At 39.7% G+C, this 532,500-nt stretch overlaps 1 protein-coding gene across 1 annotated transcript; it reads right to left on the bottom strand.

Annotated features, from left to right (window-relative positions):
* Positions 1 to 241,576: 241,576 nt before the first annotated feature.
* Positions 241,577 to 504,969, bottom strand: LOC122801283 (extracellular calcium-sensing receptor-like). The gene is made up of 5 exons (XM_044070831.1): positions 504,244 to 504,969; positions 490,818 to 491,045; positions 489,957 to 490,091; positions 404,144 to 404,267; positions 241,577 to 242,475 (listed from the first exon to the last, which is right to left on the bottom strand). Exons 1-5 carry the CDS (start codon positions 504,967 to 504,969, stop codon positions 241,577 to 241,579), a joined length of 2,112 nt encoding a protein of 703 aa, XP_043926766.1.
* Positions 504,970 to 532,500: the final 27,531 nt, after the last annotated feature.

Genomic DNA, 532,500 nt, shown 5'->3' with positions numbered 1-532,500 from the left:
GATAGCAGGTATATTTGGGGAGGTAGGTTGTGTTGGAAGATAGAGTAGAATGCCTACAGGGGCGGTATATGACACGTGGGGGGTAAACACCCTGAATGGGAAGTGTTGTCTGTGATGTGGAAGCCCCATGAGCCCCCATATGGAAACAATGGAAACAAGGCCCCCACCTTTGGCCAGTCACAACATTAGCTTCACAGCCCTGAAAGTGCCTGGGCTGGAGGCTGAGCAGAAGGAGCATATGGACCTTGTAAGTGTGTACTGAGGGTCTCAAGATGCTGTAGCACATCTCCCAAGTCTCTATGGAGCTCCCTATGCACCAGACCTTGGACCTGACCTTGGGTGACAGGATCATGTCTGTGTGTGCTCCCTTGGTGGGGGACTCAATCCTCTGAGGTGGCTCCACCTGAAGGTAGCGCAGACCAGTAGATGAGGAGGCCCTAGGGTTGGTCCCACATGTGATGTGGCCTGGTAACATGGCCAGATGAGGTAAGACATGTGATTCTGCTGGCAACTGTTCCCTAAACATGGTATTGTGTCACTGTTATAGAACATATGTAGGTAGTAATAGTCCACACTTTCCTAGATCTTGTCCAACAGCATGCCTAGATATTCCCAATAATACAAGACAGATGTGCAACAATCACATAGCAAACAGACCACATGCATATATGGAACCATAGTCCACCTTACAATGGCATGCAGGTGACATGTTCCATAACAGGCCAGCAATGATAGTGTTCCCACAGGGAACATGGCTACAAACACATAGCACAAAGTGTGGTACAATACAATATATGTCCCAATGGTAGGTATTCTGTAGACATACCTATTGAGTTGTGTGATCAGATTGTTGTTGCAGATATGGTGGGGGGGGGGCAGAGATGTGTATTAAGAACTATGATAACCTTGCTGTATGAGGTGCTCAAACCTGTTTCCATCTTTATGTCTTTCAGGCAAGATGTCCCATGAGAGGCTTTGTATTTATACAGTGGACAGGAATGATGTATCATCACACACCTGGTGCAGCACTACCAGGTGTTGTTTGGATGAACAGCCCATGAGCAGCAGGAGTGGACTGCCCTGTAGAACAATCCTGTCCACAGGGTAAATGATGTTGGCCTGCATAACCGCAGTTATGAGCAGATCCAGCATCATTGCACAGACCTACTTTGCAATGCCCGTCCGTGTGCTGCTGCAGTCAGGGGGGATCAGCTTACAACAGGGGGGGTTCATGCCATCCATCCAATTCCCCTGACACATGTTGAGGAGCTCTTTGCCAGCCTTGATGCACCTGCCCACCCGCACACACAAACACCTGGTGGAGAGCATAGTGGAGGTGGGTGCTACCCACACAATGACAGAGGAGTATGCAGGTAAGGCCACAGGGCACATCAGTAGACCACTGTTGCATATACATCCACATCTGTACAGTTAGATCATGCATATGTGAGATGACATATATATATATATATATATATATATATATATATATATATATATATATATAGTCTGTTGCTGCATAGTAGCAATAAACAGATGTGCATAAGCTTTAGTATTGTGGGCTTGTACTGCTGATGTACCATGATGCTGCACCCACCCTGTACCAGTGCCAGAGCTGTGACTACTAACATCACATCTCTCACACACTTATGTAGGTCCCTGTGGTATACATCCAAGGCAGCAGCCTGTAGCTGGTGAGTATGGTGTTTTTTCAGGTTTGCCAATACACCGGTCATGTTATGGCTATGGTATATTCTATGCACACATTTAACACACCTACCAATAATGCATGCAGTACATGTTCACATATTGTTGCTGTTAACTGCACTGCATCACAGTGGTCACCATGATGGTGTATCTGAAGGGTATGTCAGACACCTGCAATATAACTAACATCCTGTCAATTCAAAATATGTGCACAGAGATGAACATAATGGTGGGACAAATTACCTACAATAGGGACATGTGTGAAACATCACCCTTATACAGTGCTACAACAGCATATATACCAGTATTACAATGGCAATTGTTACAGATCTACACTACGGCATATCATAATACTGTGGTCCACAACCCTTACAACCTGCAATGTGGTCCTAACATGAGCAATAAGAGTGTAATATGGAATTGTATGTTAGGACAGCAAATATGGGGAATACATACCTTCACAAACATTGGAAGCATATGTGTGCACACACTCCAGATAAAATATAGTGGAAGCAGCTGTTGAGGTACTGACTGCATGCATCTGTCATGGAAATGCACCTTTCAGCAAGTACCCTTCCCCAATGTCACACCAAGAATTGATCTGCTGTCCAAGACATTTGGTTATCAAATGCACCCACTTACCTACAACAGAGGCAGACGTGGCTAGCACACATCTTATATCCCTTGGCATGGGCCCCATACCCAAAAGGTAGCACCCAGGAGTTGGACATGTAGCCATACCTCATCATTGCATATACCTTGGCAAACAGTGCAGACAGTTATGTATGTGGCGAGGATGTATGGGACAGGAATAATGTAGGAAATAAATAGATGGCCATCCAAGACAGATGATGATTTCACATGTAGCAAACCAGTCATTTAGGCTGCCTAGTAACATGCCACAACGCTGAGGGGGCTGCAGAAATGTCTAGCAAGTACTGGCTGTGCAGTACCCATGTCAGCAATTGCCTGGACTCTACAAATGTTTGGCCCATGGGTTAGGGTAATCAGATGCGACAGTTGTATCACAGGAAACATCAGCCAGGCCTCTCTACAGGTAGCACATGCATAACAGAAGAGGTCCTCAAAAGGCATGCATTACAATGTGTACTGGTGTACCAAGACCACGTTGGAAACCTACAGACAGTAGCATGTATGATACATGTGCTGCACAACCATCACCTCACCCCACCTCAGACCTACCATCCCCATCTGTACCATGCCAGTGACAGTGCACACCTGTATGTTTGCCATTCATTAGCTGGGACTAGGCTGTTACATGTGGTGTTCAGTGTTTGGGACACTGCAAACTGACACACATGTGTAGGCCATAGTTGTCAAGTATCTGCAAAAAGGCTGAAAGTGGGGAGGGGGTGTCATCCAAGGGATGTGCACATGAGTTGACTTTGCAATCATGCAGAGTTGGGGGACATGTGTAGGGCAGGCTGACTTTATACTGGCAAATGCAGATGGCCCATGCTAGTATACTCCTATCAGGAATAGTGACTGCTGTAGTACACATAATAGTAGGTTCAACAAACCATCATGATAAGGACATGCACACATATACACCCACGAAGTGTATGCATCTCATTCAGCATCAGCACAACTAATACATTTGTTTAACATTGCATTTGATTGTACAGGACATATGTCACATATCAGGCTGCTGTAATGATAACATATGCAGTAATGTGGTCCCATTGCATATCAAGGAAGAGGGCGTCATATCAGTAAGGGTGTGTACACTCCCGATAGCCATGGTAAGGTTTGACGGTTGTCAGTATAATTCTAACATATTGGTCATACAGGGACCACTGATGATGACATTTGAAAATCAGACATCTTGCATTCACAAATGACATCTGTCCACATATCATCCCAGGTATGTGTTGGACAAACAATAGGGGTTGTGAGCAGCAGATAAGACATAACTGACACAGTAATACACATTAAGCAATGGTGTGTACACCTGCAAGGTAAGGTGCACAGTACATGGCAGGGTGCTGAATAGGTGCACAGCAATACTGTGTGCATGGGTGCAGTGTTTTCCAGGGGAAGGGGCATCACGTACTAACACAGCCCATGCACCACACACACATGTATACTGTTGCTAGCATGGATTGACTATAGCTGCACTGCATGCAGTTGAGTACCATATGCTATGCATGTTGACAGATGGGTAATGGGAGGTCTGTGTCTAATATCTTTGTGCAACCTCACCTGAAAGTGTGTGTGTGGGGAGGAGGTGGGTATTTTGTCTGTAAGTGCAATTTGGTGGAGTGGATGGGGGTTGATGCATGCAGGATTTGTGTGTGTGTGTGTGTGTGTGTGTGTGTGTGTGTGTGTGTGTGTGTGTGTGTGTGTGTGTGTGTGTGTCCATGTATGCACATGTGTGAATATGATTTTTTTCATACGTCTCAACTTTCCTTTGGAATTGTGCCATACATGGACATGGACTGACACATGAGAACCAGGAATACTTGTCTGATATATAATGTTAGGACAGCTGATAGTATAATAAGGTCTGTAGCATGGAACATGCATTGTGAGGGAAACTAGACACCAAGTATACTGTTAAAACTGTAAATCAGCAGATAGGTGAAATAATACCCACATATGCAGCACTACAGATACATTGGGGAATTACTAGACAACACCAGTGAATGTATCCAAATATTACTGTTGTCCACATAAAAAGTTAATAGAGCAACAGTTCTTGCATCTTCTGAGCAATAGTTATGTATGACACTCCAGTGTGTGACATTATTGAGTGACTGTAGTAGCCCCTAACATATGGGGGCCATGCTCACAATGTCTGATCAAACCCAGGATGAACACTGGATTACAGCTGTGACTCCTTGTAAAACCAACTCCAATTAAGTCAAAGAGGGAATGGAGTAACAAGTCAGGTTTTGTGGTCACTTGTCCAGGCAATTAAAAGCATGATACATTAATGATTGTATTAATGAATGCAAGTTTCCAAGTGTGCTGCGGGATGGGGAACTTAAGAGAATAAACTTAGGACAGTTTGTAAACTCAGGGACAGGTAGATATTATGGTGGAATGTCAGAGTGTGTGTGTGTGTGTGTGTGTGTGTGTGTGTGTGTGTGTGTGTGTGTGTGTGTGTGTGTGTGTGTGTGTGTGTGTGTGTGTGTGTGTGTGTGTGTGTGTGTGTGCATGTGTGTGTGTGTATGTGTGTATTGTTAAGCAATGAAGTAGAGGTCTTAAAGTGTGTTTCCTGTTTTCCCATCACAGGTGACGAGGTGGGTGCCAGGGTCCCTCCTGCATTCAATCTGATGTTGGTGTCCATACAAACACTGAAAATAATGATAGGTATGTTGAGGCACAGGCAGAGTTGTCAGAGGCTGAAACTGCACCATCGTTTGACATCCCCCTGTTATTCACCCCATCCCCGCACACAGTCACAGTGCCTATAGCAGTGATTCCCAAACCTTTTCGATTTTCGGCTCCCTTGCTGAATCCAGGTTTTCCCAAGCCCCCCCCCCACACCGCGGCACACATAAAGTGCATATTTCATTTATTTATTTATTTGATATTTGTTTAATGAGGCTGCCCGACTGGACTAGGAGACCTGGGAAGAAAAGCTCAAAAGTACAATGAAAAGACAATTGCCAAAAAAAGTGTACATTCTGCTTAACAGCATAGCACTGATCTACTATGGTTGAGAGGTAAGCAAATTTAATAGCAACCTTATTAACTTTAAGTTTAGAAGAGCAATATTTAAAATCTGTCCCTATTATTTGGATCTGTCCAGCATACTGCTCAACTGCATAGATTTTTGCAGAACGTCCAGATTTTTGACATATTTTTGGTCTTTTTCTCATAAAATTGTTGTTTTCTGGCAAACCATTGACAGATCAAGTTCACCAAAACACAGACAAACCAGTGAAAACAAAAAAAAACTGAATGTACAAGGTGTAGATTCCAACAGCCTTTAATGTTGTAAGCGCTTTCATCCAAAATAATGCTTAGACTTCTTCAGACATAAAATTACCTATAATTCATTAGTATTTATAGAGTTATCAATTAGTAATTTAAATTAATTTAAAAGTACATATTAAATAAGACTATTCACACATATTAAAAGTGTTAGCACACAATCTTATGGTTATATGATCCAATAAATTATATATGCATAGAAAACTGAAGTATAAACTAATACATTTAAAATTTTAAAAATTCATAAAAAGAGTTGACCTTAAAAACATCTTAATATAATTGATGCATATATTAATGCTTATATACAAAAGGTGCATTCACCTATCTAATGCTTTGAGTTTTAAGATACATTTATTTGAAGTGTACTCATTTAGCCCAGGTGGTATATGGGAATAGGTCCGAATCTGCCACATTAGTTCACTATCTTCTAATTCAAATTCCCATGGGCCACCCCTAGGATTCCTTGTTACCTGTTGGATGACTGCAAACAAAAAGTTGTGGGATGGATTTTCCATACTATGTTTAGCTAGGGCATTTGTAGTTACTTTTTTGTTACTATTATGTAAGTGTTCATAAATTCTTTGTTTCAAATGCCTTTCTGTTTTACCTATGTAGTATGCCTGACAATGCTGACATATTGCTACATAGATCACTCCTCTAGATTCACAGTTGAATTTACCTTTTACAAAGTAATCCTTGCCCCTGATGGTGAGCTTGTTGCCTATCTTAATAGATGGGCACTGTTGGCATTGGCCGCATTTATACATGCCATAATTTCCATTATAGGCCATTTTTTGTGTTTCCAAAAAGCATTTAAGATTGGGACCCCTTCTGTATGTTATACGTGGAGGACCTTCAAACTTTTTACATATACTAATGCTGTCAGTGATAAGTGCCCAATTTTGTAACCAAAATATTCCTTATTTCTTTGGTGTTGATAGAGAAGGTTGTTATGAATGTGGGTGCCATACTAGATGATATGTTCTGGCTATTATCTCTCATCTGTACTATATTGGAATCATGCACTTCATTATAACTGTTTTGTAAAATAGGTTTGAAGTGTCCATGAGTCCTTTTAGTGCATACTTCCAATTGAATCTGTTCAAAGAGATATTCAGGATACCCTCTCCTTAAAACACATTTTCAGTAACTCACATTCACTATAAAGCCCTATCTGAAGAGACCATCCTAGCAGCTCTCAGTAATTGCCCTTTCATCACTGCTTTTTTCTGATGAAAGGGGTGGCTGCTAGTAAAGTGCAGGAAAGCATTTAAATAGGTAGGTTTCCTGTATATATAATAGTTCTATACCTGTTGTTCAGCCTATCCTTTGACGACTGCACATCTAGATAATTAATGGATTCTATCCCAACCTGAAATGTGAATCCAAGGAAGCTATTAAGATCAGTAATGGCTTGAATGAAGGGCTCTATGGTATTTGGGTCCCCTTTCCAAATATAAAACATATCATCTTGATATATTGTATATCATACCACATTCTGCTGAAAAGACTGTTATTAAATAGAAGCTCCCTTTCCCAGTATGCCATCACGCAGTTTGCAAAGCTGCCTCCGCACGGAGATCCCATGGCACTTCCTGTCTGCTGTTTATACAGCTCACCTTAGAAAAGCATGAAATTATTGGATAGAATAATCTCCAAATGTGTTTCAAGTACATAAATCTCATTCTCTTTCATGGTTAGAAAATCACAAACCCATTCTATTCCCAACTGTTGTGGTATTACAGTGTATAGATCTTTTATATTTACTGTAAGAAAGATGTGATTTTCATTATATTCCAACCTATTAATACCTTCCAAAAAGTTCCATGAGTCATGGCAAATTTGTTTCTCATTTCTAATAACAGGTTTTAATTTGCTATCGACATATTTAGCACATGGGCTTGTTATTGATCTTCTACCATCCACAGTTGGTCTAAAAGGTAGATTGTGAAGGTTCCTGTGTATTTTAGGGGACCCCAAAAAGAATTGGTGTAATGGGTGATGCCATTGTTAAATAATGAAAGGTATCAATATTAATACTCCAAGGCACAACAATAACGAACTAGTAAACCACGTAACAAGGATGTCCAGGTCACCAGGAGTTAACGCCAACAGTCAATCAGCTTACATGAAACTTGCACCAAAAATTCCAAGGCAAAAGAATAATCCAAATACGATTTATTGATAAGAACAAACAAAGATGACCTAGGTTTCGTTCAGTAACGAACTTCATCAGATAACAATCATCAAATGCCTCCCTCCTTAAATATACATTACCCTACGCTTAATTGGATCAATTAAGCGTAATTATACCAATAAATTCAATAAATCTATTTAAACAGACGGTATCAAATAAAATACCAAAAATCCATTCAAGCCAAAAACTTGTTACTTATCATATATTATAAACTGTACAGATGACGTTAAGATGAAAATTGAATTATGTATATGGAAAAGATATATATATATAAAAAAATATAAATGATAAAATTAATAGTAAAAATTATTAATAAAATATATATATGTATATATATGTGTTTAAATAAATAAACTTATAGTATAAATACTTAACAAACCAACAAGTACATGAATGATTAATATGAGCAATACTTATGCATTGTGTTGACACAAACTATCTACCTTTTGCCATAATACTTTTCAACACAGGCTTAATGGTACAACTCTCATTAAGCCCTGGTGTGTTACATGCGTCTAAAAGTATCTGCCATTTTAATTCATAAATATCCAAATCAAATATAGTAACCCTACCTTGTCCATCATATACTACATTCTGTATAATGCAAAACTTAAATTTATGTCCAGCATTACCTAGTGTATGCCTGGCAAGTGCATTGGTTGTTTTGAGATTTTTAATATCAGAAAGATGTTCCCTCACTCTATCCCTAAAATGTCGGGAAGTCTTACCGACATAGAATGAGTCACAATCCTGGCATAGAGCAAGGTATACAACGTTGGATGTATAACAATTATAATGCCCCCTTAATTTAATATTATAACTGTTAACAACAATATTTTCACTAGTACAATAAATGTAGGGACATATGGTGCATCGACCACATTTAAAATTTCCTATCTGCCTGCATGTGGTTTCTTTCTTGAAAATGTCGTGCCTCTCAAAATTATTTTTAAAAGATGCGTCTTTCTTATACACAAATTTCACATCCCTCCTGAACAAATATCCCAATTTTTTGTCTTTACATACAATATCCCAATTCCTCTGAATAATATCCCTAATAATCGGATAACAATCATTGTATACCGATATATATAAGGGAATACTACTCAATTTTGCTTCTTCAATAATAACATAGTTAGTATTACTCAAATTAAGACATTTAGATGTTAATATAGCCTGATATGACCCAATTTTTCTCTTATAAGAAACCTCGTTGTATATTTTTACACATAACTGTTCAGGGTATCCTCTATTTTGAAACATGTTTGATATATACTTGAGTTCTTTCACAAAATCATCATCATTGCTTACCATTCTGGCAGCCCTGACCATCTGCCCTTTAACAATTGCTTTTTTCTGATGGTCAGGGTGCCAGCTGGTATAATGCAGATAAGCATTGGAAAATGTTGGTTTTCTATAAATGTTAGATGTGATTTTGCCACACTTTTTATCATACGATAATCTCACATCCAAGTATGATATTTCCTCCTCACTGATTTCATGGGTAAAATTTAAGAACCTAACCGTATTATTAATATACCATAAAAATGATTCCAACATTTCCTTATTCTCATCCCATACGATAAATATATCGTCGAGGTATCTTGTGTACAGTTTAATGTGTTCAAAATACTTAGTTTTAAAGATGTAATTACATTCCCAGTAACTCATTATCAAATTGGCATAAATGGGGGCGCAAGCCGCCCCCATTGCCACTCCATTAACCTGCTGGTAATAGTTACCTTCATAATGTATATAATTGTTCATTAACACTATTTCCATAAGGTTCACCAACATATTTATATTTTCTTGATCAAATAACTTTGTTTCATATAATTGCTCCTCAAGCCATATCAGGCCTATATCCTGAGGTATTGTAGTAAACAAATTACATACATCTACCGTGATAAATGAATACCCTTCCTTCATTTTTAATTCCTTAATTTTCGTCAAAAAATCCCAAGAGTCTTTGCTAATATAAGGAAACTTGGTCAAACATTTCTTAAGGTGATAATCTAAGAACTGACTAACAAAACACGTCTTACTCCTCTTACCATCGACTATAGGTCGAAATTGCAAGTTATCCAAACTTTTATGAATTTTAGGTATTCCGAATATTCCACTAATAACTGGATATTCATTAATCATATACTTGTATTCATCTTCTAATATCTCTCCTTTGTAAAGCATATTTTTAATTGTTAAATCTATCTTTGCATACGCTATATATATTTCATTAAGACTTACTTCCTCATATGAATCTCCTTGCAACATACCAGTCATATAAGATATGTAATCCTGTGTATTTGTTACCACCACACCATTACCCTTATCGGGTTTCATGATCCTTATATCTGATTCCTTACATATATTGTTAAACATCTCATATTCCTCTTTTGACATATTATAATGCATTAGATTTTTATAAGTCTTATAAAATTTTCTCATGTCATTCTCGCTTAATTTCTCAAAAATAGCTATTTTATCGTTCATCGGCGGATTGAATGCACTCGGTCTTTTTAGTACCTTGTCTTTCTGTCTATACACATTTTCATCCTCCGAACACGTATTGAACCAAGTTTTTAAATTTAATTTGCGAGTAAACATTTTTAACTCCATGACTGATTTAACCAAGTTCCCCTTCCTACATGGGACGAAATTAAAACCTTTTGCAAAAAGGTTAACCTGCTTTTCATTCATAATGATCTTCGAGTAATTATATAACTTAAAGTCACCCATTTCATTCTCAATAATCCTAGGGTGACTTAATACTGCATACATAGTGCTGTCTGTATCTAGGGGTATACTATGATTTGAATTTTGTAAATATTCACAAACATTGGTCACTTCACAATAAACATCCGGATCGAAATTAATATAAAAATTCACATTCATATCCGTTCTCACACCCTCTAAATCCACTATCTGTCCTGCAGCATCTTCCTCAATGCGTGTATCGTTTGAAGGGGTTTCCTGCACACCATATCCTAAATCTCCCAATAGTAAATTATTATGGGTATATTCGTGTGTACTCATATTCATCAAATCTATGGTGTCAACATCTTCCTTCGTGTTATTGAACATCAAACATACATGTCTTTCATCATTTTCTACATATTCCATACCCTCACTAGCTTGCAAATAACCACCATTACTTTCATTATTGTGAACTAAACATAAATTATTATTGTCCAGGGTCTCAGTAGATTCAGAAGCTAACTTCGAGTAACACAATACATTTCCAAAAGCTGTATCATTTAAGGCAACATATTCATACATACTGTTGTCACCTGCCGACTGAGTGCCTGTAACAACTGTACACTTACCAGTATGCATTTGTTGATCATGCAGTGATAAAATATTCAAACAACTATGTCCAAAAAAATCTCCATGCACATGTCCCAAGTTTGAATCTGTACAGTTCGTAGAAGCATCTTCATATTCACTCGTTATTATTTTCGTACTTTCCACCCGTTTTTTTGGTTCTCTAAAAAATCTTTTTTAGAACGAGCTCCAGTTCGTTGGTAATCAGTACTAGCGCCACATTGTCCCGTATTTTTAAGTCTCTCGGACCTCCGTACGCCTTCCTCTGTTTCCCCTTCATTGTGCGTACTGGTGTCGCGGACTTCCCCTTGCTCCTTACCGGAGATGACGTCTATCTCATCACTGCTATTGCGCAAACGCCCTCTTTGTTTATGGTTACCATAACGACTCACCGTTGTCTTAGAAAGTAGATAAATGACACCCAGCTCATAACTCTTAATGTCTCTGTCGATTTTATTGTTTTTCCGGCGAAAGATGTTATCGCAACTAATTTCAACATCTTTAATAATGTGCGTATAATTATTGTAATGTTGATCAAATAATAAATCTTTGCTGATATTATTATTAAGTTGGTCCAGTTCCTCAGTTAACTTTGCAATTTTGATATTATTAAATTTGACCATGATTTCAATTAATTGCAAGCCACAGTGGTTAAAAAACTCATGTAATTCAATTAACATATCACTGTTACCTTCACTTCCATTCGGATATTTCCACATACGCAAGCCCTTCGGCACTATTCCAAGTTCACAATTCCTGATGAGGTAACTATTTTCTAATTGAGTTCTTTTTAATTTAAAGAGCTTCAGCTCAAAGTTTTTAAGCATTTCTCTCATGGGTTTAGCGTCTTTATTAACCACTGTACTTTCAATGTTCTTTCTATCTTTAAAAGAATACACATTCTTCTTCCACGTATCATTACCACACCGCTCTTTACCATTCAAAAGGCTGTTGCTAGTAATTGATTCACTCGAGCCCTCACCTGGAGAAACCAGGCTGGGTGTAGCCTGTGTGAGCGGTAACCCCAGGCTATCGTTCGTATTATTGATAACAGATGCTTGTTCGTTGTTAAGCAATTTATGTATGAGTTCTGAATGCTCCTTCAATTGTACCTGAATTTGCTGTAGCACACTCGCTAGGTCTACCGTTTCACCCTCGTTATCCATAAAACCAAACCAAGGCACAACAAAAACGAACTAGTAAACCACGTAACAAGGATGTCCAGGTCACCAGGAGTTAACGCCAACAGTCAATCAGCTTACATCAAACTTGCACCAAAAATTCCAAGGCAAAAGAATAATCCACATACGATTTATTGATAAGAACAAACAAAGATGACCTAGGTTTCGTTCAGTAACGAACTTCATCAGATAACAATCATCAAATGCCTCCCTCCTTAAATATACATTACCCTATGCTTAATTGGATCAATTAAGCGTAATTATACCAATAAATTCAATGAATCTATTTAAACAGACGGTATCAAATAATAAAATACCAAAAATCCATAAAATCCAAAACTTGTTGCTTATCATATATTATAAACTGTACAGATAACATTAAGATGAAAATTTACCTTTTACAAAGTAATCCTTGCCCCTGATGGTGAGCTTGTTGCCTATCTTAATAGATGGGCACTGTTGGCATTGGCCGCATTTATACATGCCATAATTTCCATTATAGGCCATTTTTTGTGTTTCCAAAAGGCATTTAAGATTGGGACCCCTTCTGTATGTTATACGTGGAGGACCTTCAAACTTTTTACATATACTAATGCTGTCAGTGATAAGTGCCCAATTTTGTAACCAAAATATTCCTTATTTCTTTGGTGTTGATAGAGAAGGTTGTTATGAATGTGGGTGCCATACTAGATGATATGTTCTGGCTATTATCTCTCATCTGTACTATATTGGAATCATGCACTTCATTATAACTGTTTTGTAAAATAGGTTTGAAGTGTCCATGAGTCCTTTTAGTGCATACTTCCAATTGAATCTGTTCAAAGAGATATTCAGGATACCCTCTCCTTAAAAACACATTTTTCAGTAACTCACATTCACTATAAAAGCCCTATCTGAAGAGACCATCCTAGCAGCTCTCAGTAATTGCCCTTTCATCACTGCTTTTTTCTGATGAAAGGGGTGGCTGCTAGTAAAGTGCAGGAAAGCATTTAAATAGGTAGGTTTCCTGTATATATAATAGTTCTATACCTGTTGTTCAGCCTATCCTTTGACGACTGCACATCTAGATAATTAATGGATTCTATCCCAACCTGAAATGTGAATCCAAGGAAGCTATTAAGATCAGTAATGGCTTGAATGAAGGGCTCTATGGTATTTGGGTCCCCTTTCCAAATATAAAACATATCATCTTGATATATTGTATATCATACCACATTCTGCTGAAAAAGACTGTTATTAAATAGAAGCTCCCTTTCCCAGTATGCCATCACGCAGTTTGCAAAGCTGCCTCCGCACGGAGATCCCATGGCACTTCCTGTCTGCTGTTTATACAGCTCACCTTAGAAAAGCATGAAATTATTGGATAGAATAATCTCCAAATGTGTTTCAAGTACATAAATCTCATTCTCTTTCATGGTTAGAAAATCACAAACCCATTCTATTCCCAACTGTTGTGGTATTACAGTGTATAGATCTTTTATATTTACTGTAAGAAAGATGTGATTTTCATTATATTCCAACCTATTAATACCTTCCAAAAAGTTCCATGAGTCATGGCAAATTTGTTTCTCATTTCTAATAACAGGTTTTAATTTGCTATCGACATATTTAGCACATGGGCTTGTTATTGATCTTCTACCATCCACAGTTGGTCTAAAAGGTAGATTGTGAAGGTTCCTGTGTATTTTAGGGGACCCCAAAAAGAATTGGTGTAATGGGTGATGCCATTGTTAAATAATGAAAGGTATCAATATTAATACTCCCTTCGAGAAACAAGTCACACATTCACTCAAACATGCAGACAGACACACACACTCACACTCATACAGGCATTCACTTACCTGACGGCCCCGTTCCATGTGCTCCATGGCCCGGTACTGGCTCACGGCCCGGTAGTTGAGGACCACTGCTATACTTGATGCCATTTCTGCTAAAAAGCTACAGTGTAGGTCTAGACTTAGCTTACCGTGAACCAATAAGCTTAGCTACAAAATAAACCATGAACTGTTCACAGTTTATTTTGCAGCTAAGCTTATTAGTTTGTGGTGCCCCTGTGAGGAAGCAATGGCTCCGCAGGGTATCATGGTGCACACTTTGGCAACCCCTGGCCTATAGATACCTCATCACCAGTGGCCATAGTAGAGGGACAGTTGGCAGTTGGTGGCAGTGCACAGGACAGTGTAGTATCTATGGCTGCTGTGTCTGCACAGCAGCCATAGCTGGATGTCTAGCAGGGTACCGCATAGGCAGATGTGCAGGGGTGCTCATGGGAGGGCCACTGGTCATCATGCCCCTGGCAGTAGTGCTACATCTGGTACCACCAGACGCATATTTCAGGCTGTCATGGAGGTGCAGGCATGTATGGAACAGTACACCAGACAGGGTCTGAGGCTGCAGAGGGCTGCTTTTTCAGCTGTAAGTGACATCTGTGATCCTGCAGGTGCCCTCTGTTATTATACAGAGGTCATGGATAGACAGTGGGATGAGATGGGCCTCCTCGACCATGGATTGTCCGTGATAGAGCATGTGGTGGGAGTGGTGTGACAACCATGTGGATATAGGCCAGCAACACCAACATAAGGAGGTCAACATGGATGGGCAAGAACACAAAGCTGCTCCCGTAGTGGCAGTACCAGCCCCAGAAATGTGGGGGGAGGCACTATCCACACCACACCACAGCAGGCCATGTGCACATGGCCCCAGCCAGTCCCAGGAGGGACCTAGTTCCAACGGACATACGTCATCATCAGGGAAGAGTAGCATATTGAGGCTTGTACCTGGACGTGCTCATGGAATGTCTTGCAGGAACAGTTCTCGTGTCCGTGGCCAGAGGTGGTGAACTGCACACCTTGTCAGGTATGGTCTGCAGCTGTCCAACAAACACCTGTATAGGGCAGCCACATGCAAGAACTGTGTGTATGCATACCCACGCATATACAAACACACCTAGAGCAACCCCATACCTACACACACCACATCGCCATGACCATATTAGTAATTAAAACCCCTCATTCGCACACATGGTGTCAAATGTATGGCCCAGCCTAGGTCTCTGTCAAACCAACAACACACCCTGTGAATATGATGATACCTGTGCCACATCCCTGTCATCCAAAACATCGATGCAAGGAAAGGCTAATATGGTTTTGATGCACATGGTGAATGTACTACAGTGTACCAATGTACTGCTGTGTAACATGTTGTCAGCAGTAATGTTTAATGCTTACATGTCAGGTAGTGTAGCTGTACAGCCATGATGCATTATAGCTGTAACACTGAATGATTGTGGTCTCCATAATGTTATCCATTTGTATTGTAGGTGTCCATGTGTCAGCAGGAGGATGGTCTGCTGTCATATCTCATAAGGGGTATGGCACTGTGGTGACACCATAGCTGTGCCATATCCTGGGTACAGTTGAACACATGCCACAGGTCGGTATAACAGTTACTGCCTGTGCCACATGGCCAATAAGTCTGAGGGTGATGTATACAGGTGAATGCATGGTGGCTGCTGTTAGCAGCCCTTTTACAGTGGACAATGGTAGTTGTACTTGGTGGTACAAACCACATGTTTGTGTATAACACACACAGACGCATAGGTGTTGATGCACTACACAGAGAATACTGTACACATGGATGCATGTACCTGTGTAAGGCACCCATTGTAGCCTATGTAATTCCACCGAGCCAGCCTATGCAAAACAACACATTGTGGAATAAGCAGTCCTCTAGTTCGAGGTCATTGATGATGGCACCGGCAGGGTATATGTCCCCTTCAGCAATGTAGTGCAATACTCAACATAGTAAACATATGTGTGCTGGTGTGGGTGGCACACTTCTACTCTTTGGAGTGTGAGAGGTACTGCAGAACGACAGATAGTGTGATAGACAAATACATAACCTGTTAACCTGAACTGTACAGCATTATGGCCAGCTACATGGGGGGATACACTAAAAAGTAACCACAATGATGTTGGCTGTGTCCACAACAGCCACACCTGGCTATATATACCAACCCCAGTATTTCTGCACACCTATACAGTGGGGATCACAGCTGACAGTAGTTGTGATGGAATGTATGTCCACAGGATGATACCTGTGACATGTTTGCATATGCCATGCAGTTCTTGAACAGATGACCCCTGGGACATGTATATTCTGCAACCTGAAGTAGATCCTTCCACATACACACACACTCTTACTTGGAAACACTGGGACTAGACCCCTATCTAGGTATGTAGTGCGACTGATGTGTGTGGCTTTAATTGCACACGCCACACAGCTTTTAGGATGAGGTGTGTTCCAAGTTACATGTTACATGCAGAACATCCCCAGGCATGTACAGTATGGTAATGGGGGATGTAATGGTTGTATATGGACAATACATAGTGTGACATACTGTCATATACACATTGACAAACACATAACAGTCAGACACACATCCAAGAGACCTGAGCCTATCAGTGCTAACTACCTTGTCAGTGTGTCCAATGTGTTACAGGTAGGTTGCACACAGCACATGCATAACTGGGCTGGATAGTGTTATCAGTTACCCATATGGTTGATGGTGACAGTAATCACCATACAGTGGTACATGGGACATGTACTGGGGGTACCATGGTGTAATGACATTATACCCAGTACCCACACCCCACTGTGGATATTGTATGCACTGGAACCCATGATGATACTCTGACATACCCACCATCACACATTGACCAGGACTGCAATACAACCACTTGTCCAACCCAAGAGTGCTACTACAGGGATATGCATGTAATGCACATGCCACAGGCATACTAGGGTGATGCATTGTCATGCCTCTCCTATAGGCAGCAGCATTACTATCCCTAATACTCTGTGGCAATGCATATTGTAAAAGAAGTATGTGGCCTCGGACTGCTGTACCATACATATATACACATATGCACACATACACACACTTGCCAGAACTCAGTGGGTATCAACCCATTTGTATAACAGTGTTGTGTTGTGTTGGTACTGCAAGGCCCAGGTAGCTCTTAAGGAGAGGAGCATAACAAGGTACATGTAATGTCCAGTACAGCAGCAGCCACATCTAACTATGGCAATGAGTGGTGCGGTGGGTGTGAAGGGACTAAGGGTATTCTCAACTACAGGTCTACTAACACACAGACACTGATATTCTCAGTAATACACACGTACACATTTATCAGTACTGGGGTGCATCAGTGCAGGTGTTCATAGGTGTGTACCTGGCTATTGTCCATGGAGAGATGGGAAGTGTAGGGGATGCGTGCACAGTAGTATCATGCCACCTGCCATGTGCCAGTAGGCCATCTATCTACAGACACCATTGTGGTGACCCTCAGGGTGAGATTGACGTGCATCAGCCAATCCTCTGGGTGCCTCCTGCAGAGGGCTGGTGAGGTCCACCAGTTGACATGTATGTAACATGTATTACATAACATGGTTAGTGTCTGCCTTGGAGACCTGTACTCAAGCATGTTCTGTTGACTGTGGTAGTGTAGTGGAGTTATCCATGGCATGTGGTGCGTACAGGGTGTTGAGTCCTATCTGTGCCATTTATAACACAGCTGGGCAGACATGTCAGTGTCAGTCAAGCATAGACTGCCTGTATGTATCCAAGATGGATACCTGACATCTGCACATCTGTACAAGGACTGAAAGACATCAGCTCACCAACTAGCTATGCAGTAGGATGAATGTGTTGACAGATATATATCTGACACAGATAAATTTGCCATTACTACATTATGGCAGCCCTCACTGACATGTGCTATACAGACAGTAGTCTACAGTTATTTTCCACATGTCAGATCATTATCCAGTAGGAAATATATAATGTGACACAGCTCACACACTAGGAACATGACAGTGAGGACTCAGATTTAATCTATGCATGCAGGGGTGTTTGTTTCCATTACTATAATTAGCAATCTACTTTTGCTTAGGAAAGCACAGTCAACATATGTAACATATTGATACACTACATGCCAGTGTGACTGCATATAACCTGGGATACTACCCTTGTATGGAACACATTCACATGGATAAGGGTGTTGTACAAGCCATATATACTCAAGTGTCCCAGAAAGGAGACTCACAACCCTTGCTACTGTAATGACAGCACATAGACGCATTTTTATGTACATGGCATTACATACACTTATTACAGATGTCATTACCCTGTTATGTTATCCGACTGGGATGTGAGCACTGGTTATCAGGACTTAGCCATGCTTAGCAGGTGTCAGCATTGCTGCAATATAACAGCTAAGCACTTCTGCGCACTGCTAAGTGAAGCCTACATGGTGTAAGCACCTGTACGTTTAACTGTACCTTAGCACTGCTTAGCTTTGCGCAAACCTGCACAAACATGCTTAAAGCTGCTCAAAACTGCCTTAACCACTCTGTATCCAACAGCCCTTGTTCTGCCCAGCAACAAAATAAACAGCCCTTGCAGGTCTTGTAACCAGGACACTGTACACTATAGTCATACCAGTTAACCACTACACCATGACACGTGTAAAGACACTTGTTATTTTACAATAAATCTGTCAGTACACAAATGGAATAGTATTGAACAATTGCTGTGACTTCTACAATTGCATAGTACTTGGTAATGATATTACTGTTGCATCACATATGTTGTTATATCTAAATATACACATATCAGATGCTTACAGTGTGATACATCTGGGAAGGTTTACACAACAGTAATGTTTACATGACAAGGATATGGATATATACATATGCATATGTAGATATATGCCTACATGTACATGTATATATATATATATATATATATATATATATATATATATATAAATATATATTCATATATATGTATTTATACACATCTGTATAGTATATCATATATATGGCCATATATAGATCTCTGTATATATATGTGTACATTATATATATATATATATATATATATATATATATATATATATATATATATATATATATATATATATATATATATATGTAGATATCTATAATTATATGTGCATATATATAGCTATATATATATGTATATGTGTAGACATATATAGATGTGCATAAGTATATATATATATATATATATATATATATATATATATATATATATATATATATATATATATATATATATATATATATATATATACACACACACACACACACACATATGTGTATGTATATGTATATATATCCATATATATATATATATATATATATATATATATATATATATATATATATATATATATATATATATATATATATATATATATATATATATATGTGTGTGTGTGTGTGTGTGTGTGTGTGTGTGTGTGTGTGTATGCATTTATGTTTACCATATGTCCAGAACATGGAGTGGAGTCATACCTCAGCATTAGTGCAAGGGGATGTCATGTATGTATTGCAGGCATATATGTAGACTGTTGCTACTGTAACAGGGGCTGCATTGGCAGACATGTTGTGTGTGGGAGCTCACATCTGCGATTGACATGTATGCCATCAGTTACTGGCCGACATCCTAAGGTCATCATAGTACAGTATCACTGATATCACAGTAATGATCCTGTGGACTACAGCAGAGATATTACCAATATATGTGGGCAGTCTGGCACACTCTGGTCAGTCCAGAGGTATATACAGATCCCCTTAGTGCGAGACATGTGGACCAAGCCTGACAATGTGGATGTTAGCAGACATGTACATGGGTATATCATGTAAATACTGGACTACATATGCCCACATAGTTTATGCATTCACACACTCCTGTCTGTCCTGACACATAATAACTGGTGGTACAGAGGTCACATGGCCACATACTACCCAGTAGTTAGTGACATACATCTGTACAGCATCCCACTACTTTTTCAGAAATACACAACAGTTATGGTGGCCCAGTTGCAGTAAATCTGGCAAATGTCTGGACATAACATCATACTGGGTAATTACACTAAACTGCTAGGCATGTAACAAAGCCCTGTGCAAACTACAGGCAGACTGCCACAACACTGGCCTACATTTCATACAGGGGAAAATACATGTACCTGCAAATATAGCATGCTCTACAGGCATGTCACAGCACAGAGTAACAGACATATGTGTGAAAGTGCGTACCCACAACCAGTGTAAACACAGAAACAGCCACATATAGTAAGTAAGCTTAATATTATACTATATGGACTGTCTGATCAACACCATCCTCATATGTGTCACTCACACACTAACCCTACATATACTAGGCCACGACACAGTTTGGTCCAATGCCTGTCTGTGGTATGGGACACGTGTGTGTTTGGCCCTACAAACATGTGAGCCGATAGGGTACCATACATTGGAGCAGCATGTAACATCGCTTAGAACAGGACTAAGAACAATGACATCTACCACAGTCTGTACACAGGCCAAGGTATATATTCACAATACACATACCGTCGACAATCAGTACAAAGACCCCACTACTATACACACAACCACAGAATGCCCAGGTTATGTCCTCAAATATAACACCTACTATACATAACAGGTCTAGCAGTCTGATATCTGACTGGCTTGTTATCAGGTATTATGTCAATAAATAATGGTGTACAGAACATATGCACCTCTTACTGCATGACATATTTACAAAGCTTCACAGATTTGTGGCTGGAGGCACAAACACTGGGCCAGTATTGGAATGTTGCTATGATACACTTATACATTTACTGTTGTAACAGGGTTTGTTGTGACATATGTCCTAGGAGGGATATGAAGTCAGTAACTCTCATGGCTGTCACCATGTACTGACTGCAGTCCTCGGACTATGCTTCTGCAGTTCGAAGATAGGTGATCTGAGTAACACAAGAAACATAAGACTGCAAACACTGGCCAGTCTGCAGATAACCTTCAGGTGGGAGTTTCCTCAGACACATAACACTGTCATGACATGTATTAAATCATGTAGACCAGCCATATCCACACAAAACCTGTTAAATAAATATTACTCCAAATGCAGAAGAGCAACACTTACATTCTGTAGTCATGTCTGGAACATCCCACTCCTATTTGTTGGCCTGTGCCCACAGTGTATGTTGCTAAAGATATATCCCACTACCATCTGTGATGCTGTTTGTCAAATACTGACATGAACTCCTGCTCACAGTGAATGAAAAGGGCCAACACCCACATGATGTTCCTAGCTAAAGGAGTGTGTTTCCATACAACTGGCTATGGGAATATTACCACAGCTGTTCCACATGCAATTAGCTAGTGGGGGACTGCAATTCATGCAGAGGCCATCAGCTGATCATGAGTATCACTTACAAAACACAAGCTGCTGCCTAAGCAAAGCAGTTGTATTTCTCCACATCCTCCAGAGAGGGAGTGCGAGAGACAGACAGCGACAAAGTAAGACAGGGAGGAGGTGGAAGAGTAAAACCTGAGTATGTTTGTGTTACACACTTAGCAGTACGGGGTTTCAAACCCCTGCCTGTCTATGCATTGCCATCTCCTGTCTATGCAGTTATTGCATGTGCCACAGAGGTTACATGTTGGGGAGTTCACCAATGGTATATTTCATGGTGAGTGACATCTGCAACAGTGATAAAGGAGGGATAAGGTAGGTGTAGTACACATGCCTGTCCACATGAACAGGTTTCAAGGTTGACACAGCCACACTCTCTCAGGGACTCACACACATTATCACATTTGGCAAGGTCAGGATTAGACTTCCTAACTAGCTAGTTTGCCACAATACAGTAATATGCAGGTATCACATACACCACAGGTGTTATCAGGATGATATATGGGCAAAGAGTATGTAAAGGTGTCTGACATCAGAAGGCATGCTTCAGTAGGTCAACGGGAGGTGTAGTGAGTGTGAAAGGTGTCCAAATCATTATATTCCACACACATACAGACACAGGTTTGCCAGTGCTAACATGCATGTGTGCATTGCTTCACAGGTGTGTAGTGGTTGACTGTGCCAGAATGCTGTATAAGGCTATGTAAAGGGTGCACCTTGGCATCAGGCCACATGACAATGGTCTTCAGTGTGGCTCAGGGTTGTAGTGTCTGGATTGGCCCACACAGGTAGGTATTGTATCAACTATCTAGTCATCTTGATTACTATTGTGGGTGGCCAGTGCTGTGCAATGCTTGCCATGTATGTGTTCTATATTCCATGACATGGACAGTGTCTGGGATGTACACACATCCCACATGCATGTTCTGTGACATGTGGAAGTCTACCTGGGGTGTCTGGGGTATGTTGGGTAGATAGAATGTCATCATCAGATGTGCCATTCCTGATCTCATGTGGTGAGAAATGGCAATGTACACCAGGTTGATTCTGCACCTTCATTGACAGCATGATACAGGTATTCCCTGTTGTCAGTGGCATCTATCCATACATGACATGTGTATAAGGCATGGCATGTCCTTTGTGGGTTACATTTGCTGGCTCTACAGATGTTGCAGGCATCCAGTGGGGAACGTAGTCAAGGAGCACTGTATGCAATGATTTGTCTATTGTAGGGATGGGACAGGGTGCCATATCCTCTGTAGTTCACTGCAATCACACCATGGTTACTATCTGTGGGCAATATGCAGGGAACTACTAATATAGTGGTTGTTGCTTAGCCGAGTGTGTTTGTGTATGAGACATGGGTGGAGAGTGTTCTCTGGGTAATACAAGGGTTGCCTATATTGTTCGCCAAGCCATGATGTCACATGTAGGAGTATGGATGGTTTACTCCAGCCTCTCTTCTGTTTGACATCTGTTATCCTTGTAAGGTGGACATTGTGAAATATAATAGGCCCACCATACACACTCACAGCTACCTCCACACAGGGTATGTATGACAACACACACACACACACACACACACACACACACACACACACACACACACACCAAATCTTACAGTTGCCATGTCTGGGATTAGAATTCCTACCTAACTAGTATATCACACTACATCATTATGCAGTTATAGCTTATGCCATGGAGATTACTGGTCTAGTCCTTCCCCAAAGGTGTATTGCAAAGTGAATGACATCAGCAGGCTTACCAAATAATGCAATGGAAGTTGTAGTGACTGTGAATGGCCTCAAAAGCATTGACCCCTACACAGTCAAACAAACACACACACAAACCTTAACACTTGCCATGTCTGGGATTAGAGCTCCTACCTAACCAATACTTCACACTACAGCATTATGCAGTTATAGCATGTGCCACAGAGATTACTGGGCTTTTCTTTCCTCAAAGGTGTATTTCAAAGTGAATGACATCTGCAACCTTGGCAAGGTTGGGCAATGGAAAGTGTAGTTCACAGGTTCATAGGTTCATAGGATGGTACTACACTATCGGCCCTAGAGCCCATACATGCCTAGACATGATAATTCTCTGGCTATGTCTTCCCACAATATTTACTTCTCTGGACCCTTGTCTAGCAGGGCAGCTGACATGATCCCCGGGGTCAATTTCCTATCACCCATCCAATTGTCCAGGTTCCTTTTGAAGAGTGCCAAAGAGGCACTCTGCTTGACATGTATGGGCAGTCTATTCCAGAGTCTGGGGAGTCTCTGGGTGAGGAACACATCCCTCCAGCATGTATTGTTCATTGTGATGACAAGATTTGGATCCCTGGAGCATGTGGCTGTGAGCGTTTGGAATTCTTTAAGTGTAGCATGTCCAACAGCTGTGGGTTTGACATGGCATGGTATGTTAAGCAGAGATCACTTCTGAGAACACAATATGTGGCAGAGTATAGCTGGATGATTTTCAGAGGGTCAGCATGGGGCATCTGGTTTAGGCCTGTGATTCATTTTTTGAGGTATGTCTGCAGCCTTTCTAGTTGTTGCAGATGTCTTGTGAGCTACATACACAATGGGCCATTGCAGTCTGTACTGAGTCTACTGAGAGATGACTACAGTGGGACAATGGCCTCCTTTTCCTGGATGTAAAACCCTTAGTGGTGAAGTGTGCCACATAGGTGGATTTCCTAACTGTTGTGGCGATGTGGTTATCAAAGGTGAGACCATTGTCCACCTGTATCCCTAAATCTATTATCACACTTTAGGTGTTTAGTCAACTGCCACCTATGTGGTACTTCACAGGTACATGTCCCTTCCCAAAGGGGATAACTATAAATATTCTTGGCATTGATCTTGAGGCCATAGCTCATGCACCAAAGCCTGTATTTCTGCAAGGCCTTTCTGTAGAATATCCACATCATGTGGGGATTCAATATTGGCTCCCAGTATGCAGCCATCTACAACCTTTGTTTGTCAGAGTCCCTTACTGTTGGACTGTACGTCAGAGCAGTAGATGCCAAACAAGGGTGGTGCCAGGACTGAACCCTAAGGTACTCCAACTATCACTTTTGTGGGGCTTGGGTTGGTGTCACCTACATTTACAGTGTGGGCTCTGTCAGTACAGCAGTTGGCAGCTCATCGGGTGACATAGGGATTAATGGCCAGCTTGATACATTTATATATGATTCCAGAGTGGAGGATTGTGTAGAAGGCCTTGGCAAGGTCCAGATATGCTGTGTGAATCACCTTACCCTCGTCCACAGCTCTGGAGACAGATTCACAGTTGTCAATCAGGTTGAGGTGACATGATCATCCCTTAACAAACCCAACCTGGTTGGGGTCCAGTTTTGGCAGGTTGCCAATGTCTTTGTTTTAATTTCCATTATAATACTTCCATGGCCTTGCAGATCAGGCACATCATACTGCTGGGGCTGTACTTCCCAGGATCCAAGGTGGATCACTACTTGTGGACTGGGATAACTGTAGCTGTGCGCCACACAGTGCGCATAAGGCCTGAGGTGTGGTTATGATTAGATGTGGCAAATAGGTGAGGTGCCAGTTCATTTTGTAGCTCATGTAGTACACAGCCAGGGATGTTGACTGGTCCTATGGCTGCTGTTGTCTTAGCTCTGGAGAATGTGTTTTTTACCTATGTGGCCATTATTACCGGAATCTGGCAATCTTTCCATGTTGAGATGGGCTCTTTGGAGGGTGAGAGGGGGTGCAGTTGGCATTGAATCAATCTGTCAGGATATTGGCAATATGCTTGGGAGCAGTATATTTAATACCATCCTATTGTAGCTCAGAGCAGATCTGAGCATTGCCATTTAGATTCCTAACATAGCTATGGAATGGCTTGCAGTTGTCTTTGAGATCTTTGGCTATATTATGTCCATAACTAGCTTTGTTGAATGTTATGAGGGATCTCTGCTTCTTACTGTGGTTGGTAAGAGAATATTTTGCATCCTAGAAATTCCACCGTTTCTGCAACAGTTTCCTTATTTTGTTGTACAATATGTTTATGGCAGGGGGCCTGCACATTGGCTTCCCTTTCTTGGTGGGAAATGTCTTGGTTCTATATTGGATGGCATGATTCATGCACAACTGGATGTGCTGATACAGTCCCTTCATGTAGGATTCAGCAGTCATCCCTTCAGTTCCCATCTGCATAAGTGTCATGACGTTAGTCACGTCTGACGTGTGTAGCATGACACTGGCTTTGGAGATGTGTGTTACGGAGGTCTCCTTACTGGGGTGTGGGGGAGGGATGTTGATGTTAAGGGTGATTAGCTCATGAGCAGACCTGACCACTGATGGGGTGACTATAGGTATGGAGCATTGATTTTCCATGTTGGCAATGACCAGGTCCAGGATATTTGAGCTCCTGGTGGGACTATGGGTTACTTGATCCAGGGCATTGGGAATTATGACTTCCAAAAACCGTTTGGCACACGTGTTGGTACACAAGTATTTTTCCCAGTTAATGGCAGGGTAGTGTACGTCACCCAGTATTAGGGTGTTTGCTTGTATCATAATATTTCACAGTATGTTTCAAAAGCTGTAGTGGGAATCATGGGGCATGGTGGGGGATCTGTAGCAAGCTATACAATTTGGATTGCAGTCTGACCTACTGTTTGTTGCATCAGGGGTATTTCAGACATATTATGTTGGGCAAGTAGCCTGGTGGTGTGAATATCCTTGGTGAATATGGGCATTCTTCCACCTTTATTGTTTTGGTGACCATCAGGTGTAGTGAGAGCTGTACCTGGTATTGCAGGGGTGCTCTCTGGAGCCTTGGATCAGGTCTCTGTTAATGCACAGTTTTCAATGTGGCCACAAGAACATTGATCCCCATCCCACCACACACACACACACACACACACACACACACACACACACACACACACACACACACACACACACACACTTGCCATGTCTGGGAATAGAACTCTTACATAACTAATACATTTTACTACAACAGTACACAGTTATAGCACATGCCATGGAGCTTACAGGGCTACTCTTTCCCCAAAGGTGTATTTCAAAGTGAATGACATCAGCAAGCTTGCCAAAGTAGGGCAATGGAGGTTGTAGTGACTGTGAATGGCCTCAAAAGCATTGATCCCTACACAGATAAATACACACAAAGTTCTACAGTTGCCATGTCTGGGAATAGAAACTCCTACTAAACTAGTATATCACACTACATCATCATGCAGTTATAGGATGTGCCACAGAGAATACTGGGCTACCCCTTTCCCAAAGGTGTATTTCAAAGTGAATGACATCAGCAGCCCTGCCAAATTAAGGCATTTGAATTTGTAGTGAGTGTGAATGGCCTCAAAAGCATTTGATCCCTACACACACACACACACACACACACACACACACACACACACACACACACGCACACACACACACACACATTCACACAGAGTTGACATGTCTGGGATTATAAATTCTACCTAACTAGTACATCACACTACAGCATTACACCATTATGGCATGCACCACGGAGATTACTGGGCTACTCCTTCCCCAAAGTTGTATTTTAAAGTAAATGACATCAGCAGCCCTGCCAAAGTGTGGCATTTGAAATTGTAGTGAGTGTGAATGGCCTCAAAAGCATTGACCCCTACACAGACAAACACACACACAGTTGCCATGTCTGGGATTAGAAATTTTATCTAACAAGGTACATCACCCTACAGCATTATACCATTATAGGACATGCTACAGAGATTACCTGGCTACTTCTTCCCCAAAGGTGTATTTCAAAGTGAATGACATAAGCAGCCTTGCCAAAGTAGGGCATTTGAAATTATAGTGAGTGTGAATGGCCTCAAAAGCATTGATCCCTACACAGACACATACAGTTGTCCTGTCTGGGAGTAGAACTCTTACCTAACTAGTACATGACACTACAGAATTAAGCAGTTGTAGGACATGCCACAAAGATTACTAAGTTACTGTTTCCCCAAAGGTGTATTTCAAGGTGAAGATATCAGCAGGCTTGCCATAGTAGGGTGATGGGGAGTGCAGTGTGTGTGCATGGACCATAACCCATTCATCTAGAGGCAGACACACAACACTCAGGCACACACAGGTTTATATTCCACAGGTACATGTATACAACTGCTAGATGATTACTGACTTGTACAGTCATGTTACACTGTTAGCACAAGCACCACAGACACTATAGTGCTGACGGATACCAGAGGCAAATGTCTATGGTGATTGACATTTGCATATCATGTGGTTTTAGCCAAATGGATGTGTGCTGGGTGAGACAGGCCTCATGATGGGAGGCTCTTTGTCACTGTCTGTCACTCTCTTCCACACGTCTGTGTATGTGTAATTTTGGCTTATTATAGTGTGTTGTCCTCAGATATATGTGTGTATTCCTGTTCAGTGTGTGTGTGCAAAGCATGACTGGTGTGTACTGAGGAGTGTGTGTGCACTAACATCTGTGACTGTCAGATATGTATAGTCCACTATTGTTGCCAGACATGTGCTTTATTTCTGTAAGTGTGGGGGAATGCCCAGTATGACCTTCTGTACTGAATGTGTGAATCCATTCCAGGTAAATTGTACTCCAGTAAAGGCTTTTTTGTTCTACATCTACAGCTAGCAACCTGTTTTTGTGGGATATCTGTAGATCAGTTGACAATATGGGGTTAAAATGGGCAAAGGATAGTGGGTTACTGTAGGTAATTATGTCTGTGCTGCTTCTGCTACATGTTCTTGGTGTTAGCAGAGATATTCAGACATATGTACTGTTTTCCACTGTGATGTTTTATGTCATCAAGTACTGTCAGGTATACATATTTCTTGCAGTGATGCCCTGGGGAACACAGGGTGAATGCAGTTGTGTCTAGTATTGTGGCCTGCAGCCTACATATTCTTGCACAATCATTTCATCTGGAGGGGAAGCTGCAGACACTTGCTGCTGGGTCTGTGTAAATGGGTAAGCATCTTGGTACAGTGGTGGCTGAGGATCCCATGCTTGTACATTCATCAATGTGACAGTATGGCTATATCCTGCTGTGGCCATATCTCACAACTATACAGATTCACACGTTACCCCGAGGCAGGGGTCATAATTCTGGACAATACCCCTTCACATTGTGGTTTACAAGCAGGTATGTAGCCACCCATTCCTGTGTTTGCAGGCAGGGATAGTATGTGCACACGGCTGAGCTTTGGACTTCACACACTCCATGCCATCCATGCTCCTACCCCCCTCTATTATTTTATCCTCTTCCAAACATTATGCAAACATTATCTGATAAGTTCCCTATAGGTATCACCTCATCCCAGCAGTAATTCTGTGTTGGTCCACAGTTCATGCAGTAGGACATGGTGGACATGTTACTGGGATTACTCCACATGGCCTTGCATTTAGGTTCTGTGGACTGTGTTATGGTGTTATTAGGGAGTCCATGACATAACATACATTGGCAGTATGGGTGAGACACAGGCCTTTGGCAGAGGACTGAACACCATTTGGTAGTGATGCAGGCCAGCTGTAGCAGGCCATTGCATTGTGTCTCTCCTACAGTCCCAGACTGCAATACACTATATTCTCTTGGGGTGACAGGGTAGGTGTGCAAGGTGTTAATGCCAATACTTTCTGTCATTACTGATCCAGGGGTGTGGATGCTGAAAGGTTGCTGCTTACAGCTAGGGACACACCTACATGGGATACCTGTTTTGCATGCTGCATTCTTTGGCTATTGCCATACAGAGGTGGGGATCATATTGTACTCATTCCCAACAGCAGGGATAAGACCAGAGAGGTACCTGTGGGTGATGGTGGGATGAGCTGGGTGCATGTGTGCTATGGAAACTACTTACATCTGACTCACAGATATGCATGGGACATTCCACTTATGCTGGCTTGTGCAGGAACATCATCTGCTTCTCAATACTTCATTTCTGTGACCTTTGTGGTCTGCCAGTGTTTGGCCAGATGACATTGGTATTCCCTATTACAAGCCCAACTAATGTGCTGCTAACCTGTATGTACAATTCCAAAGGTGTGTCCATTTGACAGTTACATATTATACACTGTCTGTCTGGGGTACTTCCCCCTGTGTACTGTTTGTATGTCTGGGCCCACATTCATGCCATGTCCATCTTTTAGATGGTGACACATATTACTTCCAAACATTTACTATGGTTTACTGCTGGAATGTGTTTTGTTTTTGGCACTGCAGTTGTGAGAACTTGGCCCCGTCATCGGCAGTATTGCCCAATGGCCACCAAGACAAACCTCACCATGCATACATACTGAGCACTCTCACACAATATGCAACACACACCAACCTATCACACGCAGCCCTGCATATTGTACACATGCTACAATCTATCCTGCTACCTTGGCCAGCTCAGGTATTCTGTGCTCCACTGTTATTATACCTACACATACATGTTACTACATTTTTACATAGGATTTGGGGGGGCACAACTGACACTTGTACACATTTACTATGACTGCACTGGTATTTCAGGTACTCCATTTTGTTCTGTATTTTGACCTGTCATGCTGACTAGAGGCATATCAGTGTACTACAGGTCTTAGGTTTGATTGACCTGCATTTCGGTTTCTGACTTCTTACCACTCAGAACTAACATTGCACTGCCTGACCTGTTGTAGTCTGTCTGTGTAGGTCTGGAGGGGGGCTGTTCTCCATAGCCATCAATCAGGGGCCTTAGCACAGCCTTTGTTTGTGTTTGTCTATGCTTGCCCTGCTGGCTGAGACTGTTGCTGGGTATGTGAGCCTCCCTGACTGGCATGTGTGTGTCCTATGCACACACATGCAGCCCACCACATTTCCTGCAGTGAGGTTTGTCACCTTGTCTAGTACTGGGTACTATGGTGACACCAGTATTTGTTACAGATCTCATGCTGCCACTATAGGTGTTTACTATCTGCTGGCATCCCATTCAGTCACCCGATTCCCTTACATGCTCACATCCATACCATAGATACAAGTAACAAAACATCCTACTCCATTCAGCAATTGATAAAGAGAGTGACATACCTTGTGGCTGTGCCAGTATTAAGGATGGTGCTGGAGGGCTGACTATGTCAGATGCACATGGCGTACTCCCTGTACATGGTTAAGCAAAGGTTGTGTCATGTTTGGCATCCCTTTTACTGTATGCGTGTGTCAGAGAGAGGTGTCATCCCATGGGTTCCTACAATGTCAGTGTATGTGCTATGCATTGCCTCTTTGCCACAGCCTGGGCATACTGGGCACACCTCCTTCTGCTACTGGGGCAGGCTCAGGTTGTTCCTACTCTGAGTCACTCTGAGCCTGTGCAGGCCTTGGCAATGGTGGGGGGCTGTGTGGCCCTGCCCTGTGCTGTTCCTGCTGCAACTGTTCCTACAGGATCATATTGTGTAGCATGGCACATACGATGACAATTTGGGTACATGTAGCTGGTGAGTCCTACAAGGCTTCACCGGATGTGTCCAGGCACTGGAACCGTGACTTGATCATTCCAAGCACATGCACTATTATGATTCTGGTCTCTGCGTGTGCCTCATTATGGAGTTCTTGTTAAGGTGTGTGTGCATTTCTGATGGGTGTCATTAGCCACGGCTCCAGTGCATAACCAGCATCCCCCACTAGGTGGCCGTAAGGGATGTCCCCATTGGCAAATCTCTGGTACAGCTGCATCATATGCCAGATGTAGGAGTTGTGATAGTGTCCAGGGCAGCCAGCACACATATTCATTATAATGCCCTGGGCATCACACACAACCTGGCAGTTGATGGAGGGGAAGCCCTTGCGGTTGATGTAGATCCTACCCCACTCACTGGGTGGTGCTTTGATGCATATGTGCTTGCAGTCTATAGCACCCACTTCCTCAAGGTATTCTGCTATTTGGTGAACGAGACGCATATTGCTGGTCAATGCCTCATGGCTGTTGTGGAAATATACGTGCTCACAGGCATGTGCTGACATGGCATCCAGGAACTGGTGGAGTACCCTGGATGCTGATGCCTGTGAGATCCCCATGATACCCCCGTTGCCATTTGGAAGGTACCTGTGGCTAGTATTCTTAGGCCTACACATACCTTGGTATTCACTGAGATGGTTTCCTCTCTGTTGGTTCTGTGTATGAGGTGTGGCCGGCATAGCTCAACAATTTGCTGTAGGAGGTCCCTGTCCACCCTATAGCACTCCACTATCTCCAGCTCATGTAGCCCCTGGTAGGTTACCCTGGGTATGTACACTCTTTTCCTTCTCCTCACTATGGGTTGGTCATCAGCATTCTCATCCTCACCACCCTCAGCCTCTTCCACATGTTGATTTATGATGGCTGCTGCAGCCCCTATCATTTTGTTGCTTTTGTTTGGTAAAATTTCCCCGCTTGTGTACACCAGTGGTGTAGAGTTTGTGGGAAAAACCAGAGGGAAAGATGTTTGCATAGTTTATAGTGGTCTGCTGGGCTGGGCTGCTTTTTGTATAATTATCTGATTCAGATACATTTCACCTGCCAGCTATGCTAGCTCTCCATGATTACCTTCCTACTACAGTTTTCCCCTCCCATTGCCTTCCTGTTTAAACCCGAGGCGCGCTGCGCAAACACAGTACTCAAATGTGCACAAAGCTGCTATTTCCTGGTTTACTTTTCTTTTTCTTTTAAAACACAGAGCGCGGCACGCACACCCGCTTAGGCAATGTAAAGAGTGCTAGGCAGCCTCAGACACACCACCTTGCTTAGCTCTGCTAAGCTAAGAGCAAACCCAAGCCACAGGGCTCCAATAAGCTTAAAGTATGCCTGACACATCTCTCTACGATGTCAGCTAGCTCTTAGGCTTGCACCATGGTCTTCCTGCACTGACACGGTAGGGTGCAGGCTTGCCATGATGGGGGATCTAGGATTCAGTATCATTCCCCTCATTTGCATAGGATTGTCTGCTAATACCTAGTTACAAGTTTGACACTGAGCCTTCCCCCTTAGCAACCACTATTCACTTGCCATGTTGTCTACTGCCTGCCATTGTGTATAATGGAAAAATTGTGATTTTAGATAGAATGCTTATTTCAAGTTTTTTTTATTTTCAACCCAATCCCATTTGCGTGCCGCTGCCCTACGCTTAAACAGCTGAAATCGGCTAAAAAAAAAAATAAACGTTTTTTTTTATTTTTTTATTTTTGCAACTGTTTTCCATGCCAGTGGCCATATATTTGGCAACTGGCATGCTTTCTACATTATATACACCCTTTATATGGCTCCATTTTATAGTTTGCAGAAATGTACTTGGTTACTAACCGTGTACATTTCTGCAGACTACACTAGTCCTACACGGCCAGCTGCCAGCTTCCTGGATCACAAATTCACCTCATTTGCATGGTTTTCACCTGCAAATGAGGTAATTTGCATACAGGAGCTGTGTCTGTGCAGGAATAGTGCAGGAGCGCTCGTGCACATCCTGGGAGCTTATTCCTGGATCACACGGCAGTCATATTGCCTCCAGCAGCTCCTGCATTATTCCTGCATGCTGTGCAGAGCTTGCTGAATCCTGGGGTATATGTAAGTCATTCACATCATGGACGTACCTGGTCAAACATATTTTATGGATTTTGTAAATAATGTTCCCTTGAATAGCTGCACAGACAGTTCTTTACTTAGGTCTACTGTGGTCTTGTGTTTTTTATAAGCTAATCAATAGAGAAAAATCTTAATAATCTGCAGTTGCTTAACAAGCAGTGGTCTAGACCAACAAATTTCACACTTCTGTCTGAGTTTTGTCAATCTGTTTAAGCTGCTTTAAAGCAAAGATACATTTCTCTATATACAAGACTCAGAGGATACTGGTTGTAGTTCCATTGTGATCCAATGATTGTGCTTCATATTTATTTATTTCTGGCACCACACTAGTTCAAAAGGCTCAGTTTTATGCCACTAAGGTGAACTGCTTTTTGGACTTAGTGTTAGGACTTACATCTGTTATTGACAGAATACACTAGAGTATTTCCATTAAAGATTTACAAAATGGCATGGCTTTGAAGAAAACTGATGAATATGCAAATTCTTTCAGTATGAGTAAGTAATTCCTTAAAGTCACATGTTGTTATTCTTTCAGCTTTTCCTGGGTTAGGGGTCATCACAGCGGAACTCTGGTGTACTAATGATTCGCAGTAGATTTTTTTACGGGTGCTGAGGTGCCAGCTCGATGCCCAACCTTCAGCGAAGGCATGCCCATTCTACGCATGTCTTTTGAATGCCACTCGACCATGGGGAGGACATGCAGACTCCACACAGAAGGCACTCCAGCCTGAGAATCGAATGGGAGAACCTCTTGCTGTGAGGCAACAATGCTACCGCTGCACCACCGTGGCTTAATTCCTTAAAGTCACATAATTTACAAATAATAAGTGATGGTTGGGACCAATACTCATGTGTCCAACTTTCAGTCAGTTTCCTTTACCATTGTAACAGACAGTTTCCAATATGTTTCACAAAATCAAGCAAAAACATTTGGTCAGTCAGAGGATAGACAAATTATTTATTAAATACATTTCTGGCCTGTTTTCCACTGGTGAATAAATTGATAAATAATACTTTACTAAGATGAACTCTCAATATATTACTAATCCATCCTGTACAAAGCTTTAGATAGACATTTTAAGTACTACAAACTAAATAAAAATATAAAATTCCTAACTGCAATTTTTACATGTGCAACAATACTAAATTAAGGAACTATGTACATTTTGTTTAAGAAAAGCAATACTGTAGAACAGATGCATGTGAAAGGTAAATAAATTTAAACTAGAAATGCCTACTTTATCACACTTTCCAGACTAGCAGCATACCTTTTTCATTTATGTTTTACTTGCTTGTGTACCCTACTCATTTTAAACTGCTATTGACAATTGACTGATAATAATGTTATTTAAATCGGTACTGTCTCTAAAAGTCTAAAGCTGATTCTTTGAGACCTGATAGTTTGAAGAAAAAAAACAGGATTTTGAAATTAAAAAGACAGTGAATTCTGAAAGCTGATGTCAAAACTGTTAAGCCTTTTTTTATTTGGGGACTTATTACACCTACATCAGCCTCAGCCATGGCACTTAATATATACTAAATCCAATGTCATTGTTCTTTGGAGTGTGGGAAATAATCAGATGTACTGTAAACATGGACATGATAAATGTAAATTCACATTCAAACTTTCTTTGTGGGGTCCAGAAAGCTATATTTGAAAGTTGTTCTTTAGTACCGTGGAAGGGGGAACATGGCTATGTATAGAAGACCAAAATGTGAAATCATTTTTTTTACAATATAATGCAATGCTGAAATCAACACCTCACTGAATTTGGTGATGGCAGGTAAGTGTGCAATATTTTTGCAGTAGGAGTGGTCACAAAGACTTGCTTCTTCCGTGAGGCTGTTAGATTTCAGAAATTAAATAATTAGGTAGTGGGGAAATTAGGGTTTGATGGTACTTATCTTAAAGAATCAAATTTTGCATTTATTTGCAGATGTCAACTCTAATCTTCTTCTGGTTTTCCCAGTTAGGGGTCACCACAGCGGATCATCTATCCGCTCATGATTGGCAATGGAGTTTTACGGTGTCGAGTTGCCAGCCCGGCACCCAACCTTCCACAGAAAGCACACACATGCACACACTCACACCTAGGACCAATTTAGAGTGCCCAATCCACCTACACCATGTATTTGGGATGTGGGAGGAAATCAGAGCACCTGGAGAAAACCCACGCAACCGCAGGGAGGACATGCAGACTCTGCACAGAAGGCTCCCCAGCTGAGGATTGAACCAGAGAACCTCTTGCTGTGAGGTGGCAACGCTAACCACTGCACCACTGTGGATGTCAACTCTAATGAATTTCAAATTTAAAACATCAGGATTCAGTGATTGGCATAAACTCCAGGGAGCACAAAGGATGACCATCAATCTTGTTTTACTATGCATTTTTGGAGTTTAATTTTTTTTTATACTATGTATGGAGTTAAGAAGGAAATGTGGAGGTTACAGGTGCTGCTGATGATCCCAGTGATTATAGGCACAACAGTGGAGGTGCCAAGATGAAATCATCCAGTGTTTTACTTGGCATTCATTTAACAAAGTAAAATGTTGAGCATATCAAAACTGAATGCAAGGAATATAGTCTGCGTAAGACATGCATAAATCTGAGAAGACAACACTGTGAAGATGATTAGCAGTAGTTACTTAAAATAGGTATGTGACATCAAGAAGCATTCAGAGGAGGGACATAGCTTTTAGACGGCATTAATAGAGGGCTGACCAGACTAAAATATAAAATGTCTGTATGGCTAGAAATGAACAATCAGCTAGGTGTACAGTATAATGCCTAGTGCAAGTGTTCAAACCTTTAAATGAAGGTAACAATACTTGGAATGATGCACAGATAGGAGCTGGGAAGGATAACAGGTCTGCTGTATATAGCACAGAGACAGCATGTAGGACCATGAGTTAGTGTTACATACTTGAGGGGGACAAAGTGGATGGAATGTGGCTATGTCATTAATGCATTTATTATGAACAAACAATGCAGACAAAGTACATTTCTTAAAGTTCAAAAGCATAAAATCAGGAGAGTGAGCATACATTCAGTTTGAAACTGAAGAGTTTTAGGATATGTTAGGAAGCACTTTACTACTGGGTCATAGGTACATGCTTTTTGTTTACTCGTCAAAGAGGAGATTAGGCTGATAGAAATATCAAATTCAGATCAGTGAAAAGTAAGGCAGTCATAAATGTTGAAATCCATGTATTAGGAATAGTCTGCTGAGAACTAATGGCTTTACTGCTACTTTTCATACTTTATTGTGCAGCAGTTTGAAAGAAATAGTTCTGTGATTCAGATTGTTTTTATTTATTTTAATGCTTTTGAAATGTTCTGACACTAAAAAAAATAAACATATTTATTTTATTTTACTGGACAGGGTTAGATCCACTGGAACACTGGTCTATTTTAAAGAGAAACCCTTGATGGTGCATATACTGACTAATGGTAATTTGCACAAAACGGGTCTATATTAGAACACTGAACATTTAAAATGTCGAGTGTTCTAATATCAACCCGTTTTCAGTGAACACTGAAAATATCGAAGAAACAGAAAAACAAATTTTTTCCTAGGGAAAGAATTTGGTTGTCCATTTCTGTTGCTTCAGTATTTTCAGCACTCTGGTGGAAAGTTATGGGTCGGGTTCAGGTAAGTGTGCGATTGTGTGGACATGATGGTTAGGGCGGGTTAGGTGAGTTAGGGTTAGGGCACGGGTCAGGTAAGTGTGCGATTGTGTAGATGTGAGGGTTAGGGCGGGGTTGGCGAGTTAGGGTTAGGGTGCGGGTGAGGTCACTGTGCGATAGTGACGGACCTTAGGGTTAGGGTTTGGGTTAAGGTAAGTGGATAGTTACTGGTGTATGTATAGTTTAGTGTAGGGTTAGGTGTAAGAGTTTAGGTGTATGTGTGTGGATTGCTGTTAGTTTGGTGGGCTTGTGTTGTGTGTATGTGTTTTTGGAACAGCAATTTTTTTTTCCCTAGGAAAAAATTTGCTGTTCTGTATGTTCAATGTTTTGAATTTTCGATTGATAGGGTTCAATATTACAACACATGACATTTTGAATGTTTGGTGTTCTAATATAGACCCGTACAAAACTCCAGGGAAATTACTTTACTCATTTTTATCAAATTGTAGTATTGCAGTTCTTAATTCTGTACAAATTTCAATACATTTTTCTCTATGGTTCTATAGAACTACTATCCAGATCAGCTGCTTTTGGCATACAGCTGAAGAGACTGTCTGAATACCTAGCAGGTTTGTTAAAAATACTTAAAAATGGTGAATATTAATACCACATCACTTAATGTAGCAGTTAAATATTTGGCTTGTATTTCTACATGATTCCTGTTACTTGCAAGTTGATCCTAGGGTGTCCTACTTAATTGGAGATCAGGATAACTACACAATATCATTTAATAATCCAGCAAAGTATCAGAAAGAAAATGTACTACTCACATCTTTTAAACTTATGAATATCTAAAAATGTCAGGTCAGCATACCTGGCTGAAATGGTTCTTTGATGCTTTGTTTTATTGCTATGCATCACGATTCATAAATCAAGCAAAGTTTAAGATGATATATAAAATATTTTAAGTTAAACTTTGCCTGATTTATGAATCATTTTTTAAGACTACATATAAGGCAACACAGTGGCACAGCGAATAGCATTGTCACGTCACAGCAAGAGGTTCTCTAGTTCAATTTTCAGCCGAGGTACCTTCAGTACAGAGTCTGCCTGTGTTTTTATGGGTTTCCTCTGGGTGCTCCAGTTTACTGCCCCATTCCAAAGACATGACTAGGTAGACTGGACTCTTTAAACTGGTGAAAGGTGACCATGCAAGTGAGTGGTGGAAAAGAACAGCTGTGGTGTGGTTAGCCTCATCTTAATGTGAACATTGGCTCTAGGTGATTGTCACTGTTGAGGTGTCACCCTAATCCATGTGCAAAAATGGGAAAAAGGACTGAGGATGGATGGATTTTTAAGACTACATATCTCTTACTCTTTCTTTCACTTTTATCAATTTCAAGTCTACCACAACTACAGCAAGTTCTAGTATTTTAAGTTATTGTTTTTCAACTTAAAGGTGATATTTTCAAAATACTAAGGCAGAACAAGGAAGTCATATACTGTGTTAGTCACAGTAAAAGCAGAAGTTGTATAGAACAGGGGTCTTAATATTCATTGTCAATAGCTGGAAGACATTTTTAAGGAGTAACACATTACTTTTTTTTTTATCAGTGGGTTATACTGAGCAACTAAATGCAAGTTTGAAAAAAACTATGGCTGTGTCATGTTGATCATATTTAGCTGGAAGCTTAAAAATATGACTTTGTACCTTTGACAATATTCAGTGTACACAATTTTATTTTGTGAATTGAACTTAATTATGACAGAAGCATAACTTTATATCCAACTGATTCAAAGCAAACTCATAGACAATGGAAGACAAAGTACAAAAATACCATTTACTAAATTATTGTTTTTGTCCAGTTTCTGCTTGCATTCATTTAAATAGGTACAAATCCGATAAGGCATTACAAAGTTACAATGAAATGTATATTTGTTGAATTATTATGCTACTTTGTCTGCATTCTGAATGGAATAAATTGCTATATTCTGCTATCTGAATGAGATATACTCCTTTTTCATCTCAAAAGATTAATTGCACTTCTGGGAAATGTATGTACAGTATGTAGTTTCATTTTCATTTTACAATAAGAAAGTCTCTTTTTTATCTTAAGGATCATTCCTAGGGTGACAGTTTCATTCCAGTACTGGTTTTGATGAAATTGCAACTATTTTATAATGATAAAAAACATACATTAAAATGATTTCAAACTATATAGACTTTACTAAATGAGAAAATTGATTCACAAAATGAAAGGTCGTACGAAATGTGGAAGCTACATATTTTAAAAAATATTTTTGTTTTCATGCATTATTTGGGGTTCATTTTAAGTATTATATTATTTTAGAGAATAATTTTTGTTTATATCTAGATTAAGTGAAGCACATAATATAGCAGGAATAAAGATTGACAATTATTTGTTTAGTAACAAAGATAGCTTAGCTTACCTTTCACATCTGTCCAGGTCAGGTTGCCTCAGGAAGTTTCTCTCAGAATACACAATTTTATTATGAATTGGGAATATACCACCTATAGTAATATATCCACTCTTAGTATAAGCCTGAGTGTTTTGCCTCCTTAGCTGGCAGCCGTTTGCCTTCTTCATTACAAATAATGCCTGGACCTCTATCAGAGAAGCTGTTACTAAGAACAGTATCATGCTATTATAACAGCTATTTACAAAAATAATGTCAAAGTGTTTATTCCCTCCTTTAAACATAAATTTCAAAGAGGAATAATACAAAATTGTCACTTGCTAACTAGTTATAGTTTTTGTCAAGTAATGCAATAAAATCAGCATATTAAAACACTTGTTATTTTAAGATGGTACATTATGATAACATAAACCACACCATAAAGCACTTGAATTTAGATTTATACAATACAAAGGTAAGGGAAATGGCTATCAGAGAATGACTATCTCCCTGCTCAGACCTTATCTTCTTCTGAATAAATCACTTCAAGTTCAGCCTTTATCACTTCATCACATCAGATCAATATCTCTTGAGAAACATTAAACTACGCAATTCTGACAGTTAGCAATTAAGCTAAATAATTTATTTGGAAATATATTTAAATATATACATGATACATCCCATTGAGACTGCTTCTTAATAATGGTGTTCAACTCATCATTTAGAAGTTTGTTTTTCAAATTGGTAGATAAGAGATATATTATTTAGTTATTTTTATCTCGTCATCTGAATAATGATGTTTTTAAAATATCCAAAAGATTGACATCTGCAAAATGCATATGATGGGTACAGCATACTATGATTGATCTGTTTGCTGTCTTTTACCCAGAGACAATTATTTGTGAGATAGTCAAGAAGGACTAGTTTATAACTAGTAGGCCAGGTTCTTTTGACAATTTCTTACTGTATTCTTGTAGCATACCTTGATCTTTCTGAGGGACAAAACATAGACCATTTTTATAGCTCACAGTATAATGAAAGACATCCAAACTTGAGTTACAATGTTTCACATTTTTGCTGCTTGCCGTAAAATGAGCAGCATAAACCTTGAATCAAATACTTAGTTTTATACAGCATCAGCTGATGACTCCCGACCAGTACTTAGATTTGTAATTAATAATGATTGCTATCAGATAGCTACGGTAGTAAATGTCAGTTGCTGCTGCTGAAACACACTTGCATGACTTTTGGGTCTTAAAATATTTAATGTTTATATTATTATGTTATTTATTATTTTATTATATTATTTTATGTTATTTATTATTATGTTATTATGTTAATATTTAATATTTAACACTGGCTTTAACAAATAAACAGCATACAATTAGACTGTTATCCACACTAGAGCTATGATTAATACAGCAGTGTTTATCATGAGCCACTGCTATAGTGCACAAGCAGTGAACAGGTATGTCACTTCAGCTTAGTGACACTTCTTAATGATGTTTTAATAAAACACACTCCACATAGTAAGAAAGTGGGATAAAGATTGTGCCTGGGTGTAAAAGTGAAGGGTTTATATCAGATGATTGAAAGCTGAAAATATCAAAGAGCAAAACTCCAAACTTTCAACCTCGAAAACGGAAAACATCGAACTTGAAAAAAAAAAACACTAAACACCCAAAACAACACAAAAAATGCTCTATGTAGAGGGGCAAGCCCACCTGCACTTCCACACTCCCCACTACTTAATTATACCAACTCCAAGATTGCACTACAGTGTGGTAAAGGGAAATCTTCCCTTCCTGTACTCTATGGCTATCTTCGCTTTACGCTTTGATGTTTTCCGTTTTTGAGGTTACAAGTTCGAAGTTTTGAGCTTCGAACTTGTCAGCTTTTGATTTTGTGATATACACCCAAAGTGAAGAGGGAATCGTGGAGAAAAAAAAAACTTTGCTTCTGTCATGAGTCACAGAAAAGGCAATAGTTTATAAACCATAAGTTTAACCGGTATTTACAAATGTAGGTTGTAATACTGAATCAGCTCTCTGAATTTAAATCCAACACTATTAGAAAGCTTGAATCTATAAAAATACAGTAATGCCATAAGCAGTCCCTCAGTACTCAGATAACTTCTACCGCAGTCGTCTGACAGGTCCTAAGGTAACACATTAATACTACTTTAATTTTCTAGAAAATTCCATTAAACTGCCTTTAGCTTTTGTTGGGCCTAAAATTAAAGACACCTCACAGTTTCTTCAGTTAATATCTGATTTACAGGTTGAATCACAGTGGTATTTATGTTCACTAGATGTAAAAGCGCTTTATATGTCACTATATAAACTGCAATAATCCACATGATATGGGCTTGTTGGCATTACAGTTTTGGTTTGACCAATGTGATTCATATCCAGCTAAATTCTTAGATTTTTTACTTCACCTTACAGAGCCAGTTCTGACAAAAAACATGTTTTTTTTAATTTTGTGAAGGACTGTTTTTATATGTGTGAAGTAGAGCCCTGGATGCAACCTTTGCACCACTATATGCTGAAGTCTTTACAAGGTATTTCAAAGTTCTTTACATTTTATAATACTAATAAACGCATGTTTTACAGCATGTAGATATGTCACAATGTTACCTTGATATATATATATATATATATATATATATATATATATATATATATATATATATATATATATATATATATATATATATATAGGAGCGTTTTATAATCTCGAAATACTGAAATGTCAAATTTCAGTATTTCGAGACTATAAAACCGAATGTTTACAACAGCAAAAGTTCATAATCGAATTCGTGGTTATGACCTTGCTGTCTGGGATTGTGTGTTGATGGTGCACGGTGCCGTGTGTGATGATCTAGGTGTTATGTCAGGTAAGTGAGTGTTTTGTAAGGGTTTTGAGTGGGAGTTAGAGTGTATGTGAGTGTGCTGATATGTTTGATGTGTGTGAGGGACTGGAGAATGTGCGTGTGTGATTTTGCTTTTGTTTACTATTTGTGCAATCTCGGAGTTAGTATATATAAGTAGGGGGGTGTGGGGGGTGCAGGGGGGCTTGCCCCCCTGCTTATGTGTGTATGAGTTGTGTATGTGTGTAGTTTTGTTTGTTTATGTTGTGATGTGGGAGTTGTGGTTTATGTAGTGTGTAGTGTGTGCGGTTTGTTCGGTGTTTTGAATTTCCCGTTTTTTTGTTTCAGTGTTTTGTGGATTTGGTTTCATGGTCTCGAGATACTGAAATTCGATATTTCGAGATTATAAAGTGAATCCATATATATATATATATATATATATATATATATATATATATATATATATGTTCACTTTAGAAGCTCGAATTCCCAAAAACCCAAACTTCATATGGTCGAGACCATAAGTTCGATTTTCAGAAACTCGAACTCCTAAAATAAAATGTAAAAAAAAACAAAAAAAGTTAATTATCACTTTTGCAGGGGGGCTGCACCCCCACCCCCTTCTTAAATATACCAACTCCGAGATTGTGCTATGGTGCGGAAAAGGGAAATCTCCCATTCTGTGCTGTATGCTGAAGTGCAAAATGGAAGATTTTCTGTTTCCTGTCAACATCGTAAAAAAAAATGAAAACATTACATACACAAAGAGCATACCGGGGTCCTTGTCTCTGTGTGTAAGTAATGTTTTAAGGTAAGTAAAGTGTTATTTTTTAACACTTTACACATTCGAGTTGCTGAAAGCTCAAGCATATGGTCTCAACCATATGCAATTTGAGCTTCCAGTAATTCAAGCATGTAAAGTGCTCCTATACATATATATATATATATATATATATATATATATATATATATATATATATATATATATATATATACACATATCTAATGATATGTATATATTGGATTTCCTTAGAAAAGCACCAATAGCTGAACCAGTAATTAAAGTAAATTATCTTTTGTTTGTATTCTGGCATCATTCTTCTTGAAGACAGAATTCTCCTCATCAGTATTTTCACAACCATTTCAGATGCATATTCTGAGAACTTCATCATTTCCATCTTTTTATGATCCAGGTAGGTGTGCATCAAGTAATTCACTCCCATGTGCACAAAGACCAGATCATAAGTATACCTAGAGTGAAGAAATGTGAGGGTCTTAGTGACGTAGCTGATCCTGGCACATAGGAAGACAGGTAACTGTTAGTGTGTCTCCACTCATCCTGGTGAGTGGTGCACCATAGTACAATACACCAATAACTCTGCTCTAATATGTGCTATAAGAACACTACCTATACTCCAAAAACTCACACAAAAGTCCTCTTCCTCCATAGAAGCTTGGATCAACAACTGACAACTCCTCCTGAATCTTAAAAAATATTAAACTAATACTTTCTCCCCAAATACACTCTCCTCCCAAAACACTATCTTTAATATACAGGTAGACATTCACCAATCCAGCATCTTTGGGATCTGAGGAGTACCAGATTAGTGAAAATGCTTGATCACAGATGAATCACCTCTAAACCATAGATAAATACCATATCATACCTTTGAAATATCATGTAAAACATGTACATCAGTACAAGTTGAATAATACAGGAAACAGAAACATTTGATGAAAAAGCAAGTGAAATTTTAGCTCTTGAGCAAAAGAAAGCAGTTCATGTATCATGAGTCTATCCTCAAAAACCCTAAAGCTTGAAAAGTTGTTTTCAGTCTCCTTACCAAGTGCAGACTCAAACATTAAACCCGGTCATAATTTATTTATTTAGTTATTTACCAGGAAAGTCTGACTGGGCCAGTAACCCATTTTCAGTGGAGGCCCGAGGGGAAAATCTCTACAGAAATACAAGCAAAATACAATGACTAGATAGTACAATAGTATACATATAGTAAGATGTAGAATACACATCATCTAGTTAGTCTATTCAAAGAAGTATTTAGTACAGTTTCCTACCAGATACAGGTTCAAAAAGAAAAACACAAGCATTTCAGTAAAGATCACTGCGAGAAAAAATAAAATTAGTACTGTGTACATATCAAATAATAGTTATGAATAAATAAGATTTCCTTAATAACACTGAGGAGAGAAAGAAAATTAGGTAAGGAGTGAACAGTGTAACGAGAGAGATATAGATATCTTGTCAGTCAGGTTTGGTGCAGGAGCAATGTCAGTTTTGGGATAGATGTTCAAACAGTAGTTGTTTGAAATTAGTAGATTGTGTGTTTTGGAGGCTGTGGAGTACAGAGTTCCATAATTTGGGTATTTGATTTGAGAATGGGGCTTCACCATGAGTGTTGTTAGCTTTGTTTATTTTGAGAAAGTTTCTGTCTGCACATCTTAGACTTCCTGGCGTGAGGAGGGAACAAGTTCCTTGAGGGATGGGCAATATCAAGATGGACAATGATATTATGTGTGAATTTAAGTTTGTAGAGATGGAGAAGGTTAGGTAGCGCAAGCCAATTTAATTTATGTAGAGCAATACAATAGTGGGTTTGGTGGGAGAGTTGGCTGCAAAGTGGGTTAATTTGTTGTAGCAAGTTTCCAGCTTGGTTAAGATTATTTTTTTTTTAAGTTGGTAAAGAGGGGGAAAGCATAAAGGAGCAGAGAGATGAGGAAGGTTCTGGTTATGGCTAGTCTGGCACTGTCATTGAGGAATGGCTTGCTTCTGTACTGTGAGACAAGTCTGATGTGAACTTTTTTAATTTTGATGGCTATGTGTTGGTCAAATCTGAGTTTGTTGGTGATGGTCATACTGAGGAGTTTTGTATGTTCAACTAGTTGGCTGAGTGTGTTGTTTTCTGATAGAATGGTGAAAGGAGGGGTGGTAGGTGATTGTTTGCTACTGATACATAGCATTAACTGTGTCTTTCTGGGGTTAAAGATTAGTTGTCATTTACTTAGATATGTTTTGACATCATTAAATCTTGTTGGGCTACTATTTGGAGGTTTGACATGGTATCTGCAGAGCAGATTAAAGTTGAATCATCTGCATACTGAACTACTTTAGCATGTGTTGTGGGGAGTGCTACAGAATCCTGAAAGCCCAAAATACTGAAGACCAAAATCCTGAGACCAAAATCTTGAAAGTTCAAAATACTAAAAATGCAAAAGAAGAGCCAGTGTTGTAACACTCACACAGGCTCTTCACTGATACACCACTCAACCTTATTGTTAATGAGTAATGTATGGTGTTTTCACTTCAAAGCATGAGATGCACTTCCTTTTATTTACAGGGGCCGTCATGCTAACATGTAGGCAGATGTAGTGCAACCAAAAGCAAAGGAACCAGATTATAGGGAGGTGGATTAGTGAAGGTCTACTGTACTAACATCAGACAAGACCAGTACAGAATTGGCATCCCACACTAAACTACTAAGTGTGGCTTTAAGTGACAATCTGAAATTTAATCTCCACCTTCAGCAAGCCATAAGGAAGACTTACTCTAAGGAGTAAAGTACTGGTCTGGATTCACAAACGGCCAAATTCCATACAGGAACAGTGTAACAGCACCTACACGCAATATGGCCACCTTGCAATCCAGGATAGGGCCTTTTTCGCAAGCACAAGCTTATACTGTTCCTGCATAGAATTCTATTCAGTATGCAAATCACCTCATTTGCTGGTGAAAGCCATGCAAATGAGGTGATTTTGTGATCCAGCAAGCTGAACGGTTTCCATATAGGAACAGTGTCAGTGCAAAAATGTATTCGGCTAGTAGCCAAAAACATTTTTGAATCTGACAAAACGGAGGCATGACAATTGGTGAAAAGCATGTATTATGTAGAACAGAGAAGCGAATGGCCAAATATAAGGCCATTGGCATGAAGAAGCACATAAATTTTATAAAAATAAAACTTTTATTCTTTTTGGCCGATCTCGGCCATTTAAGCAAAGGGTAGTGGTGCGCAAACACAGGTGTGCTGAAAATTAAAAAAGAGAAAATCTGCCTTTTAACAGAAAACTGCATTTCGCCATCATAGCCAATGGCAGGCAGAATGTAAACAAGACAAGGGAGCACTGGTTGCCAAGGGGAAAGGGTGTGCTTGGAAATTGTAACTATGGACCTGCACATTGGGGTATGCAAATGAAGGGACCTATACTGACTCACATATTACTACTTACTGGAAGCCTGCACCTAGCCATGCAGGTGCAGGAATGGGGAACCATGTAGGCAGGACAAGAGGATGACTTCAGTACGGGGTGTGTCATGCTTGGTGTAAACTTATTGGAGCCCTGCAGCCTGTGTTTGTTCTTAAATAATCAGAGCTAAGGAAGGGGGTGTGTCTCACATTGCTGAGCAATGTTTTCCCTACTTAAATGGGTGTGCACGCCGAGCATCAGGTTTTAAACAAAAAAAAAAAAAAAAAAAACAGGAAATAGTAGCTCAGTTCACAACTGAGCACTAGGTATGTTCGGCTCGCCTCAGGGCTTAAATGGGAAGGCAATGGGAAGTGAAAACAGCAGTAGGAAGGCAATTAAGGAGAACTAGGATAGCTGGCAGGTGAAATGTATCAGAGTCAGCCAATTATACAGGCAGCAGACCAGCCCAGCACAGTACTGTAAACTATGCAAACCCCTTTCACTCTGTTTTTTCCCACAAACTCTACACCACCAGTGTACACAGATGGGGAAATTTTACCTGACAAAGCTAACAAAATGATAGGGGCTGCTTTTGCTCTCATACATCAATATGTGCAAGAGGCTGAGGGTGGTGAGGATGTGAATGCTGATGACCAACCCACAGTGAGGAGGAGAAAGAAAAGAGTGTACAGTACCAAGGTAACCTACCAGGGCCTACATGAGCTGGAGATAGTGGAACACTATAAGGTGGACAGGGACATTCTACAGCAAATTGTTGACCTGTGCCGGCCTCACCTCACACACAGAACCAACACAGGGAAAACCATCCCAGTGGATACCAAGGTATCTGAAGGCTTACAAATACTAGCCACAGGTACCTTCCAAAGGGCAACTGGGGATATCATGGGAAACTCACAAGCATCAGCATCCAGGGTGCTCCACCAGTTCCTGGATGCCATGTCAGCACATGCCAATGAGCATGTATATTTCCCCATAACCTATGAGGCATTGACCAGCGGTATGCATCTCTTCCACCAAATAGCAGAATACCCCGAGGTACCGGATGCTATAGACTGCATGCACGTACACTTCAAAGCACCACCTGGTAAGCAGGGTAGAGTCTACATAAACTGCAAGGGCTTCCCCTCCATCAACTGCCAGGTCATGTGCATGCCCAGGGCATTATCTTGAATGTGTGTGCTGGCAGCCCTGGGAGCTATCACAACTCCCACATCTGGCATATGACACATCTGTACCAGTCATTTGTCAGTGGGGACATCCCTTAGTGGGGATGCTGGCTATGCACTGGAGCTGTAGCTGATGACACCCTTCAGAAATGCACACACACCTGAACAAGAACTCCATAATGAGGCACACGCACAAACTAGAATCACAATAGAGCATGTGTTTGGGATGCTCAAGTCACAGTTCCACTGCCTGGACATATCCTGTGGAGCCTTGCAGTACTCTCCAGCTACATGTACACAAATGTTCATAGTATGTGCATGCTACACAATATGATCCTGTGGAAACAGCTGCAGCATGAACAGCACAGGGCAAGGCCACAAAGCCCTCCACCATTGCCTAGGCCAGCACAGGCATAGAGGGACTCGGAGGAGGAACCACCTGAGCCTGAACATGTCGGTAGAAGGAGGCATGCCCAGTATGCCCAGGCCTTGGCAAAGAGGCAATGCATAGTACATACACTGACTTGGTAGGGACACAGGGAATGACATCTCTCTCTGACTTTCACATACAGTAAAAGGGATGCCAAATATGACATTACCTACCATGTATAGGGAGGGTACTATGTGCATCCAACATAGTCAGCCCTCCAGCACTGTCCTCAATACTGGCACAGCCACAAGGTAAGTCACTCTTCCTATCAACTGCTGAATGGAGTAGTATGTTCTGCTAGTTGTATCTATGGTATGGATGTGAGCATACAAGAGAATCGGGTGGCTGAATGGGATGGCAGCAGATAGTGGACACCTATATGGGCAGCATGAAATCCATAACAAATACTGGTGTCAACACACTAGGTAGTACTAGACAAGGTAACAAATCCCACTGCAGTACATGTGGTGGCCCAAATGTGTGTCCATAGGACACACACATGCATGTCAGTGAGGCTCATATACCCACCACCAGCCTCAGCCAGCAGGGCATGTGTAGATGACCATAAACTAAGGCTGGGCTAAGGCCTCCAATTGATGGCAATGGTGACTAACCCCCCCCTTAAGACCTACATAGACAGACTGCAACAGGTCTAGCGGTTGTATGTTAGTTCTGAAGAGTAAGAATTCTGAAACTGAAATGTAGGTCAATAAAACCTAAGATCTGTACTCCACTGATATGCCTCCAGTCTGCATGATAGGTCAGAATACAAAATGATGCGGAATCCAACAGAGTACCTGACATACCAGTACAGTCATACCACAATTTACAGTTGTCAGGTGTGCCTCCCACCACAATCCTATGTAGAAATGCAGTAACATGTAAGTGTGAGGAGTAGTATCAGTGGAGCACAGGTTACCCGAGCTGGTCCAATCTACAGGATAGGTTGTTGGATGTGCACAATATGCAGGGGTCTGTGTGTTAGGTTGTTGTGTGTTCAATATTTTCTGGAAGTGGTCAGCATGTAGGCATGGAGGGTTGTGACTCGGTGGCCTATGGGCAGCACTGTGGTTGACAAGGTCATGTTCTGAATACTGAAGTGCCAAACGCAATGCTTCTCAGGAATACCCATGTCAGCAGTTGTCCATACTCACTGTCCAGATGTCAATATCTGTCATCATCTGAAAGATGGACATGCCACGAATGTGGGCCCATACATACACATAGTACACAGGTGGAAGTACCCTAGACAGAGTGCATAAAATTTAACTGTCAGCTGCGCACAACATTGAAATTGTACAGACAGGTTAGCAGCACATTAGTTGTCCGTGTAGTATGGAATAGTCATGTAGTCTGGTCAATTATTGGCAGACCACAAAAGGCACAGTTATGAAGTAATGTGAGACTGTCTATGTCCCTGCACAAGGCAGCATAAGGGGTATGTCCCAGGTATAGCTGTGAATCAGCTGCAAGTAGCTTCCATATCATACATGCACTCAGCTCACCACACCACCAGCCACAGGTTTATCACAGGTCATATCCTTGCTGCTGGGAATGAGTACAGTATGACCCCACATCTGTATGGGAATACCCACAGAATGCAGCATGCTGAAGAGCTGTCCTATGCAGGTGTGTCCTTAGCTGTAAGCAGCACCCTGTCTGCATCCAGACCAATGGATCAATATGGGCAGGAACTATTGCCATTAACACCTTGCACACTTAACCTGTCACCCCAGGGGAATCCTCCAGCTCGCAGCCTGGGAATGTAGGAGTGACAGAATGCAGTGGCCTGCTACAGATGGCCTGCATCATTACCAAATGGCCTACAATCCAAGTAGTGCCAATATATAGTATCTCATGAGATCACAACTAACCTAACACAGTCACCAGAACACAAATGCAAAGCCATGTTGAGAAATCCCAGAAGCATGCCCCCCATGTCCCACTGCATGAACTGTGGACCAATCCATAAATACTGCTGGGATGAAGGGTCAACTATATGGATACTTCTCATATATTGCTTGCATAATGTTAGGAAGAGGATAGAATAACAGAGTGGGGGGTGTAGACTCATGGACGTCATGGAGTGTGTGAAGTATGAAACTCTGATGTGTGCCCATACTATCCCTGGCTGCAAACCCAGTAATAGGTGGCTACAAACCTGCTCATAAACCACAGTGTAAAGGGGGAACTGACCAGATATATAAGCCCTGCCTCTGGGTAACCTGGGTGAATCTGTACAGCTGAGAGGTATGGCCACAGCAGGAAATGGCCATTCTGTTAAGTTGATATATGTACAAGAAGAGGATCCTTAGACACCATAGTACCAAGGTGCTGGACCATTTACACAGACCCATCAGGAAATGTCTGTAGCTACCCCTCCACAATGGCAGGAGTGTGCAAGAATGTGTAGGTTGTGGATCACAATACTGGACTAAGCTTCATTCATCTTGTATTTCCCAGTAAATAACTGTGAGCAAGTAATTATATCTGTCAGTAGTTGACATAATACATCACAGTGTAACACAGTACATATGTCTGAATATCTCTGCTAACACCAATCATGTAACATAAGCAGCACAGACAGCAATAGTTACAGTATACCCCTATCTGTCACCCATTGTGAATCCATATTGTCGACTTATCTACAGATATCCTGCAGAAACAGCTTGCTAGCTGTATGTGTAGAACACCAAACCCTGGACTGGAGTACAACCCTAGTTGGAATGGGTTCACACACTCAATGCAGAAGGTCATACTGGGCATGCTCCTGCACTTAGAGAAATGAAATACATGTCTGACATCTCAGTAGACTATACATATCTGTCAGTTGCAGATGTCTGTGCACACACACCAAATTGTACTCCATCCATGCTTCACACACACATTGGATAGGAATACTCACACATATCCAAGGCCAACACACTGTAATATGTCAAACATACGCACACAGATGTGGGGAAGAGAGAGACAGACAGTGACAGAGAAAATTCCATTATGAGGCCTGTCCCACCCACTACGCATCCAATCGACCGATATCACATGATGTGCTGATGCCAATCACTGTACACATTCCTTTTGGTAGCCCTCAGCCCTATAGTTTCTGTGGTGCTTGTGATAACTGTGTAACACGATAGTACAAATCAGTATTCATGTAGCATATGTATACTCAGTCCTGTCAAATGTAGAATTGTGTGTGACTGAGTGTGTGTGTGTGTGTGTGTGTGTGTGTGTGTTTCCAGAAGAAAGATTTATAGCCCATTCACACACACACTGCACTTTCCATTGCCCATGTTAGCACACCTGCTGATGTCAGTCACCTTGAAATAAACCATTGGCCAAATCACAGCCCTATAAGCCCTGTGGCACCCGTGATAACTGCGTAATACTGTAATATATCAAACTAGTTAGGTAGGAGTTCTAACCCTGGTCCTGCCACCTGTGGTAGTGTGTGTGTGTGTGTGTGTGTGTGTGTGTGTGTGTGTGTGTGTGTGTGTGTGTGTGTAGGTGAATGATTTTGAAGCCATTCACACTCACTACACCTGCCATTGGCCTACTTTAGCACATCTGCTGATGTCAGTCACATTGAAATAACCCGTTGGCCAAATCTTAGCCCTGTAATCTCTATGGCACTAGCGATAACTGTGTAATACTGTAATATAGCAAACTAGTTAGGTAAGAGTTCTAACCCTGGTCCTGCTACCTGTGGTAGTGTGTGTGTGTGTGCGTGTGCATGTGCGTGTGTGTGTGTGTGTGCGTGTGTGTGCGTGTGTGTGTGTGTGTGTGTGTGTGTGTGTGTGTGTGTGTGTGTGTGTGTGTGTGTGAGTGGAGGTGAATGATTTTGAGGCCATTCACACTCACTAAACCTGCCATTGGCCTACTTTAGCACACCTGTTGAATGTCAGTCACCTTGAAATAACCATTTGGCCAAATCTTAGCCCTGTAAGCTCCATGGTGCTCGTAATAACTGTGTAATGCTGTAATGTACCAAAGTAGTTAGGTAGGAGTTCTAATCCTGGTTCTGGCAACTACGAGTGTGCGTGTCTTTGTTGACACCTGCTTTTGTGGTCATTCACACTTCCTACACTTCCCTGTCCCCTCATTTAGCACTGCAGCTGATGTCACTCACCTTCAATGATACCTTTGGGCAGTTCTCCAATGTATAAGCTCTGTGGCGCCTGCAATAACTGTGTAATACTGTAGTAACAAGATATAGCTAGGTAGGGGTTTAAAACACAGTACTGGTAAGTGAGTGTGTGTGTGTCAGCAGTATCCTGTGTGGTTGTTGGTGTGCTTGTGTAATAACAGAATCCACTACATGATGGGTTTTGCTACATTTTCATATTGAGGACCCATATGTCCCAATGTCACATTATAAGGCCAACAGTTATCAAACACCATAGAGGTTGTTGTAGACAATCCACAGCTATACATGTATATATAGGCAAATATTATAATACCCAGAGATCTCTCTCCACCCACAGATCATACAAAAACACGCTTGGCTTTTTCTTTCATCCTTTCTTTCTTTCCTTCTCTCTCTCTCTCTACCTCTCTCTGGTAGATGTGGAAAAATGCATCTGTTTTGCATAGGCAGGAGCTTGACATTGGTAGGTTATGCTCATGATCAGCATATGGCCTGTGCATGAATTGGAGTCCTCCACCTGCTAATTGCATGTGGAACAGCTGTGGTATCAGTCATATAGCCAATTGCATGGAAACATACTCCTATAAGTAAGCATTGCAAGTGAGTGTTGGCCCTTGTCCTTAACTGTGAGCAGGACGTCATGTGGGTGTGTGACAAACAGCATCACAGAGGGTAACTGGAAATACCTTTTGCAACAAACATTGTGGAGACAGGCCAACAAACTGGATGGGGATGTTCCAGACATGGGGACAGAATGTAAGTATTGCTGTTCTACGTTTGAAGTAATTTTGGTTTAAAAGAGTTTGTGTTGATATGGCTGTTCTGCATGATTTAAAGTCTGGCATGACAGTGTTATGTGGTTGAGAAAACTCTCACCTGTAGAGCTATCTGCAGACTGGCCAGTGTTTGGAGTCTTAGATTTGATGTGTCACTCACACATGTTCTGTCTTTATAAATGCAATAGCCTACTCTGATGATTGTAGTCAATAAATGGTAACATCCAGGTGTGTTACTGACTTCATATCCCTCAGAAGAGATATGTCACAACAAACCCTGTTACACCAGCAATGTTCTCAGTTTATAACTGCAATATGTCAATATTTGCCCTGTGTTTCTGCCTCTGACCCCCAAGTCTGTCACCCTTTGTTCATATATCATGCTGTAAGAGGTGGATATGTACAGTATACCATTATTTACTGACATAATTCCTGATATCAAGCCAATGATATATCAGACTTCCAGACATGTAACGTATAGGAGGCCTAATATCTGAGGACAAAACCTGGGCATTCTGTTGTAGTCTGTACAGTAGTAAGGTCTGTATACTTATGGTAATTGCTGACAGAGTGTCTGTATTATGTAGCCATGTATTGTGATTATGTTACTTAGCCTGTGTACAGACTGGGGTAGATGTCAATGTTTTTGGTCCTGTTCTATCCGACGTTGCATGTTGCTCCAGCGTCTGATACCCTATCAGCCTATATGTATGTAGGGCCAGATTGAGACATGTCCCATACCACAGTCAGGCATCAGACTACACTGCGAATTGGGCCAGTATGTGAAGGGTTAGTGTGTGAATGGCAAACATGATGATGACTGTTGTTCATACAGTCCATATACTGTACTATTACTTAAGCTTACCATTATGTGATTATGACTGTGTTGAGATTAGTTCTGGGTCTGCACTTTCACACTGGTGTCTGTTACTCTGTGCTGTTACATGCCTGTAGTGCCTGATATATTTGCAATTACATATGTTTTCCCCCATAGATAAATTGGGTTATTGTTGTGGCAGTCTGCCTGTAGTGTAGACAGTGCTTGGTGACATGCCTAGCAGCTCAGTGTATTTACCCTTGTGTGATGTTATGTCCAGATATTTGGCAGATGTACTGTTGCCTGGCCACCATACATGTTGTGGATTTCTGACAACGCAGTGGGCTGCTGTGAAGATGTATGTCACTAACTTGTGGAAAGTATGTGGCTTGGGACCTCTGCTCCACCAGTTAATATATGTTAGGACAGACAGGAGGGTGTGAATGCATCAACTATGTGAGCTTATCTAGTATAATATGTGTGATATATCCCCATTTTCATGGCTTTAAACATCCCCTTTGACAGGCTTGTTCCACATTTCTTGAACTAACGAGTTCTGTATATACCTCCTGACTGACCAGATTGTTCCAGACTGTCCATGTTTATTGTTCATATGTCTTTGGTATTCCACAGGATCATTACTGTGATCTGTGTGGTACTTCACTATGATGATTTTATGATGTCTGTCAGTAACTGATGGTTTACATGTCCGTTTCAGAAGAGCCTTCCTTCACAACATGTATGTTGACACAACCCCTGTCACTGTAGCAAAATTCTATATTTATAACTGCAATACATACATTGCATTCCCTTGCACTAAGAGGCTGAGAGGTATGGTGCTGAAGCATGACTCCACTACATGTCATGGGCATATGTTGCATATATATATATATATATATATATATATATATATATATATATATATATATATATATATATATATATATATATAGATAGATAGATATATACATATACATACACACACACACACACACACACACACACACACACACACACACACACACACACATATATATATATATATATATATATATATATATATATATATATATATGTATAGAGAGAGAGAGAGATGGAAATATATAGCAATATATATATATATATATATATATATATATAGATATATATATATATATATGTGTGTGTGTGTGTGTGTGTGTGTGTGTGTGTGTGTGTGTGTGTGTGTGTGTATGAATATGTATATATATATATATATATATATATCCTTTTATGTGTAAACATGAGTTCTGTATGTACCTTTTCAGATCTATCCCACCATATTAATCTGAAATGTGTATATGTACGTATAAGAACATGACTGATTCAACACTATTTTCACTTACAAGTATTAAACAATTGTAGTAGTCAAAGCAGTTGTTCACTACTATTCAGTATGTGTACTGACTGATATACTTGAAAAACCAACCCATACCCTTGCAGTACAGATGGCTTAGTAGTTACGTGCTGTAGCTGTAGTGTATTGTTTCCTGGGTTCAAGACCTGCATGGGGTATTTATTTTGTTGCTGGGCAGAGCAAGGGCTGATGGAGATAGGGTGATTAATGCCCTTTAAAGTGGCTTTAAGTGGTTTTGCCCATTTCCGTGAAGCTAAGCAGTGCTAATGTATGGTTAACCGAATAGGTGTTTACATCATGTAAACTTCACTTACCAGTGTGCATATCTGATTAGCATTCACATTTAAGCAATGCTTAAACCTGCTAAGCATATCTCAGCCCTGGTAATCAGGGATCGCATTCCAATCTGATCAAATACCAGGGTAATGGCATCTTTAATAAGTGTATTTCATCTCCTGTACATAACATGCTTATATGTGCTGTCATTACAGTTGCAAGGGGTGTGAATATACTGTATGGGTCACCTGGGTATACATGGGTAGTACTACAATCTTTTCTGTTTGGATTTGTTTTGTACATCTCTGATCAGTATTAGCAAAAAAATACGGGCACTCATAAAATCATCTAAGGCCAGCTTTGAGAGAAAAATTGCACAGGACACTAAGGATAATCACAAGGCTTTCTTTAGTTATGTTAGGAACCTGGGTGGGAATTCACAGATATGCTCAGAATTAGTCCAAAATGACAAAAAATACATCAAACCCACAGACATTGCCAACATCCTAGTTGACAGGTTCAGCACAAACTTCTCCCCCCCTCCCCACCAAAAGGGCAAATATCTATCCCAGCAGAGTGCTGCCCCCCTGACATCTCAGATGCTCAGGTAAGAGCTGCCCTCCCCAAAGCAAAAAACACAGTATCAATGGGACCAGACGGTGTCCCGGGCTGCGTCCTACATGAACTCCAAGAAGAGCTAAACCCAAACATAAAACTACTGTTCAATCTCAGCCTTACTACAGGATATGTACCTTAAGAGTGGCGTACAGCAACAGTGGTCCCTCTCCACAAAGGTGGTGCCTCAACGGATCCTGGAAACTATCGCCCCATAAGCCTGACTAGCTTGGTCTGCAAAGCTATGGAAAGGATCATCATGGACCTCATAAATAAAGATATTGGGGACCTACAGACACTGAATTCTACCCAGTTTGGCTTTGTTAAGGGCAGATCCTGCCTCTTAAACCTGGTTGATTTCTTTGAAACAATCACTAAGGCCATTGGCGAGGGGAAGGTGGTCCACACAGCCTACCTGGACCTCACAAAAGCCTTCGATACAATACCCCACTCGGGCATTATAGATAAGCTCACCAGCTTAAATATAAACCCCTATGTCACTAGATGGGTTGCAAACTGGCTCAAGGACAGAACCCACATGGTTAGAATCGCTGGAGCCATGTCAGACTCCAAACCAGTTACAAGTGGCATCCCACAAGGCTCAGTCCTGGGACCTTTCTTGTTCGGTATATATTTCCTGGAGGTACAGGCCAATATGGAAGGACTGTGGCTGACCAAGTTTTCAGATGACTGCAAACTGGGCGCCATAATCTACACTCCAGCCGAAGCAAGCATCCTCCAAAAGGGCCTCATAGAAACAGACAACTGGTGCCAGAGCCATGGCCTCAAGCTAAACGCCAAAAAGTGTATAGTCATTCCCTTTGGCAAAAACAAAGTGCCCACAAATTACCACATAGGTGGTAATCCATTAAGTGCAGAAAAAGTAATTAGGGACCCGGGGACCCAAGTTGATAGCAATCTCTCATTTGACAACCACATGGCCAAAGTGGTTAGAAAAACATTTTATATAGCCCACCTAATCATGAAGGGATTCACATCTAGATCAGGGGAGGTCATCGTGCCTCTTTACTCATCCCTCATCAGGCCCATAACTGAGTACAATGCCCCTTTTGGGATGTATCTTACCAGACACCTGCAGCAACTGGAAAGACACAAAAAGTACCTTACCAAGAGGATCAAAGGGCTCAAACAGATGCCATATGCTGCCCGGTTAAAGAAACTCCAGCTCTATTCAGTGGCATACCGCCTGCTCAAAGGCGATCTGTGCCTGACATATAAAGCCATGTCCAACCCAGAATTAATGGACATGCTGCACCTCAGAAAATCCAAATCCCATCGAGCTACGCGCTCGAGAGAGTTGAACCTCAGCACTGAAATAAATAGGACATGCTGGAGGGACAGATTCATAACCCAGAGGCTCTCTTCACTCTGGAATAAAATCACAGTCCAGGTTAGGCAGAGTCCCTCATTGACTCTCTTCAAGAGGAATCTTGATGAGTGGATGGTAGATCATAGGTTTATCCCGGGTATCACTTCTGTGTCACTGTTAGACAGAGGCACAGTATACTAACCTCGAAAAAGGGCATAGCAAAATTATTTTAAAATGGGTGGCGAAAGCCAAACACACTCTGGCTAGGCTTATAAATGCCCTAGGGCAGATAGCCTAGTATGAACCTATGAACCTATGAACATGGATAATATCCCAGGTTATATGCAGTTACACTTGCACGTTTCACCAGCTACAGTGCACTGGTTGACAGAAATAGTTTAACACATATTGTATTATTATGTTAGTACTTTTAACAATGCTTTTTTAAGTAAGAGTAGATTGCAGATTGTAGTACCAGAACCATACACCCCTGCATGCAAAGCTGGACTCTGAGTACTGAGTATCTTATTCTTGGTGTTTGAGCTGTATGTTTATATGTATTTCCTATTGGACATTGATCTGATATGTTGATATTAACTGTAGACTATTATGTTCTTTGGATATGTCATTGAGGACTGCTGTCATTTAGTAATGGCATACCTTTCAGTGTCAGACATGTATCTTGCAAAGCATTCATCCTAATGCATATCCTGTTGGCTATCTATTTACTGTCTGTCCTCTGTACAGATGTGCAGAAGCCAGGTATTGCTACGGCCATACCATTATGTAGGTGTCCACATTGTACTGTGCTGTGGGCCTGGACATTGCTGCTAGTTCCGACATATGGGGCATTCCTTAATGTGGGTCTTGCTCTATTTCCTTGCCTCTGTGAGGGACATTACAGAGGCCATGACCTACAGATTCACATACAGAGGGTGACAATATGTCACAGGACAGGACATGTGGAGACAGCCAACCAACATGGGGGACATATCCCCAGTTTTGTGAACAGTTTCTATGTCATTAATGCTGTTATACACATGGTGGACTGATAGATTGACAGGGTTTGTGTGGACATGCATTTAGTGCATGATGTCATGACTCCCAGTAATATGTCTCCGACATACCTCTCCACTGGCACGCTGTCCACAGACTGGCCACATGTCTGCCAGTTATGTTTTGTGTGTTCACCAGACGGTTGGTGTCCTTAGTAAATCAGTTTTGGACTCTGGGGAATTCAGTCAGTAAATACTCACATCTATGGTTATTACTGACATCATATTCCTCATAAAGGATGTTACAATAAACCTAGTGAGATCTGCAACTGTCTCAATGTATGAGAGCAGTATGTCCAATCTACCCCTGTGTTTGTACCTTTGTTTCCACTTAGTTAGTAAGTGGGGAATGTTTTCAAAGGCTTTGGCCAGATCAATGTAGGCTGTATGTGTCACCTTGCCTTCATCCACAGCTCAGGTGACAGACGCCAAGATGCTGACCACATGGAATGACCGGGTATGACCTACCCTTCACAATGGTAAACTGTGTGGGATCCTGAGTCCGCAGATTCCCATATCCCTGTTTATTAGGTGCATGATGATGCATTCCATAGCTTTGCATAACAGACTTGTCAGGCTGTTGGGGCGGTATTTATCAGGGTCTGTAGTTACACCTCATTTGTGGGGAGGGGTGACTGTAGCAGTGTACAATTCAGTAGGGTCAAAGACTGCGGTGAGGCTGTGCTTGAACAGGGCACACAGTTAAGGTGCCAGGTCACTCTGTAGTTCATGTAGAACACAGCCAGGGATATTCCCAGGTCCCATAGAAGCTGTATTCTTGGCCTTGGACAGTGATGTTTTAACCTGCGCTGCAGTACTACTGGGTGCCTGGCAGTGTACTGGTATTGTAATTGGGCCTTTGGGGGGAGTGAGGCGTAATGTTTGCACTCAGAATGCCAGCCATTATATTGACAGTATATGTTGGATCAGTCTGGGAGGTTCCATTGTCTAGTAGCTCAGAACAAATCTTGCTATTGCCATGGAGATTCTTAACATAACTGTATGAGACCTTGTGGTTGTCTTCACTATGTGCTCCAATTCTCTTCTCACAGTTAACTTTGCTGAGAGATCTCAACCTTCGATTGAGGCTGATAAGGGTTGATTTCCAGACTTGGGACTTCATGTTATTCCATATCGGTTCCCTCCTTCTGTTGTACAGTGTCTGTATGGCAGGGGGCCACCAGATCAGTTTCCTTTTTATTGTAGGTGAGTGTCCTGGTTGTAGTGGGTATGGCAGTACCCATGCATTTGTGTACATGTTTATAGTGCATTGTTCTTTGATTCAGCTGTCATGCACCTAATCTTCATTTGCATGGCTGCCAAGAGGTTAGCCACCTCTGTTGTTATGAGGCCATATTCAGCAATGGAAAGGCTATTCATGGTGGTTACCTGTGCAGGGGGGCATGGGAGGGCCATGGATTTCCAAAGGTGATTAATCTGTGTTCAGATATAACAAGGGGGGTTGTCTATTGGTGTTGAGCAACACTCGCCTATGTTAGAAAGGACCAGGTCGATGTGATGGGCATGTGCATTGGTACATGAGTAGCTTTCTCAGTTAATGGTGGGGTAGTTGAAGTTAACCAGTATGTGAGTGTTAGGTTGGACAATATTATCCTCCAGGGTGATTAGGGACATGGAGTGTGAGTGCTGGGACATGTTTGGGGACCTATAGCAGGCTATGACCTGAATCTACCCAATGTTAGCTATGTGTGCAGGATCTGTAATGCATAAGATGGTCAACACTCTGGAGGTGTGTGCCTCCTTGATGAATATGGAAACGCCACCACCTTTGGAGCTTCACTCACAGTTCTGCAGCCAAAAGATGTAGAATGGGTAATAGGCTGGTAGTGCAAGTGTACTTCCTGTTGCCTTTAACCAGGTCTCTGTTACAGCACAGATGTCATTTTCAGATGTAGATGTCTAGTGTGCAGCAGCATGACCCTCAGACTGTGTTTGTAGCTGTCATATATTTCTGTATATTTATGTACACATATACATATATTTATATTTATATATATATATATATATATATATATATATATATATGTATATATATATACATATATATATATATATATATATATATATATGCATGCATTCACCTTTTTATATATATATGTATCTATGCATAATATTCATGTGGATGTATCTCTCTCTCTCTCTCTATATATATATATATATATATATATGTATGTATATATATATATATATATATATATATATATATATATATATATATATGTATGTATGTATATATATATATATATATATATATATATATATATATATATATATATATATATATATATATATATATATATATTTATTATGTATAGATTTGTCCACATATATGCATCTCCATACATATATGCATGTTGGCAACAAGCTCCTCCATTGCTGAAGTGGTGCTTCTCTGGCTGGCCCTCCACCAGTAGCAGAACGGTCCCTCACCACCACAGCAGCCCGTTGCCGTGCACGTCAAATCAGGTAAGTTGCTCTGTGCCTGACCTGTTTGTACATTCGGCCATGGTTCCCCAATGTGTTCACTCTCTGTGTGAGGTCTTTCCAGAGGGCTGTCCTCTCCCGCTGATGTTTGCGACCCTAACTGAAGAGGATGTGGTAGTGTTCCAGGATGGCTTTAGTTATGGCTGCTGTCTCCTGGACATCATAGGCTGGAAGCCTCTGCATCACACCTGAAAGACATAAACAGAGAAAAACCCATCACAGGACATCGGATATTGTCCATAGTTCTTTAAAAAGACAGCTCACTAGTAATGAGTATCAGTAGCCACAATGTTACATCATATAATACTCCAGTACCTAGCAGAATTGTATGGACATGCATAGCATTATGTGTAAGTAGGCAGCTTGCACCTGATTAATGGTAAGGGTAGAGGTGCATGTGGTGTGCATATCCTTCTATATTGCTGTTGAGCCAGTGGAGTGATGTTTGTCCTAAACATGTCCAAAGCTGGTCGTCTGTAGCTATGGTGTGTGTGTGCATGTGCTATGGCTGACCTCCATTACAGGGTGGGTTGCATAGTTGCCTGTGAGACCACAGACATATGTGGGGATGGCCTTCCAATTGCCCTCAGTGTATGTGTCCTATTTGTACTTATACTCAGCATTACATTAATGCAATTGTGACCTACTATGCCCAATCAGACACAGGTTGAAATGCTGCTCAGATGGTGGCTGCTCGTACACACATGATGGTGGAATGAAAAAGTACAGGGGAGTATGCAGAGTAAGGAGTTGGCAAAGGAGAAGTGGGATTGACAGACAGATGTAGAGTGTAGACATGAGTATAAAGAGATGGGGTGCATGGCAAAGAGAGTGTTGCACATGGCTATGGATGTGGAGTCTGACCTACAGATATGAAGTCTTGGGTTGTATGTAATGTTGGACAGCACAGATGGTGTATAGGGCCTGTAGTTATTGGCCAGACAAAGGCACATAGCTAGGAAAGATGTGCAGCACAAAAGGGTGATAAAGGAATATGGGTGAAACATACAAGCTAGGTGTGTGTTTAGAACATATGGAAACATCACTTTGATGGCCTGTTCCCTGAGGAAAATGAGGGATGGAGGGAAGGTTGGCTGAGTTGGGTATGGTTAATCAGGAGGTGCAACAGATTATCATGGAGAATGTAAGGAAAGCTATGAGGGGGTTTAACAGTGGAAAGGCTGTTCTTCCAGTTTACATACTTGTGGATGCCTGGAGGTGTTTCTGAGACCCTGCAGCGGTATTTTTAACTGGATTGTTTACTGTAATCTCAGAAAGTGAGAGGATGTGTGAGATGTTGGTGAATATGTATGGGTACGGCTTATCTGAACAAGGGTGGTCTGCAGAGCTGTAGTAACAAGTGAGGGATAACATTGATCGGTCACAGGATGAGGTAATGGTAAAGGGTGGTGGCAGCTAGGTTGAGAACATGGTGATGATTGATGATTTGCAATATGGGTTCATGGCAGGTAAGAGCTTTACAGATGCAAATGTTGATCCACAAATGTTGATGGAGCTCTGCACAGTCTGAAATGCAGCTGCATTGTGCCTATCTGCACCTACAGAGAACATATGACATGCTGCCTGGAGAGTAGTTGTGGTATTGTATGTGGACATCAGGAGTGCCAGAGGAGTCTGTCAGACACCACAGGATATGTAGAAGGCTCGTGTGACAGCAGTGATTTCTGGTTTTGACATGACAGGTGGATTTAAGGTGGAGGTGGGAGTACATCAGGGTCAGCTGTGTGTCCTTTCACATTTGCAGTGGTGAGGGACAGGTTGACATACATGATCAGACAGATGCTCCTGTTGACCGTGCAGTTTGCAGATGACATTGTGGTCTGTAGTGAGATTAGGGGACAAGTTGAGGAGACTCTGGGGAGGTGGGGTTATGTTGTAGAGTGGGGAGGAATGATGGTCAGCAGGACTTAGTAAGAATACATGTGTGTGAATGGGGTGGGGGATAGAGGAATGGTGGCAATGCAGGGCATATAGTTTGGAACGTGGTCTAACTACTTGGGAAGACCATTTCAGAGTCATGGGCAGTGTGGGGGAGAGGTGTATGAGAGAGTACAGGCAGGTTGTGTGTGGTGGGGGAGGGGAGTCAGGAGTTATTTGTGGTGAACAAGTACCATTAAGAGTGATTTGTAAAGAATACAGGAGGGTAGTGTGACTAGCTACATTATATTGGTTGCAGAAAGTGGGATTGTACAGACAGGCAGGATTCATGGCTGGACACAGCAGAGTGTGGGATGTTCAGATTTGCACTGTATGCGATGGGGGGATAGCATTAGACCTACACCAGCTACTTTCTCATACTACAACAGCAATATCCCCATCCTGGACCTGTGTTTAGCCCTTTGTCCATGAGTATGTCACACTTTGTCCATGTATCATGCAGTCAGCGGCATTGAGATATGGTATATCATTACTTAGTGACGTAAGCCGTGATATCATCCCAGTTAGGTATCAGACTGCCAGACGTTTTATGTGTAAGAGGATTTATATATGATGGCAAGGCCTGGACATTCTTTGGGAGTGTGTACAGTTGGGAGGTCTTTGTATTTCTGGCTGTTGTCGACAGACTGTCAGGATTGTGTAGCAGTGTATTTTGAATATGTAATTTTTTTTGGGGGGGTAGATGTAAGTGTTATGTTTCCTTTTCTATCTGCTTTTCATGCGGATCCAGTTTCTGGTGCTCTATCAAGTGTTACACTTTCGTAGGGTAAGACTGTGACATGCCCCATAACACAGTCAGGCATCATACTATACTGTGTATTGGGCCATTGTATGTAGGGGTAGTGTGTGAGTATTAAACATGCTGATAGTTTGGTTCCCACACTACTTAATCTGTATGCACTTTCACATTGGTTTCTGTTTCTCAGTATTGTTACATCCCTGGAGTGCCTGGTATATTTGCAATTATGTATTCCCCCATAGAAAGATTGCTTTTTTGTTGTGTCATTCTGCCTGTAGTTTGATATTGCTTGGTGACATGGCTAGCAGATCAGTGTATTTCCCATAATGTGATGTTATGTCCATATATCTGGAAGATGTGTAGTGTTGCCTTGCCCACAGAAGTGTTGTATATGTCTGACACATCAGTGAGGGGATGTAAAGATTTACATGACTAACTCCTGGGAAGTTACTGGGTGTTGGACTTGTGCTATTCCACTCAATAGATGTCATTATTTAGTGACTACAATTCTGAGGTCATCCCAGTGATTTTCCAGGTAGAAAGAGGAAAAGGGCAAAAATATGTGCCAATTATCTGGGCATTCTGTGAAAATATGTACAGTTGAGAGGTATGATTATGCATACAGCTTACAACCACTCCCAGGATTCAAACCATGGCTGTGTGTGCTAAACATACAACAATTTCTATTTCATCAGAGTGTGCTATTTAGAAACTACTGTTTGTTCTTTCAGTGTTTTCTAAGTTTCCCTTGATTGTACAATCTGACTTTGCACTTACAACAGTATTATACAGACATTCCTACACATATTTTTATGTAGCACAGTGTGGATAACAGTGGTTAACATAATATTACTATTCAAAGAAAATACAACACTAAATGCTATACAATACCAGAGTAAACATAACCAGTCCAGGATTTAGAACTTTATTGCCAGGCAGTTGCAGTTGTATTTAAATATCACCTATATGGGATTATTACTGTCATATTGCCTGGTTTATTCAGTACAACCCATACACAGTTTGTTTACTACCAGGTGACGTTCTACTACTTTATATTTACTTAGTATGACTACTACAAGCAGGATTGGTACTCACCAGCCTCACAACACAGCCTTTGCAACCTAATGGCATAGGCTTCCTGATTCACAGCATGCTCAGCTGCAGCTGTAAAGGGAATAGAGAAATACTTAGCCATACCTATCCATCACATACACAGGCTGGACTTTGGTAAACAGTTATTGATATGAATACTTACACATTGCTGGGACATCGCCCCTATGCTTTGCTTCTTGGACCCACTCATCCAAGAGCTCCATCTTCCTCCACTTCAAGTCAGCATAGTGGTGCCAGACCTGCTTACCAGTCTGAGGGGTACCAGTAGCACTGGTGAGATCATGGGCGAGATGGTCCCAGGCTTCCGCTTTATACTGAGAGCCATGGTACTGGCCCTGCAGCAGTCTCTTGTTATTTTTTTTTACCAGGGGTTCTACCATGACCTTGGACTCCTGTATGACCCAGTGCTGTGTTTGGAAGCACATGCCCTCACCAACACCTGCCATACTGCCTACAGTGGGAAGCAGCAACCAGTTATGAACTGTATTCCCATCTGTGGGGTTTAAATACGGACAAATTCCCACCTTTTGCCATGATTGGACAGTTTTGAATATGCTGAACTAAGCTACTCTATGGGCAAACCTGCTTAGCTAAGGTTGGCAGTGCTTAAGGAGCAGGTTCAGCACTGCTTACCAATGAGCAAATCCACTTAGCTGGGCTACTCATTGCTTAACAGTCATATTTACACAATGCTTACACCTGGTAAGCAGAGCTGTGCAACGCTTAGCATTGCTTATTTTTTATTTTATAGACTATCTGCTCTATGGGATTATGTCATCATTCATTACATTTCATAAATTTGTTTACTGTCCCTACCATCCCCCAATGTGCTTTTATTACATGTATTCATGTGTGACTATACTGTATGGCACACTTGTATTTATATGGAGGTTTCACATTATTAAACTGACACATCTGGACCTAGTACAGTACTCTGGTTAACAAATATATGTTATTTAGTAGCTAATTATATAAAAAACATGTTTATGTACTGCTTTCACATGTAAAATGCAAATTGGTTACAATGGGGATTGAACCCAGAATTGCTGCTTGCAAAGCGTATGCTCTAACCACCACAAAATTGCAGTACTGCATATGTCCCATGTCTCTTGCTATTTAACTTCTTGTGCTGTTTAAGCTGGACCAAGCATAGCTGAGTAACGGGCACACCCACGCAGCTATGCTTAATCCTTATCGCATTTATAAAAAGATAATTATTTGTTGTGTTCTATTATTTGTACCCTTCAGAATATCCCTGCTAATGATGAACCTGTTATTCTATCAACTTTCTGCTTTGTGGGATGATTGTCTCTTTTGGCTTTGTCCACATTCCTTACTATGATGGGTTGGGAGGTGTGCGCTATGTGCTTATGCTATATCTCTTATTCTTTCAACTTTTGCCTTGTAGGGACGATTGTCCCTTATGGTTGGTTTTGACAAGATTTTTTACCCTGACAGGTTTGGGGTATTATGAGCGTTCTCACTCATTTTATATTGCCGAATAGCAATTCTGGTATGCAGGAGGTGTGTGTATTGTGAGAGCTCTGCTCTCAGACACATCCCCTGCACTCGTACACAGATCCGTGTCCATTTAACAGCATTGCAGAGCGCCTTTATGAATATGCATAGTGCGCTGCCGTGAATTATGGGAACAGTCCCTTCCATGCAGGAATAAGCACGGATGTTTGCTGAATCCTGGGGACTGCCTTACTGCCTCTGCTAGGCAAAACAACACTTCTTTTCTATTCCCCACCCTCTTCTATAACTCTCATATTAAAGTAGCCAGATTCTCAACCAACCAACAATATGGATCACATCACTGCCCCTCTCTAAAAGAACTAAACTTTCTTGAACTAAATAATTGTCTATTGTACTAATAATTTACAACTCTTTAACTACTGTATAACTGTGAAAATACCTATCCCGTCACCCAATCATTAAATTTTACACTACTAGGAGAAATCTCCACTGCAAATCATAACTCTCTATAACTAAACCTAACAACAATGCAGCATACTCCCTGTATTCATACTGCACTGCTAATAGCTAGAATATCATCTCACTCCAATTAAAAACACTTTGCAGCTTGAAAGACTGTAAATGCCAACTAAAAAAACTGACAGATAATTGGCTCTGTAACTGCACCACTCCTGGTTAAACTGATACAGTAATAGCTACATGAATTTGTGCCATAACTCTGCTGCACAAAACTTAATGGACTGTTATCACAACTATACCCATCTCTGTCATGTCATCTTCTTTATCTTCATTGTGCCTTCCCCCTCCTATTCTTTCTTTGGGTTACTGTAACCTAGACTTTGGACAAATAATTATAGTAACACATATTCTGCTTTAAAACCTGACAATCTATACATACGATCCCTGTACCAGTCTTGATGACATTTTCCCTCTTGTGTTTCCCCCATCCCCCAATCGCCATAATAGTTTAAGTGCCATCATAGCACAGTTGTAGTTGACCTAATGGCTTGTGCCTCCCCCCACCTCCCCAGTCCCGTACCAATGCCAGTGCCATTAAGACACAAGTAAAATGCAGTCCAGGTGGCTAGGGTTCCCATTCTTATCCGAGTCAAATAATTCTGATTCAGAAATAGTGCTGTTCCAACTATGAGACATATTACCAACTTCATTAGATTTGTGGGAAAAAGCATAATTGTGACTGCAAGACTTTGATTGCTTCTAAAATCATCTGGACCTACAACGCTGATATAATTATATAGTTTTACACCTGCTCTAACTGTTTCAGTGATATTTAACTCTTCTGTGCTGCATTTATTTATTTTGTTGAATTTATTACTGTTTTTCAGCCAGTAGTTGTTAAAGAAACTCTATCTGTTTGTTACTGTACTGCTCTTAGGCTGTTTTAACAATATTCTGATATTTCCTAACCTCGTCTGATGCTGCAAAAGCAGTTCTGAGTGAGTCTGCCAAAATAGTTCTAAGTTTTATAAAGTTTTTGTGCTGTGAACATTTCTCGGGGTATTAAAACTTATTTCCAAGCATTTCTGATATTGCAGAAATTTTTATTTATTTTGTAAAGCATTTGTTATTGCACTTGAGTTCAAAGCTAGTTTGTTTTACATTGTGAGGATTCTTTTGCACTCAGGTGAGAGAAGAGAGCTAAATTCAACCCATCCAAGGTGGGAACTACTAGTCAATAGCTTATTGTGTTTTTATCTGATTGGCCTGAGAGTTTAACTTTATAAAAGTCTTTCATCCACTCACATAAATGTGCAAACTGGTTCCCTGTGCCTGCATATAAGCAAACCTCTCCAGTTAAAATCCTCAATAGGAATCGATCTCCATAGTCTCCCACTGTTCCCAGCTGCTCAAAGAGCTGCCAGTTTGTGCAGAGGGTTGTAACACTGCAGGTCATCTAATAGTGTACTAATAAATACTCTCACTTTGACCTTTAAGTGACTCTCCCTTACTCCTTCCAATCTAGAAATTGTGTTTCCTTGCCTTACATGGCAGAGCCTAGATTCAAACCCGCTGAATCTACACTGTTTGGTATCACTGTGCTCTTAGAACAGCTATCTTACATTGAGAGAGCATCCCTGCACCCTTGTGGCAGAAATGTGTAGCTCAGGACCCATCTGAGTTGAGGATTGCTGGAGAAAGGCTTAGTTTGGGGCTTTTCCACTGGTAGTTGTGTTAGAACTGTTTACATATGCCTGTACATAAGCTTTGTATCTGTATGGGTTTGCTCGCAGTTTACTGGAGCTGCTCAAGGTTTGACAACTTTAGCCAGAGGTCTGGAGTGCATCTGCACTGAAATCCAAGGCATCCACTGTAAAAAAAACTGAAAAATGAGTATATTTTAAGCCAGCACTGCACTTTATTAACTGTATTTAATTGAAGTACTGCTTCATTTCAACTGTTTGTGGCTATGTCCGGCTAGCCCACTTCCTTCCCAAATACTCCATTCATAAAAATCTTGCTACAATGGACGTGCAGTTTTCCATCATTTCTCCTGCTAGCTTACTTGATATGGTCATCTTGAGGTAGTGTAGCAATTGCTTCATGTAAACTGACAACCATTTACTCCTAAAGTAAACTAACACTCTGTGTGAGAGATGCAAATGTACTGTGGAATTGTAGTCAATTCTCTCACATAAAAACAAACTAGACATCAAACAGGTTGTCAGTACAGATACTTCATCTCTTACACAAACCTCATCTCCCACACAAAATAAGGTCTTGACAAATAAACCCACATATGTGTAGGTACTTACTAAAATACTACCAAAAGAACAGAAACCTCCCAAAAGCACACACACACACACACACACACACACACACACACACACACACACACACACACACACACACACACACACACACACACACACACATACACACACACACCTGTGTCTCAACAAATAAGCCCTTAGTCATAAGCAACTCCATAGTGAGACACACAGATGTTGCCCTCACCTGACTGGACAAGGAGAAGATCATGGTCAACTGCCTATCAGGTGCCAGGATCTGGCAAAGCATGCATGCACTTAAGTCATATAACAACAAGTACTGTTATGACTCTGTCATAGTCCATGTTGAAGTGAATGACTTGAGACATACCTCTCTGGAGTATATGAAGAGAGACATAACAGAATTTGATGGAACTCCCTGATTGTGTGTCCCAGACAGGTATGTCCCTAACCTTAAGCAGTATCTTACCCTCACTCAGGATGATGCCACAATATAAAGAAAAAATGATTGACTTTAACACTTGGCTTAGCTTCTGGTGTCAGTCCAGGAGGATCTAGTATTTGTCAGCCTAGGAGGATATGGTAGACAGACCTCACTGCTTTGCTAGAGATGGTCTGCACCTATCCCTCCTATGCTGTTGGATACTTGCAAAGGCCCTTGCCTCCCTCCTATAGTGCCTTTTTTATGTAATGGCAAAGCAACAAATTTTCCAGTGTAACAAAATCTAATTCAGATAAACTCAGGGTCGTGCTCCTTAATGCTAGGAGTTTAAGCATGAAACGGCACTTCCTGGAAGGAGTCCTCACCTTGGAGGATGCTGACATCTGTGCAGTTACTGAGACATGGTTCAAGGATGCAGAGAGCACCCTAGCTGTTCAAGGCTATAATGCCTTCCACAGATTCAGACCTCAAAATGAGCATGAAGAAACCAATGGTGGAGTGTATCTAGCTTCATTAATACCAAAGGCACTTTGAGACTGGTCAAACAGCATGACTCTCTCAAAATACTCTATGTCCAATTAGCTATTTGGAAAGTACCATACCACATCATTGCTAGCTATAGATCCCCCACCATGAACCAGGATAAGCACACTGCCTACCTCGATTTACTGGAATCCCTCACCATACAGCCAAACACCTTAGTCATGGGAGATTTCAACTATCCTTCCATAGACTGGAGGACCTACCTAAGCAGAAACATGCTCTCCCAGAGGTTCCTGGACTTTAACACAAATGCTCTGGAACAGATAGTCTGCACCCCCACTAAGGGTTCTAATGTTCTAGACATAGTACTCACCAATATGGGGGGGTCACTGTACTTTACCATGTTTGATGCCCTCACTGGTTAGGTCAGACCACAAGTCAGTCAACTTTGAAGTAACTAGTGGAACTGATACCCTCACAGGAAAAAAGTATAAAAAACTTCACCAAAGCTAATTACAGCCTACTAAGTAAAGTTATACAAAACTTAACACCACCCACAATCACAGATATCAATGATCACTATACAGAAGTGTATGCAAATGCCCTGTTCAAACACTTAAGTGACTGCATAAACTCTGCTGTACCTGGCCAGGACAAAACCAGATCTTCCTGTAAAAACAAGTCACTGTGGTGGGCTTCAAGTATAAACAGATTATATAACAAGAGTGAAAATTATATGGTGCTGCTTACTGTGATGGATTTGAAGTCTTCTTAAGACACTCAGTCTTGCTGGCTAGATTTTGCTGAAATCAAAGTCTAGTTATAGTTGCATTTACAGTCTTGTTTGCACACAAAAGCTTGCAGAATGAAGACTGATAAAATGGGTCTATATTATATCCTCGAACGCTTAAAAAAGCGAATGCTGATTGATCGAACTTATTTTCATGAAACTGCAAAATATGAAGCAGCAGAAACTCAATTTTTTTCCTATGGAAAGAATTTGGCTGTCCGTTTCTGTTGCTTTAGTATTTTCAGTGTTATGTTGGAAAGTTACCGGTCGGATTCAGGTAAGTGTGCGATTGTGTGGATGTGAGTGTTAGGGTGATTTAGGTGAGTTAGGGTTAGGGCTCGGGTTAGGTGTGTGTGCGATTGAGTGGACATGAGGGTTAGGGTGGATTTAAGTGAGTTAGGGTTAGGGAGCAAGTGAGGTGAGTGTGCGATAGTGATGGAACTTAGGGTTAGGGTTTGGGTTAAGGTAGGTGGGTAGTTAGTGGTGTGTGCATAGTTTAGTGTAGGGTTAGGTATCAGATTTTAGGTGTATGTGTGTGGATTTCTGTTTGTTTGGTGTGCTTGTGTTGTGTGTATGTGTTTTGGATCAGCGATTTTTTTCCCTGGGAAAAAAAAATCACTGATCTGACAGTTCGAGATTGTAAGCTTTCGCTTAAATTAGGTCGATCAATCAGCGTTCACTTTTTTAAGCATTCGATAATATAATATAGACCCGATAAAATAATATACCTTGCAGCACCCAACTCAGAGCAGTAACAAATAGCTTTTTATAACAAACCACACGTACTAATGTTACAGCTTTTACTTATTGTTCTACTTTACTTCTCAATCAGCATGGATGTTATAACATTTACCTCGGGACAAATGTGTCCCTACCAATACCCCTAACATAACTGGATTAATACAGATCTTTATATACAATTATAGTCATGCACACACATATACATTTCCTTTTGGTATTCTATTTTAGAGAATTGTTCATCCTGTATAAACAATACTGATTGTTGCAGATGTTGACACAAATGCTGACTTAATGATATTATTTTTAAGCTTCCTTGTTTAACAATGTCCTGTCACATATTTGCTGAATTTATAAAAGGCCAGCTTTTCTGACAGTGTGAACATCCTGTTTTTGTCTTCACTATTCTATTTGGATCTGTGTATAAGAACATCTGTTCTTGTGCAAATGTGAAGTGCAAAAAAGCATGTTTTTTAAGGAAACACATTGTAACAGTGTCTTTAACAAAGCTGATTTTACACCTTTGCTCTCACTGATAATGAAAGGCATACATCCTGTTTTTAAGTCTGTAAGGAAAGATGTCCATTCAGCAGATTTATTATTTTCCAAGTCACAGTCATTTAGTATGGATGCTAATCACATATTGCTAAACTGTATTTCTTCATTTAAGCAAGCTTTCTCTTATACCTTATTTACGTTGCATATTTGTATGTAGCTGCTTCTTTGCTGTGCTGGATCCAAAGTCTTCTTAAGACACAAAGTATTGCTTGCTGTTTACTGCTGAATCAAAGTCACAGAGCTTTGCATGACTCCATCTGTAGTCTGTTTAAAGCACCAAGTCTTTCAAATTGCACACTGATAAATATATTTTGCAGCTATTTCGCTATAAGCATAGTTACAGATAACTTATTTTTATAAGAAATGACACATACTCTTTCTGTCAGTTTGTAGCATATATTTACAATGTTTTTCTTCACAAACAATATAGAATGATGACTTTCCTTTCCCCATACAATACCTTGAAACAAGTGTGTTTCTAGCAAAATACCTCTGACATATTTGAATTAATACAGTTATATACAGTTCTAGTCACGCACATAGATTTTGTTTTTTCCTCTTGGTAGACTTTTCTATTGTCCTTTTGTGATTTACTTGTAAGCACTTTTGCTGATGTGAGGATGCCCTTAACAGAAATCTGAAAGGAAACATCTGTACAAGCTGTTCTGCTGCTGTTCCTGTCTGTTAATAGATATTTGTAAACTGTTCTGCAAACATGAGAAAAGCATATAATACTTGCTTTCTAAAATTGCTTTTCTAGGCTTTTTTCTGATGAGTCTATAAAAAGCCATGTCCATTTATCTATGAGGAATTACATCAAGCTGTTTTTTTAATAGTGTGATAAACATGTATCTTGAGGAAAACACATACTATAAAAACATGTCCATTGTCAGAAGTCTGAAAGGAAACAAACTGCTCAGGAAATATATTGTGTTCATTAATAGATTTTCTTTGTTTTTCACTTATTTCAGCCAGAGATATGTCATACAATATGAATGCCATTTTTAAATTGCTAAGCTATATTCCTACATTAAAGCAAACTTTTTTATTTTATTCTTTACCTTTCATATATTTGTAGCAGAATTAATTTCACTCTTATATTCACAATTCACAAACTCTAACAATTCCCTCTTTTTTTATAGGAAACACATTAGGAAACAAAACCTTTGGTCTTTTTTTGATACAACAAGTCAAAATGCAATTTTACATAGTGAATACAATGATATAAAAGTATTACTACCAAAACTGAATGTATCTAACAACTTTTTATTTTGCAGACCATTCTGTGAAAATATTTTATCAGTTATGAGCTGTGTCTGCTTTAGTTTTATTTTTTAACTTGATTTATTCTTTTGCAATCACATAATTTAATTTATGACTTAGAACTGTTTCATTAACTCTTTGCAACTGTTGAATTAACTCTTTACTTTTATTAATAATTTTATATAAAAAGATTAGAAATAGACTAATATCTATAAAAGATAAGAACTATGTTTTACTGCAAGCATTTATACACTGATGAAAATATACAGTTTCAATGTCATTTTAACCATCACATTTCTAAACTGTCCATACACTTTAGTTGACAGTGAAGTATACATTGAAGAATGATATTTACATATTAGTCCATTAGTTGTTTGAATACAATATTTAAATACATTTTTTTCTCTAGCTGGGATAACCAATACTAGTACAGATAAAATGATAGTCCAAAAACCAATGATAAAACTGCAACTGGAAACCAGTGATAATATTACAAATTGACAAATTACTTTTGAACTTATTACAATGTATCTTGTACAGTATGTATTTACACAGACTGTTTGCTATTCATGCATTTCAATCTAGTAGGTACCCTGGACCCATTTTTTTTAAACATGTTTTTTCGCACATATTCATTGCTAGACATTAATTTCATTTGTATTGAATTCTTCTGTATTTGTACATACAAAGACTGTAAAGTACATTTTGTCTAATCTTACAGATTTACTAACATTAACATCAAGCAAAATCTTGGAAAATTGTTATGTCTCTTTAGAAGTATCTAGTGGAATTGCCACCAGAGGCAACTACATACCCAGAAATTAGAAACATTCATGCTTTTACATGCCAACATTGTCTTGCCAAAAACATATTAAAAATAGTGACCATTCTTGCTCAATTTTTACATATCTTTACTTTCTCTTGCATAGCTTTAATAAGGCAATTTTAAGCCATCTCTTGTTTTTTAAACCATCTGCTTTATAGCTTTACAATTTAACAGGTTGTAAATACAATTTAATACTAAACTATACGATAATAACCAGCATGAAATATCCTGGACTTTCAGATTTAATCTGTTTACCAGTGTTTCTTATGCACTAATAACTGTTTTTTTCCTTCCCCCAAAAGAGTATTGTCAAGAAGGAATGAAATATTATTTCTTCCTGTAGCTCTGTTTCAGACCCTTGTGCAGTACTGCTTATACAGTCAGTGTAAAACTGAGAAAGTACCCCTCCCCCTGCAGCATTGCAGTATTGTTTATCTACTTTATGCTGTGAGAATAGAATGTATGTCAGCCCAACACTTTGGTTATACATTTGCTTTATTAGGTTACTAATAAACTATGGACTATTGTCTGATTTGATCATTTTTATAAAGCTTTTGCTGTTTACTATTACTAGTAGGTATTTATACCCTTTTGCATAATTAATTTGAACTGTATGTATACTATAGCGCATCTGCTGGCTGTACTTGATGCAACTCAAGTTTTCTACTTTTAACATTTACTTGCAAACAGATTATCCAGTGACACCTATGCACAATTGTGACATTTTATTACAATTACCAAATAGTATTGCCTGTAAACATTTTAACAATCATGTTTTAATAAGAATAATGCTTTAGAAAAACTCAAGCTACTTGACGGCAATCAATCTTGTTGTTTATCTTATCTTTCCAGCATTTCCTGTAACTATTTATCCAGTCTGGGAAGGTCTGAGTTCACATTTCAGTTAACCCTTTTAGCATTTTTCCTTTTAATACACTTGCAATTTGATATTAGTAGAAATGCAATAAGTATTTGTGATATGCATAACTATGCATTTATACTACATAAGTAGACATTATTTTACAATTAGCTTACATGGATTTCTGTATTTGTTTATTTATTTATTTAACTGCCCTGCCATTAATTTTACAAAAACTCTTTGACTAATACCATCTGTGATTTTATTTCTTTATAAAATTCAGAACTTTAACTGTTTGGTGTGGTGTTACTATACAATAATAAAAAATTGTAAAACAACAAATAGATATTAGCTTAACTAACACATGTTTATATTTACATTATTTATATTTGCTGTAGTCCGCATGTTATTCTTGTGCATTGTGTAAAAAGAAAATACATACATGTCAGTCTTGTGACTTTAAATCTTTATTTAAGCATGTCCATCTTGTGACTTTAAATTTTTACTCTTATTAACTATTTTTATTTAATTTTATGTATTAGAGCTGTTTCGTGTAACTATTTTTATTTAATTTTTATACACTAGAACAGTTATGTTTACCTTTTGACTATGCTAAGAATGGCAGTCATATGCTCTACTTTACTGTAGTGCTGATAAATGGCTTGCTTAAACTGAATGGAAGTTTTAAGCATTTGAGAATGATTTGTCCAGATTTTACCATCCTACCATATATGCTTAACCATTTTCAAAACACAAACATATTATAAAATATATCTCTTTTGTACAGATCAGCTGTTCCTGCTCTTTTCCAATGTGTGGAGGAAGCTAGTCTCTGTCAGTTCAGCTAATTTATTTTCTTTATTTTGTAACTGCTGTTAAAGAGTTTCCTGTAATGTTGCATGGTCTTTCTGATATTCTTTAGTAACCTGTTCTGCTGAATCTAAAACTCCTATGCACTTTTGAAAAGCTGTGTGTATAACTTGTCTAAGCTTCCTGAACTCATTGTGTCTGTCTTTTATAAGTTTACTACATTCTTTTGTAACAAAATGTACTAGAGGTTCTGTCAGTAACTGATTTGACTGCTGTTGCAATTCTGAAATAAACCTTTTACATCTGGTGACAGAATATAACTGTCTAACATTTGAATATAATGTCAGCATATTAACGTTTTCTGGTTCTTTACCATTACATTTTTTGTCTGTACAGTCTAACCTTTGAATAATGGCATGCACTGTATTTTATGACATTCTACACACAATAAACATTTTTTTATACCACACATGATTTTGTTTCAGATATCAGTCAAATATTGTAATCCATTTGCATAATGCATTACCATTAACTTGCCCTAATAAGGTTTTACATTTGCTAATGTGCTGTATATATATTTCATTCTGTTATTATTATTATTACCTCTATGGCATTCATACTGTATGTAACACAGAAACATGTTCTTACCAGTCAACAAAGAGGCAGATGGCCAAGCTGCTTTACTGTAGATGGTTGAAAAGTCTCTGTAATTATGTGTGAAGTTGGTACAGCAAAACTGGCAGTTTCAGTCTTACAACTTTGTATTGTACATTTTTTGGAGAATTTATGGCACTGCTCACCTTCCTGCACTGCAGGCTCTCCGAATTCAGATGACTGATTAACTGTATTGCTACAAACTATAGAAAACTGTAGAAAACTGAAGTACTTCACATAAACGTTAGTTACTGTGCTTTTACAGGAATGACCTTATACAATGCATTACCCACTCTCCCTGTTTTTGGATACAGGCTAACAACATTTCGTTAGGGTCTCCATTGAAAAATTATATGGTGCTGCTTACTGTGATGGATTTGAAGTCTTCTTAAGACACTGGCTGGATTCTGCTGAAATCAAAGCCTGGTTATAGTTGCATTTACAGTCCTGTTTGACACAGAAGCTTTCAGAATGTACACTGATAAAGAAATATATTTTGCAGCTATTTCACTATAAGCATAGTTACAAATAACTTATTTTTATATCAAATGGCACATACTCTTTCTGTCAGTTTGTAGCATATATTTACAAAGTTTTTCCTTCACAAACAGTATAGAATGATGACTTTCCTTTCTCCATGCAATACCTCTAACATATCTGATTTAATAGAGATATATACAGTTCTAGTCACGCACATAGATTTTGTTTTTTCCTCTTGGTAGACTTTTCTATTGTTCTTTTGGGATTTACTTGTAAGCACTTTTGCTGATGTGAGGATGCCATTAACAGAAATCTGAAAGGAAACATCTGTACAAGCTGTACTTCTGCTGTTCCTGTCTGTTAATGGATATTTGTAAACTGTTCTGCAAACATGAGAAAAGCATATAATATTTGCTTTCCAAAATTGCTTTTGTAGGCTTTTTTTCTGATGATTCTATAAAAAGCCATGCCCATTTATCTATGAGGAATTACGTCAAGCTTTTCTTAATACTGTGACAAACATGTATCTTGAGGAAAACACATACTATAAAAACATGTCCATTGTCAGAAGTCTGAAAGAAAACAAACTGCTCAGGAAATATATTGTGTTCATTAATAGATCTTCTTTGTTTTTCACTTATTTTAGCCAGGGCTATGTCATACAATATGAATGTCATTTTTTAAATCGCTAAGCTATATTCCTACATTAAAGCAAACTTTTTATTGTATTCTTTATCTTTCATATATTTGTAGCAGAATTAATTTCAACCTTATATTCACAATTCACAAACTCTAGGAGGAAGAAACTGATGTCCGAAAACAAGAGGAATATCACTCTGCAGAGAAAGAGTTAAGCAAATTATGAAACTAAAATCACATCCCTAGCCAAGAATAATCATAAAACATTCTTTAACTACATTTGAAGTCTAAAAGGGAATGCCAAGCTATGTAGCTATGTGCTGAACTGGTTGGTTGTAGGTGGGATCACACATACAACACTGGAAGATATCAAAAACCTGATAAATAACAGATTCAGAGCAAATTTCACCCCCTATCCCACCTATCATATCCCAAAGCATACCCAACACCAGCCCTCTGCCTATTATCTCTAGAGAAGAGGTCACCTTGCCCTCACCAAGGCCAGAAATATGGCCTCAGTAGGACCAGATAACATCCCAGGTTGTTTACCAAACAATCTAAAACAAGACTTAGTGGACCCTCTTGGCGTTCTCTTTAATCATAGCTTCAGAACTGCATATATTCCTGCAGAATAGAGAACAGCAACAGTGATCTTCCTGCACAAAGGGTGGGCCATCAACTGACCCTAGGAACTACAGACCCATAAGTCTAACCAGCCTCATCTGCAAGGTCATGGAAAGAATTATCATGGGCCTTATCAACAAGGACATAGGTGAGCTCTAAATGCTGGACCCATCCCATTTTGGCTCCGTAAAAGTTAAATCATGCTTATTAAACTTGGTCAACTTCTTTGAGAATGTCACAAAAGCCACAGATGAAGGTAAGACAATGCACACAGCCTACTTCACCCTTGCCAAGGCTTTTGATACAATTCCCCACTCTGGCATCTTTGAGAAATTCTCCCAGATAGGAATTAACCCTTATGTTGCTAGATGAGTAACCACTATGTCAAAACTGAGGATGCACTGCTCAAATTGTCTGTCCTTTAATATACCAGTTCTGTAACTCTTGTAGCAAGTTATATAAAGCGTGACGCTGTAAAAGCCTTTCAAGGAATAGACTGTTCAGTCCAAACAAATAGTGCAACACTCGCATTAAAGTCCATAAATATATATAATTCTATAAAGACTTTCAATAAATCGACTATTCAGTCCAAAAAAAAGATACATAATTACGTGAACCAGAACACAGTTTATTCGGTGGCTACAGCTTTTTCAAACCACAAAAACAACCTATCAAAAGCACACTTTTATACACATATTCAATTGATTAAATAGTACTAATTAATCAATTAAAATTAAAAGGTGTATGCATATCAAGTGTCACTATAAATGTATAATATAATAGGGGTATTTAATACAAATATACAGTTCTATTTAAAAACATGTTAAAATATTTAAATAATAATACCAAAGACTGAGTGTAAAAATGTATATAATGTATGATCGCATGCCATAACATACAAAAATACAAAGATATAATATAAATATATATATGTAAAGATTTATGTACAAATGTATGTATATTTATGTTTATGTGTATGTATTTATATTTATATATACATATACATACATATATGTATATATATATATATATATATATATATATATATATATATATATATATACATACACATATATGTCAAAATCTATCATACACCTAGATATGAATTAGGATAGAAGCATTGAATAAATGGTAAAGACTAGAAAAATGTGTTTAAGTATAATATTGCAAGCTTTTTATACATATGTTTGATAAAAAATGAGCATAAATGATGACATGTTAATAGAATATAGTTAAAATGATTAAAAACAAGACAGTGGTATGTAATAGTTAAACTAGAATGTATAAGCATGTGATGTATATCTGAGTGAATATGTATGGTGGATATAAAATTGAAATCTAAAGTCTATGTCTCTTCTTTTTAAGGGCGGGCTTCAATGGTACCGTATCATTGAATCCTGGATCTATATGGGCTCTAGTTCTAATAATGCATTCAGCTTCTATGGATTCTGTTAAGTTTCTGATGTCACCTCCTCTTAAACTAACTTCTGTCACTTGTAAAGCAGAAAAAATAAAGTTATGGTTATTTCCCTTTTCCATTATGTGTTTGGATAATGCATTAACTTCTGATCGAATACGAATTTGGTATAGATGTTCCCTAATTCTTTCTTTGAACATCCTATTTGTCGTTCCTATATAGAAAGATGGACATATTGTGCACCTAGCTAGATATATTACATGTTTGGTATCACAACTGGCATTTACTTTAACATTAATGAAGTCACCTGTAAAGTAAATACATACCACTGTCTTGTTTTTAATCATTTTAACTATATTCTATTAACATGTCATCATTTATGCTCATTTTTTATCAAACATATGTATAAAAAGCTTGCAATATTATACTTAAACACATTTTTCTAGTCTTTACCATTTATTCAATGCTTCTATCCTAATTCATATCTAGGTGTATGATAGATTTTGACATATATGTGTATGTATGTATGTATGTGTATATATATATATATATATATATATATATATATATATATATACATACATATATGTATGTATATGTATACATAAATATAAATATACATACATTTGTACATAAATCTTTACATATATATATTTATATTATATTTTTGTATTTTTGTATGTTATGGCATGCGATCATACATTATATACATTTTTACACTCAGTCTTTGGTATTATTATTTAAATATTTTAACATGTTTTTAAATAGAACTGTATATTTGTATTAAATACCCCTATTATATTATAAATTTATAGTGACACTTGATATGCATACACCTTTTAATTTTAATTGATTAATTAGTACTATTTAATCAATTGAATATGTGTATAAAAGTGTGCTTTTGATAGGTTGTTTTTGTGGTTTGAAAAAGCTGTAAGCGAAAGCGCTCACCCGAATAAACTGTGTTCTGGTTCACGTAATTATGTATCTTTTTTTGGACTGAATAGCCGATTTATTGAAAGTCTATATAGAATTATATATATTTATGGACTTTAATGCGAGTGTTGCACTATTTGTTTGGACTGAACAGTCTATTCCTTGAAAGGCTTTTACAGCGTCACGCTTTATATAACTTGCTACGAGAGTTGCAGAACTGGTATATTAAAGGACAGACAATTTGAGCAGTGCATCTTCCGTGAGTGTTAACCAGCAGGCAATCGTTTATTTTACTCATATACTGGCATACTATATCCTGCTAGTTTTCCCGTGTTCACCAGGGGCTATATTATTAATCATTTTACTATGTCAAAACTGATGACTCCACCTCCATCAGTAGATGTGTCACCAGTGAAGTACAACAGGGGTCTGTGCTGGGACCAACATTTTCAGGAATTTTTTTTATATATTGACTGTTATTTTCAGTATAAAAATTATTCATTCTGACTTAGAATGTCATTAAGGAAGAGATAAATAAAAAGTAAGTAAATTGCCATGCATGCATTTATTCCACCTGCTGTGCATGTTTGACCTGTTATATTATTCTTTATAATAACACTTAAACAACACAGAGTACTTTAAAATGTCTGTGGAAAACAACTTTTGGCATTCAAGTATTTTTCAAAGAGGAGACAGATTATTGTAAAAACTATGAAGAAATAAACATTTGAAATTGTAAGTGAATTTGAAAACCAAATGATATGTAGTGAGTACACAGATACTCCAGCGCACTACAATATGGTTCACACATAAGAAAGAGTAGATTATTCAGAATACTGTATAACATGTTCTGTACTTGTTTTTAATGTTAACATAATCTTTTGTAAACTTAATCTGGGTTAGTAAAGCTTCCATGTCCTTTAAAAGCATTTTAAGTGTTATCGCTTTTTATGTAGCTCATTAAACACAATATCATCACACTTTTGTGTGTCAGTGTCAGTTGTGCTGCACAAGGCTGTGGGTTCTAATGCCATCCCCAGTAGTTCAATTCCTAACTCTCTGGTGTATCATGGGGGGGGGGGTGCTGCACTCCTGAGTGTGACATCCTATGGATGAGATGTTAAACCATAAACCTAGGCACCATCTGCTTGAGTTGGTGGCAGCTCAGTTGGATATAAAAGATCCCACGGCACTTTTTGAAAAGCGTAGGAAAAATGCTCTGACTGAAGTTTTCCTAGCAGTGTAAACACCACTTCAGGTCTCCCTTGAAAAGATGTACTAGCTTAGTAGAACTAACCCCATCAACAGAGGATAAATAAATGCATTTTAAAGTACATTGTACATATTTTATTTGCAGTTCTGTTTCCAGAAGATATATTACTCTTTTGCATGATTAATATTCTTGAAGAAGTGTTTCTTAATTAAATTCTGAGTCACTGAAATTCAGCTGTTTTTAAATAATGTAACTGCAAAAATGTGCAAATGCCATAAAGGAAGAGGTAAATAAAAGTTAAGTAAATTGCCATACATGGATTTGTTTCACCTGCTGTGCATGTATGATATGTTATATTACCCTTTATAATAACAGTGAAACAACACAGAATATTTTAAAATGTCTGTGGAAATCAACTTTTGGCATTCAAGTAGTTTTCAAAGAGGAGACAGATTATTGTAAAAAATGAAGAAATGTGAAATTGTAAGCAAATGTGAAAACCAAATGATATGCAGTGGGTACACAGATACTCCAGCACACTACAATATGGCTCACACATAAGAAAGAGTAGAATATTCAGAATACTGTTTAAAATATTCTGTAGTTTTAAGGCACTCTGCCTGACCTCGTAATCCTACATGGAGCGTGGACGAGTGCAGGGGGCATGACTGAGAGCAGAATAAACATGCCCCTGCAAAGGAGAACAGCAGAAACAGTAAATAAATGAGTGAGACCGCTCATAGGTGTCCGTATATCCCCACCAACAGTCCCCCATGTGTACAACAGGAACAGTGCATATAAATAAAACAAAGAAACCCTTTTATTTTTTTTTTAAACACTGAATATAGCTAACTGTAGGTGCATGGGTTTGCCCATTGTTTAGCTATGGTTAAAGCAGTTTAAAAGGCTGAAGAGGATAACAAGGAAAATATGCACACATGAAGCAGCACAGCAATAGTGTACTGGTCAGCGCATCCACCTAGCAAATAGGCATTTCCGGTTTGAGTCCCACTGCAGTCCATTCCATTTTCTATGTGAAATCTGTATATGAGCATTTTTTGACATTTTTTGGTGTATAACCTACTAAATAACATTTAAATGTGAACCGGAGTACTGCATTAAATGCACATGTAAAGTGTCAGTGTCATAATAAATAAGGCACTAGTAAGCAGGTTTAAGCACAAGCAAGTAATAGTAAGCATAGTAAACATATATATGTAAGCACTAGTAAGCGTGCACACGTGCGTTTGCATGTGGGTAAGCATTGCCTACACAGATTAAGCAAAGTAGAAGCTAACTCAGTGTAAAAAACTGTAACTGGAGTTAAGCAGTGCTTACCATCATGCAAACCCGCGCAAGCCTGCTTACAACTGCTTTAAAGTGCCTTAATCACTCTGTATCCAACAGGCCGTGTTCTGCCCAGCAACAAAATAAACAGCTCTTGCAAGGCTCAGACCAAGGACCCTGCACACCCTAGACAAAGTGATGTACCACTAAACTATGACAGATACACATAAATTAAATGTTTTCAGAAACATATCATCCAGTCCTGTCATGTAACAGTACAGAGAATGTATACCAACACCTAGATGTCTGTGTGTGTAACTATATTAAAGTCTAAACAGATAGAACATATCTATATATGTATATATATATATATATATATATATATATATATATATATATATATATATTGTTTTACTAACTCTATATACAAATATATCACTATATATGCACATGTGTACATGCATATGCCTACATCGACACATATCTGTGTTTACACCTATATGTCTATATATACACAACATGTTACATATGTGTATGCAGAGATATATCTATGTAGGTATATACGGACATAGTTGTATATATGTTAGCAGATATATATATATATATATATATATATATATATATATATATATATATATATATATATATATATAGGTATATATGGCCATACATCTGAAGATAGCAATGGCAGATTAACAAATACACATATGTCCTCCACATGCACCGTTACTGGGGTTGAGAGGCCCCACACACTATACGTCTTGTACGAATAGGCATCCCCCCACAGCCAAACCCATGCATCCTGCAATACACTACCAAGTACAATCTGCCTCCCATAGGACATGTAATATGTGGAACCCATCAACTTCCCCAGGATACAGATACACAGACACAGATATGCAGATACAGATATATGTATGTATACATATATATATATATATATATATATATATATATATATATATATATATATACATATGACTACACATACACACACAGATATATGTACAGTAAGATACATATGTAGATGGTGCACAAAATATGGACAGCCACTTTGCCTACAGTCAACACCTGAACAACTGGACACTGTATGGGCACCCATACAAATGTCAAGCGGTGCCTGCAACATATACCCATAGAAAGGTCATAGGAAAGACACCACACACAGGTTTGCAGAAATGGAAATCCTTTAATTGTGTACTATAACAGTTCTATATGCCATGTCATATAGCTGTTCAGATACTGACAACCATAGAACAGAGTACTGCAACTGTGAAACAGTTACACTAATATTGTAGTCTGGAAAGCTTCACAACTGTTGCTGTCCAGGCCAAGCCCTTCAGATTGTACAATAGTGAAGACAGTCTGGGCCACAGGATACCAAACAATCAACAGTATGTACTGCAGGTGTGTAGTTCAGCAGCCTCTATCTACACTCTGTAGAAACTCAGTAGGAGATAAAGATTTTTGTGATCAAATGGATTGTAACTGTTACATAACAAGGTATAATTGACACCATCATGAGCACACTGACAAACAGAACAGTCTTTATGGCAGGAGGCAGTAGGCTTTCAGTACCCAAATTCATGTAAGTAATGTCAATATAGGTGAAGTATACGGTACTGTACAGCCAGATACCTTGTGGCAGCTCACCCATGATACCCCCACATTTTGTAACAGCCTAGGTAATTTATGGTGCTCCCCATCTAGACTCAACAATACAGTCCTATATACCACTGTTACATACACTGCCCTCTGCAGTGCATAAGGGCACACATGTATTGTGTAGGTGACGCCCACACATATATGGCTCCAGCTCCACTGTATGTGTGGGAGATACAACAGCAGTGGACTAATGGCAGCAATGGCAGTGTGATATACTCACAGACCACTACAGAACAACCCCCGACAGCATGACACATGTGCAAAGCTTGGTATGTAGATGGAGGACAGAGGCTGGCACACAGGCACATATGTGGAACACTGTTGTCATACACTAACCAAGGTGCTGGTGTTACAGGATAGTCTGCAACATACCCTTAGTCAGGGAATTGAGGTTAGAAACAGAAATGGATGTAGCCATGTACTGATAGCATGCAACACACACACTGCCAGTGTAATATCTAACACAGGACCTGTGTGATGGATGGACATCACATGATAGGCATACCTCTGTCCAGCAAGAGGATAGGCTCACAGTAGTGAGCTATGCAGACAGACTGCATTCCAAGGTAGACTACTATGCACACACACACACACACACACACACACACACACACACACACACACACACACACACACACACACACACACACACACACATACACACACACACACACACATACACACACACCCTGTAACACTAGTACTATACAAAGCATAACACAACTCTACTCACAATCTGTCTGTAGTTCCTGATCCTCCTACAAATATGTGGCTGCTCTGAGTGTGCAGGTTCTCCTGTAAGAGGTATTGCTACCTGCTATCTGTAACACTGATGCCCACACACAGGAAGGATGCCCATCACACAGGAAATGTAAAGGGACCACGCCCACATGCTGTAGGGATTTATAGTGGGTGATTGCCATGACGGTGGTAATTGGAAGTAGTACACATGTGCAATTTTATATATATATATATATATATATATATATATATATATATAGATATATATACATGGCTATCTGGATAAGTATATGTACATATATTAAAACCATATGTCCTGGACATGGAGTGTAGCCCTAACCCAGCCCCTATAGTCCCAGCAAAGCAAGGGGATGTCAGGTATGTATAGCAGGTATATTACTAGACTATTGCTACTGTCATTGGGTTTGTCTTCACAGACATGGTGTGTGTGGAAGGTGACATCTGCTTATAACATGTGTGCCATTGGTTACTGTCAGACATCCTAAGGACATCATTGTAAAGTACCGCTGCTAGCATGTAATGCCCCTGTAGAGTGCAGTAGAGATATTGGCCAATATATGTAGAACTTTGGACACACCCTGTACAGTCCAGAGGTATACACATAATCCCGTAGTGCACAACATGTGTACCAGGCCTGAAAATATGGCTGTAGACAGCCATGTAGATGGATATAATACATAACGACTGGTATATATTTGCCACCATAGGTTTTGGATTTACACACTCCTGTCTGGCCTGACACATAATGACTGCTGGTACAGGGGTGCCATGGACACATACTATCCACTAGATAGATAGAAGTGCAGTGTCATCCCCTTTGGTAAAAACTCTCTACCCATGAACTACTACATAGGCAGCAATCTACTTAACACCGAATGCATGATAAGAGACCTTGGGACCCAGGTGGACAGTAGTCTCTCCTTTGATAGTCACATTGCCACAGTAGTCAGGAAGTCCTTCTACATGGCACACCTCATCATAAAACGGTTCTCATCCAGGAAAAAAGAGGTAATTGTTCCCCTCTACTCAACACTCATTAGACCCATTATAGAGTACAATGCCCCTTTTGGAATGTAGACATCTGCAGCAGCTGAAAAGGCCACAGAAGTACCTCACAAAGAGGATTACTGGCCTCAAACAAATGCCCTACACTGACCGCCTCAAAAAACTCCAGCTTTACTCCATAGCATATCGTCTACTCCGAGGTGATCTCTGCCTAACATATAAAGCTATGTCAAACCCAGAGCTGCTGGACATGCCACACCTAAAGAAATCCCAATCCCTCCGAGCTACATACTCTAGGGACCTAACTCTTGTCATCACAATAAACAGGACATGCTAGAGGGATAGATTCCTGTCCAAGAGACTTCCTTTACTCTGGAACAAGCTACCCATCTATGTCAAACAAAGTTCTTCATTAGCACTCTTCAAGAAAAATCTTGATGAGTGGATGGGAAATAGGAAATACACCCTGGGGATCACTTCTGTGTCTCTGCTCGACAGTGGCACAGGAAAATAACTTTCTTGGGTGGCATAAGCCATGGAACCTTGCTGGTTAGGCTTATGTAGGCCCTTGGGCTAATAGCCTAGTACCTACCTATGATCCTATGAACCTATACATCTGTACAGCATCCCACTGCTCCGTCTGACATACATGACTTTTAAGGGAGGCCTGGCAGCAGTACATCTGGCAAGTATCTGCACATGACATCTCACTGGGTAAGTACACTAGGCTGCTAGGCATATAACAATGCACTGTGCAGGCTACAGGCAGACTGGTTCAACACTGGCCTACATCTCATATGGGGGAATGCACATGTACCTGCATATATAGCAGGCTCAACAGCCATGTCACAGCACAGGGTAAGATACACCTGTGTGAAAGTGCATAACCACAACCAATGTGAACACAGCCAAGCCACATATGGTAAGCTAGCATATTATTACAGTATATGGACTATCTGTTCTACACCATCCTCATATGTGCCACTCACATAATGACCCTACATATACTGGGCTACTACACAGTTTGGTCTGATGGCTGTCTGTAGTATGAGACATGTGTGTGTATGGCCCTACAAACATGTACAGCAAAATGGTACCATACAGTGGGGCAGCATGTAACATCAGATAGAAGAGGAGCTAGAACAATGACATCTACCACAGTCTGTACACAGGGTAACGTACATATTAACATAACACACACTGCTGATATTCACCATCACTACACAGACCTCAGTACTGTACAAACATCCACAGAATGTCCAGGTTATGTCATGAAATATAACCCCTACTGTACATGACATGTGTAGCAATCGGATATATCATTGGCTTGTTATCAGATATGATGACACTATTTATGGTGTACAGCATATATGCATCACTTCATGCACGACATATGTACAAAGGTTGACAGAGGTGTGGCTGACAGCACATACACAGGGGCAGTATAAACATGTTGCTGTGATAACCTCATAAATGTACCATTGTAATGGGGGTGTTGCAACATATGTCCTATGAGGGATATGAAGTCAGTAACTGCCACGGCCTTCACCATCTACAGACTGCAATCCTCACACTACACTCTGCATTCCACAGATGCACCATGGCAAACACATGAAACCAAATGCACAACACTGCCCAGTCTGCAGATGACCCCGCAGATGGGGATTCCTCATATACATGGAACTGACATGGCAGGTATTGCGACATGTATGACAGGCATATCCAGACAAACACTGTTAAACCAACATTACTCCAAATGCAGTATAGCAGCACTTACAGTCTGTAGTTAGGTCAGGCACATCCCCCTCCTGTTCGTTGCCCTCTTTCCACAGTGGATGTTGTTAGTGGTAAATCCCCAATCCATCTGAGATGCTGTTTGCCAAACAACAGATCTAGTCCCTGCTCACAGTGACTGAAAATGGCCAACACCACCATGATGTTCCTAGGTATTGGAGTGTATTTCCATGAATTTGGCTATGGGAATGTTACCACAGTTGTTCCACATTCAATCAGCTAGGGGAGGGCTGCAATTCATGGAGAGGCCATCAGATGATCATGAGCATAACTTAAAATACACATGCAGCTACCTAAGCAAAGCAGATGTGGGCCTCTGTATCCACCAGAGAGGGGGTGGAGGAGGCAGACAGAGGCAAATCCATGTCAGTAATGGGTGGGAGAGTAAAACTGAAGCATGCCACACACCTACCAGCACAGGGTATCAATCTCCGAAACTGTGTAGTGCTATCACAGTTTGATGCAGTTATTGGATGTGCCGCATGGATTACCTGCTGTGGAGTACACAGAACATATATGTGATGGTGAGTGACATCTGCAACGGGGATACGGTAGATATACTGTAGGTAACATACATGTGCCTGTCTGCATGAACAGGTGCCAGTGTCAACACAGGCACATTCACACAGGGACGCACACACATTGACACACTTGGCAGGGCCAGGAGTGCAACTCATCACTAGTGGGATTGCCACACATCAATTTGCAGGTATCACATGCACCACATGGGTCATACATAGGTGATATGGAAAGGAGTATTAGGAGGTGTCAGACATCAGACAGCATGCTTCATTATGCCCTGGGGGGTAGTAGTGGAATGGATGTAGAAATATGCACCATGCAACACACACACAAAAACACAGGGTGCCAGTTCTGACATGCATGGGTGTGTGGTGGTCAACTGTGCCAGCAGGCTGTACAAGGGTAGGTGATGAGTATACATTGGCATCAGACCACAGGATAATGGTCTGCATTGTGGATCAGGCCTGCAGTTTCTGCACTTGCCCACACAGGTGGGTATTGCACCCCCCCATCCAGTCACCTGGGTGACTATTGTGTGTGGCCAGTGCTGTGCATCACTTGCCATGTATATTTTCCTTAGTCCATGACATGGATGGTGTTTGGTATGTGCACACCTCCCACATGCATGTACAGTGACATGCGGTACTGTACCTGGGGTGTCTGGCCCATGTTGTGAACACAGATTATCATTAGATGTGCCAGTCTTGCCCACCTGTGGCAGGAACTGGCAATGAGCAGCAGGTTTACCCTGCACCTACATTGATAGCATGCTAACAGCATCCCCTGATGTCAGTGTCATCTGTCCATACAGGGCATGTTGTCAGGCATAGTATGTCTGTTGTGAGTCACATGTGAAGGCACCATAGGTGGTGCAGGTGTCCATTGCGGAACATGGTGGAAATGCACTGTCTGCATGTACATGCATATTGGACAGGGGCAGGGTGACATGCTCTCTGTAGCTCACTGCTATCACTTCATAGTTACTATCAGTGGCCAATATGCAGTGCACTACCCAAATACTGGCTGTTGCCTAGGCATGTGTGTGCATATGACACATGGGTTGAGTGTGTGCTCTGGGTAATAGTGGGGTTGCTAACTGTGATTGGCTGGCCTTGATGTCAAATGTATGAGTATGGCTTTGCACCCCAGCCTCTCAGCTAATTTACATCTGTTATCCCTGTATGGTTGACATTTTGATATATAGTAGGGCCACCATAAAAGAAATAAGCAAAATCCCCTCCACATTGCCCACACTCACAACCACCTCTACACAGGATATGAGTTACAAACACATGCACACCTATCATGTCTGGGAGTAGAACCACTACTCACCTAGTTTATTACACTATAGCACTACGCACTTATAGTACATGCCATGGATGTTACTGAAGTGCTTTTTTTCCCTAAAGGTGTATTTCACAATGGATGACATCAGCAGGATTACCAAAGAAGGGCATTTCGACTGTACTGTGAGTGACTAGACTAAAATGCATTGTTCCCTACACAGACAGTGAGACACACACACAAAACATCCACAACTGACATGTGTGGGCATAGAACCTCTGACCAAGGTCTATATCACATTACAGCATAGCACTGTTATAGGACACAGCACAGGGATTACTAGAGAAACTCTTTCCCAAATGTGTATTTCACAGTGAATGACATCATCAGGATTACCAAACTAGGGCATGTCAACTGTACTGCAAGTGAGTAGCCTAAAATGCATTGCTCCCTACACAGCCAGTGAGACACACACAAAACATCCACAGCTGACATGTGTGGGTATAGAAGCCTTGACTGAGGTCTATATCACACTACAGCGTAGCACTGTTATAGGACACACCACAGGGATTACTAGAGAAGGTCTTCCCCAAAGGTGTATTTCACAATGAATGACATCAGGAGGATTACCAAACTAGGGCATGTCAACTGTACTGCGAGTGACTAGCCTAAAATGCATTGCTCCCTACACAGACAGTGAGACACACACAAAACATCCACAACTGAAATGTGTGGGTATTGAACCCCTGACCAAGGCCTGTATCACACTACAGCATAGAGCAATTACAAGTCTCACCACAAGGATTACTGTATACCTTTGTCCACAAAGTTGTATTTCACAATGTATGACATCAGCAGGCTTTCCAAAATAGAACATTTGAAATGTACTGCGAGTGAGTAGACTATAATGCATTGCTCCATACACAGACATTGAAACACACACAAAACATCCAGAACTGCCATGGGTGGAGATGGAATTCTGCCACAGTTCTAAATCATACTACAGCAGTATGCAGTGACAGAACGCTCTACAGAGATTATTGAGCTACAGCCTTCCCAGAGGTGTATTTCTAGGTGGGTGATATCAGCAGCCTTGGCAAAGTTGAGTATATGAATTCTAAGGAGTGTGAGTACCCTAAAAAGCATTGCTCTCTACTCAGTCAAAGACAGATAGATACACAGATTCACACACACACAGTTGCCAGGTCTTGGGTTGGAACATCTACTTAACTACATTATCATACTACAACAGTACACAGTTACAGGACATGCTATGGAAATTACTGGGCTATAGTCTTCCCAGAGATGTATTTCTAGGTGAATGACATCAGCAGCCTTGCCAAAGTTGAGTATATAAATTGTACAACATGTGAGTAGCCTAAAAAAACATTGCTTTCTACTCAGTCAGACACACACTCAAAAACACTCAGTTGCCAAGTCTGGGGTTAAAACACCTACCTAACTACTTTATCACACTATAACAGTACAAAGTTACAGGACACGCTATGGAGATTACTAGACGATAACTTTCCCAGAGGCGTATTTCTAGGTGAGTGACATCAGCAGCCTTGCCAAAGTTGAGTATATGAATTGTACAGAGTGTGAGTAGCCTAAAAAGCATTTCTCTCTACACAGTCAGACAGACATGCACACAAACACACACTCACACAATTGCCAAGTCTGGGGTTAGAACTACTACCTAACTAGTCTTCCCAGAGATGTATTTCTAGGTGAATGACATCAGCAGCCTTGCCAAAGATGAGTATATAAATTGTGCAATGTGTGAGTAGCCTAAAAAACATTGCTTTCTACTCAGTCAGACACACACTCAAACACACACAGTTGCCAAGTCTGGGGTTAAAACACCTACCTAACTACTTTATCACACTATAGCAGTACAAAGCTACAGGACACGCTATGGAGATTACTAGACGATAACTTTCCCAGAGGCGTATTTCTAGGTGAGTGACATCAGCAGCCTTGCCAAAGTTGAGTATATGAATTGTACAGAGTATTTCTCTTTACACAGTCAGACAGACATGCACACAAACACACACTCACACAATTGCCAAGTCTGGGGTTAGAACTACTACCTAACTAGTTTATTACTACAGCAGTATGCAGTTATGGGACATGCCATGAAGATTACTGAGCTACAGCTCTCCCAAAGGTGTATTGCACATTGGATGACCTCAGCAAGCTTGTCATACTACTGCTATGGGGGAGGGCGGTGTGTGCATGGGCCATAACCTATTCATGTAGGGGTTGACATGCCACATGCAGGCACACACGAGGTCATATGTCACAGGTACGTGTATACAGCTACTAGATGACTACTTCCTTGTACAGTCATGTTGCACAGCTGGCAACTGCACCACATAGTCTGTCATGCTGACAGATACTGGTGGCTAGTATCTGCAGTGAGTGACATCTGCACCTCATGTGTTTGGGGCCCTTTGGCTGTGTGCTGGGTGGGACAGGCCCAGATGGCTCCTTGCTATGGTCACCCTCTTCCACACATCTATGTCCATCTACCTTTTGCTTATTATAGTGTGTTGTCCTTACATATATGTCTGTATTCCTATCCACTGTTTGTGTAAGGCAGGAGTGGTGCATACTGACATGTGTCCTCACTAAGAACTGCGACTGTCTGATATGCCTGGTCCACTGGTGTTTGCAGACATGGCCTTCATGTGTTTAAGTGTGTGAGCAAGCCCAGTATGACCTTTCAGTATGTTGTTGACTGACATTGCTTCATTCCTCTAAATGTGTGAGCATGCCCAGTATGGCCATCCGTATTGCATGTGTGGATCAAATCCAGGTAGTTTGTACTGTGGTGCTGACCTTTGTGTTGTACACCGACAGTTAGCATGCTGTGTCTGCAGAGTATCCATCAGTCATTTGGCATTAACTGTTGCTACATTTCTGCATAGTGGAGGGGGCACCTGACTGTTTCTACATTTCTACACAGGAGTGGGGGGGCACACCTGACTGTTACTATAAGTGTACGTAGGATCGGAGCGCACACCTGACACTTGTACACATTTGCTAGGACTGTACTGGTATGTCAGGTACTCCATTTCAGTCTGTAGTTTTGCCTATCATGCTAGCTAGAGGCATACCAGTGTACTACAGATCTTAGCTTTAATTATCTACATATTAGTTTGTGACTTCCTAGCCTTCACAACTTATCCAACTGACTGGCCTGCTGTAGTCTGTCTGTGTAGGCCTGGGGGAGGGTTACCCATATGGCTTTTTCAAAGGCCATAGTGCAGCATTTGTTTGTGATTGTCTACACCTGTCCTGCTGGCTGAGACTGTTGCTGGGTATGTGAACCTTCCTGACTGGCATGTGTGGGTCTTATGGACACACATGTCACTCAGCCCATTTCCTGCAGTGGGTTTTGTCACCCTGTGCAGTACTGGCTATTATGGTGACTCCAGTATGTGTTACAGATGTCATGGTGCCACTATGGGTGTCTACTGTCTGCTGCCTTAACATTCGGCCACTCAATTTCCTTGCATGCTCACATCCATACCATTGCTACAGGTAACAACACATTCTACTCCATTTGGCAATTGGTAGGTTGATTGACTTACCTTGAGAGTGTGCCAGACTTGAGGATGGTGCTGGAGGGCTGCCTATGTCGGATGCACATAGTTCACTTCCTATACATGGTTGAGCCATGAGGTAGAGTCATGTTTGGCATCCCCTTTACCGTCTTTGCTAGTCAGAGAGAGGTGTCATTCCCTAGGTCCCTACTGTGTCAATGCATATGCTATGCATTGCCTCTTTGCCAAGGCCAGGGCATACTGGGCATGCCTCCTTCTGCCTACTGGGGCAGGTTCAGGTTGTTCCTCCTCCGAGTCACTCTGTGCCTGAACAAGCCTTGGCATTGGTGGGGGGCTGTGTCACCCTGCCCCATGCTGTTCCTGCTGCAGCTGTTTCCGCAGGATCATATTGTGTAGCATAGCACATACCATAACAATTTCGGTACATGTAGCTGGATGTGTCCAGACACCGGAACCGTGACCTGAGCATCGCAAATACATGCTCTATTATATATCTTGCCTGTGCATGTGCCTCATTATGGCATTGTTCAGGTGTGTGTGCATTTTTGATGGGTATCATCAGCCACAGCTCCAGTGGGTACCCATCACCCTCCACTAGGTGACCGTAGGGGATGTCCACATTGGCAAATCTATGGTACAGCTGCATCAGATGCCATATGTGTGAATCATCATGGCTTCCAAGGCAGCCAGCACACACATTCATTATAATGCCCTGGGCATCACATACGACCTGGAAGTTGATGGAGGGGATGCTCCTGCAGTTGATGTAGGCCCTACCCTGCTCACCGAGTGGTGCTTTGGTGCATATGTGCGTGCAGTCTATAGCACCCACTACCCCAGGGTATTCTGCTATTTGGTGGAAGAGACACATATTGCTGGTTAACACCTTACATGTGTTGAAGAAATATAAGTGCTCACTGGCATGTGCTGGCATGGCATCCAGGAACTTATAGGTTCATAGGTTCATAGGGTCATACTAGGCTATCTGCCCAAGGGCATTTATAAGCCTAGCCCATAGTTATTTGGCTTTCGCCACCCCTTTAGTTTGAAGAAAACTATGCCTATTATTTTGCTGTGCCTCTGTCAAGCAGTGACACTGAAGTAATCCCTGGGGTATATCTGCGATCTCCCATCCATTGGTCAAGATTCCTCTTGAACAAGGCCAGCGAGGTGCTTTGCCTCACATGTACCGGGATTTTGTTCCACAGCATAGGGAGTCTCTGGGTGATGAATCTGTCCCTCCAGCACATTCTATTATTAACCGTGTCAAGGTTTAAGTCTCCCGCCCTTGTGGTTCTGAGGGATCTAGATTTTTTGAGGTGAAGCATATTCATCAAATCTGGGTTTGACATGGCCTTATATGTCAGGCACAGGTCACCTCTGAGCAAACGGTATGAGACTGAATAGAGCTGGAGTTCTTTCAGTCGGGCAGCATAAGACATATTTTTGAGACCCTTTATCCTTTTGGTGAGGAACTTTTGGGGCCTTTCCAGCTGCTGCAGGTGTCGGATCAGATATATTCCGAATGGGGCATTGTACTCAATCATAGGTCTAATGAGTGATGAGTACAGGGGGACGATGACCTCCCTTGATCTAGATGTGAATCCCTTCATGATCAGGTGGGCAATGTAGAAGGTTTTCCTAACTACTTTAGCAACATGAGTGTCAAACGACAGGCTACTGTCAACCTGGGTCCCTAGATCCCTGATGACTTCCTCTGTGCTCAGTGGATTGCCACCTATATGGTAGCTATGGGTAACCTTGTTTTTCCCGAAGGGTATGAGTATGCATTTCTTGGCATTTAACTTTAGGCCATGGCTCTGGCACCAGTTATCCGTTTCTGTGAGGCCCTTCTGAAGGATATCTGTGTCAGATGTGTTTTCGACTATGGCGCCCCGTTTGCAGTCATCTGCAAACTTTGTCAGCCATAACCCTCCTGCGTTTGCTTGTACTTCAGAAAAGTAGATGCCGAACAAGAGTGGACCCAGGACTGAACCCTGTGGGACACCACTTGTGACAGGCTTTGAGTATGACATGGCTCCAGCAACTCTGACCCTTTGTGTTCTGTCACTTAGCCAGTTTGCAACCCATCTTGTGATGTATGGGTTTACATTCAAGCTGATGAGTTTTTCGATGATACCTGACTGGGGTATTGTGTCGAAGAGCTTTGCCAGGTCAAGGTAGGCTGTATGGACTGCCTTTCCCTCATCAATGGCCTTGGTGACTGTCTCGAAAAAGTCAACCAAGTTTAAAAGGCATGATCTGCCTTTGACAAAGCCAAACTGGGTTGGATCCAAAGTCTGCAAGTTCCCTATGACTTTATTTATGAGTTCCATTATGATCCTCTCCATGGCTTTGCAGATAAGGCTTGTCAAGCTAATGGGATGGTAATTTCCAGGGTCGGTGGAGGCACCACCCTTGTGAAGTGGGACCACAGTCGCCGTGCACCACTCCTTGGGTACGTATCCTAAGGTGAGGCTAAGATTAAACAGCTGTCCTAACTGCGGGTTTAATTCCTCATTGAGTTCGTGGAGCACACAGCCGGGGACACCATCCAGTCCCATGGATTCTGTGTTTTTTGCCTTGGAGAGAGCAGTTCTCACCTGGGCGTTGGAGATGTTTGGGGGGCTACAATCCTCTGGTATAGATATCTCTTTTTTGGGAGTTTGCACTGAACCTGTCGGCCAGTATGTTGGCAATGTGTGTAGGTTCAGTAATCTTCACATCATTTTGAACTAATTCTGAGCATATCTGGGAGTTTCCTCCTAGGTTTCTAACATAGCTAAAAAAGGCCTTATGATTGTCTTTTGAGTCCTTGGCGATTTTTCTCTCAAAATTTGCCTTGGATGATTTTATGAGAGCTCTTAGTTTTTTACTTATAATGATCAAAGGTGTCTTACCTTTCAAGGATTTTGCTCTATCTTGTAGTAGCTTCCTCCTTTTGTTGTAGAGCTTGTTTATGGCTGGGGTCCACCAGACTGGACCCTTGCCTTTGGTAGAAAGAGTCTTAGTTTTGTTTGGGATTGCCTGATCCATGCAGTCCTGTAGGTGCTGGTAGAAGGCATTTGTAAGTGATTCAGTGGTTTGAGTAATGTTTACCACTGGCTCAGGGGCGTTAAAGGAGACCACACTAGTTTTCAGAAGTGTGAAGTCGGCTTTTGAGAAGTTTTTCACTGTGGTCTTTTTTATTTCAGGTGGGGGCGGGATGAGGACCTCCAGCGAGATTAGTTTATGATCTGATCTCACCAGTGAGGGTTATACTTCCGGTGTTGAACATTGTGATCCCATGTTCGTGATGATGAGATCAAGTATGTTTTCTCCTCTTGTGGGGATGGTGACTAGTTGTTCCATGGCATTTGAGTTTATGAACTCCAGGAACCTTTGGGCTAGAGTGTTTGGGCTTGAGTAGTGTTCCCAGTCTATATTAGGGTAGTTGAAGTCACCTAGTATGATGGTGTTTGGAGATACATTTATCCCCTCCAATGTTTTCAGGAAAGCCATGTGAGGTTCCTGAGTTTGAGAGGGTGGCCTGTAACATGCTACAAATTGCAGAGCAGTCTTGCCTATGGTTAATTGCACCTGGATGGTCTCCGATGCATCGTGCATTGCCACCAACCTTGAGGTGTGGGTGTCCTTTATGAATATGGACACCCCCCCTCCTTTCTTGGTGTTGTCCGGATTTTGGGGCCGGAACGCATGATATGAGGTGAAACCTGATAGTGCTGGGGTGCTCTCTGGAGCCTTGAACCAGGTTTCTGTCACTGCACAGACATCAATGTTCTCCATACTGAGAAGGGCCTCGAGTGCGTGCATCTTGAAATTGAGACTTCTGGCATTGAGCAGCATTACCCTTAGTTTTTTTCCTTTTTTGTGTTCTAGGGTGGTAGGTTTAGAATTTGAGCCTTGCCTAAAAAAGGCACTATGGGGGTGGCAAGAGCCTTTGCCAATATCCAGAAGCCTAGGGGTGACAGGTGCAAGCCGTCCCTTGCGAAGCAGTGTGGCTTGTCCAGCATGTCATCCCAGGCAGAAAGACATTGGATCCCCTTTGAATGACACCAGAATTTAAGCCAATTATTAAAGCTGATCATCTTATCACTGTATTGTGGCATCATTCTAGGTGAAGGTAGGATACTGCTCAAGGTCAGGGTCATACCTGCCTGGGCTACATAATCAGAGAGCTCCTCAATGTCTCTTTTCATGTAGTCCAAGGAGGTACGTCTCAGGTCGTTGACACCAGCGTGGACAATGACTGAGTCGTACTTGTACCTGCTGTTGAGAGACCTGAGTGCTTGCATTATGTGGCGGATTCTAGCGCCCGACAGGCAGCTTACTGTGACCTTCTCCTTACTCAGTCTGGTGAGCAGGACGTCAGTGTGTCTGACTATGGAGTCACCTATGACAAGTATGTTTGGTGTTGTATTTGGCTTTAAGGGCAGTGACTGCTTTGCACACTGATTTTGTTGTTTATGTGTTGTTTGTGTGGTGTATTGAGTTTGCAGTTGCTTGGGTGTCTGCTTTGGAGGCCTCTGCTGTTTAGGTAAATTTTTACTCAGAGCCTCCGAGTATGTTTTAGTGTGTTTATGTGTTTGATTCAGTGGTGTGGTTGAGTTATGTGAGACTGGTATTGTGATGTGTGTAGTTGCCTTCTCCTCCTGCCTGGTCTTGCCAGTCCTGAGTTGAGAGAGCTCTGCCTCTCTGGATGCTGATGCCTGTGAGATCCCCATGATATCCCCAGTTGCACTTTAGGAGGTACCTGTGGCTAGTATACCTAGGCCTACACATACCTTTGTATCCACTGGGATGGGTTCCCCTCGGCCACTTTGGTGTGTCAGGTGTGGCTGGCACAGCTCAACAATTTGTTGTAGGAGGTCTCTGTCCACCCTATAGCGCTCCACTATCTCCAGTTCATCTAGCCCTTGGTAGTTTACCCTGGGTCTGTACACTCTTCTCTGTCTCCTCACTGTGGGTTGTTTGGCAGCATTCACATCCTCACCACCCTCAGCTTCTTGCACATGTTGCTCTATGTTGCCTGCTGCAGCCATTCTCATTTTGTAGGTTTGTTTGTTAAAATTTCCTCGCTTGTATACACCAGTGGTGTAGAGTGTGGAAAAAACAGAGGGGAAGGTGTTTTCTTAGTTTATAGTAGTGTTCTTGGCTGGGCTGGTCTGCTGCCTGTGTAATTGGCTGATTCTGATACATTTCGCCTGTCAGCTAAGCTAGTTCTCCTTGATTACCTTCCTACTGCTGTTTTCCCTTTCCATTGCCTCCCTGTTTAAGCCCGCATGTGCGCCGCTCAAATGGAGTGCTCAAATGTGCACAGAGCTGCTATTTCCTGGTTTAACTTATTTTTTCTTCCTCTAATACCCGGTGCGCGGTGCGCACACCCGCTTACACTTTGTAAAGAGTGCTAGGCAGATTTAGACACACCCCTAGCTTAGCTCTGCTGAGCTAGGAGCAGTCCCGAGCCACAGGGCTCCAATCCACTTACAGTATGCCTGACACCCCCCCATGATGTCACCTCTATCCTAGTCTTGCACCCAGCTATTTATACTTTTACACTCTTGGGACCTGCCTCACACCCTGGGGAAAACTGGGATTCAATATCCTTCACCTCATTTGCATAGGATTGCCTGCTAATGCATAGTTACATGTCCCACACTGAGCCACCCCCCTTAACAACCATTACTCACTGGCCAGGCTGTCTTCTGCCTGCCATTGAGTTGCATGGCAGAATACTGCTTTTAGTTAGAATGCTTATTTTAGGTTTATTTTATTATTTTCCCCCAATCTCGTGTGCATGCCGCTGCCCTATGCTTAAACAGACGAGATCGGCGAAAAAAAAATAAAAGTTATTGTTTTCATTTTTTAAACATTTTGCAATGCCAATCTACTTGGCCATTGGCATGCTTCCTCAATATTGTGCAGCCTTTATTTGGAGCTGTCATAGCTCCATTTTGTAGTTTGCAGAAATGTACTCGGTTACTAACCATTTCTGCAGACTGCACTCATTCTGCACTAGCTGCCGGCTTCCTGCAATGCAAATTACCCTCATTTGCATGGTTTTCAACTGCAAATGAGGGTAATTTGCATACAGGAGCTCGGTCCATGCAGGATTAGTCTAGGAGCTCACGTGCACATCCCGGGAGCTCGTTCCTGGATTGCACATTGGCCATATTGCCGAAAATAGCTCTTAGACTAATCCTGCATGCTCTAAATGGCTTCGTAAATCCGGGGGATAATCTTTTTTCAGCTTAATAATGTCTGCAAAGTGAGTATAGTTTTTCACAGGATGTTTAAAAAGTTGTAGAGCTTTTTTTTATTTTCTTCTCAGAATAAGTAAGAAACCCTGAATTTCAAAATTAATTTACTGCTGGACCAAAGTGCTCAAATTATGACCTGATCAATATAATTTACTTAGTGGACTAAGCAATTCAATGAGTTAAGCAATTGAAATTCATATTCATGAAATGTGTCTTTACTGTTAATATGAAATATTGCATATTATGTGATTGTAGACATTTGAAACATATTTAAATTGTCAGTTCTAACTAGTTATTTTGTTTTATATCTGACAGAACAGTGCTGTGTGCATATGAAAAGAGCGAAACGTCAAAAGCATTGTTGCCATTTTAAAAGTGCTTTTTCATTGGGAAACACAATAATAAAGTTTAGCTCTTCTTTGAAAGATTTAGTAGTTTTTGTCCACGGACAGTATCACTGTGGCCTTCTTCAGAACTTCTAGAAAAACAAAACATCCTTTGGTTAAATAAATTATCCATTCAAGCAGTTTATCTTCCTTAAAGTCAAAGTACAGCTAATATGCATGCAAAATTAATATATAGCACAAGATATACTAATATACAAAAAACTAATTACATTGGTAAACATTAAAATTAGTATGATGTATAAAATTAAGTTAAACTGAATTAACCACTCTTCAACCTCATTATTTTATATATATAGATAAATATATAGATATATATATATATAGATATATATATATATATATATTTATATCTATATCTATCTGTATCTACTGTCTCTCTCTCTCTGTCTCTCTATGTATAATGGTCTTTCAATCAAATGAAGTAGACCCATAGATATATATATATATATATATATATATATATGTGTGTGTGTGTGTGTGTGTGTGTGTGTGTGTGTGTGTGTGTGTGTGTGTGTGTGTGTGTGTATGTGGTGTGTGTGTGTGTGCACGCACGTGTGTACAAAAAATAAATCATTAACATTTTAAAAACTAAACTGTTGGAAGCAATTTGTAAAGATATAATAGATTTTAAAACTTGTTCACTTTAACTTAATTCCCTCGAATTGCATAAATACCTTAGGTTGTAACTGATCATGTTAGTTTAATCTATTAAATTTATATTGTAATTGCTATCCCATAGCCTCATCAAATACAGTGTATATGAAACTTTGGGTACTTCAGTGTTTTAACATGGATTTTGGTGCTTTGCTCTTTTGACAATGCTATATTGTACTTGTTATCCCATAGCCTCACCGAATACAATATATGCAATGCTTTTGGTGTTACACTCTTTTAATAAAGCTTTTGGTATTTCCCTCATTTCATACGCACATAATACTGTTCTTTTAGATTACAGTGTTTAACTTGTGTACATATGCCTTTCTTTCCAGTTACTTTTTTCATATCATATCCCAAGCAAAAACCACGTGAAAGGAAAAAAGTCTTTCCTTTGTTAATTTTCCTTTTGGCTAAACCATGTATTTGTAAATGCCTTTTTTATATACTATACTAAAGCAGTCATTGTCAATGGTTCATATTTTGGAGGAGTTATCCAGCAGTGGTTAATTAATGGATCTATTCTCCACGTTGAATTCTTGGCTTTACTTAATTGTACAGGTACAGAGATGATGAAACTTTTGGCTAATAATAATGAGAGGGAAAGAGAGAGAGAGAGAGAAAGAGAAGAAGAAAATTGAGGACCACATATGGGTGTTGGGGGAGGGAATAGATAATTTGCTGTTTTGGGAATACGAGGTCACATTTCAGTGTGTATTCACTAATGTCGAGAAATACTGCGAAACAATCTTGTTAAGAAAAGAAAATAGTTGATAAAGGGCAAAGGGAATAGAAAAATAAAATGTCATATCCTACTGTAGGTACAAAGAAGGAAGAACAGTATGGTGGTGATATTAACAATACAGTCCATGGTGAAGAAGTGGAGCCATTAGAGAACAATGGTGGAATTTTTTTAGAGATGCAGGCCTCACTCAGGTGATCCTGCAGGTTACAGGCAAAGAAAGTGACGTTTTCCCTGAACAATACTTATTCAGCAATTCAATGTTTTGGCAACTGTGAAGAGAAAAATCCTAAAGGGATTGGGGACAGGCAGAGGGAAGCACTACAAATACTGTTCATGTATTTTTCAACACCACTACATTTACACCAACTGCTGTATATGAGTTTTTGGCTTTAAAATTTTCATCTAGAGACACTTACATATTACACCATCATTTGGACAATTATTATTAAAGGGCATTAATTTTGCCTTTAGTAGAGGAATTAATTTAATTGATACTTTAAAGGAATTGAAGTTATACACTATAAAACTTCATTTGTCTCTATTGTTTAAAGGGGATATATTTATTTTAGATTGATGTCTAATAGTTTTATTCAACACATTTGGTTATATTAACAATTGTTTTTTTACATGCACGTCTGTGTGTTATACTTGTAATCTATTTATTAAACACATTAATTAGTGATTTCTAGGGGACTGATTTAATTGGATTATTTTGACCATATGACTTTTTGATAACACTATTTAAAGATTTTTTTTTAACAACTGGTTTTAGTTTTGAAGAAGTTCAGATCAGTAGTTAGGAACAAAGTACTTACCTAATAGTAAAGTATTTAATGCTGAGCTAATTCCTTTTGGTTTTATTTGTTTTTCATTGCAAGTATTTGCATTGCCTTTGATTGCTTGTATGGGCACTATAGGTATTGGTATTGCATTTTTACATCTTGATAGAATAATTAGTCATGGAGTAGGAGATTCTTGTAAAAGTTACTTACACTTCATTAATATGTTTATGAAGAGTGATCTGCAGTTTTATTAGCAGCCTTCTAACATGTAGAACAAAATCCTCTGGGAGTACATGTGGGTTATGTGAATAAGGGCTGATTGTGAGACATATAGCAGTAGGGTGCATACTGAGGGGTTATGGGTTGTGCTTGTGTGGAAGTGGAAATAAATGGAGATAATATTACAAAATAATGAGTCAGGAGCTGGATAGATGCAATTCCTTCCATTTTTTTTTCTTTAGTCTGTGCTACCACATAGCTATGAACCTGCTGAATTTCTTTGTGCAGATTTTGGGAACTCACTCTCTCAATATATAAAGAGGAAGTGTTACACATGGGCTCTTTTCCCCCCTTGGAATAGGTCAATATCAGTGGACACCAACTAAAACTGACTTTCTAGTTTAATTTTCATTGTAATGAGGATTTTATTTTATTTTGCACTTCTCACTATGTTCCAGATTGTAAGTGAACCTACTATCTACTCTGCAGTATCAGAAAGTATATTTTCAATTCTTTGCAATCACTAAGGTCTTACATTTTTTAATATTTCCTTTACTTTGTTTATGATCCTCTATTAGTTGTGCAAGTTCAGTTTTTGTGACTGTTCTTATTTATTTTCTTTAGTGTTGCCAGCATGTTTTTGCCCATTAATTTCCTCTTCATTTGCAGGTTCACTTCCTCCTGAACATGCAGAAGATCTTTTTTTCTTTCTTTCTTACAGCCCTGTAAGGAAGAAAATAATCATCCAGGAAAATGTTTATACATGGATGTATTAATACTTATTTCATTAAACTTAGCTGTAATAGAACAGTACTGGTATATTATTAGAAATGTTTCTTTTAGGTATCTTTAATTTTTGGCAACCTGGTATAACTCAGTGAAATTATATTAAAATAGTAGAGTCATATTCTTTACACAACCTTAGTGTAACTCACTAATACACACTTTTATGTCTTAATTTAATTTCTTCTTATTTTTTTAATAAATTGCACAGCAAGATAAAAACATTACTTTTCAGTGCAGTAACAATATTATACAATCTTATTAACAATGTCTGCCATAACACTACAGTGATTTGAAAAAAAACAGAGAGTAAGAATAAACTAAGTATTACACTCAACAAATTTTAGCATTCATATTCCTACACGTTCATTTCCAATGCAAGAATAATGAAAAAAATCTATACAAAATTATTTTTAAACTCTCTCCCTGTTTTGCTTGTCATTTATGGACATTGTTTTACTGTCATAATCATCCTTAGTTCCTATTCTTCATGTTTCAAGCATTTCTACATATTTTATCCCAAATGTTTTCCCATTTCTTATGTATATTTCTTTTTTTCATCCTACGTTTCTGAGCTGTTATTACTTATTGATAAGCTCTCAAATTATTCTTTCCCAGTAAATTATCTTGCCATACAGTGCCACCATTCCATCTTTGCCAATAACTCATCCTTTTGACTGCAAAAATTAAACATTCTCCTCCTTTTGTTATCTCTATTACTTCTCTACAACTGCCATGGGAATGAATTTCTATTCTTAGTAAATTTGCTTCCTAAAAGAAATCTTGCATTCTACTATACATCTGTGACACATATGTTTAATGAGTTACCAACTTCAGAATATATAATTAATGCTGGCTTCTCCTTCCCCACATCACTAGCAGTGGCCATCCCCCATTTTTCATTGGTGATCTAGTTGCAGGTGAATTCTGTACCACTGATTTATCCACCTCCTGCACTGGCCACACGGCAATGATATTGAACACAAGTTTGCAAACCTTTTGAAATTCTTCCATTCCCTTATTGAGAATTCTGCTGTCTTTCTTGTACACTATCTCTTTTTAAGTCACTATTTTGCTCATTGGAAACGCTCTCCTTCTTCACTGTTTCCACTACACTATTTTCCTGGATATATTTAAGTATCCATTCTCTCATAAATCATCTCTTGATAACTACTTTCATTTGTTCATGCTTCAGCCATGTATCTCTGACTATAGCATGTTTCATTTTGAACTCACTCTATTCCAAGAGAAGTTTACCTTGTATATCTGTGGAAGTCCTGCTTACAGAAGGGATGAAAGTATTTTATCTTGGATATCTTCCCTGTCCCATAAACAATGTTTGGTCTTCAGAACTCATTGAATTGTAGTTTTCAAAAATATTATTTGCAGTTAATTAAAATAATTGCAATATTTTTCATATTCTGTAATGGCCAAGTGAAATACATGTTTCTTCAGTACATGAAAAAGAATTGTACTACTGTATTTATAAATGCTGTACTAAGACTATGGAAAAAAATCACTATATTTTCAAATATGCTTTGCTGAATATTTTTACTGTTTTTTTCTTCCTAGTTCTTGGTGGTTGCATTAAATAATATACGATGCACTGTATTTTATTTTATTTGTTTTGTGTTGTTTACTGAGGTAGAACACTAACCAATTTAGATTGATTTCAGACTCAATTGGGGGCAAATGCAAAACATATAAACAGTGAAATAATGAAAACAGATGTGAATAAAGGTTGTAGCAATAACAATACCAAATACAACAATTTAAAATAATTCTGGCAAAAGGAATATAAACGTATGTTCAGAGAGGAGAATACAAACTCATACTTAGAGAAAGAATGAAGGATATACCCCTAAATGTATTATAATAAATGCATTGCATTCTTGGTATAACAAAAGTGTAATGCAGAAGTGACAATAACTTCCAATAGTAGTGCCATATGTAAGCTAAATTCTTCATTGCAATATTATTAAGGTCTGCTATAAGTGCACTATATTTAAATAGATCTGTACCCTGTTGAAAGAATGGAAATAGTGGTACCTTATTGTTACTACAACTATGTTAGTAATCTAAAAGATATATTATTCATGCATGAATGAAAATAATCTTTTCATTGTCTCTCTTTAAATTATATTTATCCTTCATGAGTTATGCAAAATATAACTGGCCAATCAAAATTTGCAATTATAAACAATTTGAAAAAATGGCAGTGGGATAACAGTTTTGCAATTTGTAGGAAAAGTAAAGGCAAAGTCATTATTTGTTTTTGACACATAATTACTAAAATGGTAGAGTCTGTAGTTTCGGAATCATCAGTCCTCCAAGGGGAATGCAAAGCAAAATTATATGTATCATTTCAAACGTCCAAAATGAGACAAATTTACATTAGGGAAAAATGTTCGGAAGCATTGGCAAACACAGTAAGAAAAACTTGTATTTTCAAAGCAAAATTACCAGCAACTTTGATTTAAAATTGTATCAAAACAATGAAACACCTCTTGTGAACAATCAGTTGATTCAAGGATAATCAATTCCATGGATCACTAGTTCCTGAGGTGACATAATAATTCAGTCCTAGCCATATAAATTAAGTAATAAACGATTCATATGTCTCTTTGTGATTGGTTGCCTTATCTTGTGTTCTCTGCACTTTTTCAGTTTTGAACAAATCATTTCTTTCTTTCATGGAATGTAATGTTCACATTTGTTTCCTTGAAAAACACCTTAAATAAAGGTTTGTAACATATTCACTGGCATTATTGAATTTCTCCCAATGATTGTACTGGGAGTATAGAATCTGTATTGGAATCTGTCTGTCTCTCAGCTTTCTCCATCGGGTGTGAATTATTATGGTCATTTAAACAGCCTGAGCAAGATGAAAGAGCACACTGTTTACTTTCAGAGTGCACTTGAATGTCAGAGCTTGCACTTTTGTAGGTATAACCACTGTGGCCTGGAGGTCACTGTGTATGCAGAAATAACATAGCATACCATAGCTATGTGCTCACTATATTTGTAATGACTGAAGCAGTGTCTTCTTCATTCCATTTGTTGCAAAGGTTTTAGGTCAAGAGCTATGCTGGTGAGATAGACAGATAGATGGATAGTTAGATAGATAGATAGATAGATAGATAGATAGATAGATAGATAGATAGATAGATAGATAGATAGATAGATAGCCTGGGCATCCCATTTGCAGCAGTTGGCAGTTAGATATTTGCCATGAAAACTGAAATAAGCTCACATCACAATTTTTTTCTGAAACCAGGATGCAAATAATGGAGTTTTAATGAAAAAAAGAGTTTACATTATGACAGAAGAGCCTTAGGAATGGAAGACAATATTGGACTTAATGCTCAGATGTGGCTGTCCTTTGAAGTTCTAATCAAATATAAACAGTTTTCAGGTCTTGTAATTAATAGATACTGTCAGTTCTGAAGTGTATACCATGACTGACTGATTAATAGTGGTTGTATTTTATTGGGATGTAGTGGGCAGATGGAATGATGCAATGGTATGGGGCAGAGTAAAAGGTGGCTTGAGAAGCAAGACATCATGCTCAAAGTGCTACAGACTCCATTCATTAGAGTAATGAACAGTTTTAGAAAAAAGCAGATTTATTTTAAGTGAATCTCACAATTACATCCACTTGCAGAGAAACACAATGGACTTCACCATTAGTTATTGGCCAATACTTAATGCTGAGAATAATAGACAGTTACACAGGGGTTGATTCCAAAAGAAAGTTGTGGATAGCGCAGCACTCTGAAGCAAGACATCAGCTCATCAGCATGGATGAGATTTCAAAAAATATGCTAAAACAAGACTAAGTAATTAAATATTCAGTGCAGGACAATTACAGACTCAGCACATAACCATCAGATTCCAAAACACAGCATGCATGCCCATGAACGTTAAATGCAGCAAAGTGCTTTGACGACTTTATAAAAGTACTCAGCACAGGTCATATGTGCTGTATTTATACACCATGAGAACAATCAGCTCATTACTGAATCCTGCAGAATCTGTACACTATTGAGAGTGACAGAGTAGTAACTGAATGTGAAACTGTTTTTCATCTGGAAGCTAAATGAAATGTGATGCTCACTATTTTTTTTACACACATCACATCATTGCACAATTCTTCCATGGCAGTAACCCTTGTCTATTTTTGCAGGTGATGAACACTGGACCCACAATTGAGTTCTATGAATCAAGTGTATGCATAGGCTGGTGGACCAGTGCATGGAGAGAAGTATGTGTTATAACTTTCAACATTAATTTCCCCAGAAACACTCATAACAGTTAAAAAAAGTAGTTTTGCTTGCAGATTCATGCAATAGACATTGATTTTTTTGTGATTCATATTATATATTTAATTTATATGTTATCCTTGGAGCTTTTTTAAGTCTCAGCCTAAATGACAGACATGTATGTGTAACTTTCAAAGTGCTTTTATGTAGAATGCCACATAGGTAAGTGGGTTATACAATTTTGGCTATTTGAACTGCAAGTGTTGGTATGCCTGTATATTTAGCAGTGGTGCTCACTAATTATTTCTTTGTACATAGCATGCCTTTTCTATTACTGAATGAGTGTCTGCTGTCTCACCGTTCTGAATGCTATCGGCAGACAGTTTTTTACATGTACTTCAATTCAACATGCCTTGCACTTCTGCATCACAGTCTTGTGGTGGTTTGATTAACACAAAATGGCATGCTGTTTTCAGTCATGTTCCTCTTCCTATTGTTACATAATTAATGATTGTCACCGCAGTGTTTGAATTGTGCAGGTACATAGATAAGGATAATAGTGACAGGAATAGATTAGTTGAATAACAGTTTAGTGACATACCTTAAATTTGTAGATGTCATATGATGTCACTGTGGTTCTGATTGTACAGTTATTTTAATGTGTTGTATTGCACACTAGTTCTATGATGTTGTTATGTAGGCCATTAGCAATGTTATATTGTTCATCTCATTTGCAAATTTATTTTAAATTTACCACTGCTTGCTTTCTCAATATATATTGATAATAAAACTATGTTATGCACAGGATTCGACATGACAAATTACTTGCACATAGGCCAAAGTTAAAGGTAAGAATAATTGTGATACTGACAATCCGACATAAACGTGTGAGGTACACATATGAATAATGGGCCATGGAAATAAGGACTTTCTGTCAGATTATCTGCTTCGCGTTGTTGTCAGTCATGTGTCAAGTGGTTTACACTGGAAGCCCCATTCCAAATATTATGCTATTAATATTGCTATGAGATCACAGCGTAGTAAGGCTTTTAGAATGTAGAAACTTGTCAATGTTGCATGCCACAGTGTCATGACATCCTTGCCTTGATATATATGTTTGCTTGATGTGCACATATAAACAACTAATAACAGCATTTTCTCAGACAGACTATGTATTGCTTGCCATGTAATGTACTGCAGTATCCTAATGACACTGAATGATAGACATAGTGGACCATGCATAGTCTTCTATTCATATTATCAGTACATGCGGATAATAGGATAATGTAAATGCTGCATTATTAAGACTGCACACCTGATACCCACATTTGTTTTTGTTACATAAAGTATAAATACACCTTATGGGCCATATGTCTGACAATTGCATTTTAATGATAACTGTAATGTATTGTGATATACCTTGAGCAAACATATCACATTTGCTGTCTCATAGGTTTTGATGATGATTATTTATGTGTGCATCTGAATGTGTTTTATGACAGACTTGTTTTGTTCATGACTGTGACATATGTTAAACAACTATGTTGTACATTGTTATGGATTGAAAGCACCCCTTTCATTGCATATGGTGTTACACTTGCATAAGGTCATGCAATACTGTAATATGCTATGCAGAAAGTTTTCCACCTGTAGATTGTATCAGTATGTATATGTTATGTTCATAGATTTTTGGGAAATTATTATGTATGCTTTTTTTACTTGTTTAACCCTGACAGAGTGTGGGACCCATGGACCTCTGGTGGCTCTCTTATTGGATGCCAGTCAAGTCATATTCTGAGGACCAGGACGATGATCATGAAGGGGGTCAAAGATAATGGTGTTGAGAGATCAGGACCTGGCTTGCCATTGTTCCTGCTGCTCACCATAGAAAACATCCACCACCACAACCAGGAGATTATTTATGGGATCAGATCCAGATGTCTTCCAGAAGCAGATGAAAGACCTGATGTGGATTTTTTTTCCAGGACATGGCATGTGCCATGCACAATTCCTTCCAGGAGATCTCAAGATGGATGATTCATGATGTTTGACCCCATCAGAGTGGCCTCTCAGGACAGTAAGATTTGCCTGTGAGACCCATTTATAGAATGCTGCCCACATAGTGTTTGCCATATCCAAAATGTACTTTACAGGCACAATTGTGCAGGCATAGCATGTTACCATCATACTTTTTTCCGACCATACACTGCACATATAATGCCATATGTGGAATTATGTTGCTACTGCAGTATGACACACATTACCACATTAAATATGTGCTAATCAATTAGATGTACATAATATGCTGTACTTAAGGCATACAGTGTTCCATATGGGAAGTGGTGCTACTCAGTTTTCTCTGTGTGTGTGTGTGCGTGCGTGTGTGTGTGTGTGTGTGTGTGTGTGTGTGTGTGTGTGTGTGTGTGTGTGTGTGTACTCCTATGCATGCAGTGCAGTATTACATTATATCCAATACATACTGTCCTGTATGTGACAGATGTGACTGTTGCTTTTGTCATTAGGGAAATGAGTCACAATTGTTCTGTTTGTATTGTTCCACTGTATAATTGGGTGGGATGACAGCAACTCATAAACTGCATTATTTCTATACATTGTTATGATGGGTACATTTAATTTATGTACATGTTATCCACATGTATGCATTGCAACCCCTTTCTATATTGGCTGTCGATGTCTTATTGTCTGTTAACCAACATGACAGCTCCTTGCCCATGTGATTTCTGTAACATTGCTATCATTCTGTCACACTGGTACAATGGCTTTGTGTGTGACATATAGTGGCAAATGTTGTGCCATGTGACTGCTTTATATGAGCAGGTATCCTTAACATACTTTATAGACAGTCACTTGTCCATGCAGTGGAGTTGATGCTTTATTTAGCATCATTCCTGAATCCCGTTTTGTCTTCATCTGTTATATTACAGCATGCATAAACAGGTTGGCATGCAGACAACCCCATATTTATGCACTTGGTGTATATATGCAATATGTGCATGTGCATGAATGTATTATGATCAATACACAAACATCCTTGTAATTTTGAACTGTGTCCATACAGTTATACCATTTTCTTATGCTGTACTGTTGTTCATAGGATTGTCCTTTGAACAGTTCTACACATGGATCATGCTATTTATATCTGTAAAAGTATTTGTTGTGTTTGCTGTATTATGTTGGAATGATGGTATATATGTGTATGTGATGCTAACAATTACTTTGTGTACATATGCATCTTGCTTTTTAAGAGATGCACATTACTGTGCTTGTATCATTTATACACAGACACAAGTAGACCCATCAACAATACATTTTGCTCATGTGACATGCATTTGCCATTTGCTTCAATGTAGCTTTGGTGGACTTCCACACCACTCTATGGTGAACATATACACATGCAATGTATCCCCTTAGATAAAGTTGTCCTGCTTTATTGTGTGCCTACTTTCTGTTCTTGGAATTTCCTCACTGATGTGGGCATGTGTTGTCCATCTCCCTTACTCCTTTTAGCTTTAGCATATATGTTGCACCTATGCATGTCATACGTTAAACTTCCTCCAATATCATCATTGTCATGCCCCTGTTGGGCCACAGTCTTGTAGTTTAATTCCCAGTTATGTCAAAACTGTGTACTACTACTACCAGAATTGTCCCATAGTCATGTATTACTGCATGTTTTCCATAAACAGTGTTACTGGTAAACCTCTAAGTTGTTTTGTGCCCTAAACTGTAGTAGAAGTTAAACAGTGAGAGAATGTTCTCTGCTCCAGCTTGTACCTAAGTGCTTTTATATTCTGCTTATCATTTACCTTCCCACATCTTGTTTCTGACCCATCACCCGCTAACGCATTAAGCTAATGTTGCCGAAAGCCCTTCAGTATTGCCTTCATTTGATTGGAAGCATTTGAAACTACCATGATATTTCCTGCACAGCGATACCTACCAACCAGTGTCTTTTATATAAGACTAGGAAAGGTTCAGACTTGTCAGCAACTATCTTTTCATCAAAAAGGAAAGAAGATTAAACTTAATTTAATTAATGTAATTCTGAATAAATATTTACTCTACACTTATAATGAGCTGTGTGGTGATACTAGCTGGTACTTTTCTGCTTTGTTCCATCTGATTGCATTTTTAGTTTATTTTGGAACCTTAGTCTTATATGGAGGATTGCGTTTCTGCATTATTCTGCACTTCTATTTCCACAAACAGAATTACTTGTAAAAGATATCTCTTTGTAGTTTAAACCCTGCTGAGCTAAAGTCTTATATTTTTATTCACAGTTGTGGCAGAACTGTGTACTACAGCTGTCAGATGTGTGTCTTAGTCAGTTATTACTGCAACATCTTCCTTAAACAGTTACCTATAAATTTCCACAGAGTCTGGTGCCTTACACTGTAGTAGAACTTTTATAATGAAAGAATTGTCTTTGCTCCAGTTTGTGCTTTAGTTCTTTTGTATTCTGATTATCACATACCTGCTGGCATTCTGTGCCAGCCTAATGCACCATTTATGCATTAAGCTAAAGTTTCTAAAAGAGTTGCAGTATTGCCAATATTTGATTGGATGCCTCTTTAGTAATCCTGTTATTTCCAGCATAGAGTTGCCTCCACCCAATGTCTTTTATACAGGTCTATATTAAATCAGCGAATGCTTAAAAAAGCGAATGCTGATTTATCAACCCCATGTAAGCGAAAGCTTACAATCCCGAACACTGAGAACAGTGATTTTATTCCCAGGGGAAAAAATTGCTGTTCCAAAAAAGAAAAAAAAAACTTTAAAGCATTTTGTAAAGTGGGGGGCTTTGCCCCCCGCACCCCCACCTACTTAAATATACCAACTCCGAGATTGCACTACAGTGACGAAAATGGCAAAATAACAAAGGCGGCCAAGCGATTTCATTCCCAGGGAAATAATTTGCTTATATGCCATTTGGTATTTTGCCGTTGCATGCTTTCAAGTTCGATCAAGATGCATTCGAAAGAATGTGTCTTTGATCATATAATAGGGAGCTGTTTATACAACACCTGGAAAGGTGCAAAACTGTAAGAAACTATCTTGTCATCAAAAAGGAAAGAAAATTTATTTTAATTATTTCAATTCTGCTGAAATATTTATGTCTATCTTATAGGGACCAGTGTGGTGATGCTACTTTGTACTTTTCTGCTCTCTTCCATCTGATTGCATTTTTTAGTTTGTTCTGGGACCTCAGTCTTGTATTTTGATTAGTAGTTTTGGGAAGATTTTGTTTCTGCATTATTCTGCACTTCTACTTTTATAAGTAGAATTACTTATAAAAGCAATCCATTTGTATTTTGATCCCCACTGGGCCATTGTCTTGTAGATTAATTCACAATTGTGGCAGAACTGTGTACTACTACTACTACTACTGCCAGATTTGTGCCTTAGTCATTTATTACAATATTTTACCATAAACAATTTTATTGGGAAATGTCTGCATAGTCTAGTGCCTTAAACTGCAGTAGAAGTTCAGTAGTTAGAGAATCATCTTGGCTCCAGTTTGTGCTGTAGTGCTTTATATTCTGATTATCATTTACTTGCTTGTAATCTGTGTCTGCCTCATCAACCACTAATGTACTAAGCTAAAGTTTCTGAAAAAGTGCCAATGTTGCGTTTATTTGATTAAATACCTCTTTTGCTAGCCTGCTTGTTCTGTGAATTTTTTTCATTGCTCCTACCCATTTGCTGTTGTTGTTTTATACGACTGTGTTTCTGCCCTCTACTCCATATGACAATCTGATTTACAAAGATTCTCCTTCCTCTCTTTCATTGCTATCAACTTTTCTGTAATCTGTATATGTACTCTTCCCACCAATTGTTTTACATAGATCCATGATACTGAGTGCCCACCAAGAAAACCAGTTTTTCTCTTGAGTAAGCCTCCTTTATTGTCTTCTGCTCATTTTCCTGGAGTTCATCAAAGATTGGAGTCCTACACTGCATTCCAAAAATGTTTTACTTGTATGAAATGCCATTCATGCAAAGTTTAGTGCCTTTATTTGTTAAATCATACATAAGTTATTTTGAATGATTGCTTGTTTCCTGCTTTTATGTGTGCATTTCTCTGAATGTTTGGAAGAAAAAGTGTTCTTCCTCTCACTGTTGCTGCTTCAAAACGGTCTTGAAATTCCATTCAGCAATAGATTTCCAGCTAGTTGTTTAAGTGGTTTGTGTTAGCATTGCACTTACAGGTCTTTTCTAATGTGTTTTTGCATTAGGAGGACTGGGTGTATTCATTTTGTAGCAAGAGGCATTTGCCTGGTCTATCTGAGTTGGGAAATATACAAAAGGGGTTGTGCACTCATTTTATTGGCCAGAAAGCTCATTATTTGATTTTTTTCTGTTCTGCAATAAATTTTGCATGGTTGCATGAGTTAGCACTGCTCTGTACAGTAGCAAACCTGTATAGCAGCAGTGTAACCTAAATAACTTGTGCATTGACAAGCTTAGAGCAGCAAGTTGAGTGTCGAGAGCTGATACCTACAGATTTAGTATAATTCAGTATTGTGTAAACATTAAAGTTAGTAGAATTTAGTGCTGTTTAGCATGATCTACACCAGTAAAGCACCCTTATTATTCTGCACCAACAAAGTACCCTTATAAACTAAACATACCTCCCCTCTTATAGCTAACTGGATATTATGGATATGCAATTTCTTAGCTTCTCTGTAGGCAGCTTGGTGGATATGATTATCTTGAGACAATGTAGCAATTGTCTCATGTTTACTCACAACCACTTAATCCTTAAAGAAGCAGACACAGTATGTAAGAGGTATACTTACACAATGACACTGGAGGCTAAACACTCACATGTAAGTGCACATCAGATTATCAAAACCACATGCACAACAGCCTCCTCATATAGCACACACCACACATGTAGACTAATGTATACTGAGGTGATTAAAAGAAATATTCCTGAACAACAAAGATTGCCCAGCCCACCTGTTTTATACCTCAACAAGCCCAAAGTCACTCAGAAAAAAACAACACCTAACAAATGTCTACTGTTAGTCTCAATGGAGCTCTAAACACTAAGCCCCATAAAGTAAGCAAACATACTTCCCAGGACTTTCATCACTGGGGACTTCATTGTAAGATATACTGATGCCCCATCTAATCAGGCTAAACAAGGAGCAGATAACTGTTAGTTGCTTATCTGTAACATGGATCCATCCAATCAAGTGCACACTCAAGTCATTATGTCACAGGTACCAGTATAATTTCATCATAGTCCATGTAGGTGAAAATGACCTGAGATGTACCTCTCTGGATTATATAAAAAGAGACATTATAGAGCTTTCATACTATTTGTCTCAGGCTGGTATGAGCCTAACATTTAGCAGCATATTAACATCACCATGGATGATGCTACAATGTTGTTGTGTCTTTCGGTTAGGGGTCGCCACAGTGGAACTCCGGTCTGCTAATGATTGGTAGTTGATTTTTACATGCCGAGTTACCAGCCCTGATGCACAGCCTTCAATGGAGGTACGCCCATTCACGTATGTCTCCATGCAGAAGATGCTCTAGGTGAGAATCGAACCAGACAGCGTCTTACTGTGAGGCAACAACGCTACCTCAGCACCACCACCGTGGATGATGCTACAATATGAACAAAAAATTATTGATTTCAACAAATGTCTGTCTTTCCAGTGTCATTCTAAGGGGATCCAATATTTGTCAACTTGGGTGGACATAGTCAGCAGACCACATGCTTTGCACCTTTCTTCTCTAGGCTTTCAAATATTAGCTAAACCTTTATCCAACCCCATAGTGCCTTTCTTAGGCAACAACAAATTGATAAACCTACCGACATAGCAAGATCAACTCAACTGAACCTCAAGATGTCACTGCTCAACTGCCAGGAGCCTAAATAAAAAAAAAACTACTCTTCCTCCAATTCCACCTCATACTCGAAGTTATAGACATCTGTGCAGTTACCAAGACATTTAGCTGCAGAGAGTGTCCAGCAGTGCAAGGTTTCAGTGCCTTCCATACTTTTTGACCCATACCTGCACAGACAAGGGCTAAAGGAGGAGGTGTCTCAATATACATCAATAAACTAAAGGAGGAGGTGCCTCAATATACATCAATAACAAACATACCTCTAGGGTGGTAAAACAGCATGACATGCTGGGGTTCCTTCATGTGCAGATCACTATAGACAAAATCCAGTACCATATCCTAGCCAACTATAGGTCATCCTCCATGTCAAAAACTCACAGTGCATACTTGGACTTACTTGGTGACACTTACCATCCAACCTAACACCCTGAACATGGGAGACTTTAATTACTTGTTTATAGATTTGGAATCCTACATGGCCTCAAATATAAACACCCTTGACCAAATAGTGAATATGACCACTAGAGGCTCCAATATACTGGACCGTATGCTCACAAATATGGGAGAACACTGCACCACCCCCCATGGTCCTCGCTAGTAGGGTCTGATCATGAAGGTGTCTCCTTGATAATTAAAATCAACTCAGTAATTCTATTAAAACCAGTAACAGGAACTATATCAAGGCAAATTACCTGTTATTAAGTGATGGTTTGTCAGAATTCAATGTGCCTCCAAACCCAGAGAACACAGCAGGCTATGCTGAACTGCTTTCAGAAAATTGGTACAACCATGTCAGTGGCAGCATAGAGGCTGCTGCACCTACAAGATGTAAGCCCAGGACTAGCCCCAAAAATAAAATGTCCTGGTGGCATTCCAAACTGAAAATGATATACAGCAAATGTAATGGTTGCAAATTACTCCAGCTGGTTGCATGTCTCACTCCAGGCAGTGAAACCTTTGACTGAAACAGTATGACTTCAGTCAGTGACTGAATGCCAAGTATTGTGTAATGTGTATGTTTCTGTTTTTTTTTTTTTCTAGTGTTAGACTTTAGATAATCCCACAGTTTCATGCTGCACAGCTGAGAGGAAACACTTTCTGAGTTGTTGGCTTCAATGTGACAGTTTGATTTATTACAAATTCATAGGTTCATAGATGAGTACTAAGCTAACTGCTCTTGTGAGCCATTTTAAGCCTAGCCAGTTACCCCTTGTGAGACTCAAACCCTGCAACTTGTGTTTGCAAGGCAAACAACTTAACCATTAGGCCACCCTCCCAACTGTGGATATAAACATTGGTTTCTATACTCTGATACAGACATCTCAGAAACTCATAGAAATATAGTTTATGATTATGTAATTTTAATAAGGGTTTACTGAAGCAAAGACAAGACTTTTCATTGATATTAAACCATATGTGAATGCTTTATAAAAACTTCCCCATCAAACTTCCACAGTCATTTACAGGGGATCCAGTATCTGTCTGCCTGGGGAGACATGAACAACAAACCACGATGCTTTGCCAGAGATGGTCTGCACCTGTCACCCCTGGGATTCAGGTTACTGGCTAAAGCTCTTGCCACCCCTATAGTGCCTTTTTTAGGCAAGGTTCAAAGGGCAAAACTACCACCATAACAGATACAAGCATGCAAAATCTGAAGGTAATGCTACTCAATGCTAGAAGTCTAAACCTCAAAATGCACTCTTTTGAGGCACTCCTAAAAATGGAGAACATCGATATCTGTGCAGTAAACTGAGTCTTGGTTCAAGGCTCCAGAGAGCACCCCTGCAATACCAGGCTACAACTCTTACCACACTTTTCAGCCACAAAACCAAGACCGAAACACTAAAGGTGGCGGAGTGTCCATATTCAGCCACAAAACCAAGACCGAAACACTAAAGGTGGCGGAGTGTCCATATTCACCAAAGATATTCACACCTCCAGGCTAGTTGCCCAACACAATGCATCTGAAATTCTCCAGATGCAACTTATGCTAGGTAAGACTGCAATCCAAATTGTAGCTTGCTACAGATCCCCCACCATGCCCCAAGATTCCCACTACACCTTTCTAAACATACTGGAAAATATTAAGATACAACCAAACACTCTAATACTGGGTGATTTCAACTACCTTGCCATTAACTGGGAAAACTACTCAGGTACCAACTCCTTTTCCCACCGGTTCTTGGAATTCATAAATTCCAATGCCCTGGATCAACTAATCCATTGTCCCACTAGGGGCTCCAGTATCCTAGACCTGGTTATTGTCAACATGGGGGATAGATGCTCCACACCAGTGGTCACCCCCTCATTGGTCAGGTCTGACCATAAGCAAATTACCCTTGACATCCACATCCCACCCCCACCCCCCAGTAAGGAAACCTCCTTAAAAAACTTCTCCAAAGCCAACTTCATGCCACTGAAGTCAGAAATGACAAACTTCATGACATCCATGCAGACAGGATCTGAAAGTTAAACTGCAGAATCTTACACTAAGGCACTGTACGAGCACATCCACTTGTGCATGAATCGTGCCATCCCAAATAGAACCAAGATGCTCTCCTCCAAGAAATGGAAGCCAATCTGGTGGTCCCCTGCTATAAACAAACTATACAACGGAAGGAAGAAACTGTTGCAGAAAAGAGAAAAATCCCAGGATGCAAAAAACTCCCTCACCAGTCTCAGTAAGAAGCTGAGATCCCTCATAAAATCTTGAAAAGCTAGTTACGAAAATAAAATTGCCAAAGATTCCAAAGACAACCACAAGGCATTCTATAGTTATGTCTAAATGGCAATGCTCAGATCTGCTCTGAGCTTCAACAGAATGGCATTAAATATACTGATCCCAAGGATATTACCAATATCCTGGCAGATTGATTTAGTGCCAACTTCATCCCCCTCTCACCCCCTAAAGGACCCATCTCAATACCAAAAGCTTGCCTAATTCCGGTAATCACGGCCACACAGGTAGAAACCACACTCTACAAAGCTAAGAATACAGCATCCATGGGACCAGATGGCATCCCAGGCTGTGTACTTCATGAACTACAAAATGAACTAGCACCTCACCTAAGTGTCATGTTTAATCAGAGCCTCACCTCAGGCTTCGTACCCACTCCACAAGGGGAGATCCACCTTGGATCCCAGGAACTACCGTCCCATCAGTCTGATGAGCCTGATCTGCAAGGGCATGGAACGCATTATTATGGAACTTATAAACAAAGACATTGGCAACCTTCAAACACTGGACCCCACCCAGTTTGGGTTTGTGAAGAGCCGAGCTTGTCTCCTGAAACTGATTGACTTCTTTGAATCAGTCTCCAGAGCTGTGGATGAGGGTAAGGCGGTCCACACAGCCTATCTGGACCTTGTCAAGGCCTTCGACACTATCCCTCACTCTGGAATCATAGATAAACTTACTAAGCTGGGCATAAATCCCTATGTCACTGGATGGATTGCTAACTGGCTTACTGACAGAACCCAGACTCCAAATGTAGCCGACTCTAAATCCAGCTCCAGACAAGTGTCAAGTGGAGTACCTCAGGGTTCAGTCCTGGGACCACTCTTGTTTGGCATCTACTTCTCTGAAGAACAGGCCAACACTAAGGGACTCTGGCTAACAAAGTTTGCAGATGACTGCAAACTGGGAGCCATTATTGAATCCCCAGATGATGTGGATATTCTACAAAAGGGCCTTACAGAAACAGATGCCTGGTGCCAGAGCCATGGGCTCAAGCTTAATGACAAGAAATGTATAGTTATCCCCTTTGGAAAAAAAACATGTACCCATGAATTACCACATAGGTGGCAGTACACTAAACATCGAAAGTGTGATGAGAGACTTAGGGACAGAGGTGGACAGTGGTCTCACTTTCCATAACCACATCGCCACAACAGTCAGGAAATCCTTTTTTGTGGCACACCTCATCACTAAGGGCTTTTCATCCAGAAAAAAGGAGGTCATTGTCCCACTGTACTCATCCCTCATTAGACCCATTATAGAGTATAATTCCCCATTTGGTATGTACCTCACAAGACATCTGCAACAGCTGGAAAGGCCACAGAAATACCTCACTAAAAGAATTACAGGCCTAAAGCAGATGCCATATGCTGACCGTCTAAAAGAACTCCAGCTATACTCTGTGGCATATCATCTACTCAGATGCGATCTCTGCTTAACATAGAAGGTCATGTCAAACCCTGAGCTATTGGACATGGTCCACTTCAAGAAATCCCAATCCCTCAGAGCCACACGCTCCAGGTATCTAAACCTTGTCATCAAAAAGAACAAAACATGCTGGAGGGATAGGTTCCAGACCCAGAGACACCCCATACTCTGGAATAAACTGCCTATACATGTCAAGCAGAGCGCCTCCTTGGCCCTCTTCAAAAGGAACCTTGATTATTGGATGGGAGATAGGACATTCACCCCGGGGATCATTTCAGTCACTCTGCTAGACAGGGGTCCAGAGAAGTAAATATTGTGGGAAGAAATATCCAGTGAATTGTTATGGCTAGGCTTGTATAGGCCCTAGGTCCGATTGCCTAGTACCAACCTATGAACCTATGAACCATCCTCATATGTGCCACTCACACAACAGCCCTACATATACTGGGCCACTACACAGTGTGTTCCGATGCCTGTCTGTGGTTATGGGATGTGTGTTTGCCCCTACAAGCATGTAAGCTGATAGGGTCACATACAGTGGAGCAGCATGCAACATCAGATAGAACAGGACCAAGAACAATGACATCTACCACAGTCTCTACACAGGCCAAGGTACATATTCACTATACACACACTGTCAACAATTACCAGACTTACCCATACCCACCTACTATACATAACATGTGTAGCAGTGTGATATCTCACTGGTTTGTTATCAGATATGCGATCAATGAATATGGTGTACAGAACATATGCACCCCCTACTGTATGACATATGTAAAAAGGTTGACAGAGTTGTGGTTGGAGTCACAAACACAGAGCCAATATTGACATGTTGCTGTGATAACCTCATACATTTGCTGTCTTAACAGGGTTTGTTGCAACATATGTTCTATGAGGGATATGAAGTCAGTAACTCTCCTGGCTATCACCATCTACAGACTGCAATCCTCACACTACCTTCTGCAGTTGACAGATAGGTGCTCTGTGAGTAACACAAGGAACACAAGGCACCTCACACTGCCCAGTCTGCAGATGACACTACAGATGGGGTTTCCTCATAAAGATAGCACTGACATGACAAGTATTAAAACATGTAGGACAGCCATATCCACACACACCCTGTTAAACCAAAATTAACCCAAATGCAGTATAGCAGCACTTACAGTCTGTAGTCAAGACAGGCACATCCCCATCATGTGTGTTGGCCTGTTTCCACAGTGTATGTTGTCAGAGTTACTCCCCAATCCATCTGTGATGCTGTTTGCCAAACAACAGATCTAGTTCCTGCTCACAGTGAATGAAAAGGCCCAACACCATCATGATGTTCCTAGATAATAGAGTGTGTTTCCATGCAATTGTCTATGGGAATGTTACCACAGCTGTTCCACATGCAATCAGCTAAAGGATGGCTGCAATTCATGCAGAGGCCATCAGCTGATCATGAGCATCACTGACAATACACATGCTGCTGCCTAAGCAAAGCAGGTGTATGTCTCCACATCTACCAGAGAGGGAGTGAGAGAGGCAGACAGAGGCAAAGATAAGTCAGGGAGGGTAAAACATAAGCATGTTTGTGTTACACACCTACCAGTCCAGGGTACCAAACCCCTGACTGACTATGTACTGCTATCACATGTCTAAGCCGTCACTGGATACACCACATACATTACATGTGGAGGAGTCCTCCAGACATATATGTGATGGTGAGTGACATCTGCAACAGTGACATGGTAGCTACACAGCAGGTCTAGTACAAGTGCCTGTCCGCATGAACAGGTGTCAGTGTCAACACAGCCACACTCTCACAGGGACACACACACATTGCTACAACTCATCACTAGTTAGATTGCCACAACACAGTACTGTGCAGGTATCACATGCACCACAGGGGTTATACAGAGGTTATATTGGCAAAGGGTATGTGGAGGTGTCTGACATCAGGCAGCCTGCTTCAGTATGCCAATGCGCATTGCAGTGAGTGTAAATGTGGTCATAGGCAACATACAACACACACAGACACAGGATGCCATTACTGACATGCATGGATGCATTGCTTCATGGGTGTGTAGTGGTCGACTGTGCCAGATGCATATACAAGGCTAGGTGATGGGTATACCTTGGCATCAGGTTACATGACAGTGGTCTGCAGTGTGGCTCAGGGGTGTAGTGTCTGGTTTCCCCACATGGCTGAGTATTGTATTCACCATCCAGTCACCTGGGTAACAACTGCAAGTGGACAATGCTGTGCATTGCTTGCCATGTATGTGTTCCTTAGTCCATGGCATGGACAGTGTCTGGGATGTGCACACCTTCCACATGCATGTACAGTGACATGTGGAACTGTACCTGGGGGGGGTCTGGCCCATGTTATGTACACAGATTATCATCACATGTGCCACTCCTGACCTCTGTGGCAGGGTGTGCTCATGGACAGTCCTTAGTGGATCACATTTGATGGCGCCACAGATGTTGTAGGCATCCATTGAGGATCATAGTGAAGGTGCACTGTCTTCATTTATGTGCCTATTGTACTGATGGACTGGGTTCCATGCCCTCTGTACCCCACTGCAGTCACACCATGCTTGCTATCTATGAACACTATTCAGGGTGCTACCAACATTGCGGCAGTTGTCTAGGCAAGTGTGTGTGTGTGTGTGTGTGTATGAGACACAGGTTCATAGTGTACTCTGTGTAATACTAGTTGATTACATTGTTCACCAGGCTATGTATCACATGTAGGGGTGTGGATTGGCACCCTAGCATCTCAGCTGATTGACACCTGTCATCCTTGTAAGGTGGACATTCTGGCATATAATATGGACACCATATAGGAAAATTACAAAACCATGTTTTCAATGGGTCTAAGTGATACACAGTCACAGCCACCTCCACACAGGTTACAAATTACAAGCACACACACACACACACACACACACACACACACACACACACACACACACACACACACAGTTGGCATGACTGGGATTAGAACTCCTACTTAACTAGTTCATCACACTATAGCATTATGCAGTTATAGCATGCACCAGAGAGATTTCTAGGATATTTGTTATTGTCAAAGTAGGGCAATGGAGTTTGTAGTGCCTGTGAATGGCCTCAAAAACATTGTTTGCCACTCTGACAAAGGAACACACACAAACATTCACACTTACAACGTCGAGGAATAAAACCCCTACCTAACTAGTTTGTAACACTACAGCATTACGCAGTTATAGCACACGTCACAGAGATTGCTGGGATATTTTTACCCAAAGGTGTATTTCACAGTTGATGATGTCAGCAGACTTGCCAAAGTAGGGCAATGGATGTTGTAGTGCCTGTGAATGGCCTCAAAAGAATTGCTCCATACACTTACAAAGGATCACAAATTCCAAACCCAGGACCTGACACAACATGGGCGCAGGATGTTAACAGTACTCCATCCCACCTGTATGCTGTCAGGCTGGTATCGGTAACATATCATGCAGTACAGTGTAGCTACCATAGAGGACTAAGATTCATATACACAGACACATATATGCAGATATATGTATATATATATATATATATATATATATATATATATATATATATATATACCTATATATAGATATATATGTAACTACACATACACACACACAGATATGTATAGGGAGATACATATGTAGAGGGTGTACACAATACGGTACAGCCACTATGGCTACAGTCACCAGCATACCACATGGACACTGTATGAGCCAAACATACAAGTGACACCTGTTGCCTGCAACATATACCAACAGACAGGTCACGGGATATAACACCACACACAGGTTTGTATACATGGGGAAGCTTTATTTCTGTACTACTACAGTACTGTATGCCATGTCATATAGCTCTGCAGACTTGAAATATATTTAGACAGAGTAATGCAACTGTCTAACAGATAATGGTATACAGTATTCTGGAAAGGAGTACATATGTTGCTGTCCAGGCCAAGGCCTTCAAGAGTACAACAGTAGACACAGACTGGGCCACAGGATAATAAGCAATCAACTGTCAGTAAAGCAGATGTACAGTCTGGCAGCCTCCATCTACAGTCCGTACACAGTCTCTAGGGGGTACATACCAAAGTAGACACAATGGGATGTATCTGTGATATAAAAAGGCATGACTGAAACCATCGTAATTGCATTGACAGAACAGAACAGTCTGAATGGCAAGAAGCACTAGGTCTGCATTTACCCAAGGTGAATTGAATAGAAATGTACACCCAGATACCTTCAGGCAGATTACCCCTGTTACCCCCTCAGTATTCACTGGTATCTGTCCATACAGGGCATGTGTATACTTCATGGCATGGCCTTTGTGGGTAACATTTGCTGGCTTGCCAGTTGTAGAAAGTGTCCATTGGGGCACATAGCGATGGAGCACTGCATGTTATGCATTGCCTATTGTAGGGATGGGACAGGGTGTGATGTCCTCTGTAGTCCACTGCAATCACACCATGGTTACCATCTTTGGAAAATATGCAGGGGACTACCAACTTATTGGTTGTTGCCTGGCCAAGTGTGTTTGTGTCCAGGACATGGGTCAAGAGTGTTCTCTGGGTAATACAGATGCTGCCTATATTGTTCCTCATGCCATGATGTCACATGTGAGGGTATAGTTTGTTTACCCCAGCCACTGTGGTGTTTGACATCTGTTATACTTGTAAGGTGGACATTATGACATTTAATTGGCCCAACATATAGGAAAAGTGCAAAACCCGCTACACATTGCTTCATGCTTCACACAGGATACGTATGACAAATGCACACACAGACACACACACACACACACACACACACACACACACACACACACACACACACACACACACACACACACACACACACACAAACACACGCACACACACACACACACACACTCACACACACACACACGCATGCACGCACGCACACACACACGCACACACGCACACACACACACACACCAAAAGTCTCACAGTTGCCATGCCTGGGATTAGAACACCTACCTAGTTACTACAACATTATGCGGTTACAGCACGCACCACAGAGATTACAGGGACTCTCCTTCACCAAAGGTGCATTTCACAGGGAATGACATCAGCAGGCTTGTCAAAGAAAGTCAATGACAGGTGTACTGACTGTCTTTAAAAAGCATTGGGCCCTACACATACGCACACACAGTTGCCAAGAATGGGATTAGAACACTTACCTAACAACTACAGCACATTAGAGCATTATGCAGTTACAGAACGTGCCACAGAGATTACTGGGATACTCCTTCACCATAGGTGTATTTCACAGGGAATAACATCAGCAGCTGAGCTCCGTTGTCTGGAACTGCTACTTTTTGTTGTACCTAAATGACATCAGCAGGCTTGTCAAAGAAGGGCAATGACAGGTGTACCGACTGTCCTCAAAAGCATTGGGCCCTACACATACACACAGACACGCACACCACACACACACACACACACACACACACACACACACACACACACACACACACACACACACACACACACACACACACACACACACACACACACACACACACACACACACACACACACACACACACAGTTGCCATGAATAGGATTAAAACAACTAACTACTACAGTACATTAAAGCTCAGTTGTGGAACTCACAATCATAATGGAAGGTTGAACAAGAGACACTCCCCAGTGTGTTTACCCCTTCTTCACTGCCAGACAGAATATCCCTCCTTTCAAAGAGAAGACGTCCGTGGACAATCTGCTTGCTCTATATTAATTTTACTGGGACCCTATCTCCCCTTGCTAAGGAGACTCAGTGTCTGTAGTCTGTCTTACATATGTTTTTCTAGCATCTAACTAACTTGAGCAGCATTCTACCTCGGTGTGCGTGAAAATAGCCTACCACTGAACATTGCACAGGCCCCCCAACCTTGGTTTACAGTCTACTCCCCACAATACCTTTATCTAATCTCTGTAAACTTAACCTCTGTGGAACCTCTTTTCCTCTGAGTGCACCTCCCTCCTTCTTCCACTAGGTGGCAGCATATACCTGATAAAAAGACCAGCAATAATACCTTCTCCCTGCTCCACTAACTTACCCTGCCTAAAAAGTGTCTCTGCCCTACACTAAGGAATCAGTAATTTACCTCCCCACACTTATGTACATTCTTTTAGAGAGTTTTTCACTAACCAAACATAAAGTCCTAATTTATTAACTGTAAAACAAAGTTTGTAACCATATACCTGCACCCCTGCAGTAGTTCTCTTTCTCCAGCCTCAGGTCACTGATTGTTTTTCGAGTCTTCCTGCCCTCTTGGCTCTACCTTCCTTCCCCCTTTCTCCTCTCCCATCCTAAATCTCCCCCTACTTATCTCCTCCCCCTAGGCTTATTCCCGCCCTGAATGTTATTTCACCAGGACGATATCTGAGGCGCCATTTTTAAATCTGGGCCACATGTGTCCTCCTTCCTCTGTGCAATCGGCCCTGTATCTAGGCTGCTGCTCTCGCTTCCCAGTAAGTGTAGCACAAGAGAAAATGAAAAATAAGTACAACAGAGTCTAATGTATCTATGCTTGATGCATGTTACTAAAAGCTTCTCAAACTCTTTAATCATATTGCTGCTTTTAACTTTGCTGTATTAATACTTAATGTGTACTTGCTGTTACGAACTACTGAAACTATATAATTATACTGATGCCTTTAACATTGCTGTTTAAAGTTTTATAACTACCCTATCTCACCTTGGAGTTAGGTTTGTGTTACTCTCTACTCTGGTTGAGCAGCGTGCATTCTTGTGTTGTTTGCCCCCTTTGCTTAGCGTCTGCATTTGTGCCCATATTGTTAGGCTTTTGGGTATGGTTTACCAATGCTCTGGTAGAAGCAGCATGTAATTTTAAGGTCCTCTGCTCTTTTTGCTTAGTGTATGCTTTATTGTGTCTGTTAATCTACCTTTGAAGCTGCTCACAACGCTAGTATCTTAGCGAGCTTTATTGAGGTGTCTGTTAAGCAGCATTAGACGCTGCACACAACGCTAGTGTCTTAGCGTGTTTTATTGATTGTCGTCAACAGTATTTTATGATCCAAGTGCTTGCCCATTGCCTAAGAACAGAAATTGTTCACTCTATACTTAGAGATGACTTTTTCTATTTGCTAACGCGGCTCCCAGAGCTAGAATCTTAGCGACCATTGTTTTTCAATCAGTTAACTGCTTAACAGTGTCTTTTCCTGTAAGACTCGGCTCCTAATATTAAAACCTTAGTGACCATTGATTTTTAACCTGCAACTGCTTTATTTAACTGCCAACACGCCATTCTTAGCACTAGAATCTAAGTGACCATTGATTTAGCAGTAAACTGCATAACAGTGTCTTTTTACCTGTAGACACGGCTTTTTACCTCTAAAACCTTAGTGACCATTTATTTTTGTAACCTGCAATTGCATAACAGTGTCTTTTACCTGCAAGCCTGACATTTTGTCTTAGAACCGTAGCAACCATTGCCTTTTAAACTTGCTACTGCATTATCATTGTCTTTTTTCCACCAAACTGAAGTCAGAATATTATTGTCTGCTCTTTTAGCAACATAGTATCAGTATTATTATAGGCATTGCTTTTTGCTGACATGTATTTATATATTGCTATCCCTAAGGCCTGCCTCAACTGACTGTCTTTATGTGTTTAACTGAATGTAATAACTGTATTTAGCTGTAGTTACTGCTTTGGATAATTCTCCTACCTAGGAATATTGCTTTATTTATTGCTATTTGAACAACAAAAACGGTCTCTGATTACTTTGAGTATTTTTTGCTTAGCACCTGTAATCCTGTTACCTATCTATTGTTTGCATGTTGAATTGTTGTATGAAGTTTATCATAACTTGTGGACCTTCTACTGCACAACTGTTTCCACCTTTCATTTTTCCTACCTCTGCTACATTATTCTCTCTCCCTCAGTCTACACTTCTGCCCCTTCTCCCTTTCTCTCCTCTTCCCACTCCACACTGTACAATACCCTCTTCTACTCTGCATTCACTTCTTCCTGCACTCTCCTTCTTCCTATTTTCCCCCTACCCCCATTTTTAACTTTTTGTTTTTTCTCACTCTCCTTTTCAGCCACTCCCCACGGTGTTTCCCCCTTCTTCACTGCCAGACAAAATATCCCTCCTTTCAAAGAGAAGACGTCCGTGGACAATCTGCTTGATCTATATTAATTTTACTGGGACCCTATCTCCCCTTGCTAAGGAGACTCAGTGTCTGTAATATGTCTTACATATGTTTTTCTAGCATCTACCTAACTTGAGCAGTTCTACCTCGGTGCATGTGAAAGTAGCCTACCACTGGTCATTGCACAGGCCCCGCCAACCTTGGTTTACAGTCTACTCCCCACAATACTTCTATCTAATCTCTGTAAACCTAACTTCTCTGTGGAACCTTTTCCTCTGAGTGCACCTCCCTCCTTTTTCCATTTGATGGCAGCATACTCCTGATAAAAAGACCAGCAATAATCCCTTCTCCCTGCTCCACTAACCTACCCTGCCTAACAAGTGTCTCTGCCCTACACTAAGGAATCAGTAATTTTCCTCTCCACACTTATGTACATTTTTTTAGAGAGTTTATCACTAACCAAACATAAAGTCCTAAGTTATTAACTGTAAATCAAAGTTTGTAACCATATACCTGCACCCCTGCAGTAGTTCTCCTCCAGACTCAGGTTACTGATTGTTTTTCGGGCCTTCCTGTCTTCTTGGCTCTTCTCGCTCCGTTCGCCTCCAGGCTCACTCTGCTCCCCTACCCTACCCCCAATTCCCATCTGCCCCCAGCGGTTCTACTTTTATCCCCCTCCTACCAGTCCCTTCCTCTCCACCAACCAATCCTGATACACCTTTCCCCCTCCCCTTCCTCCACCCTACCTACTTCTCACTACCACTCCCCCCACACACATAATATCACATCACCCTCTTTTCTATCACTTTTAACTGACTCCAACTACCATGCTCACCCTTCCTCCCAAAGTCCTTCTCTTCTCATCCTTCCCCTTCCTTCTATTATCTCTATACCAAATCACCTCCTATACTGATTTCCATCTACTCTCTCCACCTTTTACTCCCCAGCACCACCTTACATCCCACTACCACAGCATCTCAGCTTCTTTAGTTCCCTCCCACCCTATCCTTCTCTTAAAAGTAAAACTGTTTGCAATCTCAAATAATAACTACAAACATAAACCAAATCACTACCAGCCTCTTCTATCAAAACACAAAACTAATAAACATATCCCCCATCCCACTTACCTTAACTTAGCCGGCGATATTCACCCCAATCCAGGTCCAAACATCTCTCCTACAAATCACCCATGCACCAGCAACAAATCCTCTAATAAAAACCTCATGTTCCTCACTATCAACGCCCAAAGCTTAAAAAATAAATTAACCCTCTTCCATGCCTGGCTCAATCACAACTCTCCAGACATAGCAGCCATCTCTTAAACCTGGCTAAAACCTCACATTAATGACTCTGAATTCCTATCTCCAGGATTTCATTCTCTCCGATCTGACCACCCTAATAGAAGAGGTGGTAGTGTTGCTTTAATCTACTCCAACCCCTTGTCCATTACTCCTTATTCTAACCCCATTCCCTTCTTTCAATAATGCTGAACTTGTAATTGGCATAATAAAAATAACCAACCATAAAAGCATCTGCATTATTTGCCTCTATATTCCTCCTGGTAACAATACCAATATACTAGAAGACATCCTCTCCTGAACCTCCTCCAATATTAAGCTAGAAACCTTCATTTTGGGAGATGCAAATATTGACTGGGGAAAAATCATTAACCCTAATCCCACCATAACAATCAACCTATTCAACTTCACTCAACTTACTAACTCTATTACTTGACCTACCAAAACTAATCCTCCTGGCACCATACTTCACTGGATCCTAGTATCTCATCCTAACAAAGTTATAAAATCTGGTGTCACTCCTGATCCATTAGGAGACCACCTCCCTGCCTTCTCCATTTGAGCTACTCCCACCTCCCCACACTCTCACCACTACATTCATACTCATAACCTATCTAACTTTAACCCCACTTCTTTATCTGACTCCCTTAAGCTAACTAACTGGGACCCCCTAAAAACACTACCATTAGATGAAGCCGTTGACTATTTCAATTCAACATTCATAACTGTCCTTAACTCCCTAGCTCCTATAAGAACAAAAAGAGTTAAAACAAAAAACACCCCTTGGCTCACCAGTGATACAAAAAAGATTATGCTACAAAGGGATAAAACCTGGAAAACCTACGTTAAACACAAACAACCTGAAATCTTCCTTAAGTATAAGCAGTTGAGAAACCTTGCCAAAAAACAAGTCATTAGAGATAAAAAAGTCTTACTACATCAAACTACAAGAAAACCATGCAAGAAATCCCAAACAATTCTGGAATTCTATTAATTCCTTCCTTAGGTCAGGTACAAAAAACAACCCCTGTCCTGATACCAGCAAATCTGACCTTGAAATTACTTCACTATTCAATTTCTTCTTCATCTCTTCCATCGTTGAGCTAACCAAGACTTTCACCAACAATAACCCTCCTCCCCTCCCTGCTCAAGCTTCCCTTCCCTTCTCTCCCCCCCTTTTTCGAACTCAAACCTGTATCCACCGACCTAAAAAAGAAATGTCTCTATAAACTAAAGCCTTGCTCCAATGCCCCTGACAGCATTATATCCTCCTTCCTAAAAATAGCTTCTGATGCTATTGCTCTACCTATCAGCATCCTAATTAATAGGTGTCTACTTGAATCCTATGTACCTAAACTATGGCACACTGCTTTCATTCTTCCTTTCTATAAGGGTGACAAAAATTGTAATGTCTCCAATTTTCACCCCATAGCCATCCTCTCCCCTATCTGCAAAATCCTTGAAAAATGCATCTACCTGCAGCTCTTGCCATTCCTTACCAAACACCAACTACTCTCTCCTACCCAACATGGCTTCCGCCCCAGACACAGTACTAACACTGCCCTTCTCTCCTTCTTACACTCTGTCAATTCTGAATGTGACTCCAGTAACATAGTATCCTCCGTTCTACTAGACTTATCCAAAGCTTTTGGCACCATCTCCCACACCCACCTTCTAAACCATCTCTCTAATCTCAACCTTTGCCAAAAAACTCTGCTCCAGCTATCTTTCAAACAGGTCCCAAGCTGTGAAATGGGGCCAAGCCACCTCTACTTTCCTTCCTACCCCTATTGGAGTACCCCAAGGTTCCATACTTGGCCCGTTACTATTCAATATCTTTATTAACGACTTCCACAAAGCCATTCCTAAAACCAAAATTGTGCAATACACTGATGATTCCACTTTGATCTGCTGCGCCTCTAACCTAACTGAGCTCCAAGCTCTAATACAAAGTGCCTTCTTAACCATTGAAAACTGTATGCTCCAAAATCATCTATCTCTAAATGCTAACAAAACTAAGATCCCCCTTTTCTCCGCCTCTAAATCCTCCTCTCTTGATAAAAACTCATTTCAAATTACCAGCATTAACAACTCCACTATTGAGATCGTACCCTCCACCAAACTTCTTGGTGTTATGATTGATGACCAACTAAAATTTAATACTCATATCCAGCTAAACATCAAAAAAACACACATAAAACTTGGTTTACTGTATAGAAACAACCACTTCCTCTCTCCTCCCACCAGACTAACTCTTGCCTCTACCTACCTCCTTCCCTCTCTACTGTATGGCGCTCCTCTGCTCACTAATTTATCATCCACACTTACCTCCAAATTGGAACAATGTTACAATAAAATCTCCAGATTTGCCACAAATGCCAAATCCTCCTCTCATCACTGCACCTCCCTTCACTCCCTAAACTGGCTTGAACTCCTCAATCAACTTGACTTTCTCCAACTCACCACAGCCCACAAATTATTGTTCCATTCTACTAACTGCCCTGCTCTTTCCAATATTCTACAACCTTATACCTACCTTAGATCCCTTAGATCTTCTCACCAAAACCTGATCACTGTACAAAAACCCAAGCGCCCAGCAGGTCAGCTTTTCTTATCCTTTACCCTAGCTAAAATATGGAATGCCCTGCCCTCCACAGTAAGGACCTGTAACAACCTTAATAACTTCAAAACCCAACTTCATTCCTACCTTTATCTAAACAGGAAATGCAACTGCACTCTTCAGCCCATACCTTGCAAGCTATCTTCCCCCTTCTCTCCAGGCTAACCTCTTTACCTTCCTAACCTCTTTTAAATATAGATAGTAAAGGTAACTAAATAGTAAAATCTTGTTTTTATGCAATGTGCCTGTTTTTCTTCCTGAACAAAATAGAAATTGTTAGTATTTATTCTTTTTTGTAGCAACCTGTTATTTGTAATGCAAACTGTCTTTGAATTTTCATGTAATTAAACTGTTGTTTCCTGTAGAGCTTTTCTCCCCGGGCCTCCACTGAAAACAGGCCTGCAAGCCCAGTGGACCTCCCCAGTATTCAAACTAGAATAAATAAATAAAATAAATAAATAAATACACAGTTAAAGAATGCACCACAGAGATTACTGGGATACTCTTTCACCAAAGGTGTATTTCACAGGGAATGACATCAGCAGGCTTGTCAAAGAAAGGCAATGAAAGATCTACTGACTAGAAGGCTACCAGGGGCAATTGTGTAGAGTGATGGACATTTATACATCATATGTTTTTGCAAGATGGGAGTGTGCTGTGTGGGACAGGCCTCATGAGAGGGGAGCTGTCTGTCACTGTCTGTCACTCTCTTCCCACATCTATTATGTGTATGTCTGAGCTGTTATAGCGTGCTCTCCTTGGATATATGTGCATAGTCTCATCTGCTGTATGTGCAGACCATGACTGGTGTGAAATGTGGAGTGTTTGCCCAGACATCTGTGCCTGACTGCTGTGTATAGTCCACAGTTGTTTCCAGACATGAGCTTCATTAAGTGTGCGAGCATGCCCAGTATGACCCTTCTGTAATTTATTTTCTGACATGGCCTTCACTTCTCTAAGTGTGTGAACATTCCCAGTATGAGTGTCTGTATTGCATGCAGTGTTTGAGCATGCCCAGTATGACCCTTCTGTAATTTGTTTTCTGACCTAGTCTTCACTTCTCTAAGTATGTGAACATGTCCAGTATGAGTGTCTGTACTGCATGCGTGACTCCATTCCAGGTAGGTTGTACTCCAGTGCAGGTTTTTGTGCTCTGCACCTATAGCTAGTAACCTGCTTCTGCAGGATATCTGTAGATTGCTTGCTTGACAATGTGGGACGACATTAGGCAAAGGCTAGTGAGATCATTGCTAATTGTGTCTGTGGTGCTTCTGCTACATGGTTTTGGTGTTGGCAGGGATACTCAGTGATGTGTGGTAGATCTTTGCTAGAAGTAGGTTCCTGCAGATTACAAGTTGAATGCAGCTTTGTCCAGTAATGTGGTGTGCAACCTACATATTCTTGCACACTCATGTCATTCTGGCGTGGAATCTGCAGACACTTGCTGATGGGTCTGTATATATGGTCCAGCATCTTGGTGCTGTTGTGGCTGTGGGTCCCATGCCTGTACAATTATCACCATGACAGGATGGCCATATCATGCTGTGGCCATTCCTCCCAGGTATTCAGACTCATTGAGGTTATCCAGAGGCAGGGCTCATTATTCTATTCATTAACCCTTCACAATTTGGTTTGCAAGCAGGTTTGTGACCACCCATTCCAGTGTTTGCAGCCATGATAAGCATGTGCACACATCAGGGTTTCACCCTTCACACACTCCATGGTGGTGATGCTACCCCCCTCTGTTAATCTGTCCTCTTCCTACCATTATCCAAACAATATCTGATTGGTATGCCTATAGTTGCCACACCATCCCAACAATATGTAGAGGTTGGTCCACAGTTCATGCATTGGAACATGATGGACAAACTATTGGGATTTGTTAACATGTCCTTGCATTTGTGTTCTGTGGACTGTATTTTGTCACATAGTAATGTGGGGATCACATTGTACTCATTCTCAACAGCAGGGAGGTGGCCTGTGTGTTACCTGAATCTGATGTTGGGCCGGACTGGCTGCATGTGTGCTAGGGTAGCTACTTGCAACTGCCTCGCAAGTATACTTGGCCCTTTTCCCTGCTGGTGGCTAGTGGGTGGACACCAGCAGCTTCTACATACATCATGCCTCTGGCTTTTGTGGTCTGCCAGTGTTTGCCCACAGTACATCTTAGTTTCTCATACTATGCAACCAACTGATATGCTGTGAACTTGTACGTACAAATGGAGGATATCTCCATTTTACTGTGAGATTTTAAACAGTCTTTCTCTACGGTACTTTCACCTGTGTACTGTGTGTATGTTTGGCCCAGCACTCATGCCATGTCCATCTTCTAGATGGTGACAGTTATGACATCTGTTCAAATCATATGGTCTACTGCTGCAACATGTCTTGCTGGGATACAAGTCTATTTGGCACTGCAGTTGTGTGGACTTGGCCTGGTCATCAGCAGTACTGACCATTGGACACCAGGACACACCATACATGGCTATTTGCTGAACACATTCACACAGCATACCACTCAGAACTACCTAACACACAGACCTCTGCCTATTGTAGACATGCGACTATCCATCTTGCTGATGTGACCAGTGCAGGTACTCGGTGCTCACTGTTATTACTCCCACACATGGCTGGTAATACATTTCTACATAGGGTTGGTGGGGGCACACATCACAACTGTGGACATTTCCTACAACCACCTGGTATGTCAGGTACTCTGTTGGCTTCCACACAACAACCTGACACTCAGATCTCTGCATATTGTACACATGCAACATTCCATTGTTATAATTGGGGCAGCTCAGGTACTCTGTGCTCTGCTGCTGTGATACTCACACATAGATGCTAGTGCTATACTACATAGGACTCGGGGGGGGACACCTGACAATTGTAGACATTTCTGCTATACCCACCTGATATTTTAGGTACCATATTGGCCTCCACACATCAACCTGAACTCAGAGCTCTGCATATTGTACACATGACACAATCCATCCTTCTACTTTGGCAAGCACAGGTACTCTGTGCTCACTGTTATTACTCCTACACATGGATGCTAATACATTTCTACATAGGGTTTGGGGGGGCACACCTGCCAACTGTGCAGATTTGCTTTGACCGCACTGGTATTTCTGTTAGTCTGTTGGCTTCCTTTTAAATCTGTATTCTGACCTATCCTGTGGACTACAGGCATATCAGTGTAGTACAGTTTATAAGTTTTATTGACATACATTGCCATTTCAGACTTCCTACCCTTCATGAATGAAATCCCACTTCCCGACCTGTTATACTCTGTATAGGTCTGGAGGGGGGGGGGGGTTGTTCTCCATTGCCATACATTGAGGACCTTAGCACAGCCTTTCTTTGTGTTCATCTACACCTATCCTGCTGGCTGGGTGGGACTGTTGTTGGGTATGTGAACCTCCATGACATGCATGTGGGTGCCCTATGGACATGCATTTGGGCCAGCACATGTCCTGCAGTGGGTTTTTTCACCTTGTCTGTTACTGCCTACTTTGTTGACACCAGTATTTGTTATGGTTTCATGCTGCCCATATACCTGTCCACTATCTACTGCCTTCCCAGTCAGCCAGACAATTCCCTTCCTTGCATGTTTACATCCATACCATTGATACTACTAGCAGACCATACTACTGCATTCAGTGATTGATAGGAAGGATGACTTACCTTGCGGCTGTGCCAGTATGAGGATGGTGCTGGAGGGCTGACTATGTCAGATGCACATAGTACACTCCCTGTACATGGTAAAGCACAGGTAGTGTCATTTTTGGCATCCCTTTTACTGTATGTGCGAGTCAAAGAGAGTTTCCATTCCCTGGGTTCCTACTGTGTCAGTGTGCATGCTATGCATTGCCTCTTTGCCAAAGCCAAGGCATACTGTGCATGCATCCTTCTGCCTACAGGTGCAGGCTCAGGTTGTTCCTCCTCTGAGACACTCTGTGCCTATGCTGGCCTTGGCACTGGTGGGGGGCTGTGTGGCCCTGCCCCTGCTGTTCCTGTTGTAGCTGCTTCCACAGGATCATGTTGTGTAGCATGGCACATACCATGAAAATTTGGGTACATTTAGCTGGAGAGTACTGCAAGGCTACACCAGATGTGTCCAGGCACTGGAACCATGACTTGAGCATCCCAAACATGCGCTCTATTATGATTCTTGTTTTTGTGTGTGCCTTATTATGGAGCACTTATTCTGGTATTTGTGCATTTCTGATGGGTGTCATCAGCCATGGCTCCAGTGCATAACCAACATCCCCCACTCGGTGTCCGTATGGGATGTCCCCACTGGCAAATCTCTGGCACTGCTGCGTCAGATGCCAGATGTGGGAATCGTGATAGCTCCCAGGGCTTCCAGCACACACATTCATTATAATGCCCTGGGCATTGCACATGACCTGGCAGTTGATGGAGGGGAAGCCCTTGCAGTTTATGTAGACCCTACCTTGCTCATGGAGTGGTGCTTTATGTGTATGTGTGTGCAGTCTGTAGCACCCACTCCTTCAGGGTATTCTGCTATTTGTTGGAAGAGACGCATATTGCTGGCCAATGCCTCACGGGTGTTGAGGAAATATATGTGCTCACCAGCATGTGCTGACATAGTATCCAGGAAATGTTGGAGTACCCTGGATGCTGATGACTGTGAGATCCCCATGATATCCCTAGTTGGCCTTTGGAAGGTACCTGTAGCTAGTATTCTTAAGCCTACACATACCTTGATTTCCAATGGGATGGGTTCCCCTATGTTGGTTCTGTGTCTGAGGTGTGGCCGGCACAGCTCAACGATATGCTGTAGGAGGTCCCTGTCCACCCTATAGAGCTCCACTATCTCCAGCTCATGTAGCCCCTGGTAGGTTTTCCTGGGCCTGTACACTTTTCTCCGTCTCCTCACTGTGGGTTGCTCAGCAGCATTCACATCCTCACCACCCTCAGCTTCTTGCACATGCTGGTTTATGATAGCAAAAGCAGCCCCTATCATTTTTTATCTTGCTTTCGTTTTGTAAAATTTCCCCATTTGTATACACTGTTGGTGCAGAGTATTTGGGAAAAAAACAAGGGGAAAAGGTGTTTGCATTGTTGGTCTTCTGCCTGTATAATTGGCTGATTCTGATACATTTCACCTGCCAGCTAAGCTAGCGCTCCTTGATTACCTTCCTAATGCTCTTTTACCTTCCCATTGCCTCCCTGTTTAAGCCTGTGTGCACGCCGTGCAAACAGAGTGCTCAAGTGTGTGCACTGCTGCTATTTCCTGGTTTAACTTTTTTTTTCTTCCTGTAAATTCCAGTGCGCAGTGCGCACACCTGCTTACACTTTGTAACAAGTGCTAGGCAGGTTTAGACACCCCCCTTAGCTTAGCTGTGCTAAGCTAGGAGCAAACCCAAGCCACAGGGCAACAACCTGCTTACAGTATGCCTGACACACCCACCCCTGATGTTACCTACCTCCTAGTCTTGCACCCAGCTATTAATACTCTTACACTTTTGGGACCTGCCTCACATGCTGGGGAAAACTGGGATTCACTATCCTTCACCTCATTTGCATAGGATTGCCTGCTAATGCATAGTTACATTTGTCACACTGAGCTTCCCCCCTTAGCAACCACTACTCACTGGCCAGGTTGTCTTCTGCCTGCCATTCACTTGCATTGCAGAATACTGATTTTGGTTAGAATGCTTATTTTAGGTTTATTTTCTTACTTTCCCCCCCGATCCCATTTGCGCGCCACTGCCCTATGCTTAAACAGCCAAGATCAGCAAAAAAAAATAAAAGTTGATTTTTAAATTTTTTTGTATTGTTTGCAATGCTAATGGCCTTATACTTGGCCATTGGAATGCTTCCTCAATGATATGCAGCCTTTATTTGGAGCTGTCATAGCTCCGTTTTTAATTTTGCAGAAATTTACTCGGTTACTAACCGAGTACATTTCTGCAGATAGCACTAGTCTTGCACGGACTGTTGCAAGCTTCCTGGATTGCAAAATCACCTAATTTGCATGGATTTCACCTGCAAATGTGGTGATTTGTATACCAGGGCTTAGCCCATGCAAGATTAGTGCAGGAGTGCTTGTGCACGCCCCTGCAGGCTGTTCCTGGATCGCACAGCAGACATATTGCCTGCGTGGGCTCCTGCACCAATCTTGCACTCTGTGCAAGCTTTTGTGAATCCAGGGCAATGTTAATGTTAAGGGTTCACCATCTGAAAGAAATCCAACAAATTCAGTGATACATCTGGTGTGGATTTTGTTGCACAACTGATTTTGTGGGCACTTTATAAAAGCAGCAAAATCTGTTAAAAAATGACAAATCAGCTGTAAGTAATTGAAGATAAAATAAATTGCACTGTATATTGGATTACATTCTGTAACTCTGGTGGTGGTGCTGCGGTAGCATTGCCGCCTCACAGTAAGACGTTGTTCTGTTCGATTCTCAGTTAAAGCATCTTCTGTGTGGAGACATGCGTGAATGGGCGTACCTTCGTTGAAGGTTGTGCATCAGAGCTGGCAACTCAGTACGTAAAAATCTACTGCCACTCATTAGCAGACCGGAATTCTGCTGTGACGACCCCTAACTGGGAAAAGCCAAAAGATACAACATATTGGATTACATTCTGTATACAAAAAGGTCAGACAGTTTGAAGATGATTTTTCACATCAGAATGACACTGCTGCACATATTTAGTTCTTTGGCTTATTTTATGTTTTCATGGTGAGTACTTAAAAGAAATACAACTGTGTAAAACACATAGTGTGTGCAGTAGTAATGACTTCAGCACTAATGTCAATGAATGTAGTATCATGAGGTCTATATTATATCCTTGAAGAGGTGTTCCATCCAACGCCTATCCATCGACACTTAAACAATGAAAGCAGAAAATGCCGAACGTTCACATCAGTGATTTATTTCCCTGGGAAAGAAATCACTTGCCCTCAAAACAAAAACAAATCACTACAAACATAAATTGGGGGACTTCACCCACCACACCCCCAACATTGGGGGGCTGTGCCCCCCACACCCCCCCCAACTAAATATACTAAGTCCAAGACTGCACTATAGTGGGGGAAATGGCAAACTAACAGGGATGGCCAAGTTTTTTCTTTCCCTGGGCAAGAAATCTGTGATGTGAAAATTCAGTGTTTTCTGCTGTCGCTGTTTAATTGTTGATGAAGAGGCACTCAATGGAACACCTCTTTGAGGATATAATAAATACCTGTATCACGAGAGTTTGCAAAAGTGACTTCAATTATGATGATGAAATAAATGGTCAGATCTTAAAAGTGATACCATCTTTAAAGATCTAGTAAAACTGGTAGACTACAGTCTTGTGTCTTACCATTGTGTGTCAGCCAGTCAAAAAAGCATATTCTAAAACCCATTTAATTTTAGGCACTGCATCTAATCATCAGGGAAGTTACTGTGCCATATATACCTCACTGATCCAATCCCATTATGTAATAAGGGTCTGTGTTGTATAACCTTTGAACCAAATTGAAAATGTACAACCATCACTTATTAGGAAATGTCAAAGGATTGGGAAACCTGAAGTATTTGGAAAAGCTTCAGGACTTGTCGTTATATTCTGTTTCATAAAGGTTACTTAGTGATGACCTCCACCTCATCAGCAAGGCAATTTCCAATCAGTTTCCACTTGAAAAGATGTGTCTGTAAGCTGATGCTGGGGAAGAATGTAACTCTAAAAATAAGCATCACCTGCAGAACAAAATGGCAGATACATTATGCAATACTTTCCAAGATTATTGGTACCTGAATAAGTCATTGACAAACTTCCTTCAAAAATAACCCTGAGCAAGGGTGGAGGGGGGCAAAGATAGTTGCATAATTGTGCTTCTCTCATCATCTGAGCAGATGAAGTTCTTAATTCCCTTGGCATGGAAAAGATGTCTGGTGTAGCAGAAGTATTTGACCATGATCAGCTTAAGGAACATTTCAAAAAGGCTTCCCCAGATGAGATAATGCTATTATTTGAGTTGATGGTGATACTGGTTTCAGAAATGGAGGACTACCATTCCTCAAAATTGCAGTGCCAGAAAGACAGAGGACTCATGGTGGTAGATTTGCACTCCACAAAGCAAGAAACAGAGGTTAGAAAGCTGCAGAATTAATTAGTCTACATGTGGGCAGTTTGTGCTAAGCAGACCAGCAAGATTGATGACCTGGAAAATTGCTTGTAGAAAGTTAATGTATGGTTAAAGGGTTTACATGAGGAAAATAAGGACACTGACCTCTGTCCTTTTTTGAGCATTTATTTTTGAAGGTGATCCATGTCCTGTGCCACTTGAAGCCTGTTGTAGAAAGATTGTATTGTGTAGGGAAGAAGACTGTTTGTAGCTCTAGCTTATGGCATTGCTTGGTGGCAATAAACCCTGCAAAAACCACGAACTGGCTGATTCAGTTCAGCTGCAAAAATAATGGAGTGTCATGGACCAAAATCATGTCTGTTTTTTTTAGTTGACAATTCTCAGATTTTATATAATTGTAGGAGACAAATGGTACTTATATCCAAGGATGTCTCTAGCTAAGGATATATAGCAGCTATCATATATCTGACATGTCTGATGGCTTAAAGGGGTGGGAAAAATGTATTTTTAAAGCTAGGCCTTGAGGCACAATATTTTCTAAGTGCTATTTGATCACAATGTGTTGAAATGGATTTACTGGGAAACCAAAAAGGTTAGTAGTCTGAGAAGGAAATGGAATGGGAGATGGCCTGCAATATGAGGCAGTACCTTTCCTCACCCAATAAAACACTATTCTGTGTCAAGTAAGAAATACCAGCTGACTAGTTCATAGAACTGTGTGGAAATACAAACTGTAGCAGTCGTGCATGCTGATGAAATTACCCATATTCAACCTGCCCCTGATACTACATACCCCAAAAGTGGAAATGAAATCTCATCTGCAAAGCGTTCCACTAGAACCAAGGAGGAAAAAAAAATTTCTATCAGACACCTCCTATTACAGATAATCTCTTGTCAGAAACTCAGAGGTAATGGAATGAAACAGGCCCACATCCTTGACAATTGTCAGAGAAGTGCCATACATCACTTGAGAAATCCAGTCCATCTAGTAAGAAAACATGGTCAAAATTTTTCTCCAGATCATCAGACTTAGCTGGTGAGCACTGTTGGTTAGCCACCAGATTAAAGAAACAACATAGAAGCATAGCAGACAGCCAAATGGTGAATAATCTTCTTTCTGGACTGCATTTCATTCATAGGCAATCTCCCTTAATATACAGTATTGGTAATTTGATAGGGAGTACTCCATTCTGTTGTATTATTGGGTCACAGCTTTATCTGATCAGGAGGATTCTGTAGATAGAAGATACCTTCATGTTTTTTTTCTCACCATCCTAACCATTTTTCTGTTTGTTTCCTGTTCTTCAAGCTAGGGAGCTGCACTGCTATCAAAACCAGTGAGACTTATGACACATTTTATGCTCCCTAAATATCTATTTTTCATACTTTAATCTTTCTGTTTCCCATCATACTGAAAGCCTACATGTCATCTTATTTCCCTGTACAATCTCTCTCTCTCTCTCTCTCTATATATATATATATATATATATATATATATATATATATATATATTCTGCTTCAAGTATTAATTGGAGGCATGTAAGATAAGTACCTGATGTAGCTGTTACTGCCACAGTGCCACTTTCTTTTACCCTATAGGATGCAGCCATAGAATAACATCACATCTTTCTCCCCGGGCCTCCGCTGAAAACAGGCTCTGTGGAACCTAGTAGGACTTTCCCGGTCAACAAATGATAAATAAAAATAAAAAAATAAAAACATCTAGTACCTACACAAAGGATCACAAGAAATGTGGGTACCTTTAATATGTTTTATGTTTATCACTTGTTTTATTATCTGTATGGTGCTGTTCTAGAAAATTACAAGTTCAGGGTGAATAATCAACACTAACTGAAAAATAATGCTGCTGAAGGAGGTATGCAATTGCATTGTTATCCTTTTGGTTGGCATCAGCTATTCAGGGTCATCTGTCTAGGTATAGATGTAATTAATCACCTGAAGGATAACTTAATTTCATAGCCTGGACGATGTCCCTGCAGGAGATTAAGGGGAGTGGGGGGGTGGGGTTCAACTAGCAACAAAGGTAATTACAGCTTTTGGCTCACTAATGAATACCTTTTTAGCACTGAGAGAGATAGTATGAAAATCTTATCATGGAGTATGGGTGGCTGTTCCCACCACATAAGGAGAGCTAGAATTTTCCAGAGGTTTAGAAGGACATGGCACATGTAGTTTGTCAGAAAGAAAAATCATTAAAGATTGAAGGGTCTTCTAAACTATGCTCCAAGGATATTGGGCAAGTCTTCATAGACCATAAGCCAGGAAGGGGGGGAGAAGGGAGTAGCAATTTTATTCTGGTGTACATTAGCAATCAGTGACATTGGAATATTAAAGAGTGGCACAGGTAATTTGAGAGGATACCTTTGATGGTGAATATTGGTTCATAGGTACAGTTTATGCCCCAAACATAGATGGCCTAACATTTCATATGGAATTCCTTAAAATTTGGTTAGGAATCGCAATACAAATATATTTTAATATCCCCATCGGAGATTTCAACTTAGAACTTAGTGCAGTCTTATACTATTTATATAACAAAGGTGAACCACACAGAAAATACCTGAACTTCATTAGAAATTGGTTAGTACAATCAGGAAGGGTCTATTTTTGCTGTGATTTAACCCAGATACAGTTACACCATGTTTTTCTAGAAATGTATTACTTTAGGGTAACAGGTTTGACTACTGTTTTATCCCAGTTGGCCTTAAAGGTAGACCCCCACACACCCGCAATACACACCATTTCCCTGTCGGACCACGCACCAATCTCCCTTGTCATAAGCAGCAAGGAAGAATATAGTAAAATAAAAGGATGGCATTGGGCACACTATCATTCACATACCCAGGACGACCAGATTAAAGGTATGCGCTATAATCTCTGATCTTTTTGATAGGAATGGGGATATTAATGCAAGAGACTGGTGGGAAGGATGTAAGTCGGCACTGAGAGGGGATTGAAGTGAAAGAGTAATATCACTGAGGATAAATTGCTTAGCCAGTGCAAGAGGCTCTTTAGAAATGGAAAGTAAAGAAACAATATTACCAACAGAAATCTGGGTGCTTGAAACTTCCAAAATGAAAGCTGAACTTATGAGGAAAGGCCAATTTTGGAAGACAACCCAGTCAGTGGACCCCCCCCCCCCCCAGGTGATGGGTCTCCAAAGAAAAAGATCATTTGGGACAGGAATTGTCAGATGATAGCAGAGTGAGAGAAGCCTTCCTACATAATTACAATACTTTTTATGCTCAAGGTTGAATCAAAGACTCCCTTGCATGACAGTATTTGCCAGCTAAACAATACTGTCTAGAAATTGAAGAACACAATAAATTAGATCAAACCAATCTCAAACTCATACGTTGTTTCAACAGTTAAAGCATCAAAACCAAATAAAGCACTAGGCCTGGATGGCTACCCTCCTGACTTTTACAATTGTCCCAAATCTATAAACATCAGAATTTAATCAGCTGACCAAAAGCTTCACAAAACCAATCATCACTCTGATTACAAAAAGCAAGGATCCTGCCCCTTCCACCTCAGACTTCAGACCCATTTCTCTTATTAATCTAGGTCTAAAAATGTTTGCCAAAATATTGGCTTCCAGGCTTGATAAGCTGCTACCATAGTTCATACTACCACGGCAAAACATTTTTTTTTTATCAGAGGGTGGTCTGTTACAGACAATCAGTGGGAAATGGGGGCCTTTCTGCAGGGATGAAGTGGTATATGAGGCTCTGGCATTGTTTTACTTGATATATCTAAAGTAATTACACAATGAGTTCATGCTTCTAATTTGAAACCTTAGAGACTATGGACATTGGTGAGACCTGTCTTGGGTGGGTAAAGCAACTATAAATGCTACCATCATTTATAGTGTTGATCAATAGGGGAAACTATGGCATGGAATATATAACGAAAGGGCCTAGACAGGATTGCCCTGTTTCTCCAGGTCTCTTTTTGCTAGTAATGGAGGAAGTGGAATTTAGGGTAAGGCACTGTCTAGAAGACACAAGTTCAAGGCACTTATCTTTTCACAGATAATTGTTTACTATGAAGCACAAATATTCCCTGTGTCCTCCCAGGGGAGCTGAATGTATTCCACAAATTTGGAAGTAAGTCTCCCATCCAATTATCAAGATTTTTCTTTAAGAGTGCTAATGAGGAGCTATGTTTGATATCGATAGGTAGTTTGTTCCAGAGTATGGGAAGTCTCTAGGACAGGAATCTATCCCTCCAGCATGCTCTGTTTATTGTGGTGACAAGGTTTAGGTCCCTAGAGCGTGTAGCTCAGAGGGATTGGGATTTCTTTAAGTGGAGCATGTCCAACAGCTCTGGGTTTGACATAGCTTTGTATGCTAGGCAGAGATCGCCTATGAGTAGGCGATATGTGAGGAAGTAAAGCTGGACTTTTCTGAGACGGTCTGCATAGGGAATCTGTTTGAGGCTGGTAATCCTCTTTGTGAGATATTTCTGTAGCCTTTCTAGTTGTTGTAGATGTCTTGTGAGGGACATACCAAAAGGGGCCCTGTATTTTATAATGGGTCTAATGAGTGACGAGTAGAGGTGAACAATTACCTCTTTTTTCCTGGATGAGAAAACTTTTGTGATGAGGTGTGCCATGTACCTTGATTATGTCCCACAGTCTTCATATTCTTCACAACCTCCAAATTCCATCATATTATCCCAGGTTTGCCCAGATTCAGTATATGGTCACCTCTCATGTACTGGGTTTAACCCAAAGAAGATTCAGCTGATTTACATTCCCAAATGGTTTGGGTGCTGAGGCCTACCCCATTTACCTGGTTACAGATTAACTTTTAAAATATCTGAGATGTTAAGACTCTATGATAAGGAATGGTTGCTCCAGTTACAATTCTTCTTTAGGACAGATAAAATAACCTACATCAGTCCTTTGCAAAGATGGATCTTTGAAACTCATGTAACATTGTTGAAACTTGTGATATTTGCTAGAGATTGAGCACCAAAACATAATATGGCATCACCCACAAATAATACTGGAGGTTGAGCTACATATCTAGCATTCTTGGGCTTGTAAAGAGGTAGTAGAATGAGAACAACTAGACTACGATGATTGTTCTTCAAAATGTAAATGTTTACAAGAATTAACTGTAGACCATCGTGTCTCACCCCAGGATTGGTTTGCATATAGGTAGATTATATATGTTTGGAAAGAAAATGTGCAGATTTGTCTTACTACATGACCATTAGCATTGTGGGGAAAATGGTCTGAAACTAAGAAAGAAAGAGCCCACAAAATACATACAGATATATGGGAGCCTAAATCAACAGCATTGATGAAGAGGATAGTGAGTGGGTGGTACAATCAGGAGAGTGTGTTATTCATGGACGGGGAATGGAAAAATGTATGGAAGGCTCTACAAAGACTTAACAGGTGGTCCAAATATAAGGACCAATACATGTGGTTGTTTTACAGGTGGTACCTGACTCCAATAAGGCAAGAAAGCAGAACTTCAAGAGGGATGGTAAATGCTGGAGGTGAACACTTCTCACAGGCAACAATGTAATAGTAGTAGATGTCTGATGCAGAAAAACAAGCAGCAGGGTCTCAACTCGGACTGATAATTTTATTTGAATGTCACAAATAAATAAGAAAAAAACACACATTAAGCGCTTTCATCTGTGAAGCAGACTTCTTCAGAATAATATTAACTGTTACTGCACTCTTTAAATAACAAGATTTGGCGCCAAACACACAAGCATAATTTAGGATTTAAAAGCATATTACACCATTATATGAATATATGAATATTATAATGGCTGCTTTGCAAATATTAAAAATAACAAAAATTACATTAAAATTGAATGCTTATTGCAATCACTATAATGCAACGTTACTACCTAGTGTATTCTGTATACGACATACCAACATGACTATGTAACTTCATATTTTATATGTTTACCTCCATATTGATTGAATACTATAACCATATAATTATTTATACAAGATCATGTTTAGAATTTTAACCAAGACAGTTCTACCTATCATGATTATGCCAAGATATATTGTTGCAGGCATATTGCAAGGGTTATAGTATTCAATCAATATGGAGGTAAACATATAAAATATGAAGTTACATAGTCATGTTGGTAAATGTAATTTTTGTTATTTTTTAATATTTGCAAAGCAGCCATTATAATATTCCAAATCTTGTTATTTAAAGAGTGCAGTAACAGTTAATATTATTCTGAAGAAGTCTGCTTGACAGATGAAAGCGCTTAATGTGTGTTTTTTTCTTATTTATTTGTGACATTCAAATAAAATTATCAGTCCGAGTTGAGACCCTGCTGCTTGTTTTTCTGCATCAGACATCTACTACTATTACGTAAATGCTGGAGGTGTACACTTCTAGAGGCAGATAACCTTTGCATGTTTTTGCATGGTTCTGTAACTAGATCTTATTGGTATCACTTCCAGCCTCTTTTTGGAACTAATTTGTTCTATTACCATGCAAAGGAACTGGCAATTCTGGACTTTTGGATTAATGGATAAGCATTCTCACCCTCATTTGCTTTGGAAGTTGAATGGGTATTGCCTAGCATCATAAAGCTAATCTATGTGAAAGAGTGGAAATCTAGGAAGACATGTTTTCATTGATGCAGTTTGACTCTCTTTTCCATAAGCTTGTCAATAACATTCTATATTTTTTCATGTAAGCCAAACTATAAAATTAATACCTACCTGGAACATATATATTTTTTGCTGCATATGAAGATTTTTAATTCTCCTGACTAATGGTTTACAGTATTCACATAGCTTTCTTAGTAAACATGATTGCTAACTGAACTTGTAAATAGTGTACATAGTTACATATTTATAAGTTGCATAGTAGCTGTTGTTCCTGTTTGGATATTTATTGCTCTGTTCATATATATATATATATATATATATATATATATATATATATATACACACACACACACACATATATATATATATATATATATATATATATATATATATATATATATATATATTCACTTTAGAACATTGAAAGCCCATAACATTGAAATTCAAAACACTGAGAACAAAATCTTGAAAATTCAAAACACTGGAAATTCAAAACATCGAATCCCATAACACTAAAAACACATAGGAAATCAGCATGTACTATATTCCAGCACAACTACATAAATAAAAAACAAAGCATATTACACTTCTTGAACTATAAACAGGTGCTACTTAAATATATCAACTCTGAGAGCCCACTACACTAAGATGTATTATGTTGTAGTATAGCAAGTAAGAAGGGAACATGACTGAGGTTACCTATGAAACTCTGGTAAGTATCGCAGAGATATATAGTAATGTGTAATGTTTTAACAGTGAAATAGTGTTTCTAAGAAAAGGCTGAGGATAGTTTTTTACAATTTAAACAGTCAGGCATGAAGTGGAGAATGATATGTTTGCTGTTTTTTTCTGTGTAGTGCGATCTTGGAGCTGATATATTTAAGTAGCGGGGGCGCAGCCCCCCACATGGGTGTGTAGGGGGGGTTGCCCCCCAACTTATAGTTGTTGAAGTATAATATGGTTTGTCTTTTATTTGTTTCTGTATTTAGTCATGCTGGCATACATTAAATGTTGGTTTTCTATGTATTTTCAATGCTATGGGATTCAATGTTTTGAGTTTTCAGTGTTTTGAATTTTCAAGATTTTGGTCTCAATGCTTTGAATTTCAGTGTTATGGGCTTTCAATGCTCTAAAGTGAATATATATATATATATATATATATATATATATATATATATATATATATGTATATGTATATGGTTTACTATCAAAATGTGGAACAGCACTTATGCGAAACTGGGATGGTCGAATGCATGTTTTCCAGTTTCTGTAATGCCATTCTGAGAATGTTTGAATCTACATTAGAGAATGGATGTCTGCATTCATTAATACGGCATCAACATTCTGCTAAAAGATTGCACTACAGTTGGGATCAGGAAATTTACCTTTTTCCTCACTATAGTGTGATCTCAGAGTTGGAATATATAATAAGCAGGGGATGTGGGGGTGCTTGCCCCTTTGCAAAAACATTACCACTAACACGGACTTTCCACATTGGAACTTCCAATGTTTGAATTTTGATTATGTGTTTACCATTTCTGGCATCTTTGTGGGGGGCTGCTCCCCAACATCCTTCAAATTAAATATACCAACTCCGAGATCACACTACAGCTTGGGAATGGTCAAAGTTTACCTTCATGGATAACAGGTTACTTACTCTGAGAAGGATTTCATTCATTTGGTCTGTCGATGAAGTGGGTTCTCATGGATGTTGTCTTGATGAATCCATCTTCAACGATGTCGTCTTTCAATATTATCAGGTAGACCCATGTACAGACCCATGTATGTATATATGTTACCCAGTACTAATAAGTTGCAGTCAACAACAAGAAAAAAAAGAATAATTCAGTTAATTTTATATGGAATGCAGTTTTGTGAGCTGATTAAGGGGGAAACATCATACAGCAACATTAATATCATAACTAACTATAAGCAAGATAGATGTTTCATTCTGATACATTTCCAAATATAATTTAATGTGATGTTTAATGATGAAGCAGCATAAGATAATGTAATTTTGACTGAAAGGCATTACTTTGCAATATCCATTACTGACGTGCTACAGCCCAATATAAGCAAGAGGAATATTTTATGCAAACAGTAATGCCTGAGAGGGTGTGTGTTAATGTGTCATTAATGCCAGCTCAGGGGTGTCGGAGTGCCTCTACGCCCCTGGAAGGGTGTTTATTATACAATGACACACACCCTGGAGAGCATTATTGCACTTAGAGAATGTGCTTTCATTAAAATTGTTGTGTTTTATTCCTTATTTATATATTTTTACTACTATATTACTTTATTTATTTTTGATTTAGCATAGTTCCTCCACCTAATGTTATAAATTGGCTCTCGTATATAGTATGTAAATGGTGGTAGAGGAAGCATTTTACATCCAAAATATATCGCTTTTAAAAATATCTAGATAGTAAGACATTTAAAATCTGTTCCTGTTTTTGAGCCTTTGTTCCCCCTTATTTCAGACTTTATCTAGATTTCATGAACTAAAAGGTTGAGCGGCACGCAAACCTCTTATCTGCTACTGCCAGTAGCCCATGATCTCACTGTCTCTCCTACTCCCTCACACACACAGTTGCACTTCAGAAAGATGCATGCTAATACAAGTCCTATTATTGAAAGAAATTTGTGATTTTGTAAGAGGAATATGTTCCTGTGTTGAGCCTTTGTTCACCCTTTATTTTAAGTTTTATCCAGTTAACTTGATCTAAGAGGTGAGAGGTACGTAAACCTCCTCAATGCCGTTGTTGGTCAACTGCTCTCATTCTTCACTCTTGCTTTTATGCATGCAGACATGCATTCACACACACAGAAACACACAAACATAAACATACACACACAGAAACATAAAGATACACACACAACATGCACACACATGCACACACACACACACGCACACACACACACACACACACATACACACACACACAAACATAAACATACACACACAACACGCACACACACACACACACACACACACACACACACACACACACACTTTACATTTTTCTGTTATACTTAGTTTTTACACTAGCAAAACAGCTGCTTAGCAAGTGTAAAATAATGGCTCAATCGATCTCACTTTCACTCACATGCATGTATACACTCACACACACATAAACACACACAGACTTTTGTTTTTTAGTTTTCTTTTTTTAAAAAATATATTTTTCCCTCATTAAACAGCAGAAGCAAGCATAAAATAATGGCAACTTTTAAGTTTTTTCAGTCCAAGCTCCACGGCACCTTGATATGCTGCCATGAAGAGGCAGACTCATTTTTCAGTGGGCATTAACTTGTACATTAATACCCTGCTGGAGATGTGGATTAAATGTTTACATTTGATGCTCTGTTAAATAGAGACGCTGCATGGTGTCATTTAACATCTTCAGTTCTGGACATGATAGATTTAAGTCAGAGACAGAATTGCCCTCTGTTAGATAGATCTACTCCACATCTGAAGGCTGTAGTAACTCTATTTGCACTAACAAAGTGTTATTATGTGATCCCCATTAATAAGAAGTTATAACCAAGTATAAGGAAGAGGAATGGTTTGCTTTATTTTATATCCCTACATCTATCATTTGGTATGCTCTATAATATGAATGAAAAAGGCAGCAATGTGGTTTTATTTGATAAGAGGTACTCTATGGTACCTGCTATTGAGAATTAATTGCCAAAAATTATTTTGTGTGTTTGCAACTCATTTGATACTGTGGGTAATACATAAGCAACATACAGCCAAATCATTTTAAGTGAAAAAAATGCTGTTTTGGGAGGCATGAAACTGAAACACTGTAGCCAAATATAAGGAAAAGAAATATGACCCTGTATTGGCTAAAATCCTCTTCACGTCTCCTTGTGTTGTTGTGTATGAATTTCCTTTTAAAAGGTATTTTACGTGCAAATAGAGAGGATTTTCTTATATATTTAAAAACTTTACAGTTTGTTGCATTTTGTTAATCTTTTTCACAACTTTTTAATAGATGCCTTTTGCTTTATTATACTATTGTCATATAATGTTATTACTGTAATCATTATTATCATTTGGGATTAATATATATGATTGTTTCATTGATCATAACCTGCTTATTACGTGTATAAAACATAGATGCAAAGAAAGTCACATTGACAGCAAAGCTTAGTATCTCTGCTTATTTCTTTAAACATTTATTCATGTTTGAAATATATTTTAATTTATTAAGCATGGAAATAGTAAAGCACAGATTATCATAATGTGCTAATATTTCCTTTAATAGCAATTGAATGCAAGCTGAAATTGAAGGAATGCATTTTCATTCAAATTGTTACACATTTATATATGTGCACAGCTTGTCTGTTTGGGGAAGAGGTGTTGTCTGGAATCTTAACCATAAACTTCTACACTTCTAGTGTAGGTTCTACTTTCAATTATCCTTTGCATGCAGTTTTAAGTAATACATTGTGAATTTCCTTTAGGCAAAGGTAGAAACTGTACACACATAAATAATGTAAGAATTGAAAGAAAATTTTAACTTTCTTCCAGATCAGTCTTCATTAAACAAAATATATTTACGGTTACAAATAGATGCAGCACACATACTTCATGACAGTAATGTGCACTTTGACAATTTACTCCTGAAAAGAGAAAGTTTATATGGGGATTGTATAGAAGTGTATGCAGAAGTAATACTGCTGGTCATTTCTCACTGTGTGATAGTCAGTCCTTTGATACTCTAACCTCCACCCCACTGCCTGCACTCTGGCTATGGTGTGGTGCCTGACTGAGTACAGCCATCTTGTCCATTCAGTTAATATTGTGGAAGAAATGACCATCTTATACAATTACCATGTTTATAAATATAACTAACAAAAAAGAGCAAAGGTTTGGCTCCAAATTTCCAAAATATGTAAATATTCAAGCAAAGTCCAGTAATCTTGAGCAGCTCTATTCTATTGAACAAAAGCGCTTTCACAATAGCTTCGTCAGGTGCATGAAACTAAAAACAAAAGATACACCTTTATATACTAACCAATGTCACATGATATCAATTAAATTTAAAAATACAATAATAATATAAAATGCTCTATACAAATCTAATATATATATTTCTACTACTATACATATAAAAACATGTTGAGTAGACTCATAAAAATATATACAAATACATATAAAATGCACCATTAATTCATCAACGTAAAATTCTCTTTTGCAAAATCGGTCTTAAAGCTACATACTCATTGATGCCATGGCCAAAATCGGCTCTAAGCCTCACAATCCATTGTGCCTCTATTTCTTCTGTCTTGGCTCTAATATCACCTCCTCTGATGCTTGGAAAATTCCTGGCTAACACAGTAAACTTAAAAATTTGTGATGAGTTTATACTATTCACATGTCTAGCTAAAGCATTTATATTGCTAGCTTTCTTTATGTGGTACAGATGTTCTCTAATCCTTTCCTTCAGACTACGATCCGTTTTACCCACATAAAATTTATTGCATACACAGCAGGTAGCCAAATATACCACATGTAAAGTATCACAGGTGGCTTGCACCCTAATGGTAAAAACTTGTCCTGTGTCTGGATGTTTAAAAGTATCATTTCTCAAAATATAGGCACAGTATTTACAATAGCCACATGGTTTTGTGCCTCCAACTGACTATAAATAAGGGCTTGGCTTGTTAATACATAATCTATTTTTCAATGACTTTTTATTCCTATAAGAGAACTGTGGTCTAGTGCCTACAATGTCCCTTATATGTTGATCTGTCATTAAAATGTTCCAGTGCTCATTAATGACACTGGTATATGAAAAAAAAATCTCTAGTGTAAATAAAAGACATTCTAAGTTTGTTCTTAGTTCCTATTTTATTCTTATGTGATGATCCTGAAAAGTACGGTTTAGCCACAGTGTCCCTTAACTGTTTGACCGCTGTTTAACTCTCATTAATCAACCTACCTCATAGCCCCTTTCTTCTAATTCAACCTCAGTTATCCACATCTGTTTCTCATAATCATCATTTCTGACATTCAGCCTGGTTGCCCTAAAAAACTGATTTTTGGCTACCTTTCTAAACACATGATTTGGATACATACTTTGCCTATTCAATAATTGATTAGTATGGCACTCTTTTCTAAATAACTTGGTGGAAATTCTGCCATGTTCATCTTTATCAACATAAACATCCAAAAAGTTAATGCCTCTTTCTGATACATTAACCGTAAATTTCAAAAAATCACTTGAGCTATTAATATAAATTTTGAAATCATTCAACTGTGCTATTGGCCCTTTCCAAAGGATAAAGAGATCATCGACAAATCTCCTATAAAATAAAATAAGATAACTATAAGGGCCTGCTAATAAATGCTCGGCTTCCCACACCAACATAACTGCATTTGCGTAACTATTAGAACAGGAACTACCCATTGCTACTCCATGTTTCTGTCTAAAAATCCTATTGCTAAAGGTGAACATATTATTTTTAAGAACCAAGTTTAATAAAGTTGTTATTAAACTAACATCTGCCTCTGTGAACTCATCACTATCACTTAATAATTTTGTTACATATTTCAAACCTGTATCATTAGGTATTACTATGAACAAAGAAACTATGTCTAAAGTCACAAATAAAAATCGACCACCATAATTATTGTCATTCACAAAACAGAATAAGTCATGTAAGAAATGCTCAGTGTCTCTCAAAATTATTGGAGACTTACTAATCAATTTCCTAAGATTTGTCTCCAAGAAAATGGAGAGGGATTCTGTGCACTAATTATGTCCTGCAATTATGGGTCTTAACAGAGGTTTTGTAGGATGCTTATGAATTTTGGAAGCCCTTGAATAATAGGTATGGAAGGACATGGTGTACAAAAATACTTAGCCAAATCACTGTTAATGAGACAGGACAGTTATAAATATTTCAGTGTTCGAGATGGATACAATCATGTCTTCAACTTGAGAATAAGTAATAGGCTCATATAACTTGACGTCATTAAGCATATCAAACATTGCATTGTTATAATCGGATTTATCCATAACTACTATTTGGCCCCCTTTATCTGCTGGTTTAATGACCAGCTCATCATTATTTTCAAAAGCTTGTAAAGCATTAAACTCCATTTTGCTTAAATTATGCCACATATTGTGCCTTCTATAAATCTTCTTCCGCTCATATACTCTGTAAATGTCTGATACACAAATCTGCTCAAAAGCATTAACTAACGCATTTTGTTTCAGTACAAATGTACTAGGTCTCTTAAAACATGTGTTCGTTGAGGTTTGAGCATCTGCAAACATCATTTTAAAGTTAAATTTCGAGTGAACATTTTCACATCAAATATAGCATCAGTTATAGACATATCAGTAGCCGGTATAAATGTTAGTCCCTTTTCCAAAACTCTGCATTCAGATTCTGACAAATGGTGGCTAGATAAATTAAAAACTAATGTCTTACTTGTCGTGCCTGCTAAAACGCTCATTTCATGGTATAAGAGCTGTCTATCTCCTCGTTCATCTTCCGTTTGTACCATGTGGTACTCCTGCCCCTCTGTTGATTCTTCTGCTGTCCTCCCCTCCTGTTGCTTATAGATCTTTCCCTCATGGGCAGGTGTAATTGTAAGCCCAATTTGTTTAAATCATTCAAAAAATGATTATTTTGATTTTCTGGAAAATGAGACAAGACATCACTAGGTTTTTTGTGTACGTCTGCAGTAGTGACAAAAGTTTTTTTCTTCGCCCCCAACGCATTATGAGTTGATCTCATAGATCCATTTAACACCTCGGAAGTTTTAGCCGGTAGGATTGACGAACCCAAGACATTAATATCTGCAGAAACTGTTTCAGCTTCTGCAACTGATCCTGTACGCTCTTGCGAGCCGTTGATAACAGGATCTACATGTGCAGGCTGGTCAAATGATGATGTACGTATGCTATTTTCAAATTCATGTGGCAAAGTAAAGATATTACCGGCTGCAAAATCTCTACGATCCCTTTGTAATTTGTTGAATTTAGTTTGTAACAATTTCCTAGTATACACATTGACATTATCAACAGTATCTGCCAACAGTTTGGACAGGGAGGCAGAATTATATTTTTTACAGATGTCAACATATTTGGTTTTAATAACTTTCAATACTGTGGCCTCCTGCTTAGCCGCAGCATCTATAAGTAATTTCAAGTAACCAAAACTAGTTGAAATATTTAATTGCTGCCATGCACTTAAAAGTTGAACATCGCAGTCAATTTGTGCTGGCATTTTCAAAACTCTTAAGCCTCACGGAACAATCTTCTCAGACAGACTGGCTTCTAAATGAAACTTTTCGTATTGTACCCTTTTCAACATACTTAAATCTTTCTCCAAAGCCAAAAGATCCCCTCTTAGGGCTAAATAGTCCACTTTTAGATCATCGTCAGTTCCTACTGATAAGTTTCTTTTAAAGAGGGGATTCTCATAGTCTATTACTTTGGAAATAAAAAGATTCACGTTCATTTCAGACCACAACGGATCAAGAATTGGTTAATAGTCAAGTTCAATAATATCGGTCTCAGTAGCCATACTCCAAGTGGAAATATGTAACGAAGATATAAACAAGTTAAAAGAACAAAATGAGACCTATAAAACACTGGTGACCTTTGCTAAACCACAAAATATATAAAACAAACAAAAAATAGCAAAGGTTTGGCTCCAAATTTCCAAAAGATGTAAATATTCAAGCAAAGTCCAGTAATCTTGAGCAGCTCTATTTTATTGAACACAAGCGCTTTCACAATAGCTTCATCAGGTGCATGAAACTAAAAATAAAAGATACACCTTTTTATACTAACCGATATCACATGATATCAATTAAATGTAAAAATACAATAATAATATAACATGCTCTATACAAATCTAATATATATATTTCTACAACTATACATATAAAAACATATTGAGTAGACTCATAAAAATATATACAAATACATATAAAATGCACCATTAATTCATCTACGTGAAATTCTCTTTTGCAAAATCGGTTTTAAAAGTACATACTCATTGAGGCCAGGGCCAAAATCGTCTCTAAGCCTCACAATCCATTGTGCCTCTATTTCATCTGTCTTGTCTCTAATATCACCTCCTCTGATGCTTGTAAAATTCCTGGCTAACACAGTAAACTTAAAAATATGTGATGAGTTTGTACTATTCACATGTCTAGCTAAAGCATTTATATTGCTAGCTTTCTTTATGTGGTACAGATGTTCTCTAATCCTTTCCTTCAGACTACAATCCGTTTTACCCACATAAAATGTATTGCATACACAGCAGGTAGCCAAATATACCACATGTAAAGTATCACAGGTGGCTTGCACCCTAATGGTAAAAACTTGTCCTGTGTCTGGATGTTTAAAAGTATCATTTCTCGAAATATAGGCACAGTATTTACAATGGCCACATGGTTTTGTGCCTCCAACTGACTGTAAATAAGGGCTTGGCTTTTTAATACATAATCTATTTTTCAATGACTATTTATTCCTATAAGAGAACTGTGGTCTAGTGCCTACAATGTCCCTTATATGTTGGTCTGTCATTAAAATGTTCCAATGCTCATTAATGACACTGGTATATGAAAAATCATCTCTAGTGTAACTAAAAGACATTCTAAGTTTGTTCTCAGTTCCTATTTTATTCTTAAGCGATGATCCTGAAAAGTATGGTTTAGCTACAGTGTCCCTTAACCGTTTGACCACTGATGAACTCTCATTAATCAAACCTACCTCATAGTCCCTTTCTTCTAATTCAACCTCAGTTATCTGCATTTGTTTCTCATAATCATCATTTCTGACATTCAGCCTGGACGCCCTAAAAAATTGATTTTTGGCTACATTTCTAAACACATGATTTGGATGCATACTTTGCCTATTCAATAATTGATTAGCATGGTACTCTTTTCTAAATAACTTGGTGGAAATTCTGCCATGTTCATCTATATCAACATAAACATCCAAAAAGTTAATGCCTGTCTCTGATACATTAACCGTAAATTTCAAAAAATCACTTGAGCTATTAATATAAATTTTGAAATCATTCAACTGTGCTATTGGCCCTTTCCAAAGGATAAAGAGATCATCGACAAATCTCCTATAAAATAAAATAAGATAACTATAAGGGCCTGCTAATAAATGCTCGGCTTCCCATACCAACATAACTGCATTTGCGTAACTATTAGAACAGGAACTACCCATTGCTACTCCATGTTTCTGTCTAAAAATCCTATTGCTAAAGGTGAACATATTATTTTTAAGAACCAAATTGAATAAAGTTGTTATTAAACTAACATCTGCCTCTGTGACCTCTGTAAGAGACCTAGTACATTTGTACTGAAACAAAATGCGTTAGTTAATGCTTTTGAGCAGATTTGTGTATCAGACATTTACAGAGTATATGAGCGGAAGAAGATTTATAGAAGGCACAATAAGTGGCATAATTTAAGCAAAATGGAGTTTAATGCTTTACAAGCTTTTGAAAATAATGATGAGCTGGTCATTAAACCAGCAGATAAAGGGGGCCAAATAGTAGTTATGGATAAATCTGATTATAACAATGCAATGTTTGATATGCTTAATGACGTCAAGTTATATGAGCCTATTACTTATTCTCAAGTTGAAGACATGATTGTATCCATCTCGAACACTGAAATATTTATAACTGTCCTGTCTCATTAACAGTGATTTGGCTAAGTATTTTTGTACACCATGTCCTTCCATACCTATTATTCAAGGGCTTCCAAAATTCATAAGCATCCTACAAAACCTCCGTTAAGACCCATAGTTGCAGTCATAATTGGTGCATGGAATCCCTCTCCATTTTCTTGTAGAAACATCTTAGAAAATTGATTAGTAAGTCTCCAATAATTTTGAGAGACACTGAGCATTTCTTACATGACTTATTCTGTTTTGTGAATGACAATAATTATGGTGGTTAATTTTTATTTGTGACTTTAGATGTAGTTTCTTTGTTCACAGTAATACCTAATGATACAGGTTTGAAATATGTAACAAAATTATTAAGTGATAGTGATGAGTTCACAGAGGCAGATGTTAGTTTAATAACAACTTTATTAAACTTGGTTCTTAAAAATAATATGTTCACCTTTAGCAATAGGATTTTTAGACAGAAACATGGAGTAGCAATGGGTAGTTCCTGTTCTAATAGTTACGCAAATGCAGTTATGCTGGTATGGGAAGCCGAGCATTTATTAGCAGGCCCTTATAGTCATCTTATTTTATTTTATAGGAGATTTGTCGATGATCTCTTTATCCTTTGGAAAGGGTCAATAGCACAGTTGAATGATTTCAAAATTTATATTAATAGCTCAAGTGATTTTTTGAAATTTACGGTTAATGTATCAGAAAGAGGCATTAACTTTTCGCATGTTTATGTTGATAAAGATGAACATGGCAGAATTTCCACCAAGTTATTTAGAAAAGAGTGCCATGCTAATCAATTATTGAATAGGCAAAGGATGCATCCAAATCATGTGTTTAGAAATGTAGCCAAAAATCATTTTTTAGTGCATCCAGGCTGAATGTCAGAAATGATGATTATGAGAAACAAATGCAGATAACTGAGGTTGAATTAGAAGAAAGGGACTATGAGGTAGGTTTGATTAATGAGAGTTCAACAGCGGTCAAACGGTTAAGGGACACTGTGGCTAAACCGTACTTTTCAGGATCATCACATAAGAATAAAATAGGAACTGAGAACAAACTTAGAATGCCTTTTATTTACACTAGAGATGTTTTTTCATATACCAGTGTCATTAATGAGCATTGGAACATTTTAATGACAGACCAACATATAAGGGACATTGTAGGCACTAGACCACAGTTCTCTTATAGGAATAAAAAGTCATTGAAAAATAGATTATGTATTAACAACCCAAGCCCTTATTTATAGTCAGTTGGAGGCACAAAACCATGTGGCCTTTGTAAATACTGTGCCTATATTTTGAGAAATGATACTTTTAAACATCCAGACACAGGACAAGTTTTTACCATTAGGGTGCAAGCCACCTGTGATACTTTACATGTGGTATATTTGGCTACCTGCTGTGTATGCAATAAATTTTATGTGGGTAAAATGGATCGTAGTCTGAAGGAAAGGATTAGAGAACATCTGTACCACATAAAGAAAGCTAGCAATATAAATGCTTTAGCTAGACATGTGAATAGTACAAACTCATCACATATTTTTAAGTTTACTGTATTAGCCAGGAATTTTTCAAGCATCAGAGGAGATGATATTAGAGCCAAGCCAGAAGAAATAGAGGCACAATGGATTGTGAGGCTTAGAGACGATTTTGGCCATGGCCTCAATGAGTATGTACCTTTAAAACTGATTTTGCAAAAGAGAATTTTATGTAGATGAATTAATGGTGCATTTTATATGTATTTGTATATATTTTTATGAGTCTACTCAACATGTTTTTATATGTATAGTAGTAGAAATATATATATATATATATATATATATATATTAGATTTGTATAGAGCACTTTATATTATTATTGTATTTTTAAATTTAATTGATATCATGTGACATTGGTTAGTATATAAAGGTGTATCTTTTGTTTTTAGTTTCATGCACCTGACGAAGGTATTGTGAAAGAGCTTGTGTTCAATAAAATAGAGCTGCTCAAGATTACTGGACTTTGCTTTAATATTTACATCTTTTGGAAATTTGGAGCCAAACCTTTGCTATTTTTTGCTAGTTTTATATATTTTGTGATTTAGCAAAGCTTTCCAGTGTTTTATAGGTCTCATTTTGTTCTTTTAACTTGTTTATAAATATGTTCAGGCATGCATGCGCAAAACAATCCTTTTGTTAAAAAAATTGTTTTGATGCAGTTTAAGTAGTAACTAAGTTAATACATACTATACATGGTATTAAATAACTTCATAGGTAAGTACTAGGCTAGATGTTCTTCCAGGAAATTTTTTAGCCTAGCCATTTGTCTTTTTTGTGCTTGTAATAACCTATCACATTTGGATATAGACTGGACTTACCCATCACATGGTTGATAATTATACATTACACCTAATGAGAATAACTGGAATTATACCATAGATAATTTGAGGGGATCCATGCATGGGATAAAACCTTTAGGAGATGCATATGTCCATTGAAAACACAGGGGAAGTCAAGGGGTAAATTTTCAGTTTCCCATCTATAGATCTAAGTTGAACTTGAAATTGGATGGAGATGAACTTTGTTTTTTGTGCATTGGAAGTCTGTTCAATAGCACCAGTATTCTCTGTGAAGTATACCTCTCTCCAACCTATTCTGTTGATGTTGCAGAAAAGGTTCAGATCACTAGACTGAATATTTCAGATGCTATTTCACTTGCTGATGTACAGTAATTCTGTCAGTTATAGTTTGGGAGGTGCCTTGTATTCCAGACACACATTACCACTTAGCAGTCTGTAGGATACTGTGAATAGTGATAGGGCTTTGAGTTGGTCCATGTAGGACATGCTGTTTAGGCCTTGTATCATTTAGTAAGGTACCTCTGAGGGTATTCCAGTTGTTGCATGTGTCTTGACAGATACATGCCAAAAGAGGGGATTATATTCTATAAATGGCCTAATGAGGGCTGAGTACAGTCATTATATGCAATGCAAATTTAATTTTTGTTTGTGTATAAATATGTATATTTATATACATGAAAAACATAACTGAAAGTGTAGTTATGCAGATGTGCATCTGTATTTTATAGACACAAATGTGGTTACTTCTATTTATTTACTCATAAATACATACACACACACACACACACACACACACATATATATATATATATATATATATATATATATATATACATACACATACACACAGATATAGATATACACTTACACACACACACACACACACACACACACACACACACACACACACACACACACATGCGCGCACACTCACACACACACACACACACACACACACACACACACACACACACACACACACACACACACACACACACACACACACACACACACACACACACATATGTCATCACATAAACATTCCATATACAGATATAGTTCTGTGAACAGACATGTTTATGCTTTATGTATTACAACTACTTATAGTTACACATTTGCAGTTATACATACTATCCTTCTAGTACATGCCTTCTTTTATGTAACATTTTTATAGTTCGTTTTTTAAACCTATGGCTGATATTATTTAATCAAAATACTTAATAGAGAACTCTGGCCTTCTTACCGTTACCTGATCTACCCACTCAGCTAACTGGTCAAGCCTATGCTTCTGTAGACCATTGTCCCTGTGTCAGCAGTGGGGACCATAGTAGTTGATCCCTGTCAGGGTTTACAGGTACTCACCCATTTTTTTTTCTGCTCTGAACTTGTTACACAGGATTTGATTTCATTTAGGTATTAATTACTAAGAAGGTAGAGTATAATCTTTTTATGACAATTGCTTATGTATGAAAGTAGATAAATATGGAACAAACTCAGAAGAAATGAATCACTAGTCATTTTATACATGGACTTTGGACACTACATCTCTAGTAATAATCATTCACCATAACAGTGACCTTTTGGTTTTCTGGCAACAGTGTAGATTAACTACCTCTCTGAGAAAAAAAAAATGCAAAAAAAGGTCCACTTTTCCTTTTGCTTTCTCAGAGTATAAGAAGCATAACATTAAGGAACTTCAAGGAAAACAAGCTGCTATTAAGACCTAGAAACAAAAGGACAGAAAATGTAATGAAAAATGCTTGCAACTTGAAGTCTACAGAGAAATGATGAGACCAAAAAGAAGTTGGTTTATCTTTTGTACCATGATGAGAATGCTTAAAAGTTTAAAAGACAAATTATCTGAAAAACAGCCAACAGCAAGGATAAGGAACGTTCAGGTGTAACACTCCAAGTGGCTAGTTACTAGGAGCAAATTGTTTTTAGATAGGACTTAATGTGGAAAAAGTCTGTTGTCAGAAAAAAAAACTGATGGGGGCATGACAAGATGGTTAACTGAGAGCAGCAACAGATGAAAGTGCTGTGACTAAAAACTTTTCTCTGACAGAAAATGTAATCAAAATATTGAAATTTGGAGGTACTTGATTTTATTCACTAATAGTCAAAGAGAAGATTTATAGCTTCAAGTTCTTCAAACGCTTTATTTTTCCTGTCAGAGTTTCAACTGCTTGGTTAAAAGACAAAAGACTTCAACATGAGCCAATCAAAAAGACATCTAGTCAGTTATATCTAGTATATAGGATGTATTACTTAAAATGGACAAGCTGCATACCAAAATAGAAACTTTCAAATAAAGTCCAAAAAGAAGATAGAACATTTAAAAATTCTTATGAAACAACAAAGTGCACAAATCTGCAGTATGGAAGAAGCTATAATTGATCATGAAGGGAGAATAACTGAATTTGAGTCTCTGACTGAATTTCTTTTAAAATAAAATAACTGGCTCTTAGATAAAGTTGATGATTTAGAAAACATACTGAGATGAAACAACATCAGAATACATGGGATACCTTAAAAGTATGAGGGAGACAGTGTAATAAACTTCTTAACAACCTGGCTACATAAACATTAAATCTAGCTGAAACTTTATCTTGTGGAATTGAAAGGGTACATAGAGCCTTGAGAGCACGTTCAAAGAAGGAAAACTCTCCACCATATTCAATTATAGTTAAGTTTATGTCCAGCCTGCCAAAAATCAAATATTAAAAACAGCATGGTCCAGCTCACCTATTAATATAGGTGAATATGTAGTCAGACTTGACAATGATTATTCAGGTAAAGCAATGAGTAAAAGAAAATCCTGCTTACCATTGATTAAAGAGCTTAAAAACAACAACAATATTATAACCACTTTGGTGTTTCCTGCAAAGAACAAATTTTCATTCTGAAGGAACTAAAATATTCCATACAATGGGGAAGGCATCCACTTTTGGTAACAAAATAAAATCCTTAATGATACTGAAGAAAGGGACTGGAATACTAAATCCTTCAAGATAAAGAGTGAGCTGAATTCCTGGAAAACTGCTTCTAAAATTAAAAAGTTTAAAAACAAGTGACCCTATTCTCTGATTTTAGGACTTTTATTTTCTAAAACAATACCCTTTAAGTAAAAAGGTTTGTATTGGACATTAAGCTTCAAAACATATGTAAGTATGTATTTATATTTTAAGCTAAAGCAGTTTTCATGATACAGAATTTAAATGATTAGTTTTAAAATACTTACAAAGAAAGGATTAATATATTTCATTTAACTAAACTTACAAATATATTTCTAAATGTTAAACAAATACTTCTTGTAAGTGAATGCCATTAAATTATAAGCAATAAAACTGGTAACCTTAAGAGTATAGAAGTTAAGAATTTCATCTTATTTGTACTTTGCTTAGTATGTACATTGCTGGGTTAACTGAATTTCAGATCTTAGAAATATGATAATTAGAAGTGTTAAAGTGCTGGCAATTTTGTTTTCTTCATCACATATGCCTATGAAAATATGAAGTGCCCTAATTATAGTCACAACAATGAGGAGAAAAGATGTTTTACTTCTTTTCAAGTATATATGCGAGAAGAAAACTACTCAAAATAACATTTTTAAATAAAATATTTATTTAAAAAGTGAAGAATTGGTAAAACATAAGCTGTAGTAATAACTATATAACAAACAACCACCAACCTCTGCAGAACCCAAGTCCACAAATTAAAACCAGACAAATCATTCCAAACAAACAAGTGGACCCTGGAAAAGTTGAGCAATTCAGTATTTCAAGTAAATATTTCATTTATTGAGAATACATAATAACTTTCTCAGTTGAACTGCTTCTTCAGATGTACTACAACAATCAGCTTGAGCTTGTTAAATACTAACCCCAGGATTCATGAAGCTGGCACCAGGCGCTGGAGTAGCGTCAGCGATCTAGAGCCAAATATGGCCGCCAAGTGATTCAGGTACGAGCTGTTTCCATGTGCACTACCAGCGTACGCCAGAGCTGCGCAGCTCCTGGTGCATGTATGCTAATTACCCCATGCACAGCAGTGTAGCATGCAAATGAAGGTATATAGCGATTCATGAAGTGGTGCAGGCATAGCGTAAGCATGAAGAAATGTAAACCAAAAAGAAATGGTTTATATTTTTCAAACATAAAATTGGAGCCATGAAAGTGGACCAAACTTACGTATCATAATGTTAATATATGCCAATGGCTAAATATATAGCCAATGGCATAAAAAAACATGCACAACACATAAAAAATAACATTTAATATCATGGCCACACTAACGCAAAGTAAAACCGCAGTGCGTCAGTGAGCAAATGAGATCACAAGGAAAATATATTTAGATGTCATAAAACTGCAATGTAACAATTCATGAATTCCCCATAATAGTCAATGGCACGCATGCTACACCACAACCATGGCGCAAGGGTTGCTAAGGGTCTGTGACAGTGTTCTGCATGGTAACTAGGAATTAGTAGTCAATGTCATGCAAATGAATCAAGTAATACTGAATCATAAACTCCCCGCTGGCATAAGGATGTACCACACAGCGTAGTGGTACAACACCAAGGAGTGGCCTGGAGGTAAACATGACATCAAGAGAGGGGTGCACCACTGTAGCTGTAAGCACATTGGAGCATTGCTAATCCAGGTTGCCTGTTGCTAAGCAAAGCCACTGGATAGGGGTGTGGAAGTAGCCATAGCTTTGCTTAGCTGAGAGCACACAAGGTAACTGAAAGTGCATGTGAACGTGGATAAAAACGTGCTCAAAACCCAGTAAATAGCTGTGCACGGTGCGCACCACAGCTGAAACAGGAAGGATATGGGAAGACAATAAGGAAATGCTGCAGCATGGTAATTGGAGTATAAATGAGTAACTAACACCTAGGAACCCACAGTGGGCCATTGACAACAGCTAACAAGGCTGCTAGCAGCTACCTGCAGAACAGGAAAGGGGAGGTGCCGTACAGCAAAGAAAAGATGACTGTCACAGCAGAACAAAGCAAACTTGCAGTAGATCAGCTACATAACACATTTCTCAACACAATCCTGGGTTGTGGAAGCAGAAAACAAGAAAGGCGGCAGCTAGATGCATGTCTGACAATGGGAGGGGAATTGGGTTGAAAAGTGAAGTAATGGGCAATAGATAAATCATGGCAGCCAAGCATAAGTCAACACCAAAGGCCCCACAATAGCAGTACCTGCTGTAAAACCAATAATTAAGATACCCCGTAGCTGGAATTGCAAATAAACACTCAATTACACCAGCATCATGCATTGCACAATAGTATAAGGTGTGAAAGCCCCACACACACACTTGTGCATTCCCAGACACTCTACACCATTGGTGTAAACAGACGGGGAACTTTTAATATGTACATGTCAGGAGCTGTCATAGCTTTGATTCACCAGCATGTGTTGGAGACTGACAGTGGTGTGGAGGATGATGCTGGCAACCATCTCAGGCACTGGAGTAGGAGAAGAGTGTTCAGACCCAGGGTAACCTACCAGGGGCTACATGATCTGGAGATAGTAGAGCATTACAGGGTGGACAGGGACACCATACAGCAACTTGTTGAGCTGTGCCAGCCATGCTTCAGAGCCAGAAGTAACAGAGGGGAACCCATCCCAGTGGGCACAAAGGTATGTGTAAGCTTGAGAATACTAGCCACAGGTACCTTCCAAAGGCCAACTGGGTATATCATGGGGATCTCACAGGCATCAGCATCCAGGGTACTCCACCAGTTCCTGGATGCCATGTTACCACATGCCAATGAGCACATATACTTTCCCCGAACGCAGGAGGAGTTGGCCAGCAATATGCGTCTCTTCCACCATGTGGCAGACTACCCTGTGGTACTGGGTGCAATAGACTGCACGTACATACACATTAAGACACCACCCCCTGAGCAGGGTAGGTGCTACATAAACCATAAGGGATACCCCTCCATCAACTGCCAGGTTGTGTGCAATGCCCAGGGCATTATCATGGATGTGTGTGCTGGCAGCCATGGAAGCTATCACAACTCTCACATCTGGCATGCCTCACAGCTCTATCGGGTATTTGCCAGGGGGGACATCCTATATGGCCACCTGGTGGGGGATGCTGGCTATGAACTGGAACTGTGGATGATGACTCCCATCAGAAATGCACACACAGCCACGCAAGAATGACATAATGAGGCACACGTAGAAACCAGAATCATCATAGAGCGTGTGTTTGGGATGCTGAAATCATGGTTCCATTGCTTGGACATATCTGGTGGAGCCCTGCAGTACTCTCCAGGCACATGTGCCCACATCTTCATAGTGTGTGCCATGCTACACAATATGATCCTGTCGAAACAGCTGCAGCAGAGACAGAATGATGAAGGCCCTCACAGCCCACCACCATTGCCAAGGGCCCCACAGGCACAGAGGGACTCAGACCATGACCACCCTGTGCCAGCCCCAGTAGGCAGACAGAGGTGTGCCCAGTATGCACATGCCTTGGAAAAGAGGGAACATATAGCACACACACTGACAGTGTAGGCACTTATGGACTGACACCCTTTTCCACCTGCACACACAGCAAGCATGGATGGCACACACACACACGACTACCTGTAAATTGTCATGTATAGGTGATCTACTGTGTGCATCCTACATAGGTAGCCTTCAACTATTGTATACACAATTGCCATTGGCACAAGGTAAGTCAATACCTGAACAGTAAATTAAGCTATCAGCATGTGTCCATACTATATATATATAGGTTCATAGATACATAGGTAGGTACATGCCTAACTCCCCAAGGCCACTCATAAGCATAGCCAAAAAGTGTCTGCTGTCACCACCCTATTAATTAACTAACTGCACTCTGTGGAGCAGATCCAATTGTGGGATCCATGGGGTGTATCCACTGTCCCCCACCCACTCTGCAAGGATTCCCTGGAGTGTTAGTGAGGGGTTTTGTATAATGTAATCAGGGATGTAGTTCCAAATAATGGGGAGTATCCATGACAGGAATCTTCTCAGATGATTTACATGTTACATAGTATACCTTAACCACAGCTTTCATATATAGGTAGTATTCCACAGAATAATAAAAATGTTTAACACACAACCGCTGAAATGTGTGTTAATCACCCTTGCACTACCAGTGCCTGCTCTGAGAGGTAAAATTACCACTGCCAGGATTAGAACACTTAACCATGTACACACTCTTCACAATAACATACCACTAAGCTAACTGAGATGTACCAATGGCAGTTGTGTATAATGACAGGATAAAACACAAAGGTAGGAATGTGTGGAAATAGGACAAATAGGCATGTATATATATATATATATATATATATATATATATATATATATATATATATATATATATATATAGGGAGAGAGAGAGAGAGGGAGAGAGAGAGAGATATATGTCGATAACCATGGAGGTACATCTAAATGGGATACCTACCACATACCGACTGCTTGACATACCGACGCGTGTAATCATGAGACTTAAAGTCTGAAAGAACACAGTACCGAAACACCAGAAGTGCAAGGTTTAAAATCACTATATTAAGGGACAGTTAGTCAGTGCTTCTGGTGTTGCGGTTCAGGTAGGTTACTGTGTGCAAGTGTGTTTCTGAGGGCTATAGTGTGTATAAGTGTGTGTTCTGAGTGTGGTGTGTGTTCCTGGGGGACTGTAATGTGTGGGTTTGCTTTGTGCGTCTGTTTGTGCAATCTAGGAGGTAGAATATTAAAGTAGAGGGGGTTGGGGGAGTGCAGGCACCCACATGGGGGGTGTAGGTGGGCTTGCCCTCCTGCTCATGTGTAGGATGGTTTGTTTGGATGTGATGGGTAGCAGTGTGTCTGTGTGTGCATGTGTGTGTTCCATGTTCATGTTACTTTTTCGAGTTACTATCGCTGTCGGTAATGTGGGGTATGGGAGTCTGGTCCCGGTACTGTGGGCATCGGAATTGTGTGGTTTCAGGATTCCATAGGTATCCCATATACAGCGGTTGAAGTGTACATATATGAATATAACATGGACCATAGCAATCACACATTCCGCCATGACCAACCTTTATGAACAAATGATATGGAGAGTATATGCCTATATACTATTACAAATATGTGCTATGGACATGAGCCAATGATAGAGCTACCACCTGTCCCACTTTGTGAGGGACAGTCCCTCTTTGGGTGGTTGTGTCCTGACCAAATATATTAAACATGGCAAATGTCCTGAGATTGTAGGACATAATTATGTCCCATATGTAATGTAATAGTTGCATACAATAGTTATTTCTGTATCTAAAATACCTACATGTTACAAGAAACAGGATAAGCAACTAAACTGCTACAAGAATAAGCTTATATTTAGGCAAGAAAGGAAAGTTCTATCCCTTGTACTGACCGTAGGTTTGTGTCAGCCTGTAAAATCTGATGTCTGTCCCAAAAATGTCCCACTATGGCCATAAGAAAAGGTGACAACCGTAGCCAAAGAGCGTCAGTCACCAACACAGCTCCAATGACTGCAAATACCTATGACAGAAATACACAGCTTTCATGTAGCAACACTTTATTACATTCCAATGTACTGCCGAAAGGATTCAAGGACTAACATCACCTGCATGCTATACAGGAACCACTTAACAGTGCCATAATGAATCAGCCTCCAATTACCATAGTATTAGTCCACTAAAGGATAGGTGTTAAAATAGGAAAGGAACCCTCATGCGCATATCTATTATGTATATAAGCAATTCCTACACACCTGCATCTGCTATGTACACCCACCATCACCCCACACCCAAACAAATTACAATACAAACTGTAATAACATCACAAATCATTCACTCACTGTACGACATCTGCAGAAGCCTTAACATACCTTGTCAGAGACACACTAACATGGCCTATGTGAAATAGTTACTGTTATTCAATGGAACAACTGCTGATGTTACAGGGTTTGTTTGCACTAATCCCATTTCAGAGGGTTGTGTGTACACCGGGAAGTGTTACCAATTACTGATTAACAGCACAGTATGATACACATACACCAAATCAAGGATGTCTGGTGAGCACACTGTAAACCACATAATAGTTCATGCATAGCCATACAGCCTTGAGCTGCCCAAACATCCTTGCCAGACTGAAACATCTGTAGAAGTATCATGTACAAACAAACCCTGCATAAGTAGCAATGTTCTGAAATATAACAGCTGTACTCACATGTAGAACAACATTGTCTAGCCATTACACACAATCCACGGGAGTCATGAAGCTAATATATCTCTGTCTGTCTCCATATAGCTGTTGAAATACATCACAAACAACACATCCAGGCTGTCTTCTTTGAAAGTAAGGCAAATGGACAATGCCCAAGTGGAGTACTAAATTATAAACCACTGTTGCCATGGTATTGGCTAATGGAGTAGCTGCACAGCTGATGTGCATCTAATTAACTACTTTGGAACACCAGTTGGTGGTCAGGATAGCACGTTACCGGTATTTAACTAGAAAAGGATGGCTTATCACACATTCAAACCATCCATATATACCAGCAGAACATTACAAAGACAATTGAAACACAAACTGAAAAGGATTGAATTAACAGTCGACGACACCTCAGGTTACTAGTAAGGTATGTAGAACACTCAGTATGTCTGTGTATGTAGCACCTGTTCTGTAATATTTAAAGTGCATGCAATCCATTTAGTGGAAACCGTTATCTTGTAGTGATGTATTGTTGAGCATAGCAACACTTGTAGTATTTATATGTGTACTGCTGTAGGTCACAAGGCAAACATTGCATACACCACAAGGGATGCTATATAAGGGCTTTGAACACAAATATTCCTCACCAGCCGCTGTCAGTGGCAGGGCTGGTCCAACAAGTATGTGCTATAACAGGGGATAGCATATGTTGATATATTGTAACAGTAGGCATATGTATGGGTGTATTACTGAGAATAACATGTCGAAGGTTGACCCACTGTGCAATTATGATTTGCATTGTGGAATATTGTGCCAATAACTGTGTAATATACAGTATTGTAGCAGATATGTATTACAAGTTACATAGCATTACTGTTATGTTAGGCAAACATTAGTTATGTCTATTGGTACTTACAATACACAATAACAGGATACATATGACTTGTAGTCACCCGACAGTTTATCAGCATGATAGCAAAGTAAAATGGAAGAGATAGTTAACTATCCATGCACATAAGACATGTAATAAGTGCAAAGGTAGGTACTAGGCTGTCTTACCAAGGGTATTTATAAGCCTAGCTAGAGTGTGTTGACTTTTGCCACCCCCATAGGTTAGTTTCCTGTGCCTATGAACGGCAGAGCCATTAGTTCCCTGTGCCTCTGTCCAGCAGAGCCACTGCAGTGATCCCCGGGGTACATGTCTGTCTCCCATCCACCTGTCAAGGTTTCCCTTGAAGAGTGCTAGTGAGGGGCCCTACCTGATGTAAACTGGAATCATGTTCCAAAGCATGGGGAGTCTCCGGGTCAGGAATCTATCCATCCAGCACGTCCTAGTCATTGTTGTGGTTAGGTGTATATCCCTACAGCATGTGGCTCACAGGGGCCTCTGTTTAGGTGGAGCATATCCAACAATACTGGGTTGGACATGGGCCTTGTATGTCAAGCAGAGATCACCTGTAAGCATGCGGTATGCAACTGAGTACAGCTGGAGTTTCTTAATTTGGGCTGCATAGGTCATCTGTTTGAGGTCAGTAATCCTCTTGGTATGGTACTGTTGTGGTCTTCCAAGCTGTTGCAGTTGTCTTATAAGGTACATCCCAAATGGGGTGCTGTATCCTTTAATGGGTCTAATAAGTCATGAGTAGAGAGGCACAATGGCCTCCTTTGTTCTGGATGTGAACCCATTAGAGATTAGGGGGGCCACGTAGAAGGATGTTCTAACCACCTTGTCATTATGGGCATCAAAGGAGAGATTGCTATCTTCTGGGGTTCCCAGATCCCTTATTACCTTTTCTGTATGTAGAGGACTAGCTCCTATGTGGCAGTCCATGGGTAATTAGTTATATCCAAAGGGATGACTATGCACTTTTTGTCATTAAGCTTGAAGCCATGATATTGACACCAGGTATCCATCTCAGTGTGACCCTTCCGGAGGGTGTCTGTAACAGCTGGGGAAACAATTATGTCCCCTAGTTTGCAGTTGTCTGCAAACTTTTTCAGCCAAAGTCCTCTTGTGCTTGCCTGTACGTCAGATAATTACATACCGAACATGAGGGGTCCTAGGACTGAGCCCTGGGGGATACCACTTGTAACTGGTATACAGTCTGACCTAGGGTATGCAACTCCCATTGTGTGGGTTCTGTCCGTGAGCCACTTTACAAACCATCACATGACATAGGGGTTAATGTTCAGGTGGATGGGTACGTCGATAATACCAGAATGAGGAATGGTGTTGAAAGCCTTTGAGAGATCGAGGTAGGCTGTGTGGACCTCCTTACCCTCATCTAATGCCTTGGTAACTGTCTCTAAGAAGTCCACCAGGTTTAGGAGGTATGGTCTGCCCTTAACAAAGCCAAACTGGGAGGGGTCAAAGGTTTGGAGGTACCCAATATCTCTGTGACTGAGATCCATGATGATGTGCTCCATAGCCTTGCAAACCAGGCTAGTCAGGCCTGTAGGTAAATAGGTCCCATGGTCCGTTGTGGAGCTACCTTTGTAGAGTGGGATAAGTGTTGCTGTGTGCCATTCAGGGGGCACAAAGCCTGATGTGAGGCTATTATTGAATATGGTGCATAGGTGGGGAGCCAGTACGTTCTGAAGTTCATCTAAAATGCAGCCTGGGATGTTGTCCGGTCCCATGGATGCTGTGATATTGGCTTTAGAGTGTGCAGCATTTACCTGTGTAGTTGTGAGTACAGGGACTCTGCACTCTTCCTGTATATATATGGGCCCTTTAGGGGGTGAGAGGGGGAAAAGTTAGCACTGAAACTATCTGCCAGGATGTTGGCAATATCAGTTGGTTCTGTAATGTTCATGCCTTTGTGCTATAACTCAGAGCAGATCTGGGTGTTGACATTGAGATATTTGACATAATTATAGAATGCTTTGTGGTTGTTGTTGGAATTAGTGGAGGTTTTGTTTTTGTAGCTAGCTTTGGAGGATCTTATAAGGGATCTCACCTTCTTACTGAGGCTGACCATGGAGCTCCTCCACACATGGGATTGTACTCTCTTTTGCAACAGTGTCTTCCTCCTGTTGTACAGTTTGTTTATGGCAGGGGACCACCAGATTGGCTTCCTTAATTAGGAGTATAGCATCTTGGTTCTGTTTGGGATAGCACGATCCATGCACTCGTGAAAGTGCTTGTAGAGTGCATTTGTGTAGGAGTCAGCAGTTGGAACAGTATCGTCCATCTGCATGGGTGTCATGACGTTCATCACGTCTGTCATAAGAAGCATGAAGTTGGCTTTGTAAACATATTATACTATGGTTCCCTTAATGGGGGGTGGGGGCGGAATGTGGATATCAATGGTGTTCAGCTTATGGTTGGATTGGACCAACGAGGAGTTGACTTCAGGTGTGGAACATTGGTCACTCATGTTGGTAATGCCTATGTCTAGGATATTGTTGCCCCTGCTGGGCGTGTGAATATGTTGATCCAGGGCATTGGTGTTTATGAATTCCAGAAAGCATTGAGCTAATGAGTTGGTACATGAGTAGTTTTCCCAGTTAATGGTGGGGTAGATTCAGTGAGACTATGTGATGAGTGTGGTATGGTGTGAATTTTTACCTTCTCCACATGACTGTCAGGGTCAGGCTTGGTTGTAGAGAGCTTTTCCTCCAGTTTTTCTAGATAAGTGCATCTCTCACAGTTTGCAGTGTTGGGTAGTAGGCGGAGAGAGTTGTCTGTGTACATGAGGTAATGTCTACATTGCCTCAAGATGTCCAGATTCATCAGATAGACAGGAGAGAACACTGGCAGCTGACCCTTGGACATGCCTGAATATAAAACTAATTTCCCCTAGATAAGTGAGGAAAGTGAGTACAAGAGCTATTTTACTCTAAGCAAGTGAGAAATGTATGTACAAAACCTGTTTACCTCTAGGTAATGAGGAAGATTGAGTGCTATAGTAACTAGTAGCTTACGTAGTGCTTACAAGTTCTGAACAAGTGGTGAGCATGAATAATCAATCCAGATAGGGTCTTGCATAACATAAACACACTGCCCCCCTAACAGGTACACAATCATATATTCATGTACACCATAGAGCCCCTGTACCCACAACTATGCAGGTACAAGCTGCATTCAGGCTGCATGGGACCTGTCCACATCACAGGTTGTATCATACACATATGGCAAAGCAAGTTGCTCTCCAAGTACACATCATGTAAAACATAGCTTCATGTCAGGCTGTGTACACACTGAATGGTGCACACCAACAGGTATCGCAACCCACAAAGGGGGAGACACGACTGATAATGGGAAGTACTGCACTACAACACTGCTGAGTCTGGTCTGAAAGGCCATAAACCTTGATCAAATTATTTGATGTTAGCAGTACAGATGTAGATGACAGTAAGGTTGATTTCACACTGCATATCATAACCTTACCAGGTCATAGGACCTCATCACCCATACTGTGTTCCACCTACACTTGGTATACTAGATGTACATTCCTATTTCACAGGAGTGTTTTGCAAAAGGACTGCTGGCAGAACCAACACTACAGAAGGTGCCTGAATAATACATGCTCATCATACCAGTGCCAGCTACAGTAAGACAGGGTTAATTAATTGTATTCTCCCTCATTGTAGTCCATATTACACAGAGAAACAGAAGGTATCTGCCTATTAAAGTATGTGAATGACTATGACCTAGGAGCAATAGCCGACTCAGAGTGTTGTGGACAACATACAGAAGGGGCTTTGTGGGTGAGGTGTGTGTGACATATGGCCACAATCTGACAGCTACATATTGCATTGTCACCCCTATGTTAATAACCCTGTACCCATGAACTACCACCTAGGCAGTGGTCAACATAATGCACACTGTGTGTAATGAATGCAGCTGGACAGTTGTCTTTCCTGTGATAACTACATCACCACAGCTGTCAGGTAGTCATATGTGGCAACTCTAATCATGACAGGGTGCCATCCATGAATATAGAGACCATTGTCCAGCCATACACAACACTCAAGTGACCCATATCAGGTCACATATTTCCTTTAAGGGGTATTGGCCATGTGCAGATGGCCTACACCATCCTTCCCATTCCCCATCTCCACTATGTAGCATGATGCATACCCTGAATAAATCCATGTCCAACCCAGTGATGTTGGACATGCTACATGTACACATCCTGATCTCAAACACGCACTTTATGGACAATCACCTTCCTCGTACTAGGATCACCACATGCTGGACAGATCCTTGTCCCATACACTTTACATAGTCCTGCCATACTATGCATTCCTGTCCAGAAAAGCTGCACATTGCTCCTCTCTCAGACATAGTGTGATGACCGCATGGTAAATGTATCATTAACCCTGTGGATCAGTAATGTGGCACTGCTCCACCTGGCCCAGGAGACCCGCCAGTCAGCTACAGCCAGGTAACCTTTCATCCTAGATTCATACATGGCCCATGACATATAGCCTACTAGTTGACTTTGACTGTACATGCTATAGTTGATATCCATCCCTGCAAATACCATCTGGCTAGCCAGTGTCCCATGTGTATCACATGTGCAACACAGGTGATACATGGCAGGATGTTGAATTGCTGTACAGTGCCATGTAGATGTATATGGCAGAACACATGCATGTAAAACCTTATGTGAGCAAGTCTGCAGGGTCACAGGTCATGTCTGTTAAGGCAGTGTAAGTCTTTATATGTGACATATACACAGCATCAAGGTTGACCATATTAATGTGGACACATCCAGCCATGTGCTGATAGGTAGAAACACGAGTACAGGCAAACAGACAAGCCCACATCAAGACAGCATCTACATGGAGTATGAGCAATGTAATCAGGTGACACACACACACATGTATGGTGATAATATCCACTCACCACTGAGTGTCAAATGTGTGTGACACAAATATGTCAGTGGTGTCAATGTCATATAGATTTGCAAATACAACTATTTAATCGTAATAAATGTGATACACACATATGTTCAGCTGTAGCTATGTATGTCTCTGTGAATTACTGTGACCTGTCTCCATCATTATGTCTTCCAGGTATGCCGCGTGCAAGGCTACCCCCTTATACCCGCTTGGAGGATGAGGCCCTCGTCCCATACCTATATGACAATCATGATATCCTGTTCAGCCATGTGCCACAGGATGCACAGCAGTGGGATGCCCTGTGGATGGAACTTTGCAGGATGGTTAATGATGTGGGTGACCACAACCGCACATACCAGCAGGTGCGTCGACACTGTACAGACCTCATTATATGGGCAAAACAGAGTGCAAATTCAATCGCCAGGGAACAAGGTGCAACAGGTGGTGGACCACCAACCCAGTCCCTACTCACATACCAAGGAGCTACTGGCTAACCTGTGGACACCTGCAGAACAACATCCACAAGCCTTAGCTGATATTGTGGAGGTGGGTGTCTCTCAACCACTGAGCCTGGAGTTGCCTGGTAAGTCAGTACTGCACCTATAACAACTATATTCCATATAGTTGCATGTGTCACTGCACAATATGTAATGTAACATCATATGCAAGGCATGGATACACACATGCCACATACTGTAGTATGCTACTCTGTGTATGCACACATGTGCATACACCATAGTATAGTCTAATGTACTGGTGTATGTGTTAACATGCACATTGCACCCTGTAGCCATCATATAGGCATGGATAATGCTCATATTGCTGTGTTAGTCCTATTTAGGTACCTCTGGCATTCCACTATGACAGCAGCCCGTTGCAGGTGAGACTGTTATTATTTATCAGGCATCGTAATGCACAGATCTATCTGCCATGTGGCCATTTACCACAGGTACACATAATGTATGGTTCTGTCACAATATACAGGTCAGACCTGCAATGCATCACAATGCCTACCGATGTGCAACACTTGCAAATTATGTGAATCACAGACATGAATCCTCACAAACTGTCATTGCCAGATGTGTGGACAGCTGTGCATGCAATGGTGGAGGTGCTGTTCATTGTAGGGACAGATACTACAGATCAGAACTACACATGCAGGGAATACAAACAGTATTACACAGTGGGTGTGAGTATGGCCAGCCCACAGGATTCACTGATGTGGATCATAGCCCTACTATGAATGTCACACAATGTGATGTGCTATCTTGACATGTCAATGACATCTAGTGGCCTGACTGCAACACTGCCTAACTAACCTGAAAACATATCCCACATACCACCCTTTGTCTGCATAACCCTGTCGTCAGTGGAGCATATGACATCTATGGGTGTATGCCATATGGAACAGCACAGACATGTGAAACAGACACCCATCACAATAATTTGGCCAACACATGTACACACATGGCCATGGAGGATGGCCAGAGACATGAAGCAACACACACAGTAGACGTGATGTGCTTGTGTGTACACCCTGTAATACAAGGGCTACACATGGTCCAACTATGGCATTTGTGTAATGGTTATATTGCAGATGTGGAACACTAGACATCCTACAGGCATGTGCACATCTTGTGTAGGCGTGACATCAATCCACCACGTAAGATGTGTTGAACATCTTGAGTGTGCCACGACATGACAGCTGTTACCTACACAGTAACCACATCAGCCCACAGATACAGTACATTTCCCTTGCTGGTGTAGGACATCAATGTCATACTTGCTCCTCGTGTGTGTGTGTGTGTGTGTGTGTGTGTGTGTGTGTGTGTGTGTGTGTGTGTGTGTGTGTGTGTGTGTGTGGTACACAGATGTCATGTGGGACATGGTGTACCGATGTGTTCGCCATGTCTGGCCATAGTTACCAGGCAGCAGCAATATGGTTGAAGATATGCAGGGGTGTCATCCGTATACCCTTCAGTGACCTGTGTCACACATTCCACATCATGGTTTTGTGTGTATACACCTCAGTGACGTGGGTCACATTCCACAGTATATATGTATTGTATCTGAACACAGTCATGGCTATGAACTGTGTCTGTAACTCACACTGTATAGCAATAGAGATACCTCATGATTCCCTGCAATGGCCATACACATCAGCTAAATGTGCAATATATCTGTAGGGCGGACAGACAACACTGCATTGGACACCATTACCCACCTGTATATTTGACAGGACACCATTGTGTTAAACATGTATGCATGTCATTGCACACGTCAGCATATCACATGTTATATTACATGTGATTGTCAAAGTCATATGCCACACATCAGGCAGGTGCACTGTTAACCTGTGCTGGTCTACATGGTGTAACACAGGGATGTATGCTAACTACTACTATGATTGTGTAATTTGCATGCCGTCTGCTATGACACATGCATGCTGTTGTGTGCAATCCAGGGATGTATGATAACTACCACTATTATTGTCTGTGCTGCATGCCGTTTGCTGTATCACATGCATGTTGCATGCCTTTTGTCATATCACATGCATGTGTGTCTGTGTGTGTGTGTGTGTGTGTGTCTATTGTATAGATTGTAATGTACAGTTCTTGTCTGCCCTCAAAGTTGATGTAGGTGCATTGCCCTCCTGTGTTCCATCTGATGTTAGTGTCCCCACAGACTCCAGCAGTGATGATGAACTTATGATTGAGGCACAGGCAGGGTTGTCAGGGGCTGAAACTGTGCCATTGGTTGCCATTCCACCTATATCCCCCTCAACCCCACACACAGATCCCATGCTTGCACATACCCCATCACCAGTGGCCATAGAGGAAGGAAAGCTGGCATGTGGTAGCTTGGAACAGGAAAGTGTGGGGGCTATGGAAGGTGTGCCTGCACAACATGGTGTCAGCCAACTGACTGGTGGTGTCCCACACAGGCACATGGCCAGTGCTGTTCGTAGGAGGACCTCTGGCCAACATGCTCCTGCAAGACAGAGCGCAGCAGCTGGTGTCACCAGACACATGTTTCAGGCTGTATAGGAGGCACAGGCACATGCTGAATGGCACGACAGAGAAGATCAGAGGCTTCAGAGGGCTGCTGTCCATTCTTTAAACAACAACATCCAGGTAATGGTAAATGCTCAACAGCAGATTGCTGAAGCTTTGGATAGATGGTTGGGTAACATGGTTGGAGTCCTTGACCGTGGCATGACAATCCATGAGCGTGAGCTGTCTGTGTTGGAACATCTGGTAGGTGTGAGGCATCGGGCACATGGACGTAGTCCTGCTACCTCACCTGTTTCAGGTCTACGTGTGCAAGCTACCTCACATGTCTGCTTCCATAGTGGCGGTAGCAGCAGCAGTGCATCTGGTGCTGTGCTGTCCACACCATGACACAGCAGGCCACATGCACGTGGCCCTGGACAGTCCCAACAGGGACACAGTTCCAATGGACACGTTTCATCCTCGATTAAATGATCATATATCTATGTCTATATTTTTAGTCTTAAAGGAAATGGCTAATCAGATCAGACAATGAACATTAATTTTATTTTATATAGGTTGAGTTCATTAACTGAGTAACATATAAATTATTTTATGTTATTTTCAAGTTGAATGTATTTTTTTGTAAATTTTTTTTGTAAAACTTTTTTAGGAAAATTTGTGTGTTCAAACATGAAGTATGTGACAATATATGTGTATTCAATATGAAAATTGTATGAACACTAAGAGAATTAGTTACAAACAAATTTTTGGTATGTGGTGCTTTAAATGTTCAAACATTGATTAATTAGTGCATTAATTGATGTGCAGAGATTTTTGGGAGGCTATTTAAATGTGGATGGTAACTGTGAGCAGTTGTTCTGATGAAGTCATTTTAATATGATGAAAGCTCTTAACATGTTTTATTTTGGATGATTTTATATTTTTTTATATTAAAATACAGTATCTACAGTTCCTTGGTGACTTTCTTTTTGGTGGACAAGTGTCATCAGACAGTACCCAATCTGCACCTCTGCCTGGTAGTGCCCTGGCAAACCCTGGCAGGCACAGGTCGCATGTCTGTGGCTGGACACCGTGAACTGTAAAACCTGGCCTGTACAGTCTGCAGCTGTCAATAATACCCCTGTGTAGGGCAGGCACATGCCAGAACTGTGTGCATACATACACGCACACACTGGAAACATATGTAGGGCACCGCAGCACACACATGCATAACATCCACACACACCTAATTAGATCAAAGGCCCTAACCCACACACATTATGTCATCCAATGGTGCAGCCTAGGCCTCTGGCAAACATTATCACCCTGTGCATATGATGATGCCTGTGCCGCATCCCAGACATCCAAACCACCAATGTAGGGACATGCTCATATGGTCTGATGCACAGGGTGAACAGACTAGGAAGATAAGTGTAGTTTACAATTGTTGAGTACTGTTGACAGGCAGCAGACATATCATGTACTAAAGGTATGCAATACGTTTCGTACTGTTAACAGTATGTATCTCGTGTAACAACAGCAACTGCATGTTGGTCATGATGTTCTGCTTTCCTCCTTTAGGTCTAATTGCACGTGCCGGTGGATGTCAGTGTTTGCAGTTAGTGTCCTATATGTCAATGTGGACTACTCACAGGTATGTATGAATATATCAGCATGCACCGTGTAGCTGCCACATAACAGTGAGAATGTCCCACATTCCAAACATGTCTACTGATCTAAGAGAATGATAGCTGTGTATTAAGCTACTGTGGCTACAGACATGACATCCATACTGGGTGACATCACAGGTACAATTACATGGAGTGGTGAGGTAAGAGAGCGGTCTAGCTGATAACAAGGGTAGAAGCCAGTGGGAAGGGTGATGCCTCATTGGGAAGCAGTAATACACATTCCCATGAAAGGATGCCAACACACAACTGCACCCACACACTCAGGTATTGACACACATGCATTCAGTGACACAGTAACACACCCACACACTCACAGATTCACCAACACAGTAACACACACTCACACACAGTAGCTACTGTTGAGGTGAGGACCCCTGCCTATGTGCAAATCATCATTACAGTACTGTGCACCTACATGATGAGTCAGAGTCTGTGTAGAGGTGGCTGTGATTGTCTTACCATCGGACATGTTTGGGAGCGCATTTTGTAGTTTTCCTATATGGTGTCCATCTTATGACACATTGGCCACCTCACGAGGAGTACAGCTGTCAGTCAGCCACGGGACTGTGTTGGCAAGCCATACCCATACATCTGGCAAAAGGCCTGGTGAACAAAGTATGCAGCCCTACTTTTACCCGGTATATGTCCTGCACCCATGTGCCATGCACAAACAAACTTGCCTAGGATATCCCGCTATGTTGCTGGCACCATGCAGATTGATGACAGATAGTAGGAATGGTGTGAATGCAGTGGCTTGCAGAGGACATGGCACCCTGTACAGTGGTACAATAGGCACATATATGTGGACATTGTGCCTTCACTATGTTCCACACTGGATGCCTGCAACATATGTGGTGCCATCAAATGTGATCCACAGAGGCCAGACAATGCTGTGCACATGTGCCCTGTATGGACCCATGCCACTGACACCACGGAATACCTGTATCATACTATCAATGCAGGTGCAGGGTCGACCTGCTCACTATAAGCAGGTTTCGCCACACCAGGCCAGTACTGGCATATCGGGGGATAACAGACTGTGTACACAACATGTGCCTGCCAAACCAGGTACATCTGTACATGTCACTGTATAGTATTGTGGGACATGCACATCCCAGGCAATGTCCATGTGAAGGACTATCAAACACAGACATGGCATGCATTGCAAAGCTATGGCCTTACACATTGGTAACCAGGATGTCAGGCCAGATCATGCAGTACCCATCTGTGTGAGACATTGCAGACACTACACCCCTGCACTGCACACCATTGTCAGGTGACGCAATGCCAAGGATTACCCCTCACCCAGCCTTGTACAGCCATCTTGCACAGCCAACCACTACACACCCATGAAGCAATGCATACCTGTATGCCAGTACTGGCACCTTGTGTCTGAGTGTGGGTTGTGATGCTCCCAACCACAGTCATTCCCAGTATAACCCTCATTGGCATACCAAGAGATGTCAAACACTTTCACATGCCCTAGCCTATAGAACCTCCAGATATCCCCTGTGGTGCATGTAGTCCTGTGCATTACTGCAGTGTGGCAAACTAAGTAGTTAGGTTGTGTATTTGTATCCCTGGCAAAGAGTGTCAATGCATGTCCATTAGAGAGTGTGGTTGTGGTGACAATGGCATCTGTTCACGTGGACAGCCATGTGTGCTACACCTAATGTATGTCTACTATATCTCTGCTGCAGATGTCACTCACCTAAACACATATATGTTCTAACAGCACAGCAACATGTTGCCTTTGTGGCACATGTAGTAACGACATGCACATGTAATAGTAATGAGTAGTCAGTCAGGGGTTTGACCCCTGTAATGTTCGGCATGTGGCAGATGATGCTTAGGGTTAAGTCTCCAAGCCCTTCACTGGTGTACTTTGCTGTCCCACCCACACACTCTCTGGTGGATGTGAAGGAGTACACCTGCACAGCAGCAGCATGTGTATTGTAAGTGATGGACATGGTCAGGTGATGGCCTCTGCACTTATTGCAGTCCTCCTCTAGCTGATTGCATGTGGTACAGCTGTGATAGTGTTCTCATAGCCATCCGCATGATAAACACAGTACACTATCTAGGGAAAACATGTTGTTATTTGGCCATGACAGTCACTGTGAGTGGTACTTGGATGTGGTGTTCTGACATGGCAACACAGATGATATCTGGATGTACCTTGAACATTTTCCACAGTGGGAAATAGCCTAAAGACAAGAGGGTGATGTGACAGACATGACTACAGCATGTAAGTGTAGCTATGCTGCACTGAGACTACTGCCTGCTTAACATGTGTGCGGTAATGGCTATTCTGCATGTTATACTACAGACATGACAGTACTCTGTTCATGAGAGACCCCCATCTGTAGGGCCATCTGTGAACTGGTCAGTGTGTGCAGCCATTTGTTTCCTGTGTTACACACTGAACACACATCTGTGCACAGCAGAAGCATGGTGTGAGGATTGCAGACAGTACATGATGATAGGGATGTGTTACTGCCATCACATCCCTGACTGGACATGTGTCACATGAGATAGTGGTATGACAGACACTGTCTGGGGTTCCCAGTGACAAGCCAATAATGGGCAACTGTTCATAGCTGTGGTCAGACATCTACTACACATTGTACAGATGGCATGCAGTATATATGCATGTGTTGTGCTCCCTCTGCAAATGTATACCATCTGTTGTGTTTGGTTGATGGTGATATCTATGCATACTGTTGTAGGTAATCCTGTATGCTGTTGTGTTGGGTTGATGGTATTATCTATGCAAACTGTCGTAGGTAATCCTGTATGCTGTTGTCTATCACTAAGCCATATGTGGGTTTAAACTGCAACACCATAGGCTGAATGGGTTGGGAGGTCCTGGCAGAACCTCCTATCCCACTTCAGCTAACCATGGAACTGGGCACTGGCACATCTGGGGCCCAGCCTTGGACATCAGCCTCTGTTGGCTCTGCACCACCTTCTGGTGGTACCACCACTGAGGATGGAGCATGTCCCCCCTGGGAGCGGGACCAGACAGGTACATGCCTGCTGTCGTGCGGTCCCAGACATGTTGCGTTGGTGGCTCACTAAGGGGTTCCGAAGCCAGATACGCCAGCTCAAGGGTGGAGTTTCACATTTACAGAGTGATGCTGCCCCTCCTGGACAGCCACCAGCACTGCCTCCTTTGCAGTTGTTTAGGTGCAGTGGCAATTGCCCATGGCTGGGGACCTCCATCCCACTGTTCCCATGGGCTTGTGAATGGTGAACACCCTTCCCAGTCCGGGGTGTATCCCCCCCACATGTGGCATATACCAACCCTGTATGCTGTCTTTTCTGTTATCCTACCTATCCTCCATGGCCATACCTACACTCCTTCCCCTACATCCAACCCTTACCTACGGAAACATAAGGCCAATAGGCTCCTAGGACAACATCTGCCCTATACATAGCTGTCCATTACACACACATGCCCACTGGACACATGAAACCCTTGTAATATGCATCACAACATACCCCTGTTATCGTCACCCCTGTCCCTCAGGTGCACAATCCTGGTATGCACATCACTCCTACATGGTCCAGGTACACATGATGAGGACAACCCCACTGTACACACAACACTACCGATCCCTCTATGGTTACCCCATTTATCTTTATCATGATGATGATGTTGCATACAGCACCTTGCAAGAGTACTGTTCACACATAATGATTGGGCAGATGCTGCTGTGTTAATGTACATTACATGCACAGAGTGATGTATACGGCCAATGTACAACTATTTGCGTGTATTAATGACACATGTCTGTCTGAGGGAGTCTTGAGATCACATAGAGCAACATCACTACATAATACAGGCATCGCTGGTGTTTTCCTTTTCATTGTTTGTAAGTCTTTGTTGCCACATGGTATGTTCCTGATATATCTCTATATATGTATGTACCTATATGCTGGACATAAACACTCACATATACATCTACATGATCGGATACATTCCTATACTGTTGAATGACTGCACTGTATGATATGTTTGTGGTACTGTCCATTGTCTGTATATCTGCCATGGCATATTGGTAATTCACATTAGCTGTGTGCGCAGGATCCTGGTTCCGACCCTTGCAGAGGACGTTTATTTGGTTGCAGAGCAGAACAAGCCCATTGGATACGGAGGGAGTAAGGCACATTAAAGCAGTTGGGAGCGGGTGTGCATGGGTTTGCGTGGTATTAAGCACTGCTGACCTCTGTTTACAGCTTCTTACACTCGGTTAGCCTCTACATTGCTTTACCAGTGCAATACTCACATACTGTTAGCCAAACACACTTACACCTGCTAGCTCTCGCACTTGCAAATGCACCGACATTGGTAATTGCATCTGACACTCACACCCTTGGCTGGGAGCAAGGACCACAATATTATCTTGTGATGCCTATTACATCAGACTGCATGACTACAGTATCGGGAATGGCTGCCCATTAGGTGACGGCATGGCATTCAACTGTACGGAATCAGCAGCCTGTCCAGTGAATTCATCATATTATTTGTGTGTTCCTCATACAATTTGCTCCCATCTGGCTGATACATGGGAACCGAGACTCTTCAATACAGACAAGTAATTGGGTTTTGGGAGCCCCATCCATCGGCCGAGTCATGCTATTGCATACCTATTATAGGTTTGCCACCTTTTCAGTTGGCCAAGGCGGGACTTTAGGGTTAACACCTGTCCCACTTTGCGAGGGACAGTCCCACTTTAGGCAGTTGTGTCCTGTGAAAATAATCAAGACATAGCAAATGTCCTGATTACAGGCCAATATTATATTCTATGTTTCTTTAATAGTTGCATAAAACAGTTATTTTATATATGAAACTTCTATATGTTATGTGAAGTAGCATAAGCAATTCAAATGTTACTAGAATAAGCTTTTATTTGTGCAAATAAGTATAATTCTGTACTATGCATGGCTGTAGGTATGTTTGTCCTGGAAAGACTGCCATTTCTACAGAACATGTCCCACTTTGGCCATTTGGAAAGGTGACAACCCTATAGGACCTGTATGTAGAAACATCAGATTTTGCAGGGCAACTCATACCCACAGCCAGTAGGAAGGAGAGTACTTCACTGTTTTGCCTAAATAAAAGGTTATTCTTGTAGTATTACAGTTGCTTACACTGTTTCTTATAACATTTAGGTGTTTCAGATACAAAATAATTGTTTTATGCAACTACTACAGACAATATAGGGAATCTTTGCTCTAAATCACAGGACATTTGCCATAATTAAATTTATTTTGCAGGACACAACTGCCCAGAGGGGAGTGTTCCTCACAAAAGTGGACAGGTGGTAACCCCAACCGTATTATTCTATCATCTTTCTAAGGTAGTTGGCAGAATGTGCGCTTTCTCTCACTAGCAGACCTCTCATTCGAATGGGGAAGAATGAACACTGAATCAGGGACACTGCATAACAACCTCAGGGACACATTTAGAAGTTTGGTGCTATTAACCTGACACATTGACGGACCCAGAGCACATATGTATTCATACAGATTGCCTGAGGTACATGCTGTTTATGACTCTTATATGTTGTCATTATTCATTACATGTATTCCACCACCTTTCCTCCTAATATCCCTAGTTCTAGAAGGGTTTAGTCGGGACTGTGTTAGATTCTGATTTGTAATCATGGATGTCCCTGGTAATCGGGAACAGTTCAATGATATGGTCCCTATGTGTTCCCCCAATGGTTTACGGACTATCCAGTAGATGTGCTCTTAAGGTATGGGAAGTATGGGCGTCTGCTATACCCACATCAGAATATTGCTTACATCCATGGGGCAGTCCTAATACATCTCTGTCAGCCAACACCTGCATGCCTAGGCCCATAATCGCATACCCATAGTTCCCCTACCTGCCACTCCTCCTCAGCACTCATCCTTACTGTGGGTGCAGGTGGGGTATGAACACACCCCTACACACTGCCCACTCTCCCCATGTCGGGACACATGTCGTACATTGTGTCAACCCATGTGTTATCAGGCTTGCACAACCTACTGGTCCTTGTACAGCTACATCCTGTTCGTAGCAATCTTTACAGGGCTTGGCTACAGGAAGAAAATTTTTGCTGTCCCACAAGGGACGTCACTGTCCTTGTTTAAAGTGTAGACCTTGTAGATCTCTCCCACTGTTAGTTTTCTGCTGGTGGTCTGGGAAGCAGTGGTGTATTTAACTTTATTGCGTGTGTGTATGTCTCGCAGGCTTAGCTGGGGGGTGTGATGTAGATGTTTGTTTATTGGACCCACACCAACATATGCCAGGTCTGAACATATGTTACCCATAACTGCTGTAACATAACCTAGGTATATACATGTGTATATTTACTGTAACATATATATATATATATATATATATATATATATATATATATATATATATATATATAGGTTCATAGGTAGGTACGGGGCTATCTGCACGAAGGCATATATTAGCCCAGCCATGTCGTGCGGTATTCACCACCCCTTTGGTTAGTTCCCTAGGCCCTATATCTAGCAGCTAGTACCCTTGGCCCCTATCTAGTAGAGCTGTTGGTATGATCCCTGGTGTGAACTTTCTGTTACCCATCCACTTGTCAAGGTTTCTCTTGAAGAGTGATAGTGAGGGGCTCTGCCTTATGTAGATTGGGACCTTGTTCCAAAGCAAGGGAAGTCTTTGCGAAGGGAATCTATCCCTCCAGCATGCTCTATTCACTGTTGTGCTGAGGTTTATATCCCTAGAGCCTGTAGCTCGAGTAGATATTGTTTTGCTAAGATGGAGCATGTTCAACAGCTCTGGGTTGGACATGGCCCTGTATGTTAGACAGAGATCGCCTCTGAGAAGGCGGTATGCAACAGAGAAAAGCCTTAGTTTTTTCAATCGTGCTGCATAGGGCAACTGTTTGAGGCTAGTATCTTCTTAGTGAGGTACCTCTGTGGTCTCTCCAGCTGCTGGAGATGCCTAGCCAGGTACATTCCAATTGGTGCATTGTACTCAATAATGGGTCTGACGAGGGAAGAGTACAGGGGCACCACTACATACTTAGATCTTGATGCGAACCCTTTCTTGATCAGATAGGTCACATAGAAGAATTTTCTAACCACCTTGGCAACATGGTTATCAAAGGAAAGCTGACTATCTACTTGGGTCCCTAGATCCCTTATTACTTCTTCAGATTTCAGGGGGTTACCCCCTATGTGGTAGTTCATGGGTACTCTGTTTTTTCCAAAGGGGATTACTATGCATTTTTTACCATTTAGCTTGAGACCATGGCTTTGACACCATGCATCAGTCTTATTAAGGCCCTTCTGGGGGATATTCATGTTGGCTGGAGACTCTATTATAGCACTCAGTTTGCAGGCGTCTGCAAACTTGGTCAGCCACAGTCCTTCAGTGCTTGCCTGTACTTCGGAGAAGTATATGCCAAACAGGAGGGGCCCCAGGACAGAGCCCTGAGGCACACCACTTGTTACTGGTCTGGATTCGGACATAGATCCCATTACTATTACTTTGTGGGATCTGCCTGAGAGCCAGTTTGCGATCCATCTTGTGATGTAAGGATTTATGCCCAGGTTGGTGAGTTTATCAATAATACCCGAATGGGGAATGGTGTCAAATGCTTTAGCAAGGTCAAGGTAAGCCGTGTGTACCTCCTTTCCCTTATCTATAGCCTGAGTAACTGTCTCAAAGAAGTCCACCAGGTTTAGGAGGCATGATCTGCCCTTGATGAAGCCGAACTGTGTGGGGTCAAGTGTTTGGAGGTTCCCTATCTCTCCATTTATGAGTTCCATAATGATTCGCTCCATTGCCTTACAGATCAGACTGGTCAGGCTTATTGGTCAGTAGTTCCCAGGGTCGGTTGTGGGCCCACCCTTGTGCAGCGGAACCACTGTTGCTGTGCGCCATTCTATGGGCACATATCCTGTTTAGAGGCTGAGACTGAACAGGGTATTCAGATGCGGGGTTAATTCATTTTGGAGCTCACGTATGACACAGCCCGGGACACCATCTGGTCCCATGGAGGCAGTGTTTTTAGCTTTAGATAGAGCCTTATTAACCAACATATCAGTAATAACTGGAGTTACACAATCCCCTGGAATAGTAATAGGCCCTATAGGTGGTGAGGGGGGGGGGGGATTTGCACTGAACCTATCAGCCAAGATGTTGGCAATGTCAATGGGGTCAGTGTATTTTGTTCCATTTTGTACTAGCTCAGAACAGACCTGAGCATTGCCATTTAGGTTTTTGACATAACCATAGAAGGCCTTATGGTTATCCTTGGCATCCTTGGCAACCTTATTTTCGAATTTGGCTTTAGTTGACTTGATGAGGGCCCTCAATTTCTTACTAATGCTGATCAGGGATGATTTTTCTACTTGAGATTTGGCCTTTTTTTGTATAAGTCTCCTCCTTTTATTGTATAGTTTGCTTATAGCCGGTGTCCACCAGACTGGTTTCTTCTTGCTTGAGGAAGGAGTCTTGGTTTTATTTGGGAGAGCATGGTCCATGCAATCCTGAAGATGTATATAAAGTGCCTGCATCCTGGATATTATTATCCTTCTGCAAGGGAATAGTGAAGCTTTCCACTTCTGATGCAAGTAGTTTGAAGATTGCTTTGGAAAGGTTTTTTACGATGGTTTCTTTGACTGGGGGAGGTGGAGGGGTGAGAACATCCAGGGTTATCAGTTTGTGGTCTGATCTGACCAGAGAGGGAGTGATAACAGGTGTGGTACAATGGGTGCCCATATTTGTGATGACTAAATCCAATATGTTGACCCATCTAGTGGGAGAACATACCAGTTGTTCAGTGGCATTTGAATTTATAAATTCTATGAACCGCTGGGCATAGGAGTTAGAACTTTAGTAGTTCACCCAGTCTATACCAGGGTAGTTGAAATCACTCAAAATGATGGCGCTGGGTAGGACCTTTATATTTTCCAGTGCCTCAAGGAATGCTGAGTGAGCATCTTGGGACATGGTGGGTGATATATAACAGGCTACGACTTGAAATGTGGTTTTGCCTGCTGATAGTTGTGCATGGATGATGTCTGGGGCATCATGCTGTGCCACTAACCTGGAGATGTGGGTATCCTTGATGAATATGGATACACCTCCACCCTTTGTACTGTGATCCAGTAACTGAGGTCAGAAGGTATGATATGAATTGTAACCTGGTAGTGCTGGGGTGCTCTCCGGAGCCTTGAACCAGGTTTCTGTCACTGCAGAAACATCGATTTTCTCCATACTGAGGAGTGCCTCAAGTGCGTGCATTTTGAGGTTGAGACTTCTGGCATTGAGTAGCATTACCCTTAGTTTTTGGTTACCTGTGCTGGTTATGGTGGTTTGTTTGTCCTTTGAGCCTTGCCTAAAAAAGCGACTATGGGGACGGCAAGAGCCTTGGCCAGTATTCAAAAGCCTAGGGTTGACAGGTGCAAACCATCTCTGGCGAAACAGCGAGGCTTGTCTATTATGTCATCCCAGGCAGACAGACACTGGATCCCCTTAGAATGACACCAGAAGCTTAGCCAATTGTTGAAATTGATCATTTTGTCTTTGTATTGTGGTATCATTCTAGGTGAAGGTAGTATGCTACTCAAGGTCAGGGTCATACCAGCTTGGGCTACATGATCAGAGAGCTCCTCAATGTCTCTTTTCATGTAGTCCAGGGAGGTACGTCTTAGATCATTCACACCAACATGTACAATGACAGCATCATACTTGTACTTGTTCTGGAGTGACCTAAGTGCCTGTGTTATCTGGCAGATCCTATTACCCGACAGGCAGCTGACAGTAACCTTCTCCTTGTTCAGCCTGGTGAATGGAACATCTGTGTGCCTTACCATAGAGTCTCCTATTACTAGTGTGTTGGGTATGGTGTTTTGCCTTAGGGTCTGTCGTGTGGCACACTGCTGAGGTGAATTATGTGTTTTCTGACTTGTGTTTGGAGGTGCAGGTTGCTTACTTGTCTGCTTTGGAGGGCATTGTTTCTTTTTCAGATTGGTATCTAGTGCCTCTGAATATGTTTTTGTGTATTTATATGTATGTTTTGCCAATGCTTGTTTTGTAGATCCATGTGTGACTGGTGGAGTGATGCTAGTGTGTCTCTTCTCCTCTTGAATGTCTGTTACAGTCATGGGTTGAGAGCACTTAGCCTCCAGTCTGGCTGTGTATTTGCATCTCTCACAAGTGCTTGTGTCTAGAGGTAAGAGGAGATGGTTGTCTGTATACATGAGGCAGTTGTGACATTGCCTCAGGATGCCCAATTCCACCAGATGAACTGGAGAGTACACCTGAAGCTGACCTCTGGACATGCTTGGAAAAGTGAGTTTCACTTGTCTTGCGGAACAGTCGAGGGTCTTATGCTGTATTATAGTAGTGCTGTCTAGGAAATTTGGAAAATAATAGTGCTGCCTAGGAGATTTGGACTAGTGCTGATTTGGGTTATGCAAGTGCTGCAAAAGAGCAGTTGATCTGAAGCACTTGAGTTGAGGCTTGCCTAGTTCTAAAGGAAAATTTATATATCTTCTATTTGTGTGTATATATATATAATCTATCAACATATGTGTCTATGGTTGTCTGCATATGTATAGAGCCATATGTGGGTATGTATCTGTATTCTTTCTTTGTATGTACACATTCGTACTATGGCAGGGGAGAAGCATATCTCTATCTCGCTATGGGTGCATATACACACATAGCTCTACTTATATATGTCTACATCTGGTTATTTCGTTCCATGCCATATAGATTACACTTTGCTTTAGTGGGTCTCGCAGTTGGTGTGGCTGCTCATTGGGTGATGCCTCTGCCCAATGAACACATTCGCTTGCATCCCTATGGCTGTCCATATTGCCCAACATCAGCCAACACCTGCATACCTAGACCCATAAGTAGCTACCCATAATTCCCCCACCCTCGCCTTCTCAACAGCACCCATCCTTACTCTGGGACCTGGTGGGTTCTGGACACACCACTACATGCTGCCCACTCTCCACTTCACGGGACCCATTTCATACAATTGTCTCGGCCCATGTGTAATCTAGGTTACCCACCCTTTTATTCCGAGTCTGTATACACCGCTCACAAAATGGACGATCTATCGCATTCCATGGTTTGGCCAATTTTTGGGGTGTCCTGCAAGGGACACTTCAGTATGTGTTCCATGATTAGAATACACAGGTTTACTGTGTCCCCCCAACCCGGGTGTATCCTGCTTGTGGTCTGAGGAGCAGTGGACACTTTACATTGCTTGCATGAATAGTTCCCATGTCCGGGTGTAGGGGGGGTGGAAGGACATGCTGCCTTTGTCATGTGTCTTGCCTGGGCTCTTCACTTCCATTGCCATAGCCTGTGAACAAATGTCATTCCTGTGTGCTTTTTCCTATCATAGCTGTATATCTCTATATATCTACGCACAACACACACACACACACACACACACACACACACATATATATATATATATATATATATATATATATATATATATATATATATATATATGTATTTATATATGTACATATATGTGTGTATATATATATATATATATATATATATATATATATATATATATATATATATATATATATATATGTAAGTCTGCAACCATATATATATATAAATATATATATGTCTACATATATATATATATATATATATATATATATATATATATATATATATATATAAATATATATATATATATATATATATAAATATATATATATATATATATATATATATATATATATATATATATCTATATGAATATATATACATCTGTGTATCTGTAAAGCAATACATTCCCCGCTCATATGCACTTACACATGCGTAATGGTGTTTATATATGCTTCACCAGCATACTAGTGCCTTATTCATTATAACACTGACACTTCACTCCAGTTATCTTGTATTTAGCACGTTATACAACGGACAGATGTCGCAATATGTTCATGTATGGATTACCGATGGTAATTGGAATTTGATACAGTATGATTTGACCCCTCTCTCTTCTGCATAGCCTATTATTTCATCTACTGTCGATGTTTGTATGTACACATTCCTATTATTTATGTCAACAAATGGAATGCATGTGTTACAGAGAATGTACTTCAACATATTGTTGTCTGCATGTGTGTATGCATATATACCTATTACAAACTAGCTGACTTCCACAAGGTGGTCCATCAGAACTGGGCCATCCAACCCAGGCATGCCTGGATCCATAATTGCATACCCATAGTTCCTCCACCCCACCCGTGTTGAATTTACACGTGTAACACCCATTATCCACTTGTTATCGCAGCCATGACACACCTTTACACATTGCCCTCTCCAGAGCATTTGGGGCTCTACACACATTTTGTCCCACCTCGTGTATTCACAGCTTCTCCTGCCATGTATATTTGCACATACGTGCCTTTCCTGGTGTTATGGATTACAGCCATTTGTGATTTACAATTTTTGGTAGTCCCAGCATGGACTACATTCAGTCTGTGTGTAAAGTAGACTTAACAATTCAACGATGTTACACCCACTGGTAAAACCCTGCCTGTGGTGTGAGTAGCAGTGCTCTGCTCACTCCTGGGCAGCTTTTTATTACATACGCTGGCAGCACTATATAATACAATATTTGCTCTTGATTCCCTTCACATCCCCTGTGTATGCTTTATTGTTACGATGTTCATTCTTCATAAATATATATATATATATATATATATATATATATATATATATTTCATGTATGTAGATATATATCTATACACATATGTATGTGTGTGTGTGTGTGTGTGTGTGTGTGTGTGTGTGTGTGTGTGTGTGTGTGTGTGTGTGTGTATATATATATATATATATATATATATATATATATATATATATATGTATATATTACATATATTACATCTGTACATACAAACATACATTTCCTATGCTGGGAGCTGCTTACACCCATGCAGGCACACTCGCCTATGCTTACTGTGCATTACATATGTTTACTGCCGCTTATTTGTGCTTACTTGTGCCTTATTCATTATGACAGTACCATTTTGATTGAAGGGATCTGGTTAATAGTCCCATGCAATACACACATTCACTTTTACATGTTTAAATGTCGGCTTTACAGCAGAGTGACATTCATTCCATTCTATAGTCAAACTTGAACCATGAATGCCTGTTCATTAGGCGGATGCTCTATCCACTACACTATTGGTGTTCTGCTTCATTTATATGTATACCCATGGTTCATAGTTACCAGAACACACACCTCAACACTTCACTAACACAGCAGCCCATTTTCCTGTTGGGAAAACCACACTACTACACATGCGCCATTCCCTACTGCTCTGGACCTGTGCCACATGTTGACTCACTCCAAGTATGTTCAGACCTCCAAAGCCTATAGTCCTAGCACATATGTGTGTTTGATTGTCAGGGTGTTCATGTGGTCATCTGGGTTTAGGCTTGTCTGAATGGGGTCCAGGACTGCCCTGTACCTAGCTGAAAGTCAGACGTAGCACGGGGACATCGTTAGTTCCACTTTTAGCATCCTACCTTTGGTTGGGGATGCAGAGGTGTGCTCACCTCTGGCCAACCTGATATAACAGCACTAAATATTATGGGAAGTTCCGCTGCTGTTTCCCTTCACATTCGTTATGACTGCTATATTGCGACCATGTTCATTCTTCATATCTACAGATATATATATATATATATATATATATATATATATATATATATATATATATATATGTATGTATGTATCGGTCTGTACATACACATGTATATAAACCTACATGCTTATTTACATTTCCCGTACCGTTGAATCACCGCCACTTACCGTCGCGCATACACGCTTGCATACCCGCTTATGTCTAGGGTTGCCACCTTTTCAAATGGCCAAAGTGGGGCATTTTTGGGACACACATCAGATTTTACATGCCGACACATACCCATGGTCAGTACAAAGGTTAGAACTTTACTTATTTGCTTAAATGAAAGCTTATTCTTGTAACAGTTTAGTTGCTTATTCTGTTTCTTGTAACATTTAAGTATTTTACATATAGAAATAACTGTTTTATGCAACTACTACATGAAATATGGGACATAATTATTTCCTACAATCACAGGACATTTGCCATTGCATTATTTTTGGTCAGGACACAACTGCCCAAAAAGGGACTGTGGTAACCCTACATACGTCTGCTTTAAAGTGTCTTAATCACTCTATATCCAACTGCCACTATGCGAATGTGTAAGGTATATATTCCCGATAATGCACATGGGGAGACGTGCATCATGGTCAGGTGTTTAATCCAGGGTCATAGGTTCTGCTGGACCAGCTGGAGGCTGAGCAGTCTTGTGCAAAACTACTGCTCATACAACTTGTGTCCAGATATCTACAGGACTAGACATCATGTTGTGACACCAAGTCTATTGTTTAGAACAGATACTTATCCCATGAGGAATATCCAAAAATTGTGGGGACCAATGACCTTGATTCTTTTGGCTTTACAAAAATGAGGTAGGGTTATGCATGCAAGGGACACATAGTTTGCAATCCCGAGACTGCCTAGGGTGAGACTGCCTATTTGATATGAGTAGGTGTCACTATGTGCAGATATGGCTGCACCAAGCTAGCAGACCGAGTATGGATGGTTTTGGTGGATGTTCAGGAAGGTGGGGGGGGGTGTGCTCTGGAGGGGATGATGGGTATTCAATTATGTATCCAGATGTGATGGGGTTGGATGGCTCAGTTCAGCCCAGACCATTATGTGGGCATGTGCCGGTAACGTTTTTGTACATGTGTATCGCACATTTTAATGTTCATATGTTTGTGGGATTGTGTTCTACAGTATAGCCTGTCAGGTTGTATTGCGGATGTAAATGTTTGTTCTTTGGTTTTCTTTCTGATTCACCTACTGCTCCCTTGTACACCTCCAGCTCACCTATTGTGCATCCAACCCAGTCTCCCCTTGGCAAATTATTACATTAACCGTCACCACCCACCCCCATATTCCACAAACACCATCCATCCCTTCTCTGGTTGATGGCCCATGGCACAGTCAACAGAACACATTGCATACACTACATATCTCTGTTACCAATATAGTTGTGAGGACTACACTAGCATTTTTGATCTTCCACATGCTGTACTTCACGCACATAGGTACACGCAAATACTTATCTTTCATGACATGGTAGGTAGACCCGGGTAATACCCGTTCATCTTTGGGCCATCCTGACAAGGATGACTTGGACCACAAATGGGCAGATATTGGGCGAATGCTCTGACCATTGGTAGGGTTGCCACCTTTTCATATGACCAAAATAGGACATTTTCGGACACACATCAGATTTTACAGGCCAGCACATACCCACAGACAGTACAAAGGATAGCACTTTAGTTTTATGCCTAAATGTAAGCTTATCATTGTAGCAGTTTAGTTTCTTATTCTGTTTCTTGTAACATTTAGGTATTTTACATACAGAAATAAGTATTGTATGGGACTATTACATAAAATATGGGACATAATTATGTCCTACAATCGCAGGATATTTAACATTTATAATGACTTTGGTATGGACACAACTGCCCAGAGGGGGACTGTCACTCACAATGTGGGACAGGTGGTAACACTAACCATTGGGCTAGGCTTAGAAGTTGGCGGCTCGCTAACACACTGCATTTTGCTTCCACTTGGTATAACTATCGACACTACAATGGAATACGGGCATGGGGTTTTAAATGTCATTTGTTCAAGGGACGGGGCTCAATATTCAGCTACGTGCCTTTGTGTTTACTTTTTATTTTGGTGTTTGCAAAACTGTCTTGTATGCTTTGCATACATTTCAGTATCCACGGACACTGACAGAAGTGATTACTATTAGAGGCAGGCTGTACTAGTCAGCATTTTAGGTTGGGCGTATGCAGCCATGTTCATGCCTCCATGCAGAGCTTAGACACACCCACTGCACTCGCACATGTTTCCTTTGCACGTGGCCATTGCGGCAGCGCGCCTTCATTAATATGCATGTGGTGCTGCTGCGCCATCTCTACGCCGCACGGTCGGCGCAAGGCTAACACCGTCCTTGCGCCAAGCTTCATGAATCCCGGGGTAAGTCTCCTGCATAATTAATCACATGACCAATCCAAATTAAAGCGCTCCATATTATATAACCCTTACATAAATATAAAATACATACATACTTATAATACCAAAAATAAAACCAACACAATGTGTATTTATGCTATAAATCTAAAAAAAAACAATAAAAAGAAAATACTTATTTTTCTTTATACGTATGTATATATTTTATATTTATGTAAGGGTTATATAATGTGGAGTGCTTTAATTTAGATTGGTCATGTGATTATGCAGGAGACTTAGTATTTAACAAGCTCTAGCTGATTGTTGTAGTACATCTGAAGAAGCAGTTCAACTGTAAAAGTACTTATGTATTCTCAATAAAGAGAAGATTTACTTGAAATACTGGATTGTTTGGCTTTTCCTGGATCCACTTATTTGTTTGGAATTATAAGCTATAGTAATGTTTTATTTTGAGCTGTTGCTAACATTTAATTGCTTACATTTTGCTGAATGTCAGTAGGTTAAGTTGTAGTGATATTAACTGTAACTGTACATATTAATGAGAAGAAGGAAAGCTAGATGTTTGTTACCAATTAGAACAGTTTATAAGTATTAAGAAACAAATAGAAACTTACATAAATTAGCAGCTGATGTGTGTTGTGAGTTGTCATTTTCACATGCTGTAATCAAATTCTAATGTCAGGATGTGAAGCTTGGATCAGAGCAGCAGTCCTCAATGGCTAAAAACACACATTCAAATGAAACAAGCAGAATTTTTTATATAGTCAAGATTGCTTATAATACTAGAATTAATAAGAAAAGTAAACATCTCTGAATAATATGCAAATGTACAAGGAATGAAATGTCTAATAAGTAAGATTAATAAAAGAGAAGTATCAGTAAGTTAAGAAATATATACACATACTGTAATCTCAAATAGGGAGATGATGATTAAATAACTCTTTGATGGGAAATTTTAGAAATACAAATTATATAAAATAAGGTGGAATATCAGTGGACAAATAAGATAGAAAAATATATTTAAATAAACTGGTTATAAGAAAGATATATATTGCATACACCTGCATATGGTAAAAATGTGAATGTACAAGATCTCATATAATTTGCATAGAAAATTATATAAAAACATTAAAAATGCTGAAAGCTGAAATTTAAAGCTTGGTTACGTGAATTGTGAAGCTTTCTGCATATTGTATGTTATTAGATTCACTAAGACTAACTGAAATAACACATTTCGTAACTCAGACTTAACATTTGAGTGTTATATTAATGAATCGGTACTTCCAATTTTATAGAAAGTAAATTGATTTGTACAAGATGTTTGAGCCTGGGAAGAGAGAATGACATTTAAATTAAGCACATTGTAACTTTTGAATACAATATGCTGCCATTTGTTTGACTCCATCGAAATAGCAAGGCATTCTGTTGGACCTCAGCAATGTACATATTTTTGTGAATTCATTTAATAAGCTAAATATTTTTAAATATTTTGATATGTATCATACTAAGAGTGTAACAACTTTAAGATATAGACACTTATACTTTTAAAATTAATTCAGAGCTTTTGTTAGATCTATAAAATAAGTATATATCTTTTAGCATGATAAATGCATATATGCATTGATTTTCCTACTATATATAGTTAAGTATAAGATTACCTGTCACCTGTAAGTTTACAGATATCTTTATATCTTCAGGTCCCACTCTGCTCTAGTTATGTATTTAGAGATTATTTATAATAATATTGAATGAGCAAATAATTTAGGAATATTTAATAGATAATTATACTGCTAGTACCTAAATACATACATAGTACACTAATTGTCAGATTATTTAATATGTGTGATTAATAGAAGAGGATTATTTGACTTTTATGTAGGAATGGGCCAGTTTTAAATAGCAAAGCATATTACTAAATTAACAGTCTCTTATTATTGCTAATTTCTATATATTGCATTAATGTTTGTAAGTCATTGTAGCTTTTGGCTAGTTTTTGATGAATGCTAGGTGTCAGTAGGTAGAGAGATAATATAGTAGTGTGTCTATTCAATAGGCAAACTAGGAACATTGATATCCATGACAAGTTGTATTTGATTAGTAATGTATACAGTTACAGTTGTAGACTTGTTTCTGTTTTTGTTATTAACAAGTTTTAGTAAGTTAGATTGTAGAAAGGAAAAGTCATAAAAAGAAAAAAGTGCAATGTTAAGATAGTGTTGGAAGAATACTTTAGAGTCTTATATGCAACTACATTAATATGGTGGATAAACATGTCATATTATCTCTTAAAAGAAATTTTTTAAATGCACAATGTGGATTGTTTAATCTATTATCCATTAATGTGAATATATTAACTAATGGCAACAAAAGGAAAGTATTAATGAGATACCTAAAATTAAATATAGGCGACATTTTATTCTTGCAAGAGACTCACTTAATAGATAAACATATAGAATATTTAAATTTAAACATATACAATATTTAAACAACTTAGGTCATGAAATTATATCATCTGCTTCTTTTAACAAAAATAGTAGAGGAACTGCTACACTTTGAAGAAACTCTACTGTAATGCCTAGGGTCATGGAATACATTTATGATTCCAAAGTAATGTATACATTTATAGCAATTAAATATAATGACAAACAATATACACTAGCTAATTTTACTGGCATCTTGGAATAAGTGCAAGAGTGGCCAATAGCACATTAACTTATTGCAAAGTCAATGGGAGGGTAGTTTAATTTTAGCAGTGGATTTGAACTGCATTTCTAGTATAGAAGACACACATGAACAGAGGAAAGCTAAAATTCTAGCATGATCTAAAAACACTAAACAGATGGATTAGTAATAATGTAGTTGATTTAATAGTAAAAGCAGAAGATAGGTCATTGTTCTTCACTCATTATTCTTATGTGCATGTTACACAAACCAGAATTGATAGGGTTTATGCCTCTACAGCTTTACTTAATTAATTGATTATTTTAAAGCTGTTCTTTGTCCTTTACCTGATCATAATACATTAAGTATTAAAATATTAATGTATACAAGGAAATTTCAGATTTTTTACAGAATCCTAGTATATATGATGAAATTAAAAGAACTTAAGAGTTACCTTAAGGAACAGATTAAGATTTTGTTTTATCTTTGAATGATAATGGCTAGGTTAGTAAATTCATATTATGGTACTCATTAAAATGCATATTAAAGATCTAATGGGAACATAGGTTAGTAACAAAATGACAAAATAGGATAACAAGTTGTTAGAAATACAAGATGAACTACATAAAACAAGGTTTGAACAACAAAGAAAATAGATAATGATGAAGTTATTAAAAATAATGAAAATATGTCAAACAATTTTAATACATAAAGTGGAGACAGTTTTAGAACAAATAAAATTGCAGTTATGTGATGGCTTCAAAAAATCTGCATAGATTAACTGATAGAAGTAAGATAGTAAGCAAAAAAAGCAAAAATGAGTAACACCCAAAATCCTCACATGAATAAGCTTAATTCATATCTTTTATAGTTATATTATCTATTTATTTTATTTATTCTATTTATTTATACTATCTTTTTTAAATCATAAGGGTTTTATATTGATGAGCATTTAAAGAAAAATGTTACTAATAAAATTAATCACCAACAAATATCTCTGTTGAATAAGCCTATACCCTAATAGAAGTTAAAGAAGCTTTAAAAAAGGGGACAATGGTAAACTCTGTGGTTACATGATTTAAATATAGATTTATATGGTCTGTTTCCATTAAATATTTTAGAAATATTATTTAGTGACTTTTTAGGATAATTAAGAGTGACAAAATAATGCTTCCCTCATGGAAATTTTCTGTAATCTCTCCTATACTTAAGCACGGAAAGGATAATGTTAATTTCCTCATATAGCCCTATTTCATTATTAAATGTATATTATAAAATATTTGCTTCCATCTTCACTAAAAGATTAAGATATATAGTAGATAAATTAATTAGTAAAGATCAAACAGGATTTATAGCAAATAGATTAAAGTATGATAACATAAAAAGGGTAGTAACTATCTAAGACTTAGCAAAAAGAATGAACAGAAATTTGCATAATTAAAGTAGCTATTAAGATAGCTTGTGATTCTGTAGATTATAACTACTTGTTTAAAACTTTAGAAGGATTTGCATTTCTATACCAATTTATTGGAATATTTAAAAAATAACTTGTATAAAGATTCAAGAGCAGATGTTAAAATTGGATCCTATATTTCTCAAGGATTCAGATTAAACAAAGGTACAAAGAAAGGGTGTCCCTTGTCCCCTCTATTGCATTATTTATTGAACCTTTAGCTATTATAATGAGAAACAATAAAAAAGATGGTTTCTGAATTAGTAAGAATTGTAAATCTAAAACAGCTTTTTACAGATGATATTTGTTACATGCCTGACTCTCCCAAAACAAAACTAATATCCTAGCTGTTACAGAAACCTGGCTAAATCCACTATACAGGACTCTGAGTTTCTCCCACCTAACTTTAGTCTAATAAGGGCAGATAGACATAATAAAAAAGAGGCAGTGTTGCCATCATCTACCCCAATGCCCTCGACATCTTGCCATTTACAGAATCTATCCCATGATTCCAAAATGCTGAGATTTTGATCTCCTTTCTGGAAATTAACTTCTCTAAAAAACTTTGTATTATTGCCTTATACACCCCCCCCAGAAACAACATTCCAGTTTTAGAATATATCCTTTTTTGTATCTTCTATACTGTAAAAAAAGAAACAATAATCCTTGATATCATGAATATTGATTGGGCTACTACTTCCTCTAAAAATACACCCTCCAGCATAAATCTGTTTCACTTCACCCAATTAATCTCCATCACTACTAGGTACAGCAATAAAACCAATGAAGGTTCCATCTCAGACTGGATTCTTGTCTCAGACCCCTCCAAGAATGTAACTTCCAGCACCATGTCCAACTCCATTAGCAACCACCTCCTTGCCTATGCTTTCTGAGCCTATTCATCCTTCCCTAAAGATCATAATATCAAATGTGTCCAAAATTGCTCACAATTTAATCCCCACACATTTAATAGCTTACTAAATTGCATTAAATGGAATTGCCTTAAAATGCTTCCATTATATGATGCTCTGCTCTTCTTTAATAACTCCTTTCTAAAAATCTTGGATAGTCTAGCTCCTCCTAGAACCAAAATAGTCAAAACATGTCATGCCTTATGACTAACAAAAGCTACAAAAAATCATGACTAATAGGGACAAAGCTTGGAAACTGTGGCTTAAATTAAATAACCCTTCTGACCTCATTCATTATAAACAGCTCCAAAACCAAGCTAAAATACTCATTTCTAAAGACAAACATCAGTACTTCTGGAACCAGTAAACAAATAAAATAAATAACCCCAAAATATTCTGGTCTTCCATAAATAATCTCCTAAACCCTGGCACCAAAACCAGTCCCTGCCCACACCCTGACATGCCTCCCAAACAAATAGCTAGCATCTTTAACTCCTACTTTATTGACACCATTGCTAATATTCCTGCTACTGTTTTCTCTACCTCTCCCAAATAATACAATTCCTACATCCTCCTCTCCTCCACCTCCCCTACAACACACTTTACCTCAGAACTTCCACAGTACCTCATATACTTTTTATTATCCCACTCCAAGCTTCAACACCCCCTTCAAACTGCACGCAACAATCTTCCCAGCCAGAATTTAATCTCTCACCCATACCTTCCTCCTACATAAAAAAGGCTCTTTCTGAAATTAAAGCCCTGCTCAAACTCAACTGAAAAAATTCCTGCCAATTTCTTAAAATCCCTCCTGACACTGTGAAATATCCAATTCACATTCTTTGTCCATTGCCTCTGGAAAAAAGCACTCATTCTACCACTTTATAAAGGTGGTCCATCAACTAATATCTCTAATTTCTGACCCATTGCTATACTTTCCCATCTCTAAAATTCTTGAAAAAATGTGTGAAAAATAACTCTTAGCCTACCTTCTAAAGAGCAAAATCCTCTTTCCACCACAACATGGGTTCCACCCAGGTCACAGCACATCCACTGCTCTAATATCCTTCTTAGACATGGTCAACAAAGCTCAAGACTCAGGATACATTATATCAGCCCTTTTCTTGGACCTATCAAAAGCATTCAGTATCATCTCTCACTCTATCCTCCTCTCCCAGCACTTAAATGGTTTAAAACTATCTATCTAACAGACAGCATACTGTTAAATGGCATAATTCCAATTCCTCTTACCTTCACAATCCTACTAGTGTACCCCAAGGCACTATTTTAGGCCCTCTTCTGTTCAACAGTTTTATTAACAACCTCCACCAAGCCATCTTGCAGGGCTCCCTAGTCCAGTATGCAGATGACTCCACTATAGTCTGCTCTGCTCCCACCAAAAGTTTACTACAACAATCCACCTGAGTAACAATTTCCACTGTGGAAACTTGGCTTCACAAAAAACACCTTTCTTTAAATCTCCCCCAAAAAACTAAACTTATGGTCTTTACTCTCAAGAGAAATATGCCATTCAATAAAGCTGACCTTGATATAGTCTCCCTTAACTCTACCAAAATTGAGCTAGTAACCCACATTGAATTAATTGTTAGGAGTAATAATCGATGAAAACCTTAAATTTGATTTGCATATCCAAACTAATATAAACAAGACCCACAAACAACTTGGGATGGTCTATAGACATAAAATGTTCCTCTCCCTTCCAGCCAAACAAGTATTAGCACTATCTTACCTGTTACCTTCACTAACCTATGGAGCACCTTAAACAACCAACCTGCAGCCCTCATTGAAAACAGAATTAGAAATATGCTATAACAAGATTGATAAATTTTCTACAGTCACCATTCTACTCATCACTGAATTGCCCTTAAAAATTACAATGGGTGGAAATCCTCCACTACCTACCACTCCTTCAGCTCGCAGCTACACAAACTCATCCATAAACCACAAGACTGCCTTGTCCTTAGCAACCTACTCACCCTTTAAAACACTGTTATGTCTCTGTGATCTGAATACCAATATCTTCTTCAAGTTCATAAACCTAAGACACCTGCAGGCCAATTATTATACTCTTGGAACATTGCCAGAATATGGCATAATCTACCTACATCTATCTGAATAAACAAAGTCTTTCTAACTTCAAAACTGCATGGCACAATCATCTCCTCTCCAACTGGACATGTAACTGTTCAGTTCCTTCCTCTGTCATTACTTAAATCACCATCTGAATCTAAAAAGTACAGTTTTGTACCTACCATAAATGTAGATGTTTGAGGATCTCCATTGCTGCAGTCCTGACATATGGGTATTCCGCTGTCCACTATCGGCCCGAATACCAAAGGGCTAGAACCGGCATCGGTCATCGGTGCCCGAGACTGACGTCAGTACGTGTCAGTACAAATGCGCATGACCGACGCCATAACCTCAGTCTTTCTTGCCTCAGATGTCAGAATGCAAAAAACACCACCCAAACCCCAACCTAAAAAGAAAAAGGGGGACGGAGGGAGGGAAAATTGGACTGCAGCAATGGAGATCCTCGAACATCTACATTTATGGTAGGTACAAAACTGTACTATGTTCTTCGTCTCCCATTGCTGCAGTCCTGACATATGGGTAGAATCCCAGAGCAACGGAAAAAAGGGAGGCTGGTCAACTAAATAGCATTAGGAGCTGCTGACATGCCCTGTAAGATTGCAGTGGCAAACCCAGCCCTAGACCGAGAATAAAGAGGTAAATGATAATGCTTTGTAAAGGTTTGTACAGAACTCCAAGTAGCTGCTTCTAGAATGTCCTTAGTAGCTACCCCTCTCAAAAAAGCAGTAGAAGTGGCCGTAGCCCTAGTAGAATGTGGCCTGATCCCAGCCAGAACATCCTCTCCATGATGAGAGTAACAGAAAGCAATACAATGGCCTATCCACGTGGAAATAGTTTGTTTCGAGACAGCTTTCCCTCGTGAAGTCAAAGCAAAAAAAACAAATAATTGTTGAGATCTTCTGAACTCTTTGGTTCTGCTCAAATAATACCTCAACTGCCTATGTACATCCAAAGAATGCAAAACTTTTTCCCCTTCATTTTGGGGGTTAGCATAAAAAGTAGGCAAACGTATAGATTGGTTCAATGCCACATTAGAAATCACTTTAGGCAGAAAAGTAGGATTAGTACGTAAGGAAACTCAGTCATTGTGAAAAATCAGAAAAGGTTCCACTGCCATGAGGGCCTGTAATTCAGATACCCTTCTAGCAGAAGTAACAGCCAATAAAAAAGCAGTCTTCCAGGACAACAACTGCAATTCAGCTGTAGCTGCAGGTTCAAAAGGAGGCAGAGTCAGCTTTTCCAAAATGAAATTAAGATCCCAGGTAGGAGTAGGAGCCCTCCGTGGGGGTCTGATATTCTTTGCCCCTCTAAGAAACTGTTTAACCAATGGATGTGAAAATAAAGGAGGGTCACAATCATAGTGAGCAGAAATAGCTGCAGCATGCACTTTTACAGAAGAGAAGGACAAACCCTTGTCCAATAAAATAGTCAAATATTGCAATGTACAACTCAAATTAGGCAATTCGACATCAAAGCCTTTAGCTGAACTCCAAAGAAAAAATCTCTTCCATTTACCCGCATAAACTTTTCGAGTACTAGGACGCCTGGCTTCCAAAATAACATCCAAAACTTGTTGAGGGAGCTGAAGGTCCTCCTTCTCTAAAACAGAATGCGCCAGGCTGTCAGGTGTAGGGATTGCACCCTGACATTGAGAAAATGATTGTTTTCCTGAGACAATAAGTGAGGAATCTGTGGTAATGGCCAAGGTGGCACATGAATTAAGCTCCTCAACAGAGGGTACCAATGCTGACGAGGCCAATCCGGTGCTATAAGGATCATGCAAGGTTTGTCCCTCCTGACTTTCAACAGCACCTTCGGAAGAAGAGGCAAAGGAGGAAAAGCATACACGTGAAGGTTGCTCCAACTGAAGGATAGTGCATCTATTTTCCAGGCTTTCGGATGAAATAGCCTTGTGCAAAACAGTGGCAGTTGGAAATTCAGAGGAGAAGCGAACAGATCTATGTCCGGTGTTCCCCAAGCCATTGTCAACTGAAGAAATACCTGAGGGTCCAATTTCCATTCGTGAGGATCCACAATCTGTCTGCTCAGAACATCTGCTAAAGAATTTTGTGCTCCTGGCAGAAACTGTGCTTGAAGAGTGATGTGCAGATTCAAAGCAGTTTCCCATAACAGCATTGCTTGTCTGCAAAGAGGGTAAGAATGAGTTCCCCCTTGCTTGTTGATGTACCACATGACAGTCATGTTGTCTGTTCGAATCAACACCAGTCCTGGTTGAAGTAGGCTTTTGAATCCTTCCAAAGCAAATTGAACTGCCAGCATCTCTTTCATGTTGATATGCAAGTGAAGTAGCTCTGGGGCCCAAAGGTCTTGAATCCATTTTCCTCTGAAATGAGCTCCCCAGGCTGACTCCGAGGCGTCTGTCGTTAACATCTGACTTGCCTCTGGTTGGGTCACAGAGAGCCCCTTGTTTAGGTGACATTCCTGAGCCCACCACAGAAATTCTCTCTGAATGCAAGGTAGAATCCGAATGACAGTGTCCAAATCGTGGCAGTGTTGAGTCCAAACGCTTTTGAGATACCATTGTAGCTTCCTCATATGCAGTTTGGCATTGGGAAGTACTAGAATGCAAGATGCCATGAACCCCAAGGCTTGAAGGACTGTCCTTGCAGTCAGCCTGGACATTACTGATAGCTGTTGGAAGTATAGGTGAAGATTCCTTTGTTTGTCCGGGGTAAGAAATGCCATCTGAGCAGCTGTATTCAGTTTCACACCCAGAAAACACATCTCTTGTGAGGGTACTAGACTGGACTTTATTTCGTTCACAGAATACCCTAGGCATCTTAAAACTGTCATTACATACTGCAGATGTTGAAGAAGTTCGTGCTTGCCTTGAGCCAGAATCAAACAGTCGTCCAGATAAGGATAAATTTGAATTCCTTGTAGCCTGAGAAAAGCTATTACTGGAGCCAGGACTTTTGTGAATACCCTGGGCGCAGTAGACAAGCCAAAGGGCAATGCAGAGAACTGATAATGCAAATTCCCATTCCGAAATCTCAGGAATTTCCTGCAACTGGGCCTGATAGGAATGTGAAGATAGGCCTCTTTGAGATCCAGAGTCACCATCCAGTGATCTTTGCCCAGCATAGGTAACAGCTGTTGCAGTGTTAACATCTTGAATTTTGGAATTTCCAGAAAGGTATTTAGAATGGACAAGTCCAGAATTGGTCTCCAAGCATTTCCTTTCTTTGGCACTAAGAAAAGACGGGAATAAAACCCTGTGCCTCTTTCTGCAGAAGGTACTGCCTGTATTGCTTCCAACTGAAGCAGAGAAGAAATTTGAGTCTGTGCTTCCAGTCTTTGCTGACAAGGCACATCCGGCATACCTTTGAAAGGAGGGAATGTGTGAAAATAAAATTTGTAGCCTCGATTTATTATGTCCAATACCCATTTGTCTTGGGTAACCAAATGCCAATTTCTTTTGAAAAGTCTCAGTTTTCCTCCTAGAGGGGCTGCCAGCAAGGCAGAGTCCGGCAACTGAAGAAACGGGTCATTGGGACTGTTTCCGAAAGGACTGACCCCTGCCCTCCCCAGCAGAAGGGGTAGAAGAACTCAAAGACCTAGAAGTAACAGGGCCCTGAGAGGAAGCCCTACCTCTACCTCGCCTCGACCTGCCCCTAGATTGATAATCCGAAGAGGGGAAAGACCATCCCTTAGCAGGCCAATTCCTACTGAACTTAGGGGGCTGAACCTGTAAAAAATCCTTAACTGTCTGCATAGACTTAGCTTTTTCCTCCATTTTTTTCAAAACTGATCCTACTGGAGGGCCAAAAAGAACATCAGATTGTAGAGGAGCATCCATAATTCGAGCCTTAACATGCTCTGACAAGGTCTGATCTTTAAGCCAAGCATGCCTACAAATAACTGAACTAGTAGCAGCTACCCTGGAAGAAGCCTGTAAAGCATCAAAACCACACTGCAAAGAATGCTTACCAACTTGGTCTGAAGCATGCACTAAATCCTGAAGCTCCTTACATTCAATACCTTCAGCTAAAGCATCTACTTTACATTTCAATTGGCCCAGCAAATAATTTTGATACCGGAGCATATGAAACTGACAATTTAAAGCTCTCATAGCCAAAGTCGAAGAGGTATACAGTTTTTTACCCCACCTATCCAGGGCCCTAGCATCCTTGTCCAGAGGAACTGGATTCCTAACCACAGAAGCCCTAACCCCTTTGGGGCCTTGAGTAATAGTTTCTGGATCAGCCCTAGTACTCTTATATAAGTACTTGTGAGCTTCCGGAACCCTGTAGTATCTATCTGGTTTAACCGGGGCAGGAGGCAGAGAATCTGGGTTAAGGGCAGCCTCAGAAAACACATCCTGAACAACATCCAGTACAGGGGGAATAGCCAAGGGCCTATGCTGAGGCAAAAACAAGAATTCTCTCAGTCTTTTACGAGAATCAGAAAAATCCTGGCCCTCCCATTTGAAATGTTCCCTCATGGAATGTAAAGTCTCAGAGAAAGAAAAATCTTCTGGAGGGGACGCAGAGGGAGTAGAGTCCTCAGCCTCCGAATCAGAATAAGGAGGGAAATCCTGAAGTTCTTCTACAGAGGAATCTGACTCATTGGAAGACTGAACCAAACCCTCCAACTCTGTCTCTACCCTGGGCCTCTTCACAGGGGGGGGCATAGAACCCCTAATTAAAGTAATCAAATCTTCAGCCATCTTTAACATGTGCTTCCTAGGAGCTGGACCCTGGGGATTAGCACCAACAGGGGCAGACTTAGACATAGAATGGGCTCTGCTATGAGAAGGAGGAGGCCTAACTACCCTATGAGGGGAGGGAACCACTGACATCAGAGAAGCACCCTCAGCCTGGCCTAACACAGGAGAAGCCACTTCCTGCAGTAACAAAGGCTCCCCTTGAGACTCAGGTAAACTTTCAGAAGGAGCCACAGAAGTAGCCAGTGGTACTACAGAACCGGCGTCCGGAGTGGACGCCTCATCCTGTTTGGACCGCAAAGACTTTTCTTTGCGTTTCTTAGAAGAACCAGTCATCGGAGAATCCGACGGCATGTTATAATTACAACGTTTACCAAACACCAGCCTAGCACAGTCCAACCGACGTTTAATAGTACGCTTGTTAAAAGTAGCACAAAAGCGACACCCAACAACGTCGTGCTCAGGCCCCAGACAAGGAATGCAGAGTGAATGGTAATCCCTATGAGGAATCTGTTTCCCACAAGAAATACAGTTATTAACTTTTTCTGACATCCGTCAATACTGAGGCAAGAAAAAGACAAAAATGTCCCCAACGGGGTACTTAGCCCAACTTGGTCTCCGGTCTGAAACTCGAAAACCGACAATTCCAGAACACCGAACGGCACTTGCAAATGCTGCTTCTGCTTAGGACCATGCGGCAAGAAAGACTGAGGTTATGGCATCGGTCATGCGCATTTGTACTGACACGTACTGACTTCAGTCTCGGGCGCCGATGACCGACGCCGGTTCTAGCCCTTTGGTATTCGGGCCGATGGTGGACAGCGGAATACCCATATGTCAGGACTGCAGCAATGGGAGACGAAGAACATCTGTTGTTATCTACTTCCAGTTCAAACTTTTTGTTTTATTGATAATTATTAACAAACTTTTAACTACATAAATCCTCCTCCTGCATTTCTCTTACTCCCCAAACCACTTCTTCCCTCTTCCCTCCCTGCATCCACTTTCTTTCTTTCTTCTCTCGTATCTTCTTCTTTTTACATTACGTCCTATCTCCTTTTCCCTCCCCATCTCTCATCTTCCTCATTTACCCTTTTGTTTCCTCCATTTTCTCCCCTATATACTACAAAGTATGCCTTTTATCCCTTTCTCTTTCTTTCTCTCTTTATATATATATATATATATATATATATATATGCTTTTTTATTCTATATAATGCCTTGATTTACATGCATTCCATATTTCTCATAACTAATTTTTTAACCATCATGCTTTGCCTAGTTTTGTGTCATGTTATTATTGTTTGCATTGCGAACATGTTTAACTTTACTGTTAGTATAATCTTATATCAACTTTAACTATTTCCTACAATTTTTATGTAAATTTTCTAACAATTTCATTTTTGTAATTCTCTTGATCTCTTTTGGAAATTTTTATGGAACCTTCTTGAAATTGTATGTAAGTGTTATTGTTACCTTGGCTTTTTTTTGCCCCAGTGGACTTTTCAAGTAAGCAAATGTCAATAAATAATAAAATAAATAAAGAAATACATGCATAAATAAATAAATATTTAATGAACTACAGGATATTTAAATTAAACAATCACAGAAACAGATGAGAAATTGAAAAGGTTTCAAGAAGTATTACTGCTAACATTTAATAATAAAAAAATCTTTAATTTTAAATCAATTAATGAATGATGATGATGGAATAAACAATTATTAAAATTAAGTGTGTGTGTGTGTGTGTGTGTGTGTGTGTGTGTGTGTGTGTGTGTGTGTATGTGTGTTTATATATTTTATATGGGTCTATTCAGAAGACTGACAAACTAGAAGACTAAATCACAAAAGACTGAAAATTCAAAATACTAAATGATGGAATTTGCCCCTTTTCCACTGTTATGCAATCTTGGGGTTGGTATATATATATATATATATATATACATATATATATATATATATATATATATATATATATATATATATATATATATATATATATATATATATATATATATCTATGTATGTATATATATATATATATATATATATATATATATATATATATATATATATATATATATATAAAAATAGTTAGCAGGTGGTATGGGGGAAGCAGCCCCCCCACATGAGGGATGCAGGGGGGCTTGCCCCTTGCATTAAAATGTGCACAGTATTTTCAATTTTCAGTCTTTTGGGATTCAGTCTTTTGGTCTGCCAGTCTTCTGAAGTAGACCCATTTATATATATATATATATATATATATATATATATATATATATATATATATATTCACTTCATAATCTCAAAATACTGTATCTTGAATTTCAGTTTTTCGAGACCATGAAATCGAATCCACACAACACCGAAACACCAAACCTGGGAAGTCCAAAACCACAAAATTCAAAACACCTAAAACACAGCACACACCAGACCACACATATACCACAACATAAACAAACAAAACAAAATGCATCCACAAACCCACAACATAAATAAGCAGGGGGCAAGCCCTCCTGCACCTCCCCATGTGGGGGGCTGCACCCCCCGACCCCCACACCCCTTTACTTATATATACTAACTCTGAGATCACACAAACAGTAAACAAAAGCAAACACACACACACACACACATTCTACAGTCCATCACGCACACATCACACATATCAGCACACTCACATGCACTCAAACTTCCACCCAAAACCCTTACAAAGCACTCACTTACCTGACATAACACCTAAATCCACACATGGCACCACACACCATCCATATACAATCCCGGACATTATGTAGCATAAAGCCATAACCGCGAATTCGAGATATTGAAAATTGCGATTATGCACTTTCGCTATTTTCAAACTTCGACTTTATAGTATCGAGATACTGAAATTTGACATTTCAGTATTTCAAGATTATAAAATGTTTCCATAAATAAATATATATATATATATATATATATATATATATATATATATATATATATATACACATATATATCTATATGGGTCTACTTTGATCACTGAAAACTCATTTCACTGAATTTCAATTCACTCTCAAAAAATTGCTGAAAGCTGAAATCACTGAAAACTCATTTCACTGAATCACATCTCATTGAAAGTAAGTACCTTTCGGCAAATAAAACATATATGCCCTTTTTCCTCACTGTAGTGTGATCCTGCAGTTAGTATATATAGTTACGGGGGTGTGGGGCCACCCACTTATCTTTTTTATTTATGAATCTCATTTCACTGAAAGCTAACAATATAAAACCAAATGCAGTTGGGGGGCTACTCCATCCAAACCCCCCCAAACTATATATACTAACTCCAAGGTCGCACTGTAGTGGGGAAAAGGGCATATACATTTTATTTGCCCAACAGTACTTACATTCAGTGAAATGTGATTCAGTGAAATGACTTTTCAAGCCCCCCACATTGGGGGTGCAGGGGGCTTTCCCTCCTGCTTATCTATAGTGTATTATTTGATTGTGGGGGGAAGTTTTGTGTTTGCTTATGTGTGTACTGTATGTTTAGCGTAGTTTTGTCATTTTGAATTTTGCGGTTGTTTGTTTTCGGATTTGTGAGTTTTGCTTGGGTTTTCGGCTATGTAATTTTAAAATATGGTATTTCGGGATTTCAGTATTTTGAGATTACATAGTGGACCCATATATATATATATATATATATATATATATATATATATATATATATATATATATATATATATATATATATATATATATATATATATATATATATATATATTTAGCACCTGTACAGATCCCCAAAAGCACTTTCTCCCGAAGCATTAATCAGCGAACATACATAACCGAAAGTGCTGTTCACCGAAGCAGCAGTTTTGATTATGTATGCTGGTTCTGCCAGTCGCACTACGGTGCAGTTAAGGGAGAATTCCCTTTTCCCCACTATAGTGCGACCTCAGAGTGAGAAAATAAAAGTGGGGGGTTGTGAGGGGCACAGCTCCCCACATGGGGGAATCAGGGGGGCTTGCCCCCCTGCATAAAAGAGGATTTATTGTTTTTTGCTTTTTTTTTTAACGGACTTTAACAAAAGGTCTTTTTCAGTGAAAGCGCTTTCGTTAAAGTGTGTTCGGTTATTGTGGATTCGGACTATTGAACTTTCGTTCAATAGTCCTAGATCCATATGAATATATATATATATATATATATATATATATATATATATATATATATATATATAAAAAGGAGCGCTACAGAATCCTGAAAGTCCAAAATCCTGAAGACCAAAATCCTGAGACCAAAATCCTGAAAACTCAAAATCCTGAAAACTCAAAATTCTGAAAACACACCAGAAACCAACACTTACTATATTCCAGCACAATTACATACAGAAAGATATTACCCTTGAACTATGCGTAGGGGGGCAAGCCTCCCTGCACCCCCCATGTGGAGATCCACCACCCCACACTCCCCGCCTCTTAAATATAACAACTCCAAGATTGCACTTCAGTACACTATGTGCAATGTCAGAGTTGATATATTTAAGTAGCAGTGGGTTTGGGGGGGATGCAGCCCCCCACATGGGGGAACAAGGGGGCTTGCCCCTCTGCTTATACTTGGAGAAGAGTAATATGGTTTGTTTTATGTGTTTCTGTATGTACTTGTGCTGGAATATAGTAAGTGTTGGTATCCCGTGTGTTTTCAGGATTTTGTTTTCAGGATTTTGGGCTTTCAGGATTCTGTAGCATATATATATATATATATATATATATATATATATATATATATATATAAACTTTTTAAATAAAATGAAAAAAAATATTACTTCATTCTATTGGTATCCTAAAAAGCTCAGAATGTCTTATAAAATTCATATAAGATTATGGAAGTATGGTGGTATTAGCTTTTTAGATGTAGAATCTTATTCCATTGCTGAAAATTTTAACTCCATTATACTCTTTATTGACTCAAGTTATACTAGCCAATGGAAACTCATTGAGGGGAAAATTGTACTAAATTCTTGTAAGTTTATCAAATATGATGAATTAGAAATATATAACAATCCTTTCATCTGGTTAAAAAAATGTATTCCTAGAAGGAAATTCATTTCAGTCTTTAGACTCTGCATATATGAAATCAATTCTTTAAACGGTTAGAAAGATGTTTTTTTAAAACCCCATTAATATCAAAATGAAAATTGTTGTGCCTTCTTACTGCATAGACCTCTAGATTTAAGGAAACTCATAGCAAAGCTAAAATGAAATTAGCAAAAAGGAATGCATTGGTATTATGGTCTGATTGCTATGAAAAAGGAAAAGATAAGTCACCAGAATCTGTAGGCCAGGTAATATTATCCATCAGTATGAAATTAAGTGTTTGTTAAAAGCTGCTTTATCTGTTTCTTTCACTTTCTTTTCTTTCCAACCCCTCCCCCAGACTCTTTAACTTTGCTATCCTTCCTGTGGCACCATCTTTAAAATCCTTCTAGCTTTCTCTGCATTCCAAATGGAAACTTCTACTCTCCCCTGCCTGTGTGCTCTCTGGCTTTAGAAGATACTGTGTATGACATATTGTTTTATTTATTGCTATTTACAGTACTACTAAGCGCTGTGTTTGCTAAAATTGCTTTAACTGTACAAGCTACTGCATTTTACTTCTAGCACTACATTACAGTTTAAGCAGAATTGTCTTCTGCTCTGCTTATAGGGCTCAGTTAACTGTGTTTGTTAAAAGTTGCTTTATCTGTACAAGCTATTGTATTTACTCTCAGTGCTCCATTACAGTTTCTTTTTAGGATTGTTTTCTGTTCTGATTACAGGGCTTAACTGTGTTTGCTAATATTTGCTACTTCTGTACAACCTACTGCATTTACTTTTAGTGCTCTGCTTTCATGACTTAGTCAACTGGGAATACTGTTACTGCTGCACTGGTTATTTCTTGTCTGTATTATACCTCACTTAAATCTCTGTTTTTCTAGGGTTTTGCTAGGTCTGGTCTCTCATGTGTCTTTTCTTACTTTCCTGGTGTAACCTTTTGTATGTGTTCCCCCTTATGTCTTGCAGCTTCTCCCGATGGGTTAAACACTCTGTGGTCATCCCCTGGCCAACAGACTCGCCCAGCAAAATACTTTGTGAAAGAGTGTACATCTGCTTCAGTTACCTGCCTGAAGCAGCTCCAAAACCAAACTAAAGAGCACAGCTTTTTAAACTGTAGGTGTTCATTCTATTGTAATTTATCCACATTCCAAATCTGTTTTTAAAACTATCTGCTTTTAAAAAGTAAACTGCTCCTTATCTAAAGTATTACTACAGGGCAGATGAGCATACACACAGGTTAGTTTTTTTCTGGGTGTAGTAACTTACTTTGGCCACCAGACGGGAGCACACTGCCATCAGTCTACCACTCCACTACGGGAAAGCAGATATACTGAACTTACCCCAATTTGGCTGTTTTTTCCTACTATCCCTGATTAGAGCTCACTGATTGTCTCTGTAATCTCGTGGTGGCTGAGCCTCGCTCCGTTCACCTTGCTACGCTCAGCCTACTCTGCTCCCCTACCCTTCCCCCAATTCCCACACACCCCACTACTTCTACATTTATTCTAACCCCCAATCACGTGATCACTCCCTACAGCCACTCACCTGCAACCACCCTAACCACACCCCTAATTTACCATTTGCATCCAAATACCACAAACCCAAACTATGCAGGCCTTACTTTCATCTCTTCTACTAACCCTCACAACTCTAACCTACATTACATCCTTACTCACAAAAACACCACTACCACACACCACTTACCATAAAACATACACCTTCACACCTATTACATACATAAGCTTTCCTATAGCCCCCTCTTTATTTATTGACAACACAATACTATTTTTACGTAACAAGTATGTTTCACTATTCTACACTAGAAAAACATCAAGTAAACTCCACATAGATATTCTACAAGCTACCAAGCTTCAACTTTCATTAAAGAAATGCCTCCTTACCTCGGGGGATGTTCACCCAAATCCAGTGCCAAGCAACATTATACCCCCAAACAAACACACTGCAGATCTACTCATCATCAATCTTAACTCTCGCAGTATATCAAACAAACTTCCTCACTTACACATTCATAACTCATTACTATCCCGACATCCTTACCATAACAGACACCTGGATAAAACCCAGCACACAGAATTAAGAAATTCTCTCTCCAGGATATAATATCCTATGGCTAGCTAGAACAGAAAAGAAGGATGGAGGCATTGCAATTGTCTATAAAAATACAATTTCTCTCCAACCTCAACTAACTCCTCTACCTAAATTTAATACTGCTGAGATTGTAGGCTCTGTCCTACTATTAAATAAGAAAAAGAGCATCAATATTCTCTGTGCAAATATCCCTCCAGGTATCTTAATATTCACTTGTATATATTGCTGATATGATCTTTCTTTGCATACTGTTCTATCATGCACAAAATACTGCTCAATAGCAAAGTATTTACTTTACATTATGTATTATTATCATTGTCTGTTATATTAATTAAGTGGAGCTTTTCTCCCTGGGCTTCCACTGTAAATGGACCTTGTCCAATTGGACCATCCTGGTAAACAAATGTAAAATAAAAATAAAAAAAATAAAATATATGAAATTATACATACCATGAGTGAAGGGGAACAGAACAGTATTTCTCCATTATATGAATATATGAATGTTGTCATCAAAGGTGAATTGATTTACAAAGAAGCTTGTCCAAGTTATATAAGATAATAATAATAATAATAATAATAATAATAATAATAATATTAATTTTGATTAAAAATGCTGGAACTTTTTAGATAGTGGATTGAGTGACTCAAAAAATGCTAAGAATAAAACTGTGCTACTTAAAAAAGTTAGTCATCTTCAAGTTTATTGAAAGTTTTTATTTGGAAATAGGCCATGGTGGTGCAGCGGTTAGGGTTGTCACCTCACAGCAAGAGGTTCTCCAGTTCAAGTCCCAGCTGGAGTGCGTTCTGTGTGGAGTCTGCATGTCCTCCTCATGGTTGAGTGACGTTAAAGACATGCAGGTAGGTATGTGCGTGAATGGGCATGCCTTCTTTGAAGGCTGGGTGTCGGGCTGGCAACTCGGTACCGTAAAAATCCACTGCCAATCATTAACAGATGGGAGTTCTGCTGTGGTGACCCCTAACCAGGAAAAGCAGAAATACTTTTTATATACATAGAATGTTTGCTACTCCCTATAAAATCTCTTAAGTTTAGTAAAATGACTTCTTCAGTCTGTTGGAGATGTAGTAAAGATGTAAAAGCTGATTAGACACATATTTATAAATTGTGAAAAATTAAATGTATATTGAGAAGAGAAAAGTATGTTTTAATGGGTTGTGGTCTGATTATTATTCTTTAACTAGATCAGTAATACTAATAAATGTTCCACTTCTTCCATCTGCAAATGCGAAACAAACAAAAAATGTTTTTAATTCTTTTAGCAGTAGCTAGAAAAGTTATTACAAAAAAACTAGAAATCAAACTCAGTTCCTACCTTCAAATAATTTTTAAATTTAACAGCAATATTGTACAAACTGAAAAAGAAATCATTAGAATAAGATCTATAAATCATAGTAAGATGTTTAGTTGTTGGGATAGTCTTGAAATGCTTCTATTGAAATACCAAGACTCTTAATGTGTCAATTCTATAATATTGCCTTGATGATTCAATGTATTCCTAACATTGTATAACAGTATGTGATATTGAATTTCATCATTTCTGTTTATATATTTTAAATACATTAAATCAATAAAACATTTTCTTAAAAAATGAAAAAAACTGACAATTTGTGAGATTTTTTTTTGTTAAGCTTTATTTTTCAAAAGGTTGAATACTAACTTCTGAAGACGGCTTTTTCTGCCAAAGCTCAAAGTCCAAGAGAAAACTCTGGAGTATTTATTAAACCAAAAGCCACTGTACACCAAGAGGCAGATTTAAAATCATTATGAAGAAATAGGCTTAAAATCATTAATCTGAGATGCTGGATCACCATTAGAAATTATAACTTAGAAAATTGGTGGGATTCAATAAATTCCATGTACAGCATACATGGAGTGTATCCATGTACACAGACATGATGTGTTATCAGCAATGGGCAATGTATATTAATGATGCACAGCACACCTAAGTGATGTCTTTTGGTAATTTCCAGTAATACCTTGTAGAGCAACACAGATAATGAATCTGTGTACAGGGGAGCACCAATGTTCTGACCCCATACCTCTCAACCTCAGAGCAAGAAATCTGCACAAAGCTATTAAATAACGTGGGGAAAAAGGCTGGGAAATAATGTCTGTCATTATTTACTAACTTCCTACCTGAATGATTATTAGAAAACCACAAATTTAAGAGGAACACCACAAAAAATATAAGCCAAAACCCTGATAAAACTGCCAGAACTCGTTATATCTGAACAGATTGGCTTTTCTCTTATTTTCTTTTTTTTTTTTGCCATGTTTGCATGATGCACCATGATATTTGGCTATGATTACCTCATTTGTGCAAAGGGACCACTCATGTATCAGACATGGCCCAGACATCCAAAAACTGGATAGTTTCAATTGCTATTGCTGAGCCCTGCTGGGCATTGCACAAACCCAGTAATCAGGTCTGCACTACACTCATGCCATCAACTTAACAATGAATACTAAAATACGTGACTACATGTAGCAAATCCTGTGGTGACATCTGTTGAGTGTTGGACTGGAGTGCAGATGATTCTGGGTTCTATACAGGGTATGCAAGCTTTGTTTATACTGTTGTGACATTGCAGCTGATACAAATAATATGGTACTCTAATTAAATAACCATGTAATTTCATTGGTTGAAAGTTATTTGCTGATACATTCAAAAAGTTGCTCACTGCTTAGCATCATGCAAAACAATGCATTTGTTTTACTGTGTTTGCATGATGGTAAGCAGTGCACAGCTTTTTCAAATGTATCAAAATGCAGACAGTGTGCACAATCAGTAAGCACAGTTGCTGGGAAAACATAACTTCAGACATTTTGCTTGAACTTGGGCAAGCATTGGAGAGGGTGTGTGATTCAGAGCACAGTTCTGTGGTACCAGGAGTCCAAGGTCTTTACTGGGCTCCTGGTTAAGGATCATGGGCCCTGCCCGGTGCAGAAAAACTATACCAGCTCACAATATAAATCCAAAGCATGGGATAGTTTGCCATTGCTCTTACTAATATGACTGTTATACCATGCACTAGGCATAATGGCCTCACCATTATGACAACCTCCACCAGAGGAAAAGGGATACCCTTGATCAGTGGATCAGGGAGTTTCAGGCAGGGAACACCTCAGAGATGTGTATGTATGATTTTAATTTAGTACTCATAAATATCCAAGCTGAATATGACAAAAACTGGTATTCATAATGCCTTTTTCACTTTTTCCACAGCTGAAGAGAAGACCTCAAATGTGAAGCCCCATGTGAGGTGATTGGCCAGGATTTGAGAAGCATATGGTAAGTAAGCATAATCATATTAACTACTATTATTGCAGCCTTAATAGCTATAGATGGATTTGTTTCTATATCGTACAATTGTATGAACTTGGGAATACATATCTGAACTGTAAAAGCAAGTATGCAGGCATTACTTTCAACTGTACTTATTTCTGCTGAATAGCCAGATTTAAGAATCACTGTTTTGATCTGTTAATTGCAAGATTCATGTATATCTGGCAAGTAATTTATATTGAAGTCAATAAATAATGAGTGTCAAAATGTATGTTAACACAAATTCTATGCAGCTATCCATGTCTGTAAGACCAATATTTGAAATATGTTTGTAGTTATGGGTCATTGTACAGTCATTATTTTATGATGTGTCAAGATATCCTGCTCTAGAAGGTGGAGTGGTATGACCTGTAACACAAAGCAACAGTTGCGCATTCTCAAATAACAGTGAACATGAAACTATAAAGTGTAAAAGGAAAGAGTGCTTGCATTATGTTGTATTCCAAAAGAAAAGTACAATATTACAATAGTTACTGCTTGTTGGTTCTAATACCACACTCCCCAAATTTAAAACTCAGCTGATCACAATACTGTTTTAGCTTGTCATCAATAAAAATTACAGTACTGTTACGTAATCATTATTACAGCACAACCTCAAGACCTGTGGCTTGAATGGCCTGCTGTCAAGTGTAATCACTGTACATGTATTCCAGGTAATAAAGAACATTCTTAGCAGTTGGTATTGTAAAAAGTAGAATGTAACAGAACAGAATAAATTAGTTGTAGAAAGCTTTACATATTATCTGTGAAGTTACTAATGTTGTCTTTTTTTCCTCTTACTCCACCCCTTGTCTTCTTTTTTCATAGATTTTTTTATTTTTTATTATTAGTGTTATTATTATAATTACATTATTTATATAATCATATTTCGTATTATATGATTAGATATTACTTCTTATGTTTTGTTTATGTATAATGTTATATTGCTTTGTTGTTAAATACTTTTTAATTTTCATTATTTATCATTGTGTTCAGAATTATATTGTTTAAAACATTTTATAATGATTTATTATTGTTTCTTTATTTTTTATTATTTTCATTTAATTTGCTTTATGTTTTATTTCATTTTTGGTTTGAATTTTATTTATGCTATTACTGCAGCACAACAGGGTAGGCTAGTTCACCATGATTTGCCTACACTAGATCCAATGGGTATAGCATTGAGACCCAGCACTTTTGGGCTGCACCATTGTGGTACTCCCCTTTGATGCCCCTCGCCTATCTGGACCTTCAGGTAGTTCTGCCCCAGAGACCAGGCCTGTGTTCTCCTCTGGGAACAGAGACAGAGAAGGAGCATACATCACCCGAGTGGAGTTGCCAGGTGTTGTGCATAGGATTGAGCACCAGACCATGGCACACAACTATGCCAGATGGACAACCTGATTTCAATCCTGGTACAACAGACTGGCTGTAGGCACTAATGTTGGCCACTGCAGCCAGTGGCACAGTGATGGGACAGTGCTGACAGTCAAATGGATGAGGACTTGAGTCACACTGTTACCATCCTGACGTCCATGGGACCTCGAACCCTCCCACTCCCACCTCAACCATGGTGTTCACCCCCCTCATGTGTCCTTCACTAATGCTATCTCTTGTTTTGTATGTCTTGTCTGTCTGAAAATGCTTCCTAACCTTGCCAACGTGTCTACCCCACACTTGCCTATGCCAATCCCCAACATTCCACTCTCTCCTTAAAAAAAAAATAAAATGAAATAAAAAGGACACCTGTCCCAAAAAAAAATGTCCCAATACATAGCTCTCTATTTTATACATGTGTCTACTTGACAAATTTAATTTGATCCAACTGGCTTCACAATGCAATTATGTTGTTGTCGTCCATCTCTCTGGAGGTGACTGTCCAAATTCAGCTAAGAATCTGTACATGTGCCCATTTGTTACTGCTGAAGAAATGGATAGTGATGGTTCTTACCTTCACCCTTCCTGCACATTCCTACCTTCCTTTCACTTTGTTTTTTCCCCCTGCTTACTCCCCATTTCACCACTTTCCTAGCTTCCCAATTTCTTTTTTTAAGGAATTATTGCTTGATAGTGCATGACAATGATAAGCAGCAGCAGTATTAGTGAATGTATGCAAAAATTATGCCAACACCCTGTTTTGAACCCAGTACCAGCTTATTTGATCTGCAATGCATTAACCTGTCCAGCCACAGAGTCAGTTAATTAGCAGATGCATTGTAAACAATCAATACTAATTGTCACATATTCTCAATAAAGCATAGCATCACTCAGCAAGGCTGATAAAATATTAATTAAATAATAGGAACATACCTGTCAACTTGTTAGAGCAATAAATCTGGACAAAGCCATATACAATGGGGGGACAAAGGGCTATAACTAAAGGAACATGTTGTAAATATTGCCCTTACAAACTTAGAAACATGATAGAATAACAGGTATTGAATTATTATTATTATTATTATTATTATTATTATTATTATTATTTTTATTATTATTATTAATTGATTTACTTAAGTCGCAGGTGTATGCAACAGCAGTTTAGTGTGCAATTATTTATACAATGTGTAAACTACACCTGCTACTCAAATGAGTCTGTAACACTAACTGTTAAATGCATTGAAGGTATTTTGTTTTGTTTCAGATGGTACTGGGTTTAAATACTGATGTATCTATCATTTCAAATACTTTTATGTGTATATCAAGATTATAAACTGTGATATTTATTAACCCTGAAGTACTGGGTAACATAGATTGCACTCATGTATACATCAAGGCACCACCTGGTGAGCAGGATAGAATCTACATTAACTGCAAGGGATGCCACTCCATCAACTACCAAGTCATGAGCAATGCCCAGGGGATTATCTTGAATGTGTGTGTTGGCAAAGCTGGCAGTTATCACGACTCTCATACCTGACACACATCACAGCTGTACCAGATGTTTGCTAGGGTGGACATCCCACAGGGCCATTTACTAGGGGATGCTAGGATACTAGGCTTGCCCCCCTGCTTACACTCTTTAGTTTTTCTTTTTTTATTTTATTTTTTTTAACTTTTATGTATATTCGAACATTTAAGCATTCGATCACTAAAGTTCCTTCTTTAGTAATTCAAACTTTTAAGGGTTTGAATATCTAATATAGGCCATATATATATATATATATATATATATATATATATATATATATGTGTGTGTGTGTGTGTGTGTGTGTGTGTGTGTGTGTGTGTGTGTGTGTGTCCATAGTGCCCTACATACCTATCAAACTCTTAGAGTAAGAAATCAGGACAAAGCAACAACTAATAGGTGACAAAGGCCCAAAAATAGGAAAAATAGGGACATTTTTCAAATATTGCACTTACAAACTTAGAAAGGTGACAGATTAACAGGCATTGAATTTCCATGAATTATGGGAAGGATAAGAAGTGTGAAAGTCAGATGCCTGCCATTATTTACTGACCGCATTTCTCAACGATTTGACATAGATGTTCTAGAAAACCACAATATTGTGTGAAACAGACTACAAATATGAGTCAAACATCTGGACATTATGTGAAAATCTGAACAGTTGAGAGGTATGGTGACATATCCTTCTCAGATACCATGTCTCCTCTAAGACTACATGTGGAAACATTGCCAGTTGAGGGCACAATTTAAGTATATGTACATATATTGACAAGCAATCCATTAGTTTCCCCACCAGGAGTATCACCAGCAAGCACAACAACCCTATGTCACCTTGAGTTTTCCACACATATATCACCCTGTACAAATTGTAATATATGATTTTGTGTTCTCCCTCATGGAGAGGGCCAGTTGATAGTGCTCCCATGCTTGCTTATCCAAATACAGACAAACAGATTCAACAAGAGCACATTTGTTACATAACTAGGTTATTAAACAGTATTCATCTGCTAGGCTGCTAGCCTCAGATAACATTACTAGCCAATGTGACTATGAAGCCTCCCAAGCTGTTGTCGATCACATGGCTTGGTTATGTCATGTAGTATAAGTTCACCTGCAGTTCTACATAAATCAGACTTGTGCAGTGGCACATGTATTAAGTACTCTGAGCTGTAGACCATAAACCTAGGTAGGTAGGGGTTCTATCCTCATTGCAGTCATTTTTGTGTGTAAAAAATGAAATGGAAGTGTGTATCCCACAATGGCATGGTTTTGCACTGTTTTGGCTCTTGCAAACAGTCAGGGCAGGTCTCCAACCTCTTATCCCCCATGTGGCTTGCTAATGTTATCTACCATAAGATTACCTACAGTCCTGTTAAACTCAGATTTGTGTTGTGGCATGTGTGTTTAGTACTTAAACTTTCATGGGTAGGGGTTCTGTTCTCAATGCAGTCAACTGTGCTTGTATGTGTGTTAGTTGCTAGTGGATGTTACACAGAGCATTTTACAGCAGCCTAAGGGACACTGTCCTTTTGTGTTCGACAGACGCTGCTGATGCCATCAGCTATATCAGATTATTGGGTAATACACTGGCCTGACAGACGTGTAGATGTCAACTCATCCTATATGACAGATAACAGAGGCATTACTGTTATTGTATGCACAATCATCATGAAATCTGTTTGAATGGTGATGTACAGCTTGACATATTAGATCACATAGGAGTCCACATGGACTATGGTTATTGCGGATGATATTGTGATCTGTATTGAGATTAGGGTACAGGTGTATGAGACCCTAGGGTGGTGGAGATATGCAGTACAGAGGAGAGGAACGAAGGTCAGCAGGACTAAGACACAATCAGACAATACACAACAGACATTTTTATCACCACTGCCTCACCATAGTAGTAGTGTCCAAGGCAATGGGCATGTATCCCAAAGTTTGTATGATGAGCTGTACAGATGCCCCACTCAACAGACATAGTCATTACAACACACATGCAATTAAGTCTCTTAGCAACAAGTCCCACTACCAAAAACAAAAGTTCAAGGAAGCCAAAGTGTCCAAGATAAGGAATATCCAAACTGCCAAAAAAATCTGGAAACACACTGATTCACAACAGCACAATTTAATTGTAGGTAAAATCACATGCAAAGCTTTTGACATATACTCTTTTTCAGTGCTTAAGAAACATAAAATGCCATAAAAACATTAAATACTATCCCTTGCATCAGATAGCCAATGACACAAAGGTAGTTAACAATCAATTAAACAAATAAGCAGAACATTTAAAGGTATATTCAGTTAAGTAAATATATATACTAAAATATTAAATATGATTATGTTTAACTTTCAAAACAGGTTTTGTATTATGTTGTGCATTTAATCCTGGTGGGACATCAGTCCTAAAATAATGTATCCATTTATATTCTATTAATTCTGTTTGCTCAACTAAATTACCCCCTCTACCATCAGGGAAGATCTTTTGCTGTACCCTAAACTTACATTTATAATTAACATCTTACAGAGCAATGTGTTTATATGGGGCATTTTCACTGATACATCTACGTATATCAGAAAGATGGGAACAGATACGCTCTTTAAGTTTTTGATTAGTTTTCCCTATATAACAATTATCACAGGTTTCACAGTTAGCAAGATATATAACATTATCTGTAAAGCATGTGACATAGGTCCTAAAAACAAACTCAGCCTTTGTAATAGGATGTATAAAAATTAGATAAGTATTAATTTCCTTGCAAAAGACACAATTATGGCAGGGTACAGTACCATTTTTCTTGATATTAAGATTCTTATTCTTAACTATATTCTTATAGCAAAGCATTTGTTTCAAAAGTTTCTCTCTCTTATAAATAAAACTTGTTTGGGTCCCCACAATATCTATGATGTTACTACTAGACTGCAAAATTGTCCAGTTTTTCTTAATAGTTTTCCTAACCATACTAGTATGTCTATTATATTTAGTTATATATCATAAACTATGTTTCTTATTACTACTAACACCACTATCTTTATTCAATGGACCATATAAATAAGGTTTACCTCTTGTTCCATGTTCATTCTGAACAAATTAAATCTGTGCCTATGGCTGCTCTGCCATACTGGGATGGAAATCAGGCTCTCCATTTGGCATAGGCATGTGCCCATGGTCTTGTGCACAATCCTACACACCACAACTTGCAACTCCATATGGGTGATGTATGCACTCCCTCTGCCTCTGCTCCCAGAGGGGACAACAGACCGGCCCTGAGTCAGATCTACCTGAAGGTCCAGGTAGAGCAGGGGCAGCACAGAGGTGCTGCCAGGCTGCAGCCCAGAAGAACTGGACCTCAGTGCAAGTGTAGGTGGATCATAGGGAACTGGACTACATTGCTGTGCTGTAGTAATAACATAAATAGAATTCAAACCAAACAGTAAATAAAACATAAAACAAATTACATGTAAATTATAAAACATAAAAAAAATTTATAAAGCAGTATAAAATGTTTCAAATAATATTTATTTATGTTTTTAAAATTTGTTTACCAGGAGTTGTCGACTGGGCCAGAGGCCCATTTTCAGCAGAGGCCTGGGGGGGAAGCTCCACATACAATGTATCAGAAAAAAGACATAAATATTACAAGGTAATTAGAGTTCCAATCTATTACAAAAATTGCAAGTCCATCACAGTATGAAATTATACATTATTGTTAAAAAGATGATAATTATACACATATGTATAAGGCTTATAAATATGAATAAAATGCTAAATCATAAAAATGAAAAAATGTATTTCAAAACCAAGAATTAAGAAATTATACAGAATAAACAAAAGTATAATATAAAATAAATTAATATAATAAGTAATTTGATGTTATATATAAAAGAATAATAAAATAAAAAATATAAGAAATCCATTCATAAATAAAAGAAGAGAAGGGGTGGGGTGAGAGAATAAAGAGGAACATTGGTAACCTCAACAGATAATATACAATGCCTTCTACAATTAGGGTATTCTATTCTTTTGCATTATGCTGTTAACAATACCAACTGCTAAGACTTTTTCTTTAGCTGGAATATACATACAGGGGATTAACACTGACAGCAAGACATTCAAAACAGAGGTCTAGGAGTATGCCCTTCAAATGCTATAATGATTACTTAACAGTACTGTAGTTCTTATTGATGACAGGTTAAACACTGTAATCAGCTTAGCTTTACATTTGTGGAGTATGGTATTAGAACCCATAAGCAGAGACTACTGTAAGACTGTACTCTTCCTTTGGAATTCAACATAATGCAAGCACTCTTTCCTTTTACACTTTATAGACTCGTGCTCACTGTTATCTGAGAATATGCAACTGCTGCTTTGTGTTACAGACTGTACCACATAACCTTTTAGAGCAGGATATCTTGACATATCATATATTAATGAGTGTACAATGATCCATAACTTGGAACATATTTCAAATATTGCTGGTACACACATGGATAGTTGCACAGAATTTGTGTTAACATACATTTTGACACTCATTATTTATTGACTTCAATATAAATTACTTTCCAGGCAACCATGAATCTTACAATGAACAGACCAAAACAGTTATTCTTAAATCTGGGTATTCAGCAGAAATAAGTACAGTTCAAAGGTATCCTACAGAGTAATGCATGTATACTTGCTTTTACAGATCAGATATGCATTCCCAAGTTCATACAACTCTATGATATATCAACTAATCCATCTATAACTGTTAAAGCTGCAATCACACTACTTTGTATAATTATACATACTTACCATGTGCTTGTCACATCCTGGCCAATTGGCTGGCATGGCACCTCACATATGAGGCCCTGTCTTCTGCAGCTGTGGAAAAAGGGAAAAAGAAAAAGTATTATGAATGTCAGTTTCTACCATATTCAGCTTAAATATTTACAAGTAATACATGGAAAGCATACATAGACATCTGGGGTGTGCCCTGCCTGACACTCCCTGATTCAACAATCAAGAGTATCCCTTTTTCTGCAGTGCAGGTCATCATAGTGTTGATGACATTGTTCCCCAGTGTGGGCAATACCAGTTGCACTGGTAAGGGCCCTGGCCAAACTATCCCAGCCTTCTGACTTATATTGAGAGCCGGTGTAATTTTCCTGCAGCAGCCAAGGCCCATGGTCCTTAATCAGGAGCCCAATAAAACCTTGGACACCCCAGCGCTGTGCTCTAAAATGCACTACCTCACCAACGCCTGCCATTGTTGTACAAGGTTGAGCTCAAAATGTCTATAGCACAATTCCCACCTATTCACCTTTAAATAGTATGTTTTCCTGCCAGTTGCCCTTACTGAGAGGGTGCACTGTCTACTTTTCAATACATTTGAAAAAGGTGCACACTGCTTACCATTGTGCAAACATGGTAAAACGATTGCATTGGTTTTTCCGATGCTAAGCAGCACACACTGTTTTTCAAATGTATCTGAGAATAACTTACAACCAATGGTATTCCATGGTTATTTCATTACACTAATACTTTATCTGTATAAGCTGCAATGTCATGATAATATAAATAAAATTGGCATGCAGTGGATAAGGACCCAGAACCATCTGCACTGCAGTCTAACACTGTACACATGTTGCCACATGGTTTGTTAGATATAGTCAGGTATCTTAATATTCATTCCAAATGAACTGACTTCACTGTCCTCTTTATCACTATTTAAACAAAAATTGAAACTTTACCTGAAAATACACTGGTTATGCCCCTTTACAAACCCAGACTAATCAAAAATGGCATTGCTATCATCATCACTGCTGTCCCAGTATTTCTCATCCATTACTTTTACTTTCATGGACTAGTCCATATTTGTTCCTTATTCTATCCTAAAAAAAAAAAAAAACATTTCCTTGAGAATAGAGTTTCTAGCAAATTTATCTAATGTTCTGTAATAATTTTTGTATTCAATGACTGAAATGTTATGTAATAATCTGCAAATAACTTCTGTATATGCATTTATATATTAATCATTTTATGTTAATCTCTTTTTATGTTAATCTTTTTTATGTGGAGCTTATCTCCCCGGGCCTCTACTGAAAATGGACATACATCCAGTTAGACTAGCCCGGTCAACAAATGTAAAATAAATAAATAAAATAAATAAATTGTTAAGTTGATACTATGCACTTGGAGCAGCCCCACTTACTGGGTTTGTGCAATGCCCAGCAGTGCTGATTAGTAGCAATTGAAAGCATCCAGTTTCTATTTTTGCATGTCTGGGTCATGTCTGCTACATGGGTGGTCCCGTTGCACAAACAAGGTAACCATTGCCAAATGCTGCAATGAGCTGCACAACCATGATATAAATAAAAACAAACAAAGAATTGGAGGAAAATCACATGATATAGATATAATTAATTTTTACATATTTCCATGGTTTTGGCTAGTACTTTTCCAGTGTTCCTCAAAAAATTTGTGGTTTTGAAACAATCATTCTGGATGGATGGCAATGAATACAGACATATGGTTTTGTGTTGGACTAGGAGGTTAGGAAGTATGGGGGCAGGAAGCCGGTGCTCTCCTGTACACAGATTCATTATTCGTGTTGTTCTATGAGGTCATGCAGCCAACACTACTAGTGCATACCAGGAAACCTCACTTAGGCATGCCACGCAACATTAATATGCATTGTGCATTGCTGAGAGCACATTGTGGCCATGTACATGGATACACTTAATGTAGGTTCTACACAGAGCCTACACAGAGTTTATTGAATCCTACTGTTATTCTTTTTTCATCATAGGTGGTTTTATATAACTATAAATTTGATGTCACATCAAAGAGTTTTGAATAATGGTTTTAGGACAATGTACACTGAGACATGATCTTCTTATTCTTCTTCTTTCGGCTGCTCCCATTAGGGGTCGCCACAGCAGATCAACTGTTTCCATTTTTTCCTGTCCTCTGCATCTTGCTCTGTCACACCAACCGCCTGCATGTCCTCTCTCACCACATCCATAAACCTTATCTTAGGCCTTCCTCTTTTCCTGTTACCTTGCAGATTCATCCTTAGCATCTTGTTTCCAATATACTCTGCATCCCTCCTCAGCACATGTCCAAACCAATGTAATCTTGCCTCTCTGGCTTTGTCTCCAAACCTTCCAACCTGGGCAGACCCTCTAATATACTTATTCCTAATCCTGTCCATTTTTGTCACACCCAGTGCAAATCTTAACATCTTAAACTCTGCCACGTCAAGCTCTGACTCCTGACTTTTTGTCAATGCCACTGTTTCCAACCCATATAACATAGCTGGTCTCACTACCCTCTTGTAGACCTTCCCTTTCACTCTTACTGGTACTCGTCTGTCACAAATCATTCCTGACACTCTTCTCCACCCACTCCATCCTACCTGTACTCTCTTCTTCACCTCTTTTCCACACTCACCATTACTCTGAACTGTTGATCCCAAGTACTTAAACCATCCACCTTCACCACCTCTACTCCCTGCATCCTCACCATTCCTCTATCCTCCCTCTCATTCACACACGTATATTCCATCTTAGTCCTGCTGAGCTTCATTCCTCTTCTCTCTAGAGCATATCTCCACCTCTCCAGGGTCTCCTCCACCTGTTCCCTACTCTCACTACAGATCACAATGTCATCTGCAAACATCATAGTCCATGGGGACTCCTGTCTGATCTTGTCTGTCAACCTGTCCATCACCATTGCAAATAAGAAGACATGATAGACTGCAAAAAGGGTCTGAAAGCATCACCATAATTTACTCTGATTCATCAGCTATCTCTCTTTCCCAAACCCAGTTAACAAGCTCTGCTGAAGAGATGTGCCTGCTTTAATCTGTCAAAAGTAACAAAGTAAAATCTCTGACAAAGGCATGCTTCTCTTTATCTCTGCATTCTCCAAAAGAAAGCGTGAATACTCCTACTCCTGGCAGGTAAACTGACATCCCAGGAGATTTTAGTATAACTATAGCTGCCCACATGATCAGATGTCAGACTAGGCTTAGTGCATCAAACTGATCACCAGTGTTGACAAATTCCAAGAGAGAGCATCCTGAACTAGGGACTTGCTTCATCACCTAATAATTTCTTAGACAGTGAAGTAATGCTGATATTTTCAGAAATCATCTCACTGTTTTTCCTGCTGTTCAGACTATATTTGCTAAAATTCATCATTATTCATTTTAAAGTGCCAGTAAAGCTTTTGATGCAAGTTATTTTTTTGATTGTGTTCATAATGATGGATTGGATTCAGGTTGTTCTTCTTTCAGCTTTTCCCGGTTAGGGGTCACCACAGTAGAACTCCGGTGCACTAATGATTGGCAGTAGATTTTTAAGGAACCAAGGTGCCAGCCCGACACCCAACCTTCAATGAAGGCACGCCCATTCATGCATGTATTTTGAATGCCACTTGACTGCAGGGAGGGCATGCAGACTCCACACAGAAGGTGCTCCAGCCAAGAATCGAACGGGAGAACCCCTTGCTGTGAGACAACAATGCTACCGCTGCACCACCGATGGATTGAAGTCAGGTATACTTCATTTATCTTGTCTTATCTATGCAGCATTTTAATGACAGCTTCCCTGCAATACTTAATTCGTGGCATTCATTGTGTATAAAAGGACAAATACTGAATGCCTGCTTAGGATAATAAAATAATTCAGTCATTTGATGCCTCAGGAAAAAAAATATAGGCACTGAACTATCAAAGTAAATCCTAAAAATTATTTTAGTGTTCAAAGCCAGTGTAAGAATGTTTTTTTACATTTTTCAAGCAGCCATTCTTACCATCAGAAGAAGGTGGTTGTCAAGGGACAGGTAGTTAGGGCTGCTAGGATGGTTTCAAGTGACGATGATTACATGATAGAATGTGATTTGTTAAAATCTATGTTCCTCAAGAGAGGGTACCCACTAAGTTTTCTTGAATACATCTGCCATGAGGTAAATACTAAAAGGCTGTCAGGGTATTTTAGACCTATTGTACACAAAGGCTATGAAGCAATACATAATACATCTTTTGAACAGCCAATTCAAAAGAGGGCGAACCCAACACTTGATACAGGCACAAGATTTCTTGTTACCTATTCTACAAATTCCAAAAACATTAGGGATATTCTTCTTAAGAACTGGACCATAATTTTGGAAGACAATGATCTTAATAAAATAATGGAAGCAGCCCCACGATTCATGTATAGGAGGGGACCCAATATGAAATGCCTGTTAGAGAAACAGAGAAAAATATGTAAGGGTAGTTTTGGTATGGCAAAATGTGGTAGTTGCCCTCAGTGTAAATTTATTAAGACGGGTAATAAACTTTGTATTAGGGGCAGAACATACAATATAGAGGGCAAATTTAACTGTGACACCAAATGGTAGTCTATGTAGCCTTATGCAAGGGGTGCACATCGTACTACATTGGCAAAACCGAAAGGAAAATAAAACAAAGGATATACGAACACCCGTACAGCATACACAAACAGATTACTACAAAAGCAATGGCAAAAGACATTTTATATTACCCCACTCACAGATTTGTGTTTGCAGTAATACAACAGTTAGAACATAATATATGAGGAGGTCCATGGGAACTCAAACTTGAATGTGAACTTATGTGGCAAGTTCGCACATTGGCCCACATACCTCCTGGCCTTAACAAATATGTATCAATCAGATGCCTTTTAAAGCTTAAAGCACTTGCTAGGTAGTGCCTATAGCTTGTGCACCAGCACTTCAGTTTTTCTAACTAAGTGTTTAAGTATATTTTGTATGCCTTTCTACAGTAAGTGTCACACTGGCCTTTGTTTGCCTACCTATAGTCAGTGTCATATTTACCATAAGGTTGCACTTATATATACTTGTCTACTGGACCATGTTTTTGTTTTTTTATTCACACACACAAACACACACACACACACACATACACACACATATATATATATATATATATATATATATATATATATATATATATATATTCATATACATAAGTTGCATTTTTAAATGTAGGAATAATTAAGTAAAAATCATTCAAGTTTTAATTTTTACTTTATAATTACCCACACTTGTATCAACTATGTGTTTAGCTCCCCTAGTATTTTAGCTGAAAGGGTATTACACCTTGTTAATTTTTAATCTTTAACGTATATATTTTTATTATATGCATGCATTTATGTATAGGTTTCTGATATGTTTTGTATATGGTTTTAAGTATGCATATTGTAAATGGAGAAGATATGTTGTATTAGTTGAATTGTTTACTGTTGCCACAATGGAGTTAGATGTTTTTATAACCCCACATGAATTAGTGAATGTAATTTACTGATGGTTAATTTGTGACTGGTTTAATTGCATCCACTTGTAAGTATATAACGTGGTTCATTGTTGTCTTTTCTTTTGTCTGATGAAGTTGGAGCATTGTCTCTGACGAAAGTGCTCATAATAAATAGTGTGGTTTAGAGTACTTACAGCCTGCTTGCTTTTTTGTTATAAATCCTAAAAATTATTTTAATGTTCAAAGCCAGTGTAAGAAGGTTAAGATTTTTTAAACAAGAGCAAGGCATTTTATTGTCACACAAAATACATCATTCATCAGAACAATCCAAAGCAATTTGTTAGTGCACTGTCTTCAAATTACTCAGTCTTGGTAAAACAAGACTACCCATCCCATTCTCATAATCATCCCGCTAGAGGTGGCTGACTGGGTCTGTCATTTCTTTGTTACTAATTCATCCTCATCATCTCCTTGCCATCAGCATGATCTTCCCTCTCAGTGTAGTACTTCCCTCTCAGTGTAGTACACATGCAGCACAACAGTTCAATCTAGCTTGACTAAAACATGTCAGAAAAAAGTAAAGGCTTTGTTCCTTTCTGTTGGCATGCTTCCACCTGTATGTCTGCAGATGTAGTAGTGCTCCTGGTGTCCATGCTTAATAACCATTCTACAGAGAAAGCTTATTCTCTGCCCTTGGCAAAATAGCCATTTTCTCTGCTACACAAAGGAAGTCTTTCCCAATAGTGCAGTACTTTCTGTCCAAAAACAATTGTATCCCATCCATTTGTGGTCTCAGAAAGTGCTCACAATGCTTAGCTGTTTGTTTTCTGTTTGAATATTTAAGCTTTTCCAAATCTAATCATCAGAAGTTCCCTGGACATGGCACAGAGGCAGCTCTTCTGGTCTTTATGCATTCAATACAAGAAAACCCAAGTCAAGTTTATTTAGCTGGTGCTTGATTTTTTTTTTTTAATTTTCATGACATTCACTGTTACCAGTTAACTAAGGAAAATGTAAGTTGGTTGCTACCTATCTGTAAGACAAGATTCAGATAGGAAGATGGTTAAATTCTACCTCATAACCTCTCACAGTTCCTGTGGGGTGCCCGCAAGGTTATCAATTTTGCCCTTGCATTTTACACATTTTGTTAATAAAAAGCAGTTGCACTGTAGTCTTGACAATATCATTCAATATGCACAACAATATTCTAATGTGCCCATGTGTATCTGAAGTGGCTGCAAATCTTCAAATGAGCTTTAATCAGTTCCAAACCATGGCTAAATAAGTCATGCTCCATGGTAAATACAGTAAGAACTTAAGCCAAGTCTTCTCTAGTATGAAAATTTAGTGAGTCCAAAGGTTCTCTAAACCAAGTTACTAACAAAGGAAAACTAACTTGAAGTGGTCCAACAAACTCAAAAACTGCACCAATGCTGAAGGAATGAATGAATGCAGTGAACCACTAGAGCACACTAATAAAAAAAAACCTTTATTGACTAGTACACAGACCTTATTTCTTCGTGTTTAAGCTGAAAAGCTTTTCAACCCTCCTGAATACAACAATGGAACTTCAACAGAACAACAAAATGACATCCTACCCACATCTACAGGTTTATATAGTTACAATTAATCACACGACCAATAATTAAATTGAAGACTTGTTGCAACCTAAGCGTTATTTAAAAGCGTAACACTTAAAAAGGACTGAGTTAAAAACACTGACAATTCATAAAAGAACATTAAAAACATTGGAAACTTTGACATCTAAACAAGTAAATAAGCTTGATAAACTGGTAATATTTTCTACTAAAACCTGTAATAAATAAAGTGGAAACAATTATACTCTTGCAGCCCTTTGCTTCAATAATGGGATAAGGGAAATATTGTCATTTAAACCAGAAAAATATATGGCATCCAGTTTGAACTGTCAGCTTAACTCCCTAAATCCTATTTTCTCCTCCCATGCACTTCCTGCAGGGTCAGGGGATACTAAAATAATAAACACAAATTGATTAAAGGAAACACAGTTTAATGAACGTCTAAAGAGGACATTGTCAATATTATCCTTGGATATGTCAGAATTAAGTTCATAAATGTGATTATAACTGCATGCTCTGTTTTACCAATGTAAAATGATGGACAATATTTTCATTTTGTGGAATGTGACAACCAGATGATGGATGAGTTTGTCACATTTATTTTTTTCAATTTATTATGAGTTTTACTAGAAAATATTATTTATTAGTTTATCAAGTTTATTTACTTGTTTAGATGTTACATAACGTTTACAATGTTTTTAATATTTTATATGAGTTGTCAATGTTTTTTTTTCTCAGACTTTTCCAAGTGTTATACCTTTAAATATTGTTTAGGTTGCAACTGGTTTTCAATTTAATTAATTATTGACGATGTGATTAATTGTAATTATATAAACCTTTAGATGTGGGTAGGACTTCCTTTTGTTATTCTGATGAAGTCCTCTTGGTGTATTCAGGAGGGATGAAAAGCTTTTCTGCTTTAACACAAAGAAATAAAAAAGTTTGTAGTATTCAATAAAGGATTTTTTACCTGTGTGCTCCAGTGGTTCACTGCATTCATTCCTTCAGCACTGGTGCAAATTTTGAGCTTGTTTAATTTAGTTTTCCAATCATCAGTGCTTCTTGTGTGAAGTTATTTGAAGTGGTCACTTCTGTAACATTTCCGGGAAATTACTCTGGACCTGTATATTCAACTAATCACTCTTAGAGCCAACCAGAATCTTGAGTTTATCTTATACACTTACATATTTAATGGCAGGCCATATTAGATTCCGGTAGCAAGAAATTCTCTACTTTTCAGAAATTTATGTACCTCATGTATTCTCACAAATTTCCAATCTTCTTTATTTTCTCTCCATAAGCAATACTACAACTGGATCACTAAGTTTGTTGAGAGCATATCATTGCTGCCTCTCATTAAAAGTTGTATACTACCTGGAACTTAATCAGTACATATCTGTTCACTGTTTCCTATTCTTCACAATTAAGTATCCAGTGATTAAGGCTTCAATTGAATGACTTACTTATTTCTTCAACTGCCATAGGTTCATAGGTTCATAGGTTGGTACTAGACTATCGGCCCTAGGGCCTATGCAAGCCTAGCCATAACAATTCCCTGGATATTTCTTCCCACAGTATTTATTTCCCTGGACCCCTGTCTAGCAGGGTAACTGACGTGATCCCTGAGGTGAATTTGCTATCTCCCATCCAATCGTCAAGGTTCCTTTTGAAGAGGGCCAAGGAGGCTTTCTGCTTGACATGTATGGGTAGTCTAATCCAGAGTATGGGGAGTCTCTGTGTCAGGAACCTATCCCTCCAGCATGTTTTGTTTATTGTGATGACAAGGTTTAGATCCCTGGAGCGTGTGGCTCTGAGGGATGGGGATTTCTTTAAGTGGAGCATGTCCAACAGCTCAGGGTTTGACATGGCCTTGTATGTTAAGCAGAGATCGTCTCTGAGTAGACGATATGCCACAGAGTATAGCTGGAGTTTTTCTAGATGGTCAGCATAGGACATCTGCTTTAGGCCTGTGATTCTTTTAGTGAACTATTTCTGCAACCTTTCCAGCTGTTGCAGATGTCTTGTGAGGTACATACCAAATGGGGCATTGTACTTTATAATGGGTCTAATGAGGGATGAGTACAGTGAGACAATGACCTCCTTTTTCTCGATGAAAAGCCCTTAGTGATGAGGTGTGCCACATAGAAGGATTTCCTGACTGTTGTGGCGATGTGGTTATTGAAGATGGGACCACTGTCCACCTGTGTCCCTAAGTCTCTCATCACACTTTCAGTGTTTAGTGTACTGCCACCTATGTGGTAATCCATGGGTACATGTTTTTTCTCAAAGGGGATAATTATACTTTTCTTGGCATTAAGTTTGAGCCCATGGCTTTGGCACCCAGGATCTGTTTCTGTAAGTCCCTTTTGTAGAATATCTGCATATTTTAGGAATTCAATAATGGCTCTCAATTTGCAGTCATCTGTGAACTTTGTTAGCCAGAGTCCCTTAGTGTTGGCCTGTATTTCAGAGAAGTAGATGCCAAATAAGAGCGGTCCCAGGATTGAACCCTGACGTACTTCACTTGTCCCTTGTCTGGAGCTGGATTTGGAGTCAGCTACTTTTGCAGTCTGGGTTCTGTCAGTAAGCCAGTAGGCAACCCATCGAGTGACGTAGGGATTTATGCCCAGCTTAGTAAGTTTATCCATGATTCCAGAGTGGGGAATGGTGTCAAAGGCCTTGGCGAGGTCCAGATATGCTGTGTGGACCGCCATACCCTAGTCCACAGCTCTGGAGACTGATTCAAAGAAGTCAGTCAGGTTCAGGAGACAAGATTAGCCTTCACAAACCCAAACTGGGTGGGGTCCTGTGTTTGAAGGTTGCCAATGTCTTTGTTTATAACTTCCGTGATAATGCATTTTATGCCCTTGCAGATCAGGCTCATCAGACTGATTGGACGGTAGTTCCCGGGATCCAAGGTGGATCCCCCCTCATAGAGTGGGATAACTGTAGCTGTGCACCACTCAGTGGGCACAAAGCCTGATTTGAGGCTATGATTAAACATGACACTTAGGTGAGGTGCCAGTTCATTCTGTAGTTCATGTAATACACAGCCTGGGAAGTCGTCTGGTCCAATGGATGCTGTATTCTTAGCTTTGGAGAGTGCAGTTTCTACCTGTGTGGCCGTGATTACTGAAATTTGGCAATCTTTTGGTATTGAGATGGGCCCTTTACGGGGTGAGAGGAGGCTGAAGTTGACACTGAATTGATCTGCCAGGATATTGGCAATATCCTTGGGATCAGTATAGTTAATGCCATTCTGTTGTAGCTCACAGCAGATCTCTGATTCAGCTGGCTTGTTTCTTGAAAGATCTGCTTTGTACATCAGAGAACTTAAATTACTAGTAAAGGTGTCTGAGCTGTGGAGTATCCTACCTTTCTCATTTCATCCATTTAACCGTATATATCTGCTTAAATATCATCTCTTTTTTAGCAGACCATGAATCCCACAGCATGAGTGTCTCCATGTCTTTCTTTGTGCAGCAATATACTCCTTTTTGCCATCATATTCTCATGTATGCAGTCTGCCTCATATGTTCCTCTAGGACCATTGTGCTCTTGTATAGATAGCCTTGTATGCTTCAATGTGTTCCATCGAGTTCCATTATTCTTTATTTAACCCAGTCCTTATTGCAGGACATTTTCTGTTACTGAATATTATTTTTTTCTTATTACCTGATATATTTTCTGCTCAAAATGTATATGTGATGCTATATATCTAATCAATTTTTGATCTATTCAAACAGTTCTTTTATCTATTGCTGTTGTTTCTTATGTCTGCATAATCTCTAAATTTCACTGCAACTGTATAACTAGTATTTACACAAGCAATAATGCCTGACAGGTTGTATGTTAATGTGTAATAAACGGCTGCCCAGGGGTGTTATGAGGCCCGACACTGCAAGCGGAGTGCCTCTGCACCCCTGGAAGGGCATTAATTACACATTAACACATACCCTGGAGGGCATTATTGCACTTAGACAATGGGATTGTTGTAAAATTGTTGTTTTATTTGCTTATTTATTTTTTTAAATACAATATTTTTTTTATATATTTTTAATGCAAAATAGTTCCTCCGCCTACTGTTTCAAACTTGCTGTAGAATATGTTTATGGTGTTGGAGGAAGCATTTTACATCAGATCTATATAAAAATAATATAGTGTTTAAAAAAAAATAAGCAAGTGAAACAACAATTTTATATACAGCCCATTCTCTCTCCCATCACCATACGCACATACACAGTCTCTTCTGCTTTCACAAGCATACATATATACACACAGTCTCCTCTGTTTTCATACACATATTCACACAAGATCTGTCTCACCATCTTTCTCAATCTGTCACAGTCTCCAGCTGCTTTCATACACACATTCAGTCTCACTCTCTCTCCTTCTCTCTCACAGGCAGTCTCCTCTGCTTACATACATGCATTCACACACACATCACTCTCGCTTTCTCTCTCCCTCTCTCCAGCTCTCTCTCTCTCACACATACACTCTCACACACATGCTGCATTTTATTTTCTTTTTTTCTTTTTTTATTTTACACTCGCCAAACAGCTTAGTGAGTGTAAAATAATGGCTTGCTCACTCTCACTTTCACTGTAATACACACATACACTCACACACAGATATAAACACACACAAACACACACACACACACACACATACACAGGCACACATGTACCTTATTTTGTTGGTTTATTCTTTTTAATATTTTATACTAGCTAAACAGCAAAAACGCTGCTTAGTGAGTGCAAAATAATGGTGGTTGTTCCGTTTCCTCAGTCCAAGCTCCACTGTGGCTTGATATGCTTCCGTGAAGCGGCAGACTCATTTTTCACCAGGTATTACTTGTACCTTAATACCCTGCTGGAGAACGCTTGTTCTCCAATCAAGGTATTGATGTACAGTTTGCCCATTGTTTAACAATTTGCATCTGGACTGCATTATTTACTCTGTTGACAACTGTTACATAAACATGGAGTTTATTCTCCAGGATACTATTAGAAATGAGCCTTTTCCACTACAAACCTCCTGCATAATACATTTGAATTAGTAAAAATAACAATTACAAAATCCCTTACTTGTATTATCAATTTATCCCTGGGATCTAGATCTCCAGTGTCCAAGTACAGAGAATCTCCTAAAATCTGCATATAGAGATTACTAGATCATTCAAACATATGAAAAGTATGTAAAAGTCTGTGGCTCTCATATAGTATAGGGCAGATGGATAAGCTATGACATGAGTGGTGAAGTAAGTAAAAACCTGTTCTTAATGCAGTGTGGTAAATTTCTGCATGAGGACAGAGAAGTAAAGAAACCATAATGAATATTTATTTACTTATGTATTGACATTTGTTAGCCGGGTAAGTCCAGCTGAGTCAGGGGTCCATTTCTGTGGAGACCCAAGGAGAACATCTCCAGAAAATTAACAATTATTACTGAAGTTACAAAGCTATAAACAGATAACATAAGTCTACTAACAAGTAATTACATGACATAAGTCTATTAACAGGTAACAAATCTATAAATATTAAATATTAAAAAGAGTCAATCATAATACAATAAATATGTAAATAAAAATAAATAAATAAATAATAATAAAATTATAATATAAATATAATATAAATTCATTAATAAATAATAATAATAATAGTAAAATAAATAAATACAAAAATAAATACTAATAAATAGTAATATATTTAATAGGCAACCATTAACCTACATTTCTTATATGTTTCAGACCCTGATACTAGTATAAACATGGAATTATTTCTTAAGCTACAATATATGTTCATAGGCTCATAAATGTTTATTAGGCTAATGACCACAGGGGCCTTTTTAAGCCTAGCCATGTATCCCAAATCTCTTTCAAGATCTAGTACCCTTGATAAGTGCAAGGAGGGCCTTGAGAGATGAAATATTTACAAGCAGGGGCCTAGGAGATGAACCCTTTACAGGTTAGAGACACAGGTACCAAGCCAGGGATGAATTTCCCGTTCCCCATGCAATTATCCAAGTTACACTTCAATTTGTTTAGGGAGGAGCTCTACATCTTATGGGTATGGAGCCTGTTCCAGACAGGGGTGGTCTCTGGGATACATACCTGTTCTCTTCAGCAGGTCCTATTTATATGAGAAAACACCACAAAGTCAACTCCAAACAAACTTGGCAACCACAAATCCAACCACAGAATACTGCAGCAGCCCAAACACTGGAACTCACACAATTCACCAAAATCACTTACACGTTTATTATACTTAGACAAGTTAATCATGGACTTCATCAGAACAATGTATTCAAACCCACACTCCCTTTAAATATACCTCTAAATTAAACAATTTTCCAATTACACCTATTTAATATCCATAACAATGTTAAAGGAACATACCCTCAAGTGTTTCTTACTACTAAAACTAAGGTTATTGAATAAAATTCATATACATACATATTGCCACATTTCAATTACATTTCCTTAAAAACAACATTCTGTAAAGCCTTTTACAAACTGTAATACAATTGTAATAAAATTAATTAGCAGAAAAAGACTTCACCAATGCATTCAAAATACATTAAATAACATTTAAAATAATTGTTTTATTATAAAAATAAAAAATAGATAATAAAAACTTTGCAAAGTTTCAAATTATTCTAAATTACTACCCTATATCCCAAAGAACCAAATCTGCAGCTAAACTTAATGTGGCAATATGTATGTATATGAATTTTATTCAATAACCTTAGTTTTAGTATGGAAAATTGTTTAATTTAGAGGTATATTTAAAGGGAGTTTGGGTTTGAATGCATTGTTCTGATGAAGTCCATGAATGTAGGACGAAACCTAGGTTAACTTGTCTAAGTATAAAAAACGTGTAAGTGATTTTGATGAATTGTGTGAGTTCCAGTGTTTGGGCTGCTCCAGTATTCCGTGGTTGGATTTGAGGTCCTATTTATATCACAGGCAAGGTTTAGGTCTTTAGAATTAGTAATTCTGGTGCTGTTTGTTTTACTGATATGCAGGAGGTCCATCAGAGTGGGGTCTGACAATGCCCTGTATGCCAGGCATAGATCTCCCCTCAACCTGCTGTAGGAAACAGAATATAGGGATAGTGCCTTGCAGTGGTCTGCATAGAACATATTACTTACACCTTGTATTCTTTCAGTGTGTGACCTCTGTAGATGTTCCATTTGTTGGATATGCCTGGTTAGGTACATAAATGGGACATTGCACTCAATTAGTATGTACTTTCCTATGGTCTGCCTATTAATGTTATCAACTTTACAATCCTTTCTAATCTGATACAGTTCAATTAAAATGAGATGTCAGTGAAAAATATGTTATTTAATGAATTCACTCATGCATTCATTCACTCATTCATCCAACCAGTTTGGTGCAGTAACTATAGATTCATTTGTATATTTATTTCTTGCTAGGAGCAATGAAGAAGTAAATAATTAGACTCATTTTATTAGATGTACAGCTCAAAAGTGGCACGTAATATAGCAAGTTGAGGAAATGTGCAAAGGTTATAGCATGAAGTAAAAACAATTGCGATCCGACTCATTAATTATAGGCAAAATCGCTAGAGGAACTGATTCTGATACAACACAAAAATCATTGGTTTAAAATTAAGATATATGGCAGTATTTTGCAGTTAACAGAAACATTAGCTTAACAACTTTATATATTGGTTTCATTCTAACAAAAAACATTTGCACATACACATTGAGGACTCAAGGTGCTATATTGTTTTATTGACATTTTCATTATGGCACAGACACATCGTACATCGGTGCTCTTTTTGTCTATAAAAGTAGAATTCAAATTGTATAAACAAACAGTAATGCACTTGGTCACAGAATGGATTAGAAAGTAAACTACATTAATATTGCAAACTTATGTGATTAATACATCCACCATCTGAATATTTTGAAGACTGTATGCTGTAATGCTGCTACAAAGTCTGCATGGTAGACTATTGAATGTGCATGATGCATTGGGAAATAAATTAAATAGACTGCCATTTTACATCATTCCTTTCTCATTAGACAACATGTCAACTCCTATATCTTATTACACAGCTCTGGAAGCTACTAACCTGTCTTGTTAAATGGCAGACTGTATATGATATCAGTGTACACTTCCTTAAGATATGCACCAGAGTGTTCGATTGTGCTTGGAAGTAGATAAGGATGGCTTCCCAAATACTAAGAAATTAACATTTTTTATCAGAATTTTTGTTGGTATAGCATGTTATTTTAAACCCTGTTACAGCTGTTTATTTTGCTTGCTACATACCATGAAACTGGCATTCTTACACTACATACAGAGTTTTGCAGTGACAGAAAGAGAATCAGTCATTGAATGTGTGTGTGTGTGTGTGTGTGTGTGTGTGTGTGTGTGTGTGTGTGTGTGTGTGTGTGTGTGTCTGTGTGTCTGTGTGTGTGTGTTTACATGCATGAGGGATGCCTATGTATGAATATCTATTTATCTCTTTATATATGGATTTTATATTGCCAGTTTTAAGGTATTTGCATGTTTGTCTGGCAGTTGATGGTAATGGAGAATTAATTTCATCTAATTTGTTTATTATATTTGTAAGATACAATTTCTGCATTACCACAATGATTTAATACTTTAATCCCTTGTCATTATTAATTTTGATGCATTTTGTAAACAGAACCAAGACTGAAAACCACAAGGCAACAACTGACAAGTACTGTATTTTCATTCTCAGGCATGCATTATAACAGACTTTCAGACACAACTGATGTCAAAGTTTGCTTCCAAATCTGTGAATTCACATGCATTGTCATATGTATAATATGACATATTTTTAGTTACTTGAGCAATTCATTAGGATTTACTTGTAGCACTTTAACAGTAGATATATAAATTTCTATGCAGTGACAAAATTTTGAAGAAACTGTCATTGTGCATTTGAGTATTTACTGAAACTGAGACGAGTGGTTAGTGATATTACATTCTATTTTAATGATTAATTATAACTTCCCCTTTAAGTATTCCCTGGTATTCATCTCAGGTCTCAACATAATGATATAACACTTTGGAGCAAATATACAGCCTAGCAGCCCTGCACTGGAAGACAAAATGGCAAATATCTCTACAGCAACCAAGTAAGTTCCCATTGCACTGAGGTATGCTGGTACAAATGATATCCAAACACAAGTAAAAGCCAGCATGCTAAATGTGATATATTTTGCTTCATTGAAACTATCGGGTAGTTTTCTTGCCAGAAATGCTACAATGAAGCTAATACTTGCCAAAATGCCTAAATATCCCAGCATTAAATAAAACATAATTATAGAGCCCTCATTGCATTCAATTATTATCTTATCTTTTCTAGACTTCGTGTTATGCTCTACAAATGGTGGTGATGTACTTAGCCATGCTATACCTATCAGAATTTGAATTAATGAACTGAAAACCACGAGGCAAATGGGTGTTCGTGGCCCAAACCAGATTTTTAGCTTACTGTTTGGTTTAGTAGCACTGAAGGCAATCACAACAGTAATGGTCTTTGCAAAAACACAAGCAATGCAGAAAGAGAAAACAATGCTGAAGATAACTTGTCGAAGCATGCAGGTTGCTGTCACTGGGCTGCCAATGAATATTAAAGCACATAGGAAGCACAACATTATGGAAAATAGCAGGAAGTAGCTGAGTGCCCGGTTGTTAGCCCTGACTATTGGAGTCTCCCTGTATTTAATGAATAAATAAAGTATTGAAACAGTAACTGAAGAGCAGAAAATAGATACAACAGTAATAGCTATTCCCAACGGGTCACTGTAGGAGAGAAATTCAATAATTCGAGGTACACATTTGTTGTGGACGCTGTTAGACCACTGATCTTCTGGGCACTTCATGCAAACACTGGAATCTATTAATAAGCAGAAGATGATATGGATTAGAAACATCTATTTCAAAACAAATTAAGCTATTGTGTAAGATTTATTTTTATTTATCAAAACAAAACAGTCAAAATTTTAACCTGATTTGGCTTGTAAAATTAATAAAACTACCACTACTGCTAATGTTGTTACTCCAATACTTAACTGAGTTCTGAGTCTTGCTTTTATATTATCTCATTTGTCCAATAGGAATGTTATTCAACATGAAAGAAAGTTATAACAGGGTTAAAAACTTAGTTGAATATCATAATAAATCTCAGCAAGTCCTGCTACTGTCTTACATCTATAGGCATTTTATGTTTTATTAATGCATGATAGTTGAGTAATGGGTAGTCCTTGCAGAACATGTCAGGAATACTCATGACAAGTGATAACAGTCCATCTTTTCATGTGTGTCTGACTTTATTACTCTGAAGTTGCATACTGGTACAGTAAGTTACCCTACTGTAGGCACCATGTTCATAGGCCATTGGATCCTGAATAACCAGGTTTTATGGGTAAAATCTTCCTCCTATGGTAGTTTTCTTGAAAACATTCTATCTAGTTTTGCAGTCACAATGAGTAAGGGTTATTATTTATTTTCTCAGGGATCCTGAGTTATCTCAGAGCTGATTATTTAAATTAATATAGTTATGAAGATTGCATTCCTATAGGGAAAATATGATTACATCCTGTATAGTATTCCTATAAGGAAACATGTGTATCAAGTAATCAGGCAAGTCAAGCCAAGATAATAAATCAACACACTGCACTACCTTTATAAAAACATCATTAATGGCACAGATTGTGTAGATCTTTAACTCATGTAGAGTTATTCTTTGTCCCTGATCCCCATACCAAACAGAAGTAAAGGCAACAATATTGACAGTTTGACTAGAATTTTACTCCAGCCAAAGACAACAATGAACTTTTCTTAAATCAGTATGGAAACAAGTAAAAACCATACATCCAAAACAAGCACAAGCAACATGGCCCAACACTCATCTCAACATTCTAGCATACAGAAGCAAACTGTTAATATTTGTACTGTTTAAGATCACCAAGTATAGGCATTGTGGGTGAATGTTCATCTCAGTTCCATAGCTAACCATCTGCGTTACAACACAGCCCATGAAATGAGCGACAAAACCCTCTCCAAGAGCAGTGTAACCACTGCCTACTCAAAACAAGCCAACAGGAAGAAAGGGAGGGAATTGAATGTCTTCCCTTATTCTTCAGAAGGGAAGAGCCTTTTGCCCACCCACCCACAAGATGACAAGGGCAGGAGGAATGAAGACCTCCTAGCCACAGTGACAAAGAGGCTAGAGAAACCTAGCCCTAACCATGGATACTTAGAGAAAAAGGAGTGGACGTACCACCATGGACTCAAATAAAAACCAACCTTTAATAAAACAATGTTAAAATCCTTCCAAATGATAGAAACACAGATGAATAGGTATCCTTCTAAACAAACAGATGGATGAATGGATAAGCACTTTCAGACTTAGCCTTCTTCAGAGCCTATCATAGCAACCAATAGTCAGTCTTTTAAAATGATCAAAAGCCCATCAAAAGCCAATCACATTCATTCAGGAAACATAATTCCCTTGCAAAACCTAGAGCCAATGGTAAGGCTCAAAGATACCTCCATGTTTTTATTTGAGTCCATGGTGGTACGTCCACTAGTTTTTCTCTGAGTTTTATTGTGCGGACTACCTTCAGTAGCGTGATATTCCCCTTATCCACAACCATAGATACTTAGCTCACTCTCCAGCTTTCACTCTCTGCCTCACTTCCTGCTTACTGACCTATCATCCCATTCCATCACATCATCCCTAGTGCTTAATTCCTCACTTTACCCCTCCCCCTCTTTTCACCCAGTTGACCTGAAATCAACAAAAACATGGCTGCCAGCTCAGCCCTCCCCCTGGCAGGAGTTCATGAGTAAACTAGTCTGTAAGGCAACCCACATTTGTCCCCAAACTCTATGAAGAAAAAAAATGAAGGCAAAAGTATTGACAATGCAGTCAGAATTGTATTGCAACCAACTATAACAATGATCTTCACTTAAATCAATATGGAAACTAATAATAAGCATATATCCAAACCAAGTACGGGCAGAAGTCCTACCTTAACATACTAGTAGAGAAGCAAATTCCAGGTATTTGTACCATTTAGGATCATTAGTACAGGCAGCATGCCAGAATGATTACCTCAGTTCCACAGCCTACTAGCAGTGTTACAACACCACTCACTAGCCAAACTACAGACCTCCCTTTAAAAGCAGTATAACCATTCTCACTTAAAACAAGCCAGCTATAAAGAAGGCAGGGACAAGAATGACTTATCTTCTTCTTTAGAAGGGAAGATTCCTTCTTCCACCCACTAAGCTGGCAAAGGTGCCCCCTTTTTTTCTAGCCCAGAAAATCACCACAAAACATAAAATGTTAGGGTCTTTAACTACCACATTCTTCAAGACCAAGGACAGATGGATGATAAACAAGTCCAGCTCAATATCACTTAGTTATATGCCATCACTTCTAAACCAAACAGGGCCCTGATTTGCAAAATCACAATCCTCAAGCAACAAAAATCCTAATACAGAATATACACTGTCTTCCCTATGGATAATTAACCCCCATACTATCTCAATTGTCTTAAGACATACCTTAGACCCCATAATAATTTCAGAATAATAGCAAACCAAATCAATAATAAACCTGAAAACTTCTGCTTAATTAGCAACAGGTCCCTGATAGCTGCCTACACTTACGTACTCTATTTAAGTCCATTACCCATAAATGAATTGACAAAAACTGAGGAAGACTTGTGTTGTCTGTATCTCATCAAATGTACCCACCAAATTAGTCCAACGTAGACCTCTGCAGTCATGCCAACAGACCACCCAGATCAGTGAAACTTGGACCAGAGAGCAACACCAAGATCTCACTGGTGCTACACTTAACATAAAAGAAATGGAATGGTACTACATAACAACCTTATTCTGACCTGTAAAAGAAAAACAATAGCAAATAAAATAAAATAAGCATGCAGCAACTCCTCCTTCCAAAATTTCTCATCTAATATAAGACAGAAAGACATTAGACACTTATCTCTCTACCCACTTCATAACCTAAGTTGACATCACTTCTGCAGCTAAATAACAAGCCCTACCTATCCTAAAAGAATGAGTAGACTATATCTATCCATTAATGCCCTAACTCCTCAAGGATAGCCTAATCATATAAACAAACTGAACCCATACCTCGCAGCTCTCCAGAATTTCTCAAAATTCCCAGATTTTTGCCTCATATTTGTGGACTATTCTTCATAAAATCTGTGGTTTTATGACAAATGATTGAGAATGGAAGTCAACAAATAGCCACCCGGTGGTGTAAACCTTGGCACTATGTTGAAGTGACACAATGACCTCATGTAGACAATCAGAAAAAAGCAGTTATGGATAGATGGATGGATGGATGGATCTGGGTTTTAAGCTTATCCTTCAGAAAATGCATGCTAATGCAACACCTGTAATTCTAGTAATTGTCTAAGTTTATAAGATCAATATTTAAAATATGGTCCTCATTTTTGAGCCCCACCACATTATGTTTGACTTTGTTCAGATTTGTTGTGCTATAAAGTTGAGAGATATGATTGCCCTGCTGACACCGACCTATCATCCTGTTGTTGAAACATCAAATGCACTGAATTACCTGACACAAGCTTTTTTCCATGTTACCTCCAATGTTCCCAGACACAGCAGTGTGGCCACATCTTGATACAAAACTACTTGCTGACTCTATTCACTTGGTCCATCATAGATCTACTTATCCATATCAATACTTTTACCTCAGGTGATACAAACATTCCTCCATCTAAAATTAACCTGAAATTCACTCAGTGAAAAGCCTGAACATAGATAAACACCGAAAATTAGGACCATAACGCATAATTATAGCACTTGTTCACCAAAACATACATTTCCTTCAACAAAGAACTCAACAAATATTTACACAAAATAACATAGCATCCACTGACAGGCCTCAAGCCTTCTCCCATCCTTTCAACATCCATAGAATATATCAATGTTTGATGAAATATCTCACACCTGACCATTCAGATGCTGCACTTAAAGCTGACAAATGTACCATAATGTGTCTCATTGCCTCATCCATACAACAACTGTACATCAAATACCTGGCCAACAGTTGCATGGCTCCTTCTTCAGAATCACTGCCATCAAGTACATGAAACCCAAGACCCAGTTGTCCAAGGTCCTCACCCTAATCATAACTGCACTCATTTTACCCAGTGCTGTCAATGTAGCTGTCAGGTCTTTGACTCTTGGTGCCTCCACCTCCACAACCCTCTGAACCCTTTCAGCATCTTTCAGATCAAAAACTTCCACAAATTTTCCCATACACATTATTTTCTTTCATCACTAATGGGATATGTGCTTTTCCAAACCAGATTCCCTTGGACCTTAAGGTTCTAAGATGCAGACCATGCCGGAGGTGAAGTTTTCATTTCCCCAAATCCTTTTGTTTAACCTATCATTTCTAGCCCCTCATCTACTGTCCTCAAGGGGTAACTGGATTCACAACTCAGTTTGCAGTTTGTCTTGCAACCAACGCCTGTCATGTACAATAATCTTCTGCAGAAAAATTGACCACAAATTATCTTGCACTTGATGCTGACCTTCTGTCTCCCTTAATTCATCAATAAAATTATTACCGGTGACCTGCTGAGGTACCACACCTGTCATTATACTGTGTTTGCTCTTGTTCTTCATGTTCCTCCTTCCTCTCTTCTTGAAGGTCTCTGTGGGTGGGTAATGTTCCACACACTTCCTGTTCTGCCTTCCCCATAGGATAGTTTCTGGATGACCTCAGAAGGCAGTGGCCAACCTTCTGTCAGTTGGAAAAACACCTCTGTTTGAGATAAAATCAGCTGTCACCATTTTTGACTCCCCCACATCTAACATCTTAGAAAAGAAGCAAAAGAGACCTTTAGTACCAAAGCAAGTTACCACTTTCTCCTTTTAACCTATTCTAGCCCCCCCCCCATTAATAGGGGGCACAGGGCTGAGAGAGATGTGCTCCCAGCCACACCCATTAACCACCTCCAATTTTTGTTTTATATATTGCCAGGGTCATTGCTTTATGCGTTGCTTGGTAACATAAGCCCCAGCAACTCGATCCCCTGCATGAACCTACCTGTGGCTGTGCCCAAGCTCCTCCATCTGCCAGTACCTGACAGTAGAGGATATATCCCTAACCTTATTTCAACTCACTGATTCTACCTACTACACATTTCTTTTGATGCACTAATAAGAAGCTATTTGCCATCAGTGCAGCACCTCCTCCAACTGGGCCCATGCCACACAGCTCAGAGAGATACCCGCTTATTTGGTAATCAAAATGTCTTGCTGTTTTGTGTGTATGTATACACACACCCACGCACACACACACACACACACACATATATATATATATATATATATATATATATATATATATATATATATATATATATATATATATATATATATATATATAGATATATATGGTTTACTAACAAAATGCCGCCATGCAATTGCAGGGCTATGAAGTATTCGAACAACATATGTTCGAATACTTCATAGTTCGGCAGGTTATGTGAGCGAACGTTATTCTTGCGAATGGACTGTGCATTCGGAATTATAATGTTTGCTCATGTAAGGGGATCATGGTACAGTGTGGTTAGGGAAATACATCCCTTTCCTCACTGTAGTGTGATCTCAGAGTTGGAATATTAAGTTGGGGAGGGTGTGGGGGGCACAGCCCCCCCACAGGGGGGTGCAGGGGGGCTTGCCCCCCTGCATAAATGTGAGTTTAGGCTAGTTAGGTAGGGATTTAAGGGAAGGATGGGAGTGCTGTTGATTGTTGAAAATATCGCGAGCAACATTTTCGACAATTAACAGCAGTTTTCGACATTAGGGACATACGGAAATGTGTATGTTCGGCGAAACACTTCGCTAATACGCACACATTTTATTTTATCTTTTGACTTATTGATAGTAAACCTATACATATATATATATATATATATATATATATATATATATATATATATATAGAGAGAGAGAGAGAGAGAGAGATTTCTTTACTTATTTTGCATAATTGTAATTTTTTATTGTGCCAGCCATCCCCCTGTGCCCCCATAACCAAAGCATGCAAACTCTTAAATCAAGAGCTCTGAACAGAACCCAAATGATTGTAGTAAGAATAACTGTCTTTGCACCAGTATGCACTAAAAAGGGCATGAAGTATGAAACATATATGACTGTTAACATGCCTCTTAACTCTCCTTCATTATGAAGACTGTTATTCATCTTAAGTCTCACAAATTCCCTACTCCCCACTGTTCCTCAGTAAAAGGGACTGTCCCTCATTCATTACTATGGATTTTTTTGTTTTATTTAACTGATATCTATATTAAGTTAGACTATGAAAGTAATTTTATATTTGAAAATGTGCACATGGTTGGACAAACCAGTTAGTGTGCTCATTGTAAATCTACCATACCCCAAAGGAAAAATATCCATCACTTCAAGTTCTCCATATGGTTAAAGGGAGGTTTAAAAAAATAATAAAAAAAATATTGCCAATAAACTGCTCCATGCAGCAGAACAGTTCAATGCCTAGAATAAAAAGTCACAAATTTCTATTCCAGGAGCATCCTACAAACAGCGACATGGCATACAACTCAAATTCTACCTGCCAAAATGGAGATATCATTTCCTGACATTATTCTTCACACATTTCCCACAAAAAGACAGGGTCCATAATAAAAATAGATCATAAATATTAAGCAAATATCTGTACCTGCTATAAAGAGTTAATAAAACATATTGACTCTAAAGAAAAAATAAAGAAAAACAAATGTCAGACAGCAATACACTGTGCAGGCACAGAACATATGCAGTACATACTTTCAATGCTCCAAACCACTAGATGCTGGTGGAAGAGCATTAAAGTCATATAAACAATTATATAATTTAAGAAATGTAAGCAAATTCTATTTTAAATAATGTCATTGTAAAATAGTAATCACCCACTCCTAGATGTGGGTATTATATGATTTACTCATGGTTGGCTTTGTTTAATCACTCATGATCAAATCGGGTCTACTTCACATCGTCAAACTTACTATTTGTTGAATGTCTCTTTGTTGAACCCTATTTGTCAAAGTCTTTATCCATCGCACAATAATTTCAGCAAACTTTTCCCATGGTAAGTAACCATTATCGTGAGTTTGCCCATTTCCCCACTGTAGTGTGATCTTAGAGTTGGTATAATTAGTTAGTAGGATGTTGGGGGTGCAGCCTCCCACAAATGTGGGTTTTAAAAATGCTATTTTTGTTGTGGTTGGTAGGTTGGCCCACTGGTTATTTACTGTGGGAAAATGTTTCACTGAAACGATCATTCGACGGATGAAGATTCGACTAATAAGGTTCGACAAAGAGGTGTTCGATGAACAGTGAGTTCAATGATGTGATATAGACCCGATCAAACTATGCCAGCCATGGGCAAATCCTGTGATACCAACACCCAGTCATGGGTTATTGGCATACTTCTCAACTGTACAGATTTTTGCAGAATGTCCAGATTTTTTCCTCATATTTTTGGACCATTTTTCATAAAATTACAGTTTTGGGGCAAATTAGTGCAAATCATTAAATACTGAAGTTAGAAAATAATGAAATACATTTGAGTTTCAGATTTCATACTCTCCAGAAAATTCATGCTAATGTAAAATGTGTTATTCTATCAACTTTATAAGTTTGTAAGATCAGTATTTAAAATCTGTCCCTATTTTTGGGCCTTTGTCCTACTTTTATTTATGGCTTTGTCCAGATTTCTTGCTCTAAGAGGTTGAGAGGTATGGTTATTTGTAAATAATAGTGAGTTATATTAACCAAGCAAAAGAACCGTGTATGAGTATTATGGTGTACTATTTAACGTGCTGTGACCTACCTACTGAAGTTCTTACTAGACCCACCAGAGTTGTTACTACATGCTCCACATTAGCTCATTCGTTCCACATCATGGGAGATATCGCACCACATTATATTACATATATTCTTCATATGCTTCTGTAACAAGAAAACTTTATATCAACTCCTTTTTAAGGAGCACAGCCATGATTACCATATGATTACCAGACCTGCTGCCTGGTACCTGGTACACAGCTTGTGCCCTAGTTGCAATGGGTGCTAAGAATACTGTAGTTGCAAATGAGAGCTCCTATCCCTGGTGCTAAGGAGCCTGAAGAATCCTAGCCCCTAACCATATATACCTAGAACCCCTCCCCTTTCTTGCTCTCTACCTCACTTTCTACCTACTAGCTGTAACATCCACTCCATCCTTACATTGCTAGTTCTTAGATCCTCAGTCCCCCCAAAGCTCATTTTCACCCAGTTGACCTAAAATTATCAATAGCAATTCAACCATTCCCACTGGCAAGACTTCAGGGACAAACTAGTCTGGATGACAAAATGCACTTATAATTCGCATGAAATGATAACTTATATTAAATGCTAGAATAATTTCCATAAATGTTAATTTATTAAGAAAATATGAAGGTCATATTGCAATCATGTTGCAGTGCATAAAACAGGAGTGTCATATTATTTTCTGCTTATGTGGTTTTGTTAAAATTTTGCTTTGTCTCCTCTGCTATCAGTATACAGGCTACAATTATGAATTCTATGCATCCCAAGTTTCTCTTTTAACTGGTACTACAAGTATCCGTTTGGATTAAATTGCTGTAACATTATTTCTTTTGCTCTACCACAGACAAACTAAAGACCTTTGAGTGATTGTGGTACAATGTCACTAATACTATCAATCTAAATGATATCACTGTTGACTCTGAGGACAAGAAAATAAAACATATGCTAAGGTCAGGCTAAGGCTCTTATGGAGTGCTCTAGGGAGCATGTGATTATTTTGAACTCCTGATTGCTGAATAGGTGGTTAAATGCAATGCTAAGGCCTCAAAATAACATTTGCTCAAAAGGCTTCAATAACAGGTTGATGAATTGTTTATTGTATTGAAATAATCTTTGCAATCTAAGAAGAGTACAGAATACTACTTATATAATCCATACAGTTAATCGGGATGAATTGCCCCTGCAAAATAAAATGCTTTCTTATGCAATACAGGGGAATTTAAAGTTTAGGGGTGCTGTGTCTTGTGTCAGTACTTTACTTAAAAACACTTTCATAGGTTCATATGGATATACTTGGCTAATGACAACCAGGGTCTTCATAAGCCTAGCCACACAATCCATCCCAATTGCATTTCCTGGTAACATTTGTATCTTAATTGGGAGGCATGTTTGTTAGCAGGATTATGTTAGGAGGGGTATGTAACCCTAGTTAGTAGGTTGCTAAAAAGTTATGTGGGGGGTATGTTTGTTAGGCAATGTATACTGATGGCCTTAGTCAATAAGAGACATGGGGGCCAGCCCATAGATACATTTTTAATTACCCATTCAGTGGTCAAGGTTATATTTGAATAGCGTTAGTGATAGACTCTGAGTCACATGAATAGGGAGCCTGTTCCAGAGCATGAGGATCCTCTGAGACACATATCTGTCTCACCAGCATGTTCTATTTATGTTCCAAGCAAAGTTCAAATCCCTGAATCTAGTGTTTCTGGTGCTGCTCATTTTGCAGATGTGCAAAAGCTCTATTGGGGCTGGATCTGAGAATGCTTTATATGCCAAGCACAGTTTGCATCTCAACAACCTGTAGGAGACTTAGTATAGGGACAAGACTCTAAGACAATCTTTATGGGATACTGTGTTAACACCTTGGATTCCCTTAATGAGGGACCACTGTGGGTGTTCCATGTGTTGTATTGTGTATGCTCAGTCAGGTTCATGCAGAAAGGGGCATTGTACTCAATGATGGGCCTGATAAGGGATGAGTAGAGTGGTACTGTAACTTCTTTGGACCTGGATGTCATATCCTTACTTATAAGTTCGGTGACATAGAATTATTTTTTTGTTTTGGGTACCTTGGCTACATATTGGTCAAAGGCTAGATTACTCTCTGCATATGTTCGCAGATCTCTATCTATTGGGTCATCTCTTAGGGATATCTTACAAATGGATTAATTTGCCTGAGTATATCAAAAGGCACTATAATGTACTTCTTTGTATTGAGTTTTAATCCATGGCTTTGGCACCAGTCATTTATCTGTGCTAGATTCTCTTGCAGGATGTTAGTGTCATGGGGGAAATTTATGAGAGCTCCAAATTTGTCAGTTGTCTGCAAAATTTGTTGAGCCAAAGGCCCTTGAAATGATCCTTGATCTCTGAGAAGTAGATGCCAAACAGGAGTCAGTGTAGCATGGACCACTGTGGTATCCAACTGGTGATCTACCTCTTGGTGGGGATGTTCTCACCAATCCTGACTTCTTGGGTCCTATCTATGAGCCAGCTGGTGATACAATGAGTTGTGTAAGGACTTTTGTCTAGTACAGTGAGTTTGTCCACAATGCTTGAGCAAAGTATTGTGTCACATGCCTTAGCTAGGTTTGTGCAGGCAGTATGCACCATTTTTCCTTCATCCATTGCATTGGTTACAGTCTCAAAGAAGTCTTTCAGGTTAAGTAGACATGAGATTCCTTTGCTAAAACTGGATTGGGATGAGTTCAATGTCTGTATGTTATCAATGTCTTTTGATCATTTCCATGATAATTCATTCCATGGTTTTGCATATTAGACTAATCAGACTAATGGGTCTGTAGTTTCTGGGATCAGTTGATGGTCTTCTCTTGTGAAGGGAGATAAGAATTGCCATCTTCCATCTGCTTGGTACATAGCCTGTTTAGAGGAAGTAGGGAAAAGTAACTGAAGTGGTTCTGATACATCATGTTTCAGGCTTAGGAGGCATCCTAGGATACTGTCAGGCTCCATTGAGGCTGAGTTTTTAGCCTTAGTGAGCACTGCTATGGTCTGCTCCCAGCTGATAGTTGGGGGTGGTTATGCTGGTAGGTATTTCACAAGGGACTGCAGGAGGAATGAGGGGTAAAGTTTGATCTGAATTTGTAAACCATCAGATTCACTATGTCGCCCTCCTCAGTGAAGGTGGTAACACTTACTACCAGTTCAGCACAGTGTTACGTTTGAGGTTTCAGACGTAGCTGCAGAAGGCCCTGTGGTTGTCTTTATCCTGAGAAGATATCATGACCTTGTAATTGACCTTTCCGGATTTAATTAGTCCTACTAATTTCCTAGTTACCTTTTGTCATTATGAGAAATACTTTTCATTACTTTGGCAGTGACTTTTTTCCTTTTGTTATACATCCTGTTAAGATTAGGATTCCATCAATGTGGTTTGTTTTTGATGCTTGTTTTGAGCTTACTTCTGGTAGGTACAACAGCCATTTACATGTTTTTACAGTCCTTCTGTGAATAATCCTGCATAGACTGTTGTGAACTCTGGGTTGTGCTGGGCACTAAATTTTGACAAACTGCTGCTTAATAGGATATAGCTTGCTTTAGAATACTTTCTAACTGCAACAGATATTGCTGGGATTTCCAAGTTGATTTTTATTTCAAATGAGACAGCATCATGATCCGATCTCACTAGTGAGGACGTGACACAGAGTAGGGATGTGGGGTTGCAACTCTCTCCCATTCTGGTGAGAACAAGGTCCAGTATGTTTGAACATCTGGTTAAAGTGTGCAGTAACCGATCAAGGGCTTCTTCTTCTTTCAGCTTTTCCCAGTAAGTGGTCGCCACAGTGGATCACCTGTCCGCTCATGATTGGCAGTGGAGTTTTATGGTGTGGACTTTATTAACACAAATGCCCTTGATCAGATCAGATCAGTAACTGATCAAGGGCATTTGTGTTAATAAAGTCCAGGAAACATTGTGCCTACAAGTTGGTGGCATGTATGTTTCCCAGTTTATAGAGCGATAGCTAAAGTCTCCCATGAATGTAGTGTTTGTTTGGATATAGAGTGCCTCCATTAGGTCTTGATAAGAGTTGTAGAATTCTTGAAATGTAGATGGTGACCCACAGCTTGCTCAGACAGGGTAAGTGACTTTATCCAAGGTGATGTTTTTATGTTGATGAACTCTGGGGTATCATCCTGTTTAACCAATCTTGAGGCATACGTGTTGCTAATGTAGATTGAGATCCCTACAACTTTATTCCCTCTCTTTGTGGCTGATGTTCTTCTAAATGTGTGGAAGATACTGTAGTCTTGCACTGCTGGAGTACTTTCTGCAGCTGTAAACCATGTTTCCATAATGGCACATAAGTCTACATATGAGGACAACTTGTAGAGTGTGAAGTTTCTTGTTAAGGCTCCTAGAATTGAACAATAATACCATTGGATCATTTGGGACTTCTTTCCTATGTTGGTAGGTTTATCACTTTGGCATTTAGCCAATTTCTAGAAGCCCAGGGGGACAGTTGCAGGACATTTTTGGCAAAGCAATGTGGTCTCTTGACTATGTGCTTCCATGCTGACAGATATTGAATCTCTCTTGACTGACGATAGAAACAAAACCAACAGTTGAAGTCAATCATTTTTGATCATACTGTAGCATCACTCTTGGTAAAGGTACAATGCTGCTCAATGCAAGGCACATACTGGTCTGAGATACATATTCAGAGACCTCCATAATGTCTCTCTTCATATAATCCAGAGAGGTATGTCTCAGGTCATTTATACCCACATGGAGTATGACAGAATCATAATGGCACTTGTGGTGCAATGACTTGAGCGCATATGTAACTTGCCAGATCCTAGCTCTAGATATGCAATTGACCATAATCTTCTCCTTGTTCAAGTTGGTAAGTGGAGTATCTGTGTGTCGTACAATGGAGTCCCCTATGCCAACAGTCCTGGGTAAATGTTTGCTTGCCTTATGGGCTTTGTTTTTGGTGGTCCATTGGTTGTAGGCATATGTGCAGGGTTTGGTGCTGTTTTTGGTGTATGCTTTAAAGATTGTTGAGTATAGGCATTGTTGATTATAGGCTTGGCAGGTCTTTCAGGTTTTGGGAAATTGCTTTTTAGTGCCTCCGCATAAGCTGGTCTATGCATGTGGACACGATGCATGGCAGATGTAGTGTGTGTGTTTTCGACAACTTTGTATGCAAGGTTTTTGTCTACAAAGAAATTGTGTATGTACATTTCTTGCATACTGTGATGGCTCCTTTAAGGGATAAAAGGTTGTCAGTGAACATGAAACAATTGCTACATTGTCTCAGGATGCCCATATCTACCAAGCTAGCTACCTGGACATTTGGAAATTGCATTTCAGTAGTCTCCATGACTTTATGAGGGTGGACTATTACAGTTTGAGGACTGGATTTTACAGAGGTATTCTAGAGTGGTCTCTAGGGTTAAGGACTAGAGCTGAATAGTACTAGTGTATGGTGTTAGATAGTGCTAGGGTATGGTATTAGTACTGACCCACAGGCTAGCTACTTTGAGCTTGACTTTATGTAATACATTCCTAAACTGCAGGTTACAATCCCAGTGTTACTTTTATAGCTTAACTTTCTGTGCTTTATAGCTCAGATAGATCAGACCACCACCTACTGCTCTTTTTAACTGACAAGTATTTTTGAAATCATGAATTTTTTCCCCACAAATTACAGCCAATTATTTTGACTGTGTACACTTCATGTTTGAGTAGGACCACATGAATGAATAACTCAACTATTATAAAATTTAAAATAATACCTGCTCCAAACTCATTGTACCTGCATACTCAGACACACACACACACACACACACACACACACACACACACACACACACACACACACACACACACAAAACATTCAATTGCAGTCAATTGCATGACTATAGCTAAAAACCTCAGAAGTTAGACTACAATCAAATGAAAGAAACAAATACATAAATATCTAACAAACAGGAATATAATTTTGCAGAACACAGCTGTGAGAATACACTGCAACACCTCTGACACAAACCTCTTAGCTTAAGAATCAAGTAAAAAGTAAAAAAAAAAACAATGGACAAAGGATCAAAAGCAGGGATACATGTTGCCCTTATTAGTAAAAGTTTTTTTTTCCTGGATGCTATTAAGTCTGAACCCCAAATGTCTATCATTATTTAGTGACTAGGAAAAAAAGCATATTATGATAATCAGTCCAAATATAACTCAAAACAAGAAACTCTTGAGATACCCTTGCATACAAACATAGATATTTTAGGGAGCTTCTCTGTTTGTCCTTGTCAGTTTCTTTAAATGCCATTTGAGTAAAAATGCTTCATCAAAAGAATCTTGAGCAATAGTGGAGAATGTATTTTTCTCCACTGTTATATGACCTCAAAGTCGGTAAGTTTAAATTTAGAAGTTGTGGGGGGTGCAAGGAGGCTTGATCCTATATTTGTAGAAAGTGACTTCAGCTAAACATTTTTGGGTTTCTTTGAGTTCAGCGGAATTATTGTAAAGGTTTTGACATGATTCTGTATATTACACTATCACACACATGCACACATGCACACACACACACACACACACACACACACACACACACACACACACACACACACACACACACACACACACACATGACCACAATAAATTATAGCCACTTTCATGACTATAACTTACACCTCAGAAGTTTGCCTATGATCAAATAAATGAAGAAATAAAGATTGCCACACAAGCATGTGTCTTCTCATCTTCTTGCTATCAGAATGCAAATTGAAACCCACTGTCTGTAACCATCTTCCCATTCCACATAACTCTCAACCTCTAAGCTCAAGAATCCAATAGAAAGCTAAAAAATGGTGATTATACAGCAAAATCAGGTACACATTTTGACCATATAAACTTAGAAAGTTGTTAGAATAACAGGCTTTGCATTAGCATGCTTTTTCTGTCATTGTCTATCATTGGCTAGTACTTTATCATAACCAGAAATAAATCTGAGGCTAATTTACAAAAATTATATAAAATCAGGGAAAGTTCAGAGCATTTATAACCACAAACACTCACGCTCACACACACATACACACACACACACACACACACACACACACACACACACACACACACACACACACACACACACACACACACACACACACACACACACACACACACACACACACACACACACACATTTTCACGAAAGGAGATACTGCCAGCCCAGCAAGCTGAAATTTTATAAAATAATTATATATTATTTGTGGATATTAATAGGATTTGTATAGAAGTATAACAAAAGGAGATAATGCCAGCCCAGGTATCTGGAATTTTGTAAATAGTTATGTGTCATTTGTGAATGTCAACATACTTCATGTAAGATGCTAATGTTACAACTGTATTAGAACTATATGCTATGTGTATATAAAACTGTTGGTATAGAAGAGATATTTTGTAAAGTACTGACCTAAAATGTAACCACAAGATGCCCTATTGGACTAGAAAAGGAATATATTTGCACTATTGTGACTGTTTAGATGTATATATATTTTAACAATGGAAACTGAAAGATGAGAAGTTAACTTCAGAAGAATAGCTGAAACTGAAATTACTTTATGGCCACGCATTAAAGGGATGTTATCATTCAGTTTCAGTGCAGAAACACACACAATGTCTAGAAGTAGACATTTTTTTGTATTGTCTTGGAAGTGTTTATTGTTTTATGACTTCCAGGATCTGCCTTAGATCTAAGAGAAGTCCTTGTTTATGTACTTTCACAGGTAGATTCTAAATGCTACCAGCTACAGCAGTGGGGTTTTTATCTAAAATAGAGTCAGATAACAAGAGGTGATGTCATTCTGCAGGTTATCCAAGCAGTAATATTTGGGATATTAATTTCAGAACTCTCTGAGAGAGAGACTGGGATTTTGTATTTTGTCTTTGATCTGACAAGAACATCCACTCACCACATCTGCCTTGTAGCTCTGTAAGTAAGTTAACTAAGGTATAGTAATTCTCTTAGATTCATTCAGGAATATAGTGAAGTATTATTTGAGACCGTCCAATGTTGTTTTAAGCCCTGAGCTGTTGGACATGCTCCGCTTAAAGAAATCCCAATCCCTCAGAGCCACATGCTCCAGGGATCTAAACCTTGCTATCACAATGAACAAAACATGCTGGAGGGATAGGTTCCTGACCCAGAGACTCCCCATACTCTGGAATAGACTGCCCCTACATATCAAGCAGAGTGCCTCATTGGCCCTCTTCAAAAGGAACCTTGATGATTGGATGGGAGATAGGAAATTCACCCCGGGGATCATATCAGTCGCCCTGCTAGACAGGGGCCCAGAGAAGTAAATATTGTGGGAAGAAATATCAACGGAATTGTTATGGCTAGGTTTGCATAGGCCCTAGGGCCAATAGCCTAGTACCAGCCTATGAACCTAAGTATTTCCTGTGATTTTGAACATTGACATAACTGTGATTATTTACTGAGTATTTTCTTGTTCTTTTATTATTATTAGATATATTTAAACCTGTCACTGTGGCTAATATTTGTGACACATATTTAAGTTCTGAGAGTACTTGTGCATTTATATGGTGACATTGTGAGCCACTCCAAATAGCCTTGCTCTTGGTCAAACTACCATTTGTATTGACAGTAACATTACACGGTAAGACTGGACACCTTTTGTTAAGGGCCATGAAGTAGCTAATAAGGACGTGGCTGATGGCAGAGATAACTACCTTATAGTCTGAGCAGAAGAGGGCATAGCTAGTAAACCTGTGCCAGCCTTTCCCAGGTGTGTGCGTGTTTGTATAAATTGATTCTCAAAGTGTGAGTGTGCGTGTGTGTGTGTGTGTGTGTGTGTGTGTGTGTGTGTGTGTGTGTGTGTGTGTGTGTGTGTGTGTGTCAGCTACTTTGACTGGGACATGAAGCACTGGTTGGACAGAGAGGGTGCTAGAAGTCTTGGCTTGACCACTCAGCTGGGATTTCAACTCTATAGCTATGCCAGTGGGGAGTCTTATTGAGGATCTGGAGAAAGAGGGAGAAACCAGCCCCTGACTGACTGTGGTCTCTGTGTACTCTTAAGGAAAACTTCACTGGATGAAGAGAGCTGCATCTGGAAATACTGTGTGTGTACCTGTCATCCTCCCAATGTACATTCACCACTGGTGCTAGTGGTGAGGATTGACGCTCCTTGATTACTGTTGCCAGTGGTGGGGCATCATATATACTGGTTGGTAGTTGTGGGATATCCACATATTAGGATTCAGTGGTGTGGATATTTGATTCCTGTAGCCCGTAAAGAGTGGTCACTAAGAAAGGTGTTTGTACTCTCAATCAGCTAGACAATTAACATTCAGAGTTTCATATCACAATAGTATTTTTTTTTTTGTTACCTTAGTTAGTCAGGGAGAGCTGACAAGGATATCAGCAGAGGAGTATGGCAAGCTGACAAGGAGTCAGTTGGCTGAGATGTGCCAAGGAAAAGGACTGTGGCATGCCAACCTGACTAAAGCAGAAATGGTTACAGCCTTAATTTCAGCTGCATCACAGATTAGCAACCAGGAGGACAATCAGATTGGCCTTGGAGATGGACAACTCTTAGAAAGTGGACAGTTCAAACTTTCCACAGAAAACTTAAAAATCCATCTGGAGTTGCTGGCAGACCTTTTAGTGAGGGAACAAGCCCTTAACACTGTGCCTGAGGACATGAGAATCTGGTTGACAGAAAGGGAATGCAGGATCCAAATGAGTTGGGGAAAAAGGGAGACCTATACCTAGCAAGCAGGGTATCACTGCACAGAAAAGCGATACTTAGTGCTGCTCATGGGTATAAGGGAACCCATGATGGGCAGCCTAAACCACCCCAACAGAGTCTGTCAGTAGCAGGGGAAGCCACTAGTCCAGGTATACGCCCATGACCAACGGTTAAATGTTTTAAATAGAACCAGTGGGGCCATGTAGCATATAGATTTCCATGGAAGAAAGGTGGAGAACAAAAGATGGGAGAGCCAGTGAGTAGGAATGACAGAATGCTAGCAGTGAGTTGACTGGAGAAAACAAGGGTACAAAACTACCACAGGATGTTATATCCTATCTCAGTAGATGGGAAAGAGGCCACTGCTAAGAGATACACAGTCTCTGACCTAACCATTACAAAGCCTACAATGGTTAAAGATGAGCACTGCTTCACTGGGCAGTCTACTCCAATCAGAGCTTTAGGAGGGGACCCAATTCTAAATACCTTTGGCTAGGGTTCACCTAGACTGGGAAGGTGGAAAACAAAGCAATCAAGTAGGTGTATTTGAGGATATCCCTGCAGATGTCCTGATAGGGAATTATTTTGATTATACAGTATCTTGTGTGCATGCAGTTACATGCAGTCAGGCTTGGAGACAAGCATGTGTGTCTGGTAGCCTGGGGGGACCCAGACAGACTGAAGACTTCAAGCCAGGACTGATGTGGTAGTTACTTCAGAGATGGAGCTACCCAGTAGCAGTGAGACTGAAGGTGAGCCACAGCTGCTTGTGGGTACTGATGTTCCCTTGGGTAGAGTGACTGCAAGGGCAGAGGTGAGTAGTAGTATGCAGGCTGACAGTGAGGCACTGCTGTCAGAGAATACCAGACTTCCTGTGGAAGGGGAGCTGGGAAGGGTTACAAAGAGGGAGTTAAGGCAGGTGCAGCTCTCAGACCCTACATTACAAGGCATGAGGGGGGTAGCCAGTGAGGCACCTGATTCTCAAGGGAAGGGGGAATCTGTATACTGGGACAAAGGATTATTGTATAGACAGTGGACCTCTGAAGAAGGACTAGAGGGTGAGAGAATACAACAGTTGGTAGTGCACAGAGCCTGCCATCTGGTGTTTCTAGCCATAGCCCATTATATTTCCTTTGCAGGTCATATGGGCATAAAGCATACCAAGAGATGTATTATGCAGAACTTTTATTGGCCTGGAATTTTTAGAGACTTAACACGGTACTGCAGAACCTGTGAGCAGTGCCAAAAAAAGGCAAAGCAGTAGACAAGGTGAAGGCTCCTTTGATGTCTTTGCCTGTGATTGAAGAGCTATTTCAGAGGGTAGCTATGGATATTGTGGTACCTCTGAGTACCCCATGTTCCACAGGGAAAATGTATGTCCTAATGGTAGTAGATTATGCTACCAGATACCCTGAGGTGGTGCCCTTGTCCTCCATTGAAGCAGAAAAGTTGACAAATGCTTTGTTAGAAATTTTCAGCAGAGTAGGTTTCAAATACTGACTGACAGAGGTGCCAATTTCATATCAGACCTGCTGGCTTGTCTGTGGAAGTACTGTGGGTTGAAGCACCAAAAGACCACCTCATACCATCCCCAGACTAATGGTTTTATTGTGATGTTACATTCTACACTAAAGACCATGATACAGGCATTTGCAGACCAGTTTATGAGGGAGTGAGGCAAATATTTTCCCCATCTGTTGTTTGCTTACATGCAGGTGGCCCAGCAATCCACAGGTTTTTCACCCTTTAAGTTACTGTATGGGCTTAGGGGGAGGGGACCTCTAGATTTGATTCTAGATCAGAGGGAAGGTGAGTGTGAATCCCACAAGGAGTCTGTTGTGGCATATGTCCTAAATCTCAGGACAAGGTGCAGGGAACTCCTGGGCCAGGCCCAGGAGAACCTGGTAGAAGCCTAGCAGCTGAAAAAGATCTAATATGACAGGAATGCTTGAGCTAGAGAGTATGCTGTATGGCAGAAATTTATGCTTCTCATTCCTTTCAGACACAACAAGCTGCAGAAAGCTTTGGAGGGACCCTTCAAGGTGGCAAGGTAGGTCAGTGATGTTAACTACATGGTAGAACTGTTAGGCAGGAGGTAGGGGCACAAACTGTACATGTTAACATGATGAAACCTTACCATGATAGAAAGGCCCTGGTGCTAAGTATTTGCAGTTAAGGCAGTAGGAGACTGAGGGGGATCTATGGCCATAGGGAGCCAGTAAGCAGAATCCCAAATTATTATGGTGGAGCCTAGCACTGCAGGTATTTGCTAGGACAGTGCAGTAATGTACTGGGGGCAGCAATGCCAAGGCATCTGGAATCTCAAGACAGGGTATGGAGTAGTGTATTCCCAGGTAGGATCACCCCTCTCAAGTATTTCTCAAGGGTCACTTGAAAAACTAGCTTGATTCGTTGGAGAGGGATGTCACAAAAGGAGATACTGCCAGCCCAATTATCTGGATTTTTTTCAAATGGTTATGTGTAATTTGTGAATGTCAACATAATTCATGTAAGATGCTTGAGTTACAACTGTATTATAACTGTAGGTTATGTGTATATCAAACTACTGGTACAGAAGAGGTAGTTTGTAAGGTACTGAGCTAAAATGTAACCACAGCATGCCCTATTCGAATAGAACAGGAATGTCCCTGCAGTATTGTGACTGTTTAGATGTATATATTTTAATAATGGAAAGTGAAACACAAGAAGTTAATTTCAGAAGAATAGCTGAAATTGAAACGACTTTATGGCCACACAGCAAAGGGGTGCTATCTTTCAGTTTCAGTGCAGTAACAGACACAATGTCTAGAAATAAAAGTTTTTTGTATTGTCTTGGAAGAACTTATTGCTTCATGACTTCCAGGATCTGCCTTAGATCTAAGAGAAGTCTTTCTTTATGTATTTTCACAGATAGATGCTAAATGCTACCAGCTGCATCAGTGGGATTTTGCCTGGGATAGAGTCAGATGACAAGAGGTGATGTCATTCTGCAAGCTATCCCAGCAGTAATATTTGGGATATTAATTGAAGAAGAGAGAGAGAGAGACTGGGCATTTTGTATTTTGTCTTTGACCTGACATGAACATCCACTCACAACTTCTGCCTTAACTAGGGTACAGTAATTCTCTTAGATTCAGTCAGGAATATAGTGAAGTATAGTTTAGATGTTTTAAGCATTTATTTGAGACTGTCCTGCAATGTTGCTTTAATTATTAATTATTTCCTGTGATTTTGAACTCTGAGATAATTGATTATTTCCTGAATATTTTCTTGCTCTATTATTTATTATTAAATATATTGAAACCTATCATCGTGTCAGATATTTGTGAGACATATTTATGTTCTGAGGGTACTTGCATATTTATTTGGTGACACTGTGGGCCACTCCTAATAGCCTTGTTCTTGGTCAAACTACCATTTGTATTGACATTAACATTACATAGTAGGATTGGACACCCTTTGTTAAGGGCCTTAAAGTAGCTGATAAGGACATGGCTGGTGGCAGTGGTAACTACCTTATAGTCTGAGCAGAAGGGGGCATAACTAGTAAACCTGTGCCAACCTTTCCCAGGCATGTGTGTGTGTGTGTGTGTGTGTGTGTGTGTGTGTGTGTGTGTGTGTGTGTGTGTGTGTGTGTGTGTGTGTGTGTGTGTGTGTGTGTGTGTGTGGGTGTGCGTGTGTGTGTGTGTGTGTGTGTGTGTGTGTGTGTGTGTGTGTGTGTGTGTGTGTGTGTGTGTGTGTGTGTGTGTGTGTGTGTGTGTGTGTGCACTCTGCTTGACATGTATGGGCAATCTATTCCAGAGTCTGGGGAGTCTCTGGGTCAGGAACCTATCCCTCCAGCATGTTTTGTTTATTGTGATGACAAGGTTTAGATCCCTGGAGCATGTAGCTCTGAGGGATTGGGATTTCTTTAAGTGTAGCATGTCCAACAGATCTGGGTTTGACATGGCCTTGTATGTTAAGCAGAGATCGCCTCTGAGTAGACGATATGCGACAGAGTATAGCTGGAGTTTTTTAAGGCAGTCAGCATAGGGCATCTGCTTTAGGCCTGTGATTCTTTTAGTGAGGTATTTCTGAGGCCTTTCCAGTTGTTGCAGATGTCTTGAGAGGTACATACCAAATGGGGCGTTGTATTCTATAATGGGTCTAATGAGGGATGAGTACAGTGGGACAATGACCTCCTTTTTTCTGGATGAAAAGTCCTTCGTGATGAGGTGTTCCACATAGAAGGATTTCCTGACTGTTGTGGCGATGTGGTTATCGAAGGTGAGACCACTGTCCACCTGTGTCCCTAAGTCTCTTATCACACTTTCTGTGTTTAGTGTACTGCCACATATGAAGCTGAAAAATGCTTGAAACCACCACGAAGTAAATTAAAAGACATTTATTGTTAAAACAAGAACGAGCGCTTTCACGCAATGTAGATTGCGCTTCTTCAGGTTACAAATTACACAAGGTATGACCATCTTATATAGTAAGACATTAATTTCAATTATGCAATTAAGTTAAACATAAATTAGTGCATAATTGAGAAAGATTCATCAAAAATTCAACAAAAAAAAATTCAACAAAAAAATTCAACATTAACCAGGCTAAATCTCAACCAAAAACCTGGATAAAACATTCAGAACATTAATAATCCTAGTGACCTTTCATAGACTAGTAACTTTTCATAAACTAAGACCTCATGGGCAAGTTATCATCAAGAGTAAGCATAACTATTAGTATCAATATACTTCATTAATCATTCTTGAGGAAGCCATGCCCATGTTTGGAAAAGGCTCATTCAGAGTATAACATCATTAATTGAGTTGTATTGTCATGTCGACAAAACAAGATAAAGACAAATAAATATTTCTTAGTATTTATACTGATGAGTGCATAGGTACGATGCCATGTGTTGTCATAGCTTTATAATATAAAATAAAATAAAATAAGGTGATCATGTTCAAAATCAGCATAAAAGAAATACGAACTTCGTTTATAATTGATGTGAATGTAGCCCGTATATCATTCTTAAGGAAGTCTTGCCCATGTATGGCAAACAGCTGATCCAGAGCATTTCCTTTGTGAAACGCGCTTTCATATCAACAAAAACAAAACAAAGCAAAATAAAGTGAATATCTTCTAGTTTTTATACTAGCAAACACTTAGTGGTAACACTATATGCCATAAAGGCATAGATGCATGAAACATGACATGATAATCATAATTACACAAAATATTCTATGCAACTGCCACGTAAAATAAAATGAAAACAACAAAGGTAGGACGGCTGAGCTAAAACTGAACTACAGCTGAAACTAAGGCATATGAAAACCTATAGGATCAATTTCATCTCATGTAGACTCTGTCATTGAAGGAAGATCTATAATAATACAATAATAATGATACAAGATCACTTATACGTGTTGAATGATACAAGATAAACCTCTACTGTGAAACAATATGTGTAAAATATAAATAAAATATATGAATATATGTTGTAAATAAATAAATAATCAAGTAAATATCAATTTATATGTACAAACCCAATATTGTAAAATATCATGCTATATATAAAATATTAAAAATCATTAATGTCAAATACACACGCCTATAGTAAACAATTGTGCTCAAGGAGAGCGACAAGCTGTGTAAAACTATATTGCAGACAAAACAACTGAATTAAAAACCAAGATGGTTGTATAAAATATACAAACATTCTAAGTTAAACAAAAATATATATTGGCATCTATTAGAATCAATATCATACTAAGAGTAAAAATCATGTAATAATTGATTCCTAGGTAGTTCCGTATACAGTGGAATATCTGAATGTGCTGGCAAACATGCCAAAATAATAGACATATTATAAACAAGCCATATCATTGTTGCTAAAAATATCAACTAATATCAGCAATGGATATTCATAGGACATAGATTACGATCATCAGGCGAGAAGTATGAAGTACCTAAAAGCTAACCATGATAGGCAGCTTAGAACAGAGCTGAAGGTTTTCATACAGAAATATTACTTATAGAGTGTATACAATATAACACATTATTTATTCATTTAAAGATATGAGTAACAGGATAGTAAATCAAGTGGGACCTAGCAAAGCTATAATGGGTCTAATGAGGGATGAGTACAGTGGGACAATGACCTCCTTTTTTCTGGATGAAAAGTCCTTCGTGATGAGGTGTTCCACATAGAAGGATTTCCTGACTGTTGTGGCGATGTGGTTATCGAAGGTGAGACCACTGTTCACCTGTGTCCCTAAGTCTCTTATCACACTTTCTGTGTTTAGTGTACTGCCACATATATGGTAATTCATGGATACATGTTTTTTTCCCAAAGGGGATAACAATACATTTCTTGGCATTGAGCTTGAGCCCATTGCTCTGGCACCAAGCATCTGTTTCTGTAAGGCCCTTTTGTAGAGTATCCACATCATTTGGGGATTCAATAATGGCTCCCAGTTTGCAGTCATCTGCAATCTTTGTTAGCCAGAGTCCCTTAGTGTTGACGTGTACTTCAGAGAAGTAGATTCCAAACACGAGCGGCCCCAGGACTGAACCCTGAGGTACTCCACTTGTCACTTGTCTGGAGCTGGATTTGGTGTCGGCTACTTTTACAGTGTGGGTTCTATCAGTAAGCCATTTAGCAACCCATTGGGTGACATAGGGATTAATACCCAACTTAGTAAGTTTATCTATGATTCCAGAGTGGGGGATGGTGTCAAAGGCCTTGGCAAGGTCTAGATAGGCTGTGTGGACCACCTTACCCTTGTCCATGGCTCTGGAGACTGATTCAAAGAAGTCAATCAGGTTCAGGAGACAAGATCGGCCCTTCACAAACCCAAACTGGGTGGGGTCCAGTGTTTGAAGGTTGCCAATGTCTTTGTTTATAAGTTCCATGATAATACACTCCATGGCCTTGCAGATAAGGCTTGTCAGACTGATGGGATGGTAGTTTCCGGGATCCAAGGTGGATCCCCCCTTGTGGATTGGGATAACTGTAGCTCTGCGCCACTCAGTGGGCATGAAACCTGAGGTGAGGCTATGATTAAACATGACACTTAGGTGAGTTGCCAGTTCATATTGTAGTTCATGTAGTACACAGCCCGGGATGTCATCTGGTCCCATGGATGCTGTATTCTTGGCTTTAGAGAGTGCGTTTTGTACCTGTGTGGCCGTTATTACTGGAATTTGGCAATCTTTCAGTATTGAGATGGGCCATTTAGGGGGTGAGAGGGGGGTGAAGTTGGCACTGAATCGATCTGCCAGGATATTGGCAATATCCTTTGGATCAGTATATTTATTGCCATTCTGTTTTAGCTCAGAGCAGATCTGAGCATTGCCATTTAGATTCTTGACATAGTTATAGAATGCTTTGTGGTTGTCTTTGGAATCTTTGGCAATTTTATTTTCATAACTAGCTTTGTAGGATTTTATGAGGCATCTCAGTTTCTTACTGAGGCTAGTAAGGGAGTTTTTTGCATCCTGGGATTTTCCTCTTTTCTGCAAAAGTTTCTTCCGTTTGTTGTAAAGTTTGTTTATGGCAGGGGACCACCAGATTGGCATCCTTTTTTTGGATGAGAGCATTTTGGTTCTATTTGGGATGTCACGATTCATGCAGGAGTGGATGTGCTCGTACAGTGCCTTAGTGTAGGATTCAGCAGTTGAACTTTCAGTTCCCATCTGCATGGGTGTCATGAAGTTTGTCACTTCTGACTTGAGTAGCATGAAGTTGGCTTTGGAGAAGTTTTTTATGGTGGTTTCTTTACTAGGGGGTGGGGGTGGGATGTGGATGTTAAGGGTGATTAGCTTATGGTCAGACCTGACTAACGAGGGGGTGACCATAGGTATGGAGCATTGATTTGCCATGTTGGTAATGACCAGGTCTAGGATATTGGAGCCCCTGGTGGGACTATGGATTAGTTGATCCAGGGCGTTGGAATTTATGAATTCCAAGAACCGTTGCGCAAAGGTGTTGGGACATGAGTAGTTTTCCCAGTTAATGGCAGGGTAGTTAAAATCACCCAGTATTAGGGTGTTTGGTTCTATCTTAATATTTTCCAGTATGTTTAAAAAGGTGTAGTGAGAATCTTGGGATATGGTGGGGGATCTGTAGCAAGCTACAATTTGGATTGCAGTCTTACCTAGTGTTAGTTGCACTTGGAGAATTTCAGACACATTGTGTTGGCCAACTAGCCTGGTGGTGTGAATATCCTTGGTGAATATTGACACTCCTCCATCTTTAGTGTTTCGGTCCTGGTTTGGTGGCCGAAAAGTGTGGTAAGAGATGTAGCCTGGTATTGCAGGGGTGCTCTCTGGAGCCTTGAACCAGGTCTCAGTTGCTATGCATTGCATAGAGGGATGGAACCTAGACTGTAACACAGATAACTGCAGTTTGATTAGTATCTTGCACTCTGGAGGACATGGGGATGGAGCATGGGAAGGAGCAACAACTGTCAGCTTGCCTATTCCTGGAAGAAAAGTGGAGTGTTATGTCTGAGGTCTGGTCCTCCACTGGTGATGGAGCTGTGCTGTAACTGTATGACAAATAGCCATTGTATTTAGCAGAGGAGCCTCCAGAGCTTACTGGTGCGATATGTGGTGATCTGTGCCATATCAGCAGCTCTTCCCAGGTAGGACAAAAAAAAAAACATGGTTTCAGGACAACATAACTGACAGTGATGGCTGCTGTTCTCCTCATATGTACTTCCCTATCCGAACTCACCAGCAGCCATGGCAATTCCAAGCCATGGGGTTAGTACTATGGATACTAACTTAGGAATGGTTAGGGCAATTCTAAATAGTATGTTAAGGAAAAAAGTAGAAGAGTGGCAAGCAGATTTAGACACAATCAGTTAGCCAGCAGCACGTTTCTTTTATTCAATAAACTGTAATTTAAAACAGAAGAAGCAACATTATCTTCAGTATCTTCATAAGCTGCTCTGTGTTACCACACCTCAACAATCTAATTTTATTGTTGTTTACTGGCACTGTCTGTAAAAATAATGCTACCTTGAACTGCACTTATAACCAATAATGTTAAGTCCCCGTGGACTATGATGTTTGCAGATGACATTGTGATCTGTAGTGAGAGTAGGGAACAGGTGGAGGAGACCCTGGAGAGGTGGAGATATGCTCTAGAGAGAAGAGGAATGAAGGTCAGCAGGACTAAGACAGAATATATGTGTGCAAATGAGAGGGAGGATAGAGGAATGGTGAGGATGCAGGGAGTAGAGGTGGCGAAGGTGAATGAGTTTAAGTACTTGGGATCAACAGTTCAGAGTAATGGTGAGTGTGGAAGAGAGGTGATGAAGAGAGTACAGGCAGGATGGAGTGGGTGGAGAAGAGTGTCAGGAGTGATTTGTGACAGACAATTACCAGTAAGAGAGAAAGGGAAGGTCTACAAGAGGGTAGTGAGACCAGCTATGTTGTATGGGTTGGAGACAGTGGCATTGGCAAAAAGGCAGGAGTCAGAGCTTGACGTGGCAGAGTTGAAGATGTTCAGATTTGCACTGGGTGTGACGAGGATGGACAGGATTAGGAATAAGTATATTGGAGGGTCAGCCCAGGTTGGAAGTTTTGGAGACAAAGCCAGAGAGGCAAGATTATGTTGGTTTGGACATGTGCTGAGGAGAGATGCAGAATATATTGGGAAAAAGATGCTAAGGATGAAGCTGCCAGGTAACAGGATAATAGGAAGGCCTAAGATAAGGTTTATGGATGTGGTGAGAGAGGACATGCAGGTGGTTGGTGTGACAGAGCAAGATGCAGAGGACAGGAAGAAATGGAAACAGTTGATCTGCTGTGGTGACCCCTAACGGGAGCAGCTGAAAGAAGAAGAAGAAGATCTGTAGAAAAAATGTACATTTCCCTTCTTTGTTTGACATTGCAGTGGCAGTTGATGGTACATTACATCTCATAATAAAAAAGGAAATGTTGAGAAATATACTCTAATCAGTGCATTTTTATATCATTATACAATGGAAGTGGAAATAATTGACTGTTGACTTGTTAAATAATATTAGTTTGAATCCATAGCCAGCATTAGGCACCCATTGAACCCACATCCATGAAGGGTCACCAATTATCTCCCCGCATACAAAGGGCCCCACATGCAGCCATGGGTTTTTCCTTCTCCTTGTCCAGCTGCTGGACATTTCCACAGCTGTGTGATGTCACCATTTGATCTGGGTACCACCAAAAGCTTGCAAACTTTTTTTTCTTCCAGACTTGTCTGTAAGGTACACTCAATCAGGTCTGCTTCAGTGAAGCAAGGGACCTGATTGTTTGCAGTAGCCAGGGAAATAAATTGTGTTTTTTTTTTTTTTAACATGGAAGTGATGAAGCAAGGACCCAGTTGGTCCTTTTAAGGACTTAGTGTGTCAACTGCCTTTAAAAAGGCATGTGTATATCAACAATTACTTCCCTTCTTGTTTTTTAAGAGATGAGTTTGCTTTGCTGTAATCAGTAGATTGTTTCTTTGGATTACTGGCATGCAGACAGAGGATCCCAAGCTTTCCATGAGTGATCATTTGGGACTTTATAAAGGCAATTTTTAGAAGGTCTGAAAACTGTCTTTTTCAGGGCAAATTAATAGGCCTGAGCTGGTCTGTGTGGAGGGAAAGCAAACTGGATCAGCCTACAATTGTGAACAGGGAGCAGAGGATTAGTAGCAACCTTCTGTTAACTTCAGGAAAGGCAAGTTGTTTTTTTTTTACTTTATTTTTTTGGGGGGATGGTGGATGAGGAAGCTTAAGGAGATTATTGTAATACTTCTTGTGCAGAGTTTTTGTGCTACGAAGATTGGGAGGGTGAGGGACTGTGGTTGTAACAGTTTTATTTTACCTTTGCCTAGAATTCTTTAGCTAAGAGATTGAGGAAGGTAGGCTTGGCTGTAATCATTAAGATCCATGTTTGAAGTGCTTTTAGTCAGTCTTGCATAAGAATGTTCATTAATTTATTTTTGCTTTATCTACAATGATGCTGAAAGATTTGTAGTAGGTGAGGGGGACCATGACTGAGAATGTTGCAGAATGTACAGATGTTGTTTTAATGTATACTAACGCAAACCCTGTTATGCTCACATTGTTTTGTACATACTGGTAATGTTTACAACTATCCCTGATGTTATGCCTTTGTTCTATGATAATGTTTTGCTTTTTCTGCAATTATTGTTCTGAGAAGTTGGGAGGGAGTTTAGGGGCTGTGAGAATGTTACATAATGTTCAGATGTTTGCTTGGAATTTTTTTGTCTGTTCCTCATTAAAAATGTAGGGTGACACAATGCATGCTCCTGTAAAATCTGTTTTTCTACCATTCCTATTAATTCATAAGCATATTCATAAGCATATAGTTTTAAATCCCTAATGTTGTCTTGTTTTTTAGTTTGTTTTTACCTCTTGTACAATTATTGTGCTGAGATATTGGGTGGAGGGAAAGGGGGCTGTGAGAATTCTACAGAATGTACTACAGTTATTTTTGGCTTTGTCTGGAATTATGCTGAGAAGCAGGAGGTTGATAGGGGATATGAGAATGTTGCACAATGTTCAGATGTTTGGTATTTTTGGTCTGTTCCTCATTAAAACGGAGTCACTTAATGCATATTACTGTGAAATCTGTTATTCTAGCATCATTATTAGTTCATAAACCCAGTACTTTTAATCCCTAATGTGCTCCATCACTAACTCTAAGATTTAAATTATGGCAGGCACATGACACATACAAAGTCCTAGAATTCATCTGTTTTATCCAGGCCTGCACTCCAGCTCTTTTGCCTTTCATATTGCTGCCATTGTCATATTCTTGTCCTCAACAGTCGTTAACATCCAATTGATGAGTTTGCAGAGTGTAAGAAGTGCTTCTCTATGTCCTGCTCCAGTTGTATCATTCACAAGCCAAAATCACAGAAAGTGTTCCTCAAATGTGGCTGTAGTCCTTGTCTTGTGTTATTTTTGCTTTGTTCACGTTTGTAATAGTAATGGTTAAAACTATCCCTTATGTTACACCTTTGTTCTGCAGTTATTTTTGGCTTTGTCTGGAATTGTTAAATTGAGAGGTTAGTAGATAGGTAGAGGCTGTGAGAATGTTGCGCAATGTTTAGATGTTTGCCTAGTAATTTTAGTCTGTTCATCATCAAAAATCTGGATTTATGCAATGCATGGTCCTGCAAAATCTGTTATTCTAGAATCTTTTTAGTTCATAAGCACATTGTTTTAAATCCCTAATGTTATGCCGATATCTTATTTTTTATTTTCTATTCACCTCATATGGAATTATTGTGCTGAGACATGGGGGGAGAGCTATGAGAATTCTGCAGAATGTATTGATGTTTTAATGCATGCTAATGCAAACTTTGCTATTCTAGTATCTTTTTAAATTTATCATAGCAATATTTAAAATAATCCCTAATGTTACACATTTGTTCTGCAATTATTTTTGGCTTTGTCTACTAGAATTATTGTGATGGGAGGTTGGGGGGGTTAGAGGCTGTAAGAATGCTTGCCTGATATCTTTGGTATGTCTCTCACTCACAAAAATGTGATTTTGTAGCACAACATCGAGGGCCGAATCTACTAGAAAAATGGACTTCATTTCCTTCATGTAATGCATGGTATATTCCATGGCTTTATGCTTTAGGCTAGAGTTATTGTGATAAGAGGCAGGGGCAGTTCTGAGAATGTCTGTCTCCAGACGTTTGCCTGATACATCTGTTATCCATCCATCCATCCATCCATCCATCCATCCATCCTCAACCACTTTTTCCATTTTGCATATAGGATCGGTGAAGTGACAATCATCTCTAACATCCCTCATAAATGAGGTTTTCTAGCAAATTCATGATCTTACTCCTTTGTTTTACCAGTGATTTGGTTTGTTCAGAATTGTGGGCTAAGAGATTGGAGGTAGTGGGTAGGTGTATAAAAATGTTGTGCATGTTATTCAGTGTTTGTCATTGTGACTCTGCATTCTTGAATTTTTTCTGATTTGTGATTGACGTGGGAATAGTATTTGGTAATGTCTTATGTTTTGCTCCATAATTTTGTTTCTTGCCTCATAGTTTGGAGTACTCCCCTTAAAACTTGTAACTTTCTTCCTAACCATTGTTCTTTCAAACTTTAGCCACCTTTTCCAGAGAGCTTGTGAAAGCAATATTTTAAGTTTTTTTGGGCTTCTTCAAATATTTGGGGGGATGAAAGTGGGAGAAGAGGTTTGCCTCCAATGTTTGGTGTTAGACTTAAAACTGTGATTTGGGCCTTTACAATTAAGTTTTTTGCCTACTGGTTACAGTCATTCTTCAGTATTTTTGCCTGTGGTACAATAGTAACTGATGTCGATAAAAGGCATTATGCGATGTGGCTGTGTATTTTGTAATACACTTCAGTTGTGCCTATTGTCTGCATTACAGTTCTTTTTGCCTACTCGTCACTGTTACTCTGCAGTTTTTCCGCCTGCAGTACAATAGTAACAGATACCAAAAGAAATTTTGTAATGCATTTTGGTTGTGCCTATTGTATAGCTTGTCCTTATGAACAGTGTTCAGTTCTGGTTGCCCATTCTTTAGTGCTTGCAGTCATACTAACATGACTTTGTGGAACCTAATCCAGTTTTCTGGTTTATCTGCCTGCACTACAGTTCTTTTGCCTACTGGTCCTCATTTCCCTTCAGTTTTTCTGCCTAAAGAGCAAGGTGGAATCAGCTGGCACTTTTCTTGGGTGTGCATTGCACCATGGATTGTGCAGCTCTTAGTTGACTTAGTGTGGCAGCTTCAGTTATTATGCTTAACCCAAATGCATTTTTTTGCAGTGGTCAGATATTAACACTGCTGTCATCATGTTGGCCATTGAGATATAAAAGTCAGTTGACATGAGAATTTACATTTTGTAAAACTCATCTTTCATATCAAGATGTAGTGCTAGAAGGGATGGTAATGCTACCTGATTATAGACCATACATTTGGGGTTGTTTCCTTTTATCATGACTTTTTGTAGGAGTACTACTACCATACAGTAGAGGATGCTTGGAGATAATGCACAAAAGCGATGTAGTTAGTGATTGTATTTTGTAAGCAGTGGAGGCATGTGTCAGTGTGTTAAGGGAAAGGCTGTAGGCTTGTAGCTTGAGATTGCAGTTAAGACACATTGCTTACACATAGCTTCTCTAGCTTGGGGTTTATATTTTACATGTTGTGGCGATGGGCACTTCAAAGTTGAGGGTTTACCTCAGTGGGTCCATTAAGTAAATCTAATGGTTAATATTCCAATATTGTCATATGTGAGTAATTTCTAGGTAATCTGGAAAATACCACCCTCCTCAGAATGTGTTTAGAATGCTAACCTTTGTCAAACTTTCAGGTGACATTACGTAGCCTTGGGTAGGTCAAAGAAAGTGGTGTTGTAACATAAGTATAGTGCTTTTTACTAACATTATGACAAAAGAACCCAGTATCTGCATTGTGTAGTAATTCTGCTTTACTTCCATTCCCTTTTATAAATGAAGCATACATATTTGTCAGAAGCAGCAAAAAGAAAGCTATAGCTGCAGAATGAGAATGCAAAAAGACTGGGTTACGCAAAGACATTTTTCTGATGGCCAAGATGGTGAACTGGTAGCAGGCTACTTCATGAGCTCTCTGACCTGAAATATATTTCTGACACAAATTTTGTATCGTAAATGATTTTTGTCTGATTTATTTAACATCATTCTGCTACTAAATTACTAGGAATCTTACTGAAGAATTTTTTTATAATCAGAACTCAAAATTCCTGTCATTTTCAACTGGGCAAGAAAACTTCACTCGGCTCTATAGAATGAGTCATATTAAAACTTCAATTCAGGATTCTTCTCCCAGAAAGGAATTATATTCTTTACTGTCAAATATACAGGACTTATCATTGAAAATAGACAAATTTGACAATAAGCTGGATTCCTTTAAGCTGAAGACAAGTTGAAACAAGCAAAACTGTTGAATATACACACAAATCCCAATGTCGAAAAAAAGCAGGACCCAGTAGCTTGAATTTGAGTAATTCTTTCAAGTCGGTTTAATAAAAATCAAAACACAGTATACATAAAGCGCTTTTCGTCTTCAAAATGTAAAGACTTCTTCAGATGCAACAAAATACAATTAAAATGGTTTAAATACCGGCACTGAAAGTCATATGATCCCAGTCACCCAATAGAGTTACCGATAGGTGTAACTTTTAAACAAAGTTACAAAACCCGGTACATTGTAATCTTTCTATTGTTTACAAGGGCACATTCCACTTCTCGCATATGTATAACAACCATGCATCTTGTGCAGTACTACTTGTACTAACGACAACATAGCACAAAATGTAAAATATAAAATTTAAAATAAATGTAAATAAGTTTCTCTACATTATATTTTTCTTTAAATATAAAGAATCTTTATGTGTGAAACATCTTTGTAAAAAATCTGTGTCTGTTAAAAAACGTGAAGTATATATTAGTGACCTACAATTCTATATTTTCACACGTAAAATCTACTAACTATATTTGTGTGTGCATCTATCTATGCATTCATATATATACACACAGATATAAAGAATATTGATAGTTCATGGACCTACTAATTTACAATGGCCCACGTACAATGCATAATAAAGGACATGGATGTATTTTTCTGTTACATTCAATTACTATGTTCTACTATAAATATTCATTTACCTTTCTAATGCTTTCAGTTTAAGCACACTGGCAATAGTACACATCTCATTCAACCCTGGATGATTATATGTGTTAAGGGAAATGGACTTATCCACCACAACTAACAACAACAACTTTCACCTAAGTTTGGTGACAACATTTTGTGGGGAAGTCAACAATTTTGTAAGCACAGTAAAAAAGAACTGGGGTCTAACAAATAACAGCCCAGTACTCAGTGAAATTTTAGGTCCTCAACCCAGAATACTGTACCGTAAGGGTTCAAATTTAAAGAACTTATTGGAGAACAAGATGAGTGACGGGGCAAGAAACCAGGTACAAATGTGGTATGTGTTCACAGTGTAAGGTAGTGGATTCCACAACCTATTTCACAGTAAGGAACACTAAATACAGGGTGAAAACTAGATTTGATTGTAACTCTAAAATGATTGTATACTTGGCCAGGTGCAAAGTCTGCCCAGCTTACTACATTGGCAAAACTGAACGCAAGTTCAAGGAATGAATTTATGAACATCAGTATGCAATTAGTAAAAGTAAGCTGGACAATGCACTGGCCAAGCACGTTAACGATCATAGTACACACAGTTTTGGGTGGTGACTAATCACACACACCCCTATAGGCTGGTGATGAGTGGTGACATCGGCCAAAAATTTTAAAGTGTTAAATTCAAAAAAAAAAAAAAAAGAGACCAGGAAATTCAGAAATTAAGGGGCCATTCGGGAATTCATGGCACTCCAATATTTTGCCCTCAAAACCAATAAATACCAAGGAATTCAGTATGGTTGAGAGGTATGTGTGTTAGTCATGTTCATTTTCCATTCTCCCTGTCTTTTCTTCTCTGCCCTGGTGTTCCAGTGTTGTAAAAGCTTTCTTTCCTTTTCCCGCTTTTCACCAGCTTGAGACTTAGCCTACTTTTCTCTTCTCTATTTTGCTCTCTTCTGTTCTCACAAAGTCCGCGAGACAGCTAGAAGCCTTTATACAAATCCCATCACAGAGTTTAATCCACGAGAGGTTGTTTTAACCTCTCCTTTGCATCCTAAGCAGTCACTTTACCAATGACGTCACCACTGAGGTCACAAACTCGTCCAGGCCTTTACCTTCTCAATTTCTCACCATTTATGGACAAAAAGTCACAGCCTGTCTGCCTCTCCTCTATAATGTTAGGTAAGTCAAATGACGCTGTCAGCTTTGTTATGTTTATACTAAAACAGAAAGGGAAGGGGAAACATAAGAAAAAAGAAAAAAAATCTTTATTTACTTAAGTAATACACTGCTAGAGTGCTGTCCACCAACTCTGCATTTTGAAATTAAAAATGTGTCATTTAAGGGCTAAGAACATGCAGTAAAACAGAAAAAACAAAGCATTCAGATACAAGGAGAACTAGTGAACTGTACACAGATAGTGACTGAACATAATTATTCATGTGTTAACTAGATAAATGAATTCCTCTTCAGACATATTTTTGACCTAAGCTGGGCCACAAAGATAAGACAAAGTGCAATGTATACAGCTATGGACAATATTTAACAAACTTACATATGTAAATACAATGAGTGTCTATACAAGTGTGTGAGAGTATGTGTATGAATTTGTTTGTATATATCTCTGTGTATATGCTAAACTTTCTCTAATCAAAACTTCGGTCAGTTAAACGGTACCAAACTTTAGAAAACCTTCATTCCATATTTTGGCATTAAATGAACCTAAACAGACATATACCTTACAATGAAACATGAGTATATGACAATGATGTAAAAATGTCAGTAATATTTGTGTTTATATGCAGTAAATCTTTGGTTGAATGCTTTGATAAATGTATCTTCATTTTTAACCTGCTTTTTCAGATTGTAAAACTGTTCATTGTTTGATAACTTCATATTTAATGGGCTATAATTAAATTATTAGGAATTTGAAGAGAAGACATAGTAGCTGATTAGAAACCTGATTGTAATGGAAAACTGACAGAGACCTTTAATGTTATGGTGTTTATGAAGCTAAGGTAGGAGCTAATTTTAAAAGACTCCAGTTTGCTCAAACCTATACATTTATACTTAGTCGAGTACTAAATGATTTTACACTCCATTCTTCTCCGCATGCATTTGACCTAATAAATGCCTCACAATGCTACATTAATACCTTTAATGGCAATTATTCTCTGATCAATTATCATTACTCAACTGACAGTAAAATTCAAGTTACTTATCTGATAATAGTTTAAACCAATACAAGTATAATATACTATAATATTATGGTACAGGATTAATTCTAGTATTATATCAAGGGAAATTTTGCTGTAGCAATCTTGATGCTAAAAATAATTGGAGTACCTGAAGCCTGTCAACTGCATTGTGAGCTGACTGTGAGACTGACTATGGAGATAAGGGGTTCATTCAAAGCAGTATTACTTACTTAAAGCCTCTGCATGCATAGATGGATGGAAGACATACTCTGTTCTTTGATATGTCAGGATATTATTTTGCTTGAGACATGCCAACCCCCAACAATGTTGTAACTCAGTTATTAACAAGATCTTTATGTATAAATGTAGAAAAGTATTTATAATGGATTTTTATCATCAGTAATCACATGAAACATCCTTATGGTTCAGCTATGAAGACACTCTAAGAATTAATCTAGTAAGATAAATATGTTTAATAATTTTTTTCCACTGTGATTATCTTCTATATTTTTGCATTGAATGTAGTTTGAAAGAATTTCAAGCTCACCTATATTTTTATTCTGAATATAAAGGTTTATAATAAGAGGAAATGTATTATTTTACAATGTTAAAAATATAAAATTTTTAGTATAATGTTTCACATCAATATTCTGCGTATATACAGTAAATCTGGTAAATGACTAACTCCACTACATCATTATATTACCTCATGTATTAAGCTTGGACTTTGAATATTGTAAGGTACTGTTGTGTTTACCTATTTCATGACTTGACCTAGAAATCATTTACCATCTACTTGCTATTAGAAGGTGAATTTTTAATTTCCTAAGTCACAATCTTTTATACACACATATCCCATAGGTAGAGAGACTTCTTCTCTACTTGTACATAGTAGAGATGGACAGAGAGATTGTCTGTGTGATTTTTTTTCACTCAGACAGGAGGTTTTAGACCTCATAGAGTTGAATATTGGTTGTAATATTCACTGTTTTAGTTCTATAAATTCGCTAATTTTGTTTTTTTTGGGTGTCTAACAGAAATGAAAGTATATTCCATACACATGAAAGTTTAACATTTTTCCTCCCTAACATGTGTCATTACATACTTTAACCTTGTATTTTCTTATAAAATGACACATATGCACATAATATGAAGTGTCTATCTATTAATGTTAATGGTCTAAATAATAATATCAAAAGGAGAAGTTTATTAAGTATTTGAACTTACATAAACCTCAATTGGTATTTCTTCAAGAAACTCATCTTGTAAATGATTATTTAAATAAATTAAATTTCAACAACTATACAGTATTAGCAAGCTCACAATTTAACAGAAGAAAAGAGGAGTAATTATTCTAGTTAGAAATTCAACTCTCTCCAAAAATAATTTCAGCTTATCAGGATTCATCTGGTCTGTTCTGTTTAGTATCCCATGAAATTATTAAAGATTTACACTTCACTTAATTTATACTGGTTTCCAGGGGTTGGAATTAAAACAGTTAATACCCACTTTGAATATATTATCCACCATGCTAAGGGCAGTCTAATAATGGCAGGGGATTTCAATGGTATCATAGATGACAAAGATTCTGACTCTACTTGTAAATAAAAGAAATCTCCTACGTCCATAGCTCTTTTGAAATTTATTGATACAGTAATAATTAAAGATATTGACCATTTTGCTGAAAAAAACTCAACATTTTTATTTTCTATTCTCATTGACATAAATCTCACTCATGCATTGATAGTCTATGTTTCAAATGATTTAATTACAGAATTAAATGGAGTTAAGCTAATAACCTGTCCTTTATCCGATCATAATGCATTAGTTTTTGAAATAGACTCTGATCCATATTGCTCTCTTTGTGTCACTTAGAATACCCTCATACTTAACAAACCTAAAAGAGTTTAAATAATTTTATTTAAGTGAAATAAAGACTTTCCTGAAAATACATAGTATGGAAGATATTTCAGAAATATATATATATATATATATATATATATATATATATATATATATATATATATATGGGACTCTCTAAAATCTTATATTTACAGTAGAACACTAACTTGGTTCATTAATAAGAAAAAGTCATGGAACAAAGATATGCTGGAGCTGCAAATTAAACTTGACAAACTTAAACTAGAAATACAAAAAGGCAACTCTAACCTAATATCAGAATTAACACAAACCAATAGTAAATATTCTAATATATTGCATCACAAAACTATGATAAATCTTGAGAAAATTAAAAAAAACTCATATTCCATGAATTCTGCTAACTAGACAACTAGCAAATAGAACAAAAAATTATTAAATCTAGACTGATAAAATAACTATACAATACACGAAAAAAGAAAGTTACTGATCTTTACAACATATTAAAAGCCTTTAGACTCCACTATAATACTCTTAATTCCTCGAACCTCTCTCCTCCATCAATAAATGAAATTAAATCCTTTCTTAACAAAAACATTTCGATTGTTATCCCAGCAGCAAATATACATTATCAATAAACCAATCATTATGACTGAATTAAATTCTCAACTCACCAAACATAAAATGAACAAAGCTCCAGGTCCAGATAACATTCTACCAGAAATGTACAGATTACTGCCAGGACAGTCATTGTTTTTAATCCTAAAAGTATGCAATATAACCAAAGAAGAATTATTAATATCCCCTCCCTGGAAATATTCATTAATAACCCCAATAGTAAAGCTTGGTAAGGATGAAAAATATTATTCCTCATATAGTCCTATATCCATATTAAACATAGATTATAAGATGTTTATGGCAATTTTTGCAAATAGAATCAAATATTTTCTCCCCTTATTAGTACATGAAGATCAAATAGGCTTTATAAAAGGGACAGATACCTATGACAACATTAAAAGAATCATAACTTTAATAGATCATGCTAAACACAGAAACATAGAATTACCTTTAGTCTCTTTGGACATTAATAGCACTTTTGACACTGTAAGCTGGAGATGTCTACACTTAGTGTTAGAAGAATACAAATTTCCTAATACAATTATAAATTTTATTAAGTCCTTATACGAAAACTCTTTAGCATATGTTAAATTAGGGTCTCATACATCAGGCCCCATTACAATTTTGAAGGGAACTAAACAAGGTTGTCCATTGTCGCCTTTATTTTCTTTAGTGATATAACCTTTCGCAAACAATATTAGATTATAAGATAATATTCAAGGCATGGAAATTACCAAAACATTAAACCTGAAACTTCAGTTGTTCGCAGATGATGTGCTGCTGACTTTCCAGTGCAAATCACTCCTTACAAGCATTAACTCCATTGCTAAATTTCAAAAAGTCTCTGGTTTACTATTTAATGAATATAAAACTAAAATATTATCTTTAAGTTCCAAACATAATAATAACTAAAGTAAAGAATTCTCAAAATACTTTGCTACTGAGGGAAGACTCCATTACTGAGGTGTTTATTTAACAGATGATTTAAAGGACACTCTTCTATTCAATTATAATAATGTAATAAACAAAACAGAAACAATGGTGACAAACTGGAACAGATCTCTATTCACAATAGAAGAAGGCTATACTTGACTAAATCAATTATATTTCCCAAAATATTATATTTTATTCAAGTTTTTACACTACCACCACCCAAACACATAATCCAAAAATATAATAAAATGATATTAACATTTCTATGGCACCCAAATAAACCTCAACTTGCTCTAAATAATAATTTGCCAAATTGGGAAGCTGGAGGAATTAACCTACTGGACATAGAGACCTACAACTTATCTACTATTGTTAAAAACATTACCCTGTGGCTTAATCTATCTTACTCCTCTATATGGAAGCTACCACATGAGCAGATTTGTTTAGATTTTATGCAAAAGCATATTCAAGATCATTTATCCTTCATGCCAAATATCTTCTATTGGACACTGAAAACATATGTACTGGAAAATAAAAACATTAATGTTCTATCACATTATACAATTCATACACTATCCTTATTTAAAAAAATTGTGACTATTAACCCTACTATTAAGTCTTGGATATTTCTAATTTTTCTTCTAGCTTTCACGTCTAATAATTTCATAACTCTCCAAATTAACAATATGGAAATCTTAAAAGAAGGAAAACTAGTATTCTGGCATCAATTAATAAAAATGGGTAAGGTCCTCTCTACTACCTTTCTCACAGATAAATATAATATAAGTAAATACATGGTTAACCCTACTATCTCTGAGACAATTCATATTAAATAAGATAGATATAATGCAAATTGCAGTCAGATAAGACATACCCAAATGTATTGAATATATTATATTCATTACAAACCAAACTTTCCAGGGGAATGGATACTTGTCTAACATTTATAAAATGATCAAAAAGTGAAGATATATCATAAAGATTCTTACTGGAATGACTTCACATTGGTAAATGGACATCCCCCAGAGAATGATGAGAAATAATCTATTCTTATGTCTTTGAAACACACTACATTGTCACTTCATTGGCAACTTTTCTCATGGAGATTTTTACATAGAAGTGTTTTCACTCTCCACAAAGTATCTCTAGTGTTTGCCAGTGAAGATGTTTGCTGAAAAAAAATAAAAGCAAACTGAGAATATGTATTTTATGACTAACTTACTAGAATAATATAAATTATTTATTTCAGATTATATTTAATGATAATTTCAAATTAACAAAATCATTGTTTTCTGTCTAACTCCCCTATACCTAAATGTGTTTCAAGAAAAAGACTATCATCACTTTCCATATCCCAAAAAATAATTACCATTAATTGGAAAAAGCAGTCTTCGCCTTCATTCAAGGAATTTACTGGACAGTAAGCACGCAGAAAGAAGGGGCAATATTGCGGAGGCAACAGTGCCCTTAAACCCTTAATTAGCAAGGTTAGCAAGCAGCCCAGTGCATCAAACTAACAGAAAAAAGTAGAATTATTGGAAGGGTGATTCCAATAATGATAACCTTGTTAATGATATAGATTGAAAACTCGAGAATATTTAAAAACTGTTTCTTGAGTTGATATGTGAAAATAAATAAATTGAAAATAAAATCAAGTATAAACACTAAAAATAATATGATAAGTATAAAGATCCAGTTCATCCAGAAAAAAAATGTCTTGAAAGAGGCTTTGTTCAATCTTCTTTTTAGTAGCCAAAATGGTACCTGAGCGCAAGGATAAAAAATAAAAAAGAAACAAGCTTTAATAGTCCATGTTACATTTGTGTGGTTAATTTATAAACCATTTTTGTGTGTGTGTTAGTGCCACACTACATTAGCAATTTTATTTGGTTACATCCGTTCTGCTAATACAAAATACATAGGCATTCTTCTTATAAAATCATAATCTGAGTGCAGATGCGGTCCTCCAAGTAGGTGTGGGTGTGCATGCTGTCCGTGTGGAAATGGGTGGGGAAACAAAGGATGGAGCTTCTGTAATTGGGTAAGTGGTTCAAATTTGAAAAAAGCTGGCCAATGGTTAAGTGTTGATGATCAAAAGGGGGGGTGGCTCCGTGGGATGTGTATCTGGGAGAAGGGTAGTTTTAGCCAATTGGGAGAAGGGGGTGTGTAATAAGGGCTGAGTTAAGAGGTAGGGTCCTGATAGGGGCAGGGGTAGTGGAGACTCTGGGGAACAGGCCAATCGGATAAGTAGGGGAGTGGTATGGGTGATGTCAAGAGTGGGCGTGTATTAAGGTATGGTTGGAATAGGTATGTGGAGAGGTGGGGTAGTTGCGTGTGAAAATGGGGGATTGGTCGGGGAATTGGGGGGTGGGGTTGGAATAAGTAAGCTAGTAGCCACAATGTTGATTGGTTCATAAGGAAATCAAGAGAAATGAATTAGAAGCGTAGGGCCAAAATGGTCAGACTACTGTGGGGATTAAAATGAGAGGGAAACAGTGGTGAGATAACGTTTGCCGTAATACTGACTGTTGTTCAGATCCTAAAGAAACGTTTATTTTAAATTGGAAGAAAGATTGATTGCATGCTGAAATACTAAATAAAAGTGATTAATTAGTGAATATTAAGGTGAAAAGTGTTTAGGAGACAGGACTGTACAAGCCATGAAATAGAACAGGTTGAGGTAAGCTGAATGTAGGAGGGCATTCAAGGAATTTAAGACTCTTACTCTGACTGTTGACCAGATGGACAGCAATACACTAAAGAACACAACCACTAGAACAACATCATACCTCAGTACTTGGTTGACTGTAATGGAAACCTTGGAGAAAGTGGACAACATCTCTAGCTGAAATGATTTGATTACATCATGGAAATACTTCATTCATGCTGATTAGACACTTATGTAAATAGTTATTTTGTATTGTTATATTAGTAATTTAATTGTATTAGTTTCTATTTCTATTTTCTTGTTGCATACATGATCCATGATTTATATATATTGTAATATTCATTGCTTGTCTTAAAATTCTAACATAATTGGGAAATTAATTAAAAAAAAAAAAAAATTTTCTGTGGGTTATCACAGAAGCGTGATTCAGCAAAAAGTCTACTTTCAGGACAACACAGTTCTGCAATACAACCTACCCACTTTGAGTCCAGCATTCTTACGATAGAAAGTGACCACTCTGTTGAGGCTGCACCACACCCTACCTCCTGTGAACCTACAGCCATTACCATGGGAGAAATTATGTCAACATATGCAGATTCAACTTTAGAAGGGCTGCCTGTATCACCAGAGTTTGATACACAAGGAAGCCATACTTCTGTAGTGACAACAGGTGTGGCCTGTGATTTGTGGGGAGTGACAAGTGTAATATTTGAGGATCTAATAACTTGGCCAGACTTGATAAGAGATGAGTTTAGGGTGGCTGCCATCGAGCATTGACCTATGCAACTGTTGCTGGTGTTGCTACAGTTCCCAGTCAATGAACAGGAAAGATTTACACGAGAGAACTATTTCCATGTGCTGCCTAATGGAGAGACAGTAAAATGCACTGTTTTGCTTTGCATACAAATTATTTGAACATTTTAACCATCTTTTCTGGTCAGGTGGTTACAGACCATGGAGAGAGATGTCCAAAGCTTTACACAGCCATGACCAAGCACGAGAGTGTGCAGCATGCATGATGAAGTGCAAGGAACTTGACAACAGAGTAAACAGTAGGCAGACGGTGGATGACAAGAGGCCAGCAGTGGTTGGAAAAAGAGAACTCACTGGTGTGGAGTGTTAGAACACATTATAGCTATTGTTCAATGCCTGGCAGAATGGAACATGGCATTCTGTGGTATGAGTGATGCTCTGTACACCTATGGCAATGTCAATTTTTTACACCATAGGAAGCTTTTGTCACAGTTTGATTCCATCATGACTGAACATTTGTGTCATATTGGGAATAAAAAAAGTAATGGATCATTATCTTGGGAAGGATATACAGAATTAAATTATTCAGCTAATTACAAATGGTATGCTACTTTAAGGACCATTGTAAGGAAGGTGAAGAATGCTAACATTTTTCCGTGATTCTTGATTGCATGCCAGACATCAGCAATCAACAGCAAGTTAGGTATGTGGGCATTTCAAGGACTGCAGCCACTGCTGAGGAACACTTTCTTGGATTTGTGCTTGTGAATGATACAACCAGAGCAGGACTTACAGAAGTACTTCTTCAGACTCTGCAAACTCATCAATGGGGCATTAATGACTGTTGAGGACAATGATGTGACAATGGCACCAATATGAAAGGGATATGAGCTGGAGAGCAGGCCTGGATAAAATAGATGAATTCAAGGGCTTTGTACTCTGTTCAGCATCAACAAGCCAATAGCAGATTTTGAAATGACACATAAACATCACTGTGAAGCCACTGTCTGAGACTACTGGGAATGCAGGTTAGACTCTGTAAAGGCAGTATGATTTCAGTTGAAGGGAGTCGTGGAATCATTACAGGAGATGGCTGAAGCTTTATGTACAAGTTATGCTGCAACATATTAACAAGCTAGGGGACTGTGCTTGGAACTTATGTCATATCAACTCATTATATATTTATTTTGTTATGACGTGCTGACAGAGGTAAACTGTGCAAGCAAAGTACTGCAGAGTCCATTGGTTGGTATTTCTACATGTGTCAAAGTGCTAGCATCAACTAGGGACTTGTAAAGAACTAGAGAGAGACATGATTTCACCATGCCATGCGTGAAGCCTCCAAAATTGCAGAACTAGATATTGGCACCACATTTCAGAAAAAAAGGCAACGGAAAATAAAACATTCCTTTGACTGTGAAGAAGAGGATGAGACTGTTCAGGATCTTAAGGTAAAACTACATGTATAGTTCTTTAATGTGCTGCTGGACAAAGCAATACAGTCATTTACTGATTGGTTTGAGCAGCTTTCAGAGTTTGACAAGTCCTTTTGATTTTTTACAAATATTAAAGCCTTGAGTTAAGTTGTAGAAGACACATCGATCCAACAGCACAAGGGTCTGAAAGAACAACTGACTGACAGGATAAAAGCCACCGTGACACTCACTCTGACATCAGACACGAACTGAAAAGCCTTTCTCAAATGATTGATACTGAATAATCACCACTGACTGTTACATTTCCTCATTCACAACCACTTGCAAGACATCTATATAAATACTTATGCTTGGCTGCACATTTATTTGACTGCACCTCTTACAGTGGCTGCTGCAGAATGCAGTGTTTGCAAGCTGAACTCATGAGGACATTCTTACATTCATTAATAAGCCAGGAGAGATACTTTCAGGCTTAGCTGTGTGTTCAATTGAGCATTAAGTGGGACAAGACTTGTCGCACGGCTGCCTCATTGAAGAATTTGTCCAAAAGAAACTTGATAAGATCCGAGTAAAGTGCTAGGTATGTGCTCATATTTCCTTTCCAGTAATCTTTTAGAATGCTGTATGGCAGTAAATTTCAGGTAGCACTTTAGCTTGGCTTGTACAGTATTTTGTGTATTCGCTTACTACAGCAGATTAGACCAAGTAGGACAAGGAGGATGAAAAGCAGCAGGATTTGTTGAGGTAAAGGCAGCTAGGATAGATAGGGTTCATTGTGAGGCATGGACAGCTGGGATAGACAGGGTTCATTGTGAGGCATGGACAGCTGGGATAGACAGGGTTCATTGTGAGGCATGGACAGCTGGGATAGACAGGGTTCATTGTGAGGCATGGCCAGCTGGGATAGTCAGGGTTCATTGTGAGGCACAGACAGCTGGGATAGACAGGGTTCATTGTGAGGCACAGACAGCTGGGATAGACAGGGTTCATTGTGAGGCATGGACAGCTGGGATAGACAGGGTTCATTGTCAGGCACGGACAGCTGGGATAGACAGGGTTCATTGTGAGGCATGGACAGCTGGGATAGACAGGGTTCATTGTGAGGCACGGACAGCTGGGATTGACAGGATTCATTGTGAGGCATGGACAGCTGGGATAGACAGGGTTCATTGTGAGGCATGGACAGCTGGGATAGACAGGGTTCATTGTGAGGCACAGACAGCTGGGATAGACAGGGTTCATTGTGAGGCATGGACAGCTGGGATAGACAGGGTTCATTGTGAGGCACAGACAGCTGGGATTGACAGGGTTCATTGTGAGGCATGGACAGCTGGGATAGACAGGGTTCATTGTGAGGCACAGACAGCTGGGATAGACAGGGTTCATTGTGAGGAATGCACAGCTGGGATAGACAGGATTCATTGTGAGGCATGAACAGCTGGGAGCGGCAGGACTCTTTGTGAGGCCAGAACAGTTGGGAGTGGCAGGATTCATCATGAGACAAGGACAGAAGCACAGGAAAAACAAATTGTTCATATGGCACTAAAAGTGGCAGCACTCAGAAAAGTTGAGGAGCTATCTGCACATTGAAGATAAATGATACTCTGTTGTCTGTCATCCATTTGCTTTTTGATTTCACCTGTTTCTCTTTGGCTTTCAATTTGTCTGATTCAGTCTCTGTAATCCCCTTCTCTTTCTCCTGTATGTCTTGTGTGTCTGTAGTGTTTTCTGACTGTCCCATGGCTGTCTTGTGTGCCTGTATAGTGTGACTGTTCTGCATGTCTGTAGCTGTCTCTCTGTCTTGTGTGATGGGGGCAGTTTATCAAATGCGTCTTGTGTATTTCAGTCTTGCTATAGTGGTGTCATCGTCTTTTGTTTGGGTGTCTGTGTGGGTGTCTCAGTTCTGTCTTGCTGTAGTGCTGTCTTCATCTTTTGGGGGTCACTGTTCAGTCTTGCTGTAGTTTTTCCCTCTTCTTGTCTTTCTAGGTCCTGTGTAGGAGGGTGCCTCTATCCTGTGTGTGGGAATCTGTGCAGGTGTTCAGTCTTGCTGTAGTGCTGTCTTTGCCTTTTGTGGGTGTCTGCCCTGTGTGTGAGCCTATGTAGCTGTGTATCTTGTGTGTCTCTGTCCAATGTGAGGGAGTCTGTATGGGTGTGTCTGCTCAGTTTTGCTGCAGTGCTGTCCTTGTCTTGTGTGGGTGTCTGTCCTCTGTGTGGGAGTCTGTATGGGTGTTAATGTGCAGTCTTATTGTAGTGCTGTCTTCATCATGTGTGGGTGTAACTGTTCTGGGTGTGTGTGGGTGTGTCTGTTCAGTATTTCTGTGCTGTCTGTCTTCTATGGGTGACTCTATTCTGCCTTGCCATAGTCCTGTCTTGTCTGTGTGTCCTGTGTGTGGGAGACTGTGTGGGTATCTGTTCAGTCTTGCTGTAGTGCTGTCTTTGTCTTGTGTAGGTGTCTATGTCTTGTGTGCAAGAATCTGTGTAGTTGTCTGTCTTGTGTGTCTCTGTCCTGTGTGAGGGAGTCTGTGTTGGTGTTTCTGTTCAGACTTGCTACAGTTCTGTCCTTGTCTTGTGTGGGTGTCTGTCCTCTGTGTGGGAGTCTGTATGGTTGTTAATGTGCAGTCTTATTGTACTGCTGTCTTCATCTTGTGTGGGTGTAACTGTTCTGGGTGTGTGTGGTTGTGTCTGTTCAGTATTTCTGTGCTGTCTGTCTTCTGTGGGTGTCTCTATTCCACCTTGCCATAGTCCTGTCTTGTGTGGGTGTCCTATGTGTGGGTGTCTGTGTGGGAATCTGTTCAGTCTTGCTGTAGTGCTGTCTTTGTCTTGTGTAGGTGTCTATGTCTTGCGTACAATAATCTGTGTAGATGTCTGTCTTGTGTGTCTCTGTCCTGTGTGAGGGAGTCTGTATGGGTGTCTTTTTTCAGTGTTGTCTTTGTCTTGTGTGTATCTATGTCCGGTGTGTGGGATTTAGTGTGGGTGTCTTTGTGTATCTCTGGGACTGGCTACCTTGATGCAGTACAGAGGCTTGTCATAATGTAACAACATTGCTACTAAATGCCAGTCACTGTGTGTGCATGCCTACTTCTGTGAGTGGCAACCTTGCTATGATACAAGAGCTTATTGTAATGTAAAAATGGTACTAAATGCCAGTCAGAATGTGTACCTTGGCACTACAAGACTTTGTCATGGTCTGAATGTAGTAACACTATATGGTGATCATCAAATGGTGCTTGACAGGGAATGAGGCATGATGGCAATGTGGTCACACTTTACATTCTCCTGGGAAAGGCCCACAACTTGAAACTTGCTAGGGGCCCATAAAAAATGCAAGCACTGACCCTGTCTGTATCCATTTTAATTTATCTGGTAAATTATATTGAATATCCCTCAATCAATACAGCAATATATTACAGAAACATGGTGAGCTCTAAATTTTGTAAAGAAATAAACTAATCAACGATAGAAAACCAAAAATGAAAGAAAGAAAGAGAAAGAATGAAAGAGAGAAATAGAGAAAAAAAGAAAATCCTCACCAAGTGAAATACCCATTGGCTGGTGCTGCAAGGAAATATAATGAAACAGCAGATGACTGAGAAGTGTACCTTTAGAGTTTGGCTATGTTTGCTTCACAAAATGTATATTAACTCGCATTCTTTTATTCTGTCATTGTCTCAGAATAATAGTACTAATATTTAAGTGTCCCTGATTATTTCTGCATTTTCCCTGAATCTGTTGAGATTTATCCCTGATACAGTTGAAAGCTATAAGAATGCCTAGTCTGTGTACTGATATTTACTCAAAGTATTGAGAAACAAAGGCAAATCTTCAAAGGCATAAATAAATGCAGTGCCATAATCTTGACTCAGTTTGTTGAGGAAACTCATATTTCTAAAATGATAATTGTGTGTGTGTGTGTGTGTGTGTGTGTGTGTGTGTGTGTGTGTGTGTGTGTGTGTGTACTAACAGCAGACCACGAACCCTCTTAATGTAAAATAACTGGTCTGAAGCCCCAAGTGCTAACCAGAATTATAAATACTTTTAGAATAACAATGGCAGAACACGCACAACTGAACTCTTAGGTAACAGAAAGTTGAAGCCTAAACAACCCAACATGCGTGCATGTGTGTACATTTAACCCTACCTGAGTGTTCAGTGGTGTTTCTGGTTGTTAGATAATATTTGTTTATTTGTGTTTAAGCACATGGGGAAGTTAGCAGGAATTCAAGAAGACCATTTCTTGCCTATGTTTGTCTGATTCAGTTTTTATTTTTCAGTAAAATGGGCTAGAGAGTGAATTCCCTCCTTTTAATTAATGTAGTCTCCATTACTATTACAGTGTTATGCTAACAGAACTGCTAATTTGGAATATGAACGGCATTTCTTTGTAGAACAACACAACAGAAAGGAAAAAAAATCTTGCTTCATCGTTTTGACCAGTCCATATCAGGTATTACTGATTCCCACCTTATCCCACATTGAATGTGGAATATTTCTTTATTAAATTGCAAATTTGATGGAACTCATTCAGAATTCTATGTACCAGAAGCTGCAGGTACACTTATTATAATCCTAAAGTAGATTACAGAGGATCAAGGCTATAAAATACAGCACAATTTCAATGATAATATTGTACTTGGCATCCTTAGTTATAAAGGAACATTTGTGTATAAAAATTCAAAGCTTTTACTGAAGACAACAAATCACGCAGAAGAAAAAATATTTTAACCTTTTCCTCCAGATAGTAGATATAAGTAACAGGGTGAGGTGGCACCTGGGAGGTGCTACTATACTGAGTGTAGGCAGTAGTAAAGTTAGTTGCTTTCACAGGGAGAGTATTACCGACTTACCACAGGTGAAAAAATTGCATCTCTGAATGTCTGCTCAAAGTGTTGATTGTGTTCCTTTTATAAGCCTGTTCCTACACCTGAGTTTAACCATGAGAACTATCTTTGTAAAGCTGACCTCAACTTGAGCATGAATCTTGAGGCTAACAGATCTAGTTCAACTTCAAAGAAAGATAAATAAGAATAGCATTACTACAAGAATATGGAAGCTCCTGGTCATATTAATGAATCCAGAAAAACACACCCTGGAGTCACTGCCAGTACGTATTTTACCCCTCTGTCATCTCAAGGAAGTAGACTTGATTAGCTTTTTCTCCCCATATCTAAAGATTAACATGCCAGACCAGCTCTTGCAATGGCTTTTGCTATATCTGATTATAAAATTCATTTTAGGACTTTCCTCCAGACATCCTTTGTCAATCAGTTTGAATGATTCACACTGTATAATATTTATTAAAAACAGATTAAATGATTATTTAATAACTCTTACTGCAATTTGGTCTTTCAAGCTATGTGGGAATATTTTCAAAAATAAAATGAAAAACACCTCAAAGACAAAAAAATGGTATTCTAATAATTATCAGATAAAGACTAAACTATACTGCCATTTACACAATGTCTACTAAAGCAAAATATAAGTACAAAGATTTATAAGAAACAGACACTCAACATAAATAATAAGTGACATTTTTAAGTTTCTACATCAATGTTTCAGGAAAAAGCACATCTGCATGATAAAAGAAAAAAAAAACATTTAGGCATCTTCTGAGCTCTAAATGTTAAACTAGAAGGGCACACATATTTATCCAATGACTGAAAAGTAAACATAGCCATAGGTGACTCACCACTATTCGTCATTCTTGACAAACCTAAATAAATGCTGCTACATTAGGCATTGTCTAATTTAACTTCAGAGGATCTCCCTAAACAGTTCGTCCACAAATCTTTAGGATTTACTATAGTAGTTTCCCTACATTCCCAGAGTACTATGAGGCCCCAGTCTTCCACCTTATGGCAACATGACTCAACAGTATCCTGTCTCCCCATCTGCAGCCTGGTTGATTACATTTGGTGTTCTAAGATGGTGCAGCAACTATCCTATGCTTGTCACCTGTTCACTACTTCTACCAGTTAATGCAACCCATGAGAGATACAAATATTTAAGAAACATGGAAGTAATCCACTCACATCAGCCCACTATAGGTAAGCAACATGCATCCACAACACATTGATCACAGCACACTAGTGGACCCATAATGTATGCAGTGGCTCTAAAGAAAAATGTGGCAAAGCCTCCTAGTACTCATTGTAAAATATCCAATCCTCCAACAGATAAGGCAACAACTACTCCTGCTCACTCATACATACTGCAAATGCATAGTGCCCACCCAAGAGTCATCAGAAGAGCAGACCGACGCCTATAGGCCCATATAGTCATGCAAAGAAACATGTCACTCACAGGTGACTTTATAGTTATGCATACAGACTCTGCCCTCACCAGTCTGGACAAGAATAGGGTGACTGCAAGTTGCTTGTCTAGCACCAGGATCTGTGATGTTTCAAGGGCCCAAAGATCCCTTAAGCAAGACAAATATGACTACAGCCTGGAGGTGGCCCATGAAGGAATGATAACTTGATGCACTCCACCCAGAGGGACATGTTGAGAGACATGATGGAACTGATTACACATGTTAGACACAGAAATGACACAGATCTTGAGTAATATCTTGCCTTCAACAAGAATGATGCTTAGATACAAGGACATAATAATTGGCTTTAACAACTGGTTAAGTAGTTGGTGTCATATTAATGGGATTCAGTATGTGCCAGCCTTGAAAAACAGGGTAGAAAAGACTTTCTGATGCAATATACATGGCTTACACCTGTTATAGCAGGACTTCAACATACTGGATAAAGACTCTGTAGTCCCCATAGTGACTTTTTGTAGGTAAAGTCCCCCTACTGGACATTCCTACATAGTAATCTTAAACTCATATTTGGATAAGATCAAGCTGGCACTACTTAATCCTAGGAGTCCCTCTTGCAAGTCAAGCACATGCATATTTGTGTAGTTACTGAGACATGGTTTTTATGCAATTTCAGCACTCCCTTTTCAACAATGTTTACACCTATTATGCCTTCAGACACTTGGATAACTGTAGGGGATTATCTATATTTGTTAGAAACACAATTACTTCACATGAATTTATCCACAACCCTAACTTGGAGCACCTAGAGATTCACATCACCCTTAATACATCCAATGATTAATTCATTGTTAGCTACAGATCCCCATCAATAAAACCCAAAGATCACAGAAACTGTCTCAACCCCATTGAGGCATTAAAGATCAAACCAAATACCTTATTAGCAGGGAAATTTCATTACCCAAGCACTGATTATCAAACTTCTAAAAAAATGTCTATATTCAACATTTCCTAGACTCACTAATACAATACACTGGAGCAAATTTAAATATATATATATATATATATATACATCCACTAACAGCTCTAATATCCTTAACCTAGTCATTACTAATATAGCCTCTGCCTGCACCTCACCCTACATCTCATCCTCCCTGGTTATATCTGACCACAAATCAGCCATCATTTCTCTAAAGCCTAGCGGTACCATCTATCCATCAAATGAGACCACTTTTTGGTATCTACAGGTAAACAAAATTCAGCTTATAGAAGACCAATGCAGAAATCTCAACAACCCCTTGCAAATGCAGCCAGCTGAGAGGACTGCCAAATTCACCTCTGACTTTAACTAGCACATCAAAGTTGCGTAGAAAAGTGAGTATCCAGCCTCCCTAAATATAACGGTAAATTCTGGAAAAAATCTCTCTGGTAGAGCTCCCATACTGATAACCTGTACAACAAAAGAAGAAGAATGAAAATTTGCAAGAAAGAGCCATCTCCCTACCTAAGCACTACACTGAAGCATGGTACCTAGATGATTTAATTTTCCTTTGGAAGGACAGCTTGGATAAACTTGAGTTTTTTTTTAATATCTCAATAAAACTATTTTTTTTTTTTAAATTCACCTGTAATATTCAACAGGATGAGGTGAATTTTTTGGATGTTACTATCAGAAAGAATCTTGAAGAAAAGGTTTTTGAATCTAATATATTTAGGAAGCGTACCTATTTTAGCACCCTGCTCCATTTTAGTAGTATGCACCCCTATCATCAAATACTTTATGTTCATGATGAGAGGGTACCCTTTGGAGTTTGTGTTAGATATTCTTAGTGAAGTTTGTGCTAAAAGGGCCACAGGACACTTTACTCCCCTTTTAAAAGGTGGGAATCTTAATGTACATCAAAAAGTTGGAGAAGGGGGTGGTGTTGATAGAGCATTGATACTTACCTACAATACTGATTTTCATGAGCTTACTAGCATAGTGAAAAGGAATTGGAGAGTGCTTTGTCTGGATAAAGAGTACAAGGAGGTAGTGAGGGAAACACAGAGAATTGTATACAAAAAGGATTTTTGTTTTAAAAGTTTATTAGAAAGGGGTCCATCTGGAATGAACGAGGGTTACCTGAGAAAATGTGGCCATTGTAGGCAATGTTCTTTTATTATGGAAGGTGATGTCTTTTTTGCAGATGGTTTTGGAAGAGTGAGACCTAGAAAAAAGTGGTCTTGTAGAAGCAAAGGTGTGGTTTATTTAGCTTTGTGTCACGGGTGCTGTACATTCTATGTTGGTAAAACTAAGCTAAGCTTGAGAAAGAGAATTTACCAACATGTTTATGATACTGGAAAAGGGGATGAACGGAATACACTGTTTAAGCAGATAAAAAATAATCCACAACATGAGTTTAGATTTGCTGCTATAGACCAAGTAGATCTTGGTGAAAGAGGGGGACCCTGTGATGAGTTCCTTGAGTTCATGGAGCTCAAAAGGCAGTTAAAACTCAATGCAACAACTATTCCAGGTCTTAATAAAGCCTTGTCTATAAGTAGCTTCCTGAAATTAAAAGCAGCATATTTTTTTATAATAATGTAATTTCTGTAGGCGTTCAAGTATATGGTGTTTATTTTATTGTTGTATCTATATGTATATATATTATAAATCTTTTATGATTGTGTTTTTTACAACATACATATATATCTTTTTATATAAAAAGAGCATTGTATTTAGGCAGAATAGCTTTGTTAGTATTGTTTTAGGTAAAATGCAATTTAGTAATTCTTGTGTAATCAGTGCAATTTGTTTGAGAGGGGAGGGGCTTTTAATTTAAGTAATTGTGTATTGGTATATAAAGTTCATGGAGTGAGTGAGTATGTTTATTCTGATGAAGTCCAGTGTTATTTGTGGACAAAAGTGCTAAATAAACAAGTTTTTGGATTTAGGTTGGTTCCTGCTTAGTTTGGGTGTTTTCATCTTGAGAAATATTCTGTTTTATTTATATTGCTAATTATACAGCTATACGTGTTTTCATATTTCTGTAAATACCTCAATAAGCATGTATTCAGAGAGGTATTTCTTGCAGGGATCCAAAAGCTTATTTCTGGTTAACATTCTAACAATAAATGTCTAAGTTGTACAGTTTTCAAGATATGAACATTTGTTTGAGAACATTTAGCAAAGAGTATAACCTTGGGTTTGTGTGAGGAACTCTCTTATCCAGTCAATTTGAGGTCTACGATGGTTTTAACCAAATCCATATGGGAATGTAACGATTCCTGGAGTTTTCTTTGGGATATTAATAACATTCCTTTCAACCAGGATTTCTTCTTCCTTACAATTGATGTTAAGGATTTATATACGGTCATACCTCAGAAATTAGGGCTCGACTGGATAAGAGAGTTCCTTACAGCCAGACGGATCAATAATAATAATACTATATATTTGGTAGAAACTCTTTTAGAAATAGTATTGATCCACAACTATATGGTGTTTGATGGCAAAATATACTTGCAGAAATCAGGGGTGGCGATGGGCTCGCCCTGTGGAGGAAGTTTCGCCAACTGCATCATGGCTCATTGGGAAAAGACATTGTTGTTTAATAATACTCTTTTTGCGAGCAATGTCGCCTGGTACACTAGGTACCAGGATGACATGTTCCTCTTATGGAAGGGGCCATCATCGGCAGTACCAAACTTCATTAATAACATTTCCCAAATGACGAACTTTCTAGAGTTTACATTTAATTTACAGGAGTTTAACATCAACTTCCTTGATATTTCTTTATCTAAGGACATCGTAAATTCTAGGTATAAAAGTGCTATATACAGGAAGCCTACGTATTCTAACGCGTTTTTGCACTTCACTAGTTTCATAGTTTCATAGTTTCATAGTATAGTACTAGGCTATCTGCCCTGGGGCATTTGTAAGCCTAGCCATAGTGATGTGGCTTTTGCCACCCCATGAAATGGTACAAAAATGTACAGAATAAATCTAGAATACTATGCCTCTGTCTAGTAGTGACACAATGAAGGTCCCCTTATATAATAGAATTAGTTTACTGTGCCCCTGTCTAGCAGTGACACAGATGTGACCCCTGGGGTAAACTTACGATCTCCCATCCACTCATCAAGATTTCTCTTGAAGAGAGTCAGTGAGGGGCTCTACCTAATACGAACTGGGATCCTGTTCCAAAGCATGGGAAGCCTCTGGGTTATGACTCTATCCCTCCAGCATGTCCTATTCATACTTGTGCTGAGGTTTAAGTCTTTAGCTCTCATGGTCCTGATGGATTTGGATTTTTTGAGGTGTAGCATGTCCATCAGATCCTGATTGGACATGGCCTTGTACGTCAGGCAGAGATCACCTCTGAGCAGGCGGTATGCTACTGAATAGAGCTGAAGTTTCTTTAGTCTGGCAGAATAAGACATATGTTGGAGACCCTTGATCCTTTTGGTGAGGTACTTTTGTGGTCTCTCCAGCTGTTGCAAATGCCGGGTGAGGTACATACCAAATGGGGCATTGTACTCAATCATGGGTCTGATGAGGGAGGAATATAGGGGTACAATGACATCCTTGGATCTGGATGTGAATCCCTTCATGATGAGGTGTGCAAGGTAGAATGTTTTTCTAACCACTTTGGCAACGTGGGTGTCAAATGAGAGGTCGCTGTCTACTTGGGTCTCTAGGCCTCTGATTACTTTTTCCGTACTCAGTGGGTTGCTGTCTATGTGATAATTTGTGGGTACTTTGTTGTAGTAGTGAGGCCTTTTTGTAGGATGTGTGTGTCTGCTGGTGTATCGACTATGGCGCCTAGTTTGCAGTCATCTGCAAACTTTGTCAGCCACAGCCCTCCCATGTTTGCTTTAACATCTGAGAAATAAATGCCGAACAAGAGGGGTCCCAGGACAGATCCCTGTGGGACACCACTTGTGACTGGCTTTGAGTCTGACATTGCTCCAGCGATTTTAATTTTATGGGTTCTGTCCTTTAGCCAGTTTGCAACCCATCTAGTGATATAAGGGTTTACTTTTAAGCTGTTTAGCTTATCTATGATGCCTGAGTGGGGTATTGTGTCGAAGGCCTTAGCCAAGTCCAGGTATGCTGTATGGACTGCTTTGCCCTCATCAATGGCTCTAGTGACTGTTTCGAAAGTCAACCAGGTTTAAAAGGCAGGATCTGCCCTTTACAAAGCCAAACTGGGTGGGGTCAAGTGTCTGTAGGTCCCCTATGTCTCTGTTTATGAGTTCCATAATGATTCTTTCCATAGCTTTGCAGACCAGGCTAGTTAAGCTTATGGGGCGGTAGTTTCCAGGGTCTGTAGAGGCACCCCCCTTGTAGAGTGGGACCACTGTTGCTGTACACCAGTGTTCAGGTACATATCCTGAAGTAAGGCTAAGGTTAAATAGCATTTTTATATGTGGGTTTAGCTCCTCTTGGAGTTCACATAACACGCACCCCGGGATACCGTCAGGTCCCATTGATGCTGTGTTTTTTGCTTTGTTTAGGGTGGTTCTCACTTGGACATCTGAGATGACAGGGAGATTACATTCAGCTGGGATAAGTATTTCTTCTTTTGGGGGTGAAGGAGGGGAGAAATTTGCACTGAACCTGTCAGCCAGAATGTTAGCAATATCTGTGGGTTCAGTGTATTTTTTGTTGTTGTGAACTAACTCTGAGCATATCCGAGGGTTTCCGCCCAGGTTTCTAACATAGCTGAAGAAGGCTTTGTGGTTATCTTTATTGTCCTTAGCAATTTTTCTCTCAAAGTTTGCCTTGGATGTTTTTATGAGAGAACGTAGTTTTCTGCTAATGTTGATCAGAGATGTCTTCCCTTCATGGGATTTCGCTCTGACGTGCAGTAGCTTCCTTCTTTTGTTATACAATTTGTTTATGGCTGAGGTCCACCAGACAGGACGCTTACATTTGGTGGAGAGGGACTTGGATTTGTTTGGGATTGCATGATCCATGCATTCTTGGCAATGTCCATAGAAAGCATTTGTGAAGGATTCGGCATTGTGGGATGTGGTATCCACTGGCACAGTGGGCTTAAAGGATACCATCTCAGTCTTAAGAAGAGTGAAGTCTGCTTTTGAGAAGTTTTTCACTGTGGTCTTTTGTGCTGGGGGTGGAGGTGGGATATGTATATCCAGGGTGATTAGTTTGTGGTCAGATCTCACTAGTGAGGGGTATACTTCCAGTGTGGAGCATTTTGTCCCCATGTTTGTGATGATCAGGTCTAGTATATTATCTCCCCTAGTGGGAGAGGTGACTAGTTGTTCCAGTGCATTTGAATTTATGAATTCCAGGAACCTTTGGGATAGGGTATTAGGGCTAGAATAATGTACCCAATCTATGTTTGGGTAGTTGAAGTCTCCCAGTATGATGGTATTTTGTGATAGTTGTCACCCTAACCATCAAAAATGAGCTGTTGTGAAAGGGCAGATGGTTAGGGCAGCCAGGATGATTTCTGACGATAAAGATTTTATAGATGATAGTAATGTTCAGTAATAGGGGGTACCCACAATCCATCCTGGTTGAGATTACTTCTGAAGTGACAAATAAGCGGCAAACGGGCTTCTTTAGACCTATTCTTACTAGTTCTAACAATGATAATGTAATGGAACTACAGATTCCTAATGTCCTGCACAATAAGGAAAAAGATCATGCCTTTAAAACTAGCTTTTTGTGTACTTATAGTTTAAATCATTCCGAAATTAGAGGGTTACTTAGTAAAAACTGGGCCCTTATTTTGGAGGACTCTACCCTAGTTAATTCACTAGGAGCATGTCCTAAAATCATCTATAGGCGGGGCCAAAATCTCAAAACAATACTTGAAGTAAAGCAACATGATAGACATACTAAATTTTCTGGCATGACCAGATATGGAGCATGCAGACAATGTAAGTTTATTTGCACAGACCCCATTGTTAGGATTAGAGATCAAACATATAAAATCAGAGGCAAATATAACTGCGAGACTAACAGTGTAGTTTATTGTGCTGTCTGCCAAAGATGCGCTGCTTTCTATATAGGTAAAACCGAAAGAAAATTAAAGCAGCGCATCTATGAGCACTACTATGCTATTAATAAAAAAGATCTTACTAATGCCTTAGCTAGGCATATTATTTGGTTTTCAGACCACAGTTTTAAATTTACCATTCTTAAGCAGATTGATCACAACATTAGAGGGGGTCCTTGGCAGGTCACATTGGAGATGGAAGAGTTATTCTGGCAGATTAGAACTGCCGCTTATATGTTCCCTGGTTTAAATGAATACGTCTCCATCAGTTGCATTCTTAAACACCTCACAATGAAATGGTGATTTGAGACTGTAGGTTAAGTTTTAGTCTATATATTTTTAACAATTTTTTATAATGTCACATGGATTGAGCTGTTTATTTTATATTTACTATTACCATTTGGTTATAAGGTTACTATTCCCTTCTTCAGTAATTTTTAATATGCGCTTAGGATTATTGTTGAATTAAATGTTTTTATATTTATTACTAAATTGGTCTTGAATGTCCATTTATATTTGTTTGTTTTTATTATCTTTATTTTAACATTTTTGTAGATGTTACAAGAATTCACTTTTGTTGGGTATTAAATGTTGGGTTTAATGTTGTGGAAACGGCACTTTAACTTAATTTGATTTAATATAATCAGATAATTAGCCGCTCAACTGATTGTATAAATAAAACCAAAAAGCTTACCCAAAACTAGGGTATTAGCAAAAACAATTAAAGCAATAACTCCACGGCCACTGCAAACCAACCACCAGTCAACCAGGTAGTGTCGAAATTGGAACAATGAACTCAGGAACAAAACGAAAGTACTCTCCAAAATCACAATAATTTTAATGTACGACTTAGCGCTTTCACCTTACAAGGCATCATCAGAGTCAAATACTAAACACACCCTCCCCCAGTTATATACTAAAACATATTAACAATTACATATTAAACAATTAAGAAACAACCAATGAGCCTTCAAAATTAATTAACATCCTCTAAAACACATATTTAATCTAAAAAATCAACTATAATGCATCAAAAACAGTATATTTATATGAATTAATAAAAAATACACATAGCTAACACACTACAATATTTATACTTCACATAAATTCTAACATTAAGTAGATAAATAAACTCATATAAAAGTACAATTCATATTGATCATCAAGTAAGCTAGTAAAAAATATAAATATATTGATATAAATATACATATGTATAACACTTAAACAATAACATTATTATGCAAACAAATGTATATAAAAAATCTACAAAACTTGTGATTTGTATATCAAAAGTGGCTTGATGGAAATATAATCATTAAGACCTGGATATTTCATTGCATTCAATCTTAACTGCCATTCCATCTCCTTCAAAGCCACCCTGTTCTTAACATCACCACCCTTTTCCACATGTACCCGATCAATAACAAAAAACATAAATTTCTTAAAATTGCTACATTTCAAACTATGGAGATACAGGGCATTATGAGTGTCTTTATTTTTTATGGATCTGAGGTGCTCGGGAATCCTATCTCTAAGTCTGCGGGTTGTCATCCCAACATAAAATGCATCACACGATGAACAATTGGCCACATATATTAAATTCCTAGAATTACAGTTACAGATACCTGGACAAGGCAAGGTGTACTGGTAACCTGAAATGACCACATAAGGGCCATCAGCAATAAATCTACAACTTCTACACCTTCCACATTTAACCATCCTGGACCTAATGTGTTGCTTGTTCCTTTCCAAGATAGCCTTCATGTTTTGACCCCTACTGTAGACTATCACTGGTTCTTTACCCACCACTACCTTCAAATCATTGTTCAAACAGTAATTCCACACACTTCTCAACACCGCACATAACTCAAAGGACCTGTCATTGTACTTCATAATAAAACAAGGTCCCTTTTGGCTATTGACACCTATCGTTTCATTGACTTGCGGGGTCTCAACCTCAAATATATTATCGCCCCTCAAAATAGGACAATAAATAGTGCGTCTTTTCTTAAATATTTCCTTTTTCACACTTAGCAGCAGCTTGATTGGAAACCCACGTTCCAACAACATACCAATCAATTTAAAAATTTCCAGTCTAAAAATCTCATCATTACTCACCACTCTCGAAATACATACCATCTGCCCCTTAACCACCTCTTTTCGCTGATGAAAGGCGTGGCAACTACTAAAGTGCAGTAGTGAATTGGAATAGTTTTCCTTCCTATAAATGGTGCTAGATAGCTCAACATCAACCTTCGAGATACTAATGTCCAAAAAATTAATACTATCTGCACCCCAAGTATAGGTAAACCTTAAAAACCCAGTAGTATCATTAAGGTACTCCACAAATTCTATCGCTGTTGCTTCATCACCATTCCACACAATCAATAAATCGTCCAAAAATCTATTATAAAGTATAATGTTGTCCTTATATCTTGAGGGAAATACAAAAGCCGTTTCCCAAGCCAATAACACCAAATTGGCATAGACTGGGGTGCACTTAGCCCCCATGGCAACTCCAGAGCATTGTTTGTAAATCTCACCTTCAAATTTAATAAAATTGTTGTTTAAAACTAATTCCATCAAGTCATGAAACAAATTCAATCTTGTTTTATCAATAGTGTTACTTATGTTCAAACTGGAAACAAATAGCTCCAAACCCTCATCGTGAGGAATGACGGAAAAGAGGTTAACAAAATCTACTGTCAAAAAACTGTACTCATCAGTTTTATTCTCAACCTCCTTCAGTCTTTCCAAACAATGCCATGAATCTCTTAAGATATGGGGCACTTCAGTTAAAGCTGACTTGGTCCATTCATCCACAAAGGCCACCAGGGGTTCTGTCTTAGATAGCTATGCAATTGGACAATTGGTTCCTTACTCAATCGAAGGAATGTAAGCAGGTGCTGAAAGGGCTACGGATCTGGAAATTGCCCATGGGAATAGAATATGGGTCTAACGCTTTTGATGATTTAACTAAGCTGTTCGACCGAGCAAGTATGGAGTTATTAGACATTATCATTGACAATAATAATACTAAAATGTGTACTTTGTGAGAAGATATTTCTAAATTGCATCTAAGTATAACTACTGATTTGCTTTTTTTTCAATATCAAGCAAGTTTTAACAAGGTTATTAAGGATTTAGAAAACTTTGTAAACCATAGCAAATCAGTTAAGAACAAGAAATTAGCCAGAGATATGGCTGATTATGTTAATAATTGTGCATACCCCCTGGGGAAAAAGTTGTTTCATCAGACTTCGTTTGATAAAGCTAAATTGTCACAGAATATAGATAATGTTGAATACTGTGACAACTTTGATGAACGATTACCAGCTGTTGATGACGAGGTTTTTTTGGATGTGTATCACGGTCCTCGGAGATCGGAGAGACTTTTGAACCAGGGAACAAGGACATCTTATTATCCCCAGAAGGGATTTTACAGGGGGAGGGGGGGGGTTATCGCAAGGGAATATGAGTGGAATTGTTTGCAATGATTTTATTGCTGATTTTCCCAATGAGCCTTCGTTTGTTAATGATTATGTTTTTTTCAATGAGATGGTTCAAGAAAGCAATAATTGTGTCAATTTTTGTGGTAGGACTAAAAGACCTGGATACATTGAGTTTTTGTAACACACGTGCTGAATTGTCCTTGGCTAATAATGTTTTTTCTACTAGCCAGGATATCGACAACATTAATGGTAACGAAGTGAATGAGCTTGTTATTAGTTTTAGTCCTAGTAGGGACATAGAACAACCACAGGATGATTTTATGTTGGATTTATATCAAGGTTTGAAGTGTACGATTTTGAAGCAAAAAGGCTTCATTATTTATAATTACACAGAAGTGGAGATAGGGGATACACATTTTGAATTATTTACCAAGGGTCTGAGTTTTGTCCCTAGTTTTAAACTGGACATTGTGCATATCTTGTCCAATTTAAAACTATATGTGAGGAGACTTAACCTTCAGAAATATTTTTATGATAACAAGATACTTAATATAGGTGAATGTAATGCTTCAAGATCTTTACTTAAAAGAAAAAGTACATTCATTCCACCTTTCATGCCTTTGAAAAACTATTGGAATTTGAATTTAGAAGAATTTGTTCATCTCCTGGTAAACTAATCGACAATTTGTCGGTTAAGGAAAGAACATTGCTAAATGAATTTAAAACTTCTAATGATATCAGATGTATGAAACCAGATAAGGGAGGTGGGATGGTACTTATGAACAGGATAGATTATTCCACCTCTTTGTTTAGGGTACTGGATGATCAATCTACTTATTCTAGGGTATCCATCAATGAGGTGAATAGAGCATATTCCAAAATTGATTTGTTTTCGCAAGATGCTCTTTTTCAAGGGATGCTTAATGAAACTGAATTTGATTTTTTGACAGTTAAATATCCAATTTTGCTGTGCATTTTTGGCATACCCAAGGTGCATAAGGGCATTCAGAATTTACAGTTTAGGCCCATTGTGGCTGCCAGGGGTTCTAAGACAGAACCCCTGGCGGCCTTTGTGGATGAATGGACCAAGTCAACTTTAACTGAAGTGCCCCATATCTTAAGAGATTCATGGCATTGTTTGGAAAGACTGAAGGAGGTTGAGAATAAAACTGATGAGTAAAGTTTTTTGACAGTAGATGCTGTTAACCTCTTTTCCGTCATTCCTCACAATGAGGGTTTGGAGCTATTTGTTTCCAGTTTGAACATGAGTAACACTATTGATAAAACAAGATTGAATTTGTTTCATGACTTGATGGAATTAGTTTTAAACAACAATTTTATTAAATTTGAAGGTGAGATTTACAAACAATGCTCTGGAGTTGCCATGGGGGCCAAGTGCGCCCCAGTCTATGCCAATTTGGTGTTATTGGCTTGGGAAATGGCTTTTGTATTTCCCTCAAGATATAAGGACAACATTATACTTTATAATAGATTTTTGGACGATTTATTGATTGTGTGGAATGGTGATGAAGCAACAACGATAGAATTTGTGGAGTACCTTAATGATACTACTGGGTTTTTAAGGTTTACCTATACTTGGGGTGCAGATAGCATTAATTTTTTGGACATTAGTATCTCGAAGTTTGATGATGAGCTATCTAGCACCATTTATAGGAAGGAAAATTATTCCAATTCACTACTGCACTTTAGTAGTTGCCACCCCTTTCATCAACGAAAAGGGGTGGTTAAGGGGCAGATGGTACGTATTTCGAGATTGGTGAGTAATGATGAGATTTTTAGATTGGAAATTTTTAAATTGATTGGTATGTTGTTGGAACATGGGTATCCAATCAAGCTGCTGCTAAGTGTGAAAAAGGAAATATTTAAGAAAAGACGCACTATTTATTGTCCTATTTTGAGGGGCGATAATATATTTGAGGTTATGACCCCGCAAGTCAATGAAACGATAGGTGTCAATAGCCAAAAGGGACCTTGTTTTATTATGAAGTACAATGACAGGTCCTTTGAGTTATGTGCGGTGTTGAGAAGTGTGTGGAATTACTGTTTGAACAATGATTTGAAGGTAGTGGTGGGTAAAGAACCAGTGATAGTCTACAGTAGGGGTCAAAACTTGAAGCCTATCTTGGAAAGGAACAAGCAACACATTAGGTCCAGGATGGTTAAATGTGGAAGGTGTAGAAGTTGTAGATTTATTGCTGATGGCCCTTATGTGGTCATTTCAGGTTACCAGTACACCTTGCCTTGTCCAGGTATCTGTAACTGTAATTCTAGGAATTTAATATATGTGGCCAATTGTTCATCCTGTGATGCATTTTATGTTGGGATGACAACCCGCAGACTTAGAGATAGGATTCCTGAGCACCTCAGATCCATAAAAAATAAAGACACTCATAATGCCCTGTATCTCCATAGTTTGAAATGTAGCAATTTTAAGAAATGTATGTTTTTTGTTATTGATCGGGTATATGTGGAAAAAGGGTGGTGATGTTAAAAATAGGGTGGCTTTGATGGAGATGGAATGGCAGTTAAGATTGAATGCAATGAAATATCCAGGTCTTAATGATTATATTTCCATCAAGCCACTTTTGATATACAAATCACAAGTTTTGTAGATTTTTTATACATATTTGTTTGCACAATAATGTTATTGTTTAAGTGTTATACATATGTATATTTATACCAATATATTTATATTTTTTACTAGCTTACTTGATGATCAATATGAATTGTACTTTTATATGAGTATATTTATTTACTTAATGTTAGAATTTATGTGAAGTATAAACATTGTAGTGTATTAGCTATGTGTTATTTTTTATTAATTCATATAAATATACTGTTTTTGATGCATTATAGTTGATTTTTTAGATTAAATATGTGTCTTAGAGGATGTTAATTAATTTTGAAGGCTCATTGGTTGTTTCTTAATTGTTTAATATGTAATTGCTAATATGTTTTAGTATATAACTGGGGGAGGGTGCATTTAGTATTTGACTCTGATGATGCCTTGTAAGGTGAAAGCGCTAAGTCTTACATTAAAATTATTGTGATTTTGGAGAGTACTTTTGTTTGGTTCCTGAGTTATTGTTCCAAATTTCAACACTACCTGGTTGACTGGTGGTTGGTGTGCAGTGGCTGTGGAGTTATTGCTTTGATTGTATAAATATTTGGTTTTATTTTAGATAAATTTTGTCTGATGAAGGAGTGACATTGTGCACTCCGAAAGCACTAATAAAACTGAGTTTTTTGTATATGGACTTTTGGATTGCTCTCTACCTCCTTGCCTTTGTATTTTATATTCATTAACTCCTCAAACATAACTCCTAGCATTCGGTATTGTCTAGAAGTCATTTATCTTTCAGTGTCTATTTAAGAAGTGAAAAAAGGAGAATATTTAAAATGAGAGAAAATCCCCAGGTATTAAAGGCTTTCCTAAAGACAAATGTATTTTAATTAAAAAATAAAAATTGCTATATTTATCTAATATTTTACAGGATATATTAAATAGTATGAAATGTCATCTTCTCTCATTTCTACAAAAAAAAATCTAGTGTTCCTATATATGCTAGGTATGTCTCTATGCTAATATTAAATTATATGCCAAAATTCTACCAATTTGATTCATATTAAATTCAAACAGAACTTGCTGAGCAGTGGATAGCTAACTATATGTGTGACATAAACAAAGGGGTCATAGTCTCAGGTGCTACTTCTGAAGGGAAAGTATTGTCAGTGGTACATCATAAGGCTAGTTACTGTGACCTCTCCTATTTGGCATATGTTTATCAGACATTCATGCCAATGATCCTGGCTAACAGCTAGCTAAGTTTTCAGATTACTATAAATTTGATGTTATTCTCCCCTCCACTGAGTTACAATTCATCCAACAATGATTAATGAAACTAAATATATTTATTTATTTACTTATTTGCATTTGTTTACCAGGAAAGTCCAACTGGGTCATGAGGTACCCATTTTCAGTGGTGGCCTGGGGAATAAAGCTCCAGATACATATGGTTAAAAGAATGAAAAACTAGAAAGATATAATAAAGTCATAACATTAAAGCAGAAATATGAAAATAACACATTAGTTTGTCAGAATGAAAACTTAACAGATATAATAAAGACATAACATTCAAGCACAGAATTTGAAAAAACTGCAAATTAGTTTGTCAGAATAAAAACTCAGCAGACATAATAAAGTCATAGTGTTCAGGCATAAATTATATGTAAAGCTTGGTAATAGGAAGATGCAACATTATTTACATAATATATAATTATCATAACAATTATTAATATTCAAGAGGTCATGAAATAAGTTCAATTATATTGGTGAAGACAGGATAGTAGAAGTAGAGAAGGGTAACGTGTGATAGAGGGATAGTAGGAATAGATGTGGAAAAGGTATGAGTGCAACCTCAGGAGAGTATGTGTAGAAGAAGGGAGGGTAGGGTAAGTTAGTAGTGGGGATAGAGACAGTAGAGGTAGAAAAAGTACCTCAGCCTGAGCTCATACAGGAACAAATCCAAGTTCTGTTGAAATATTATTTTACAGAGGTTTTGAAGGAGTGCAGGTTAGTAGTAGTTTTGACAGTTTAAGGAAGGGAGGTGCATAGCTTTGCCACAGAGCAGGAATGAAGGCTTAGGCTTGGGGTTTTGTTAGGTTTATAAGCTGTGTGGAGATGTTTGTCTTCTGGTCTGAGATATTTATTTGGGATATAAAAGATGATTAATGGTCTAAGAGTAGGACAAGCTAGTGGGTTGTGGATGATTTTGTATACTATAGTAAGTTGTATGTATTGGAGGTGGAGGGGGAGCTCAAGCCATCTAAGGGAAATTTTGGGCTTTACAGTAATGAGTTAGTGGGGTTGCATTTATGGCAAATTTGGCAATTTTGTTACAGCAGCTTTATTTCTTTTTTCCCTAGGGAAGTCTGTAGGTTACTTAGAAGTGGGGCCCCATATAACAATGTGGGCAAAAGGTAAGTTTTGGCAAGGGAAATGTTGGTAGCTGCTATGAGAAAGTTTTTATTCTTGTATAGCATGTATAATTTTTGGTGTTTTTTATACTGTTTTGTATGTGTGGGTCAAACTTGAGATTATCGTCAATTGTGACACCCAGTAGTTTGGTATGCTGAACCAATTCAATTTTGATGTTGTTGGCTGGAAAGATCTTTAAGTTTGTTTTGTTGGCACTATGGGGTTTATGGGTGAAGAGAAGGAGCTTTTTTGGGGTGGGGGCAGTAGGAGTTCAGCACTGAAGAGCCATGTTTCTATGGAAGAGAAAGCTCGTTGTGTTATGTGCTGAAGGTGAGTTAATGTGTCTGATACACAGAGGATAGTGGAGTCATCTGCATATTGGATTAGAGTGCATTAACAAGAGGGTGTATGAAAATTATTGATGAAGACATTAAATAGCAATGGGCCAAGGGGGCGATGTGATATGGGGAGATAGAGCCCTACTATTTTATTGCATTTTATTGTCAGCTAGGTAGCTAGAAAACCACTGAAGTGAGGAGGATAGACCAATGCTGGAAAGTTTTTTAAAGAGTTTGGAGTGAGATACCATCTCAAATGCTTTTGACAAATTTAGAAATACTGCAAACACTAGTTTGCCAGTGTTACAGGCATTGTTGACAAAGTCCATGAAGTATAATAAAGCTGTTGAGGTACTGTGTGCAAGTCTAAAGCCATGTTGAGTGTGGAAGGTAGGTTGTTGTATGTAAGATGGTGGAGAAGTTGTAGTTGCACATATTTTTCTAGAATCTAAGGGGGGCGGGGCAAGATTGCAATAGGATGAAAGTTTGTGATGTCAGTGGAGTTGCTCCCAGACCTCTCAACTGTCCCTGATCTTCAGGGACGTCCATGATTTAGACTCCGATTGTAGGTCTGTCCCTCTTACTCCCTCATAAAAGTGGTGACTGTTGAAGAAAAGGTGGTGAATTTCCCTTAAATAATGATAGTAATTCAGAGTTATACATGTTTTACATCAGAAAATCTATATTACTCCACATTCTCTTACTCTGCAAATGGTTCAGGCTAATAGTACAAATATTTAAAAAATGTCCCTGATTGTCCCTGATTATTTGAGGATTTGTCCCTGATTCTGTTGAGATTTGTCACTGATCGGTTGAGAACTATGTAAATGCCTCCCTTATTTATAGGGATAATGTGTAATCTGTTCTATATTAGGGACATGTGATTCAGGTATGGAGCTATTAATTAAGATTCTAACAGGGAATGCTATTGCCTCTGTGGCAAGCTTTAGGTATTCCAGTGGGACGCTGTCTGCTGAGGCTGAGCAAGGTTTCAGTTTTTGTAGTAGTTTTTTTTTTATTGGAGATAAAGGGATAGCCTGAAAAATAAGCTGGGGATGGTTTGTTTTTTGGTTATGAGTGAGGGGTTGGTTGTGTGTGTGCAATGTGTAGGGTGTGTAGACATTATTATCAGGGGTATTAGTAGAAGTAATGAGTTGGGGTGGATGAGTTGGGTTTACTTTTAGGTTGGATATGGCCTCTATAAAGTATGTGTTGAATTTGGTGGCTGTTTGAAGAAGTGGTATACTAGGTTATGGATTGGGATTATTTTTATTTCCTGGGTTGAGTAGTGGCATTACAGTGGACTAGAATTTATTAGAGTTATTTTTGTGGTTATCTTGACTGTAGGAATAGCGTGATTTTTTTGTCATGCAATATTTGACTTTTTTGTTTTGATTACGGAGTTGTCTGTAAAACTAAATATTTATGTCATTTTTATTCTTTAGCTAGACAGTCCATGCTTTGTCCCTGTCTTTTATTAGACTTTTACATGATTTGGTAAACCATGAGGCATGGTTATTTTTTTATTTTTTTATTTGGTGAGGGACTAGGGAGTTAAGAATGATTAGGAAGGTGCTGTTGAAATGTTCATCTGCATCATTAAGGGGAAGCTTTTTTTAGAATGGACCAGTCTATAGCTTTAGAGATTCATTAAATACCTCTTTGCTGAATTTTTGTAGGTTGTGTATTGTTTTGAACTTGTGTTGCTTTGTGAGTTGAGTGATAGGCCTGTGAGTATAGGCTGGTAGATGGTCACTTAAGGAGTCAGGGAGTGTGCCTGAGGATGTAAAGTTAGAAGGGTTTCAGACTAGTATCCAGTCCAGGGTAAAGTGTTGAATGTTATTTTTGCGATATCCGGCAGGAGGATTTATAAGTTGAGTAAAGCCACAGTGTTTTATACTCATACCCTCAAGTCAATTTATAGGTCAGTTTATAACTGAGAGCAATAACTTTACAGCCAGAACAAAGCAATTAAGAAGGAGATGCAAGTAAAACAGGATTCTGTCATTTCCTGAGACTGAATACCTAGCATATTCATTATAGTCTACTGGTCAAGCAAGTTAATACACAGCAAGGTTCTTCATGATAAATATGCTTACATGAAACAATAACAAAAGTCTCGGTAAACTTCTAAGTGTAGGGTTTTGTGTGAGAGCTGCAATATCATGGTCAGGTATAGTGACCACAGGCTATGAAACAATGGCAAAAGTCTTAGTAAACTTGTAGTTGTAGGGCTTTCTGACAGAGCTTCAGCAATATCGCGGTCAGATGTAGTGAACGCAGGCTGTGCTCTATAAAGGTAGATAGTGACTTGAGTGTAAACAGACAGCATTGAGGGGATATTTAGCAATGCACTCTATTATAGAGACAGCTCTACCCTCAGGTCAATTTATAGAATGACAAACAAAAAACAAACAACTGTATAAACTTTGACAAGAGACGTTATTACAGCAGTTAGCATTTTTGTTAAAACTTCAAATGAACTTTGTTTCATGTTTGAGTAGAAATGCTAAACATTGTAATGAAGCCTGTGTCTGACATTATTTAGCTCTTTGTTTTTATTTTGTTTGTTTAACAGTTAGTGTAAGGACAATAGTCTCAAAATTAACATAAATATTAAAAAATAGTGACAATTCTGATAAAAAGAAATATTCCAGATCATTTCATAGGGCTGACCCGCCCCTCCAATTAGACAGCGTTGTAAAGGATTTAGCCATATGTATTGATAAAGTCTTGCTGTTTTGGCTACCATGTCTCTGTAGTGCTACAGAAATCCTTCTGTCTGCATCAGTCTATCTCCAGCTGCATCTCCTCTGAAGTCAAAGGAGTCTGAAACTCTCTATTATTAGTTTTTTTAAACACACCAATTCATTTTAATGCCCATTTTGCATGTGTTTGTCAAACAATGTCACTCAACATCTGACACATCGAATTATAGAATAATCAATTGTCACAAAGCTCTCATTTATACGGACATGATGGCAACCCTATCCCGCCACTAGAATCCTCCATTGAGACCTGTGCATAGCCTTTTCAGCAATGAAAGGCACAATTCTCTTTAACATCCTATTTAATTCTCTTTAACATCCTATTTCTTCAAGGAACATTTTTTCTTGAAATACCCATTAAAAAAAAAAAAACTTCAGTATCATATAAAAACACATGCTGGTATGACAGATTTATATTCATTTGTATCCCTGCCTCTCACACAGACTTCCACTATATGTTAACTATGCTTCCTTCAAGGTAAAATGGATAGGCAGTCCCAAATATTTCCCCAATCAATCTTTTGTTTACCTCCATGAGACAAGTGAGAACTTTTCAATAATGATTACCAGCTAGGCTTGTAATGGTCTACAGACTGATAGTCTAGTGCTTATCTATGAACCTGTGAGCTAAAAATCACACACAGAGATCAAGGTGGTTTTAAAAAGTGCAGTTTGGTGTCAGTCGTGTAACAGCCTCATTTGATTATAATTAAGTTTGAGAAAATTCTTAATTATCTTAACTAGCTATATCCAATATCTTTCTAAACAGATGTTGACAGTATGAAAAATCCAAAAGGCGATTGAAACACAATAGGAGAAGCTGGTAATTCCACAAATTTATTCTTCCAATAAATGTAAGCGCTTTCGGCAAGTTAAATAACTCACCTTCATCAGACAAACAGTGGGATGACTTTACACTGCTGTTTAAATAATCACAAGCAATTCACATTGACCAATCATAAAAAATAGCATTCCATTTCAATTAAAAACCATGGAAACCTTAAAAAGATATAGGACATCACCTCCTATGTTGTAAAATGTTATAACTGCGTGTCACTAACCATTAAATACACACTCTATGTAAGATGAGTTACCTTAAAGCATCATTTATAAAAAACATCATTAATAAAAACTCAATGCTGGAAAAACATATGTATATTTTTATCAGGTAATGAATAGACTTAAAAGACTCTTGTTTAAGTCTAAAAATTATTTAGTCTATTCAGACCATGTTCCTTGTTGTTATGTGTGAAAAAAATCCCGTCCTTTAAAATAATATCAGAATAATTAAACACATTGTTCAATATTTGCCCTTCCTATTAATCTTAATAAATCGCAACAAAAAACACCTTTCCCTCATGTAAATGTCATGTTAAATCTATGCATACAACCTCACAAAATGCATAGAGTGCTCAAGTTATTTGCCATGTTGATGCGCACTAAATGCTGGCGCGCCCTATAACACATTGGATACGAAACTGTGGTAGAATTACTATTTGAAAATATCTGTGTGTTAACCTAACTAAAAGTCAAATTACTGTTATCCTAGACATAATGAAGCCAGTGACAATCTTGTATTGTCCTTTAAAAGATACATCATGAAAATGTGGCTTAAAATAAACTATGTGTTATAAGAAAGACATTTAAGGACACATTTTATTGACTGTGCTTCATTAATACCAGGAAACAGGTGAGCTCTTGTACGGATTTTGACAACAGCTGCGTCTATTTCTAATCGTGTTTGCCATGGACCTTCCTCTAATGTCCACTTCCCTGTGTTGTAAGACTAAATAATTGAATGTATGCCCACTGAATTCCATACAATGCCTAGCCAAGGCATTATTGGAATCATTCTTTGCTATATGTATTGATGTTCATATACTCTATGTTTAAACCTTCTCTCCGGTCTTTGCCGATGTAGAATGCCTTGCAATGGTTACAAAAGCAGCAGCATACAGATTATTTCACGCACAATTGAAGTGTCCATTGATCTTATACTCTTTACCGTTAATGTTAAAGCTTTTAGTAACTTTGATGTGTCTGCACTGATTACAAAAACCACACTTAAACATTCCTTGAGGTTTGTTAGAGCTACTATATAATTTTACTTTTTCTAAGATGGTTTTCATGTTTTTGCCTCTTCTGTATGGAATGCTAATTTTTATGATTGGTCAATGTGAATTGCTTGTGATTATTTAAACAGCAGTGTAAAGTCATCCCACTGTTTGTCTGATGAAGGTGAGTTATTTAACTTGCCGAAAGCGCTTACATTTATTGGAAGAATAAATTTGTGGAATTACCAGCTTCTCCTATTGTGTTTCAATCGCCTTTTGGATTTTTCAGTGGTTCATGAATTTTTTGTCTTGTTTCAAGTGTTTTGGTATGGCGAACGGAACCGGAGAAGCTGCTTCTCCAACGCTGTTCACGCAGCAGGATGACAACAACAGCAGCAATACGAATTCTCCAGGGAACCTAACAGTGCTGGTCGAAGCACTTCTTAAAAGGGTCGACGCTCTGACGCAAAAGGTAGACGCCTTTTCCAACCTAACCTCACTGAATAATACCGGTAACGTGAATCGACTTACGCCTTCAGTTAACCTAAGTGAAGTAACCATTCCTAACGGACAAGGTTCTCCTATATCAACAACCGTTAATCCAACTGCAGGCACGGTCTCCCATATGCCAGCAGGCAACACGGAACAGCATTACCTTACTCAAGCTAACGGTAACCAGTTACAGAGGGATAACATGCAAACTGGTGCATTAACAAGAGGTAATGACCATACTTCTATTAATTTAGATGGCATACCTATCATGAATAACTTTTTGGATAACAACAATTTCTTTTTGGGAAGATTTAACCCTGAAGTGGGTAACGTTATGTCACAAGATATAATCAATGAGAACTTGGGCATCAAAATTGACTTATTTGACACAAAATTGTTTAAGTGTAAAAAGCTGCAATTGGAGATATCATACTTACAAGAGTGTATTAAAAACAAGATAATTCCCAAGGGTTTACGTCAGTGGCGTTTCCCGGCCGGACTGACTGATGACTCGGTTTTTTATCAAGAACTGTTGGAACTGTTTGACAGACAGGGAATTGACTTTTTACAGGCGCTGATAGTGTTTTATACTAGTGATATTACTAAGTTGAAAATAGAACTTGAAAAGCTTGAAACTGAGATCAAAAATGACCTCGAGTTTCCACGATACAAGTATGAGTATTGCAGGATTTTCTCTAGTATTGATGCTACAATGGAAAAACTTATCAATACTAAGAAAAAGAAACTGGCGAGAGACATTAGGGACTATGCTAATAAATGTGCTTATCCTAGACTTCCACGGAACGCACAAATTAATCCCAATGCCAACTGGGATAATGACCAGCATAACTCTTTTTCTACTCCAGCATTCCCTGCAAACAACAACAACAATCAACCTGAACAAAGACAGGCCCCTAGAAGGAGTCCTAGATTAAACAATAACAATATCAACGAGTCAAATCAAACTAACTTTCCGGGGGGGGGGGGGGATTTGAGAATTTCCAACAACAAGCAATACCAACTACATCTCTGGACTGTCCTGGTGTTAATAATTCTAACAACAACCAGGATTTTCCATTAGTCAACCGTCCTTCTGGGAACAATCGGTCCCGGGCTTCAACACAGAACAACACGAGGAACAAACGTCGTGGACGCAGGAGATGAACGACATATTGGACTTTGGTATTAAACCAAGGTTGTATAGAAGCACTAATGGTGATTTTACTGTTTACAATTATACAACTTTGGACATTCAGCAGGACATTGTTGACTTTCTAGCTAAGGATTTCAGCTTTGTCCCTGGGTGCCATATGGACATTGGAAAAACAATCATAGACCTAAAAGTGTTTATACGTAAATTAAATTTGAATCACTTGATGGGTAATGATTCATCTGCAGTAAAATTACTTAGAGTAGCTAGTTCTTATAACCCACCTCTACACCCCACTTTGAACACATTTGAGAAAATTTGTGAGATGGATTTATGGGCTATTAAGAACCAGGTTATTTACAACAACCATAAACATCCAAGTAACATCACTTTGATAGAACGTGATTTTATTCACCTCTTGCAAGATTGTCACATCCGAGCCATGAAACCGGACAAGGGTGGGGGGATTGTTTTTATGGACCATTGCAAGTATGTTGAGTATATGCTTGAACACCTTGACTCAACTGCCTACAAATTAGTTACCATAAACGAGATACACGGGGCATATAGGAAAATTAACAACACCTTAAATGATTTGTTTTTGGAAGGATTGATCGATTCTGACACACATAAATATCTTTTGATGCCTGCCCCAAAAATCCCTTCATTCTTTGGAACACCTAAGTTACACAAACGGTTGAATGCACCCGCATTTAGGCCAATTGTTGATGGGAGGGGTTCAGTCACGCAAGCATGTGCAAAACTTGTGGATAGTATCATAAAACCTTTGATTCAAAACGAGAAGCACATTTGCAAAGACTCATGGTCCTTTTTAGAGCACATCAATAAACTCACATATAGTGAACATGTCTTATTTTTGACTATCGATGTCAAAGACTTATATACAGTCATACCACAGACAGTTGGCATAGCTTGGATCAGAGAGTACATGTTGTCCAAAAATATGGGGGATGACTCCATAAACTTAACTGAGACCCTCTTAGAATTAGTTTTGGCCAACAACTTTTTCATCTTTGAAAACCAATTTTACTTGCAAACATCAGGTGTAGCCATGGGCTCACCTTGTGGGGATACTTTCGCAAATGCAGTCATGGCACATTGGGAGTCCACCGTATTGTTTAAGGATGAACTATTTCTTAATCATGTCACCTGGTACACTCGGTACCAGGATGACATCTTTTGTATTTGGGATGGCACCAGAGAGACAATTCCCTTATTCATTGATAGAATAAACACGACAACTGACTTTTTAGACTTTACATATAATGTTAGTGACACTATGATTAACTACTTGGACATTTTGCTCATAAAAGATAGGGCTAATAAAAGATTCAAGAGTCGCATATACAGAAAACCAACTTATTCTAACTCCCTCTTGCATTTTACAAGTAATCATCCATATCATCAAAAGAGGGCAGTTATTAAAGGACAGATTGTAAGAGCGGCACGTATGATAACAGCCACTCAAGATTTTATTAATGAGTGCAACAACCTTTCTAACATGTTTGAGTCTAGGGGGTATCCTTTATCCCTGATAACAAATATAGTTGCGGAAGTAACTCAAAAACGTGAAGTGGGTCACTTCTTTCCTTTACTTTCAGGACAAGAGATGGTCACTATTGTTTCCAACATTGATCAAGTAACAATTGACTTAGATTCGACCATCACAACAAAAACATCAAATGGCAAGTTTATAACTAGCTTCTTGCATACTTATTCCCTAGACTCGATCAAAATAAGGGAAATAGTTCATAAAAATTGGGACATCATTAAAAATGATAGAAGCCTTTGCACTTTTTTAGGTGATGGTCCAAAAATTACATACAGAAGAGGCAAAAACATGAAAACCATCTTAGAAAAAGTAAAATTATATAGTAGCTCTAACAAACCTCAAGGAATGTTTAAGTGTGGTTTTTGTAATCAGTGCAGACACATCAAAGTTACTAAAAGCTTTAACATTAACGGTAAAGAGTATAAGATCAATGGACACTTCAATTGTGAGACGAAATCTGTAATGTATGCTGCCCTTTGTAACCATTGCAAGGCATTCTACATCGGCAAGACTGAGAGAAGGTTTAAACTTAGAGTATATGAACATCAATATGCATAAAGAATGATTCCAATAATGCCTTGGCTAGGCATTGTATGGAATTCAGTGGGCATACATTCAATTATTTAGTCTTACAACACAGGGAAGTGGACATTAGAGGAGGTCCATGGCAAACACGATTAGAAATAGACGAGCTGTTGTGGCAAATCCGTACAAGAGCTCACCTGTTTCCTGGTATTAATGAAGCACAGTCAATAAAATGTGTCCTTAAATGGCTTTCTTATAACAGATAGTTTATTTTAAGCCACATTTTCATGATGTAGCTTTTTAAAGGACAATACAAGATTGTCACTGGCTTCATTATGTCTAGGATAACAGTAATTTGACTTTTAGTTAGGTTAACACACAGATATTTTCAAATAGTAATTCTACCACAGTTTCGTATCCAATGTGGTATAGGGCGCGCCAGCATTTAGTGCGCATCAACATGGCAAATAACTTGAGCACTCTATGCATTTTGTGAGGTTGTATGCATAGATTTAACATGACATTTACATGAGGGAAAGGTGTTTTTTGTTGCGATTTATTAAGATTAATAGGAAGGGCAAATATTGAACAATGTGTTTAATTATTCTAATATTATTTTAAAGGACGGGATTTTTTTCACACATAACAACAAGGAACATGGTCTGAATAGACTAAATAATTTTTAGACTTAAACAAGAGTCTTTTAAGTCTATTCATTACCTGATAAAAATATACATATGTTTTTCCAGCATTGAGTTTTTATTAATGATGTTTTTTATAAATGATGCTTTAAGGTAACTCATCTTACATAGAGTGTGTATTTAATGGTTAGTGACACGCAGTTATAACATTTTACAACATAGGAGGTGATGTCCTATATCTTTTTAAGGTTTCCATGGTTTTTAATTGAAATGGAATGCTAATTTTTATGATTGGTCAATGTGAATTGCTTGTGATTATTTAAACAGCAGTGTAAAGTCATCCCACTGTTTATCTGATGAAGGTGAGTTATTTAACTTGCCGAAAGCGCTTACATTTATTGGAAGAATAAATTTGTGGAATTACCAGCTTCTCCTATTGTGTTTCAATCGCCTTTTGGATTTTTCAGTGGTTCGTGAATTTTTTGTCTTGTTTCAGATGTTGACAGTATACAATGAGTTTATTTATTGGACTCTGTGGAAAGATACACCCCTGCATTTATTAACATCATGTCCACATCATGCCCAAGCTAACACAATCATTCTAGTGTGACAAGCTAATCAAATACGCAAGTAGCAAAGGCACATAACATGAAGAGGAGTCTCACATCAATCCCATGCCACAGGATTATGGCCACATTGTAGTAAGCAAGTGCACAGCCATATGTATGTGTACGATGTAAACAAAACAGTGTGCATGACAAACCAGAGAAACAGAAACAAGTACAAGCACAAATGACAGAATCCGATAGGTAAATCAGGGAAACATGCAAGGAAAAGCCAAGCACCAAACAGATAACGAAGGATGATGGTGTACATTTCAGTAACTGAAATCATGAAGATGTTAAACATTAATGTCAAAGTGATTTGCATAAAAAACAGTCATAAAATATTCAGCATGAAAAACTGTTGTAGAACAATATGTCCATTTAAAAAAATTTAGGTTATGCATGGGCAAATCTCTCAACCTCCCACTGCAAGAAAAAGACTCAAATATATGGGAAAAATGCAAAATGTTAGGGAAAATGTGTACATTGTGTTCCTATACATTGTGAAAGTGGATAGAATAACAGCTATGGCCACTGTAAAACTTCTCCCAGAAGCCCAATCCCCCATATCCCTCAGACATTTGATCCATTTCTATCCCTCCTTCCTAGGAAAGATTCTGAGAAAAATATTTACCTGAAAATCACTCATTTTTGAAAAGCACAATGGCTTTTGTCTAGTCACAGTACATCCACAGCTGTCTGGAGATTCTCTAACAGCATTCTTATTGGAATGGACTAAGCTGTAGTAACTGCAGCCATTTTTATTGACCTCATGTTATTGATCCCTCAGTTCTCTTGGACATTTCACTGAAATATGCATTACCAGTGGCACACTGTCCTGGTTCAAAAACTGCCTTTCTTAACAGTCACTTCTCTGCAAATTTCATCAACCTTTCTATCAATCCCTCAGCAGAAAAGCATCTCCAAAGGATCTATTGTGGCATCTCTCCTCTTTTCTTTCTACATTATCAAACTATCTTTGGAACTTGCCCCATCTTCTTCTTTTTTTTTTTTTTTTGCTTTATGTTTTATGACATGATCTTTTTCTGCTCCAACCATTCTCTCTCCTCTCTTGAACATCAGGAAGATTTTCATGCACTTATTGTCATTTCCACCTGGACAACTCTCTCCTAGTCTGAGCTAATAGGATGTTATTTTTTCTTTGCAGATCCTGTAGGAATGCCATAGGTAAAGGCATCTTACTGGGTCAGGTGGACTATGGTCTCCTGCAGATTGCTTCAACCTCTACAAAGAATGCATACACCATCCAGACCATCTCAGATGCTGTACACAGATTCATCTCTTCCCAAGAATAGTGCATCACTGCAAAACTGTTGAAAAAACTGTCTGTTTGTCAAACAACATACTGATTTTCTATTTGCCTATCAGCTGTTATATTTATCAAGAATGACACCTTCCCCCTGTAGTGTCCAGACTTTATAGAGATGCACTTAACATACAACCTAAGAAATCTTCACCACTCATGTCATTCTCCCAAGCCCCCAGTCTAGGTTTCAGTGCAGAGACCATGACTTCTCAATCCTTAGTATCAAATCTTTTCTTAAAGGTAATTTCTCTTACACCATTTTCCAATCAGAACAAAAGGTACATATCAGGACTCTTAAGGAAATGCAACTCTGGTCATATAACTGAACCTCTTCCTACCCTACATCCACACAGCTTGCCTGACTGCACTTTTCATTGTGATTGTTTCAACATACCAATGCTAATATTTATTCTGTATATAGTGCATATGTATTGTGTTTTGTCAGTCACCCAGCATATAATGTCATATATCTATTGTCTTGGGTCTATATCGCTTCACCAAAGACTGAAAATATCAAAGCTGATATGGTCAGCACCATATCAGCAAAAGTGAGAGACATCGAACATTTTAACGGAAGAGAGAGAGGTGAGGTGAGTTTTGAGCTCTCGCAGGGATTTCACTGCACAGGCTCCTTGGATTTTACTGCTTTGTTCATGTTACAGGTGACTGCTCCACTTGACTGGATACATTTAGTCTGTGTCACAGGATATTCTACAATAGGTAAGGTGTGTGTGGATACAGTGTGTGTCACAGGATATTCTACAACAGGTGAGGTGTGTGTGTATCCTACAACAGGTGAGGTGTGTGTGTCTGTGTATATGTGTGTAATTCCCCAGTTGCTGTATACTGGTGGCTATAGAGAACACATGTTGGTGGGTAGAGATACTTTGGCTTGAACCCTGTACCTTGGATGCAGGTGGCAAGGACCTGAATTCCCTACCCACCACCATTTGTAAAAAAATTGCAGATTTTTGCCTCATATTTGTTCTGTTCCTCCTAATATCTGTGGTTTCTGTATCTTCATTTTTCCTTGCAAAGGTTTGTAGTGCAGTGGTGCAATGGTAGCATTGTTGTGTGACAGCTGCAGGTTCTATGGTTTGATTCTTGGCTGGGGTGCCTTCTGTGTGGAGTCTGCATGTCCTTCTATGTTACAAAGATGCGTCTGAAGTGTTTCTCCCTGCTCTGCTGAAAACTGGCTTTTGTTCCAAGTCAGACTAGTTTCCTGGTTAACAAATGTTTAAAAATAACAGGCATTTGAATTTCATACTTCATATTCTTCAGAAAGTACATGGTAACACAAAACCTTTTATTCTAGCAATTGTCTAAGTTTATAACATGGATATTCAAAATTTGTCCCTATTTTTGGGACTGTATTCCCTCATTATTGGCTTTGTCCAGGTATTTTGTGCTAAGGTTGAGAGCTATGGTGAGAACTGAATTCATTGAATGTTTGGGGGCTGTATTCCCCACATTACTGGCTTTGTCCACATGTTTTTTGTTAAGAGGTTGAGAGCTATGGTGAGAACTGAATTCACTGAATAAGTTTGGGGGCTGTATTCCCCCATTATTGGCTTTGTTCAGGTGTTTTGTGCTAAGAGGTTGACAGCTATGGTGAGAACTGAAATCACAAAATGGTAGCCATTTAAGTTTCAGTCTTTCTCTCTTTCACAAAACAGCTGATTTGGCATAGTGGTATGTTTCTCTGACTGTTTTGCACAGGGTCCCCTGGGATGAAGACGTGGTAGTGAAATATATGGTGGTAACACAGCATTTTATTCTAGCAACTTTCCAACATTATACAAGCAATGTTTAAAATGTATCCCTGTTTTTTGGTCTTTTGCCCCCCCCCCCCCCGCCAATAAATTTCGGCTTTTTCCAGATTTCTTGTGCTGCAAAGTTCAGAGATACAGCTGAGTGTCGACTAGATTTTACAATGAGCTGAGAGCTGCAGGGGAACAAAAGTTTAGTGCTGCTTATGGCAAATCTGCTTGCATTGTTAGTAGTACAACATGTAGTATACTTGCTTTTGATGCAGAAGGCTGTGGGTTCTTCTCCCACAGTAGGTCAATGCATTGCTGATACTGTACTGTGTTGTAAAGGGGGTGTATGCTGCAGTCCTTTTTGATGAAGATACCTAGTAACTATGAACCTGTTATCAGTTTGCCATACATTCCCTATTGTAATATTACTAGCTTATCATTTTTTAATGCATGCAGCATAGGCAATTTATTCTTCAAGGGCAGCAGGCACTTTATTTGTAGATGAAACAATGACATATAAAGTTGTTTGCTAGCAGCAACCTTTTCATTAGTTACAGATTTCTTTAATGTGGAATTATTTAGATGACTTTTACTACTTCAGAGATTGTGCATATTTACTGATACTGGTGGACTGTAGAAGGTTGAGTAGACTTTTATACTGGAAATGTTTTGAATTGGGCAGTTTTGTCATTGGTGCATGCATTTTGTTTCATTTTTACTGGAAAAATGTTCAAAACCAATAAAAAATGCCCTCTAGCAACTGTACTGTATTGTACAAGGAATTTAATTTAATACAGTCGGGAAGGTATATCAAAGAGCATGCGTATGTTTTGTGTTCAAGGGGCCAATGATTTGAAAACAGCCCAAAGTTAATCTTTATCTGCCAGTGGCAAAATGTATTTTCTTTGAATGTGGGTTTGAATGCTGTTTCAATGCATGTGAGTTTCAAGGGTAGAGAAGTTTTAATGCTAAGTCTGTTTTCATTGTGAGACTGCATTGCTTTGTTTAGCAGATATCTATTAGGGTTTGTTCTGTAAAATGCAAAATACAACTTTCAAATGAAATCCAAATCATTGCAGAAGTACAGCAGTATGCACATTACAGTGTTTATGGTAAATGGGGCAAAATAACCAAGGCATGGGACATTGGAATGGCTGCAGGGGGGAGGCTCCATTCGACTATGATTTTGAGGGGGGAAGGGCAGCAAACTCAGACAGCCCCATTTGAACTATAGCTCTCAGCTGCCCATATTTTTGCAAAATGAATAGATATTTGCTTCTTATTTTTGGTTTGTTCCTCATAAAATTTGTGGTTTTCTGGCAAATCATTTAGGAATAAAGTCACTAAATGACAGACATTGAGTTTCAGACATCATAACCTTCAGAAAAATGCATGTTAAAGCAAGACCTGTTATTCTATCAATTGTCTTAAGTTTATACAAGAGCAATTTTTAGTAGTGCTTGTATGTTCCCCCAATATATTTGGCCTTGTCCAGATTTCCTGCATTAAGAGGTTGAGAGGTACGAGCAAATCACTTTATAGAACTAGAAATATCCAAACCTCTCAACTGTCCCCAATTATGGCTCAAAATGTTGCTCTCCCCTAATAATCCCTCCTCAAAATGGCAATTTTGGAAGAAAACATAGAGGGTTTTCAATTATATATAACTGTAATGATCAGAGTTATAGATTACTTTTATTTCAAAAATGCATGTAGATTTTCTTATTTTGTTAGTTGCTCAAGTTAACAGTGTTAATATTAAAAAGGTGTCCCTTCTTTGACAGGTTCCCAGCTGTATAGTGTGGCAATTTTATATTTTTGCTTCACATTTTTGGTCTGTTTTTTCATAAAATTGTTGTTTTCTGGCAAATTAGTGGCAAGTCATTAAAGATTGAAGTTAGAAAATAATAGCAGACATTTGAGTTTCAGATTTTCATACCCTTCAGAAAATTCATACTAATGCAAGACCTACTACTGTTCTATTATCTTTCTAAGTTTATAAGAGCAATATTTAAAAAGTGTCCTTATTTTTGGGCCTGTGTCCCACTTCTAGTACTATGTATGGCTTTGTCCAGATTTCTTGCTCTGAAGTTGAGAGGTATGAGTGTCAGAGCCATCACCATCAGCCAGGGACATTTCAAATTGTGACATACATGTTGCACCCCACTCCCCATTGTAGTGGCTCTAGATGTGCCCAAGGAAGGCAAGGAGCAGTTATGCAGTGTAGGTGTGCAGAGTATTCCCCCATTCAAGGTAGACCACAAGTACGACCATGGCTTTTCATCTGTCCTTGATTTTGCAGAATGTTCTGGTTTTCTGTCATATTTTTATACTGTTGATTTATGCTTCTTATTATTCAGGAAATGCATGCTGTCTCAGTGTCCTGTTGCTCTGTGTTTAAGTAGCAATGATTTAATGACCATCAGGTAAGCTTGTTGGAGATTGTAAGATGCAAGTAAGCTTTAATAAGCATACTGTTTAAGAATTACCAGCATTGAAAGCCTTTCCGTTGTTGCCATGCAGAGAATATTTACATAACTAGATAATGTATAAGCCTTGGGTATTGAAATGCATATGACCACATTTGTAATAAAGGATAGGATTACAGTATTTTCAGAAGCTCATTACATTTGTTGGAGACTTGCAGTCATCTTTTGTTGGAGACTTGCAGTCATCTTTGCAGGCTTTACCTGTAAACTAAACAAAATGGCAGTCTATCATGTGTGGTCCATAACTTGTGCAGGAATCCTTTCAGCAATTTATCTTGAGCGTGTTTCTTGTTTGCTGTTCATTTTTTACTTTGATCATGTCTTCCCCATTAAACAAGTAGATAGTTGTCAGGAAGCAGGTCATTTTTGGATAAGAAACATTTTTTCAAGTGGGAGTATCACAGAAATTGCTACTTTCAGCATGTTACTTGGTAATTTTATAAAACTGAATATAAATTATAATTAGAACTGCAGTGCAAGGAGTAGTGGTTTGAGTTGAGTGCTGCTTGTTTTTTTTTATACTTGATTTTGATGGGCATTCCAGTTTTGCATTTAAAAAGTAATTTATTTTTTCATGCCTCACAACCTGTGTTTCCATCTAGATATTAAGTAAGTTGTCATGTAGCCAATGCATTGAATTTTTTTTTCTACACTTCATTTTGTCTTGATTGGACTCTCATAATGACGGTTTGGCACCCAGGGCAGAGTATTTAATTAAAGTTCCAGTTGTTGTGGTTTTGAGCATAGCTCCATTCCTTTCTGGTTGGCCACACCCCTCCCCATTGGCCCCACCCATTCAACTTTCTTCTGCAGCCCCCCTTTAATTTGAAGTCACTAGCCGCCACTGGTGTTTTGCAAATGTTGAGTCAGTTGCTGTATTAGCAAAGTTAAGTTGTTAACAGAAGGGAATTACATTATTCATTAGAGACTTTTTCTAGTATGTTAGGATGTATGTTAATTTTTTTAGATGATTTGTTTATTGCTTGGGAGGGTCCTGTTGATTTAATACCAAATTTTGCACAATCTTTAAATACTACAACCAAGTTTTTGAAGTTTACATGCCAGTTAGGTGTGAACTCTATATCTTACTTGGGTGTAGAACTAACTAGAATGGAGGCTGGTTTAAAGGCTTGTGTTTTTAGGAAAAAAAAATATTCAAATAAATACTTGCATTTTAGAAGTAACCACCCATACCAAGTCAAAAAAGCTATTATAAAGGGCCAGATGATACAGGCCACCAGAATGGTAAATGATATGCTTGACTTCTTAAATGAAGTACACTTTATAGGTAACATGTTTGTGTACAAGGCTTACCCGGTGAAGATGGTAAACAATATACAATTTGAGATCATTAAGAAGAAACTATCAAGCCAGAACATTCCCTTATTACAAAACCATTGTGCCAGGGTATTTGGTGAAGCTTAGGGAGAATTTTCTTCTTCTACAAATGGTATCCAAAATGAAACTATAGGAATAATGGCATCAGGCAATAGGGTGACACCTTTTTCACAACGAGAAAGTGGTGTGCAACAAGCAAAAAATACAAGAAAATGCATTTATTTCTATATTTAATGCCCATAGTAAAAATATAATGGATATTATTAATAAAAAATGGGTATTTATCAGAACAGATAAACAGCTGATAAAAAAATTGGCAATTTTCCTGATTTTGTATTTAGGCGGGATAGCAACCTCAAAGACTGGTGTGACAGTTTATTCCTTTTACATATGCAATCAGTGCAGAAAATGATGACATGTGGAATGTGTTCACAATGTAAGTTTATTTTGGAATGTAACCAGGTGTACTTGGGTTCCAAGTGTATTATAGTTTCTGGTCGCTTTTCTTTGCAAAATGCAGCTCTTGTCCTGCATATTATGTGGGAAAGACTGAGTGAAACTTTAAACAATGGGTATATGAACACATTTATGATATACATACACATAAAGAGACCAGTGCTTTAGTAAAACACTTAAAGGAATTTCCAAGTCATAGTTTTAAATATGTCATACTGGAACAGTTGCAAAAAACCCCAAGGGGGACCATGGAGTATTTTTTTTAGAACATAGGGAGTTGTGGTGGATTTTACACTTGAATTCATCTACTTATTCAGGGTTAAACGATGTAGTGTCTATTTATTGTGAGTTAATATTAAAAACCTTTGATATATACTTATATATAAATAATTATACAAATGTTTTTAAAAATGCATTTTTAAAAATATTTTATTTTAATATGTTGTTGCTTTAATATGTTATGTCTTTAAGACTCAAGTGGTTGGGTTGGGTTATAAAAAAGTTTGTCATATGATTTTTGAATGTCTGAAGAAGGCTGGTATTTTCTAGCTGAAAGTGCTTATGGAATAAAGTTTTAAAGATGTATTTTAAAAAGTGTGTGTTTCTCACGAATTCTGCCTTCTGGATTATTACTATTTTCTCACATTCCATCTGCAGTTTTTCCATTGAACATCTCATTCCAGTTATTTTTACATAGTGACTTGTTTTGCTTCCATAAAATCTGTAATTAGCCTTCTGTGCATTGGTTTAGACTTCAGCTTGGCAGAATTATCTAGCAACAAATTAACCTTTATAACCCCATGATCAATGCAAATGAATGATGGTAAAACTTGACTTGAAGTAAATGAAATTTCTTTAAGAACACAATGTCTAGTATGTTCTGTTCCCTGGTAGTTTTTTTTTACAATCTGAAGCAATTTTTGTTCCTGAATAAACATTCCAAATAATTTCCTTACTAACTTTGTTGAATCAATATTATTCCAGTCTGTTTCTGGTAAATTTAAGTCCCCAGCTAATGTTCTTCCCTCTTGTGTTGCATGTAAGAAATGTATGAATTCCCATAGGTCATCTGCACTTGACTTTGGTGGTCTATACATGCCAACAATTGTTATATGTTCCAGGGTTGTCTTTATTGTCACAGTTACACAGTCTATAGTATTGGTGTTATCATTGAACATGTAATAATCACAGGTCTCATAATTATCTTTAATCCCTATCATAACACCTCCACCTCATTTTGTGTTAGAAACTCTGTTACAGTAAGAGCATTAATACCCTGACATAACTGGTTTCCAGTCATTGTTTTTTAACCATGTTTCACAAACAATAACATCAATCTTCTGGGAATGTAGTAAATTTTCCAATTGAAAACCTTTATTATTAATGCTCCTAGCATTAACAGCTATCAGAGATGCATCAAATGTCGCTATCTGTGAACTGTTAAATTTTCAGCCTGGCAAAAATCCTGCCTAGGGTTTATCAATTATGGCAAAATATCTACTGCAAAAATTCTCTTCCCTGTTCTTGCCAAATGTACACCATCCTGTCTTTACACATGTGTGCCGAAAACTAGGCTTGGATGCTCTACACATTTCCAATTTTTAAAACAGGGCATTTTTCCATGTAGGTATTTACCCAAAAAATATTTTCATTTACAGTGACCTGACTATCCTTTCTATAGCTGATTTGTGAAAAATATGTCCTAACACCAATACAAGCTATGTTATCTAAGAGGGCTGTCAGTTCCCTATTAGCAGTCAGAGAATCCTTGCAGATGACATCATGTGTGCCAACATGAATAAAAACAGATCCATACTTCCTTACATAAAGTGGGTGGCCATGGTGGTGCAGTGGTTAGCATTATCACCTTACAGCAAGAGGTTCTCTGGTTCGATCCTCGGCTGGGGTACCTTCTGTGTTGAGTCTGCATGTCCTCCCTGTGGTTGCGTGGATTTCCTTTGGGTGCTCCAATTTCATCCCAAAGACATGCAGTAGGTGGATTAGACACTCTAAATTGGCCCTAGGTGTGAGTGTGTGTGTGTGCCTTCTGTGGAAGGTTGGGTGCCGGGCTGGTAACTTGACACTGTAAAACTCCACTGCCATTCATGAGCAGACAGGTGATCCGCTGTGGTGACCCCTAACCGGGAAAAGCCAAAAGAAGAAGACTTCCTTACATAAGACATTCCAAGGTTTGTCTCCCATCTTCTATTTTTGCTCCTGGCAAGCATAGCACTATTCAACGTTCATTATTTTCCTGCAAGTATAAGTATCAGTTCCTCTAATAATTGAATTTCTAATTACAAGAATATAATTGCTGGCCATGTCTGAAGAATCTTCAGTTTCTAATACAATAATATCTACCTTGTCAATTATTGTGAAGGATAGATCTTCACCACCATTAGTTTTATTAATCCCACTGTTTTCATTGTGCATTAAATTCTTATACAGCTGGTATTGTAAATCCACACCTTGAGCCATGCAGTCAACATCTATCTTTCTCTTTTTTTACTAATAGTAATGTTCTTTAATCCTTCCATGTTCAGTTTTGATTTCTTTGTTTTCACCTGCTGCTTGCCTCTTTATTCTACCTTCTCTGTTTGAAAAATAATGCCTTTTTCTGTAGACTGAAGGTTTTCTGATAGAAAAATATCATCATTCCCTGTAACCTGTGTGTGTTACAACAAAGTGGTGTCCCTTTTACTAAGTATTCTCTTTCCTTTGCAGTCTTTAATCAGTTTCTTTTTCTTCCTTGTTATTTGTTGTAAACTTCTTCCTGTCTTTCTTTCTTTTTTTGTTTCCTTCGAAATAAACTGGATCCTCATGTTGCTGAATACTTGCATCCAGAATTCCAAAGTTGTCAGGGGCATCATCTTATTTCATATGGGTTGAATGATCTTTGCAGACATTAGATGCATCATTTCTTAAATGTGTTCTATATGTTCTATGCCTAACATTATTTATCTCACCAGTCCAGTCATTAATATATGAAACAACAGTTCTCCAAGCCATGCCAATTGCACAAGTGCAATCATTATCAAGTCTAGATTTACTTCTAACAATGATAAGCAAATCATCCAACTTTTGACATGAGGAATACAAACCAGCTGTTACCTTTAAATATGCATTGCATTTGTTACACTGTACAATATATTTGTGCATTAGCAAATTGTTAATTGCATACTCATTTAAGGAATCCATATTCAGCTTCAAATGAATAAAATATTGTAAAAGAATAATTAAAAACAGTAACCACAGAATTCAATGAGAATTTAAATCAACTTCTATGACAAAAAAATCACACCAACAATATACAACTAAATAATAAATTAAGTACAGTAAAGATGTTCTGACCATACAAGTTCTGCAAGCCATACAAAAGTAATTCCTTTACATTGCTCATAGGATTGTTTAGATATGCTCAGGATTTTCCTCTCTGCAGTTTGTGTGAATTTATAGCTGTCTAAGTCCCTTGGGGTGACTTGAGCTTGCCTGTCTAAAACCTCTCCCTTTCTAAAAACCAACAGTGAAATTAAAGGTAAAACAACAAAATATGAATCAAAGTAAGTCTTGTTAGCAATATATCCCTTTTTACCTGCAAACAGTTAAAAACAGTGATAACAAATACAGCATAAATTCAAATAAGACTTCTCTTACCAGTCAACCCCATAGTAAATCACAAGCCAAGGTAGGATTGCTTAGATACGCTCTTTTGCTGGAGGTGGAGACATGAATTAACAGCTAGACTTTTGTGTTTTCTAGTTAACAATGATTTTTTTTCATTTACTTGTTTGTCACATAAAATAAAGGGGCTGAGGCACAAATAATGAGAAAGCAGTTTCAAACAGAAGAATTCAAATCTTGCCACATTCATTAAAAAAGTTTTTTTTTTTTTTTTTTTTTTTTTAGGACAACGAGCATATTTTACCATAGGTTGGCACTAGGCTATCAGACCTAGGACCTATAGAAGCCTAGCTATAACAATTCCCTGGCTATTTCTTCCCACAATATTTACTTCCCTGGACCTCTGTCTAGCAGGGCAACTGACGTGATCCCCAGGGTAAGTTTTCTATCTCCCATCCAGTCGTCAAGGTTCCTTTTGAAGAGGGCCAAGGAGGCGGTCTGCTTGACATGTATGGGCAGTCTATTCCAGAGTACAGGGAGTCTCTGGGTCAGGAACCTATCCCTCCAGCATGTTTTGTTCATTGTGATGACAAGGTTTAGGTCCCTGGAGCAATTGGAAGCTCTGGTGCTTACAAGCTAAGTGTAGCATGTCTAACAGCTCTGGGTTTGACACGGCCTTGTATGTTAAGCAGAGATTGCCTCTGAGTAGACAGTATGCAACAGAGTATAGCTGGAGATTTTTTAGTTGGTCAGCATAGGGCATCTGCTTTAGGCCTTTCTTTTAGAGAGGTGTTTCTGCGGCCTTTCCAGTTGTTGCAGATGTCTTGTGAGGTACATACCAAATGGGCCATTGTACCCTGTTATGGATCTAATGAAGGATGAGTACAGCGGGACAATGACCTCCTTTTTTCTGTATGAAAAGCCCTTAGTGATGAGGTGTGTCACATAGAAGGATTTCCACTGGTTCGAGCTTATAAAATTGAGACCACTGTCCATCTCGCTGGGTCTCTTATCTCCAGTGTTTGGTATATTCAACTGTAATTCATGGGTTGTTTCCCAAAGGGGATATTTCTTGGTACTGAGCTTGAGCCATCATTTGGGGATTAAATAATGGCTCTCCCAGTTTGTCATCATGCAAACTTGTTTTACCAGAAGTCCCTCAGTGTTGGCCTACTTCAGAGAGAAGTAGACAAAAAAAACAGCAGTCCCAGGACTGGAACTTGGAGTACACTTGCCACTTGTCTGGAGCTTAATTTTTGGAGGGCTATTTTATGTGGGTTCTGACAGAAGGTTTGCAACCCATCGTGATGTAAGAATCTATGCCCAGCTTATAGTTTATCTATGATTCCAGAGTGGGAGATGGTGTTCAAGGCCTTGGCGATAGGCTGTGTGGACTGCCACCCTCATCCACAGCTCTGGAGACTGATTCAAAGAAGTCAATCAGGTTCAGGAGACATGGTCAGTGTTTCATGGCCTTAGGCTTGTCAGACTGATAGGACGGTAGTTCCCAGGATCAAAGGAGGGTCCCCCTTTGGCAACTTTTATTAGAGTGCCTGAATCAATCTGCCAGGATATTCAATGTCCTTACAGTATATTTAATGCCATTCTGTTGTAGCTCAAAGCAGATCTGAGCATTGCCATTTAGATTTTTGACATAGCTGTAGAATGCCTTGTGGTTGTCTTTGGAGTCTTTGGCAAATTTATTTTTGTAACTAGCTTTGGAGGATTTTATGAGGGATCTCAGCTTCTTACTGAGGGTGGTATCGGAGATTTTTGCATCCTGGGATTTTCCTCTTTTACATTTTTCTTCTGTTGTATAGTTTGTTTATTTTTGGAGGAGAGATCTTGGTTTCTATTTGGGATGGCAAGATTCATGCACAAGTGGATGTACTTTTAGTGTATTGAACTTTCAATTTCCATCTGTGTGGGTGTCATGAAGTTTGTCACTTCTGACTTGAGTAGCATGAAGGCCTTGGACAATTATTATGGATGTTTCCTTACTGGGGGGGGTGGGATGATGTGGATGTCAAAGGTGAGATTAGCTTATGACCTAACCCTAACCAACTAGGGGGAGACCACTTAATTGTGGGCATCAATTGACCATGTTAGGATTTGACTGTTGTATGCAGTAGTACTTTAAGAAGTTTTGAGATCAGCTTTTTCCCACACATTGATGTCAGTGAGTTTCAACCAGTTGGTTGGTCTTAAAATTTTCCATATGTTTATAAAGGTGTAGTATCATGGGGCATGGCGGGGGATCTGTAAGCTATTTGCAGTTTTACTTAGTGTTAGTTGCACCTGGAGATTTGATGCATTGTGTTGGGCAACTAGCCCTGAGCTGTGAATATCCTTGGTGATGACCTCCTCTGTCTGAAAAGTTCAGTTTTTAGAGTGAAGAAAGTGTGTTTTGATTTAAACACTTAACATTGGAGTAGCTTTACCTTCATAACTTTTGCTGCTGGTTCTGCTGACATGGATTTTGTTTGAGCCTTGACCAAAAAGTCAATAGGGGTGTGCAGCAACCAGTAAACTGAATCTCAGAACAACGAGGGCAACACCATATCTAAAGCATCATGGTTTGTCGATCATGTCATCCCAGGCAGACAGATACTGGATCCCCTTTGAATGACACCAGAAGCTTAGCCAATTGTTGAAGTCAATCATTTTGTCCTTATACTGTGGTATCATTCTAGGTGAAGGCAGGATGCTACTCAAGGCTAGAGTCTTACCTGCCTGGGCCACATGATCCGAGAGCTCTTCCGTGTCCCTTTTCATGTAGTCCAGGGATGTACGTCTCAAGTCGTTCAATCCAACATGGACAATCTTACTTTTTTGTGCTAATGCCACAATTTTGTACTAGTGAGGAGAAGAACAATCCCAAAAACAATTCACAGTAGTCTTACACACTATATCATTTACACTGACATGTTTCGAGAAATAGTAATATACAAAAAAATGTGACTGCTAAGTTAAAACCTAACCACATTACCCCAAGTGAGTGGTACAGAAGTATTTTCTAATAGTTATAAATCATAACTTTAATTTTATGCACTACATTAGATATATGGGCAGTAAAGATTGTGTTGATCCAACAATAGACAAGATATTTAAATTATGTAACATTTCATTGAGATGACCTGGAGAGCTTTGATTACCAACTCATGGGGAGCAGGTTTTAAATAGTTTGATGTTCTGAGTAACCATTGCCATTTCTTTACTGCAATCTACTTTGACCATTTTCTTTCAAGCAGTTTCGAAGTAGTAGAAAATCTGCACTTAAGCCTGATTTTGTTTTGGATGGAATTCTTAGTTTTCCTCACAGCAGCACATTGCACTGTTTTGTTGTGTTGAGTTTTGATGCTTTGCATTAATGGGATTTTTGAGTCAGTATTTGCTAATGGATTAAAATATATATTATGTGCAGTTATAGAATAATACCAAACTGGCTTTATATGTTTAATAAGCAAATGCAGGATAATATTAGAAGAATAATTGCTTTAATTGCCTAATAATAAACAAGAACTATCTGTAATTACCCCGGATTTGGATAACAACTTCAGTTCAGTAAATTAGTTTTATATAACTAAAGTATTAGAAACACATATGTTTCCAAGTAAGTTCATATGTCTAACTATCTTTATCAAAATTCTGTCTCATCTGTTCAATTAGGATAATTTAGTTCCCAGTAAATAAAGATAAGCAAGGTCATGAAACAAGGCAGTCCCACATCTTCCTTATTATTTGCTTTGGCTATTGAGGCTCTAGCTGATTACAAAAACCTTTACAATAATACAGTAGGATTTACAATAAATTATCAGTCCCCAACCCTTTTTATCCATTTTTCGGGTGCCACTTAAACAGTGACAATCAACAAGAGCAAGGTTTACACTGCTGCAATTGTTCTTACACACCACACATTTATGGCCAATTTAGAGTGCCCAATCTACCTACTGTGTATCTTTGAAATGTGGGAGGAAACTGGAGCACCTGGAGGTAACTCAGGCAAACACAGAGAGGATATTCAATCTTGGCACAAAAGGCAACCCAGCTGAGAATCAACCCAGAGGACCTTTTGCTGTGAGGTGACATCACTAACCACTGCACCACTGTGCCACACTCTTCTCCAAAAATATATAAAAACATTTAATATTTAATGGGAATTGCAATTATAAATTTCAGTCAGAAAAAAAAAATAACACATTATTAATTAACAAGGCATTTAATTACATAATGAAAATTAGTAGTGAATTTAAATGAGGCCATAAAGATATTAAATATTTAGGTGTCAATACTGTGTGCCATTGTAAAGAAACAGCAATAACAAAGTGATAACAAGAGTTTAAACAAAATTTAGACAATAAAAATAAATGGAATAAGTTACAGTTTTCTATGGAAGATGGGTTAATTTTAAGCAAAATGTTAATTTACTCAAATATTATACACTATACTGTTTAGTTTTATTATATTCTGAATTTGTTAACTTAAGTTGAGCATTGATTTCATTGGACCTATTTCAGTCATGTTGGGGTAAACACAATACATACCTGACATTATATGCAGAGTGAATGTCAAAATGCAATAAATATGTACACATATATTATACACAAACTGAATATCAGAGTTCGCTTGTGGGTATAAAGGCAATAGATATATGCAGAGTGATTGGCAAAATGCAGTACATGCATGCATTATATACAGAGTGACTTACAAAACACAATGCATGCATGCATTATATACAGAGTGACTCACAATACACAGTACGTGCATGCATTATACACAGAGTGACTTACACAACACAGTACTTACATGCATTATATACAGAGTGACTTACACAACACGGTATGTGCATGCATTATATACAGAGTGACTTTCATGGTACATGCATGCATTATATACAGAGTGACTCACAAAACACGGTATGTGCATGCATTATATACAGAGTGACCCACGAAACACGGTACATGCATGCATTCTATACAGAGTGACTTACAAAACATGGTATGTGCATGCATTATATACAGAGTGACTCACGAAACACGGTACATGCATGCATTATATACAGTGACTCACAAAACATGGTACGTGCGTGCATTATATACAGAGTGACTCACGAAACACGGTATGTGCATGCATTATATACAGTGACTCACAAAACATGGTACATGCATGCATTATATACAGAGTGACTCACAAAACACGGTACGTGCATGCATTATATACAGTGACTCACAAAACATGGTACATGCATGCATTATATACAGAGTGACTCACAAAACACGGTACGTGCATGCATTATATACAGTGACTCACAAAACATGGTACATGCATGCATTATATACAGAGTGACTCACAAAACATGGTACGTGCATGCATTATATACAGAGTGACTTAGAAAACACTGTAAGTGCATGCATTAGATACAGAGTAGAAATCAGAGCTGGCATGTTGAAAGAATAACAATGAAAAACAGTCAGATGAAGGCATGTAGAGGGAAGAGGGAGGTAGCAGCTCTATTATCATAAAGTTTTAAGATGTGCTTTTATTTCTAATTGGAAATGTTGTAAGAGGAATGATCTTTAAGTAAAGAAGAGAGAGATTTTCAAAGTTTATGACCAATGACTGCAAAAGCATGGCTTGTGCAGTGAGGTTTGTGGGGCTTTGAAAGAGGGGTAAGTAGTAAAATTTCTAAAGTTGTATGTTGGTGCATCTCTGAATAGCCTTTTGGCTAGTCGGGTAAATATGCCATTCTTGATAAGTTTAAATAATTGAGAGACAAGTACAAAGTTAGCACATTGCTTAATGGATAGCCAGTTAGTTTTTTAACAGTTTTGTACTGGTGCTCATTTTTTGGAGAGAGAGTGGTGAATCTGTATATGCCGCTTGAAATGGACTTAATAAAGGATCTGAATACAAAAGTCCATGCAGGTACAGCCAAGTACAAAGGCAAAATGATCAATCCAAACAACTGCAGCCAGCACTTCAAATCAGCAAAACCATTTATTTATTATTACTTCACTAAGGAACATACGGGTTTCGGCAACTCCATGCCTTCATCAGTGTTAAAGTTGCAAACAACAATGCCACATTTTAATATACAAGAAATAGAAAACCATTAGAGAATTACCACCAATTTAAAGAGACAGAATCACTTAATTGAGCCCAGGTGAAAATAAAGCCCCAATCTCACTATCAAGGAATATTCCTTATTTTTCAGGATACCATGCCAGCCTGACTTATTACATGAAGCTAGATTAATCCTGTCAATAATAGTAAAATTAAACACAACATAAGGATGTTTCTGGGCATGTTTATGTAATCTGGACAAAGAATAACATAATGCTGGGACAAAGGGCCAAATATAGGGCCACATTTTAAATATTGCTCTTATAAACTTAGAAAGTTGCTAGAATCACAGAATTTGTGTTAGCATGCATTGTCTGAAGGACATGACATCTGCAACTCAAAGGCATGTCATTATTTAGTGACTTTCATCCTCAGATCATACTAGTGATTTGTTAGAAAACTACAAAGTGTATGAGGAACAGGCCAAAAATAAGAAGCAAAAGGCTGGACATTCTGCAAAAACCTGGACAGTTGAGATCTATGCTAGGGACACACATTAAATATTGTTCTTACAGAATTAGAAAGTTGATAGAATGGCAGGTTTTACATTCAAATGAATTGTCAGAAGGGTATGAAGTCTGACACTTAAATTTATGTCACTATTTTCTGACTTCAATCCTCAATACTTTAACAAACATTTGCCAGAAAACCACAATTGTATGAAAATAGAGCAAACTATGAGGCAAAATCTGGACATGCTGAAAAAATCTGTACAGTTGAGAGATATGGCTTTACAAATTGCTCTCATGCTGTTAATGCAGCATATCTGCACAGAGGCCAAGTTAATGAGAGAAGACATAACCAATAATAGGGACATAAATGACAATAGATGTCAGATGGAATGTGTTTGAATGTAAAATTATCAACCTCTTAGAACAAGAAATGTGGACAAAGCCGTAAAAATGATGGGACAAAGGGACAGAAATAGGGACAGACTGTTAATATTCCATGTTAAAACTTTTGAAGTTGATAGAATATATAGGTTGTACATTAGCATGAACTTTCTGAAGAGTATAAAGTTTGAAACTTAAATTTTAGTCATCATCATTTATTGACTGTACTCTGCAATGATATGCCAATGATTTTCCAAGAAAACATGTTATGATGAAAAGATCACAAATATGAGAGAAAAATCTTGACATTCTGCACAAATCACGACAGCTGAGAGATGTGCACCCAAATGTCTGTAATATTGAATCACAGCAATCCAGAAATCATCCCAGTGATATGGCAGGAAGTCATATATTCAATAAGGAAAACATCTGGATATATGGACATTTGAGAGGTATGAATGAAAAGTATATGGTCCAAACAGTAGAGGACAGTATACCTATAGTGCAGAATATTGTGCTCTCCCATTCCTGCCATTCTGTACTGAAGCCATGTTAATGAGCTGTAACAGGACATGGGACTACCATGCAAAATGATCACTCAAAGAAAGTGTGTGCATTGAATAGGGGCACAGATGAATTGTAGGAATGAACATAGGGAAAGAGGACAGGTGAAACTCCCTCATGTACAGCAGATGAGGGCATGTCAATGGAAGATGGCTGTAGCAGCGACAAAAGGCACATATCTATATGGTACAGTATGGACTGTACAGTGAAACTGTGTTGTGTGTGACTGACACACAAGGTGACAGGATGTGTATGTAAGATAAGCATCCTTACATGATTAATGCAGAGGATATCTATCAGGGATCTGACAGACAATTGAGGTACGGTGAATACTGGGAAGCTGTGCAGACTGATATACCTGAATATCCGTGTACTTTCAACAGAGGTCTCCAGCAAGGTGGCCATAGGTAAAGGATCATGGCAAACATTACAAGAACCAACCACAATCATGGACAATATCAGAATAATATCATCACTTATCCCATGCCTCTGACATAATATACGTGATGTGGAGTGATAACTGATAAGCAAGCATACACACTGGACATCTAGTATAATACATCCACACTCTATGTGGATAACCATGCATACTATCCTGGTACTGTAAAATCTGCAGGAGCTGTTAGGAGAGGCACTGCTATACCTGTATGTGACAGTATGGGCACTACAGGCTAGTTGCCTTGTCTGCATGGCATATATCAATAGCACAATTCACACTGTCACAAATGATGTACATGCCATTAATGTTGTCAAACACCTATGTATGCAGTGTGTGCATACGTTGTACAGGTAGCACACATGCATCTGGTGTAACAACTTGGTTGTTCTTCAGCACCATCAGACAGTCATGTATATTCCAAAGAAAGAATACCTAGTTATGGACAATAAACTGTGTGACAGTGCACAGTGACAAAGGTAGTATACTTCAGTTGCGCATCACTGGAACATGTGTAGAGCGATACATGGAAAAAGGTGCATTGTACTCAGTTACTGGTGTGATGAATGCTAGGAATCATGACTTTAGTATGCCCTCTGATGTGCTTGTCCTTCACATATGCAGTACTGGTGTTACATTCAAGGGAGTAGTCAGTACTGTGACCACATGCTGGTGGATGTACTACTTACCCTCTACCCCAGGTCACAGGTCGCATATCTATTGGTCTGACTGTAGCATGTGATGTTCACATTATTCTTGAATGGTGTGTCTGTTTCCTGATGCAGCACATCTATCCATGTGTCTTGTCAATGCAGGTGTTGCTGTAGTTCTTCAGGCAGCTGTTTTGACATAGCATGTATATATCATCTGTGATGTCCATCACTTAACTAAAAGTAGACAAGGTCCTAACAGACTCCCCTGACCTGATCACTGGACCTGAGATATATGTCACATTACACATTTTAACATAGTGACATGGCATGTCATACACTGGTCTACCCATTTGGAGATACAGATGTTTGACCACATGTGACAGTGTTGACTGAATACCACAGTGTGACTTTTAGTCAAATGCCTTCACCTGTTCAAGTTCCACAAGTTGATACTGTGGTCATCATTCATGCTGTCAATGACTTCCTATCCACATACATCATGCCATGGTGTGTAGGCCCTGTGTTGTCTTTCTTGAGAAAGCCTTGTGGTCTCTTTAGCTGCTACATGTGTCTGGTGAATACATTTAGAAAAGGTCATTATACTCTATTAGTGCTGTAATGAGGTTGCATACACCTGGAATATTACTAGTATACACATAGAAGAGGTCCATGATGACATGTTGGTCTACCTCAGTCGAGGAGAGTCAGGATGTCTCTATACATGCATGCATCTGGTGATGTCCCCCAAGGCAGGTGGATGTATGTTGATGTACACCCTTGTATGGGAACACAGACCATGTGGAGGGTGTGTTGAACTGCATATTCCACTGTATCAGGAAGGCGTATGTGCTGGGTCATGCCATAGGTGATCTGTGATATTGTTACAGCACATTGATTCCATATGATAGGCCTGGAGGAAGGTAAGGCAGTGCATACTGCCTATTGTGATCTGGCCTAGGGTTTTGACACAATCACACACACAGGCATCATTGAGAAAAAAACCCAAGCTGGGGATTAAACCTTACATCAGGTGATGAATAAACAATTGGCTCACTGGCAGATCACTTCATGTGATAGTTGGTGAATCAACTTGTACCAGCAGAGCTTTCACTATTGGCAAACTCCAAGGATCTATGCTTGGCCCTTCACTGTCTGAACTGTGTTTCCTGACAGTTCAGGCTAAAGTATATGGCCTTTGGCTTACCAATTTTGCTGATTATTTCACACTGTGTGCAATCATTGACTCCACCAATGGTGATAACATAGTACAGGAGGAGCTAATACACACAACTGAATGGAGACCAAGACACATAATCTACAAATAAATGCAGAAATATGTGTTTGTAATGTTGTCCATTTGAAAAGTGGAGTTCTCTGCTAATCACAGAATTGCCAACAGTCATACTATGCAAAAACCAAGTGATGCAATCACTGGGAATACATTTAAATATCAATCTGAACTTTAACCACTGAGTGTCCACATTGCTATTGAAAGCCTGTATTGTGCACATCATAAGTCATGCCATTGTACTGACATCTTAGGACTGCATCACAGCACTGTAGTCAAACCTCATTCACAGCACTAATAGAGTATATTGACCTTTTTAACACGTACCTCACCAGACACATATAGCAGCTGGAGAGACCACAAGGCTTTCTCAAGAATGAAAACACATGGCCTACGCACCATACCATGATGTATGTGGATAGATTAACTTTATTGTATAGGATGACGTGACTTCTGCCTGGCCCCCATACCACTCTCTGACTCTGCCCTTGTGGGAGTACTGCATATGCAAAAATGGAATATAGCTGATGACATTAGCAGTATCTGCTGAAGACAAGATGACAGTGTTCCACATGCTGGTGTAACATCATTCTGTAATGTCAAGCAACAGCTGACACACACACACGCACACACACACACACACACACACACACACACTTGACTGCAATGAAAATAGAACCGCTACCTATCTAAGAACACAAACTATAGAACGCAGTACTTAACGCACGTTACAGAGTTCAAGTCTAACTTGGAGTGTGTCAGACAACACTTTGTAGCTGATATCATTAGCCGTGTCTGGTGAGGAGAATATGATAATAACAGAGTTCCACATGCTGGTGTAAAAGTCTCTCTCTAATGTCAAGCAACAGCTCACACACATCCACACAGTTGATTACAGTGAGAATAGAACTCCTACCTACCTAAGTACACAGACTAAAAAACACAGTACTTAAGGCAAGTGCCACAGCATCTGTCTTATTTATACAGAACTGCAGATGAACTTATAGTTGATGAAATCAGCAGGCCATGTGGGAGACAAAAGATTGGGAGGCCAGCATGAAATGGATGTCTGGCCATGTGCAATTATCAAAATAATGGCACTCTATGCTACTGGAGAATTAACTGTGGGATACACACACTTCTGGTCTTCTGTCTTGACATGCGCATTCCCACACCTATACTCCAAGTTGACTGTAGTGAGAACAGAACTCCTACCTACCTAAATACACAGACTAAAGTGTACAGTATTTAACACATCCACCATTGCACAAGTCTGATTTATACAGGACTGCAGGTGAACTTATAGTATATGACATCAGCAGGCCATGTGGGAAACAAGAGGTTGGTAGGCCTGCATAGGCACATAACATCATACGCTCATATGAGGCTAGTAGCATAATAACACTAGGGTGTGTAGAAGTCTAGCTGTGTAAAAACACAAGTGCCCTTATTGAGCATAGTTGGATGGTTGCTTTTAGCAGAGCATATTTGAGAGCAACACCAGCTGGCCCTGTCTATGACAGACACAGATGCCAGTTCAGAGGAGAGTGTACAATTACCCAACCAGTAGTCAAGGTTGCGATTGAACAGAAATATTGAGGAGCATTGCTTCACACACAGTGGGAGCCTATTTCAGCCTCTAGGGTGGCACTCATGTCCCTCATAGACAGGCCTAGTTATTACTGCTCACAAAATTGCTTTGCTAACAATGACCACCTAAATATGCTTAATAAGGGTACTTGTGTTTTTATACAGCTAGTTTTCTATTGCCTCATGTATAGTGATAACCACATACTCCTAAAACTTACCAATATAATATGTGAGTGTCGCAAGTATACAATGAATCTAGAATAAATGCTCTCTCTCTCTCTCAAGTAACAATAAACCAGATATCAAACAGGTTGTTAGTACACACAGACTTCACCTTCTCAAAAAACCAAGTGCACAACACATAAACCCACATACGCAGAGGTACTCATTAGAAGCTTACTGAAAGATCAGAAACCTTACAAATGCAAACCTTTTGCACACATGACAGTCTCAATGGAATCCACTACACATAAAACAAAAGTATTAGTGCCTCACCCATTAAGCCCTCAAGGCAAAACACCTCAAATCCAATGTCTTGGTCATAAACAAATCCATAGTGAGACACACTGGTTGTACAAGGAGAAAGGCACAGTCAGCTGCCTGTCAGGCACCAGGATCCTCAAAGTCATGCATGCACTCAAGTCTGTCAACAACAACCACAGTTACACCTCTGTCGTACTCCATGTTGTAAATGACTTGAGACGTACCTCACTGGACTATATGAAGAGAGATATGACTGACCTTCACCCAGGATGATGCCTCAATACAAACAAAAGAATTGACATCACCAATTGGCTTAGCTGCTGGTGTCACTCCAGGGGGATCCAGTATTTGTCAGCCTGGGATGATATGGTTGGCAGACCATGCTGCTGTGCCAGGGATGGTCTTCATCTGTCATCTCTTGCCTTTTGGTTTCTGGCAAGTTACTTGCCGCCTCCATACTGACTTTTTAGGCAATGTCATAAGAACCAACTTCCTGATGTAAAAACATCCTCAAAGGACAAACTCAAGGTTATGCTGCATAATGCTAGGAGTCCAAATCAGAAACTACACTCAATGGAGTTACCTCTTACTTGGAAAGATGTCAACATTTGTGCAGTCAGAGACATGGTTTAGGGCCACAGAGAGTACTCTGGCCATGAAAGGCTATAATGTCCTTCACATGTTCAGGCCACAAAATGAACATGAAAGAACTAAAGGAGGAAGTGTATCTATCTTCATAAAAGACAATTACATCTCAAGATTGGTTCAGCAGTACAACTCTCTAGAGCTACTACAAGTCCAACTAACTGTACTAGAAATGCCCCTCCATGTCATTGTTAGCTATAGGTCAACCAACATGAACAATGAAAACCACAAAGTGCCTTCCTGGACCTACTTGAGTCACTCATAATACAGTCAAACTCCCTATCCATGAGTAACTTTAACTATCCTTTCATCAACTGGGATACATATATGAGCTCAAACATGACCACCCTAAGGTTCCTGCACTTTGTAAACACAAATGCTCCAGAACAGTTAGTCTACACCTCCACAAAGGGCTTGAATGTCCTTGACCTAGTACTCATCAACATGGGAGATCACTGCACCACCCCATGTGTGAAATTCTCCTTGGTAAGGTCTGACCATAAATCAGTCACGTTCAATGTAACAATCGTACCTGCCCCCCCCCCCCTTTTGCAGGATCCAAAAGATGGAAAATCTCTACAAAGCAAATTATAGCCTCCTAAGAGATGGCATATATAGTATAAAACCTACTGCCACCACCGACAGTAAAGACTCCTATACAGAGGTGTACACAAATGTCTTGTACAAACAACTTTACATGTGTATAGACTTAGCTGTACAAGAACAGATTGAATTTTGCTAATGAAAAAAAGCCATCCTGGTGGACATCTAGCATAAACAGATTATACAACAAGAGAAAGAAACTGATGTCCAGGAATAAAAGAGAACAGTCTCAGCAGAAGTACACCCTCCATAGCTTGAACAAGCAAATTGGACATCTTATAAAGTCCTCTAAAGCTAATTATGAAACTAGACTAGTATCTATAGCTAAGGATAATCACAAGGCATTCTTTAGCTATGTCTCTAATGTTAAAGGGAAGGCCTGGCTTTGCACCAAATTCAGAGTGGACAGTACCACTCATACTGAACCTGATGACATAGCCAACCTGTTAGCAGGCAGGTTTGGCAAAAATGTCACACCCCTGTCTCCGCTGCATACCTGTCACCAGTTCTCTACCTATTATCTCTCAATAACCATTCATAACTGTACTTGGCAATGAATGCCAAAACACAGCTTTTATGTGACCAGATAACATCTCATGCTGCTTACTGAGCAGTCTAAAGCAATAGTTAGCAGAACCACTCTCAGTTTAACCACAGTCTAAGAACTGGCTTTGTCCTGGCAGGGGGGATTACAGCAACCATAATACCCTTGCACAGAGGGGGTCCCCTCAACTGATCCAGGGAACTATATACCCATAAGCCTGACCAGCCTTGTCTGTATGGCCATGGAGAGAATCACCTTGGACCTTATCAACAAGGACATTGTTGAAATTCAAACTCTTCACCTGAACCACATTGGCTTCTTAAAGAGCAAATCATGCCAGTTAAACCTAGTGGACTTTTTTTGAGGTGTGTCACCAAAGGCCTGGATGAAGGCAAATCAGTATATACTGCCTATCTCAACTTGCCCAAGGGCTTTGACACAATCCTCCACTGAGGCATCATTGCAGAACTCACCCATCTGGGGATTAACCCATAAGTCATTAGATGATTTGCCAACCGGCTCACCAACAGAATGCATAGAGCCATAGGTGGAGATTCCACCACTACCAGTAGACCTGTTACCAGTGGTGTCCCATGAGGGTCTGTGCTGGGCCCCTATTGTTTGGAATGTATTCCTCAGAAAAGTAGGCAGAAAATGATGGCTTGTGGCTTAACAAGTTTGCTGATTACTGCAAACTGGGCACAATCACTGAATCCCCAAACGATGTCAAGATACTACAAAATGTCATTACATACATAAATTGTTGCTGAAGCCACAGATTTCCAGTTAATCCAAAATAATGCATTATTATCCCTGTTGGCAAAGGAGAAGTCTGTGCAATTTACACTAACAATAATACCCCTATGTTCTAACCAGTGGTGAGAGATTTTGGAATATAGGTTAATGGCAAACTCAGCTCTGATTTATCATATATCCACAGTGGTAATGAAGGCCCTTTACATTTCACATCTCATAAGTAAGGGCATCCAAGACTAAAGATGTTATTACTCTACTGTATCCATCCCTCATTAGACCAATAACAGAGTGCAATGTTCCCTTTTGCATGTACATCACCAGACACATGCAACAGCTGGAGAGACCTCAGAGGTTTCGCAATATGAAAATCCAGGTACTTCCAACACATTACCTGCATGGACAGACTGAAGGCCCTGTCACTGTACTCTTTATTGTATAGACTGCTGAGAGATGACTTGTGGCTGGCCTACAACACAGTCTTGAACCCTGCCTTAATGGAAATGCTGCACCTCTAGAAATCATATGGGGCAAGACTCACTCACTTTAGGGACATTAAACTAGCCTGCAATATCAACAGGTCATGCTGGAGAGACAGATATGTTTCCCAGAGATTTACTCCTATGGAACAAACACACAATTCATGTGAAACTGAGCTCCTCAATAACCCTATTTAAGCATAACTGGGACAATTGGATGGAAAAGCATAGATTTACCATGGGGGTTAAACCTATGCCACTCTTAGACAGGGTCAACCAATGGCAATCATGGATTTGCAAATATGGACTACATATCTTGGTCTATAAAGTAACAGTGGTCCAACTTGGGTAGGCTTGACAAGGCCATAAGACCATTAGCCTAGTAACCTCCTATAAACCTATGAACCTTGGGCCATTATTGTAGTAGCCTCGTATGAACCTATGAGAGTATAAACCTATGCAGGCCTCCCATCATCTTGTCACACACATAGGCTGCTGATGTCATGTACTGTAAGTTCAGCTGTAGTCTTGCAAAACGTTATACTTGTGCCGTGGCACTTGCATTGTGTACTGTGTTCTGTAGTCTGTATACTTAGGTAGGGGTTCTATTCTCCCTGCAGTCAATTGTGTGTGCTCTTGCTTGACATTACAGTGAGATTTTTACAACACCATATGGGGCATTGTTATTACCCTATTCTCAATGAACACTGTTGATATCATCAGCTATATCAGATGTCTGGATATGCGCTCATTCCATCAGGGCATGATCAGACACTGGTGTGGAGGCCAGGCAGATATCTCCTTATCCTATACCAAACACATGAGAGTGACATTGCTTTTAATCTAGTAATCTATCCACATACATCATGCCATGGTTTGCAGACCCTGTGTTATCTTCCTGAGAAAGCTCTGTGGTCTCTCCAGCTACTGCACTTGTCTGTAGAGGTACATGCAAAAGTGAACATTACACTGTATTACTGTTCTGATGAGGTTTAACTATAGTGCTATAATACAATCCTAAGATCTGAATATGATGGCGTGACATGATATGCACCATAAATTTGTCCTGGAAGATCATTAAAAAGAGGAGTTAGAAAGTAATGATGCATATTGCATTTTCTGACAATAACACCCTTGCAAGAGCATTCACTATAATATTGTAAAATTTTGGTGCTATCTACTGTCTAACTTTCAAAGGGCAATATAAGTCAAAGGTACAATGAGCAGTTCAACAACACAAATGCAGATATACTAAGCACTAAGTTAGCTATGCACCTTGAGCATCAGGCACAGCTTTTGTGTCCCTGAATCCAAAAGATAAAAAACAGGGATATGGGATGGGAAGGAAGCCTAGGCTAGCACAAACTGTCAGTGAGTGTGTGTGAGTAGGAAGGAGAATAAAGCAGACATTGGAATAAGACAATAAATGGCCAGTGAGACAAACTGAGTAACTGTTGTGTGTGTCTGTAGTGGTCCTCCAGGTGAAAGTCATGTGTGAGTGTCTACATGAACACAGCCAAGCTCTGCGCTAGATCTATATCTTGATCTGTCAGACAGGTGTGAGCCATGCATGGTAGAGGTGGCAGTTCATCACTGTCATCCGCAACCATGGGAACTGGCACTGCCAAGAGTTGCACTGGCATGTCCACGCCTATGGTCAAATGCAGTACTACTACCTGAAGGTGACTCATGTCTGCTGGATGAGCTCCCTACACAGGGATGTCCAGGACCATGACCTCATGGCCTGCCCCATCTTAGTGTGGGCAGCAGACTCACTGACAGAGCAGTGGAACTACTGCCATTATGGGAGTGTGATCAGTCACTACCACACTGGCTGACAGCTGATGATGTGGCTGACCTTCCCCCACAAGAATGTTGTTCCTTTCCAAGCAGACATTCCGTCACATACACTGCTCATTCCAACACGCCTTACATCCAATCCAGTGCATTGGCAACATGGTGGATTCAGTCATGTATGTCACACTGCACCACATCCACAACCATGAGCATTTGTCTGGAGCACCTATGGGAACATGCCTGTGCCTCCATGATGGCCCTAAACATATGCTGAGTGGTACGGGAGGTGACACCTGCAACATGTAGTGGAGGGACATCAGGCTCGCTCAGAGCATCCCTATCAATCCTTCTGTGTGGTACTTTGCCCATACGTTAGCTACAGACAGACTCATCAGACACAGAAGCCACAGTAGACACACTTCCCTGATCAATGTCCTCACCCTCCACCTGCCCAATATCTGTGGGTTCAGTGGAATGGGTAAGTGTAGGCCTATTGGTTGTGTCTGATAGAAATGCAGGGGATGGCTGTATGTCAACCTCTGTGTCAGATTCAATCTCTGCATCATCAGAGTCTGTGGTTCCACTGACATCAGGTGGTACAGGGCCCATACTCTCACTCTCATGATCACCTGTGGTAAAAAGCATGAAATATAGGAATACATTAGTACCTGCACTACTATAGTGCAATATATGCTAGAAAACTAACCGTGATGCCATTATTACAGAAAGTACAGCAATACACCTGATAGGCCTGAAATCAAAATCACAAACTACAATATTTATTTAAATTGCTCAGCACTTCTGACATAAAAATATTTGGCTTACCATCTGCAGAAGATGTACAGCACTGCACTCCAGGTGGTTTAGGAAGAAGTTAAGAAAGAGGTAAGGGCAACATCATCACAATTAACAGTAATACAGAGGGTAATATATTTACACCTGTATATGTACATTATGGGTACTTTGAACAAGAACGTGGTTGACAACTCCAAACTAAGCTTTCAACTGTAGCAATCTTCAATCTCCCCCACAAAACAAGAGATGTTGATCCAGAATTAACTTATTCATTTCAATTGTTTTACTATATAACAGTATTCAATTGTTGAGATATCAGAGCTTACCTGGAAGCTCCTCCTGGAATATGTTTGTTGTCTTGGAAGGTATTGCACCCACATCCAGGACATGCTGTACTGCACTCTCCTGGGAGCTGTCTGGATCTCTCAGATTGGCCAAGAACTCTTCATTAGGGGTTAGTGATAGTTCCCTAACAAGCCCTCCCCCAGTAACTATTTGGTTACGGAATACTTTAGCTGCTCTCCTCCTTGCAGATGTACATAGGATCATAGGAGGTTACTAGGCTAGCGGCCCCAGTGCCCTTACAAGCCTAGCCAAGTTCAACCTATGTTCCCAAGGGAGTCTGGTTCAAGCAGACACTAAAATCAGTACCTATTGCCCCTGTCCAAGAGGGACACAGGTGGAACCCCCAGGTGAATTTTTGGTTACTCATCTAATCATCCAAATTATGCTTAAAGAGGGCCAAGGAGGGGCTTTATTTAACATGAATAGGAAGCTTGTTCCAAAGGTGAGGCAATGTCTTTGAGACAAATCTGTCTCTCCAACAAGTTCCGTTAATGTCACATACCAGGTTAAGGTGTTTTGATCCAGTGGCCTGTGTGTCATTTGACTTGTGAATGTACAGCATTTTCATTAAAGCTGGGTCAGAGATTGCTCTATATGCAATGCACAGGTCGCCTGTGAGCAGTCTGTACAACAGAGTAAAGTGACAATGATATCTGTCTGTCTGCATAAGACAGATTCCAAACACCCTAACTTTTCTTTGTAAGGAACCTTTGTGGTATCTGCAATTGCTGCAGGTTTTGGAAAGGAACATACTAGAGTATTATACTCTATTATTGATCTGATAAAGGAAGCCTCACAGCATGAGGTTCTCCCGTTCGATTCTCGGCTGGAGCACCTTCTGTGTGAAGTCTGCATGTCCTCCCTGTGGTCGAGTGGCATTCAAAAGACATGCGTGAATGGGCGTGCCTTCATTGAAGGTTGGGCATCGGGCTGGCACCTCAGCACAGTAAAAATCTACTGCCAATCATTAGTGGACCGGAGTTCCGCTGTGGCGACCCCTAACCGGGAAAAGCCGAAAGAAGAACATTGGCCTGATAAAGGAAGAGTACAGGGGAGTTATAACCTCTTTTTGTTTTTGGAAGCAATGCCCTTACTTATGAGATGAGCAACATAAAATGTGCTTCTTACCACTGTAGAGACATGGTGATTGAAGCTAAGGTTTCTGTCCACCTGTGTGCCATGATCTCTCACCACTGACTGTGTTCTGAGGGTATTTCTACTGATGGGGTAGTATGCAGCAACATCACCCTTGCCAAAGGGGATGCTGATGCATTTTTTGTATTAGGTTTAAGACCATGACTTTGACACTAGTCAGTAGCCTGTGTATGACCTTCTTGAAGGAGGCTGACATCACTAGGGGTTTCAATGATCACTCCCAGTTTGCAGTCATCGGTAAACTTTGTCAGCCATAGTCCTTTTGTTTTAGCCTGCACTTCAAAGAAGTAGAATTCCAAACAGTAGTGGTCCCAGAACCAATCTCTGTGGAACACCACTGGTTACGGGTTTGCTGGAGGTGCTGGAGTCCCCTATTTTGACTGTATGAGTTCTTATCAGTTAGCCAGTTTGCAAACCACCTGACAATATATGGGTTGATACCCAGCTGGATGAGTTTATCAATGATGTCTGAGTGTGGGATTGTGTCAAAGACCTTGGCTAAGTCTAGGTACGCTATATGCACAGATTTGCCCTCATATAGGGATTTGGTGACTGTCTTGAAGTCCACCAAGTATAACAGGCATGAGCTCCCCTTGACAAAGCCAAACCGGGTGGGGGTGAGCATTTGGAGATTACCTATATCTTTGTTAATATGATCCATGATTATTTGTTCCATGGTCTTGCAAATAAGGCTGGTCAGGCTAATGGGTCTATAAGTTCCCAGGGTCCATGAATGCACCCACTCTGTGCAAAGGGATGATGGTAGCAGTTTTCCATTCAGATAAAACCAGTGCTTAGGCTGTGATTAAAAAGTGTGCCCAGTGGTGATACCAATTCCTGTTTTAACCCATGTAGAACACAGCCCAGGATGTTGTCTGGTTCCATAGAGGCTGTATTTTTGGATTGGAGAGGGTGTTTAAGACCTGCTCCTCAGAGATGCTAGGTGGGGACAAGTGTTAGGGATGCTTTGGGGTATATGTGGCGGGGACAGGTGAGTGAAGTTTTCACTGAACCTGTCAGTCAGCAGGTTTGCTATATCCAAAGGTTCTGTATAGGTAGTACCATTAACTACGAGTTCATCATAAATTTGGGCCTTACCTTTGAGGTTATGGATATAACTAAAGAATACCTTGTGGTCATGCTTAGTTAGGAAAGCTAATTTGAATTTGTAGTTAGCTTTGGAGGACTTCAGTAGGAGTCTTATTTACTTGTTTAAGTTGAGGAGAGAGTGTTTCCAGTTTTGTGACCGTTTCTTCCTACTCTTAGACAGCAGTTTCCTTCTCTTGTCATGTAGTCTATTAATGGCAGTTGTACACCAGGTAGGTTTGTTTTTCCTTGATGATCTTGCTTTGGTTCTATCAGGTATGGCAGAGTCAATACAATTGTACAGGTGCTTGTATAAAGCATTAGTATATAACTCAGTATAGGCGTCTGTTCCATCAGTGGGGGGAGGGGATATGAAGCTGTTTATGCTGTCACATGAGATGCTGTAATTGGCCTTGGAGAAGTTTTTTGGTCTAGTTGTTGGTAAGGGGATCTTGTGTTATAGTTACTTCTAAAAAGACTGATTTGTGGTCAGATCTCACCAGGGATGGCCTTACATTGGGGTGGTGCAGTGGCCCCCCACATTGGTGAGCACCAGAACCAAAATGTTTGAGCCCCTTGTGGGTTTGTCAACCAGCTGGTCCAGGGTACTGGACTTAACAAAGTCCAGGAACCTTTGGCAAGTGATTTAGAACACATATAATTTACCCAGTCAATGGATGAGTAATTAAAGTCACCCAAAACCAGGGTGTTTGGTTGTATCTTGATTGACTCAAGTAGACCCAAGTAGGCTGAGTCAATGTCCTGATTCATGGAGGGGGTCCTATAGCTGGCAATGACCAAAAGGGTCTTACCTACAGTCAATTGTACCTGAAGTAATTCAAGGGAATGATGCTGTTTAACCAATCTAGAAAGTTCTCACACTTTCAGTTTGTGGTCTGAACTTGTAGAAGGAAATGTAACCTGGTATAGCTGGGGATCTCTCCACAGCCTTAAACCAGGTCTCAGTGACTGCACAAATGTCAGCATCTTCCAAGATGAGAACTACTTCCAGTGAGTGCTGTTTCTGGTTTAGACTCCTAACGTTTAGCAGCATAACCCTGAGGTTGTTTTTAGAAGGTATTTTTGGGAATTACATTCTTGTGATATTGCCTAAATAAGCCACTATGGGGCTTTCAAGAGCCTTAGACAGTAACCAAAATCCGAGAGGTGACAGATGAAGACCATCTCTGGAAAAGCATTGAGGTCTGTCGACCATATCACCCCAGGGTGACCGATACTGGTTCCCCTTTGAATGACACAAGAAACTAAGCCAATTATCAGTCATTTTTTGTTTGCATTGAGGTATCATTCTAGGCAAACTGGTGCTTAAGGCTAGGTACATACCTGCCTGAGACACATAATCAGAGAGCTCAATCAAGTCTTTCTTATATAGCCCAGTGAGGGTACGTCTCAAGTAGTTCACAACAACATGGACTAAGATGGAGTCATAACAGTGCCTGTATGATATGTGGATGCTGGCACCTGACAGACATCTGACTGTGACTTTTCCCTTATCCAGCCTGTTGAGAGGGACATCTGTGTGTCTCACAATTGAGTTGCCTATGACTAAGATGTTTGTTTTTGTGTTATGCCTTAGGGGCTTGACTGGTGAGACACTCATGTGTGTGATATATTATATGTACTATGTTCTGCAGAGGATGTATTGTGTGAATTATGATTTGTCATGTTTAAGTAAGCTTCTGGTAAGGACCTCTACCTATGTAGTTTATGTGTTGGTTTGGTAGGTGTAGGAGGTGAGGTGTGCATGCTGACAACTTGCATAGTATCAGACAGCCTGGATCTTATGTTCTTGATATAGATGCATCTCTCACATAATGAATTTGTGTGGACTAGAAGACATGGGTTGTCAGTGTACATAAGACAATTGCTACATTGCCTCAGGAAGCCCATGTCAACCAGGCTGGCTGGAAAAACTGTGGGAAATTCTATGTCCATAATGCTAAGTAAATTGATGTGGTCAAAAAACAGGGAGAGGATAGGAAGGACCAGTTGAAGAAGAGGACAGGAGAAGTGGACAAAAAATACAAAGGGCTAGTGGGTAAGATCTGTGTTGGTACCTTCGCTGAATGTATCAACTGTCAGTGAGGGACAATCAAGAGAATTCACTGATGGAGCACCAGCATATTATTAAAGGAAAATTTGCAAGCAGAAGTGTTTGACTATAACCGCCAATGGTGCCCACAGGTGCTCAGTAGTGTGGGATAAGCAAACAACTTGCAAACCCACGCAAACACAGTGCTTATGTAGCAAATGAAAGCAAAGTGACAAGCAATTTAACCTATAAAAAAGTTCAAAACTGCACCTTGTTCTAGCGACCTTCAAACAAATGAGTTCTAACTGCACACTCCTGACACTATGGTGCAGGGGAATCCTCTCGAACAAAAGATGACCTGGTTTACTGCTCAAGTTATACAAACAGAACTAGATCCAGTGGGGTCTGAATCTATTCTTTGCTACACTAAACAAAGTGCAACAATTTTATTAAAAAACAGTTCAAATAAGCAGTGATATGGTAAAAATGCAGCTCAAAACTGCAATATACTTTTGAACTGCACCTGTTTGTATGTTCTGCCATGGCCACCCACAGCACTGACATGAACAATCTGCTGCCATATTTGCATTCTATGGGCATTATTTCTCCATTCCTTTTCCAGGAGAAAAGCACCATGTTGCCGAAACCCATTGACTATGACTTGATTTTTAACAACAGTGAAGGGGAGTCTCTGTGGATTGACATGCCTGAGTGATATACTTGTAGGTATCCTAAAAGAAAACAGAGATATAATACACATAAGTATCACATAACTACAAAATAACTGTTTCCAGATAAAACAGAAAGGGTAGCCCATCAGTATTACCCACTGGAGAACCATAAAGCAGTCTAGGCATGTAAAATACTGAAGTATGCAAAACAAGGGGAGTAACAAGAGCAACATATCCTTGTTTGTGCTATAGCAGTAAGTCACCTTTGCCCCCTCCCCCAAAAGAACAGTCCATTCTTATTTGTGCCATAACAGTAACTCATCCTTGCCCCCCCGCAAAAAAAAGAACAGGCAAATTACCTATTTTGAAAACAAAATTTCTTTGAAATGCTAAAAGTGCTATCAAAGAACCTGTCCCTGACACATTTGTGCATATTTATCACACAGCATTCTGTTTTCACTTCACACTATTCTTAAATAAATTCCAGCATATGCAGTATGCAAATGACAAAATAGGAGCATATTTGCTGAAGTTCAGTACTCCTTTGAACAGATATATTCTGAAGAAAAAGCATTTTTGCAGTCTTCCAATCATATACAACTCTCTTCACCATCTGTTTGGCTAGCTACACATTTCCCTTTTTATAATGGTGTAAATTATTAATGGATTCCATCTGATTTTGTCTGTGTTTCATAGATGTAAATTACAGCATAAGCAGGTGAATTGCATGCTATTCAATCAATCCAACATGACGGAGCTATTCAACAAGCTACAGAGCATCCATGTAGACTCCATGCTGGTTTTTACTGCAGATGTCAAAACTACTGGCGTACAGACATGGAAAGTCTACAGAGGCAGAATGTTAGGGGCCGCTTCTGCTTTAATCCATTTGTATGTGCTAGAGGCTAAAGCCAAAAAATTCTGTTGCTGCTGCCAATAGGCCTAGGCTGAGAAGGAAAAGAGTTTGCAGGCCACATTGAGCTTATCACAACCTATATGATGTGGAATTGTAGAGTGCTACAGAGTGGACAGGGACACACTACAGGAACACTGCAACCACTGCCACACTCAACTCACAGCCAGAGCCAAATGAGGGGAACCCATCCCAATGGAAACTAAGGTATGTGTAGCCCTTAGAATATTAGCTACAGGTACCTTTCAGAGATGAAAAGGGACATGCGGGGGCTATCACAGGCATCAGCATTCTGGATCCTCCACCAGTTCCTCGATACTATGCTCCAACATGCCAGTGAGCACATATATTTTCCCTATAGTTCTGAGGAAAGGGACAGAAATATGCAACAGTTCTACCAGGTAGCACACTGCCCTATAGTACTGGGTGCCACAGATTTCACTCATGTAGAAATGAAGGTACCACCTTGAAAACAGAGTAGGGTCTACATTAACAGAAAGGACTACCACTATATCAACTGCCAAGTCATGTGTAATGCCAAGGGAGTCATATCGAATGTGTGTGCTGACAACGCTGGCAGTTATCACTACTCACATGTATCTGGCACACCTCCCAACTGTACCAGATGTTTGTTAGGGGGATATCCCACAGGGTCATCTACTGAGGGATGCAGGCTATGTGCTGGAACAGTGGTTGATGACATCCATCAGAAATGCACACACACCTACAGAACAATGCCATAATGAGGCATATGTTCAGACCAGGAATGTCATAGAATATGTGTGTTTGGCCTGATGAAGTTATGTTTCCAGTGCCTAGATACATCTGGGGGAGACCTGCAGTACAATCCATGGACATCTACAGAAATCTTCACAGTATGTACCATGCTATGCAACATAATCATGACGAAACAGCTGCAGCAGAATCAGCAAATGGAAGAGGCTCACATCACACCACCAATGCAAGATCACCACAGTCACAGGCAGATGGAGTGGTCAGAATGGGAGCCACTGGCTGTTTTGGGTATAGGCAGACATAGGCATGATCAGTATGCCTTGCATTGTCTAAGAGGTGACACATAGCACACTCACTCACCACCTATGGGCCTAAAACTTTCCTCCTACTCACATACATATATTAAAATTGATGCCAGGCAACTCACACAACCTTTACCTCCCCATGTATTGTCTGTGTTACTGCTTGGATCATTATAATTTTCCAGGTTTAAATGAAACCTGCTCTATCAGCAGTATTTTAAAATTAAAGAGTCTACAGAGATGACTGTGTGGAAGATGTGTAAGCAACAGAATATATATGTACATTGTTTTGTCATACATTTTTTGTGACAAATTGTTTTAAGTGAACCTTTTCTTTTAGTAACAATAATTGACAACAATAATGATTTTGCTAAGTAATGTGTCACTGATTTTAATTGACAATTAATCTGAGTATGTTGCATCAGGAAGGTTACAAAGATTTTTTATTTACATTGATATTTTATTAGCACGATATTAACAGTTCAATTTTTTATGTGTGAAGTCGGTTCCATTCTTTATGAATGAGTATCTCTTTATGAATGAGTATACCTTTAAAAATTTTTCAGCTAGGTGCTATATTGTAACAAGATTGGTTATTGTGACCACCTGACACATTATATACGAGTTTTGAATTGCAATTTACTGTTTCTGAAGAAGTTTGCTTGCTAAGCAAACGAAAAGCGCTTCAAACTAAATAAATTTAAAGTGTGATTTTAGACTTCAGCAGTTTGTCGTGACAGAGTTTTTCTCATTTTTACAGTTTGGTGTGCCCAATTTGTTCATTACCATAATGTGTGACAGCAGAGACTTATTGGACTTATATGCACCTATTAGTAAGCAATAGGCCTCAGGAATCAAAGATTAACACTATCATACCTCTCAAAATTACTGATGATCACTGCATGCCCTCAGTTTACCACCATATTTTTGTACTGGAAAATCACTGACGAGAGAAGTTAGAAATTAATGATACCCATTGCAGCTTCTGACTTCACAACCCTCACAAGATCAAACAGGAAGGATGCAAAACAAGGTAAGTAACAATAGCAACATATACTTGTTTCTACCATACCAGGCAGGTATGTCCCTAGCCTGGTGCAGCATACTATCCTCACCTAGTATAATTCCACAGTATAAATAAAATTGATTGATTTCAATAATTGGCATAGTTTTTGGTGTCATTCAAATGAGATCCAGTTTCTGTCAGTCATGGAAGTTATGATCAACAAACCTCTTTGCTTTGCGAGAGATGGTTTGCACCTGGCACCATTAGACTTTTGACTACTGGCAAAGGCTCTTTCCTCCCCCATACAGACATTTTTAGGAAAGGTCTTAAAAACAAACTTACAGATGTAAAATTTGCCACTCATAGTCAAATAAGGGTCATGCTCTAAACACTAGGAGCTTAAACAAAAACTGCACTCCCTGGAAGCACTTCTATCACAAGATGATGTAAATGTCTGTGCAATCACAGAAACCTGGTTCAAGGCCTCAAACAGTACCTCTGACTTGCAAGGCTACAATGCCTTCCACACTTTCACACCACAAAAAGAATTTGTGAGAACCAAAGGAGGCGGTGTTTCTATCTATATTAGAGATAAAATCACCTACTGTCTTGCTAGACTGGACAACTCCATGGAGTTACTCCAAGTTCAGTTTACTGTTTGTAAGACCCCCATTTAAGTTATAGCCAGTTATAGATCCCCCCCTTGGGTCATAATGTATACAAAGCCTACTAGAGTCAATCCAAATATTCCCGAATACTCTGGTTATGGGGTATTTCAATTATCCCAACTTCAAGTGGGAAACCTACTATAGCCCTAACTCAATAGCTCAAAAGTCCCCTGGCTTTGATAACTCAAATCCCTGGAACAAATTGTTCATACCATGACAAGAGGAAGCAACATACTAGATCTGGTCCTCACTAATATGACAAGCAGATGCACTGCCGCAACTGTCAGACCCTCATTTAAATCTGACCACAAATCAGTCACCTTCAAGCTAGCACTAAGACCAGAACTCAGAAAGGGCAAAGTCAGACTAAAAACTTCACTAAGGCAAGCTATACCCTCCAAGGGAACATATAAATGCATTCCAAGCCCCACCCCCAAATGGAAATGTTAACTGCACCAAAGCTTACACTAAAGCCCTGTACAATAACTTAATAGGTGTATAGACTCGGCTGTACCAGAAGGAATCAAAGCCAGAACACCAAGTAAAAACAAGCTGCCACGGTGGAAATCCAGCATCAACAAACTTTACAACAAATGCAAAAATGTTGCTGTCCTAGAAAACAAAGACAAGGCCCTAACAGTGCAAAAACACCCTTCTCAACTCCATCAGGCAAATAAGACAACATGTCAAATTCTCTAAGGGCATCTTTGAGAAAAACTTGGCAAGTACAACCAAGGATAACCATAATGCCTTTTACAACTATGCACGTAGCCTAACAGGTAGGACCCAGGCATGTGCTGAGCTAGTGACTAACGCTGTCACACACACTGACCCCACAGAGATAGCAAACCTGCTAGCGGATAGGTTTGGTGAAAATTTCAATCCCTTATCCTCTCCAAACTTATCACAAACCTTGCATCAACCCCCCACCCCACCCTACATATCTGAAGAGAAGGTTATTAAAGCCTTGCTTAAGACAAAAAACAGTCTCTATGGGACCAGATGGCATACCAGGCTGTCTTCTAAACAGGATAAAACATGAGTTAGCATGACCATTAAGTACCCTTTTCAATCATAGCCTAACCATAGGCTTCGGTCCTGCAGAATGGAGAACAGCAACAGTTATTTCCCTCCACAAAGGTGACCTAGCAATAGACCCATGGAATTATAGACCCATAAGCCTGACCAGGCTCATCTGTAATGCCATGGAATGATTCATTATGGACCTCATAAATAAATACATAAGTGACCTCCAAACCCTGGATCCAACCCAATTCGGCTTTGTCATGGGAAGATCCTGCCTGTTAAATCTGGTGGATTTCTTTGAAAATGTGACCAGAGCAATTGATGAGACAGAAATCTAAGCACACAGTATAACTTAACTTGGCAAAGACTTTCTACACAATTCCACACTCAGGCACTACTGATAAACTTAGCAAACTGAATATAAACTCCTTTGTTGTAAGATAGGTTTGCAGCTGGTTCACAAACCAGACACACACTATCAAAGTGGGTGACTCCAGATCAACCAGCAGACCTGTCACTAATGGGATTCCATAAGGGTCAGTGCTGGACCCCCTACTGTTTGGTATATACTTCTCAGAAGTTCAGGCCAAAACTAAGGGGTTGTGGCTGAACCAGTTTGTGGACGACTGCAAACTAGGTGCAGTTATTAAATCCCAAAATGAAGTCAGCATACTCCAGGAGGGTCTTATGCAGACCAACAACTGGTGTCAGTCACGGTCTCAAACTGAATGCAAAAGAATGCACCATCATTTCCTTTGGCAAAAACAATACTCTTAAGTACCTAAAAAGTGGTAAGGGATCTGGGATCACAAGTTGCCTGCAACCTTAACTTCGACCACCATGTAGCACACTTGATTAGTAAAGGCATCGCCTTCAGAGAAAAGGAGATTATAACCGCTGTATACTTGGCACTAATCCAGCCCATAATTGAGTATAATGCCCCATTTGGCATGTACTGTACAAAGCACCTGCAGCAATTGGAGAGACCTCAGAGGTTTCTAACAAAGAAGATCAAGGGACTCCAGCACGTGCCTTACACAGAGTAAAGTCCCTCTCACTATATTCTGTATTGTATAGACTTCTTAGGGAGACTTATGCCTGGCTTACAGAGAAATCTCAAACCCAAACCTAATGAACCTGCTGCACATCCATAAATCAAACTGGTCTAGAGTTACACATTTCAGGGACCTAAATATGGCCTGCAACTTAAATAGGACATGCTGGAGGGACTGATTTGTCTCCCAGTGACTGCCGCGTCTTTGGAATAGGCTACCAATTCATGTGAAACAGAGCACCTCCATGACACTGTTCAAAACAAACCTGGATGAGTGGATGAGGCACCACAAATTCTTACTGGAGATAGCAGCCACAACCCTCCTGGACATGGGCAGTCATTACTGAATGCAATCCTGCATATTGTATAGCATATCTATTGTATTACATTGGGATGAAATGGCTAGGCTTGAAATAACCTCTGGGTCAATAGCCTAGTAAATTCATATGATCCTATGACCCTATAAAAAGTAACTCACCTTTGCTCCCCTTCAGCAAAAAAGCTGCACCCTTGTATGTGCCATAACAGTAACTCACATTTGCTCTTCCAACATCCCAAAAGCACAGTCTATGCTTGTTTGCACCAACCAAACTGCCCATCAGTTGTTGGCAAATGCATATCGTATTATTGCCAGTTAATATCCTCATACATTTTAAGGCCAATGATATAACATGGCTTACAGACTGCATGTCTCAGAGTACTGGTCAGATAACTGATGAATGACCAGGAAACACAGACATGTAAGACAGAGCTGTATATTTGCAAGCATAATAACTAAGTGTACTGTGTCAAAATATAATAATAAACGTGTTCATAGATTATCACTAGGCTAACTGCTATTCTGGACTATTTTAAGCCTAGCCCATTAACCCATATGAGAATCAAATGCTGTACCTTGTGCCTGTAAGGCAACTATCTTAACCATTTTACCAACCTCCATCTGGTAGCATACAGTTTGATATCAGTGTACTTTCTGTTGCATTCGGTTGTGTGATGAATGACTTCAGATTTTTGCTGCAAAGCTATTTGTCTATTTGTGTGGCAAAGAGGGATAAGGCACCCATCCTGTTTTCTGAAGGTGCATTGAAGTGACAGTTGAAGTCCAGACCTATGTAGATGTATATCATGTGTACTAACTTTTCCTATTGTCTATGTCATTGACTGCTTTTCCTCATTTTGACTATTTCTCCCTTTTTTATTTTTTTTTATTTTCTTTTATACTAAATAATACTAAACACCTGACAGAGAACACACAATTTGCAAACAAAAAAAGAGTAGGTTAGATGTTAATGAAACAGAACCTGTGAATTTTGCACTGCATACTTACATTTCCACCCTTGACAGACCTACATGTAACACTTTATAAGTGCAACCTGACATGCCCACCTGATCATGTAAGCAATCATAGTTGCCATCCCATAAACACAAATACTGAGGGAGTGCCTACCCGATGTGAACATCCTTACATGGATCCAGCATTTTGAGATTCAGTAGTTCTAATGAGTTCAGACCTAATTTGCATCTTCATCATGCTGACAGCCCTGAATCTACATGGTTAGCAAACATGTAGCTAGGAAAACTAAGGGGGAGCCGAATGTTGAACACAAAAGGGAGGGTATTACACTTAAAATGTTCCTGTTTTTTAGAATTTGTCCCTTGTTTATTTTAAGCTTATCCAGATACCTTGATTTAGCAAACTTCTCAACTGTACAGATTTTTGCAGAATATCCAGTTTTTTTGCCTCATATTTTTGGTCTGTTCCTCATAAATCATGTTATTTGATAAATCAATGGGATGATCTAAAGATTAAAGTCATTAAATAATGAAATGCATTTGAGTTTCAGACTTCATAACCTTCAGAAAATGCATGCTATCACAAATCCAGTTATTCTAGGACATTTCTAAGTTATTAAGTGCAACCCAGATTTCTTGTGCTAAGAGGCTGAGAGGCATATGTAAGAGGTTGGGAGGCACACAAAGCTGTTAACTGCTGCTGCTGCAAACCTGTTCTATCACTTTTCTAAGTTTGTAAGAACAATATTTAAAAACTGTCCATATTTCTGGCCCTTTACCCCCCTTTATTTATGGCTTTGTCTAGATGTCTTGCCTTAAGAGGTTAAGAGGCATTGTCTGCATTATTTATGATGTATACTGTTCATTTGGGGGCATGGCAATAAAGCTGCATTTTGCTAACCTGTCATTTTATCAATTTTCTAAATTCGTAAGAGCAATGTTTAAAAAGTGTCCCTGTTTCTGGCTCTTTGTTCCCCCATTATTGATGCTTTTTTCTAGATTTTCTTGCTCTAAAAGATTGAGAGGAATGCTGTGTAGACTAGTTCCATTCCTGTATTTGAAAAGTTTTCAAATACAGACTGAACACCAGCATGGAGTCTACACAGCTGCTTCCTACCATGCTGAATTGCTCCAGCATGTTTCCTAGCTTCATTTGAATGCTATTCTGTTGCTTATGCAGAAAATAATACCAACCACTCGATTTTCTAAGCAATCTCAAAACAAATGGTGATATCGTCCAATCATATTTCTTCAAAGTAAATAAAATAATTGAGAAATATTTTAACGTCAATAAACAGAAAAGTGATTTTAACATCCTCATTAAAAAGATCGCATCGTTTTTATTTTCTAGATCATTTACTTGGAAATTCTACACAGATCATTTATTGCTCATCATAGAATTGTAAATATACAGAAAATGAAAATAACAGACTACACAAAAAGGTGGAGGCATTGAAATTGTATACAATAACTGTCTAACTTTCTCACTGCTAAAACTAACATACCAACATTCCAAAATTCAGAACTTCTTATATTTTTTTCTCTGTGTTAATAAGAAGCTATGTATAGTTGCCCTCCATACCACCAGGCAATAATATTAGTTTACTAGAATATTATTTTTTTGCTGGATAACTACAAATACTACTAGTGAAACCACAATTTAAGGTGATGTTAACACTGACTGGATATCTGTGACATTTAACACCCAATATAGGTTCAAATAGCTAATCTCTTCTACTTGACTCAACAGCCCAAATCATAAAACTTCTATCCTAAACTGGATATTTGTCTCTAACCCCAGCAAGAATGCTAACTTAGGGGTACTACCTGATTCCCTTAGTGATCATAACCCTACATTCACCATTACAAAAATTACTCATCAGCTAAAAAACATCAATATATAACTACCCAAAATTTTTCTGACTTTCATCATGACACTCTCAATAATTTAGAAAAATCCTTTAACTGGTCTCCAATCAAAACCTACTCCTAGAAAAAAAATCATTACAAATTCAATAATGTATTTATGAATGCTTTAAAAACCCTTGCCCCATCAGAAGTAAAACAATAAAAACAACTCAAACCCCCTAGTTGACAAATTCAATTAGAATCCTCATGCATAAACATAACAACACATGGAAACAATGGCAGAAAGATAAAATCTGTCAAACCTTCTATCTATACAAAGAATTGCAAAATCTCACCAAGAAGCAAATTTATATAGGCAAAAAAAAAATGATTACACAGACTCACAAGATAAACATAAAAATATCTAAAGAAATATTTGGAACTCAAGAAATATTTTCAACTTGTCTCTCCTTCCTTACCAAACCCCTATCTCAACATATCCCCTCTGAAATAGCTATCAAATTTAACACTTTCTTCAACAACATCGAAGCATCTCTTCCCTCAAGCTCTTGCCAACCATTTAATCAACCACAAAACCCTACTAGCCCTGACATCCCTGCCTTTAATCTCCAACCTGTCTCCATTTCATATATAAGACAACTGCTAAAGAAAAAGAGGCATTGTTCTTCTGCTGATGATCTGCATGCTGAGTTCCTTAAGTTCGCTGCAGATTCTATTACATACTCAGTCTCAGTTCTCATCAACATATCCATTCAAGACTCCCACATATTGCCCTTTGGAAAAAAATCTTTTTTGTTCCCCTCCATAAATTAGGTAACTCTTTTTAAATTTCTAACTTTAGGTCAGTTGCCATCCTGACCCCCTTTCTAAAATTGGAGAAGAGTGTATCCATAAGCAACTCCTTCAGTACCTCTTACAAAATGATCTAACCACAACACAGTATGTTTTCTGACCAGGCTGTAGCACCACAGCAGCCATCTTCAATTTTTCTGACACCACTGATAAGGCTAGAGACTGAGGAAAATGTATCTCTTCTGTTTTTTCTAGATGTCTTGAAAGACTTTGACACTGTCACATGAGAAACTTCTAAGTCAAATATCTTATCTAGGCCTTACCAGTCCAACTCTTCTAAGGTTTTCTAACCAACTATCTGAAAAATGTCACTTTGTCAAATGGCTCTCTTCTCTCTCCTTTTCTCCTAGTTAAAACAGGTGTTTCTCAAGGTTATATTCTTGGCCCACTGTTCTTTAACATTTTTATCAATAACCTATATCCATCCTCTCAGCAAGCTTTTCTTATTTAATATTCCAATGACTCAACTATATTCTGCTCATCTGATAACCCTCTATTACTACAAGCCATGATACAAGATGCCTTCAAGTTAGTTGAACTGTGGCTACATCAAAGGCAACTTTTACTTAATCCCAGAAAGACTAAATTGCTAATATATTTCCCATGCCAATGCTAAAAGTAACTTCCACATTACCTCCTAAACAAGCCAGCTATCGAAGTAATTATACATACTAAGTTGCTTGGAGGTATCATATATGACAACTTAAAGTTTGAGCTTTACATACAAAACTGTTTATAAAAAAAAATCAACAAATTCTAGGTCTGCTTTACAGAGCAAATAAAGTTCCTTACTTCTTCTAGTAGAATCACCTTAGCTAACTCTTATCTTTTACCATCTCTTCTCTATGACTCACCAGGTTTGACTAATAGCCAGATATCTCTTAAATCACAAATGGAGCAATGCTATAATAAGATAGCAAAAACTTCAGCTAACCTGTCACATAAATCTCATCATTGCTCTACATGACTTGCTCTCAACTGGCTAGAACTCACACATCAACTAGTCCATACAAAGTTTCTTCTAATCCATAAAATACTATTTAACCATTTTGCCTGCCCTTCTATCTCCTCAGTACTTCATTACTGTCTCCAAAATCATCCTCTGTGCTCTCAAGCTCAAAGGTTTGCTTGAAATATGTACCAAAAAAGTATGGAACAAAGCCTGTACTTACACTGCATAGCCAAGCTATGGAACTCTACCCCAATTACAATCAGAACTGTGTCTAGCCTCCATGTAATTAAACCCTGTCTCAAAGGTTTTCTCACTAATTCCTGTTAGTCCATGCACCTAACCTGTATGATCCACATCAACAAATACTTCAAATTCATACTAACTGGTCATCATACTATCCATCTGCATCTTTCATCACTTGTCGTCTCCTAAATTCTTAGGGGGTACTTATATCTTTTCTTTTTTTTGATATTTTTTACTTCTTATTATAATAGACTATACTTCTAAAACGATTGTATATACTGATTGTAATAGTTGTCATTTTTTTATTTTTCTTTGCTACATCACTGGATTCTCCTTGTGCTTTTTTTATTTAAATTATATCTATACTACTGTTTTATTTGATGATATCTAACTCTCTGGGGCTTTTCTCTGTGGGCCTCTGCTGAAAATGGGTATTTATTACCCATTAAGGCTTTCCCAGTAAACAAATGCAAACCAATAGATAGATAGATAGACAGATAGATTGCTAGATAGATAGATAGATAGATAGATAGATAGATAGATAGATAGATAGATAGATAGACAGATAGGTAAGTAAGTAAAATAAACATTAGTAATCTAAGCAGGGCAAAGTTGAACAGCTCAGATTTTTACAACTGGAAAAATAGTTGCAATGTAGCTAACAGTTGTATATACCCAGAGGTGAATCAGTGTTGGCTAGTGCCCTAGGTAGGGTAATGGACCAATCCTCTCCACCCCCACAACCATTCCAGTATCCCATTACTTTTTTCTCTCTCTCTCTCTCTCCATTTGCCATAAACACTTTTCAGACCTGTAAGTGTGCATACTATTTTCTTTATTAGTTTTACAATGATTACAGAGATATGGATTTATTTTAAATTTCATACCACAAGTAATGATGGCTATTTGCTAAACAAAAACAGTGTTACATTGAAAACAGAGTTAGCATAACCCACAGTTAACTTCTCTTCCCTTGTAACTCACATAAATTATAAATACATCGAAACTCACATACACTGAAAATGCATTTGGCCATGGCAGTTTAAGTGAACCATAGGCACTGAGCTGTTTTCAAATCATGAGCCACCTGCACACATTTTTAGTTCAATACATAAGTACCTGTTTTTTTTTTTTATTTATTCACTTTCCTGATTGTTTTAAATTGAATGTATTGTTTATTACAGAAGCATTTATTAGGGTGTGTCTTAAATTTGTAGTTTTAAATATTTTTTCTAGTAAACATTGAAACAAAATATATGACCCACTGATGACAAAAGTATCCATTTCAGAACATTTCAGTCAAAGAAGGCCACTAAAACTGCTACCATTATAATACATCAATATCTATACTCAACAATTGCAGCCACTTAATTGATTGTGCACACATCACATTTCAGATTGTGATAAAAATTGTTTTATTACCAAAATGTGGAGCGGCACTTTCCTGAAACTGGGATGGTCAAATGCATCTTTTCCAGTTTCCATAATGCCATTCTGAAAATGTTTGAATGCACATTAGTAAATGGTAGTGTACATTTGCTAACGTGCATTTGACGTTCTGATAACAGATCGCACTACAGCACTACTTCAATACATAAGTACCTGTTTTTTTTTTTTATTTATTCACTTTCCTGATTGTTTTAAATTGAATGTATTGTTTATTACAGAAACATTTATTAGGGTGCGTCTTAAATTTGTAGTTTTAAATATTTTTTCTAGTAAATATTGAAACAAAATATATGACCCACTGATGACAAAAGTATCCATTTCAGAACATTTCAGTCAAAGAAGGCCACTAAAACTGCTACCATTATAATACATCAATATCTATACTCAACAATTGCAGCCACTTAATTGATTGTGCACACATCACATTTCAGATTGTGATAAAAATTGTTTTATTACCAAAATGTGGAGCGGCACTTTCCTGAAACTGGGATGGTCAAATGCATCTTTTCCAGTTTCCATAATGCCATTCTGAAAATGTTTGAATGCACATTAGTGAATGGTAGTGTACATTTGCTAACGTGCATTTGACGTTCTGATAACAGATCGCACTACAGCGGGGATCGGGAAATTTACCATTTTCCTCATTATAGTGTAATCTCAGAGTTGGAATATATAATATGCAGGGGGTGGGGGGTGCAAGGGGGCTTTACCCCTGGAAAAAACGTTACTGGTAACATGGACTTTCGACATTCAAAGTTCCAGTGTTTGAATGTCGATTCCGTGGTTACAGTTTCATACATTTTGTTAATTCTGTATTACCAAATTTGCAAAATGAATTAAATCAAAATGTGGAAATTGTTTTGATAGTAAACCATAAAAAGTACCACAGGAAAGTATTCAGATTCGATTTACATAAATGCACACTAGTCCTGAAAGACTGACTAATACCTTTTTAGCTTTATCAGCTCAGCAATGTCAGATGTTTTATCCACAGGCATCCCCAACCCCAGCAATTATAGTTATATTGTTTACTGCATACTTCTTAGATGTATTTATCAAAAACCTAACAACAATGATAATAACCAAAGTCAAGTCATTTATATTTGTTTCACACAGACACACGGTACCCAAAGTATTTCAACTTAATTCAGATGCAGACACTTCCACACTAGTCCTGCAGATTAAAGACTATTAAAAATGAACAAATGATAAGAGCGTAAGATACGTTCATCCACAGTGATCCCTCCCTTCCACCCCCATCAGCAGTTATAGATACTTTGTTGACTGTGCAAATCCTTTATTGCTATGAAGAAATAAATTAAATGTACTTCATTGGTTGCTTTGGATGAATTACATGAACTTGCACAGAGATCATGAGAATCTTACCTAAAGATCCAGCAATGTGTAGCACAGTTTAAACAGAAGAGTATTTAAGAGAGTATAAGAAATCTTAACCACCTGATAATATATGCTAAGCCATTATATGCAATCTCTGCACAAGTAAAAGTTCTCTGAATAATTCAGTATTAAAGATATCTATTACTAATGCAGACTTTGCTGTGGACAAACAACTTTCTATTTCAGTGCCTCATCTAAACATGCAGTGCCTACTGCCCTTGAAGAATGAATTTCATACATTATGCTAATAAGTTGGCGTACTGGTGATATTGCCATAATATTTCTTGAACTAGAGCAGCTATGCAGTATGAAACAACTTGCAAAATGACAACAGGTTCATTTTTACAAGGCATGCAGTCCTGAAGACCATTAAATAGCCTAGCCCAAATTCCCACTTGCACTGTCTGGTTAAGTAACTTTCTTAATGTCACACAGAAGGTAAATGAAATTGGAAAGATTCAAAATTTGCACCATTGACACAGGAAGCAGCTTATTATCAAATGAGATATTTAGTTTTTTGTGCTAAATGCCAGTGTATGCTTTTTACTTTCACTGTAATACTTTCCAGAGATTCTGTCTGTTTGGTAGTAATACTAATATACTACTAATACCTGTTTTCAGAGCAGGTCTCTCACTTTGAAACAGCAGGCAACTGTTTAAAAATATTACAGGCACTAAAACTCAGTCAAAATGAATAATATGATATTTGCTCTAATTGCAGCTGAAAGCCCTCCAGGTGTAGCATCTCTAAGCCACTGAGGACCTGATCGCTTTGGCCCCCCACCACTTGTGTGAGCAAGAAATCCTCTCACTCCAGCTAAAAGCAAAGAAAACTCTAACCAGCAATCATCCAAAAATAGACTGCAGCCCCTGGTTTAACTCCAAGAACCTTGTTGTTGCCGCTTGTGTAGTAGCCACTGAGGACCTGATCACTTTACCCCCCCCTCCACTTGTGTGAGCAAGGAATCCTCTCACTCCAGCTAATAGCAAAGAAAACTCTAACCAGCAATCATAAAAAATAGACTGCAGCCCCTGGTTTAACTCCAGGAACCTTGTTGCTGCTGCTTCTGTAGTGTAGGTGCCAGCTTTTGTAACTACTGTTATGCCTTGTTAAAATCTGTTACAGTCAGCTAGAGTGCATACCCCAGGGGCAACAGCTGCAAACCTTCTTCCTCTTAGCCCACCCCCACCCCTTTCATTCTGTCTCACTGTTGATAATTTGTTATATGTGAAGGTATTTATCCCCTCTCAATAGCTATAGCCTTCAGTCCCTCCTCCTCAATACTTGCAAACAGAGGTGCAAAGTCTCCAGCTGCTTTTATCTTTAGCTATATTGTGTGCAGGAAACAATGAGTAAAGGGAAATACAAATATAAAAGAGAATAACATCTGCCATTGCAGACTAGCAAGCAGCATACAACTTCCACCTGTGGTGTCTTCCTACACAGTTTTTCTTGGAGAAACCTTCCAGTCCTTGAACAAGGGTGCCTGTATGTGTACCTTATTTCCTTGTCTGTCCTTGATAATTAGCTATGTTTAGAAGAGTCCCTTTGATTCTGCCCTGCTACTTTAAATTCCAATTGAAGGTTTCCCTCCCTTCCCCTACCCCCCAAGTGATTGCTCAGGTACAACACACCAAAGGTTTTAAAAACCCTGGATGCCATATTTGCTCTAATTGCAGCTGAAAGCCCTTCAGGTGTAGCATCTCTAGTAAGTGATAGTATTATTTTTCTTTTTTTCAGTTTTGTATTCCACACTGTAAACTCGCTGTCCCTGCATAGAGTAGTACAGTAATTTCTCTCTAAGGTAGCTTTCCAGTTATTTTTTATTTTTGCTGGTATCGTTTATATTTGGATATTAAAAGCTTATGTTTTTGTTTTTGCTTGCTCCCAATTTCAGTAAATCTGATTCAGAGTTCCTCTAAATGAAAATTTAGACTACTTTATAATGTCACAGTACTACTAGCTTAAAAGTGATTCCAATAGCTTCTTTCAAAAATAAAGGTATGAATATAAGCTACTTTATTAATTGTGTCTTCATGTAAAGCTTTTTTGTTTTTTTAATTGTCATAACTACCTGCTATGTGTGAACTGTTTTTTCTCTCCTCCATGTTTGTCTCTCTTTCTCCCTAAAGTACCCTGCTCCCCATTGCGCTGTTCCTGATATAGTCTCTAAGAACCTACCTACCTGGTGACAAAGGACCCTATCAAAATACCTGCAGTCTCATCTAACAGCCTTATTTTCCCTGCACCGTCTCTCAAGGAAGCAAGAAAGTAAGCGGTTGTCTAAGTCCTGCTTGTAAAGCTGACTACCGTCTACTATTGCTTCAGAGGTTCTAAAGTACGCTACGAGCCTGAACAGCCAGCAGCCTTTACCCCCCTCCTATCTACCCTGTATCCAACAAACCTCTTCTACTTTATAATAACCCCCTTTACTAGCTATCACTCCTTCCCTAGTTCTAAACCAGCTAGCTCCATTAAATACTTACTTGAAATACTAGATCTGCCTACTAGATGGCACCCTTATCCCATCCTTTATCTCCTGCTTATCCCTCTGTATTTCTTCTGCAATTGCACATTTCTTAAGTCCCAGACTTGCTCTTATTTTCTCACTTACCCTTTACTTCAACTGTCTACACCCACCTGTTTTTTTTCTCATAGACTTCTGTTTTATCTCTGATCTTTCCCACTCCTGACTTGCCTAACTTTCCTTCAGTTACTAGCATTGCTGATAGTTTCTTCTCTAGCTTCTCCTTCATTTGTTTCTACCAGCTCTGTTCGCCCTGTGGGCTCAGTCCACTCCCCTACCCTACCTCCAAATCTCACCCACCCCAGGGGTCCTACTCTTATACCATCTAACCACACCCCTTCCCTCTTCCCTCAATCACAAACCCTTCACCATTGGCCAGTTAACTCCAATTCCCTCCTTTCATTTACCACTCCCTATCTCTCCCACCACACCCTCCACCTATTCCTTTCCACACCTAGTATACCTCCGAGCCTATAACAGCAACCTAACAACTTATCCTTCCAAATGTATAAGCTACCCACCCCAGCCCTCTTACAGAGGTTAATCATACTTACAATTCTACCACCTCTAACTTTAGTTTACTTGCTAACCTCCTATGGACACCCATTATATCCACACCTTCTCTACCTCAATAAGCTATCTACCTCTCCTTCTCTACCTATTTTCACTAACCATGTTAACATAACATCTACACCCAGCTATCTACTAGCAAAATACCATAAGATAACCCACATTAGATATGACTCTCCCAATCCCAGAAAATCTCTACCTCTATATAGTAAATTCCCAAATCCTAGACTTCAAACACTACTCTTCTCTTTAAATGATGGAGACATTCACCCAAACCCAGGCCCAACAACTGCTACTTCCACTCAACTCCTCAACCCCAATCCCTCTACTATCCATTCCCTTATCAAACCACCTAACTCACTCTTATTAGCTCACCTCAACATACGTAGCATTAATAACAAAGTTGCACAACTCCATGCTCTCTTGGAAGTCTACTCCTTTGACATTCTTTGTTTAACAGAAACTTGGTTAAAACCTGTAACTAAAGACAATGAAGTCATCCCACCCAGTTATAATATTTTGTGACTTGACCGTGCAACCAAAAAGGGTGGTGGTGTAGCTATCCTATTTAAATCTGGGTTACAGATTACTACCTATGACTATAAAGCACATCAAGACTCCAAAGCTGAAATTCTTATTACCAAGCTTCAACTTAACACATTCAAATTCATCTATATTATCTATATCTATCTTCCTCCTGGTAATAACATTGCCACCATAGAAAATATCCTTTGTTGGTTATCCCAAAGTTTACCCCAAGAAACCATAATCCTAGGTGATTTTAACATTGATTGGAAGTTTTGTAGCAGTAGTCACCCTACCAGCCATATTAACCTTTTTGGTTTTTCTCAAACCATTACCTCCCCTACCAGGATAAACAAGCCTAATAAGAAAGAAAGTACCTTAGATTGGATTCTCATAAATAATCATCCCCAGACATATGAAGCTGGAACCCTCCCTGATGATGTAAGTGACCACTCACTAACCTACATCATCAGGCTTAAATCCAATCTACCTAATCCAACCATATCTAGGACAATTAGAACCAAGAAAAACTTCAACCCTGATCTCTTCCAGAGAGAACTAAGAGCATGTAACTGGTCTCCCTTAAAATACCGGGTTCCTAGGAGTACAACAAAAACGCATTATGTCGAATGTGTTTTCATCTACAAATGTAGAGCGAACAGGCAAAACGGCGAAGTGGCTGTTCAGCGAATTCTTTCCCTGGGAAAGAAGTCGCTTGACCGCTTCGTTGTTTTGCCGAGTTCTGAAGTGTAGTGTGGTCCCTTGTCCAGTATAGCTCCTGAGTGTGATTGTGCAACAGCTACTGACCTTAGGTTTAGGGTGCAGGTTAAGGGAAGTGCATATGTATGAAAGTGTTTACTGTTTTATATTTTGTGTTAGATGTATGGTTGAGTTACGTGTGTATGTGTTTTCAGTTGTTTACTTTTGTTGGGTGGGTAGAATTAGGGTTAAGGTAAGTGTGTATGTGTTTGGAGCTGTTTATGTACATGTGCAAGAGTTACTGACCTTAGGGTTAGGGTGCGGGTTAAGGTAAGTGCATATAGTTTAAAATGTTTACTGTTTTTTTTTCGTTAAATGTATGGTTGGGATATGTGTATTTAGTTGTTTACTGGTTTTTGGGGGGGTATAATTAGGACTGGGTATGTGTGTATGTGTTTGGAAGTGTGTAATGTTTTTTTTTTTTTCGGGGGTTGGAACAGCGATTTCTTTCCCTAGGAAAGAAATCGCTGCTCTATGGATTCGACATTTTCAGCTTTCGCTGAAAATGTGTTGATGTAACATTGTTCGCTGTTTTAAGCGTTCGATGTTGCAATATAGACTCAAAATACCTCACACTGGAGGAAGCTGTTAATTACTTTAATTCTAATTTCCTAGCCATACTAGACCACCATGTGCCAACCCGCTCTATTAGAATGAGAACTAAATCTGCCCCATGGCTTTCAAAAGAAACCAGGCAAAAAATCTATATCAGAAATAAATACTGGAATAAATCTCGTTTAACTAAAAACCCAGTAGGCAAACAAAAGCTGAGAAATGAAACTAAAAAAAGCTATACTGTCTGACAAAAGAAACTACTACCTACATTTCCAGCAGACTCACCATAATAAACCACAAATGTTCTGGGCAAGTATTAATCAATTATTACACCCAAGTCGATCCATCACACCAAACCCACAAGGCACAGACCAGGAGAATCCCAAGCAGACTGCTAATGCCTTTAATACCTTTTTCACTGAGGCCATTGAAACCCTTGCCAGTCAGTTATCTACTCAGAACATAACTATATCCAACTCTAACTCTAACCCATCCCCTCCATTTCTCTTCCAACCAGTCCCAACAACATATATTCTTACCCGTATCCAAAAACTGAAACCGTGCACTCCTTCAACAGACCAACTACCTGCTGAATATCTTCAAAAGGCAGCCAAATCCATATTATCCCCCTTCACAAGGGTGGAAACTCTACTGAACTCTCTAATTACCATCCCATAGCCCTACTTTCTCCCTTAGCAAAGATCATGGAAAAATGCACCCACAGACAATTGCTAGACCACCTAATTCAAAATAACTTACTTTTAAACTCTCAACATGGTTTCAGACCTTCCCACAGCACTACTACTGCCATCCGTTCCTTTACTGACTGCATTAACAAAAAACCTAACCTCAGTATGCTTTCCTCTGCACTGTTTATAGAGCTGTCTAAGGCATTCGATATGGTAAATCACCAGATACTTATAAATATCCTCAAATCCCTGTCACTAGATACACTAGCTATAAAATGTTTCCAGTCCTACTTAAATAACAGACAACAGGCTGTACTTTGGCATAACATTCTATCTATCCATCTGCCCATTAACATTGGTGTTCCTCAAGGGTCCATATTAGGACCTCTCCTGTTTTCTATATTTATCAACGACCTTCACCTAGTAATCCTCCAAGCTACATGCATACAATTTGCAGATGATTCCACACTTATATGCTCAGCCACATCTATATCTGAACTTCACTCCCTTACCCAAAATGTGTTTAACACAGTTGAATAATGGTTTACACAGCGCTGTCTCCTTCTGAACCACCAAAAAACTAAACTCCTCCTTTTTACTTCTACTTGTAAGTCCCCCCCCCACCAATAGACTTCACAGTAACATCCAATAATGGTGCTCTCATATCCCCAGATCCAACTACTAAACTACTAGTTATCACCATAGATAACAACCTTAACTTCGACACCCATATTAACAATACTCTAAAATCTGTTAATAGAAAACTAGGCTTTCTCTACAGGATCAAACCCTTCCTCTCTCCTGCAGCTAGAATAACTATTGCTCACACCCATCTAATTTCTACTCTCCTCTGTGCCTCACCCATATATACTAATCTCTCTAAAAACAACCTTAATAAAATGAAAAACTCCTACAATAACATAGCCAGATTTGCTACAGGTAACCCTTTCAGAACCCACCACTGTTTTAATCTAAAGCGGCTAGGATGGCTTGAATTGCAAAATCAGCTTAAATTCCACCAGCTGACCATTGCCCATAAAACCCTTTACCAACCTACCAATACCCCTATACTATCTACCCTCATTACCCCCTACAACAATCTAAAGACCTTACGATCATCACATAAACTTCTTGTAAATATTTGTAAATCAAACAACAGGGCTGGGTACTCTCTTTTCTCTAATACTGTTGTAAAATCCTGGAACCTTCTTCCTAATGAACTTTCCTCTCTTCCCTCTATATCACTCTTTAAAACCAAATTGAAACTTTTCCTCAGAACACACTGGTTGTGCCCTGTACTAAACCTGACTAATGAACTAGCTCTTCTTACATGGCGCAACCTACTCTCCTCTTCTCAGTAATGAAGTTCCTTTTCTTAATTACCTTGTCCTTCTGTACTATTACTTACATCTTCAGAATCTCATTAAGGAGACTACTTTTACTAATATATTGTATAATTTCAGCTCCTACTTTTTCTTTATGACTACTTGTATACTAATATATTGTATAATTCAGCTGCCATATTTTTCTTTATGATGTATTGCAACTACATTTTGTATTGTATTAATTGTATCTGCATATTTTGCACTATGTAATGAACGAATGACCTCTTTGATTATTCTCTGTACTGCATCTGCAATGTTCATTGTATACATTAATTTTTGTATATGTGATTTTGTTTGTTTCCTCTGAGCTTATCTCCCAGGGCCTCTACTGTAAATGGACATATATCCAGTTAGACTAGCCAGGTCAACAAATGTAAAATGTAAAATGTAAAAAATATTTAACCATTCTGATGATGTAAATGGATAAAACTTAGATTATGACCCAGCCAACCTGAGTTCAATTAGCAGCTTGAGTGACTGATGGAGCATCAGAAAGCAATGATCCTGCCTATCCTGGGTGGAGGGCACTCACTGAGGATACTCCCTAACAGATGTGCAGTCTAAGTAGGAAAGTTGCTCTTAGATGCAGTCAATGAGCTTGGGGAGGCAGTGAAAAGGAATGGGATGGGCATATAAAACAGAGCATTTCCTTGGATGGAAGCACATAAGTTCAATCCTCCTAGATGCTCTTAGGATTCACAACTGGCCAAACAATATCAGAGTAAGTCCACAGGGAAGGGAAGGAGGAGGACTAGTAGATCTAGCTTTGATGAAACCTCCCTAAAACCAGTCTCCACTACAATAATCATTAAACTCTTCAAAACCTGAAACTAACAACACTAGCAGTTGACAACCTACCAACAGAATTCCTACAGATTACTGCAGAGGCCATAGCTTATCCCATGTCCATCCTCATCAACAGGTCTATAACTGAATGCAAAGTAACCCACTCATGGAAGATATCTCACATAATACCATTGCACAAAGGGGGCCATTCCCTTGAACTTACTAACTACCGTCCCATAGCAATACTATCACCCCTATCAAAAATTCTAGAGCAAGTAGTCCATTCATAGCTATTGCATTACCTCCTAAAGAACAACCTACTACCCTCTTCCCAGCATGGATTTAGACCATCCCATAGCACTACCACAGCATTGCTGTCATTCTCCAACACTAATAACCATAGAAACAATGGCATGTTCATATCCTCCATATTCTTAGACTTATCCAAAGCCTTTTATATGGTCAACCACAGAATGCTCCTTTAAAGACTAGCCACTCTTAACATAAACTCCTCCACTGTATCCTGGTTCAATAACTATTTATCTAACCGTCAACAAGCAGTACTATGGAAAAATCAACTGTCCCTCCTACTACCAGTAACCATAGGTGTCCCATAAGGGACCGTTCTCAGCCCTCTGCTATTCTCATTATTTACTAACCAGATAGCATCAGCCTCACCCACTGCTTCTATAGTTCAATACGCAGATGATACCACTATTATATGTGCAGCACCCACCCTCAACAAACTAAATACCATCACTCAAAATAACTTTACCGTAGCAGAAGAATGGTTCACCAACATCAAACTTTTACTTAATCCCAAGAAAGCTAAATTTATTCTCTTCAGCCCCAATAGATCTCCTCCCATAGGCAATAATTTTACCATAATATCTAAAGACAATACTAGAATCACTCCAACATCACACAATAAGCTTCTAGATATAGAAATTGATAATAATCTCAGATTTGACATCCATATTGCCCCAAACAATCAAGAAAGTTAACAAAAAGACTGGACTGCTTTATAGGAACCGCCAATTCATGACCATGCACACCAAAGCTACCATCACTAGAACCCATCTGTTATCCATACTACTATAATGCTTCCCCAATCTTAACTAACCTTCGCCACACAGAACTCACCAAAATGGAATCTTGGTACAACAAGAGTGCCAGATTTGCTACTGAAGCAACTTATAGATCCCATCACTGTCTAGCCCTTAGACAGCTCAACTGGTTTGAGTTCCCACGACTCCTCCTACTTAACCAACTTACTATTGCACATAAGCTCTACTACCATCCTATGAAAACTTCCGCCCTGCAACAATTAATCCAGCCCTACAACCCCTCCAGAAACCTAAGATCTATATTGCGGAACCACATAAATGACACTAAGCACAAAAATGAGGCTGGAAAATCCCTCTTTGCATGCTCCATTGCCAAAACCTGGAATACTCTACCAGATCACCTAACCTCAACACCCACTCTTCACCTCCTCAAAAATCTACTCAAAACCCACTGCATGCAAAATTGGCTATGTCCATGTCTCCCCCTAGGCTAGATCATAACTACTCACTGCTACTCGGTCTTTCCCAACTATATAATGTTGGCATGGTTCTCCACCTCCACTCTCTTTGCCTTCAAACTGAGAAAAAAAAAACTCAATCATAGTTACTATACACAATGCTAGTTACTAATGTATGCTCAGCTGTAAAAGAACTGTCAGTACTATCATATCCTGTCAGTGCTTATTAACATATTGTAAGTAGTTTTAACTGAAATGAGCTACTGTATGACTATAGTACTATATTATCCTGTCAATGCTTAATGCTTATTAACCTATTGTAAGTGCCTTCAACTGAAATGAGCTCCTGTATGACTTATCCTGTGAATGTGTATTATGTGAATGTGTATGACTTATCCTGTGAATGTGTATCTGTTGTACTGTACTATTAGTGGAGCTTTTCTCCCCAGGCCTCCACTGAAAATGGACCTGTGTCCAGCCGGACCTTCCCAGTAAACAAATGTAAAATAAAATAAAATAAAAATAATAAAATAAATGTGGGTCACTGGGGACCAGGCCATTAGGATGATGTGCAAGGGGACTGAAAAAATATAAAAAAAAAAAAAAAAGAATATTTTGGTCGAATAGGCATTATCTGAACAGAGAAACTGTTATCAAGAGTACATTATGTATTTAACACTACTGGTAGTTCATCTCAGATGTTTTCTTTTTCTAACACTGATATGTCAGACTTCTGAACTGAGCATAGCAAACATTAAAAAAAACGAATTGAACCCAAAAAATTTTAAGTAGCTATGACTATAAGCATGGACCATCACAAAATTGCTGGTAGAGTTCAGATGGTGAAAATAAGTTTTAAAATTTCACATGGACACTCAAACTCTTAGTATAAAAATCTAGACAAAGTCTGACAAAAGAGTGGACAAAGGTCCAAAAATAGGGACAAATTTGAAATACTGCTCTTATAAACTTAGAAAGTTGCTAGACTAACAGGGTTTGTGTTAACATTCTTTTTCTGAAGGATATGAATTCTGAAACTCAAATGTATGTCATCATTTGGTGACTTCAGTCCTCATATCCTCCCAGTGATTCACCAGAAACAAACAAACTTCATGATAAACAGACCAAACATATCAGGCAAAAATCTGGAAATTTTTTAAAAATCTGGGCAGTTAGTATGAACATGGATTTTTCACATCCTCTCACTTTCTTTTGGAAAGAAAGTAGTTATAAAGTCATTGGCATATTTCATATCTCAGAGACATGACAGTTTGGATATAGCTGAACTGCAGTCAAAGTACTGAACAGATATACCTTACTGGCTAGAATTGTACCAGTAACTTCTCTACCTTCTGAAGATGTACTATTCCCTACTGATTGACTATAAAATCAAGGCTGGCATTATGGAAGTTACAGACTCCTTAGTTGCTGTAGTTTGTCTCACTGAATGTTAAATAGACATAATTTATTTTTGTTAAACCTAACAGTATTTTAATATACTTGGCAAACTAAATTTTATAATTCAGCCATCATTGTACATGTTTTCCAGGTTTAGAATCAACACATTTGTGAATAAACACTTTAATGTAATAACTAATCTGCAATTTCAAACATCTTCATTTTAGATAAAGACTACAGTATCACTGACATTTCTCCATTCCCTGAGGTATAGAAATCTCAGTGTTAAGAGTATGTTGGCATACATAAATATCATGCATCCCCAACACACACGTATACACATGCACAATGCAAGATTTTTTTTTTCAATAATAATTCTTTATTATTTTTTTCTTGTTCATACAAACTCTTAACAGAAAAATACAGAGATAATTTCCAAACAACTTCTATCAACATTATAACAAAATATAGACATTATTTACATGAATGCTTTCACCATTTAAATAACATATCTATAAAAATTCTTCTGTGCAGAGATAATATCTTGAAATAGTATGGTTCTTACAAAGGTTATACTTTATAGTATAAAATAAAATAACAATGGGGTTTCCTGATTTCAGTGCATTAAGCTAATATAATGTTGAAAATTTGTTCCCAAATCTTTAGATTATTTGGATGTTTACTTTGGCTATTGATAACATATTTGTGGGCTAATATGTGTTTTATCGCTAAGATCTTAAAATTTTCCCAAGACATTTGAGTTGGGTTCAGCCAATTTGTAGCTATATAGAGCTTCATTAATAGGAAAATATTCATAAGTACAATCACCTGGGATCTATGTGTATTATTTGGAGGAATGTGTAATATCCTAAATTCCCAAGATAATGTTGAATTTTGATACCCCATCTTTTGTAGTTGTAACTTTAGGGAATTCCAAAGTTTATATATACATTTGCAGCTCCAAAACATATGAAGGAGGTCAGCAGTTTCGTCTTTACAATATGGGCATTTTGGAAAGTTCTTGGAGTTGAATTTATACAAGCTAAGGCATGTGTAGTATGCATTATTGAATATCATGAGTTGGGTGAAAGTTAGCTTTTGGGGGGAAATTGATTTTGCGGTTAATTTAATTGCATTTATGAATTTACTTTCTTCAATCAATGGTAATTTTTCTTTCCAATAGTTCGATACAATAAGGTGATCATGATATTTGATGTCTTTTATCAGTTTATAGGTGGGCGTCATATATTTGGTAGTTTGTGATAGAGCTTGCCATATTGAGGTACATTTCGTTAAAGTCTCTTTGTTAACAGTTAAGCCTTTAAAGTAACTAATAGATAATTCTTTAATCTGCCTCAATATGACTAAATATGATTTGGGGAGATTAATTTCTTGTCTTAGATCATGAGCAGAATAATTCAGATCCCCAGGGATCACGTCAGTCGCCCTGCTAGACAGGGGTCCAGGAAAGTAAATAATGTGGGAAGAAATAGCCAGGGAATTGTTATGGCTAGGCTTGTATAGACCCTAGGGCTGATTGCCTAGTACCAACCTATGAACCTATGAACCTATGGGTATATATCTTGTAGAGTTAAGTTTATTATACGTGGGAAGTTTTTTAAGTCTATAAGTTGATTATTGATTCTTAGGTTAGGGTTTTTATGAAAGGGTTGTAAGTACATCATATATTGAAATAGATTTAGTGATCTAAAGAGATTTTGTAATAATGATATATAAATTTTTATATGTTCCATTAGAGCATATGTTTTAATGATATCTCTGTTTAGAAAGGGTAAAGCTTTGGGATTCATGTTCAAATGTTCAACATGTTTGTGACCGAATCTTATCCAGTTAGGGGACCAATTACTATTTTGTATATCATAGTTAGCTATTCTTAGAATTCTATTGGCATTTACAATTAAATAATAACTTCCAAAGTTGGGTAAATCTAACCCACCTTTATTTTTCGGGGTCATCAACTTATCGTATGATATTCTAGTTTTCCTTGGTTCCCATATAAATTTAGCAAGTTCAATGTGGATTTGTTTGAAAAATTTCTTGGGGATTAACACTTGAATGGATCTAAAGATATGTAATATTCTGGGCAAGACATTCATTTTAATAATTGATACCTTTGCTAATGTGGGTAATTTCAGGTTATTCCATCTCCTTAGATCTAATAAAATTTGTTCCATTTTAGTTTAACATTATTGAGATAGAAGTCCTTATTATCTGTGGAGAATGTGATTCCTAAATATTTAATCTTTTCTTCAGATTTTACTTGTCCTATCAGAGGTAGAAATGAAAACGGTTTAGGTGTTTTCAAAGGAAATATATTGGTTTTTTTTAAGGTTTATTTTATAGTTTGATATTAATGCAAAGTCTTCGACCACAGATAGTATTTTTTTGGTATCAGAGACAGGTGTTGTACAATATATATTAAGATCATCTGCAAAAGCTGCCATAGAGATCTTGGTACCGTAAATTATTGGGGCATTATGATATACATTTTGTTTAATATGCAGAAATAAAGGTTCTAAATATAAATTAAATAGTATAGGGGATAGAGGACAACCTTGACAGGTACCGTTCCTGATTTGAATTCTATTAGAAATCATTTTATTTATATATAAAGTTGTATAAGGGTTATCATATAATGTTTGTAATGTTAAGATGAATTCTTGAGGTATATTAAAATAGGGTAAATGTTAAATAGAAATTTTATGTTAACTCTATTGAAGGCCTTAATAATAAGGGCATACATATTTAAATTCTTTTGATTGGCATATGAGATTAAAGTATGAAGTGTTAAGGTGTTGTCACTAGCTTGCCTAGAAGTTAAAAATCCAGTTTGTTCATTAGAAATGATTAAATTTGTTATTTTCTTCAGTCTGGTAGCTAAAATAGAAGTCAAAATTTTAGTATCGATGTTTAAAAGTGATATAGGTCTATAATTGTCTGGGTTTTGGAGGTCCGAATTTTCTTTAGGTATAAGAATTGTTTTGGATGCGTTAAAATGTAAATCATTGATTTTGTTATTAATGATATAGTTTAAAGTATATGATAGTATTTTAACAATCGTATTGCCGAAAGTTTTATAAAATTCTGCTGTAAGCCCATCTGGGCCGGGGCTTTGTGGGATTTCAAATTTTTGATTGTTGATGTTATTTCCTCCATAGAAATTGGTTGTATTAAATCTCTCTGTAGTTTCTCGTCAATTTTTGGGAAGTTAATCTTTTGTAGGAAGTCCCTATAATTTTCAGTTGTAGGTAATTCACTTTGATCGCCATAAATTTGGGCGTATATCAAATCAAAAATGTTAATAATATCATTAGATTTCATATATGTTTTGTTTTTGTAATATAATTCCGGAATTTGATAGGGTGATTTAGATTGATTAATAATTCTTGATAAAGCCCTTGATGGAGTTTGTATATGATTAGTGTAACTTGCCAATATTTTGGTTTCATAAAATGATAATCTATTATTTTGGATCAGAAATAGACCCTTCTGACATTTTAAAAGTTCTGTTTCTGTTTGTGAGTTATGATTCTGCATTCGTTCTTGGTCTAGTGTTTTAATCTTAGACTCCAAAGTTTGTTCTTCTCTTAGTTGAATTTTTTTATAATAAGAGGCTTTTTGAAGGAAGATACCTCTTATCTGTGCTTTCGCTGCAGCCCATTCAATATCAGGTTTATGTTGGTGATTGTCTATCTTAACTAGTAAATATTTGAGAATGTCTTGTATTTCCTGAATAATTTCCCTTTTGTTCAATAGATTTGGATTTAAAGACCAATTATATCCCTTCTGTGATAAAATGTTTCCAGAATCATTAGTAAAACCTAATGTAATTTTAGAATGATCTGATAGGTACCGAGCATGGATAGATACTGAGGGGTCAAGATTAATCAGTACTTCGGAGATAAGAAAAAAGTCTATTCTGGACCACATTTTATGACAGCTTGAATAAAATGTAAAATTGTTGGAATTAAGAGCATTATTAGAATATTTGAAGGGATCATATAAGTTAAAGTCATACTTAAGTTCAGTTAATGTTAAAGCCGCTTGACTATTATATGTTCTATGTTGGCTTGATTTATCCAGATTAGGATTCTGATAAGCATTCCAGTCTCCCCCTATGATTATATAGTGGTTATTGTATTGATTTAATATAGGATAGAGTGAGGCAAAGAAAGAATGTTGATTATTACAGGGTGCATATATATTGAGAAGAATAATGGGTTTATCATATAGTGTTGTCGAGAGGATCACATAGCACCATCTTCCTTCTTTGTCCGTTTTATATTCTATAATTTTATCCTGGTATTGGTTTTTAATAATTATCACCACTCCTGCACTATTAGTTTTCCCCTCAGAGGCTATTACTTCTCTTATCCATTTTTTCTTTTTTATTTCTGTCCATTGATCATTGATCATATGTGTTTCCTGAAGTAGTATGAAAAACGCCTTAGCTTGTAGAAATAAATGAAGAAACAGTTTTCTCTTTTTCAAGTTTTGGATTCCCTTAATATTACATGAATCTATTTCCCACATTCCCAAAGTTTTGTTTTACGAAAGTCTATTAAAAATCTGGGAAAATATGGTAGACTTGGTTGAGTTTTTAGTATGTGTAATTTATGAAAGCATTCTAGAATTCCCGTCTCCTTCCAGTGCCTACCCACTAAACCCCTGGACCAGGAATTAAAGAGGTCCTTAACATAGTTCAGGATTGCATTGATTAATATCATTAGCAAGTACATAACATCAAAGCTAGTGTATAAATGATATGTAAAATATAGTGGACCTGGATAAACTACTAGTAAATCTACAAAGCCTATCCTACTCATTCCCTAACAAACACTACTTATCGTCTACATCTCTACTTATTATATTGACTTAAATGAGTTAGAAAAAAACAAAGATAAAAGATATCTGGACTTTGCTATTAGTCTCAAGTAAATCTTCACACTACTTATTAAAGTAATATTTTAAGATATTGCTAAATACACGCTCTCATATTAAAACAACAACTGTGATCTTATAAAATATATCCATTTAGCGTAGCCTTCCTTTGTATGTATAGCTACCCATTAGATTAGGAGCAAATGTAAAACTTTGTTATCCTTTATAGATATGGTACCCAGCGCGTACCCATATTCATAATAGCATAGTAGATCCAAGAGAAAACAGTGTAAGTTTTTAGGTTTTCAGACCTTGGTACCAGTGTAACGCAGATTCAGGTACTTAGTTCCTCAATGGTTAAAAATACAAGATGATTACACCTATATTCATTAATCATAATGTTACGGGTTACAGAAGGGATAATATCAAGTTTAGCATACTGGTTGTTTAAACTATTACACAGTTAACCAAAATGTGACACATGAGTTTTTTAATCAGACCATTAGATTTGCAATATCTATTTGTTGTCATATATGATCTCACATCAATGATACTACAGTAATTAAATAATGTTTGGGAAAAAAAAAACGATGGTTCCAGAAGACACACCATTAATCTAAACCTGTGGTTCCTTAAACTAAGTGTCTCATAATATGAGAAATCTAAGTTATTCTATTGTGACAAGGAATCATTATAGTCATTGTTACTTATATTAATAAATCATATAACATTCAGCTATAAAAATGCAGACATCTTATGGCATCATTTGTGTGTTATCTTGAACTATGGTCTAAAAACAGAGTATGAAGCAAAACATCCTCAGAAAATATTGTGCATTTATATGTGCCTGCATTTTACTGATGTGGTTACTAAAGTGATTTATATATAAATAACATTAATTATGTTTATATAGGAATGTGTTTTGTTTTAAATGTATTATCTGTGTGAAATTTACAAGATTACTATTGAGTAGTTTCCTGTCAAGTATTATGGACATCATTTCTTTCTTGTATAAATTTGTTACATTCAAAGTATGGGATGTTATATGAACACAGCTTAGGTAACCTTTTTAACGTTTACAGGATAGTATTAGATGTTTTAACAATCCTACAAATGTATATTATATATTTTTACAGTATACACACTTATTTTAACTTTATTCTGTCTTAGTAGATCTTGAAGGCATTCCATCGGGTTTGCGAATAGATTTGCAGACTGCTGGCTTCGTGAAGGGGGACTCATCATGCGAACGGACTTCTGGATGTGTCACATTAAAAATCAGCCCCTGGAAGCAATAAAGTCACTTCGGCCATTCTCGTGGCCAAGATGGACAAATTGAGGGTTGTAAACTCTCTGTTAAGCGTCTAACGAACCACGGAGCCCAAATTAAGGATCATAGCTATCCTTAAAATGGCCTAAATCACACAGGATAGCAGATAATGGAAAAGTGAGACCACGCTTAGCAGTAGATGGTAGATCTGACCTCATACGACGTGCTAATCGCATCGGATGTTAACACAAGCTATCAGAAGCAGGTAAGGTTTGAAAAACTTTCATGAAGGTAGACATAGCTTCTTTTTTATTAGTAACTGCATATTTAGATCCATCAGCAGAGAATGATAGTGTATTAGGGTATTTCATCTGAAATTTTATCTGTTTGTCAATTAGAAACTTGCAATAAGGAGATAATGACTGTCTGGCTTGTCTAATTTGTATGGGCAAGTCTTGAGCCAGTGAAATTCTGTTATTATTCCAGATAATAGAGCCTCCATTTTTCTTTGTAGTTAATAGTATTTTATTTACATCTTGAAATTAAGAATTTTTACGTAAACAGGTCTTGGTATATTAGATATATAGGATTCTCTCAGGGCTCTATGGGCTCTTTCTATTGTTATTTGTTTTGCAGTTTCCGTGTCACCGAATAGAGTTGTAAGAATTTGTATAATAGCTGGGATTAAGGCATTGTATTGTATATTTTCTGGCATTCCCCTGATGATAATATTATTTCTTCTGGATCTTGCCTCCAGATCAATTATTTTAGCTTGCATAGATTGGATATCTGCTTCTTGTGAATCAGTTTTCTTAGCAAGCAAAGCTATTTTGTCTTCATTTTCTGAGATTTTAGCTTCGAATTTATCAATTCTTTCCAATATTTGACTGCAGGAAGTTCGAAAGGTTTGAACTTGATTAGCCAGGTCTTTTATAGCTTCATGAATAGGAAATAATGCTGTTTTAATGCCTTCCATGCTTGCCAGTTGTTCCGGTTTACTTTTATTCCCTGATTTCAAAGACTCTTGTTGTTTTACAATCTTTTGTCTTTTCGAGGTTAAGTCTTTCTTAGGTGATGACAGTTCAGAAAGTTTAGTTTTTGTAGTTGTATCCATGTTTTTGTCTTCTTTTGACATAATACAGTAGTGCAGGATCGTGTTATTTTTAAGTATACTTGAGCAGGTAGTTCTGAGCACACAGTTTCTTTGTTTGAGACTTACTTCAGGCTCAAGTAATCAGTTGCAATCCTGGAAGATTTGTTTTTTTTTTTCAGGTTTATTCACCTCTTCTCCGATTCTAGACCAAGGATAGAGTTGTTATTTCTAAGAATTGTTGCCAAATAAGCTGTAATATAATCTCTGGGTCAAGTTTCCGTCTGAGTATTTGGAGAGATGTAGGCTAGCAGTGTTTACAGAACAGCAGCCATCTTTGAATCCTGCTTTATTTTTAATTAATATTTGTGCTGTTCTTGAAAGTGGTTATATTTCTAGTATTATGTTCTTTTGTGATCACATATCTGGACATCAATCACAGGATTAGGGAGTAGGAGTTTTACAGTTAATGAGCAAATCAGGGATTTTAGGTTTAGAGAGGGTGTTAGACTTTTAGGATTAGGAAGTAGAAAGGGAGTTTTAGGATTTAGGCTTGATCTGGAAATTTAGGTTTGGAAAGGGACATTGGAGTTTTAGGATTAGGGAGCAAGAAGTGAATTTTAGGGTTATGGAGAAATCAAGGATTTGAGGGCTGGGGGGAGTGGGGGGTTAGTGTTTGGAACTAAGGAGTCTGGTTGTGAACTGTGTGGGAATTTTAAGTTTAGGGTTTAGGTTCAAGTAGGACCATGTAGTATATATAGGACTGGGTGTTAGGAGAGCTGTATAGGAATGAGAGAATGGGCTAGTGGGACTTTAAACACTTGTTTTATTTTTGAGCAAGTGACAGTGAGCAAGCATGTCTTGAGCTACAAGCATGCAAATACTTATAAAAGCCCCATAAAAATTCTTTGGCTATTTAGTTATTATTGCTAAGTCAGAAATGCATGTATATCAAAATGAGGAATAACCACTTTCTTTTTTATTTATTCATTATCTCATTTACTTTTTGCAGTATGGTTTGTGTGACCCCGTTTATCTAGGCTTATATATTAAGCATAACTGTCATTTACTTGCTCAAGGATCAGGGCAAAAGCCAAAATTCATGGGGGATCAAGGGAACAAAATTAGAAAAAAATTAAAAACTACTTTAAGTATCTTATATCTTAGAAAGTCAGTTAATGGAACATCAGGTTTTACATCAGAATGCACTTTTTGAACACTAGGAAGTATGAAACTCTACTGTATACCATTATTGACTGACTGTAATCCTCAGTGATTTACTATGAGGAACAGGGCAACAATATGATGCAAAATCAGGAGCATTCTGCAAAAGCTGGTGAAGGTAAAACACTGATAAAACTCTTTTGATAATAAGTCTAGACAGGTACATTCCAGATGGGGCACTGTGTTTTATAATAGGGCTAATTAAAGTAGCATTATAAGCATATGTTGTGCTCTTTAGGTCTGAATGGTTGTGCTAGACAGAATGATTTTCTGACTACTGTAACTATTTGATGGTCAACTGAGAAGGAATGGTTGGCAAATTCCCAGATCACTAGCTGCATTGTCACTTTAGAAAGAATTATCCTTGCTGCAATTTGATGGAAAAAGATGGTCCACAAATGAGACAAAGCTATAATTATATAACCTTTAATTATAGCCCTTTTTTGTTATACCACTTGTTTACAAGGTAAGTTAGAGATGTAATGAAATGATATCAGAGAGAGATATGACAAAAATGTCCTTTTTGGAGTCATTGGAATCTTGGTGAACTAAAATTCCTGATTTCTGGTCTGGAGAGTGAAGACTTGTATGGTGAAAATGAGGGTTTTCAGTTCTGATTCAAAGTGGACATCATTATTTAATTACTCTCATACTTACAAAGGTAGCACCTGCCACTCTGGCAATGTGGGTTACACCTTTTATCCAGCTTGCTATCCATCTTACCAAACAATGATTGATATTTAAGGTAGTTAACTTAGATGCTAGCCATACACAGACACGATGGCTTAGTGGTTAAGGTCTTCGCCTCCCATGCACAAGGTTTGATCCTGACCTCCGACCAGTTCCTGCTTGGAGTTTGTATGTTGTCTCTGTGGGGTTTTTACCATGTCCGAAAAACATGCTGAGTGTTTCCATCTCAAACTTCCCAATGAATGGAGCTGTGGGCAGCAGCACAGACTCTACATGGTTCCCTATAGTGGGAAGAGTTGTACAGATTAACTGCATTGGGCAAATACCTTGGTGCGCAGTATCCTCAAGATAGGAGAACACAGATCACAGACTGCATGCCGTGGCAGGGCTAGCCACTCGACGGTGTAAAATATGGTGACAGATACTGGATCCTCTTTGAATGACACAAGAAAATAAGCCAATTGTCAAACATTTTTTGTTTGTATTGAGGTATCATTCTAGGCAAAATGCTGCTTAAGGCTAGGTACATACCTGCCTGAGACACATACTCATAGAGCTCAATCATGTCTCTCATCAAATTGTCCAGTGAGGTACATCTCAAGTAGTTCACACCAACATGGACTATGATGGAGTCATAACAGTGCCTGTTGAGAGACTTGGGTGCATGTGTGATATGCGGATCCTGGCACCTGACAGACATCTAACTGTGACTTTTTCCTTCCCAGCCTGTTGAGAGGGACATCTGTGTGTCTCTCAATTGAGTTGCCTATAACTAAGATGTTTGTTTTTGTGTTATGCCTTAGGGGCTTGACTGGTGAGACACTTGTGAGTGTGATATATTACATGTACTATGTTCTGCAGAGGATTTATTATGTGAATCATGATTCAGTATGTTTAAGTAAGCTTCTATTAAGGACCTTTACATATGTAGGCTTAAGTGTTGGTTTGGTAGGTGTAGGAGGTGGGGTGTGCATACTGACAACCTGCATAGTATCAGATGAGCGAGAGAACCTGGATCCTATGTTCTTGATATAGATGCATCTCTCACATAATGAATTTGTGTGGACTAAAAGAAGTGGGTTGTTAGTGTACATGAGACAATTGCTACATTGCTTCAGTTAGCCCATGTCAACCAGGCTGGCTGGAGAAACTGTGGGAAATCGTCTAAACATAATGCTAGGTAAGTTGATGTGGTCAAAAATCAGGGAAATGACAGGAAGGACCGAGTAATGTAGAGGACAGGAGAAGTGGACAAAAAATACAAAGGGCTGGTGAGTAAGATCTGTGTTGGTACCTCAAGAGCTTTACTGAATGTATCAACTGTCAGTGAGGGACAATCAGGAGAACTCACCGATGGAGCACCAGCAGAGTACTAAAGGAAAATTTGCAAGCAGAAGTGTTTGACTATAACCGCCAATGGTGCCCAAAGCTGCTCAGTAGTGCGGGATGAGCAAATAAGCACAAACCCACACAAACATGGTACTTAGGTAGCAAATGAGAGCAAACTGACTTAAACAAATTAACCAATAAAAAAGTTCAAAACTGAACTTTGTTCCAGCAACCTTCAAACAGATGAGTTCTATCTGCACACTCCTGCCACTATGGTGCAGGGGAATCCTCTCAAACAAAAGATGGCCTGGCTACTGCTCATGTTATACAAACAGAACTAGATTCAGCGGGTCTGAATCCTGTCCATGCTACAGTAAACAAAATGCAGCAATTAAAAAAAAAAACAGTTCAAATAAGCAGTGATATGGTAAAAATGCAGCTCAAAACTGCAATATACTTTTGAATTGCACCTGTTCATATGTTCTGCCATGGCCACCCACGGCACTGACATGAACAATATGCTGCCATATTTGTAGCCTACAGGCATTATCTCTCTGTCCCTTTTTCAGGAGAAAAGCACCATGTTGCCGAAACCCATTGACTATGACTTGATTTTCAGCATCAATTAAGGGGGGGTTCTCTGAGGACTGACATGCCTGAGTGATATACTTGTAGGTGTGCTAAAAGGCAACAGAACTATAATACACATAAGTATGACATAACTACAAAATAACTGTTTCCAGATAAAACAGAAAAGGTAGCCAGCCAGTATTACACACTGGAGAACCATAAAATAGTCTTGACATAAAATATTGAAGTATGCAAAACAAGGGGAGTAACAAGAGCAACATATCCTTGTTTGTGCTATAGCAGTGTCAGCTTTGCCCTCCTGAAAAGAACAGTCCATTCTCATTTGTGCCATAACAGTAACTCATCCTTGCCCCCGCAAAAAAAAAAAAAAAAAAAAAAAAGAACAGGAAAATGACATATTCTGCTAACAAAACCTCTTTGAAATGATAAAAGTGCTATCAAAGAACCTGTCCCTGACACATGTGCATATTTATCACACAGAATTCCATTTTCACGTCACACTATTTTAAACAAAGTCCAGCATATGCAGTATGCAGGTGGCAAAATGGGAGCATACCTGCTGAAGTTCAGTGCTCTTTTGTACAGATATATTTTGAAGAAAAGGCATTTTTAGAGTCTTCCAAACATATACAACTCTCCTCACCATCTGTTTGGCTAGCTACGTTACCCTTTTTATAATGGTGTAGATTATTAATGTATTGCATCTGACTTTGTTTGTGTCTCATAGATGGGCTAGCCTCTTGACGGCGTAAAATATGGCTCATGGTGATTCGGTCATGTTGACTAATGTCACCAAAAATGGGCATGGATAGTTACCGGTGATAAGTGGGTTGAGGACCCGGCCTACTCTGACCCACAACAGGGACCCATGCTAATGGTGAGAAGGGTATATGTGCCCTAATGGCCAGTGTGTGCACACCATAAAGCTCAGTAGGTAAGCTAATGAGTGGCTGGTATCTAGTTGCCCTGCTTGGGTTACCTGAGATCAGTGGCGGCTGGTGACTTCAAATCAAAGGGGGGGCTGCAGGAGACAGCTAAATGGGTAGGGCCAACTGGAATGGGTGTGACCAACTATAAAGGGGTGGAGTTATGCTAAAAATCACAAAAACTGCAACGTTAATTAAATATGCTGCCCTGGGTGTTAAACCATCATTATGAGAGTCCAATCAAGACAAAATTAATTGTAGAAGAAAATTCAATGCATTGGCTACATGACAGCTTACTTAATATCTATATGGAAACAAAAAGGTTTTGTGGCATGAAAAAATAAAATTTTTAAATGCCAGTCAAAATCAAGTATAAAAAACAAGCAGCACTCAACTCAAACCACTTCTCCTTGCACTGTAGTTCTAATTATAATTTATATTCAGCTTTATAAAAGTACCAAGTTACATGCTGAAAGTAGCAATCTGTGTGATACCCCCAGTTGTAAAAATGTTTCTTATCCAAAAAAGACCTGCTGCCTGACAGCAACTATCTACTTGTTTCATGGGGAAAACATGATCAAAGTAAAAAATTAACAGCAAAACAAAAAAACAAGCTAAAGATAAATTGCTTAAAGTATTACTGCACAGGCTATGGACCTCACATGATAAATTGACATTCTGTTTAGTTTACAGGTAAAGCCTGCAAAGATGACTACAAGTCTCCAATAAAAGTAATGAGCTTCTGAAAATACTGTAATCCTGTCCTTTATTACAAATACCGTCATATGCATTTCAATACCTAAAGCTTATATGCTATCTAGTTATGTAAATATTCTCTGCGTGGCAACAACAAAAAGGCTTTCAATGTTGGTAATTCTTTAGCAGTAGGCTTATTAAAGTTTACTTGCATCTTACAGTCTCAGACAAGCTTACCTGATGGTCATTAAAGCATTGCTACTTAAACACAGAGCAACGGGCACTGCAACAACATGCATTTTCTGAATAAGAAGAAGCATAAATCAACAGTATAAAATATGACAGAAAACCAGAACATTTTGCAAAATCATGGACAGATGAAAAGCCACTGTAGTACTTGTGTCTACCTTGGATGGGGGGATACTCTGCACACTTACACTGCATAACTGCTCCTTGCCTTGCTTGGACACATCCAGAGTCACTACCTACGTGGGGGAGTAGAGTGCAACACGTATGTCACAATTTGAAATGTCTCTGGCTGACGGTGATGGCCCTGACACATTTGTCATACCTCTCAGCCTCAGAGCAAGAAATATGGTCAAAGGCATAAACAGAAGTGGGACAAAGGCCCCAAAATAAAGACAATTTTTAAATATTGCTCTTATGAACTTAGAAAGACAATAGAATAGTAGGTCTTGCAATAGTACAAATTTTCTGAAGGGTATGAAATCTGAAACTGAAATGTCTGTCATTATTTTCTAACTTCAGTCTTTAATGATTTGCCACTAATTTGCCAGAAAAAACACAATTTTATGAAAAACGGACCAAAAATTGTGATGCAAAAATATAAAATAGCCACACAATACAGCTGGGAACCTGTCAAAAAGGGACACGTTTTAATATTTGTACTGTTAACTTGAGCAGCTGACAAAATAAGAGAATCTACATGCATTTCTGAAATTAAAAGTAATCTATAACTCTGATTACAATTTATTAATTGTAAACCCTCCACATTTTCTTCCAAATTTGCCATTTTGCAGAGGGATTATTAGGGTAGAGCAACATTTTGAGCCAAAATCGGGGACAGTTGAGAGGTTTAGATATACCTAATTTTATAAAGTGATTTATTTGCACATACCTCTCAACCACTTAAAGCAGGAAATCTGGACAAGGCCAAATATATTGGGGGAACATACAAACAGTACTAAAAATTGCTCTTGTATAAACTTAGTTGACAGAATAACAGGTCTTGCCTTTAGCATGCATTTTTCTGAAGGGTATGACGTCTGAAACTCAATGTCTGTCATTATTTAGTGACTTCATTCCTAAATGATTTGCCAGAAAAACACAAATGTTATGAGGAACAAACCAAAAATAATAAGAAAAATCTATTCATTCTGCAAAAATTTGGACAGTTGAGAGGTATAGTTCAGCCAGGGCTGTTAAAGTTTGCCACCCTTCCCCCTCAAAAAATCATGGTCGAATGGGGCCTCACCCCTGCAGCTGTTCCAATGTCCCATTACTTGGCTATTTCACCCCATTTACCATAAACACTGTAATGTGTATACTGCTTTACTTCTACGATGATTTGGATTTAATTTAAAAGTTTTATTTTACATTTTACAGCACAAACACTAACACTAATATAGACATCTGCTAAACAAAGCAATGCAGTCTCACAATGAAAATGGACAGCATTAAAACTTCTCTGCCCTTGAAATTCACATTCATTGAAACAGCATTGAAACCCACATTCAAAGAAAATACATCTGGCTAGTGACAGATAAAAATTAGCTTTGGGCTGTTTTCAAATCATAGGCCCCTTGCGCAGGAAACATACATGTGTTCTTTGATACACCTTCCTGATCTGCATGTTGCTTTTGAGGAATAAATTGCCTGTGTTACAATAAAAAAAATGATAAGCGAGTAATATTGCAATAGGGAATGGATGACAAACTGATAGCAGGTTCATCGTTACTAGGTATCTCCACCAAAGAGGACATTCTCAGGACTGCAGCATTTACCCCCTTTAAAAGTACAACACGGTACAGTATCAGCAATGCATCTATATACTGTGGGAGTAGAACCCACAGCCTTCTGCATCAAAATCAAGTATAGTACCTGTCGTGCTATTAACAATGCAAGCTGATTCAGCATAAGCAGCACGAAACTTCTCTTCAAGCTCTCAGCTCCTTGTAAAATCCACTCAACACTCAACTGTATCTGTCAACTTTGAAGCACAAGAAATCTGGAAAAAGCCAAAATGTACTGGGGGAGGGCAAAAGCCCAGAAATTAGGGACACGTTTTAAACATTGCTTGTATAATCTTGGAAAGTTGCTATAATGAAACACTGCATTACCGCCATGCATTTCACTGCCAAACTTTGAACCCAGGACCCTGTGCACTACACTCAGAGGAACATACCACTATACCAAATCAATTGTTTCTTGAAAGACAGACTGAAACGTAAATGGCTATAATTTAGTTAATTCAGTTCTCACCACAGCTCTCAACCTCTTAGCAGAAAACACCTAGACAAAGATAATAATGGGGAAATACAGTCCCCAAGCATATTCAGTGAATTCAGTTCTCACCATAGTTGTCAACCTCTTCTTAGCACAAAAAAACCTGGACAAAGCCACTATACCGCCCCAAAAATAGGAACGAATTTCAAATATTGATCATCTAAACAGAAAATTGCTAGAATAAAAGGTTTTGTGTTACCATGTTCTTTATGAAGAATATGAAGTCTGAAATTCAAATGCCTGTCATTATTTAGTGAATTCAAAATCCTGAAAGCCACAGACATTATGAGGAACAGAACAAAAATATGTGGCAAAAATTTTACAAGTGGTGGTGGGTAGGGAAACTAAGCTGTAGCTACCTACTTCCCAAGGCTCAGGGTTTGAGTGTAGCAAATGGGGTCTCTGTAGCCACACACACACACACACACACACACACACACACACACACACACACACACACACACACACACACACCAGCTACATTAAAGAAAATACATACTTGCAGCTGCATAAGAAAATACACACTCTGTTCAGCAGCAGCTACATAAGAAAATACACATTCTGTTCAGTGGCAGCTACATTAAAGAAAATAATACACACTGTTCAGTGGCAGCTATATTAAAGAAAATAATACACACTATGTTCAGCGGCAGCTACATAAGAAAATACACATTCTGTTCAGTGGCAGCTACATTAAAGAAAATAATACACACTCTGTTCAGCAGCAGCTACATTAAAGAAAATACACACTCTGTTCAGCAGCAGCTACACAAGAAAATGCACACTCTGTTCAGCAGCAGCTACATAAGAAAATACACACTCTGTTCAGCAGCAGCTACATTAATGAAAATAATACACGCTCTGTTCAGCGGCAGCTACATTAAAGAAAATATACACACTCTGTTCAGTGGCAGCTACATTAAAGAAAACTTAATTTCTCATACAAAATAAAGAACTTAATACCTCTGTTGAAGTCTGTTCTCACAAAAGGAAGACCTTTCCATACTTGCTTGCCCTGCAAGAGGAAGCTACCCAACCAGATGTTGCATTCCCTTCCTGCGAGACTCAAGCGCAAGCTAATAGGTTCCAGCCTGCAGACATTGCAGTCCAATCCACTTCAAGTCTATACAGTTGTAACTGCATAGACTTCTGGGATCGGTGCTGTTTGAATGCTGTTTCCATAATACGGACTGGTTTACTAGCAGTCTGGATTGATTCCTATGTGTGACAAACTTGGGAATAACATGTATGCGTGGGTGGGCGGAGTTGTGCAGTTTCGGGATCACTTTTGTTTCTATTTCTTTAGTTTGAGTTGTGCAGTTTTGGGATCACATTTGTTTCTTTTTAATTTCATTTTATTTACAGCTGGGGGGGGTTGCAGTCCTGTAGTCCAATAGCATGAGCCGCCCCTGCCTGGGATAGCTCTGTTGAGCGAAAGCTGGACATCAAACCAACCAACCTGTCAAACATGAACTGAGAATTGCTATGCTTAATGTAGGTTCACTGACAGAATGCAGCTTGGAAGTGGATGACATGATGATACAGAGACGAGATGGAAAAGCAGTGCAGCAATGCCACTTGGCTTGGGATCCAGAGTCTACTACTCAGAGGGTGACCAGACTAGAAATGGTGTAGGAATTCTGTAAGAGAGAGGCTTCAGAAGGCAATGAGGGATATCATCAGAATTAATGACAAACTCATAACAGTCAGACTCCAGTGTAATGATAGGGCAGTATTCATAATCTCAGCTTTTGCCCGACAGCAGGGCTGTGATAGTGAGGAAAAGAGTGCATTCAGACAGCAGTTGCAGGACCTACTAGATAAATCAGCAAAACATAAATTGGTGTTGATAATGGGTGACTTGAATGCACATATCGGGACAAACAGAATAGGATATGAGGACTGCCTGGGTCCACATGGGTGGGCAACAGGAATAAAGAAGGAGAAGCCATTCTAGACTTCTGTCTGGCAAATGGCTTGATAGTAGCCAACACATGGTTCAGAAAGAGACACAATCATAAGATCACATACAAGAGTAGTCAACATGCAACTCAGGTAGACTTCCTCCTAGTAAGGAAATGGTACTGGAGCAGAATCCATTATTGTAAGGTCATCCCTAGTGAAACATTTGGCCCATGGCGTAAACCACTAGTTGCCACAATCAGCTGCAAGCAGTGATCAGAGAAGGCTTTAAGGTCAACAGAGACCAGGATGAAGACCTGGAAGTTGACTGGAGAGAAAGTACAATAGTTCAAGGAATTAGTCAGGGCTCTAGCACCCCAAGAATAGGAGGAAATAGGTGGAGTTGAAGAAGAATGGCAACGCCTAAAAACAGCATGTGTTAGGACTACAGAAAAGATATGTGGCCGAGCCCGGTATGGAAATAAGGTACATAAGGAAAGCTAGTGGTAGAATGCAGACGTCCAGGGAGTCATCAATAGAAAAAAGGAGTGCAGGAAGAAGTGAGAGACAGAAAAGACTGACCAGGATGGACTACTGGTTGGGTAACAAAGAAGCTAAGAAAGAAGTTGCAATTGCAAAGAATAGGGCATCAGAGGCACTGTACTAACTTCTGGAAAGTGGCTCAGTAAGGGGCACAAATCAACTATATCAGGTTGCAAGGCAAACACAGAAAGATAAAGAAGATAGTCAGACACCCTTCATAAAAGGATGCAAGCAACAACCTGCTCACCAGCCCAGAGGACATCAAAGGCAGATGGAAGGAGTATTTCCAGCAGCTTCTGAATGAAGAAAACACCACAGAAGCTGTACTGCCCCCCAAAAACAGCCTATGATGAGAGAAGAAGAGGTGCCCACCTTAGAACAAGTAAGAATAGCACTAAGGAAGATGAAGTCAGGGAAAGCAGCAGGCTCAGATGAGATCACATCAGATATGATAAACATGATGGGTGAGATAGGGAAGAAATGGCTCCTGAGGGTACTAATAGCAGTGCGGAGAGAAAGGCATATCCCAGATGACTGGAGAATAAGCATACTCGTGCCAGTGTACAAGAACAAAGGGGACATCCACAACTGTGGGCAGTACAGAGGCATCATACTCCTATCACATTGAATGAAAGTTATAGAGAGGGTGATTGATAAATGGATATGCAGAGTAATAGAATATAAGATGGTAGATGAGCAGTTTGGATTCAGATCAGGATGTAGCACAACTGACCCAATGATTGCATTGAGACAGATACTTGAGAAGAAGATAGAGATGAGGAGACAGTCCAACTGGGCATTCCTAGACTTGGAGAAAGCATATGACAAGGTCCTAAGAAATATGATCTGGGCAGTACTGCGGTGGTTTGAAGACCAAGAAACATTGGTAGAATTAGTGCAGGCTATGTACAAGGATCCAATGACTCAAGTATGAACAGTGTTCGGCCTCATGAGGGGTTCCCAGTGGGTGTGGGTGTACATCAGGGTTCAGCTCTGAGGCCACTGCTGTTCATACTGGTGATGGACTACATTAGCAAAGAGGTTGGAGGGGATGGATCAACAAAGGTGCTGTATGCAGACAATGTGGCAGTACAGGCAGACTCTGAGCTAGAACTTCAGCAAAGGATAGGAGAATGGAATGCAAATCTGAAGGCACATGGGATGAAATTAAGCACAGATAAGATGGTGGTAATGGCAGTAAATTGGGGAAATCAGAAGAAGCTGAGAATAGAGATAGAAGGGAAGATAGTGGAACAGGTAAACAGCTTCAAGTATCTGGGAGGAGTAGTTGAGGAGAAGGGTAGTCTGAATGGAAAGGTCAAAGCTAGAATCAGAGGGGCTGCAGCCAACTGGCATTGAGTGTCAGGTGTAGTCTATGACAGAAGAATGGCAAAGAATTTGAAATGTAAGGTGTACAAGACAGTGGTGTGACCAGTACTACTGTATGGTACAGAAATCTGGGCAGTAAAGGCAGAACAGTTGAAGGTAGAGGTGATGGAAATGAAGTGCCTGAGAAAGGTGATAGGATGCACACTGTGGGACAGGCAAAGAAATGAGGACATAAGAGCAGAAGCCAAAGTAGCTCCAATTGCAGAAAAGATCAAAGAGAACAGATGACAGTGGTTTGGGCATATGTGTAGAAAAGCAGAAAACAATCTGGTGAGGAAGATTTGGGACAGACAGGAAGAAGGTAAAAGGAAGTGAGGACATCCAGCAAAGAGATGGCTGGATTGTGTGAAAGAAAATCTGTGACAGTTAGGCATGAGTGTTGAAGAAGGCAAGAGTGTGGCACTGAATAGAGAAAGTTGGCGACAGTTAACATGATACCCCAACCCCATGTAGAAAAAATGGGAAAAAGGGGGCTGATGATTATGATGATGAACAAAGATGCCAGCCAGGAGAATAGCATCAAATGCTTTTCAAAACCCATATTGGCTGTTTGGACAGGGTGGCACTTGTCTGCAGCCTGGGTAACACAAAAAAGATGGCTATGTTAAGTAAGCAGGATCTCATTTTAATGGACCCAAAGTTGTGTAGGTCTAGCCTAATAAGGTTTTTGATATTGTAGTGAATGTGGTCAGTTATGATGTTTTCCATGGTTTCATAAATTAAACTAGTCAGGCTAATGGATTTGTATTTCACAGAGTGCTGTAGTAGGGATTTCCTTATGTAAGGCCAGCACCATTACAGTTTACCATACTTCTGGGACATACTCTATATGTAGGTGTATATTAAACAGTTTAAGGAGGGGTCCAACAATAACATGTTTGGCTCAGTTTATAGGGCATATAGGTAAGTAATCTAGACCCTTAGAAGTAATACATTTCATCACAGAAAATATCTTCAGCACATGGTTCTTTCTGTGTTAGGATGTGTAAGGGATATGGAATTGGTGAAGAAGAGATAATTGTCTCTGCTGTAAAGTTTGCATAAATTTATCTGCTGGCTTATTTACTATGTAATTTAGGAAAAAGTATGTGGTACCATAAGGGATTAGTTCCAAACACTAGTCAGCACTGTTTATTAGTTTTTTAATATTGCTAAAGCAGGGCTTAATGATTATCCTTTGATTCAGAGGTTAATTTAACTTTATGATTTCCTCTGTTACACTTGATAGTAGATTTTAGCTTCCTGTTTATATTTATGATGTAATCCTTGACGTGGGAGTTTTGGATCTGCTGCGTGGTTTAAGGAGTTTTGTTTCTTTTCTAATACAGTTTGTTTACACCAGTAGACCTCCGTGGTGGTTTATTTTTAAGCTTCCCATTACATTTTGTTGTAGTAGGGAATGACAGGTCCTGACACTAAGATAAATGGGTTTCATTTATTAATTGTCTAATATAACTAAAGAATCGTTTATAATTATACTTTACTTCAGATGTTAATTTAAGTTTATGATTCGCCTGCTTGAAATGGTAATAGATATTAGCATCTTGCTGAAAATTTTGATCTCATCTTTGATATGAGTAAGTTTAGATTTTTTTCTGTAAAGTTTCTTTATAAGTGCAGGCCACCACTGTGGATTATTCTTATATATCCAGTTATGTAATGTTCTAAAAGGGATAAGTGTAGACATTTATCAATATGGTCAAAGAACCCATTAGTTATAGACAGCAGCTAACTCATAACTGTGGCTGGTGATGTTGCAAGTAAAATGTAATAGCTTAGCATAAAGTTTGAGATTTTTCCACTTGAAGTTGTTGAATTCAGAATTATTGATAGCAGGGATTTTAATGATTTTGACCAGACGAAGAATGCTACAGTTGTGTGGTCAGAGTTAACCAAGTATAGAGCAATTAGAGGCATATTACTTGTAGAGGCTATGTTAGTTAGAAATAGGTTCAGAATAATCTGACATCTGGTTGTTTATCTGTTACAGGGATAATTCATTAGATCTAAACATGATTGGGCCTACTCAATGTTTGAAATGTATCTGCCTAAGTTAATTGAAGGAAAATTTTAAATTGTCTGTTTTAAGGGAATTTTTAGTAGGATGCATTTCCTTGAGTACTTTTAGGAATCTGTCATGGTCATCTTAGAAACAAAGTATGTGTCTATAACAGTCTATAAGTCAGTAATTTGTGTTATATGGGGTAAGTTAGATCACAATATATTAAGTTTGTGGGTCTTTGTGTAGCCATCTTGAAGTGATATCATCATTGACAAATATAGATATGCCCCTGCAGTTTCTCTTAGCTATGAATATATGACAAGTGTAGAATCCATGTATAAAGACAGTGCTGTTTTTCTAACTAATCTGAGTATCAATTACTGCACAGTCAGGAATGTGTTCAAGGTACATGAGAAGCTCAAAGCCAGCCAATTTTGTATTAAAATGGTTGGTATTAAGTGGAGTAACCATTTTGTAATTTGGATTTGAATGGGAGTTGGTTATTAACTTAATGTCAGCAACACTGGATTCTGCCAATAAATGGCACTATGGGGGCATAAAATGCTTTAGCCAATTTGAAGAAGCTTTGGAGTGATAGCTACAGGCCATTTCTAGCTATGTACAAACACATACTGGATCCCACTAGAATAATGCCACTTACTTAGACAATTGTTAAAGTCTATTATTTTTGTCTCTCTGTGGTGGTATCATTCTTGATGTAGGCAGAAATCCACTCACTACCTGTATCTTACCTGCATTTGAAACATGCATGATCAAAACATAACATGTGGCACTCTATATGTCCCTCAGGACTGAGTGAGTATCTCATGTCATTTAAAGCAAAATAAGCAAAAACAAGGAGATGTTCACATCTGTCCAGTGAAAGGTAATGAAGTTCACTTCTAACATCATGGATCCTGGTGCAAGAGACAACAATCAATTACCCTGTCCTTGTCCATCCTTGTAAACATGAAGTTAGTGAGGGTATTTCTATCTCACCTTATGCTTTTAGTGGTAATAGACTGTTTGCAGTCTACAGCCAGGTGACTCTTTAGTATGTGTGAGAGTGGTGGTATTATGTCTATAGATCTATGCTGAGGTTTTACCTTGCTGTTTCTATGAGGCCTGGGAAGTGAATTTTTGACAAACCTGGTATGTCTATGCAGAGTTATAGGTAGTAGTAGTATATGTTGCTCACAGATCACCTTCTTTGGTGAGAGTGTGTCATCCACATTGTGTATCTGCTGCTACACCTTGCAGATCATGTCACATGAGGCAACAAGTATTTTTTGTCTATGAGCATATAACAACTTCTACTCTTCATAACAATATCAAGTGCTATGAGGCTGGCAATAGAAGGAATACAAATCTGTTGCTCATGCAATTCATCCAGGGGGGGTACAAGTCTTATAAGGAGAATTATGCTCCTGTAAACATAGCAAACAATGGTTACAAGAACTGTACCACTATACACATAGAAAATCATCAATAATCAATGGGTACAAGGATCTGAAGTGTAAGAAGTCAGTAGGTTCAAGGATCTGAAGTGCAAGAAGTCATAATAACCAAGACAGCAGTGATGGCAGTAATACATTAGGAAGAGGACACTGGCTACTATACAACACCAACAGCAACTGTGCTCAGGCAATGGCAGAGATGAGCAATGCAACAGAATTTAAAACATTTCACATGCTAGCAACTCCCAAAGAAACTCATGCTGCAAGCTCTCCTTCAGTAAAAAATACTTCAGAACATTGGCATTTCCCTTCTTTCACAAGAGAACAATTATTAAAACAGTTCTAAACTTAAACAATAATCTCAGTATTATGAGCAGCACTATTCCTTTCAATAGGGATGGAATATAATTAAAGAAACAATACAATTAATAGTCAATGCTATATACACATGCAGAATGTAAGAGTATTGCATCATATTTGCTGGTTAACCAAAACAAACTAGCCATTTTTTTTCCAGGGCTCTTACTCCTCGAATGTGAAATATTGCCCTTTTCTGCACTTCTTATAATACTGGCTAATTGAACAGTCCCACAAACAAGTACAAACATCAAAAGCCCAAATAGTTTGAATAACCACTAGTGCAGAAATAGAAACTATGCCAGGAGGGTTCCCTGTAGAAAACAACAATTTATGTTTGTGCGGAAGGGTACCCAAATTGAAATCTCACAGTTTATACTCATCCAAGAGTAGGGAAGCAATGAATTAAGTATATGAATCACTGCATGTTGGCATCATCTGTTGGTCTAGCATCCTGTTCTATATTAGTTTCTTTGACCATACCTCTCAACCTCTAAGAGCAAGAAATCTGGACAAAGCCATAAATAACAGGGGGACAAAGGCCCAAAATAGGGGCAATTACAAACTCAAAAAGTTGATATAATAACAGGTTATATATTAGCATGAAATTTCTAAAGGGTACAAAGTCTGAAATTCAAATGTCTGTTATTATTTTCTGACCTTAATCTTTAATGATTTGTCAGTAATTTGCCAAAAAAACAAAATTTTATAGGGAGCAGACAAAAGATATAGGGCAAAAATCTGGACATTCTGAGAAAATCTGAAGAGTTGAGAGGTATGACTTCTTCTGCAACTCTATACTGAATTAAACTGGTTATCAGAGAAGGAACATATACATAAATATATTATATTTTCATGAGATGTAAAGGAATGTAATTTAGTATGCTCTGACCCTTTTTATGATCCTACCACTTCTGTAACTAATTATTAGCCTTAAAATAATGAATTTCAGGCCAAATAGTTTTTTTAAGCTGTAATACATCAAGTGGTCTTTTTATCTGTTTTTGGTGCTTTGTTTTACTTGTAGTATATTGTAATACATCAAGTGTTGATTACATGAGACTGGTGTGCTATGACAATCCATCTAAACTCTCCTTCCCTTCAACCTTCAGAAAGGCATACCAAATAATAAATATGAGACAGGTCTGCTATAACTACAACAATCTACATTAGCTGCTACATAACTTCCCCCCTTCCTCCCTCCCCTCTCCTTCCTCTGTATATAAATTTATAGATGTGATTCAGGCAATTTTTATCTCACGATAACAACAACAAGAAAATATAATTATTCTAAATAACTGCAATCTCAACATGTCAAAGCCCATTAATTATGAGGTCTTACACTCCCTCACTGAACAACTGATGCAACTAGTCAAGCAACCTTACAGAACCAACCAGTTGATCAAAACACTCATTCATTTCTCACACAATCTCCAACTTTGCAAATAACTCACCCTCATTTTTCAATCATTGCCCCATCAGTTTCTCCATGTTATGCACAGCTCCCAGAACAAAACAAAAATGAATTATCTTTCAATCTAAATGTACAATCTTCAACTCTCTGTTCCCATGACTAGACTCCTATTCTAGACACCACAGATCCTAACAATGCAGCTGAACTGCTTACACACACTCACTCCAGTCTATAAGACAGATACTTCTACTTAATTTCCCCCAATAGTAGCTATGCCATGATTTAAAATCCCTCTTCAAACTTCAAGATGAACTCTGGTACTCCTGGAAATCTAATTCTACTACAGAAAACAGAGAGAAGTACACAAATCTAAGGAAATTGGCAAAACATATTAGAAGACACATGATTCCATGATGCATCTCCAAAACTCTCTTAAATAGAGCACTAACAAATTTTGCAAAGAAATCAATAACCTCACAGGATGTAACCTGCCTCACACTTCTACAAGTAATTCCTTCAGCTAGACTGCAGGTGATATCCATAGACACTTAAACACCCCCACAAATCTTTTTTCTTTTATTTCAGATGATCTCATCTAAAGATATTGTTTCTTTACTATAGCAAATACAGTTGGAAAGTTCCCTAAGACCAGATATCCTACATCTATGGCTCATATGCAACTGTCATAACTTCATTGTTGCACCCCTAAAACACATATTTAATCTTTGTTTTACTATCCAAACCTTGTTTAAATATGGAAATCTGCCATAGTAAAACCACTGCCCAAACAAAAATAGCCTACAATCCCATCACACTTTCACTCCATTTCCAGCCTCCCAACCCCATACAGAATATTTGAAAAGTTGTCTAAATTCACAGAATATATTATTAAATATACCTTCTCTTAACTCATTTCCTCCAGTTCAGCTCCTTTTAGTGTGTACCTTTAGCTCCCAGTGGTTGTAGCTTGAACTTTTAAAAAAATGAAGTTATCACTTTACAGTTCTAACAAATACTCATTAGCAGAGGTCAAATAACAATACAATTGTGTTTGTCATCATGTATGCTTCAAGATAAAATATTCTGATACCTTGATTGTAGCACGGTTTTGGAATTAATAATGCAAATGTGAACAAGCAATACCTGATGGGTAGAGGTGCAGTAGGTGGTAATTGCAGAAATGCCTGGAGGCACATTCTGCTATGAGTTAAAGAACCAACATAGTGTCTTTTCAAGGAGGAGCACAACCACAGTCATTCTGTCTCTGACCAATCAAATTCTCATGTCAATGGACATGAAATGCTCATGTCAAAGGAGGACAAATGCATGTTCACTGGTACAATTCTTATGGAGGTCACCACAGCCTTTGAATTAGTCAATCACCCCTTTCTTATAATTCACCTTTCAGACCTAGGAATTAGCCCTGATGCCATCCCTTGGTTCCAGAATTATCTGTCTAACCACCATATCTCAGTGAACTATAACTCCAGTATCTCTGTCTCCTTTCTACAACTCAAAGGAGTACCTCAAGGATCGACTCTTACCCTCCTTCTGTTCTCTATATACATCAGTATACTTGCACTTGATCTTCCTTACCTTTCTCTCCTCCTCTGTGCAGATAACACGGTCATCCCACTCCCTAATTACCTTACAGTGAGATCTTCAGTCTGACGTAAATCACCTCAGTGAGTGAATTACAGCTAAACACCTCATACTACATACATCCAAAACTAAATGTATGTTTTTTGGTACTAAACAAAAACTCATCAGATTCAACAAAATGTTAACAATCTATGATCACAGCAACTATCCCTTAGAGCAAGTCTCTTCTCTCAAGTATCTTGGTCTGTGGCTAAATCCCTCACTCAACTTATACTTGCATCTTGATAATACAGGTAAAAAAAAATCTCCTACTTTTGTGAGCAAAATGTATCCCCTTTCTGCTCATATTCTATCAGGTCTGCAATAGGAAAAGGGGCCCTACTCTTGCACCTCATATTCAGTCATTTTTTTGCATCAATAAGCTTCTACTAAAAATTCCACCCCTATTAACATTAGAAAGCAAAATATGTAGATTTATTACAAACTCCCCAAGAAATGAACACCACTGTGTAACACTAAAAAACAGCTGGCTTCTGATTAACCAAAAAATAGACCTGTGCTTAGGAACTCAATTGTTCAAACTTAGACAGATGAACACTCACCCTCCTTTAATATCAAAACTAATAAGACATACCCCTACATGCAACCTAAGAAACTTGAACTACTCAGGCCCAAAAGACAAATCCCACACTCCAAGCTACATATCTGACTATGCATTCTCAGTTCTTGGGCACAAACTCTGAGAGTCCCTCCCACGTGAAATTAGAGACTCATCCACTTGTTCCAAGTTCCACTCTCTACTAAAATCACCTTTAGTTAAATAGGCAGAATGTACCTGTTACCCCTCAGGTCATATCATGCAACTCTACTTTAAATTCTTATCATTTTTAACTCACCCACTAAGATTCTTTGTTCCTTTTCACACCTCTAATTTATTCTACTCTAATTTCTCACATGTTTTGAAATCCTTGGACATATTGGAAATGTATACATTGGATTTCCTATATATCCTAAACATTACTCTGCCATGGTATTGTTTTACTGTTACTTATTTGATATTGTACTTTGTCTTTTTTCTATGTCTGGTCAGTTTTTAACTGGGCTTAGACTGAAATTTGGTCTGAATTGATCAGTGCTCAATCCAGGTAAACAACTCCAAACAAACGCATAAATAAATAAATAGAAGTGACTTATTGTCAAAGTTTTGACACACACATGCTCAGAAATAAACTTAGGCAAACAGTGCAAGTGTAGTGACTTGTGACAGGCTGTCATATTACTAAAAGAAATAGAAGTAAAGTCGAGCCTCCTAAAAATATGTTCTACAGCTGTGCAGTATAAAAGCTCTGACAACACAACAGTGGTACAATAGCTAGAACAGCATGAGAGACTTAAGCAAAGATTAATAATTTTTTTGTGGAAGAAAGGCATAACATGGATTAATTGAAAATCAGGTTGCACAGAATGTATATTTGTTTGCTAGATGAAAGAAAATATGTTACCTTTCATGTATGACCGATAGGCCTTGAAAAAGTAAACAATATCAATTTTATTAAAGAACAGCTTTCTATGTTATTTCTGAATACATTATACTGAATGGCTATTTCACCTGTGTGATTGGTAAATTCCCCTTCAGAACACACAATACAGTCAAAACAGCAGACCGGTTGACCTTTCCGAGCTGACTTCCTAAATCCTGGAGAACAGCTCTCACTGCACACAGATCGTGGCACCTAGGGAAAAAAATAGAAGAATATGAAATTAAAGAGCTACAGAGACAGAGTTCAACTTCACAGTGGTATACAACATTTGGTACAATATTTGTGATCCTTTTAAAGCATTTACCACACCTCATCTGTAGGATCATAAAATGCAGTTATAATGCACTTCATTTAATTACTTTACTTAGGCATGCATCAACAGCTACTAAATATCAAATGCTTCTAAACCTCTTGTACCTCCCTTATACACATAATCATGCCAGTGACAGTCACAAAAACATATTCATCCTCCAAAGTAAAAATCGTATATCATTTCAATCAATACAAGATTATCACTTAAAGTACTTGTTTTCAAACAAACATTTCCTTATAAAAGTAGCAGCAATATTCACAAAACTACAACACACATTCATATTCAGCAAATTGCCCACTTTCATCCAGCTTATGTCTTGCAGAGTTATATGTCAATATCCAGTTTCAGTTTTCCATAACTCCAACATAATAAATAATATTTCCAAAAGGACTCAGAATATGTCATCTGAATGCTAAAATTATAAATAATAAAACTGAAGAATTACTTACTTTAATTGACTACTATAAAGGAGGAATTTTAGCTTTAATGGAAACATGTCAGCAATCAATATAATCGATGAACACCCCCTCCTTATGAAGTATGACCTCATGAGACAGACTAACATAAAGAGCAAGGGTATTATATTATATTATTATTCTCAATTGACTTGGACATTACTACAAGTAATAGGTTCATAGGTTCATAGGTAGGTACTAGGCTATCGGCCCAAGGGCCTATATAAGCCTAGCCAGCAAGGTACCATAGCTTACGCCACCCAAGAAAGTTATTTTCCTGTGCCACTGTCCAGCAGAGACACAGAAGTGATCCCTGGGGTGTATGTCCTATTTCCCCTCCACTCATTAATATTTTTCTTGAAGAGTGCTAATGAAGAACTTTGCTTGACATAGATGGGTAGCTTGTTCCAGAGTATAGAAAGTCTCTGGGACAGGAATCTATCCCTCCAGTGTGTCCTGTTTATTGTGGTGACAAGGTTTAGGTCCCTAGAGCATGTAGCTTGGAGGAATTGGGATTTCTTTAGGTGTAGCATGTCCAACAGCTCTGGGTTTGACATAGCTTTATATGTTAGGCAGAGATCACCTTGGAATAGGCGATATGCTACGGAGTAAAGTTGGAGTTTTTTGAGGCGGTCAGTGTAGGGCATTTGTTTGAGGCCAGTAATCCTCTTTGTGAGGTACTTCTATATTGTTACCTAAATTTCACAAAACTGAATTGCTGCTAGTAACTTTAAAACCTACTTGATGGTGATTATTACATATATCAGTTTTGGCTAACAACAAAGATTGAAACAATACTAATTTCGTGAAATGTAATCAAACTTTGAGTTAGGAATGAGGCCCATTCCTGTCATGGTACTAGAACCCAAAAAACTTGGAGAAATGAAACCAGGTAAAACCGCTAAATAATGGCACCCAAAAATAGCAGGCTATAACAAAAGTGGGAAAAACAGACAAATACAGATTCTGTAAAACAGACCTGGAAACAGTTGTACATCTTGTTGCAAGTTGTGATGCACTCATGGCTGAGGGTCTATATACTGAAAGGCACAATAATGTGGCAAAATGGTTGCACTGATTCTGCAAACATTACAATACACAAGCATTGGAAACAGTGATGATGTTTGAATTGCGCAGAGTCACCTGATACCAACAGATGAGGATATAGATGCAAGAAAATCAGATATAGAAGGCTAAGGAAAATGAGACATAAAAGTAGTGTTGATCACTGAAATTGCTGCACCCACTGATTATAGTTTCTTATGTACTGCGAGACATAGCTATGAAATAGCAGGATTAACAGGCAGAAATGAGAGCATTGTGGAAGAAAGATACCCAGACTGTTCCAATTGTAGTAGAAGCAATAGGACTAAAACAAATTAAAATCATAATTAAATATACTTCCAATGCATGTAACCCTGTATGGGCTGGAAAGCATTTCTGGGTATATTGTGGCTACTGAGAAGGGCAATCTTGGCAAAAATCAAAGACAAAAGCAAAACAAATCTTATGAACTTTAATTGCACCCTGAGTTAGGAATGGGGTGCTTGAAACCCAAAATATTTGGAGAAGTTAAAAAAAAATAGACATTAAATCCATTCCTCCAAACATGATTTTGACCAATATAGATACATTAGAAAACATTTTGTCCTGGATCTCATCCAGCATTGACTGTAATTGCATAATTCTAGGTGATGTCATAGGAACATAGGAACAAGACTAGGTAAACGATAATAGGAACTGTAAGATGCCTAGTCATGTACAAGTAGACACACATAAAAATTATTCCCAAAATAGAATGGAATAAAACATTCCCCCAAACCCCCAAAACAAATTTCTATATTTTAACTTCTTTAGCTTCACACAGCTTATATCAGAACCCACAGTAACTGACAAAAATCAAAATGAGTAACATCACTGACTGGCTATTGATCTCCAACACTTATTGTGCTCAAAACATTGGAACTTTTCTAGATTATTTAAATGATCATCACCTATGTCCTTAATAAAGAAATAATACAAAATAAAGAAAAAACATTACAAACTGAATTATATCAAAAATGATCCCAAATACCTTACCCCAATAAATCAATTTTATCATTACTTGTTAAATTAGTGCATATATTTTTAGGCAACTATTTCCATATTACAAATGCAAACTGTATCCTTTGTTCTAGATGACAATACCAATATTGATAATGATTATCTGACAATATATTACCTATAGCAATTATATGTCACAACTTGTCTTTATAGACAAGATTAGAAAATGAAAAACAACTACCACAATCCCCATTAGTCTGCAGTCTGAATTCATTGTAACAGCAGAAACTCCATAGCACATCAAGAAGTAATTCTTACAAATACATCTATAAAAAGCACTATGTCTGGTCTGTTTGGAAAAAGTCATCCATAATCTCAATGCACAAACAGGGCCATGATTTCACTCTCTCAAACTTTAGTTCAATAACAATACTATTTCCCCTCTCAAATGCATATTTGAAGAGCTACTCAGCTATCTTATGCAGGATAATCTACTACAACTGCCACAACATGGATCCTGTCCTGTACACAGTACTGTTACAGCTTACCTTGCCTTTTCAGATGCAATAAAGTTCTGTCATAATTAAGATATATTACTGCCTCAATATTCTTCGATCTGTCAATAGCTTTTGGCATAGTATCGCACAATATATTACTTAGATGACTTTCATAATTTGACGTGTACTTCTGCACTCACTCACTTCAAAACATAGGGAAAAGACAAAAAGTAAAATGGAAGGACATATGCTCAATACAAAATTCCAACTTATCAAGGAGTCTGAAAGCCTTCTATATGAGGTCCAGTCCTAGTCAACATATTTATCAATAGCGTCCACAAAACAAATGAACAGGGAACTTTAGGGATAACACTTATATCCACTGCATATTTATATGCAGATAACAAATAAAACTTGTTCTAGGAATTTTATAATTTGGATCTTGAATAATAGAGCAGTGACTAATCAGTTCAGAAGATATGTCAATAGCTGTTATAATATACATAGTCATATAATATTGACTTTTATTATTGTGACTGACAAACTGACTTAAAATGATATCTGTAAGCAATAACAAGCTAGACTATAGCTAGAAAAGATGAGATATTTTAAAATATTCAAATATTAATGTAATACTCTTACAAGAAACACACATAATTAATTTAGAACAGGAAATAATAATTTGTCAGTATGAAACATTATGGTTTTCTTCCTTTAAAAGCAGTTGAAATGCTGTAACTGATTTTATGGAAAACTGCAATTCCAAATATCTTTTTCAGATATAATAACAAAGAAATTATATTTCAGTCTTTAATTTCTCCAAATCTTTTGGGTTTTTAATACCATGGTGGGAATGGACCACATTCCTAAATCAAACGATTAAAGTTCATGAAATTAGTATTGTTTCAATATTTGATGTCAGCCAAAAGTGCTCTTCACAGCACCCGGAATATGCCCAGTAATGACTCCTTCTGCAATTCATACTGAGTTACATGTATCTAAATAAGATTTTAGATTCTTTTTTATAAGACCCATTGTCCCTACTACTATTGGGATTGACTGGGTATCTTTCTTCCACATTGCTCTTGTTTCTGCCTGCAAATCCTAATATTTTATAACTTTGTGTCTCTCTGTATGCCAGACACTGTAGTCATTGGGTGTGGTAATTTCAATGATCAGTGTTACTCTTGTCTTCTTTTCTTGGGTCACTATATCCAATTTTCTAGCATCTGTCTTTTGAACTGTTGGTAATGGGTGATCCCATGTGATGTAGACTTCTTCATTTTCTATGATGCTTTGTGGTTCATGTTTCCAGTATTTTTCAGCCACTTCAGTATCATAATGTTTGCACACTGTCCAGTGTAAGAGTCTTGCTACATTATTATGCCTTTCAGTATATAGTCCTTCTGCCATTAGTATGTCACAACCAGCAACGAGGTTTGCGACTGTTTCCAGTTCAGTTTTACAAAACCTACATTTCTCTGTTTCTCCCATATGTTCAATCAACTTTGTAAACCAACGTTTGCATAGCCCACTATCTTGGGCTGCCAATGTTAACCTTTCATCTTTTGGTTTGAATTTGCCTCTCCTTAACCATTCCTGAATTCATTCCTGATCAACATGAGGTTCTTCCAGAAGTTTTCTATACTTGCAACTATATTTATGCTTTTTCCACATTTCTTGCCTTCTCATCTGGTCCTTCACCTTATATTCTTTCTTTTGTTTTTTTTTTTTTTTTTTGGCATATTCAGTTACTGCCTTATTTTTATCTACTTCTGGTATGATTTCCATTCCTGTTTGCTGCTGGTATGCATCTGCTAAATTAAGCAGAGAAGTCATCTTAGATTTATTCTCCTCATGTTTCAAAACATTCACTACATTTGGGTCTTGTGAGGTCAGCAGATGTGTGTGGTGTCCCACAATTGCAGATCTATACATGTAATCAATTTCAAGGAGGTCTATCCCTCCTTCGGAATGGGGAATATATAATCTTGGTATACACTGATTTTTATAAATCATTTGGTGAGCATGGAGCATCCTTGTTTTCCTATCTAATCTATCCAACACATTTTGGGGCCAGTCAGTCACTCCAAAACATTAAGTTAGGACAGGAAGAGCAAATTGGTTTATAGCTTGGATTTTGTTCCTAGATGTTAATGCTGTTTTCAGAATTAATTTAAGTTTTCTAAAGTATTCCTTACTAAGTTTTATTCACATTTGTTCATGTTTTATTGTTGATCCTTCATCAGTTTCCAAATATTTATACACTTCCTCTTGCTCAAGTTATTTATATCACATTCTTGTCCCAAACTGATGTTTTCCTAGTGCTGTGGCTTTCCTGCTTTAAAGGTTGCTTTTGAACACTTATCAATAGTACTAATTTAATATTGTAATATTTTTGACTTAATAAATATTTATTAATGTCCTGCTAAAGAAAAAATCATTAAATACTTTATTAAAGCAAATTAACGGGTGATTTTAACTGTAATTTTGGTAAATATGAATTTAGTGCAGTAAAAGAAACAAGAATATCAGCAGCTGCCATTGCAATGAAAAATTGAACAAATCATTTGAACATGAAGGATGTACACCTGATCTTTTATTTTCTTCACATTACTCCTATGCTTTCATGACACAGTCAAGAATTCACAACTTAGTTATTTCAAATTATCTGATTCTTAGTATTAAAAGTTTTAAAATCCAATCATGCTCATTTTCAGATTGCAATTCACTTAGCCTCACATTAACTTTTAATGGTAATATAATGCCAATGATAAGTAGAACTCTAGCCTTATTATTAAACTGAAATAAATTAAAAACTGGTTAAGTAAAATAATAGAATGTTGTCCTAAAGCTTACCAAACAGCAAACATTAAAATCTTGATTTGGGATTATTCAAAAGCATGTCTGTATGGGAAAATACTGACTTGGGTCAGAAACAAGATTATGGAATGTATCAAGGAGTTACTTAAAACTTAAGTTAAATTAAACTCCACAAAATCATTAGTACTGAGTTGAAAAAATGAATATCTGATCCAGGTCAACGTCCTCTTAAGTCAGCTCTGGCAATAGCATAAGTGAAATTTGTATTCTACTAAATGATGCTTAGAGGTATGCATGACCTGACAAAGAAAACTAAACATCCCTCTATGAAGACCCATATACAAGAAATTAAAACATGAAAAAAAAAACAACATAGAATACATACTTAAAGAATTTGGAATTTAGGGATTATGCAACCAACAATTATGAAAATCCTACAACAATAAAAGATCATTCAAATGTACATGCATTCTTAAAAAGAAACATAGGGAAGAATCTTAATCAGGAAAGTATTTGTTTTATTAATAGAAAAAGGTATCCCCAAAGTGCTGAATAAGATAAACTATCTAAAATATAGGAAATGCCTCAGGGCAGATGGAATAATTGTCAAAATATACACAGTAATTTTTCATTGTAAAATACAATCTTCCTTTATGAAACAATTTATAAATTTAAGAAAATAAAGTTATTCATCCATCGATAACACTCTCAGTAACATCAATTCTGAATCAAAATCAAGAGTCCTTTCTTTCTGCTTCATATAAAGCTATCTCCCAGCTAAATATAAATGATAGCATTTTTGTATCCATCCTTACAGACAGATTGAACATATACTTTTTCCAAAAATCCACGCCTCTTGGAAAAACAAAATTTAAAAGCCCTCTGTCTTAACACAATAGAAGTCACTTCTCATAGCAAATTATTAGGAATGATAGTTGATGATAATTTTAAATTTGACTTGCATATAAAAGATTGCATACAAAATCATCAAAACAGCCATTTTTCAACAATGAAACTCAAACTGCACTTGCCTCTAGATATCTCTACCCCTCACTACTTTGTAATGTTCCCATCCTTACTAACTTCCAGGAATCCCAAAAATAAAAACTTAAACAATGCTATAATAAAGTTGTTAAATTTGCAGAAAATACCCCTTTCAGAACCCACCACTGTATAGCACTAAAAAAACTTAATTGGTAATATCTATCCCATCTACTAACACATGCATTCAGTATTCATCTGCTATGCCCAGCACTAAATACCATTCACACAACTATGTTCCCACAAAGTCATTATCATTCATTGACCAAAAACTTCTCTGTTCACAATTCAATCAAATTTATGGAAAATGATCTATAGTCATACCATGTTGCTACAGCCTAGAACTCCTTACCTATATCCATCAGGTCAATATCCTCTCTCCAGACTTTAAAACAACTCTGAAAGACTTCATAGCCAAAGTCTGTCTCTGTTCATACTCAGCTTCAAGATAAACTATATCCCTAAACATGAACAAGGACGTATTCATACCATACTCAACTTTCTTTACTCACTTTCTAACGTCAATTGTTTTTTTCTCCCAGGACTCTCTGTCTAATTGTGTTATAACCTTGTTTTTCCTCTTACTTCATATTGCAGTTTTTGTTTGTATCATACTAATGTACATTTAATTTACCTAAACTGATAAACATTCTCTGAATATTAAGTAATTGTCGCATAAGTTGTATCTATTCTTACTAAAGTTGTAACATTATGTCTGATTTGGTTTGTTATTTTTGTGGTTTGTAAAATTATTGTTCTTAAAATTAGCTTTGTAATAATTTGGAGCTTTTCTTCCTAGGAGATGGAAACCCTACTTTTCCCAGAAATCAAATACCAATTACTTTTTCCAGTAATCAAATGACAACAAATAAGTAAATTAATATTCCAGATCTAATCAACAAAGATCAAACAGATTTTTAAGCAATAAACAGACTCACAATAATATCAATAGAAATTTAACTTTAATGGATATTATTAATGGTAATAAAATGGAAGATGCCTTGATAAGCATGGATATTGAGAAGCCATTCAATTCCCTTACCTGGAATATATATTTAAAACATTTGATTTATTTGGTTTAGCAAAAGATTTTATAGTTAATTAAAACGGCTTTTATAGAGTTAATTAAAAGCCTATAGACCTAATTTTATTAAAAAGGAATATTTAGGTACAAAACAAAGTATTATTTATGCCACATTTAATTTGGTTAACACCATAACCCTGAGCTGAAGCTAATAAAAGAAATAACTTAATTAAAAGAATCAGAATATGGTCAATACAAGTTGAAAATGATACTTTATGCAGATGATATTATGCTAACTGTCACAGATATTTGTCCCTCCATGAATGAAATAAATGTGCTAGTTAATAGATTTCCATACATCCTGGGTCTGTCTAATAATAATAATAATAATAATAATAATAATAATAATAATAATGTCATATTCCCAAATAGGAAAGATGTTAACCCATCAAAAATAAATGTAATATTAAAAGTGATTCTTATATATTGAAATTTCTGGGATTATCTCTAGATGTAAATTGACAGGATACTAGAGATAGAAACTTTAAAAAATATATACAAGATATAAATTAAGAACTTAAGAACTGTAATAAATTGCTTCTAAATTATAAAGACAGATTGCAATTAATAAAGACAATTCTATGATATAAGTTACTGTCTTGGCCTCTAATAAATCTCATATAACACAATTAATTAACTGATTAAAGATATGTAAAAGATTTAATACCACACATCTAAACCCAAAATAGGAATTAATTTAGTAGGTATAGACTGGCTGCAGTATGCAAAGTATTTATTAACTGGTTGGACATCCAATATTCATCTAACTTGAAAATTACAACCTCCTGGATTCAGCAAACGTCTGTGCAGGAATAATGTATTCCTGCACAGAAGGGACCATTCGTGTGCAGCACGGCAGTGTGCCATGCATATGTATGAAGGTGCACTGCCATGCTCTAATACGAACATGGGGATGTGTACGAGTGCAGGGGGCATGTTTGAGAGCAGTGGTCTCACAATAAACACACACCCCGCACACCAGAATTGCTGTACGACAATTTAAAAAGAGTGAGGTCACTCATTACACTTCTCAACCCATTAGTGTAAGAAATCTGGACAAAGCCATAAGGGACAGCTCTGAAATATTGCCATTACAAACTTAGAAAGTTGATAGAATAACAGGTTTAGCATTAGCATGAATTTTCTGGAGGGTATGAAGTATGAAATGCAAATGTCTATCATTACTGTCAAACTTCAGTCTTTAATGATGTGCCAGAGAGTCACACATTTATGAAAAGTGGACCAGAAATATAATGCAAACATCCATACTGTTAAACGTTATATGTCATCAACATTTACAAAACACAGCCCCCAACAAATAAATCTTTTTTTTTCACATCTGCAATGAAGTTTATAAATAGCTGCATGGGTGCGCCCGTTGCTTAGCTATGCTAAGCCCAGCTGAAGCAGCACGATAAGTTAAATAGCAATAGACATCCAACATAAGCAGTAATGCAAAAATGTAGTGGTTAGAGCATATGCCTTGTATGTAGACATTCATAGTTCGAGCCTCCCCAAAGCCATTGCTATCTTTTATGTGAAATCATTACAATTTTAATTTATTTGTATATTTATGTAAGAAGTAACTTATATTTCTCAACTAGAATAGTGTATTAGGCCCAGATGTGAGGTGTCAGTGTAATAAAGTTGTGAAACCCCCATATTACACAAGTGCCCCATACAGTATAATCACACAAGAATAAATGTAATGAAAGTACATTGGGAGATGTCAGAGAAGGTAAACAAATTTGTAATATGTCAGGAATGATGAATCAATCCCATACAGGTGGTAGTCCATAAAATAAAACATAAGCAATGCTAAGCATTGCACAGCTATGCTTACCAGGTGTAAGCATTGTGTAAATATGAATGCTAAGCAATGAGTAGCCCAGCTAATGGATTTCCACATTGGTAAGCAGTGCTGAACCTGCACCTTTAAGCACTGCCAACCTTAGGTAAGCAGGTTTGCCCGTAGCTTAACTTAGCTCAGCATATTCAAAACCATCCAATCATGGCAAAGGGTGGGAAATCAGCCGTGTTTAAACCTCGCAGGTGGGAATACAGCTCATAACTGGTGGTAGCTCTCCACTGTAGGTCATATGGCAGGTGTTGGAGAGGGCATGCACTTTTGGGTGCAGTGTTGGGGCATACAGGAGTCCAAGGTCATGGTAGGACTCCTTGTAAAAAAACATGATGTGAGACTGCTGCAGAACCAGTACCAAGGCTCCCAATACAAAGCAGAAGCCTGGGAAAGTCTTGCCTGTGATCTCACCAGTGCTACTGGTATGCTTTGGACTGGTGAGCAGGTCCAGCACCACTATGCCAACTTGAAGTAGAGGAAGAGTGGGTCCAAGAAGCAGGAGAGGGGTGATTCCCCAGCAGTGTGTAAGTATTCATAGCAATAACTGTTTACCAAATTCTAGGCTGTGTATGTGATGGATAGGTATGCATAAATGTTTCTCTGTCTTCATTACAGCTCCAGCTGAGTGGGTTACGAACCAGGAAGCCCATGCCAGCAGGTTGCAAAAGATGCGTCTTGGGGCTGGTGAGTAACAATCTAGCTTGTACTATTCATACCAAATAAATATAAAGGAGTAGAATGTTACCTGCATTATTAAAAATGGGTACGGTTTCTACTGAATAAAGCAGACAATATTACAGTAATAGTCTCATATAGGTCATATTTTAATAAAACTGTAACTGCCTGAGAATAAAATTCTAAATTTTGGACTGGCTGTGTGGTTGCATTTACTCTGGTATGGTATGATTTGAAATATATACAGGTTATGCATAGCAACTATATCTCTGAAAGCATTAAACAATCAAGTCTCATCTGACAAAGTTAGTGTCTCTATAACACATGAGATTAACTGCTATTACAAATGTCATGCACCAAGCTCTGATATCTGAATAGTAATGTTGTGTTAACCACTGTTTTCCACACTGTGCTATGTGAACAGGTATGTATAGGAATGTATGCATAAGAATGTTGTAATTACAATGTCAGATTGTACAACAAAGAAAGAATGAGAAAGAAAGAACAGCAGTTTCTCAATAGCTCCCTCTGATAAAACACACACTTGTTATATTTTTAGCAGAAGCAGCCACGGTTCAAATCCCTGGAGTGGTAGTAAGCTGCATTTATAATTTCAACTAGGATAGTGTGAAAATGTGTAGAAACAGTCAGGTAGTATTAACAAACATTCCCTCCACAGGTCTTCCAGATAAGGGAAGGTATAAAGTAGCTATACGAAGACTGTAGTTATATTGTGTCCATCACCCATGGTCCACAACCAAGGCTGCAAATGACAGCAAGATAAGTACATACACCAAGTGGTCTCCTCCAAGAAATATTCAAAAGTGTCATGCTGTCACAGCTACTGGCCTCTGCTAACAACAACAAGGGGGATCAATAGAAATCAAGGCAGAATGTGTCAGTAGCATACACACACACACACACACACACACACACACACACACACACACACACACACACACACACACACACACACACACACACAGTATAACTGCACATATGTAACCCTGACTATGTGAGTATGGGTAGAAACTGTCATGTAATATTAACAAGCATTCCTTCCACAAGTCTTCCAGGTAAGAGAAAGTATAAAGTAGCTATAAGAAGGTTGTAATTATACTGTTTACAAACATACCACTGATCAACCCAAGGCCATAGTTGTAATAATACCTGTAGAGTAATGAGTAGAGCAATGATCATTAAAGCTGTGACCACTGCAAGAATTTACATTTGTTAACTTACATCTCTCTCTCCCCCCCCATCTTATCTTCACCAATAATCTAAACACATAAATGAATATGTATGTTTTCCACCAAACTTACTGTTGGGACATGTGTCCTGTTGTTCTAAAAATGATGAAATGTATTCCAATTAATGTTCCCTGTTCAATACTGTCATTGGTGGCCTGTTGCTATCAATGTAACCTGCATGCTGGTGTAATGCCCACTGTGGTTCCATATATGCATGTGTTCTGTTTGTTATGCAAATGTTCCAAATCTGTTATTTTGGGTTAATGGGAATACTTGTGCATGCTGTTATAACTAATCCTGGAATGTGTTTACTATTACTAACCAACATATGTTCTAAAACTGCAACCCCATAGTACGTCAGGGAAGGCCAATCTCAACAGATCTGCCTCTCCCGCCTCATCTGGCTATGGCACTGGGCCCCAGTACATCTGGGACCCACCCCAGGACCTCCTCGTCTGCTGGACTTTCACCAGCTTTGGGTAGAACCCTCTGAGGGAATGGGGCCCGAATCTCCCTGGGTGCAGGCATGGGCAGGATCCTGTCAACCGAACCCAGGTCTGGGGTCTGGTGTTTAGCGAGCTCCGCAGGGAATTTGGTAATGTGCTACACCAGCTTGAGGGCCACTTGGTGCATTTAAAGGGTCAGCTTGCCCCTCCTGCTCAGCCCCCAGCACAGCCACCTTTGAGGATGTGAAGGTTGCAGTGATGACTGCCCAAGGGTGGGGACCTCAGTCCCATTCTATCCATTTGGGGGCTCATGGGCTTCCGATTACCAAACACCCCTCCCGATCCAAGATGTTTACCCCCACATGTCATATACCTCCCCTGTATACTGTCTTGTCTGTCATGTCTGCATTCCTGCCCAACTTACCTCCTCAAATATACCTGCTATCCTTCCCCAACATCCCACTCTCACCTTAAGAAAAAATAAAAAAGGGCAATCTGTTCCTCCAGAAAAATTTCGCCTCATACATAGCTGTCCATTTTGTACAGATGTCCATATGTAATCTTCTCTAATTGGCTTCACAACATATTATTGTTGTCCTCACCCCTCTCTCTCGGGAGTTTGAGTGTCCAAATTTACCCCCAAATTCAGTATATATGCACAGCTGTTGCTGTAGAAGAAATGGACAGCTATGGACCTTTCCTACACCCATCCTGCACATCCCTAGCTATCTGTCATACTGTTTTAACCTCTTTGTGCCCACTTTATCACCACTTTCATATTACCCCTTTTTTCTTTTTTTTTTTAAATAAATTAGTGTGGGGGCAAGTAGGAGTAAGCAGTAATAAGCGGGATTAAACCTGTTTGTGTGGTGCTATGTGATGCCTACACAGATTAAGCACTTTTAAAGCTAACTGTAAGCATATTTAACTGGAAGTTAAAATTGCTTACTGCTGCACAAACCCATGCAAACCAGCATACAACTGTTTAAAAGTGGCTTAATCACTCTGTATCCAACAGCCCTTGTTCTGCCCAGCAACAAAGTAATCAACCCTGGGAAATTTTGAGCCCAGGACCCTGCACACCATAGCCACAGCAAGTTACCATTAAGCCATCTGAGCTGTAGATATGTATGATGTTTATTCAAACATATCGTGCAGCAAAGTCATTCAACTTTTATTTTTTTTTTAGCCGATCTCGGTTGTTTAAGCGTAGGGCAGCGTTGCGCAAATGGGATCGGGGAAAATAAGAAAAACCTAAAATAAGCATTCTAACTAAAATCACTATTCTGCCATGAAAGTCAATGGCAGGCAGAAGACAACATTGTCAGTGAGTAGTGGTTGCTAAGGAGAGAGGCTCAATGTGAGACATGTAACTAAGCATTAGCAGGCAATCCTATGAAAATGAGGGGAATTATAGTGAATCCCAGATTTCCCCAAGATGCTAGTTAGCTCCCAACAGTGTAAGAGCAGGAATAGCTTGGTGCAAGCCTAGGAGTTAGCTGACATCATAGGGGGGTGCCAGGCATACTGTAAGTGGATTGGAGCCATGTGACTCGGGATTGCTCCTAGCTTAGCAGAGCTAAGCAAGGGGGCATGTCTAAGGCTGCCTAGCACTCTGTACATTGCCTAAGTGGGTGTGTGCTCCATGCACCGGGTTTTAAAAGAAAAAAAGTAAACCAGGAAATAGCAGCTGTGTGCACATTTGAGCACTCTGTTTGCGGCCTGCCCCCAGGCTTAAACAGGAAGGCAATGGGAAGGGAAAACAGCAATAGGAAGGTAATCTAGGAGAACTGGCATAGCTGGCAGGTGAAATGTATCAGAATCAGCTAATTACACAGGCAGCAGACCAGACCAGCCCAGAACACTACTATAAACCATCCAAACACCTTCCCTCTGGTTTTTCCCATACTCTACACCACCGGTGTATACAACCGGGGAACTTTTAAAAAACAAAACAACAAAATGATAGGGGCGGCAATAGCTATCATACAACTTATGGAACAAGCTGAGTGTCGTGAGGATGTGAATGTTGTTGACAAGCCCACAATGAGGAGATTGAGGAGAGTGTACAGACCCAGGGTAACCTACCAGGGGCTACATGAGCTGGAGATAGTGGAGCGATATAGCGTGGACAGGGACCTCCTACAGCAAATTGTTGAGCCGTGCCAGCCACTCCTCACACACAGAATTAACAGTGGGGAACCCATCCCAGTGGATACCAAGTTATGTGTAGGCTTAAGAATACTAGCTACAGTTACCTTCCAAAGGCCAACTGTGGATATGATGGGGATCTCACAGGCATCAGCATCCAGGGTATCTAACCAGTTCTTGGATGCCATGTCAGCACATGCCGGTGAGCACGTATATTTCCCCAACAACCATGAGGCGTTGGCCGGCAATATGCAACTGTTCCTCCAAATAGCAGAATACCTTGAGGTAGTGGGTGCTATAGACTGCACACACATATGCATCAAAGCACCATCCAGTGAGTGGGGTAGGGTCTACATCTACCAAAAGGGCTTCCCCTCCATCAACTGCCAGGTCGTGTGTGATGCCCAGGGCATAATAATGAATGTGTGTGCTGGCTGCCCTGGAAGCTATCATGATTCCCACATTTGGCATCTGATGCAGCTGTACCACAGATTTCTCAGTGGGGACATCCCTTGCGGGCACCTAGTGGGGGATGCTGGATACACACTGGAGCCGTGGCTGATGACATCCATCAGAAATGCACACACACACAAACAAGAACTACATAATGAGGCACATGCACAGAGCAGAATTATAATAGAGTATGTGTTTGGGATGGTCAAGTCATGGTTCCGGTGCCTGGACACATCCAGTGGAGCCTTGCAGTACTCACCAGCTACATGTACCCAAATTGTCATTGTATGTGCCATGCTACACAATATGATCCTGCAGAAACAGCTACAGCAGGAACAGCACAAGGCAGGCCAACACAGCCCCCCACCTATGCCAAGGCCTGCACAGGCACAGAGTGACTCAGAGGAGGAACAACCTTAGCCTGCCCCAGTAGGCAGAAGGAGGCATGCCCAGTATGCCATGGCCTTGGCAAAGAGACAACGCATAGCACATACACTGACACAGGAGGGACCCGGGGAATAACACCTTGCTCTGACTCTCACATACAGTAAAAGGGATGCCAAACATGACACTACCTGTGCTAAACCATGTATAGGGAGTCTACTATGCATCCAACATAGGCAGCCCTGCAGCACCATCCTCAATACTGGAACACCCACAATGTAAGTCAATCAACCCACCAATTGTCAAATGCAGTAGAATGTATTGTTACCTGTATCTGTGGTATAGATGTGAGCATGCAAGGGAATTGGGTGGCTGAATGGTATGCCAATAGATAGTAGGCATCCATAGTGGCACCATGACATCTTTAACAAATACTGGAGTCACCATAGTAGCCAGTACTGCACAGGGGGGACAAAACACACTGCAGGAAATGTGCTGGGCCACAAGTTTGTCCATATGACTCGCACATGCCAGTCAGGGAGGTTCATATACCCAATAACAGTGTCAGCCAGCAGGACAGGTGTAGACAAACACAAACAGAGGCTGTGCTATGGCCTCTGAATGATGCCTATGGGTAACCACCTGCCAGGCCTACGCAGACAGACTACAGCAGGTCAGGCAGTGGGATGTTAGTTCAGAAGGGTAGGAAGTTTGACACTAATATGTAGGTCAACCAAAGCTAAGACCTGTACTACACTGATATGCCTCTAGTCAGCATGATAGGTTAGAATACAGCATGAAATGGAGTACCTGACATACCAGTACAGTCATAGCAAATGTGTACAACTGACAGGTGTGCCCCCCATCCTATGCACACATGTAAAAACAGTTATGTGTGCCCCCCAAGTCATGTGTAGAAATGTAGAAACAGTCAGGTGTGTCCCCCCAATCCTGTGTAGAAATGTAGTAACAGTCAGGTGTGCCCCCAATCCTGTGTAGAAATGTAGAAACAGTCAGTTGTGTCCCCCCACAATCCTATGTAGAAATGTAGTAACAGTCAGGTGTGCCCCCCACTCCTATGTAGACATGTAGAAACAGTTAGGTGTGCCCCCTCCCCAATCCAGCATAGAAATATAGTAACAGTCAGATGCCCCCCAATCCTGTGTAGAACTGTAGAAACAGTCAGGTGTGCCCCCCAATTCTGTGTAGAAATGTAGAAACAGTCAGGTGTGTCCCCTCACAATCCTATGTAGAAATGTAGTAACAGTCAGGTGTGCCCCCACAATCCTATGTAGAAAGGTAGTAACAGATATGTGTAGGTATAATACCAGGGCAACACAGATGCACAGAGGTGGCCAAGGTAGCAGGATAGGTTGTAGCATCTGCACAATATGCAACTATGTGTGTGTTAGGTCGGTGTGTGTTTCATATTGTGTGAGGGCGGTCGGTATGTATGCATGTTTAGGTAAGACGGCCATTGCCCACTACTGCTGATAACAGGGACAAGTCCTCACAACAGCAGTGCCAAGCACAACACCCACCAGTATAACACAAGCTAGCAGTAAGCCATTATAAATGTATGGTGGTAATATGTGTCACCATCTGAAAGACTGACATGGAATGGCTGTTGGGCTAGATATACAAGCAGTACACAGGGGAAAGTACCCACCCATACAGTATATATTGTGTCACTGTGAAATGCACACCCTTGGAATAGTGCATACAGGTATGCATCACATTATCTGGTCCTGTAGTAGGAGATACCAGTATTGTCTGCCCAAACACTCGCAGATCACAAAGGAGGTAGGACTGATGTATTGGGAACCAGCTGATGTACCTGCAAATGCAAGCATAACTTGAATGCCCAATGCATATCTGTGTGTCAGATGCAAGTAGTATCCATAGCACACATGCACCCAGCTCACACAAACACCACCCAGAGGTACCTCCCTGGTTGTACCCCTGCTGTGGGGAATGGGTACAATATGATCCCACCTGTATATGGCAATAGCGATAGAATGCAGCATGCAGTGCAGGTGTACCACACAGCTGTGTCACTAGCTGTAGGTAGCACCCTGCCAGCATCCACACCACCTGATCAAGACTGATAGAAGTTATTGGCATGAACACCTAGAACACCTACCCTATCACCCCAGGGGAATATATTGTATGGTGGTCTTTGACTGTAGGACTGACAGAATGCAACTGCCTGCCACATGTGGCCCGCATCAACACCTAATGGTCCACACCTCTGCCAAGGGCCTGTGTCTGACATGGACTGCCAATTCATGTAATGTCATAGACACCCAAATAACAGCACAAAACACAACACATAAGCCATATGCAAGGCCATGTGGATAAACCTCAGTAACATGTCCACCATGTCCCACTGCATGAACTGTGGACCAACACCAACACACAGCTGTGATGGGGTGATGAGCATAGGGAAAGTATCAGAGAATGTATGCATTATGTAAGTAAGAGGATAGACTAATGGGGGGGTGGGAGCATGGGAAGCATGGAATGTGCACGGTCCAACACAAAGCTCTGTGCACACACTATCCCTGGCTGTAAACACATAAATGGGTGGTTACATACCTGTCCGTACACCACAATACGGGTAATGTCCTGACTCATGGTCCCTGCCTCTGGGTAACCTGTGCCAATCTGTACAGCTGTGAGGTATTGCCATAGCAATATAAGGCAATACTGACATGTTAATGGATGTACAAGTATGGGATCCTCTGCCAGGACTGTACCAAGGTGCTGAACCGGATACACAGACCCAGCTGCAAGTGTCTGCAGCTCCCCCACCAGGATGACATAACCTACAATGAATATGTAGGAGTCTGCCCACAATACCGCACACAGCTGCAGTCTCCCTTGTCCCCCAAGACATCACTGTGAGCAGGAATGTCCACTGACAGTACATGAGGACAGAAAACATCACAGTGTATAACAGTACACATGCCTGAATATCTCTGCTAATAGCAGTACTATGTAGCTGAAGCAGCACAGACACAATCACCTATGGTACACCCTATCCCTGCACACTTTGTACCCATATTGCCAAATGATTGATGGATACTCTGCTGAAACAGTTTGCTACCTGTAGGTGTACAACACAAAGGTCTGCACTGGAGTACAAACTACCTGGAATCAATCCACACATGCAATACAGAAGGCCATACTGGGCATGCTCACACACTTAGAGAAATGAAGGCAATGTTAGACAACAGAATACTGAAAGGTCATACTGGGCATGCTCACACACTTAAATAAATGAAGCCCATGTCTGCAAACAACAGTGGACCAGACCTATCTTGCAGTTGCAGATGTTAGTACAGACACTCCTTGGTATGCACCCACTCATGCTTTGCACAGACAGTGGATAGGAATACAGACATATATCCAAGGACAACACACTATAATAAGCCAAAAGTAGACATACATAGATGTGTGAAAGAGGGTGTCTATGACAAGAAACCATCCATTATGAGACTTGTCCCACCCAGTGCACAGCCAAATTGCTACAACCACTGTCAGCATTACAGACTATGTGGTGCAAGTACTAGCTATGCAACATGACTGTACAGGGAAGTATTCATCTCGCAGCTGTATACATGTACCTGTGGAATAGAACCCTGCGTGTGCCCGCATGTGGTGTGTCAACCTCTAAATGCATGGGTTATGGCCCATGCACACATACTGCCCTCCTGATAGCCCCACTATGACAAGGCTACTGAGGTCATGCCCTTAGAAATACACCTTTGGGAAGGCTGTAGCCCAGTAATCCCTGTGGCACATCCTGTAACTGTGTAGTGCTGTAGTGTGAGAAACTAGTTAGTTAGGAGTTCTAATCCCAGACAATGTGTGTGTGTCTGTCTCTGCAGAGAAAGCAATGCTTTTTAGGCTAGTCACACTCCCTGCAATTCAAATGCCATAGTTTGGCAAGGCTGCTGATGTCATCCACCTTGAAATACACTTTGGGAAAGGTGTAGCCCTGTAATCTCCATGGCATGTCCTATAACTGCGTACTGCTGTAGTGTGATAAATTAGTTATGTAGGTGTTCTACATTCAGACATAGCAACTGTGTGTGTGTGTGTGTGTGTGTGTGTGTGTGTGTGTGTGTGTGTGTGTGTGTGTGTGTGTGTGTCTGTCTGTGTATGTGTGTCTCTGTCTGTGTAGAGAGCAATGCTTTTTAGACTAGTCACACTCAGTGCAATTCAAATGTCCTACACTGGCAATCCTGCTGATGTCATTTACTGTGAAATACACCTTTGGAGAAGGGGCATGCTGTATTGTGATACAGAACTCTGGTAGGGATTCTATTCCCACACATGGCAGTTGTGGATGTTTTGTGTGTGTCTTTCTCTGTGTAGGGAGCAATGCATTTAGGCTACTCACACTCAGTACAATTCAAATGCCCTACTTTGGCAATCCTGCTGATGTCATTCACTGTGAAATACACCTTTGGGGAAGGAGTACTCCAGTAATCTCTGTGGCATGTCCTGCAACTGGGTACTGCTGTAGTGTAATATACTAGTTAGGTAGGAGATCTAATCCCAGACATGACAGGTGGGTGTGTGTGTTTGTGTTTGTCATTCATATCCTGTGTGGAGGTGGTTGTGAGTGTGTAACAACTGGACTCAACTTGAAGTGGGTTTTGCAAACTTCTTATATGTAGCCCTAATATATATCACAATATCCACCATACAGGGATAACAGATGTGAAATAGCTGAGAGGCTGGGGTGCAAGTCCATACCCCTACATGTGACATCAATGCCAGCTGAGCTACGTTAGAAACCCTTGTATTACCCAGAGTACATTCTCAACCCATGTCTCATACACACACACAGACACACACACACACACACACACACACACACACACACACACACACACACACACACACACACACACACACACACACACACACACACACACACACACACACACACACACACACACACTTGCCTAGGCAATACCTGCTACGTTGTTAGTACCCTGCATAATGCCCACTGATATAACGATGGTGTGATTGCAGTGGGCTACAGAGGGAATGGCACCAGGCCAATAGGCACATACTTGCCAACAGTGCACCTCCCCCCTGTTCCCCACTGTACACCTGCCACACCTGTGGTGCAGGTGTCCAGTGGGGAACAGGACACCTGCAACACCTATGGTGCCATCAAATGTGACCCACAAAGGACATACCATGCCCTAAACACTTGCACTGTTTGGACAGATATCACTGACACCAGGCAATACCAGTATCATGCTATCAATGTAGGTGCAGGGTCAACCTGCTGTCCATTAACAGTTCCTACCACATGACGACAGGACTGGCACATCTGATGATAACAATCTGTGCACACAACATGGGTCAGATACCCCAGGTAGAGTTCCACATGTCATGTACAAGCATGTGGGAGGTGTGCACATCTCAGACACCGTCCATATAATGGACTAAGGAACACATACATGGCAAGCAATGCACAGCATTGGCCATACACAATAGTCACCCAGGTGACAGGATGGTGAATGCAGTACCCACCTGTGTGGCCAATCCTGACATTACACTCCTGAGCCACATTGCAGACCATTGTCATGTGGCCTGATGCCAAAATATACCCATCACCTAGCCTTGTATAGCTGTCTGGCAACGTCGACTACTACATACCCATGAAGCAATGCACCCATGCATGTTAGTACTTGCACCCATGTCTCTGTGTGTGTTGCATTATGCGTATGACCACATTCACACTCACTACAATCCCCACTGGCATAATGAAGCATGCTGTCTGATGTCAGACACCTCCACATACCCTTTGCCCATATAACCTCCATATGACTCCTGTGGTGCATGTGATACCTGCACAGTACTGTGTTGTGGCAATGCCAATCGTGATGAGTAGTATTCCTGGCCCTGCCAAGTGTGTCAATGTGTTTGCATCCCTGTGAGAGTGTGGCTGTGTTGACGCTGACACCTGTTCATGCGAACAGGCATGTGTACTACACCTACCGCGTAGCTACCATATCCCTGTTGCAGATGTCACTCACCATCACATATATATTCTGAGGGCTTCTCAACATGTAACCTGTGTGGTGCATCCAATAACTGCATGGACATGTGATAACACTACATAGTCATCAGGGGTTTGATACCCTGTACTGGTAGGTGTGTGACACAAACATGCTTAAATTTTAGTCTCCCACCCCTCCCTGATTTGTTTTTACCTCTGTCTGCCTCTCTCACTCACTCTCTGGTGGATGTGGAGACTTACACCTGCGTTGCTTAGGCAAAAGCATGTGTATTTTAAGTGATGCTCATGATCAGCTGATGGCTCTGCATGAATTGCAGCCCTCCTGTAGCTGATTGCATGTGGAACACTGTGGTAACATTCCCATAGTCAATTGCATGAAAAACACTCCAATATCTAGGAACATCTGGGGTGTTGGGCCTTTCATTCACTGTGAGCAGGAACTCGATATGTTGTTTGGCAAACAGCATCTCAGGTGGATTGGGGATTTACCTCTAACAACATACACTGTGGAAACAGGCCAACACACAGGAGGGGGATGTGCTTGACCTGACTACAGACTGTAAGTACTGCTATACTGCATTTGGAGTAATGTTGGTTTAAAAGGGTGTGTGTGGATATGGCTGTCCTACATGTTTTAATACCAGCCATGTCAGTGCTATGTTTATGAGGGAACCCCCATCTGTCGGGTCATCTGCAGACTGGGCAGTGTGTGGTGCCTTTTGTTTCATGTGTTATCTACAGAGCACCTATCTGTGAACTGCAGAAGGTAGTGTGAGGATTGCAGTCTGTAGATGGTGACAGCCGTAGAGAGTTACTGACTTCATATCCCTCATAGGACATATGTTGCAACAAACCCTGTTACAACAGTAAATTTATGAGGTTATCACAGCAACATGTCAATATTGGCCGTGTGTATGTGCCTCCATCCACAACCCTGTCAACCTTTGTACATATGTCATGCAATAAGGGGTGCATATGTGCTGTACACCATAATTAGTGACATCTTATCTGATAACAAGCCAGTGAGATATCAGACTACTACACATGTTATGTATAGTAGGGGTTATATTTGATGACATAACCTGGACATTCTGTGGTTGTGTGTACCGTACTGAGGTCTGTGTACTTATGGTGATTGTCAATAGTGTGTGTATTGTTAATATGTACCTTGGCCTATGTACAGACTGTGGTAGATGTCATTGTTCTTGGTCCTGTTCTATCTGATTTTACATGCTGCTCCACTATATGTTACATTGGCTTACATGTTTGTAGGGCCACACATGCACATGTCCCATGCCACAGACAGGCATCGTACCACAATGTGTAGTGGCACAGTATATGTAGGGTTAGTGTGTGAGTGGCACACATGAGGTTGGTGTCCAACAGAAAGTCCATATACTGTAATATTAAGCTAGCTTACCATATGTGACTGTGGCTGTGTTCACATTGGTTGTGGTTAAGCACTGTCACACAGGTGTATGTAATGCTGTGCTGTGGCATGCCTGTACAGCCTGCTATATATGCAGGTACATGTGCACTCCCCCATGGGAAATGTAGGCCAGTGTTGAGACAGTCTCCCTGTACCCTGCATAGTGCTTTGTTACATGCCTAGCAGCTTAGTGTACTTACCCAGTGAGATGTAATGCCCAGATACTTGCCAGATGTACTGCTGCCGGGCCACCATAACAGTCATGTATGTCAGACAGAGCAGTGGGATGCTGTACAGATGCATGTCAATATCTAGTGGGTAGTATGTCGCCATGACACCTCTGTACCAGCGGTTATTATGTGGCAGGACAGACAGGGGTGTGTGAATGCATAACCTATGGAGCAAATGTATACCAGTAGTTATGTGTTATACCCATCTACATGGCTGTTAACATCCACATTGTCAGGATTGGTCCATATGACTTGCACTAAGGGGTATGTGTATACCTCTGGACTTTCCAGAGTGTGTCAGACTGTCCACATATATTGGCCAATATCTCTGCTGTTGTCCACAGGAGAAGTACTTGCTAGCAGTGGCACTGTACTATGATGTCCTTAGGATGTCTGTCAGTAGCCAATGGCACACATGTTAACAGCAGATGTGACCTCCCACACACACCATGTCTGTGAAGACAATCCCTATTACAGTAGCAATAGTCTACAAATATACCTGCTATACATACCTGACATCCTCTTGCACTACGAAGTTGGGACTATAGGGCTGAGGTAGGGCTACACTCCCTGTTCAGGACATATGGTGAAGATATATGTATATATAATTATCCAGATATCTATATAAATACATATACATATCAACATACATAGATGGATATGTATATGTACATAGATATACATATAAACACCCAGATACATACATATACAGAGCAATATATGTCTACACATATACAGATAGAGATACTTATACACATATATGTATGGATATCTACATATATATTGACAGCAGTAGGTATATCTGAATAGATATGTATGCACATATAGTTATTGATATATACATATATACCAACATAACTAGGCATATTTGTACACATAGGATGTGCATACATATATAGCTATATATACATATATCTATATATACATATACATATATCTATATATACATATATGTATATGGGAGCACTACAGAATCCTGAAGACCAAACTCCTGAGACCAAACTCCTGAAAGTTAAAAATCCTGGAAACTTAGACACCTGAAAACATAACATCCTGAAAACACACAGGATACCAACATGTATTATATTCCAGCACAAGTACATACAGAAACAAAGAATACTGTATTAGTATAACTGTTTCACAGTTGTGTTACTATGTTGATATGGATGTCAGTGTCTGAACAGCTATATGACATGGCATATACAACTGTAATAGTACACAAATAAAGGTTTTCCAATTATGTAAACCTGTTTGGGGTGTTATATCCTATGGCCTCTCTGTGGGTATATGTTGCAGGCAACAATTGTCATTTGTATGGGTGGCTCATACACTGTCCAGTTGTTAAGGTGTTAACTGTAGGCATAGTGGCTGTTCCATATTGTATGCAGCTTCTACATATAGGTTCATAGGTTCATACTAGGCTATCTGCCCTAGGGCATTTATAAGCCTAGCCAGAGTGTGTATGGCTTTCACCACCATTTTAAATTAATTTTGCTATGCCCTTTTTCGAGTATAGTATACTGCTCTTCTGTCTAACCGTGACACAGAAGTGATACCCGGGGTAAACCTATGATCTCCCATCCACTCATCAAGATTCCTCTTGAAGAGAGTCAATGAGGGACTCTGCCTAACCTGGACTGGGATTTTATTCCAGAGTGAAGGGAGCCTCTGGGTTATGAATCTGTCCCTCCAGCATGTCCTATTTATTTCAGTGCTGAGGTTTAAGTCCCTCGAGTGTGTAGCTCGATGGGATTTGGATTTTCTGTGGTGCAGCATGTCCATTAATTCCAGGTTGGACATGGCTTTATAAGTCAGGCACAGATCACCTCTGAGCAGGCGGTATGCCACTGAGTAGAGCTGGAGTTTCTTTAACCAGGCAGCATACGGCATCTGTTTGAGCCCCTTGATCCTCTTGGTGAGGTACTTTTGGGGTCTTTCCAGTTGCTGCAGGTGTCTGGTAAGGTACATCCCAAAAGGGGCATTGTACTCAATTATGGGCCTGATGAGGGATGAGTAAAGAGGCACGATGACCTCCCCTGATCTAGATGTGAATCCCTTCATGATTAGGTGGGCTATATAAAATGTTTTTCTAACCACTTTGGCCACGTGGTTGTCAAATGAGAGATTGCTATCAACTTGGGTCCCCAGGTCCCTAATTACTTCTTCTGTACTTAATGGATTACCACCTATGTGGTAATTTGTGGACACTTTGTTTTTGCCAAAGGGGATGACTATACACTTTTTGGCGTTTAGCTTGAGGCCATGGCTCTGGCACCAGTTGTCTGTTTCTATGAGGCCCTTTTGGAGGATGCTTGTGTCAGCTGGAGAGTCTATTATGGTGCCCAGTTTGCAGTCATCTGCAAACTTGGTCAGCCACAGTCCTTCCATGTTGGCCTGTACCTCTGAGAAATATATACCGAACAAGACAGGTCCCAAGACTGAGTCTTGTGGGACGCCACTTGTAACTTGTTTGGAGTCTGACATGGCTCCAGCTATTCTAACCATGTGGGTTCTGTCCTTGAGCCAGTTTGCAACCCATCTAGTGACATAGGGGTTTATATTTAAACTGGCAAGCTTATCTATAATGCCCGAGTGGGGTATTGTATCGAAGGCTTTTGCGAGGTCCAGGTAGGCTGTGTGGACCACCTTCCCCTTGTCAATGGCCTTGGTGACTGTTTCAAAGAAATTGACCAGGTTTAAGAGGCAGGATCTGCCCTTAACAAAGCTGAACTGGGTAGGATCCAGTGTCTGTATGTCCCCAATATCTTTATTTATAAGGTCCATGATGATCCTTTCCATAGCTTTGCAGACCAAGCTAGTGAGACTTATGGGGCGATAGTTTCCAGGATCCATTGAGGCACCACCTTTGTGGAGAGGGACCACTGTTGCTGTACGCCACTCTTTGGGTACATATCCTGTAGTAAGGCTGAGATTGAACAGTAGTTTTAGGTTTGGGTTTAGCTCTTCTTGGAGTTCATGTAGGACGGAGCCCGGGACACCATCTGGTCCCATTGATGCTGTGTTTCTTGCTTTGGAGAGGGCAGCTCTTACCTGAGCATCTGAGATGTCAGGGGGGCAGCACTCTGCTGGGATAGATATTAGCCCTTTTGGTGGGGGGGGGAGAAGTTTGCGCTGAACCTGTCAGCTAGGATGTTGGCAATGTCTGTGGGTTCGGTGTATTTTTTGTCATTATGGACTAATTCTGAGCATATCTGGGAATTCCCACCCAGGTTCCTAACATAACTAAAGAGAGCCTTGTGATTATCCTTAGTGTCCTGTGCAATTTTTCTCTTGAAGCTGGCCTTAGACGATTTTATGAGTGCCCGTAGTTTTTTGCTAATACTGATCAGAGATGCCTTCCCTTTTTGGGATTTTGCTCTGTCATGTAGTAGCTTCCTCCTTCTATTGTATAGTTTGTTTATGGCTGGGGTCCACCAGACAGGACGTCTGCCTTTGGAGGATTGGGTCTTGGTTTTATTTGGGATTGCATGATCCATGCATTCCTGAAGGTGTTCATAGAATGCGTTTATAAAGGATTTTGTGGTCTGGGCCATATTATCCAGAGGCCGGGGCTTTGAAGGATTCCACCTCGGTTTTGAGGAGTGTGAAATTTGCTTTAGAGAAGTTTTTCACTGTGGTTTTCTGGGCATGGGGTGGGGTCAGGATGTGAATATCCAGTGAGATTAGTTTATGGTCTGATCTTACCAGTGAGGGATACACTTCTGGTCTGGAGCATAGAGTCCCCATGTTGGTGATGATCAGGTCCAGTATGTTTTCCCCTCTTGTGGGAGTGGTAACAAGTTGTTCCATAGCATTTGAGTTTATAAATTCTAGGAACCTTTGGGCTAGGATGTTGGAGCTAGAGTAATGCTCCCAGTCTATGGTTGGGTAGTTGAAGTCACCCAATATAATGGTGTTTGGAGAGACCTTCATATTTTCCAGTGTTCTCAGGAAGGCCGAGTGGGGTTCCTGGGTTTGGGAGGGTGGTCTGTAGCAGGCTATAAACTGGAAGGCAGTTTTACCCACTGTTAGTTGCACATGGATAGTCTCTGATGCTTTGTGCTGTGCCACCAACCTGGAGGTGTGGGTATCTTTGACGAATATTGATACTCCCCCTCCTTTTGTGGTTCGGTCCAAGTTTTGGAGCCGAAATGCATGGTATGAGGTATAACCTGGTAGTGCTGGGGTGCTCTCGAGAGCCTTGAACCAGGTTTCTGTTACTGCACAGATATCAATGTTCTCTATGCTAAGGAGAGTTTCAAGTGCGTGCATCTTGAGGTTTAGACTTCTGGCATTGAGTAGCATTACTGTTAGTTTCTTATCCCTTGTGATACCTATGGAGGTGGGTTTGTCTTTTGAACCTTGCCTAAAAAAGGCACTATGGGGGTAGCAAGAGCCTTTGCCAATATCCGAAAGCCCAGGGGTGACAGGTGCAAGCTGTCCCTAGCGAAGCATCGTGGCTTGTCAAGCATGTCATCCCAGGCTGACAGGCATTGGATCCCCTTTGAATGACACCAATACTTAAGCCAATTGTTGAAATTGATAATCTCGTCTTCATACTGTGGCATCATTCTTGGTGAGGGTAAGATGCTACTCTAGGTCAGGGTCATACCGGCCTGGGCTACATGCCCAGAGAGCTCCTCTATGTCTCTTTTCATGTAGTCCAGGGAGGTACGTCTCAGGTCATTCACACCAGCATGGACAATGACCAAGTCATATTTGTACTTGCCTTGGAGTGACCTGAGTGCTTGTGTTATGTGGCGGATCCTAGCACCCAATAGGCAGCTCACTGTGACCTTCTCCTTGTTCAGCCTGGTGAGCAGGACGTCAGTGTGCCTGATGATAGAGTCACCTATTACAAGTGTATCAGGTATGTTGTTTAGCCTTAAGGGCTGTGACTGTTCGGCACACTGGCTTTGTGAGCTATGTGTTGCATGTGTTTTGTTTTGGGGTAGCGGTTGCTTGGGTGTCTGCTTTGGAGGTCTCTGCTGCTTAGGCAGATTTTTATTTAGAGCCTCCAAGTATGTTTTTGTGTGTTTATGTGTTTGGTTTGCTGTTGTGGTAGGTCTATGTGAGACTGGAATTGTAGTGAGTGTGGTTTCCTTCTCCTCCTGACTGGTTACGCCAGTACTGAGTTGAGAGAGCTTAGCCTCCAGTTTGGCTATATGGTTGCATCTCTCACATGTGTTGGAATTTGTTGGGAGGAGGAGAGGGTTGTCTGTGTACATTAGGCAGTTGTAACATTGCCTCAAGATTCCCAGGTTCACCAGCTGGACAGGAGAGGAGATTGACAACTGACCTTTGGACATGCTAGAATAGTATTGGGAATTCCTTTATAATTGAAAAAAAGGGCCAATGGGGAACAAGTTACTCAAGGGGAGTTTGTGAGGGTGTAGTGCTTTTAATTTTTAGTGCTGACTTATATAATTGCTTTAGTGAGCAAGTGCTAGGCTTTAGCATAGGAATAGGGTGTTTATTATGAGAACTAGATCAGTTCCAAGGCTCAAACCCAAATAAGCGGCGCTGCTCAATGAAGCGCTATGTACAAAATCACGCAAAGCCACGCTACAGCGGGTTATATACAGGCGGACTTGAAAGAGCTAGAAATTGGCCCAAAACAGCCAACAGACTACCAGATTCCTGTGCTGGGAACACTCCTCCAGGGACAGATAGCCTGCTCCAAGCTCCCCACTGCCACTGGTGAACAAAGAAGCCTCTATCCAAGAAAGGAGAAATGGCAACACAGGAACTTTCAAAAGTCCAGAATACAGCAAAGCCTTGACTTATACCTAGGTCAGGAAAGGAAACAACAAAAGGATAACTTTTTTTTTTCTTTTGCAACAAACAGCAGGAAATTGCAATAAATATGTAACACAGGCTAGCGCACTTGAGTGTGTAGCCTCAACAAGTAAATGCAACAAACAGGACAAACTTTAAAAGTGCAGGTGCAAAAACAACTTTAGACAGTTTAAAACAGTTCAAGAAGCAGAAATATTTGCAGTTTAGCTAGATCGGACAGTCGCCCAGGTAGTAGCAGGAAAAAACACTTTTATCAGGTTAGCAGTCATTCTTTTAGCCTCTCTGCTGCTAGCACCACTCTGCAGGACCACGAGGAGCTTGGCTGAGTAGTAACAAGCCCAAAAACCTCACCAAAGCGGGTTTTATACAGGGGGATTTGAAAGAGCTAGAAATTGGCCCAAAATGGCCAATAGACTACCAGATTCTTGTGCTGGGAACACTCCTCCAGGGATAGATAGGCTGCTCTAAGTTCCCCACTGCCACTGGTGAACAAAGAAATCTCCCTCTATCCAAGAAAGGAAATGGACAACACAGGAACTTTCCAAAAGTCCAGAATACAGCAAAGCCTGTATTTGGACTACTCTAGGTCAGGAAAGACGGGAAACAAGGATAATTTTTTTTTTTTTTTTTTTCAACAAATAGCAGGAAAATGCAGTAAATATGTAACACAGGCTAGCACACTTGAGTGTGTAGCCTCAACAGGTAAATGCAACAAACAGGACAAACTTAAAAAGTGCAGGTGCAAAAACAACTTTAAGCAGTTTAAAACAGTTCCAGAAGCAGAAATATTTGCAGTTTAGCTAGATCGGACAGTCGCCCAGGTAGTAGCAGGAAAAAACACTTATCAGGTTAGCAGTCACTCTGTATGTATGTATCTTACTATACATATTTCTGAGTGTGTATGGGTAGTCACATATATATATATATATATATATATATATATATATATATGTATTTATATATATTATATATATGTATATATATATATATATATATATATATAAATATATATATATATATATATATGTGTGTGTGTGTGTGTGTGTGTGTGTATGTATCCTAGGGATGTTAATAGCTTCCACATTGTACATTATCTATGGGAGCCAAATTGTACTGCATGATATGTTACCGATACCAGCCTGACATCATGCAGGTGGGATGGAGTACTGTTAACATCTTGTGCCCATGTCGTGTCACGTCCTGGTTATGGGATCTATTGGTAGTGTATTGCAGAGTGGATGCGTTTCACTGTGGGGGGTATATCTATTCATATAAGACATATATTGTTTGGGACCTCTCAACCCCATTAACGATGCACGTGGACATATATATTTTTGTTATTTTTCCTTTGTCCGTATATACATATATATATATATATATATATATATATATATATATATATATATATATATATCTGCTTACATTAATATAATGATGTCCGTATATACCTACATAGATATATATATATATATCTGCTTACATATATATAACTTGCTGTATAAATTTAGACATATAGATATAGATATATATATATATATATATATATATATATATATATATATATATATATGTATATATATAGGCATTTGTATGTATATATGTTTATACATATATAGATATGTTGTATCTGTTTAGATACTAATAGATTTACACACATGCATCTACATGTTGGAATACATTCTCTGTACTGTTGAATGACTGTGCTGGATGATATGTTTGTGAATACATCAGGGTTATATATATCTGGTATGGCTTAGTGGTAAATCACTTTGTCTATGGTATGCAGGGTTCTGGGTTCGAGCCTTGTAGAGGCAATTAATTTTGTTGCTGGACAGAACAAGGCCCGTTGGATACAGAATGGTTAAGGCACTTTTGTGCAGTTGTAAGCGGGTTTGCACAGGTTTGCATAGAGGTAAGCACTGCTAACTTCTGGTTACAGTTTCTTATACTTAGCTTCTAAATTGCTTAACCTGTGTAGGCATTGCTTACCTCTGTGCAAACAGGCTTAAACCGGTTACCCCTCGCTAATTTCTTTAAAAGAAAAGAAAAGGGGTTGATAGGAACGTGGTGAAAAAAGGTGCACAAAGAGGAAAGACAGTAGGGAAAATAGTCAGGGATGTACAGGAAGGGTGTAGGGAAGGTCCATAGCTGCCCTTTTCTTCTACAGCAACAGCTGTGCATATACACTGAATTTGGAGGCAGATTTGGACACTTAAACCCCCTGGGAGGGGGTGAGGACAACAATAATAAGTTGTGATGCCAATTAGACTGGATTACATGTGTCCAGTGGACTCAGGGGTTGCTACAGTGACAGGTTTGTTCTCATAGATGTTTGACAATCACTTGTATTCCCTGTTTGTTGGCTAAACATCTGGGATCATCCCACAGACTTACCAGGGGGACAGGCAGCAGATATGGGCCCATATACTGGACATTCTGGCCTCATCTGTACAGTTGTGGGGTATGATTCTGTATGCAGCCTACATCCACTCCCAGGATTCAGAACATAACTGTGTCTGCTACAATTTAAACACTGTCTATCACAGTTGTCTGCTATATAGATATTGATGTATATCTCCTATCTGCTTTCTGTCTTATTAATCCCCTTTGCTTTTGCATTCTGACCTTGTATTTCAACACTCTTATACAGATCCCCTAGACAATAATATTTTGTAGGACATTGTGAGTGACAGTGATGTGTAATACCTCATTATTCACCGCAACTGCATCAGTCAAAATGCCATAAATTACCAATGCAAACAGTACTAGTACAGGATATCATTCTTGTATTTCTGGGCACAGTGTTGGTATCTGGCTGACCTGTGGGAGAAATGTTTGTCAGCACCACCTGAATGCACTGAGCGAAAGCGCTTGAGAGAAGGATTTGGAGAAATTTATGTCATGTGTTTGAGAGAAGGACTTGGAGAAATTTATGTCGTGTGTTTGAATAAACTTTTTGTGGAGATTACCTTTGGCTTCATCGCTATTTCTTACTGCTCTTCGCTGCCTTGGATTGTACTTACCACCTGAATGTTCCCACACACGGTACCAGATTCCACATTACTATTATGCACATACATCTCACTCTGTTACTGTACACACTCTGGCCACAGCTTGACAAGTTGGGGTGTAAATGAGACATACATGGCTTCTTAGTCTCATATGGTTTTGGGGAGTTGCTAGTGTGCCAGCTTTGTTCTCATAGATGTGTGTAAATTGGTTGTATTTCCTGTTTGCTGCCTATATGTCTGGGATCATCCCACTGATTTCCCAGGGGGACAGGTTGATAGGCAACAGATATGGGCCACTTTACTGGAAATTTTGGACATATCTGTACATTTGTGGGGTATGATTCTGTATGCAGACTACTACCACTGGCAGGATTCGAACCATTGCTGTGTGTGCTAAAAAAAAACAACAGTTCACATCTCAGTTGCATGTGCTATTTGGGTTTTGTTGTTTGCATTTTCCCTGTTTTCTGTCTCTGTGTCTCTCAGTTGTACTGAGTGGCCTCTGGGGATTACACCAGTCATATACAGGCATTCCTACACATTCAATTTAATGTGCATGGTGTGGGTAACAGTGCTTAATACAACAGTACTATTACATGATTGCAACTCTACATTACCATGTGATACCAGAGTATACACATGCAGTCCAGCAGTTAGACCTTTATTGTCAGGCTATTACACTTGTATTTGTATACAAACTATATGAGACTCTTCCTGCCATATTCTCCAGTGTATGCAGTACTTGCCTTGAACAATACAGGTTTCATACAGGCAATTGATTTACTACTACTTTTAGTTTTATTTCCTATGACAGTAAATGCATGAGTATTACTGACCTGCCTTGGGTCGCAACCTTACCAGGTGACTGACGTGGGCCTCCTGGTTCGCGGCCCACTCCACTGCAGCTGTGGGGGACATAAAAGGAATATTTAGCCAAACCATTCCCTGATATACATGTGCTGGCAATTATTACACACATAGTGGGGTGATACAACTGGAACATCCCCTGCCGCTCTAACATCTTGGATCCACTGGTCCAAGAGGTCTCCCTTACGTTGCATCATGTGGGCATAGTGATGCCTGACCTGCTTGCCAGTTTGGGTTATGCCAATGGCACTGGTGAGGTCATGGGTGAGGTTGTCCCAGGCCTCTGCCCTTTATTGGGAGTCCTGGTAATGGCCCTGCAGCAGTCTCTGATCATGGTCTTTGACAAGGAGTCCTGCCATGACTCTGGACTCCTGGATGCACCAGCGTTGCACCCGAAAGTGCACATTTTCTCCCCTTCCTGACATGGTGCCTGCAAGGGGAAGCTACAACCAGTTATGAGATGTATTCCTGTCTCTTGGGTTTAAGTAGGGCTGATTTCCCACACTTTTCCATGATTGGCCAGTTTTGAAACGGCTAGACTATGGGCAAACCTTCTTACCTAGGGTTGGCATTGTTTAAAAGGGTATATTTTTGGGTACACTGAGTTAGCTATCCTACACATTGCTTACACCTCCTAAGCTGGCCTGTGCATTGCTTAGCATTGCTTACATTAGACTGCATTATAATTCCTTTTTGGCATTGATTTATTATTCATTACACCTTATATGTATGCCTGGTATCCATGATTCATGTGTATGTACACTGTATGGGGTCCTTGTGTTTTATTGGGACTTTATCACTCTATTACAATTACACCTTACTTCTGGCCTTACTGCTGTACACCAGTTCACATATTTATGTTATATAGTGGGTTAAGGCACATATGTCTGTATACTGATTCCTTTCACAGGTTCAGTTTAATTTTACTATGGTGAAGACTTGTTTGCTGATACCTCATTCTTCTGTACTACTGTGATGGTTTAGTGGTTAACTACTATGACTATGGTGTATAGGGTTCAAGACCTGCATGGCTGTTTATTTTGTTGATGGGCAGAACAAGGGCTGTTGGATACAGAGTGATTAAAACACTTTTGAGCATTTGTAAGTGGGTTTGCATGGGTTTGCGTGAGGGTAAGCGCTGCAAACCTCCGGTTACATATGCTTACACAGAGTTAGCTTCAGAATTGCTTAACCTGTGTGCGCATTGCTTACTCCCACGCAAAAGGGCTTAAACCCACTTACTAGTGCTTAAATATGCTTACTACTGCTTATTGGTGCTTAAACTTACTGGTGCTTTATTCGTTATGACACTGACACCTCACATGTGCATTTACTGCAGTACTCCAGTTCATAAATATATGTTATTTAGTGGGGTATGTGACAGAAATGTTGGTCATAACATGTTTTGCCGAGGAAAATGGAATGTGCTGCAGTGGGACTCAAACCAGAAATTCCTGTTCATAAGGAGAATGCTCTGCCCACTACCCTATTGCTACGCTGCTTTATTTGCATATATCTTCCTTGTTATCCTTTTCAGTCATTTAAGCTGCATTAACTGTAGTTAAGTGATGGGCACACCCACGCACCTATGCTTAGCTTTAATCGGATTTAAAAAAAAACATACAGGTTTGTTCATTTTATTTGTGTTTACTTGCTGTTGTACACCAGGGGGAATGTTGTTGGGGATATGCGGACACCGATGAGTGGTCTCACTCATTCCTTGGGCCTTTCTGCTGGTATTCATCGCAGGGGCATGTATCTTCTGACAGCTCTGCTCTCAGACACACCCCTTGCACTCTTACATGCTCTGTGTAAGATTAGGAGCTCAGGCAGCGCGTCTCATTAATATGCATGGTGCGCTGCCATCCTGCTCCTAAACGGCCGCCTCCGTGCAGGACTATGCTAGTCCTGCATGGAGGAATAGTAAATCCGGGGGATAGATATGTATATATGGGTGCACTTTATAATTTCGAAATACTGAAATCCCGAATTATATATCCAAATCACAAAATCACGAAACCCCAGAAGCACGAAATTGTGCTTTTCTTCAGACATTAAGAAGCCCTTAGCTTTTAACAAGGGCATACTACCTTGTAAGAAATGTAATCAGTGTGCATATGTAGATGCAAGTAATCAATTTAAGCATCCAGACACTGGGAGGGATGTTATGTTTAATGTTTCAGTAAACTGAAATAGCATGAACATTGTTTATTTAGCACTGTGCAATATCTGTTCCAGTTTCTACATTGGAAAAATGAACAGAGAATTTAGGTTTAGGATACTTGAACATTTTTTGTGTATCAGAAACCAGAATTTAACAAATGCATTGGCTAGACATGTGCCCAGTGAGGGACTTGAACATACTTTTCGGTTCATAGTTAAAGAATTTGTTAAAGAGAATGAAAAGGGAGGAGACCTCATAAATAGGACTGAGACATCTGAGACACAATGGATCATAAGGTTAAAAGTGGACAGGGGCAAGTAGGCAAGGGGTTGAATGGTAGAATTCCTTTAAAACCATTTTCCGTAATAAGTCTTTATATAAATAGTATAGTGTGACCTGTTTTTGAATATATGAGCATGTTTTTGAATGTATTCACATTGGCTGGAACACATAATGTTTTTAAAATTTTTATACATATTTTTATACATATTTCATGGGGGTATTTAATACGTTTTTAATTAAGTCTTACTAACACAGCATAAGTATATGCTACAAACATGGATTTTAATGATTGCTAGTTTTTGTAGCCCTTTAAAAGTTTTTGAGATGTTAATTAGTTAATTAAGTCAATAGGTTGGTTAAGATGGGAGGAAATGCATAAAGGTTTGGTTTTATGTTGCATATCTTTGGAAGGTCTGATGAAGTGGGGTTTCTTGCTCCATGAAAGTGCTCACCTTGTAATAAAAGTCTTTGCATGTGAATTGATGGTTTGTCTCAGTGGCTTCCATATGCATTGGTTGGATCGCTGGATTTGTTTGTGGATATTACTGAAGTTTTATTGCACTTTGTTGCATTTTTCCTGGATCCTTTTACACTCACTGCCCTCTCTTTTTCTGTGCTTATATATATATATATATATATATATATATATATATATATATATATATATATATATATATATATGTGTGTGTGTGTGTGTGTGTATGTGTTTACATTTATATCCTGCATCCCTTGTTCTTCCCAGCAACAAAATAATCAGCACTGCCAAGTCTTGGACCCAAGACCCTGTACAACTAAGCCACAGCAAATTACCAGTACGCCATCTGCGCTGTAGAAACTAAGGTCATCATTAGTGTGATATCTACTGAAAAGGAAAAGTGAGCAATGGTAAGCAGTGCACAGCTGTGGTTAGCTTGTGTATGACTTGCTTAAAAATAGATGCTAAGTGTGTTTGTGCATTGGTAAGCGTCACTAAGCAAAGAGTACACAGTGTAAGCGCCTATACATTTAACCGTGTTTTAGCTCCACTTAGCATCGCACAAACCATGCAAACATGTATACAGCCACGTTAAAGTGCCTTAAACACTCTGCAGACATCTGGCCAACAACAAAATAAACAGCCATTGTCAGTTTTGAACCCAGGATACTGTACACCATACTCACAGCAGTTAACCAATAAGCAATCTGAACTGTAAGATGTCGGGATGATTTTTCTATCATATCATGCAGAACAGTCAGTCTACCATAGGGAATATACAATATGGAAGCTATAAACATTCAAATGATATATATATATATATATATATATATATATATATATACATATATATATATATATATATATATATATATATATATATATATATATATATATATATATATATATATAGATATACACACACACACACACACACACACACACACACACACATATATATACATATATACACACACACACACACACACATATATATATAAATGTATAAATACTTATAGATATATAAAGAGTATATATAGAGAGTGCACAGAATATCAAACAGCCATTATTCCTACAGTTGCCACCTTCTCAAATGTTCAAAGTGTGATTCTTTCCTAGAAATGAGAATCATTGCATTAAAACATATACCCACACTAAGTGCAAAGGACATAACACCACACCTTTTGCATAAATATAAATGTTTATTTGTGTACTGTTTAAGTTGTTTGTGCCATTTCTTATAGCATTTAGGTGTTTGAAATACAAAATAACTGATTAATGCAAGTATCAAAGAAAACATATGATACAGTAGTCAACAAAAAATAAGATACTCTGCTGTCTTGGCCAAAGCCTTCAAGTAGAACAACAGTAAAAAAATACAATTGCCTTGAAGGCAAGAATCGACCAATACTTAATTACAGATTTAGTTCATCAGCCTCTAATTACACTCTGTAGTTAACCCCCTAGTGGGAAAAGTATCAATTGTTACAATGTAAATGGATCCTTTACATAACAATGCTTAACTTCAAACTGTACTATCACACTGAAAAACAGAACTATGTGCAAATCAGTAAACTCTAACCTACCACTGTTCCCATGGTGAAATGTATGAAAATGTACAGCCTTATACCTTTATGTTTTTTATTAGTAATAACCCTCACATGTTCTAACAGCCTAGGTTAAAAACATTTAATAGCCCTCCCCATAAAATGTCTTACAAGGGCATATAACAGCGTTCTATATACACTGACTTCTTGACTATACAGGGTCACACATGTTGTCCAGCTGTAGCTCTCATATATATGGCCCCTGTCCCACAACATGTGTGGGAGTCCACAGCATTACTTGAATGATAGCAGGAATGTCAACACTAAATAATGATAGACCATATACCTATCAACCTCTTACTACATGACATCTGGGCAAAGCCTGATATATAAGTGGAAGACAGAGGCCAAAACACAGGGCCATATTTGAAACATTGCTGTTTATACACTGTGAAAGTTGCTGGTGTTACAGGATTGGTTGCAACATAGGCTTTCTGAGGAATATGATGTCAGAAACACAAATGGATGTTGCCATGTACTGATAGCAATCAACAGAGTGAATGCCACTGAATGTCAAGGACAACACCTGTGTGGGGAAGAGACAAAACATAACAGCCAAACCGCTGGCCATCATATGGATAGCACCACAGTTGAAAGCTATGCAGATAGACTGCATTCCATGCAAAACTAGCATGTACACACACAAACTCTGTAGAAAATAATATTATTCATTCATAGCATACAACACACATCACTCCCACCTAGGTCTGGAATCTTATAGAAACATGTAGTTGGCCTGTGTCCACAAGTCTTGTTGTAAGAGGTATTCCTACCTGCTGTCTGTAACACTGCTGCCCCCACACATGAAGGATGGCTTCCATACAGGCAAGATAAAGGGACAACACCCACATGATGCAGTCATTTATAGTAGTGGGTTTCTATGACATTGGCTATTGGAAGAACTAAACAGCTGCCTGCATGCAGTTAGCAAGTGGGGAACACCAATTGGTGCAGAGACCATCACGTGATCATGAGCATCACCTACAAAAGCATGCTGCAACCTAGTCAAACCAGCTCAATCCTTGTAGTGGAGAGAGAGAGAGAGAGAAAGAAGAAACAAAAATAATACTAAAAAAGAAAAAGAACTAAACAAAACAAGGAAGATATCAACTGGAACACAGAAGAGAGCATAATAATAAAACAGGTATGTGAAACATGTAAACATGTAATTGAATGTAGTACTTGGTTTGTAATAATGGGATAGATGATTTTGAAAGATTTATATGTGCCATCGAGGCTTGCTGTAATGATGACCTGCTGAACAACTGCTATGGACATAGCATTTGGCTCTGTCTGCAGAGGGCCATAACTATCAACTGTGCAGATCTTCACAGAATGTCAAGATTTACCCATCATAGTGTTCGGTCTGTTCCTCATAACATCTATGTTAGTCTGGCAAATAGCTGGAGATGGAAGTCATGAAGTAATGACAAACACTTGATTTTCAGACCCCACCACCTTCAGAACAGTCATGGTAATGCAAAATGTGTTATGCTACAAACCTCATAGGTTTGTAACAGATGTATTTAAGATCTGTCCCTATATACCCCCCAATGTTAGGCTTTGTCCACATGTGATGCTCTAAGAGGTGGATAGGTCAGGTCACAGCTGAGGAGCCTGACTCACCCTGGGAAAGGACAGCTCACATATGGCAACCACTAGAGTGTCTGTTAAACTGTCATTACTGTGCTACTGCTAGGCCAGTTAATGGGATGTTGCCCATGAGACCCTCCCCTCCTTAGCTGTGCTTAGCTAAGGGCAAACATGGGCCACATAGCTCCAATAAGCTTACAGCATGCATGACACATCCCTTATGAGGTCACCACCTCCACCTCTTATACAATGGTGCTGCTGCACCTACACTGTTGGGTGCAAGCTAACACTGAGAGGAAATCTGTGATTCAGTATCAATCCCCTCATTTGCATAAACCAAAATGCTAATTCATGGTTACCACACTCACACTGAGCCTTCCTCCTTAGTAACCAATATTCCCTGGTATTGTTCTGTTATGCATGCCATTGACTATTATGGCAAAATGCTGATTTGGGTATAAACTATTTCCCCCTTTTTTCTTATTTTCGTGGCCATCCTGTCTGTGCACCACTGCCCTACACTAACGCCTGAGATCGGTCAAAAAAAAACCTTGTTTTTATAAAATTTCAACTATTTTTCATGCCAATGGCCATATATTTGGCCATTGGCATGCCAACTACATTGAATACATGCGTTCTTTTGCACTGCCATGCCTCCGTTTTGTAATTAGCAGAAATATATTTGGTTAGTAACTGAATAAATTTCTGCAGGTTACACTATTGCTCCACAGAAGCCTGCCTGTTTCCATGATTGATAATTCACCTCATTTGCATGGTTTTCACCAAAAAATTAGGTAATTAGCATATAGCAGTGGTGTCCATGCAGTAATAGTGTATGATCGCTCGTGCACGTCCCGGGAACTCGATCCTGGATTGCTCACCGTCCATATTGCGTGCAGCAGCTCTTGCACTATTCCTGCACTCCGTGCAAAGCTTACTGAATCCAGAGGAATGTTTTGATGAATTTTAAAACTTTTATCATGGACAGTAGCGCTAAACATTTATGCATGTTGCTCATTTCACCTACTTGGATGCAATTAACTTTCCGTGGCCAGCAACAGTGTTCATGGCCATAGAAAGGTATTTGCAAGCAGTAGCACACAATGTAAACAAAATAGATTGCATATACACAGTGCTAAGATATGAGCATGCACTGCAGTACAGAAGTAAATTAGGGGAAAGTACAGGGATTCAATACAGAATGAAGGGAAGTGAAATGGAAGAAATGGAACACAAGAATGTGTAATAATGATGTGTGATTATTGGAGAGAAGAAGTGTTTAAACTGTACTCATATCCCACAGGCAAATGTGAAAAAAAGTATATACGGAACATTTTGGACATAAAACCTGCAAGATTAATGTAATGATAATTAGTGTAAATGTCAATCCCACAGGTACACACATAAATAATAACAGACATACTGAAAAAGGATGTGAATAGGGATTTAAAGTGCAGTGCAACAAACTGGAGTGAAGATTTGATATCCATGTTAATTAAATGGTTAACTTGAGATAACAGCAAGGACAGAAGACAATTTTTTGATGAATGCATTGAATGCACACATACTATATATGGATGTATATACGGAAATTGATATAGGAACACTGACAACGCCAAAGCAATATCCGTCTCACCATGTGTACATAAGAACCAAAGGACCTTATAGCTGTAATGTCAGGTAACTCAGAAATGGGCATGTTTTGCAAAGAAATGATAGAGGCACTAACTGGAAAGGGTTTCATCACCTACAAGCATGTAATAGACAGGCAAGTGTTATGCATTTGTGTAAATGATACATGGAGATCTAATAACAATGTACATAAGATACGCAGGGGACCGATGTCAAGACTGAGTGGATGACATGTCAGGAGTCCTGTTTTGCCATTGCTAATTTGCAAACATGTCTGACCTATGCTCACTTACAATTACAGGATACAGTAACAGAACAGCAATTCAACAGCAGCAACACAATAGAAGGTGTTGTAACAGAGGATCAAACAAATCTCCTGATGGTCTCCCAGAATTTCATACAATTAGACACATTTATGGAATCACACATCTGCCATTAAGTTGTATATTGTAATGGAAACGATGGCAGTCCTAAACCTATGTTTGGAGGATTACATGCAATACAGGGCATAATTATCTTGTGAATAGGTCATGCATATGAGCAAAGAATGACCTAAGAAACATTTGTATTATATCTTTTCAAAACACATCTGAACAAATATCAGAGAGATGTATAGCAATCATTGGTGTCACAGACATAATTATGTCGGTCACATAAGGAAGGACACCTCCAAAGGGCGTACAGCACTATCATGCCATATAAGAGGTACGGGTGACCAACCTGATATAAAAATACATATGAAAGCTGGCTAGGGAGTGTGTGTAAACCATTGTAGTCTGGCAGACAGACAGATGTTACCAGATTCAAATCCATGCCTTTTATACAAAGCACTCTCCAGACCATTGTATCGGCTGCATGTGCCACATCAGATAGCTATGGATGGTGTCAAAAATAACTGAATTAAATCTGCATTTCAAGACTGGAGGTATTGATATTATATGAACAATCAGATTTAGTCAGAATGCCAGAAATGAGGTACACATGGTACTGACCACACAACATTAAGTATTACAATATAAATGATTTTTTGACAAGGAAGCTCTTTACATCATATAAGACATTATCATGTAAGTGAACATAAATATATCTGTGTAGGTATGCTTTAAATGCCAAAACTGAATGAATGCATGCGCCATAGGAACAATCACATCATGACATGTCCAAAATAAACATTTCAATGCCATGCAATCACAGCCTGTTATGATATATTATTGTCCAACATAAAAATGAATAACAATAATTAGATATAATGATGCTTGTATAACAGCAATACACCCATATAATGTTGCCCTTGTCAGGAATTGAACAGCAAGTGTTGCAACTCTACTGACTAATGATAACCGGAAGAACCACAAGCACCACAGTAGAAGTCTAACAAATAGAATGACAATCCACTTGTGCTAAATTATACATCATCTGTATGTGTCATAAACAATCTCTGAGATGAAAGAAACCATTGAAGTCTGTCACAAAGTCAATGGAAACATTATCATTATTGTATATGCCAGTTATTCATTACAATATAAGTCCCAAAAATGCTAACAGACAATGAATTTGGACACTGAGCACATGACCATCTGACAGCAGCCAATACATGGACATTTTCCAGGATGAATGCACCATTGTAGAATTGTCACTACAAGTGTGACATATCTGGGTATGTGAACGCATCACATCAACCCCGGGATTCAAGAAGCTGGGCACAAGGATGGTTTTAGCCTTGCGCCGAGCGTCCTTTCTACAGATGGTGCAGCAGCGTCATATGAATATGTATGAGGACGAGCTGCTGCCACACCCTTGACGTGCACAGGAAATGTGTGCAAGTGCAGTGGGTGTGTACAAGTGCTCTACGGAGGCGTAAACATGCCCCGACAGTTGCAAAACCTACTATGCCTACTAGTAGAGACCGCCTCTAATAGTAAGTAATTCAGTGTCCGTGGATACAGAAATGTATGCTAAGCATACAAGAGTGTCCACGAACAGTGAAATAAAATCGAAGTAGTAAACACACAAGCACGTAGTGGAGTGTTGAGACATGTCCCTAGAACTTTCACAATTAGATTTCCCATGTCCCTATTATACATTTGAATTGCTGCAAAATCGAAGGTGCAAGCAAAGTGCAGCATGTTTGCACGTCGCTGCCCTCCGCTGAGCGTAGCATACACATTAAATTCATTCAAACAGAGAATAACATGCAGAATCAACATAAATGTCAATAGTGTAGTGTTTAGAGCATCCGCCTAATGAACAGGCATTCACGGTCGAGCCCAGCAATAACACATATCATTTTCCATGTGGAATGAATGTCATTTTGCTGTAAAACTGACATGAGTATTGCATGAGATATTTAACATAAATATAATTCAGTCAAAGTGGCAGTGTCATAATGAATAATGCACTAGTAAGCAGGTGTAAGCACAAATAAGCAGCAATAAACATATATACGTACCAGTAAGCAAGTCTGAGTGTGCTTGTGTGGGTCTAAGCAGTGCCCAGCATAAGAAATGTATATAAGTATGTACAGATATATAATATACATATATATATATATATATATATATATATATATATATATATATATATATATATATGAAGAAAGAACGACGTAACAATAAAGCATACAAAAGGAATGAGAAGTGAATCAACAGCAACCCCAGCATTATATATCGCTGTCAGCGTATGTTATACCAAGCTGGGCAGGAGTGAGCAAAGCACTGCTGCTCACACCACAGGCAGGATATTACCAGTAGGAGTAAAATTGTTGATCTGCTTAGTCTACTTTACACACAGAGGGTAGTCCCTGGTGGGACTACCCAAAAATTGATAGACTATATGGCCATCCAACCATTACACAAGCAAGGGCAGGTATGTTCAAGGACTAAATGGTGGGAGAGCCTGAGAATACATGGGTTGGGACAACATACGTGTAGGGCCACTAATGCTCGTTAGAGGGCAATGTGTGGAGGTGTGTCATGGCTGCAATAACAACTGGACAATAGATGGCATGCGGGTATGTTGAACTCGGGTGGGGTGGAGGAACTCTGGGTATGAAATTATGGAGCCAGGCGTGCCAGGGTTGGATGGGCTGGTTCTAATTGGGCCGCCCCGTGGAGGTCAGCGAGTTTGTTATTAGTATATATGCATGCACACATGCAGACATCTATATGCAGAAGTACATTCTCTGTAACACATTCATTCCTTTTGCTGACATAAATAACATGAATGTGCCCTTACAAACCTCGACAGTAGATAGAATAATAGGTTGTGCATAAGAGGGAAGGGACGAAACTGCTAAAATGCAGAAGTGTGTACAATGTCCGAAGTCAGTGCTGTGCTGAAAAAAAATCAAATGTGAGGAATTTCCCACACATGGAATCATTCCTGTGATCTGCCTGCTGCGGCAACGCCAATTACTAAATCGGTCTATTTGTAAAAAAAAATACGCCGGACACGTGCATAATTAGGCACTTATGTGTAACGTGTCGTTACCACATAGTCATATTTTTTAATTTATTGTAGTGTCATGTTAACGAGGGCGGCCACGGTGGTGCAGTGGTTAGCATTGCTGCCTCACAGCAAGAGGTTCTCCGGTTCGATCCTCAGCTGGGGTGCCTTCTGTGCGGAGTCTGCATGTCCTCCCTGTGGTCGCGTGGGTTTCCTCCGGTGCTCCTGCCTCCCACATCCCAAAGACATGCTGCAGGTGGATTGGACACTCTAAATTGGCCCTAGGTGTGCGTGTGAGTGTGCCTTCTATGGAAGGTTGGGCGCCGGGCTGGCAACTCGACACCGTAAAACTCCACTGCCATTCAATGTGCGGACAAGTGATCCGCTGTGGCGACCCCTAACCGGGAAAAAGCCGAAAGAAGAAGAAGAAGAAGTAGTGTCATGTTAACGGGAGTAAGGATGTAATGAAGTATAGAGTCTAGTCTTGACATAAACACATGCATGTCTCATGTGGGACAACCCAAAAATTGTGAATAGTGTCCTTTTGATCGCTCATGTCACCAATGTTTGTGGACTAAAAGTTTGGGAGTTCTGAGGATACATGGAGTGAGTCAACCGATGGGATGGGTCTATAGGAGTAGGGAGTGGCCAATGTGTAGTGGAGTGGATATACCGCAAATCCAACTGGAGAATGGATAACTGCAGTGTTAGGGAGGCATTGTAGTGGGTGTTTGGGGAACCAGGAACCATGGGTATATGGGTATATATGCAAATGAAGCAGCACAGCAATAGTGTATTGGTTAGAGCAACCGCCTAATGAAGAGACATTCCAATTCCGAATCCCACTGCATCACATACCATTTAGCATCGGTAATCTGTACATGAACATATTGCAATATCTGTCCACTGTATAACCTGCAAAAAAACAATTAAAAGTTAACTGGAGCGAAGTGTTAGTGTCATAATGAATAAGGCACTAGTAAGCAGGTTTAAAGATATATAATCACCAGTAAGCGTGTGTAAGCACGTTTGCGCGAGGTATGCATTGCTTTACAGACACACACGCACACACACACACACACACACATATATATATATATATATACATATATATATATATATATATATATATATATATATATATATATATGGTTGCAGATATATATATATATATATATATATATATATATATATATATATATATATATATATATATATACATATATATATATATATGTATGTATGTGTGTGTGTGTGTGTGTGTGTGTGTGTGTGTGTGTGGGTGTGTGCGCGTGTGGGAGCGTGTGTGTGTGTGTGTGTGTGTGTGTAAAAAAGATATACACAGATATACAGATATGATAGGAAACAGCACACAAGAATGACATATGATCACAGGCTTTGCCAATTGAAGTGAGTGGCCCAAGCAAGAAACATGAAACACGTAGCATGACCTTCCACCCCCCCAGCCAGACACGGGAAACATACACACAAACCCACACACAAACCCACAAACAATGTAAATAGTCCACTGCTCCCCAGACCACATGAAGGATACAACCGAGGGAGGGTACACAGTGAAATCTAATCTTGGAACACAGACAGAAGCATCCCTTGCGGGACACCCAAAAATTGCCAAGACCAAAAGAAAGTAATATACTGACCATTCTGGCTGGGGTGTATACATACCCGGAATACAAAGGTGGGAAAGCCTGATGACCCATGGGTCAAGACAATTGTATGACATGGGTCCCATGAAGTGATGAGTGGGCAGCATGTAGTGGTGTGTTCAGAACCGACCAGGATCCAGACTAAGGATGGGTGCTGTAGAGGAGGTGCAGGTGGAGGAATTATGGGTAGCTACTTATGGGTCTAGGTGTGCAGTTGTTGGCTGATGTGGGCCTATATGGACAGCCCCAGGGATGTAAGCAAATGTGTTCGTTGGGCAGAGGCGTCGCCCAATGAGCAGCCACACCCACTACGAGTCCCACTGCAGCAAAGTGTAATCTATATGGCAAGGAATGGAATAACCAGATATAGATGTATATATGTAGAGGTATGTGTGTGTATATCTACCCATAGCGACATAGAGATAAGCCTCTCCCTCTCTGTAGTACAAATGTATATATACAGAGACAGAATAGATATGCATACCCACATATAGATATATACATATGTAGATACCCATAGACCCATATGTTGTTGGAGATATATATATATATATATATATATATATATATATATAGAGAGAGAGAGAGAAAGCACAACAGCAATATATAAATATATACATGTACAGATATATACATATATAATGCATATATATATATATATATATATATATATATATATTTATATATATATATATATATATATATATATATATATATATATATATATATATATATATATATATATATATATATAGATATGTATATATATATATATATATATATATATATATATATATATGTATGTGTGTGTAACTGTAAATATATACATGTATATAGCTAGGATATGATACAGCAGTTACGAATTACATATGTTTACAGGCCGTGCATATGGGGGTGAGGGGTCCAATAAACAAACATGTAACACATAGCAGCAACCCCACCCCCACCCCCCAGCTAGGCCGATGAGACATACACACACACAATAAAAGTAAACACACCACTGCTTCCCAGACCACCGGCAGAATATTACCAGCAGGAGAGACTTGCCAGGTTTAATCTTGAAACATAGACATTGATGTCCCTTGTGGGACACCCAAAAATGAATGATCATCGGAGTCAGTCCCAGTAATGATTCAGCAATCCAGGCTGTATGCGTGTATGGACCAGTAAGATGTGCAAGCCTGATAACCCATGGGCCGACACAACGTACAACATGTGTCCCGACATGTGGAGAGAGGGTATTGTGTAGTGGTGTGTTTATACCCTACTTGCACCCACAGTAAGGATGAGTGCTGTAGAGGAGGGGCAGGTGGGGGAACAATGGGTATGCAATTATGGGCCTAGGTGTGAAAGGGTTTGGCTGGCACAGTCGTATTATGACCGCCCCTTGGATGTAAGTAATATTTTGAAATGGGCATAGCTGATGCCCATACCTCCAACCCCTAAGAACAAATCCACTGGACAGGACATAAACCATTGGGGGAACAAATAGGGACCATACCTCTGAACTGTCCCGGATTTCCAGGGACGTCCCTGATTTTGACTCAAATTCTAACTCTGTCCTACTTAATACCTCCTAAAACTAGTGTCTTTTGGAGGAAAGGTGGTGAATTACACATAATGAATAATGACAACAATTAAGAGTTATAAACATCATTTACCTCAGAAAAGTGTATGAATTCATATGCTCTGAGTCTGTCAATGTGTCAGGTTAATAGCACTAATAATTTAGATGTGTCCCTGATGTTTTTATGACGTGTCCCTGATTCAGTTGATATTTGTCCCAAATCATTTGAGAGGTCTGATAGGGACAGAAATCACATATTCCACTTACGACCTTAGAAAGATGATTGAATACTAGTTATGCAGTAGCATGACTCGGCTGAAGGATGTGGGTTCCAAAACCCAACTACTTGTTTGTATTGAAGAGTGTCAGTTCCCATGTATTAGCCAGACAGGTGCAGATTGTAAGAGGAACACACCAATAATATGAATCAACTCTGGACAGGCCGCGGATTCCGTACAGTCGAATGGCATGCTTTTGCCTAATGGCCAGCCATTCCCAATACTGTAGGTATGCAATCCAATGTAATAAGCATCACAAGGTAATATTATAGTCCTCACTCCCACCCAGGGGTGTGAGTGTCAGATACAAACACCAACTGCAGTGCATTTGCAAGTGTGGGAGCAAGCTGGTGTAAGCCTATTTGGCCACCAGTATGCAAGTATTACACTGGTGAAGCAATGTAGAGGCAAACTGAGTGTTAGAAACTGTAACTGGAAGTTAGCATTGCTTAGCTCCACGCAAACCCATGCACACCCGCTCACAACTGCTTTAATGTGCCTTAATCACTCCGTATCCAACGGACTTGTTCTGCCCAGCAAGAAAATAAACAGCCTCTGCAAAGCTCGAAACCAGGACCCTGCACACACAGCTAATGTGATTTACCACTAAGCCATGGCAGATATACAGACATCGGATGTTATCACAAATATATCATCCAGAGCAGTCATTCAACTGTATAGGAAATGTATTCCATCATGTAGATGTAAGTGTGTGTATGTCCAGATATACATACATATATATAGATATATCAAGAACATCCCATGTGACAACAGAGCATTACAAAGGAATGACAAGGGAAATACCAGCAATGCCTGTAGTATGTAGTGGTGTTGTCCTATGTAATTTCAAGACCTCCTCAGACAGACATGTGTCATTAATACACAAAACATTTGTACATTGGCCATATTCATCACTCTGTGCATTTTATTTACATTAACACAGCAGTTCCTGTCCAATCATTATGTGAGAACAGTACTCTTGCAAGGTGCTGTGTGTGACATCATCATCATGAAAAAGGTAAATGGGCTAACCATAGAGGGACCAGTAGTGTTCTGTGTACAATGGGGTTGTCTGCATCACGTGTACTTGGAACCTTTAGGAGTCATGTGCATACCAGGATCATGTGCCTGAGAGACAGGGGTGAGGACAACTGGAGCATGTTGTGATGCATATTAAAAGGGTTACATGTGTCCAGTGGACACGTGTGAAATGGATAGCTATGTATGGAGCAAATGTTGTTCTGGGAACTGATTGCCCTTTTGTTTCCATAGGGTGAGAGTGGGATGTGGGAGAAGGGGAGTAGGTATGCTCATGGAGATAGGTTGGGTTGGATGGCAGACAAGACAGCATACAGAGTTGGTATATGATATATGTGGGGGGATACACCTTGGACAGGAAGGGTTGTTCAGCAGTCACAAGCCCCTGAGCCCCCAGATGGAAACAGTGGGATGGAGGTCCCAGCCATGGGCAGCCACCACTGCACCAAAACAGCCGCAGAGGTGGCAGTGCTGGGGGCTGTCTAGAAAGGGCAGGCTCACACTATAAATGTGACACTCTGCCCTTGAGCTGGCATATCTGGCCTCGAAACCACTTATTGAGCCACCTATGCACCATGTCTGGGACTGTACGACAGCAGACAAGTTCCTGTCTGGACCTGCTCCCAGGGAGGACAAGCCCCATCCTCAGTGGCAGTTCCACCAGAAGGTGGTGCAGAGCCAACAGAGGTGGAGGTCCAAGGCTGGGCCCCAGATGTGCTGGTACCTGGTGTGATGGCAAGCTGAAGTGGGACAGGAGGTTCTGTCAGGACCTCCAAACTCATACAGCCCATGGTGTTGCAGTTTTAACACAGATATGGCTTAGTAATAGTCAACAGCATTCAGGATTACTTATAACAGCATGCATAGATATGACCATCAACCCAACACAACAGATGGTATACATTTGCAAAGGGAGCACAACACATGCATATATACTGCATGACATGTGTACAAAGTGTAGAAGACTTGTGACTGCAGCTATGAACAGTGGCCCATTATTGGCATGTCACTGAACCCTAGACAGTGACTGTCATACCACTGTTTCATGTGACATATGTTCAATCAGGGATGCAATGCTGTAACTCTCATCACTAACATCATGTATTGACTGCAATCCTCACACTATGCTCCTGCAGTTCACAGATGTGTGTTCAGTGAGTAACACAGGAAACAAATGGTTCCACACACTGACCAGTCCACAGATGGCCCTACAGATGTGGGTTCCCTCACAAACAGAGCACTGTTTTGTCCATTTTAAAACATGCAGAATAGCCATTACCACACACAACTTGTTAAGCTGGCAGTAGTCTCAATGAAGCATAGCTGCACGTACATGCTGTAGTCATGTCTGGCACATCACCCTCCTGTCTTTAGGCTATTTTCCACTGTGTATGTTGTTTTAAGAACATCCAGATATCATCTGTGATGGTTTACCAAACACCAGATCCAGGTTCCACTCACAGCAACTGTCATGGGCAAACACCAACATAATGTTCCTAGATATTGTACTGTGTTTCCATGTGATTGACTATGGGAACACCATCACAGCTGTTCCACATGCAATCAGCTAGAGGAGGACTGCAATAGGTTCAGAGGCCATCACCTGATCATGACCATCACTTACAAAACACAAGCTGCTGCTGAGCAGGTGTACAACTCCACATCCACCAGAGAGTGTGTGGGAGGGACAGACAGAGGCAAAGTACATCAGAGAAGGGCTTGGAGACTAAAACCTAAGCATCGTCTGTCACACACCTACCAGTACAGGGGTTCAAACCCCTGAATGACTAGTCATTACTATTACAAGTGCATGTAGTTACTTCATGTGCCACAAAGCTGACATGCTGGTGGGCTGTAAGAACATATATGTGTGCTAGTGACATCTGCAACAGAGACATAGCAGACATACATTAGGTGTAGCACACATGGCTGTCCACATGAACGGATGTCATTGTCAACACAACCACACTCTCTAATGGACTCACATTGACACACTTTGCCAGACCCACAAATACACTTAACACCTAACTTCTTAGTTTGCCACACTGCATTAATGCAGAGGTACAACATGCACCACAGGGGATATCCGGAGGTTCTATGGGCTAGGGCATGTGAATGTGTCTGACATCAGTCAGTATGCCAATGGGAGTTATACTGTATGAATGTGGTTGGGAGCATCATATCCACATGCAGACAAAAGGTGCCAGTACTGACATACATGTGTGCATTGCTTCATGGGTGTGTAGTGGTTGGCTGTGCAAGATGGCTGTACCAGGTTGGGTGAGGGGTAATCCTTGGCATCATGCCACCCGACAATGGTGTGCAGTGTGGGTAATAGGTGTAGTGTCTACAATGTCCCACACAGATGGGTATTGTATAAACTGTCCTGGCATCCTGGTTACCAATGTGTATGGTCATTGCTTTGCAATGCATGCCATGTCTGTGTTTGATAGTCCTGACATGGATATTGCCTGGGATGTGCACGTCCCACAATAATGTACAGTGACATGTAGAAGTGTACCTGGCTTGGCGGCACATGTTGTGTACACAGACTGTTATCCTCAGATATGCCAGTACTGGCCTGGTGTGGCAGGACCTGCTTATAGACAGCAGGTTGACCCTGCACCTGCATTGATAGCATGATACAGGTATTCCCTGGTGTCAGTGGCATCAGTCCATACAGGGCACATGTGTAAGGCATTGCATGGCCTCTGTGGATCACATTTGATTGCACCACATATGTTGCAGGCATCCAGTGGAGAAATAGTGAAGGCACATTGTCCACAATTATGTGCCTATTATTGGACAGGGTGCCATGCCCTCTGCAGCCCACTGCAATCACAATTCATGCCTACTATCTGTCATCAATGTGCAGGGTACTAGCAACATAGCGGGATATTCTAGGCAAGTGTATTTGTGTATGACACATGGGTTCAGAACATATTCCGGGTAATAGTAAGGTTGCATACCTTGTTCACCAGGCCTTTTGCCAGATGTAGGGATATGGCTTGCCAACACAGTCCCTTGGCTGACTGACATCTGTCTCCTTGTGAGGTGGACATTGTGACATATAATATGAACACCATATAGGAAAACTACAAAATCTGCTCCCCAACATGTCCAGTGGTTAGACACTCACAGCCACCTCCACACAGGCTCTGACTGTCAATAACACACACACACACACACACACACACACACACACACACACACACACACACACACACACACACACACACACACACACCATGTATTGGAATAGAACCCCTTCCTAACTAGTTTATTACACTACAGCATTACGCAGTTACAGCACACGCTATGGGAATTATTGGGTGACAGTATCCCCAGAGGTGTATTACTAGGTGGGTGACAACAGCAGGATTGCCAAAGGTGGTTATGTGAATTGTAAAGAGTGTGCATACTCTAAAAAGCATTGTTCCTTTTTCAGGCAGCCAAACACACAGTTGGCCTGTCTTACAATAGAACCCCTATCTAACTAGTTTATCACACTACAGCATTACACAGTTACAGCATGTGCTATGGAGATTACTGAGTTACTGACATCCCAGAGGTGTATTTCTAAGTGGGTGACATCAGCAGGAATGCCAAAGGTGGTTTTGTGAATTGTAAAGAGCGTGCATACTCTAAAAAGCATTTATATTTTCTCAGGCAGACACACACACACACACACACACACACACACACACACACACACACACACACACACACACACACACACACACACACACACACACACACACACACACAGTTGGCCTCTCTTTCAATAGAACCCCTACCTAACTAGCTTATCACACTATAACAATATGCAGTTATAGCATGCAGTACGGAGAATACTGGGTTACAGCACTCCCAGAGGTCTATTACTAGGTGGGTGACATCAGCAGGATTGTTAAAGGTGATTATGTGAATTGTAAAGAGTGTGTACTATAAAAAGCACTGTTCTTTTCTCAGGCAGACACATACACTCACACACACACACACACACACACACACACACACACACACACACACACACACACACACACACACACACACACACACAGTTGGCCTGTCTTGGAATAGAACAGCTATGGAGAATACTAGGTTACAACAGTCCCAGAGGTGTATTTCTAGGCGGGTGACATCAGCAGGATTGCCAAAGGTGGGTATGTGAATTGTAAAGAGTGTGCATACTCTAAAAGCATTGATAAAACAATATATCCACCGGAGGAACAGCATATATATATATATATATATATATATATATATATATATATATATATATGAAGAAAGAACGACGTAACAATAAAGCATACAAAAGGAATGAGAAGGGAATCAACAGCAACCCCAGCATTATATAACGCTGTCAGCGTATGTTATACCAAGCTGGGCAGGAGTGAGCAAAGCACTGCTGCTCACACCACAGGCAGGATATTACCAGTAGGAGTAAAATTGTTGATCTGCTTAGTCTACTTTACACAGAGGGTAGTCCCTGGTGGGACTACCCAAAAATTGATAGACTATATGGCCATCCGACCATTACACAAGCAAGGGCAGGTATGTTCAAGGACTAAATGGTGGGAGAGCCTGAGAATACATGGGTTGGGACAACATACGTGTAAGGCCACTAATGCTCATTAGAGGGCAATGTGTGGAGGTGTGTCATGGCTGCAATAACAACTGGACAATAGATGGCATGCGGGTATGTTGAACTCGGGTGGGGTGGAAGAACTCTGGGTATGAAATTATGGAGCCAGGTGTGCCAGGGTTGGATGGGCTGGTTCTAATTGGGCCTGCGGAGGTCAGCGAGTTTGTTATTAGTATATATGCATGCACACATGCAGACATCTATATGTAGAAGTACATTCTCTGTAACACATTCATTCCATTTGCCGACATAAATAACATGAATGTGCCCTTACAAACCTCGACAGTAGATAGAATAATAGGTTGTGCATAAGAGGGAAGGGACGAAACTGCTAAAATGCAGAAGTGTGTACAATGTCCGAAGTCAGTGCTGTGCTGAAAAAAAATCAAATGTGAGGACTTTCCCACACATGGAATCATTCCTGTGATTTGCCTGCAGCGGCAACGCCAATTACTAAATCGGTCTATTTGTAAAAAAAATACGCCGGACACGTACATAATTAGGCACTTATATGTAACGTGTCGTTACCACATAGTCATATTTTTTAATTTATTGTAGTGTCATGTTAACGGGAGTAAGGATGTAATGAAGTATAGAGTCTAATCTTGACATAAACACATGCGTGTCTCATGTGGGACAACCCAAAAATTGTGAATAGTGTCCTTTTGATCGCTCATGTCACCAATGTTTGTGGACTAAAAGTTTGGGAGTTCTGAGGATACATTGAGTGAGTCAACCGATGGGATGGGTCTATAGGAGTAGGGAGTGGCCAATGTGTAGTGGTGTGGATATACCGCGAATCCAACTGGAGAATGGATAACTGCAGTGTTAGGGAGGCATTGGAGTGGGTGTTTGGGGAACCAGGAACCATGGGTATATGGGTATATATGCAAATGAAGCAGCACAGCAATAGTGTATTGGTTAGAGCAACCGCCTAATGAAGAGACATTCCAATTCCGAATCCCACTGCATCACATACCATTTAGCATCGGTAATCTGTACATGAACATATTGCAATATCTGTCCACTGTATAACCTGCAAAAAAACAATTAAAAGTTAACTGGAGCGAAGTGTTAGTGTCATAATGAATAAGGCACTAGTAAGCAGGTTTAAAGATATATAATCACCAGTAAGCGTGTAAGCGCATTTGCGAGAGGTATGCATTGTTTTACAGACACACACACACACACATATATATATATATATATATATATACATATATATATATATATATATATATATATATATATATATATATATATATATATATATATATATATATATATATATATTATATATATATATATATATATATATATATATATATATATATATATATATATGTGTGTGTGTGTGTGTGTGTGTGTGTGTGTGTGTGTGTGTGTGTGTGTGTGTGTGTGTGTGTGTGTGTGTGTGTGTGCGTAGATATACACAGATATACAGATATGATAGGAAACAGCACACAAGAATGACATATGATCACAGGCTTTGCCAATGGAAGTGAGGGGCCCAAGCAAGAAACATGAAACACGTAGCATGACCTTCCACCCCCCCCAGCCAGACACGGGAAACATACACACAAACCCACAAACAATGTAAATAGTCCACTGCTCCCCAGACCACATGAAGGATACAACCGGGGGAGGGTACACAGTGAAATCTAATCTTGGAACACAGACAGAAGCGTCCCTTGCGGGACACCCAAAAATTGCCAAGACCAAAAGAAAGTAATACACTGACCATTCTGGCTGGGGTGTATACATACCCGGAATACAAAGGTGGGAAAACCTGATGACCCATGGGTCGAGACAATTGTATGACATGGGTCCCGTGAAGTGATGAGTGGGCAGCATGTAGTGGTGTGTTCAGAACCGACCAGGACCCAGAGTAAGGATGGGTGCTGTAGAGGAGGTGCAGGTGAAGGAATTATGGGTAGCTACTTATGGGTCTAGGTGTGCAGGTGTTGGCTGATGTGGGCCTATATGGACAGCCCCAGGGATGTAAGCAAATGTGTTCGTTGGGCAGAGGCGTCGCCCAATGAGCAGCCACACCCACTACGAGTCCCACTGCAGCAAAGTGTAATCTATATGGCAAGGAACGGAATAACCAGATATAGATGTATATATGTAGAGGTATGTGTGTGTATATCTACCCATAGTGACATAGAGATAAGCCTCTCCCTCTCTGTAGTACAAATGTATATATACAGAGACAGAATAGATATGCATACCCACATATAGATATATACATATGTAGATACCCATAGACCCATATTTTGTTGGAGATATATATACATATATATATATATATATATATATATATATATATATATATATATATATATATATATATATACATATATATATATATATATATATATATATATATATATATATATATATATATATATATATATATATATATATATATATATATATATATATATATATATATATATATATATATATATATATATATATATATATATATATATATATATATATATATGTGTATGTGTGTAAATATATACATGTATATAGCTAGGATATGATACAGCAGTTACGAATTACATATGTTTACATGCCGTGCATATGGGGGTGAGGGGTCCAATAAACAAACATGTAACACATAGCAGCAACCCCACCCCCACCCCCCAGCTAGGCCGATGAGACATACACACACACAATAAAACTAAACACACCACTGCTTCCCAGACCACCAGCAGAATATTACCAGCAGGAGAGACTTGCCAGGTTTAATCTTAAAACATAGACATTGATATCCCTTGTGGGACACCCAAAAATGAATGATCATCGGAGTCAGTCCCAGTAATGATTCAGCAATCCAGGCTGTATGCGTGCATGGACCAGTAAGTTGTGCAAGCCTGATAACCCATGGGCCGACACAACGTACAACATGTGTCCCGACATGTGGAGAGAGGGTAATGTGTAGTGGTGTGTTTATACCCTACTTGCACCCACAGTAAGGATGAGTGCTGTAGAGGAGGGGCAGGTGGGGGAACAATGGGTATGCAATTATGGGCCTAGGTGTGAAAGGGTTTGCCTGGCACAGTCGTATTATGACCACCCCTTGGATGTAAGTAATATTTTGAAATGGGCATAGCTGATGCCCATACCTCCAACCCCTAAGAACAAATCCACTGGACAGGACATAAACCATTGGGGGAACAAATAGGGACCATACCTCTGAACTGTCCCGGATTTCCAGGGACGTCCCTGATTTTGACTCAAATTCTAACTCTGTCCTACTTAATCCCTCCTAAAACTAGTGACTTTTGGAGGAAAGGTGGTGAATTATACATAATGAATAATGACAACAATTAAGAGTTATAAACATCATTTACCTCAGAAAAGTGTATGAATTCATAAGCTCTGAGTCTGTCAATGTGTCAGGTTAATAGCACTAATAATTTAGATGTGTCCCTGATGTTGTTATGATGTCCCTGATTCAGTTGATCTTTGTCCCAAATCATTTGAGAGGTCTGATAGGGACAGAAATCACATATTCCACTTACGACCTTAGAAAGATGATTGAATACTAGTTATGCAGTAGCATGACTCGGCTGAAGGATGTGGGTTCCAAAACCCAACTACTTGTTTGTATTGAAGAGTGTCAGTTCCCATGTATTAGCCAGACAGGTGCAGATTGTAAGAGGAACACACCAATAATATGAATCAAACTCTGGACAGGCTGCGGATTCCGTACAGTCAAATGGCATGCTTTTGCCTAATGGCCAGTCATTCCCAATACTGTAGGTATGCAATCCAATGTAATAAGCATCACAAGGTAATATTGTAGTCCTCACTCCCACCCAGGGGTGTGAGTGTCAGATACAAACACCAACTGCAGTGCATTTGCAAGTGTGGGAGCAAGCTGGTGTAAGCCTATTTGGCCACCAGTATGCAAGTATTACACTGGTGAAGCAATGTAGAGGCAAACTGAGTGTTAGAAACTGTAACTGGAAGTTAGCATTGCTTAGCTCCACGCAAACCCATGCACACCCGCTCACAACTGCTTTAATGTGCCTTAATCACTCCGTATCCAACGGACTTGTTCTGCCCAGCAAGAAAATAAACAGCCTCTGCAAAGCTCGAAACCAGGACCCTGCACACACAGCTAATGTGATTTACCACTAAGCCATGGTAGATATACAGACATCGGATGTTATCACAAATATATCATCCAGAGCAGTCATTCAACTGTATAGGAAATGTATTCCATCATGTAGATGTAAGTGTGTGTATGTCCAGATATAGATACATACATATATATAGATATATCAAGAACATCCCATGTGACAACAAAGCATTACAAAGGAATGACAAGGGAAATACCAGCAATGCCTGTAGTATGTAGTGGTGTTGTCCTATGTAATTTCAAGACCTCCTCAGACAGACATGTGTCATTAATACACAAAACATTTGTACATTGGCCATATTCATCACTCTGTGCATTTTATTTACATTAACACAGCAGTTCCTGTCCAATCATTATGTGAGAACAGTACTCTTGCAAGGTGCTGTGTGTGACATCATCATCATGAAAAAGGTAAATGGGCTAACCATAGAGGGACCAGTAGTGTTGTGTGTACAATGGGGTTGTCTGCATCACGTGTACTTGGAACCTTTAGGAGTCATGTGCATACCAGGATCGTGTGCCTGAGAGACAGGGGTAAGGACAACTGGAGCATGTTGTGATGCATATTAAAAGGGTTACATGTGTCCAGTGGACACGTGTGAAATGGATAGCTATGTATGGAGCAAATGTTGTTCTGGGAACTGATTGGCCTTTTGTTTCCATAGGGTGAGAGTGGGATGTGGGAGAAGGGGAGTAGGTATGCTCATGGAGGATAGGTTGGGTTGGATGGCAGACAAGACAGCATACAGAGTTGGTATATGATACATGTGGGGGGATACACCTTGGACAGGAAGGGTTGTTCAGCAGTCACAAGCCCCTGAGCCCCCAGATGGAAACAGTGGGATGGAGGTCCCCAGCCATGGGCAGCCACCACTGCACCAAAACAGCCGCATAGGTGGCAGTGCTGAGGGCTGTCTAGAAAGGGCAGGCTCACACTATAAATGTGACACTCTGCCCTTGAGCTGGCATATCTGGCCTCGAAACCACTTATTGAGCCACCTATGCACCACGTCTGGGACTGGACGACAGCAGACAAGTTCCTGTCTGGACCTGCTCCCAGGGAGGACAAACCCCATCCTCAGTGGCAGTTCCACCAGATGGTGGTGCAGAGCCAACAGAGGTGGAGGTCCAAGGCTAGGCCCCAGATGTGCTGGTACCTGGTGTGATGGCAAGCTGAAGTAAGACAGGAGGTTCTGTCAGGACCTCCAAACTCATACAGCCCATGGTGTTGCAGTTTTAACACAGATATGGCTTAGTAATAGTCAACAGCATTCAGGATTACTTATAACAGCATGCATAGATATGACCATCAACCCAACACAACAGATGGTATACATTTGCAAAGGGAGCACAACACATGCATATATACTGCATGACATGTGTACAAAGTGTAGAAGACTTGTGACTGCAGCTATGAACAGTGGCCCATTATTGGCATGTCACTGAACCCTAGACAGTGACTGTCATACCACTGTTTCATGTGACATATGTTCAATCAGGGATGCAATGCCGGTAACTCTCATCACTATCATCATGTATTGACTGCAATCCTCACACTATGCTCCTGCAGTTCACAGATGTGCGTTCAGTGAGTAACACAGGAAACAAATGGTTCCACACACTGACCAGTCCACAGATGGCCCTACAGATGTGGGTTCCCTCACAAACAGAGCACTGTTTTGTCCATTTTAAAACATGCAGAATAGCCATTACCACACACAACTTGTTAAACTGGCAGTAGTCTCAATGAAGCATAGCTGCACGTACATGCTGTAGTCATGTCTGGCACATCACCCTCCTGTCTTTAGGCTATTTTCCACTGTGTATGTTGTTTTAAGAACATCCAGATATCATCTGTGATGCCGTTTACCAAACACCAGATCCAGGTTCCACTCACAGCAACTGTCATGGGCAAACACCAACATAATGTTCCTAGATATTGTACTGTGTTTCCATGTGATTGACTATGGGAACACCATCACAGCTGTTCCACATGCAATCAGCTAGAGGAGGACTGCAATAGGTTCAGAGGCCATCACCTGATCATGACCATCACTTACAAAACACAAGCTGCTGCTGAGCAGGTGTACAACTCCACATCCACCAGAGAGTGTGTGGGAGGGACAGACAGAGGCAAAGTACATCAGAGAAGGGCTTGGAGACTAAAACCTAAGCATTGTCTGTCACACACCTACCAGTACAGGGGTTCAAACCCCTGAATGACTAGTCATTACTATTACAAGTGCATGTAGTTACTTCATGTGCCACAAAGCTGACATGCTGGTGGGCTGTAAGAACATATATGTGTGCTGGTGACATCTGCAACAGAGACATAGTAGACATACATTAGGTGTAGCACACATGGCTGTCCACATGAACGGATGTCATTGTCAACACAACCACACTCTCTAATGGACTCACATTGACACACTTTGCCAGACCCACAAATACACTTAACACCTAACTACTTAGTTTGCCACACTGCATTAATGCAGAGGTACAACATGCACCACAGGGGATATCCGGAGGTTCTATGGGCTAGGGCATGTGAATGTGTCTGACATCAGTCAGTATGCCAATGGGAGTTATACTGGGTATGAATGTGGTTGGGAGCATCATATCCCACATGCAGACAAAAGGTGCCAGTACTGACATACATGTGTGCATTGCTTCATGGGTGTGTAGTGGTTGGCTGTGCAAGATGGCTGTACCAGGTTGGGTGAGGGGTAATCCTTGGCATCATGCCACCCGACAATGGTGTGCAGTGTGGGTACAGGGGTGTAGTGTCTACAATGTCCCACACAGATGGGTATTGTATAAACTGTCCTGGCATCCTGGTTACCAATGTGTATGGTCATTGCTTTGCAATGCATGCCATGTCTGTGTTTGATAGTCCTTGACATGGATATTGCCTGGGATGTGCACGTCCCACAATAATGTACAGTGACATGTAGAAGTGTACCTGGCTTGGCCGGCACATGTTGTGTACACAGACTGTTATCCTCAGATATGCCAGTACTGGCCTGGTGTGGCAGGACCTGCTTATAGACAGCAGGTTGACCCTGCACCTGCATTGATAGCATGATACAGGTATTCCCTGGTGTCAGTGGCATCAGTCCATACAGGGCACATGTGTAAGGCATTGCATGGCCTCTGTGGATCACATTTGATTGCACCACATATGTTGCAGGCATCCAGTGGAGAAATAGTGAAGGCACATTGTCCACAATTATGTGCCTATTATACTGCTGGACAGGGTGCCATGCCCTCTGCAGCCCACTGCAATCACACCATGCCTACTATCTGTCATCAATGTGCAGGGTACTAGCAACATAGCGGGATATTCTAGGCAAGTGTATTTGTGTATGACACATGGGTTCAAAACATATTCCGGGTAATAGTAGGGTTGCATACTTTGTTCACCAGGCCTTTTGCCAGATGTAGGGATATGGCTTGCCAACACAGTCCCTTGGCTGACTGACATCTGTACTCCTTGTGAGGTGGACATTGTGACATATAATATGAACACCATATAGGAAAACTACAAAATCTGCTCCCCAACATGTCCAGTGGTTAGACACTCACAGCCACCTCCACACAGGCTCTGACTGTCAATAACACACACACACACACACACACACACACACACACACACACACACACACACACACACACACACACACACACACACACACCATGTCTTGGAATAGAACCCCTTCCTAACTAGTTTATTACACTACAGCATTACGCAGTTACAGCACACGCTATGGGAATTATTGGGTGACAGTATCCCCAGAGGTGTATTACTAGGTGGGTGACAACAGCAGGATTGCCAAAGGTGGTTATGTGAATTGTAAAGAGTGTGCATACTCTAAAAAGCATTGTTCCTTTTTCAGGCAGCCAAACACACAGTTGGCCTGTCTTACAATAGAACCCCTACCTAACTAGTTTATCACACTACAGCATTACACAGTTACAGCATGTGCTATGGAGATTACTGAGTTACTGACATCCCAGAGGTGTATTTCTAAGTGGGTGACATCAGCAGGAATGCCAAAGGTGGTTTTGTGAATTGTAAAGAGCGTGCATACTCTAAAAAGCATTTATATTTTCTCAGGCAGACACACACACACACACACACACACACACACACACACACACACACACACACACACACACACACACACACACACACACACACACACACACACAGTTGGCCTCTCTTTCAATAGAACCCCTACCTAACTAGCTTATCACACTATAACAATATGCAGTTATAGCATGCACTACGGAGAATACTGGGTTACAGCACTCCCAGAGATGTATTTCTAGGTGGGTGACATCAGCAGGAATGCCAAAGGTGGTTATGTGAATTGTAAAGAGTGTGCATACTTTAAAAAGCATTGTTACTTTCTCAGGCAGACACACATACACACACACACACACACACACACACACACACACACACACACACACACACACACACACACAGTTGGCCTGTCTTGGAATAGAACAGCTATGGAGAATACTAGGTTACAACAGTCCCAGAGGTGTATTTCTAGGTGGGTGACATCAGCAGGATTGCCAAAGGTGGGTATGTGAATTGTAAAGAGTGTGCATACTCTAAAAGCATTGCTTCATACAAACACACACACAGTTGGCCTGTGTGGGATTAGAACACCTACCAAGCTAGTTTAACACATTACAGCATGCACCATAGAGATTACTGGGTTACAACAGTCCCAGAGGTGTATTCATAGGTGGGTGACATCAGCAGGATTGCCAAAGAAGGGCATTTCCAGTGTACTGTGAGTTGTACATGTCTGTTACCTGCGTGTACCTACTGCTTACTGTCACAAAAACACATTTACAACTGCTTCCAACTGCCTTATACAGTTCTAATTGACAGTATCAACAAGGCTTGTAGGTTATGAACCCTGAACCATGCACACTGCGATAACTGGATGTACCACTAAACCATCTGGGTTATATACATGTTGCATGGAGTCTATAATGCAAATCTTACTACAGGTATTCCACAGTACTGAAAACAAATGGGACAGTCACTTTGTGTACATATGTACAGTACCCTTGAATGTACTGTACACTGTGAAACAACAAAGACAAGACCACATCTGTACAACTGTCATAACTGCATATATATATATATATATATATATATATATATATATATATATATATATATATGCACACACACACACACACACACACACACACACACACACACACACACACACACACACACACACACACACACATATATATATATATATATATATATATATATATATATATATATATATATATATATACATATACACAGACACAGCTATAGCCATATATATATATGTATACACACATCTGAACACCCTTTTTGACACAGAAGAGTTCCAAAGGAACTGATGTGTACACAAAACAGAGGCATCTCTTGTGTTATAACATTATATCTTAAGCAGTTCACCAGAGAAGGGATGGTTGTTGTGTATGTGGAGTTTGTGGTTGGGAATGTTGGCTAATGTAGTCTACCCTGGGGATTGTGGAGATAGGGGAGGGGAATGATGGGTATGGACTTACACCCCAGCGACCCCTTCTGTGTCACTGCTCGACAGTGGCACAGGAAAATAACATACCCAACTGTAGTCATGCTTGACTGTGTATTCTTTACCATTCCTAACTATGTAATACTTTGTAGACACCGGTCACCACAGATGGCTACCATGGTGTGCTAAAAGACATTACACATGTGTATGCCTGGTTACAGGGTAGTCACACACGCAAACACACACACACTTGCCAGTATTGTGCATGCACATCTTGCCTATGTAAAGGTAACTAGTACAGTGGTATGCAGTTGGGGTATGTGCCACAGAGCACATACAATTACACTTAATCTGATTCCACTTCTGAGCTAGGTGATATCACAGGACTGATTACTTGCAGTGGGGAGGGGAGAAGTGAGAGGTTTAGCAGTTGACAAGGATAAAGGCCAGTGCAAAAGGAGGTATCTCTTTGGAATGCAGCAAAACCCGCTGTCATGACAGGATGCAGACACAAATACACACACATAACCACACTCAGCCATTTGCTGACACCCACACTCAGGCACTTGTTGACACACACACACTCAGGCATTTGCTGAGACACACACACACACACACACACACACACACACACACACACACACACACACAGCCATTGGCTGACACACACAAACACATGCACACAGTTGCCAGTGGTGGGATCAGAACTCCTGTCTATCTACAGATCACGATTACAGGACTATGCAGTTACAAGATGCGCCACAAAGATTACACCTTCCGAGGCAGTCAGACTGCCCTTCTAAGATTGAGGACAATAACAAGGAGACTGAGCAGACTGCCCTTCTAAGATTGAAGACAATAACAAGGAGACTGACAGTGACAAAGTACATAGCTGTAAACCTGTGTGTTTAAAGTAGGTGTCCATTACAACCTGTATGCACAAACAAGACACATCATCTGCAGGTAGGCCTGAGAGGTATAGTTGTAGCACAACAGGAACCTGAACTGGAGTATGGCCATCTGTGGAATGGACAACTACTATCACTATACAGGGTTACAGTGGGCATGCTCATACACTTAGTAACACAGGGCTGTTTGGGATGCACTATGACTACAACTACACAAGGTTATACTGGGCATGCTCATACACTTAGTAACAAAGGGCTTGTTGGATGCACTGACTCAAATTACACAAGGTGGCAGTAGGTACACTCATACACTTAGTAGCACAGGGCTGTTTGGGATGCACTCCGATTCTAACCACAGAAGGCCACAGTGTGCATGCTCATACACTTGCATGTACAGAACACATTGTAATGGACTTCTATTGTAAATGCACAAGTTTATAGCTATGTACATCTTACCTGTCAGTATATATGCACATCATACTGGTTTACTACCTGATACCTGTATGTGGCCCGTAAATTATATATATGTGTCTGTGCTGTGTGATACACATGCATACATGTACATGACGTACTGACATATATATGTTAAGTATACACATTCATGCATGTGTGGACGTGACAGACAATAGCTTACCTGGGACACACAGGCAGATGCTACCTACAGCATTTGTCACACACCTTGCTGCCCTGAAAGGCATACATTGATAGCAGGTTGTGGACAGTGGCATTATACGTGGAACAGTAGCATGTGCAAGCATAATGTGTGAGCCACATTCTGTAATGGTACTGAGGTGCAGGTGTCAAGATGACCTTTCCCGGCTGTGTTAGTAGTTGTCATTATTAGCAGGACTGCTACCCTACGTATATCTCACATTAGTCATACAGACAATTTCTGCTGCTGTCCATCACCATACATGAGGCATTTGCTAATAAGCACATTACTGCCACTCGCAGTGATGTCATGGTACGAGTGGCAACTGCTAGACCAAAACAATGAGCCAATGTCCTGCTGTTATTATGAGGTTGTCCAGTGTCTGTCATTCTGGGCTGTCATGACTGACCAACAAGCCTTCAACACAGAGCACATGCATCCATGTTTCACATGTGTGTGGATAATACCTAGGTCACATTTACCCATATAGCCACATTCAAATGCAAATGTCCTACACCCAGAAGTAACACCCTGACACCTACAAGACAATTGCATTGGATGTTTATGCTAACCAGTGCTAGATGTGTGGCTTTAGTAATCCATTTGCTCAATGTAGAACCTACAGTGGGGAATACTGACATCTGTGCAGTGAGGAACACCTGGCTAAAGGTTCTGTAGTGCACAATTGCACTACCACCATATAACTCAGATCCAGACATGTGGGCCATAACAGCGGTATGGACCATTCCAGGTGGTGGTGTACACATATTCATAAAGGCTACTCACATGTAAAGACCACTACTCCGACATAATGCATCACAGATGAGTCAGGTACAGGTGACAATGGTAAATGTTGCATTCTAGGTTGTATCCTAATATACATCCACCACCTTGTTCCCAGACTACCAACACACATCCATATGTGGTATAACATAGTATGGTAGACCACCAGATAACCCTTGATTGGTGGACTATACCTAGACCTACATCAGCTGTGCAAAGTACCCATGTACAGACACAGCTGCATAATGTATTATGCAATGCAATAATACCACTGTTTGTAATCAGCTCAGTTGTACACATACCAGGGTCTCTCGAATGTTGTCAGCATTAACACGGTCGACTGTTACTGTACACCAGTAAACAACACCCTCATGGTTGGATATGACCTAACTGTACCTGCCCTGGATATGTACATCCCACACTCATACAACATAAATGACATTACCATAGCTTTCGTTATCCTTTCTACATACAGGTGGCAACAGTCATTACACATATGCACATGGCAGATAGCATGCTAACAGTACATAAGGTTTGATATCTATGTTAACAGAGATAATATTCCCTCTCTACTGGTCACCCATGACACCTATCATATCATACAACACCCCATGTGGCATGTATGTTATTAGACATGTCCACCTAATGCAATGCCTACAAACATACCCAAATAACAGGATCATAGGACCTACACAAGGCCTGTATTGACAGACTCAGGGAAATCCAGCTCTGCTCTATGTTCCTGTGTAATCACAGGTGATATGTTCATGACGTGTACAGCCATGTGTGGCCACAGCTCCTACATATACCCCATGTCTACAATTGCAAGCCATGCATGCTGTGTGCTGTCTGTATATTTGCCTTAGTACCACAATAGCCAGTACATGCTGGGGAAAGTTGTTTACAAGCCACAGACCTCGCACATGCTTGAATGAGTGTACTGCCTAGCTCTAACAGATCACATTTCTGGCACTCTTCCAGTAAACATGAGGTGTGTGTGGCAAATATGATGTGCTCACTGTTGGCCATTACAGTGCCCTGGCTTCACCATGGCACTGTCAAGTAACAGTTTATAGGAGCATGACATGGAATAATGCTGTGTGTGTCTCGCTGATATGTGCTGTTGTCATATATGTACACTTGGCTACTCGGTGAAGGTGCTGGTGTCCTATCAGTACATGAATACAACATCTAATATGGTGTAATGCTCAGCTATGTTTCACACATGGTGTGGAGAAGGTGTGGAATGTATCCTCTTGACCTGCTAGTGCACTTACTGATGTAGACCACATATGTGTACATGTATTGATGTTTGTGTCGGTTCCATGTGTGTGCTGTGCCTGATGTCTGAAGGTGACTGTTGTCTTAGTACATCATGCTGTTGCAATACAGCCTCAACATTGCCAACTGTATATGGTGATATGCTCTAAGTACAGTAAGCCATACATGAGGTATGGACAGATGTTTGGACATGACTAGTAAATGGTGGGGCTTCTTTGCAGATGAATGATTACTGAGGACAGCTCACTGGTGTGTTACAACCATTCCTACAATAACTTGTGTAACTGCTAAGGTCAGGTTTTGTTAACTGAAGTGGAATACAGACAATGTAGAATGCTGTATGGGTGACACTGAAGGCAAACCTCATGACACCTGTAACAGTAATACCTCCCCTGTGCATATACTGTGCATATATCTGCACAGTTGGCAAAGGAAAGAGTCAGTAAGCTTTGTACTGGATGCGATAGTGCTGTACTTCTGTAATACGTATCATGAGATAGGCAGATGTTTGATTCACAGTGCTGGCATGTGTGGGTGTGTGTGTGGCCATATATGTCACGGATGGTTGGGGATACATCCCACATGTTTTCACTTTCCTGAACCCTGTTGTTGACACCAGTACAGAGTGAAGTGTAGAAAGAAAGGCATAGGCAGGTAGTTGAACCTCACACATGTAAAGTGTCTGTATGTGTGTGACATAGGTGTATATCTTTGTGAATGCCACAGTGTGTGTGTGTGTGTGTGTGTGTGTGTGTGTGTGTGTGTGTGTGTGTGTGTGTGTGTGTGTGTGTGTGTGTGGCTGTCTGTGTGTATGGCTGTCCAGTCCCTGGAGTGAGGCTGTATTTTAACATAGTGAAATGTTAATGCCCCCTCCCCCCATCCACTCAATGCAATCTAGCATCCCTGTTGTTATTATCAGTTGTAGATGGGCATTCTAACCGCCTGTTAACATGTACACCTTGGGGTGTGACCTGTTGTTACATAGCCTACTGATGGACCCCCCTCCCTACATACACTCACTGCACTGTAGTATCCCTGTCGATGTCCTCGATCTTAGGCCATTCTGACTACCTGTACATGTGTAATCTCTGTGGCATGTTTTGTAATTGCGTAGTACTATAATGATGATATGCACATAGGCAGGGGTTCTCATCCAAACACTGGCAACTGTGTGTGTGCATCAGAGTATGTGTGTTACTGTGTCTTTGAATCCCTGAGTGTGTTTGTGTTTGTGTTTGCATGCTGTCATGGCAGTGGGTATTGCTGCTTCCCAATGAGAAGCCACTATTTCCACTGGCCTTTACCCTTGTCATCCAGCATACCACACTTTTACCTCCTCCCCGCTTCAGGTAACTATACCTGTGATGTCACCCACTATGGATGTGATGGCTCTGAACACAGTAGCTTACTACACAGCTATCATGCTCTTGGATCATTAGAACAGTAAACATAACTGAAACATGGGAGAATATAACTGGGATGTGGAAGCTACAAAGTGCATGCATGTATTGTCATACTGACCTGTAGGTAGTCAACATGTACATATGGGACACTAACCGCAAACACCGACATCCCCCGGCACATGAAACTTCACCTGAAAGAGGAAGGCAGAACGTCAAGATCAACATGCTGTTAGTGTTGTTACACATGATACATACTGTCAAACATACAAAATGCATTCTAAAACTGTAATACATGGTATGTCTGCTGCCTGTCAACACTACTCAGCAATATTAATCTACAATTGTCGAACTAGTATGTGCACCCTGTGCATCAGACCATATGAGCATGCTCCTGCACCGATGGTGTGGATGACAGGGATGCGGCACAGGCATCATCATATGCACAGGGTGATAATGTTTGCCAGAGGCCTAGGCTGTGCCATTGGATGACATCATGTGTGTGTGTGTGTGTGTTAGGGCCTGTGATATCTTTGGGCGTGTGTGGATGTTATGCGTGTGTGTGTTGAGGTGCCCTACATTTGTTTCTGGTGTGTGTATATGCATGCACACAGGTCTGGCATGTGGCTGGCCTACACAGGGGTATTATTAACAGCTGGAGACTGTACAAGGTAGGTTTCACAGTTCACGGTGTCCGACCACAGCCATGTGACCTGTGCCTACCAGGGGTTGCACGGGCACTACCAGGCAGAGGTTCAGATTGGGTATGGTATGATGACAGATGCCCACTGGAATCATGTCCCTGTTGGGACTGTCCAGGACCATGTGCACATGGCCTGATGTGTCCTGGTGTGGACTGCACAGCACCAGCTGCACTGCTGCTGCTACCACCACTATGGGAGCAGGCATGTGCTGTAGCATGTTCACGTAGACCTTCAACAGGTGATGTAGCTGACCTACGTCCACGTGCCCGATACCTCACTCCCACCAGATGTTCCAGCACAGACATTCCACACTCGAGGATTGACGTGCCACGATCAAGAACTCCCATCATGTCACCCAATTGTCTATCCAAAAATCTACAAGATGATGGTGAGCATTTGCAAGTGCCTGGATGTTGTCAGTTAATGAATGGACAGCAGCCCTCTGAAGCCTCAGACCTTCTCTGTTGTGCAGTTCAGCATGTGCCTGTGCCTCCATTACAGCCCGAAACATGCATCTGGTGACTCCAGCTGATGTACTTTGTCTTGCAGGGGCATGTTGGCCAGTGGTCCTCCTACGAGCAGCACTGGGCACATGCCTTTGTGGGACATCACCAGTCAGTTGACTGGGATCATGGTGTGCAGGCACACCTTCCATAGTCTCCACACTTCCCTGTTCCATGCTACCACCTGCCAACTGTCCTTCCTCTATGGCCAGTGGTGATGGGGTATTTGTAGGCAGGGGAGCTATGTGCGAGGATGAGGGGGAGACAGGTGGAATGGCAACCAAATGGCACAGATTCAGCCCCTGACAACCCTGCCTGTGCCTCAATCATACTATCATCATCACTGCTAGAGTCTGTGGGGACACTAACATCAGGTGGACCGCAGGAGGGCAACGCACCTACCTCAACACATGTGAGGGGAAGACAAGAACTGTACATTACAAGTTATACCAGACAGACAGACAGATAGACAGACACACAGATGACAGACAGACGCACACACAGACAGACACACACACAGACACACACACACAGATGCACACACACACACACACACACACACACACACACACACACACACACACACACACACACACACACACACACAGACACACACGCTACATGCAGGTGATATGTCAGATGGCATTCAGCTTAGACAATTATAGTTTCAGCTTAGACAATTATAGTAGTAGTTATCATACATCCCTGAGTTGCACACGACAGCATGCATGTGTTATAGCAGATGGCATGCACCTTACACAATTATAGTGGTGGTTAGCATACATACCTGTTTTGCACCATTTGTGTTAGTAGCCTATGCCTCATACCTGCAACACAATGCATGCACTTTGCACCATTGCACCACACTGCCATGGTGTGTGCAACATACACCACATGTTAATAGACCATCACTGACCTCTGTACATCTGCCACTGACGCTTTGTGCTGGACACCACCCCTATGTGTCAGGACATGAGCAGTAGGGTATGTCGACTGCATACTATGTTTGCCTGAGCCCTAGCTTGCATATCTCCCCCAAAGCAGTGCATGTCTATTCAACATTATTCCGCCTACCCCGGAGCTGAGTCTACACATTGTGCATGTGGCCGTACACACATGTTGTACACCGGCCTGCTGTGTGGCGTATGACCTTGCCAATCACATGTCTTATGACAAGTCATCTGCTGACTTGTTGAATGACATGCATACATGTGTAACACTATGGTGTCCTTTCCAATCTGCAGTATGGTAATGGTATCCCAATGCAGGGACGTGTTATACTAACATGGGCCTTCAGCTGATGCAAAAATATACAGGGACATACTGCACATTGAGCTGATGTGCATAGCCATAGTGGCTTTACAATTGCTATACAGTGTGAGCTACTGACAAAGTTCATAGCCATGACTATGTTCACATACAATACATATCTAATGTGGAATGTGACCCACATCACTGAGGTGTATACACACTAAACCCTAATGTGGAATGCATGACACAGGTCACAGAAGGGTATTCGGGTGATACCCCTGCACATCTGCAACCATATTACTGATGCCTGGCAACTATGCCCACACATGGCTAACTTAGCAGTACTCTATGTCCCACATGCCATCTGTGTACCTCACACACATGAGGAGCAGGCATGACAGTGATGTCTGACATCAGCAAGGTGAATGTACTGTATCTGTGGCCTGATGTGGTTGTATGTGTATGTGTATGTTGTGCAACTCATGTATGTATTTGGATACTGTATAAGTGAATGCTTTCATGTCGTGACACACTCAAGATGTTCAAGACATGTTATGTGGTGGTTTCATGTTATGCCTACACAAGCTGTGCACAGGCCTGTATGATGTTTAGTGTTTCACATCTGCAATATCACCATTACACAAAGGCCATAGTTGTATTGTGTCGAGCCAGTGTACAACAGGGTGTACACACATGTACATCACTTCTACTGTGTGTGTTGCTTCATGTCTCTGGCCATCCTCCATGGCCATGTGTATACATGTTCTGTCCAATGGTTGTCATGGCCATCTTATTTCACATGTCAGTGTTATCCCATATGACATACACCCATAGATGTCATATGCTCCACTGAGGACAGGGCTATGCAGACAAATGGTGGTATGTATGGGATGTGAGACATGTTTTGCAGGATAGTTGAGCAGTGTTGCAGTCAGCCCACTACATGTCATGGACATGTCAGATAGCACATGGCACTGAGTGACATTCATAGCAAGGGTATAATCCACAAGGGTGTATCCTGTGGGACGGTCATACTCCAGCTCCAACACATTTAGAGTGTGTGCACACATATGCTCTCTGTACAGTACTGTTCATATTCCCAACATGTGTAATGCTGATATGTAGTACCTGTCCCTACAGTGAAACACACCTCCACTATTGTATTCACTGTTGTCCACACATCCGGCAGTGACAGTTTGGAAGGTTTAGTGTAGGTGTTTCATATAGTCTTCAATTGTTTCACATGGGTAAACACTGTGATGCATTGCAGGTCTGACCAGTGTCTATTAGCAGGACCACCATACATTATGTGTACATGTGTTATGGCAGATAGCATGCAATTAATATGTTCCATGCATTATCAAGCCTGGTAAATAATAACAATCTCACCTGACACAGGCTGCTGTCACTGCAAAATGCCAGAGGTACCTAAATAGGAGTGTCACAGCAGTAAGACCATTATCCACACCTGTGTGATAGCTACAGGGTGCAATGCCCATGTTAGCACATAAGCCAGTACAATACACTACACTATGGAGTATGCACATCTGTGCATGCATAGAGTAGCAGACTATAGTATGTGGCATGTGTGCATACATGCCTTGCATATGATGTTACATTACATATTGTACAGTAACACATGTAACTATGTGAAATATAGTTGCATTATATGTGCAGTAGTGACTTACCAGGCAACTCCAGGCTCGGTGGTCGAGAGACACCCACCTCCACAATACCAGCTAAAGCTTATCGATGGAGGTCTGCAGGTGTCCCCAGGTTGGCCAGTAGCTCTTCGGTACGTGTGAGTGGGGGCTGGGTGAGTGGACCCCACCTGTTGCACCTTGTTCCCTGGTGATTGCATTAGCATGCTGTTTTACCCATCTTATGAGGTCAGTGCAGTGTCGGTGCACCTGCTGATAGGTGTGATTGTGACCACCAACATCATTTAACCTCCTGCAGAGTTCCTCCCACAGGGCATCCTGCTGCTGTGCATCCTCTGGCACATGGCTAAAGAGTGTTGTATGGTTGTTGAGGAGGTATGGGACAAGGACCTCATCCTCCAAGCAGCTGTATACCGGCAGTCTGCTACGTGGCATACCTGGAAGACATAATGATGGAGACAGGGCACAGTAACTCACAGAGAAGTACAGAAGTACAGCTGAACATACATGTGTATCACATTTATTAAGATTACAAATACGTCTTTGCAAATCTACATGACACTAACACCACTGACATGTATACGTCACACACATTTGACACTTACTGGTGATGTGATGCTATCACCATATATGTGTGTGTCATGTGACGATATTGCTCATACACCATGTGGATGTTGTCTTGACGTGGGCATGTCTGTTTGCCTGTACTGGTGTCTTTACCTATCAGCACATGCCTGGATGTGTTCACATTAATGCAATCAACCTTAATGCTGTATATATGTCACATATATAGTCATACATAGCCATTAGGGATATGACCTGTGACCCTGCAGACTTGCAAGCATGTATGTGTTTTGCCATATACATCTACATGGCACTGCACAGCTGTGTAGCATCCTGCCATGTATTGACTGTGTTGCACATGTGTAACACATGGGACAATATCTAGCCTGATGGTATTTGCAGGGTTGGATATCAACTATAGCATGTATAGTCATAGTTATCTAATAGGCTATATGCCCTGGGCCATGTATGAGCCTAGACAGGCAGGTTACCTAGCTGTAGGCAACAGACAGGTAAGTTTCAGTGGCCAATTCAAGCAGTGCCACAGAACTGATCCACAGGGTTACTGATATATTTGGCATGCGGTCATCACACCATGTCATAGAGAGGGGCGATGTGCAGCTTTGCTGGACAGGGATGCATAGTATGGCAAGAGTATGTTAAGTGTATGGGACAGAGATCTGTCAGGCATGTTGTAATGCTTGTACTATAAAGGTGGATGTCCATGAAGTATGTATTTATTTGGAATCAGGATGTGTTAAGTGTAGCATGTCCAACACCTCTGGGTTGGACATGGCTTTATTCAGGGTAGGCTGCATGCTACATAGTGCAGCTAGGGATTGGAAAGGGCAGTGTAGACCATTTACACATGGGCAATAACCCTTAAAGGAAATATGTGATCTATTATGGGTCACATAGGTGTTGAGTATGGCTGATCAATTATCTCTATATTCTTGGATGGCACCCTGTCATGATTAGGGGTGCCACATACGACAACCTGTCTGGTGTGGTGAAGTAACTATCAAAGGAAAGAGTACTGTCCATCTGCATCCCATACACACAGTTGCCATTATGTTGACCGCTGCCTAGGTGGTAGTTCATGGGTACAGGGATTGTAACATAGGGGATGACAATGCAATACTTAGCTGTCAGATTGTGGCCATACGTCACACACCACACATCTGACACACTAAGGCCCTTCTGTATGTTGAATGCAGCACACATTAAGTCGACTATTCCTCCTAGTTCACAGTCATTTGCATACATCAATAGGCTGATGCCTTTTGTGTTAGTCTGTGTGGTATAGATAACAAAGAGGGGGAGTACTAGGAATGAACCCTGTATTACTGTGGCCGGCACTGGTTTGATGTGCGTGTATTAGTCAGACACCTACTGTAGTGTTGGTTCTGCCAGCAGTTCAGTTGCCAACCACTCCTGTGACATAGGAATATACACCTAGTTTACTGAGTGTAGCTGGAACACAGTATGGGTGATGGTGTCCTACAACCTGGTAAGGTCATGACATGCAGTGTGAATCAACCCTACTGTCATCTACATCTGTACCTAGTACATCAAATACATTGATCACGGTTCATGGCCTTACAGACCAGACTCAGCAGGGTAGTCGTGCACTATTTCCCATTATCAATGGTGTCTCCCCCTTTGTAGGGTGTGATAACTGTTGCTGTGCACCATTCATTGTGTACACAGCCTGACATGGAGCTATGATTGAACATGATGTGTATGTGGATAGCTGAATGCTCTTACATTTGTGTGGGATACACACTGGGATAAAGTCAGCACAACAGGACCCGAAAAGCAACAATTAAGTACAATGCTGTAAATCCTTTTGCGTGGCCAATACCAACACAAACGCAGCTTATTCAAAAGCTTTTATTATATCTCCAAATTAAAACCAAGCGCTTTCTCCCAGTCACTACCGGGCTTTCTCAAGGTAAAACAATTTGGTAACTCATGCCATTTCATTTATACTCTAGACAAGGTCACATGTCTCAGTTAATTAATGCCTATTGATGTTTTAAAGTAAAATACAAAGAAATGTAAAAATATAAAATTGTAAAAATGCAAAAATGTAAAGTTTTATATAAAGTTTTGTATAAAACAATCTTATATCCAAACAATAAAGCAGCACTATTGTTTTAGTTAACCATATTCTCAGGACAAGTAAACATACCCCCAATAAAACCCCAAACTTCCTCCTGTTTTTCTTTTATGCTTTTACTTTTAAAGCCTTGTCATTAAGGTCCTAGTATGACCCAAGCAGAACCCTGTAAGAATAATTTCCTCCTTTACAGTCTAGCTTGTCTCATTTTTAAAACACTATTAATGTGGATGTTCTCATTCATACCGGGAAACCTACTAGCATCCAATTTAAGTTGCCAAAGTAGTTCATGGTATTCTAGTTTTGTTTCCCAGTTGCCACCTCTAACTTCAGGGGCAACTTGTTCAAGGACAATAAACCTTAAACGCATATTTTCACATGTCAACAGATGTTTGTAAAAAGCATTGCTTTCCTTGTGGTTACTGATGTCGTTCAGGTGTTCATATACCCTTCTTCTTAAAACCCTCTCTGTTTTTCCAACATAAAACCCTTTACATTTTTCACAAAACCCTAAATAAACCACACCTTTCACCCCACAATTGTAATGTTTTTGGGGTCTGTAATTAAATTTCCTAGAAGGCAAATATAAAGTCCCCCCATTTAACATGGTATAACATTGGTTACAGTTCCCACAAGGAAAAGTTCCCAGTTTCTTGTTGGTGTTATCATATTTAATGTCTTGTTTAGCCTCCAGTAATTCTTTAAGGTTTTTGTTCCTCTTTCTAATAAAATGAGGGCAAGGTGTGGTATAAGGCTTTGTGTCATCATGTGAAGTGAGTACAGGCCAGTACCTTTTTGGTTAACTAAAACAATAGTGCTGCTTTATTGTTTGGATATAAGATTGTTTTATACAAAACTTTATATAAAACTTTACATTTTTGCATTTTTACAATTTTATATTTTTACATTTCTTTGTATTTTACTTTAAAACATCAATAGGCATTAATTAACTGAGACATGTGACCTTGTCTAGAGTATAAATGAAATGGCATGAGTTACCAAATTGTTTTACCTTGAGAAAGCCCGGTAGTGACTGGGAGAAAGCGCTTGTTTTTAATTTGGAGATCTAATAAAAGCTTTTGAATAAGCTGCGTTGGTGTTGGTATTGGCCACACAAAAGGATTTACAGCATTGTACTTAATTGTTGCTTTTCGGGTCCTTTTGTGCTGACTTTGTTCTTTTGGCTTGGGCTACATTCATTTTTGAATACACACTGGGATGTTGACAGGTCCCATGAAAGCTGTATGTATGGCTTTAGAGAGTGCAGCTTGTACCTGCATAGTTGTTATTACAGGGGCCCTGTAGTGTACATGGATATATTACTAAGTGTACCTGTTGGGGGGTGAGAGTGGGTTTAGGTTCTCCAAGACCCTATCTGGATGAACAGGTGCTATTTCTGTAGGTGCAGTACTTCCCATGCCATAGTGCTGTGCAGCACGGCAGGTCTTGTTGTTGCCATTATGATTAATGACACAGCTATAGAATGCTCTGTGCTTGGCCTCATAATATGTGACTGATTAGTTTCACAGTAGCTTTGTGTGGTTTTTATATGGTATATCTACATCTTAGTGAGGCTGACCAGGGATCACCTACACACGTGTGTTCACTCTTGCAACAGTTACTACCGTCTGTGGTACAGTTTAAAGCATGGTACCACCAGTTTGCCTTCTTGTTTGTGTTGGGTTGAATCCTGGTTCTGTTTCAATGGCACAATCACTGCACATATGTGACTGCTTAAGGTTCATTTGTGTAGGATTCAGCATTTGCACATGCATTGTCCATCTGCATGGGTGCCATGACGATCACCACTCTGCTCTTAGGAAACATAACATTGGCATTGGAGACTATGTGTAGCATACTGTTAGCCCTGTTTGTGTGACTACTGTGATCCAGGTCAGTGGGGTTGATGGAATCCAACATGCATTGGGTGCAGGTGTTGGTACATGAGGAGTCTTCCCAGTTCATAATGGAATAGTTGAGAGTAGCCATTATTATGGTTTTGTCTCAGACCTAATCTTCCCCATTACAGCACATTATGACAGTTGGGAAATCCACGGCCTGGTGGGTGATCAGTCTCAAGGCGCAATTTGAATTCCACTTTGGCACAAAGGTAGTTGCTCAGCATAATGCATCTAAAGTTATGCAAGTGCAACTAGTGTGGGGGTGTACTGGTGGGTAATCTGTCGCAAGGTACAATTTAAATTCCACCTTGGCACAAAGGAAGTTGCTCAGCATAATGCATATGAAATTATGCTAGTGCAACTAGCATGGGGGTGTACATATCTTTCCGGAATATGGACACACCTGCGGCCCATGTGTTCCAATAAAGGATAATGGAAAAGAGGTGAGTTATGTGTTATAACATGGTCATGCAGGTGTGCTGTCCGGAGCATTGAAACATGTCTCAGCCACTGCACAGATATGTTCTCCATGTTAGGGATTGACATATGTGTGTCTGTACTGTGTTTCTGACATGTATCATTGTGTAGCGAGACCCGCAGTTTATTGCTTGGCTGTCCCTGTAACAGCAGTGGACCTTCACTTGAACTGTGCATGATGAAGGCGCTATAGGGGAAGCATGAGCCCTAGGCAGTATCCAGATTCCCAGGGGTGACAGGTGCAGGCCCTGTCTGGCAAAGCATCATGATCTGTCAACCATGTTATCCCAGGCAGACAGATACTGGATACCCTTTGACTTGCACCACTACACTAGAATATTGTGGAATACAATCCTTTTGTCCCTGTACTGCAGTATCATTCTGGCCAATGGCAGAATGCTACCCTGGCCTTGGGGTATACCTGCATGGGCTACAAGACCTGACAGTTCCTACATGTGTTTCCATGCAGTCCAGGCTACTGCATCACAGGTCCTGCACAATAACATGGAATATGCCAGAGCCATGTGTATAGTTCAAAAGGTAGTCTGAGTGTATGGGTATGTGGCTAATCATGGCAGACAGGCAACTGACAGTATGTATGTCCTCATATACATTGATGTGTAACAGAGTGCTAGAGTTTGCATTCACAAATGAGTACTGTTGGGCATGTTTCTGGCCACGTGTTCTGAAGTGTGGCACAATTATGCAAACTATGTCATACAATTTGTGTATTTTGGTGTCTGTCTCTTCCAGGTTGGGGGGGGTCACTTGTTTGGCCAGATACTTAGAAGCATCTGTGAATGTGTGTGATTCCTGGTAGTGTGTGTGGGTGTCCTTACTGTGTTCGGGTAAGGGTATGTGTTGGTTGTGCTGATGAGCTGCATGTGTTAACCTACAACTCATGACTGTCCAGTTCAATCATGGCTGTAGAATGGGCTGCCTTCCAGCTTAGCCCTGTAGCTGCACCCCAAACAATGTGTGGGGTGTGGTGTTAGGTGGGTTTGGCGGTGTACATGGCATAGAGATTACATTCCCCCAGGTTGGCCACATACACAAAGCTGTCATTAGCAAACACCAGCAGCTGACTAGTGGACATGCCTGTATGAGCATTCAGTACTACAAGTACCAAGTACTGTATTTAGTTTACTTATTGCTTATGAAGATGTTTTAGACAGTGATGCTCACATGTAAATATTTGTGTTATGGACATGACAACACTGGCTATTATGGAAACATTGTAGCTACCTTTAGCAGCAATCCTCCTCTGAGGAGCACATTGTATCCTGTTAGTTGATTACAGATGATGCATGTGTCTACAGGTCTGTTTCCTTCTCTGGGTATATACTCACATATCCACCAGGAAGCTCTGTTGGGCACAGATACCCACTCTCCAAACAGAGTCATGTATCACTAGACTCTGATGCCACTATCAACATGATCAGGATATAATCAGATAGTGTAAGCCATCACCTATGAAGCAGCTATTACACATGGGCAGCTGTCTCCTACATCTTACACTTCTACTGCAGATGTTACACTGGAGTTAAAGATGATATGCAACCTGTTTCATTACCAGTGCTGTGCACTACCTTACAACAGTATGTGCAAGCAGCTGTTAGGTTGGCAATGAGACGTTGGGCTACACAAACCTGGCAGTTCAACCAGTGTGTCTCTACTCTCAATATCCACTCTATGTAGGTGTGCACATATCCATTTGGCCCAGCCCTGTAACAAGGGTCACTACAAATTTGCATAGCATGTACACATGCACAGCTCTTATTGCTTGCAAATGATACTAGAGAGGTCCAGCCCTGCAACAAGGGTCACTACACATTTGCATAACATGTACACATGCACAGCTGTTATCGCTTGCAAAAGATACTAGAGAGGACCAGCACTGTAACAAGAGTCACTACACATTTGCATAACATGTACACATGCACAGCTGTTATTGCTTGCAAATGATACTAGAGAGGACCAGCCTGTAACAAGGGTCACTATACATTTGCATAACATGTACACATGCACAGCTGTTATTGCTTGCAAACGATACTAGAGATGGATATTACATGTGTTATGTGCATGGATAGTTACCTGGCTCTTCCAGTTATCTTTGCTATCATGCTGCTAAACTGTCAGATGAATACAAATATGTATCCTGTTATTGAGTATTGTAATTGCCAATAGACATAACTACTGTTTGCATAACATTGCATAACTGCTATGTAGAATAGAATACAGATCTGCCTAAAGTACTGTAAATTACACAGTTATTGGCAAAATATCCCACAATGCACACCATATTTGCACGGTAAGCCCAGCTTTAACATGTTCATCTTACTTATACACCCATACATATGTCGACTGTTACAATATATCGACATATACTATCCCCTGTTATAGCACATACTTGTTGGGCCAATCCTAACAGACAGTGGCTGGAAGCGAATTGGTGGGTTCCAAGCCCATATCATCCCTTGTGGTGTATGCGGAGTTTGCCATGTGACCTACAGCAGTGCACACATAAAATACTACAAGCATTACTACTGCTCAAGAATACATCACTGCAAGATAGCTATTTCCACTATATGCATTGATTACACTGTAATTCTTAGAAACAGGTACTACATACACAGACATACTGCATGTTATACATATTTTCTTAGCAATCGGAGGTGTTATTGACTAGTATAATACTCGTTTTCGGTTCATCTTTCAGTGTTTTGTACTGTCCTACAGGTAGATACAGATGGTTTGAATGTGTGACAAGGCAACCTTTTATAGTTACAGATCAGTAACATGTGCTATCCTGATGACCAATTGGTGTTCCTAAGTAGCTAACTACATGCACATCAGCTGCGCTGCTACTGCCTTAGCCAATACCATGGCTACAGTGGAGTATAATTGAGTACTCCACTTGGGTGTTGTCTCTTTGCCTTACTTGTGAGGAAGACAGCGTGGAAGTGTTGTTTGGAATCTATTGCAACAGCTATATGGAGACGAACAGTAATATATTGTGTGTAATGCCTAGAGGATTTGGTCTAAATGTGAGTACTGCTGTTATATTTCTGAACATTGCTACTTGTGCAGGGTTTGACTGTACCTAATACTTCTGCATATGTTTCAGTCTGGCCAAGTTGTTTGACTAGCTCAAGGCTGCATAGCTATGCATATAATGTTAGGGGGTTTACAGTGTGCTTACCAGATATATTTAGTTTGGTGTTACTGTGTATCATACTGTGCTGATAATCAGTACTCGGTAACACTTCCGGATGTACGAACCTTTCATCCCTCTGAAACGGGATTAGTTCATACAAACCCTGTTACATCAGCAGCTGTTCAATTGTATAACAGCAACTATTTCACATAGGGCCATGTTATTGTGTCTGTGTCCAGGTATGTTAAGGTTTCAGCAGATGTTGTACAGTAGTTGAATAATTGGTTATGGTATGACAGTATGTACTGATGTAATTATTTTGGTTGTGGGGTAGATGTTGGTGGATGTACATAGCACTTGCAGGTGTGTAGGAGCTCCTTTAATACAATGTCTATATGTGTGTGGGTGTTCTTTCCCTATCTGAACGCCTATGCCTTAGCGGACTAATACTATGGCAATTGCAGGCTGATTCATTAAGGCAATGTTAAATGCTTCCTGTATAGCATGCAGGTACTGTTAGTCTTTGAATCCTTTTGGCAATACATCAGAATGTAATAAAGTTTTGCAAAACGAAAGCTGTCTGTGTATTTCTGTCATGGATATTTGCAGTCATTGCAGTTGTTTTGGTGACTGTGTCCATAGAACATATTTATAATAGTGTATTGGAATATACTCTTCATATGTTATGTTTATATTGTTTGTGGGGGGCAGAATGTATGATTGCTATGGTCCATGTTATACTCAGATAGTTATGTTCATATTGTTTTGGGGGGCAGAATGTGTGATTGCTATGGTCCATGTTATACTCAGATATGAACACTTCGGATGCTGTCTACAGACATGTATGTGTGTGTGTGTGTGTGTGTGTGTGTGTGTGTGTATATACATATATATATATATATATATATATATATATATATATATATATATATATATATATATATATATATATATGTATATCTATGGGGCGGCCATGGTGGTGCAGCGGTTAGCGTTGCCACCTCACAGCAAGAGGTTCTCCGGTTCGATCCTCAAAAGTGGTGCCTTCTGTGTGGAGTCTGCATGTCCTCCCTGTGGTCGTGTGGGTTTTCTCCGGGGGCTCCAGTTTCCTCCCACATCCCAAAGACATGCTGTAGGTGGATTGGACGGACATTCTAAATTGACCCTAGGAGTGAGTGCGTGTGTCTGTGCCTTCTGTGGAAGGTTGGGAGCCGGGCTGGCAACTCGACACCGTAAAACTCCACTGCCAATCATAAGCAGACAGGTGATCCACTGTGGCGACCCCTAACCGGGAAAAGCCAGAAGATTATATATATATATATATATATATATATATATATATGTATATAGATATATAGATTATTGCATACATTTATCTGTACCTCCATAGATGTGTAGATGTTTTTATCCTATCTATATATCTACATATATATGTAGACCTTTATATATCGACATGTCTCTATGTATCTCTCTCTCTATATATCTATATATCTATATATGAGCATACACCTTTAATTGGGTACATGGTAGGTTGTCCTATTTCAACTCATTCCTCCCTTTTGTGTTTTAACCTGTCTGCATACACAACTGTGATAGGTACATCCCAGGTAGCTTAATGTTAGGTTACTGTGAGGATGGAGTACATGGCTGCGGGTTCTACTCCTGGAAGTTGTTATTATTTTACCTCTCAGAGTAGGCACTGGTAGGGAAAGTGTGAATAACCCGCATTTATGCAGTTGTAAGCAGGTTTGCCAGTGGTCTGCGTGACATTAAGCAAAGGTTAAATCTGTAAAGTGCTTCTCCATTTACCGTGTTTCAGCATCGCTTACCATCACGCAAACCCGTGGAAACCCACTTACAACTGCTTAAGAGTGCTTTAATCCACCTGCATCCAACAGCCCTTAATCTGGCCCTCAAAATAACCTAACAGCCCTTGCAGGTCTTGAACCCGGGACAATAAACACCACAGTCACTGACATTACCACTAAGGCATCTGAGATATGTACAAATGTTATGGTGTTTAGAATATACATTGTACTAGAGATATTCCTCACTACTGAAAACAAATATGACAGTCAGTTGGCGTACATATGTCTGATACATGTTAATGTTCATATGTTTGTAAAATTAGGTGTGCCAATGTGACATGACAGGGTGTATTATGAATGAGAAAGGTTCTTGTTTTGTGTCCTTTTTATATTGTCCCCATACTCCATGTGTACCCCTCTAGTTCACTTATTGGACATCTGACCCAGGCCCTCCTTGATGCATGATTGCATTATCCATCATTCCTCCCCCACCCCAATCTTCACATACACAACAACCACCCCTTCTATGGTGAATTAGGTTAATATTAATTGTTATAATACCAGAGCTGCATGCGTTTTGTGTACACTCCATTTCCTTTGGAGTGCTTCTGTGTCAGGAAGTGTATGCATAGATGTTTATATATATGGCTATTGTTGTAACTGTATAATATATATATATATATATATATATATATATATATATATATATATATATATATATATATATTTATGCAGACATCACTGACATGTATATATATATATATATATATATATATATATATATATATATAGATATATATATTTATATTTCGTATTAATTTGTAACAGTAATACATAAGTAGACTGGAATGTGTTGGTTCACAAACTACAGTACATTACAATGTACTGTACATATGTACACAAAATGACTGTCCCATTTGTGATCATTACAGTGAAATGCATATGGTATAATGTGTAGTCTCAAGACCATGAAAAATGTATACACCTCGGATGGCTTAGTGGTAAGTCCCATGACTATATTGTGCATGGTTCAGGGGTGAACACCTGCGATGCTTTATAAATGTTTTTTTCTCTAGAATAAGGCTCATTTAAGCAGCTGTAACCATGTTTAAAAGTGTTTGTGTGACGTTATAACAGTGGTTAAACATAGTTAAAACAACTTTGTAACGTATAACATGTGCGTGCAAATATGGCCACATCCACTAACTACTCAGGATATATACATGTCAGTGAAGTAACATCTCACTATGTGCTGACATAACATTACATTCTCTGTTGACTGTACTCTCCACTACACATGGGTTTATATGGGTGTTTCGAATGTTTATTATACAGATGATTACTACCTATATATGCAAGCTATGGTTAAGGTATACTTTTGAACATGGTAAACATGATTGGAACCTCAAATGCACAGATACTATGCGGATGCTGTAACCATTACACTGTTGACATTAACATTGCTTCTGCCTGTTTCCTATTTAGATGATTTCTATGTGTAAGCTAGGTTAAGCAAAGGGCGGAGGCCCCCAAACTCACTGAGCTTCACGTACTCTTGAAATAACATCTAACAAATGTACTGTGAGACAATACATTACATTCCTAACTACATTAGGCATAGCCCCTCACTGACACACTTCAAGGGAAACCTTGTTGTGTATGGGTAACAGAATATACAAACCTGGGATCATGTGTCCCAGAACCATATAGCCAGGGGGTGGGGGAGCCTGTCCAGTTTGATAGCTGCGAGCCCTGTTGGGGGAATTGAATGGTGTTGAATTGTCACATTAACATGCCCTCTTTAGATCACTAAGTGCCCCTATCACCCTCCACAACCCCAGTCTTCAACAGCTTCCAGCAACTCTGCCTGGAATTGCTGCATTGGCTATTCTTAACAGAGGCTCAGTTACTTCATCAATGGTGCAGGGAAAGCCAACACACTTTAGCTATGCTTCTAATTACCCTTGGGCAGATAGGTAGTAGGCTATATGTGAACCTCTAAAGTGCAGGCCATCACAGCCATAATATGTGAATAAACATCACAACATCAGATCACAATATACAGTGAGAAATCACCATGTAGTCAGGAAACAGTTAAGTACAGCAAGAACATACAGAACACTGATACTTAGTCACTCCAAAAGCCTATCTTGGAAGCTAGAAGACATGTATAATTTTAAGGCTTTCTATTGTTTACCAGTAGGTTACCTACAGGACAGACGAAAAACAAGCACAGATGGGGAAAATGCATGCAACGATACCATACCGACCTATGTGTCAGTCTTAGGCTTTGGAATACTGGCCAAGGCTATTGGCACTCCCATGGTGCCTTATCTATGAGACTCTCGAAGGTGAATACCAGCTCCGTAAACAGCAGAATAGCAGATTCAATGAGGGTTATGCTACTCAACACCAAGGGTTGTGATCACAACATGCATGCACTCACAGCACTCCTCAGGATGGACAACATCAACATCTGTGCAGTAACTGAGATCCGTCTTAAGGCTCCTGAGAGCACACCAGCACTACTAGACTACAACCCATACCACACATTTCAGCCACAGAACATGTACTGACACAGACATGGAGGGGCTCTATCCATACTCATCAGGAATACCTACACCTCCAGGTTAGTGGGGCATCATGATACCTCTGAGATCATCCATGTGCAGCTAACATCAGCCACAACTGCAATGTAAACTGTGGCCTGCTATGGATCACCCTCCATGACCCAAGACCACCACTCCACCTACCTGGAGAGAGTGGAGAACATGACAGTCCTAATGCTCACCTTGGCATTGGTCGGTGTCAACTACCATACCAATAACTGGGAAACATACTCCGGTACTCACTTCCAGCCCCAGCGCTTCCTGGAATTTATCACCTCATATGCCCTGTTTCAGGTGGTAACCTCCCTAACGTGGGGTGGAAACTACTAGAAGTGGTCATCACCAACATGGGCAACAGGTGCACCACAACGGAGGTTAACCAGTCACTGGTTAGATCTGACCATGAACTATTCACTGTTTCCACACCCAAGCATCTCACCCACCCATGGATACCACAGTGTATACCTTTCCTACAGCTAAATTTACACTACTAGTGACAGGGGTGGGGGGTTTCACAGCCCCCACGCTAAGGGGAAACACTGCTCAAGATACAGATAGATTTACAAATGCAGTCTATAAGCACCTACATTGATGTATGGATTGTGCCATCACTGGTAAAGCAAGACTCACTCCTGCAAGACAAGGACACTGGTCTGGTGGATCTCTGCAATAAACAGGCTATACTACAGAAGTAGGACAGTGTTCCAGACAAACAGCAAATCCCACGAAGGGCAGACTTCCGTGACCACTATTAGTATGATACATAGGTCCCTCATGACATCATCCAAGGCTAACATCAGCAGGAGAATATGCAAGGATTCAAAAGATAACCACAAAGCCTTCTTTGACTATGTCAAGGTTCTATGTGGTGACACACAGATTTGCACTGTGCTGGTGAAATATAGCACAAAATATGCTGACCCTACTGACATCGCCAACATCCTTGCAGATACATTCAGTGCATACTTCACCCCCTAAAGAGCCCACAACACTACCCGAAAGGTACAGTATCCCACACATCAGTGACACACAGGTGGAAATGGTCCTCTCTAACAGCAGAATACAGCATCAGTGGAGGCATTGCCGTTCCTAAAGTCACCAAAGTCTCTCTGCAACTTTCTTACTTTGGTTACTTGCAACCTTTTCTCATAGTTCTGAATGTTCTCATACAGGGTATCCATCTTATCACCTAACACAGCTGGTGAATAATTATCATAAATATCATTCTGTAGCCTGTTAATTTCAGACATTAGCTCTTCCTCTTGTGGGCGAAAAAAAATCAATAAGCAGTTGCAAATACCTTGCGCTACATTCAAGGTTGATCAACTGTCATTGTCTAAGTAGCTCTGGATAGGTTTGCCCATACGTGGGTATGGTTAAGACTCTCAGGCCTCTCGGTACAACACCTTGTTTGAGTGAGTCTTTTAAATGAAAGCGCTGCCATTGCAGCCGCTTAAACTTATATAGTTTATTTTCTACATCTTTATACCTGACCAGAAAGCCTTCACGATTAACAGGATTATATCCCACAGTACCAGCATCTGTAGATATATCCACTTGCAGCAGAGGGCTGAACAAAAATGGATTATGTTACTGCACGCTGATAAAGTGCCTGGTTTGAATAATATGGTCTCCATTAAACCTTTCCTGAAAGCGAGGCAGTTGAGACACTAGTTTTTAGTTTATGTATGCTGTGATGTTTTTAAAAATGTTAAGTATACTATTTAATGTGGTTGTTTTACGTCATTTTTATCTAAGTCTGATGAAGAGGTGAACCCTTGAAAGCGCTTACTTACAATAAATTGGATATTCTGCTGTTACATCCAGTGCTACGGTGTTTTTTCTCATAGACATTTACAGTAGTCTGATGACTAGGATGCCTTGTTATTAAAATGTGCAGATATAATTATTTGTTCAGAATGATTTTTAGATAAAGTAGATTAAGGAGTGAATGTATGACCTGCAATTGTACATCAAGTACTTACTCCAGAGAAAGCTCCGTTCCATTTGATGGCATTATCATTTATAACGGTTTCCTTTCCAGCAGGGAATCGGGAATCAACATTGCCAACTTTAAGACATTTAAGAGTACCATTGCTTGAAATATGCTGATTTAGAATATCAAAAACAACTGGTGGGTCACCATTCATGTCAAAAAATACTTCTTCACCAGCTTTGGTTTTAAACTTTACACTTTTCACATAATGGAGGAACTATAAACAAAGAAAGACATGACCCCATTTAGCAGCAATGAAGAATCATTCAAATCCACAGGATATTTTTTTTATTTTTGGCATGCATATCAAGTCATCAGGCACTCAGATGATTTTCAGCCAGAGCAAAAAAAAAAGTTGTAAGTCAAAGTAAGCTTCATAGCAAGTTAATGGCATTAATTGATATAGGACAATCGATGAAGAATGATCTTTTAAATATCATGAATGCTTAATAATAATAATTCTTACCAAAAAGCATTTTATAAATGTTAAGTTGCAATATAAATCAAGCCAAAAAGCAAGATCACGAAGGAGAAGCTATGATTATGCAGAATCAATTCTGTAGATGCAAATACAGCTGGTAAAGATATAGTGGTTAATGCATTATAACAGGGGTGGAGCTGGAGAACGACAGCAAGCTGAGCTGGAGTATTGCAACTAGTGCTGGCCTAGTGTACTGTAACCAGTGCTGGTGTATTGTAACTGGTTCTGGGCTGGTGTATTGTAACTGGTGCTGGGCTGGTGCATTGTAACTGGTGCTGGGCGTGTATATTTTAACTGGGGCTGGGCTGGTGTATTGTAACTGGGGTTGGGCTGGTGTATAAAAACACATGTAGGGTAGGTGTAACATAACCAGTCTGGAGCTGATGAATTATAATGTATATGTTGTGGTACTATATTATAACAGTTATGGATCTGGAATAACATAACTAGTATAGAGCTGGTGTATTATAGTTGGTATGTTGTTGTGTATGTAGTGTAACTTAACCAGTTTGAAGATTGTGTACTATAATTGCTACAGAGTTGATAATAGCAGGTGTGCAGATAGTAACATAAGTACTTTGGAGCTGATATAACTAGTTTAAAGTTAGTGCACTATAACAGGAGTGGGGCTGGTAAATCACAACTAGTTTATAGCTGGTGTATGCCTCATTATTTAAAATGTGCGTATAACTGGAATAAAGTTTATGTATTATAACTAGTACTGAGTCAGTGTGTTATAACAGGTGCAGATCTGGTATAACATAACTAGTTTGGTGATAGTATATTGTAACTGGTATGAAGCTAGAGCATTATAACAGTTGTACCGCTAGTAGATTAACTAGTTTGGAGCGGATATATTATCACAGGTGTTGAGCTGGTGTATTATAATAGATGTGGAGTTGGTATAACATAAATAGTTTGAGTTGGCATATTTAGAATGGTATGAATTTGTTGAATTACAGTATGTGTGTAGTTGGTGTAATATAATTAGTTTGGATCTGGTGTACGGTCACTGGTATGGAGCTGGTGTATTATACTGGGTATGGAGCTGGTGTAACATTACTAGTTTAAAACTAATGTAGTACAACTGCATTATGCAGTTGGTGTTTTAAAACAGGTATGGAACTAGCATACATATCTAATTTGGAGCTGATGTATTATTACTAGTATGGAGATGTTGCATTATAATAGATATGGAGTTGGTGTATTACAGCTGGTGTTGACCTTGTGACCTGTAAGAGTCATGGAGCTACTGTAACAATATCAGTGCAAAGATGGTATGTTACAACTGATGTCAAGTAAGTGTATTATAGTAGGCATGGAACTGGTATAACATAATTAGTTTGGAATTGGTGTATTCTAACTGATAATGATCATAGGATCATAAGAAGTTACTAGGCTATTGGCCCTGAGGCCCTTATAAGCTGAGCCAAGAGTTTAGCTCATGCATAGACAAATCAGCACCCAATGATCCTGTCCACCAGGGACACGGGTGGAAACCCAAGGATGTATTTTCCATTTCCCATCCAGTTATCCAGATTGCACTTAAAAAGGGGTAAAGAGGTACTCTGCTTGACATGGAGAGGTAGTCTATTCCATAGATGGGGGAGACTCTGGGACACAAATCTGTCCCGCCAACAAGTCCTATTGATATCACAGACCAGGTTGAGGCTGCGTGTGCGAGTTACTTGAGTGGACCTTGATTTGTGGATATGGAGCAGTCCCATCAAGGTGGGGTCTGAGATCAGCTTGAATGCCAGACAGAGGTCACATCGGAGGAATCTGTATAAAACAGAGTAGAGGGATAGGACTTTTAGCCTATCTGTGTATGGTAGATTTTTGAGGTCCTGGATTCTTCTGGTGAGGAACCTCTGTGGTCTCTCCAGCAGCTGTATGTGATTTGTGAGGTACATGCCGAATGGGATGCTGTACTCAATAATGGGCCCTATAAGGGAAGAATACAGGGATTTTATGACCTCCTTGTCCCTGGATGAGATACCCTTACTAATGAGGTGGGCCATGTAGAAATCGTTCCGTACAATGGAAGCAACATGGTGATCAAAAGTCAGGTTGCTATCACTCTGGGTGCTAAACTCCCTCATGACTGAATGCATGCTTAGGACATTGTTATTAATGTGATAATTTGTGGGGACATCACTTTCCTCAAAGGGGTTGATGATGCATTTTTTTGTATTCAGCTTGAGGCCATGTTTCTGGCACCAGTCATTTGTTTGAATGAGACCCTCTTGGAGGATGTCCATGTCACTAAGGGAAGTGATGACAGCTCCCAGCTTGCAGTCATCTGCAAACCTGATCAGCCATAGCCCACTGATTTTGGCCTGCACCTCAGAAAAATATATCCCAAATAACAGACTCCCCAAGAATGAACCCTGGAGTACAACACTCAATACAGGTCTACTGCTTGAGGTGGCTTCCCCTATTTTGTCTAGGTGGGGTTCTTTCAGTAAGCCAGTTAGCTACCCTTCTGGTAACATATAGATTGATGCCTAGTTGAGAGACTGTATCTATTATGCCTGAGTGGAGAATAGTGCTGAAGGCTTTGGCCAGGTTAAGGTAGGCGGCGTGCACTGTCTTCCCCTTATCCATGGTTTTGGTGACTGTCTCAAAAGATTTGACCAAATTTAACAGACATAACCTCCCCTTGATGAAGCCAAACTGTATGGGATCAAGTGTTTGGAAGTTGCCAATGTCCTTGTTAATGAGGTCCATGATAATCTGTTCCATGGCCTTGCTGATCAGGCTAGTTAGGCTGATGGGTCTATAATTTCCCAGATCTGTAGATGCTTCAACTTTGTGTTAAGGGGTGACAGTGGCTGTCTTCCACTCAGCTGGGACAAAGCTGGTACTCAGGATTTGGTTGAATAGGGCACCTAATGGTGCTGCAGGTTCATGCCTGAGTTCATGTAGGATGCAGCCTAGGATGTTATTGGGTCCCATGGAGGCTGTATTTTTTTTGCCTTTGAGAGAGCAGTGATGACCAGATCCCTAAATATAAGGGGAAGGGGTCAGGTACTGGGAATGTCCTGATTTACTGATGGGGGGACAGAGGGGTGAAATTTTCACTGAATCTGTCAGCCAGCAAGTTTGTTATATCTATGGAATTTGTATATCTGGTGTCCTTGACCACCAGTTCTGAACAGATCTGGGTGCTACCTTTCAGATTACGGACATATGTGAAGAAGACCTTATGATTGTCTCTAGTAGACATAGCTGGCTTTAGGCACCAGCGAACCCTGCGGTCGCTGGGGGCCCCCTGTTCCCTGGGGGCCCCCAACCACAGCAAGTTATCTTATCCTAATGTTTTGTAACATGTCTATCAAACCAACAAAAGCTAGTACAGCATTCTTGTATACTTAATAAACCACATGGATAATAACGCTTATTTATATCCCCTTTAAAATTCAAAGATATTTCTGGTCATATTAACAGTGTTTTGTCAACTAACAGGCATCAGAATTCCATTAAATATTTTACCAGTGCCCCTGGCTTAGTTAACCCCTGCTGTTGGACATTTTCTCCACTAAAGCTAACTACATAGCCAGCTTTAAGTCCCTGCTATACCCTTGGTTGCAGGGGCCCCCTTAATCATCCTTGACTGTGTGGGGGCCCCATAAAAGCTGCTGCTGGTTGGGGAAACATGTGGAAGAAAAAATGTATTAATTTACTAATTATGCTCTTTAACCTGAACAGGGCTGTGATATGACCCTGTTAGGATGAAGCTGATAATGAACATGAGCAAGGTAAGCACTACAGAGATCAGCAGCCCAGAGTGACTTATGTCAGTGCAAATTTTGGATTTTAAGAAGAGCTGATACTTCCGATCATCAAGGATGATTTTCTCTTTCAGGGAGTTTTATAAATACAAGCAGAACACCAGATACTATAACTCTCAGTTTCTTTGCTTAAGAATTCAGTGCAATCCCAAACATAAGAGAATAAAGGCTCAGAATCAGGACTGCATTTTAAATATTACTCTAATTTCCTTAAGAAATTAATAGAATAACACCTTTTGCATCAACACGTATTTTTGGACAATAATTATAAAACTCAGATGTCTGGATTGATTGACTGTAATCCTGAAGTATTTACCAGCAAATCAAACTTTTTACGAAGAAGAAAGCAAAAGTATGAACACAATCAGGGAAGGTCTGAAATCAGGGCCAGTGACAGGTATGTAAAATCAGGGACAGTGGCAGGTATGCATTACTCCTCAACGAGGGAAATAAGTGACTTACCCCTGCTGCTGTTTGATGACCGCTAAACAGCAGTTACCGATCTGGTGTGGCAGTACCAATGTTGTACAATGTATTGCTATTTGCTGAAATAAGTACAAAACTAGTACCACTATGGCTTATGCTTGTGTGTGTCCATGTGTGTATGTAAAAAATATCACTGATTTTTATATGTGCATGCACCCAATAATGCCAGGACACAGACATTATTCTTCTGGGTATCAGTAAAAAATGTACCGAACAAGTAATTACATTTCAAAAGTAAGACACAAAATATATCACAGAACATTCAGTGTCCCCCACTCACCAAACTGTATAAATGGATATTGGCAGCTCCCTTAATCATCTTTGACTCTGTAGGGACCCCCACAAAAGCTGTTGCTGGTTGAAAAAAAATCAGGAGAAAAAAATTATCAATTTTCTGATTGAGCTGTTTAACTTGAAGAGTGCTGAGATATGACCATTTTAGGATAAAGCTGATAAAAGCCTTTTGTTTCAACCACAGCCATTCTAAAACGAGCCCTGCACAAATGTGTGTGTACAGAAAGCTGCTGTACATTATGGGGGGCTGGGGATTGTGTGGTTATTACAACTTTAATTTTCATTACAGTCAAATCTTAGAGGTGTGCACATGAAGTTGCTTGTGTTTGAGCTGAGGACAGTGTGGTCATTGCTTATTTACTTTTCTCACAGACCTCAGAAGTGTAAAAAGAAGGTTACTATAGCTTGTGTAGGGGTGGTGTACTGTCTAGGACCAACAAAATAGAATATATTACCAAAATCATTCTCACAATCATACATCAGGCACATATACATGGGGCTGACTTTGAGGCTTACAGGTGAGGAAGCATGGTATGTATATGTATATCAGCTATCACTTGAAATATATGACTAAAGCAATTTAAAGAAAAATATAAGACTGAAATTCTTTTCTTTTTCGTGATTTTTCTTTAGGCCACCATTGGAGTAAAATGCTGAGAATAAGCTCTAAAATGCATTGCAGACCATCTGTAACCCTACGACTTCTTGGGCCCTTGGTTATTTGAGTTATTTCCTAAATGATTATTACTCTGTGCTGTGTTGTTCAGGAAAGAGTGTTGAAAGGATGCAAGGAAAACTAAAGTTGAACAGCAACAGTGAATTTCTTTCCTTAATCATAATTTGTGTTCAAGCCATTACTGGATGAAATGGTTGTGTAAAAAGAAAAAAAAAACTTTAAAATGCACTTCAGAGCATATACAAAATTATGGCTTTTTGAAAAAGCTAAGAGTAAGGCAAAATGTGAGAAAAGAAAGAAAAAAGTAATCTCCATAGCATGGGAAACCAAAAAACGGGGGGGGGGGGGTCAGAGGAGAGGACTGGGGGGGGGTGGAGGCTGTTGAAATGGTAGGCCTAGTCATCAGTCCATTTAATTCCAGACCTGTACATAGAGTTATTGCAATGTATCATTGTTGCAACTAAATACCAATAACTGTAAGTGCCCCTTTATTAGGCAGATCAACATAGTGTGGTATGTAGGCCTGTTGTAATGTAAGAGCTTGTAGCTACAGGTCTGTCTGTACGTACTACTCCTAAAATGTTGCAGCACAAACTAAAAGGTTTCTTAGGAGGGGTGGCACTGACAGAATGATACTTATACTGGAAGTGCCTAGGAGGCCACCAACTTGACATTTGCTGGGGGCCCCCAAAATGCTAACACCAGCCCTGCTAGTAGATGTAGCCAATTTAGACTCGAAAATTTGCAGTGGAGGATTTCACTAGTGCTCTTATTTGCTTGTTTAGGCTAAGGAGAGATTGCTTACAATTGGGGACCTGCTCCTTCCTGGTCATGGACCGTATTTTTTTTCTTTTGTTATAGAGTTTATTTAGTGCAGATGTCCACTAGACAGATTTACTCTTCTTTGTGAAGGATAATTTAGTCCTGACAGGTATGTTAATCTGGGGCAATACAATGGGTGCTGACCTGGTATAACTTAACCAGTTTGGAGTCGGTGTACTATATATAACTTATATGGAGTTAATATTTTATAACAGGTGTGGCAGTTGTATAACATATGTTTGAAGATGGTGTACTATAACTGGTATGGAGTTTATTACAGCAGGTGTTAAGCTGGTGAAATGTAACTGCATTGTAGCTGGTATATTGTAGCAGATGAGGGTTGGTTTGACAGAGCTAGTTTGAAGCTTGTGTGCTATCACTAGTAAGGAGTTAATTTATTACAGCATGTGTTCAGCTGATATAACATAGCTGGTTTGAAGCTGGTGCACTATAAATGGTTTTGAGCTGATTTATTATAACAAGTGTTGAGCTGGTGTAACATAGCTAGTTTGGAGCTGGTGTACTATAACTGGCATTGAGTTAGTGAATTACAAAGTGTGTGGAGCTGGTGTACCATAACTAGGTTATAACTAGTATACTAAAACTAGTATGGAGCTGCTGTATTGTAAATGTTTTGGAGCTAGTATGACAAAACTAGATTGGGGCTGTTGTACTACATCTTGAATGGAGTCAGTGAACTATAACAGGTGTGGAGCTTGTGTGACATAACTGGTTTGCAGCTGGTTTAGTTCTCCAGTTCAATTCATTGTTGGCATGCCAGCTTTGTTGAGTCTGCATGATCTTCTGATGCATGAAGGAGGTGGGATGATCACAAGACATTACAGTGGTGAACTGGTGAGCTTCCAGTTTGCCCTTAGTGTGTGTGTGTGTGTGTGTGTGTGTGTGTGTGTGTGTGTGTGTGTGTGTGTGTGTGTGTGTGTGTGTGTGTGTGTGTATGTGTGTGTGCCTTGTGAATGAATGAATGTGTATGTGTCCCATGACAGAATGTTGTTACACTTTCCAGGATTAACTTTCTAGATTATGTCCATTGAATGTCATGATATGATTCAGCTCCCCTGCAACCCTCTACTTGACAAAGCAGACAATCAGAGAATTAATGAATGTTATAGTTGACATAACTGGTGTGGAAGTGATACATAATAACTGATGTGGAGCTGGTATAACACACCTGGTGTGAGATAGTTGTACTATAAATGGTATGGAGCTTGTATTTTATATGTAAGTGATGCAGAGTAGGTTTATTAAAAGTGGTGTAGTATAGTTGTATGACTACAGTTTCCTAAATGGAGTGGTGTTCATTGGGGTTCAGCTTTGATCCAGTGCAGTTCATAATGGAGATAGACTACATTGGCAAAGAGGACTGTTCACATATTTCATTGTACCTTGCTCTATCAAGTAAAGTATTAGAGATTAGTAATTCTCCTAGATTCAGTCAGGAATATAGCGAAGCTTAGTTTAGAGATTGTTGTACTTTATTTGTATGTGTCTGTACATCAGTGTTGTTTTCAATATTTCCTGTGATTTGAACTCTGGCTTACTGTAAATATAGATTTAGCATTTTCTTATTCTTTTATTATTTATTATTAAATATATTTAAACTTTTCGTTGTGATAGGTCTTTTTTAGAAAATATTTAAGCTTTGAGAGTATTTACACATATTTATTTGGATGATAACTCTGGCCATTCCTGAAAGCCTTGCTATTTGGCCAACATTACTATTTGTGTTAATATTAACTTCACTGAGCATAACCTGATACCCCTTTAAGAGCTTATAGTAACTGATAGGTGGCAGTGAATCTATCTTATAGTTTGGGTAAAGTTGGTAGAGTGGGTAATCTGTGCCAGCCTTTTCCATGAGAGAGAGAGAGAGAGAGAGAGAGTGTGTGTGTGTGTGTGTGTGTGTGTGTGTGTGTGTGTGTGTGTGTGTGTGTGTGTGTGTGTGTGTATGTGTGTGAAAATTAAATCTCAAAGAGTGTGTTTATCAGCTACTTGGGGCAGGGGCATGAAGCACTGGGTTCACAGAGAAGGTGCTGGAGGACTTGACTTAGACCCTCGGCTGAGGATCAGTGAGGAGTCTTAATTGAAGTCCTGGGGGGGAGACATCATCATCATCAGCCCGCACTTTCCCATTTTTTCTACATGGGGTCTGGGTATCATATTAACTGTTGCCAACTTTCTGAATTCAGTGCCACACTCCTGCCTTCTTCAACACTCAACCCTGACCATTGCAGATAGTCTTTCACACAATCTATCCACCTCTTTACTGGATGTCCTCACTTCCTTTTACATTCTTCCTATCTGTCCCAAATTTTCCTCACCAGATTGTCTTCTGCTTTTTTGCACGTGTATCAAAACCACCGTAATCTGTTCTCTTTGATCTTTTCTGCAATTGGATCTACTTTTGCTTCTACTCATGTCCTCATTTCTTCATCTATCCCACAGTGTGCATCCTACCACCCTTCTCAGGCACTTCATTTCCATCATCTCTAGCCTCTTGAACTGTTTTGCCTTTACTGCCCAGGTTTCTGTACCATACAGTAGTACTGGTCAGACCACTGTCTTGTACACCTTACTTTTCAGCTTCTTTGGCTTTCTTCTGTCATAGACTACATCTGACACTCTATGCCAGTTGGCTGCAGCCCCTCTGATTATAGCTTTGACCTCTTTATTCAGACTTTCCTTCTCCTCAACCACCCCTCCCAGATACTTGAAGCTGTTTATCTGTTCCACTTTATTCACTTCTATCTCTATTCTCAGCTTCTTCTGATTTCCCCAGTTTGCTGTCATTACCACTGTCTTATCTGTGCTTAGTTTCACCCCATGTGCCTTCATTTTTGCATTCTATTCTTCTATCCTTTGCTGAAGTTCTGTCTCAGAGTCTGCCTGTAATGCCACATCATCTGCATACAGCAACTTTGTTGATCTGTCCCCTCTGACATGTTTGCTAATGTAGTCCAAAACCAGTATGAACAGCAGTGGGCTCAGAGACGAACCCTGCTGTACACCCACTCACACTGGGAAATGGTCTGTGAGGCTGAACACTGTTAATACTTGAGTCATTGAGTCCTTTTACATAGCCTGCACTAATTCTACCAATGTTTCTGGGACTGAAAACCACCGCAGTACAGCCCAGATCAGCTTTCTTGGGACCTTATCATATGCTTTCTCCAAGTCCAGGAATGCCCAGTTGAACTCTCTCCTCATCCCTAGCTTCTTCTCAAGTATCTGTCTTACTGTAAACATTGGGTCAATTGTGTTGCATCCTGATCTGAATCCAAACTGCTCATCTCCCATCTTACATTCTACTACTTTGCGTATTCATTTATCAATTACCCTTTCCAGAACATTCATGCAATGTGATAGGAGTTTGCCTCTGTACTGCCCCACAGTTGTGGATGTCCCCTTTTTTCTTGAACATTGGCACAAGTATGCTTATTCTCCAGTCATCTGAGATGCTTTTTTTTTCTCCACACTGCTATTATCACCCTCAGGAGCCATTTTTCACCGATCTCACCCAGCATCTTTATCATACCTGCTGTGACCTCATCTGAGCCTGCTGCTTTCTCTGATGTCATTTTCCTTAGTGCTGTTCTTACTTCATCTAGGGTGGGCTCCTCTTCTTCTCTCATCATAGGCTGTTTCTGGGGCAGTACAGCTTCTGTGGGGTTTTCTTCATTCAGAAGCTGCTGGAAATATTCCTTCCATCTGCCTTTGATGTCCTGTGGATTGGTGAGCAGGTTGTTGCTGGCATCTCTTATGAAGGGTATCTGACTATCTTCTTTATCTTTCAGTCTTTTCCTTGCAACGTGATATAATTTCTTTGTGCCACTTACTAAGTCACACTCCAGAAGTTGGTAGGTAGAGTGCCTCTAATGCCCTATTCTTTGCTATTACAATTTCTTTCTTAGCTTCTTTGTTAGCCAACTAGTAGTCCTTCCAAACCTGGTCAGTCTTTTCTGTCTCCCACTTCTTCCTGCACTCCTCCTTTCTTTTGATGACTTCCTGGGCTTTTACATTCCACCCCCATCTTTCCTTATGTACCTTATTTCCATACCTGGCTCAGCCACATATCTTTTCTGTGGTCCTAACACAGGCTGTTTTTAGGCATTGCCATTCTTCTTCAACTCCACCTATTTCCTCCTCTTCTTGGGATGCTATAGCCCTGAGTAATTCCTTGAACTGTTGTACTTTCTCTCCAGTCAACTTCCAGATCTTCGGCCTGGTCTCTGTTGACCTTAGAGTCTTCTCTGACCACTGTTTGTAGCTGATTGTAGTAACTAGTGGGTTATGCTCTTGGCTGACTGTTTCACTGGGGATGACTTTGCAATCATGGATTCTGCGCCAGTGCCTTTTCCTTACTAGGAGGAAGTCTACCTGAGTTGCATGTTGGCTACTCTTGTATGTGATCTTGTGACTGTCTCACTTTCTGAACCATGTGCTGGATTCTATCAAGCCATTTGCCACACAGAAGTCTAGAATGGCTTCTCCTTCTTTATTCCTGTTGCCCCACCCATGTGGACCCAGGCAGTCCTCATATCCTGTTCTGTCTGTCTTGATATGTGCATTTAAGTCACTTATTATCAACAGCAATTCATGTTGTCTTACTTTATCTAGTAGGTCCTGCAACTCTTGCCTGAATGCACTCTTTTCCTCACTATCACAACCCTGCTGTGGGGCATAGGCTGAGATTATGAATACTGCCCTATCATTACACTGGGGTCTGATTGCCATGAGTCTGTCATTAATTCTGATGATATCCCTCACTGCCTTCTGGAGCTTCTCTCTCACCACAATTCCTACACCTTTTCTAGCCTGTCCCCCCTCCTAAGTAGTAGAGTCTGGATCCCAAGCCAAGTGGCTTTGCTCCAGTGCCCTTCCATCTCATCTCTTGGATACACAGGATGTCCACCCTCCCTGGTATCATCATGTCATCCAATTACAAGCTGCATCCTGTCAGTGAACCTACATTAAGCATAGTAATTCTCAGTTGATATTTGGCAGATTGGTTGGTTTTAAGTCCAACTTTTGCTCAAAAGAGCTATCCCAGGTAACCCAGGCTGGGCAAACAGACACTGGCCGGCCATTTGCTTATTGACCCAGGGCTGCTGGGCTTTATAATGGACATGCACTGGCCAGTAGTGGCACATATACCTCTCCCACCATTAGCAAGGTCCCTGGTGAAGGTCAGAGTAGGGTGGATCCCCAGCCCACTTATCATCGGCAACTACCCATGCCCATTTTGATGACATATGTCAACATGACCGAATCACCTAGATCCATATTTTACATTGCCAAGAGAGACAGATATAGAGAAATCCAGACACCTGGCTGAGTGTGTTCCCTGTGTACTCTTAAGGGAAACTGTATTTGGTGCAGAGATCTGCATCTGGGAATACTAGTTTTATCCATTCGTATTCCGAGTGCACATCCCTCTCCAGTGTCAGTAGTGAGGATTCAGGTTCCTTGATTACTGGCCCAGTGTGGGGATATCATACATGGGGTGAAATAACTAAGTAGAGGCAAGACAGTTGCTATGGCTACAAAAGGGGAAATCAGAAGAAAGTGAAATTATCAGAAGAAAGTGAAATTAAGATGGAAGAAAAAATAGTCGTACAAGGTAACTGTTTCAAGCATCTAGAATGGGTTGGTAGGGAGAAGGGGAGTATGAATGAGAAGGTCAAAGTTAGAATAAGAGGTGCTACAGCCAACTGGCACAGGGTGGCAGAGGTAGTATGTGGGAGAAGAATGCCAATGAAGCTGAAAAGTATTGTGTCCAAACAGTGGTGTAACCAGTGCTTCTGTATGGTACAAAAACCTGAGCAGTAAAGGCAGAGCAGCTGAGGAAGCTAGAGGTGATGGTGATGAAGTGGCTGAGATGGATGGTAGGATGCACACTGTGGGACAGATGAGGAAATGATAGCATTAGAGCAGCAGTGAAAGTAACTTTAATTGCAGAAAAGGTCAAAAAGAACAGAGTATGTTTGTTTTGACACCTGCAGGAAAGCAGAAGATGATATGAAGAAGACAATTTAGAAGATAGAGGAAGAAGGCAAATATAGAACAACAAATGATCGCTTTAGTCTCTTTGTGGAGCTATCGGTTACTTAGTTAGCTTTGGCATGACCTTGAAGTATTTGGGAATTACAGGAGACTGACAATGATTGGAGTTAAGGGAAAATGTATTTTGGGACCAAAAATGAAAATACTACCAGGAGAGGAAGAAAAATATAAAAAAAAGTACACAAAACACCCCATATAATTTCTATTTATTTTTGCTACAGGTTAACCAGTTTCGTCTCACTCCTATACATATAGCTTCTCCACCAGAATTCTAGTTGGCACAATGCCAGCACCTTGTTGAAGTTCACAGTTACTTTTATCTTCAGAATTTCATTCCTCTGCCTCAGTTGTAACTCAGTCAAGTTTATCAGACTGGACTGATGCTACTGTTGTGGCATAAATATCTACGGTTTGCTATTTATATATCATCTTAACTAGAATCCCACGCATAAGTCTATGAAATCTCTCTGATGTAGCTAATCAAGACTTTTTTTCTCTTACAGGGACTTGATTTTCAACAAATGTAGCGCAACAAATATTTCCTATGAAGTTATTTTCTCCATATGTGCCACAGGAATTCCACACATTAAAATCTGAAAAGGTCAATGTATTTTTCAATAACTATCAAAAACTCCAGATTCTATCTCATGTAAAAAAATGTTATATAGTTGACATAATCAGAATTAAAAAAAAATATGTACAGAGCTGAAAAAATGTTTAACTCATAAGTTTGAAAATATGTTTTATACTGTATTGTCTAGTGCAGAAGTGGTAAATTTACCTGCCATGATTTTAGGTCAGAAAGATTTGCACATGATCCATTGGAGAAGGGTCCTGAGAGATTCTGACAAGAATACAAGTTATACAGTGCATTCATGATAGCATAGGCAGCATTGTATGTACGACTGATTAACACAAATGTGTAAATATCAAACAGGGATGCATCCAGTTCTTTCACCTTCTCATCCCCTGTACAAACTCTAATTTCTGTGCTTTTTACACTCTGCTGTATAATTATGCTTCCATTGTTATTCCCCCATTTGCAGCTGAATGCTTTTTCCCAGAAAAGTCTGGTAAATATATCATCTGGTGACCTTGAAGGATGCATTTCATACAAGAAGTTCAGAAAACCTACAATTTCTGTTGTGTGATGTGCAAGTCCAATTGTACCATTGATTGTTTCAAGCATCTCTCTTTTGAAAACTTCCTGAGATACTGTGCACGGATCACTTATAATCCATACTTTTCCTGTAATGTTATTCATTGCAAATTCCTCCATAACAGGAACTAATGTCTTCTTACTCACATAAATTACAATCACATTTACTGTTGACCTTTTTACTACTTCAATTATTTTAAGATATTTAGATTTTGAGCTGCTTTTTGGTACTGTTTCTATAAAATCAATGCAACCTCCTACTAGAAACAAATCTCTTCGCAAGTTTTTGCTGCCCAATTGTCCGTAGTCATCATCAGAAGTAATGATTCCTATCCAATTCCAACCCATATGCATTAGCAGCCTTGCTACTCCAAGTGAATGAAAGTTGAAGTTTGCAACTGTCCTTAAAAATGAAGGGAATTCAGTCTTATCACTCAAGGAAGACAGCACTGCTCCATGGCTTATCTGTTAGGAAGAGGAAAGAGAGAAAACACGCAGTAGCCACCATGCTGAACAGCTGCAAAACTTTTATTTAAAACACAATTAAAAACACAGGAATGAGTGCTTTTGGGATCAAGCCCTTCTTCAGATAACAAGCTCAAATAAAACTGCAGTTTTTATAGCTCTTTGACTACTAATCGGTAATGCACCCTCCTCTGTTTCAATACAGGTTTTAAAGGTATAACTCCATTTAAACCTGGGGTTTTATATGCTGCTAACTCAATGATCCATTTTGTCTCATTTAATTGTTTCATTAACCAACTTACCTCTGCTTTTGTCCTTATTCATGCATTGTATAGCCATATATTAAAACTTATGATTCTCACACTTAGAAATTTGCTGGAAAAGTGCATTATGTTCATGTCTTAACCTGACTGATGACAAATGGTTCAAAATTCTATTTTTTTAACATGCAGTTGTTTGTTTTTTTAAATTTATTTATCATTTGTTGACCGGGATAGTCCGACTAGGTTCCACAGAGCCTGTTTTCAGCGGAGGCCCGGGGAGAAATGCTCCAGATGCATGTCTTTGGAATGTGAGAGGAAACCGGAGTACCCAGAGAAAACCCACACGAACACAGGGAGAACATGCAAACTTCCACACAGAAGGCACCCCAGCCGAGAAACGAACCGGAGAACCTCTTGCTGTGAGGTGACAATGTTAACCACTGCGCCACCCTACATAGAATGAGTTACAGTCCTGACAGACAGCCAGATAAACAACATTCTTTGTTTTACAATCTGCATATGGATCAAAACAATACTGCTTCCCTGATACAAGATGTCTATATGATCCTGCTTCCTCAATGTACTCACATGCTTTGCACCTTCTATATTTTCGTGTACCTGTGCATTGTGTAGAGATATTCCTGTTCCTACTTTATCTGTCTTCCCTTCATGACATAATAAATCTTTTAGATTTTTTATTCCTTCTAAAGACAAATAGTGATCTCTCCCCCACCACCTTGCCTATTCTCTAACTTAGCTATCTCTTGTTCAAAATGTGTATCCTTTGTACAAATATGTGAAATCCTATCAACCTGCCCTCTTATTATACAGTTAAAGGTGTATCTGGGATACATGCTTACATATGATAGCATGCTATTCGTCCAACAACTCTTCCTGAATAGGGTCGTATCCAAAAACCCCATTCTCATCTCTTAGCAATTTTACATCTAGGAAGTCCAAAAATTCACTGGAATACTCTATAGTACACCTAAGGAATGTGGTCGTAGATTCCAAATATTCTACAAACCCTTGCAGATCAGCAACATCCCCTCCCCATAGCAAAAAAAATCATCTACAAAATGCACATAGAAAAGTAACTTATCCTTCTATGAGTGTTGTCCTTCATATATGACCTCCTTCTCCCAATAAGCCAACACTAAGTTTGGATAAATATTTGCATGCTCTTTTATGAGTAGCAGAGCACAGTAAAAATATGAGGAGGAAATCTGGACACTTGAGATGTATGATAACAATATAAATTTACTAAATACATTAATTCAATATGTAGTGGTCAGACCCCGGGATTCATGAAGCTTGCACCAAGTGCAGGTGTAGCGTAGGCGTTCTAACACCAAATATGGCTGCCAAGCAATTCAGGTACGATCCGATTCCACATGCACTACCAGCGTATGCCAGAGCTGCGCAGCTCTCGGCGCATGTATGCTAATCACTACATGCACAGTAGTGCAGCATGCAAATGAAGGTACATAGCGGTTCATAAAGTGGTGCAGGCGTAGCGTAAGCATACAGAAATGTAAACCAAAAAAACAGTTTACATTTTTTCAAACAAACCATCAGAGCCATGAAAGTGGACCAAACTTATGTATTACAAATTTAACATATGCCAGTGACTAAATATACAGCCAATGGCATAAAAAAACATGCACAACACATAAAAAATAACATTTAATGTCATGGCCAAACTAACGCAAAGTACAACCGCAGGGCATGTGTGCACAAATGGGAACACAAGGAAAATATATATAGATGTCATAAAACTGCAATATAACACAAATCATGATTTCGCTATAATAGTCAGTGATATGCATGCTACACCACAACCAAGGTGCAAGGGTTGCTAAGGGTCTGTTACAGTGTTTGGCGCGGTAACTATGAATTAGTAGTCAATGCCATGCAAATGAGGCAAGTAATACTGAATCGCAAATGCCTTGCCGGCATAAGGCTGCACCACACGGCGTTGCAGTATAACACCGAGGAGTGGCATGGAGGTATACATGACATCAGGAGATGGGTGTGCCACTGTAGCTGTAAGCACATTGGAGCATTGCTAATCCGGGTTGCCCATTGCTAAGAAAAGCCGCAGGATAAGGGTGAGGATGTAGCCATAGCTTTGCTTAACTGAGAACACACAAGGTGACCAAAAGCGTATGTGTACGCAGATGACAATGCGCTTGAAACCCGGTAATCGGCTGTGCATGGCACACACCACAGCTGAAATAGGAAGGTTACGGGAAGACAATAAGGAAATGCCGCAGCAGGGTAATTGGAGTACAACTGAGTAATTAACACCTATTAATTCACAGTGGGCCATTGACAGTAACTAACAAGGCTGATAGCAGCAACCTGCAGAACAGGAAAGGGGAGGTGCCAGATTGCAAAGAAAAGAGAACTGTCACAGAAGAGCAAAGCAAACCTGCAGTATATTGGCTATAGAACACATTTCGCAACACAATCCTGGGTTGGGAAAGTACAAAACAAGAAAGCAGGCTGCTGGATGTATGCCTGACAATGGGAGGGGAATTGGTTTGAAAAATAAAGGCACGGGCAAGAGGTGATCCATGGCAGCCAAGTGTAATTCAACACCAAAGGCACCACAATAGCAGTAACTGCGGTAAATCACACAAGTAAGATACCCTGCAGCTCGGATTGTATATAAACACCCTATGACATCATCAGCTTCCAAAGCACAATAGTATAAAGTGTGAAGGCACCTCACACACATTCATATATTCCCAAACACTGCACCATCGGTGTAAACAGATGGGGAACTTTTACAATGTACATGTTGGGAGCTGCCATAGCTTTAATTTATCAGCATGTGTTGGAGACTGAAGGTGGTGTGGAGGATAATGCTGACAGACCAAGGGTAACCTACCAGGGGCTAGATGATCTGGAGATAGTAGAACATTACAGGGACATCATACAGCAAATCACTGAGCTGTGCCAGCCACGCCTCAGAGCCAGAAACAACAGAGGGGAACCCATCCCAGTGGACACAAAGGTATGTGTAAGCTTGAGAATACTAGCCACAGGTACCTTTCAAAGGCCAAATGGAGATATCATGGGGATCTCACAGGCATCAGCATCCAAGGTACTCCATCAGTTCCTGGATGCCATGTTACCACATGCCAATGAGCATATACACTTCCCCCGAACTCAGGAGGACTTGGCCAGCAATATGCACCTCTTCCACCATGTGGCAGACTACCCGAAGGTACTGGGTGCAATAGACTGCACACACATACACATCAAGTCACCACCTGGTGAGCATGGTAGGCACTACATAAACCGCAAGGGATACCACTCCATCAACTGCCAGGTCGTGTGCAACGCCCAGGGCATTATCATGGATGTGTGTGCTGACAGCCCTGGAAGCTACCATGACTCCCACATCTGGCATGCCTCACAGCTGTACCAGGTAATTGTCAGGGAGGAAATCCCATATGGCCACCTTGTGGGGGATGCTGGCTATGCACTGGAGCTGTGGATGATAACTCCCATCAGAAATACACACACACCCATGCAATAACAGCATAATGAGGCATACGCACAAACCAGAATCATCATAGAGCATGTGTTTGTGATGCTGAAATCACAGTTCCATTGCTTGGACATATCTGGTGGAGCCTTGCAGTACTCTCCAGGCACGTGTGCCCACATCTTCATAGTATGTGCCATGCTACATAATATGATCTTGCGGAAACAGCTGCAGCAGGGATATAATGGTGAAGGCCCTCACAGTCCAATGCAATTGCCAAGAACACCACAGGCACAGAGGGATTCAGACCATGAACACCCTGTGCCAGCCCCAGTAGGCAGACGGAGGCATGCCCAGTATGCTCATGCCTTGGCAAAGAGGGAACATATAGCACATACACTGACAATGTAGGCCCCTATGGACTGACACACTTCTCCACCTGCACACACTGTAAAAGGGATGGCACACGACCACCTGTAAATTGTCATGTATAGGTGGTCTACTGTGTGCATCCTACATAGGTAGCCCTCAACTATTGCACACACAACTGCTATTGGCACAAGGTAAGTCAATACCTGAACAGTAAATTAAGCTAACAGCATGTGTTGATATTGTATATATAGGTTCCTAGGTACATTGGTAGGTACATGCCTGTCAGAGGCCATTCATAAGCCTAGCCAAAATGTGTCTGCTGTTGCCACCCCATTGGTTAACTAACTGTCCCTCTGTGGAGCAGAGCCAATTGCGGGATCCCTGGGGTGTAACCACTGTTCCCCACACACTCTGCAAGGATTCCCTGGTGTGTTAATGAGGGGCTCCATATAATGTAATCAGGGATGTAGTTCCAAAGCATGGGGAGTACCCATGACAGGTATCTGTCACCCCAGCATTCTCTAGTTATGGTTGTGGCAAGGTGTAACACATTACAGTGTGTGGTTCACTGTGACATGGATTCCCATAACTGGAGCATATCCATTAAGCATCACTTGGACATACCATTAATAGGTATCATCCATATGTACACCAACTGAGTTACACATTTGTTTGCAGTATGGAGGAACAGCTGTAGTACACACTTCATACTAAACACCATAACACTTGTACATATCCCAGATGTCTCAGTGGTAAAGCCACTGACTGTCTCGTGCATGGTCCCGGTTCCATGACCTGCAAGGGCTGTTACGTAATTCTGATGTCCCGAATAATGGATTTTGGATGCAGGTCATTAGAGCACGTTTAAGCATATGTTAGCGGATTTTTGCACCAGTAAGTGCCGGTAAGCGGCGTTTAAACATGACTACACGGATATGTGCAACACAGGTCTAACCTTTGATGAATATCGCGTAGATCACAGGCAAAGTTGCCCAGAACTGTTGAAAGTAAGTTATTTACCCTTGTACTAATAGTGCCTGCTCTGAGATGTAAAACGACCACTGCCAGGAGTAGAACATGCAGCCATGTACACAATCTTCACAATAACCTACCACTAAGCTACCTGAGATGTACCAATGGCAGGTGTGTATTGTGACAGGTTAAAACACAAAAGGGCAGAGTTCGAGAAATAATATACACCGCCATATACCCAATGAAAGGTGTATTCTCTCTATCTCTATCTCTGTCTCTCTCTCTCTCTCTCTATAAATATATATATATATATATATATATATATATATATATATATATATATATATATAATATAGAGAGAGAAAGGGTGATAGCAAGATATATGTCGATATATATAGATATACATATATATGCAAATATATAGATAGGTTAACAACATCTACACAACCATGGAGGTACATATAAATAGGATACTACCAAGTACCGAATGCTTTACATACTGGTGCGCGTAATCACGAGGCATAAAGACCGAAAGACCACAGTACCGGAACACCAGAACCGCGAGTACTATTATCACAATGTTAATGGACATTTAGTTAGTGCTTCTGGTGCTGCTATTCAGATAGGTACTATGTGTAAGTGTGTTTCTGATTGCTGTAGTGTGTGTAAGTGTGTGTTATGAGTGTGGTGTGTGTTTCCGGGGGACTGTAATGTGTGTGGGTTTGCTTTGTGTGTCTGTTTGTGCTATCTCGGAGGTAAATTATTAAAGTAGGTGTGGTGTGGGGGGCACAGCCACCCACATGGGGGGTGTATGGGGGCATGGCCTCCTGGCCATACGTAGTGTAGGATGGTTTGTTTAGATGTGATGGGTAGCAGTGTGTCTGTGTGTGCATGTGTGTGTTCTGTGTTTGTGTTAGTTCCGGGAGTTTGACTGTCGTGAGTTTGAGTGTTCAGTACTGTGGGGTTTGGGAGTCTGGGAATGGTAATGTGGTCGTTGGAAGTGTGTACATTCCTGAATCCATGGGTATGCCGTATACAGCGAGTGAATTCTTCAAATATGTCCATAACATGGAGCATAGCAATCACACATTCCGCCACGACCGAACGTTATGAACAAAGGATATGGAGAGTATATATGTCTATACACTATTGCAAATATGTGTTATGGACATGAGCCAAAGATAGGGTTACCACCTGTCCCACCTTGTGAGGGGCAGTCCCTCTATGTGCGGTAGTGTCCTGACCAAAATGAGTACAAATACTAATGTCCTACAATCTCGAGACATTTGGCATGTTCCATATTTAATGTAATTGTTGCATAAAATAGTCATCTGCATCTAAAATACCTACATGTAACAAAAAACAGGATAAGCAAGTAAACTGCTACAAGAATATAAGCTTTTGTATAGGCATATATGTAAAGTTCTATACTTTGTACTGACCGTGGGTATGTGTCGGCCTCTAAAATCCAATGTGTGTCCTACAAATGTCCCACTATGGCCATTTGAAAAGGTGGCAACTCAAGCCAAAGAGCTTCAGTCACCAACACAACTCCAATGAGTGCAAATATCTGTGACAGAAATACACGAGACAGCTTTCATGTAGCAACATTTCATTACATACCGATGTATTTCCGAAGGGATTGAAGGACCAACATCACCTGCATGCTATACATGAACCAATTAACAATGGCTTAATGAATAAGCCTGCAATTATCATAGTATTAGTCTACTAAAAGACAGGTCTTCAAATAGGGAAGGAGCCCTCACACACATATTGAATATGTATAAATGCAGTTCCTACACAGCTGCATCTGCTATGCACACCCACCTACATCTCCCCCACACCCGAAACAATTGCAATACAGACTGTAATAACATCACAAACATCCACTCACTCTATGACATCTGCAGAAGCCTTAACATACCTTGTCAGAGACACACTATAATGGCCCTATGTGAAATCGTTGCTGTTGTACAATGGAACAGACGCCGATGTTACAGGGTTTGGTTGTAATAATCCCGTATCAGACGGCTGATATAACAGCTAGACTCACATGTAGAACTACATCCTCTAGCCATTACACATAATCCATGGGGGCCATGAAGTTAATATATCTCTGTGTGTCTCCATATAGCTGTTGCAATTCATCACAAACAACACATCCAGGCCGTCTTCCTCAAAGGTAGGTCAAAGGGACAACGCCCAAGTGGAGTATTCAATTATACCCCACTGTTGCAATGTCATTGGCTAATGGAGTAGCTGCACAGCTGATGTGCATGTAATCATCTACTCCAGAACACCAATTAGTGGCAGGATACCACATGTTACTGATATCTAAGTATAAAAGGATGGCTTGTCATACATTCAAACCGTATGTGCATACCAGAAAAACATTACAACAGAAAATGAATAGGACTTATATTACTGTCAACTCGGGATACTAATAAGGTATGTAGAGCACTCAGTATGTCAGTGTATGTAGTACCTGTTCTGTAATAATTAAAGTGTATGCAATGCATATAGTGGGAAAAGGTATTATGTAGTGATGTATTGTTGAGCATAGTAACGCTCGTAGAAATTGTGTGTACTGCTGTGGGCCACAAGGTAAACACCTCATACACCACAAGGGATACTATATAAGGACTTTGAACACAACAATTCCACTCCAGCCGCTGTCAGTGGCAGGGTTGGTCCAACAAGTACGTGCCATAACAGGGGATAGTATATGTTGATATACTGTAACAGTAGGCATATGTATGGGCGTATAACTGAGAATAACATGTCTAAGGTGGTCCTGCTGTGCAATTATGATTTGCATTGTGGGATATTGTGGCAAAAAAGTGAAATGTACAGTATTGTAGGTAGATATGTCTAACATTTTACATAGCATTACTGTTTTGTTATGCAAACATCAGGTATGTCTATTGGCATGTACAATACACAATAACAGGATACTTATGACTTGTAGTCACCAGACAGTGTATCAGCATGATAGCTAATTGAAATGGAAGAGCTAGTCAATTATCCATGCACAAAGGACATGTAATAGCTTCATAGGTTCATAGTTAGGTACTATGCTGTCTGGCCAAGGCCATTTGTAAGCCTAACTACAATGTTTTCACTTGCGGCAACTCCCTAGGTTAGTGTCCTGTGCCTGTGAACAGCAGAGCCATTCGTTTCCTGCACCTCTGTACAGCAGAGCCACTGCAGTGATCCCTGGTGTACATGTCTGTGCTAGTGAGGGTCCTTGCCTGATGTACATAGGAATCATGTTCCAAAGCATGGTGAGTGTCTGGATCAGGAATGTATTCCTCCAGCACGTCCTAGTCATCGTAGTATTTAGGTACATATCCCAGAGCATGTGCCTCTCAGGGGCTTTTGCTTATGTGGAGCATATCCACCAATACTGTTTTGGACATGGGCCTTGTATGTTCAGCAGAGATCACCTCTGACTATGCAGTATGCAGTTGGGGTTTCTGTAGTTGGGCTGCATACGTCATCCTTTGGAGATCAGTATTCCTCTTGTTCTGGTAATGTTGTGGTATATAAAGCCATTACTGTTGTCTAGTAAGGTACATCCCAAATGGGGTGTTGTACCCTTTAATGTGTTTCATAAGTCAGGAGTAGAGAGGCACAATGGCTGCCTTTATTCTGGCTACAAACCCATTAGAGATTAGGGGGGCCATGTAGAAGGATATCCACACCACCTTGGCAATATGGTTATCAAAGGAGTGAATGCTATCTACTTGGGTTCTAAGATCCCTTATTATGTCTTATGTATGTAGGGGACTACCACCTATGTGACAGTCCACGGGTGATTGGTGTAATCCAAAGGGGATGTCTATGCACCTTGTGGCATGCAACTTGAGGCCATGTTATTGACAACAGGTATCCGTCCAGTGACACCCTTATGGAGGGTGTCTGTATCAGCTGGGGAATCAATCATGGCCCCTACTTTGCAGTCATCTGCAAACCTTTTCAGGGTAAGTCCTCCTGTGCTAGCCTGTACTTCAGAGAAGCATATACCGAACATGAGGGGCCCTGTGACCGAGGCCCGGGGGACGCCAACTGTAACTGATTTACAGTAGGACCTAGGGTATGCTACCCTCACTGTGTGGGTTCTGTCCATGAGCCACTTTGCATAACATCTCGTGACGTAGGGGTTAATGTGCAGGTGGATGTGTATGTTGAAAATACCAGAATGGGGACCGGTGTTGAAAACCTTTGAGAGGTCAAGGTAGGCTGTATGGACTTCCTTACCTTCATCTACTGCCTTGGTAACTGTCTCAAAGGACTCCACCAGGTTTAGGAGGCATGGTCTGGCCCTACCAAATCCAAACTGGGTAGGATCAAAGGTTTGGAGGCCACCAATGTCTCTGTGAATGAGATCCATGATGATGTGCTCCATAGCCTTGCAGAACAGTCTAGTTAGGCGTATAGGGCAATATTTCCCCTGGTCCATTGTGGCGCCACCTTTGTGAAGCATGATAACTGTTGCTGTGCACCATTCAGGGGTCACAATGCCTGATGCAAGGCTATTAGTGAATATGGTGCCCAAGTGGGGAGGCATTTCGTTCTGAAGTTTGTGGAAATAGCAGCCTGGGATGTTGTACGGTCACATGGATGCTGTGTTCCTGGCATTCGAGAGTGCAGCTTTGAACTGCATAGTTGTGATCGCAGGGACTCTGCATCATTCCTGTATAGATATGGGCCCTTTAGGGTGTGAGATAAGTGTAAAGTTAGCACTAAACCTATCTGCCAGGATGTTGCCAATATCAGTCGGTTATGTAATGTTCATGCCTTACTGCTGTATGTCAGAGCAGATGTGGGTATCGCCATCAAGAGCAGTGACATACCTCTAGAACGCTTTGTGGTAGTCCTTCAAATTAGTCATGGTTATGTTTACGTAGCTAGCTTTGGAGGATGTGATAAGGGATCTCAAATTCTTACTGAGGCTGACCAGGGAGCTCCTCCACTCATGGGATTGTAATTTACTTTGCAACTCTTCCTTCTGTTGCACATTATGTCCATGGCAGTGGACCACCAGAGTGGCCTCCATTTTCTGGCGGGTACCATCATGATTCTGTTTGGGATAGCACGATCCATGCAGTCGTGTAAGTGCTAATTAAGTGCAGTTGTGTATGATTTAGCAGTTGTAACTGTATTGTCCATCTGCACGGGTGTCATGACGTTTACTACTGCTGTCATAAGAAGCCTGAAGTTGGCTTTGTAGAAATATTGTACTGTGTTTTCCGTAAAGGGTGTGGTGCTGGGATATGGATAACAAGGTTGATTAGCGTATGTTCAGATCTGACCAACGAGGAGATAACCCCAGATGTGGAACCCCAGTCACACATGTTGGTAATGACTAGGTCTAGGGTATTGTTGGCCCTGGTGGTGGTGTGGATAGGTTGATCCAGGCGATTGGAGGTTATGAATCCCAGAAAGCGTTGGCCTAATGTGTCGGTACATGAGTAGGTATCCCAGTTAATGGTGGGGTAGTGTCAGTCACACATCAGTAGTGTGTCTGTTTGAACAATACTTTCCAGTACACCAAGAAGTGAAGACCATTAACCATGGGGTATGGTGGGGGATCTGTAGCAAGCTACAATTTGTATAGCAGTTATGGCCAGAATTAGTTGCACTTGGATAACATCTGATGCATTGTGCTAAGCAACCAGCCTGGAGGTGTGGATATCCTTAGGAAATATGTACACACCTCCGCCGTGGGTGTTCCGGTCCTGGTTACATGGCTGAAAGGTGTGGTATGAGTAATAGCCTGGTAGTGCAGGGGTGCTCTCAGGAGCCTAGAAGCAGGTCCCAGTCACTGCACAGATATCGAAGTGGTCCATTACAAGGAGTGCCTCGGGTGAGTGCATTTGAGATGAAGACGTCAAACATTGAGTAGCATTACCCTCAGGTTTTGCTTGCCTGTTCCTGTTATGGTGGTGAATATGTTATTTGAACCATGCCTAAAACAGGCACTATAGGAGCAGCAAGAGCTTTAGCCATTATCCAGAATCACAGGGCCAATAGGTGCAGGCCATCTGTGCCAAAGCATCGTGTTCTGTCGACCATGTCATTCAAAGCAGACAGATACTGGATACCCTTGGAATGAAACCAGAAACATAGCCAATTGTTGAAGTAAATCATTTTGTCCTTGTACTACGTTATCAGTCTGGACGATGGCAGAATGCTACCCAGGGCTAGGGCGATACCTGCCTGGGCTACAAGATCAGAGAGCTATTCCATGTCTCTTTACAAGTAGTCCAGAAAGGTACAACTCAGGGCATTCACACTAACATGGAGAATGACACAGTCTTATTGTACCTGTTGAGGAGTGACCTGAGTGCATAGGTTATGTTGCGGATCCTGTTACCTGACAGGCAGCTGACAGTAACTATCACCTTGTGTAGCCTGCTGAGTGGGACATCAGTGTGAACGCCTATAGAGTCACCTATGACTAGTGTGTCGGGTACCTTATATCACCCTATTGGCTGTGGTTGATGGGCACACAGAGTCTGTGGGCTATAAGTAATTGGTGTTGTCATGGGGGATGGGTGCTACCTGCGTTTCTGCTTTGGAGTTCTCTGTTGCCTAGACAGTTTAGTATTGAGAGGCTCTGCAAATGTTGTAGTCTTACTATGTGTGGCCTGTGGTGGTGGAGTTCTAGTGAGACTATGTGATGAGTGTGGTGTGGTGCAAACGTTTAACATCCCCACATGATTGTCATGTTCAGTCTGGGTTGGAGAGAGCTTTACCTCCAGCATGGCTAGATATGTGCATCTCCCACAGGTTGTAGTGTTACATGTTAGGAGGAGAGTATTGACTGTGTACACGAGACAATTTCTATATTGCCTCATGATGCCCATATTCATAATATAGACAGGCGATAACACTGGGAATTGAAACTTGGACATGCCTGAATATTTAACTATTTCCCACTAGATATGTGAGGAAAGTGTGTACAAGAGCTGTTTTACTCAAAGCAAGTGGGAAATGTAAGTACAAACAGTGTTTACCTGTAGGTAATGAGGAGGACTGAGTGTTATAGTAATTAATAGCTCGTGTAGTGCTTACATGTTCTGAATAAGTGCTGAGCATGAATAAGCAATACAGATAGGGTGTTGGATAACATAAACACATTGCCCCCCCCAACAGGTACACAATCACATATCCATGTACACTACAGAGCCCCTGTAACCATAACTATGATGATAGAAGGTGCACTCAGGCTGCATGGGACCTGTCCACATCCCTGGATTTATCATACACATACGGCAAAACAGTTTGCTCTACACATACACATCATGTAAAACATAGCTTCATGTCAGTGTGTGAAAACACTGAATGGTGCACACCAACAGTTATCACAACCCACAAAGTGGAGACACCACTCATAATGGGAGGCACTGCACTACTACCCTGCTGAATCTGGTCTGAAAGTCCATGAACCTTAATCAACGTATATGTTGTTAGCAGTACAGATGTAGATGACAGTACAGATGATTTCACACTGCATATCATACTTGTGACAGGTCATAGGACATCATCACCCATACTGTGTTCCACCTACACTCAGTATACTAGATGTACATTTGTATGTCACAGGAGTGTTCTGCCAGTGGACTGTTGACACAACCAACACTACAAAAGGTGTCTGAGTAATATGTGCATATCACACCAGTGCCAGCTACAGTAAAACAGGGTTAATTCATTGTACTTCCCCTCATTGTAGCCCATACCACACAGACAAATGGGCGGCATCTGCCTATTTAAGTATGTGAATGGCTATGACCTAGGAGCAATAGCTGACTCAGTGTTGTGGACAACATACAGAAGGGGCTTTGTGGGTGAAGTGTGTGACATATGTGTACAATCTGACAGCTGCATATTGCATTTTCACCGCTAGGTTAATAACCTTGTACCCATGAACTACCACCTAGGCAGCGGTCAGCATACTGGACACTGTGTGTAAGGGATGCTGCTGTGCAGTTTACCTCCCTGAGCTAGTGATGTCACCAAGCCTATTAGGTAGTCAAAAGAGGCAACCCTAGTCATAACAGGGTGCCATCCATGAACATGGAAATCATTGTACAGTCATACTCATCACTCAAGTGACCAATATCGGATCACATATCACCTTTAAGGGGTATTGGCCATGTTTGGATGGCCGACACCAGCCTTCACAATCCTCATCTCCACTATGTAGCATGATGCCTACCCTGTATAAAAACATGTCCAAAACTGTGATGTTGGACATGCTACACGTACATATCCTGATCTGAAATACATACTTCATGGACATCCACTTTCCTAGTACAAGGATCGCCACATGCTGGACAGATCCTTGTGCCATACACATTACATACTCCTGCCATACTATGTGACCCTGTCCAGCAAAGCTGCACATTTCACCTCTGTCAGACATGGTGTGATGACCACATGGTAGATGTATCATTAACCGTCTGAATCAGTTATGTGGCACTGCTTCACCTGATGCCAGAAACACGGCTGTTGGCTACAGCTAGGTAACCTTACATCTTAGGCCCATACATGGCCCAGGGCATACAGACTACTAGATGACCTTGGCCGTACATGCTATAGTTGATAACCATCCCTGCAAATATCATCAGGCTAGCCAGTGTCCCATGTGTATCACATGTGCAACACAGGCGATATGTGGCAGGATGTTGAACTGCTGTACAGTGCCATGTAGATGTATATGGCAAAACACATGCAAGTAAAGGCTTCTGTGTACATGTCTGCATTGTCACAGGTCATATCTGTTAAGGCAGTGTATGTGTTTATATGTGACATATACACAGCATCAGGGTCAGCAGCATTAATGTGGACACATCCAGGCATGTGCTGATAGGTAAAAACACCAGTACAGGCACACAGACATGCCCACATCAAGACAGCATCCACATGGAGTATGAGCAATGTAATCAGGTGACACACATATATGGTGATAATATCCAGTCCCCATTGGGTGTCACATGTGTGTGACACAAACATGTCAGAGGTGTCAGTGTCATGACGATTTGCAAAGACAACTATTTATATATAATAAATGTGATACACATGTATGTGCAGCTGTATCTCTGTGCATCTCTGAGATACTGTGACCTGTCGCCATCATTATGTCTTCCAGGTATGCCGTGAGCAAGGCTCCCAGCCTATACCCGCTTGGAGGATGAGGCCCTTATACCTTACCTCCAAGACAACTATGATGTCCTGTTTAACCATGTGCCACAGGATGCATACCAGCGGGATGACCTGTGGCAGAAACTCCACAGGAGGGTTAATGATGTGAGTGGCCATAACCGCACATACCAGCAGGTGGGCAGACACTGCACGGACCTGATCAGATGTGCAAAACAGCTTGCAAATGCAATCACCAGGGAACAAGGTGCAACAGGTGGTGGGCCACCAACCCAGCCCCCACTCACACGTACCGAGGAGCTACTGGCCAACCTGGGGACACTAACAGAACAGCATCCATAAGCCTTAGCTGACATCGTAGAGGTGGGTGTCTCTCAACCACTGAGCCTGGAGTTGCCTGGTAAGTCACTACTGCACATATAACTATTATATCCCATATAGTTGCATGTGTCACTGTACAATATCTAATGTAACATTATATGCAAGGCATGTATACACACATGCCACATACTATAGTATGCTACTCTGTGTATGAACACATGTGCATACTCCATAGTATATCCTATTGTACTGGTGAATGTGTTAACATGCACATTGCACCCTGTAGCTGTCATACAGGTGTGGATAATGACCATACTGCTGTGTTACCCCTATATAGGTACCTCTGGCATTCCGCTAAGACAGCAGGCCATTGCAGGTGAGACAGTTATAAGTATCAGGCATGTTAATGCACACATCTATTCGCCATGTGGCCAGTTAACACATGTACACATAATGTATGGCCCGGTCATAATATATAGGTCGCATCTGCAATCCATCACAATGGCTACCCATGCAAAATACTTACTAAGTGAAACACTGACATGAAACCTCATAAACTGTCATTGCTAGATGTGTGGATAGCTGTGCATACAACGGTGGAGGTGTTGTTCAATGTAGGAACATGTACTACACATCACAACTACACATGTGGGGTACACAAACAGTACTACACAGTGAGCCAGAGTATGGGCAGCCCACAGGATTCACCATTGTGGATTATGCCCCTGCTATGAGTGCACACATTGTGATGTGCCATCTGACATGTCCATGACATGTAGTGGGCCGGCTGCAACATTGTCTCACTATCCCATAAAACATACCCCACATACCAAACAACTTTGTCTACATAACCCTGTGGACAGTGGAGTATATGACATCTATGGTGTATGTCATATGGGTCAACGTACACATGTGAGATAGACAGCCATCACAACCGTTTGGCCAACACATGTTCACACATGGCCATGGAGGATGGCCAGAGACATGGAGCAACACACAGTAGATGTGATGTGTTTGTGTGTACACCCTGTTGTACATTGGCTACACATGGTCCAACTATAGCCTTTGTTGAATGGTTATATTGCAGATGTGGAACACTGGACTTCCTACAGGCCTGTGCACAGCTTGTGGAGGCGTAACATCATTCGACCACATAAGATGTGTTGAACATCATGACTGTGTCACAGCATGACAGTAGTCACCTGTACAGCATCCACATACATACACAGACAACCACATCAGGCCACAGATACAGTACATTTCCCTTGCTGCTGTTGGACATCACTGTCAGCCGTGCACCTTGTGTGTGTGGTACACAAATGTCATGTGGGACATGGTGTATTGACAAGTTTGTCATGTGTGGACATGATTGCCAGGCAGCTAAAATATGTTTGCAGATGTGCAGGGGTGTCATCTGTATGGCCTTCGGTGACCTGTGTCACACACTCCACATCATGGTTTAGTGTGTATACACCTCAGTGATGTGGGTCACCATCCACAGTATATATGTATTGTGTATGCACACATTCATGGCTATGCACTGTGTCTGTAATTCACACTGTATAGCAACATAGACGCCTCATAATACCCTTCAATGGTCATGCACATCTGCTAAATGTGCATTTTATCTGTAGGGCAGACAGACAACACTGCAATGTGACACCATTATCCCACTGTATATGTGACAGGGCACCATTGTGTTAAACATGTATGCATGTCAATGCACACATCAGCAGATTACATGTCATACTACATGTTAATGTCAAGGTCATATGTCACACATCAGCCATGTGTACTGATAACCTGTGCTGGTCCACATGGTGTAACTCAGGGATGCAGTCTTACTACCATGATTGTGTGAAATGCATGGCTTCTGCTATGACACATGCATGCTGTTGTGTGCAACCCAGGGATGTATGATAACTACCACTATTATTGTCTGAGCTGCATCCCGTATGCTGTATCACATGCATGTTGCATGCCTTCTGTCAAATCACATGCATGGTGTGTGTCTATGTGTGTGTGTCTGTGTGTGTGCGTGCCTGTGCGTGTGTGTGTGTGTCTGTATTGTAATGTAGAGTCTTTGTTTGCCTTCAAAGGTGATGTAGGTGCGTTACCCTCCTGCGGTCCATCTGATGTTAGTGTCCCCACAGACTCTAGCAGTGATGATGAACATATGCTTGAGGCACAGGCAAGGTTGTCAGAGGCTGAATCTGTGCAATTGGTTGCCATTCCACCTATATCTGCCTCATCCCCACACACAGATCTCCTGCCGTCACATACCCCATCACCAGTGGTCATAGAGGAAGGACAGTTGGCATGTGGTAGTTTGGAACAGGAAAGTGTGGTGGCTATGGAAGGTGTGTATTCACACTATGGTGCCAGGCAAATGACTGGAGATGGGCCACACAGGCATGTGACCAGTGCTGCTCATAGGAGAACCTCTGGCTGACATGCCCCTGCAGGACAGAGTGCAGTAGCTGGTGTCACCAGATGCATGTTTCAGGCTGTAATGGTGGCACAGACACGTGCTGAACAGCAGAACAGAGAAGGGCAGAGGCTTCAGAGGGCTGCTATCCGTTCTTTAAACGACAACATCCTAGCATTGGCAAATGCTCAACAGCAGATTGCTGAGGTTTTGGACAGACGATTGGGTGACATGGTTGGAATCCTTGACCATGGCATGACAATCCGCGAGTGTGAGATGTCTGTGCTGCAACATCTGGTAGGAGTGAGGCATAGGGCATATGGACATGGGCCAGCTACGTCACCTGGTGCAGGTCTACGTGAATGAGCTACCTCACATGCCCGCTCCCATAGTGGTAGTAGCAGCAGCAGTTCAATGGTGCTGCGCTGTCCACACCAGGACACAGCAGGCCATGTGCACGTGGCCATGGATGGTCCCAAATGGGACACAGTTCCAGTGGACATGTGTCATCAGACAGTACCCAATCTGCACCTCTGCCTGGTAGTGCCCGTGCAACCCCTGGCAGGCACAGGTCATGTGGCCGTGGCCGGACACCGGGAGCTGTAAAACCTGGTCTGTACAGTCTGGAGCTGTCAATAATACCCCTGTGTAGGCCAGACACATGACAGAATTGTGTGCACACATACACGCACACACCAGAAACATCTGTAGGGCACCACAACACTCACATGCACAACAACCACACATGGCCAATTAGATCACAGGCCCTAACCCACACACATGATGTCATCCACTGGTGCATCCTAGGCCCCTGGCAAACATTATCACCCTGTGCATATGATGATGCCTGTGCCACATCCCTGTCATCCACACCATCGGTGCAGGGACATGCTCATATGGTCTGATGTACAGGGTGAACAGAATAGGGAGATAAGTGTAGATTACAATTGTTGTGTACTGTTGGCATGCAGCAGACATACCATGTAGTATAGGTTTAGAATGCATTTTCTGTTCACAGTATGTGTCTTGGTAACAACAGTAACAGAATGTTGGTAATGATGTCCTGCTTCCCTCCTTCAAGTCTAATTGCATGTGCCATTGAGTGCCAGTGTTTGCAGTTTCCCATGTGTAAATGTGGACTACTCACAGGTATGTATGGCAATACCAGCATGCTATTCATAGCTTCAACCTCACTGTTAGAAAGGCTGACATTCCAAAGATGTCTGCACACCTACTGATCCAGGAGCATGGGAGCTGTGTACTAAGCTACAGTGGCTAGAGACGTGACATCCATACCAGGTAACATCACAGGTACAGTTACATGGGGCGAGGAGTTTACATAGCAGTCTAGCTGATGACAAGGGTAGAGGCCAGTTGATAGCTTGAGGCCTCACTGTGTAGCAGTAATACACATTCACATTACAGGATGAGAACACACAACTACACACACACACACACACACACACACACACACACACACACACACACACACACACACACACACACACACACACACACACACACACACACACACAGGTATTTGCACACATGTATTCAGACACACAGTAACACGCCCACACTCATGGGGTCAACGACACTGTAACACACACACACACTTGATAGTGTTGAGGTGAGGACCCCTGCCTATGTGGTAATCACCAATACAGTACTGTGTACCCACATGATGCGACACAGAGAATACACATGTACAGGTAGTCAGTAATGCCTAAGATTGACGGCATCAACAGGGTAGTAGATTGCATCACCTGGAGGGGTTAGGGGTCCTGTCTGTTCACTATGGTAACATACATCCTCACTCCATGGACCAGACAGCCATACATACATACATACACACACACACACTGTGGAGTTCACAATTGAATGCACCTATGTCATGCACATACAGATAGCTCACATGTGTGTGATACACACCCCACCCCTGCCTATGTCTTGCTTTCTACACTGCAGTATGTACAGATCTCTACTACAGTGTACAGGAGTGTGAGTAACAATTGGGATGTATTCCCTACCATACGTGGCATATATGGACACACAAGCAAACACACATGGCAGTACTTTGACTCAAACACCTGCTATCTTATGATGCGTATGACAGACATGCAGCAGTATTGCCCGCATTACAATGTGTACCGACGCTACTTTGGCAATTGTGCTGATATATGCACACAAGAGGTTTTAAGTGTTATAGGTGTCAAGTGATTTACAGTCAGTGACACCCTGACCGCTGTGTAGGTTGTATGTGTTCCCCTTCAATTAACAGAAACATAGCTTAGTGTTTGCACATATTATTGTAGGACAGCTTGTGACATGCCTGTGAGCTGTCTTCAGCAAACATCCATCTGCAAAGATGTTATGTTCACACATCCATCCATACCTGATGTACATCTTACCGTATTGTCAGTATATCACCATATACAGTTGGCAATGATGGGGATGCATTGCAACTGCATGTTGTAGTAAGACACACGTCACCTGCAAACATCAGCTACTGCACACGCATGGTAGCTGAACGTACACCACTACATGTACATGTGTGTAGGTCCTACATTCCTGTCATTTAGCCATGTTTGTAGGCATTGCAATTGGTGGGCATGTGTGATGACATACATGACACATGGACTGTTGTATGATATGATAGTTGTCATGGGTAACCAGTACAGAGGGAACGTTAACTCAGTCAACATTGATATCACACCTTATGTACTGTTAGCATTCAACAGCCATGGACCTACCTTCCATGTGCATGTATGTAATTGCTGTAGCCACCTGTCTGCACGAAGGACAACAACAGCTATGCTATGTACATATGTTATGTGTGTGTGTGTGTGTGTGTGACATGTACATATCCACGGCAGGTACATGTATGTCATATCCAAACATGAGGGTATTTACTGGTGTACTGCAACAGTCATCTGTTACTGCTGTATATAACCAGGGCTCCTGTTATGTGTACAGCCGACCTGATTACGAACAGTGGTATCATTGCATTGCATAACACATGATGCAACTGTGTCAGTACATGGGTAGTCTGCACAGTTGATGTAGAGCTAGGTACAGTCCACTGGTCATGGATCACATGGTGTTGTACTAATATATGTTCTACAACATATATGGATGTGTGTTGCTGGTCCAAGGACATGGTGATGTCTGAGGGCTACATCCTAGAATGCGGCTTTTGACACTGTGATCTGCACCTGACACATCTGTGATGCCTTTTGAGGGTGTACTGGTCAGTTCATGTGAGTGGCCTTTATGTACGTGGGGACACCACCACCTGTAGTGGTCCTTACCGTTGTTATGGCCCACATGTCTGTATCTGAGGTATATGGTGGTAGTGCTATTGTGCACAACTGAGCCTTCAGCCAGGTGTTCCTCACTGCGCAGATGTCAGTATTCCCCATTGTTGGATCTACACTGGGCAGCTGTGATTACAAATGCTACACATCTAGCACTGTTTAGCATACACATACAATGCAGTTGTCCTTTAGGTGTCAGGGTGTTAACCTGGTCTCAGGACATTTGTCTATGAATGGCACTATATGGGCGAAGTAGCCACACCTGGCAGGACATCACCATGGGTGGTATTAGTGTGCCAGGTTTAGATTGGTACATCTAAGGTGACGGACAGCTGCAGACATTGTGTAGAAGACCGGTGTCAGATATATGTAGTGCAGCGTTCCTGCTAAAAATGAAAACTCGACACCGGAGTCCATTACAATGTGTTGTTCACATCTAACTGTAATAGCATGGCCACTGTGCCCTTCCATGTTTAGAATCAGAGTGCATACAAAACAGCCCAGTGCTACTATGTGTGTGAGCATGCCCAGTATAACGTTGTGTAGATGGACACATAGTGCATTCCAAACGGCCGTGTGCTACTAAGTGGGTGAGCATGCCCAGTGACACCTTGTGTTAATTATGTGCCTCTATGTGTATGGGCATGGCCATTGTAACCCTGTATAGTGATAGTAGTCGTCCAGTCAAAAGATGGCCATACCCCACTTCAGGATGGATTCCTACATTGAACACACTGGTTTACAGGTATCTACATCATAACTGTCAGCATCCATGTCGATGTCCGTATTCCTAGAAGGTCATATTGACAGTCTTGAAAGGTGTAGTGTCTGTGGCGCGGCTCGTATCTATGTAGTATTGTAATAGTGGTCCATAGATAGGCAGTTGTCCTGATCACACCACTGGCGTGTGTTTGTCTCCGTCTGCCTGATGACAGAAATATGCTTTTAGACTGCTCACACACCATGCAATCCCTATCGCCATCTTTGCCAATGCTGATGATGTCACCCACCTAGAAGTACACCTCTGGGAGTGCTGTGTCCTAGTAATCTCGGTAGTGCATTCTGTAACTGCGTAATGCTATAGTGTAATAAGGTAATTAGGTTGGTGTTCTAATCACAGCCATGCCAACTGTGTGTGTGTGTCTCTCCATCTGGCTGGGGACAGAATAATGCTTTTAGACTGCTCACACTCCATACAATCCCTATCATTGACTTTTCCATTGCTGATGATGTCACCCACCTAGAAGTACACCTCTGGGAATGCTGTGTCCCAGTAATCTTGGTAGCACGTTCTGTAACTGCATAATGCTGCAGTGTGATAAGGTAGTTAGGTCTGTGTTTTAATCCTAGCCATACCAAGTGTGTGTGTGTGTCTCCGTTTGCCTGGGGACAGAATAATGCTTTTAGATTGTTCACACTCCATACAATCCCTATCGCCGACCTTTCCATTGCTGATGATGTCACCCACCTAGAAGTACACCTCTGCGAGTGCTGTGTCCCAGTAATCTTGGTAGCATGTTCTGTAACTGCATAATGCTGTAGTGTGATAAGGTAATTAGGTCTGTGTTTTAGTCCCAGCCATGGCAACTGTGTGTGTGTATCTCTATCTGCCTCGGGACAGAATAATGCTTTTAGACTGCTCACACTCCATACAATCCCTATCACCGACTTTTCCATTGCTGATGATGTCACCCACCTAGAAGTACACCTCTGGGAGTGCTGTATCCCAGTAATCCTGGTAGCGTATTCTATAACTGCGTAATGCTGTAGTGTGAAAAGGTAGTTAGATTGGTGTTCTAATCCCAGCCATGCCAACTGTGTGTGTGTGTGTGTGTGTGTGTCTCTCTCTCTGTCTGCCTGGAGACAGAATAATGCTTTTAGACTGCTCACACTCCATACAATCCCTATTGCCGACTTTTTCATTGCTGATGATGTCACCCATCTAGAAGTACACCTCTGGGAGTGTTGTGTCCCAGTAATCTCGGTAGCATGTTCTGTAACTGCGTAATGCTGTAGTGTGATAGAATAAACAGGTAGATGTTTTATTCCAAGGCATGACAGGTTTGTGTGTTTGGCAGTCATATCCTATGTGTTGGTGTCTGGGAGTGGCTAGCTCCAGGATGTGTTGAGGAGCGTGTTTTGTTGTTTTCCTATATAGTGGCCATAAATGTCACAATCGGCCAAGAGACTGGGTTGGCAAGACATACACATACATTCGGCAATAGGTCTGGTGAGTAATGTCAGCAGCCCTAATCTTACCCTTAATACATTCTGAACCCATGTGACACACAGAAACACACTTGCCTTGATATTAACACCATTACATAATGCAGGAGGCGCATGTGGTTTCCTTTTCATTCTTGTCTAATGCTTTGTAGTCATGTGGTCTGCTGTTGAGATATATATTCTATATCTACGTATGTGTGTGTATATGTATATATATATATATATATATATATATATATATATATATATATATATATATATATATATATATATATGTGGACATTAGCACACATAAATCTACATGATGGAATACATGTCCTATACTGTTGAATGCCTGTGCTGGATGAACTGTACGTGATAACCTCAGATGCATGTATATCTGCCATGGCTTAGTAGTAAAGCACATCATCTGTGGTGTGCAGGGTCCTGGGTTTGAGCCGTGCAGAGACCGGTTGTTTTGTTGCTGGGAAGAACAAGGGACATTGAATACGGTGATAGTAAGGTGATTTTAACCAGTTGTGTGCAGATCTGTGTGACAGTAAGCAGTGGTTATTTTTGGGGAGGCTCAGTATGGGTCATGTAACTATGCATTAGAAGACAATACTATGCAAACAAGGTGGAAAATAGTGAATTCCGTTTATCCCCAGGGTGTGATGCAGATCCCAAAAGTGTATGTGTATAGATAGCCAGGTGCAGGACTCGAATATAGGTGAAAGCATGGGAGGGTGTGTCAGGCATACTGTATGTAGATTGGAGCCCTGTATCTCCAGATTACTCCTGGCTTAGCACGCCTAAGCTAGGGTTGTGTCTATACCTGCCTAGTGCAATTGGGAGGGACAACAGCAGTAGGAGAGTAGTCAAGGTGAACAAGCTAGGCAAACAGGTGATAATTATCACAATCAGCAGATTACAGGCCCAGCCCGGCCCAGAACACTATGATAAAGTGAGCAAGCACCATACCCTCTGGTTTTTCCACACTCTACACCACCGGTGTATACATGCGGGGCAATTTTACAAAACAATCCAACTAAATGAGAAGGGCTGCAGCAGGCAACATAGACCAACATGTGCAGGAGTCTGAGGGTGGTAAGGATGTGAATGCTGCTGAACAACCCTCAGTGAGGAAACAGAGAAGAATGTACAGACCCAGGGTAACCTACCAGGGGCTACATGAGCTGGAGATAGTGGAGCGGTATGGGGTGGACAGAGACCTCCTACAGCAGATTGTTGAGCTGTGCTGGCCACACCTGATGCATCAAACAGGACGAGGGAAACCCATCCCAGTGGATACCAAGGTATGTGTAGGCCTAGGTATACTAGCCACAGGTACCTCCCATAGCACAACTGGGGAAATCATGGGAATCTCACAGGCTTCTGCATCCAGAGTATTCCACCACTTCCTGGATGCTATGTCACCACATGCCAGTGAGCACGTACAATTCCTCAACACATGTGAGGTGTTGACCAGCAATATGCGTCTCTTCCACCGAATGGCAGACTACCCTGGGGTAGTGGGTGCTATAGCCTGCACGCACGTACACATCAAAGCACCACCCAGTGAGCAGGGTAGGGCCTACATTAACCACAGGGGCATTCCCTCCATCAACTGCCAGGTCGTATGCGATGCCCAGGGCATTATACTGAATGTGTGTGCTGGATGCCCTGGAAGCTATGATGATTCCGATATATGGCATCTGACGCAGCTGTACCACAGCTTTCCCAATATGAACATCCCCCACGGTCACCTAGTGGGGGATGCTGGGTACCCAATGGAGCCGTGGCTGATGACACCCATCAGAAATGCACACACACCTGAACAACTACGCCATAATGAGGCACACACACAGGCCAGACATATAATAGAGCGTGTGTTTGGAATGCTCAGGTCACGGTTCCAGTGTCTGGACACATCTGGTGAAGCCTTGCAGTATTCACCAGCTACATGCACCCAAATTGTTATGGTATGTGCTATGCTATACAATATGATCCTGCGGAAACAGCTGCAGCAGGAACAGCATGGGGCAGGGCCACACTCCCCCCTCCACCAATGCCAAGGCCTGTACAGGCACAGAGTGACTCAGACGAGAAACAACCTGAGCCAGACCCAGTAGACAGAAGGAGGTATGCCCAGTATGACCTGGCCTTGACAAAGAGGCAACTCATAGCATATGCACTGACACAGTAGATACCCAGGGAATGTTACCCTCTCTGACTCGCACAGACAGTAAAAGGGATGCCAAACATGACACTACCTGTGCTCAGCTATGTATAGGAAGTGCACTGTGTGCATCCAACACAGGCAGCCCTCCAGCACCATCCTCAGGTCTGGCACACTCTCAAGGTAAGTCAATCAACCTACCAATCGGCAGTTGTATTAGAATGTGTTGTTACCTGTAGTTATGGTATGGATGTGAGCATGCAAGGGAATTTGGTGTCTGAATGTTAAGGCAGCGGACAGTAGACATCCATAGTGGCACCATGACATCTGTAGCACATACTGGGGTCACCATAGTAGCCAGTAGTACACAGGGTGTCATAAACCATTGTGGGTAATGGGCTGAGCATCATGTGTATCCATACAGCCCACACAAGTCTCAACCAGCTGGACAGGTGTAGACCAACACAGGCAAATGCTGTACTATGGCCTCTGAATATGCACAATGGATGACCCCCCCCCCTCCACAGACCCACATAAACAGACTACAGCAGGCCAGGCAGTTGGATGTAGGTTGTGAAGGCTAAGACGTCTGAAACTAATATGTTGGTAATTAAAGCTAAGATCTGGAGTACACTGGTATGCCTCTAGCCAGTACAATAGGTAGGTTTACACACTGAAATGGATACAGTCTGATGTCTCTCCACGCTGTGCAGAAATGTAGCAACAGTCAATGCCACATGACCGATGGATACCCTGCAGACACAGCATGCCACATGTCAGTGTACAAAGCAGAGGTCAGCACCACAGTACTGACTACCTGGACATGTAACACATGCGATACAGTTGACCATACTGGGCATGCTCAAACACATGAAGGTATGACGGCAATGTCAGTCGACAACATGTGGAATGGTCAAACTGTGCATGCTCACACACGTGAACACAAGACAGCCAGGTCTGCAAACACCAGTGGTCTGGAAATATCTGCCGGTACATTGCTATACTGTTGGATGACTGTGCTCTATGGTATGTGTGTGGTACTGTCTATTGTCTGTATATTTGCCACGGTGTATTGGTAATTCACATTAGCTGTGTGCGCAGGGTGTTGCTACCAACACTTGCAAAGGATGGTTATTTGTTTGCAGCCAGAACAAGCCCATTGGATATGGAGTGAGTAAGGCACATTGAAGCAGTTGGGAGTGGTTGTGTGTGGGTTTATGCGGTGTTAAGCACTGCTGACCTCTGGTTACAGCTTCTTACACTTGTTTAGACTCCACATTTCTTTACCAGTGCAATACTCACATACTGGTAGCCAAACACGCTTACACCCACTCGCTCCCTCACTTGCACATGCACCGACATTGGTGCTTGCATGTGTCACTCACACTGGGTGGGAGCAATCCCATGTGATGCCTATTACATCGGACTACATGACTACAGTATCGGGTATGGCTGACCATTAGGTGACAGTATGGCATTCGACTGTACGGAATCGGCGGCCTGTCCAGTGAGTTAATCATATTATATGCATGTTCCTCATACAATCTGCTCCCATCTGGCTGATACATGGGAACCGATACTCTGCAATGCAGACAAGTAAATGTGTTTTGAGACCCACATCCGTCTGCCAGGTCATGCTACCACATACCTAGTGTAGGTTTGCCAACTTTTAAATTGGCCAAGGTGAGACTTTAGGATTAACACCTGTCCCACTTTGCGTGGGACAGTCCCTCCTTAGGCGTATGTGTCATGCGAAAATAGTCAAGACATAGCAAATGTCCTGATTACAGGACAATATTATATTCTACATTTCTATGATAGTTGCATGTAACAGTTATTGTATACATGACACTTCTATATGTTATGTGAAGTAGCATAAGCAACTGGACTGCTACTAGACTAAGCTGTTATTTGTGCTAATACGTATAGTTCTGTACTACGCACGGCTGTAGGTATGTTCTGACCTGGTACGTCTGACATTTCTACGGAGCAGGTCCCACTTTGGCCATTTGGAAAGGTGGCTGCCCGATAGGACCTATATGTTAGAGATGTCAGATATGGCAAGGCAACACATACCCACAGCCAGTAGGAAATAGACCACTTCACCGGTTTGCATAAGTAAAGGTTATTCTTGTAGCATTATAGTTGCTAATACTGTTTCCTATAACATCTAGGTGTTTCAGATACAACATAATCATTTTATGCAACCACGACAGACAATATATGGATTCTTTGCCCTAAATCACAGGCCATGTGCCATAATAACATTTATTTTGCAGGACACAACTGCCCAAAGGATAGTTTCCCTCGCAAAGGTGAACAGGTGGTAACCCCAACCTATTATGCTGTCATCTACCTAAGGTAGTCGTCGAAATATGCGCTTTCCATCACTAGCAGACCTCACATACGAATGGGGGAGATTGAACACTGAATCAGGGACACTGCATAGCACCCTCAGGGACACATTTAGATGATTGGTACTATTAACCTGACACATTGACAGTCCCAGAGCATATGTATTCATACACATTTGTCAAGGTACATGCTGTTTATGACTCATACATGTTGCCATTAGTCATTATGTGTATTCTGCCACCTGTCCACCTAATATCACTAGTTCTGGAAAGGTTTAGTTGGGACTGTGTTAGATTCTGTTTCGTAATCAAGGGCGTCCATGATAATCGGGT

This window comes from Protopterus annectens, chromosome 4.part1 (assembly GCF_019279795.1).
Source record: "Protopterus annectens isolate FY-2018-M chromosome 4.part1, PAN1.0, whole genome shotgun sequence".
Taxonomy (NCBI): Eukaryota; Metazoa; Chordata; order Ceratodontiformes; family Protopteridae; genus Protopterus; species Protopterus annectens.
The sequence above is the reverse complement of the archived record's forward strand: the minus strand, read 5'-3'. Positions and strand labels throughout refer to the sequence as shown.

What these genes read in the sequence shown, in the direction of transcription:
- LOC122801283 (XM_044070831.1), bottom strand. Translation starts at nt 504,969, where the DNA reads ATGGGTTGGAATTGGATAGGAATCATTACTTCTGATGATGACTACGGA. An exon ending in GGAACGGAGCTTTCTCTGGA is followed by an intron (nt 490,092 to 490,817) that starts GTAAGTACTTGA and finishes CGCCCACAAGAG; the next exon opens with GAAGAGCTAATGTCTGAAAT. An exon ending in GGAATTTACCAATCACACAG is followed by an intron (nt 242,476 to 404,143) that starts GTGAAATAGCCA and finishes GCTTATTAATAG; the next exon opens with ATTCCAGTGTTTGCATGAAG.